The 576,716-nt window shown below is 37.2% G+C and overlaps 2 protein-coding genes, 1 long non-coding RNA gene and 1 other non-coding gene across 11 annotated transcripts; 1 reads left to right on the top strand and 3 right to left on the bottom strand.

The window, feature by feature from the left end:
• Positions 1 to 6,266: 6,266 nt before the first annotated feature.
• On the bottom strand, positions 6,267 to 273,626 carry ITFG1 (integrin alpha FG-GAP repeat containing 1). Of its 2 annotated transcripts, XM_059045665.2 has the most exons (18): positions 273,090 to 273,626; positions 271,311 to 271,383; positions 265,813 to 265,958; positions 264,606 to 264,663; positions 263,314 to 263,388; positions 246,334 to 246,428; positions 200,365 to 200,426; positions 192,710 to 192,791; positions 148,283 to 148,377; positions 145,876 to 146,048; positions 88,506 to 88,656; positions 86,853 to 86,961; positions 67,949 to 67,992; positions 41,443 to 41,521; positions 14,328 to 14,452; positions 13,684 to 13,766; positions 9,310 to 9,427; positions 6,267 to 6,488 (listed from the first exon to the last, which is right to left on the bottom strand). In XM_059045665.2, exons 1-18 carry the CDS (start codon positions 273,292 to 273,294, stop codon positions 6,429 to 6,431), a joined length of 1,833 nt encoding a protein of 610 aa, XP_058901648.1. In that variant the 5' UTR covers positions 273,295 to 273,626; the 3' UTR covers positions 6,267 to 6,428. The 2 variants fall into 2 exon arrangements, with proteins under 2 accessions (XP_058901648.1, XP_066874304.1); XM_067018203.1 differs by lacking the exon at positions 271,311 to 271,383 and having other exon boundaries at positions 273,090 to 273,482.
• LOC131745671 (U6 spliceosomal RNA) lies at positions 61,588 to 61,691 on the bottom strand. Its single transcript, XR_009332404.1, has one exon. It is a non-coding gene; the product is annotated as a U6 spliceosomal RNA (small nuclear RNA).
• Positions 273,527 to 472,001, top strand: PHKB (phosphorylase kinase regulatory subunit beta). Of its 7 annotated transcripts, none has more exons than XM_059045657.2 (32): positions 273,538 to 273,670; positions 275,901 to 276,012; positions 316,914 to 317,003; positions 318,908 to 319,046; positions 324,457 to 324,556; positions 329,488 to 329,595; positions 332,354 to 332,434; positions 341,257 to 341,372; positions 358,835 to 358,898; positions 370,380 to 370,475; positions 372,593 to 372,790; positions 375,242 to 375,299; positions 376,061 to 376,138; positions 385,229 to 385,387; positions 391,794 to 391,888; positions 421,202 to 421,257; positions 421,747 to 421,840; positions 426,354 to 426,437; positions 426,940 to 427,044; positions 428,200 to 428,282; positions 428,489 to 428,579; positions 436,862 to 436,923; positions 437,008 to 437,170; positions 438,282 to 438,363; positions 439,892 to 439,949; positions 441,305 to 441,395; positions 445,234 to 445,436; positions 457,628 to 457,762; positions 463,993 to 464,122; positions 468,174 to 468,281; positions 470,315 to 470,455; positions 471,106 to 472,001. In XM_059045657.2, the coding sequence occupies exons 2-32, from the start codon at positions 275,958 to 275,960 to the stop codon at positions 471,241 to 471,243; spliced, it is 3,261 nt and encodes a 1,086-aa protein (XP_058901640.1). In that variant the 5' UTR covers positions 273,538 to 273,670; positions 275,901 to 275,957; the 3' UTR covers positions 471,244 to 472,001. The 7 variants fall into 7 exon arrangements, with proteins under 7 accessions (XP_058901638.1, XP_058901639.1, XP_066874301.1 ...); XM_067018199.1 differs by lacking the exon at positions 441,305 to 441,395 and adding an exon at positions 442,325 to 442,415; XM_059045655.2 differs by lacking the exon at positions 275,901 to 276,012 and having other exon boundaries at positions 273,527 to 273,670.
• A 52,223-nt stretch (positions 472,002 to 524,224) lies between these two features.
• LOC136792966 (uncharacterized) lies at positions 524,225 to 530,946 on the bottom strand. The gene is made up of 3 exons (XR_010837618.1): positions 530,812 to 530,946; positions 529,376 to 529,502; positions 524,225 to 524,333 (listed from the first exon to the last, which is right to left on the bottom strand). It is a non-coding gene; the product is annotated as an uncharacterized lncRNA (long non-coding RNA).
• Between the last annotated feature and the right edge of the window lie 45,770 nt (positions 530,947 to 576,716).

The raw sequence follows: 576,716 nt of genomic DNA on the forward strand, positions 1-576,716 counted from the left end.
CTTTTTTTTTTTCTAGTTTATTAAGGTGGAAACCTAGATTACTGATTTTAGATCTTTTTTCTTTAATATATGATTTAATGCTATACATTTCCCTTTAAGCACTGCTGTCTCCTACAAATTTTATGTTGTATTTTATTTTTATTTGGTTAAAAAATTTTTAAGTTCCCTCTGAGACTTCCTCATTGACTCCATGGTTATTTTAAAGTGAATAAATTTCCAAATATTTTGGTATTTTCCAGGTGTGTTTCTAGTTTAGTTCAATCTTCGTCTGAAGACTTATGTTGTATTTTTATTTTTATTTGGTTAAAAGTATTTTAAAATTTCCTTTGGGACTTCCTCGTTAGTCCCATGGTTATTTTAAAGTGGATTAATTTCTAAATATTTGGGTATTTTCTTTAGTTTAGTTCAGTTTTAGTCTGAGGATCTTTGTATAATTTCTATTCTTTTAAATTTGGTGAGGTTTGTTTTATAGCCCAGATGAATGTCTCTTTTAGTGAATGTTCCATGTGCACTTAAGACAACTCTGTTTTGCTGTTGTCGGTTGAAGTGTTTTATAAGTACCCATTAGGTTAAGTTGATTGGTAGTGCTTTTCAGGTCATCTCTAAGTTTTCTGATTTTCTACTTTTTCTATCAATCACTGTAGAAGAGTGTTGACATTTCCAACCTAAATCATGGTGTGTCTCTTTCTCCTTACAGGTCTGTTTTGCTTTATGTATTTAGTTTATACACATTTAGGATTTTTATGTCAAGAGGAGTGGAATGAACTTAGTTGAGTCTGCTCTCTTTAGCTGAGGCAGTTCCCAAAGGGGCCTGACAGCCAACTATTGAAGGCACTCCCAGAAATTAGGATAATAAAACCTTTATTTTTGAAGGAGGATCTGGACATTATAGCATCTACCAGAGAAGTAATCAGGTTTTCTGTTTGAATCTGTTTTAGTGATGTCTTCATAGGAATTGGTCTATTTTGTTAAAACTTTCAAATTCCTTGGTGTAAAATTGTTCTTAACATCTTCCTATTTTTGTTTTAATATATATTTTATCTGTAGTTATACCTCCTTTTTCACTTCTGATACTGGTTATTTGTGCCTGTTTTGTTTTCCTTGATAGAGGCTCTTGGGGCAGCCTATAGCCAATAACTGATGAAGTGGGGGTGTAAAGGCCCAGCCTTCTTACCCTAATTTAGGACAGGTTAGGAGATAGAAGAGGTCATCCTATCTTAAAACTCACTGTAGGGTTGTAAGAGGCATTCTATTAAGAATGCATCACAACTTTATTTCTGCCTCTGCCCAGTCTTGCTTCCTTCCTTTCTTCTGTACAGGTGTTGATCAAGAGCACCCCCCTAATCTATTATCTATTTTATTAGTCTTTTAAAAATAACTGGCTAGGTGATGTAAAGCTAGGCTGCAAGTCATCACAAGGGCTGGTTAACTTTAGTTCACTTTTATACTGAGGAGTTGGCCTTAAGTATCCTAGCTTAATCCTCAGTAAGGTCTCTTGGACACAGTTCAAATTTTTGAGTTTCTTAAGTAGTTAGTTCTAGCTATTTGTAAAGATTAATATTTCCTGACTTTTATCCTTTCTTAGAGATTTTCTAAAGAACAAAAGGAAAATTATTTTTTAAAATTAAAAAAAATTTATTGGGCTTCCCTGGTGGCGCAGTGGTTGAGAGTCCGCCTGCCGATGCAGGGGACGCGGGTTCGTGCCCCGGTCCGGGAAGATCCCACATGCCGCGGAGCGGCTGGGCCCGTGAGCCGTGGCCGCTGAGCCTGCGCGTCCGGAGCCTGTGCTCCGCGACGGGAGAGGCCACAGCAGTGAGAGGCCCGCGTACCAAAAAAAAAAAAAAAAAAAAAAAAAAAATTATTTATTTATTGATGGCTGCGTTGGGTCTGTTGCTATGCGCAGGCTTTCTCTAGTTGCAGCAAGTGGGGGCTACTCTTTGTTGTGGTGCGTGGGCTTCTCATTGTGGTGGCTTCTCTCGCTGCACAGCACGGGCACTAGGTGCATGGGCTTCAGTAGTTGTGGCACACAGGCTCAGTAGTTGTGGCTCGTGGGCTCTAGAGCGCAGGCTCAGTAATTGTGGAGCATGAGCTTAGTTGCTCCATGGCATATGTGATCTTCCCGGACCAAGGCTCGACCCAGTGTTCCCTGCATGGGCAGGTGGATTCTTTTTTTAAAAAATTTTTAAAAAATCAATTTACTTACTTATTTATGGCTGCTTTGGGTCTTCATTTCTGCATTAGGGCTTTCTCTAATTGCGGTGAATGGGGCTACGCTTCATTGCGGTGCGCAGGCTTTTTGCTGCGGTGGAGCACAGGCTCTAGGCGTGTGGGCCTCAGTAGTTGCAAACGTGGGCTTAGTTGCTGCGTGGCATGTGGTATCCTCCCGGACCAGGGCTCGAACCCGAGTCCCCTGTACTAGCAGGCAGATTCTTAACCACTGCACCACCAGGGAAGCCTGGCAGGTGGATTCTTTTTTTTTTTTTTTTTTTTCTTTGTGGTACGCGGACCTCTCCCTGTTGTGGCCGCTCCCGTTGCGGAGCACAGGCTCCGGACGTGCAGGCCCAGCAGCCATGGCTCACAGGTCCAGCCGCTCCGCGGCATGTGGGATCTTCTGGGACTGGGGCACAAACCCGTGTCCCCTGCATCGGCAGGCGGACTCCCAACCACTGTGCCACCAGGGAAGCCTCCAGCAGGTGGATTCTTAACCACTGCACCACCAAGGAAGTCGAGGAAAATTATTTTTTAAAACATGGAATAAAGCTCTTTTTTTTTGCAATTACCACATGAATTCACTGGACCTTTGTATAGATCTAAGATATCTTAATTTACCTTGGTGATCTTATTTTTAGTAATAACTAAAATTTATTTTAGTTTTTATAAGATTACTTAATCTTAGTGATCTTATTTTTCCTGTATCTCAAAACATTTTGCTATGGGATTTCTCTGCTTGAAAAGGCTGTATCTATGATGCCGACTGTTTTTACCTTTGATAGTTTAGTAACCACCGCCTTTAGTAGAGAAGCACTTCACAAATTTATAGTGACAGTTAATCTGAGGGTGAATCTCTAGGTATAGCTACTTGTAATAGGTCCCTACCTTTCCTTATCAAGAGTGGGAAGGGTATAAAAAGTATGTTTATAAGTTGTTACCTTTGAACCTGAGGCCTTCTAGAAGAAACTATTTTGAGAATTAAGTTTCTGAAAATATATAGTTTTTTGGCTGGTAGATGGAGAAATATAAAGGGCTAGTCTAGGTAAATGGTGTGTTAACAACAATGTATTTATTGTGTTTACAAGTATAGGTATGTCTCGGAGATACTGTGGGTTTGGTTCCAGACCACCACAATAAAGCAAATATCTAAAAAGTGAGTCTCACAAACTTTTTTGGTTCCCCACTGTATATAAAAGTTATGTTTACACTATACTGTAGTCTATACAATACAGCATTATGTCTTTTTAAAGACAATGTACATACATTAAAAAACACAAAACAAAAAATCAATTACAACAGTAACATCAAAAATCACTGATCACAGGTCACTATAACAAATATAATAATAATTTAAAAATTTGAAATATTAGCAAAATGTGACACAGAGACATGAAGTGAGCAAATGCTGTTGGAAAAATGGCACCAATAGACTTACTAGATGCAGGGTTGCCACAAACATTCAATTTGTAAAAAACGCAGTATTTATGAAATGCAGTAAAGCGAAGCACAATAAAACGAGGTTTGCCTGTATGTAATTGTTATCTTCAAAATGGTTACTAAGTCTTAATTACGCTTCCTTGTTACCAAAAGGAGGAGGATTATAGAAGTAAAGATCAGTGGAAGAGAGTCACAATGGTAAGTTGTTTGTCACTGCAATGGGAAAGGGGAGGGAAGAAAAGAACCAGCATTTATCAAGTACTTTCTATGCACATATTGCTACTTAAGACTCAAAATAGAGCTTCCCTGGTGGCGTAGTGGTTGAGAGTCCACCTGCCGATGCAAGGAACACAGGTTTGTGCCCCGGTCCGGGAAGATCCCACATGCCGCGGAGCGGCGGGGCCCGTTAGCCATGGCCCTTGAGCCTGTGCGTCCGGAGCCTGTGCTCCACAACAGGAGAGGCCACAACAGTGAGAGGCCCGCGTACCGCAAAAAAAAAAAAAAAAAAAAAAAAAGACTCAAAATAGTTTTTTAGGGTATCACTCAGTATCCTTGTTTTACAGATGAAGAAACCAGAGCTCAAACAGGCAAAGTGACTGACTAAAAAGTCACAAAATGAGAGAGTTAAGGCCCTGAATCCTGATTAGTTTGACCTCGAAGTCTTGTGCTCTTTCCACTACAGTATTCAAAATTAATATAAGGATCTTTGTACAGCTGGCCCTCGAACAACGCGGGTGCTGACCTTCTGTGCAGTCGAAAATCTGAGTATAACTTTCCTGTTGGACCTCTGTATCCGAGATTCTGCATCTGTGGTGGATTCAACCAACCGTGTACTACTATAGTACATATTTATTGAAAAAACCAATTTACAAGTGGACTTGTGCAGTTCAAACCCATTTTGTTCAAGGGTCAACTGTATTTGATTCTCAATGTTGTGACACATTTTTCACCTGCTGCCCCTTAATGAATGACATTGACGTTGCATTGAAGGTTAGTATCAAGATACAGAAACACAGTATAAAGTCACTGATTGTATTGGGTTAGCCAAAAGCTTCGTTCAGATTTTTCTGTAACATCTTAAGGGAGAACCGGAACGAACTTTTTGGCTAACCCAATATTTTTGGTTCTCATTACATTTTATTTGCCTATAACACTATTCCTTGTAGACTCTGACTACAAGCGAGTTTTACAACTCATGCTGTATCAGGTGATAGATACTAAACCTACCTGTTTTTAGGGACAGCGTAGAATAGTGCCTGGCACAGCACTGTAGGTTGATAAATGAATTTAACTGGATACCATAGTCAGGAGATGCCTATCTTGCCCTGATAGGCAAGTCACTTCTGTCCAAATATATGATTTAGACTTCATAACCTCTAAGGCTTATCATGGTCCAAAGTAATTGTTTACACACTCACCAAAATTCTTTGTTTCAATACAGAATATTTATTAAGAAGACATATTAACATGCTTAAATACACAAAGTAAACCACTTATACACATGCCATTCTCAGTGAACTGTAAGGAAAAAAAACATGAAGAACAAAATTAGTTGCTTTCAGATAAGTTTTTGTGTTTTATAGCTATCATATGTCCATTTGCATATTAGGAAGTTATTAGCACTGATATATAAACTTTTTCCCAATCTTACATGTAACTTTTTGGCAAGGGGAAGTTCACAAAAATTTGCATTGAAGTCTGAATGTAAATTATAGACTCACAAGCTTTTGAGAATAGAAATGTGATTGAAGACTTGCATTCCCAGATGCTATATACAGCAGTTTCCTTTCAAGAAATCAAATGCTTTTCATTACCACATGATAAGAATCAGTGTTCAAATGAAAATTATTAGGGCACATTAATTCTTGAAGGGTATTATGATATAATTTTCAGTTAATATAAACAAGTAATAAATCTTTATATAGGGTGTCAACACCAGGAATTTAGGTTTTCCAAAGACTATGCTTTCTACATGCCTGAAAATAAAATCCTATCAAGTCTAAATATATTTTGATAATTAGTTGTAGAAGTCTGTAAAAAAATTATTTAATAATAATAATGACAACTACCACTTATTGAAAATTTACTCTATGCTAGGCACCAAGCTGGGTACTTTGTGTACATCATCCCATTTAATGCATACAACACCTCAAGTGAGTAGTGTATTAGCTCTGTTTATAAACAAGAAAACTAAGGCTTAAGCAATTAGCCAAGTTCAAACAGCTTGTAAGTCATGTAACCAGGAGTTTAAGGCAAGTCTGACTGCGATTCCAAAGCCAGAGTACCCAATCACTGTATTGTATACCATCAGTGAAAGACCCCCTGACATGCTATAATGAGGGTGAATGGTTAATAACTTTATCTCTGATACATTCACAGAAGTATAATTTGCATCATTAGAATAAGAAACAAGATGGATTCAAGTGGAAAACAAAAAACCCTGCTCATTTAAATATTTTTATTTACACGTGTCTTTTTTCATCATCATTATTCTAATAAGATTATAAATAAGTAAACACCTTAGTACATGCAACACATTCCATGAAGGAACAAAAATGTACAGCACAATTGAAAAAAGAACCCAAATTATTGTATACAAAATGCTTTAAAAAAAGACCTTGTAACACATTCAGACCATATTTATTTGAATACTTTCCAATAATTACCAAGGGATGTATCATTTATAAATAATAAAATCGCCTGTTTTCTTCTATAAGCCAAGTTTAGTATTTCAGTTAATCAAGTGAATAGCCGTTCCATTATGCACTACTAAAGGCAAGTCACATAGCATCAAAATGAAACCGATGGGCTTCTTGTCGTTTTTCTCTATCATCTGCTTTCTGAAAAAGAATTTTAGACTAGTTTATAAATGATAGGAAAATGTCAAGAAAAGATTAATTTAAAAAGTGGTTAATTAAAAAAATAAAAGCCCTGAGCAATTAGTCGGTAAAAGGTGTGATTTTATTATGTAATAATCTTATGAAATATTTTTATAGTTTACAGTAGCTATCTTATAATTAATGATCCTCTAAATTGAATTTAAAAAACCAACAAAAAATGTTCCTTAAAAGTTTAGTTTGTTATTTATTATCTATTTGAAAGTGGGAGTAAACATTAGATTTTCTAAGAATGGAATCAACTGTTACATTTTCCCATTCTTAACACTGCTGAATCTAATTATATTAAAGTACATTGATTATTTTTGGGTTAACCTATTGATTTTGCATATATTTATTGATCCTCTGTTCCCAGCAAAGTATTGTGCTTGGAATTATTATTTTTTGGCTGTGCTGTGCAGCATGTGGGATCTTAGTTCCCCAACCAGGGATCGAACCCGTGCCCCCTGTAGTGGAAGCGTGGATTCTTAACCACTGGACCACCAGGGAAGTCCCACGTGCTTGGAATTTTGAGGGATTAGAAAACCCCTCAGTTTTGTATCTTGTTCTCAAGGAACTTAATAAAGCCTAAAAAGAAAAAAGCAAAACATACTAAACTATTTCAGTATAAAAAGTGAAAAATGTTACCAATATCCTGAGATTACTTCTGGGTTGGCATGATGAAAGGCAAAGCTTTGAAAAGATAGTATTTATGGAAATGAAGAGGAGGGACATTCACTACAAGATGGGGGAAGAACAGGAACAATCCTGAGAAGTCTGGCAGGAGCACGAGATATGTGAAAGTAACTGATAAGAGAAAGACTGTATGGTAGAGTCACATGGAAGTACTATGTAGGCTAAGGGAGTTACACATTTTAGGCAGGGGGTGGTCACCAGAGGTTTTTGAGCAGAGGAGTGACATGATTAAGACTAAACTTAATGATGAGTAATCCGGCAGCAAAGTGCTAAATGGAGTGAAGGGGAGAGAATGGAATTTGGGAGGACAGGGAGTATTTAACAAGGAGCTGAACTAAACTAAAAGCACTGGTGGGCTTCCCTGGTGGCGCAGTGGTTGAGAGTCCGCCTGCCGATGCAGGGGACACGGGTTCGTGCCCCGGTCCGGGAAGATCCCACATGCCGCGGAGCGGCTGGGCCCGTGAGCCATGGCCGCTGAGCCTGTGCTCCGCAAAGGGAGAGGCCACAACAGTGAGAGGCCCGTGTACCACAAAATAAAATAAAATAAAATAAAAGCACTGGTGTAAGGAATTCAGAAGTGGAGTCAGCTGCAGAGATTGTAGGGAGGCACAATGAGGAGGGCAACTGATTAAATTCCGTAGTGAGTAAGAAAGAAGAGAGACAGCTTTAGGAAATTGGTTTTAAGTTGCTTGCAAGTGATCTAGGTAGAGGTGTCACAGTGAGCTGGAAGTGGGGAAGAGACCTTTAGAGAGAGAGGACGGCTGGGCATCTCTGAGGTAATAGCTCAAGCCATGATTTTAGATAAAACTGGCAGGGAAAGTATATAAAGAGGGCCTAGGGCAGACACTGTGGCAGAAAGAGCAGCCAGCATAGGTGAAAGAGAAGTGGTCCAAGAGGTAGGAGACAAACCAGAGTATCCCAGATGGAGGCAGTATACAGATATGTATTTCAATCCGTATTTGTATTTAAAACTTCAGTTTTTAGCCACTGCATCATTATTACTGTACGTCTACAACGTCTATACTGTAATTAGATCTCCTGTGAAATCAATAAAATTAATTTCATTTCCTTCATAGGTCTAGAGCTGTGTAATATTGTTCTGCCATTTCTAGACAAAAGTAAATAGGGTCACCTTTGATCTTACCTCTTAAGTTGCAATTTTAAAATCAACTGAATATGTAACTTTATGTTATGTTTTGTATGAACGGAGTGTTTTTTGAGAGACAAACCTATGAACATTTATTAGAACAATTAACATGTTCTCTTTTTCATAAGTTAAAACAGGTAACGTAAAACAGATGGTAATTTTAGTTAACAAAAATGATTATCATGAGCATCACAATCTAAAGAGAATAGGTGCAAAAAGGAAAACACTTTTGTGATACATAGAGCCCCTTTTGGAGAACGTTATTGGAACCCACTAGTTATGTACTAAATATATATTCATATACAAGTAGAAATTAGCTTTTTAAATTTATATCTAAACTATGAATAAATTTACATGATAGCCTTTTTCTCTCCTCATAAACATTATATAAAAACTACATTTTTGGAGTTCTGGTTTTTAATTATTATTTAGGGTGTTATACTAAAGAACAGAAATCAGTTTAGTTTAGTGCAAAGAATACTTGATAGATGGAAAAGATGTTTATCACTTTGCTACTTCCCACCTAAACTCTCTCTGCTCTAATTTTTTATAAAGCGATAGCTGTTATTTCCAGAAGAAAATGTCCATGGCCCTATCAGTAAATAATGGACACAGGCTCATTTAAGAAATGATTATTATTTTCCAGGCCATTATGAAATTATTTCTAATTAAGCTTTTCGATATGCCGGTTGATTTGGGGGTGTTCACTTTATTACTTTTGTACAGTATCAAAGTTTAAAATACATAGTCTGATTTGTAGGAATTGCTAAGAGACTTCAGTAACTCAGGGGGATGAAAGAAATTATCATTAATAAGATGACATTATGGACAGAACTTGAAAAATCAGAAAATCTTAGTCATGTGAAAAAGTTTAAAATATAGTGTTTTTAAAGAGTAACTTATTACTATTATAAAGTTAATGTTCCATTTAAATGAACAAACCTTTTCCTGCCAATGTAAAATGCCAATTATTGCCAAGATGAAAACACAGACTCCGATGAGAGCTATAGCAGTAAGTAGAACAATGTTACTTGGTGTAAGATACAGTTTGGCACTCCAGCTGCAGATAAAAAGAGAAGAATTAAAATTACACATTTTAACTTAAAAATAACAATACTATTGAGACCAAAAAGCAAAAGAGCTTATTAATTAATGAATCAGTACATTCATTCATTAATTCATTCACCTATCTATCCATTCATTATAAATAAAACAAAAGCAATTAAAATTAAGATAGGGTTAAGAATATTGACGATCCAGCAGAGTTTAGATTTTTACTCCAAGAACTGAAATAGAATAGAATTTTTGATGAGATGCTTTGCTATTTTTCTTTGCTCCTATGAGAATTATTCTTAGGTAAACTTATCAAGGGTACATTGGGCAATCTTAGACATTGTTTTTATGTCTTGTTTGACTTACTGAATTAGAAACCTTGAACTTAAAGGCTACATAGTCACATGATTTTTGATAAGATTTCTATATCTTATTTTTTGACCCCATTCACATATGTACTATGACTAAGTAAAAGAACCTTATGTCCAAGTAGGTGTAGATAGATGCTTGTACAAAATGTCATGTTGGAGGATTTACATTATTACAATGACACAGAGACTTCTTACAAAATCACTTTTAGTTCCTCAGTGGCAATATACAAACTTTAGCATAAATAGAACTAGCTTTCTTCTAAAACAGTCCATATAATACAGCACTTGCAAACCCTGAAAAGCCTAAAACTGAGGTCTATATTACCAACACTGTAGGTGGTTATATATAAAGAACTTTTTGTTCTCTCTGAAAATAGATAATGGATATATTTTCATTTTAAAAGTTTAATAAAGGTAAGATTATTCTGATAAATGGCAAGTACCAACTGACTTATTTTGGGATAATTAAAATTTACTGATCCATAAGTTAGCCTCTAGTCAATAAATCTCAAAATACACCTCAAACTAAAATCAATTTGGTTTTTATTATGTACATACATTTGAAAAGAACATTTTTTTTCAGAAAGAGCAAGAGAAATGTGAAAAATGTTGAGCTTATGGAAGAAAGGCTATAACAGAATTTCCCAGAAATTCAAGAGTAAGAAAACCTTAAGAAACAAATACTGTTAATTAGTTGAGGTTAGCTATTCTCAGCACCTTACTTCATACTTAAGAAAAGGTCCTTTCATGAGATTTTTTGGGTAGTTCCAATTTATCTTTCTGTCTATCTATCTATCTATCTAAAGTCTTTATTGAATTTGTTATAATATTGCTTCTGTTTTATGTTTTGGTTTTTTGGCCCAAAGGCATGTGGGATCTTAGCTCCCCAACCAGGGATCAAACCTGCACCCCTTGCATTGGAAGACAAAGGCTTAACCACTGGGCCGCCAGGGAAGTCCCGGTAGTTCTGATTTAAAAATAGATTTAAAAAACCCGTGAATAAAGGAATTTTGGTAAGAAAAACATTGAACAAAAGGCCAACACTCAGTTTCTTACTCAGAAGGAGTCATTCTCAGTTTCTTACATATCCTTCCAGAGGTATTCTACACATATATAAACATATACACATAGATATCTTCTTTATAAATCACAAATCATTGCTTATTATTTGTAAGTGCATTTTCCTTTTATTATCTTTTGCTTTACCACTCTATTTTAAAAGATTATCATGATATTGCATGATATAGAAGTACTATAATTCATATAGTTTCTTGTGCATTCATTTTGTTATAAACTTCAAAATTTTAGTAGACTCATTAAAAAAGTCTGAACTCAGACCATAACTGTTTTTATTGATATCTTATTTCAAGCATAATGCTGTAATAAAGTTGTTTTCTTAAGTAGTTTCGTTCTAAAGCCCATAAATCCACCATAAAATACCTCCAGGGGTGTGCTGGTAAACTGGCTCTCTGGGGGGGAAAAAAAAACCTGAGTGGCACTTGCCAATTTTCATGGTGTAAACAGTCCGATCACAGCTGATTTTAACGTGACCTCCTTGAACAGAAGTGGAAAGAGATGCACACAATCAGCTCATGAGGTGGTGTGAGCTGGTTCTAGCAAACCATCTAAAAATTTAGTAAAGGACAATACAACCTGCACTTGTTATTTGTTGTCTTTTTGATGATGGCCATTCTGACAGGTGTGAGGTGATATCTCATTGTGGTTTTGATTTGCATTTCCCTGATGATTAGTGATGTTGAGCATCTTTTCATGTGCCTTTTGGCTACCTGTATATCTTCTTTGGAAAAAATGTCTGTTCAGATCCTCTGCCCATTTTTTAATAGATACAGTATGGGGATTCCTCAGAAAATTAAAAATAGAACTACCATATGATCCGGCAATTCTACTCCTGAGTATTTGCCCAAAGAAAATGAAAACAACAATTAGAAAAGATACATGCACCCCTATGTTCATTGTGGCATTATTTACAATAGTCAAGGTAATGGAAGCAACCTAAGTGCCCAGCAATAGATGAAGGGATAAAGAAGATGTGAGTGCTCTCCCTCTCTCCCCCCCGACTCTATACACACACACACACACACACACACACACACATTTATACATATACACATACACACAATGGAATATTACTTGGCTGTAAAAAAGAATGAAATTGCCATTTGCCATTTGCAAATGGCAAAAAGAATGAAATTGCCATTTGCCATTTGCAACAACATGGATGGACCTAGAGGGTATCATGCTAAGTGAAAAAAGTCAGACAGAGAAAGACGAATACTGTATGATTTCACTTATATTGTGGAATCTGGAAAACAAATGAACAAACATAACAAAACAGAAACAGAGTTATAGATACAGAAAATAAATAGGTGGTTTCCAGAGGGGAGAGGGATGAGGGGAGGAGAGAAATGGGTGAGGGTGATTGAGAGGTACAAACTTCCAGCCGCAAAGTAAATGAGTCACGGGTATGAAATGTACAGTGTGGGGAATATAGTTAATAATTATGTAATATCTTTGGCAACAGATTGTAACCAGACTTAACCGTGGTGATCATTTTGAAGTGTTTAGAAACATCAAATCACTATGTTGTGTAACAGGAACTAACATAGTATTATAGGTCAGTTATATTTCCAAAAAAAGTCATAGAAAAAGAGACCAGATTTATGGTTACCAGAGGTGGGAGGTGGGAGGGGGAATTGGATGAAAACAGTCAAAAGGTACAAACTTCGAGTTATAAGATAAGAAAGTACTAGGGATATAATGCACAACACGATAAATAGAATTAACACTGCCATATGTTATATATGAAATTTGTTAAGAGAGTAAATCCTAAGAGTTCTCATCACAAGGAAAAACGTATTTTTTTCTGTTTCTTTAATTTTGTATCTATGTGAGAAAATGGATGTTCACTAAACTTACTGTGATGATCATTTTTTGATGTATGTAAGTTAAATCATTATGCTGTATACCTTAAACTTACACAGTGCTGTATGTCAATTATATTGCAATAAAACTGGAAGATGAAAAAAGAACAGTACAGGCTGTATTTTGAGAAGAAATGTAATAAGCCACTAGCTACATTTTAATAGGTTATTTTTTCATATTGACATCAGAGTAGCCTTAAGAACAAGTTATATTTTTCCCAATGAAATTTAAATGTTAATGAATACCTTCACCACCTACTTTTTGAAATAATGGAATCAACCTAATAATTTAAAGAAAAACAAACAGAGATAAAGATTTAGAATTAAATGCTATATTATAGAAGGAACATGTTTTGCTAATAAGGATAAAAATACCTACCGTTCACTGAAAACTTACTATATGCTGGGTACTGTGTTAAGCATATTTCATCCTCATTCTTGTAAGGTAGGTATTTTATCTCCCAATTTCTACAGTGCAGAAATTGACCCTCAGAGAGAACAAAGGACTAGCATCCAATCTCAGTCAGCTAGCAGTGGATCTGAGTTTTTAGCCTGGGTCTGCTAAACTTCAAAATTTGTGCCTAACAACTGTGGGATATATACCACTTCTCAAAGCATTTGCTAAAAAAGATCACTGCTTATAAAGTTCAGCAGCCTGAAATTTTATAATTTATGGCCAGTAAACTGAAGACCAGCTTATTTAAGCAGAATATGTATAAATCCCTAGTTAGTTAACCTGCTGTTTTTCTAATAAGGTTTAGTTTGTTCTTCGTGAAAAATGTCAGGGACCTTTTGTTTAGGTATGTTTAGGCATTTAAAGTTTGCTGTAAGCAAATTAAGTCATGACACTCATGGGAACACAGCAGGAATAGAGAAAGTTTTTAAAAGATGTAACTATGATTCAGAGTTGACAGTATTTTTACCAAATTCAGTTCAAGCAAAGACATTACCTTCGAGGAACATTGTGAGGATATGGAATGACAATTAGCTGAGAATTTGGAATGATTGCGGTCCATTCTTGTTTCCGTATAGACTGGAAAAAGAATTTAAGAACATTTAACATTCAGTACACTTTAAAAACACAATAATTATTCTAAAATAAATAAGAAAAAGCTTAAGTATTCTTTGATTAACTGAAATCCTAGGTATGGATTAAGCTGAATTTACATATATTAGGCCCCCAATAGGGCTCCTATTGGCAAAAATTTATCCATCTTTTCAGGGAAGGATTATATTTCTGTCTCATGGATTCATTAATTTATTGAACACACTTATGTAGCAGGCACTGTTCAAAGTGCTATGAACAAATGCTGCTTTGGAGCTAAAATTCAAGTTGAGGTAGAGTCTGACAATAACCAAAATAAAAATATTTGGTATGTTAGATGGTGAAAATGATAAGGAGAAAAAGCAGGGAAGAGGAGAGGCAGGAAGTCTTAAGGTTTATATCTTCAAATTATAATGTGCTCTATGTAAGATAAGCTTTGGTCACTACCAATGAATTTAAAAAATTCTTTAAAGGGAATAAAAATATTTTAATTCAAATATTTGAACAGTAAATATTAAAAAATAGATTAATTATCCATTTTTTACTCACCTTCTCTCCAGATGGACGGGGAATACCAACATAAAGATGATCAAGAAAATTTGCACTTCGACCTAAACCAAGTACATTGTATGGCAGTTGGAGAGCTAAATGTGCCGACTGGCTAAGTTGTCCAGCTAAATTTATTTAAAAAAAGAAAAAAGAACAATCATCTTTGGAGACATTGCTCTCATCAAACATTAAAATGATAAATGTTACAAGTTTAGGTGCTAGAACTTATCTTTAAGGATAAAAATGTGAAATGAAATGCCCAGTTCATTATATTAATGATTCATTTTTTAAACAGTAAGAGATAATTCACATCTCATAAACATCACCTATTTAAAGTATTCAGTTAAGTGGTTTTGAGTATATTCAAAAAGATGTTGAGCTTGTAAGCACAATCAAATTTTAAAACATTTTCATCTCCCAGAAAAGAAACTCCATACCCATTAGCAGTTATTTCTATTTCTAAGCCCTGCACTCCCAGATATAGGTAACCATTAATCTACTTTCTTTATAGATTTGCCTATTCTGGAGATTCATATAAATGCAATCAAGCAATATGTGCTCTTTTTATGAATAATGCTGCTGTGAACATTCACATACAAGTTTCTGTGTCAACTTATGTTTTCCGAAATGGCTGTATCATTCTACATTCCCAACATTAATAGTTGAGGGTTCCAGTTTTTCCAAATTCTAACACTTTGTCTATCTTTTTGATCATAGCCATTCTAGTGGTTATGAACTGTTATGTCAATGTGGCTTTAATTTACATTTACCTAATAACTAATGATGTTGAGCTTTCTTTTCATGTGCTTATTGGTCATTTTTGTAGCTTCGTTTTTAGGTCTTAAGGTTGGTAGCGAGTGATCTCTTCTTTCATTCTGGATTTTAGTAATTTGAGTCTTCTCTTTTTCTTGATCAGTCTAGCTAAAGGTTTGTAAATTTTGTTAATCTTTAAGAAACCCAACTTTTGGTTCAACTGGTTTTTCTCTATGATTTTCTACTCCCTACTCATTTCCTCTATGTCCTGTCTTCTGCTTGCTTTGGGTTTAGTTTGCTGTTCTTTTTCTAGCTTCTTGAGGTAGAAAGTTAGGTTATTGATTTCAGATTGTTCTTATTCCTTAATATAGGCATTTACAACAATAAATTTTCCTCTAAGAACTGTTTTTCCCTCTAAGAACTCCATATATTTTGGTAGGTTGTGTTTCTGTTTTCATTCACCTAAAGTATTTTCTAGTTTCTCTTGTGATTTATTTCTTCTTTGACCCATTCGGTTTTTAGGACTGTGTTGTTTCATTTCCAGATATTTTTGAATTTCCAAATTGTTACTGATTTCTAATTATCATCCTGTTGCAGATGGGGAACATACTTGGGATGATTTCAATATTTTTAATTTATTGAGGCTTGTTTTATGACCTAGCATATGGTCTGTCCTGGAGAATGTTCCACGTGTGCTTGAGTAGAATGCATATTCTGCTGTTGTTTGGTGGAGTGTTCTATACAAGTCTGTTAGGTTTAGTTGGTTTATAGTGTAATTTTCTTTATTCATTTTTTGCCAAGTTGTTTAATACATTAGTGAAAGTATTAAAATTGGGGTAATAAAGCCTCCAATTATTTATTGCTGAATTATCGATTTGTCTCTTTATGTATCTTGGGGGCTCTGTTGTTAGATGTGTATGTCTTTGTAGTTGTTACAACTTCCATATGGATCGACCTTATTTATTTATTTATTTATTATTTTTTTGTGGTACATCGGCCTCTCACTGTTGTGGCCTCTCCCGTTGCGGAGCACAGGCTCCAGACGCACAGACTCAGTGGCCATGGCTCATGGGCCCAGCCGCTCCATGGCATGTGGGATCTTCCTGGACCAGGGCACGAACCCATGTCCCCTGCATCGGCAGGCGGACTCCCAACCACTGCGCCACCAGGGAAGCCCTGACCTTTTTATTATCATTATAAAATGTCCTTCTTTGTCTCTAGTAATAATTTTTGTCTTAAAGCCCTAGTTTTATCTGATACTAGAATGGTCACTCCAGCTCTCCTTTGGTTACTCTTTGCATGGTGTAATTTACACCCCCCTTTTTTTACTTTCAACTTATTTGTATCTTTGAATCTAAAGTGTTTCTCTTGCAGATAGCACCTAGTTGAGTCATATTATATTAGCCATTCTGCCAATCTCTGCCTTTTGATAGGAGTGTTTATTCCATTTACTTTCAATGTAATTACTGATAAGGTAGGACTTTTGCCTGCCATTTGTTATTGGTTTTCTATATGTCTTTTTAATTCTTCTATTCCTCCATTGCTGCTTTAATTCCATAGTTTCTTTTATTATATATTTTCTGAGCTATTTTCTTAGTGGTTGCCTGGGGATTGCAATTAGCATATTAACTTAACGAAATAACAATACCTAGTACATACAACAACTTTGCTCCAAAATCCTCCCTCCCTTGTAATACTGTTATTATACAAATTATATTTTTATATATTATCAGCCCATTAACACAAATTTATAATTATTACTTTATGTAGTTCTGTAAATCACCTAGGAAATAAGAAGTACTATTTGACAGAAATACACAAACCATATTTTATACTTATCTATAGTTTTACAGATGGTTTTCACTTTTTTGTGTGGATTCAAGTTATTATCTAGTTGTCCTCTCAGTTCAGCCTTAAGGGCTCCCTTTAGTATTCTTGAAGTGTGTTCTTTTAGTGATGAATTCTGTTTTTGTTTATCTAGGAATATCTAAAATTCTTCATTTTTGAAGGATGGCATCACCACATATACAATTCTTGATTGACAGTTTTTTTTTTTTCCTTTCAGCACTTTGAATGTATCGTCCCTTTCTGGCCTCTGTGGTTTCTGATGAGAAGTCAGCTGTTACTCTTGTTGAGGTTCTCTTATATGTGACAAGTTGCATCCCGCCTGCTGTTGTGAAGAGTCTCTCTTCATCTTTCTTTTTTTGACAGTTTATGTGTCTCAGTGTGTACTATTTGAGTTAATTTGAGTTTGTTGAGTTTCTATGTGCAGATTAGTGTTTTTCATCATATTTGGATGGTTTCAGCCATTATTTCTTCAGATATACATTCTCCCCCTTTCTTTATCTCTTTTTCTTCTAAGACTCGCTTTATGCACATGATGGTATGATTGATGGTGGATCCACAGGTTCTGAGGTTGTTCATTTTTCTTTCTGTATACTCTCCATTGACCTATATTCAAGTTTGCTGATTCTCTTGCCTGCTCAAATCTATTGTTGAGCACACTACAGAATACTTCATTTCAGTTACTGTACTTTCAACTTCAGAATTTCTATTTGATTTTTTAAATGACCTTTACTTCTTTATTTATATCTTCTATTAGTGGGACATAGTTGTAATACTTACCTTTACTTTTTTTTTTTTTTTTTTTGCAGTATGTGGGCCTCTCACTGTTGTGGCCTCTCCCATTGCGGAGCACAGGCTCTGGATGCGCAGGCTCACCGGCCATGGCTCACGGGCCCAGCAGCTCTGCGGCATGTGGGATCTTCCCGGACCGGGGCACGAACCCGTGTCCCCTGCATCGGCAGGCGGACTCTCAACCACTGCGCCACCAGGGAAGCCCACGTTTACTTTTTTAATCCTAGTTTCCTCTAGGTCTTTGAACATCTTTTTAATAGCCAATTTATAGATTCTGTTAACTAAGTCCAACACCACATTTTCTGTTGTTTGCTTTTTTTAAAAAAAATGTGTATGTGGCATACTTTCCTGTTTCTTTGCATGTTTTATAGTGTTTTTTGGTTGTTGTTGGAAAGTGGACTTCTTAGATAATATAACAGCTATGGTATCTCCCTCTAAGGGTTTGTTGGTTCTTCTTTTTGTTATTGTTGTTGCTCATTTGTTCAGTGACTTCCCTAGATGAATTCTATAGATTCTATATTCCTTACAGTGCCTGCCACAAAGTTCTTTTATTTTCTTATTTTTTTAAAAAAATTTTATTATTTATTTATTTATTTATTTATTTAAAAAAATTTTTTTTTGTGATATGTGGACCTCTCACTGTTGTGGCCTCTCCCGTTGCGAAGCACAGGCTCCGGACGCGCAGGCTCAGCAGCCATGGCTCACGGGCCCACCCGCTCCGCGGCATGTGGGATCTTCCCGGTCTGGGGCACGAACCCGTGTCCCCTGCATCGGCAGGCGGACTCTCAACCACTGCGCCACCAGGGAAGCCCCTATTTTCTTATTTTTAAAGTTCTTGTTTTAAGTCTGGTTTCCCAGGAGGCATACATGACTCAGTATAACTCAGTGGTCAGCTAATGATTGGCCATTAGATTTCCTTAAATATCTTGTCTGTATATCTTCCAACCTTTGTCAGTGGGATTTGTGTGTGAAGATATGCCTTCAAACGTCAGGCACTTTACAAGATAGCCTTACCTTTCATTTCTTGCTTGAGCAGAGCCTCAAGGTAGCACACTCAAGCTAAGTATTTGAATGAGGTATTTTCCTTTCTAGGCATGTTCTTAACGATCTAAGATGTCCAAGAATGTGTTCTAGCCTTTCAAAGTGCCTGTGGTTGTCTGGTGCCTCAGAGCTTCCTTTTATGTTTTGGCCAGGCTCTTGTTCACTACACCTGGGATTTTTCCAGCAGACTGTTGTTTTGGGTAATGTCTTGGAGGAACAGGGCTTTTTTTTTTTTTTTTTCCTGCTGGGTTGAACTCTGAGTCAAATCAAATAGCCCCAACATCCTGAGAAGGGATTTTCCAAGGAGTTGCTAGTTTAGACGCATATTGACAGTGCTATAGGGATGGGAATTTTAATGAGCTCCAAAGTTCCACCCCGTCCACTGACTGTGAGGCTACTAGCTGTTCATGGCTGCTGCACCATTCAGTGGAGAGGGGAGGTGGGATGTAAACAGCTCCAAGTTAAAATGCCACAGACCCTGTTGTCTTAAGTATCAGGAGTTCCTCTTGGATAGACAATGCGCAGAACATTCTGTGGCTTTGGTTAATATCCAGAGTTCAGAAATGGTTAATGTTAGTTGTTAGACCAGTACTTTTTGTTTGTTTGTCTGTTTGTTTTATGGGGAGGGAGGGGACAACAGGTTCATGAAGTCCTCACACTGGCATTCCAAAAATCAATCTCTCCCTATTATGGTTCACTTCAAAAGACTGTATTTATTTGCTAGGTATTTGCTACATGATTAAACAGAATATTTAAATATTAACAGGGTTAGGGACTTCCCTGGAGGTCCAGTGGCTGGGACTCTGCACTCCTACTGCGGGGGGCCCAGGTTCAATCCCTGGTCAGGGAACTAGATCTCACATGCTTGTTGCTACTAAGAGTTCATGTGCCACAACTAAAGATACCGCATGCCGCAACTAAAAGGTCCTGCCCATGGTGACAAGGATCCCATGTGCTGCAACTGAGATCTGGCAGAGCCAAATTAAAAAAAAAAAATGACACGGTTAGTTAATATCTAAACATTTTAATATTCAGTGGGACTCTGCTAAACATCTACTAATGTTACCCAGATACATGAAATCATTGGAAACTATATATATATGATTTTTTATACAATTCTTACATTAGTAAGAGAAAGGTATAATGAAAAGGAACAGTGAATTTAGGGATAGGCGTTCTTAATAAAGTTAAACTATGTTTGTAAAACTGTAAAGCTGCATGGGCTACAGAATTAGTTTGTCTCATAGACTTATGCTGATTGAATGATAATGCTTAAAAGAGTGCCTAAGGTACAGTAAATGTTGTTAAACTAAATGTTAAATATGGCAGAAGCAAGAAGAACTACAATCCTGCAGCCTGTGGAACAAAAACCGCATTCACAGAAAGACAGACAAGACGAAAAGGCAGAGGGCTATGTACTAGATGAAGGAACAAGATAAAACCCCAGAAAAACAACTAAATGAAGTGGAGATAGGCAACCTTCCAGAAAAAGAATTCAGAAAAATGATAGTGAAGATGATCCAGGACCCCGGAAAAACAATGGAGGCAAAGATCGAGAAGATGCAAGAAATGTTTAACAAAGACCTAGAAGAATTAAAGAACAAACAAACACAGATGAACAATACAATAAATGAAATGAAAACTATACTAGAAGGAATCAATAGCAGAATAAGTGAGGCAGAAGAATGGATAAGTGACCTGGAAGACAGAATGGTGGAATTCACTGCTGCAGAACAGAACAAAGAATGAAAAGAAATGAAGAGAGCCTAAAAGACCTCTGGGACAACATTAAACGCAACAACATTTGCATTATAGGGGTCCCAGAAGGAGAAGAGAGAGAGAAAGGACCTGAGAAAATATTTGAGGAGATTATAGTCGAAAACTTCCCTAACATGGGAAAGGAAATAGCCACCCAAGTCTAGGAAGCACAGCAAGTTCCATGCAGGATAAACCCAAGGAGAAACACGCTGAGACACATAGTAATCAAATTGGCAAAAATTAAAGACAAAGAAAAAGAAAGCAACAAGGGAAAAATGACAAATAACATACAAGGGAACTCCCATAAGGTTAACAGCTGATTTCTCAGCAGAAACTCTACAAGCCAGAAGGGAGTGGCATGATATACTTAAAGTGATGAAAGGGAAGAACCTACAACCAAGATTATTCTACCCAGCAAGGATCTCATTCAGATTTGATGGAGAAATCAAAAGCTTTACAGACAAGCAAAAGCTAAGAGAATTCAGCACCACCAAACCAGCTCTACAACAAATGCTAAAGGAACTTCTCTAAGTGGAAAACACAAGAGAAGAAAAGGACCTACAAAAACAAAAACAATTAAGAAAATGGTAATAGGAACATACATATCGATAATTACCTTAAACGTGAATGGATTAAATGCTCCAACCAAAAGACACAGGTTTGCTGAATGGATACAAAAACAAGATCCATATATATGCTGTCTACAACAGACCCACTTCAGACCTAGGGACACATACAGACTGAAAGTGAGGGGACAGAAAAAGATATTCCATGCAAATGGAAATCAAAAGAAAGTTGGAGTAGCAATACTCATATTGGTAATATAGACTTTAAAATAAAGAATGTTACAAGAGATAAGGAAGGACACTACATAATGATCAAGGGATCAATCCAAGAAGAATATATAACAATTATAAATATATATGCACCTAACACAGGAGCACCTCAATACATAAGGCAACTGCTAACAGCTATAAAAGAGGAAATCGACAGTAACACAATAATAGTGGGGGACTTTTAACACCTCACTTACACCAATGGACAGATCATCCAAAATGAAAATAAATAAGGAAACAGAAGCTTTAAATGACACAATAGATCAGATAGATTTAACTGATATTTATAGGACATTCCATCCAAAAGCAGCAGATTACACTTTCTTCTCAAGTGCGCACAGAACATTCTCCAGGATAGTTTACATCTTGGGTCACTAATCAAGCCTCAGTAAATGTAAGAAAACTGAAATCATATCAAGCATCTTTTCTGACCACAACGCTATCAGATTAGAAATGAATTACAGGGAAAAAAATGTTAAGAAACACAAACACATGGGGGCTAAACAATACATTACTAAATAACCAACAGATCACTGAAGAAATCAAAGAGGAAATAAAAATATACCTAGAGGCAAATGACAATGAAAACACGATGATCCAAAACCTATGGGATGCAGCAAAAGCAGTTTTAAGAGGGAAGTTTTATAGCTATACACGCTTACCTCAAGAAACAAGAAAATTCTCAAACAATCTAACCTTACACCTAAAGGAACTAGAGAGAGAAGAATAAACAAAACCCAAAGTTAGCAGAAGAAAAGAAATCATAAAGATCAGAGCAGAAATAAATGAAATAGAAACAAAGAAAACAATAGCAAAGATCAATAAAACTAAAAGCTGGTTCTTTGAGAAGATAAACAATATTGATAAACCATTAGCCAGACTCATCAAGAAAAAGAGGGAGAGGACTTAAATCAATAAAATTAGAAATGCAAAAGGAGAAGTTACAACAGACACGGCAGAAATACAAAGCATCCTAAGAGACTATTACAAGCAACTCTATGCCAATAAAATGGATAACCTGGAAGAAATGGACAAATTCTTAGAAAGGTATAACCTTCCAAGACTGAGCCAGGAAGAAACAGAATATATGAACAGAACAATCACAAGTAATGAAATTGAAACTGTGATTAAAAATCTTCCTACAAACAAAAGTCTAGGACCAGATGGCTTCACAGATGAATTCTATCAAACATTTAGAGAAGAGATAACATCCACCCTTCTCAAACTCTTCCAAAAAATTGCAGAGGAAGGAACACTCCCAAACTCATTCTACAAGACCACCATCACCCTGATACCAAAATCAGACAAATATACTACAAAAATAGAAAATTAGAGAACAATATCACTGATGAATATAGATGCAAAAATCCTCTATAAAATACTAGCAAACAGAATCCCAAAACACATTAAAGGGATCATACACCATGCAAATCAATCAATGTGATACACCATATTAAAAAACTGAAGAATAAAAACCATATGATCATATCAATAGATGCAAAAAAAGCTTTGGACAAAATTCAACACCCATTTATGATAAAAAGTCGCCAGAAAGTGGGCATAGAGGAAACCTACCTCAACATAATAAAGGCCATACACGACAAACCCACAGCAAACATCATTCTCAATGGTGAAAAACTGAAAGCATTTCCTCTAAGATCAGGAACAAGACAAGGATGTCCACTCTCACCACTATTATTCCACATAGTTTTGGAAGTCCTAGACATGGCAATCAGAGAGGAAAAAGAAATAAAAAGAATACAAATTGGAAAAGAAGAAGTAAAACTGTCACTGTTTGCAGATGACATGATACTATATATAGAGAATCCTAAAGATGCCAGCAGAAAAGTACTAGAGCTAATCAATGAATCTGGTAAAGTTGCAGGATACAAAATTAATGCACAGGAATCTCTTGCATTCCTATACACTAATGATGAAAAATCTGAAAGAGAAATTAAGGAAATACTCCCATTTACCACTGCAACAAAAAGAATAAAATACCTAGGAATAAACCTACCTAGGGAGACAAAAGGCCTGTATGCAGAAAACTATAAGTCACTGATGAAAGAAATTAAAGATGATACCAACAGATGGAGAGATATACCATGTTCTTGGATTGGAAGAATCAATATTGTGAAAATGACTATACTACCCAAAGCAATGTATATATTAAATGCAATCCCTATCCAATTTCCAATGGCATTTTTAACAGAACTAGAACAAAAAATCTTAAAATTTGTATGGAGACACGAAAGACCCCGAATAGCCAAAGCAGTCTTGAGGGAAAAAAACAGAGCTGGAGGAATCAGATTCCTTGACTTCAGACTATATACTACAAAGCTACAGTAATCAAGACAGTATCGTAATGGCACAGAAACAGAAATATAGATCAATGGAACAGGATAGAAAGCCCAGAGATAAACCCACACACCTATGGTCAACTAATCTATGACAAAGGAGGCAAGGATATACAATGGAGAAAAGACAGTCTCTTCAATAAGTGGTGCTGGGAAAACTGGACAGCTTCATGTAAAAGAATGAAATTAGAACACTCCCTAACACCATGCACAAAAATAAACTCAAAATGGATTAGAGACCTAGATGTAAGACCGGGCACTATAAAACTCTTAGAGGAAAACATAGGAAGAATACTCTGGCATAAATTACAGCAAGATATTTTTTGATCTACCTCTTAGAGTAATGGAAATAAAAACAAAAATAAACAAATGGAACCTAATGAAAGTTAAAAGCTTTTGCACAGCAAAGGAAACCATAAAGATGAAAAGACAACCCTCAGAATGTGAGAAAATATTTGCAAATGAATCATTGTACAAAGGATTAATCTCCAAAATATATCAAGAGGTCATGTAGCTGAATATTAAAAAAACAAACAACCCAATCCAAAAATGGGGAGAAGACCTAAATAGACTTTTCTCCGAAGATGACATACAGATGGCCAAGAAGCACATGAAAAGCTGCTCAACATCACTAATTATTAGAGTAATGCAAATCAAAAGTACAATAACGTATCACCTCACACCAGTCAGAATGGGCATCATCAGAAAATCTACAGACAACAAATGCTGGAGAGGGTGTGGAGAAAAGGGAACCCTCTTTCACGGTTGGTGGGAATGTAAATTGATACAGCCACTATGCAGAACAGTATGGAGATTCCTTAAATAACTAAAAATAGAATTACCATATGACCCAGCAATCCCACTACTGGGCATATACCCAGAGAAAACCATAATTCAGAAAGACACACGCACCCCAGTGTTCATTGCAGCACTATTTACAATAGCCAGGTCATGGAAGCAACCTAAATGCCCATCGACAGACGAATGGATAAAGAAGATGTGGTACATATATATGATGGAATATTACTCAGCCATAAAAAGGAATGAAATTGGGTCATTTGTAGAGATGTGGATACATCTAGAGACTGTCATACAGAGTGAAGTAAGTCAGAAAGAGAAAAAGTATTGTATATTAACGCATATATGTGGAGCCTAGGAAATGGTACAGATGAACCAGTTTGCAGAGCAGAAATTGAGACACAGGAGTAGAGGACAAACGTATGGACACCAAGCGGGGGGAAAGTGGAGGGGGGTGTGTGTGTGTGTGTGTGTGTGTGTGTGTGATGAATTGGGAGATTGGGATTGACATGTATTCACTGATGTGTATAAAATGGATGACTAATGAGAAAAAAGAAAAAAATTAACAACAAAAAAACCTGAGAGCTCCTGATTTTTCTTCCAATACCTGCTCCATTTCAGTTATGGCAACTCCATCTTTCTACTTGCTCTGGCCAGTAACCCTATAGTTACAGTATTTTTTTTTCTCATATCCTTTACCCAGTCTGCCAAGAAATCAAATATATATCCACAATCCCAAAATATCCAGAATCCCAACATTTCTACCTGCATGACTATTACCTTGGTCAAAGCCACCATCATTTCTAGCCAGAATTATTTTACTAGCTTTCTAATTAGTTTCCCTGCTTTAGCTCTTGCTCTTCCTATATAGTCTACTGGTTCACTCAGTTTACACTCCATGCCCTCATTTAACTCAGATTTCATCTTCTACTCCTTAACCCCCTTCTTTCATTCTACTCCAAGACATTGGTCTCTCTACTGTTCCTTGCTAATTCCAGGAATGCTTATACTGTAAGGCTTCTGCTCTGGCTTTCTCCTCTACCTGGAGTATTCTTCAAAAGTTAACCATATGTATGACTCCCTTATATCCTTTAAATCTTTATTCAAATGACATTTTCTCAGAGAGGGCCACTCTGACCACCCTATATAAAACTGATAACTCCTTCTGTATCCTTCTTACCCTGCTTTATTCCCCACCCCCACAGTAGATATCACCTCCTAACCATGACATAGTATTAAACAACTCATTTATTATGTTTATTACCTCTTTTCACCTACTAGAGTGTAATCTCTATGAGGGCTGAGAAATTGGTCTGTTTTATTCACCTCTATATTATAAGAGCCTAGAACAGGCCTGTTGTATATTAGGCACTCAGTACATATCTGTTCAATGAATGAATTAATAAATGAAAGAACTTCTATCCTCCAAATGTGTGAGATCTGAGACTTTTAACATATTCCAATTTAAAAATACTATGTCAATTTATACCACATAGATAACAGTACGGAAAGATAGTCTACCCAAAGGTAAAGTATCAGTTATATATAAGAATTCTGAACAATTTATAATACATACATAAAAGGCATTTGTGACATCAATTATCTTCACTTTATTATGAGGAAATCAAGAGGTCAAACAATTTGACCAAAACCACATAGATACTAAATGGTAGAGCTGGGATTTTCATTTTGGCAGCTTAACTCCAAATGCCACATCCTTCATCATTACCTGTGATCCTTTTTTCAGTTGAAAAGGAAGTGTGATATTTGTCTTATTGCTCTATAAAGAGGACTTCTAATGACAGAATACCATCCCCTCCTCTCCCCACCAATGTCAGTTGTTCATTTCTTTTACTGTTTGGATCTCTGTATTTGTGGGGTCCTAGGATATGATCTGGTAATCTGTAACATTTTCTACATAGTCATTCCAGTTAACATGGCATTTGTTGATTTTGTAAATCCAGACTGTAGGGCATTTGAGCCCAATGAGCATACCTTAGGCTTTGTGATGTTCCCATTCTATACCTAAAGCCCGAGGTATTTAAGCAATTCTTCTGTGAGATAAGCCTGGCTTATCTTGCTGATCTTCTATTACAGACACCAACTTTAATACGATTATGTTCACAGGGGATACAATTATGAACATGACAATCCTCTGGCTATGGACTAGCCCTTAACTGACACTAGAATAAGCTCAGGTTCTCTGGCTCATTCCAGATAGTTTAAAAAGTTATAATCGACAGAGTGAAAAATTTAGGACTACTCTCACTGCTTGTAGGGGGATGTTAAAGAAACATCGTCATGTATTTGTCCCCTGTGGTGTGTTTCTTAAATTATATTTTCCTGTAAAAAAACGGTTAGAATATCAGGTAGGGGAAAATGTTTCTCTATGAGGAGAATTTATAATTGTGAGAATGGCAAGCTGGATAATAACAAATGGTAGACTAAAGTCAAGAAAAATTAAGCTAAGACTTTGAAAGAAAAATGTTTTCATATTTTATGTTATTGCGTTATCAAGAGTGATTAGGATTCTATTAAAATCAATGGATAAAAAAGGTATTGACAAATGATAAAATTAAAAGTTTAAAAATACTTTCATTTGCTGCTATTCTAATTTAATTGCCAACAGAGTAAGTTTCTGATATAGCTAATAAAATCTTCTTAGCTACAACAATTATCATAGTTCTTTGTTCTTGAATGCCAACCTGGGGTAATAATGTGTTATCTAATGTGATAAGGCTCATTGTAAATGTTTATCAAATCAGATATCCTAGCCAGAAAAAGTCTAGCAGTGAAATTGGTGTTTATGATCTACTCTGAAAATATAATCCTTTTCCTGATATTTTAAAAGTTTTAAACAACTTACAAGTGAACTTTATAGAAAAGAATCTGTAAGATGCTACATATATGTATTCTAACTCTGCAGAAGTTATTTAAAAAAATCTAAGGTGACCTCTGTGGCTTCTTACTAAAATATTGAGTTGATCTGAGAGTCCACTGTCCCAAATATTCTGGATAATATAGAATATCATAGCTGTTACAGTAGGATGATTTCTGGTAATATATACCAGGGACCACTTTTTAAACAATAAATTATCAACTAAGAATAGTAGTCAAAGAAAACAAGTGATAAAATGTATTAAAACAGTGACAATTTTCAACATTTAAATTCATTGCTGAAGTGTTTAGCCCCTTTTAGGGAGAGACAGCTAATTCCTATATTTAGAACATGGTAATTGCAAAAAGGCTCCTTACTGTCAACAAGCTAAACTTACCTGCACTTCTCAACATCATATTGTAATGTCACACCAGAATTCAGAAGTGGGGAAAAAAAAGAGGACAAAATAGATTTGGAAGGTGAGGAGAAGCCAAAAGAAATTTTGACTGAGTATAATAAAAATATTGGAATTTAATTTTAAAATTTGGTTATAGACACTTGATATTTAAAACATTTACTAAATCATAGCTTCTTCTTATTTTTGTCTTAAAATTCACTGATTTAAATTAAATGGATGGCAAACCACATAGAAAAAAGAAATGAAGCAGTTGTTCTCTGCTTGATGGTAAAATCTTCTACTAGCTTATATGACTAAGGCACATCATTTTTTTTGGACTTTGAGAAAAGCTAGTTTCCAGTGTAAGTGGATTCTCACTAATCACTTACTAAGTCTGTGATTAATTAGTTTGTTTATTCTATAGATATTAAGCACCATACTATATATCAGGCACTCTGTTGACTGGAGAAGCACCTTAATCTGTGATCAAATTATAAATCTAAGACATGTTAATTTAACGTCGCTATATAAATATCCCTTGGTTTTTAACAGTCCTACTTAGTAATCAGTTTAAGAACAAGAAATAGGCTGTCTTCATAGAAAGGCATAATCCGTGTACAGAAAGTAGTTAATACCTTTAAAAATATGTGGTGTTACCATGTCCTATAGAATGTGGATCCAGAAGAAAGAGCCTGTATTACAGTAAGTGAACACTATATAGAGAGTTCATGAAGAAGCTACATGCCTAAATGCTAAATTCCTGTATTTCAGAAGTTAGGACTGTAGCAATTTATGGAAATTTTCTTAAAACAATGGTTGGCTTCTTTTCCTGGTAGTCAATGGGTGGCTTATAATAGAGAGTAAAGGAATCCAATGACCTCTGGCTTATAATAGAGAGTAAAGGAATCCAATGACCTCTGACTTAATCCTTTGGAGTATTCTGACTTATTTCTGAACTCAGCTTCTAGATAAATGACAAGGATAAAGTGATGAAATATGTGGAAGAACCTCTTACTAGACTGAAAATAGTTCCATCAGAAGAGGTGCTTAGGTGCTTCCAATCTAGTGACTTAATCATTTCTATGCCCCATTCCTAGGGCCCAGCATAGTGGCTGACACATATCAGGCACTTGGTAAATGTCTGCTCTACTAACCTGAAGGTTTGGTAGTAAACAACAAAGTAAAGTTTGTACAGTTGTTTAACTTTAGCTTTCTTTGAGGTCTAATAATATGCCATATCAATGACTGCTGTTGAAGACCTCCATTTTGGCTTTGAATTAAAATAACTTTGATATCAGCTTAAAGGCTGGAACTTGAACAAATGTGTTCTTTACAGGAGACCTGTGATGTGATATTATGGAAAGCACACAGAATTTGAATGCCAAAGACAGTATTCCACACTGCTTTGTTTGATCTTTAGAAAGTCCCTTGCCCTCCCTAAGCCTTAATGTTTATTCATTCACCTTAACATTTGCTGAATGCACACTGTATGCCTTTTACACAGAGACGAAAAAGACGAATCTTGACCTGGGGATGCTTAAACATACAACAACAGAAAAATACAACCTGAATGTTTCCTCATCTATAAAATCAGAATTACAATCCCACCTACTGAATGGGTTTTATGAGACAATTACAAAAGTACTTAACTTTTTTTTTTTTTTTTTTTTTTTTTTTTTTTTTTTTTTGTGGTACGCGGGCCTCTCACTGCTGTGGCCTCTCCCATTGCGGAGCGCAGGCTCCGGACGCGCAGGCTCAGCGGCCACGGCTCACGGGCCCAGCCGCTCCGCGGCACGTGGGATCTTCCCGGACCGGGGCACGAACCCGCGCCCCCTGCATCGGCAGGCGGACTCCCAACCACTGCGCCACCAGGGAAGCCCCTTAACTTTTAATGTATATAAAATTGCTTTTAAAACTGCAAAACTATAAATGTTATTTGTTATTTTTATTATATAATTATTCCTCATATTTTCTTTTTTTCTTAGGTTGAATTTCAACTTGATATCAGTTCCTGAAAATCAGTGTAACATCATTTTTTCATAGAAGTTTTTCTGATTTCTCTTTTGGAATAAATCAGAACCCTGGTTCAAGCTTTACCTGTCAACCTACTTCCCAGCTATAAATTTAGAATGTGAGTAGTTTTTTTCCTTTTGTTAAATTGATATATAATTCACATGCCACAAAGTCCACCAATTTAAAGTGTACAATTCAGTGGTTTTTAGTATAGTCACAAGGTTGTACAACTGTTACCACTAATTCCAGAACATTTTTATTACCGCAAAAAGGAACCCTGGACCCATTAGCAGTCCAGTCACTTCCCATTTCTTCTCTGGCCCAGTTCCTGGTAACCCTCACCTGCAAGTTCCTTTCTATTTCTATGGATTTGCTTATTCTAGACATTTCATATAAATGGAATCATGTAATATGCAGCCTTTTGTATCTGGTTTCTTTCACTTAGAATAATGTTTTACAAGGTTCATCCATGTTATAGCATGTTTCATGTTTTTAATGGGATAATATTCTATTGTATTGATATGCCACAGTTGGTTTATCCATTTATTAGTTGATGGACATTTGGTTTGTTTATTACACTTTTTGGCTGTTATGAATATGAATATTATGCTATGAACATCGATGTACAAGTTTTTGGTGACATATATTTTAGATTCTCTTGGGAATATATGTAGGAGTGGAATTAATGGTTCATATGGTAACTCTATGCTTAACTTTTTGTGAAACTGAGTAGTTTGATTTAATAATTGCTTTTCTAGAGCTTAATGCACATAGCACCTAATGAAGGAATGATAAAAGTCATTGCCAATGCATGAAAAAATAATGCAAAGGGAAACAATAAATAAGTCTACAACTCTCATAAAGCCAAATTGCATTGGGTGCTATTGCCTGTGGAGGTCTAATTTAATGGTCAGTGCTCGTGTACAGAATTGTATTAAGGAGGTAAACTTTTCTGAGGTTATGTGCAATTATGTTCCAGCTGTCATTCTCTGGATTAAAAAGATAAACTCTGGTTTCCAAAGTGGACAGTGTGGTATAAATTAGCTAAATGGGAAAGCTTGGCTTGTGCTTTAGTGTACTTTATTTTTCAAGTTGGAGATCTATACCTCTTTGAGAGGCAAACCCATAGGCCACAGCATTTTGCTATAAGCTGTGTTTTTGGGTGGTGACAAAAACCACAAGTGAGTAAAACTGTTTACTTCTCAAATAGGGATAAAAGACACATAGCTACTTTATAAATCGAAGGTGAGAGGCAGTGTTTTTAGTTACAAATTGCAAGATAGGTTATTTTTAGTGAAACATTAAAAATAAATGTTTATTAGACTAGGTATCTGTCACATGTTAGTCAACTTGGAGACACCTAGATGCAATTCTTGGCTATCAACAGACACAAAACACAAATATACCTTGAATTTTTCCTTTATTTACTAAAGTCACTTATTTCACATGTACCTTTTTCCTAGAGGATGTGATTAAAGTTGTGAAATGTCAGTAAGCACATTCTCTTCAACTCTTAAGCTTTCAACTTCTCCTCCACACTTCTTTCCCTTTACTGTCTACTTAAGTTTGCACTTCTCAAACATACCTTTTAATACTGTTGACAGGTCCATCTCTGTAAATTCTTTCATATTTGGCTCTTAAGCAAACAGAATACATTCCTTCTAGTGATTATTTATTGTTGTATAACAAACCAACTCAAAGCTTAGTGGCTTACAACCATACCATTTTCTTTCTCATGATTCTGTGGGTTGGCTGGGCTGACTCACATGGCTGCATTCAGCTCGCAGGTCAGCTGGGAGGCCTGAGTAGGCATCTCTCCTTACAATCGTTCATTCTTTTTTTGTGTGTGTGTGGTACACAGGCCTCTCACTATTGTGGCCTCTCCTGTTGCGTAGCACAGGCTCCGGACGCACAGGCTCAGCGGCCATGGCTCATGGGCCCAGCTGCTCTGCGGCATGTGGGATCTTCCCGGACCGGGGCACAAACCCGTGTCCCCTGCATCAGCAGGCGGATTCTCAACCACTGCGTCACCAGGGAAGCCAATCGTTCATTCTTAAGGTGACTAGACTGGGCAGATCTCAGGGCAGCATCCCAAGAGGGTAAGTCTCAAAGTCTAAGAGCTTATCAAGGCTATACTTGTGTCATGTTTGTTGATGTCCCCTTGGTTAAGCAGAGTGAATGTGGAAGGAGACTATATTATGAGTCATTGGGCCCACTAGTGTAGCAGTTTGCACTTCAATATTCATTAAGATAAACTATATTTTTTATTCCTTTTTCTCTTTGCTCTTTAGTTTGGGAAGTTTCTATTGACATCTTCGAGCTCACGGATTTTTTCCTCAGCCATGTTCAAGCTGCTGCTGAGCCAATCAAAGGCATTCTTCATTTCTGTTGCAGTGTTTTTGTTTTCTAGCATTTCCTTTTTTTTCCATTTGAGCCCTTAGGATATTAATCATAGTTATTGTAAATTCTTAGTCTTATAATTCCAAAATCTCTGTCATAACTGAGTCTGGTTCTGACGCCTGCTTTATCTATTCAAAATGTGGGGTTTTTTTGTTTTGTTTTTCTGCCTTTTAGCATGCCTTGTATTTTTTTGTTGAAAGCTGGACATGATGTATCAAGCAAAAAGAACTGAGGTAAACAGGTCTTTAGTGTGAGGTTTTATGTTTATCTGGCTGTGAATCAGATTGCATTTACTGGTTGCTGTAGCTGTAGGTGTCAGAGGCTAAAATTTCCTCTAGTGTCCTTGTTTTTGTCTCTTCTGTTATCTTTGGGTTTCCTTTTTAAATAGGGTTTGAACCTTGCTCCCCTGTTGTTGTATAGGAGCTTGACTGATGTGGTGGTAAGATGTAGGGGGCGGGTAAGTGTTCTCTAGTCCTGTGACTATGACCCTGGGCTGTGACTTTCATAAGTGCTTCTCAGGTCCTTTCCCCTCTCACCTATGAAGGTGAGACAGGAAGACTAGAGGGGGGCTAGAGCTGGATATTTCATTACCACCAAGTCAGTTAGGCTCTGGTAAAAAGCAAAGTTGGTTACGTTTTCCTAAAATAATTTCCCTTGAGGGCAGCTTTGTTAACAACTGTAGCTCTGGGAGTATTTGAAAATGTTTATTTACAAACCCTTTCTCCTGACAGAAGCACAAGAGGATTTTTCTTAGATCTTGACCCTGAGAACCTGTGTGGCTCACAGAGGTAAAAATCGTGAAAGTTTGGGTCCCCAAAGGTAGGAGTTTTTAATCTCTTAAACTAGTCTCAAACTGAGTCCCCAGAATTACTCTTTAAGTGTTCCTGCCAGTGGCTGGCCCTAGCTGTGGCTTCTGCTCTGGTAAGCTGCCATTTTATGCATTTGTCTGTCTTTCCAGTTTTGGGGGCAGGGTTTGCCCAATGTCTTCAATTCTCTAATGGATCTAAGAAGAGTTGTTGATTTTCATTTTGGTCATCATTTGGCTGGGGCAGGGGTGGGAATGGAAGGGAGGATGGGAGTATGATTTCCAAGCTCTTTACATGTTGGACCGGAAACCTGAAGTCCCCAGTACTGTACTTGTTAAACAGAGATTTTTCATTCATTTGTTTTTTCTTTCTTTTAAAATATATTTCAAGAAATGGGCAACCAGGCCTATTTTACACTGTTTATTGATTTAAAAAAATATAAAATCTTGAAATAAATTAAGTAGCATACATATTTTAAATTGCTACTTTTTATAAATGTACAAAATTAAGTAAAAATGTATTATAATGGTTAGTAAACTACTCACTGAATTAAATTTTAAAATAAGAACTATTTTGTGTAAAGATTAATCTATACTAAATTCCAGGCCATTTGCCAAGCTATACAAAAACACTAAAGCAATTAAATAAAACCAATGGGGATATCTGTCTAGGATACTAGAGTTTTTCCTCAATGCACTTATGAAAATAAAAAGAAAATATTCAAAGATATTATAGCTTTTGTGTGTTGTTTTTAAAAAACAGAACAAGATTTTCTTTATTGACTGTCAAATTATTTCCTTTTTGTGTTGCTCCTAATAAAGTTACATTTTTCATGTTTTGACTTTGCTAATGCTAAATCTATATTACTTCTTGTTCATTTCTGATCCATATTATACACCAATCCTTCAAAGGAAGACTTCCTTCACAAAAATGTCACCTGTCAGTCAGTCCACAATGGCCTCTTCTTTGAGTTCCTATTGCACTTATGGTTGTCATTAATTTGATACTTATTCCTTTGTAATTACTATTTAAGAAGACACTTTAAAATACCTATCTAGCTCCTGAGATATAAAGTTCTTGATATTTGAAATACAAAGTACAAAGTAACAACATCTTAATATTTTTGTACATTCATAGCACCTGGCAAAGTGTCATGTTCAGTTATCCAGGCAAATAAGGAGAAGGATATCAAATTTTTATGAAGACTTATAGGTAATGATATGGAATCCTAGTCTTAAGACTCCACACTCTAGACACCTAAGTCTTATAGAAGGGGCCTGTGAATAGTGAAGTCAGTCATCTTCCAGAAAGTTACTAGTCTTCTAAAAATCTTTCATTAGTGGCTTATCATCTTATTTTTTCTTGTTTTTACTCTCCAAATAAACTACAGACTTTTTGAGGATGATGAATATATTTTATACTTAAAAAAAAATCTTTTTTGGCTGCTATGAGTATTTTTTTTTTTTTCCATTTTTTTGGCTGCATTGGGTCTCAGTTGCAGCACCTGCGACTTTGTTGAGGCATGCGGGATCTTTCATTGAGGCGCACAGGCCTCTCTCTAGTTGTGGCGTGCAGGTTTTTTCTCTTCTCTTGTTTTGTTGTGCAGGCTCCAGGGCACGTGGGCTCTGTAGTTTGCAGCATGTGGGCTTAGCTGCCCCACAGCATGTGGCAACTCAGTTCCACAACCAGGGATCGAACCCGCATTCCCTGCATTGGAAGGCAGATTCTTTACCACTGGACCACCAGTGAAGACCCTATTTTATACTTCTTAAAGTACCTAGGATCATATCTCATACTGGTATGTTCAATAAATAGTTTTTGAATAATAATAATAATAAAAATCTTCACAGAGCAAACCACTACACTGTGGAATTTACTGTCTATATGCACAGCCCCCACTCTCAGACAACATACATATTACAAATGACTCTCATGCTCCTGAAGTTTTCACTTGTCAAATACAATCACCCTCTTGTAATTTTTATTCTCTTACTCTTGTGTCTTTTTGACTTGCTCATATTTATCAATTTGTCCTTATAAGTTTCTTTTTGATTTATTCTTACTATTCCTTACCCTTATTTAATCTCATGTCTTCTTTAGTTCTCTATAAATTAGGGGTAAGTGTTGCACAGTCACTCATCTTTGAAGATAAAGCATGTTTAAGTTTTATAACCCACTACTGTTTCACTGAAGGAGGTTATCATGCAAAGCTGGTGGTAAGGAATTCCTGATTGTCATTTCCAGGAAAGGACCAATTTAGATAAATAACAGCATAATCCTGGTTCCCCCTCCCATCTCTTATGACATTGCTGTCATTCATGTCACTTATTCATATACTATCATCATCCAGTACACTGTTACTATTATTACTTTAAACAATCTAAAAGTTATTTTTAAGATCAACTAAGAAATAAAAGGTCTTATCTTCATTTATTTATTCCTTTCTTATATAGGTATGTGTTTCTGATCTATCATACTCCTTATCCCTAAAGAACTTCTTTTAACTTTTTTGGGGGAGCAGATATGCTGGCGATGCTTCCCTCAGTTTTTGTTGATCTGATTAAAGTCTATTTCTCCTTTGTGTTTAAAAGGTAATTCTGCTGTATACAGAATTCGAGGTTGGTAACTTTTTCTTTCAACACTTCAAATATTTCACTCTCTCTTTTTAAAAAAATTAATTAATTATATGTTTGCCTGTGTTGGGTCTTCATTGCTGAGTGTGGGCCTTATCTAGTTGCGGTAAGCAGGCGCTACTCTTTGTTGCAGTGTGCGGGCTTCTCATTGCAGTGGCTTCTCCTGTTGAAGAGCACAGGCTCTAGGCGCACAGGCTTCAGCGGCTGTAGCACGTGGGCTCAGTAGTTGTGGTGCACGGGCTCTAGAGTGCAGGCCCAGTAGTTGTGGTGCACGGACTTAGTTGCTCCACAGCATGTGGGATCTTCCTGGACCAGGGCTTGAACCTGTGTCCCCTGCATTGGCAGGCGGATTCTTTTTTTTTTTTTTTTTTTTTTTTTTTGCGGTACGCGGGCCTCTCGCTGCTGTGGCCTCTCCCGTTGCAGAGCACAGGCTCCAGACGTGCAGGCTCCGCGGCATGTGGGATCCTCCCGGACCGGGGCACGAACCCGTGTCCCCTGCATCGGCAGGCACTCTCAACCACTGTGCCACCAGGGAAGCCCGGCACTACAGTTTCTTATTTTCTTTCTTTTGGTCTTCCAGAATATGACTGTGACCCACTTGCATCTGTGTAGATGGGATTTCTAATTGCTGAATAGCTGAAGAATTTGTAAACTTCCTTACAGTTTCTCAGACTCTCTGTATTTCTTGTAATTAATTAATTAATTCAATTTACAATTAAATGAAGAGGATGTATCAGTACTGCTTAGAGCTAGTCCATATTTTCCCTCCTTCCCTTTCTCTCTTTCATTTCAGTGAAAAAAAAAAAATCATTATTCGCCATGCCCTCATCTTTATCTCTGTGGACTTGATTATTCCTGTGAGGTGTTTACTTCGTGTGAGGTAAGGAAAGGGAATGATTCGTCTTGCAAGAATTCATTCTTTCAGATAAGAAGAATGTCATGGATAATCCAGCAGGGCATAACAACTCTTTCCATTATCTTGTTATGAATTATGATTTTTGACACAAAAGTATGCCTGATTAAGTATTGCTCATGCTAAAATTTTGGGGTATGAGAATTTAAAATGTGATGAGTAATTAAAATAAAATAACTCAAGACTAAAAAATTCTTTTACGGATAATTATGTGTGGATAAATGGAACATGACTATACTTTGAAGATAATTTCAGAAAATATGCAGGTGAGAAATGAACATAAAGAATAAAATGTGTTTTGACACTGGAAGATGTAATTGACAATTACTAATTAAAATGGAGAAACCTGAAAGGTTAAAATTATAGAAAGACAATGTGCTTATATGTTACAACAAATCATTTTTTCTCAATAATCTAATGTTTACCATCAATATGAATTTTGTTATACCTAATCCAAGTGCTTTTTTGCCCTTTCATATCAGTCTACCATACATTTTAACTGCTCTTATATTTGAAGCATATGATGAAGAGTGCATAGTAGGTAAAGGTTACTTATGCTTTTCTCAGATATGTTAACAAATAGTAACATTAGAGGACTAAAGGAAAATGATTTTATAACAGCAGGGCCAAATAAGCAATTTAAGAGGTAGAAAACAATTCTTGGTCTAAGAGTGTTATTATTTAGAAATGACCAACAACTCCCTAATCCATGCAATTTGGCCTACATGCTCCTATCTACTAAGTTCTTATTAAATATTATTTAGGAAATTTGGGTACTTATTGCAGGTCTCTGGCTGATTTACAAGAGTAGTAAATGGTTTAGAAAATTAATGACTCCTCTGTAATATAATTGTCTAGTAACATTTGGCTATTCACGCTTTGCTAGGAAGTGGAGTAAGACCACAGAGTATTTGGTAACAATAAGATCTGTCTACAAGCAGAACGGATAATTAGGCCAGGCCTTTGTTGAATAACACTAAGGCATGTTATTGTCTCCGGCAGTGGCTTTCAAACTTTTTTGGTCACAGCCCACAGTAAAAACTATATTTTATGTCACCACCCAGTAAGAACACAGATACACAAACCCTAAAATAAAGCTTTCATGAAACAATACTAAATGTAGGATACACTTGATATTTTCTACCTTTTATTCTTTTAAATAAAAAGCCCTTAACAGAACCCATTAAATGCATTTCATGATCCACTAATGAGTAGTGACCTAGCTGCTCTATAAGAAAACCAGGGTTGCAACTTCTCAAATATTCATATGTGGTCGTTCTCTTCCTAGAGTGGAAAGTTCTCTACTAGTGGGGCTGTATGGGTTGGAAGGTATAGTTTAACCAAGTAATTTTTCTTTAGACTTCAACATGCTTAATTAACATTTAAACTAGAAATTTTCATCCTTTAAAATTTGGGGCAGGTTTTCATAATAATACTTCCTAAGTCAATTAAATTAAGTGCCACTTCCCTGTTTAGAACATATATTTATGCATGAAATATAGCATATGCGTGAAATACTTTAAAAATATTTATGATTACTTATTATTAACATATTTCTCAAATTAAAAGCAATATATGATCAGTGTATAAACTAAAATGCAAAAAATAAAGAACAAAATATCCCACAACCAAGAGGTATTCCTGGTAACATTTCTATATGTCATTTTGTTTCTATATTTTTCCTATACATGGGTTCACTTAAAAACTCCACACCCACACCCACACAATTTGGATTATGCACACAGATGTGCCTCCTTCCCAAGTGTTATACCATAAACATCTGTTCATTTCATCAAAAATTATTCTAAAATATTTTGTAGGCTGGAAATTATTATAAGATATCATAACATTATTTCTCAATTGTTGGACATTTAGATTTTCCCAGTTTGCTACAGTCTTTTATCTTTGTTTATGATTTTTTGCAGTGAAAATGTATGCATTCATTTGATTTATGCATTTATCTTTTCTATAGATATTTTCTCCTTTGAGTTTATGCTTACAAATTCCTTCCTAATCCAGGGAAGAAGTAAATATATAATTGAGTGAGAATAAACCCAATGTTCCATTATTGTTTTGGAGTAGATTAAAAAGCAATCATGCTAAGGAAATATTTTTCCATTCACTTAAGAAAACAGCAATGTGTAGTGAATATTATTGAATGGGTTTTTCGCATCTAATAAGATATCCTACTAGGTACCAATGCCTAGTTTGTAGTAGAGGTTCAATAAATATATATTGTGAACAACAATCACTGATTAAAAATCTTCTATATCTAATTTTTGGTAGGTTTCAATTTGCTGTAAAATTTATCTTTTAAAAATAAAAAGGACTAAAAGTAGTAAATAGTTACAAAAATGTACCAAATAGTAAGTGAATCTCTTGAAATCTTGCTCTCCCAAGATAAATGTTAACAGTTTGATGAGTATTTTTCTAGATTTTTTTCTATGAAGTGAGAATTATTCACTTAAATGCACAAAAATATATCACATAGATCTTTACGGTTATATTGCTATATTGAAAAAAAACCCCAGCAAATTATCCAGTTACTGTATCCACATACAAAACAATTCCAAAAGAAACTAGAACTAAGAAGAATGAAATTTTACCATTTGCAAACAACATGGATGGACTTTGAGCATATTATGCTTAGTGAAGTAAGTCAGACAAAGACAAATACTGTATGTTTTTACATATATGGAACCTAAAAAATAAAACAAACAAATGAATACAACAAAATAGAAAGACTCATAGATAGAGAACAAACCAGCGGTTACCAGAGGAAAGAGTGGTGGGGAAAGGGGCAAGATAGGGGATGGGAATTAAGAGTTAAAAACTACTAGGTATAAAATAAATAAGATACAAGAATAAAATGTTCAGCACAGAAAATGTAACCAATAATTTATAATGACTTTAAATGGAATATAATCTATAAAAATATTGACTCATGTTGTACACCTGAAATTAATATAACACTGTAAGTCAACTATACTTCAATTAAAAAAAATTAGGACTAGCTAGATAACAGACATGGAAAGATTTATACAATATACATTATATATAAAAAAAGAGGGAGACAAATCTTTAAAAAATTGATTTACTGTTATAATAAAGAAATTTTCCCCATATGAAACCATCAGTGCATTCCCGAGGTAATCACCTACTTGATGGTCTTAAGTAAGTAATTCTTTCAAAATACAGATGAATTTAAATTGTTAGTTTTTGCTTTTGGGTATAATGGCTTTGTATACTAGCCATAAAGTTATACTAGCTTTATGAAGTTATACTAGCTTCATAAAATGAAATAAGTAATTTCATCTTTTTTCCCCCTGCATTCCGAAACATCTAATCTAGAACTAAAATTATGTGCCTCTTGAAAGTCTCAAAGAGTTAACTGATAAAAAATAAAACCAGCTGGTCCTAGAATCTTTTATATACAGTTTAATATATCTATGAATTAAAATGTAAATAAGTAATTTGTTCAAATCAACTATATCCAGATTTATTTTAAGTTTCCTTGACTGACAGTGGTACATTAATGTATTTGACTATACAGTTGACCCTTGCATAACACAGGTTTGAACTGCGCAGTTCCACTCATATGCATATTTTTCTCAATAGTAATACTACAGTACTATACAATTCACACTTGGTTGAATTGGAGGATATGGAGGAATGAGGGCCAACTATAAGTTATAGGCAGATTTTTAACTGCACAGAGGGCTGGTGCACCTAACCCCCCATGTTGTTCAAGGGTAAACTGTAACTGAGTCTGTAAATTTCTCCTTGAATTTTTCAGACACTTTTTGTTTCATGGAATGTTTCTGTGCTGATGCAGTAGCATGATGACAGTATTAAATGTGTACAATTAGCTTAAAAGGAAATGCACTCTGGTATATTATGTTATGCCATTATATAAAATGAAAATGGCAAGTTCTTCCCTTTTTTTTTTTTTTTTTTGCGGTACACGGGCCTCTCACTGCTGTGGCCTCTCCCGTTGCAGAGCACAGGCTCCGGACACGCAGGCTCAGCGGCCATGGCTCACGGGCCTAGCCGCTCCGTGGCATGTGGTATCTTCCCGGACTGGGGCACGAACCTGCGTCCCCTGCATCGGCAGGTGGACTCTCAACCACTGCGCCGCCAGAGAAGCCCAGAATTCTTCCCTTTTTTTAGTTCATTTAAAAATGGAGGAGTAACAGTAACTCTGGTTACACGTATTTCTTCATGGTTAGGACTCTAGCACTCTCAAAGAAGCATATCAATATGTTAGGATTCCTTTTCCTCCTTAGAGAATTGAAATGTTCACAGTTGTATTTATGGTGATTTGGATCGTATCTCAGTCAGCTAGCCATCTGTCAAGATCAGACATCCTTTGCCTAGTCTTATTTCCCCTTTTATCTTGATTGATTGCATTTCCCTTTATTCAAATGTAAAACAAGATTTTTCTTTATAATCATATATCAAAACATATGATTACATAATATTATATAAATTTGTATAATATTCATTTCTAGTCCACATATGAAAAAACTAGGATTAATTTAGGAGTAGATTGGATTCCTAATTTTTACTTCTTCTAAGATGAGCTCTGTTAACTAATTTACTATTTCATACTTTGATCAAGATAACTGAAGTAAATGTTCCCAATCTCTGTTACTTCAACTAAAAAATAAGGATAATTATGTGGCTCCATACAATAGGGATATATGAAGAATTTAATGTTAATATATTTGTCATGAGGACCTTTTGTAATCTACTGATGTAAGTATACAGAAAGACAAAGTATAATATAAAAAGTGAAGACTTTATAAAGAATGTGAAAATATGATAATTTTTGTCATCCAGTTTACTTTGTTAATATATTGATTAAAGGTACTATTATGCATATCGAGTCTTACCTGAACCATTTTTCAGATATCCATTTGCATCTACAGTTGTATACATGATATAAGGTCCAGGCTGATTCACTCCAAAGGGCTGCAATAAAAAAGAAATAGTTAAGCCTTGGAAAGTAAGTGCATCATTTGAAGTTTCCAGCAAATCTATTACAAAAAGTAAACACTCCTCCATAAAATTCTTACATAGATGGCAGTTACTTAGAGAACATGTTCATAAATAGATAACCAGTGTTACTATTAAAAAAACCCTGTATTAGTAGAAAATTCTTAACACTTTAAATGATTTGATAGTTGTATTTATATAGTTCATTAATTTTATTAGATATTTCTAAGATCTAATCATGTCTCTTCTTTATTACATAAGGATGAGTGTTTTAGGCAAAATTTTCTTTACTACTTTTGGTCCCACCTGGAATAGTTTTATTATGACATTTCTGTTGAACATAGCATTGCCTTTCCCTTCTGGAACAAACTGGGCATAGTTTAAATTTTCTCAATAAATAAAATTTCTCAAAAATAAATAAAATCCATTCATAATAATCATAATAGAATAAAAAATATTGCTGAGGAGTTCCAAAACATTTTTATCTCCTGCACTAGACTTAGAGAATACATTATTTTCCACTCAAGGAAAACATCACTGGCAGAGCCTAGTTACAATGGTGAAGTTTATCTCCAACTTGTGTATTGTTCCCTATTTCTGGAACATTCCTCACACCTTTGATACAATGATTTATCCTCTTTAGAAATCAAAGTTAATTAAATGGGGTACAAAGAAACCAATGTCTGCAATGGGTATCCTAAGAAGAGATGAGAAAATGATCAAGAAATGCTTTGCACACTTCGCAGAATTAAAAATTCCACTGTGCTTCCCAATAAAGTAGGGAAAATAAAGAAGTTTAGATAGTTTAATTATGTACTACAAATGATTTTCCTTCAAGATGACAGGCAAGAAATTATTAATTTCACTGATGCTACAATAGCCTGATTGATATTTTAAGAATTTTAGAAATCCATTTGCTTCAATGACCATAAGAAAACAGGTTGCTACAAGAATTGGAATTACTCATAAGACATTACTAACTGAGTAAGTTTCATAATAGACTATCACACAAAAAATAAAAACAAACTTGTTAATGAAGTTTTTTATGTAGAAAGAAGAATATTATGCTTTGTACCACATACTACTTCCATGAAAGAATTACCAAAATTCTGTATCTATATTGCTGTTTGTAGATAGGCAAAAGAAAGCATTTTTCTTTAGACATGCATGTTTTTAAAAAAATTAAAGTATAGTTGAAAAAGTGAAGTATATTGTGTTAGTTTCAGGAGTACAGCATAGTAATTCAGTTATTTTTTCCATATATTCCTTTAAAGGTTATTAAAAACAAAATATTGAATAAAATTCCCTGCTTCCTCTCTCCTCTGGTAACCTTAAGTTTGTTTTCTACGTCTATGAATCTGTTTCTGTTTTTTATATAGATTCATTTGTATTATTTTTTAGATTCCACATAGAAATGATATCGTCTTTCTCTTACTTCACTAAGTATAATATTCTCTAGGACCATCCATGTTACCATAAATGGCAATATTTCGCTCTTTCTTATCGCTGAGTAATATTCCATTTTATGTATATACACCACATCTTCTTAAGCCAATTAATTGTCTGTTGATTGGGTTATTTATTGTACATGTTTTGGCTATTGTAAATTGTGCTGCTATGAACATTGGGGTGCATGTATCTTTTTGAATTAAAGTTTTCATTTTTTCCAGATATATACCCAGGAGTGGAATTGCTGCTGGATCATATTGTAGTTCTATTTTTAGTTTTTTAAGGACCCTCCATATTATTTTCCACAGTGTCTGCACCAATTTACATTCCCACCAACAGTGTCCGAGGGTTCCCTTTTCTCCACATCCTCTCCAGCATATACTATTTGTAGACATTTTTTTTTTTTTTTTTTTTGCGGTACGCGGGCCTCTCACTGTTGTGGCCTCTCCCGTTGCGGAGCATAGGCTCTGGACACGCAGGCTCAGCGGCCATGGCTCACAGGCCTAGCTGCTCCGCAGCATGTGGGATCCTCCTGGACCGGGGCACGAACCCGTGTCCCCTGTATCGGCAGGCGGACTCTCAACCACTGTGCCACCAGGGAAGCCCTATTTGTAGACTTTTTGATGACGGTCATTTTGACTGGTGTGAGGTGATACCTCATTGTAGTTTTGATTTGTATTTCTCTAATAATTAGTGATGTTGAGCATCTTTTCATGTGCCTGTTGGCCATCTGCAGGTCTTCTTTGGAGAAATGTCTACTTAGGCCTTCTGCCCCCCCCCTTTTTTTTTAAAGAAGATGTTGGGGGTAGGAGTTTATTAATTTATTTATTTTTGCTGTGTTGGGTCTTCGTTTCTGTGCAAGGGCTTTCTCTAGTTGTGGCAAGCGGGGGCCTTTCTTCATCGTGGTGCATGGGCCTCTCACTATTGTGGCCTCTCTTGTTGCAGAGCACAGGCTCCAAACGCGCAGGCTCAGTAGTTGTGGCTCACGGGCCTTGTTGCTCCGTGGCATGTGGGAATCCTCCCAGACCAGGGCTCAAACCGGTGTCCCCTGCATTAGCAGGCAGATTCTCAACCACTGCACCACCAGGGAAGCCCCTCTGCCCATTTTTTAATTGGGTTTTTTTTTTTTTGCTATTGAGCTGTATGAGCTGTTTGTATATTTTGGAAGTTAAGCCCTGGTTGGTCACATCATTTGCAAATATTTTCTCTCATTATATAGGTTATGTTTTTATTTTGTTGATGGTTTCCTTTGCTGTGCAAAAGATTTTAAGTTTGATTAGTTTCCATTTATTTTTCCTTTTATTTCTTTTGCTTTGAGAGACTGATCTAAGAAAATGTTGCTATGATTTATGTCAAAGAATGTTTTGCCTATGTTCTCTTCTAGGAGTTTTATGGTGTCATGTCTTATATTTAAGTATTTAAGCCATTTTGAGTTTATTTTTGTGTATGGTTCGAGGAGTGTTGTAATTGATTTGTATGCAGCTGTTCAGCTTTCTCAACACCACTTGTTGAAGAGACTGTCTTTTCTGTACTGTATATATATATATTTTTTTTTCATGTTGCTTCTGAAATCCCCAGTTGTTTAATTTTTATATAGAATCTAGGTCTCTTAGATCCATAAAATCTATAGGCAAGAAGGCTATAGGGAATTACCATAAATTAGCTGGGCTAATGGAATAAATAAAAGCTTTCATCTAATTATCTGGACAACATAGTGTTAAGCTAACTGTCTATGGCTCTAACACTTGTTAATTAGCATAATTGCTTGAATTATCTCCCTTAATAAATTTAATTTTTAGTGAAATTGACCCTGTAACACTCCTTTTGGAGGATAAAATAGAGTTGGTGTGGAAGTCTAAACAAATTTTATACTTTTCATTTTTTTATTCAGTTATCCTATTTTCTGAGCAAGTGGAATTTCTAAGTCTTTCTGTGAATTTAGTCTCTTTTGATGTCATGATCAAATATCATCAAAATGCAGTGTCCCAGCTAGAGAAGTGAGGATTGTGTTCAGGCACTGAATATTGGTAAAGAATTCACTGTGCATTTATAGCATTTACCAGGTCTCGAACTGTCTTTAGTATTACCCTGATCTCAGTGAATATGCTGAGAATTTTAGATTCCTAGAAACAATCATAATAATAGCCAAAGTTTATTGAACATCTACAATATGCCAGATACAGTAGTAATAACTTTATATGCATTGGCTCAACAGTCTGTTATATCCATTTTCGAGATGAGAAAAGTGAGGGCTTTGCACAGGGCCTCATGTCTAGTAAGTAGCAGTCAGGAATCAAACGTAGGTAGTCTGGCTGCAGGGTCCACACTCTTAAACATCGTGCTGTACTGACAGGCACTTATAATAAAACTGGAACCAAGCACTTTTTGAAATGAATATATGGCATTTTCACAAAAACATGAAGCTCTATTTATAATTCTTCAGGATGCTGGCAGTTCATCCTATGTAGCATTTAAAAGCCCTTTAAAATAACAACTTCATAATTTGGTCTTATCCCACAAGTTGAACACTATTCTCACTGCCCCCCAAAACACACCTTTCCTGTATTTTTGGGATTCTTTGACCTTCAAAGTAGGATACGCTCTCTTGGTTCCCTTGCATGTGAATAATTACTGCAGGTAATAGTACAACCTGGGTGGCTTTTAAGCTACATATGAATAAATTTTGAATGGGATGCTCTTTCAAAGGGATTTTTCTTATAGAATCCAAGGCAATTGGATTGTAGCCCAAGGCAATCCCTGCAGGGGTTGGTTCGAATTTCCCATGCTTGCTGATCCTGCATATACATCTCACAGAAAACTGTGCGATGCTAAATTTTAGCTCCTTCAGCTTCTGTGACTTAGAGTAAAGTAGTTTTCCATGCTGGTACGTCTTCCTGGGGTAGTGTGTATGTTCAGTAAAGAGTCCTGTTGGAAGAATTTGTGTTGGGCCATCCTTTCCTTGCTTCAGATGGGATGGAGGCCTCCCACAGCACACACACTCCCTGAAGCCAATGGACTGGTGGGAGCTGCAGGAGGCAAAAAAAAAAGCCTACCCAGTTTCTGGGGTGTGGTGGGAGCCTGGATTCAGTTATTAATCAGGAGTTTTTGAGACAGGATGGACCGTAACCCATTGTTGTCCCCAGGGAAGAGTCTTTAAGAACTGCTCACTTTGGACTGTTCTTTAGAGATACTCAACACAGGTCTTAATTGATATGAAACCTCTCTGTGATTCCTCCTCTGTCCGGTTGTCACTCTGAGATGACAGGACCCGAACATTCTCAAATTTATTAGCACAAACCCACAGCACGCTGTAGAATGAGAGAGAGAGAGAGAGAGAGAGAGAGAGAGAGAGAGAGAGAGAGAGAGAGAGAGGTGAAGAAGAGGAAGAAGAAGAGGAGGAAAAGGAAGAGGAAGGGGGGAGGGGGCGGGGAGGAGGAGGAAGGAGAAGAGGAAGAAGAAAGGGGGGGAAGGGAGAGAGAGAGAGGCGTTAATCAGGAGCACACCCATCACACGCGGACAGGATGCAGTTGGAGGCAGCATCAGTGGCTGTCAGTGATTGGTCAGGTTCTTGCAGTCCAGGAATATTTTGGTTTTCTTTCTTCCTCTCTTCACCTGCGTCTGATAAGTTTAGAAGGTGAGGAGGGAGGCAAAGTCTATAGTACTAGCTTTTGGTCCCTCCAGCTTCCATTGTATATTCTTGCCACCTCTGTAGTAGATTAACTGACCATAGGTGGGTGGGTTCATTTCTGGACTCTTTATTCCATTCCATTAATCTGTGTGTGTTTTTGTGCCAATACCAGGCTGTTTTGATTATTTTAGCTTTGTAGTATGGTCTGAAGTCTGGGGGAGTTATACCTCCAGCTTTATTGTCCTTTCTCAGGATTGCTTTGGCAATTCTGGGTCTTTTGTGCTTCCATATAAATTTTAGGATTATTTGTCCTAGTTCTGTGAAAAACGTCATGGGTATTTTGATAGGGATCACATTAAATCTGCAGATTGCTTTGGACAGTATGGCTGTTTTAACAATATTAATTCTTCCAACCCAAGAGCATGGGATATCTTTCCATTTGTTTGAATCATCTTCAGTTTCTTTATCAGTGTTTTATAGTTTTCAGCATATAGGTTTTTCACCACCTTAAGTTTATTCCTAAATATTTTATTTTTTTGATGTAATTTTAAATGGGATTTTTAAAAACTTTCTTTCTGATATTTCATTATTAGTATAAAGAAATGCAACAGATTTCTAGATATTAATCCTGTATCCTGCTAACTTGCTGAATTCATTCATTAGTTCTAATAGTTTTTCTGTGGAGACACTAGGGTTCTTTACATAGAGTATAATGTCCTCTCAAATAGTACAGTTTTACCTCTTCCCTTTTGATGTGGATAGCTTTTATTTCTTTTTCTTGTCTGACTGCTATGGCTTGGACTTCCAATACTATGTTGAATAGAAGTGGTGAGAGTGGGCATCCATGTCTTGTTCCTGAATTTAGTGGGAAGGCTTTTAACTTTTCACCACTATTATGTTGGCTCTGGGTTTGTGATAAATGGCTTTTATTATGTTGAAATACGTTCCCTCCTGCTTTGGTGAGAGTTTTTATCATGAATGGATTTTCACTTTTGTCAGATGCTTTTTCTGCCTCTATTAAGATGATCATATATGTGGTTTCTGTCTTTCCTTTTATTAATGTGGTGGACCACATTGATTGATTTGTATATGTTGAATCATCCTTGTGACCCTGTAATGAATCCAACTTGATAATGGTGTATGATCCTTTTTCTGTATTGTTGGATTTGGTTTGCTAATATTTTGTTGACGATTTTTGCATATATAGTCATTAAAGATATTGGCCTGTAATTTTCTTTTTTGTAATGTCTTTGTCTGGTTTAGGTATCAGGGTGATGGTGACCTCATAGAATGAATTTTGGAGTGTTCCTTTCTCTTCAATTTTTTGGAATAGTTTGAGGAGGATAGGTGTAAGTTCTTTGTATACTTGATAGAATTCCCCAGTGAAGCCGTCTGGTCCTGGACTTTTGTTTGCTGGGAGTTTTTTATTTTTTCTTTTAATTACAGAATCTATTCCACTTCTAGTGATTGGTCTGTTCAAATTATCTGTTTCTTCTTGACTCATTTTGGCAGGCTGTATGTTTCTGGAAACTTATCCATTTTTTGGAAGGTTGTTCAACTTGTTGGCATATAACTGTTCATAGTATTCTTCTGTGATTTTTAATATTTCTGTGCCCCAGTCTGTCTCTGCATAGCTAGACTGAGTCTTTCCCCAGATTTCACGCCAAGCTGTGGTGTGGAGTGAGTGGGGCTGGGGTGTTTGCCCCTTTCAGTTGGAAAGGGCAGCAAGGTGGCAGCCACCAGTGCAAGGCTCTCTCCGCCCTGATAGCTGGCAAGCCAGCACATGTGCACTCCTTGTGAGTAGAGTCTAGGATTCTCCAGCCCTTTTGTACATTTCAGCAGACTTCCCAGCAGGCAAGGGGGTTTGTCTCCTCCGTGCAGGACCCCAAGACTGGAATGCCGAGATTGTGGCTCAACTAGCTTGCTCCTCAGGGAAAGGGCCAGCCTGTGTGGACCTTCTCTTCCTTACAGATCCCTCCCAGGGGTGCAGGTACCAACCCAATGCCTTTTTTTCCCCATCCTACCCGGTTACACGGAGATCTTTCTTGCAGCTTTGGTTTTCTAGGAGTTCTTCTGCTAGTTTCCAGATAGTTTCCTGTGAGAATTGTTCCACAGGTAGATGTAATTTTGATGTGTTTGTGGGGACAGGTGAGCTCCAAGTTCTACTCTGCCGTCTTGATTCCTGCATATATATGCAGTTTTAAAGCAAATCACAGTTAACTTCATAGTTTAACTTCTATTCAACTATCTTCTTCATGCAATTATTCCTTTTTTCCTTTTTAAGTTTTATCATATACATAAAATGTTAAAATATATTTGGTTATGCCTATTTTAAATTTTTATGTAAATGGAATCATACTGTATGTACCCTTCTGTGACTGTTTAAAAAATACATTGATTTGAGACTCATCCATGATTAAGGATGAGTAGCTGTAGTTTACTTTCAGGGCTGTAAAGTATTCCACTGAATGATTATAGCATAAATATTTTTCATTCTTTTGTTGATCAACATTTGTTCCCATTTTTTTTTTTTTTTGCCATGAAAAACACGGCATTCTTATGTATGTCACCTGATGTACAAGTGCAAACATTTATCAGGGGTTATGTACCCAGAGGCAGAACTGTGAAGTCATATGATATATGCATCTTTAACTGTACCAGGTAGTGCCTATTCTTTTTCTTACTGAGGTGGTATTACCAGTTTATACTCCCACCAGCTGTAAGGTGCTTCACATGCTTAGCAACAAACATTGCTAATGTGGTATACACTTCTTAACATAAATTATTTCATCTCTCCTAGGTTTGTTTCTTTGGAATAGGGTATGCTTTTTAATACTTTAAACCTGTCTCATTGCAATGAGGCTTGGAGATAATACTTATGAGGCTATATTTATCACAGTGTTATAACCTCAAATTAATTTTATTACCCATAGTCTAGTCTATGTACTGGAAGACTGGTATCTTGGGCTATAAGTATTGTTTTTTGTGAACCTTCCCAGTTATATTCTTGAATATTTTTTTCTAATTCACATTTGGAAAATTTCATACTCCTATTCATAGTATCTTATTTTACAGATTTATATAGGCTTTTCTCTTTTGTCCTATAGTCAATTTAAAAAGTCAGGTAAGCAAGTGTCTGTTATGAGTCCTAAAGCTGAAATTAACTTCTCACCATGCACAAGTCACTCTGATATTGAAAGACAAGGTCCAGAAATCCAGACTTGATTCCTCTACAAAGTGGTTCTCAAAATGTGGTGCAAAGACCCCTGGAGTCCAAAAATCCCATTGGCAAAAGGGTTGGTAATTAGCAGTGGCACTAAACTATGGTTATTCAGACTTGGGTATGAGCCAACATTCTCTTGAAAATGACAAACTGAATGTCACTTTTGGGACACTAATTGATAGTATTTGTTGCTACCGATAAAATTTGAGCTTATAAATGAAATTGGAGTTTTGGAAGACTTGTATCCACCACCATGAGCCTGACACATTAAAACGTAAAAACTTACTTATGAGATCAGCAGTGATATTAACAAATGTGATTTTTAAATAGTATGCTATGAAACGTGTTAAAATTAGGAAGATATGCATACCTCAGTGAACCAGTATTTTCCAAATGGCCAATGCATGATGTTACAAAACCATGCATACATGAAAGATCATTCAAAGTACAAGACAGACCAATGGATTCTGAAGTAACAGAGTATGGGAGAATCACTTCTAGATCTAGTAAGAACCAAAAAAAAATCTCCATAAAAGAAATAAGAACACTGTCAAAAATTGTTAAAATTTTTTTTGCAAGAATCAAGGAGTATCTAAGAAAAACAACTAAATCGCAATAAAACAGTGTTTATTGTTTTTTAACCTGCCCTATTCCCATAACCCCTCCCCAGCTCTGAAGTAGTCCTGAAGACCAATAGCTTTGATACTAAGGTACCTTTGAAAATGAACAGCTTAGCAGCAAAGGGAGGGGCGGATCTCCCTAATGTTCCATCCTCAGAGAATTATCACTATTTGACCTGTCTGGCAGTTCCCTGAAAAGCTCCATTCTCAATATTTGTCTTTATTTGGCCAGACTGAGAGCTTGCTCAGTGTGAACAGCTCTATCAAACTGGAAGTTTATTAAAAACAATCATTAGCAATTGTTTTTATTGGTGGTGCCTGAGACGGTGATATCAGTTTGGGCGAATGAGCGGTTGACCAAATCTTAAAAGGAAAAATGTCAATGAGATGTTCAAAGGGGACTTTGAAAAGCTCTGACATATTCCTGGTAATCTACAAGTCCACACATATGTGTAACCTGTTTTCAGACAAAAGAACTGAGAAGGCCCTAATCTCTCAATCTTTTATTTAAGAAAAACTGTGTCCACTCATAGCTGACAATTAAAATTTACTGAATAAGGACTTCATGGTTATATACAATAAAGAATAAAGACTTCACAGTAATAATCCAGGAAAGTCACTGGACAAACAGCAGCAATAACAACAAACTTAAGGGGGGTATTTTCAGGGTGAACACATTATTTATAATGTCCAGTTTTCAACAACAAAAAATTATGACACACACAAACAGGAAAGTATGTTTCATAAAAAGGGAAAAAAAAAGCTGTCAACAGAAATTTCCTCCAAGGAAGCATAGATGTTTGACTTACTAGGTAGAGACTTTAAATCAGCTATTATAAATATGTTCAAAGAAAGTAAAGGAAATCATGTAAAGAATTTAAGGAAATTATGAGAACAATATCTCACCAACATGGAGTATCAATAAAGAGATAAGTCATACACACAAAAAATCCCACACTAATTTTAGTGTACAATAACTGAAATAAAAAATTCACTAGAGAGGCTCAACAGTAGATTTAAATTAGCAGAAGAAGGAATCAATAAAATTGAAGATATGTTAATTCAGATTATCCAGTGTGAGGAACAGAAAATAAAATAAGAAACATAAAGAAAATGAACAGAGCCTCAGAGACCTGTGGGGCACCATCAAGAATATCAACAATAATAGGAGTCCCAGAGGAAAGGAGGGGAGGAGAGGCAGAAAGAATATGTGATGTGAAAATGTCTGAAACTGCCCAAATTTAATTAAATACATGAAACTGCACATCTAAAAGCTCAATGAACACCAAGTAGGATAAACTTGAAGAGATCCACACCAAGGTACATCATAGTCAAACTGTTGAAAGCCAAAGAGAATTTTAAATGCAACAAGAGATAAGCAACTTGTTATGTACAAGGGATCCTGAATAAGATTAAAGCTGATTTCTCATCAGAAACCCAGGAGTCCAGAAGACAGTAAGATGAAAATTTAAAGTGTTGAAAGGAAAAGATAGTCAACCAAGAAGTCTAAAATGTAGCAAAATTATCCTTGAAGAATGAAGGGAAAATTAACACATTGTGAGATAAAAAATGAGAAAATTTGTCATCAACACACCTAACTAACAGGAAATACTAAGGGAGTTCTTCTGGCTGAACTGAAAGTACACTAGACAGGAACTCAAATCCACAGAAATAAATAAAAAGTATCAGTAAAGGTAACTGTAGGTAAATTTACTAGATGCTATAAATATATTTTTGTTTGTAGCTCTTTTCTCTTATTTAATTTAAAACAGTACTGCATAAAGTAATAATGAAAAAGCCATGTTGTTGGGCTCACAATGCATGAAGATGTAATATGTATGAAAATACAAGCACAAAGGAGGGGGGAGTAAACTGAGGCATATTGGAGCAAAGTCTGTTTATGCTATTGAAATTAAGTTGGTATTAATATGAAGTAGATTTTGTTTTCTAAGTTACAATGGAAACTGTAATTCTGAGAGGAAACACACAAAAAATAACTTCAAATATAGAGTACAAAAAACAAGGGAATTAAAATCAAATTCTAGAAAATATGTAACACAAAAGAGGGCAGTAATGGTGGAACAGAGGAAGAAAAAAGACATAAGACATACAAGGAACAAAATAGCAAAATGGCAGAGATAAATCTACCTTATTAGTAATTAAATGTAAATGGATTAAACACTTCTATCAAAAGGCAGAGATTAGCAGAATAGATAGAAGAACATGATCCATGATCCAAGTATATGCTGTCTGTAAAAGACACACTTTAAATTAAAAAACAACAAATAGGTTGAAAGTAAGAGCATGGAAAAGATATACCATGGAAATAGTAACCAAATGAGAGCTGGAGTAGCCATACTAATAATAGACACAAACAGACTTTAAGATAAAAATGTTAGTAGAGATAAAAAAGGACATTTTCATCAATCCATCAAGAAGACATAACAATTATAAACATGAGTACATCTAATAACAGAGGCCCCAAATACATAAGGAATTGATGGGTGAAACAGGCAATTCAACAATAATGGTTGTTGGATACTATTATAATTATTAATAATATAGCAGTGTCATTAATGGATAGACCAATTAAGCATAAGATCAAGAAGGAAAAAGAAGACTTGAACAGCACTAGAAATCAACTAGATCTAGTAGACATGTATAGACACTGTACCCAACTTTAGTAGAACACATCTTTCTCAAGCACACATGAAACATTCTCTAAGCAGAACCATATATAAGACCATAAAACAAGTCCCAATAAATGTAAAAGTACTGAAATTGTACAAAGTATGTTTTCTGATCACAATGGAATTAAATTAGAAACCAACAACAGAAAGAAATTTGAGAAATTCACAAATGTGTGGAAATTAAACAACAGGCTTCTAAATAACCAATGGGTAATGTGACAGAGTTGGAAATGTTCACTGATATAGTTTCAAATTCCACATTACAACTAACCTTTAAGTAACTGCCACTGTTGAGTTTTGGTATACTATCAGTTATCTGAACAGGATATGAAACAGTCTCTTTTTCTACTATACAGCTGTGTAAGACTAAATATTTTTTTAAAAAATATTTTAACCAAAACAATAATAAACAATGCAAAAAGAGATATGAGAATCTTTTTTTTTTGTTTGTTTGTTTTTTTTTGTTTTTGTTTTTGTGGTACGCGGGCCTCTCACTGTTGTGGCCTCTCCCGTTGCGGAGCAGAGGCTCTGGACGCGCAGGCTCAGCGGCCATGGCTCACGGGCCCAGCCGCTCCGCGGCATGTGGGATCTTCCTGGACCGGGGCACGAAGCCGTGTCCCCTGCATTGGCAGGCGGACTCTCAACCACTGCGCCACCAGGGAAGCCCCGAGATATGAGAATCTTATTGTTATTGTTGTTTTTTTAATGACAGGTACTAAGGAGATTTGAAAAAAATACAAAGGAATGTTACTCTTCACTAATTTTGTATTTTGGAAAATAGTTATTTTTCCATAAAAATAACTATTTATTTTAGGTCAACATGTAATGGGTCTATTGTTTTAAAATGATTTAATAAAAACATTTAAAGTTGTTTCAGTTTTAATTTCAAATAGAGTAATACTGATAAACAAAACTCACTTAAGAAAAACTATTTGGAGTCTTCAGAACAAGAAGTTTGAGAACTTCTACTCTGTATCATGTACATAATGAGTAATTCAATCCCCACTCTGCCTTTCGCAATGGAAATGATGACTGATACATGTGCCTATGTGTTTTGGTTTCTTAACCCTTACGTCATAGCATTAAACATGTTTCAGGATTTTCTTTTCCCCTTAAATAGTACCATTTACCTCCATATGAATGTTTAGTACAAAATGTAGTAAATAGGGTTATACCTTCAGCAAGTGCAAAAACTTGGATAACTTTTACTTTGTGTCTCTTCTAATACAGTAGAGATGCTAGGAGTATTGCTGTATCTTTTAATACCTTTTACATACCTAGGTTATATTAGTGCTGGTCCAAAGAATTTCAATTTTTATAAATTTATTATTTGGGAAGTGATTGTATCATTAAGTAATTTCCAATTTAAAAGATTAGGGATTTCTGAAACAATTAATTTCTCTAGTTTAAGTATTTATACACATACCTTGAATTCCTTTATGAAAACCTGAAAAGCTAATATGCCAGGAATGCAAACTATGGGAGTATCAATCAGCAATAATGACAACACATCTGTGAAAATCTCCCGTAACTTCTTTCTTACTTCTCTGAAATACTTTTCTTAATTCTTATAGGTCGAATGTTTGTGCCTCCCCGAAATTAATGTTGAAGCTCCAATCCCTAATGTGATGATATTTGGAAGGTAGCTAGGGTTAGAGTCATGAGGGCAGGGTCCTCATGATGGCACTAGTGTCCTGATAAGAAGAGACACCAGAGAACTTGCTCTCTCTCTCTGTCTCCCCCTGTGCACAAAGCTAGGAAAGGCCATGTGAGCACACAGTGAGAAGAAGCATGCCAGGAAGAGGGCCTTCAACAGAACCTGATCATACTAGCACCCTGATCTCGTGATCTTGGACTTCCAGCTTCCAGAACTGTGAGAAAATAAATTTCGATTGTATTTTGTAAAGGCAGCTTGAGGTGATTAAAACAAAAATTTAAAGGCCTGCGAGTTATTCCAAGTATTTCATGTCATGAGAATATTTTAGGTATTAGCTTTCCAAATTTTGAAACTAAGAATGCAGTTTTTAGAGTCAGAGAATCTGGTTTCAAATTTTTCCTCTTCCACTTATTTTCTGTATAACCTTGGGCAAATTATTTAACTTTCAGTTCCCTCAACTTAAATTAGGGGTAATCTATCTCATCGGATTGAAGTAAAGATTGAGTAAATATGTGTAAAATAATTAGAACAATGCCTGGCACACAGTAATTGCTCATTATGTATGCACTATTATCTTTTTACTTTGGCCAAATAAATTAATGTCTTTTTTGGTAGTGATATCTCATTTTCAATTATGTTGAACTACCGAGTGAATAAAATTATTTTGATCAAAACCAGAAACATTTATCAAGTTAACATTCATTTTCTTTAGTGTACTGTAGGATTCTAAAACTACAGGAATAATTTATTTGCAAGAATGTATGTTTGGATGAAATTCCACTTCTGCGTATATATAATTGCTGTGTAAGAAGACAAGGTTGTTAGCTTACAGTAAACTTTTCTAAAAGTCCAGTGCTGTGGTTTTCAGACTTTAGCATATATCAGAATCTCCTGGAGGGATTATTAAATTATAGATTCACTGGCTGCACCCCAAGGTGTTCCTATTTGGTAGGTCTTGGTGAGGCCTAGGAATATGCATTTCTTACAAGTTCCTAGGAGATGCGCTGATGCTGGTGGTTTGGGAACTCCTCTTTAACAGCCATTGATCTATTGGAACTACACTTTAAGAGCCATTGATCTATTGGGACTACACTTTGTATACATTATAAAAATTGGCAGTTTATGAGAGTATTAAGTGTAACCTACACCTTTGTATACTGATTGGATTTTGACTGAATACAAGACAATAAAACCATTAAAAACACTTCTCATTCTTTTCAGCTGCTTTTAGTGGTGTAGAAAGTTGTTTCTCTAGTAGCAGTGCTCTTTTCTCAACCAGTACAAAGGCAAAGAAATTAAATGAGGGCTCACAGACTTGAAATTTCACAGAATTGAAAGCCAGTTAGAGATTTGTTAAAGATTTGTATTGGGATCATTAAGAAGCTTTCCAAATTGTGTGATATAATCTGCAATGTTTACATTTTAATTTATTTACCTGTAAAAAGGTATGATCTTAAAGTACTTATTGTGTAGCTGTTTACTCATGACCCATACTATTATGACATCAGCATACTCATTTTTCATGCATAACTATAAAATAAAACAGCACGGCCTTTTCCTCTTAAAGGCAAACTTTAGGCTATCAGCTAGGTATAGTGAAGTACAGAATCTTGCTGGAATGTGTGTGGGAGCAGAATTGCCTTGACAAGCAAAGAGGCACATGGAATACAGCAGAAAATATAGATATTTTAGCATTACATAACCTTTCTTAAAATGTAGAAGCAAATTTTAATTTGCACGTGACAAATTCAGAGAGAGAGAATAACCATGGAGAGGAATAGTCTTACCTTCAACAATAAATAGAGTATTTCAAATAAAAGATTCCTGTATTTTATGCAGTGTCACAAAAGATAGTTTAAAAATGATTTGGAGGGAACATCTCAGAAAAGGAAAATATCTGATTAAATGGATAATTAGGATGCTGGCTTAAAAAAGTTTAGGTGTACTGGTCAGAACACACAGCAAATCAGAGAAAGATGAGTAACTTACTTTCTATTGTAGTTGTTATTCTAGCCCAGGAGTTCGCAAACTTTTTCTTTAAAAAGCCAGACAGTAAATATTGTAGGCTTTGTGAGCCATAAGGTCTTGTGTTGCAACTACTTAACTCTGATGTTGTAGCATGAAAGCAGCCATAGACAGTATATAAATAAGTGAGTGTGGTTATGTTCCACTAACATTTTATTCACAAAAACAGGCAGCAAGCTGGATTTGGTCCACTGTGGAATTTCTCACCCTGTTCCATCCAACAGAAGTAATAACACAGAAATTACAAACTTCTAAGAAGTAGTTTACCTGGTATAGACTTATCACTCTAACAGGAGGTTACATGCCAATCCTATGTTTTAAGGTTTATAAATGTTTTCCATATACACGGGGTAAGGAAAAGGTACTTAATATACACGGTCATACTTCTAATGATATACAAAATAAGCAATCACTTTAAACTTCCTGTATTGAGTGAATAATTATGGAGTTCTTCAAAATTCCTTGAGACAGTTTCTTCCATTATACAGTGAGACATATAAGTTCCTGAGTTGAACAGATAAAGGTCTGTAAATGGTGGGAGCAGGCTATGAGTCAGGGTGTCTAAGAATGGACCTGGTGCTGCTTTTGCACATCCTTAGTTTCATGTGAATTTTCCAGACACACTTTTGAGGATGCAACCTATGGCAAGTGGTATGATAATCTTTGTTGTCTAAGTGCAAAGAGTTCTTGCTTAATGAAAAGAATGCATACCAGGGTTTCTATAAAATAACTTTTCTCAAATTTTTTTTTTAAAAAGCAGAAACATATTTTCATGGAAAATATTTAGTAAATTGACTTAATAAATTTTGGTAAGAAAGGATTAATAATAAGCTATTCCTATGGAATGCTGAGCACTGTACCCCATCATCTAGCAAGTTCACTATCTTTGTGAAAATCTTAGTACAAATCTCCCACAGATTATCCTACCTTTCCTTTAAAATGTCACGTCTGATATTTGAAAGAATTCAGGAAGTTAAATTAAAAAACATTACTGATCTCTCAACTTTTCCATCCTATAAGTAAAAAAGAACTGTTTGGTTCCTTTTTTCTTATTCTAGGATGTGCCATACTGATGTAATGTAGTTTAGGTGTTGTATTACATAGATTTTAAAAAACTAACTGTCCTCTATATGCAGGTTGACTTATATAAAATTAGGATTGACACGTATTTTAAATATCCTATCTTCACAGCCTAAGGCAGAGCCTAGCACACAAACAATGTGTAATAAATATACAATAGTCAACCTGAAATTAAGTTCCTAAATTTTTCAGAAACAATATTCTACAACCTGGATACAGTAGTAACTTCCATATATTGGGAAAAGGGAAGATAAGAAAGGGGAAGCGGGGAGTGGGGCTAGGGCTTGCAGGGAGCCTTTATTTTCTTTTACTGCTGGCTACAATTTAAAAATAAAGGTAAAATGTTCTTAAAAAAATTAGGGTTGGAATTCCTCTATTTTATTCAGAAAGCATCTTTTTCAGTAGCATGGAGAAATCTTGGTGGTTTCTATGTCTGTCTCAAGTACCTGATTATCTAAGGATTTGTTTTAAGGACTTGGGCTCCTACAATGAACACCAAATATATTCTACATCACTGGCTCTGGAAGGTAAAACAAAACTGGAAGAACTTATAAGACATATTATGTTAATATGTCTTACATTATATTATACATATTATATATAAAATCAGTGTCAGGTTTAATTAAGCAAATTAAATTTATGATTCTAAAATATTAGAAAAATAGCTGACTTATAGTGTGGACTTCATTTTTCTCAAAGGTAATCATGTTTTTCATAAACACCCACTGATATTTTTCCTTATCTTCATTAGTGTCAGTTGCATTGCTCAATTTAGTTCAATGTTGAAATTTTTATATTGTTTCTTATTCATTTCTTCAAGACGTTAAATTCAATATTATTTTCTTTAATTTTGGTTATTTTCCTGTTAAAACTGAAAGATAATTTTCCTCTGTAAAGGTCTGTAAAAAGACATATCTCTGGGAACATAAATAAGGGATGTTTTCCCTTTATATCAGGGCTTTGCAGAGTGCATTTCTCTTATGAATAAGTTGTAATTTATTTTGCAAGTGTTCACACTTAACAGTGAATATGTGATTTTGGTGAGAGATAGTATGGTAAATTTACCAATGAAGGACCATTAAAAAAAACCCCCAATTTTAGGGAAAGCTCGTTTATTAATACATCAAATATTTATTATATTATGTGTAAGGTACTATGTTAGGGAGTAAGGACAGAATAATAATAAACAAGCACAGCCTCTCCTCTTCAAGGACTCAATACAGATAACTCACCAACTACATAACAGAAGTGGTAAGTAGTAGGACTAACTAAGCACAGAATGCTAAGAAACAATAGAACATGTGTCTAGTCCTATGTCAAAGGGGAGCCAGGGAATGATTCTCACAGGAAATATCATCTAAGAGCTCACCTGAAGATCATAGTGAAGACTCTGGAGAAGATGAGAAGAAGAGGCTTCAGGGTAGAGGATCAATATGCAAGTGAGAGAGCACACAGAACAAGTAGTGCAGTGTGGCTGACAGAGAGCTGGGAGAGGGTGTGAGGAGGAACAGCGAGGGATAAGGCTGAAGAGATAAACAGAGGCTCTAACTCAATAAATTAAATTAGAACCATTTCTCAAGGGCAAAGGGCAGCCACTGAAGGTTTGTATTTAAATTTTTTTTTTTTTTTTTCCTGGTATGCGGGCCTCTCACTGCTGTGGCCTCTCCCATTGCGGAGCGCAGGCTCCGGATGAGCAGGCTCAGTGGCCATGGCTCACGGGCCCAGCCGCTCCGGGGCATGTGGGATCTTCCCAGACCGGGGCACGAACCCATGTCCCCTGCATCGGCAGGCGGATTCTCAACCACTGCACCACCAGGGAAGCCCGAAGGTTTGTATTTTAGAAAGATCACTCTGGTTGCTTTTTGAAGGATGGCTCAGATGACTCCAATCAGGCCAAAAATGATGATAGCTCAACTAAAGTAACAGCATAGAGAGAAGGGACAGTTAAAGGGAGAGAATAATAATCTAGTAGATTTGATGGGTGAGGGAAAGGAAAAGGTAACTGAGATAGGGAACATGAGAAGAGGGGTGGGTTTCTGTGGGGACACACTAGATTTCAGTTTTAGAGGTCCCTGTAAGACACTCAGATATAAAGGTCTGAAGCTCAGGAGAGACAGCTGGTAAATAGATTTGGGAGTAATCAGTATTACAAATAGAAAAAAAAAAAAAAAAAGCCAAGAGAGAGACTGAAATACTTCAAGAGTACACATTGAGTGAGAAGAGAACTTAGGATGGAACCCTGAGACACAGCAACATTTAAAGGATGGCCAGAGGAAAAGTCCATAAAGGAACCTGGGAGAATGGCCAGAGAAGTAAAAGGGGATCAAGGAAAGGAGAGCATAAAGGAAGCCAAGGAAAGGAAGTGCTCCTAAAATTGGTCAGCAGAATCAAGGGCAGTTTTCAGTGGTGTGATGCCAAAGGCTTGATTACAACAGCGGGTTAAGGATATGGAAGTAAACTGGAGAGTTCCTACTGTACACAACTCAAGAATATTGGCTGGAAGAGCAAACAGGGATTAGGCAGTGGCCAGAGGGGATGTGGGGTTTTGGAAGGTACTTGTATATGCATTTATATATGAGAGAGATTTGTGCATTCTTAAATGTTGAAGAGAAGGCACCGACAGGGAAGTGGAGTTGAATACACAGGCCAGATAGAATAAGCAATGGAATGAGGTCCCTGAGAGGTATGTAGGACCCACAGCATAATTGGTGCATTAATTTTTAGTCAAGGGAAAAAGGAAAAGAGATGGGTGTGGATGAACGGATTACATTTTAGTGCTATAGAAGGCAACTGACAAACTGTTAAGTACAAGGTTCTGTGCTAGGTTCTATAATACAAGCAAAACTGACAAGCAAAACTGATACTATCTCTGCCCTCATGGAGGTATTTAAAAGGAATGTGCACAGACTCATTTTGTATATAGAGTATTAAAGGACTACTTCTAAACTCTTCTGCTGTTCAAACGGAAAAGTACTCATCTGCTTGCTTCTAAACTCATAATTTATAAAGTGGGAAAAGGCACCAGGCTTTGGTAAAAAGAATTAACAAGTGACAGGGAAAGAAGCTGTAATCTCCACTAACACAGAGGAAGGCCAAAATATGACTTATGCTGAGGATAAAAAATTCAAAAAATTAGCTGAGTATTTAAAGAAAAAATTAGGAAATAGGAATATATTCTCCTGATTCACAGATGTTTACGGTAGCTTTCACTGAAAATATTGATATCCTCCATATTCAGATTTCATAAATTCTGTGATATGTATTAAAAAGATTTAATACATATTAGATAAGAAAATAAGACAAGAAAAAAATCAAGAAGTCAGTAGACCTCTAGTTCTATTCTGAAGGCAGAAAGAACACCAACATTTCTCAAATATTTGGAACTCACTATCCTTACTAATAAAGGGATGTTATAGAGGCAGGGAAGAAACATCAACGTTGACAAATAACAGCAGATACACTTTCTGAATATTTATTGTGTATTAGGCCTCCACTGTGATTTACCTACATCAATTCCTCTAATCTTAATAAAAAACTTAGGTGGGAGTGTGGTAAGCAGAAAAATCATGCCCTAAAGAGGTTCACATACTAATTCCCAGAACCTGCTAAATGTATTTCCTTATGTTGCAAATGAACTTTGCAGATGTGATTAAGGATCTTTTTTTCTCTCAAAAATATGGAACACTTCATGAATTTACATGTCATCCTTGCACAGGGGCCATGCTAATCTTCTCTGTATCCTTCCAATTTTAGTATATGTGCTGAAGCAAGCATCCATGATTATGGATCTTGAGATGGGGAGATTATCTTGGATTATCAGGGTTTGTGGGCTCAATGTAATCACAAGAGTCCTTACAAGTGAAAGAGGAAGGCGAGATAGGTTAGGGTCAGTGATTGGAAGATGCTGCACTGTTGGGTTTGGAGATGGAGGAAGGGGCCATGAGCCAAGGAATGTAGGTAGCTTTAAGACGTGAAAGGCAAGGGAATGGATTCTCCCCAAAGCCTCCAGAAGGAATGGAGCCCTGCTGACACTTCGATTTTAGCTCATGAAGCAAATTCAGTGTTCTGACCTCAAATGTATAAGAATAAATCTGTGTTGTTTTAAGCCACTAATTTTATGGTACCTTGTTAGCAGCAATAGGAAACTAATATAAGCGGGTACTATGACTTTCCCCATTATATTGATGTGGAGAAAGAGACTTAATAAGGGTTAAATAATTTCCCCAAAGTTATTGCAGATAGTCGAAGAAATTCCCATTTTACATTCTTATTTTCTCTTTGAGGTAGGAGGCAAGGTGAATTTCTAAGAACTGGAAGTTGGGATTGGCTGTAAGGGAAAACTGGGAAGAACATAAAATAGTTCTTATGAATAATAAGCATTTCCAGCCTCATATGTAAAGTCCTTACCTCACAGTGAGGTATTTACAGAATATAAGATATGATGAATTTGCCTTAAAATAATCTAAGAGGGGCCATAAGGGGGATAAGTAGTAGGTGGGGGCATAGGTGAAATAAGACTGGGTATATGAGGATAGTGTTAAAAGCTGGATGGTAGTATGGGCACAAGGAGTTTTATTATACTAGTGTACATTTTTATATGTATTTTAAAATTTTCCAAAAAAAAGTTAAAAAAAGAATTCATGGTAAAGAGCAATAAATGTCACAGAGGAAAATATCTTGAAAAAGTCATGTAGTAAGAAAACAAAAACAACTTTTAAAATAAAGTTACACTGACAGAGAACCTATCAGTGGTTCCTGAGGAAGAGTGGGATAGGTAAGGAGGGTCAATGAAGGTGGGAAAGAGGGATAGCCAAGGGGCACAAAAAAACTTTTGGATATGATATATTCATTATTTTGACATTAATTATCTATCTATCTATCATCTATATATCTTCATTAAGATGGTATAGTGTTTATATACATATATATACTATATATGTCATAACATCAAATCGAATATATTAAATATGTGCAGTTTATTGCATGTCAATTATACTGCAATAAAGCTGTAAGAAATTAACAAACAAAATAAAGCAATACTGATAAAAATGCAAGGAGAGCTTCTTTCTGGCCCGACACGTAGAGTTTGGAAGTCATCACTGCTGTACTCACAACAAAAAAAGCTGAAGAAACTGAAAATCAACTCTGCTTTGATCCATCAGAGAACTAAGGTCACAGAGCAAACTGCTACCTTGAAAACTGGAGAGGTGGATACAGAGAATCACAGCTTACTGGGAGCAGAAGCCCAGAACCAGAAGACTGAAACTAGAGCCAGTACTGGCAGGAACACTTAAACTGTGATTGTGACATTACTGGAAAATCAGTGTGAACTAGTTTGAGAGTTCAAACTCTAGGGAAGAAAGCGAGGCAGTCTTAGGGGAGCCACACTTTTGCAAGTTTTACCTCCAGGAGTTCCATCAAATTCTCGAGAGGAAGATTGGGGGAAATAACCCTCATGCTTCTGGCACAGAGAGGAAAGTAACCAGTTAAAAATATGCCCAGAGCTCTCTGTTCTCCTTCACAACAGCTTGCCCTTAAGGAAAACTATTTTACTAGAGCTTAAGTAACTTGGGATTTACCAAAAACTAATCAACCTGGGGGAAAGGAAATACCTAACTTCAGCCCCCTCTATCCTCCCTGTTTAACATACAGAGGAGGGCAAGCTGAGAAGCACTTGTTCAAGTCACAGCCCAGAGACACAGGCTCACTAAAAAACTGAGACACAGGATGATAGGATGCTTCTCCTACCATAGTCTTATACCTCACCACCATATCAACTGGGTTCCTGTCTAATAATGAGATTACAGTTAAAAGAACTGCAAACCTCAGACCCATTTAAGAGGAAGTCTGTAGGGAGACACAAAGACAACAGAAGAGACAAAAGAAAGACACTAGAGGAAAATTTTGCCTGTTGACAGCATAGCTACTGCAAACAGTAACACAGTCTAACTCCTAGCAGATAAACATAAATCCTCATTAGTGAAGGCTTATCTACCACAGTTCCTTTCACCCAATACATCATGTCTGGCTCTCAAGAAAAAAATTTTAAGCCATGCTAAAATGCAAAAAACAAAGTTTGAATAGACAAAGCAAGCAACAGAACCAGACTCAGATATGGCAGGGATGTTGGAATTATCAGACCAGAAATTTAATATTTAATATGATAAAGGCTCTAATGGAAAAAAGTAAAGAACATGCAAGAAAAGATTGTTAATGTAGGCAGAGAGATGGAAACTCTAAGAAAGAATCAAAAAGAAATGGTAGAAATAAAAAATACTGCAATAAAAATGAAGAATGCCTCTGATGAGCTCATCAGTAGACTGGACAGAGAAGATGAAAGGATCAGTAAACTTGAAGATGTATCAATAGAAACCTCCAAAACTGAACTGCAAAGAGAAAGACTAATGAAAATTTGGAAAAGAATATCCATGAACAATTACACAAAGGTTACATACACAAAGGTGTAACATGTGTGTTGTGGAACTACCAAAAGGAAAAGAAGAAGGGACTTTACTGGTGGTGTGGTGGTTAAGAATCCACCAGCCAATGCAGGGGACACGGGTTCAAGCCCCGGTGCAGGAAGATCCCACATGCTGCAGAGCAACTAAGCCTGTGAGCCACAACTACTGAGCCTGTGCTCTACAGCCCGTGAGCCACAACTACTGAAGCCCGCATGCCTAGAGCCCGTGCTCCACAGAGAAGCCAACATAATGAGAAGCCTGCGCACTGCAATGAAGAGTAGCCCCCAATTGCTGCAACTAGAGAAAGCCCACGTGCAGCAACGAAGACCCAATGCAGCCAAAAATAAATAGATAAATTTATTTTAAAAAAAAAGGAAAAGGAGAGAAAAGAACAGAATAAATATTTGAAGAAATAATATAAGAATTTTCCAAAATTAGTGACAGACATCAAACTACAGATCCAGGAAGCTCAGAGAACACCAAACAGTAAAAATACCGAAAAACCTATACCTGTACATCTCATACTCAATCAGCAGAAAATCAAAGACACAGAGAAAATCCTGAAAGTAACCTGGGAAAATAAATGGGAGAAAAGGGTGTCTAGGAATCCATATAAGATTATGATGCAATTAGGAATGCTCATTTGAGGTTGATGACTTTGAATCACTGGTGGTGACAATATTCAGGGCTGTATATTTTTCTTCAGAAATGCCCAGTAGCTTAGATCTAGGAGTGAACAAGAGAGATAGCTGGAGTAACAACCCAGGGTTGTAATTTTGCCAGGCAGGTAGAGTAAAAGGAGAGTGCTTTATGGGAGTTAAAGGTAGTGGTAAAAGTGATGGTTGATATACGGTAGCTAAATAAGGAGGTAAAGAAAACAGGTTGATACAGGTCAAGAAACTAATAGACTTAAAGTTGAATAGGTATAATTATAATAACAAGGGTGAGAGGGCTGGAAAAATAGTTTTTGATCAGAGAGTTGATGGATGGTACTGAGATTTCAAAAGTAAAACATTTCTGGTAGATAAGGTCCACCGTATGGCCAAGGGAGTGAGTAGCCATAGTTGAATGAAAATGAAAGACTCTGGGGTTTTCAGCATGGAAATAAAGGAATTTGGGTGAGATTAGTTGCTGATTTGAATATTATTTCCTCTCTCCATATATCAGATAGGTTGCCTGTAGGAGGTGGGAATATATAGGCAACAGAGGAGCATTTATTCAATTCATAATTTAACTCAAGTGATAAAGAATATCGTATGGTACGCACATTTTTCCTTAGTCTCACACTGGGTCATACCTTACATAACAGACTATGATCAAGTGGATTTGATGTCAAAACAATATGAAGAAGGCTCACTTAATCATGAAATAATTTTACAAGTGGGAATACATTTGATATATGGAAAACTGGGGGAGTATAGTATGCATTTTTTTTTTTTTTAGGTTCTCATAAAATTGTGATCTATGACATCAGTGGGGAAGGAAAATGATAGATGTGAAGGGCAGTTCGACAGGATCTGAACTTCAAAGAAAGTAATAAATGGATGAATGGGAGGCAGATGTATCAGCTGCAGAAAAGCCCAAAGGTGCTGGACTGTTAGGGTAGTCACTGTAAGAATGTGCATGATGCACTTTACTTACATGACTTTCTAAATGACTCTGTTCTCCATATGATAGAAGTGACTTTTAGTTTAAGATAAGGAGAAGGGGAGCATTAGTGACCTTAGAAGTAAAACCTGCCTTAAGCAAACAGCCTTTCCTATCAAATTTTCTGCTAGAACTTGTGGGTAAAATGAGTGGGTTCAATTTCAACTTTTTAAAAGTTCTTTGCTTGACGAGGTAATGAAAGAGCCACATGATGGGAATATGGTCAATCAGAGAAAAGAGGAACAAAGGGTCTGAATATTTCACAAACTGGGTAGACAATACCTGAATAACCAAGTTAATCTTTGGCCTCCAATTAATCAGACTTGCACTTGATTAAAAAAATAGGCTTTATTTTTATAGCAGTTTTAGATTCACAGCAAAATTAAGCGGAAAGTACAAAGAGTTCTGACATACCCTCTGCATCTCTCCTTCTCAGACCCTCCCCTACTGTATCTACATTTTTATAATGATATGAAAGCAGATAGGTTTGACCAGGCACTCATATAGTTCACAGTGGATATGGTGACACAGTCCAGACCTTCCCTTCAGGACTGAGGCAGTATTCCCTGAGCTGCTCCAAGTGTTGGTTGCTGATAGCTCACAGCTAAGCTCTTACCTAAAAATTGTTCTCAGCCAAAGGGAGCTGGCTTGTACAAATTACAACCCCTTCCCGGGGACTGCCTGCATGCAGTGTCTAATGCAGAATACAAAGGCATGGCCCTTTTGCTTCAATCTGGGCCATTTTTGAAAAACCAGCCTTGCTTCACACCTCATAGACCTGCTTTCCTCACTACTCCAGAAGTCTTGCTCTCACGAAGAGTCTAGATTAAATCTTTGTGTGCAAATCTCTGGGTCAGGGTCTGCATCCACATGTCTTAAATATGAGAAGTTTCCCAACCATACATAAAACATTGATAATGAAGCAGTGCTTTAAAGATATAGTAAAAATATGACAATATAATCAGAACAGCTAGTTCTGTGTTCTAGTTCCACTACTTAATGGCTCTATGACTTTGGATAATTTATTTCTCTGAGCCTCAAGTTTCCTCATCTTTAAATGGGGGATAATTCCTTATGTAACAAGGGTTACCATGAGGGCTCAAATATGGATATACCAACACAAACACAAACACAAACACACACACACACATGCTCATGCTTTTAAATATAATGTAATATTCTTATTACAATTTACATGAACTAGCAATTTCAAAACCTAAGCCTAATTATTTTCACATTCTGTTATTTCGTGGAAACATTCCATTGGACAGCTAGTCAATATTAAGATTAAACCGAAAAAATTCATTAATTGTCTACTATATGCTTGACCCTGTGCTATGAACGAGGTATACAAAGATGGCATGGTTCTTGACCTCAAAGGATTACAGCCTGGGGAGAGGCATTAAATATAAAAAGATAAAGTGTGATCAAGTATTACATATGCCAAGGGACTTCCCTGGTGGTCCAATGGTTAAGAATCCACCTTCCAATGCAGGGGATGTGGGTTCGACCCCTGGTTGGGGAACTAAGATACCACATGCTGCGGGGCAACTACACCTGCACGCTCTAGAAAGATCCCGCGTGCCACAACTAAGACCTGATGCAGCAAAATAATAAATAAATAAATAAATTAAGAAAGTATTATATATGCCAGAATGGCAGCAGTATGCCCAGAAATAGTGGGAGGTGTGTTCATTTTTCCAAGAGTATCAGAAAAGACTTCATTAAGGAAGTGAACCTTGAGGTGAGACAGTTTTTAGGAAAGGTACTTTATTCCCAGTAAACTTTACTTGAGCACTGAGAACTTAATCAGTTCTAAAAGTAACATCAATTTGATTTAACCTATAACAACTATTTTGTGTGTATCTATCATGCAGAGAACTTTCACAGAAATATTTACAACTGAAAGTTAAGGTTACTTACTGTTATCTTACGAGGACATTCATTAGGACAGAGACCACTAAGAACTGTGGAAAAATTAAAAAAAGCCTATTATTAGTTATAATATTAATATGCCCTATTGATTCATGGTCAAGCAAAAACCAATTCAATTTCTTTAGATCTGAGTAAATTAAATTTCTTTTGTTCACTTTGTGCCAATATTTCAAAAGCCTTTATTAAGCAGTCAAGCTGCTGCCATTTTGTGAAATATATAGGTGATATAATTAATTATGGTTATAATATCATATCTACTGTTGGTCCTATTTTCCAATTGGTTAGCTACATTCCAAGGATGACTTAGAATCTGACAGAGAATTACCAAATGCAAACCAATTAAAATTTATACTGAACATTTATACTGAACAAAACAGAACATTTAACACTTCATATCAAACTAGACTACTTCAATTTATCTAGTCAAATTTTCTGGGTAAAAGAGTTTGGGCTCCCTTGATAACTTTTATGGAGAACACAACTATAAAATAATTGATGAGTCTATAACAAATATACAAAAATAATTTAATGACATTTATTCTATAATTACCAAAAAAGAAAAGGTTAGGATATCTGAACATTCTTTCTATAACTAACATGAGTTTTGAAACATAACTACACTACTACCACCTCATGTGAAGTAATTCCTTTGTAAGAAGGCAGACTTTATGTGCTATTAAATATGCTATATGTTATAAATTTAAGAAAGACAGCTGATAATACTGCTCACTAAGCATGAACTGTACCAATAATAATTGTGATTATTGGTTAGTTCAAATATATCCATAGGAAAATGGTTCCTTATGTTCACTTATATTTTACAAATGTGAAATGATAATCATTCTAATACAAATATTATATTTAGGCAGGGTACATAAGCTGCAAAGGCATCAAGAAATGAACATGACATATTTCATCACAAAAGAAGATACTTATTTATTTACTATAGTACGTTTACATTAGATTCGACCTGAGGAAACAGTGAAATAAATGTTTCATACTTGCAAATCAGTTTTCAATGTTTAAGTTCCTTACCCCAGCATAGTGCCTAGTTATCACTCTTTTATTCTCAAACACTCCATGACCTTACTTCTCCCTCTCCTTTGTTCCTCTTCCCACAACTCTGGGCAGACACTGGTATTTCTTTTTCACTTGTCCCCAAATGATTTTCCTAAACCTTCATTAAAACATTATCTTGCTAAACAGTATATTATTTATTCAAAAGTCTGTCTTTGTACCAGTATGTAAGCTCTGTATAGTTTTTTATCATATTTTCAGGGCCTAGACAAATGTATTTGCTCAATAAATACTTGTTAAAGGAGGGAAAAGATGGATTATTCAATAAATGGTACTGGATAATTGGCTACTTGGAGGAAAATAAAGTTAGACTTTGATTCATAACATGAAAATTACATTTGGCAAAGATACTACTAATATAAAGAACTCTTACACTACAATGATAAAAAGACAACCCAATTAAAAAACGGGCAAAGGACCTGAATAGGCATTTCTACAAAGAAGATGCAGACATATAAAAAGCTCATGAAAAGATGCTCAGCATCATTAGTTATCATGGAAATGCTAACCAATGAAATGTACACAATTCACAATATCCAAGAGGTGGAAGCAACCCAAATCAATGTCCATTGGCAGATGAATGAATAAACAAAATGTGGTACATACTCACAATGGAATATTATTCAACTTTAAAAAGGGAAGAAATCCTGTCACATGTTACACCATGGATGAACTTTGAGGACATTATGCTAAGCAAGCCAGTAATAAAAAGACAAATACTCTATGATATCACCTACATGAGGTATCTAAACTTGTCAAATTCAGAGAAACAAAGTAGAATGGTGGTTACCAGGGGTTGACGGGAAGGGAAAAAGGGCAGTTGTTAAATGGGTACAGAGTTTCAGATCTGCAAGATGAAAAAGTTCTGGAGATCTATTTCACAACAATGTGAATATACTTAACACTACTGAACTGTACACTTAAAAATTGTTAAGATAGTAAATTTTATGTTACATGGTTTTTTTTACCACACACACAAAAATGGTTAAGATTGTAAAAAAACAAAACAAACCCACAATGAGACATCATTTCACACCCATTAGGATGGGTATAATCAAAAAGTCAGATAAAAACAAATTTGGGTGAAAATGTGGAGAAACTGGACCCTCATACATTTCGGGTGGGAATGTAAAATGGTCCAGCTGCTTTGGAAAACAGTCTGGCAATTCCTTAAAAAGATAAACAAAGGGTTCCTATTTAACCCAGCAATTCCATTCTTAGGTATATATCAAGAGGAATTAAAATATATGTCCACACAGAAACTTGTACATGAGTGTTCACAACAGTATTATTCATGACCGCCAAAAAGTAGAAACCATCCAAATGTCCATCAATAGATGGATAAACAAGATGTGGCAGGTATATTCATATAGTGGGATATTTGACAATTAAAAGGAATAAAGTACTGATGCTACAACATAGATGCATCTTGAAAGCATTATGCTAAGTGGAAGAAGTCAGTCACAAAAGATCACGTATTATATGATCCCATTTATATGAAATATTCAGGACAGACAAATCTATCCTGGATAGATAGACAAATCTATCTGGATACAGAAAGTAGTGGTTGCCTGGGGATGGGGATTGAGGGTGGTAGCTAAAGGGTACAGGGTTTCAGGATCACTGGTAGCTCTATTTTTACTTTTGTCATACTGAGTGAATTAAGTCAGAGAAAGAAATATCAGATGATATCGCTTACATAAGGAATCTAAAAAGAAATGATACAAATGAACTTATTTACAAAACAGAAACAGACTCACAGATTAAAGAATAACTTATGGTTATGGGGGGCGGTGGTGAGGGTGAGGGGAAGGGATAGTTAGGGAGTGTGGGATTGACAGGTACACGCTGCTATATTTAAAATGGATAGCCAACAAGTACCTACTGTGTAACACAGGGAACTCTGCTTAATATTATGTAACAACCTAAATGGGAAAAGAATTTGAAAAAGAATAGATACATGTATAACTGAGTCACTTTGCTGTACATCTGAAACTATCACAACATTGTTAATCAACTATACTCCAATATAAAATAAAAAGTTAAAAAAATAAAAATGGGTACAGGGTTTCTTCTGTGGTGATGAAAACATTCTACAACTGATTGTGATCATGTTGGTACGATTCTGTAAATATACTAAAAGCCATTAAACTGTATACTTGAAACAGGCAAATGGTATGGTATGTAAATTATATCTCAATAAAGCTGTTATAAAATTTAAAAAAATACCATAAAATTAAAAAAAAACTAATGACAAGGGGCTGTGAACTTAAAAAAAATACATTACAAAGAGATATTATTGCCAATATACTAAGAGCTTCCAGATATGAGTTAGAAGATGATAATCCAATAAAAACAAAGGATATCAAGAAGAAATATCTAGAAGAGAAAGTACAAATAATCAAAAAACTAGGAAGAAAGACACTCAACCTCACTAGGCAGGAAAAAAATCAATTTAATACCTAACAGAAAGGCAAAAAATGAAAGACCAATAAAAATGTCTGTAGGAAAAACAGAATCAAAGATAAATGACAAACTATGAAGAATATTTATAACATATATCACAAAGGATTAATTTCCCTAATATATACTATGGTACATTTCTAAATCAATAAGTAAATGAAAAAAGACAAGGACCATTCATAGAAATAAAAATACACATGGCTCTTGAACATATGGAAAGATGCTGAACTTTACTCAGTATAAGAAAAATGCAAAATAAGACAATACTTTCACTTTACAACTGGCAAAACTTAAAAAGTTTAATAATCCATTGTGTTGGTGAAGGTGTTAGGAAATGTGCATTCTCCTATACTGTAAGTGGAAGTGTAAACTGTTGATTTCTATGAAGGGACATCTGTTAAAAAGTTCAAAACCAGGCAGAATTAATCTAAGGTGTTGGAAATTAAATTAGTGGTTACCTCTAGGTGAACTGGGTTAGTAATGAAAAGGGTGGGCATGAGGAAGCTTCTGGTTGTTGGTATCATGTTTTTCTTGATCTGGGTGTACTTCCATGTGTGCATTTACTTTGTCAAAATTTACACACCTGTGTACTTATGTACACTTTTCTGTAAGTATATTTCAATAGAGCGTATTTTAAAAGTGTACAGGGCTTCCCTGGTGGCGCAGTGGTTGAGAGTCTGCCTGCCAATGCAGGGGACACGGGTTCGTGCCCCAGTCTGGGAAGATCCCACATGCCGCGGAGCGGCTAGGCCCGTAAGCCATGGCCGCTGAGCCTGCGCGTCCAGAGCCTGTGCTCCGCAACGGAAGAGGCCACAACAGTGAGAGGCCCGCATACTGCAAAAAATAAAATAAAATAAAATAAAAAGTGTACATAAATTATTTTTTAGTAATTCCATTTTTAGGAATTTATTCTATAGGATATTCACTGTGGTGTTAATTATAATAACAAGAGACTGAAAATAAGCTGGTATCTGTCAATAAGAAACTCATTAAATTATGTTGTATCCATACATGATACTATTCAGTAGTTAAAATGAGGTAGCTCTAGATTATAGTGTTATGGTATAATCTCCAAGATATATTGTTAAGTGGAGAAAACAAAGTCTAGAACTACCATTTATGTAAAATAAAAGCATATAAACATATGTGCTTGTATGTGCTTAAGATATCTTAGACACAAAGAAGAGGTTGCTTTTGGGGAAAAGAACTGGACTACTGGGAAACATGGGTAAAAAAGGGACTTACTTTTTACTATTAGACTCTTCTGTGTTTTTTCACCATTTGCATATATTACTTATTTTAAAAACAAATTTGTTAGAGAAATAAAAATTTAGAGCTCTCAGACGAATATGTGGTAAACTGGACAGTGTTATGCTGGTGGGATATAAATGTCTATGACTGTTGGGAAAGGTAATTTGGCATTATCTATTAACACTAAAAACACAGCCCCTCAACTCATCAATTTCATGTCTATGAAATATTGGAAACTATCTATGTGTCCACTGAGAGATAAACAAATTATGGAACATCTACAGTACTATGGAATGACATGGAGCTATTAAACAATGAGAGAGACCTGTTAAGTGCTGACATGAAAGAGTGTTTATACTCTCTTGCTAAGGTAAAAAAATAAGACAAAGGCAAATATGTTCAGTAAGAGTCTATTTACAAATGTATGTGTTAGATGAATTTCACAGACATACTACTGAACAAAAGAAGTCAGACACAAAGAGTACATACCATCTGATTACATTTATATGACAGTTAGAAAAGGAAAAACTAATCTATGGTGACAGAGATCAGAACAGTGGTTATACTTTTGCAGGGGAATATGAAGGACCCTTCTGGGGTACTGGAAATATTTTATCTTGATTGGAGTGTGTCTACAAGGGAGTATACCTATGTAAAATCTCACCAAGCTATACACTTTAACCTTATTTCCTCTGTACACCCATTGCTACAATTTCCTTTCTACTGTCTTATCAGCTCATACCTGGATGACTGGTGTATTCCAGTGGCTACCCTCAGCCTGACCTCTCAGGTCAGAACATATATTTCTTTTGATGAACATCATTTTTTGCTTCTGAACATTGCTGCAAAATCCATCTTCTTAAACTACACATTTGATCATGGACTCTCTTTGATGAAGAGAGTAAACAGTAAGTGTGATGGTAAATTTTATGTGTCAACTTGAGTGGGTCATGGGGTGCCCAGATATTTGGTTAAATATTATTCTAGGTGTTTCTGTGAGGGTGTTTTTGGATAAGATTAACATTCAATCAGTAAACTGAGTAAAACAGATTGCTCTTCATAATGTGTGTGGGCCTCATCTAAGCAGTAGAAGGCCTGAAGAGAACAAAAGCCAGACCTCCTCTTGAGTAAGAATTCTCCTGTCTGATCAGGCCTTCAAACTAGATCAGCTTTTCCTGCCTGATGAACTGGATATCAGTTCTTCCTGATTCTACAACTGCCTGCTGGCCTTTTGACTCAAACTTGGACATTGGCTCTGCAGATTTTGGACTTGCCAGCCTCTGTAACTGCATGAATTAATTCCTTGTAATAAATCTCTCTCTCTCTCTTTCTTTTTCTCTATATTCTATTGGTGCTGCTTCTCTGGAGAATCCTGACTAATTCAGTAAGTATCTGCAGTTATTGGGTCACTGACAAAATCTTTTCTTTGCCGTAGATGCCCATTTATCAATGGATACTATCAATATTCTCTTATTAATCTTCAAAACAGTACCAGAAGATGAGTTAGTTTCTACTTCTTACTATCTGCTCATTCTTTATTACTATGATCATGGCCTCCCCCTCCTGGAATGTTATACCACTATTCATTTTGGTTTGTCCAAATCTTAACCATCTTTTAAGTATCTAGGTTCTCACCTATCTTCACAGAAGCCTTCTTTGATCTTAATAATCTTATAGTACATAAAATTCCATTCAACATTCTAGTATACAGTTCTTTTCACTGTCCTTTAGCTGTTTTACATGCATACATCTTCTGCTTCCAAGTATACAGATTCCTATTGATAGCAACGCTTGCTACATAAATGGATAGATCCTCACTGAGAAAAACTAAGTAGTAGTCAAAAGTGAAGACAATAATATGCAATGTGGGAGAATATACTGGATGTAGTGACTATAAGTGCTAATAAACAGATCTACAGTATTTCCCAAACTCCCTTCACACACACATTTTTGTAGCAATTCTAGTGAGATGTAATTCACACACCATAGCATTCACCCATTTAAAGTGTCCTAGTCAATGCTTTTTAGTAAATTCCCAGAATTGTGCAACCATCAACACAATCAATTTTCATCACCACAATAAAAAAACCCTGTGCCCTTTAGCTATCATGCCGAATTCCCAAACCCGGCCCAAAGCAACCACTAATCTACCAATCACTTACTATACATATTTGTGAATATTCTGAGTATATATTATAGAAAAAAACTTTAAAATGTAAAGGAATAAAAAGAAGAAAAAAATATCACTTTAACCCAACCATCCAGATACTGTTACCAACTAGTTGTTTGGTATTACACTGTCATGGATTAAATGTTTGCAAGTCCCCCGCCCTCCGCCCCCCTCCCCCACCCCCGCCAAAGTTCATATGTTGAAGTTCTAATCCCCATTGTGACTGTATTTGGAGATGGGGGCCTCTAAGGAAGAAATTAAGGTTAAATGAGGTCATAAGGGTGGAGTCCTGACCTGGCAGTATTAGTATCCTTAGAAGAAGAGGCATGAGGAGGCTTGCTCTCTTGCTCTCTCCCTGACAGGCACAAAGAAGAGATCATGTGAGCACAAAGCAAGATGGTGGGGGCCTACAAGCCACGAGAAGAGGCCTCAGAATGAAACCTGCCTCGTTGGCACCGTGATCTTGGAATTCCCAGCCTCCAGAATTGTGAGAAATAAATTTATGTCATTTAAGCTGTCCAGCCTGTGGTACTTTGTCAGGGTAGTCTGAGTAGACTAACATATAAATACTTAAAAAAAAATTGTTTTTACATAAATGAAATCATGCTAAATACAATTTTGTAATCTTCTTTTTGGTTATGTAACCCAAACTTTCCCCATGTCATTAAATGTACTTCTACTACATAATTGTATGGTATTCCATTGTATGTGTGGATGGATATATACATATATGTACCATTCTCCTCATTAGGATATTTAGGTTCTCCCTCACCCTATAATCCAAACTTATTTCCTCTTAAAAACATCACTAGGAAGATCACCTTTATAGACATGGTGCATTATACATAAATCTTTGGCACATCTCTGATAATTTCCTTGGGATAAATTCACAGAATATAATTATTTCTGGGTTTAATCTTAAAGCTGTTGGCATGTATAGTGAAACTATCCTCCAGAAAGGTTATCAAGTACCCTTTTAGAAAACACTGATGTTTTGATAAGTGCCAAACTCTGAACATGAATTTGTATTCATATATGCTCTTCCTTAATCCTCACAGCAAGGCTGCGAGGTAAGTCTAATTACCCTCCTCCCCACCACCCTTTTTATTCAGAAGCAGAAACTGAAGCTTGGGGGACTTCCCTGGTGGAGCAGTGGATGAGACTCCATGCTCCCAATGCAGGGGGCCCAGATTTGATCCCTGGTCAGGGAACTAGATCCCACATGCATGTCACAACTAAGGAGCTGGTGAGCTGCAACTAAGGAGCCCACCTGCCACAGCTAAGGAACCGCTAAGCCACAACTAAGGAGTCCGTGAGCCACAACTAAGGAGCCCGCCTACGACAACTAAGACCTGGTGCAACCAACCAACCAACCAGATAAATAAATAAATTTTTTTTTTTAAAAAAAGAAAGAAACTGAGGCTTGGGCCAGTACATTACTGAAGGTCACAAAGGGAATGGCACTCTTTTGAAAGACCATGTGGTCACTAGACAGTAACTCATTTAAAAAACACATTATACTACATTTGTAGAAGATGGGAAATCAGTGAACCACTGGATTATTTTATTTTCTTACAAGATTGAATGTCTGTATTTTATTTAGCACAGTTTAGAGTATTTACTCCAAATTACATAATAGTCTCTTTCATTCTGTATACAGCAAGCTAAAAATTGGGTTCCTGCATCTATTTTGTTTTTTACCAGACTTCCTCTATTAAATTTCAAGTTTCACATTACAGTGTATAATATGATCAAAATGATAAGATTTAAATGTATCGTACATATGTACATATAATACATATATGTCATATGTATTATACAGGTATATATACCTTGTTTTATTGCATTTTGCATAATTATCCTTCTCAGATACTGCTTTTTTTATTTTACAAATTGAAGATCTGTGGCAAAGAGCACAGCTTTTAAAAAATACTTTTTCAGACTTTTCAAATGTTTTACAATAGGCTGTATTATTTTTGTAATGAGAAAACAAAATACCAAATCAAAAATTTACAAATAAAAAAGGAATAATGCCTTAAAATTCTCTTGCATAATCAAAAAAGAAATATGCTTTTACAAATGTCACCCTGAAATTACTATTTTAAGACTCCATAATATCAAGCTTATGAACAAGTAAAAAGTACCAGTAGTCTATTAAATCAGTGCAAGAATGTAATTTCCCCAGTGACATTGGAATAAAAATTCCAACCTTTGTGTTTTAGTTAGGAAAAAAAACCCCTAAGTGCTCCAAGGCAGAATTTAGTATTACAGCAAAAGCTTACTTCCTAGAAGTGGAACAGTTTATTTTTTGCTTAAAAGAATATGGCTATAGGGCTTCCCTGGTGGCGCAGTGGTTGAGAATCCGCCTGCCAATGCAGGGGATGCGGGTTCGTGCCCCGGTCCGGGAGGATCCCACGTGCCGCAGAGCGGCTGGGCCCGTGAGCCATGGCCACTGGGCTTGTGCTTCCAGAGCCTGCGCTCCGCAACGGGAGAGGCCACAACAGTGAGAGGCCCGCGTACCGGAAAAAAAAAAAAAAAAGAATATGGCTATAAATGCAGTAAAACATTTTTCTTAAGCTACTATAACAAAAACTGGGAAGGTCTAAAACACATAAACAGCCCGTTAGGGGAAAGGGAAATTTAACAGGACAGATACTGGTATACATTTTCAGCCTCCTACTATTTGTGTTTTCCTCCATTTTGAGCTTCTTGAGGGTAAGAACTATCTTCCATTGTTTGGTTTTTAAGCATCTCTCTGTTTCTCATTTCAAGGGTCAATAAATGTTTTCCTACTAACTAGGTGATCTCAACTGATCCACAGACTAATTTTGAGAGGTTTAAAGATTTTAACCATTTCATAAACTTTTGCAATTAGTATCTGTAACCATATTATAAAGGTTTATATAGACTTATAGCATTTTATAATGTCTTTTTAAATAAACTGCTCTAAAAAGTAATTTCTAATTCCCCTAGACTTTAAAAACCAAAGTTGTTTAAAAAAGATTAACAAAATTAAAGACAGCCTATTCACAGAGTTAAACGAAAAGCTGCAATTAAAATATTTAATAAGCTATGTGAACTATTGGTTATTAGACTAATTAGTTTAAAACATGACTAATGGGATGTGAAATTCATAAGTTTTCTTTAAAATGACAATGCTTAGGATCTTAACATTTCATGTGAAAAAAACACTGTACATTATAGCCCATGTATTCTTTTTTAATATAAGTATTTGCTTTATTAATATGCTCTAAATAACATTTTTAAAACTGATACATTGTCATTGGTTTTTTTTTTAATTCCCCTTTGCAGTACATGAATGTATTATAGTCTTATTTTAAGTTTCCAGAGCTGAGAGGAATCTTATAATCAACTGGTACGGATCATTCATTTTAGTGATAAGGATTTCTGGGCCAGAGAGGTAAATGTAATATTAGTGACCATGCTATCCAAATTCTAATCTGGCTCTATTTTAGTGTATCACACTGCACTCCTGTCTTATGTGTCCTGTAGTGAATTTCACACATATGTGCATGCATATATACAAACACAACTTGCGTACATAATACAAATCCATGAAACCACACTAAAAAATAAATCAGTGGTTTAAAAATTTATGCTATAATAATATATTAATTTTTAAAATATTAGTTTTAATTTTTAATCTTATCTGATGCTTATCATGTCCAGGTAAAAATCCACAAGAAAGGATGGATGGGATAAATTTGTTATTTTTAATGAGCAATTTTTATTTTATATTTTTTAAACTTTTTATTTTGGAGTATAGCTGATTAACAATGTTGTGATAGTTTCAGGTGCACAGCAAAATGACTCAGGCATACATATACATGTATCCATTCTCCCCCCAACTCCCCTCCAGGCTGCCACATAACATCGAGGAGAGTTCCCTGTGCTATACTGTAGGTCCTTGTCAATTATCCTTTTAAAATATAGCAGTGTGTGCATGTCAAACCCAAACTCCCTAACTATCCCTTCCCTCCACCCTTCCCCCCTCCGTAACCAAAAGTTCATTCTCTAAGCCTGTCAGTCTGTTTCTGTTTTGTACATACGTTCATTTGTAGCATTTGTTTTTAGATTCCGCATATAAGTGATGTCGATATTTCCCTTTCTCTCTCTGACTTACTTCACTCAGTATGACAGTCTCTAGGTCTATCCATGTTGCTGCAAATGGCATTATTTCATTTTTTCATGGCTGGGTAATGAGAGGCCCGCAAAAAAAAAGAAAGAAAAATGTCTATTTATGTCTTCTGCCCATGTTTTGATTGGGCTGTTTGTTTTGATGATATTAAGCCACATGAGCTGTGTGCAAATTTTGAAGACTAATCCCTTGTAGGTCACATCATTTGCAAATATTTTCTCCCAATCTGTGGGTTCCTTTTCATTTTGTTTATGGTTTCCTTTGCTGTGCAGCTTTTGAGCTTAATTAGGTCCCAGTTATTTATTTTTATTTCCATTACTCTGGGAGATGGACTGAAAAAGAAATTGCTGCGATTTATGTCAGAGAGTGTTCTGCCTATGTTTTCCTCTGGGAGTTTTACATTTAGGTCTTTAATCCATTTTGAGTTTATTTTTGTGTATGGTGTTAAAGAATGATCTAATTTCAGTTTTTCACATGTAGCTGTCCAGTTTTCCCAGCACCATCTGTTGAAGAGACTGCTTTTTCACCATTGTATAGTCTTGCCTCCTTTGTCATAGATTAATTGACCATAGGTGCGTGGGTTTATTTCTGGGCTTTCTATCCTGTTCCATTGATCTATAGTTCTATTTTTGTGCCAGTACCATACTGTTCTGATGACTATAGCTCTGTAGTACAGTCTGAAGCCAAGGAGCCTGATTCCTCCAGCTCCATTTCTCTTTCTCAAGATTGCTTTGGCTATTTGGGGTCTTTTGTGTCTCCATACATATTTTAAGATTACTGTTCTAGTTCTGTGAAAAATGCCATTTGTAATTTGATAGGAATTGCACTGAATCTGTAGATTGCCTTGGGTAGTACAGTCATTTTCACAATATTGATTCTTCCAATCCAAGAACATGGTATATCTTTCCATCTGTTTGTGTCTTCTTCGATTTCTTGCATCAGCATCTTATAGTTTTCGGAGTACAGCTCTTTTGTCCCCTTATGTAGGTTTATTCCTAGGTATTTTATTCTTTTTGATGCAATGGTAAATGGGATTGTTTCTTGAATTTCTCTTTCTGATCTTTCATTGTTAGTGTATAGAAATGCAACAGATTTCTGTTTATTAATTTTGTAGCCTGCAACTTTACCAAATCATTGATTAGCTCTAGTAATTTTCTGGTAGTGTCTTTAGGTTTTTCTATGTATATAATCATACCATCTGCAAACAGTGACAGTTTAACTTCTTCTTTTCCAACTGGATTCCTTTTATTTCTTTTTGTTCTCTGATTGCTGTGGTTAAGACTTCCAAAACTATGTTGAAAAAAAGTGGTGAGAGTGGGCATCCCTGTCTTGTTCCTGATCTTAGAGGAAATGCTTTCAGCTTTTCACCATTAAGTATGATGCTAGCTGTAGGTTTGTTGTATATGGCCTTTATTATGTTGAGGTAGGTTCCCACTTTCTGGAGACGTTTTAATCATAAATAGGTGTTAAATTTTGTCAAAAGCTTTTCTGCACCTATTGAGATGATCATATGATCTTTATTCTTCCATTTGTTGATGTGGTGTATCACAATGATTGATTTGCAGATACTGAAAAATCCTTGGGATAAATCCCACTTGATCATGGGGTATGATCCTTTTAATGTATTGTTGGATTCGAATTGCTAGTATTTTGCTGAGGATTTTTACGTCTATGTTCATCAGTGATATTGGCCTGTAATCTTCTTTTTTAGTGGTTGTCTGGTTGCGGTATCAGGGTGATGGTGGCCTCATAGAATGAGTTTGGGAGTCTTCCTTCCTCTGCAATTGTTTTAGCCTATGTATTCTTAAATATATTTAAAGTATAAAACCTTGGCTTCTAGCTTTGTGATTCAGTTTACATTCGCTACTTTACACAAATGCCAAAACCAAAAAACTGCAATAATTGTGCATAAATACTGTAACACCAAACCAATGTGCAGGTTGGGACAAGGATGAGTAGAATAAAGTCAAAGCTATAAAGGTCAATACTGTATAATGGTTTTAGTAGCATTTAAAATGAAAAATCCTTGCCTGGATTATGGGTGACTGTTCACAGTCTCTGAAAATGTCTTTAGTTTTTGTTTAAGACACATGAATCCTAAGCAAATATCATAATCAAATATCACGTGTGAAATAAAGACCCCCATCCCACCCATTCTTGTCATTTAGACATTATTTTAGACTCTATATGGAAAATTTCTTTTGTCTGTTATTGACTACCTACCTTTCATTCATTATTTTTTAAATAAAGAAATGCTATGCTTAATAAAAGTTATTTTAAGACATACCAGTCCTCAGAAAATATACAGCCTATGTACAACTTTCTGAAAATCTCTTGAGGAAGCATTCCATCAAAAGAAATAGGAATTTGAGTGAAGAAAGGTAAAGATGTGGTATATATGTAAATGGTGACAATAAAGCCAGTAAAACTTGTTAAGTTTAAATAATCATTGATAATACAGTTGTAACTGTTACCAAATCAGTCATCAAATCAGAAATAAACTTCCACATTATTTCAACAAAATCTGGAAGGCGGCAGGGCAATAAAAGCTTTTGAAAGGTCTCATCTTATTTGGGTAGTGAAAGGTGAAGATACTGTTACAATTTTAAAAATCCAAGGAAATAACAGGTTTACATATGTTTCTTAGAAATTTGTGTTAAATACTAGTAGAATCAGAATGCAGAACCTCTAATGTAGCTGACAGGAATAAGAGAAAAAAATTAAGAGCTAGGAGCTAGCTCTGATTCAGGGGAGCTAGGGAACCCCTCCAATTCCGCAACACACAGAGTCCCCTGTGTGAAGAGCATTCTGTAGATCTGTGGTGTTGTGGGAATCAGTGAGGGAACAGGCAGAAGGATAGTATTACCTTTTCCTAGCCACATACAGAAGCTTAAGTACCCAAATTTCCTTAACTGAGACAGTGACATTTAACATAGGCTGGTTTGAGCATTAGAGTAACAGTTACTTTAGAGCAAAATCAACTCTGGACATTGTAGATGGCTTTGAAAGGGTAATTATATACTAGTAACTGTCTGCTTAAGGAAAACAAGTAACAATCAAAGGAAAGAGTGGAAGAGCATATCAAGACAACTAGAAGGTTATTTTTCACAAATGATAGCTCTAAATTATCTCATTTCCCATGACCTTTCTATAAAGCATGTTATTAATGTTTATGTTAATATCCGTAAGTGCAAAGTTATCTTGCTTTCTAAAACTAAAACTTCCTACACCAAATTGGCTATCTCTGGGTCTGAGCTTGGTGATGTTTGGAGAAAACTTTCCTTGGGATACTGTTAAGGTGACGGTAGTGCTACCCAGTGATATCCATCCTTGACTTAGGTTAGGAAGTTACAGGCCACAGACTCTAAAAAATTTTCTTTTCCCCTTGCGGTACGCAGGCCACTCACGGCTGTGGCCTCTCCCGTTGCGGAGCACAGGCTTCGGACGTGCAGGCCCAGCGGCCACGGCTCACGGGCCCAGCCACTCCACGGCATGTGGGATCCTCCCGGACTGGGGCACAAACCCGTGTCCCCTGCATCGGCAGGTGGACTCTCAACCACTGCGCCAACAGGGAAGCCCGGTTTTTTACATTTTCACGTGTAATTTTGCAAACATAAACAAAATAAGAAAGAATAGTATCAGTAATCCCACTCATACTTCACGCAACTTCAACTGTCAACAACATATGGCCAAAGTCATTTCACCTATACTCCATTTCCCACTTGCCTGGATTAAAGAAAAACCTCAGACCTTTCATTTCATTTTCAAGTAGTTTGTTGTATCATTTACTTAATTCTTTAAAGAAGCTTACTTTCTCTTGAGCAGCTCTGAAATAGCCAAAAAATACCCCCTTCAAAATCATAAAGAACAGGAGACAGTCATATGGATAAGAAGTACAGAAATGGTTAGACTCATAATACCAGTATTCTGTGGCTGCAGTAGTAATGAAGATGGGGAGTTACTCTTAGTTCATTCAAATAAGAGTGAATTTGCTGGTTAGAAAAGAAAATTACATTTTCTGTCATTTTCACTTCTCAAAATAAATCTCTCAACACTCATTCATTATTCTGTCGCTTTTCTGTGTTCAGCTATTTATGACTGCTTCAAAACTGTAATAAATATTTATATGAAATACTGTGTCATTTCATTCACAAATGAACAGATATGGCTGTCTTGATGTCAACTATAATAACAGTGACATAAAAACAGTTGCCTTTCAACACCAATTCATGATAAAACTCTCAGCAAACTAGAAATAGGGGGAACTTCCTTAATACTATATGGAGCATTTCCAAAAAGCTAATATCATTTTTAATGGTGAAAGATGGAATGCTTTCTCCCTAAAATCAGAAAGAAGGCAAAGATGTCCACTCTCACCAACCTTATTCAACATATCAATAGCAATGGAAATTCTACCTAGAATAAGGAAAAGAAAAAAAAAGGGCACAGATTGAAAAGGAAGAAGTAAAACTGTCCCTCTTTGCAAATGACATGATTTTGTACATAGAAAATCCCAAGGAATCTAAAAAAACGCTGCTGGGGCTTCCCTGGTGGCGCAGTGGTTGAGAGTCCGCCTGCCGATGCAGGGGACACGGGTTCGTGCCCCGGTCCGGGAAGATCCCAAATGCCGCGGAGCGACTGGGCCCGTGAGCCATGGCCGTTGAGCCTGCGCGTCCGGAGCCTGTGCTCCGCAACGGGAGAGGCCACAGCAGTGAGAGGCCCGCGTACCACAAAAAAAAAAAAAAAAAAAAAAAAAAAAACGCTGCTGGAACTAATAAGTGAGTTGAGCAAGGTTGCAGTATACAAGATCAACAAACAAAAATCAATTGCATTTCAATACACTAAAAACAAACATGTGGAAACTAACCTTAAAAACACAATAACATTTATAATCACATCAAAGAAAATAAAATACTTAGGCATACACTTAACAAAACATGTACAGGATCTCTATGATGAACATAAGTGTTAGGTGGAGGAGACGATAGATGGCTTGCATGGTTGGGAACAGGTAACAGTGAACAAATAGGTAACTATACTGAGGAAAATGGGAGTTAGAGAAGATGTCTACAAACAGAAAAGATTAGAAGGAACCCTTGAAATGTTGTGTTGGATTAGAAATGGAAGTAATGGTATGAATTCACTGTTATATAATATATATAAAATAGTTTTAGGTATGTATATTTATGTATACAAATATATGTGTTGTATACACATACATTTGTGTACACAAATATATGTGCTGTATACACATACATTTGTGTATACAAATATGTGTTGTATACACATACATTTGTGTACACAAATATATGTGCTGTATATACATACATTTGTGTATACAAATATGTGTAGTATACAACACATATACAAATATGTGTTGTAAACTACACATGCATTTGTGTATACAACACATACAAATATGCGTTGTATACACATATATAAATATACGTATATATGTGTTGTGTGTCATAAATTACCAGTATTTCTTAGTTCTGTCCATTGAGAAAAAGTAGAAGAAATAACGGCCCAGTAGCAATGAGCACACTGAGCACCCAGAACTGGGTTTTAAAATACCATCCTCTACTCAAAGGAACCAGGGCTCCTTGAAGAAAGGGATCAGATTCTACAGTTAGGGCAAGGGAGGTAAAAGATGCACCTGGAATATCTTGTTTTGCTAGAGCACATGTCAAAAAGATAAAGGAGCCAGCCTGAAGGAGCACCTACTGCCCTCACCGGCAACAATTTTAACATTAAAAGAAATGATATTATTTATTGAATAAAATACAAATACACAGATGTATACTGATAAATGAGATAAGTGAAAGATCTTCCTTAGAATGCCAACTAAAATATGCAGGGGTGTTGAAAATAGAATCACTCTTTGACACCTATCAAATAGATGGTTGATTCAGGCAGGAGCTGTCAATGGACTCTAAGGCTGGTAGGTAGAAATCTGATATGGAAAAGTATATTAAAGTAATATCAGAATACCCCTCCACAAAATACTAATCAATTACAAAGGGGGAAATAGTGAATTTAAGGTGGGGAAACCTAGTAGTCATCAAGATGACCAGATGATCAAGATTATCACCAGGGTGGTAGGAAAGGTCAACATCATGTGCTTACTGATTTGATGTACTGAGAGGGAACAGCATCAGTTCCACTAAATTCCATATAGTGGAGTTTCTGCAAAGAATGTGTATCCTGAGCTGGGTAAAGAAGAAACATGATTATCCTACAGAATGTAAAGCCTGTATTCTTTAAAACTGATAAGGACATGAAAAGGAACTGTTCCAGATTGGAGAAGATGTGACAGTAGGTATTCCTCGATAGACCTCTGGGTCAAGAAAGAAGCCATTGTTGGGACAGTTGGCAAAATTTGAACAGGGTGTTACTGTTGTACTGAAGCTGATCATCTTCTTTGGAGAGCTGTACATACGTTACATAGGAGCATGTTTTACTCTTTGGAAAATGTGTGCTGACAGAGAGAATACAAAATTAAATGTTATAAATCACAGCAAGATCCTTTTTGACCCACCTCCTAGAGAAATGGAAATAGAAACAAAAATAAACAAATAGGACCTAATGAAACTTAAAAGCTTTTGTACAGCAAAGTAAACCATAAACAAGATGCAAAGACAACCCTCAGAATGGGAGAAAATATTTCCAAATGAAGCACTGACAAAGGATTAATCTCCAAAATTTACAAGCAGCTCATGCAGCTCAATATCAAAAAAACAAACAACCCAATCCAAAAATGGGCAGAAGACCTAAATAGACAATTCTCCAGAGAAGATATACAGATTGCCAACAAACACATGAAAGAATGCTCAACATCATTAATCATTTACAGAAATGCAAATCAAAACTACAATGAGATATCACCTCACACCAGTCAGAATGGCCATCATCAAAAAATCTACAAACGATAAATGCTGGAGAAAAGGGAACCCTCTTGCACTGTTGGTGGGAATGTAAATTGATACAGCTACTATGGAGAACAGTATGGAGGTTCCTTAAAAAACTAAAAATAGAACTACCATATGACCCAGCAATCCCACAACTGGGCATATAACCTGAGAAAATCATAATTCAAAAAGAGTCATGTACCACAATGTTCACTTGCATCTCTATTTACAACAGCCAGGACATGGAAGCAACCTAAGTGTCCATCGACAGTTAAATGGATAAAGAAGATGTGGCACATATATGCAATGGAATATTACTCAGCCATAAAATGAAACAAAATTGAGTTATTTGTAGTGAGGTAGATGGACCTAGAGTCTGTCATACAGAGTGAAGTAAGTCAGAAAGAGAAAAACAAATACCGTATGCTAACACATATATATGGAATCTAAAAAAAAAAAAAGGTCATGAAGAACCTAGGGGCAGGACGGGAATAAAGACGCAGACCTACAAGAGAACGGACTAGAGGACATGGGGAGGGGGAAGGGTAAGCTGTGACAAAGTGAGAGAGTGGCATGGACATATATACACTACCAAATGTGAAACCCGATAGCTAGTGGGAAGCAGCCACATAGCACAGGGAGATCAACTCGGTACTCTGTGACCACCGAGAGGGGTGGGATAGGGAGGGTGGAAGGGAGGGAGATGCAAGAGGTAAGAGATATGGGGACATATGTATATGTATAGCTGATTCACTTTGTTATAAAGCAGAAACTAACACCATTGTAAAGCAATTATACTCCAAAAAGGATGTTAAAAAATTAAATGTTAATAGTAATAATAAAACATACAAAACAAATACTCACCAATGACTTTAACAAAATAAGCATCTGCTTCAAAGTTATTTTTCAGTGTATGGATGGCAAAATCATTCTTTGTATATCCTTTACTTAGTACCACAATGTCCAAGATTCCCTAGAAAAAACATAAAAATGGTAAGAACAAACAACTAGACTGAATGAAAAAAATGATGAAAATGCATATTTACCATGTAAATATAAACCTTATTTATTCAACTTGATGTTTAAAATAAAAATATTAAAAATATAAAAACTTGAATATTAAAATATAAATAAAATGAAAAACACCTATAATTTTAATCTCTGAAAATGACTGTTAGCATTTTGTACTTCCTTCCAGTTATATTTGCATGAATTTTTAAAGGTCTGTGATATGGAGTACCGAAGTGTTTCCACAATCATCAGAGAAAGAAGGTACCTTTTCATCTGCCCTGCCCCCATTATTTTTTTTTCATAAAAAAGTGGGAAGCTTTTGCTAATTTTATTGGAGGTAAAAAAGGTGTGTTCATTTAAATTTCCATTCTGCTGACTCTTAATGAGGTTGATCATTTATCATATCTTTTCATATGTTAGCTACTTGTGTTTTTTCTGTAAATTGCCTTAATCATGTTCTGTTTTTCCAGGGGGAGTTTTTGGTGATTTGTATCAGTTTGAATAAAGCCTTTCTATGTTAAGAATATTAATTATTTAATTCCTTCATAGCTAATTTATTTCCCAGATTTAAACACAATTTTAAATTTCATTTATGATATTTTTATGTACAGAAATTAATTAATTTGTAGTTAATTCTCTTTATTTTCCCTCTTGTGATATTTTTACCAATTACTTTTATGCTTTGAAATTGCTTATGAAAAGTGAATGAACACAAGATTTGGTAGCAGAGAGACAGAGGAAAATAAGGACTTGGATAATTCATATAATTGAGAATTAGCCTCTTATAAAAAAAAACCAACCAACCAACCGGTCTTAGGGTTTGACATAATGTCTTGAGGGAGATTTAACGTTTTAAAATAATCAAATTGTTTTACAAGGATATACTGTGACATATTAACTCTGGAATTTAACACATTTTTATCAGAATTTATTATTTTTCTGAGTGATAAACTGGCTTTCTTTTAAAGAACAAAACAGCTTGGGAGATTCTATTTTCCTTCAACAATGCCCAGAAGCACTTGATAAACTGGCTCTTGACATTAGAAAGAAGAAAACCAGGGCCCTGAGCACCTTTCCCAGGCCACCTGGCAACAGAAGACAGTCACAAGAATCTGTGGCAATAGATGCCAACTCTAGTCCACTAGGTTAAGAGAGAGTACACACTGAACCCATTCTTCTGTGATCTTGTGCAAGTTTAAGGGTCTGTTATCTGTTGGCTGTTCTTTTCTCTACTCGTGCACATGCATAATTGCTGTGAGCATGATTCTCTACTGGTTTAATCTAAACAAGCATAAAGAGATAAAAGCTTGTTCATATTTCACTGTACTGATCAGTCAGTGGTGTCAATAAATGTGTTCCCTCTGTCATTTAACATTAAAAGGAGCATTCTTTAATTAACTCATTTGCTTTCATTATCTCATCTACATTTTCTGGTCAAATAGGGTGAAAGTGAGATAAGGTGGACGGCAATTAGATTCCAAACACACAGAAGAGCTCTGAACTCACATCTTCGTAAATATCAAAGAAGGTGGCAACCACTGCATCTCTGATTTGGTTTAGGTCCATCAGCTCCCAGTAGACTTTAAACATACGACGTGCCCCCTCACAGCTTGCATTATTACAAGGGACATTCTCCAGTAAAAAGGCCTGCTGATTGCTGTGAGACAAACGCAATGGCATTTAGTTAATATAACATATCAATGCTGAGTAGCATCAGCTATGCTGTATTTACTAGAATCAAAGAGATGGTAAATGGTATACACTGAAGTAATATGAAAAAAAATCCCTACATCTTACTAATTATTGTCCTGACTCACAAAAAACTTAAATTGTTGGCTATCGTTTTTCAGCCTTAGGCAAAAATAGGAAAAAAAAAGTGTTGTACTTTGCATAGCTATGAAGTCCTTCCTTTTGAATCCTACTCTATAGGCAAAGTGGTGATGAGTTTAGATTTTGGAACCTAGATTACCTGGATTCAAATTCTGGCTCTGTCATTTAGCAGTTATGTGACCTTAAACAAGTTATTTAACCTCCTGAAGACTCAGATCCTTATTTGTAAACTGAGTAACATGAGTACTTAAAGAATTGTTGTAAAAAAGAAATGAAATACTGAGTGCAAAGTACTTAGAACAATTCCTGTCATCCACTTAGATCTTAGTAAAAGTGTTTGTATTATCATCACTCTTACTTATGTAGTGCAACACCATGCCATATAAAAATATTTTCTTTAAATACAGAAGTAACTTTTGTAAATGGTGTGATTTGATGTAATGGCTCCTATTTATAGGCATTTTCTAATATTTACATTCCTTCAGGTCCCTCTATGTTACATAGAAAATAATAAGCTAAAAAGCTTAAATTTTATTACTGCTCAATTTTTCTCTAATAATTATTTTAAATAAAACTATAAAGACAGATTTCTTTTTTTCCATATGAAAATATTACTTTCAATATTACCTTGGGTCTGGGCAATTTGGAAAAGAAAAAAAAGTTCTATTATAAGAAAGGTAAATTTTTCAGTGTTCAATAGAGTAAGGAAATATATGCAAAATATTCAATTTCCTTGATGTACTTGATATATGATTGGCTTCACATTATTTTTCTAGATAAAAAATTCCAAAACAAATAGCTTAAACTCCCAGATTATAACATTTACATGAAAAACTTTGAGGTGGCTTTGATCAAGGCCTAACATATAATAGTGTTATTCCACTAGAAGGAATAATGATTTCTTTTTTGTCTCCTGCCTAATAACTGATTTTAAAATTCTAATTTGTAATACTTTTTCCAGGTAATTTACCCATCCTACCTTTGTAGTTAAACAATTTTACTAGATATTTCACAGAAATGAAGAACACTCTATTTTGTTATTAGATTATACTAAAACATGAGAACCAGTGATAAAGGAGGCTTTTTTTTTTTTTTTTTTTTGGCTATGCCATGCAGCTTGTGAGATCTTAGTTCCCTGGCGAGGGATCAAACCTGGGCCCACGGTGGTGAAAGCACTGAGTCTTAACCACTGGACCGCCAGGGAATTCCCAAGGCAGCCCTCTATAATCTTTTATAACCAATGCATCACACTGGCAATGTTTTGAGTGATCATTTGCCACTGGTTTCCCTTTTCATAACAGGGATGAAAGGATTTCATTATTGTATTATAACTCTGGGCACAATTTCATACACACAACATAAGCTACAACAAAAACTCTAACTGAAGTTGCATAATTTGTCATTTTAATTTTTGATATGAGTTTGTAAAGACAATAAATGCCAAGCACCATGGTTCTTGTCTGAATGCTCACTAAACAGGTTGGTCTTATACTCTGGAACATGGGGTCTATAAAATTTCAGTTCTTTTAAACTCCACTGAGCCCTACAGGTAGAGCCCAACATCTTAACTATGAAAAAAAAATTCCATTTAAGCCCAGGAAGAAAGAATTCTGATTCATTTGGTTTGGAAATCCTTGGGGAGAAACAGTCTTGCTTCTTTTTTTTTTTACAGTATGCGGGCCTCTCACTGTCGTGGCCTCTCCCGTCGCGGAGCACAGGCTCCGGACGCGCAGGCCCGGCGGCCATGGCTCACGGGCCCAGCCGCTCCGCGGCATGTGGGATCTTCCCGGACCGGGGCACGAACCCGCGTCCCCTGCATCGGCAGGCGGACTCTCAACTACTGCGCCACCAGGGAAGCCCCCAGTCTTGCTTCTTTTGAGTCAACTGCTCTATGTATTTTTGGCAATTACAACCAATATAACTTTTAAAAAACTTTTTTTTTTTCCAAAACTATTGCAAAAGTTATTATAAAATTCAAGTAATAGAGACATTTAAAAAGTTGAACTCCTCCTTTCCAGGGAAAATCACTTTTAACAACTTGGTGTGCATCTTTCCAAACCTTCTTCTGAGAACATACAAATATTTAAGTACATATATCCTTCAAAACAAACAAACAAACAAACCCAATTGGGTCCTACTATACATATTATTCTGAAACTTTTTTCTTTCCACTCAATACCATAGCATACACATGGGGAAAAGGGATACAACCCGAATGAGGACTTCTGAAATCTATTTTGAAAATTCCCACCAGAGAAGTTGTACCAATTTATATCCCCCAGCAGCAGCCCATCAAACCGCCTGTTTCCCTACATGCTCATTCCTTTCAATGCTTACTCCATTATACAGCTATGCCATCATTTGTTTTAACACCCTGCTACTGATAATCAGGCTGTCTTCAATTGTTCCCCATTACACACACACACACACACACACACACAATTTTTCCTTGAGAATTTGCATACGGATTTCCAAATGAAGTCATCTGGTCAAAGGATATGCATATTTTAAATGTGAATAGGTAAAGCTAAATGGCCTTCTAAAAAAAAAGTACCAATTTATACCTCTAGTAGTGTACAAGTATATCCTTCTTCATATCTTGCCAATATTAGTAACACTGCTTATTTTTGCCAATTGGGTAGCTTAAAAATTATCTCATTCTCCTGATTATATGAGAGAAGCTGAGTATTACTTTTATGTTTACTATCTATTCATATTTCTTCTAAGAATTGGCACTTAAATTTTTAAATTTATTGGTTTTTAGATCTCTGATTGTTAAGGACATTAGCTCCTACCTGTTGTTCTCATATTCTTATTTGCAAAATGAGTGTAAAAACAGTACAGAAATAGATACACAGATGTAGAGAACAAACTTATGGATACCAAGCGGGGGAAAGGGGGTGGGTGGGATGAACTGGGAGATTGGGATTGACATATATACACTACTATGTATAAAATAGGTAACTAATGAGAATCTACTGTATAGCCCAGGGAACTCTACTCAATGCTCTGTGGTGACCTAAATGGGAAGGAAATCATAAAAAGAGGGGATATATGTATATGTATAACTGATTCACTTTTGCTGTACAGCAGAAACTAATACAACATTCTAAAGCAACTATACTCCAATAAAAATTTTCAAAAAACCCAATGGTACATTACCTCAAATGGCTGTTGTAAGGATTAAATGAGAAAATACATGGTAAATGGTTTAATATAGTGCCCAGTACATAGCACAACACACTTTCAATATCTGCTGTTATTATTATATGTGCTGTTATTATTACTCTGATGTTATAAACATTTCACCCCAGCCTTTTATTGTTTTTAAAATTTATGGTTTCTTTCACTAAAAGGTTCATAATACTTATATGTTCATTTATGTCAATATTTTTCCCATGCTCTATAAGAAATGTTAAGGGAAGTCCATCAGGCAGATGGAAATAACACCAGATGGGTATCTGCACTTACACAAAGGAATGAAGAGCAGTGAAAATGTGAAATACGTAGGCAAACAGAAAAGATTTTCTTGTTATTTAAATCTCTTTAAAGATAATTGATAATTAAACAACACAGTATGGTGTTAATGACATAAGCAGATGTAAAATGTAAGGTTTCCTCAAAAAACTAAAACTTGAACTATCATATATAATACAGCAATCCCACCTTTGGGTACATACTGAAAAGAAGTGAAAATCAAGATCTCAAAGAGGTATCTGAACTCTCATGTTTGTTGCAGCAATATTCACAATAGTCAAGATATGGAAACAATCTAAGTGTCCATCAATGGATGAATGAATAAAGAAAATGTGGTATATACATACACTGGAATATTCAGCCTTAAAAAAAAGAAGAAAATCCTACCATTTGTGTCAACATGGATGCCTAGAGGACATTATGCTAAGTGAAGTAAATCAGAAACAGAAAGACAATTACTATATGATATCGCTTGTATGTGGAATATAAAAACACTGAACTTACAGAAACAGAGAGTGGAATGGTGGTTGCCAGCAGCTGAGGGGTGGGGGAAATGGAGAGATGTCGGTCAAAGTACATGAACTTTCAGTTATAAGATGATTAAGTTAAGGGGATCAAATGTACAGCATGATGACTATAGTTAACAATACTGTACTATATACTTAAAAGCTGCTATGAGAATAGGGTTTTAATGTTTTTAACTATAAGAACAAGAAAATGGCAATTATGTGAGATAAAGGACATTAACTACCTTAATGTAGTAAACATTTTGCAATATAAACATATATCAAATAATACTGTATACCTTAAACTTACACAATGTCACTATATGTCAATTATATCTCAGAAAGCTGGAAAAAAAAGGAAAAAAATCAATAAAAGATATCTGGAAAAACTCCAAATATTTAGAAATTAAACATCACTACGAGCAAAATAATCTACAAGCAAAAGAAGAAATCAGGCAGCCCCTCAGCGCACGAGGAGCATGTGCCTTTGGGAATTGTCCGTGCGCTATCTCTGTTCACCTGGCTGCCTGGGCTTGGGGCTCGCCCTGGTCTCTGCCTAAAGTGCCCGGTGGGAGTCGCAGGCTTTGATCACCTGCTGCTTGTGTCTGTGCCCCAGTAGCCGCAACCACCCCAGGGGCTGTTCTGGAAGAGATCTGAGAGCTGGGTGGCCTGAGTTGTGAGAGCCCCGCACCTCTCGCATCGTGGTGAAGAAGAACAGTATTCCCAATGGAATAAAATGTCAGATCCAGATCTCCAGACAGTGCTGTGAAGGACTATTTTCTCAAAAGGTGCGGTTACTTTCTGTCATGTCAGCCTCAGAAGATGAATCTGCCTTAGATATCTCTAGAGTCCTTTAACTCGAACAAGCATTAATAAGACATGGGATACTAATGTTCTCCAAACTATTTTGCAAGTATTGAGCTAGCCTCAATTCTCACCTCAAAACATGAAACATTTTGGCACCTGAGCAGTTCTGGAGGAGGAATCTGTGAGCAGTTCCAGGCACTGTGTTAGGCATTAGCTAGCATTACAGGATATGCCTAAAATACATGAGAGGCTCTGGGAGAAGGTCAAGACTTCTTAATGATCAGCATCCTCAACGTGATGTACAGATAGAGGATTATGACTATGTCAACAATGGACCTGCCCAGAGGAACTCTGGCACTGATAACTACAGAGGCAGAAATAAGAGATACTGGAGACATGATTAAAATGGCTCAAAGAGGGGGGACCTTCAAGATTGTGGAGGAGTAAGACGTGGAGATCACCTTCCTTCCCCAAAATACATCAAAAATACATCTGCGTGTGGATCAACTCTTACAGAACACCTACTGAACGCTGGCAGAAGACCTCAGACTGCCCAAAAGGCAAGAAACCCCCCAGGTACTTGGGTAGGGCAAAAGAAAAAAGAAAAAACAAGACAAAAGAATAGAGACAGGACCTGCACCTCTGGGAGGGAGCTGTGAAGGAAGAAAAATTTCCGCACACTAGGAAGCCCCATCACTGGTGGAGACGGGGGGTGGGGGGTGGGCAGGGAGGAGAGCGCAGCAACAGGGGTGCGGAGGGCAAAGTGGAGAGATTCCTGCACAGAGGATCAGTGCCGACCAGCACTCACCAGCCTGAGAGGCTTGTCTGCTCACCCATCGGGGAGGGTGGGGGCTGGGAGCTGAGGCTCGGGTTTTGGAGGTCAAACCCCAGGGAGAGGACTGGGGTTGGCTGCGAGAAGACAGCCTGAAGGGGGCTAGTGCACCACAGCTAGCTGGGAGGGAGTCTGGGAAAAAGCCTGGACCTGACAAAGACGCAAGGGACCATTGTTTCGGGGTGTGTGAGGAGAGGGGATTCCTTCCCTGTGTGCTCACAGAAGGCAGGGCACCGCTTAAGTGAGTTCCAGAGATGGGCACAAGCTGTGGCTATCAGCTCAGACCCCAGAGATGGGAATGAAATGCTAACACTGCTGCTGCTGCCAAGTATCCTGTGTGCAAGCACAGGTCACTATCCACCCCCCACCCCACCCCAGGAGCCGGTGCAGCCCGCCATTGCCAGGGTCCTGTGATCCAGGGACAACTTCCGAGGGAGAACACACAGTGCACCTCAGGCTGTTACAACATCATGGTGGTCTCTGCCGCCATGGGCTCGCCCTGCATTCCAATTATGACTACCGTACCCCTCCCTCTCCCTGGAATGAGTGAGAAAGAGGGACCTAATCAGTCGCTGCTTTAACTCCCTCCTGTCTGGGTAGGGAACAGATGCCTGAGGGCAACCTACATGCAGAGGTGGGGCCCAAACCAAAGCTGAATCCCAGGAGCTGTGTGAACAAAGAAGGGAAAGGGAAATCTCTCCATGCAGCCTCAGGAGCAGTGGATTACATCCCCACAGTCAACTTGATGTACCCTGCATCGGCGGAATACCTGAATAGACAACAAATCATCCTAAAATTGAGGCGGTGGACTTTGGGAGCAACTGTACACTTGGGGTTTGCTGTCTGAGGCTGATTGTTTCTGATTTTTATGTTTATCTTAGTTTACTTTTTAGCGCTTGTTATCATTGGTGTATTTGTTTATTGGTTTGGTTGCTCTCTATTGTAGTATTTTTATTATAATAATTAAAAATTTTTAAAAATTTCTTTCTTTCTTTTCTTCTCCCCTTTCTTCTGAGCCATGTGGCTGAAAGGGCCTTGGTGCTCTGGCCTGGTGTCAAGCCTGAGCCTCTGAGGTGGGAGAGCCGAGTTCAGGACACTGGACCAATAGAGACCTCCCGGCCCCATGTAATATCAGCAAGAGTTCTCCCAGAGATCTCCATCTCAACGCTAAGACCCAGCTCCACCCAACGGCCAGCAAGTTCCAGGGCTGGATGCCCCATGCCAAACAACTAGCAAGACAGGAACACAACCCCACCCATTAGCAGAGAAGCTACCTAAAATCATACTAAGTTCACAGATATCCCCAAACACACCACTAGATGTGGCCCTGCCCATTAGAAAGACAAGATCCAGCCCCACCCACCAGAACACAGGCACCAGTCCCCTCCACCAGGAAACCTACACAAGCCACTGAACCAACCTCACCTACTAGGGGCAGACATCAAAAACAAGAGGAACTACAAACCTGCAGCCTGTGAAAATGAGACCCCAAACACAGTAAGTTAAACAAAATGAGAAGATAGAGGAATATGCAGCAGATGAAGAACTAAGGTAAGAATCCACCAGACCAAACAAATGAAGAGGAAATACGCAGTTTACCTGAAAAAGAATTCAGAGTAATGACAGTAAAGATGATCCAAAATCTTGGAAATAGAATGGAGAAAATAAAACAAACGTTTAACAAAGACTAAGAAGAACTAAAGAGCAAACAAATAGTGATGAACAACACAATAAATGAGATTAAAAACTCTAGAAGGAATCAATAGCAGAATAACTGAGACAGAAGAATGGATAAGTGACCTGGAAGATAAAACAGTGAAAATAACTACAAATAACTACCACAGAGCAGAATAAAGAAAAAAGAATGAAAAGAATTGAGGACAGTCTCAGAGACCTCGGTGACAACATTAAACACACCAACATTCTAATTATAGAGGGCCCAGAAGAAGAAAAGAAGAAGAAAGGTTCTGAGAAAATATTTGAAGAGATTATAGTTGAAAACTTCCCTAACATGGGAAAGGAAAAAGTCAAGTCCAGGAAGCGCAGAGAGTCCCATACAGGATAAATTGAAGGAGAAACACGCCAAGACATATATTAATCAAACTATCAAATATTAAATACAAAGAAAAAATATTAAAAGCAGCAAGGGAAAAGCAACACATAACATACAAGGGAATCCCCTTAGGTTAACAGCTGACCTTTCAGCAGAAACTCTGCAAGGCAGAAGGGAGTGGCAGGAAACATTTAAAGTGATGAAAGGGAAAAACCTACAACCAAGATTACTCTACCCAGGAAGGACCTCATTCAGATTCAATGGAGAAATTAAAACCTTTACAGACAAGCAAAAGTTAAGAGAATTCAGCACCACCAAACCAGCTTTAAAACAAATGCCAAAGGAACTGCTCTACGCAGGAAGCACAAGAGAAGGAAAAGACCTAAAATAACAAAACCAAAACAATTAAGAAAATGGTAATAGGAACATACATATCAATAACTACCTTAAATATAAATGGATTACATGCTTCAACCAAAACACACAGACTGGCTGAATGGATGCAAAAACAAGACCCATACTTATGCCATCTACAAAAGACCCACTACAGACATAGCAACACATACAGACTGAAAGTAAGGGGATGGAAAAACATATTCCATGCAAATGGAAATCAAAAGAAAGCTGGAGTAGCAATACTCATATCAGATAAAATAGACTTTAAAATAAAGAATGTTACAAGAGACAAAGAAGGACACTACATAATGATCAAGGGATCAATCCAAGAAGAAGATATAACAATTGTAAATATTTCTGCACCCAACACAGGAGCACCTCAATACATAAGGCAAATGCTAACAGCCATAAAAGGGGAAATTGACAGCAACACAATCATAGTAGGGGACTTTAACACCCCACTTTCACCAGTGGACAGATCATCCAAAATGAAAATAAATAAGGAAACACAAGCTTTAAAGGATACATTAAACAAGATGGACTTAATTGATATTTATAGGACATTCCATCCAAAACCAACAGAATACACTTTGTTCTCAAGTGTTCATGGAACATTCACCAGGATAGATCATATCTTGGGTCACAAATTAAGCCTTCATAAATTTAAGAAAATTGAAATTGTATCAAGTATCTTTTTTGACCACAATGCTATGAGACCAGATATCAATTACAGGAAAAAATGTGTAAAAAATACAAACACATGGAGCTAAACAATACACTACTAAATAACCAAGAGATCACTGAAAGAATCAAAGAGGAAATCAAAAAATACCTAGAAACGAATGACGATGAAAACACGATGACCCAAAACCTATGGGATGCAGCAAAAGAAGTTCTAAGACAGAAGTTTATAGTAATACAATCCTACCTCAAGAAACAAGAAAAATCTCAAATAAACAACCTAACCTTACACCTAAAGCAATTAGAGAAAGAAGAACAAAAAAATCCCCAAAGTTAGCAAAAGGAAAGAAATCATAAAGATCAGATTAGAAATAAAGGAAAAAGAAATGAAGAAAAACAATAGCAAAGATCAATAAAACTAAAAGCTCATTCTTTGAAAAGATAAATAAAATTGATAAAACATTAGCCAGACTCATTAAGAAAAAATGGGAGAAGACAAATCAACAGAATTAGAAATGAAAAAGAAGTAACAACTGACACTATAGAAATACAAAGGATCATGAGAAATTACTACTAGCAAGTATATGCCAATAAAATGGATAACCTGGAAGAAATGGACAAATTTTTAGAAAAGCACAACCTTCTGAGACTGAACCAGGAAGAAAAATATAAACAGACCAATCACAAGCACTGACATTGAAAATGTGATTAAAAACGTATCAACAAACAAAAGCCCAGGACCAGATGGCTTCACAGGCGAATTTTAGAGAAGAGCTAACACCTATCCTTCTCAAACTTTTCCAAAATATAGCACAGGGAGGAACACTCCCAAACTCATTCTATGAGGCCACCATCACCCTGATACCAAAATCAGACAAAGATGTCCCAAAGAAAGAAAACTACAGGCCAATATCACTGATGAACATAGATGCAAAAATCCTCAAGATAATACTAGGAAACAGAATCCCACAGCACATTAAAAGGATCATAAACCATGATCAAGTGGGGTTTATCCCAGGAATGCAAGGATTCTTCAACATACGCAAATCAATCAATGTGATACACCATATTAACAAACTGAAGGATAAAAACCATATGATAATCTCAGTAGATGCAGAAAAAGTTTTTGACAATATTCAACAATTTATCATAAAACCTCTCCAGAAAGTAGGCATCCAGTGAACCTATCTCAACATAATAAAGGCCATATATGACAAACCCAGAGCCAACATCGGTCTTAATGGTGAAAAACTGAAAGCACTTCCTCTAAGATCAGGAACAAGACAAGGTTGCCCACTCTCACCACTATTATTGAACATAGTTTTGGAAGTCTTAGCCATAGCAATCAGAGAAGAAAAACAAGCAAAAGGAATCCAAATCAGAAAAGAAGAAGTAAAACTGTCAATGTTTGCAGATGACATGATACTATACATAGAGAATCCTAAAGAAGTTACCAGAAAGCTACTAGAGCTAATCAATGAATTTGGTAAAGCATCAGGATACAAAATTAATGCACAGAAATCTCCTGCATTCCTATAGAGTAGCAACAAAAAAATCTGAAAGAGAAATTAAGGAAACACTGCCATTTACCATTGCAACAAAAAGAATAAAATACCTAGGAATAAACCTACCTAAGGAGATGGAAGACCTGTATGCAGAAATCTTTAAGACACTGCTGAAAGAAATTAGAGACGATACAAACAGATGGAGAGATATACCATGTTCTTGGATTGGAAAAATCAACATTGTGAAAATGACTATATTACCCAAAGCAATCTACAGATTGAATGCAATCCTTATCAAATTACCAATGGCATTTTCTACAGAACTAGAGCAAAAAATTTCACAATTTGTATGGAAACACAAAATACCCTGAATAGCTAAAGTAACCTTGAGAAAGAAAAATGGAGCTGGGGGAATCAGGCTCCCTGACTTCAGACTATACTACAAAGGTACAGTAATCAAGACAGTATGGTACTTCAGAAAAACAGTAATACAGAGCAATGGAACAGGATAGAAAGCCCAGAGATAAACCCACACACATATGGTCACCTTATCTTTGATAAAGGAGGCAAGAATATACAATGGAGAAAAGACAGCCTCTTCAGTAAGTGGTGCTGGGAAAACTTGACAGCTACATGGAAAAGAATGAAATTAGAACACTCCCTAACACCATACACAAAAATAAACTCAAAATGGATTAAAGACCTACATGTAAGGCCAGACAGAGGAAAACAGGTAGAACACTCTATGACATACATCACAACAAGATCCTTTTTGACCCACCTCGTAGAGAAATGGAAATAAAAACAAAAATAAACAAATGGGACCTAATGAAACTTGAAAGCTTTTGCACAGCAAAGGAAACCATAAACAAGATGAAAAGACAACCCTCAGAATGGGAGAAAATATTTGCCAACAAACCAACTGACAAAGGATTAGTCTCCAAAATATACAAGGAGCTCATGTAGCTCAATATCAAAAAAAGAAACAACCCAATTCAAAAATAGGCAGGAGACCTAAACAGACATTTCTCCAAAGAAGATATAGTTTGCCAACAAATACATGAAAGGATGCTCAATATCATCACTAATCATTAGAGAAATGCAAATCAAAACTAGAATGAGGTATCACCTCACACTGGTCAGAATGACCATCATCAAAAAAAATCCACAAACAATAAATGCTGGAGAGGGTGTGGAGAAAAGGGAACCCTCTTGCACTGTTGGTGGGAATGTAAATTGATACAGCCACTATGGAGAACAGTATGGAGGTTCCTTAAAAAACTAAAAACAGAACTACCATATGACCCAGCAATCCCACTACTGGGCATATACCCTGAGAAAACCATAATCCAAAAAGAGACATGTACCACAATGTTCAGTGCAGCACAGGGAAATGACAAAGTACTTTGAACTGAATGAAAATAAAGACACAGAATATCAAGATTTGCAGTATGTCACTAAAGCAGTATTTAGATGGAAATTTATACCACTAAACACTTTATTAGAAAAGAAGAAAGATCTTAAATCATTGATCTCACTTTCTTCCTTAAGAAACTGAAGTATAAGAGCACATAAAATTTAAAATAAGCAGAAGAAAGGAAATAATAAGATAGAGGAAAGCAAAGAAGTAGAAAACAGAAAAACAATAGAGAAAAATCAACGAAACCAAAAGCCAGTTGTTCGGGAAGAACAATTTAAAAACTGATAAACTTCCAACGAGAATGGCCATTTAAAAAAACTAAAAAGAGAGAAGGTACAAAGTACAAATAACAGAAATGAGACAGGTAACAGCACAACAGATTTTACTGTTATTAAAAGGATAAAGTAATGTTATGAAAATTTTTGTGCCAATACAAATGACAAGTTAGATGAAATGAACAAAATCCTTGGAAGTCACAAATGACCAACGCTCATTCAAAAGATAAAGAAAGAAATTCAAATTGCAGTTTTAAGCCTTCTGAAAAACCCCAGGTCCAGATGGCTTCACTGATGAATTCTACCAAATTTTTAGCGAAGATATAATACCCATTCTACACAAACTCTTTAGAAAATTGTTGAGAGAGACATGCTTCCCAACTCATCTAAGAAGCCACATTACACATCAAATTAGACAAAGATATTATAAGAAAACTACAGACCAATATTCTTCACGAACACAGATGTGAAAATTTTAAACAACATTCTAGAAAATCAATCCAACAGTAGAGTCAGATCTTGCTTTGCATGGTACAGTGTTCACTCAAACTCATACATATCTTGCTACATGATAACCAGAGAACCATGCAAAGATACGACATGATTCTGATATGGACATGTTTCAGTGAACTAAATGCCTTGCAAATTGAAGACTACAGATAGAAATAAAAAGATAAAAAAATCATGATCAACTTGGGTTTATTGCAGGAATGCAAAGTTGTTTTAATATTTTAAAATAAATCAGTTTAATTCACTAGCTTAATTAAAAAAGGAAAACCATATGATTATCTCAATAAAGGTAGAAAAATATTTGACAAAATCCAATAACCAATATCCATTCCTGATCCAAAATTGTAGCAACCTAGGAATAGAAGGAACTTTCTCAACATGATACAGGGTTTCTACAGAAAACGTACACTGAACATCATACTAGTAGCGAAAGACTGAATGTTGTCTTCCTAAGATCACTGTTCCTCCAGAACAATGATGTCTGCTCTCACCATATCCACTCAACATTGAATTACAGGTTGTAGCCATTGTAAATGGCAAGAAAAACAAAGAAAAGGCAACAAGATTGGAAATGAAGAAGAAAAACAGTCTTTGTTCATAAATTATCTGACCAACTATTTAGGAAATCCTATAATATCTACTTAAAAAAACCTACTAGAACTAATAAATACATAGAGCTAGATGGCAGAATACAAGATCAATATACAAAAGTCAGTTGTATTTCTGTATGCTAGCAAACAACAATCAGCAATTTCAATAAAAATGTACAAGTGACAAAAGCAATACAAAATGCAATACTGACAAAAGATGAACAAGACCTGTACAGTGAAAACTATAACACACTCCTGAGAAAATTTAAGACCTAAATAAAAGGACACACACACATCCATACACACAGTGGTCATGGGCAGAAGACTCAATATTGGGCAGAAAATTCGATATTTTAATATGTCAATTATCTCCATATTGACTTACAGATTCAATGTAATATCAATCAAAATATCAGGAGACTTTTTTTTTTTCAGAAATTGATGAACTGATCTTAAAATTCACAGAAAACGTCAAGGACTTAGAATGGCCAAAATGATGTTGGTAAAGAAGAATAAAGTTTAAGGACTTACACTACCTGAATTCACTATTCATTGTACACCAACAGTAATTAAAGCATGTGGTACTGCTGCAAAGATGGACAGCAGATCATTGGAACAGAATAGAGAGTGAAGAAATATACTCACCAACACACATATGGTTAATTGATTTTCAGCAAAGATCAAAGGCAATTACGTGGAAGATGTCTTTTCAACAAATGGTGCTGGAACAATTTACCAAAAAATGAACTTGGATCCATATATTGAACCATATAGAATAATTAACTCAAAATGGATCACAGACCTACAAGTAAAATGTAGAACTATAAAAATTCGAGAGGAAAGCATAGGAGGCAATCTTTGTGACTGAATTAGGTAAAAATTTCTTAGATGTGACACTAAAAATCATAATCCATTAAAGAAAAAAATCAATAAATTGGACTTTTTCAAAATTAAGCACTTCTGCCCTTTGAAAGACAGTGTTCACAGAATGAAAAGACAAGCCAGAGATGAGAGGAAATATTTGTAATAAGAGGATTTGTATATAAAGAACTTTCAAAATGCAATCATAAAAAACAAATATCCCAAATAATATGTGGGCAACAGACTTCGACAGGTGTATGTATATGTCAAAACTTGTCAATGTACACACTTTAAATATGTGAAGTTAATGTCAATTAAGGCTCAATAAAGCTGTTAAAAATATATGGCACTCCTTCATGAGAAAACACTAGAAACACAAGCAATAAAAGAAAATATAAGCTTGACATTGTCAAGACAAAAACATCTGTGGTTCAACGGACACCATCAAGAAAGTGAAAAGACAACCCACAGAATGGGAGAAAATTTTGTAAATCATGTATCTGACAAGAGCCTTATATCCAGGATATATAAAGAGTTATTATAACTCAACAATAAAGAGACAAATAACTCAATTTTAGGGCAAAGGGGGCTTCCCTGGTGGTCCAGTGGTTAAGAATCTGTCTTGCAATGCAGGGGACGCAGGTTCGATCCCTGGTTGGGGAACTAAGATCCCACATGCCATGGGGCTTAACTAAGCCCACGTGCCGCAACTACAGAGTCCACGTGCTACAACTAGAGAGAAGCCCATGCACCTCAATGAAGTGAAAAGCCCATGTGCTGCAACTAAGACTATTTATTTATAAATAAATAAATATTAAAAATAAAACGGGCAAAGGATCAAAATGGACAACTATCCAAGCAAGATACACAAATGGCCATTAAGCACAGAAAAAGCAGCTCAACATCATTAGTCATCAGGAAACTGCAAACCACAATAAGATAACACTTTACACCTATTAGAATGGCAACAATAAAAAAGACAGGTAATAACAAATACTAGTGAGTTTATGCAAAAATTGGAACTCTCATACATAGCTGATGGTAATATAAAATAGTGTAGCTGCTTTCGCAAATAATCTGGTAGTTCCTCAAATGGCTCAACAAAGAGTTCCGTTTCTAAGTATATTCCACTTCTAGGTATATTTCAAGAGAAACGAAAACACGTCCACAGAAAAATCTGTATATGAATGTTCATAGGTCTGTTATTCATAATAGCCAAAAAAGTATAAACAACCCAAATATACACCAACTGAACTAAATGAAACACGGTGTATCCACACAATAGAATATTATTCAACAACAAAAAGAAATGAAGTACTGATACACGCTACCACATGGATGAACCCTGAAAACATTATGCTAAGTCAGACAAGTCAGTCATAGATTACCATGTATTGTATGATTGCATTTATATGTGAAATGTTAGGAATAGGCAAAACTGATAGAAAAGGAGTCGTTTCTTAGGGATGGTGAGATTGGAGAGTGATGGCTTAAGGCAGGTGTGCTTATTTTTAGGGTAAAGAAAATGTTGCAAAATTGACTGTGGTAATGGATGCACAACTCTGTGAATATACTATAAGCCACTGAATTGTATATAGCAAGTGGGTGAATTGTATGGCAAGTGAAGTATACTTCAGTAAAGCTGTTAATAAAAAATAGGGAATCCCCTGGTGGTCCAGTGATTAGGACTTCATGCTTCCACTGCAGGGAGCACGGGTTCGATCCCTGGTCAGGGAACTAAGATCCCACATGCTGTGTGACAAGGCCAAAAAAAAAAAGTACAATTCTATGGTTTTGACACTCGTCTTCTCCATTTCACACAATGTGTGCAGAAAATTTTAACCTACAGAAAATACCTGTGGGAAATGATTAAGTGACATAACATGTAAAATGCATATATCAGATGCCACTTCTCTGAACAGGCCAATATTTACACATCTAGTGTGCAGCCTTTTGAGGCTGGTTTTAATTTTTCTTCAAGGCTATAAAATCGGTGTTATTTCTTGATAAGCTACCACGTGACAAAGTTGGGGGTATTTTAAATGGTTATTGTTAATACGCTATGTGCATCTGTCTTATTTCTCATTAAAAAGGAAGGTAGCTGACAGATCATTTAAGTTTGATTTTCTCCCTGGCTGCTCTTAGAGCTTGTGGGTTCAGTTTAGTCATTTCTATCCAGTGAGTTCTGCTCTTCTAGATTGTCCTTAACTCTCTTCCTCTTAATTCCCCAATTTCATTATTAGCCTAGGCTCACATGGAAGGAAAAGAGCTTCACTTTGGGGATATGTCTTTCTGTGTAAACCTTAAGAAAGGCAGTTTTACACACAGAAGAAAAACAAATTAAGAAGAAACACAAATAAGCCCATTAGGAATTCTCTAAAAAAAAGAAATAATGAAACAATTGTTTTTGGGTTGTTGCTCTGAAATCCATGCTGCCCACCTATTGGTAAATGAAGAATTCTCAGCTAAGTTTATATATATAACTTCCACTTTGAAATTACTAAAATTATTTAAGTGTTCCTGTAATACAGACTACTGACAATTAGAAATGTTCAAAAGAGATGATAAACGATGTCCAGAATAAAGTTCACTTGAGCTCTGGGAAAAAGCAATACCTTTATTCCCCAGATAGCAGCTAGGCTATGAGAGACAGTGGGCAGAAAGTAAATGTTTCTTGAATGAAGAGAGGAAGCAAGCAAGCATCTTTTGTAGAGCAACGCCAATTGAAAGGCAAAAACTTAATAGGATGAAAGACTGAATGCTAAGCTCCTGTCAAATAAGTGGTGAGAAAAGATTTTCCAATGTTTTAATTTATCTTTATTTGAAGGCATTCCTTGTATTAGTTTATTTGGCAGCCACTGCAACACTTTTTCTAGGTATTATAATATTTGTTTTAAATTATGTAAAATGAAATATAATTGTCATTTTATTTGTTAGTTGGGTAATGGTATAAACAGAATATTGAGACTTTCAGAGTGAGAAATTCACGGACACACTGCAACTTATGAAGTATACACACAGAGGAAACAAAGATTGGTTAGGAAATTATACTAGTTCTTGTTTAGTTGTGAATACTGTAGAATGCAGGGACGAGTTGGATGAGGGGAAAGGGAGAGATGAAACGAAAGAGAAAGGGAAATGAAAGATGACTTCCACATTTCTGGTTTGAATGATTAGGTGAATGATAGTACACCACCTGAGATAAACAGAAAACTAAACAGATAAACAGAACGGTTTTAGGGGAGAGAAGATAGTTTCAGGTTTGCGGTGCCTTTGGTAGAGCATTCAGGGGAAGATCTATCAGGCACTTATACACACAAGTGTGAGGCCCAGATACAGGGATTTAAAAGTCCTAAGCTTCTAAATTGTAATTAAAATAGCCAAAGTAGATGAGGAACACGCAGAGAACCAAGGGCTGAGAATGGAACCCTCAGAAATACCAGTATTTAAGAGGTCAAGGTGAGAAGAGTTTTCTCAAGAGATGGTATAGGAACAGTGAGAATACAGAGAGAACCAGAAAAGTTTAGGAGTAAGTTATCAACAGCCCAATGTAGACAAAAATCTGGTGACATAAAGGCTGTGAAGTATCCACTGGATTTGTCAATTAGAAGCCACTGGGATTGAATGAGAGGTTTAGTAGAGTGGAATGGCCTGAAGCCAGACTGTGGAAGGGTGAGTTTGAGGTAATAAAGTAGAGAAAGCTGTCTAGAGTCACAAAAACATTTTTAAGTTGGGGAGACCTGCACATATTTAAATAAAGATTGGGAGGAAAAGAGGGTGGAATGAGACGATTCTGAAGGCAAAGGGGGGATAACTGATGCAGTAAGATCCAGAGGATATAGAAAGAATTGATTGGGAGGGGTTACCAAATAAAAAAAAATCAGTGAGGAGACTGTTAAAATTATAATTCAGGCTAAGCAGAAAGTGTCTTGCCACTAGGGAGGTGGCAGTGATGATGGAAAAGAAAAGAAGTCTGAAAATCACATTATGAAAGAGGATCGTATCTGCTTTGTGGAGGAGTCAAAGGTGATTTAACTTTTCTAGGCTAAAATGATTGGGGCCATGATGATAACTTTGTAGTAAACAGGGAAATTATGAGGAAGAGTTGGATTTGAAGAGACGGGGAGGTGTGACTGGTTTTAGACAAGGCAAGTTTTAGACAAAGCAAGAGACAGAGAGGTGTGATTGGTTTTAGACAAGGCAAGTTTGGTTTTAGACAAGGCAAGTTTGAGGATTGTTTGTTTTTAGACAAGGCAAGATTGTTTGGTTTTAGAAAAGGCAAGTCTTGAGGTTTTAGACAAGGCAGGTTTTAGACAAGGCAAGTGGTCGGACAGTCACATGGCAGAGAAGACAAGGTTTGAGATAAAGATCTGGGGGTTTTTCATCTAGAAGTTAAGACAACTTGTGTTGTAAATCTGAGTGAAATAACTGAGGAAAGAAAGACAGGAAAAAAAGTCAACAGCTGAAGATTCTGCCTTGTGGAATGTCCCCAGGGTGCAGATAGAAGATTTTTAAAAAAACCCAGGACTTCCCTGGTGGTCCAATGGTTAAGGCTCTGCGCTTCCAGTGCATGGGGTGAGAATTTGATCCCTGGTTGGGGAACTAAGATCCCACATGCCTCGTGGTGCAGAAACAAAACCACCCAAAACAACAAACCAAACCAGAAGAATGAAAAGTATGTATCTTACAGTGATGGAGAGAAACTTGTATCATTCAACATTAGAAATGAATAATTTTTTTGACCATGTAAACTTTAGCTAAATATGACACCCTTTCATGTGATTGTTTTGAGTTATGCAATAGACAGTCCAAGCATCCAATAACTGAAGACTGATTAAATCAACCAAATGGAATATTTTATAATTGTTAAAATGGCATTATAAAAGTAATATTACTGACATATAAAACTGTTCATATGTTAAATGAAAAAGGCAGGTCACAACACAGTATTAATAGTATGATCTTATTTCACAATACAAACAAAACATCACACACATGTACACACTCTTGAGCACAAAGAGATAGAGTAGGGTATGGAAGGACATACACCCAAGACTAATGGTGGTTATCTCTTGGTGTGCAGGGTTTTAAGTACGTTTTATTTTATTTCTTTTGATATGTATGTAGTTTTTTTTTTTTTTTTTTTTGCAGTATGCGGGCCTCTCACTGTTGTGGCCTCTCCCGATGTGGAGCACAGTCTCCAGACACACAGGCTCAGCGGCCATGGCTCACAGGCCCAGCTGCTCCACGGCATGTGGGATCTTCCCGGACCGGGGCACGAACCCGTGTTCCCTACATCGGCAGGCGGACTCTCAACCACTGCGCCACCAGGGAAGCCCTGTATGTAGTTTTTTGTAGCAGGAAGAAAACACTGTTTTCTTGTAATCACCAGTCATTCTCACATCACCTATTTTAATTCACTGCATAGCCTTAGCACACTTTATATTTTTCTTATTTATGATTTGCTTGTTTATTGTTTACTTTTCCTAAATTTATCTCTCTTATTCACTCTTGTATCCTCGGCACCCAGAATTTGCTTCAGTAGAACAGGCACGCAGCAAATACTTTTTAAAGTAAAAGATAACAGGTAATGCTTTTTTAATAAGAAAAATAAACACTAGAAGCTTAATTTATTGTTAAAGCACTGCCATCTTTCTCCTCAGCTCTTCTATTTTTGAAGTGATCAAATATGTTAGAAGCAAAGGAAAATGGAGATGTAGTCTACTTGTACCCCTAAGGATGCCCAAATACCTCTCTGGGCTGCCCTGTGAGATACCTCACAAGGCCCAGGGCAGCCTGGGATTGCTGCACAAGAAAAAATGAATGTAACAAGTTAATATGACCAATTTTTATAAAAGAATAATCTCACAACACACACAAATCTTGTGTCCTCCAAGCAAGCTCGCTGTGATGCTCTATACTTATTTCAGTGTCATTGCTGAGGACATTTTTGTGATTCCTCTTTGAGGATGCCTTTGGAAGATGTTGAGTCTCCTAACGTTCCCAGTGATGGTAAGTCTTCAGTGTGAGCAGTAAATGTGAACTTAAGTGTTATGGTTAAGGTCAGTAAACAGGTTGGTTAGCACAATATTTTTACAAAATCAAAGTATATATAAAGCAGTGAGACTTACGTGAGTCCGATTCTTTAACTGACTTATTTTTATTGAGACAACTAATTTACCAAAAAATTCACCATTTTAAAGTGCACAATTTAGCAGTCTTTGGTATATTTACAAGGTTGTACAACCTACCAACCCTATTAAATTTCAGATTATTTTAATCACCCACATGCAGAATCCCATCCCTATTAGCAATCACTCCCCATACAGGCAATTCTTACAGAAGAACTTCTAAAGGTTTTAAACATTATTAAACAAATGTTTATTCTACCAAGGTGACTCCTCTGGACAACTGATTCATCTGTGTCTTAGATAAATATCAGTCAGATTCATTTAGGGTTGGGGATACCAATGAAATTCAACCAAGGAAAACAAACTATTCTGTCATCAGCCATATTTCGTGTTTACACCATATTCTAAAATCAACTTCTATGAAATATTCATTGGTTCATGAAAGGTAAGAAATCCTCTGTACTTGAATACCAGTGAGACAAAAGAACTAACCACATTTAACTTCAATTTTATCTTTTGGGGAAAAGCTTGACAACATGCTGATTTAAGATAATTACATACCTTAGAAAAAGGGCATTATCCCATCAATGAAAATGCATTAAAATAAGATTAAACCAGGAATGTATACATAATTACCTATTAAATCCTTTATTAAGCAGAGGACAAAAAATTTAGATAATTAACTAAAACTCTGAAAGAAAAAGCAGACGTAACACAATTAGTGCTTCTATAAAGCTAAAACCCTCTCTCTTCTCAGGTCTTTCTTGGCCTTGAGTGACCTCAAGTGACCCGATTTAAGATTTAAGCTCATCATTCAAACTTACTTTTTACCATTACTCGAAGGAGAGACAAAATTCTGTTTTGGGGGTAACTATGGCTTTAAAACTTCTAAGTAATGGCATACTACGATAATGAAAATTTATAGAAAATATCACTAATACTGTGATTCTCATGTTTGTGCTAACAAATAGTAAGTTGTTGAAGATGTAGAGACCGTAACTCAGTGGGAAAGACCATGAGTTCAACTTTAGTTCTGCGGGAAAAAAACCTGAGTAAGTCTGTTTAAACATCCTAGCTATAATGGCTATAATGCAAAAGGAGTTTGAATTCAGGCAATCCATGATTCTCTTTCACTCTTTAGAACTCTATTTCACATTGTACATTATACGAAAAATGATCATTACGTATCACTCTCATTTTGGTATTCTACTTGGTTTCTGATGTTTACTTATGTGGAAAGGAAGGAAGGAGTTTCTAAGACCTATGACAATAGCTTTTTAAAAGCTTGGCTAACATGGATTTTATATATCATATTTGTTTCCCTTGACTGGATTCATGTTCATAAATATTTTGCTAAATTTCCCACATGTATCTGAGCATATATCAATCTGTTATTCTACTCTTTTTAGTTGACATTGGTTGTCCACCTCCTGATAGGACAATATATGAACAATATATTTTCTTGGAATGTGAGAATCCTAGGCCTCTCCCTTGCTATTATATTTCTTTAATTGCTATTTTTTGTATTACAAAGGGCAACATTTTTGAAATGCTAAATATGGGCCTGACAAAAATGCTAGCAAGTGAATACACAATAATAGGTATTTATAAAATATGGTACATTTTATATGAGGGAGTTGAGTCTTACACAAGCACAGGTGCTCAAGTCAGTAAATCATGTAGATGCTGGAGTTGACCCATATACACTTAACGTCCTAAATTCGACTATAGGTATAATGCTTGGCACACTGTGAGAGAATGCTACTCTCTCTGTTGTTCAATAACAACAATAAAAGTATAGTAAAAAGCCTAGAGAACTGTATTTTCATGTGCGTTCTTCTGTATTTCATTGCATAGTATATATTATACATACAGGGAGAATGGCACAGATCCATTATATCTCTATCTATAGCTCTTTTAACTTATGGGTGATTTAAGGGATTTTCTGAGTAATTCTGAGTAAAACCTAAATTGTGATTCTGCCATATCCCAAAAAGCAAATTGTGATCATCTCTGGGTAAAGTGATTATGGATGATTTTAATTCATTTTTTATTTGTATTTTCTAAATTTCTATATTGTGTGTTTATTAGAAAAATATACATTCTGTTAAACCACAGAATGCCATACATATTATAAAATAAACTTTGCTTCTGAATAAAAAAAGCAAATTGTGATCATCTCTGGGTAAAGTGATTATGGATGATTTTAATTCATTTTTTATTTGTATTTTCTAAACTTCTATATTGTGTGTTTATTAGAAAAACATACATTCTGTTAAACCACAGAATGCCATACATATTATAAAATAAACTTTGCTTCTGAATAAAAACATAATGTTTGGGCTTCCCTGGTGGTGCAGTGGTTGAGAGTCTGCCTGCTGACGCGGGAGACACGGGTTCGTGCCCCAATCAGGAGGATCCCACATGCCACAGAGCGGCTGGGCCTGTGAGCCATGGCCGCTTAGCCCGCGCGTCCGGAGCCTGTTCTCTGCAATGGGAGAGGCCACAGCAGTGAGAGGCCCGCGTACCGCAGAGAAAAAAAAAACCAAAAAACCCTCCAAAAAAAACACACACACAAAAACATATTGTTTGGTCATGAGCAAGTCAATGATGACAAATAACACCATTACTACTCAACACTGTAATGAAAATCTTGGCCAACACAATAAGACCAGAAAAAGGAAGAAGCGGTATAACAACTGTATAATAAGAGCCCTGATTATGCTTATTTTCAAATGAAATGAAAAAATATATGGGAAACCCAAGATAATATACAAACTATTAGAATAAGAGAATAAAACAAGATTGGTGAATACAAGATCCATGTACCAAAATCAACAGTTTCCTCACATACCAATAATGATCATTAGAAAGTCAACAGAACTAAAACCGTCACTTACTGCAGATGACATGATATTATACGTAGAAAATCCTAAAGATGCTACCAGAAAACTACTAGAGCTCCTCAATGGATTTGGTAAAGTTGCAAGATACAAAATTAATACACAGAAATCTGTTGTATTTCTATACACTAACAATGAAAGATCAGAAGGAGAAATTAAGGAAACAATCCTATTAAGGAGACAAAAAACCTGTACTCCAAAAACTATAAAACGCTGATGAAAGAAATTGAAGATGACACAAACAGGATGGGAAGATATACCATGTTCTTGGATTGTTAGAATCAATATGGTCAAAATGACTACACTACCCAAAGTAATCTACAGATTAATGCAATACCACCTATCAAATTACCAATGCCATCATTTTCAGATCTAGAACAAAATATCTTAAAATTTGCATGGAAACGCAAAAGACCACAAATAGCCAAAGCAATCTTGAGAAAGAAAAATCAGGCTCCCTGACTTCAGACTATACTATAAAGCTACAGTAACCAAAACAGTATGGTACTGGCACAAAGACAGACTTATAGATCAATGGAATAGGATAGAAAGCCCAGAAATAAACCCACACACCTATGGTCAATTAATCTACAACAAAGGAGGCAAGAATATACAATGGAGAAAAGACAATCTCTTCAAATAAATGGTGTTGGGTAAACTGGACAGCTACATGTAAAATGATGAAATTAGAACATTCTCTAACACCATACACAAAAATAAACCCAAAATGGATTAAAGACTTTAATGTAAGACCAGATACTCTAAAACTCTTAGAGGAAAACATAGAACACTCTTTGACAGAAACTGTAGCAATATCTTTTTCAATCCACCTCTTAGAGTAATGAAAATAAAAATGAAAATAAACAAACAGGAACTAATTAAGCTTAAATGCTTTGCACAGCAAAGGAAACCAAAGACAAAATGAAAAGACAACCCACAGAATGGGAGAAAATATTTGCAAATGAAGTGACTGACTAGGGATTAATCTCCAAAATATACAAATAGCTCATGCAGCTCAATATAAAAACAAAAACAGCAAAAACAACAAAAAACAAAAAAGCAAAAAAACCAAAACCCATTCAAAAAATGGGCAGAAGATCTAACTAGACATTTCTCCAAAGAGGATGTACACATGGCCAAAAAACACATGAAAAGATGCTCAATATGGCTAAGTATTAGAGAAATGCAAATCGAAACTACAATGAGGTATCACCTCACACCATTCAGAATGGCCATCATCAAATAATCTACAAACAATAAATGCTGGAGAGGGTGTGGAGAAAAGGGAATCCTCTTGCACTGTTGGTGGGAATGTAAATTGATACAGCCACTATGGAAAACAGTATGGAAGGTCCTTAAAAAGCTAAAAATAGAACTATCATACGATCCAGCAATCTCACTACTGGGCATATACCCTGAGAAAACCATAGTTCAAAAACAGTCACGTACCACAACGTTCATTGCAGCACTATTTACAATAGCCAAGACATGGAAGCAACCTAAGTGTCCATCAACAGGTGAGTGGATAAAGAAGATGTGGCTCATATATACAATGAAATATTACTCAGCCATAAAAATGAATGAAATAATGTCATTTGCAGGAACAGGCATGGATCTAGAGATTATCATATTGATACCACATGAAGTAAGTCAGAGAAAGGCACATTATCATATGATATCACTTATATGTAGGATCTAAAAAATGATAAAAATGAACTTATTTACAAAACAGAAACAGACTCACAGACTTAGAAAGCAAACTTACTGTTACCAAAGTGGGAAGGTGGTGGGGGAGGGATAAATTATGAGGTTGGGATTAACATATACACACTACTATATATAAAATAGGTAATCAACAAGGACCTACTGTATAGCACAAGGAAATATTCTGTAATAACCTGTATGGGTGGGAAAAGAATCTGAAAAAGAATGGATATCTGTATATGTATAGTTAAATCACGTTGTGGTACAACTGAAACTAACACAACATAGTAAATCAATTATACTCTTATATAAAATAAAAATTTTTTAAAAAAGGGGCTTTGGGAAATAAAAAAGAAAATCAATACAAAAAAAATCTCATTCAGTGACTTCACTGGTGGTCCAGTGGTTAAGCCTCCACACTTCCACTGCAGGGGGCATGGATTTGATCCCTGGTCAGGGAACTAAGATCCCGTATGCCATGTGGCATGGCCAAAAAATTAAAAAAAAGAAAAGAAAAAAAAAAGTCATTCGTAGTAACAATGTAATCTCTAAGGTTCCAAGGGTTAATCTATGAAAGATGTATAGAAATTTTATGAAGATAATGAGAAAACATTACTAAAGAATATCTGAAGAAAATATGAATAAATGTTATGAACTAGAAGAGGCAACATCACAAATATGCCAGCTCCTCACAAATTAATCTTTAAATACAATGAAATCAAATCCATTAGAGGCCCAGTAAAGGTTTATTTTGGTCAAATAAGAAAAGTTAATTCTAAAAGTTATGTGGATAAAAAATGGACCTGTATGTGAAGGAAAAAATTTTAAACTTTTATGATAAACTACAAGAAAATATCTTTATGACCACAGTATATATTAGTGTTACCAAAATAAGATCAAGAAAGCTTAGACTGCATATAAAATATGTATTGATTCTATGTATACATTTCTAATATTAAAATGATAGAATTATTATTATTCTCTGTAATCTTGTTACACGAGAGGAATCTACTGAGTGACAGTGGTTATCATTAATATTGTGGTAGCTTACACCAAATGATATATAACATTGTATTCATTCATTCTATAAAAACATATTATGTATTCAATTGAGCTACATAGGTTATAATGGACAGAAAATTATGTTAAATCCAGTTTGCTAATTTTATTAGAAACATAATCCACGCACTTTTATTTCCCAATTATAAAATTTAACTATTATAAAAATATATTCACGATGAGCCTAATACCTGGAAATTTAAAGAGAATATTAGATATGGCCAGTTTAATTTGCAATTTTAAATGGTAATGACAAATAAAATTGGATTTACAACCACAAACTTGAATTTTCAGGCTGTAAAGAATGTGATGACTTAGTCCAAACCTGTGCTATTTAATATGGTAGCCATTAAGCTCCATGTGGCTACTGAGCAACTGAAATGTACCTAGATCAAATTCAAATGTTCGTAATATAAAATACACAGTGAATTTTGAGGAGTTAGTACACATACGTAAAGTACACACTATAATAACAAAACTGTGTTTTGAAGACTATATTACCTACATTTCTTATGCTGTAAGGAGATGGCTGTGTGTGATATACAAGTGTATTTATTCTAGCTCTTAGATTTGGGAGGGAGATTATGTTTCTAGTTGAAGCTAAGAATTGCTACAATCACTTAAGAGTATCTAAGACAAACAGATCACCTTTAAGTGTACCACAAACTTACATAAAATAAATAAGGTAGAAGGAATATGTTTTAACTTAATAATAAGTATTGAATTTATTCAAATATCTTCTCCTTGTTTCCTGATACTCTTATTGTCTAGAAAGGAGCTAAAGTTTACATCTGTTCATTTGTGGGTGCTGAGTACTGTTTTTAGTCTTTGTTTAAAGCAAACAAACCTACTTAAGAGATATCACAAAGTGTTAGTGCATAATACATGTTTCCATGTAAATAAGAGACACAAAGACAAGAAGGCAGAACACAAGATTCTCAGAGGTCTCAGCAGTATCTGAATTGTGTGAAGCAAATGTGACAAAAAGTTCAGATTTCTCTGAGTGGTGGAGATTTGCAAGGTGAATGGAAGAAGTCATTTACAAATGTTTCTTTCCAGGTCTAGGCTTAGTATAGTTCAGGAACAGATGAGGAACTTAGTGCTGCCTTGCTCCATATTTCAGATGGCAGAGTATTAGGCACAGGTGCGCAGAGGCTAGGTGAAATGGGAGAGGGACTGAGAGAAGAGAAGGCATAAGAGACAAACAGACTTGTTCTTTCTATTTCTGCCTGGAAAGCAATTTGGCTGTTTTTCTATTACGGACCTGTCACACTCAGGCTTAGATTAAAAAAATATTTCTGTATAGAAAACACTTGTGAAACTCATTTCAGAATCTTTGATGCTGCTATTGCAGGGGAAATCCAGTAGTGACAACGGGGAGGAAGGGAGACACATAACATATGTGAGGGGAAAATAACCCAGCAATTAGAGTAGAAACATTGATTATTATCAGCTAATGGGAATTAACATCACACTAAATATTACTGAGAGCACAGCTCTGTACAATCCATGATAAGAGAGTAGCTTAAGAAATGGTGAATACTTATGAAAGTTCTGAAATGAAACATACTTTGTTTATTCCAAGTTTAACCCTCATAAAAACTTAGGAACCAAGCTACATTCTCAATCTTGTTTTCTTATTGTTGAGTTTAGAGTTCTTTATATATTATGAACACAAGTTGTTTTTGAGTATGAGATTTGTAAATATTTTCTCCTAGTATGTGGTTTTTAAAATCTCCTTAACAATGTCTGTTGCATAAGCAAAATATTAGAATTGTGATAAAGAATAATCACCATTCTTTTCTTTTATTAATTGTTTTTGATGTCATATCTAAGAGCTCTTCAATTAACAAAGATCTTCTGTTTTCTTCTGAAAGCTTTATACTTTTACATTTTACACTTAAGTCTGTGGTCCATTTTGAGTTAAATTTTTGTATAAGGTGTGACGTTTAGGTCGAGGTTTTTCTTTTTGCTTATGGATGTCCAATTATTCCAACACCATTTGTTGAAAAGACTATCATTTCACCACTCAAACGCTATGGCCTTTCGTGTCAAGAATCAGTTAGCTGTAGTTATGTAACTCTCTAATCTGTTCCACTGATCTGTGTGTCTATTGCTTTGCCAATACAACACTGTCTTGATGATTGTAGCTATACAGTAAAATTTTCAACTTAGGTAGTGTGATTCCTATAATTTTATTCTTTTTTAAACTGGTATAGCTTTCCTAGATCTTTTGACTTTCCACATAAATTATAGAATCAGTTTGTCTATATCTACAAAAAAATCCTACTGGATTTTGATAGGAATGACATTAAATCTATATGGGGAGAAACAATATCTTTCCTGCGTTAAGTTTTCCAATTCAAGAATATGTATGTCTCTTCAGTTTTCTCTGATTTCTTTCATCGACATTTGGAGTTACTGGCATATAGACATTTTACAAATTTTATTTGTACTTAACTATTTCATTTTTCTATTTTTAATTTTATTGTGCTGTTAATTTGTTTCCAACTGTTCATTGCTAGTATATAAAATAAGATTGATTTTCGTGTATTGGTCTTTCACCCTGCAACCTTCCACTTATTAGTTTTGAGTTTTTTTCTAAATTGTTCGAAATTTCTACACACTCCTGTCACCTGCAACAGGGGAAGTTTGATTTCTCTATTTCCAATTTCTATGTCTTTTATTTCCTTCTCTTGCCTTACTGCACTGGGTACTATGTTTAATGCCAGCAGTAAGAGTACTCATATTTGCCTTGTTTTTAACCTTAAGGAGAAATAATAAGTCTGCCTTTTACAATTAAATATAAAGTTATTAGCTTTAGATTTTTTTTTGTAGTTCTTTACTAAGCTGACGAAGTTCCCTTTATTTCCATATTTCTGAGAGTTTTTTTAAAAAAATAATGAATGGGTGTTGAATTTTGGCAAATAACTTTTCTATGTTGATATGATTTTTTTCCCTCATTTAGAGTATTAAATGGAAGAATAGAAGAATTTTTTTTAAATATTAAACTAACCTTGCATTCATAGAATAAACTCTACTAGGTCATGACGTTATTATTCTTTTGCTATAGTGCTGGGATCCTGTCATATAATAGGAAATATATATTTGGTCTTTGAACCCAGTTCTTGGCACAGAGCTTCCTCAAACCCTTGGAATTTTCTGCATGACAGGAATGTCTTTTGGTATTCAAACAAATCCCTTTCAGCCATATGTGAATTAATGCTAGTAAGATGACTCCTGGTGGTCCCCTCAACAGCTTCAGGATGGGGGCTGGTTGCCAGAAAGGACAAACGTTGGAACCTCTGGGGAAGGAAGAGGGACAGGAGCCCATTCACCAATGTCCAATAACTTAATCAAACATGCCTAAACAATGAAACCTCCATTAAAGCCCTTAACAACTGAATTCAGAGAGCTTCCAAGTTGGTGAACACATCTGGGTGCCTTCAAGGTGGTGTACCTCAACTCCGTGGGGACAGATGATCCTATGCTTAGGACCCTTTGGGACTTTATGTACCTCGTTATCTGGCTATTCATTTGTATCTTTTATAATAAAATCTAATAGTAAGAGTAACATTTTCATGATTTCTATGAGTGGTTTCTACCAAATTTTCAAACCTGAAAGGGGGGGATGTTGTGGGAACTCAAATTTGTAGCCAAGTCAGACAGAAGTCCAGGCAGCCTGAACATCTGGGACTTGCAACTGACATGTGAAGTGAGGGCACTCTTGTGGGACTGAACCCTTAAATCTGTAGCATCTAACACTAACTACTTGGAACAGTAGTGTCAGAAAGGATTGAATTGTTGGATACCCATTTGGTATCAGAGAATCAGAGAGATTCAACTGGCTAATACTTTGGCAATTTTGTCTTTTTGTTCATGAAGAATATCAGTCTGGAGTTTTCTTTTTTTATTTTTGTCCTCTCTTTGTGTGGTTTGGTATCACAAAAATGTAAGCCTCCTAAAATGAATTTATTGAGAAGTGTTCCTTCACCTTCTGTTTTCTGGATGAGATTGTGTAGAGCTAGAGTTATTTATTCATTTTAAAATTAATTAATTAATTAACTATTGTCTCTGTTGGGTCTTCATTGCTGCACATGGGCTTTTCTCTAGTTACAGTGAGCGGGGGCTACTCTTCGTTGTGGTGCATGGGCTTTTCATTGCAGTGCCTTCTCTTGTTGCGGAGAATGGACTCTATGTGCACAGGTTTCAGTAGTTGTGGCTCGTGGGCTCAGTAGTTGTGGCTTGCAGGCTCTAGAGCACAGGCTCAGGAGTTGTGGCGCATGGGCTTAGCTGCTCCACAGCATGTGGAATCTTCCTGGACCAGGGCTCAAACCTGTGTCCCCTGCATTGGCAGGTGGATTCTTAACCTTTGTGCTATCAGGGAAGTCCTAGAGTTATTTATTCTTAAAAAAGTTTGGCAGACTCTGCCAGTGAAATTATCTGGATCTGGAGATTTCTTTTTCAGCAGTCTTCTAACAAAAATTTTGATATTTTTAATAGTTACAACATGGTCATACAATCTGTTTCACATTGGGCAAGTTTTGGTAGTTTGTAGTTTTCAAGGAGTTGATCCATTATGTATACATTGTTGATTTATGCATGTAGAGTTCTTCACAGCAGTTTCTTATTATCCTTTAAGTCTGTGAGGTCTGTAGTGATATCCCTTTTTCATTTGTTATTGGTACTTTCTATCTTCTTTTTTGGTCTGTTTTGCTAGAGGTTTAACAATTACCAATCTTTACAAAGAGCAGTTTTTTTTTTTTTTTTTTTTTGCGGTACACGGGCCTCTCACTGTTGTGGCCTCTCCCGTTGCGGAGCACAGGCTCTGGACGCGCAGGCTCAGCGGCCATGGCTCACGGGCCCAGCCGCTCCGTGGCATGTGGGATCTTCCCAGACCGGGGCACGAACCCGTGTCCCCTGCATCGGCAGGCAGACTCTTAACCACTGCGCCACCAGGGAAACCCCAAAGAGCAGTTTTTGACTTGACTTTGTCTACTGCGTTTCTGTTTTTCATTGATTGAATTCTTCTTTCATCTGTATTATTTACTTCCTTCTGACTGTTTCAAGTTTATTTTGCTTTCTTTCTCTAGTTTCCTGGGCTGGAAGTTTAGATTATTGATTTGATAATGATATTCTTTTCTAATGTAAACATTTAGTTCTATAAATTTTCTCTTAGGAATTGCTTTATCTGTATCCCAAAGATTTTGATATGTTGTATCTTCATTTTCAATTGTTCAATATGCATTAAAAATTTCCTGAGAGTTCCTTTTTGACTCACTTATTATTTAGAAGTGTGGTTATTTTCCAAGTGTTTAGAGATTTTCTTGTTATCATTTACTGACTTTTAGTTTAATTCCATTATGGTCATATGCTGTACAAGTAAATATGGTAAGGTTTGTTTTATTTTGGTAAATGTCCCATGTGTTTGCTTGAAAAGAATATGTATTCTAAAGGGAGTCACCAAGGTGGCAGAGTAGGAAAACCACCTCCTCCCATGGGCACACCAAAATTACAACTATTTACAGAGCAACTATCAATGAGAATGACCTGAAGACTAGCAAAAACAGGTTTTCCACAACTAAATATATAAAGAAGCAAACACAACAAGACTGGTAGGCGGGTGGAGAAGTGGTATAGTCAAGAGCTACAGACAATGGAGGTGACCCACAAATCGGAGGATAATCAAAATTGCAGAGGTTCTCCTCAAGGAGGGAGGGGTCCAAGTTCCATAGTGGGCTCCCCAGACTGAGGATTCTGCACTGGGAAGACAAGCCTCTAGAAAATGTGGCACTGAAGGTCAGCAGAGCTTGCATACTGGAGAGCTGGAGAGCTCTAGAAAAGAGACATTTCACTCTTGGGTGCATCTAAAATCCCATATGCTCCAAGATCCAGTGCAGAGGCAGTAATTTGAAAAAAGCTTGGGTCAGACACACTTGCTGACCCTAGAGAGCCTCCCAGAGAAGCAGGAGGCAACTGGGACTAGTCCTGGAGATACGGATGCTGGTGGCAGCCATTTTTGGAAGCTTGTACTACCATGATAACACTGGTGCTGACAAGCATCATCTTAGAGTACTCCCTCTAATGTATTAGTGCTGGTGGCTTACATGCATACCAGCTGGTGAGCACCAGTCTCAAGAATGCCCAGGTCAAGCAGCCAGCCATGTGGGGACATAGCCCCACTCACTAGCAGTTTGGTACTAGCTGTAGGTCTCTCTGAGTCCCAACAAATCCCTCAGCCAGCCATCCCAGAAACAGGCCCCGCCAAACAGCAGGCCAGTAGCAGCCATGGGATGACCCAGACACTGAAGACAGGCACCAGGGACTTAGCCACACCCACCATCAGGTGACTCCAGTCCCAGAACAGCTGCCATGGCACCTGGTCCTGCTCACCAGCAGGCTGGTCCCAGATCTGGGAACACCAGGCACTTCAGCCAGCCATCCCAGAACCCAGCCCCACCCACCAGTGGGCTGGCACCAACCATGGGAACGCAGGCCCTGAAGCCAGCCAGCCACCCAGGGACCTGGCCCCACAAACCAGCAGATTGGCACTAGCCCCATGACTCCCCAGGCTGTAAAGCCAGCCATTCTGGAACCTGGACCCGCACACCAATGGATGGCAGCCTAACATGAGGTGCGGTCTGACAGCTAACTGAGCTAGGGGCCAGCTCTGCCTACCAGTATGCCCATAATAGTCAGCCCAGCCACAACAGAAGGGCCCATGCAGCCCACAAATGGAGCATCCCTAGAGCATATACCTCTGGTGACCAGAGGGATGTGTGCTGCTGGGGCTCTTACATAAGGCCACTTCTAGGACAACATCAAGCATATTAAAATTTACATTATAGGGACTGCAGAAAAAGAGAGAAAGGGCTGGAGAACTTATTTGAAGAAATAGTAGCTGAAAACTTCTCTAGCCTGGGAAAAAAACAGACATCAGGTCTAGGAAGCACAGAGAGTCCCATACAAGATTAACCCAAAGAGATCCACACCAAGGCACACTGTAATTAAAATGGCAAAAATTAAAGAGAGAATATTAAAAGCAACAAGGGAAAAATGACTAATTACATATAACCGGACTCCCAAAGAGTATCAACTGACTTTTCAGCAGAAACTTTGAAGGCCAGAGGGAATGGCATGATACATTGAAAGTGATAAAAGGAAAAAAACCTAAAACCAAGAATACTCCATAACGCAAGGCTATCATTGACTTGAAGGTAAGATAAAGAGTTTTACAGACAAGCAAAAGCTAAAAGAGTTCAGCACTACTAAACTGACTTCACAAGAAATGTTAAAGGGATTTCACTAAGTGGAAATAAACAACCACAACTAGAAGTATGAAAAATTACGAAAGGAAAAATCTCATTGGGAAAGGCAAATGTACAGTAAAGGTAGTAAGCCAAACATATATAAAGATAGCAGGAAGGTTAAAAGACAAAAGGAATAAAATCACTTATATATACAATAAGTCGTTAAGGGATACACATATAAAAGATGCAAAATATGATGTTAAAAACAGTAAACATGGTAGGGGGCAGTAAAAATGTAGGGCTGTTAAAATGTGTTTGACCTTAAGAGATCAGCAATATAAAATAATCACGATTTAGAGACTGCTATATATAAACCTCATGGTAACCACAAACTAAAAATCTACAATAGATAAATACACACAAAAAGAAAGGAATCCAAACATAACATTAAAGATAGTCATCAAATCTCAAGGGAAGGGAATAAAAGATAGGAACAAAATGAACTACAACACTCCTTCCGCCCCCACCGAAAACAATGAACAGAATGCCAATAAATACACAGCTATCAATAATTACTTGAAACGTAAATGGACTAAGTGCTGCAATCAAAAGACAGAGTGGTTGAATGGGTTAAAAAAAAACAAAAACAAGACCTGCATATATGCTGCCTGTAAGAGACTGACTTTAGATCTAAAGACACAGACGGAAGTTGAGGGGATGGAAAAAGGTATTCTATGGAAATGGAAATGAAAAGAAAGCTGGGTACCAGAACTCGTATCAGACAAAAAAGACTTTTTAAAACAAACACTGTATCAAGAGATAAAGAGGGACATTACATAACGATCTTGGGATCAATCCAACAAGAAGATATAACAATTATAAATATATATGCACCTAACATAGGAGCGCCTAAATACATAAAGCAAATACTAACAAACATAAAGGAAGAAACTGAAAGAAACAATAACAGTAGAGCACATTAACACCCCACTTACATCTGATGACAAAGTGAAATTATAATGAAATAATCATAGTACAGGCTTACAAAAATGGAGTCATGTGAACATGAAGGATCTGGTCTCAGACATATCACTGCACCACTGAGAACTTAAAATTTTCTCTGAACTGTATCAAAACCAAGGACACCAGCGTTTCCCTGGTGTCAGAGGTTAGGAATCTGCCTGCCAGTGCAGGGGACATGGGTTCGTGCCTCGGTCCAGGAAAATCCCACATGCCGCGGAGCCGCTAGACCCGCGAGCCACAACTACTGAGCCTGTGCGTCTGGAGCCTGTGCTCCGCAACGGGAGAGGCCCATGTACCGCAAAAAAAACAAAAAAACAAAAAAACAATGATCCAAAATCTATGGGATGCAGCAAAAGCAGTTCTAAGAGGGAAGTTTATAGCGATACAAACCTACCTCAGGAAATAAGAGAATTTTCAAATAATAAACTTAACTTTACACCTAAAGGAACTAGAAAAGGAAGAACAAACAAAATCCAAAGTTAGTAGAGAGAGAAATAATAAAGATCAGAGCAGAAATAAATGAAGTATAGATAGCCAGATAAACTTGAGCCAGACTCAATGTGAAAAAAAGAGAGGGAACACACACAAAAAAATCAGAAATGAAAAGGGAGAAGTTACAACTGACACCACAGAAATACAAAGGATCATAAGAGATTGTTATGAACATTATACAAAAAATGGACAATATGGAAGAAAGGTATAAATTCCTAGAAACATACAATCACAAGACTGAATTGGAAGAAATCAAAAATATGAACAGACCAATTACTAGTAATTAAATCAAACAAGTAATTTTAAAAACTCCCAACAAACAAAAGCCCAGGATCAGAAGGCTTCATAGGTGAATTTTACCAAACAATTAAGAAGAGTTAACACCTACTCTTCTCATATTATTCCAAAAAATTGAAGAGGAAGGAACACTTCTGCACTCATCCTATGAGGTCAGCATTACACTGATACCAAAACCAGACAACTAAAATTACAGACCAGTATCACTGATGAATATAGATGCAAAAAACCTGAACAAAATATTAGCAAACCAAATTTAACAATAACTAAAAACATCATACATCATGATTAAGTGGGATTTATCTCAGGGATGTAAGGATGGTTCAACATCCACAAATCAATCAATGTGATATTCCTCATCAACAAATTGAAGAATAAAATTCAAATGATCATCTCAATAGATGCAGAAAAAGCTTCTGACAAATTTCAGAATCCATTTATGATAAAAAATCTCAACAAAGTGGGTATAGAAGGAACATATCTCAAAACAATAAAGGCTACAAATGAGAAGTGCACAGCTAAGAGCATACTCAGCTGTGAAAAGCTAAAAGCACTTCCTCTAAGATCAGGACCAAGGATGCCAACTCTTGCCCTTTTTATTCAACACAGGATTGGATTGGAAGTCCTAGCCACAGCAATCAGAAAAGGAAAAGAAACAGAAGGCACCTAAATTGGAAAGGATGAGGTAAAACAGTCTCTATTTGTAGACGAAATGATACTACATATAGAAAATCCTAAAGATGGCACAAAACTATTAGAATTAATGAATTCAGTAGAGGTGCAGGACATAAAATACACAAAAATACATTGTTTCTATACATTAACAACAGACTATCAGAAAGACAAATTAAGAAAGCAATCCCATTTATAATGACATCAAAAAAGAATAAAATACCTAGGAATAAATCTAACCAAGGTGGTAAAAGACCTGTATTAAGAAAACTATTAGACTCTGTTGAAAGAAACTGAAGATGGCACAAATAAATAGAAAGATATACAGTGCTCATGTACTGGAAGAATTAATATTATTAAAAGGACCATACTCCCAAAGGCAACCTACAGAATGAATGCAATCCTTATCAAAATACCAATGGCATTTTTCACAAAACTAGAACAAAGAATTCTAAAATCTGTCTGGAAACACAAATAACCCTGAATAGCCCAAGCAATCTTGAGAAGGAAGGATGATAAAAATATCATACTCTGACTTCAAACTATACTACAAAGCTACAGTAATCAAAACAGTATTATACTAGTACAAAAACAGATACACAGATCAATGGAACAGAATAGAAAAGCCCAGAAATGAACCCATATATGAGGTCAATAATATAAGCAAGAACATACAATAATGAAAAGATAGCCTCTTTAGTAAGTGGTGCTGGGAAAACTGGACATCTACATGGAAGAGAATCAAACTGGACTTTCTAAAAACATATACAAAAATAAACTCAAAATGGATTAAAGACTTTAACTATAAGACCTGAAACCATAAAACTCCTAGAAGAAAATATAGGCAGTATGTTTTTTGACACTGGTCTTAGCAGTAATTTTTTGGATCTGTCTACTCAGGCAAGGAAACAAACGTCAAAGTAAACAAATGGGACTGCATCAATCTAAAAAGCAGTTGCATAGCAAAGGAAGCTATCAACAAATGCAAAGGCAGCATACTGGATGAGAGAAGATACCTGCAAATGATATATCCGATAAGGGGTTAATATCAAAAAAAAAAAAAAAAACTCAACATCAAAAGAATAACCTGATTAAAAAATGGTCAAAGGATCTCAATAGACATTTACCCACAGAAGACATACAGATGGTAGCAGAAACATGAAAAGATGCGCAAATCATCAGGAAAATGCAAATCTAACCTAAAATGAGACATCACTTCACACCTGTGACAATAGCTTTTATTATCAAAAAGACAATAAATAACAAGTGTTGGTAATGATGTGAAGAAAAGGGAAACCACATGCACTGATGGTGGGAATGTAAACTGGTATAGCCACTATGGAAAACAATACGGAGGTTCCCCCCAAAATTAAAAATAGAACTATCATACGGTCCAGTAATTTCATTTTTGGGTATTTTTTGGAAGAAAACAAAAACACTGATTTGAAAAGATAAATGCAACCCTATGCTCATTTCAGCATTATTTACAATAGCCAAGATATGGCAGCAACCTATGTAGCCACAAATAAAGGAATAAAGAAGATATGACATTTATACAGTACAATATTAATCAGACATAGAGGAATGAAATCTTGCTATGTGTCACAACATGAATGGACCTAGAGGGCTTTATGCTAAGTGAAATAAATCAGAGAAAGACAAATATTGTATATCCAGTTACATTTGGAATCTCAAAAACAAAACAAATGAACAAACATAACAAAACAGAAAAGACTCTCAGATGCACAGGACAAACAGGTGGTTGCCATAGGGGAAGGGTGTGGGGGTATGAATGAAATAGGTAAGGGTAATTAAGAGGGTCCTGTGAGAAAATAAAAGTGTTACGGGGATGAAATGCACACAATAGGTAATATAGTCAATAATATTGTAATAACTTTGTACGGTGACAGATGGTATCTTGACTTTTCATGGTAATCATTTTGTAATGTATAGAAATACTGAACCACTATGTCGGGTACTCAGAACAGTGTTGTAGGTCAATTAAACTTATAATGAAAAAGTATTTTTCTGTTGTCCAGTGAGTGCTCTGTAAATGTGAATTAGATCTTCTGGTTAATAGTGTTGCTTAGTTTTTCTCTATCTGGCTGTTTTTCTTTATAGTAGTTCTACTGATTACTGAGAGAGGGGTATGATGTCCCCAGCTATGTTTGTGGATTTACCTATTTCTTTTCTTAGTTCTATCAGTTTTTCCTTCACATATTTGCTGCTCTGTTGTTTGATGCATACACATTTAGGATTACTATTTTTCTTGGTGAATTAACCCTTGTATAACAGGTAACATCATGCTTTATCCTGGTAATTTTCTTTGCTCTGAAGTCTACTTTACTGTGTTAAAATAGCTACTCCACTTTTCATTTGATTATTGTTGGCATGGTAAGTTTTCCCACACTTTTAACTTACTTATATCATTATATTTGGAGGATTTTCTGGTAGACAATACAACACAGGGTCATAATTTTTAAATCTATTTTGACATTCTCTGTTTAGTGTGTTTCATACGTTTACATTTAATATAAGTATTTTTATTAATCAATCAATTTATTTTTGGCTGCACTGGGTCTTTGTTGCTGTGCGTGGGCTTTCTCTAGTTGTGGAGAGAGGGGGCTACTCTTTGTTGTGGTGCATGGGCTTCTCATTAGGGTGGCTTCTCTCATTGCAGAGCACAGGCTCTAGGCGTGTGGACTTCAGTAGCTGTGGCACATAGGCTCAGTAGTTATGGATTGTGGACTTTAGAGCGCAAGGTCAGTAGCTGTGGGCTTTAGAGCGCAAGGTCAGTAGTTGTGGCACATAGGCTCAGTAGTTATGGATCACGGGCTTTAGAGTGCAGGGTCAGTAGTTGTGGCACACAGGCTTAGTTGCTCTGCGGCATGTGGGATCTTCCCGGACCAGTGCTCAATCCCATGTCCCCTGCATTGGCAGGCGGATTCTTATCCACCACGCCACCAGGTAAGTCCCTATATCTAATATAAGTATTGATAAGGTTTATGCTGGCTATGGTATAAATTCCTCTGTTGTCTTCACTGTTTTCATTCTTATCCCCTTTTCCAATGCACTGTATGGTTTTTTATAAAAATTTTTTTTAAGGTGGGTTGCTCTAGGGAGTACATTTATGTATAACATACATCACTGTTTTACCGCTTCAACTGGAATGTAGAAAACTTACCAAATAGCTCTGTTTACCCTTTACGATGTAATTATCTAGAACATTACCTCTTCATATGTTGAGAGCCATATCAGAAAATGTTAATTTGCTTTCAACCATCAAACATAGTTTAAATAATTCCAGAGGAAAAGAATAATCTATTGTATTTACCCAAATATTGTTCTTTCTTCATTTTTGATATTCCAAATTTTCTTCTGGTGTCATTTTCTGTCTGAAGAATTTCTTTTAATGATGATTTTACAGCAGGTGTGCTTTGAATTTTCAGACTTTCTTCCTTTGAGAATGTATCTATGTCACCTTGATCCCTAATGGATACTTTTTGCTAGGCACAGAATTCTGGGTTTACTATTCTTTTCTTCAGCCCTTCAAAAATGTTGTGCCAATTACTCCTAGTCTCTATGGTTCCTGATAAGAAACATGTAGTCAGTTGAAATACTATTCCTTTAAAGGCAATGCTTCCTTTTTCTTTGATCATTTTTATTTTTTCTTCATCTTTAGTTTTCATAAATTTGATTATGATGGGTGGATTTCTTTGGGTGTAATCTGTTTGAAGTTTGCTCACTTTCTTCAATCTGTAGGTTTGTATCTTTCACTAAATTTGGGTTGTTTTCAGCCATTATTTCTTCAAGTATTTTTCAGTCCTGCATTCTTTTCTGTTGCTTTCTGGATCTTCAGTAACATGAATGCTAGATATTTTATTATTGTCCCACAGAATTATAAGGCTCTGTTCATCTTGTCTTCAATCCATATTTTCTGTTATCAGGCTAGATGTCTATTAATAATTATTAACATCTATTAATATTTATGTTGTAATCTCCATTCTGCTATTGAGGCATTCAGTGAGTTTTAAACTTCTTATTGTAATTTTTAATTCTAAAATTTCCATTTTGGTCTACTTTATCACTTCTCTTTCTTTGTTTTCCTATTTATTTCAATATTGTTTCTAATTGCTCGGCTGAAGCATTTTTATGGTAATTGGTTAAACTTTTTAGATAATTCCAGTATCTGTGTTATCTTGGTGTTGGCATCTGTCAATTGTTTTATTCTTGAGATTTTCCTTATTCAATGGTATAATAACGAGCAACTGTGGATTGTACCTTTGACATATTATGTTGCTAGACTCTAGTTTCTTTTTAAATCTTTTCTTAGGAGTCAATCAGAATCCATGTCTCAATTCACTTTTGTGGAATTCAATTTGAATGTCAATTTAGATTTTGAAGCTACTGTGTTGTTCTACTGGTCTGTGTTGCTTGTTTGCTACCAGAGGCCATTTTGAACCTAGGCAGTATTCCACACTGTAGTTCAATTATCAGAAGATTCTCTGTGTTGACCCTTGTCATTTTCATGCATGGCTACCTACAGGCATACCCAGGACTTCAAACACAGATTTAAAGAATCTCTCCAGCTCTCTCCTCTCCTTAATCCTTTCTGCACTCTATTGTTAGTAGGTAATAAGGCACTGGCTCTTTGATGACATCTGCTTACAGTAGGGTGGGGATGGTCAACAACCCTTCATTCATAGTCTCAAAAGCACTTAAGAGGGAAAGGTTGGTACATCACTTTATTAATGGAGGGTGGGAATGGTCAACAGGGCTTTGCCTCAGTCTGTTTACCAGATGAGGAGCAGCAGAGGATTGCCTGTTAATGCACAGTTGATATATGTGTTCCACTCCCCAGTCTCCATGGCACCCAGTAAGGAGGGTGGTGGCTTCCGTCGTGGTGTTCATTTGGAGTACAGCAGGTGCTTGGGACTGAATCATGTCCCCCCCTCCTGCTAAATCCATATGTTGAAGCCCTAATCCCCAATATAACTGAATTTGGAGATTGAGCCTTTAGGGTAATTAAGGTAAAATGAGGTCTTGTGATGGTGCCCTAATCCTACAGAGGAAAGTTCATGTGAGAGCACAACAGGAAGGTGGTTTTCTATAAGTAATGAAGACAGGTCTCACCAGAAACCAACCCAGATGGCACCTTGAATGTTGTGCTTCTAGCCTCCTAACCTAACACATTTAGTTAAGAGGATTTCTACTGTACAAGTCCTCCACCTTCCCAGTCCTCTGGCTTGAGAGTCTTAGGGCTTTTTGTTCTGCCTTTGCTCAATGGCATTTCTGAGCTGTAGGCTACTCTAGTGTCAGGCCAGGATATTTAAGAAACAAAAAAGTGAACAAACAGCCAAAATCCCCAACTAACTATAAAAATATTACAAAAACAAAAACTAGAGAACTCATCACTGGATTATCCCTCCAGTCCTGAGGTCCCTAGCCAGTTTATGTCCTTTTGTCCACCTTTCAGAATCTTATAATAATTGTTTTATGTATTTTATGTATTTTTAGGTATAATTAGTAGGAGGTATAAGGTGCATTTTGAATATTCTAACTTGTCTGAAATTGGAAACCCCCATTTACTTTTGAATCCACTCCCACTGGACTTTAATCCTTTAAAAACAATCTTGTCCAAATTACCAAGAGCTTTGCATTGCTAAATCTAACAGTGAATTCTCAAGCTTTATTTTATCCAGACTCTAAGCAACATTTAATGTGGATGATCACTTCCTACTCCTTGACACTCTTTCTTTTGGCAACCACACTGTGATGGTTTTCCTCACTGGCCACACCTCCTCAGTCTCCTTTGCTTGCTACTTTTTGTTCCTGATTTATAAATGTGGGAGGGCCCTTATGCTCAGTCATCAGTCTGCTTCTCTATCTATACAAATTCCCTAAATTATCTCATTCAGCATTAAGGTTTTAAACACTATATATAAGCTGACTCTTCCTCAATTTTTTTTCACTTCAACTTTATTTTATCTCTCCTGAACTACATATTTACATATTCAACTACCTATGCAAGAACTCCTCTCAGATGAGTAATGAGCATCCCCACCCAAACACAGTCAAAACAGATTCTACACATTCTTTTCTCCAGTGCCCAAACTGCTTTTTCCACTGCTGTTCCCCATCTCAGGAAATGGTACTCCCACTCACTCAGCCAGTCAGGGAAAGAACCATGGAGTCATCCTTGACTACTCTCATTCTCTAGACTCTGCATCCAATTCATAAGGAAAGCCTGTTGGTTCTACCTTTAAATATATAGCAAAACTTACCACTCTCCCACAACTTCAGTGTTACCCCCTTAATCCACCATTATCTCTTGCCTAGAATTCTGCAGCAGCTTCCTAATTGGTTTCCCTTATTCAAATCTTCCCCAACTTCACCTCAAACGCATTCTCCAAAGAGTAGCAAGAATAATTAAGAATGATTCTTTTAAAATTCAAATTCTGCCTCTGTTCAAACCCTCTACTGTTTTCCCATGATACTTCAAGTAAAATCCAAAGCCTTTACTATGGTCCACAAAGCTGTAAATGATCTGGCCCCTGGATAATCCTCTGGACTCATTTCCTACTAGCATTTTCTGGATCACTCACTCCAGCCACAGTCACTTCCTTGGAACACTTGAACATGATCTTTCAGGACCTTTTCCCTCTACTCAGAATGTTCTTTAACAGATATTCCCATGGCTTCCTGATCATTGAATTCAGTGAGCAGCTAAATATCATGGCCATAGAAAAGTCTCACCTGATTTCTATATCCAAAATTGTCTACCACCGCTCAGCTGTCCTCTACTCCCATCCTGTTAAACAACTGCTTACTTAATTTTGTTTTCCTGGCACTTATTTCTTATATTTTATAATATATTTACATGTAATTGTCTGTGGTCTATTTTTTTCCCACTACAACACCAGCTCTAGACTGATGTTATTTCCAAATAACATGCTGAGCCAGGAATATGTTATACCCTCAATAAAATTTGTTCAACGAGTAAATTAATGACCAATTTTTAAGAGGCAGTCACTAGTTCTCATGTGGCTACCTCCTTCTCATCATTTTAGATTAATCTCAAATGTTATTACTTTGGCAATGCTTTATTTGACAAACACGTTAAAGTAGACATCTTGGTCTCAGCCCTAAACACTGAATATAAAGGTCAATGAGAAGCAAGGGCTTTATCTCTTCTTGCTCCTGTTGTATCTCTAGCATCTGAAAAAAATGCCCAGCACTATTTAGTTCCTGAGTCAATGAATACATGAACAAGTATAATTTGCTTAAGAGAAAAAAAAAATACCTTGACAAACTGAAATAACACAAAGATTAGGATAGAAGAAAAAGAAAACATAATCAGTTTAGTTGATTAAAGGAATATTTTAGGTATTTTCAAGGTTATTATGGTAAGAAAAGATATTTTTTTCTCTTGGATAACATTATATTGCCTCCATTTTCACAGATGAAGAAAACACGTTTAACATTCCATATTTTTTTTAATTGTGGAAAATATACCTAATTTATCATTTTAACAATTTAAAAGTATACAGCTCAGTGGCATTATGTATATTCACATTGTTGTACAATCATCACCACTATCTAGCTCCAGAACATTTTTCATCTTCAGAAACTAAAACTCTGTACTCATTAAACACTATCTCCTCATTCCCCTCTTCCCCCAGCTCCTGCTAATCACCATTCTAATTTTTGTCCTTATGAATTTGACTACTCTAGGTACTTCATATAAGTGGAATCATATAATATTTTTCCTTTTGTGACTGGCTTATTTCACTTAGCATAGTGTCCTCAAGGTTCATTCATATGGTAATGTATCAAAATTTCCTTCCTTTTTAAGGCTGAATAATATTCCATTGTATGTATAAATCACATTTTAAACTCCTTTTGTCTGTTGATGAGCACATGGGTTGCTTCCTTCTTGGCTACTGTGCATAAAGCTGCTATGAACATGGTGAACAAATATCTGTAGGAGTCCCTGCTTTCAATTATTTTGGTTATATATCCAGAAGTCAAATTACTGAATCATATGGTAACTCTATTTTTAATTTTCTGAGGAACCACCATACTGTTTTCTTCAACAGTTGCACCATTTTACATTCCCACCAGAAACACACAAGAGTTTCAATTTCTCTGCATCCTCACCAAAATTTGTTAATTTCTTGTATTAAAAAAATAGATAGGGCTTCCCTGGTGGCGCAGTGGTTGAGAATCCGCCTGCCGATGCAGGGGATACGGGTTCGTGCCCCGGTCCGGGAGGATCCCACATGCCGCGGAGCGGCTAGGTCTGTGAGCCATGGCCGCTGAGCCTGCGCGTCTGGAGCCTGTGCTCCGCAACGGGAGAGGCCACAACAGTGAGAGGCCCGCCTACCGCAAAAAAAAAAAAAAAAAAAAAAAAAAGATATTCTAACTGGTAAGAAGAGACATCTTATTATGGTTTTGATTTGCATTCCCTTAATGCACCTTTTCAGGTGCATATTGGCCATTTGTATATCTTCTTTGGAGGAATGTATATTCAAGTCCTATTTTTTGTTTGTTGTTTTTGGAAGGGTGAGGGTGGTGGCTATTGCTGACTTGTAGGAATTTTTTTTTTTTAACATCTTTATTGGAGTATAATTGCTTTACAATGGTGTGTTAGTTTCTGCTTTACAACAAAGTGAATCAGTTATACATATACATATGTTCCCATATCTCTTCCCTCTTGTGTCTCCCTCCCCCTACCCTCCCTATTCCACCCCTCTAGGTGGTCACAAACCACCTAGCTGATCATCCCGTGCCAGGAATTCTTTTTTTTTTTTTTTGTAGTACACGGGCCTCTCACTGTTGTGGCCTCTCCTGTCGCGGAGCACAGGCTCCAGACGTGCAGGCTCAGCGGCCATGGTTCACAGGCCCAGCTGCTCTGTGGCATGTGGGATCCTCCCGGACCAGGGCACGAATCTGTGTCCCCTGCATCAGCAGGCAGAATCTCAACCACTGCGCCACCAGGGAAGCCCTGTAGGAATTCTTTATATATTGTGGATATTAACCCCTTAACAGATACATGACTTGTAAATAAATATTTACTCCTGTTCTGTGGGCTGCCTTCTCACTCTGTTGACAGCATCCTTTAAAGAATAAAAATTTTTCATTTTGATGTAGTTTCATTTTTGCTTTTGTTGCCTGTGCTTTTGGTGTCATAACCAAGAAATCATTGCCAAATCCCATGTTGTGAAAATTTCCCATGTTTTCTTCTAAGTGTTTTTTTTTTTTTTTGGCGGTACACGAGCCTCTCACTGTTGTGGCCTCTCCTGTTGCGGAGCACAGGCTCCGGACGCGCAGGCTCAGCGGCCATGGCTTACTGGCCCAGCTGTTCCTCTGCATGTGGGATCTTCCCGCACCGGGGCACGAACCCGTGTCCCCTGCATTGGCAGGTGGATTCTCAACCACTGCGCCACCAGGGAAGCCCTTTCTAAGTGTTTTATAGTTTTAGATCTTATGTTTCGGTCTTTGATACATTTTGAGTTAATTTTTGTGTATAGTGTGAGGCAAAGGGCCAATTTCATTTTTTTGTATGCAGATATTCAGTTTTCCCAACACCATTTATTGAAAAAAGGGTCCTTTCCCTATTGAATAGTCTTGGCACCTCTGCCAAAAATCATTTGACCATACATGCCAGGGTTTATTTTTAAGCTTTCTATTCTATTATATTGTCTGTCTTTATACCAGTACCACACTGTTTTGATTACTATAGTTTTTAGTAAATTTTGAAATCAGGAAGTCTGAGACCTCCAACACTGTTTTTTCAAGATTGTTTTAGCTATTCCACTAGGTTATAAAAACATAGCATTTACAGCTCATCTATCATCTCTGATATGTCTTTTGTGTTCAGTTCATTCTATGGCAACCTCAGTTGCTCATCTGTATAATTGTGTAACAGCTTACTGGGATAGTAGTGAGGATTAAATATGAAACATCATATTTAAAACTCTGAGCAAAACACCAGGATACATCAGTAGTGCTCAGTAAATATCAGCAATTATAATGTACCAATACATAACCTGTGACAGACAGAATAATGCCCACATCCTAATCCACAGGACTTATGAATATCTTAGCTTATAAGCAAAGGGAACTTTTCAAAAGTGATCAACTTAAGGATCTTGAGGTATGGAGATTATCCTGTGTTTTATGTGATTATCTGGGTGGGCCCAATGTAATTCACAAGGGTCCTTATTAGAGGGAGGAAAGAGGTCACAGTTAGTGTCAGAAGGTGATGTGAGGACAGAAGGGGAAAAAAGGTGATGGGCGCAGAGCCAGCAGATCTGCTGATGTGGGCCTCAGCAGAACAAGGATAGCTTCTAGAAGCTGAAAGAGTTAAAGAATAAATTCTCTACTGGAGCCTCCAGAAGGAACCAACCCTGCCAATAGCTTGGTTTTTAGCTTCATAAGACTCATACAGAAAGTCTGACCTCTAGAACTGTTGCAAAATAAATGTACATTGTTCAGCCACTAAATCTGTGATAATTTGTTACAGTAGCAATCGGAAACTAATACATATTTTGGTGCAGGAAGTGGTGTAGTGCTGTAACAAATATCTAAGTATATGGAAGTGACTTTGAAATTAGGTAACCAGTGGAGGCTGGAACAAATTTGAGGAGCATGATAGAAAATGCCTGAACTGCTTTGAACAGACTGCTGTTTGTAGAAATATGGATGTTAAAGACTGAAGGCTCAGAAGAATGATCAAAAAAATCTATACTTTCACAGAATATACCTAAATCATTATAAACAGATTGTTGGTGGAAAACTGCATGTTAAAAGCTCTAGTGGTAAGGGCTCAAAAAAGGAGGAACTTATTATTGGAAATTGGTGGAAAGAGGATCCTTGTTATAAAGTGGCAGAAAGCTTATCTGACTTCTGTCCAACAATTATATTGAAAACAGAATTGTAAGTGATGAATGTAGACCTTCAACTGAAGAGATTCTGAAGAAAACTTTTGAAGGTAAAAACTTGGTTTCACTGTTTATAAAAAGTGTGACAGGTAGGAAATAAACCGAGGGAAGAACTGGTAATCAAAAAGAAACCAGAACTTGATGATTTGGGAAATTATCAGCCTATGCAGGCTGAAAAAAGATACAAAAATTAAGAGATTCAGTCAGGAAAACATGTTCAGGAGAAAATGTCAAGGACATGCATGTCTTGAAAAGGATCAAAAAATCAAAGTACTCCATCACAAATCTCCCTGAAGAGATTAGGTCTGTGAATCATGTATCCCTTTAGCCATCTCAGAAGCCAAAAATGGAGATGGGTTTATTCAAGAAAGATTTGTAGAGAAGCCTCTTGTCTGATGGAGACAATTCCTCAGACACATGCAGGAGACTCACCAAGATTTTGAGAATGCTATATTAACATAAATACTGCCAATTTGGATGGAAAGGAACAGAGAGAGGATGAAATGAAAGAAGACTATTAGACTCTCAAAATTCTAGAGGCAGGAAAGAGGCTGATGAATTACTCAGTTGCAAACATGTACTATCCTTTAGGAAAAAAGGATGAGCCACAGGCTGTTGGATGGAGCTGAGGGCCACAGATGATTAGACTCAGGCCTTGAAACCAAAAGTGGTATGTCGGGTTGGATTCTGTAATTGCTTGAGACCAGTAACTCCTTTTTTCCTTTTGTTTTCTCCCTTTTTAAATGGCAATACCTATAATTATTATCCCATGCTTGTCCCACCATTGTATTCTGGAAGTTAATAGCTTTTTTTTCTAGCTTCACAGATCCATAAACGGAGAGTAATTTTGCCCTAATATCAATTATTCTGATAGCCTTACATGTGCCTAATTTAGATAATTTACACGATGAGATTATGGGGCTTTTGAGCTGATGAGACTTAAATGAGGACTTGAGCTGATGCACTAAGGGATTGAGACTTTCAGGGATGTTGAGATGGACTGAGTGTATTTTGCATGCAGTATGAGGCTGAATCTTTAGGAACTCAGAGGGTCTCAGATCATGGTAAGCTTAGTAATCACCCCACAAAGACCACAATATTCCTTATAAAAGGGAAGTAGAAGAATGGTAGCAAGGGAGAAGATGTAACAATGGAAGCAAAGATCAGAAAAAAGATTGTGATGGTTAATTTTATCTGTCAATTTCACTGGGCCATGGGGTGCCAAAACATTTGGTTAAACATTATTCTGGGCGTGTCTTTGAGGGTGTTTCTGGGTGAGACTAACATTCAAATTGGTAGAATTCCTAAAGCAGATTACCTTCCCTAATGTGGGTGGGTCTCATCCCATCAATTAAAGACATGAATAGAACGAAAAGGCTGAGTAAGAGGGAACTCTGTCACTGAGTAGGGACATGTTCTTTTTTGGCTTTGGGACTCAGACTGAAACACTGACTTTTCTTGGGTTTTGAGCCTGCTAGAATTTGGACTGGAACTTATACTATCGACTTTCCTGGTTCAGACATGGACGGGAACTACACACTGGCTCGCCTGGGTCTTCAGCCTGCTAACTGCAGATTACAGGACTTCTTAGCCTCCATAATCATGTGAGCAAATTCCTTAAAAAAAATCCCAATCCCTCCTCCTCCCCTCTCTAAATTTCTATCTGTCTATCTCCTATTGGTTCTGTTTCTCTGGAGAACCCTGAATGATGCTACACTGTTGGCTTTGACAATGGAGGAAGGGGCCATGAGCCAAGGAAAGTTGGCAGCCTTGAGAAGTCGGAAAAGGCAAGGGAAGAGATTTTTAGCTACAGCCTCCAGAAAGAACCAGCACTACTAGTACTTTGATTTTAGCCCAGTGAAACTGATTTCAGAGTTGTGACCTCCAGAACTGTGCCAGAATAAATGTGTTTTTATGAGATACTATGTCTGTGGTAATACACTAATACACAGTCCACTGTCATTCTTGATACTCTTTTACAATATTGTGCTAGTCACCACTTGAAGCTTGAATAAATAAAATGTGGTATATCCATACTTGGAAGATTATTTAGTAAAACAAGGTATTTATACATGCTACCTCACAGGTAAGCCTTGAAAACACTAAGTGAAAGAAATCAGTCATTAAGGACCAAAAATTATATAATTCCATTTATCTATAAAAAGACAGATCTTGCTACCACAGACCTATTATATTTTTTGTTTTGTTTTGTTTCTTTTAATTCATGCGTAACAACACTGAAAATGGTGACTCACTGTAGCATTTAATCTCTCAGTTTTAGGGAGAAAAGGCTGCAAACTGAGAATCAGGAAAGACTTGGGATATTTTAAGTTACTTCCTAAAATCAACAGAAGAAAACTTTTTGCTGGTACCTTTTAATCTTCCTTTGGAAGCTGTTGTGGTACAAAATTAACAGGAATAAAATAGCCATCAGTCCTTCCTCTGACAATCTGTGTGGTCTATTAGTGGTAGCAGATCACTTAGCTGTCATAGGTCTTTTGGAACTAAAGTTGACATTCATGTTGTTGACAGTGTAGTTTAAATGTTTCTTAATAAGGTAAGCTTTGGAGGGAAGGAGAAGGAATAGCATTTCATTTAATCACACAAGAAACTTGCAGGGTAGGTATATTCATCCTTATTTTACAGATTTATAGATATACAGACAGGCTAAATACCTTGCTGACGGAAACAGAGCTACTAAAGTGGCAGCACTGGCATTTGAACTGAAGACTAAAGTCCATGTTCTCTCTCTCGCTTTTTTTTTCCTATCCTAAGCTGCACTTAGAAATAAATTTTTCTTTTAACCTCATGTGATATACAATGTAGTGGAAGAAATATGTGTTTCACAATGCACCCTAACTCAAATACCTTTTGGGATAAATGCTGTCAAAAGTTGGAAAAAAAAAAAAAAAAAAGGCCGTCAGCATTGTTGTGGATTGAGATGCTCCCTTTGTTCTACCCTTCAACTTAAAACCAGTAAAACATCCACAATTCAACAAAGGTGCCTCTGTCCAACACACCAGGACTCCAGAGAATTCCGCACATCTGTACATCTAAAGGTGGGTGGACTAGGACACAGAGGAGGCGAGAAAGGGGGACAGTGAAGGGAGGAGCTACAACCCTAGTGCCCTGGATCCCTGGCTGCAGCAGCTGAGCCCACAGCCCCAGAAAACTCAGTAGCAGCAGGGAAGGTAGCACATATGACTCTGGCCTGGCCTCCTGGCTACTGTGGTGCCAGCACCCAGAGTTAACTGGGCAGCAGTGGCAAAAGGTCTAGGATCCCGTCCTTCCAGCTGCAGAAGTGCCCATGACTCTGGTCCCCCACCCCCTGCCGGCAGGGCTGGCGCCCATGAACCAGAAAACAATGGACACAGAAGGGATGCCCATGACCCTGGCTCCCTCCTACCCTTTCCCTCTCCCTGTGGTGATGGAGCTCGTGACTCAGGAGATCCCAGACAAGATAGAGGCACAAAAGCACCCACCACATATGGAATATATAAAAAACAAACAAAAGACCCAAATAATGGTCAAACCAAACCAAACAAAAATGTAGCTACAAAGAACAGGGTATTGGTTACCAAAGGGGAAGGAGTGAGGAGGGAGGAAGGTGACATGGGTAAAGGGGATCAAGTGTATGGTGACAAATGGAAACTAAATTTTTGGTAGTGAGTACACTGTAGTATACACAGAAAAAGAAATTTAATGTTGTGCACAAGAACCTTGTACAATGTTATAAACCAATGGTACCTCAATATGAAAAATTGAAAAAAAAAACTCACTTGTGTTTTATTTCTCTTTTCATTAACATACCTGATTGCAAATACATACATAACATAGAGGTCTGAATCTAAGTTTTACCCTATTCATGGAGAGGCATTTTCAATTCTGTCAGCCTGGGAAATTGATTCCATATTCCCAGTTTCTACCACCAGTAGTTTAATTTATACAGCTGGTAAGAATTACAAAAACTGAAGTTCAAAATCTCCATGTTACTGCTCTTCTGAAGGAACTCTGTTACTGCTACTGAGAGGTGATAAAACTTTGTGGCTATTATTCTAGGAAGGAAGGATTAAAATGAAATAAAATGGATTAAGTATATATTCCAGAATGCTTTTTCCTGTTCCAGCACCTCCTCACCAATTATAAAAGTTAACTGTACATGCTGATGATTCAAAAGTTAAAAAGCTAACTTTGCTTTATATTAGTATAATTTTATATAAAGTCAAAGTTAGCAAGGTACTCATCAATTATATAGACAATGCTTATTGGAATTTATCTTGGTAGCCATAGTGTATAAAGTAATGAAATTTATCAACATAGTTTGTCTGGAAAGACTAGCATACACTCATATAAACTTAGAATCCTGTTCTCTGCAAATTAGCAGGTAGGCTGGAGGAAAATAAAGAAATTTTCAGACCTGCAAGGTCTTAGAAAGAGGCTGCAGAGTCTCCCTGATAGAATTACTTGACTCTATTCAGAAAAATAACACATGAATCAAAGAATGAATGGAAGACAGGAGTGTTCAATGGTGATCAAAGCAACTAGTAAACTTTGTAGCGAAGTGTAAATAACTGCCACAACAAAATGTGAAAATAAATACATAAATAGATAAATTCTAGATGGTTTCAACATGGTGATGATATCACTGAATGAGGAGGGGCTGGGTAGGGGAAAGAGAATTTTAATGTATGCTAAAAATCTTGTCTTAAGGACTGTTTTGTCTCTAGTAGTTCACTAAAAAAATTAAGTTTAAATATATGTACTAAACAGTTAACTGTAACAACTACAACATAAATGAAATTTATGATATACAAACCATCTTAGGAACTACAAAAGGAAGAAAAATTTGAATGATCAAACAGAAGGCAGAAAAATGAGAAAAAATGATGAATACAAACATAAAATGGCAAGAATAAATCAAAGCATGTGTGACCACATAATAATATTACTAATAATTAAAATAATAGTTGACACTACATATAACTTACGCTGTGCCATGCAGTGTTGTGAGTCCTTGTTGCATTGTTGTCTTAGGGTTTGAGTCTATAATTTTATCGTTCATTCTCAAGGTTATTGCATTGCAAATACCTATCAAAATATGTACCTATCAAAATGTGTGGTTTGAAGTCAAGTACATAGAAAAGAGTCTTAAAAACACTTATTAGAAACTAAGAAAATGGGAAAATTCTATTAAGTATTCAATGAAATAAAAACAAAAACAAAAATAAATCTAAAGAAAGCAAAAAAGGGAAGGAGCTAAATACAGAATCAGAAATAAAATATTTGTGAAAAAATCCATCTTATTGAAAATAAAAGTAATTTTTTAAACAAATATAACAACAAAAACGCAGACATTAATGAAATAGTAAAACAGACCAGCCCTAAGGCTGATGAATTAAATACAAAAGGCAAATAACATTACAAACACCTATGGATTCAAAGGAAATGTAAAAATTACAGAAGAATGCAACATCATGCCAATAAACTCAGAGTGCAGGAGTAATTATTAATAGACTGATTAAAATTGATGGCTAATAGAGTAAATAATATTTAATATATATCCTTTAGGAATTAACAGAGACTGCCAGTGTTTTAACTTACCATCTACATAATATTTTCCCTCATAACTAATTAGTGTATCCTTTTTCATTTTAGTACAGGATGAAAAATTTTAATACGGGATTCGTTAGGGCAGAAGAATAGGCAACCATATTATAGAGAAAACATGAGCTTTACAAATTCCAACTACTGAAGCTGAAGTTGGTTTGTGAGTGAAGGTTAGTCAACATAGCAGTATGAGTTCTTCCATGATGAAACAGTATGAGTTCTTCAATGATGAGTCATCCAGGATAAGATTTCAAACATATTTTATCATTTTTTACTCTGCCACATCATACTGGGCTAATTTAGTATTCTCCCTCATTTGGGGTATAGAAGCTACAGAAGCTATACAGAAGCTATAGAAGCTATAGAAGAAAGTACAATCAGAAACAGTTTAAAATGAAAGTAAAGCCTGATTAAGATATTCTATATTATAAAAACTGATTTTAAAAATCACATACTGAAAGCTTCTGGAGGCTTTATAATAATTTGCTTAGGAGAAAGTAATACATTTTATTAAACCCAGAAGTGATGTGAATATGATTCTTGAATTCAGTACCCTTAATAACTTTGAAAAACAAACATCTTACAAAAACCTTACTCTACCCCTATGTATAATTCTATAAAATACCCTAAACAAAAATATTAAAATATTCTTCAGTCTTCAATAAGCTGTGAATGCAGATAACTTCCCTACCCAGAGTTATTACTCATTAACTAAGGATTAGTTAATGATTTAGAGCATAAAACTTAGCGATATAGGTTGTAATGTCAGAAACAGGCTATTCTCCCTAGTAACATTTGAACAGATGGAAATTATGTGACATAGCCTACCAGGATTTATTTTGCAAGATACCACTAAACATTCCCCGGCAGAATAGGCATGAAATGTTTTTTCTTTTATTGTAAATTAGGAAGTCTGTTATATTTTCACATTCATGGAAAAGATGGTGATTAACTTCATTTAAAAAAGATTACGGTGAACCATTTGAAGTATAAAACATAAAATTAGTAAGATATTTGATCTAATTTAAAACATAATAAAAATGAAAAACAACAGTGGCTTGAAATGTACAAGTGGATACAGGCATCTCTACTATCAATCTCCTTGCCCACTAAAGCAGAACATCTGAAACATAATGTAACCTTTCCTTGGTGACTCAGGCTATCAGTGTGAACCTAAATTATTTTATAAGCTGAGGGTGAAGATGAAAATGCAGATTATACTGCATGGGTAATTAGCTAATAGCTGCCAAAGTCCCCAGTAATTCTTTTTTGACAAAGTTCCAGATCCCAACTTGCTTCTGGTCATCTTCCATCGTTTCATGTTGGTAGCCTGAATGTATACCACCAACACATCCAAATTATACCTCTGGTTTCCAAATTACTAACATAAGAGGCCACATGCTTGCATATAATCAAATTTCCTCTGACAGCAAGACTCAGAAAACTTATGGATTTTATTCATTTTTTCTTAGCTTGCTCCTTCTTTCTCTTGTCAGAGAGACTTACTATCTGCCCCAATCATCATTTCTAACCTCTGCTAAAACTGTGTTATTTTTGGTTATATACTACTTCCTTCTAAATTTTTTCTTACAGGGAAAGAAAAAGGATTCAGATTCTGTGAACTTACAGTGCTGACTGAAACTGTGTGATCCTGGACAAGTAGTCTGACTTATCTGAGACTGTTTCCATACTTACAAAGTAAAGATAATACCACCCCATAGAAATTACTGTGAAGCAATATGCATGATAATCACTTTATAAACTAAAGCCCTTTGCTTCCTGGCATTAACTGACAAGGAATATATTGCATTTGGCCATTTATTGATTTACTTGCCATTTAACAGATTTTGGGAGCTCTCATAGCTGATACTCAGAATCTGCTCCTTTGCTGCTAAAACCCTTTGTTTAAAATTTTTTTTTTTTCTTTTAGTACTTTTAGATTTGGATTCTCTATAAATCCCTGCTGGAAGCTGAGGTTTTGCTTACAATTTCATCCACTTTCAATTCATTAATAACAATACAACTTTTCTTAAATATATTAACATTCTGATTAATATGCAATAGTCAGAACAAAGACTAAAAGTCACTCTCATATCTTCAGTTAAATGCTTAAAATAAGGAATAAATATGCACTGTATGTGATTGGCAAAATGATAAGTAAATCATTAACACAACTTCTAGACTACAGTACCAGTGTTAAACAAACATACATTTATTCTGAGCAAATTACAATCTATGTTAGTTTTGAATTAAAAAAAATCATACAATATGGTTTAGAATATTAATTTAAATATGGTTTATCAAATTTTCCTATAGAAACCTAATAGTCACTCTAAATTAGTATTTAATTTTACCTATGACATTAATATTTCTAGGGGAATATTTAGAGGAATGTTTTCTCTAACATATGCATAAAATAAAATTTCTAATATACCACATATTGGGCAAAAATAAAATTAAACTTTTCATTTTTGTGTACTAGCTTTTCTAGTAACTCTGGCTAATTAAGAAACAATAGCGATTAGAAATCCATAAGGACAAGAGTTCAATTAAATGGTTCTTAAATATTCTTTGTTGTAATTTACCCTCCAGTTCCTTTAAAAAAAGTTTTTCAGTTCTATACTAAAGACTTAGGACATAAAATGTCTTTTCAGTTTTATTTTACACATGAAATTAAAAAATTCTAAAAACACAATTATTATTAGCTTAAGAGCACACTATTGGAATAATGTCATTCTAAGTTTGCCTTTCTTCTTTCAAAAAAATGAAAATTCAGACAATTAAGACAACATGACTACACACAGAGGATGACAGTAAACACAGGGCAACTGAGTAGTAATGGGACAGCCAAGGGAAAAAAACATGGCTTTCAGTCAGTGGTGGCACAGATGTAAAATGGCTGACCTCCGACCATGTTATTTTGTTTATAGAGTCACTCGCTGCCTCTATAAATGTCATTAATAGAGATCTTTTTCATGTAACATGATTTTAAAGGTTAACTTTCAACAATTAGACTTTTAGCATAAAATAAAAAACAAACAGAAAGCCAAACAGCAACTCTCCTCTGAAAACAAAAAAACACAAGTTAACAAGCCACAGTTTCAGAATTTCTTTTCATGAAACACATATTGTGGATTTTATTCTTAACTGCGTAGTTAACCTCTACCTTATTTTCAAAACCTGAAGAAAAAAAGGAGACAGAATTCTCCAGGTAGCAACGCTTGAAATTATAAACTGCAACCCTGTACTACTTCTTAGCAATACAGCAGTCTTGAAATCAGTTAAAAATTGTAAAATGCTTTTCAACAAAAGTGAACAGTAGAAAAGGATTATAATGTACACTATATCTTATTTCCCTTCTTCATAATATTTTCAAAGAAAATATTATGCTGAATTCTCCTACACAGACATCTCTCAAGAATAGGGCTATTTCTCATCTAGTGATTTAATGAACACTGAAATGCACTGAAATCTATCCTTCAATTCTCATCTATCCTGAAAGAACAAAAAAGAAACCCTGTGTTTTAAACAGATGCTTTTATAAAAGCATCAAGAGTCTATGACTGTCTTTTACCTTATGTTTCCTATAGAGCCATAGTGTTTGTTCACTGCTGAATTAGCTGTTGATATCATCGTTATTACTGAATGAAAAAGGTAAGTTAAATAGTCGATGGTTTGACGAAGAATATGTTGATAAAGAACTTTTATGACAAAACTAAATTGTATGTTTTTCTAAGAATAAGTAATCACACTTAAATGAATTTAATATGTAATTTATTATTCTTTTGAATAGGGTAAATGTTCAAATTAAAGCAATTTTTACATTCCTTTGTGTTTACGTGCCACTTTAAAAGGAATAAAAATCACATTCAACTCAGAGGTTTCTTTTGGTTACATAAGATCTGCTTCATACACATAAGTTATGAGTGTATATACTACTCTGTATTACGGATCATGATGCTCATATCCCTAGAAAATTTTGTAAATACAACTCAGAGTGATTATAATTTCAAATGAAGGTCCTTAGAAAAGTTTAAGTACAGATATTTTATAATTTCTATAAATATTTAGGGACAGTCACTAATAATGTATGGTTTTCTAAAATTCACATTTCTAGATAACATTGTTTGATGTTAAAATCAACAATAGTCTAATTTTTTTTCCAGGAAAGTTATATTGCATCATGAGCCTGGTAGTAAATGTGGAGCTGAATCATCACTAATTCCAGAGCCAACAAATGAATTAATGCTCAGAAGAAAAATTATGGATAGATACAATGTAGGAGGCAAGAAAGAATAAGGGGCAAGAAATACAACTAACTGTAATATGAAGAATAAAATAAAGCATTAAAATTTGGGAAGAGTCATATTTATGGAATCTGTCAAGATCAGGATAATTGTGAATTTAACTATATTGGTTTAGCTACTGGTACCTCTACCTAAGGAAAAAAAAGTAGCAACAACATTCAAAATCATTCATAATGCAATAAGTATACTCAAAAATTCTGTATTTACAAATATTATCAATAGTCATGTCGAAATTCTCAACACAATTACAAAACAAGCAACAGTAAGGCAACATTCACAAAGTCAGCATGTGCTAAATATGTTGCTAATTGCCTCATTTTTTATTTTTACCTCATGTAACTTCCATTACAACTCCATGACAGAGGTGCAGTTACTACTTTCAGTTTACAGATGAGGAGTTTAGGTAATCTGCTCAAGGTCACACAGGTGCTAAGTGGCTGGACTGAGAGCGAAGCCTAGGCTCAACTCTTAACCTCCATGGTCTTCAGACTCAAAATGTAACTGAGTCATTTACTTATAAAAATTTTGACCTTTTAAAGATCAAGTTTTGTTGAATGAAAAATAAGCCTTTTATTGTTCTATACAACAGAAAAAGAACAGGTATTCTAAGCAGTTGGGAGAAGTTCAGAGCTCATAGTGTTCCTTATTTAAGGAACTGTACCATATTTAGGTGTCATTCAGCTACAAAGTATCACAGTGAAAATATGTCACAAATATTTCTCATGTGACTTAATTTCCATACCTTCCAGATGTATTCTTCAGTATGGCAAGAGCATCTGGATAACCATCCATGTTGTAGTCTCCAATATGAAGGGTAACTGGAATTGGTATTTCAGTTGGTCGTTGTTCATGCACAAATGGCACAAAGCCCCAGAGTGTGCCCTTATTGCTAAAATCCTGTAGGACAGGAACCCACTGTGGATTAAGAAGAGAAAAAAAATCAGATTTTATAGTTATTTTAGAAAAAAGTTCACCATTTGTAAAACAAATGATCCACGAAAAGTCCTCAAGGTAAGCATCACCTTATTTAAGTTCTTTATCATTACAAAATGGTAGGGTACTATAATTTACTTTGATAAACAGGTAACTTACACTCTGGAAAAAAAATCGTCTCCTCTAAAATTTATCACTAGTCATCTTTCCTTGAACTAGCTCATAGAGCCTTAGAAGGTTTTTCACAGAACCACAAAATCTTAGGATTGAACTGATGTTGATAATCATATACTTGAATCGCCATTTTAAAATGTGTTGAGTAGAAATACAACCTCAAATGAATATTTAAAAAATTATAATATCATGTAATACTGATGTCCTTTCGGAGGACTAGCTCAGGAAGAATTAGAACATGACAGTCTCCCTTGTTCTCTTGCTTTGCCTCCTATACATGGTGATGACTTTAGTCATCATTCTCAGGGCCAAGCAGCTCTGAGGCTTACCAAACAATACTAGCCCTGACAAGCTCCGCTTGCTCCAGAGAATGAGCTCTGTCACCAAAACAGCTGGAAGCTACATTTTAAGTAAATTCTTTATCTCTATATTGACTATAATGAGGAGAACACAGAGAACAGGATCATTTCAAAATGAGCTTTTGGAAATCCCTTTTTCTTGGAATGCCCCAACCTTTACTTTTAATAACCTAATGAAAACTAAAAATCTGAAGAGTGGAAATCATCACATTAAAATTATAGATGTGCCCATAATTAGCTAAGAGCAGGGATACTGGCACATAACCTGGAGATGTCCAAACAGAAGCAGGTGCAGCTGGCTTGAAATGACAGGAGGCCAAACATGCCTACAGATGTTTTTTTCCTTATAAGCAGGTGACTCATATATATAGCTCCAAGCCAGACTACATAAAAAGTGGCCTCTTGAAACGGGTTTAGGACATAGGATACCCCAAACATTTTCTATGTTATCCAAAGAAAGCATAGTTTGCCAAGGGAAGAAAAGAAGTGGCTTAACTACAAAGACAAATTTACAGAAAATGAGCTGTTTTAAAAAACTGGTCTGCATCTTTAATAAATTTTCCAATCTTTCTTAAAGCAAGAGTATTATATAGCATCAAAATGTTTTAATGTTTCATGTGACTTTGAAAAAAATTGCTGGTCTTGTTTTGGAAGAGGATGAGAAATTTCACAAAATGCCAAGTTTTCACAAGTTTCTGAAGAGTGATAGTTTATTAATGAGGATAAAGTATTTCTGTTAAGGTAAATGTATTAAGGTCTAAGAAGTAAAAGATTTTTCATTAATGTGATGTTCTTAACAGTCAAAAAAGAACTGTGACATTTATCTGCCCAGAGAGAGCTGTGTAATTTGAAAATATTCTTACAGTAGTCTCTCATTTGAAGACAGGCTAATAATTACTAGGTTTACTTACAGCTATGAACCAACGATGAAGTGTTACTTGACCTAATATTTTCAGTGATTCAAAACTTTAAAAAAGTTCAAGGTAATAAAGGTTATGGGTGTAAGAGTTAAATGCTTTTAGAATGCTGACTGGAGGAAGATTTGTTTTCTTTAGTGTCTTAGTATAAAAAGTGATACTTCCTACACATAAGGGCTATAAGAATCAAAATGTAGTTCCATCATTTATTACCCCCAAACAGAAAATATAACTCATTAATTCTACTACTATATTACTGGTTTCCATTCAGGTGCTGTCAATATGGAAAAAATCTCAATGTCACAACCTATCATTCCCACATTAATCCTCTGCTGTGATTAACAGATTCTAAATTATTTACCTACAAGCTACAGGTATAAAGTCAGAACGAGAGAGTGAAACAGATTTAGATATCACAAATAAAAACAAGATTAGCCTTGATGGCTAATGGGTATGATGTTCTTCTACATAACCCTTTATTATAGCTATCGTGTGTCTTACCATATTCCCAGCATATAAAAGGCTAACAGATCATTTAATTACAGAATCAAGAGTGGGTTTTCTTAACCAGAAATGATTATGCCACTACTTTTTTCTCTCAATAAACCAATAAAAATAGATTTAAATGCATTTCATTAAGTTAAAATAAGGAAGTAAATTTATTTTTGGTTTTTCTCTTTTCTGATTCTTCAGATAATTTTTCTAACCTCTGAAAATTTTTTCCAAGAACTTAACTCTATTTACATTAAGAAACAAGTAGATATACCTGCTTTGTTCTGGATCTTGCTAAGTAAATGATACTTTTCTGGCAGTTTTTATCTTCACAGCCTGGCAATAAGTGATCCATGTTTCCATCTCCATCTGCCAAAAGAAAGAGCCACAAAATAGTGTTCTTGTATGGCAGATTAAATTTCCTATTTGTTTAAACTCTACATCAATCTAGATAAACTGAGGAATCTGATGCATGGCTTTGGAGTGAATGTGATTCAATTAAAAAAATTATTCTGGCCCTTACTGTCTATTACCTGGACAATGTCTTGTTTTAAATTTCTCATTCTTCTGTGGTTAAATATGTATCCAATGATGGAAAAACTCCTCATTTCAGGCTTTGATGTTAAAATCATCAATTAAAAAAATGTAGCTTTTGACCTATTTACATAATTATCACTGCCACAGGAGAAAAATAAGCATGCAATAGTAACCCATTATTATGTGGCTTATTTTAAATGTCTTTACAGATAATTTATCTTTACACATACTTTTAAGTCTCTTTTATACAGCATAAACGTCAATTCAAGAGTTATAAAGCTTTCAGCAACTTAGATTCTAAAAAGCACCAATACATTTTTATCAATAAAGAGGCAAATGAAGGGAATACAGATGTCATTTCCAACTCACTGGTTTTTAAACAGCTGCACAATGTTCTGCAAAGACCTCTAGAGATGAGGTTACTGATGAACTTGGAGTCATTTCTTCTAGTGCTCCTTCCTATCTACTGTCCCCTACCTGATGAAGTTTACAGATTTTGATGTCCTAGAGCTAAATCTCTATGGGGACATTCACACAATGGAGTAGTCATGAAGCTTTTAAATTTAGGGCCTAATTTTGTGCTGCTTTAATCACTGATTTATTTGCAATGGCTTAATGTATGATTTAATGTGTGCCTGAGGTAGTACCTTCACTTGGAAGGATATATAACGTTTAACAATAAAAAAAGTCCTTCCTTGCATAGGTTTAAATATTAAGAGAGATATATAACTATAACAAGCCGATCAAGTCTCCAATAATGTATGCACAAGGAAAAAAAAAAATTCAGGCTGTGTGGGATGAAAATCTAGCCAATGGAAGGTGACCTCAGCATGGAAAAGTAAAAGGCACAGCATAGTGAAAAATGAAATTCTTTCATTTAATTTCATAGTTTAATTACTTATGATCCTCACGGTTAATATTCTTTGTGATGATGAATGCTTAGTTAGAGGAGTATAACATTACATAAAATAGTAGAATTAATAATGGAGAGTATAGAGAATACATGTAATATGACAGTATATACATTTGGACTACTATAAAAAGTTGAGAGAGAGAAACAGGCAACTCTAGGCAGGAATACTTGGAAAGGAGAAGGCTTTCCAAGGGCATAAACATATATCATAGTTAAAAAAAAAAAAAGGAGCTAGCCAAGTAAGAATTAAATGCAAAATGTCATTTATAAACAGACTTTAGTAATATCATAGACTTCATCAGAAGCCAAACCATTTTACTGCAATTAATGTGGGACTAATCACAAGAGCAATTACTAAGTCTCTGCCCTTCATTTTTATCCTAATGGCAAAATATTCAGATTAGATTTTGATTTTCACTTTTCTTCTCTCCTAGTTTATCTTTCTTCCGAGTAGTTAGTTTCCTATTTCCCACAATTATTTTGACCATGACTTGGCTGATATTTAATGCTGCCAAATAACCTTCTGTTAAACATATAACTAACTCACATCACAACATCATAATCATGCCTTTTAGTAGGAATTATCAGTAATATTTTATAGATATGGTCACAGAAATCTAGAACTCTATCAGAGAATGTGCTCCTTGTGCTGACTCTAAGTGCTATTTTTTTGATGTTTAGGGTAAGTGACAGAAAAGCTTTCTGAGAGCCCAACCTCACGCGCAAAGGAAATTTTCTCTCTTAAAGGCAACAAACTTTAAAATTTTACATGTTTCACTTTTCTGCATGTTTTTTAAAAAAACTTTTTATTTGTAAATAAACTTAAAATTGCAATAATAAATATAGGAAAAGAATTCCTGTAAACACTTTAACCAGATTGACCTATTAACATTTTACCCCATTTATTTGATCTGTGAAATCAGTTTTTTTCTGAACCATAATTATATACATTATAGCCCTTCACCCCTAAATACTTGAGTGTGTATTTCCTAGGAATAGAGATATTCTCTTAACCACAGTACAACTATCAATTCACACAGATACTTTTATCTATTGTACTACATCTATATTCTAATTTTGTCCACTGATGTAATAATGTCATTTGTAGCATTTTTGCCCCTCTAACACAGAATCCAGTCTAGGAGTAGGAATTACATTTAGTCGTTATTTTTAGCCTTCTTTAATCTAGAATATTTTCTTTTTTAAAAAAATTTTTTATAGGTTTTTTCTTTTAAATAAATAAATTTATTAATTTATTTATTTTTCTTTATTTTTGGCTGCATTGGGTCTTCATTGATGTGCGTGGGCTTTCTCTAGTTGCAGCGATTGGGGCGATGCTTAGTAGTGGTGCGCGGGCTTCTCATTGCGGTGGCTTCTCTTGTGGAGCACAGGCTCTAGGCACACAGGCTTCAGTAGTTGTGGCACGCAGGCTCAGTAGTTGTGGCTTGTGGGCTCTAGAGAGCAGGATCAGCAGTTGTGGTGCACGGGCTTAGTTGCTCTGTGGCATGTGGGATCTTCCCGGACCAGGGCTTGAACCAGTGGTCCCCTGCACTGGCAGGTGGAATCTTAACCACTGTGCCACCAGGGAAGTCCCTAGAATATTTTCATAGCCTTTGTCTTTTACAATCTGCGTATCTTTTTTTTTAAACCTCAGACTACAGGAATCTTTTACTTTTTCAATAAGTTATTATGCCTAGGGAAGGAAGTAGTTTCAGAAAAAATCAGTTTCACGTAAGTCAGAGGCACAAGGCTAGCAACTAGTAATAAGCAAATTCTCTGAAAAACAATATGACTACGAGGAATGTCATGCTGACAGAGGTACCAGTCTGTGAACTTGGCACACATTCCTTAAAGAAGTCCCAGGAATTATTAACTTCGGAATGCCGTCTCCTCAGGACTTCAGCACATTATATATCTCGAGTTTCTTTAAAGGTTAAAATTCCTTCTCAAAGGCTCAACAGAAATTGTAACAGAAGGAATGGCATTTTGATTAACTCATTTCATAAAATGCAGTATAAAATTTGGCCTTTTGAATGGCAGATCAGTAGAGACTAAAGTACACACTAAACACATGTTGATTTCCATCTGCTGTTAACCTTAGCCAAATTTCAAAAGAATTCTCTTCTAAAACAGATAATTTTAATGAGATAGATTTAATGAGTCAAACTGATTTTCTGAAAAATTTTAATTTTAAAATCAAGAGAACACTAAAATAAAGTTGTCTTCATAAAAATGGATTATAATGAATTCTCGTATTATAATTTTTCTGTTTTTAATTAAGCAGAGGACAAAGAAGAAGATATACATGAGAAAGGGTCACATATATATTATGTTTCCTCTTCAACATTCATAACATTTTCAATCTCATGAGATTAATGACCTGTGGTATTGTTTAAGCAAATTATAGTTCATTGTTCTGGCCCCAGATTACCCATCAACTTTGTAAACCACAATTTCTCTAATGCAGTGATTCGCAAAGTGTGTTTCCCAGTCCCACAGCCTCAGCATCACCTGGGAACTTGTTAGAAATGTCTATTCTTATGCCTCTGTCCAGATCTAATGAATCAGAACCTCTAAGGGTAGGGCACAGCAATGTATATTTTCATAAGCCCTCTGGTTGAAACGCTGGTCTTCCACTGACACCAGGGGGTGCTACACATACCCTATTTCTGTCTTAATCATGCTCCTCCATTAACGACAAACTTCTTTTGCTAATCAAATTCCACTATTCATTTAGGACTCATTATGTATCTTGCTCCAGCCTCTTGAGACTGAATCCAAGTTACCTTGTGCAAATTTTTGTACCTCTTGGGCAGGTCAACTCATTATGGCAGCAAAACAAATACTACTACATAAAATAATTGTTTTTGGTGAACGTCTTGCCACTCCATGAGAGTGTATGGAGATTTTAATGTAATGGTAAGAAGGTAGGACTAAGATCAGTTAGATTTAGATTTTTAACCTGGCTTAACTCCTAATAAGTAATTAGACATGTACTTTTGGGGAAAAAAATACTGAAAAATATTTTAAAAATATTAGGATTTGGGGAACAGGTACTTCTGAATTTTTTAGGACTGCTCAAGAAGTATTCAGGTTTTCAGAAATGTCTTTTTCCTACTCTTGTCCCCAGCTCCCCTCCACAGTGGCAACCACCATAGCAGTTTTTCTTGTGTATACTTCACCACATAGGCTATGCATATACATATACTATATACAATTTTGTACAATTGTAGTGTATACTACATACTTTTTGGTACCTTCAACTTTTGATTTAATATATCTTTAAGAGCATTCCACAGTGATAAATTTATATCTGCCTCATATATAGTATACAGTATTACATTTTATGGGTATATCTCAATATAGCCAATTCTCTATTGATGTACAAACACTGAGTTGTTTCCAATCTTCTGGTAATCAAAACAATCCAACAATGAATAATTTTGCACATACAATATATCTCATATTTGAGAGATTATAGTATAAATTCCTAAAATGGAAATTACTGACTCAATGATCATATGTAATTAAAATTTTTATTTTAATCTCCATAGAGGAGCAGTTTTCAAACTAGTCTCAAGAATCTTTTATACTCTTAAAGCCTGAGGACCCCAATAAGCTTTGTTTATGTGGGTAATATCTATGGGTATTTCTATGGGTATTAACTTGAAATTAAGACTAAGAAATATGTATATATTTAAGTGAAAAGACAAACCATAAATGTATCACATATAAACATAACTAATATTTTCATGAAAAATAACTGTTTTCCAAAACAAAGACATTTTGTGAGAAGAATGGGATTATCTGGCCTAGCAAAGAAAACCTGGATTTTCATACTGCTTTTGTATTCAATCTGTTGTTTTGGTTGACAAATATAAAAATATGTAGTTGGAGGAAGTATTTTAACAGCCTTTTCAGAAAACTCTAATATTCTTCCATGCTACGATCAAAACTCAACAAGTGAAATTTCTTAAAAATTTCTTGCAATGAAGAATCTAAACCTGTTTCAATGAACATTTCTTACTCTGTTAATTAAAATCCAGTAGTCCATCTTGCACTTTGAATGGGTGTTTAACCAATGCATAACTTTGTAAAATCACACATCAAACATTTAGAAGAGTTTCACTGAGTTATGTAGATTTTGCAAATGCTGAAACATTTCATTACACAATATAAAAAATTCAGATTCGTTAATATCACCACCAATCTCATCAAAAAAGTCTTTAGGTACTGAGAAGCTGTCAGCTCATGGTAGTAGATAAAAAGTTTTCCCAAATTCCAATTTTTGCTTGAAAGATCAAATTTTATCATTGGCACCTTCCCATCAGTTGTTTTCTTGAAGTCTCAAGCTCACTTTGTTCACTGTAGAGAAAATGGCTACCAAATCCCCAAGTCTGGAAAACCATAGTTTGTCTGTCAGTTGTTCTTCAAGCAAAAAATGGTGAAAATGGTATTACATTAAAAAAAAAAGGAATTAGTTGTTTGCAACTCAATCACACCAGTGTTTTTCATTAAGACAACCACCATACTCTGTGCAGAAGTGTTTTATGCGTACGTCGTTTCCTGACAGAGTTTTAAAAAGGTGTGTCGTCAAGGGTTGACATCTAATAAAATTAATATTTTTTGCTTCATCAATAAACACTATTAAGAGAAACTATTTTTCTTATTTCCTTTTTCTTTCTTCTTTATTTTAATACTCTGAGTATACGGTGGTGAAGAATACAATGAATGGTAATAAAGTTTGGTGCCACTGTTTTGATTTGTGCCAAATGGCAGCAGCTTTACACACCACTGCTTTCATATCATCAGAGTCAATAGGGTGAAAAAGGCAAATAATAACTCAGTGTTCTTACGAAGGTAATTTTGATCTTGTGGACCCCCTGAGAGAGTTGCAGGAAAAAATCTCCCCACCTCTCGGGATCCATACTTTGGACCACACTTTGAATACCTTTGCCAGAAAGGTTGCACCAATAAGCAAATTATCAAATATTTTGATTCTTGCCACTTTGATTAATGAAAATGGTATTTCATTGTGGTTTTAGTTTTCTTACTAATTATGGTGTTTGTCTTTTTAAAATTGAAGCATAGTGGATTTACAATATTCTATTAATTTCAGGTGTACAACAGCGACTGAGTATTTTGTTTTGTTTTGTTTCTTTCCCGTACGCGGGGCCTCTCGCTGTTGTGGCCTCTCCCGTTGCGGAGCACAGGCTCCGGACACGCAGGCTCAGTGGCCATGGCTCACAGACCCAGCTGCTCCGCGGCATGTGGGATCTTCCTGGACTGGGGCATGAACCCGTGTCCCCTGCATCGGCAGGCGGACTCTCAACCACTGTGCCACCAGGGAAGCCCAGTGACTGAGTATTTTTATAGATTTTACTCCATTTAAAGTTATTGCCAAAAAAAGGCTCTATTTTCCTATGCTGTACAATATATTTTTGTTGATTAATTATTTTACACATAGTAGTTTGTGTCTCTTAATTCCATATCCCTATCACGCCTTGCCTCAAGAACAACAAAGCCCAAAGTCATCAAAAGGAAAATAAAACATCAACGAAATCAAGAGCTGGTTTTTTGAAAGGATAAACAAAATTAATAATCTTTTAGCCAAGCTCATCAAGAAGAAAAGAGAGAGGACCCAAATAAACAAAATAAGAAATGAAAGAGGAGAAATAACAACTGATAACAGAGATACAAGAATCGTAAGAGAACAGTACAAACATCTACATGCCAACAAATTGGACAACATAGAAGAAATGGACAAACTTCTAGAAACATACAACCTTCCAAAACTAAACCAGGAAAAAATAGATAATCTGAACAGATTGATCACTAGTACTGAAATATAATTTGTAATTAAAAAGAACTCCCAGCAAACAAAAGTCCAGGACTGGATGGCTTCATGGGAATTCTACAAAACATATTAGGAAAAGCTAATACCTATCCTTCTCAAACTATTCCAAAAAACTGAAGAGAGGGGAACACTCCCAAGTTCACTACATGAGGCCACCATTACCACAATACCAAAACCAAAGACACTGCAAAAAAATTATAGGCCAGTATAGATGTAAAAATCCTCAACAAAAATAAGCAAATAAAACTCAACAATATATAAAAAGAATCACATACCATGATCAAGTGGGACTCATTCCAGGTATGCAAAGATAGTTCATTTTTGCAAATCAATCAATGTGATACACCACATTAAGGAAAGGAAGGATAAAAATCCCATGATCATCTCAACAGATACATAAAAAAGCATTTGACAGAATTCAATATCCATTCATGATAAAAACTCTTATCAAAGTTGGCATAAAGGGAACATATCTCAACATAATAAAGGTCATTTATGACAAGCACAAAGCTAACACCATACTCAATGTGAGAAGCTGAAAGCTTTCTAAAATCAGGAACAAGACAAGGATGCCCACTCTTGCCAATTCTATTTAACATAGTAATTAAGACCCAGCCACAGAAATCAGATAAGTAAAATAAATAAAAGGCATCCAAATTGGAAGGGAATAAGTAAAAGTGTCACTATTCGCAGAAGACATGATACTATGTATAGAAAACCCTAAAGCCTCCACCAAAGAACTATTAGAACTAAGAAATGAATTCAGTAAAGTTGCAGAATATAGGATTAATATACAGAAATCAGTTGCTTTTCTATACACTAATAATGAACTATCAGAAAGAGAAGTTAAGGAAACAATCCCATGTACAATCATGTCAAAAAGAATAGAACTTAACTTAAGGAATAACTTAACCAAGAAGGTGAAAGACCTATACTCTTAAAACTATAAAACACTGATGAAGGAATCTGAAAATAATGCAAAGAAATGGAAAGATATTTCATGCACTTGGACTGGAAGAATTAATATTAAGATGTCCATACTACCCAAAGCAATCTACAGAGTTAACACAATTCCTATCAAAATACCTATGACATTTTTCACAGAACTAGAACAAATAATCCTAAAATTCATATGGAACCACAAAAGACCCTGAATTACCAAAGCAATCTTGAGAAAAAAGAAGAAAGGTGGAGGCATCATGCTCCCTGACTTCAGACTACACTATAAATCTACAGTAATCAGAATAGCATGATAGTGCACAATAAAAACACAGATCAATGGAATAGAATAGAGAACCCAGAAATAAACCCACCTATCTATGGTCAATTAATCTACGACAAAGGATATAAGACTATATAATGGAAAAAAAAAAGTCTCTCCAGTAAGTGGTAATGGGAAAATTGGACAGCTACATATAAAAGAACAAGATTAGAATATTTCCTCACACCATTTATAAAAACAAACTCAAAATGGATTAAAGACCTAAATGTAAGACCTGAAACCAAAAAACTCCTGGAAGAGAACATAGGCAGAACACACTTTGTTGGTCTTTTTTTTTGTCCTGCTGCTAATTTGTAGGAATCCTTTTAACATTAAGAAAATTATTTTGTCTGTGATTTACTAACACTTTCCTTTACAGCTTCTAGGTATTGCTAAAAACTTAGTAAGGCTTTTCCAATTCACAGTACTTTGAGACATTATTTTTACTTTGAAGTCTTAGATTCACCTGGAATTTATTTTAGCATATGATGTGAGTTATGACTTTTTAACAGATAGATATATCCAGTTGTCTCACACCACTTACTGAATGATCCATCATTTTCAGAAAAGAAACTCAATTTCTCTTATATTATTTATCTTTATCTGTAAAATGATCAATAGGAACATAATTTGGCCACAGAAAGGGGTCATTGTGAGAATGAAATGTGGGGGAAATAACCTGGAGAAAATGACACAGCAGTAAACAATCATAAAGGAGTATATTATCCCTATATACTCCTTCTATCATTTGTGGTATGCTGTGTGTACTTAGGACAGTGGTATACTCTGTGTAGGTAAGTGGGCAAGAGAGTAAAAAAGCGTAACTCCCAGAAGAATAGAGGGCTTTTTCTTCAGAGTGCTCACTTCCAGGACTCACTGTAATGCTTCCAGCAAGAAACACTGAAACATTTGATCATGAAAAATGATAGCAATAATTTAGGATCTGACGAATGTTACTTCACAGATGGGGGAAAAAAACTGTAAGTAGATGGCTAAATATTTTGATCTATAACCTGGAACTCGCTTGAGTTCAATAATAAAAATAAATCAGTGATTTCTGAATTATAGAGCAGAACACATCATGACAGCTCAAATGGGGAATAAGTCAAAATGACTCCTTCCACCATCTGGAAAATTTACTCATGGATGGCTATAGCATACACAAGATATAAATATTACAAGTCACACAACTAATTAATGGCAGAAGGTTCTAAACAGAATTCAAAGCTTTAACTTTTTTTTTTTTTGCGGTACGCGGGCCTCTCACCGCTGTGGCTTCTCCCATCGCAGAGCACAGGCTCCAGACATGCAGGCTCAGCGGCCATGGCTCACAGGCCTAGCCGCTCCACGGCATGTGGGATCTTCCCGGACCGGGGTATGAACCTGTGTCCCCTGCATCGGCAGGCGGACTCTCAACCACTGCACCACCAGGGAAGCCCTTTCTTTAACTTTTAACATGTGGGACCCAATGCTGAAAGATTTCTATACAGAGTTTCTAAAACTGCATTTCTTGCCAAAATGGACCCAGAATATAGGTAGAAGTAACAGCTTTTCCATTACATTTGTCAAGAGACATGTGAGACATATGACAGATAATATATTCATGTATTCTATATTTTTTGTTATTCATTATTAATATAAAACTGGAAATACACATACTAAAAAAACCCATTTCCTGTTCACTTCCACTATAATACAGTTAGTCCCCTACACGAACCTTCAAGTTGTGAACTTTCAAAGATGTGAACATGCATTCTATCAACGTCAGGCGTGAGTGAAATTGCAGCTTGCCGTCTGTCTCCTTTTGCTGAGGATCCTTCAGCTCTACCATCTCCCACCTCTTCTCCCTCCTCCAGTCAGTAACTCCTCTTGCCTGTTCACTCAATGCCAGCCCCTGTATGCCAAATGTTGTACTGTACTACTGTACTTTTCAAGGTACTATACAGTAAGATTTAAAATGTTTATTTTTTGTTTGTTTTTATATATATTATTGGTGTGAAAAGTATTATAAACCTATTACAGTACAGTAGTATATAGCCGATAGTGTTAGTTGGGTACCTAGGCTAACTTTGTTGGACTTACAAACATATTAGACTTATGAATAATGCCTTCTTGGAATGGAACTTGTTCATATGTAGGGGACTTACTGTATATGAAGTATATCACTTAATATTTTTCAGAAGAACACATCCTTAATGTAAGAGACATTATTGGCACAGAAATACACTGAATACGATACAAAAACAATTACATTATAGCAGCCAGATTAGATTCTTTGGGGAAATAAAATTCAGACTTTTTAAATAAATGATGAAAAGTATAAAAAAATAGGGGGCATGCATGGAAATGTTTGATTTCTTTGTTTTTTTAAATGCTCATGAACCAAACTGTGACAATAAGAAACAGACGCTATAAAACACACAGATACACACACAGGAAAAGAAGAACATGTCACACTATCATCTGGAAAGTACAAATTTACTGTCTTCAAAATATTCATTTTTAAATAACAAACTGCAGATTTATGAATACATATATGTTTGCTTATTTTTCTTCAGATTTTAAATAGTATCCAGGTTGACTTTCAAGCTGCACTCATATAAATATATATTAATATCCTTAGGTGATTAAAGACGAGTCTACAGAGTGCCGGGGCCTTAACAGAATTCAGTGGTTAAGAAACACATATTGTGAAGGAATATGAATATGATCAGAAGAGAAATATTGTAATTCTTTAATAAGATGAGCCTGGTTCCTAACAGACCTGGTAATGCTGGAAATTTTCAGGTGGGGTCCAGGATATAGAAAGTTAACTGAATTTGCTTTAACATCGGTTTAGGCTTTGTGAGTAACTGGTCATGAAATAGAACTTTCATGATGACTTCTTTTTCTCTTGCAAGTCTAGTAACTGTTCTTTTTGAAATGATAAAATATTTTTCCTTGTCATTTTAGCACCTAAATATCCATCAGGTTTCAATAATGTCTCCAGGATACCATCTACTGATGCTTTTCTGCTTTGTTGAATATACTAATTCTTTGACTACTATGTTTTAATAATTCTTTTCCTAATTAAGGATATAAAGCAAACTAATGATGTATTTATTCAACGTCTTGTTCTGAGATCCTCCTGCTCTATTATGTGGATAGAGGTAGAAGCCAACTGTTTTAGTGAGTGAAGAGGTAACAGGTGAAGAGGCCCAAATCAGCCCATCAGTGGGTAAATCATGGTAGAAATGTCTCCTAAATATTCTATATGGCAATGCCTTGTTTATTTTACTTTCGGAAGCTGGGAAGAGGGTGAAGAGAAGGTTGGATTAGATTATTCTCAAGATTCTTATGACTAAATCTAAGCTCTATGAATATTATTATATATTAATTATCAAATGTGCTCTAAGATTATAATTCTTTTAATTTTCCTTACCCCAAACTCTTTCCTTCCTTTTTCCCTTTTTTTAAATTGAAGTATAGTTGATCTACAATGTTGTATTAGTTTCTGGTGTACAGCAAAGTGATTCAGATATATGTATAGACATAAATCTGAATGAGGATATAATATATATATATAATACATATATTATATCCTCGTTCAGATTTTTTTCCACTATAGCTTACTACAGGATATTGAATATCCTGTACCTGTGCTACAGTAGGACCTTTCTGTTTACCTTTTTTGTATAAGGTATTTTTATATAAAGTGTGTATCTGTCAATCCCAAGCTCCTAATTTATCCCTCCCTCAACACCCACTCTCTGGTAACCATAAGTTTCTTTTGTATGTCTGTGAGTCTGACAAACACTATACGGTTATTTATATATGGATATAGTATAATTTTTCTATTATGTTTATGTATCATATAGAATGAATAAATATTCCTATTAATAACGCTGTAAAACTTTTGAACATATCTTTAAAAATCAAACCACACATTATTTGACACCATGTTGGTAAAAGAGCAGAAAAAGACAAATTAACTTATTAAGTAAGACAAGGTGCCAGCTAAGTCAAACCTATACTTTGAATTCCAAAAATAAACAAGAAGCTGAACCAAAATTCAATTTTTTTGCTTTATATATATATGTATATGTGTGTGTGTGTGTGTGTGTGTGTGTGTGCGTGTGTGTGGTATGCGGGCCTCTCACTGTTGTGGTCTCTCCCGTTGCGGAGCACAGGCTCCGGATGCGCAGGCTCAGCGGCCATGGCTCACAAGCCTAGCCGCTCTGCGGCATATGGGATCTTCCTGGACCGGGGCATGAACCCGTGTCCCCTGCATCAGCAGGCGGATTCTCAACCACTGCGCCACTAGGGAAGCCCACTTTATATATTTATTAACGTCCACCCCATACACTAGGGAAGGTAGCTGCTAGTCTCTTTCCATCAATATAATCCTGCCTCTGAAATAAGGCCTTAACATAAAAACAGAAATGTATTTAAACATGAAAATCCATACTTAAGCAATAAGTGCAGCAAAATGGCTCAAATTCTAATTTTGATAAGACTAAGGAAGCATAAAATGACAGTACAAATAAAATCACTTTCATTATTTAAGAATGAAATCTTTATACTCAAAAGCTTTATTTAAATGCTAACACTCCAGTATTTTAAATTTGGGCAGATACTAGAATCAAAATGCATATGATGAAATCTGTTCTAAAGAATTCTCAGAATATGTAGATATCAATGAAAAAAAATATTGCCTGCCATATCAGTCAACAAAGGATGTTGCAGTCATCAAGCCATCACATTACAGTCGCCTGGATGGTGAGCCCTGAGGGAACTCAGGAAAGAAACAAGATGCCTGCCATCTAGCAGTCAGCAGCTGCAGCTGCCTCCCATGGCAGAGCCCTGAGGAGACTCAGGATGAGAAAGCACAGGATACTGGCCCCAGACAGCTGAGGTGCATAGCAAAGGAATGATTATTTCAGTGACCCAAGACTCTTGCATCTTCCCATACAGAGAAAAGTTCTAAATTCTCTAACTTGGGATATCTGGTTTTCTTTAATTAACAGTAATCTTTTGAAGTTCTGATTACCTGATCTTTGTTGAAAAAAACTCCTATATATCCTGGCTCCTTCCTTACCTCTCCAGACCAGTCCCTCAGAGCTATCTGAGATTCTGTGTCCCAGGCTTAAGTCCTTAGTTTTGTCTGCCAAATAAAACATAATTCTCAACTCTTATGTTGTGTATTTTTTTCATTTGACATAGACATGTCTGGAGGTAGTAGAAAGGACAACAGATTAGGAATGGGAAAGATTTTGCTTTTAAGACTGTTCAGTTACTAAGGTACTTGGCCAATTCAGTTTTTCCATCCATAAAATGAAAAGGCTAGATTCCACATATGACATTCTAAAATGCTAACATGAGATTGCTTCCATTAAGGCCAGAGTATAGTTTTTAAGAGCATGGGCTTAGGTGTTAGAAGGACCTTGGTTCAAATCTCAGCTATTGATAACAGCGTGACCATGGGCAAGTTACCATTTTTTAGCCTTAGTTTCTTTAACTGTAAAATGCACACATTACCCCAACATTTTCTTATAAACATTAAATGATGATGATTTTAGTAAGAATTAAGTGTTTTTTTAAAAAAGATTTTATTTATCTGTTTATTTTTAATAGATCTTTATTGGAGTATTATTGCTTCACAATACTGTGTTAGTTTCTGTTGTACAACAAACTGAATCAGCCATATGTATACATATGTCCCTATATCCCCTCCCTTTTGAGCCTCCCTCCCACTCTCCCTATCCCACCCCTCTAGGTCTTAGCAAAGCACCGAGCTGATCTCCCTGTGCTATGCTGCTGCTTCCCACTAGCTAACTATTTTACATTCGGTAGTGTATATATGTCACTGTTACTCTCACTTTGCCCCAGCCTCCCCCCACCCCAGCCCCCGTGTCCTCAAGTCCATTCTCTATGTCTACATCTTTATTCCTGCTCTGCCATTAGGTTCATCAGTGCTTTTTTTTTTTTAGATTTCATATATATGCATTAGCATACGGTATTTTTCTCTTTCTGACTTACTTCACTCTGTATGACAGACTCTAGGTCCATCCACTTCACTACAAGTAACTCAATTTTGTTTCTTTTTATGGTGTAGTAATATTCCATTGTATATATATACCACATCTTCTTTATCCATTCATCTGTCGATAGACACTTAGGTTGCTTCCATGTCCTGGCTATTGTAAACAGTGCTGCAATGACCACTGTGGTACATGTCTCTTTTTGAATTATGATTTTCTTAGGGTATATGCCCAGTAGTGGGATTGCTGGGTCATATGGTAGTTCTGTTTTTAGTTTTTTAAGGAACCTCCATACTGTTCTCCATAGTGGTTGTATCAGTTTACACTCCCACCAACAATGCAGGAGGGTTCTCTTTTTACCACACTCTTTCCAGCATTTATTGTTTCTAGATTTTTTGATAATGGCCATTCTGACTGGTAGAATTTGAACATAGAATTTTACTATGTTCAAAACATTGTTATAAGTATTATAGTTGTATTATCTCCTTTAAACTTCATAAAACCCCTATTGTGTTATTATCCTACACTATTTCCCCCATTTAACAGGAGAAGAAACAGGTACCAAGAGGTTAAGTCTTAAAGTCTTCATTGTATTTGTTACAATATTGCTCCTGTTTTATGTTTTTGCTTTTTTGGCTGCAAGGCATGTGGGATCTTAACTCCTTGACCAGGCATCAAACCCACACCCCCTGCATTGGAAGGCAAAGTCTTAACCACTGGACCTCCAGGGAAATCTTAGGTTCTTAAATGTAATCCCCATGGTAACACAAACACACAAAATCTACAAAATATATGCAGAAGAATATGAGAAGGGAAGCAAAATAGTTCACTACAAGTCAACTAACAAAAAAGAAAGAAATGAGGACATTTCTTCATGCACTAAACTCTCCAATCAAAAAGCAGAGATCCGCAGAATGGATTTAAAAAAAAGAGGTCTATTTATATGCTATTTATAAGAGACACAATGTAGATCTAAAGCCACAAACAGGTTGAAAGTGAAAGAACTGAAAAAGATATTCCATGCAAATAGTAACCAAAGTGAGCTAGAGAGGCTATGTTAGTATCAGAGAAAATAAAGTTTAAGTTAAAAAAACTGGCAAGAGACAAAAAAGGACATTATATATTGACAAAAGGGTCAATTCATCAAGAAGATATAACAAATGTAAGCATATATACACCAAAAAGCAGAGCCTCAAAGTATATGAATCAATCATTCACAGAACTGAAAGGAGAAACAGAGTTCTACAATAATAGTTGGAGACTTCAATACCCCACTTTCTGTAATGCAGAACATCTAGACAGAAGATTAAAAAGAAAATAGAGTACTTAAACAACACTAAAAAGCTGACTACATGGACTTGAGGATATGGGAAGGGGGAAGGGTAAGCTGTGACGAAGTGAGAGAGTGGCAGGGACATATATACACTACCAAATGTAAATTAGATAGCTAGTGGGAAGCTGCAGCATAGCACAGGGAGATCACCTCTGTGCTTTGTGACCACCTAGAGGGGTGGGATAGGGAGGGTGGAAGTGAGGGTGACGCAAGAGGGAAGAGATATGGGAACATATGTATATGTATAACTGATTCACTTTGTTGTAAAGGAAAAACTAACACACTATTGTAAAAGTTATACTCCAATAAAGATGTTTAAAAAAATTTTTTTTTTAAATAAAATCAAGGAAAAAAAAAAAAGCTGACTAGACCTAACTGACATGTATAAAACACTGATCAACAACAGCCGAATGTACATTCCCCTCAGGTGCACATGGAACATTCTCCATGGTAGATCAAAAGTTATGCCACAAAACAAGTCTCAATAAATTTTAAAAAACTGAAACCCTACATAGTATATTCTCTGACTGCAATGAAATGAAGCTAGAATTCAATATCAGAATGAAACAGAAATATTCACAAATACATGAAAATTAAATGACATACTTGCAAATAATTAATGGGTCAAAGAAGAACCGAAAGGAAAATTAGAAAACAGTTAATGAGATGAATGAAAATAAAAAGACAACATATTCAAAGTTATGGGATACAGTGAAAGCAGGGTTCAGAGGTAATTATAGCTGTAAATTATTTATTTATTTGTTTGTTTAAATTGAGACTTTTAAAAAAAGTGTAGTTTCAGGTTCACAGCAAAATTGAGGGGAAGATATAGTTATTTCCCATATATCTCTTGCCCTCACACGTTCATAGCCCCCTCCATTATCAACATCTCCCTTTATAGTGGTACATTTGTGACACTTGATGATCCTACACATCATAATTACCCAAAGCCCACAGTTTACATTAGGGTTCAGTCTTGGTGTACATTCTATGAGTTTGGACAAATGTATAATGATGTGTAGCCATCATTATGATATCATACAGTGTATTTTCACTGTCCTAATAATCCTTGGTGCTCTGCCAATTCATCCCTCCATCCCCCAATCCTGGCAATCACTGATCTTTCTTACTGTCTCCTATAGTTTTGCCTTTCCAGAATGCCATATAATTGGAACTGTACAATATGTAGCCTTTTCTGATTGGCTTCTTTCACTAGTAATATGCATTTAATGTTCCTCCATGGCTTTTAATAGCTTGATATAGCTGTAAATTTAATGCCTACATTAAAAAGTAAGGAAGATCTGAAATCAATAAATTAAGTATATACCTTCAGGAATTAGAAAAAAAGTGAACTAAACCTAAAGCAAGAAAAAGAAAGTAGTAATGACTATAGTGTAGATAAAGAAAAGAGAGGATAGAAAAGAGAATCAATAAAACTAAAAGTTGCTATTTTGAAAACATCAAAAGAATTCACAAACCTGTAGCTAGACTGACAAAGGAAAAAGAGCAAAGATGCAAATCACTAACATCACGAATGAAAGTGGGTACATAATTGCTGCCTTTAAAGAAATAAAAAGTATAAGAGAATAGTTTAAAAAACTGTAATGCTAAGAAATCAGGTAACCTAGATGAAATGGACAAATTCTTAGAAACACTCAAATTACCAAACTGACTCAAGAAGTAGAAAATCTCAACAGACCTATAACAAGTAAAAAGATTGAATCACAATTCAAAAATTTCACAACTAATAATTCCAAGCAGATAGCTTCTCTGGATTTAAATTAGTATTTAAATAAGAATTAGCACCAAATTCTCAAACTCTTTCAAAAAACAGAAGATGAGGGAACACCTTATAATTCATTCTATGAGGCCAAAATTATCCTGATACAAAAGTCAGATGAAGACAAAAAGGGAAAATAATTACACACCAATATTTATTACAGTAAGTCCCCTACATACGAATGAGTTCTGTCTGAGAGCACGACTGTAAGTCCAACAAAGTTAGCCTAGGTACCCAACTAACACAATCAGCTAAATAGTACTGTACTGTAATAGGTTTATAGTAATTTTCACACAATAATACATAAAAAACAAAGAAACACAAAAAAACAAAGAAAACATTTTTAATCTTACAGTACAGTACTTTGAAAAGAACAGTAGTACAGTACAACAGCTGGCACACAGAGGCTGGCATCGAGTGAACAGGCAAGAAGAGTTACTGACTGGAGGTGGGAGATAGGAGAGCTGAAGGATCGTCAGCAAAAGGAGATGGAGGGCAAGCTGCAATTTCAGTCACACCTGATACTGATGGCACAGGTTCTGGTTCCATGCTGGATTCAATTCGACCTACCCTCTTGAAAAAACGATCCAGTGATGTCCGAGTAGTAGCTCTTTTTCCTCCTCATAGATGACATGGTAGCACTGGATTGCATTCTAAATGGCTGCACAACTATTGTGTACTGCTCTGCATTCGGGTCCTGTGCCTCAAAGACTAACAGTGCCTCCTCAAATAAAGAAAATCCCCTTGCTGTTTCCTCCCTCGTGAATCTCGTCAGTTCTTCAGTTACTTCTTCTTCCTCTTGTCTCTCTTCGTCCTTTCTCTGAGCCTCCAATTCTATCAGGTCTTCATTAGTAAGCTCTTGTGTTGCACAGCAAGGAGTTCAGGGAAGTTGTCTTCTTGCAGATCTAGCTCCAGCTTCTTGCTGAGGTTCACTAAGTTGCTGAGGACCTATTTGGACTCCTCATCCACCTTCTCAAATGCACAAAAATTGTGAACAAACTGCCAGCAAAGGTTCTTCCAAAGCCCATTCATGGTGATGGCCTTAACCTCATGCCAAGAAAAGTCAGTGTTTTTTATGGCCTTGTAGATGTTACAGTCCTTCCAAAACTGTCGCAAGGTTGTTCCTGATTCATCACTCGCCTTTACTGCCTGAGTAAAAGTGTGACATAAATAATATTTCTTGAAAGTCGCTATTAACTCCCTGGTCCGTAGGCTGGATGAGCGATGTAGTATTCGGCGGCAGATGCACAACTTTGATGTTGGGATGAAAGTAGTCCATGAATGGGGGGTGGCCTGGAGAACTGTTGAGCAGCAAAAGAATGTTGAATGGGACATACTTCTATAAGCAATATTTCTCTACTGCCAGGATGAAGCAGTGGAAAAACCAGTCCTGGAAAATGGCCTGTGTAGGCCAGGCTTTGGGGATACTCTTCCACACAACAGGAAGAGAACCCTTGGCTATGTTTTAAAGGGCTCTTGGGTTCTCTGAATGAGAAACTAAGAGAGGCTTCATCTTCATATCACTGGAAGCACTGCCACCAAACAACAGAGTTAGCCTATTGCTGCTTTATAGCCTGGCATCAACTTTTCCTCCTTACTGATGTAACTTCAATCTGACATCCTCTTCCAGTACAGTGCTATCTCATCGACATTAAAAACCTGCTTGGGGGCTTCCCTGGTGGTGCAGTGGTTGAGAGTCCACCTGCCAATGCAGGGGATACAGGTTCGTGCACCGGTCTGGGAAGATCCCACATGCCGCAGAGCGGCTGGGCCTGTGAGCCATGGCCGCTGAGCCTGCGCATCTGGAGCCTGTGCTCCACAACGGGAGAGGCCACAACAGTGAGAGGCCCGCATACCGCAAAACAAAACAAAACAAACAAACAAAAAACCTGCTTGGGTAAATACATGCTTTCGCTGCTTCACCACTTACTTTTATGTTGTGAAGGTTGTCTCTAGCCTTGAACCGATGAAACCAGCCATGGCTGGCATTAAAAGATGCGCCCTCTGATTCTTCACTGTGTTTCTTCTTCAAGTCTTCATAAAAGCTTTTAGCTTTCTCTTGAATCAGCATTAAGCTGAGCAGGACTCGACGCTGATGCTGATCCTGCATCCATATGCTGAGAAGTTTCTCCATCTCCTCCATCACTTTTCCATGCTTCTTTGATATTACTGTAGACATCATCAGCACAGCAGACATCACATGTTCTATGATCTTGTCCTTGTTCTTTAGAATCATGCCAATGGTTGAACAATACATGTTATGAGAATGAGTGATGTCTAACATCTTTTTGCCTCACTCCACTCTCTTAACTATTTTCACTTTTGTTTCCATCGGTATTGCTTGGTGCTGCTTAGCAGTACCAGCTACATCACCACTGCTTTTATGCTTGCTTCCAGACATCCTGGGCTTGAAATAAAGGTACTGTACTGCTTACTGTACTCTATACAGTACACAAAAGCACAACCACTTGTAGAGGATGCATGCACATGACAATGTATGCCAAAGACATGAACCAACTTACATGACTGGACATGCAAACACACGTTAGCATCTTTGAAAGTTTGCAACTTGAAGGTTCATATGCAGGACTTACTGTATACACAATAAAATACTTTTCAGCTATAAAAAGAAGGAATTTCTGCCATTTCCAACAACATGGTTGGACCTGGACGGCATTATGCTAAGTGAAATAAGTCAGATGGAGAAAGACAAATACCATATGATCTCACATGGGGAATCTAAAAGAAAGCTGAACTCAGAGATACAGAGAACAGTTTGGTGGTTGCAAGAGGTGGGGGGATGTGCGAAATGGGTGAAGGTGCTCAAAAGGTATAAACTTGCAGTTAATAAGTCCTGGGAATGTAATGTGCAGCATGGTGACTATAGTTAACAATATTGTATTGTTTACTTGAAAGTTGCTTAGAGAGTAGATCTTAAAAGCTCTTATCACAGGAGAAAAAACTGTAACTATGTGTGGTGATAAATGTAAACTAATTCATTGCTGTAATCATTTCTCAATGTGCATATATATATATAAAAAATCATTATGTTGTACACCTAAAACTAATACAATGTCATATGTCAATTATATATCAATTAAAACAAAAAACACCATAATATGGTACAGGCATAAGGACAGACACATAGACCAATGGAACAGAATTGACAGTACAGAAATAAACACAATATCCATGGACAACTGACAAGGATGCTAAGTCCATTTGATGGGGGAATAATAGTCTCTTCAATAGATGGTGCTGGGGCAACTGTGTTTCCACATGCTAAGAAATCAACTGGATCTCTAACTCACATCATGTACAAAAATTAACTAAAAATGAATTGACCTACATATAAGGCGCTAATAAAAGGCCTCTCAGGTGGTGGAGTAGAAGAATGTGAGCCCACCCCTTCTTATGAAAAAACCAAAATCACAAAATCACTGTCATAGAACAAAATAAAGAAAAAAGATGTTATACAGAATGAAGTAAGTCAGAAAGGGAAAAACAAATACTGTAATATTAACACATATATGTGGAATCTAGAAAAATGGTACAGATGAACCGGTTTGCAGGGCAGAAATTGAGACACAGATGTAGAGAACAAATGTATGGACACCAAGGGGGGGGAAAGTGGAGGATGAGGAGTTCAGGATGGGATGAATTGGGAGATTGGGATTGAAATATATACACTAATATGTATAAAATAGATAACTAATAAGAACCTACTGTAGAGCACAAAGAACTCCACTTTGCTGTACATTAGAAACTAACACAACACTGTAAAACAACTATACCCCAATTTAAAAAAAAAGAATTAAAAGAAATGAAGGCAGTCTAAGAGACCCCTGGGACATTAAATGCACCAACATTTGCATTATATGGGTCCCAGAAGGAAAAGAGTGAGAAAAAGAACCTGAGAAAATATTTGAAGACAAAATAGCTGAAAACTTCCCTAACATGGGAAAGGAAACAGTCATCCAAGTCCAGGAAGCACAGAGAGTGCCAGGCAGGATAAACCCAAGGAGAAACAAACTGAGACACATAGTAATCAAACTGACAAAAATTAAAGACAGAAAAAATATTAAAAGCAACAAGGGAAAAGTAACAAGTAACTTACAAGGAACTCCCATAAGGTTACTGGATGATTTCTCAGCAGAAACTCTGCAGGCCTGAAGGGAGTGGCATGATATATTTAAAGTGATGAAAGGTAAGAACCTACAACCAAAAACACTCTACCCAGCAAGGCTCTCATTTAGATTTGATGGAGAAGTCAAAAGCTTTGCAGACAAGCAAAAGCTAAGAGAATTCAGCACCACCAGACAAACTTTGCAACAAATGCCAACATTAATTCTCTAAGTGGAAAACAAAAGGTTACTATTACTACTAGAAACAAGAAAATTAGGAATGGAAAAAGAGCACTGGTAAAGGCAAATATAAAGTAAATGTAGGAATCATCTACATACAAATATGATACCAAAACCAGCAACTATGAGGAGAGCACAAATGCAGGATGTTGGAAATGCATTTGAAATTAAAAGACTAGCAATTTAAAACAATCTTGTTTATATATAGACTGCTATGTCAAAATCTCTTGGTAAATGCAAAATGAAAATCTACAATAGATACACACAACAAAGAGAGAAAGGAATCCAAACACAACACTAAATAAAGTTAGTCATCAAATCCCAAGAGAAGAGAACAAAGGAAGAAGGGAAGAAAAAAGACATACAAGAACTAATCCAAAACAATTAAGAAAATTATAACAGGAACATACATATTGATTATTATATTAAATGTAAATGGGTTAAATTCTCCAACCAAAAGACATAGACTGGCCGAATGGATACAAAACAAGACCTGGAGGCATACTGTCTATAAGAGAGCCACATCAGATTTAGGGACAGAGACAGACTGAAATTGAGGGGATGCAAAAAAGGTATTCCATGGTAATGGAAATCAAAAGAAAGATGGAGCAGCAATACTCATATCAGACAAAATGAACATTAAAATAAAGACTGCTACAAGAGACAAAGAAGGACACTACATAATGATCAAGGGATCAATCCTAGAAGAAGATATAACAATTGTAAATATTTATGCACCCAACATAGGAACACCTCAATACATAAGGCAAATACTAACAGATAAAAGGAGAAATTGACAGTAACACAGTAATAGTGAGGTAATATAACACCCCACTTTCATCAATGGACAGATAATCCAGACAGAAAATCAATAAGGAAACATGGGCCTTAAATGACACATTAGAGCAGATGGACTTAATAGATATTTATAGAGCATTCTGTCCAAAAGTAGCAGAATACACATTCTTCTCAAGTGCACATGGAACATTCTCCAGGATTTATCACATGCTGGGCCACAAAGTGAGCCTTGGTAAATTTAAGAAACTGAAATCGTATCAAGCATCTCTTTCGACCCCAAAGCTATGAGATTAGAAGTCAACTACAAGAAAAAAATTGTAAAAAAACAGAAACACGTGGAAGTTAAACAATATGCTACTAAACAACCAATGTATAACTAAAGAAATCAGAGAGGAAATAAAAAAATATCTCGAGACAAATAAAAACGAAAGCACAAAGATACAAAATCTATGCGATGCAGCAAAAGCAGTTCTAAGAGGGAACTTCGTAAGAATATAATCTTACCTCAGGAAACAAGAAAAATCACAAATAAACAACCTAACTTTACACCTAAAGCAACTAGAGAAATAAGAACAAAATCCAAAGCTAGCAAAAAGAAAGAAATCATAAAGATCAGAGCAGAAATAAATGAAATAGAAATGAAGAAAACGATAGAAAAGATCAATGAAACTAAAAGCTGGTTCTTTGAAAAGATAAACAAAATTGATAAAACTGTAGCCAGACTCATCAAGAAAAAAAGGGAGAGGACTCATATCAATAAAATTAGAAATGAATAAGGAGACGTTACAACGGACACCACAGAAATACAAAGGAGCACATGAGACTATATGCCAATAAAATGGACAACCTTGAAGAAATGGACAAATTCTTAGAAAGGTACATTCTCCTAAGACCGAACCAGGAAGAAACATAAAACGTTAACACACCAATCACAAGTACTGAAACTGAAACTGTGATTTAAAAACTCCCAACGAGCAAAAGTCCAGGACCAGATGGCTTCACAGACAAACGCTATCAAACATTTAGAGAAGACTTAACACCTATCCTTCTCAAACTCTTTCAAAAAATTGCAGAGGAAGGAACACTCCCAAACTCATTGTACGAGACCATCATCATCATGATACCAAAACCAGACAAAGACATCACAAAAAAAGAAAATTACAGGCCAATATCACTGATAAACACTGATGCAAAAATCCTAAAAAATTACTAGCAAACAGAATCCAACAATACATGAAAAGGACCATATACCATGATCAAGTGGGATTTACCTCAGGGATGCAAGGATTATTAAATATAGGCAAATCAATCAATGTGATACACCATATTAACAAAGTGAAGAATAAAAATCATAAGATCATCTCAATAGAGGCAGAAAAAGCTTCTGACAAAATTCAACACCCATCTGTGATAAAAACTCTTCAGAAACTGGGCACAGAGGGAACCTACCTCAACATAAAGGCCATATACAACAAACCTACAGCAAACGTCATACTCAACGGTGAAAAGCTGAAAGCATTTCCTCTAAGATCAGGAACAAGACAAGGATGTCCACTGTCACCACTTTTATTCAATATAGTTTTGTAAGGCCTAGCCATGGCAACAGAGAAAAAGAAGAAATAAAAGGAATCCAAATTGGAAAAGAAGAATAATATAAAACTGTCATTGTTCGCAGATGACATGCTACTATACACAGAAAATCCTAAAGATGCTACCAGAAAACTACTAGAGTTCATCAATGAATTTGATAAAGTTGCAGGATATAACATTAATATACATAAATCTGTTGCATTTCTATACACTAACAATGAAAGGTCAGAAAGAGAAATTAAAGAAACAATCTTATTTCCCATCACATAAAGAAAAAAACCCCAAAATCTAGGAATAAACCCACCGAAGGAGACAAAGGACCTATACTCCTGATGAAAGAAACTGAACATGACAAACAGGTGGAGAGATCTACCATGTTCTTGGATTGGAAAAATCAACATTGTTAAAATGACTATACTACCCAAGGCAATTTATATATTCAGTGCAATGTGTATCAAATTACGAATGACATTTTTCATAGAACTAGAATAAAAAAATCTTAAAATATGTGTGGAGGCACAAAAGACCCTGAATAGCCAGAGCAATCTTGGGAAAGAAAAATGGACCTGGAGGAATCAAGCACTTGTGTTCAGACTATACTACAAAGCTACAGTCAACAAAACAGTATGGTACTGGCACAAAAACAGAAATGTACATCAGTGGAACAGGACAGAAACCCCAGAAATAAACCCACACACCTATGGTCAATTAATGTATGACAAAGGAGGCAAAACTATACAGTAGGGGAAAGACAGTCTCTTCAGTAGACGGTTCTGGAAAACTGGACAGCTATATGTGTGAGAATATAATTAGAATATTCTTTAACACCATACACAAAAATAAACTCAAAATGGATTAAAGTCCTAAATCTAAGACCAGATAATATAAAATTCTTAGAGGAAAACATAGGCATAACCCTCTTTCACAGAAGTTGCAGCAATGTATTTTTTGATCTGTCTCATAGGATAATGGAAATAAAAACAAAAATAAACAATTGGGACCTAATTAAACTGAAAAGCTTCAGCACAGCAAAGGAAACCATAAACAAAATGAAAAGACAACCCACAGAATGGGAGAAAATATTTGCAATCAATGCGATCAACAAGGGATTAATCTCCAAAATTTACAAATAGCTCACGTGGCTCAATATCAAAAAGCAAACAACCCTATAAAAAATGGGCAAAAGAGTTAAGCAGACATCAAACAAGACATACAGATGGCCAAGAGGCACATGAAAAGATGCTCAACATCGCTAATTATTAGATATGCAAATCAAAACTACAATGAGATACTACCTCACACCAGTCAGAATGGCCATTAACAAAAAAAATCTACAAACAATAAATGTTGGACAGGGTGTGGAGAAAAGAGAACCCTCCCACACTGTTGGTGGGAATGTAAATTGGTATAGCCACTATGGAGAACAGTATGAACGTTCCTTAAAAAACTAAAATTAGAGCTACCATATGATCCAGTAATCCCATGCCTGGGCATATATCCAGAGAGAAACATGGTTTGAAAGTATACATGCATCCCAAAGTTCACTGCAGTGCTGTTTACAATAGCCAAGACATGGAAGAAACCTAAATGTCCATCGACAGAGGAATGGATAAAAAAGATGTGGTACATATATAATGGAATATTACTCAGCCATTAAAAAGAATGAAATAATGCCATTTGTAGCAACATGGATGGACCTGGAGATTATCATACTGAGTGAAGTAAGACAGAGAAAGACAAATATCATATGATATCATGTATATGCAGAATCTAAAAAAAAAAGATATAAACGAATTTATTTACAAAACAGAAGCAGACTCACAGACGTAGAGAACGAACTAATGGTTACTGGAGGGAAGGGTGGGGAGGAGGGATAGATTGGGAGATTGGGATTAACATGAACACAGTGCTATATTTATAACAGATAACCAACAAGGACCTGCTTTATAGCACAGGGAACTCTGCTCAATATTCTGTAATAACCAAAATGGGAAAAGAATTGGAAAAAGAATAGATACATGTATATGTGTAACTGGATCAATTTGCTGTACACCTGAAACTAAGAAAACATTGTTAATCAACTATATTATAATATAAAATTAAAATTAAAAAGAAATAAAGTTAGGCTAATAATAGCTACTTAGTAGAGGAAAAAAATCTCTGATTTATAGAATCTGTGGTAAAGTAATTAGGATATGTAAGTCTTAAGTTTTTATTACCTTTGTTTCAAATATAATTTATGTGATTATAAGTTATATAACTTAATATTTAATCCTATTAAACTTATTTCTGAAAATTTAGCAATCAGCTCTCAGGAGCTGGGACAGGCTGGCTCTAGAACACCACTGTAGCTACTCCTGAGTTTTAGTTAGAACTGAATAAAGTAATGTATGAGGGAAAGCTTGCATTTGTTAAAAATCTATCCATACAAACCTCAAGGTCATCATTATTTTGAGATGTTTTAAAGCAAGTAAGAAAAGCAAAAGTTATAGTTCCTGCCTTATTTGTGTTGGAATTTACAACGTATCCCCAAAGAGAAAATAACAAGTTAATGAACAATGAGTTAAATTTCCCTACGTGATATAGAGAAAAGGCTTTCTGACAATAAAAATGGAAGATTTTAACCTTTTCTTCACTCATGGTCTAAAAAGTTAATCAATTTGGTGTTTCTTTTTTGTAACTTTACTATTTAAAAATGCTTCTCTCTATAGAGAGAAGGACCAATTATTAAACTTCTAAAAGATTTCTTTAAGTTATGAGACAGTTTTTTTTGTAATATTGGGTAGCATTTAATTTTAATACTCCTTTGTATTTGGTAATAAGAGATATGGTGATAAAGAGTTAACTACACTAACACTTCAAAAAGTGACATCTTTTTCATGGTCACAGAAGGTATCCCATGTTGTTGAACTCTCTATATTTGTTAGTTTGTAGCTCATATATTGTTTACCAAAGTGGAAAAATGAATATAAACGAGATGATTATTTTAAACAAATAAATATAAGAGCTAAAATTATAAAACTCTTAGTAGAAAACATAAGGGAAAATCTTTATGACTTTGGATTTGGTAATAGATTTTTACATATGAAAATAAAAACAAGAGGAAGAAAAGAAAAAACAGGCAAATTGGACTTTATCAAAATTAAAATATCTTATGCATCAAAAGACATTATCAAGAAGTGAAAAGTCAACCTAGAGAATGGGAGAAAATATTTGCAAGTCATATATACTTAAATATACATGTTTAAATATCCATGCCAAGGGTTTAACATCCAGAATACATAATGAACTCCAACAATTCAACAACAGAGAGACGGCCCAATTAAAAAATGAGCAAAGGACTTGAAGAGACATTTCTCCAAAGAAGGTATACAAATGGCCTAAAAGCACATGAAAAAATGCTCAACATCATTAGTCATTAGAGAAATGCAATGCAAATCACAATGAAATACTACTTCACATAATCTAGGAAGGTAGTAATAGTAATAACAATAATGATAAAAAAAGAAAAATGTTGGCGATGATGTGGAGAAATTGGAACCTCTGTTCATTGCTGATAGGAATGTAAAATGGTGCTGCTGCTATGGAAAAGTTTATGGTTCCCCAAAAAGTTGACCCAGCAATTTCAGTTTCAGGTATACACTTAAAAGAATGGAAAGCAGGGACTCAGAACAGATACTTGTATGCCAATCTTCATTTTGGCATTATTCAGGATAGCTAAAAGGTGAAAAAAACTAGAGTTTATCAACAGATAAATGGATAATCAAAAAGGAATTTATTTTGATACCTGCTACAACCTGGATGAACCTTGAAAACATTACGCTAAGAGAAATAACTGAGACACAAAGAGACAAATATTGTATGAATCCACTTAAGGGAAGTATCTAGAATATGCAAATTAATTGAGACAGAAAGCAGATTAGAGGTTATCAAGGGCTGGGGGGAGGGAGGAATGAGGAATAACTGCTTAATAATTACAGAGTTTCTGTTTGGGGTTATCAAAAGTTTTGCAAATAAAGAGTGGAGATGGCACCACAACAGTGTGAATGTAATTTATACAACTGAACTGAACATTTAAAACTGGTTAATGTGGCGAATTGTGTTTATATAGATTTTACCACAATTTAAAAAAATCCTATTAGTGGTTGTGTGGTGCAGGGTTGCCTAGGAGAATACACATGGGCATGAGGGAACTTTGTGGGTTAATGAGAGTATTCTAAAACTGGGACTGTGGTCATGGTTACACAACTATCACAGTCTATTAAAGCTTGCACTCTACTCTTAAAATGGGAGCCTTTCATAATTATTATTTATAATATTATTTATAATATTTCATTATTATTATTATTGTTTATACCTTGATAAAATTGTTAAAAATTTGGAAGTATTTAAGCAGACGCCTTTCAAAGGAATTATTCATTAAACATTTATCAAGCACTTACTATGTGCTAACCAATATTTTAGACACTGAAATATAAATGTGGAACATCATGCTCTCTGTCTCCAAGGAACCCCTAGGTAAGGAGGGAAGTAGAAGTAAAAAAATATATAGTTGCACTGGAGTATGGCAAATGCTAAAATACAGTAGGTGCAGCAGGAGCAAGTCACTCTAATTTGACACTCCATCTGACATAATCATCTAATCATCATATAAACAGTTTATTTATCCATCCGGTAAACACTTTCAGGGAGACTATATGCATCAGGTACTGTGATTAATGTTTTAAAAAATAACTATTAATTAAAACCTGAAGGATGATTATGGATTAGGTGGGTGAAAAGAGCTAGAAGGGGATTCTCTGGAATCCCCTTCTTTTTTGCCCTTCTCTGGAAGGGCAAAGGGAATCTCACATACTAAGGCCTGGAAGTGAAACAAAAAAAGGAGTATGATATATTTAGAGAACTGTACATAGATCAGTGTGTCTGTGAAGTCTTGTTATAGATAAGTAAAAAGAGGCCAGATCTAAAAGGGCCTGTGTACCAAAGCAAAGACTGGACAGCTATTAAAGGATTTTAGTATTGCAGATTCATTTTGTGTAGAAGCAGCACTATGGAGTGAAGAATGGTTTGGAGAGGCATATGAATAGTCAGAAGGTCAGTAATCTCTCAGTAAGCTAGGAGAGAGATGAGTTAAAGAAGCAACCCTGGGAAAGGACAGTTTAAAGAGATATGAAAGAGGTTAAGACTCCATGGGTTTTGGTGGTTTGAGGAGTACACGGCAGTGCAGAGGAAGAATTTTAGGTAGATGTTCTGGGAGCAGCAGAGGGGAAAGAAGAAACTCTAAAGGAGGATTTTGAACTCCTCTCTCTTTTATCTTTTGAAGAATGTATTGAATAAAGAGGATATTAAACTATAAGTAAATGGTCTAAAATATTGTTATTATTATTGCAGCTCACATTGATTCAGCATGTAATGTGAAGGTACTAAAGCACCTACAATACCATTTTATTTTATGTTTACCAGAATCTCGTTATAACCTCATATTATACATGAGGAAATAGATGGATAGAGTGGATGACTTACCCAGAACTGAAATTTGAATCTATGTCTATGTGGATCTAAAGCCTATGACAAATCTTTAATAGCAAAACAGTACTAACTGCTACAGGGATTTGTAATAGATTTAAAATAAAAAATATACTTAACTCTATAAGCCCTCAACTAGTTTTACTGAGCTGGTGATTGATTTCAAAATGTTGTTGTTTTTGAACCATCTATTAAATTCCTTTTCTCTGCTGCCTTAACTTTTCATCATGAAATATTCCACTTTTAAAACTGGCAGCTTATTTTGAAAAGATTATAAGAAATATGAGATGTAGGAGACTTAACTGACATTCTTAACCCATGCCAGATATAAGCAGATCTTTCTACTACTTCAAAGGACAATAGAAATCATCTGTATGAGGCAAAAAAATCTTGATTTAAAAAATATGAACTAGGAGACGACATAAAGAATTTTATACATTAATGAATGTTTAAGAAAAAATGTTTAAATAAATTTAGAGAGATCCTGGTCTCAAATGATGAGTCACAATTTAGAAGTAAGTTAGAGTTTTAAAAACTGACTGAAAAATAGAGATATGTGGCTACAAAATGGTAAACATCTGGAGTAGGGGGAAAAATCAAAATCAAAGAGAAATCAAGGAGCTTATTCCTAGGAAATGACCTCCCACAAGTATTCAGAAACTTTACAACAGAATGACTTCATCCTAATAAAAACTATATATTTTTTTTTTACTTGATAAAGAGCTTTCCTGAAAAGCTGTCTTAATGCAAGAGATATTATTATATAGTGAATTTTGTATCGAAATGACCAATGCTTGGTTTTGATTTTTTCTGGAATCCATAAGCATTATATATTCTAGAATTATTGATATATATAATCAAATTTTTGACATGGATAATGAATTAGAAAATGGTCAGATAGTATAAAAATTCTAAAAACAATTAGGGAAACGCCATCATAAAATGCAGGGAGCAGAAAGAAAAGATTCACCATCAACATATAATTTGGTTTTAAAAAACCAAAACAATGCTTACCAGGAGGTAACTGTTGGAGACCATTAAGAAGGATGCTCACACAGTTTAAGAACTAATGCAGAAGAAGGGGTGTCTCATAGCTTGTGAGACAGAGCCAAGGATCACTTCCTAGCTCTACTACTTCTTAGTTTTGTGCCCTTGGGCAAGTTTCTTAACATCTGAACCCCTGTTGCCAAATCTGTATAATGAGGATAAATAATACTGCTCACCTTAGAGAGGTTTGGGAGGATTAACTGAGATAAATGTAAAACACATTCTGTAAAAGAGTTCCTGCCAAATAGTAAGAACTGTTAAATATTATGAAAAAGAAGTAAACAAATATTTGAAAAATACCAAACTCCTGGACGTCCCTGGTGGTGCAGTGGTTAAGAATCTGCCTGCCAATGCAGAGGACACGGGTTTGATCCCTGGTCTTCGAAGATCCCACATGCTGTGGAGCAACTAAGCTCGTGCACCACAACTACTGAGCTTGTGCTCTAGAGCCCGCAAGTCACAACTACTGAGCCTGTGCACCACAACTACTGAAAGCCTGAGCGCCCTAGAGCCCGTGCGCCGCAACTACTGAGCCTGCATGCTGCAACTTACTGAAGCCCACGCGCCTACAGCCCATGCTCTGCAACAAGAGAAGCCACCGCAATGAGAAGCCCGTGTACCGCAACGAAGAGTAGCTCCTGCTTGCCTCAACTAGAGAAAGCCCGCGCGCAGCAACAAAGACCCAATAGAGCCAAAAAAATGATAATGATAAAATAAAATAAAATAAAGAAAACAAAAAAAAGAAAAATACCAAACTCCTAAATCCTTAAACTCTTAAATCCTTTGTCACTGATTACAAAACTTTGAAACTTTTCTATTGATTAAATTAAGAATACATTAGATATTTGGGGTATAATGGTAGGCAGGGGCAGGTTAAGTACGGATAATGTCCGTTTGTCTCGAGGTGTAACAGAGAATAAAAGGGTACTGACTTGCTAACGTGGAACAGAACAGGAAAATGGAATTGCTTTGTGAGAGCTGCTAAGGGAATGGATTGCTGTGGACAAGGGATATAGCAAAGGGTACTTTCATCCATCCATCCACTACCTATCTATCTGTCCAACCCATCACTCAACTCTTTAGTGGGTGAAGGATAAGCACAGAGAGCTGTATACATACTTATATATCCAGAAGCACACCTCTGCTTTTGCTTATCAATGGATGGGGCATTTAAACTGAATGAAAATGCAGAGTTGCAAAGAAAATGGGGTTGAAATGGAAGCCTGAGTTACTTGAAAATGGTGTAGGACATTTAGAAAAGGGATCTTCATTAATTTATTCTCAGGCTCTGAGAGTATATTATTCTAATACTGCTCTGACTGATAGCAGGGAATTCCGCTCAGGTATAATACAGTAGAGAGGAATAAATTTCACTGTCTTTTAGTCTTTCCCTGGCTGCATGTAACTGGAAGGTCTAAGAATAGGCAAAATCCTGCAATAATCACTTTCCTAGTACTGTGGCAATCAACCAACAAAGAGATAAATGTATGGTGAAGTTCACAGGTCAGTTACATGGATTGCTCCAGTTACCATAGATCCATTCTATTAATTAGGGCAGGCTTAGAGAGACAAGTGTCCCAATTAGCTGCAGGTTGTATTAGCTAAAGTATTAAAAATATCACCTGTTAAATTACAAAACAGCAATGTGATAATGTAAAATATAACATTATCCTGTAAACTCTTTAAGTACTTTAAATTTAATATTCAAAGAAATAATTATACACTCATAATAATTATACACCTTAAACAAATTAAAAGAACAATGTAACATTGAGAATACAGTAAGTCAGAGAGACAGCTGTACTAAAAACGCCCTCTTACCTAGAAAGGCAAGACTCTACCATATACAAACTTATACATAAAGACTTCATGGATTTAGGATCCTAGTTTTTCCTCACATTTGTAATCTTAAACAAAAGGAGTACAGCCTGATATTCTTTAAATGCTGAGTATGTATAAAATCAAGACTCTGAAGTAGCAATTTTATAATTTGTATATAAATTACCATTTCCCATCAAAAAGCATTCAAAATATTTATCAAAATCACATCTGGCATCTGTGACTCACCAAGAAAGAGATGCCTCACAGTCTTTGCTAGAAGTAAAACTCAGGGACTAATCACTTTTGCTATGGCAACCATTGCAGTGTGATCGCCAAAGTGACATGGAATGGAAAGAAAATACTAAGAAACTAGACATATATTAGAAGAATATTCTAAGACTGCCTATTCACTTCCCGTAAATTATGGCAATGTGTGCATATATTTCGGTTTTACCCCAAATTTACAATAGTATGGTCCTTCTTTGGTGGGACAGGGGCAGGTCAGCCTGCCAGGTTAGAAAGAACTATTTATTTATTTATTTATTTATTTATTTATTTGCGGTATGCGGGCCTCTCACTGTTGTGGCCTCTCCCGTTGCGGAGCACAGGCTCTGGATGCGCAGGCCTAGCGGCCATGGCTCACGGGCTTAGTTGCTCCGCGGCATGTGGGATCTTCCCGGACCAGGGCACGAACCCGTGTCTCCTGCATCGGCAGGCGGATTCTCAACCACTGTGCCACCAGGGAAGCCCGAAAGAACTATTTAATTGGTTGCTGTTTCTTTGATCTTTCAGTACAAACTGACACTAGAAAGATCCAAAAGGATATTCAGAATCTGTGCAAATACAATGGTCTGTTTAAATGTTAAATAATATAAATACTATAGATAACATATGTTGTCAGAATTTAGGAATTAGAAAAATGGAAGTATGAAAACTAACAATTAAAATTTATAAGGACCTAGGATGTCTCCTACTGAAATCAGCATCCATCTATTTTAGAGATTAAGAACAATTTTTAGTTCAATCACTTAACTTTAATCAAAATGGGCAAAAGTAATGTTAGATCAGTTCTCATCATGTGAATGACACTAAGAAGTTTGGGTTTAGGATAATGGCTGAAGATATTTAAGACATGCCCTAAATTTGGGCTCAATTCTTAAAAACCAATTGGTTTAATCAATTAAAATATTTTTAAATTAAATTATTCATTCAAAATTATCCATTATTTACAATGTGACTGGCACTGCTTCAAGGCATGAGATATAGCAGTGAAGAAAACACACCAATGGAGTACATGAGTAAAAACACAGTATATCAGATAGTGACAAATGCTATGGAGAAAAGTAAAGAGAGAAAGGGGTCAGGAGTGCTGGTGGGCAGGGGTTACAATTTTAAATAGAGTGGTCAAGGAGGGCCTCTTGGAGAAGGTGACATTTTAGCAAGACTATAAGGTGGTGAGGGAGTGAGCCATGAGAATATCTGGAGTAAGAGCATTCCATGCAGAAGAAAAAGCCCTTAGGGGGACAGTGCCTGGCCTGTTTGAAGAACAGCAAAGAGACCACTGTGGCTGGAATAATTTACATTTGTAGTGTTAGGAAGAAAGGTGGGATACTGAGCAGGTACTCCTTTATTTATCCATTATCCATTTTCTAAAAGGTATTTAAACAAGGATATGCTGCTATCCAACTCTATGTCTCTTCAGAGTTTGTATCTTCCACTGGTATAACATTTTAGTGTCCAATAGACATCTCAAACTTAATATGTCCAAAATATTGTGGGGTTAATTACATATCCTCTTAAGTCTCCTGGAAGCTCCCAATTACATCTAGAAAAAAACCTCCAAATTCCTTACCTTAATTCTCAAGTCCCTGAAGACTTGGCCAAGTGCCATCTTTCTTTTTGTGCTTTGAACATTCATTTAGGTGTTATCTCTGCTTGAAACACTCTTCCAAGATCTTCCTGTGACTTCATTCAACTCAAAGGTAAAGTATGACCTCCAATCAGCTACAGAAAATAGGCTTTCTCACTTCCTCTTACAGTACTTTTATCTGCTCAAAGCTCTTAACACTTTCTAAAAATACCTCACTAATTTACTTGTTGTTTTCCCTTCCTCAAAAGAGTTTAAATTCCATGAGAGCAAGGTTCTTGTATGCTTCATTTATGGCTACATGTCAAGCATCCAGAATAGTCTAAATATTAGGCACTGAAAACAAGTATCTCTTGAACAGGTTAATGAAAATCTTGTACATCTTCCAATACAAAAGAGGAAGAAAACTGAATGGGAGAAAAACTGATCACTGCACAATTTTAAAGAATAGAATAAACTATTTGAACTGATATATCTGTACCATAAAATTCATGGTATTTTATGAATTATATTTCAAAGTATCATATTTCAAATTCCTTGAATCCAGCACTTACATCAAGTCCATATTCCATATATTAAAGTATTTTGTATTTATATTTACTTAATAATTTCTGACTGGTGATGAAGGTGCTATAGTAGTACATTTAAGAGAGACTATCTGAAAAACTTTATCTTATTGGCTAATGTCAACTGAAATTCAGCATCCCTTTTAATGAAAATATAAATAAGGCTACTTAACAAGAGAACAGCCAATTTTCAACTATAGGAAACAAATGAACAAACAAAAGTCCACTATTAAGTCTTTGGAATGAAAAGCAGTCTTAGATGACTCAAAAAAATGAGACCAAGCCCAGAAAGCATAAAACATAGAACTCTCCCCTATACAGCCTCTTTTGTAATATAATCATCTGTCTATTTGAAGGCATTTGATCTTTAAAATACTTACATATAAGAGAATGTGAGTGGGGTACTTTAACACCCCATTTACACCAATGAACAGATCAACCAGACAGAAAATTAATAAGGAAACACAAGCCTTAAATGACAGATTAGACCAGATAGACTTAATTGATAGTTATAGGACATTGCATACAAAAGCAGCAGAACACACTTTCTTCTCAAGTGCACACAGAACATTCTTCAGGATAGATCACATCTTGAGTCACAAATGAAGCCTCAGTAAACTTAAGAAAATTGAAATCATATCAAGCATCTTTTCTGACCACACTACTGGATTAGAAATCAATTACAGGAAAAAAACTAAAAATCACAAACACATGGAGGTTAAACAATATAAATAAATAAATAACCAATGGTTCACTAAAGAAATCAAAGAAGAAATAAAAAACAAACCTAGAGACAAATAACAAAAAACCCCCAATGATCCAAAAGCTATGGGATGCAACAAAAGCAGTTCTAATAGCGAAGTTTAAAGCAATATAATCTTGCCTCAAGAAACAAGAAAAATCTCAAATAAACAACCTAAGCTTACACCTAAAGCAACTAGAGAAAGGAGAACAAAACAAATCCAAAGTTAGTAGCTGGAAAGAAACCATAAAAATCAAAGCAGAAATAAATGAAATAGAAATAAAGAAAACAAGAGCAAAAATCAATGAAACTAAAAGCTGGTTCTTTGAGAAGAGAAACAAAATTGATAAACCTTTAGCCAGACTCATCAAGAAAAAAAGGGAGAGGATTCAAATATATAAAATCAGAAATGAAAAAGGAGAAATCACAATTGACATCACAGAAATACAAAGGATCATAAGAGACTACTACAAGCAACTGTATGCCAATAAAATGGACAACATCCAAGAAATGCACAAATTCTTAAAAGGTATAACCTTCCAAGACTGAACCAGGAAGAAATAGAAAATATAAACAGACCAATCAGAAGTACTGAAATTGAAACTGCAATTAAAAATCTTCTAACAAACAAAAGTCCAGGACTAGATGGATTCACAGACGAATTCTATCAAACATTTAGAGAAGAGTTAACACCTATCCTTCTCAAACTCTTCCAGAAAATTGCAGAGGAAGGAATATTCCCAAGCTCATTCTACAAATTCACCATCACCATGATACCAAAACCAGACAAAGATATAACAAAAAAAGAAAATTACAGACCAATATCACTGATGTACACAGATGCAAATATCCTCAACAATATACTACCAAACAGAATCCAACAACATATTAAAAGGATCATACACCATGATCAAGTGGGATTTTATCCCAGGGATGCAAGGATTCTTCAATATACACAAATCAATCAATGTGATACAACATGTTAACAAATTAAACAATAAGAACCATATGATCATCTCAATAGATGATGAAAAAGCTTTTGACAAAACTCTACACCCATTTATGATAAAACCTCTCCAGAAAGTGGGCACAGAGGGAACCTACCTCAACATAATAAAGGTCATATATGACAAATCAACAGCAAACATCATTCTCAATGGTGAAAAACTGAAAGCATTTCCTCTAAGGTCAGGAAGAAGACAAGGATGTACACTCTAACCACTATTATTCAACATAATTTTGGAAGTCCTAGCCATGGCAATCAGAGAAGAAAAAGAAATATAAGGAATACAAATTGGAAAAGAAGTAAAATTGTCACTGTTGGCAGATGACATGACGCTATGCATAGAGAATCCTAAAGATGTTACCAGAAAACTGCTAGAGCTAATCAATGAATCTGGTAAAGTTGCAGAATATAAAATTAATACACAGAAATATGTTGCATTCCTATAGACTAACAACAAAAGATCAGAGAGAGAAATTAAGGAAACAATCCCATTTACCATCACATTAAAGAGAATAAAGTACCTAGGAATAAACCTACCTAGGAGGCAAAAGACCTGTACTCAGAAAACTATAAGGTACCAATGAAAGAAATAAAAGATGACATAAACAGATGGAGATATATACTATGTTCTTGGATTGGAGGATTGAATATTGTGAAAATGACTGTACTACCCAAAACAATCTACAGATTCAATGCAATCCCTATCAAATTACCAATATCACTTTTCACAGAATTAGAATAAAAATTTTTACAATTTGTATGGAAACATAAAAGACACCAAACAGCCACAGCAATCTTGAGAAAGAAAAATGGAGCTGGAGGAATCAGGCTCTCCAACTTCAGATTATATACTACAAAGCTACAGTCATCAAAACAGTATGGTACTGGAACAAAACCAGACATATACATCAAAAGAACAGGATAGAAACCCCAAAATAAACCCACGCATCTATGGTCACCTAATCTATGACAAAACAGGCAAGAATATACAATGGAGAAAAGACAGTTTCTTCAATAAGTGGTGTTGGGAAATCTGGACACCTACATGTAAAAGAATGAAATTAGAATACTCCCTTACACCATACACAAAAATAAACTCAAAATGGATTAAAGACCTAAATGTAAGGCCAGACACTATGAAACTTTTAAAGGAAAACACAGGCAGAACACTCTGACATAAATCACAGCAAGATCTCTACTGATCCACCTCCTAGAGTAATGAAAATAAAAACAAAAATTAAAAAATGCATCTAATTAAAAAAATTAAAAAAGGATCTAATTAAAAATTAAAACAAAAATTAAAAAGTGGATCTAATTTCTTTTTCCACAGCAAAGGAAACCATAAACAAAACAAAAAAGACAACCCTCAGAATGAGGGAAAATATTTGCAAACAAAGCATCAAAAAGGGATTAATCTCCAAAATATACAAAAAGCTCGTGCAGCTCAATATCAAAGAAATAAACAACCCAATCAAAAAATGTGCCGAAGATCTAAATAGACATTTCTCCAAAGAAGACATACAGATGGCCAAAAAGCACATGAAAAGATGGTCAACATCACTAATTATTAGAGAAATTCAAATCAAAACTACAGTGAAGTATCACCTCACACTGGTCAGAATGGCCATCATTAAAAAAGGGAACCCTCCTACAGTATTGGAGAAAAGGGAACCCTTCTACAGTGCTGGTGGGAATGTAAATTGGTACAGCCACTATGGAGAACAGTATGGAGGTTCCTTAAAAAACTAAAAATAGAGCCGCCATATGACCTTGCAATCCTACTCCTGGTATATATCTGGAGAAAAACATGGTCCAAAAGGATACATGCACCCCAATGTTCATTGCCACACTGTTTACAATAGCTAAGACATGGAAGCAACCTAAATGTCCATCAACAGAGGAATGGATAAAGAAGATGTGGTACATATATAAAATGGAATACTAGTCAGCCATAAAAAGGAAGGAAATAATGCCATTTGTAGCAACATGGATGGACCTAGAGATTGTCACACTGAGTGCAGTAAGTCAGACACAGAAAGACAAATATCGCATGGTATCACTTATATGTGTAATCTAAAAAAATAATACAAATGAACTTATTTACGAAGCGGAAGTAGAGTCACACATGTAGAAAACAAACTTATGGTTAGCAGATAAGGGGGGAAAAGGATAAATTGGGAGATTGGGATTGACATACATACACTATTCTATACAAAATAGATAACTAATAAGAACCTACTGTACAGCACAAGGAACTGTACCCAATACTCTGTAATGGCCTATATGGGAAAAGAATCTAGAAAAAGAGTGGATATAGGTATATGTAAAACTGATTCACTTTTCTGAATCTAACACAACATTGTAAATCAACTATACTCCAATAAAAATTTTAAAAAAAACAATAAAAGAGAATATGAACATTTAATTACCCATTAGCATTTAGGCTAAATATAAGTTTTAAATTTCCATACATGGCTCATGTGATTTTCTTTTATTTCCAGATCAAAATTAACAAGAAACAATTTTAATTCGTCAAATTGTTACTGAATACACCCAACTGTAAAACAAGAGGAAGGAAAACTGCTGTTATTTTGAACTATTTAAGGTGTACCATGGTTAATTTGGAATTAAAATCTGAATTTTTATCAAGCAGCATAAAAACTTCATAAAATAACTTGATTATAGGGTTTTTCTCCCTTTAAACATCATTTATTATCTACTGTACTAGGCCATTGGTATACTCAGTTGAATAAGATTTGGTTTCAATCATAAATGATACTATTTATGGGGTTCAATATTTTCCGATATGTTAGTAACTTTCACGGATGACAAAGTTTTCTATTTTCATTAACTCCTTTATCACTTATAGGACTATTTAGGACTGATTTACAATTCCCAGGTTTCACCAACATGCCAATATTCTTTCTTCCCTTGAAGAATAAAGTGTGATCTCTTTATGATGATCTGATACACAAGATTTAGATTTGGATACATAAATTTATGTATTTTATGAGATTTAAAATATAATTCCATCTATAGAAAATGCTGACATTCTGTTAAGGTTTGTGTTCCCCCTTCAGTTTTGTGGCTTTTTATTGATTTCTATTACATCTGGCATTGCATACAAAATTAATGTTTTCTCTAAGTGTGGTTGTATATAATTTTTTTTGATAGAAAAAATGTATCTTATTTTTCTTGACTTTTATGTCCTATGTAGTTTAACAGATACTACCTTATTTGCTGAAATTCTAGACCTTGATATTCTAAGCCTACCTAGAAAAACACTCAACTTTAACATACAGTTTAAAAGGGTGATATAATAGGGTTAGACACAACATGTTTTCTAAAAGATGACTGCTTAAGTATTAGAGGCATTTATGGGTTGCAGATCTCCCAAGTGTCAGGCCAGGGCCCAGCTAATAACCAACAGCAGCTACTACTTATTAGCTGATTTCTAAGGCTCAGGAAATGCTAAAGAGCTCTGTAAATGACAACTTTTCGGCCACTAGTGCCCTGCTAAACTGTAAATCCAAAGGCCTTTTCGTGGTCATCCTTGTACATCACATTTTAATATCATCAATATTTTCTAACCACATTTTAGCACTCTTTTTTCTCTCTCCTTATCCCTGTCAAACTCTATTCATACTCTCCTTCTTGGAGGGCTCATTCAGTTCTTGATCTCTTAGCTCTTGGAGGACTTTCAAACTTGCTTTCGTTTTATTTCTAAACTTATGTTTCATAAATGTTCCAGCTTGTTGTCTTACTAGCATTATTAAAGTAATGACTCTAAAGTATCTTAATATCCAAACCAGCTTACTCTCCTGATTACCTATCTCTATGAAAAATGGTAGAGAAAAGAATGGTTCTTCTAGCTATTCAGAGGCAAGTTGTTGTTGTTTATTTTAATCCTTCTATTGTCAAACCAACCAGTACATTTACTGATTCTTTCTTTGCAAAGTTTCTCCCAACTGTCCCTCCAATTATTGATGTAGTTAGCTCACGTTCACACCACCTCATGCCCGACCTGTCTCTTGACTGGTTTCCATCCTTAGAAGATCGAGTATTTCAAAACTGTTTAAATCTACCCTCTTTTTTTTTTTTTTTAAATTGGGGTATAATTGCTTTACAATGTTGTGTTAGTTTCTGCTGTACGATGAAGTAAATCAGCTATATGTATACATATATCCCCTCCCTCCCATCCCCCCATCCCATCCCATCTAGGTCACCACAGAGCACCAAGCTGAGCTCCCTGCGCTATACAACAGGTTCTCACTAGCTATCTGTTTTACACACGGCAATGCACATACATCAATCCTAATCTCCCAATTCACCCCACCCGTGTCTACAGGTACGTTCCCTACGTCTGTGTCTCTATTCCTGCCCTGCAAATAGGTTCATCTATACCATTTTTCTAGATTCCACCTACATGTGTTAATATTTTTTTTCTCTTTCTGACTTACTTCACTCTGTATGACAGACTCTGGTCCATCCACATCTCTAAAAATGACCCATTTTCATTCCTTTTTATGGCTGAGTAACATTCCATTGTACATATGTACCACATCTTCTGAAATCTACCTTACTTTTGATATGAAAATCTCAGCCATCTCAGAGTTTCTAATAAACTTCCCCTGACTTCCTATTCCATATCCCAGAAGCATTACCTTCTGCAAATTCCATCAGACCAGAAGATTCTGTTTTACTTTCTGAAGTTAATTTAAAAAGGTACAGTTGGCCCTACATATCCATGGGTTCTGCATCCATTCAACCAACTGTAGAAGCCACAGAAATGGAGGGCTGACTGTACCATGTAATTTTCTACAGTATAAGGGACTTGAATATCCTCGGATTTGGGTATCTGGCAGTAACTGGTGGGAACTGGTGATGGTGGGGTGGTCCTAGAACCAATTCCCCATGGATACCTAGGGACTACTACTGTATCTATAAAGCTGTAGGAGTTAAAGACTGTGTGGAAGTACATGACCTTCTCTGAAGGAGTTGTTCATGCAACTCAGAGAATGGGATAAATTATATATGAACTCAGAGGTACTATGACAAAAAAATCTAAACACTTTAAGTACATACTTTGGTTTCATTCTTGCCATAGTTGACTATTATCCTTCTATATTTTACTTTTTCATTACTAAATTAATTTAACCACATAACAGAAAATTTGGAAAACAGGTAATAAGATAACCTATTTTCTGACTTTAACGCAACCATTATCATCATTTTGATATATTTTGCTCTAGTCTTATTTTTTTAAATGATCATATTGTACAACATACTGTTCTGCTTTTTTCTCCTAACAGAATCTTCATAACTCCCATTTTTATTGGCTGTGTAACATTTCATAGAGATTTATTTAGGTGATTTCTGGGAAAGTATTTCTTTGTCTTATAAAGGGAATAAATAATGTTATCCTAAGTCTGAATAATTATTTCCTTGTTTTATTTGCTAGACGTTCCTGATTTGTTTGATTTCAAACCACCCTACCTCCCTTTCACTATACCAGCACAGCCTTCTTTTAGGTTTTTTTGATATCTTTAAAAAAATATTTTATGTTAGAAACTAAAAACTTCATCATAGGTAAAAAACTTCTGTTCCTAGACAACGTAGGTGAGCTGGGAGCCATTTAAACATTCTTTTTTGGTACAGGATTCTTCCTGTGAGCTATATCATTTATTCATGAATGTGCTTCAAGCATGTGCTTTTTTTTAACCAAACAAATGGCGAATTTCTGATATCACTCTGACTTCCTGGCTGTCAGTCACTTCCCTTGCCTTGGTTCAAAAGGAATGGGAGAGGTGGCGGATGGAGGGCAGGATGCAATTCACAGACGTATTCAAATGTATAGGAAAATGCAATATTTTTATATATTAATATTCATAACCTTATTAAATGCCATCTGTTTGGACTCGTAAACAGTCTTGTTTTTTGATAATACCCAGCTAAAAATATATCAAGTTTTAAAAAGACAGTGTGGGCTATTTATTTAAAATTTACTGATCCATTAAAAACATTTACTGATATATTTACCTAAAATTATTAAAAATAGGGGAGAAATAGTTATGTTTAATTGACTATATCCTATATTCTGCACAATGAAAAAATACAAACATGTAAATTAAATGTCTATGGTTAGCACAATTAAAACAAATCTTTAAGTAAAGCTACTAATAACTTTGTTATAAGCAAAGCACTTCATCATACAAAACACACAATCATAAAACAAATATCTTTAATTTGAAGGATCCTAACCAGGGGTTAAGGGAGGTCTGTGAGCCTCCTGAGAATTATATATTGCATATATACGTCTTTCCCTAGAGAGAGACTTGCAAAGGGATTTGTCATTAATCCAGCTAATCAAGTCCATAAGCAAATTAAAAGAAAAATTCATGTATCCTAACACTTGACTATTTGCATTAAAGACTATAAATCAGGCCCCAGAAATTTGCTCAAAATCAAAGTAATATTCAATGTAATAAAACTAAAATACAGTACCACAGAGATTCATGTTGAAATTTTCATCAAATAACACTATCAAACCTCCTGCTTTAGTTGCCATTGGACACGTCTCTATGACACTGAACAATGAGTTTAGTCAGCAGAGCAAAAAGCAGCAACAACAAGACCAAACAAGTCCAGTGAAAAGACTGAGATTATACAATAATTTCCTGTGCACTTACTCTGTGTCTGACACTGTGCTTTACTCACATTGTGTTATTCACAATAGCCTTGTGAGGTGGTTATAATCATCATCCTCATTTTACAAATGAAGAAACTGAGGCCTCTGGAGGTGGTAATATGTCACCCGCATTTTGAGGAACAGGCTGAGGTGTTTGTTGGTAGAATGAAGGAAAAGCAGGATAGGAGTGAACTTTGGACTCAGGTAGTGGTCATCTAGACCACTTTTCCACCTGACACCAAAATCCTTTTAATAATAACCCTGACAAATGATGAAAGAGCCACATATGCTTTGGAAGTTCTGAACTTGATTTATTGTATAGAATCTTATGGGAAACAGAGATTCATAACAGATGCTACTCTTTGGAATTAAAACGTAAACAAAAATGTTTTTTTTTTTTTTTTTTTTTTTGCGGTATGCGGGCCTCTCACTGTTGTGGCCTCTCCCATTGCGGAGCACAGGCTCCGGACGCGCAGGCCCAGCGGCCATGGCTCACGGGCTTAGTTGCTCCGCGGCATGTGGGATCTTCCCGGACCAGGGCACGAACCTGTGTCTCCTGCATCGGCAGGCGGATTCTCAACCACTGCACCACCAGGGAAGCCACAAAAATGTTTTTTAATATTCAAGTAGTTTGAAGAGATCAGGTTAATTTATTCAATATTTTTGTTCTACAGTGTGGATATACATAAAAATGTCATGATAATTACTATTTGGTATTCTCTAGAAAAGCCTCAGTAGAAATCCTTGTTTTGCATGTTACTCCTGCAAACAGGAGTCCCTTAAATTCAAACTATAATTTAAACACACGTCATAAATTGTTCCTTATTGTATTAAAGAATTGACTACATGCCATGTATAATACTAGGACAGGCATCTTTTAAATCTGTAATAGCTCTGAAGACACTAAAGTTACTTTTAGTTATGGTGAATTAATATGACTAGGTCAGAGAGATGGGGAGACTTTCAAAGACAAAAACAATCTTACCAAAGTCGGCAAATGCTGACTGTCCAACTACCATCATATTTTGAGGTTTTTCAAATACAGTACTGAGAGAGAAATTTCCATCCTGTTAAAGACAGAAAGTTTTGGATTAGACCATCATAATCCATTCATCTGTCAAGTGTGAAACAAAGCATTTTAACTAAAGCAGAGAGATAAATAATTTAAGACTTTTGTTGTACTGCAAAAAATTATCCCAATTTTCTGTTCCAGTTTTCTCATAAAATGAAAGAAACTGCTGTGAGTTGAAGATGTGCATCTGAAGTGCTTTCCTTGCTGTCAATTCAGGTATGGTTTGTTTTACTAAATAATCTTCATAATTTCAGACAGAATGAGTGTCTTCTACTTTCAAAAGTGTGGAAGAATACACTTTGGGGAATACAAAGAAGCCCAAAACATAGTTCCTACCTTCAAAGAGCTTACAGTCCAGTTGGGAGATAAAATATAAGTCAGGAAAACAGAATTTCTGAAGGTAACATATAAGTGGTATAAGTAGGAAAGACACTATGTTTTACAGATTTCAAGGAAGAGATTTTGTTGGGGCTTAATTAGGAACAGATATTCAAATGAGATGAGAATTACATTCATCCTTAAATGGCCCATTCATTACCAACCCAAGTTTATGTATCAATGAGAAAGGGAGCAAAGGAGTACAACAGCTGCCATGTACTAACCAGAGGTGGATAAGCTAAACAAAAAAGGAGAACCCATTAGAGATCACTTGTTTCAGTTACTCTTACCAAAATGGAATGTCTGGCTTACAAAAATAATATGCATTTCTTTAAATTATTGCCTTTCTTTTCTATAATTTTAGATTACTACACAAGAAAAAAACCCCAAAACTCTGCATTTGGGATTACAGCTCTCAGCTTTAGAGCTCTCTTCTTATCACTGATTTCTCTATTCACTATTCAATATACTGACTTCATATAGGATACCTATACTTTATATAAAGGATACTTTATATAGGATACATACTTTATATAGGATACCTATATATTTTAAAATATTAAACAATTTAAAAACATTTTTCTTTGTTCCTCTAAGGATACTGCATATCTGCAAGTTAGTTTCTTAAGAAATCATTTCTAACATTTACAGAGAAAGGCATTGCTACACTGAAAGCATGAAGACTAAATGCTTGAGGAACATGAATAAGTAAAATTTGCCTTGTGACAGGCAGTTTACCAACCATTTTAATACACCATCATCCACATGCAGAAACATGTTTCTCCTACCTACCATTATTAAAGTATCTGATATATTTTTGAACGATTTTTCTATGGAAATCTTATTTACTTGTCTTAAAACTTAGGATTCCCCTCCAGTCTTACTTAGAACCTGAAATTACACTAGAGATGCATCAAAACTGCCAAATTTCTGACTGAAGTGTCAAGTGAATTTGCATTCTAGAAAGATTACAGCATCGGGTACAAAGTGGACATAAATATTATTGAATGAATGGAAAAATCTCTCTTAAAATACATCAGCCTCATCTAACATAAAGCTGAACATCAACCTATTAAATGACTCAAGTGAATGAATTACCCCAGTGAAGTTCTGTTAAACTTATTGAAGTATATTTAGAAATGTTTCCAGATACAGGCATACTTTAGAGATACTGCAGTCCAGAACACCACAATAAAGTGAGTATTGCAAAAAAGCAAGTCACAGGAATATTCTGGTTTCCCAGTGCATATAAAAGTTATTTTTATACTATACTGTAGTCTATCAAGTGTGCAAAAGCATTATGCCTAAAAAAATGTACATACCTTAATTAAAAAATACTTTATTGCTGAAAAAAAGTGCTGTCATCCTAAGCCTTCAGCAAGTTGTAATCTTTTTACAATAGTAATGTCAAAGGTCAATAACCACAGATCACCATAATTAATATAATACTACGGAAAAAGTTTGAAATATTGCCAGAATTACAAAAAGTGACACAGAAAACAAGAAGTAACCAAATACTGCTGGAAAAATGGTGCTGATATACTTGCTTGATACAGGGCCGCCACAAACCTTCAATTAAAAAAAAAAAAGCACTATCTGCGAAGTGTAATAAAGTGCAGCACAATAAAACAGGTATGCCTGTATAACTTCATGATGCTTCTCCACCAAGAAACACTGAATACTCCCCAGGTGACAGCCTCCCATTTCTAAGATGCCACATTCACCATGAACCTCAGTATAAGAAGAACAAAGCCCTCTTCTAACTGTAAGAAAAAGAGAATCATATATTCTTGCTATAGTGAGAGCATGCAGAATACATTATATATATGACATAATTGGGGGAAAAGATAACACTTTACTGAATTTATCTTTCCATCATTATCATTGCTTATTCTTTACTCCATTTGGCAGTACAAACCTATAGGGCTTAATTTCAGTGTCATGTACATATTTAGTATTTGATTTAAATGATTCAATAAACTTAATCATCACTATGTTATTACTCTTATTAGATGACATATTTTAAAGTGATGCATGCCTACACTTATTTTCAAAGATGAAGCTGCTTTGTACCCATTTAATGTAGGAAAGACAAACGTGATCAATACTCTTTTAAACTGAGAGAGCAGAACAGTCTGGTAGAAAGGGAAGTAGACACGTAGTTAGATGACATGGTTCTAGTCTTCCTTTCATTGATAAGTTGTATCACTTTGGAACAGCCACTTACTGCTCTGGGTCTCCGTTCTTCAACTGTTAGAAGGGGATAAATGTACTGTGTACTTGCAGGGTTCTAGAGAGGATCAATGGAATGAAACATTAGGAAGAGTTCTGCAAAATGTAAAGTTATTAGGCACTTTTAAGGTGTTTTTATAATGTCAGTCCTGTGCTTCTAAGCTGCAAGTACTTTTTTCATGGGCTGCTATTTGAGACCACTCCACTCTGTCCCATTCATTACCATGCTGTTCTTACTTGCCTTCATTGTAGTCCTGCAGTCCAAAATTGGGCCAACCCACTGCTACAATTATAACTATGTCTTTTACCTTTTCTTTCACCTACTTGGTTTCTGGAATGACTGTGCAATGACTTAAGGGTCCAAGTTTTAGAGACAGATTTCCTAGTTCAACTCCCAGCACCACTGTATCCTAGCTTTGAGGTATGAACAAGTTAGTTTTAATGTAAGCATCCGTTTACTTATCTCTAAAATGAATTTTTACAAGGTTCTTGTGAGGATTAGTAAGATAATCCATATAAAGTGCTTATTAGCTCAGCATATGCACAAATATGTACATAGTTAACATTATAATTGGTAGTAGGAACGCTAGTAGTAATACTATTATTTCTGCTACCCACCATTGAAGCAGCTAACACACTGCCATTGACAAGGGATTTGCCACTTTCTGCTTGAAGTCCAGCCACAGGTGCTATGTTGTAACAAGAATCTTTACACGGAGGACCACCTATGCGTTGGCCTGCAGGTTTTAATATTTACTATTAAAACTGCCATATTTATAATGTTAAAAAATGATCAGGAAGCAACATAGGATGACTATCATGTGTCTACATCTTTATTCGCATAAAGCAATGGCTCTTGACGGGAGGTGATTCTGTTTGCCAGAGGACACTGGGCAATACATGGAGAAATTTTCATTGTTACAGCTGAGAGGCGGCTTCTAGCATCTAAGTGAGTAGAGACCAGGGTGGATACTGCTAAACAACAAACAATGCACAGGACAGATCTCCACATTAAAGAATCATCTGGCCTATGGCCAAGTAGGCACATGAAAAGATGCTCAACATCACTAATTATTAGAGAAATGCAAATCAAAACTACAATGAGGTACCACCTCACACTGGTCAGAATGGCCACCATTAAAAAGTCTACAAATAACAAATGCTGGAGAAGGTGTGGAGAAAAGGGAACCCTCTTTCACTGTTGGTGGGAATGTAAGTTGGTACAGCCATTATGGAAAACAGTATGGAGGTTCCTCAGAAAACTAAAAATAGAATTACCATATGATCTAGCAATCCCAACCCTGGGCATATACCTAGACAAAACTATAATTCAAAAAGATATATGCACCCCTATATTCATAGCACCACTATTCACAATAGCCAAAACACGGAAACAACCTAAATGTCCATCAATAGATGAATGGATACAGAAGATGTGGTACGTATATACAATGGAATATTACTCAGCCATAAAAAAGAAATAATGCCATTTGCAGCAACATGGATGCAACTAAAGATTCTCATACTAAATGAAGCAGAGTCAAAAAGAGAAAGACAAATACCATGAGATAGCACTTATGTGTGGAATCTAAAACATGGCACAAATGAACCTATCTACAAAACAGAAACAGACTCTCAGACATAGAGATCAGACTTGTGGTTGCCAACCAGGAGTGGGGGAGGGAGAGGGATGGACTGGGGGAGTTTGAGGTTGGTAGATGCAAACTATTACATTTAGAAGACATAAACAATAAGGTCCTACTGTATAGCACAGGGAACTATATCCAATCTCCTGGGATGAACCATAATGGAAAAGAACATTAAAAAAATGTATATATATGTATACTGAGTCACTCTGCTATACAGCTGAGATTGGCACAACATGGTAAATCAACTATACTTCAAAAAAAAACCCCCCAAAACAAACAAAAAAACCAAAGAATCATCTGGCCTAAAATGGCAATAAGTGTCAAGATTGAAAGTTTCTAAGGGTGGTGGGTGTTGTCCATGGGTCTGGCTTTGCCATTCCTCTCTTAACTCTTTCCCTTCATGATACTCATCTATTCTCTTCCTTGAGTTCCAGTCCTACATTTCTAACCATTTCATTGATATGTCTCTTATCTAAAATAATTTTTTTTCCTGCCCCAAATTAGATCTTCCTTTGTCTTTTCTGTTACCCTTGCATTAATGGTCATTCTGTCTTCTCATATCTATCCCCCTTCTTGTCTATTCCCAACATTCTACTCCTTTAATCATCTACCTCTTTCCCAGGATATAGTAAATTCTACCTAAATCATCCCCCCACCTCCAGATTTTCCATGCTAACCTATCTGATATGCAATAGCCAGACTAATGGCAATAATGAAAGCTCTATTTATCTCATGCTCAGTCCTAAAACCTTTAGGACTTAAGCTTCTCAATAAATTTTTAAAAGATCAAATTACTTAGTTTAGGAGTCAACGCCTTTGCTTATCTTGTCTAAACCAATTCTTCTAATCTCACCTTCCAGTATCTTTTCATATTCTGGCCCAAACCAGCCACTTTCTACTCTATGTCCTATGTTTCCCATGAATGTCCTTGCCCTTTTCCTTTTTCTCACTTTCAACCACTAAAATCCTGCTCGCTCATCTGTACCAGCCATTTCAAATACCGCATCTTCCTTGAAGCCTTCCCTGATGATCCTGGGTGGACCAAATGGAAGCAACTGCTCTGTCTTTTAATTCCTTCCAGCATGAGGTTTGTACCTCTCATCATACCAGTCAGAGTTGCCTACACTCATATCTTAGCCCTCCTCCTTGTCGTCTGTCGACTTCTGATCTCCCAGAGCACCTACCATGGAGCTGTGCCCAAACTACCTAATTTGTTGTAGCTCATATTCTTCTATTAGCTAATATGGTTTTATAGGGTTTGAGGGTTTTTTTTTTGACAATTAGTGTGTTACTGTGAACTGTTTGCCCAACTTCTAATTAAAAATGATCCTCCCATTTTACAAAACCTACACTTTATCTGAACAAGTTAATTTTGAGTCTACATTCACCTTAATTTGTACTAATGACTTTTATATTATTGTTAACATGAGTACCTTATTGACCCAGCTGTTTTACCACAAGAAAAACCCTTAGTCTCTACTGTCAAATAGATAATTTATTAATTTTCTTTAAAGAAAACATGAAAGGGAAAAAAGAGCCCAATCAAAATCTAGTCTCTTCATGAAGATTTTTCTTCTATTGAGTTGCTTCACTTTATCAGCCTAGGTTGAGAGGAAATAATATACTCAAAAGTAGTCTGTAATTATATATATATATATATATATATATATATATATATATATATATATATATATATATATAATATTTATTTGTAATGAGGCTTTTCTCCCCCTGATGGATACTAGTTTGTCAATCAAAATGACTGATTTTCTCATTTTCTGATACCTCAAGATTCACTTGAAGTATTGTTTTCAAGGCCACCTGAAAATGAGTATCCCCCACTAGTGGAAATTGTCATTTATGGTAATCATTAAAAATATAACTGTATTTCTATCATCAGAAAAACAAATACAACTACATTAAAAAATATAGTACATTAAACAAAGATATATCTTTCTGGTTCAGATGTTTTTCTTTTTCCTTGCCTCATAAAAAAAAAAGAAAAAAGAGTCAAACTGCTTACTTTGGAAGTAGTTAGTAGTATTTAAAAGCCCGAAGTTTGTCTAAACAAAGCTCTTCCCCGATCCTAGTTTCCTTCCATGAAGAAATCTGAGTCATGACTCTTCTATAAGAGATGGCTGATAATGAGTCTTCTTCCATGAGCCTGCACTTTACATTTTTTCAGATGTTTATTTTTCATGAGTATTTTAACAAAAATCTATAAAATGTTATGAGTTTAATTTGGATTGAATAAAAGACAGTCTGGAGTAAATAGCTGGGAAACCAAGTGATCTCAAACTAAAATTTGGTGTCTATTGTGCACCAGGTATTTTACACACATTGTTGCATTTAATCTTCACAAACAGTCTATGAAGCCGACATGACACTCTTATACCTGTTTTCTATATGAGGAAAGTGAGGTTTAATACTTGACCATTATTTGATGAATGTCACTCAGCTGGCCAATTTGGCTTGTCCTCAAATCCTGTCCTCCATTATGTACCTATAATTCAACTTTAAAAATCTGGGTAGGGGGGCTTCCCTGGTGGCGCAGTGGTTGAGAGTCCGCCTGCCGATGCAGGGGACACGGGTTCGTGCCCCGGTCTGGGAAGATCCCACATGCTGCGGAGCGGCTGGGCCTGTGAGCCATAGCCACTGAGCCTGCGCGTCCGGAGCCTGTGCTCCGCAACGGGAGAGGCCACAACAGTGAGAGGCCCGTGTACCGCAAAAAAAAAAAAAAAAAAAAAAAATCTGGGTAGTCTATTCTTCATTAATTAATATTTCATATAATCTACATCAAGCTAAAAATAAAGTAAAACCATGACATCAGTTTGGGAATATCCTACTTGCAATTAAAAAACTATATTGGAAAAGGTTCCTTAATCCTCGTCAACTTCCAGTAAATTTAGTATCTGTTGTTCTTATTTTTGTATATATGCCTGAAGGCAAGGAGGAAAAATTAGTGTTTTCTTCAACAAACCATCATGCTGACAACTTAAATGACAGTCATCTCTCTCAACAGCTGACAACCTAGCAGGGGCCCTGTTAACATGCGCATTAGGGAAGACTGATTGGTTTAACCGGCGGGTCATGCCTAAAAACCTGAGGAGGAATTGATGCTGAATGAATCATTTCCTTCAGCAATATTCAGCAGTTTGAATGCAGCAATGCAACCAAAAGCTCTTAAAGTTGTTCTATTTATTGTTGAAACCATCCGACCAAGTGATTACTTTCATTTTACTGTCTAAGATTGTGTGCTTTTTTTTACTGAAAGCCATCATTTAAAAATGCTTCAAAAAGATTTCTTACCGAATTTTTCCATATCTCAAACTGTAAGGTACTAGAGGCAGACAATGTCGTGAGGAATAAATCTAGGAGGAAAATAAGAGAATTGTAAGTTCTGTTACTGATGTGTACATTTAAAAACAGGAAGAAATACAATACATAAAAGTAGTTTTAATACAGTTGTACTTAAATGTATTTTAAATTTTATATATATATATATCATATATATATACTTTTTTGTACATCAAATGATGTTTATTGATAGTTTACATGATCCATATCTAAGTGGCATCAATGGTGGGTCATGTGACCCTCTTACAAGATCAAGGCTGAATGCTACTGTTTTTTTTTTTTTGGCTGCACCATGTGGCATGTGGGATCTTAGTTCCCTGACCAGGGATTGAACCTGTGCCCCCTGCAGTGAAAGTGTAGAGTCTTAATTAACCACTGGACCACCAGGGAAGTCCCTAAATTACGTTTTAACAAGATTGATCCATCAAAGAAAAGAAAGCAGATGACCCTGTATTAGTACAATTAAGGAAAATGTATTTAAAGGAAGCATTATTAGTCCTTCAAAAGCATTTTTTATTTTAATTTTTACTTATTTATTTATTTTAGAAGAGAAGATTTAATAATTGATAAAAATGTACAAAAATATTCAAATCAGAAATGCTTTAGAATGTGTACCACGAAGTCAGTACTTCTCAGTGAGGAGGGAAGGTAAAAGACTTCCTCAATGAAAAAAAGCAAGAGAAAGATCGGATCAAAAAAAAAAAAAGACAACTGTTAAAGAAATCGTTTAAGTCAACATTGATTTGTTTTAGACAAGGATATTGCAACCATCACTTAAAGTTTGGTGGCACATTCTTTAGTAGGTCCTTAAGGCAATATATTTAAGCTAATTTACAATTTGATTTGATGCTAACTTTTTAAACATCACCTCAAAATAATGCCCTCACAACAGCCTTTTAAAAATGTATTTAGATGTTTCATAAAAAATAATGGTGGCTTTATTATTGTAGTGCTCAATAGCACCACTATAGCTAAGGGTCTACCAGGTTTCCATTAAGAACACCTATGTCTGAGTTCACCTTAAAAGATCATATCGGCTTCAACCAGTTGGATAGTGCACAAAAAAGCAGTTTTATCATTTGCTGGTGCTTTTTTTGTACTACTAGATATCAAAAAATTTTCATTATTATCTTCAAAATCCAACTTCTATAAAGTAAATCAAATCACCTCATGACTTAGACTTTAGAACAAAGTAGAGACACCTGCAGTTATCAGTAAATTGCCATCTTTAATCCATTCTGCAGTGCCCTACGAAAGGGTCACAGAAAGACAGCTATGACTGTATGAAAATATGATTCTTGATACAGAATCAAAAGTTATTTTCAATTTCCTTTGCTCTTTATAAAGTCCACAATAACAATACTTAAATGCACTTTTTTTTCCTGTGATATAATTAAAACCCAGTGTTATTTCAATTGAACTTAGAATCCCTGGTCTGAATTAGACTTTAAATCATACTGTAAACATATTTGGTATAATTTATTGATCATCATCCAGTTGCTCCAAAAGGGTCCTTCTATGCTTTTCCAATTCCCCTTCACTCAGTTCACTGCCAGAAGTATCCCAATTACCAGAATCCTTTCCAGTCTTTTTCTTAGGTGATTTGTGTTTTGACTCTGATCTTTCACTTTCCTGGTCTTTTTCCTTTTTATCCTTCTCCCGTTCAGCATCTGACTCTGGAGAGTCAGATTTATGTCTTCTCTTCTTGCTTTTCTTCTTATGTTTTTTTGATTTCTTATAACTTCTCTCAGATTCAACACTAGAAGAATGTTCTGAAGCAGAACGAGACTCTGATCGCTGTCTTTTTTTCTTTGAATGGCTGTCGTCATCATCTAAATCTGATCCTGTTTTAATTGTTTTAAGAACAATTATGTGTACTACTTTTTTCTCTTACACATTTTAATTCTAAGGTAGGCTATATTTTTTAAAAAGATATTCTAATCATAATCACATTTTGCTTTCTCACCCTAAAAGCAACACTTAACTATATATCATAGTCAGGTTTCAGCATGATTTTAAATAATAGTATTACAGCATCCACAATCTTTGGCACTCATGTTAAATGAACAATAAATTGTATTTCAAATTTTAATAGAATTGTCTTCATATATTTCAACTAAAAAAACTTTTATTAAAAAGTGCAAGAATTTTATAAAATTTTTGAAAAACAATAGGTTGACAGTCAAATCAAACAACCTATTAATCCAAAAGCCAGGTAATCTGCAAGTCTATTCTAGTAGCAGCATTTACTACGTTTGCATAATGGCAATTTCAATTAATAAACAGAAAAGTTTTAAAATGATGAGTTGACTCATAGGAATATTAAAATGACTTTACTCTTTTGCGCTTTAAAAAGATGAACGTGGTATAAAGACCACAACTATCTTTAAGAAAAGGTTTTTTTAAAATCCCATTAAATGTGTTTAGAAAACTATCACTGATAATGTTAATGTTTTCAGTAAAGGCTTCATATTAATTTAATGAAGCTAATTTATGTAATAATTACAATAAGAAAGATTTTCATAGAATCCTCGGAAAACTAAGTAACCTGTTCATTTTTATTATTAGTTGAACTCAAAACTGACTAAGTGGAACAATTGTCTATGTCAATGTATCAAATATATCTGCATTTATTTTCACCACACTAAGGGTGTTTTGCCTATGGATATAGAAATGTCTTTTACTAAGATAATTTCTCTCATCTGTCAAACATATACTCCCAATGAAGTGTTTATTTCCATACTCCTCTAGGAAAACTCCCAAACAATATCTGCGATTTATGTGATGATATACCTACAACTGATCTTCTCTCCTTCACCCATGTATCCTTCACACTGCCATCAGCATGATTAAAAAACAAAAGTGCAAATTTGATCTCATTTCTTCTCTTCCAGGATATAGGAATAATCTCATCATCTGTCAGGTGAAAGCCTACCTACCTACATTTCCAGGCTCATTTTTTGCCACTGCCATGATGTTTGTTGATTCTATTTTCACAGCTTTACTGGCTATTTATTAAGACTTTGAAAAACAGTCAAGTGACATGAGGGATTGGAAGTACCTTATAAAGCAGATTTTTAAAAAATTTCATTTCATCATTCAACTATATAAAGAGGTTATAGAAAAATAATTCATTATGTGGATAAATAAAAATGAAGACAATTAATTATTAACAATTCAATATGAAGAATCATGCCTCAGACTTTGAATGAAATGAGAATGAAACAACAGCTAGAAAAAAATTTTAGTCAACAAAGCAATAAAGTTCTTACCCTCCCATATGCCACGGGGCAACTGGGCCCATGCGCCGCAACTATTGAGCATGTGAGCCACAACTAGAGAGCCCGCGTGCCACAACTACAGAGCCTGTGTGCTCTGGAGCCAGCGCATCACAACTACAGAGCCTGCTCACTCTGGAGCCTGTGCGTCGCAACCAGAGAGCCCACGTGCTGCAACTGAGCCCCCGCACCACAACTAGAGAGAGAAGCCCACATGCCACAACGAAGAGCCCATGCATCACAACGAAAGATCCCACGTGCTGCAACTAAGACCCGACACAGCCAAAACCAAATAAATAAATATTTTTAAAAGAGTAATTTACACAATAAAATGAAAGGAAATGTACTCAATAAAACTAATGGATGCTGTGACATGCCACTGAGATCCCTCACGGAAATGAAGGACTTATTCCCTCAGCTTCTGGAAATGCTGCTGGCAGACAGCCCTAAGAAACCAGCCCTTTGGAGGACAGTTTTGGCTGAAGAGTACTACCTTGCCAAAGGTTGTGACTTTTTCTGTGCTAGCCTGCATTCAATAACTAGTCAGCTCAGAGGAATAAAGACTAGACCCCCTCACCACAACTCAGGACAACTCTGCAGGGCCATTCCACATTCAGAGGTCCCAAGGTCAGCTGAGGCTTCTACTGACACTGAATCATAGTCCAACTTTTCCCTTCTACTCACACTGACTAGAGCACTCCCTAAAACAAACTTCTTGTACAATAATCTCCACCCCAGAATTTTCTTTGCAGGGAACCCAATCTACAACAGTTAATACCAAAAGTGATCTGAGAAAGCACACTAAGATTTTGGAGTTGGATCACCTACCATGGTACTGGAAATAAAGATTCCTTCACTGGGGGTAAGCAGTGCACAGATAGCCACACTATCTTTTACTGATGCTGTCTTGGGTAGTATTCTGGTGGAAGGGAATGCACCACTGGATGTGATAATTGAGGCTTTTTGAGAAATATGAGATAAACACTAACTATAAAGATAGCATAGTTTGATGGCTATTGCTAAGCTCAACTGAGGAAATAAAGGAAAGACACAAAGGTTGAGCGTGATTAATGAGAAATTAAAAGCTAAGTGTGAAAGCCAGAGGGCCTCTTGGGGAGCAAAGCAAGAGGTTCTCACCTCCAGTAGCAGGAGGGAAAGGAAAGCTGATGACTAAGACCAGGACTCAACGGTAAGAGTAGAAGAGCTTCCAAAAAGGTTAAATTCTCAACCTAAGCAGGTCTAACCTAAGGTTAGAGCCCTAGATGGGAAAAAATGATATCTGACCCATGGGATAGGAGCATTTAGGTGATAACCTGAAAATCATGAATACCAGATTCACTTGAATGGATTTTCAGAGCCTGCAGGAGTGGACTGTTAATGGAGAAAAGTTCCCCCCTAAAAGCTAGAGTTCTCTCTTACTGGAAGATGATGGAGAAGTTTCTAACTCCATTAGACAACATTCTTCCCACTTCCTACAGTCTGTCCCACCTTCTCTGCTGCCACTAGGCCAAAAAGTGCGGTTAAGTTACAAGATAACCTAACCAGGAATGTGTGCACATTTGAGGGAGAAAGGGACTACAGTCTGAATTAAGTGCAAGACCTAGCTAACATGTACTGGCAGGAGCCAGGAGAGTAAGCGTGAGACTATATTCTGAGAGTACTTGATCAAGGTAGGGGTTGAAGGGTGGGGTAGGGAAGATGAGGTGCAAGATGAGGCACAATAAGGAGTTGGGGGTATGGTGATTACATTGGACCTCATCTACTCTACAAGTGGCAGCAATAATTCATTTTATAGGAGTAGATACATATTCTGGATATGCGTTTGCCCCTCTTGTCTTGAAAACTAATTTAAAAATGCTAATAGAAACAATATGATGATAGCTGACATCACTGGTATTCATTTGAAGAAATAATCATTATCAAAAGATTGCATTATAAGTTAGTGAAAAATTCAAGATATAAACCCCAAACTCAATTAAATCCTTGTTCATTAGATTCTTTTAACAAGTAAAATAGTGAAAATAGTCTATGTTCATGCAGTCTCTTCTCCTCAAAACATAGACACATAGTCAAGTAAGTGTGTACAAAAACTTTAAATGGTTTATGCTTCAGTTATCTCCATTCATAGCTTGAAAGGATTAAACTGCTGCATTTTAATCCTTGCCAAGTACAGCACAGCCTTCCTTTCAAATGAAGAACCCTTTGGTTAATGTTGGCATCAAAAGGAAGCCTTAGGAGTTTTAGAAACTAAAATTGGAAGTTGGACTATGTGAACTAAACCATGTTAGGAAAAATCAAAACAAAGGTTAATCATTAATAATGGGCACCTAACATCCTTTTGATATACTATGGTATAAAGGAAGAGATTAAAAATTGTGATTTCTGGCACTGTATCCCCTCAGTGTGACACCTCAACTTTTAAAGAAAAATATTCCAATGGAAATTTTTAAAAAGTAGTATTCGTAATGTCATTTATAGTTCCTGCATGAAGAAATTCTCCTTGGACATTGAGAATCACTGTATTTCCAAAGGAGTTCATGGTTCATTTGGAAAAAACATAGCTAATAAAACATTTTTGGTATTTTCTAGAAGCATCAGACATTTTCACAAAGAATGGTTCAAAGCAGTATGTACTGTTTCTATGCTTGAGCCAGGAAGATTTGCCAAGTTCATGTTTACATCTGTTCTGTAGTACTGTCCAGTCTTTCTTAGTCCCAGTTACACTAGTGAAAGGGCAGCATGAGAGTATAGAATAAAATTATCTTTCATCTTTTTCCACTTGTTCATAAAACAGTACACTGAAGGCTATATGACTGCTGAAATCATTAAGATAAACCAGCTAATGCCAACAACTCTTCCCTTTCGCGGCAGCAGTTTAACTGCATTCTGAAGCTCAGAGGTCATCAGCTCAAACGCTGTAAGGCATGAGGCTCTAACTTAAGGAAGTTAAGAGGTCCTGGTACAACCAAGATGATCAAATAGTAAAAAGGCACAGGGCATACAAACTGACTAAAGATCTCAGGATGGGGGAGACAGTAGGAAGTAGGGGACTGAGAGGAACTGAAAAGAGTCCATCACTGACCAAAGAGGACGGCAACTAGTTAGCTCCAGCCAGTTGTTGTTGCTACAGAAATATAATTTTTAAATATGGAAAATCATATTTGAAAAATATTGAAATATAATTCAAAATATTTTAGGCAGCATGGGAAAAAATTAAAAACATCTCTGCAAAGTCAATTTGAGGTACTAGATTAAAACCTGATAGATTATTGCTTTGGTTACATATTTGTTCACAGAGAACCAACCCTATTTCCTATATTCCCTATACCAAACACTGCCAGATAATATTCTGTACAAATGCACTAATTTAGTAGATGGTATGAGGAACCTATTTGAATGGGTCCCCATTCACAAGATACTATTCTAAGGAAGAAGTCCAAATTTCTAAAATCATTTTAAAATTTCAATTTTAAGTTCATAAACTTCTATCTAGACTTCCTTTCCCTTTCTTTCTCTTTCCTATCCTGAAACATTGGGGCCCAAATTAAGATTCTCTATGCTTAGCAGAGAGCTCTGACTAGACAATTAGACACAATACTCTGGAACACAGGCACACATTATTATAAGACTAAAGGCCCTTAACGCTGGGTAAACAATAAACCTACTCCCGCCCTGCCTTCCCTTATAGGTCAAATCATTATCAGAAGTACTTTTGTTGTAAGAAAAAAAAAAGGTTAGATTGATGGGAGCCTGTTAAGTGTCCTGAAATTGAATGTTTAAGGGGGTTATAATTTTCATTTGAGGAAGATTATTAACAAGTGAGAACTGGATATATTCTAATTACTACATTTTTCTTATAGGGAATTTATTTTCTATAACTTGGATGTTAGATTTTTAAGAGAAATGTAATCAAGGTAATTATGGTAAATTAGTGATCTTCAAAGACTTATTAATATTTTGAATTCTATAGTGTTAAATGAATCTCAGTTGAAGTCATTTATCTCCTCTACTCCTAAAAGATCAGGGTCTTAAGGAATCTGGGGGAGTTTGCAATTACTTATTTGTTTTTTGTTTGTTTGTTTGTTTAGGCTGTGCCGGGTCTTAGTTGCAGCACACAGGATCTTCACCACGGCATGTGGATGGACTTCTTAGCTGTGGCATATGGACTCAGCTGTGGCATGTGAACTCTAAGCTGTGGCATGCACGTGGAATCTAGTTCCCTGACCACGGATTGAACCCGGGCCCCCTGCATTGGGAGTGCAGAGTCTTACCCACTGGACCACCAGGGAAGTCCCCCGAGGCTGCAGTTTTAATTTTTCCAATCTTGTAATGTTTCTATGGGTTAACACACATTAATTTAAAATTACAATATGAGAACACACTTCATCTCCTAAAAGAATCCTCTATGTTCCAGAAGGTAAAGAATTCATTAGAGATTATAATACTTAATGATGGAAAGAACTGGAGTACAGGAACTTGGCATTAATCACCACTAAGATTTTCAGATTTTCCATTAACTCTCATTAAAGTTAATTTTCTTGAATGAAGGTTTTATAATACAAATTTTAGAACTGCATTTGGCCTGATGATTTTTCTTAGGGCAATGAAGTCAGTCTTCATACATTTGGTTTGTACAATAAAGCTACCTACTTCCATTAGTCCCTTTCATTCCTGACCCTTTCTTATCAGGTCCACTCATTTAAAAACAAATGTTAGGTAAAGCTTATCTTATTAATGTAATATACACACTAAGTGTATATTATAAATTTATATAAACGTATAAAGATGTCATACTTGCTAATTGTTTAGAAGCCGCCTTCACAAGCACTACTATCCAAAACCAGTTCTTCAGGCAGGTAAAACATGGCATCTAGGATTTCTGAGTATCTATACTGATGTTAAAGGACCTTTCCACCAAATTTATTTTTTATGCATTTCTGTCTAATGAGTTGTTTGATTTTTAACAGAATTCTTAGTTTTCACTACATGATGGGCTCCTACTCAGGGGCTAGGGTTAGAGAAGAAACCTCAACTTTGTGCACAAAAAGAGTAGCTAGACATTTAAACCAAATTCAACCTAAAAATGATTTATTTAAGTGGCATGATTCAATCACTGTGATAAATGCTCTAAAATTTATGAGTCTTAGCTGTCAGTCTCTGATAACTGCTATGTCAGACTGAACTGCAAACCACAATACATATGGGTCAGCAGAGTTTAGCAGATTATTCCTCTTATAAACCCAAGAGAAGAAGAGTTAAACATACAAAATGAGTTATTTAAAATGATTCAAACTCATAGTTACTCAAAAGCAAATCTGACAGCAGGCAGTTATGTCCCATCCTCTAGAAACTCTTCATTTCTGTACTGTCTTCTACTTTTAACTTGTTTTTCTAAACACCAGAGAGGAACTTTCTGCAAACTAGAATAATAGTGGACTTAATGAGATAATCTATCTATATGATTTCTGTGCATCATTTTTGGAACATACTAGAAGGGAATATTTTTGCTGGATCTAGAGCAGTGTAGTAATAAAATGCTTGATGTGTAATAAATTCCAATAAATTGGAAAAAGTAAAGCAAAGCATTAACCTCCCTGGGCTTCATTTCCCTGCCTTTGAAATGGTGTGATAAGACTAAATGATCTTTAAGATTTCTTTTATATCTATGTACCTACTCATTCAACATCTTTTAAGCATATCCTATGTGCTTGGCACTCAGTAAGATACTGGATAAACACAAATGAGGCATGCTCCTTGCCTTTGAGAACATCTGTCTCCTTGGAGGAGACAGATCTGGAAACAGCACATGGCAATGGCTCAGCTAGAATTATGAACATATAAGATGGGGACCGAGTTAACAGAGGTACTGTTGGGGGGAATTTGGGGAGGGCTTCACTTAGAAGGTAACATTTCTGCTGGTCAGAAACTTAACAGGTAATTAGTTTTAGAAGCAATGATACATCAGTGAAATGCTATGCTAATGCTACCAACACATGTCATTTTACAGTATATAAGGCTCTTTTTATAGGAATAAGTTAAAACCAAACAATCAGATCATTAAGAAACTTCAAGTTAAAGCAACTTGTTAAAATAATGAGACATACTCATGGCCTCTAACTCATTCAAAAACAAATGTTAGGTAAAACTTATTAATGTAATATACTAAGTACAACTGACAATTACAAAAATTGCTCATATACCCATTCCAGCCATACGAAATCTGAAGTTAATGATAATTCTGAGAATTAAATAATTTCCTCAAGATTATGGAATTAAAGTAGTCCCTAAACTTCACACGTGAAATTACAAATATATTTCTCTTAAAGCAGAAATAAGTTCAGTAAGTACAGTATTGATTAAACATGAAAAGTGTATATTAAATGCATTAAAACTTCCTTTCAAATAGCTACATAAAATAATTTAAGAAATTTGATGTTAACTCCAAAAGTATATCTTTAACAATATGGAAAACACACAATTTAATGCAAATAGTATACCTTATAGTTACTAATAAAACTCTAATTTTAAAACTGTCTTCTCTGCCTTTTGTAATGTAGTATAGAATGCTATTTATAGGTCACGTTAAGAGTGCTTGCTTCAATAAGAAGAGATTTAACCTTTCTTTTTTATTGTCAAAGGACTTTATGTAAGAATTGGAACTTCATCATTTAAAACTAAAAACCTAATTAAAACACTGTACCAAAAATAAGAAGGAATGGCTTGTTAAGCCAGATAGGAAAGTTCTATTGCTGCTTTGTAAATTTATCATATTTAATTTATACAATAATCTCTAACAGAGCAGAATAATCCCATGTTATAATAATCCCATATCCACTATAAACCTTCATCCTGAAACAGCCCCCCTCCCCAAAAGTATGAGCAACAAAATTCAATGCCATAGGTTTAAACAAAACCCACCATTTGGCATTATGATGGACTACTTTTAGATTGGCAGAAGCCCACCAAATGCGAAATTTCCATCTCTGGAATGGCATTGTGAGGAGCTAGTACTGCAAACCTGCTCCCTAGCAAAACAAGCACAACTGGGGAAAATTACTTTAAAAACCCAACCTTTGGGCTTCCCTGGTGGCGCAGTGGTTGAGAGTCCGCCTGCCGATGCAGGGGACGCGGGTTCGTGCCCCGGTCCGGGAGGATCCCACATGCCGCGGAGCGGCTGGGCCCGTGAGCCATGGCCGCTGAGCCTGCGCGTCCGGAGCCTGCGCTCCGCAGCGGGAGAGGCCACAGCAGTGAGAGGCCCGCGTACCACAAAAAAAAAAAAAAAAAAAAAAAAAAACCAAAAAACCCAACCTTTTAAAGTCTCTGGAAATTGTTTTAGATGAAGAAACATTCATTCAAGAAAATAAAACTCAGTAAGAATAGTGAGTCTGTGGCATCTGAACCACGACTCACCTCTTCCTTTCCCTCCTAGCTCAGTGTGATAGAAGCTCTGCTTCAGGCAGGTGCAGACAAAACCATAGGGCACCGTTTCTCCCCAGGTACCAATCAAACTATTTCTCTATACCGATCTATTCCTCTAGTGTAACCAAGGGTTATGGTATGTTCCTGAGGTGCGGGCAGGTACCAGCATTTCTCACCTCTCCCAGCAACATGCTGCAGAGGTTAAATTCCAAGCAAGTGTAGCCAAGATGTCAGAGAATCCCTTCTTCAACTCAGCCCCCACTGATGGGGTGGAGGATCTACCTCAGGCACAGAACATTCAAAACAGCAGGGCTCTGATAACCTGCATCCCAGCTCATTTGTAGGCTGTTGGTTCCATGCTGGAGAGACAAACCAAGAAGATCAGAAACTACCACCCTCACCCTGTGCTCTGCTCCTAAAGCATGGGTGTCACTGGGAGAAAAAGTACATCATTGGCTATACTTCCATCTCTGCAGCCATGGCTCAGAGATTCTGGCCAGGAGGAGAGGCAGGCTGTAACACAGAGAACACCAAGGTTCTTGTCTAAGGAAATGACAACAGAAAGAGAGGAAGTTCAAGCCTAAGGGCACACTCAAAACCAATGGCAGGAAAGCAATTAAGAGGAGGCTGCCAGCTTCATGAAACAAATAACCTACATCACTAATTATCAGAGAAATGCAAATCAAAGCTACCATGAGGTATCACCTCACACTGGTCACAATGGCCATCATCAAAAAAGCTACAAACAATAAATGATGGGGAGGGTTTGGAGAAAAGGGAACCCTCTTGCACTGCTGGTGGGAATGTAAATTGATATAACCACTATGGAGAACAGTATGGAGTTTCCTTTAAAAACTAAAAACAGAGCTACCATATGACCCAGGAATCCCACTACTGGGCATATACCCTGAGAAAACCATAATTCAAAAATACACTTATACCCCAATGTTCATTGCAGCACTATTTACAACAGCCAGCACATGGAAGCAACCTAAATGTCCACCAGCAGAGGAATGGATAAAGAATATGTGGTACATATATACAATGGAATATTACTCAGCCATGAAAAGGAATGAAATTGGGTCGTTTATAGAGATGTGGATGGACCCAGTCTGTCATACAGAGTGAAGTAAGTCAGAAAGAGAGAAACAAATGTTGTATATTAACGCATACATATGGAATCTAAAAAAATGGTATAGATGATGTTATTTACAAAGCAGAAATAGAGACATAGAGAACAAACCTATGGATACCAAGGGGGAAAGAGGGGGGTGGGATGAATTGGGAGATGGGGATTGACATATATACACTACTGACACTATGTGTAAAATAGATAACTAATGAAAGCCTGCTGTGTAGCACAGGGAACTCTACTCAATGCTCTGCGGTGACCTAAATGGGAAGGAAATCAAAAAAAGAGGGGATATATGTATAGGTATAGCTGATTCACTTTGCTGTACAGTAGAAACTAACACAACATTGTAAAGCAAGTGTACTCCAATTAAAAAAAAAAAATCTAAACCACAGACCAGATAGTTTACCAGAGAGAACTAGGGGAAGAATAAATATGAAGAACCTTCCTGGGGGTCTGAACAACCTAAAACACTGACCTAAAAAACTAACCTGCAAAGCAGTCCAAATTTAACTATACCAGACTATGAAGCAATTTATGTACCAAGGTGTGCTAAAAATAATAGAGCAATCAACAGGCAATTAGTGGAGCCTAACAGGTAAGTATGATCAGGGAAAGAGACAGAGAACCCTGCTACTACTGTCATCCCAAGGTGACTGTGCACATGTCAAAAGCTGTAGCCTCTAAGGAGCAACATCAATGAAACAGGAGAGGGAAAAGAAACAAAACAATTATTAATAAAGAGAAAAAGAGCTAGAAAAGTGGTGCCATTGCCATTTTAGGACAATGGGAGCTTAAATGCTCTGGAAGAAATAAGGAAGGTCACCTGGTCCCCAGAGTCTCCCCAATCTGTAACAATGGCCAAGGACATGTCCACCTAATGTATCTGCTCTTTTTCTGACCTCATCATTCTTGAGGGTGCCTGAGCCTCTATTCCTCTAGCATAATTAGATAACCAGTAGCTTAAGGATATACAGCATGCACAATACACTATCCAAAGGGCTGTACTGGTGATGAAGTATTCTGGGAGTTCAAGATAGGATCCTTGGTAGATTGGAGAGATTCTATAAGAACAAGTGGCAAAGAGATAACAGGCAAATTTGGCTTTTCTATAGTGCTTATGGGATTGATCTTCTTGAGTTTTTTTTTTTCAGAGTTAGGAGTGACATTAGAGAAAAAATTCTGGGAAGATGTAAGAATAGGAAGCACCAAGACTCTGTCTCCTCATCAAGAAAACAACTGCACTTGCAGAATCTATCTGATGTAGTCATTTTGGAATTCTATAGTCTATTGAAGGCTTGCAACTTCTAGGGGAAGGGCTGCATGATAAACTGCAGTTAATTTTGGCCTATTTCAGCTCCTAGCACAGTATCAGCCACTCATACTGCACCTCCAGCTCCATGGAAGGCAGCTGTGCACGTTTCTGGAGCAGTTATGGTGGACAAAAAGGACCCTGACCTCCAAATATCAGAGATCTGTTCTCTGATCACTGATTGCTGCTTCTGATTACTGAGGTGCAGAGAAAAAGGGAAAGGGTGCAGCCATTGTCGTTACACTGTTGTAACCTACCTCCCTTCCAGCTTAAGTGACTACCAGGGGGATTTAAAGGGCTAGGGACCTTCTCCACTCACCCACCCACCCTCCTTCATTTTTCTCTTTTTCCCTGTTCAGAAGCCAGACATTAAATACTTGACATTAAAAAGCAAATGCATATATGGGAAAAATTAGAAAGTAACTGTGCATGTCCAGGGAAAGATGCAGGCCCAGAAAAGACCTGAGAAGACTTTAAGTTTACCCATCAGGCTGATCCTTGGCACTGAGAGAGCCTACAACAATCAAAAACAATAACAAAAACCAGCAAGACCTGGGGAAGGGGAGGATATGATTTCAAGAGTTACCACATTATATAAGATTCAAATGTCCAATGTTCAATGAGAAATAACAATGCATACAAAGAAAAAGGAAAGAACAGCCCATTCAAAGGAAAAAAAAATCAACACAAACTATCACTGAAAAAGACCTGATGACAGATCTATTACACAAAGACTTTAAAACAATGCTCTTAAAGAGGCTCAAAGAGTTAAAGGAAGATGTGCAGAAAGTCACAAAAACAGTGTATGAATGAAGCGGTGTATTTCAAACAGTACACGAAATAAAGTACATGAAAGTACATGAAACAACAAAGAGACAACCTAAAAAGAAACCACATAGAAATTTCAGAGCTAAAAAGTACAATTACTGAAATGAAAAATTCACTACAGGGATTCAAAGGCAGATCTGAGCAGGCGGAAGAAGAAAAAGCAGTGAACTTGAAGATAGGGCAATGAACATTATTGAATCTGAAGAACAGAGAAAAAAGACTGAAGAAAAGTGAACAGAGCCTAAGGGACCCATGGGACACTGTGGGAGTTTCACAAGGAGCAGAGAGAATATCTGAAAAACAAATGGCAAAAACTTCCCAAATTTGATGAAAGACATGACTATAAACATCCAAGCTCAATAAACTTGAAAAAAGATGCACTCAAAAAGACCTATAACAAGACATTATAATCAAAACTGTCAAAAGACAGAGAGAATCTTGAAAGCGATTCATCACATATGAAGAATCCTCAGTAATATTATAAATAGTTTTCATCAGAAACATTGGAGGCCAGAATGCAGTGGGCCAATATACTCAAAATGCTAAAAGAAAAAAAAAAGAAAAAAAATCAACCAAGAATCTTATATCCAGCAAAACTGTCCTTCAACAGCACGGAAGAATTAAGATATTCCCAGATAAACAAAAGCTGAGGGAGTCTGTGACCACTAGATCTCCTCTGAGAGAAATGCTCAAGGGAATCCTTCAGGGTGGGATGAAGGGGCACTAGACAGTAACTTGAAGCTATATGTTGAAATAAAGATCTCAATACAGGTAAATACATGGGCAATTATAAAAGCTAGTCTTATTGTAACAACGGTTTATATCTCCACTTTTTGTTTTCTACATAATAATACATAAATTGTTTAAAAAATCACTACTCTAAAATACAGCAGTATCATAACTTCAGTTTGTAACAACACATTTTGTTTACAACATAATTTAAGAGGCTAATGCATTTAAAAGAGTTATTAATTTACGTTTTTTCTCACATAATGAATCTTGTGACATCAACAACTTAAAGGAGTGGGGATAGAGTAGTAAAGGAGAAGAGTTTATGAAGTCTATGTTTTGAAGTTAAGCTGGTATAAATTCAAATTAGAGTGTCTTAACTTTAGAATATTAAGTGTCATCCCTACGGTAACCACAAAGAAAATAGATACAGAATATACACAAAAGGAAATGAGAAAGGAATTTAAACATTTCACTACAAAAAAAATCAACTAAACACAAAAGATGACAGTAATTCAGGAAATGACAAAAAAGTTACAGCTCATATAGGAAACAAATAGCAAAATGATAAAAGTCCCTCTTTATCAGTAATTAATTTAATGTAAATGGATTAAATTCTACAATGAAAAGGCAGAAATTGGCTGAAGAGATAAAAACACATGACCCACTATATGCTGTCTACAAGAGACTCACTTTAAATACAAAGCTACAAGACTGAAAGTAAAAGAATGGAAAAAGATATTCCATGCAGATAGGAATAAAAGATGTTCCACATCACTAAATAATAGGGAAATGCAAATCAAAACTATGAGATACCACATTACACTCATTAGGATGGCTACTGTGAAAAAAAACAGAAAATAACAAATATTGGCAAGTATGTGGAGAAACTGGAACCCTTGTGCATTGTTGGTGGGAATAAAACATGGTAAAGCTACTGTGATGGTGGCTCCTCAAAAAATTAAAAATAGAATTATCATATGATCCAGCAATTCCACTTCTGGGTATATATCCAAAAAAATCAAAAGTAGGACCCCTAAGAGATGTTTGTACACCCATTTTCATAGCAGCATTATTCACAATAGGTAAAATGTAGAGCAACCAAGTGTCCATTGAGGTATGAGTGGGTAAGCAAAATGCAGTATATACATACAAGGCAATATTATTCAGCCTTAAAAAGTGAATCTGACATATGCTGCAACATGGATAAACCTTGAGGATATTATAATAAGTGAAATAAGTCAATCACAAAAAAGCTAAATACTTTATGATTCCACTTACATGAGGTATGTAGAGTAGTCAAAATCATAGAGGTGTAAAGTAGAATGGCGGTTGCCAAGGGCTTGGGGGAAGAGGAGATGGGGAAGTTATTGTTTAAGATAGTAGAGTTTCAGTTTTATAAGAGGATAAGAGTTATGGAGAAAGATGGTGGTGATAGTAGGACAACATTATGAATGCATTTAATACATCTGAACTGTACATTTAAAAATGGTTATGTTAAAACAAATGGTTATGTTGTATATTTTGTTATATATAGAAATAAAAAATGAATAAATAAAACTTTAAAAATTCTTATTCAGAAAAAGTGACTTTATGTTTACTGTAAATGTAAAGTTAGTCATTAAATATAAGACCATGGAATTATAACAAACTTCATCAAAAATCTGGCTGTTTTATGTTTTGGGGATTAATAAAGCTAGAGGTAACCATAACACATTAACAGGTCAGTGTCATTTAAAATACATAGCTTTTAATTTAAGTCTCTTAAATTGACTCCAAGGTAAACTGAGCTCTCGCTTATGAAAATGGACTAGGACTCATACTTTGAGATATTAAACATTTTACATACTTCGGTATATAATTAACATTTGTTCCAGGATTAATACTAGAAATGTTTCTGTAAGCAATGGGAAAGGATTTACTGAATAGCACAGCAGGCTTTAAGAACTATTTTATTTTTAGTAGTTCATACTCTAAATGTTTTTGTAAGAGAACCCATTTATTTCTTTCATCAGCATTATATTTTTAATGATCATAAAAATTAACTCTGGCCTAAGAGGACAGAAAAACAAAGTTAGATCTAACAGAGGTAACTTACAGATATATTCTGTGCTGCTTTTAAGGAAAATAAAGGTGTGTTTGTTTGGCATGTATCAGGATTAGAAAGGAGACTTTAATTTCAAAGTGTGACAAAGTGAAGAAAAAGTTCAGGAACTATGAGACAGAATAAAATGAGGGTTTGACTTCAGAATGTTGAGAGTGAGATCAGGGACAGTCTCCTGACTCAGTGATTATAATTTTGTTCTTGGAGAAAGACTGTAGGTGACTGGGTTTACCTAGGATTACTGTCTGAGTGTGACAGCATGAGAGAAGTTAAATGTTATTTCCAAGAGTCAGTGGCCTGGAGGTCTCAACGAGGTCCAAGAAGTGTTGCAGAGGAGGCCCTTGAACAGGCGGCCTAGAAGGATAGGAGGTGTGGTAGGAGAGTGGGATATCTGCTTAGTGATTTGGGGGACAGTTTACTTTCTGGTACCTACAAGGTACAGGGAATGCACTGAGGTGGCTGAGGTGGGGAGGTAATGGTGCTGGGCTAGGTCACCTCTGTGGTCAATGAAATCAACTAAAATGATGGCAGGAGTTAGACAACTGCCTGGGAGGCATTATATCTACAGTAAACTAGGAGACTGGTACATGTCAGCAAGGAAAAATGGAAGATGGTTGCTGCAGCTAGGTGGCAAAAGCCTCAAAGGAGTGGGAGATTGCAGAAACACAGGGCAGAAATAATTTGTAAGAGTGATTTGCCTCCCAGGGGACATTTGGTGATGTGTGAGACATTTTTGGTTACTACTGGTATTTAGAGGGTAGAGGCTGGGGCTACTGCTAAACATCCTACAAAGCACACGACAACTCCCCACAACAAAGAATTATCCAGCTCAAAATAATAACGCCATGACTGAGAAACTCTTAGGTAGAGGAAACAGCATAAGCAAAGGCATTGCAATGAGGAAAACTAGAGCCCATTCAGGTAAAAGCTGACTTTAGTTCAGCTGAAGCATAGGTTACCAGCAGAGGAAGTCAGAAGATAAAGTTGGAAAGGAGGCTAGGGTCACCCTGTATGCAGGCTAAGAAACCAGCAACGAACTTAGAGGATAAAGAGAAGACGATAAAGAGAAGACACTGAAGATCTCAGAGCAAAGAAATGACACATCATTGAGTTGGGAGGCTTTATATATGATTGCAGTCTTATCAATAATTTTGTCTTTTCAGTTTACAAGCACTTTTAAGCAAAAGTTTCATCACTCTTTAATGCTTCATTGATGTCTCATCTCCTTAACAACAGTAAGTCCCTGGGTAAGAGACATCAGGTCCTATAGTTAACAAAGCACACACAGCTGGCTAGCCTGAAATTCAGACTTTTAGCTACAGTGCTTTTAACAGCATTGTCACACACACCCTTCAACTACTAAAAATAGAGAAAACATGAAAAAATTTAATTTCCTCTCTTCATTTCCAGTGTCTAGAGGTGTTGAGGAACAAAGAAATGACAGGAAGCATGAGGCAGGTAAAGAAAAAAAGGCCTGAATCAATAATATAAGAAATATCTAAATACTTCCTGAAAAAACAGAGTGCAAACTGTACAGCTCAATTTTGGAAATACTCATGAAAGCAAAACATAGGTCACTAAACTTCTTCAATCACTTTAACCCCTCCTCTTCTGGAAGGAAATCATTAATAACTCAAGCTTACAAATTTGTAACACTTTTTTTTTTAGCTGTCCTATAAGTTTGTTCATCTCATTTCAGTTAGCAGTTACTTTCTATAATGATAGTAATTTATAAAAGTCTGAATATAACCAAGTCAATCTATTTCGAAGAAGAAAATACTATCTTGATTCAGGTTGCCTTTCCTGTTCCTGTCCCTGAAAATAAATTAGACACCAAACAAGGTCACCAAGGCAATAATGCCCCCAAATAAATAGGACTCTTTCTGACAGGTAAAGAATGTAATCTGCTGGCAGGCATTCTGTTCAGAATAATGACCATAATACCAAAGTGTCACTTATTCCTTCTCCAGTGTATCAAATGGAGCCCTAGTGACATTAAAGAGCTAATACGATGATTTCATTGGTGCTCTTTCTATACTTATGGAAAGCTTATTTACCAGACAATGTTTTAGTGAACTTTAATCAGAGAGAGAAGCTCAATTCTCCAAACCACATGCATGAGAATATTAAAAAAAAAAGAATGTCTATACATGTATAACTGAGTCCCTTTGCTGTACAGCAGAGATTGGCACAGCACTATAAATCAACTCTACTTCAATAAAAAAAGTTTTAAAAAAAATCAAACCACATGCATGGATCAGGCTAGATAAAACCCACAATGGGAAGAACTTTCCACATCAAGAAGAAGAGAGCTTCTCCCCCTGTACTTTTAATCAGCTAAGTGTTTCCCTTGCTTCACAGATCAAATTTTGAGGGCTAGGGCTACTCTGACAGATTGCAGAGAGCATAAGAAATTTTACCAAGGTACTAGTAAACTAATTGGTATCATCTATTAATAGATAATAGATTCAGTGAAAATGAGATAAAGGATAAATGGAGTAATACTATTAAGGGAATTTTAACAGGCGATAAATTTTATTTTCCTTCTTTAAGAAAAAACACTTTGAGACATACCTCAGTAGACATCAGTTTCCAACAGAAAAAGTTCAGAAACCTCATGTTCTTTCCATCTGTTATCAGTTACAATAAAGTCCCCCTCTATTTCATGAAGCATACACTTATAAATACATTTTTAATACACTGTAGTTAGGTTCACAGTTTCTTATAACAAGTACAGATTTTGTTTTACCTCACGACGGTTGTATTTTTATCCAACTGGCAAGTCAGTTAATTTTTCTAATATTTTCAGGGGTTGAAGGCCACATATAATAGTATGCCTTGTGTCTCTTGATATTAAGTAAGCAATGTCAGTGGGTCATGTAGTTCTCTACGTATGTATATGTGCTTTTAGTGTCAAAAAGAATGCAGTGATAGTCAGACAGCTTTTTAGTTCTACCTGTTCATATATTAGAATGGAATAACAGCTAACCTTATTGTATTATACTACAGGCACGGTGCTGGATACTTTGCAGGCGTTCTCTAATTTTACTCCTTACCGTACAAGGTAGGAACTATTAACATTATCATTTTTACAGATGAGTTTGAAGCATAGGCAAAATAATTTGCTCAGCTGGTCAGTGGTAGAGCCAGACTGGAATCTAGATTCACTGGATACAAACCCTACATTCTTAACCACAATGGTGCACTGTCTTCCTTAGCAACTGGCTTTCTTTCATTTTCATTCTTCCTTAGTCATTCAAATAGGTATCACAAGGAACCAGGATTGTGTCAGGAGCAGGGGCTTAAGAGCTGACACGCTTTCAGAAGAAAAAGACAAGTGAACAAGAAATTATAATAGAGTAGTAGCCATTACATTGGGGGTCAGAGAAAGCTTCCCAGAAAAAAGAGAGGTCTCAGTTGAGAGCTAAAGGATATATAAAAGTCAGCTAGGTGAAAGGAGGGTAGGGGGAGTTCAGAGTTATTTATTTTGTGCAGGAAGCGTAAGGAGATGGGGGTTAGTGAGAGCTAAGGCTGGAGCACTGGGCAGAAATCAGACCAAGAAGGTCCTTGTGTGCCATGATAAGGAGCACGGAATTCTTCCTGTGGATAATGAAATGCCACTAAGACATTTCAATAAGCATGTGATAAGATCAAATCTCTACTGTAGATGTTAGAATGCCACCTGAAGACTGGACTTCAAGAGAAGGAAACTGGTGGCTGAGACCAATCAGAAGACTGTCACTGTAATGTAAGCAAGATAAAGTAAGCAAGATAAATCGGTAGCTGAAATAGTGGTTAGTTTGTTAGAAGGTAAAATCATGAAGATCTGGGAACTGACTGGACGTGAGGAGTGAGAAAGAAGGGGAACAAGAATGACTCCTGTAAATGGCTTGACAACTGAGGAGATGCTGCCACCACTGCGATAAAAAGCAAAGCAGGATAAGGACGTTTTGAGGGAAAGATAACATGTTCTCTTTTGGACATGTGGAGTTTGAAATGTCTATGGGTTACAGGAGTGGTAAAATCCGTAAGAGACCTGGGATAGGAGATATGTATTTGCGAGTTGGCAGCAAAACTAATGTAACTGACGTAAGCCACAGAAGCAGACAAACTGATGAAGTGCCCAAGGAGAGTGTTAGTGTTAAAAAAGGAAGAAGGATGAGGACAAAATTCTGAACTTTACCCACATTTCTGGATCAGAGAGAGGAAGAGAAGCCCATGGAAGGTTCTGAGAAGAAAGAAAACCAGCTTTCACCATGGTCAATGAGAGGGAGTATCACAACGACATAAAATTTATGTAAGATGCTGCCTAGAGGTTAAATAAGAACAAAAAGAATAGGAAGTTGTGGTCAGGAGTTCTGGGAGATAAGGACTAGGTATGTCCATGGACTGGTGCCTGAAATGAGGTGTGGGTGATAGACCATGAAGATTATTATTAAATGGAGCAGATTTATTTTTTAAATTTTTTAAAAACATCTTTATTGGAATAAAATCGCTTTACAATGGTGTGTTAGTTTCTGCTTTATAACAGAGTGAATCAGCTATAAATATACATATATCCCCATATCTCCTCCCTCCCACCCCTCTGGGTGGTCACAAAGCACAAAGCTGATCTCCCTGTGCTATGCTACTACTTCCCACTACCTGTTTTACATTCGGTACTGTATATATGTCACTGTTACTCTCACTTTGCCCCAGCCTCCCCGCAGCCTCCCACATCATCAAGTCCATTCTCTGTTTACATCTTTATTCCTGCCCTGCCATTAGGTTCATGAGTAACATTTTTTTTAGATTTCATATATATGCATTAGCATATGGTATTTGTTTTTCTCTTTCTGACTTACTTCACTGTATGACAGACTCTAGGTCTATCCACTTCATTACAAGTAACTCAATTTTGTTTCTTTTTATGGCGGAGTAATATTCCACTGTCTATATATACCACCTCTTCTTTATCTACTCATCTCTCGATGGACACTTAGGTTGCTTCCATGTCCTGGCTATTGTAAACAGTGCACCAATGACCACTGTGGTACACGTCTCTTTTTGAACTATGATTTTCGTAGGGTATATGCCCAGTAGTGGGATTGCTGGGTCATATGGTAGTTCTATTCTTAGTTTTTAAAGGAACCTCCATACTGTTCTCCAAACTGGCTGTATCAATTTATATTCCCACCAACAGTGCAGGAGAGTTCCTTTTTCTCCATACCCTCTTCAGCATTTATTATTTGTAGGCTTTCTGATGATGGCCATTCTGACTGGTGTGAGGTGATACCTCATTGTAGTTTTGATTTGCATTTCTCTAATGATTAATGATGCTGAACATTCTTTCATGTGTTTGTTGGCAATCTATCTTCTTTGGAGAAATGTTTATTTAGGTCTTCTGACCATTTTTGGATTGGGTTGTTTGTTTTTTTGATACTGAGCTGCTTGAGCTGCTTGTAAATTTTGGAGATTAGTCCTTTGTCAGTTGCTTCATTTGCAAATATTTTCTACCATTTTGAGGGATGGCTTTTCGTCTTTTTTATGGTTTCCTTTGCTATGCAAAAGCTTTCAAGTTTAACTAGGTCCCATTTGTTTATTTTTGTTTTTATTTCCATTTCTCTAGGAGGTGGGTCAAAAAGGATCTTACTGTGATTTATCTCAGAGTGTTCTGCCTATGTTTGCCTCTAAGAGTTTGATAGTGTCTAGCCTTACATTTAGGTCTTTAATCCATTCTGAGGTTATTTTTGTGTATGGTGTTAGGAGTTTTCTAATTTCATTCTTTTACATGTAGCTCTCCAGTTTTCCCAGCACGAAGTACTGAAGAGGCTGTCTTTTCTCCATTATATATGCTTGCCTCCTTTATCAAAGACAAGGTGGCCATCTGTGCGTGGGTTTATCTCTGGACTTTCTAACCTGTTCCATTGATCTATATTTGTTTTGTTTTGTTTTTTAAACATCTTTATTGGTGTATAATTGCTTTAAAATGGTGTGTTACTTTCTGCTTTATAACAAAGTGTATCACTTATACATATACATATATCCCCATATCTCATCCCTCTTGCATCCCCCTCCCTGTCCCACCCCCCCATGCCACCCCTCTAGGTGGTCACAAAGCACCGAGCTGATCTCCCAGTGCTATGCGGCTGCTTCCCACTAGCTATCCACCCTACGTTTGGTAGTGTATACATGTCCATGCCACTCTCTCACTTTGTCACAGCTTACCCTTCCCCCTCCTTGTATGCTAAAGTCTATTCTCTAGTAGGTCTGTGTCTTTATTCCTGTCTTGCCACTAGGTTCTTCATGACCTTTTTTTTAGATTCCATATATATGTGTTAGCATACGGCATTTGTTTTTCTCTTTCTGACCTACTTCACTCCGTATGACTGACTGTAGGGCCATGCACCTCACTACAAATAACTCAATTTCGTTTCTTTTTATGGCTGAGTAACATTCCATTGTATATGTGTGCCACATCGTTATCCATTCATCTGTTGATGGACACATAGGTTGCTTCTATGTCCTGGCTATTATAAATAGAGATGCAATGAACATTTTGGTACATGACTCTTTTTGAATTATGGTTTTCTCAAGGTATATGACCAGTGGTGGGATTGCTGGGTCGTATGGTAGTTCTATTTCTAGTGTTTTATGGAACTTCCGTACTGTTCTCCATAGTGGCTGCATCAATTTACATTCCCACCAACAGTGCAAGAGGGTTCCCTTCTCTCCACACTTGTCCAACATTTACTGTTTGTAGACTTTTTGATGATGGCCATTCTGAGCAGTGTGAGATGATATCTCATTGTAGTTTTGATGTGCATTTCTCTAATGATTAATGATGTTGAGGATTCCTTCATGTGTTTGTTGGCAATCTCTGTATCTTCTTTGAAGAAATGTCTATTTAGGTCTTCTGCCCATTTTTAGATTGGGTTGTTTGTTTTTTTTTGATATTGAGATGCACGAGCTGCTTGTAAAGTTTGGAGATTAATCCTTTGTCAGTTGCTTCATTTGCAAATATTTTCTCCCATTCTGAGGGTTGTCTTTTCATCTTGTTTATGGTTTCCTTTGCTGTGCAAAAGCTTTTATGTTTCATTGGGTCCCATTGGTTTATTTTTATTTCCATTTCTCTAGGTGGTGGGTCAAAAGGATCTTGCTGTGACTTATGTGATAGAGTGTTCTGCCTATGTTTTCCTCTAAGAGTTTGATAGTGTCTGGCCTTACAATTAGGTCTTTAATCCATTTTGAGTTTATTTTTGTGTATGGTGTTAGGGAGTGTTCTAATTTCATTCTTTTACACGTAGTTCTCCAGTTTTCCCAGCATCACTTATTGAAGAGACTGTCTTTTCTCCATTGTATATTCATGCCTCCTTTATCAAAGATAAGGTGACCATATGTGGGTGGGTTTATCTCTGGGCTTTCTATCCTGTTTCATTGATCTATATTTCTGCTTTTGTGCCAGTACCATACTGTCTTGATCACTGTAGCTTTGTAGTATAGTCTGAAATCAGGGAGCCTGATTCCCCCAGCTCCATTTTGCTCTCTCAAGATTGGTTTGGGTATTCGGGGTCTTTTGTGTTTCATACAAATTCTGAAAATTTTTGTTCTAGTTCTGTGAAAAATGCCACTGGGAGTTTGATAGGGATTGCACTGAACTTGTATATTGCTTTGGGTAGTACAGTCATTTTCACAATGTTGATTCTTCCAATCCAAGAACATGGTATATCTCTCTGTTTGTATCATCTTTAATTTCTTTCATCAGTGTCTTACAGTTTTCTGCACACAGGTCTTTTGCCTCCTTAGGTAGGTTTATTCCTAGGTATTTTATTCTTTTTGTTGCAATGGTAAATGGCAGTGTTTCCTTAATTTCTCTTTCAGATTTTTCATCATCAGTGTATAGGAATGCAAGAAATTTCTGTGCATTAATTTTGTATCCTGCTACTTCACCAAATTCATTGATTAACTCTAGTAGTATTCTGGTAGAGTCTTTAGGATTCTCTATGTAGAGTACCATGTCATCTGCAAACAGTGACAGCTTTACTTCTTCTTTTCTGATTTGGATTCCTTTTATTTCTTCTTCTTCTCTGATTGATGTGGCTAAAACTTCCAAAACTATGTTGAATAACAGAGGTGAGAGTGGGCAAACTTATCTTGTTCCTGATCTTAATGGAAGTGGTTCCAGTTTTTCACCACTGAGCACGATTTTGGCTGTAGGTTTGTCATATATGGTCTTTGTTATGTTGAGATAAGTGCCCTCTATGCCTACTTTCTGGAGGGTTTTTTATCATAAATCGTTGTTGAATATATTTGAAAGGTTTTTCTGCATCTATTGAGATAATCATACGGTTTCACTACTTAAATTTGTTAATATGGTTTATCACATTGATTAATTTGCATATATTGAAGAATCCTTGCATTCCTGGGATAAACCCCATTTGATCATGGTGTACGATCCTTTTAATGTGCTGTTAGTATCTGTTTGCTAGTATTTAGTTGAGGATTTTTGCATCTATGTTCATCAATGATATTGGCCTGTAGTTTTCTTTCTTTGTGACATCTTTGTCTGGTTTTGGTATCAGGGTGAGGGTGGCCTCGTACAATGAGTTGGGGAGTGTTCCTTCCTCTGCTATATTGTGGAAGAGTTTGGGAAGGATAGGTGTTAGCTCTTCTCTAAATATTTGATAGAATTCATCTGTGAAGCCATCTGGTCCTGGGCTTTTGTTTGTAGGAAGATTTTTAATCACAGTTTCAATTTCAGTCCTTCTGATTGGTCTGTTAATATTTTCTATTTCTTCCTGGTTCAGTCTCAGAAGATTATGCTTTTCTAAGAATTTGTCCATTTCTTCCAGGTTGTCCATTTTGTTGGCATATAGCTGTTTGTGGTAATCTCTTATGATCTTTTGTATTTCTGCAGTGTCAGTTGTTACTTCTTTTTCATTTCCAATTCTACTGATTTGAGTCTTCTCTTTTTTTTCTTGATGAGTTTGGCTAAAGGTTTATCAATTTTGGTTATATTTTCAAAGAACCAGCTTTTAGTTTTATTTACCTTTGCTATTGTTTCCTTCATTTCTTTTTCCTTTATTTCTTTTTTTTTTTTTTTTTTTTTTTTTCCGGTACGCGGGCCTCTCACTGTTGTGGCCTCTCCCATTGTGGAGCACAGGCTCCGGACTCGCAGGCTCAGCGGCCATGGCTCACGGGTCCAGCCGCTCCGCAGCATGTGGGATCTTCCCGGACCGGGGCACGAACCCGTGCCCCCTGCATCAGCAGGCGGATTCTCAACCACTGAGCCACCAGGGAAGCCCTTTTTCCTTTATTTCTGATCTGATCTTTATGATTTCTTTCCTTCTGTTAACTTTGGGGTTTTTTTTGTTCTTCTTTCTCTAATTGCTTTAGGTGTAAGGTTAGGTTGTTTGAGATGCTTCTTGTTTCTTGAGATAGGATTGTATTGGTACAAACTTCCCTCTTAGAATTGCTTTTGCTGCATCCCACAGGTTTTCGTTCATCGTGTTTTCATTGTCATTTGTTTCTAGGTATTTTTGATTTCCTCTTTGATTTCTTCAGTGATCTCTTGGTTATATTAAGTAGTGTATTGTTTAGCCTCCATAATTTTTTTTTTTTTTACAGATTTTTTTCCTGTAATTGATATCTAGTCTCATAGCGTTGTGGTCGGAACAGATACTTGTAATGATTTCAATTTTCTTAAGTTTACCAAGGCTTAATTTGTGACCCAAGATATGATCTGTCCTGGAGAATGTTACATGCACACTTGATAAGAACATGTATTCTGTTGTTTTTGGATGGAATGTCCTAAAAATATCTATTAAGTCAAACTTGCTTAATATATCATTTAAATCTTGTGTTTCCTTATTTATTTTCATTTTGGATGATGTGTCCATTGGTGAAAGTGGGGTGTTAAAGTCCCCTACTATGATTGTATTACTGTCAATTTCCCCTTTTATGGCTATTAGCATTTGCCTTATGTATTGAGGTGCTCCTATGTTGGTTGCCTAAATAGTTACAATTGTTGTATCTTATTCTTGGATTGATCCCTTGATCATTATGTTGTATCCTTGTCTCTTGTAATAGTCTTTATTTTAAAATCTATTTTGTCTGAAGTGAGAATTGGTACTCCAGCTTTCTTTTGATTTCTATTTGCATGGAATATCTTTTTCCATCCTCTCCCTTTCAGTCTGTATGTCTCCGTAGGTCTGAAGTGGGTGTCTTGTAGACAGCATATATACAGGTCTTGTTTTTTTTTTTTTTTTTTTTTTTTTGCGGTATGCGGGCCTCTCACTGCTGTGGCCTCTCCCGTTGCGGAGCACAGGCTCCGGACGCGCAGGCCCAGTGGCCATGGCTCACGGGCTCAGTCGCTCTGCGGCATATGGGATCCTCCCGGACCAGGGCACGAACCCGTGTCCCCTGCACCAGCAGGCGGACTCTCAACCACTGCGCCACCAGGGAAGCCCTACAGGTCTTGTTTTTGTATCCATTCAGCAAGTCTGTGTCTTTTGGTGGGAACATGTAATCCATTTACAATTAAGGTAATTATCGATATGTATGTTCCTATCACCATCTTCTTAATTGTTTTGGGTTTGTTATTGTAGGTCTTTTCCTTCTCTTGGGTTTCCTGCCTAGAGAAGTTCCTTTAGCATTTGTTGTAAAGCTGGTTTGGTGGTGCTGAATTCTCTTAGCTTTTGCTTGTCTGTAAAGGTTTTCATTTCTCCATCGAATCTGAATGAGATCCTTGCTGGGTAGAGTAATCTTGGTTGTAGGTTTTTCCCTTTCATCAGTTTAAATATGTCCTGCAAATCCCTTCTGGCTTACAGAGTTTCTGCTGAAAGACCAGCTGTTAACCTTATGGGGATCCCTTGCTGCTTTTAATATTTTTTCTTTTTATTTACTTTTTGATAGTTTGATTAATATGTCTTGGCATGTTTCACCTTGGATTTATCCTGTATGGGACTCTGTGTGCTTCCTGGAGTTCATTAACTATTTCCTTTCCCATATTAGGGAAGTTTTCAACTATAATCTCTCCAAATATTTTTTCAGTCCCTTTTTCTCTTCTTCTTTTAGGACCCCTATAATTCAAATGTTGGTGCATTTAATGTTGTCCCAGAGGTCTCTCAGAATGTCGTCAATTCTTTCCCTTCTTTTTTCTTTATTCTGCTCTGCAGTAGTTATTTCCACTATTTTATCTTCCCGGTCACTTCTCCGTTCTTCTGCCTCAGTTATTCTGGTATTGATTCCTTCCAGAGAATTTTTAATTTCATGTATTGTGTTGTTCATCATTGTTTTTTGCTCTTTAGTTCTTGTAGGTCCTTGTTAAACGTTTCTTGTATTTTCTCCTTTGTATTTCCAAGAGTTTGGATCATCTTTACTATCCTTACTCTATTCTTTTTCAGGTAGACTGCCTATTTCCTCTTCATTTGTTTGGCCTGGTGGGTTTTTACCTTGCTCCTTATCTGCCGTGTTTCTCCGTCTTCTCACTTTGCTTAACTTACTGTGTTTGGGGTCTCCTTTTCACAGGCTGCAGGTTTGTAGTTCCCGTTGTTTTTGGTGTCTGCCACCAGTGGCTAAGGTTGGTTCAGTGGGTTGTGTAGGCTTCCTGGTGGAGGGGACTGGTGCCTGTGTCCTGGTGGATTAGGCTGGATCTTGTCTTTCTGGTGGGCAGGATTGCGTCCAGTAGTGTGTTTTGGGGTGTCTGTAACCTTATGATGATTTTAGGCAGCCCCTCTGCTATGGGTGGGGTTATGTTCCTGTCTTGGTAGTTGTTTGCCATAGGGTGTCGAGCACTGTAGCTTGCTGGTCATTGAGTGGAGCTGGGTCTTAGCGTTGAGATGGAGATCTCTGGGAGAGCTTTTACTGTTTGATGTTATGTGGAGCCGGGAGATCTGTGGTGGACCAATGTCCTGAACTCAGCTCTGCCACCTCAGAGGCACAGGCCTGACACCCGGCCAGAGCACGAAGACCCTGTAGGCCACACGGCTCTCTCTGGAGTTCTATTTCAACATCAACAATGTGACTCTGGATGGTGTGGGCCACTTTTTTTGCCATTTGGCCAAGGAGAAGTGTGAGGGTGCCCAGCGACTCTTGAAGATGCAGAACCAGTGCTGTGGCCGCACCCTCTTCCAGGATGCACGGAAGCCTTCTCAGGATGAGCGGGGTAAAACCCAGGATGCTGTGGAAGCCACCATCCTTAGGGAGAAGAAGTTGAACCCGGCACTATTGGATCTACGTGCCCTGGGTTCTGCCCACGCAGACTCCCACCTCTGTGACTTCCTGAAGAGCTGCTTCCTGGAGGAGCAGGTGAAACTAATCAAGAAGATGGCGACCACCTGACCAACCTCCATAGGCTGGCTGGTCTGCAGGTTGTGCTGGGCAAGTATCTCTTTGAAAGGCTCACCCTAGTGCATAAACAGGAGTCTCCAAAGTCCAGCGGCCTTTGAGGAGTCCCTGTGGCATCAGAGCTTCTGCCTGAAGCCCCTCTCTGTAGCCACTAGGCAGGGTTTTTTTGAGATTTGTTTTGTTCACATAGGCACATGATAACTGCTCAATAAATGTTTGCTGACTGAATGACCAATGTGGCAGAATCATTTTGGTAGTGGAATCTGAAACTAACTGAATCGTTTTATCAAACCAAGGGTTTGAAACTCTTTATGGGTCATGAAATGAATTTCGCGAACAATTTAAAATAAAGTATAACACACACAGTATGGGTAAATGTTGAAATATAAAAGTGTTTATACATGTATAGGTATGTATCTATAAACATACATGGTATAACTGTGTTTACAGGTTATGAAATAAAGTATTTTCTTATTATAGGTCTTGGTGACAAACATTCTAAAGCCACTGTATCAAGCTATTTTTATAAATGAGGAGACAAAGTCTCAAAGGACAAGAAACTTGCACAAAACCTAGGCTGTGAGGAGATGAACCCAAAGATCGACCTGGTTGGATGCCACAGTCACCACACCCTACAGGAGCTTGGCTCAGGCCACCTGGAGCCAGTGTATGTGGTTGTTAAGAAATTGTTCACTTACCGTTCTGTGATAAATATCTGGAATATATTTCCACTTGCTACCAAATGCCCAATTGACTTGAACTATTTTGTTTGATCTCAACAGTTTTTATAGACTGAGTTTATAGGTAAGTGATTTAAATGACCTAAATTGATCATGTATATAAGATGATGATTTTTATTTCTAGAATATAAAACATGAGCATAAATATCTTTGCATAAACCCAAAGAATAGATGTACAATGTATTAGAATCTCATGTACTGAAATATAGTTTTGTTTTTAACAAATGAGAAAAAAACGTACTTCATGCAACAAATTCTACTTAATTTGAATCAAAGGAAGAAATTCCATGTTGTTATTCTACCCAATAATCAACATATTGCACTAATATGAGAAAAAAGTAACTTAAAAATATTTAATGTTTTTTAAAAGATCACAAAGAGACCCTATAACTGCAATGACCCACATACTACTGTTTTTGTGGAAATACAACTAATATAATAACCACTCATTACACTTGATACTTCAATTTTTTTAAAAAAGATCATATTTGCAATATTTATAGTATTTTCCCCTCCTTTTCTTCATAATGAATGAAAAAAAAAGTTCATCTATTTTGTAAAAACATACCAAGCCAATAACACTGAGCTTACTGGAGTACCTTCTATTTTTTACTTTAAGAAGCCGGTGCTGAAAAGTTAAACATCATGTGGAAACAACCAGATAAATCCATAATGTGGAACCTTATATAATACAAGTGTCCTGGACTCTTCAAAAAATCAATATCATTTAAAAAAAAAAAGTAAGAGTATAGCTAGATTAGGAGATTATAGAGAAATAATAACCAAATGCATATGTGAGTTTTAATTGAGTCCTTAATAGGGGAGAAACGCAGTTACATAAGGTATTTTTGGAATAACTGTGAAAGTGTGACTACTGATTGGTTATTAAATGATTTTATGGGATAACTACTAACTTTCTTAGCTGTAATAATGGTATTGTGGTTGGGTAGGAGAACATCCTTGTTCTTTGGAGATGCATGTTAAAGTATTTACAGGTGAAGTGTCAAGATGTCCACAACTCACTTTTAAATAGTTTAGGGAAACCCTCTCTCTTTACGTATGTATGTATGTATGCATGTATGCATGTATATATATGAAAATATAGCAAAATGTTAAAAATTGTTCAAGGTGAATAGTATTGAATAATTTTTTTTTTTTTTTTTTTTTTTTTTTTTTTTTTGCGGTATGCGGGCCTCTCACTGTTGTGGCCTCTCCCATTGCGGAGCACAGGCTCCGGACGCGCAGGCCTAGCGGCCATGGCTCACGGGCTTAGTTGCTCCACGGCATGTGGGATCTTCCCGGACCAGGGCACGAACCCGTGTCTCCTGCATCTGCAGGCGGACTCTCAACCACTGCGCCACCAGGGAAGCCCTTGAATAATTTTTAAAATATTTTCTGAATGCTTGGAAGTTTTCAGAGTAAATGGGAAATGAAAAAACAAAAAAAAGTGCTGGATGCAGAACGCTTTCACTTAATATCTCTGATTTCTATAGATGTTGAACATGTACGTTTATTGACCTTTCCTATTTGTACTTTTGTGATATACCTGTCCATATTTTTTGCCTATTTTTGTAGTAGGTGGTCTTTTTTCTTGATTTATAATTATTTTGGAACTCAATTCATGCTTGGTTACATATGTTGCAAATATCTTCTCCCAACTTGTGGCTGTCTTCCCAATTTATTTTAATGATATCTTCTGATGAGTAGAGGTTTTACATTTTAATACAGTCCTTAAATCATTAAAAAAAAACCCTAAGATAAAATCACATGCTTAAAAAAACAATCTGGTAAACACAAACCAAAGCAATAATAACATTAATATCTAGGGTTTCAGGTAATGTGGGACTTTTGTTTTCTGCATCATATATGTCTGTAATGTTCAAACATTTAAAGTGAGCTGTATTCATTCTTAACTGGGGATACTTTGAGAGAATTTATGGATAGCTCTTAGGGTATTCATGAACATAAAATTTTATTTCTATGGGCATTTTTTCTTGAGAGAGGTTCTATAACTTTCCCCAGATTCTCAGAAGGGTTTAGGACCACAACAATATTAAGAGTACAGCTCTACAGTTATGTAAAATGTATAATAAACTGAAAGTTTAGAGGCGGAAAGTCTTTTGGATTTCATGGTGTGATTTCTGGGGAAATTATTTAACCTCTCTATGTTGGTTTCACAATATATATAATGGGGTTAATAACAGGACTTGTTCCATAATGTTGTCATGATGAGTAAATAAGTGAATACATATAGACTGCTTAGAAGAGGGCCAGGCTCATTCTAAGTACTCAATAAATGGTAGTGATTATTTTTATTATTAATCTTGACTCTCAGGTAAAAACTAAAAATATTATGGCAGATTTGATACCGTGATAAGACTTTGTGGGTGGAGGGGTTAGGAAGGGGTGGGCATCTCTGGATTAAGACCAGGTACTAATAATAGGTACTAATAGTTAAGATAAGCAAGTGTAAATTGCTACAAAAGACTAATATCTGAAAAGTTTCTCTCAGAAGCGTTTAGGTATAAACGTGTGAAAGTATCAGAGAAATAATAGGATGCTTACAAAAAGACATTTCCTAATACTTTGTCTCCCTGGTGCCCTATCCTTATCAGATAACATCAAAAACAACTGCAGTTTTTAGTAAACATGTCTCTTCATCTCTGCTGATAAAGGTCAGCTATTACTCAGAAGAGAATCTGAATCAGTTCCAACTGAATGCATTTAGAAAGGATTTATAAGATAACCTTATGTTATCTTAAGGGTTGGAATGGTTTAATTTGTATTTTTAGAAAAATGGACAGAACTCTTGAGAAATGCCTCCATTATTTTCTACATCTGCTTAGATGAAATTCCCACTGCCAAAGTTCTTAAGTTTTGTATATAGTTCTGAGAAATCCCTTGTGGTGTTTTAAAAGAAATCCCATTTAATCATGTGTTTGAACTTCTGGAAACAAATACCATTTTTATCGAGTGCTTCCTTGGTTAGCTATTAAATCTTTAGCCGAAAGAGGCCTACCAATTAGGGACAGTTTGAGCACCTAAAAATATGCTAGCTGTCTTCAGATTCTGTTCTGCTGCCAAAACTGTTACTATTCAACAGATATCCATCAAGTCCCTATTCAGTGCCAGGTCCTGTTCTAGGCACTGAAGAAACAACAGTGAACAGAACAGCAAAAAAATTCCTGCCCTCATGGAATTTATGATATAGTATGAGAAGACATAATAAAAATAAGTTTATATTATTTCAACAGGTGAAAGGGCTTTGGAGAAAAACGAAAGCAGAGAAAGAGCACAGGGAAGTGCGTGAAAATTGCAATTTCAGATACAGCAGGCCTCACTGACAAATAAGATGACATGTGAGTGAAAATGTGAAGGAAGTAAAGTTTATTTGGAGAAATAACTTGAAAGAGGTAGTTGGGGAAGCTGGTAAAGTAGTCTTGTTCAGGCTTCAGAGGCAGCACTAATGACTCTACAGCTGGCTGCATGCCAAAGTGCTGAGCTACACCCAGGCCAGCAGGGGTGGTGCCAGCACACATCGTAATGCATTAGATAAGATAGATAGTAAGTCATGGGATTTCTTGCACCTTGAGGGTCTGGCCAACCTCCAGGGATCAAGAACAATCCAAGACTTATGAGTTAAGACCAAGGCATTTATGACAACAACCAGAACTGCAAACTTGCATGTAGGCTGACTGTTATCAGCCTGCGGCCTGTTGCTAAAAGCTGGGCTCCATCGAGTGGCAAACTAAATTCTTGCCCGTGGGGTGGACGCACCACCTGGCACCTTCCCAACTGGGACTCCAGAGACTGCTGTTCAAGGGACTTCCCAGCACTGCTTGGATCTGGATGTAGGTGCTTCCCCAATTCGGTGATGTATAAACCTGTCTTTTCTTTCTTAGTTATACTATTCTTTTTTTAATTAGTATACTGTAATCTTTGTTAATTCAATAAAGTCTCTCTAAATTCTTCTTTAACTGAGTGTAGAATGGTTATTTTGCCAGCAAATCCTATGAACCTTGAAACCGAAAGTAAAGCTTTAGGCAAAACAGAGGTGATATGGATATCTGAAGGAATAATATTCCAGGAAGAGAAAATAGCTACTCAGCCCAGGCCCTGAGATTGGACCTTGCTTTGCAGTGTTTAAGAAATAGCAAGGCGGCTTCCCTGGTGGCTCACTGGTTGAGAGTCTGCCTGCCGATGCAGAGGACACGGGTTCGTGCCCCGGTCCGGGAGGATCCTGCATGCCGTAGAGTGGCTGGGCCTGTGCTCAGCGTCCGGAGCCTGTGCTCCGCAACAGGAGAGGCCACAGCAGTGAGATGCCCACGTACTGCAAAAAAATAAAAGAAAAGAAAAGAAACTGCGAGGAGTTTAGCGTGTTCAGTTGTTCAGTGCAAGGCATCAAGTGGGAAAATAAAATAGAAAGTCAGAGAGGTGACGGTGGGCCAAAGTATGTGTGGCCTACTAGACCATTTAGTGCACTTTGGCTAGTTCTCTAAATGTAATAAAGAAATCACTGGAAAACCTTAAGAAGAGTGACATGACCTGATTTTCATTTTTAAAGGATCATAGCAGCTCACATGTTGAAAACAGGCTGGAAGCAGGTGTACAGCAACTGGACTAATGCATGTGAGAAATGACCTTTTCCGGGACCAGGATGGTTTAGAGTGGAGGTGGTGAAAGTGGTCAGGTTGTGGATATATTTTGAAAGTAGAATGAACAGTATTTCATAACAGACTCGATACTGTGTGTGCTAGAAAGAGGTGGCGAGGATGATTCCAATATTTTTGACATTAAGAACTGGAAGGACAGGACTGCCACTGAGTGAGATGGGAAGATTATGGGTTGAGGAGGTCACAGTTTGGGAAATAAGGTCTGAAATGTCTTATCAGACATAGACATGGATGTACTTATAGCTGGTAAATAGTTGGAGCTATAGTGTGGAGCTCGGAGGGACGTCCAGCCTGGAGATTATATAAATTTGGGAGTCATTAGAATACAGATGATGCTTAAAGCCAACAAGATCAGCAGGGGTGTGCAAGGAAAAAAATATGAAGAATCTTCTGTAGCTCCATCAAATGTACTATGAACAAATGATACTCTTGAGTATTAAAGTGCATCTGGGTCTGAAATTCTGCTGAATTTTAAAACATTTAAGACACAAATTAGTATGCTCAAAAGTCAAGTTTAAATTTCTGAATACAGCATGAATAGAGTGATGTCTTGCTATAATGACATCCTTGAGATTCATACCATTGTAGCTCTTGAGTCTGGAGATCTTGTTTTTCATCTTTGATCCCTTGGTTTCTAGTATAATATCTTGCAGAGTAGAGGCTCAGTAAATAATTATTGAAATTGATGAATTAGTGAAAAAGGATTTGTGATATTAAAGAAATTTCCAGGTCACACTGAAATGCAAATCAAAATTACGAGATGTCACCTCACACCTGTTAGAATGGGTAGCATCAAAAAGGGACTACCCTGGTGGCGCAGTGGTTAAGAATCTGCCTGCCAATGCAGGGGACACGGGTTCGATACCCGGTGCGGAAAGATCCCACATGCCGTGGAGCAACTAAGCCCATGTGCCACAACTACTGAGCCTGCGCTCCAGAGCCCTTGAGCCACAACTACTGAAGCCCACGTGCCACAACTACTGAAGGCTGCGTGCCTAGAGCCCATGCTCTGCAACAAAAGAAGCCACCACAATAAGAAGTCCGCGCACTGCAACGAAGAGTAGCCCCTGCTCTCTGCAACTAGAGAAAGCCCTCACACAGCTACGAAGACCCAACACAGCCAGAAATAAATTTAAAATAAAATAAATTTATATATTAAAAAAAAAGACAGATAACAAATGCTATTGGGGATGTGGAGAAAAGCAAACCCTTGGGCACTCCTGGTAAGATTATAAATTGGTATAGCCACCATGGAAAACAATACGGAGGTTCCTCAAAAATTAAAAATACAACTACCATATGATTCAGCAATTCTTATTCTGAGAACCCATCTGAAGGAACTGAACACCTCACCAACAGATCAGCCTCTAAGTTCCTACATTTGGTTGTGTGTCAGATGCTAAGACTATGATAATTATTTGGCAGGAACAAGAAAGAGGGGTGGGGGAATGCTTAGAGAAATTGTTATAATCTATCTGAGTTGTCACAGCCAAGATCTTATCTTTGCTTGATAAATGTATGTATGTATGAAGGATATTACACTACTCTTTCTCATTACTTTGTACAGTGACCCCAGTTAGCTAGAAGCATCCATTTACTTCGGGCAGCAGTTCCAATCTTTTTGGTGTCAGGATTTCTTTAAACTCTTAAAAATTACTGAGGACCCCAAAGAGGTTTTGTCTATGTGAACTATATGTATTGATATAATATTGATATAATTTACTATAAAACTTAAAACTGAAACATTTTTAAAACATAAGAATACATAAGCACACATACAAGACGTCAAAACGATGAGGTCATTATATATTTTAAAATTTCTGGAAAACTCTATTGTACACTTGTGAGAGAATGAGAGCAAGAATGACAGTGAAAAGAGTGAAAAGGCAAATAACGTCTTATGGTTTTTATGAAAATTATTTTGACCTCATGGACCCTTCAAAGGGGTCTTTGGGGATCCTCAGGGATACCCAGACCACACTTAGAGAACTGTTGGCCTAAGAAAAGATTAGGGTTATTACAGCAGGACTGCAAAAAAGAGATAATATTCAGCTTTTGATTTCCAAAAATGGCAGTTTTTGAGTCTCTATCCAGAAAAAAGTATTTAAAGTCAGACTTTGTTAAGAATGAAAACAGATATCTAAATCCCCATAATTATGTTTACATATTAAAAGAAAAACCTAAGGATCTGAACAAATTTTACTTTAAGTCACAGGTAGAAAGAACTCAAGTCTGGATGTTAGCTACCTAGGGAAGCAATGAGAAGGCTTGGGGTAAAGAGGAGGAGTCGGAGATTGCAGGAAGACAGAGTAGAGTCAAGGCCAGTTTCCCTGACTACCCTCAATGTGAGGGTTCAACCTCAAGGGGGATAATGATGAACTTGAAAGGAAAGCAGAGTACAAAGGAAGACCAGGACCCTGCTACTGGAATTCAGGGAGGAGCCTATCTTTTGAGATGACAGCTATGTACAGGGGTTATCCTCACAGAACAAAAACAGAGCATGGAGGGTGTAACCTAGTATTCTCAAACTTCCCTTCATTTTCATGTGTGGCAAAGGGACTTAAGACCCCCTGTGGTGAATATCAATAGTAGCCAAGCCGAGGGCCAATGGATCTTCCAAGGGCTACTACTATGGTAGAAGGCAAATGAATTCCATGGTAGAGGATGAACAGTGGTGGACAATCCAAGTCAGAGGGCTGAATGGAAGAGGTGGAGCTTCAGAGGAATCCATTAAAACAGGATCAGATTCAAGGCAGGATGAAGTCAGCCAGGGAAGACTATGAGGCTCTGATTGAGCAAGGAGAAAAGATCAGGAGGTCTCCAGCTGCCAAATACCATCAGGGCACTTAATACACAAGGGCCATCAATATGGTTGTGTAAGAACCTCAGAGCAGATACAAAGAAAGACCTCTTCTTCCAATTCCCTGAGGACATATAAGCCTATTCTTAGGCTCATCCAGTTGCCATTTTTGCTAGAAGAAGAGAAATGGGTTAATATCCAGAAAAACTGAAAATTTAACCAATAAATTAAAACCCTCAAGAGATCAAGATACATAATTTTAATTGAGAAGTTTAACTTCCATTCTCCAATACCTGCCCAAGGCATAGAGACTTGATTTTAGAAAACAAAGAGGTTATGTTTCCTGTGTATACCTATGTTATAATTTGTTAAAATTTTAATGCCACTATTTATGATATTCCTTTTAAAGTGAGTCTTCTTTTATTTAAATATAATAAATCTCTTATTTAAATGATCAATGATTCAGACAGTTCTTTTTATTTATGGCAAACCTACAAGAAGGTTTTGATGACCCACATGCTCTATAAGGCAGGACACAGGTAAACAATAAGTTCAGGAATTAATTCCTCAATAGCAAGGTAGGAATTATAAGGAGGACTGTGCTGCTGAATTAGGAACCCTCAGAGGCTATCAATACAGAGAGACGTGTATCTAAAGATATAACAAAAATATCAACAAGAAAATCCAACTGGATCAAAGATTTAAGTGAAAAAACATAAAAGTACAAAAAATACCTTAATGGCATTTTCCATGCTAAATGAAATGTCAGACAGAGAAAGACAAATACCCATATGATCATTTATATGTACAATCTAAAACAAACAAACCAAAACAAAACAACCCCAGCTCATCTAGGGTATAATCAAACAGACCAGAAAAGCAGGACAGGCCCAGTCCACAGGACATCTAGAAGACAGAAGTTTAGAAATCATCTGGTAAGTAATGGGGACCAGGGAAGGTTTTTGATGGGGTAGTGGCCTGGCCCTTAGTGCTTGAAGGTGATCACTCAGAATGTGCAGGATGAATGGGCTGAAGAAGCAAGAGATAAGGACAAAGTCCCAGTTAGGAGGGCTTTTAAACAGTAGGGTCCATCCTGTCTACATTACTTCTATGTGGAAACCATGTAGCACTGTAGTCATCTAGGAGGTCTGATCTAAGGGGCAGTGGAGAACTACCCATCACAAAATATTTTCCCACTGACCCTGATAAAGTGCTGATAATTTTTATATTACTCAATGCTTATAGGATTCAAGGCCACTTTTGAAATGCATGTCCTGTTTGGCCAGGGAAAATCTGTAGCAGTGAACCTTTACCTTGTATTCACCAGTTTATCACTTGGGCTAGGCAGATACCCTGCAAAACTTTTGTTGGGATAAATGGTAAGGGAAAAGTTTACTGCAAGGGATGAAATTAACTTTGTGGAAAATTCAGGGCCATTGGGGGTCAGTTTGAGAGCATCAGCTGGCTGAAGGAAAGAGAGTAATGTCACCAGAGCCCCAAGAGGGTGAGAGAGACCAAGAACAGTACAGATGAAGGGACCTCAAGATAGGTTTCACCTATTTCACAGCTGTACTTAAAGCCAGCATTTCCACTAGTATTCCCTTTCAATCCTCACTCTTGGATATTGACTTTAGGATGGGAGAGTAAAACAGAAATGAAAATGTTTTGGTGTTACTTCTTTGAAGAATACATCCTGAAATCACATATCTATATTCACATCCCCCATCTAGTCACAGCTTTTTTGAATAAATTAGTGAAGTTCAACAGTACTTCAATAAGTAACAGTATGCTTTAAAGAATTTATACTTATTTACTTTTGGATTTTCCAATTGTTGTAATGGGATGAATTGTATTCATGTCATTTTTAAATAAAACGTAAAATCTACTGAGATAACTCTTTGGATATATTTTCCAACATCTGACAATAATCACTTCCTCTTTCATAAAAAAAAATTCCTTAAAGGCAGAGTTGCTGTTGATTAAGGAAATCTAATATTACTAAACTGAAAGAAACTAAGTTTCTAAAACCTCATATTTAAAATAAAACTTTCTTCAAAAAGGAATTGTAAAAATAAAAAGTCTGTGTGTGAGTGTGTGTGTATGTGTGTGAATATAAATGGAATGATGTCCATCAACAGATGAATGGATAAAGAAGATGTGGCACATATATATAATGGAATATTACTCAACCATGAAAGGAAACGAAATTGAGTTATCTGTAGTGAGGTAGATGAACCTGGAGTCTGTCATAAAGAGTGAAATAAGTCAGAAAGAGAAAAAAAAATACCATATGCTAACACATATATATGGAATCTTAAAAAAAAAACAAAACGGTTATGAAGAACCTAGGGGCAGGACAGGAATAAAGACACAGACATAGAAAATGGATGAGGACATGGGGAGGGGGAAGGGTAAGCTGGGATGAAGTGAGAGAGTGGCATGGACACATATACACTACCAAATGTAAAACAGATAGCTAGTGGGAAGCAGCCACATAGCACAGGGAGATCAGCTCGGTGCTTTGTGACCTAGAGGGGTGGGATAGGGAGGGTGGGAGGGAGACACAAGAGCAAGGAGATATGGGGATATATGTATACATATAGCTGATTCACTTTGTTATAAAGCAGAAACTAACACCATTGTAAAGCAACTAAACTCCAATGAAGAAGTTAAAAATAAATAAATAAAATAAACAGAATGAAATAACAGAAAATGAGCCTATAACTATAGAATACCCTTATCTTGAAAAACGAGGTTTTAAGACAACTTGCAGGACAACGTACTAAAAATTTTATATTTGGGTTTTCACATGATTTAGCATACCGGTATGCCACACTAAAAGTAACTGCTCTTAACTCTTCTCTTTCCAATCTGAATCCACACTCAGGAACCTAAACTCTCAGAACCATAAAAAACTCACTGGACAAAAGGCTCAATTTGTGGCCTAGTTGGTTTTAATCAGTAAAATCCAAAGTAAATTTCAACACTATAATTTTCTTAACTTTTCAAATTGTATCTTAATAATGAAAATGCTTTAGTAATAAAACTCAATCATCCAGAATTAATAAAAAGTTTGAATTATAAAATATTATTTGCTACCTGTTTTCCAAAAAAGTTCAGGAGTTAAAGCATAAAATACATTTTTTAAATATTTTATTTTATTTTAATTTAATTAATTAATTTTTAACATCTTTATTGGAGTATAATTGCTTTACAATGGTGTGTTAGTTTCTGCTTTATAACAAAGTGAATCAGTTATACATATACATATGTTCCCATATCTCTTCCCTCTTGTGTCTCCCTCCCTCCACCCTCCCTATCCCACCCCTCTAGGTGGTCACAAAGCACCAAGCTGAACTCCATGTGCTATGTGGCTGCTTCCCACAAGCTATCTATTTTACATTTGGTAGTGTATATATGTCCATGCCACTCTCTCGCATTGTCACAGCTTACCCTTCCCCCTTCCCATATCCTCAAGTCCATTCTCTAGTAGGTCTGTGTTTTTATTCCTGTCTTGTCCCTAAGTTCTTCATGACCTTTTTTTCCCCTTAGATTCCATATATATGTGTTAGCATATGGTATTTGTTTTTCTCTTTCTGACTTACTTCACTCTGTATGACAGACTCTAGGCCCATCTACCTCACTACAAATAACTCAATTTTGTTTCATTTTATGGCTGAGTAATATTCCATTGCATATATGTGCCACATCTTCTTTATCCATTCATATGTTGATGGATACTTAGGTTGCTTCCATGTCCTGGCTATTGTAAATAAAGTTGCAATGAACATTTTGGTACAAGACAATATTTGAATTACGGTTTTCTCAGGGTGTATGCCCAGTAGTGGGATTACTGGGTCGTATGGTAGTTCTATTTTTAGTTTTTAAAGGAACCTCCATACTGTTCTCCATAGCCACAGCAATCTTGAGAATGCAAAATGGAGCTGGAGGAATCAGGCTCCCTGACTTCAGACTATACTACAAAGCTACAGTAATCTAGACAGTATGGTACTGGCACAAAAACAGAAATATAGATCAATGGATCAGGATAGAAATCCTAGAGATAAACAAACGCACATATGGTCACCTTCTTTGATAAAGGAGGCAAGAATATACAGTGGAGAAAAGACAGCCTCTTCAATAAGTGGTTCTGGGAAAACTGGACTGCTACATGTAAAAGTATAAAATTAGAACACTCCCTAACACCATACACAAATATAAACTCAAAACGGATTAAAGACCTAAATGTAAGGCCAGACACTATCAAACTGTTAGAGGAAAACATAGGCCAAACACTCTATGACATAAATCACAGCAAGATCTTTTTTGACCCACCTCTTAGAGAAATGGAAATCAAAACAAAAATAAACAAATGGGACTTAATGAAACTTAAAAGTGTTTGCACAGCAAAGGAAACCATAAACAAGACCAAAAGACAACGCTCAGAATGGGAGAAAATATTTGCAAATGAAGCAACTGACAAAGGATTAATCTCCAACATTTACAAGCAGCTCATGCAGCTCAATATCAAAAAAACAAACAACCCAATCCAAAAATGGGCAGAAGACCTATATAGACATTTCTCCAAAGAAGATATACAGATTGCCAACAAACACATGAAAGAATGCTCAACATCATTAATCATTAGAGAAATCCAATTCAAAACAACAATGAGATATCATCTCACACTGGTCAGAATGGCCATCATCAAAAAATCTACAAACAATAAATGCTGGAGAGGCTTTGGATAAAAGGGAACCCTCTTGCACTATTGTTGGGAATATAAATTCATAAAATACTTTTAAAGGAAGGAAGTTTTATTACTTTTAACAACCACCAGGCATGCTGTACTCATTTTCAAGTAGTATACCATATAAAAATGTAATTGCAAAAGCTGATTAGAAGTGTTTGAAAACTGGTTTTTAAAAAAAAAAGGGAGGAATAAGAAAAAGAAATAAAAGGCATCCAAGTTAGAAAGAAAAAAGTAAAGTTACCTCTGTTCATAGATGATATGATCTTATATGTAGAAAACCCTAAATATTCTACCAAAAAAAAAAAAAAAAAAAAAAACCTGTTCAGACTAATAAATGAATTCAGAATAGTAGCAGGATACAAATTAACATGCAAAGATCAGCTGCATTTCTAAACACTTACAATGAAAAATCCACAAAGCAAATTACAAAACATTTCATTTACAATAGAATAAAAATGAATAAAATACTTAGGAATTAACTTAACCAAGGAGGTGAAAGGCTTATATAATTAAAAACTATAAAACATTGTTGAAAGAAATCATTAAGAAGACAAATAAAGGAAAATACATTGCATGTTCATGGCCTGAAAGACAATATTATTAAGATGTCAATACTACCCAAAGTGACCTATAGATTCAGAACAATCTTTACCAAAATCCCAATGGTACTTTTTATAGATACAGAAAAACCTGTCCTAAAATTCGTATAGAATCTCAAGGGACCTCCTAAAATAGTCAAAACAATGTTGAAAAAGAACAAAATTAGAGGACTCACACTTCTCAATTACTAAACATATTCCAAAGCTATAGTAATCAAACCAGCACAGTACTACAGGAAACTCTCCTCAATGTTATGTGGCAGCCTGGATGGAAGGGGAGTCTGGGGGAGAATGGATACATGTATATGTATGGCTGAGTCGCTTTGCTGTGCACCTGCAACTATCAGAACATAATTGGCTATTCTCCAATATAAAATAAAAAGTTAAAAAAAAAAATAACCCCAAATCCTAGTGAGGTACTATCATAAAAACAGACATATAGGTCAGTGAAATAACAGAGAACCCAGAAATAAACCCTTGAGTATGCGGTCAAATGAATTTTGACAAGGGTGGTAAGACCGTTCAGTGGGGAAATGACAAGTCCTTTTAATAAAGGGTGCTATGGGACTTCCCTGGTGGTCCAGTGGTAAAGAATCTGCCTTCCAATGCAGAGATACGTGTTCAATCCCTGGTCAAGGAACTAAGATTCCACATGCCGCAGGGCAACTAAGGCTGCACGCCACAACTACCGAGCTCAAGTGCCTCAACAAGGGAGCCCGAGTGCCACAAACTACAGAGCCCACATGCTCTGCAGCCTCTGCACCACAACTACAGAGAGAAAATCCGCATGCCACAACTAGAGAGAAGCCTGCGCACCGCAACAAAGACCCACCCAACACAGCCAAAAAAATAAATTAAATAAATAAATATTTTTTAAAAAATGGTGCTAGGAAAACTGGATATACATGCAAGTAATGAAGTTAGACCCTTATCTAACATCATATATATAAATCAACTCAAAATGGATCAAAGCTCTAAATGTAAGGGATAAAAGTATAAAACTCTCAAGAGAAAATAGGGCAAAAGCTTCATAACAGTGCACCTGGTAATGATCTTTTGGATAGGACACCAAAGGAACAAGGCAACAAAGAAACAAAAGAAAAACTGGACTTCATGAAATTAAAAATTATTTTACATACAAAGACACTATCAACAGAGTAAAAAGGTATCCCATAGGATGAGAGAAAATATTTGTAAATCATGTATCTGATGAGGGAGCAATATTCTGAACAGAGACTAATTAAAACTCAACAACACCAAAGAAACAACCCAATTGAAAAACGGGCACAGGACTTAAGTACACACTTCTCCAAAAAAGATATGCAAATAGCTAATAAGGACATGAAAAGGTGCTCGACATCACTAATCACTAGGAAAAATGCAAATCAGAACTACAATGAGGGAATTCCCTGGCAGTCCAGTGGTTAGGACTCAGTGCTTTCACTGCTGGGGCTGGGTTCAATCCCTCAATCCCTGTTTGGGAACTAAGATCCCACAAGCCACATGGAGCGGCAAAAAAAACAGAACAAACCCACACGACAATGAGATACCACATTATACCTATTAGAATGACTACTATGAAAAAAAAGGAAAATAACAAATATTGGCAAGTATGTAGAGAAACTGGAACCCTTGTACACTGTTGGTGGGAATGTAAAATGATAAAGTTTCTGTGATGGCCATTCCTCAAAAAATTAAACACAGAATTATCATATGATCCAGCAATTTCACTTCTGGATATATACCCAAAAGAACTGAAAGCAGGATCTCTAAGAGATGTTTGTACATCAACGCTCACAGCAGCATTATTCACAATAGCTAAAATGTGGAAGCTGAGCAAAATGTGGTTATATACAATTCAGCTTTAAAAAGGAAGAAAATTCTGAAATATGCTACAACATGGATGAATTTTCAGGATATTATGCTAAGTGAAATAAGCCAGTTAAAAATAACACACACTGTATGATTTTACTTATTCTAAGTACTTTTAGTGGTCAAAGAGCAAAGTAGAACACTGGTTGCCACAAGCTGGGGGAAAGGGATGAATGAGGAGTTACTGTTTAATGGGTGTAGAGTTTCAGTTTTACAAGACGAAAAGAGCTGGATGGTCAATACTATGGACGTATTTAATACTACTGAACCACATACTTAAAAATGGTCACAATGGAAATTTTACATTACGTGTATTTTACCACATTAAAAAAAATTGGAAAAAAATGAGAAGGAAGAAAATTTAAGCATTTAACCTGCTTGTCTCAACTGTACTTTGGGTGACTAAAAAGATAATAATAGATGTTCCTTTTTTTTGTTTGTTTTAAATAGAAAATTCCAGCTGATAATATATGCTGAGGAGTGATAGATTTAGGGTGCTATGATTTTGTAAATCCTTTTGAAATAGTGGACTTGACAATGATCATCAATAGCTGCTTAAATCTAATCACTGGCTTAGAGGAAATACAGTGGACAGAGTCACATATTAACATCATAGGGACACTATCAGCAAAATCCACACTTAGAGAAATTCTGTAAGACAGGTGTTTTTTCTTCGTATGTATGTACTTCATTTAGCTCCTAATTTGACAGAAACATTTAGGAGAGAATTGGGGCATTTTGAATAGTGAATAAGTATTTGATGTTACGAGAATATTGTTAAACTTTTTAATGTTTGAAAATGATCTTGAGGTTGTTAAAAATAAAAAAGTCTGTATCATTTAGAGATACAGATTGAAATATTTATAAATGAAATGATACAATACTTGGGAATTCCTATAAAATTATTGGGGTGGGAGGGCTCATGAGTGGTTATACAGATGAAAGAAGATTGGCCATATACTGATTATTGTTGAAGCTGGGCGATGATTAAATGTGTGTATATCATACTATTCTGCCTACTTTTCTATATTTAAAATTTTCCATAATAAAATTTTTTTTAAGTCTTTGAATTCTTTAATACATAAGCTAAATATTTTTCTTATAATTAAATTTACAGCGTTTATTAGTCAATAATCCAAATTTTGATGTGGTTAACAAACAGCAAAAACAATAACTAAAGACTTACTGCATCCAGTACTTTTTACATTTTTCCGATATCACTAACTTCCTTATAATCTTTTAACATTTTGGTCTTAATGTTCAAATCAATAGCAAATTACTACTAGGAAAACAGTAAAGATCTCATCATTCTTTGGCAGCCTAAAAGGAATACTTTACATTTATGTGCAACTCACCTGCTGTAAAATCTTCAGTTAGATCAATGAATGCATGAGAATGTGGAATTCGCATTTTACTTTTAATGGTCAATGCAGGATGCCATGATAAATTCCTAAAAGAAAAATTTTTTTCTTAAGGCAAACATCAAATGAGCACTGTTTTAAAACAAAAATATCTGCATGCAAGATATTTTAAAAACTCATTTATTCTTAGCTATGTCACATACTCTAAAATTCACTCTTTCAGAGTGTACAATTTAGTGGTTTTTGTATATTCACAGTGTGCAGCCATCACCACTATCTAATTTCACAACATTTTCATCACCTCAAAATGAAACTCTGTATTCATTAGTAACTTCTCATTCTCCCCTCCATCAAGCCTCTGGCAAACACTAATTTGCTTTCTGGCTCTGTGGATTTCCCTATTTTGGACGTTTCATATATATGGAATCATGTAACATGTGGCCTTTTGTGCCTGGTTTCTTTCACTTGGAAGAATATTTTCAGGTTCTTCCATGTTGTAGCATGTGTCACTATTTCAGTCTTTTTTATCCCTAAATAATATTTAATTACATGGCTATATTTTTTGTTAATCTGTTCAACTGCTGATGGACATTTGACTTGTTTCCACTTTTGGCTATTACAATTAAATGCTGTTATGAATATTTATGTACAAGTTTTTATGTGGACATATACATATGTTTTTGATTCTTCTGGGTATATACCTAGGAGCAGAATTGCTGGGTCACATGGTAACTCTATACTTGACTTTCTGAAGAACTGTCAAACTGTTTTCCAAAGTTGCTTCATCATCAGACATTCTCACTAGCAATGTATGGGTATTTCAATACCTTAATTCCATTATGAACACTTATTATTGTCCCTTTGTTTTATTACAGCTACTTCCTGAAGGGTTCTTGTGGTTTTGATTTATATTTTCCTGATGACTAATGATGTTGAGCATGTTTTCACGTGCTTGTTGGCCACCTGTATATCTTTGGAGAAATATCTACTCAAATTCTTTGCCTATTTTAAAATTGGGTTATTTATTGCTTTGAGTAGTTAAGAGTTCTTTATAAAGACTAGATCCTAGATCTTTAACTGATGCATGATTTGCCAATATTTTCTCCCATTCTGTACAGTCTTTTCAATTTCTGAATAGTGTCCTGTGCTATGTAGAACCTTTTAATTTGATAAATCCAGTTCTAATTTTTTTTGAGTTGCTTTTTTCTTTTGGTGTCAGATCTAAGAATCCTTTTCTAAATCCAAGGTTATGAAAATTTACCCCTATGCTTTCTTCTAAGAGTTTTGTAGTTTTAGCTCTTATATTTATATCTTTAATTCTTTAAGTATAAGAAAAATAACTTAATATTATCATGGGTGATATTTTCCTGAGACTGTGAAGAATGATTATCTTTTATTAATATTAATTCCAAAGTTTTCAGCCATGAAAAAGAATGAATTTAGACCCCTACCTCATACCATATACCAAAAGTTAACTCAGATGTCTCAAACTGCTAAAAGAAATAGAACTCTTGTATATTGCTGATGGGAATATAAAATGGTGCATTAGCTATGGAAAACAGTTTGGTAATTCTTCCAAAAGCTGAACAATGAATTGCCATATGACCCTGCATTTCTTTTTCTTTTCTTTTCTTTTTTTTTTTTTTTTTGCGGTCCACGGGCCTCTCACTGTTGTGGCCTCTCCCGTTGTGGAGCATAGGCTCCGGATGCGCAGGCTCAGCAGCCATGGCTCAGGGGCCCAGCCACTCCACGGCACGTGAGATCTTCCCAGACCGGGGCACGAACCCGTGTCCCTTGCATCGGCAGGCAGACTCTCAACCACCATGCCACCAGGGAAGCCCAACCCTGCATTTCTATACCTAGGTATACCAGTAAGAATTGAAAAACACACTGTTTGCAGATGACATGATACTATACATAGAGAATCCTAAAGACTCTACCAGAAAACTACTAGAGCTAATCAATGAATCTGGTAAAGTAGCAGGATACAAAATTAATGCACAGAAGTCTCTTGCATTGATATACACTAATGATGAAAAACCTGAAAGAGAAATTAAGGAAACACTCCCATTTACCATTACAATGAAAAGAATAAAATACCTAGGAATAAACTTACCTAAGGAGACAAAAGACCTGTATGCAGAAAACTATGACACTGATGAAAGAAATTAAAGATGATACAAACAGATGGAGAGACATACCATGTTCTTGGATTGGAAGAATCAACATTGTGAAAATGACTAGACTACCGAAAGCAATCTACAGATTCAATGCAATCCCTATCAAACTATCAATGGCATTTTTCACAGAACAAGAACAAAAAATTTCACAGGAGATAAACCCACACACATATGGTCACCTTATCTTTGATAAAGGAGGCAAGAATATACAATGGAGAAAAGACAGCCTCTTCAATAAGTGGTGCTGGGAAAACAGGACAGCTACATGTAAAAGAATGAAATTAGAACACTCTCTAACACCATATAGAAAAATAAACTCAAAATAGATTAGAGAACTAAATGTAAGACCAGACACTATAAAACTCTTGGAGGAAAACATAGGAAGCACACTCTTTGACATAACTCATAGAAAGATCTTTTTTGACCCACCTCTTATAGAGTAATGGAAATAAAAACAAAAACAAATGGGACCTAATGAAACTTACAAGCTTTTGTACAGCAAAGGAAACCATAAACAAGACAAAAAGCCAACCCTCAGAATGGGAGAAAATATTTGCAAATGAAGCAACTGCCAAAGGATTAATCTCCAAAATATACAAGCAGCTTATGCATCTCAATATCAAAAAGACAAACAACCCAATCCAAAAATGGGCAGAAGATTTAAATAGACATTTCTCCAAAGAAGATATACAGATTACCAACAAACACATGAAAGGATGATCAACATCACTAATCATTAGAGAAATGGAAATCAAAACTACAATGCAGTATCACCTCACACCAGTCAGAATAGCCATCATCAAAAAATCTACAAACAATAAATGCTGGAGAGGGTGTGGAGAAAAGGAAACCCTCTTGCACTGTTGGTGGGAATGTAAATTGATACAGCCACTATGGAGAACATTACGGAGGCTCCTTAAAAAAATTAAAAATAGAACTACCATATGACCCAGCAATCCCACTACTGGGCATATACCCTGAGAAAAACATAATTCAAAAAGAGACAGGTACCACAATGTTCACTGCTGCACTATTTACAATAGCCAGGACATGGAAGCAACCTAAGTGTCCTCTGACAGATGAATGGATAAAGAAGATGTGGCACATATATGCAATGGAATATTACTCAGCCATAAAAAGAAAAAAAATTGAGTTGTTTGTAGTGAGGTGGATGTACCCAGAGTCTGTCATACAAAGTGAAGTATGTCAGAAAGAGAAAATCAAATACCATATGGCAATGCATATATATGAAATTTAAAAAAATGGTTCTAATGAATCCAGGGTCAGGACAGGAATAAAGACACAGATGTAGAGAATGGACTTGAGGACATGGGGAGGGGGAAGGGTAAGCTGGGACAAAGTAGCACTGACATACATATACACCACCAAATGTAAAATAGATAGCTAGTGGGAAGCAGCTGCATTGTACAGAGAGATCAGCTGGGTGCTTTGTGACCACCTAGAGGCGTGGGATAGGGAGGGTGGGAGGGAGATGCAAAAGGGAGGGGATATGGGGATATATGTATATGTATATCTGATGCATTCTATTATACAGCAGAAACTAATACAACATTGTAAAGCAATTATACTCCAATAAAGATGTCAAAAAAAAAAAAAGAATTGAAAACAGGTATTCAAACAAATACTGGTACATGAATGTTCTTAGCAGCACTATTCACAATAACCCAAATATCTACCAATGGATGAATGAATAAACAAAATATCATATACCCATACAATGAAAATATTATTCAGTCATAAAAATAACTGGAGTACTGATACATGATACAATATGGATGAATCTTTTAAACATTATGCTACGTGAAAGAAGCCAGACTCAAAAAGTCACATCTTGTATGATTTCATGTATATGAAATACCCATAATAGGAAAATCCTAGAGACAGAAAGAAGATTAGTGGTTACCAAGTGCAAGGGTAGAGGGGAAAGGGAGAGTGACTGCTTAATGGGTACAGGGTTTCCTTTCGGAGTGATGAAAAGTCATTGGAACTAGGTGATGGTTGCACAATGTTGTAAAAGTTCTAAATCTCACTAAAGTGTATACAATGATGGTTTATTTTAATAATGTTATGCAAATTTTATCTCATTAATAAAATCAATAGTACTAAGCTTTCACATATCCTTCATTAAGTTACTCCTAATGTTAACATCTAATATAACCATAGTGCATTTGTCAAAATCAAGAAGGTCATACAGGTAAACTATTAGGAACTACAGAAAGAAGAGCAAGTTTAAATAAAATCATTTCCCCACAATCCCTCACCAGTGAAGAACACTCCAGTGTCAAAGGCATTCCTATTTATCAAGGCCCTACTTAAATCAGTCCTCCAAAAGGCCTTTACTCCTCTCTCACCGTTTCACTATTATACTTTTCTCTAATGGCACTTTAGTTGCATTATAGTTACTTGAGGAACTATTTCTTTGAGAGTGTATCCTAGGTACCCTGACTCATAGATATTTGTATCTACAATGCCTAACCAGGACCTGGCTCCCAAATACTGGCTGAACTGAATCGTAGTCTCAAGTAGCATCTCCTATTCTTCTCTACTTCTAGTTAGAATTCACTATTTTTTTCACAGTACTATGTTGCAGTCCAATATGGAAGCACAGATATGTCATCTCCCAAAAGCAATTAAAGGCTAATTAAGTCGAAGTTAATTGTCAACATAGTATCCAATTGAGTAGACAGCAAACAAGGTTCATCTGTGAATTCAGTTTTGAAGTGTTTGGAAAGTGGAAAGAAACAATTGACTAATTTGTTATTGGTAGGTGGATTCTGGAAAAAAGAATAAGCATTCAATAGGAGAAAATTTTCTCTATGCAAAGGGTTCTACAAACAGTAACTTCTTCCCAATAACCTCCTTCTACATTCTTTTTAGCACATACTGGGCCTCATCTATAACCTAAACAAGGCACTAAAAACCAAACTAAGCAGTATTCCTACAACTTGATTGTATTACTTTAACGAAAACCCCATAATATAAGGTTATGATAATAAGCATATATTAATATACACTGAAGTTATATTTAGCATTTGTTGTATGGTAATTCAATTACAAGCATTCATGTCATGTTTTTCTTTCACACTACAGAAAGTTAGAAATGCTTAAAATAATTTCAATTAAGTCCAATTTAATAATCATTGGTTCACTTCTCTTTAAGATATGCCATTTATTCATCAGTTCTTTAAATTCTAAGCATTAAAGTATTTTTAATTACATACAAAATAATCAGACTCAGGCTAGAGATTCTATGACAAGTTTGACATAAAGTCATTTCAGAAGAGTTTCTCATGTTCCCAACAAATTTGTAATTATATGCTGAAAATGAATTTAAAAAACACAAACTTTTACACAGTTGAGCTCCATGAGGTTAAACATGTGGCTGTCTTTAATGACTATGCTAGTAGTTATTGATCTAATTTCCCATAGATTTTTTTTTTACAGGTTTGCTTTGAAACAAGTTATAGCTAGAATTTTGGAAAACCTCAACCAACTTGTGACATTTTGTCTTAGGAACTATTTAACAAAACGTACATTTCAAATGAAGAATCTAGAACAGCGAAAAAGCAAAAGTCATAAAGTGGCAGACTATGGGCCAAATTCAGCATAAAATGTGTTTTTATTTGACCTACACATTGCTTTAAAAAGTTTGAATTCAGAGGTAAAACAAATTAAAAATCAGATTTCAAATAAAAATCAGGATTTCCAACTTCTCTTGAAATATCAGAAGGTATGTCAAACAACTGGCTCTTTTCACACAGAGCTAGAGCCTGCAGGCAGGTCAAGTCCCAAGTTTCCCAAACAGTTCACTCACTTTGTTTTCCTTCTGGGCCCCATCAGACACTTGAGTTTGCAACTCCTAACAAAATATTAATTGTAATATTGCTATCTTGAACATTTCAAATCAATATTCAAGTTCTTCACAGTATTTTAAGTTTTACACTTGTTGCCTATACTCTGATATTTTACATTAACATCACATAAAAGGCAGTTAGCAGATTCTTATAGTTTTTTTACATACAGTGTCTATTTACCATTCTGCTGACTACCAAAGGTGGGGGGAGAAAGAGCTTTTACTTCTTTCATGGTGCATTTTAAGATGACTGAAAACTGAAGTTGCCTAAGATAATTAAATTTTTAAAAATTTAAAAATTTAAATAGGTGAAAATAAAATTCATTTCTCCTTTTGCCTTTAATGTTGCTCTTTATACACAACATAGTTTTTCAGTAAGCAGACACCATATTTTTCAAGCAACTATACCCATATAAACTATAATTTCCTTAACTCCATTTGAATGCCAAGGTCACAGATGTAAACTGCTCTGACGACAAAGGAAGAAACAGCAGAGCTGAAAAAGTAGGCAGTTCTGAGTCATGTTGAATCTATCTGTTGACATTTCTTGACCTCTGTAGAAAATTCCCATTACTAGTTTGTTCCCAACAGGAAACATAATTATGTCAAGGTGTTCTAATTTATAGGCATCATCACCTTTAATCTCAAAGAATCGCATTTATCAAAGGATGAATTTACATGTAATTAATGTCAACTGTAGCTTTTAGTTGCCTATTATGGTAACTGCTCTTAGAAATGACTGATAATCCACTCACTTTTCAATGATCAGCCTACACTGAGTTGTCATTATTTAAGATACCCAGGTAAGGGACTTCCCTGGTGGTGCAGTGGTTAAGAATCCGCCTGCCAATGCTGGGGACATGGGTTCAATCCCTGGTCCGGGAAGATCCCACATGCCATGGACCAACTAAGCCCGCGCGCCACACCACTGAGCCTGCGCTCTAGAGCCCGTGAGCCACAACTACTGAGCCCGTGTGCCACAACTACTGAAGCCCAGGTACCTAGAGCCTTTGCTTCGTGACAAGAGAAGCCACCACATTGAGAAGCCCGCGCACTGCAATGAAGAGTAGCCCCCACTCAACACAACTAGAGAAAGCCCACGCATGGCAATGAAGACCCAACACAGCCAAAAAAAAAAATACTTAATTTAAAAACCAACAATAACAACATTCATGTAATACAACTGAACTATTAAAAAAAAAAAAAAAGATACCCAGGTAAAAGCAGTTACTAGGAGATGGGTCTAGCGTGAAGATGGATCTAGCATGCTTCTCTAAGCTGCCTAGTCTAGTGGTCTTGAAAACTTTTGCTCCAATAGACTCTTAAAGAATTTACAAAAACTATATCCCTTAATACCTTGAAGTTCATTTCTAAGAAAGTAATATAAATATTTTCAACATTTAAAATAGCTACAAAAGCACGTAATCTTTAAACTTATTAGAATTACTGATGGGGCTTCCCTGGTGGTGCAGTGGTTGAGAGTCTGCCTGCCAATGCAGGGGACACGGGTTCGTGCCCTGGTCTGGCAAAATCCCACATGCCACGGAGCGGCTAGGCCCGTGAGCCCTGGCCGCTGAACCTGTGCGTCTGGAGCCTGTGCTCTGCAACAGGAGAGGCCACAACAGTGAGAGGCCCGCGTACCGCCAAAAAAAAAAATAATAAAAATTACTGATATTTTAAAATAAAATGATTACTCTAATTAATGGAACAGAATATGGAGCCCAAAAATAAACCCACACACTTAGATAGTCAATTAATCTATAACAGTGGAGGCAAGAATATACAATGGAGAAAAGACAGTCTCTTCAATAAGTGGTGCTGGGAAAACTGGACAGCTACATGTAAAACAATGAAATCAGAACATACTCTAACACCATATACAAAAATAAACTGTAAATGGATTACAGACCTAAATGTAAGACTAGATACTATAAAATTCCTAGAGGAAAACATAGGCAGAACACTCTTTGACATAAATCACAGCAATATTCTTTTGGATCCATCTCCTAAAGCAAAGGAAATAAAAGCAAAAAGTAAACAAATGAGACGTAATTAAAACTTAAGAGCTTTTGCACAGCACAGGAAACCACTGAAAAAATGAAAAGACTACCTACTGAATTGAAGAAAATATTTGCAAATGATATGACTGATAAGGGATTAATATCCAACATAAACAGCTCATATAAATAACTCAACATCAAAAAAACAACCAACCCAATTAAAAAATGGGCAGAAGAACTGAACAGACATTTTTCCAAAGAGAAAATGCAGATGGCCAACAGGCACATGGAAAGATGCTCAACCTGGCTAATTATCAGGGAAATGTAAATCAAAACCATAATGAGATATGACCTCATACCTGTCAGAATGGCTATCATCAAAAAGAACACAAATAACAAATGTTGGTGAGGATGTAGAGAAAAGGGAACCCTCGTACGCTGTTAGTAGGAATGTAAATTGGTACAGCCACTGTGGAAAACAGTATGGAGATTTCTCAAATAAAAACAGCTACCATATGATCCAGCAATAGCACTCCTAGGTATATATATCTAAAACAAAAACACTAATTCAAAAAGATATGTTCATAGCAGCATTATTTATGAAAGCCAAGATATGCAAGCAACCTAAGTATCTAACAACAGATGAATAAAGAAGATATGATATATAAATATGTGTGTTAATATATACACACATATACATACACACAATGGAATGCTACTCGGCCATAAAAAAGAATGAAATTTTGCCATCTGCAGCAACATGGATGGACTTGAAGGGCATTATGCTAGGTGAAATAAGTCAGACAGAGAAAGATGAAAACTATTGATATCACTTGTATGTGGAATCTAAAAAAACAACAAACTAGTGAATACAACATAAAGGAAGCAGGCTCAAAGATATAATACAGAACAAACTAGTGGTTACCAGTGGGAGAGGGAAGGAGGAGGGGCAATATAGGGGCAGGGGAGTAAGAGGTACAAACTATTAAGTATAAAACAAGGATATATTGTACAACACAGGGAATAGAGCCAATATTTTATAATAACTATAAATGTCATATAAACCTTACAAGCTGTAAATCACTATATTGTACACCTGTCACCTTTATAATATTTTATAGCAACTATACTTCAATAAAAAAATAAAAATGATTACTCTTAAAAATATATTCAGTAGAATATAGATACCATACTGATTATTATCCACCATCACCCACATACATCCACAAACCACATAAAAAAGCTCTTCTCCTCTTTATCCTTGGACTTGTACTTCTATTCTATTTCTGTTATAGAACTTTATCATGATGTATATGATGTAAAATGTTTTTATATCTGGTCTTTTTAGTGATCATGCTATCATATGTCTCCAAAGAAATGTACATCTTCAAACTGGTATTTAAATTGGCTTTATGCATCCAGCTGTTTTAAAAAAAAAAATCTCTTTGAGGTTGAGTTACTTTAATTATTACTGTACAGTTGATGAAAAAGCTTTGATAGCTTATTAAATCAAGGGTAAAATTTCACTGGAAATGCTTTTGAAGGAATGAATGGAGCTTTAAAATATATCAGTTTACTTATCATTAGAATAGCATGACACTGCTAGAATGAAAGAGGATTCAGCATAAAGTCTACTCCTTTTCTTCATCTTTATAGATACAGATGCTAAGAAATCCTGTTCATATATGTGCATTAAAATCTCCATGGAAATTTAATATTAATATTAATTTTTTAGGTATGATAAATACACTGTCATTATGTATTTTAAAAACATCCTTATTTTTTAGAGATATATACTTAAATGTTTATGGATTAAAAATGTCTGGGGAGGGAGTTAGAGAAATGAAGGAAAAGTTGTGAATGAAATAAGACTGGCCAAGAGTTGCTAACTGTAGCTGAATGACAGGTGTATTATATGCAAATTCATTGTCCTATTTGCTCTACCTTTGCATATGTTTAAATTTTTCCATAATGAAAGTAAAAAAAAAGAATTTAGAGCTGCTGATTTAGCTCATTCAATTTATGCAAAATGCCTGGTATATAATCCAATTAGCAAAGCCAGTCCTCACTGTCAAACCAATCTCCAAATGAAAGTTATTTTCTGTCAGAAAGAGTTTGACCTCATCTTTTCAATTCAAATAAATGTGTTAACATGTGTTTCAAGGAATATTACAAAAACTGAGAAAAGTACAGATTATATATTGTAGAAAAGATTACTAAAAGCAGTCAAAATTAAGGTAATTTTGATAAAACTGATTTATCTATTTTCATAAAATAAGTTATAAAAACAAGATAGTAAAGCAACTTGCTGTTTATCTTTAGTGAACTTAAAGCACTGCAATGTAAAGTACAGCTAAAATAATTTATAATACAATAAGTATGATAAAAGACATATTAGTCCATTAAATGTATGTGAATACTGACTCTGGTTATCTGGCTTTTGGAGTAAATGAAAACAGATTATAAAAATGAGAAATCACACAATTTCTTTCTATTTCTTTAGACATACCAAATTTTTCCCTATGACTTTAATAAATGAGAAAGGTATATACTATAAAAAATTATTTGGCTCAGGTGCCAGCATGTAAATTTATTTTCTATCAATAGGAGAAGGAAAATAGTAAACATTTCATAAGATATTTGACTTTAAATGGAATTTTCTTGATATGATTTGATAAAGTAGATATTAGCTACATTATAGAAAAATGCATACCAAATATGAAAGAAATTATGTAAAAGTTTTATCCATAGGTTTGGTAGTCCTTGAGAACGTTCTGGTCACATCTGAAACAATCACTGGCATGATCCCAAACTACATAGGCATGAAAAGTACCCTCCTTCCATTTAATTATGTGTCTTAGGGATAGAGTACTAAGAAGAGCTTAAAGGTCTGCTTTGCTGAATTTGGTGTTTCTTACGGATGCTCTCTGCTGTGCTCTCCCAGGACGCTCTCTCAATAATTACAGATGCTTTGACAGTAGTCAGGGAATGCAGGAGGCAGTCATTAAAAAAAAATCTGTCATTACTCCAACCCCACTCTAGCACATCTGAATTCAGAACATCTCAATGTGGATCAAAATGCTTTTTGCTACCAAGCTTCATCTGAAGAGAAATAGGAAGAAGAAATAGAAGAGGAAGAACTGGAAATTCTATTAGTTTAGTATACCTGTGTTACGTGCCATACGGGTTTTTACTCCCCAGGAAATGTATAATTAGTGAGATTTAGGAAGGGTAAAGAATATGGCATTCTTATATGAAGGAGTAGAAAGTTATAGTGAAAACAGGTACGTTTTCAGGCTCATCAATTTTAGGTAGGAGTACCTACGAAACCTGAGGATCTAGTTGGTTAAATGATCTGTGTTTGCATATTCCTTTGCAAGTCTTTACTTATGGTAAATAAACACAACCTACCATGCTGTGTATCCAAAGATGGCCACATTATTTCCCATCCCACATGCTCTTTTACATTTCAGTTAAGCCATGCTCACATCAACAGGTAGAGTACATAATCCTCAAATTCCCTAGAATATTAGCTAATTCTTTGATTAGAATGCCACAGAAGTGATGCTGTTTAACTGCCAAGACAGGACTGAGCCTAAAAGATATCTCCAGCTTCTGTCTATACTCTTGTATTGCTTCTTCTTGGAAAACAACCACTATGCTATGAGGAAGTCTAAGTTAACCATGTTGGAGCACCACCAAAGGCCCTCTGTGACTATAACAATGGTAATGGCTATACAGAGTTGAAGGCTGGAGCAAAGCCTTTACAATTTGGAAGACCAAGATTCAAATCCCAGATCTACCATTTATTTACACTGCAAGCTTACAGTGGTCACTTAACCTTTGAATTAGCCGGCTCCTTGACAGCGCCTCTTGAGCTACATAGCTACCTGTTGTGGGAAAAATATGAGACAACTGATGGAAACTGCCGACCCCAGTTACTAAGTAGATATTTTAAAAAGCAAATAGGCTTAAGATTCTCTTTCTTCTCAACCTTCCCCATCCAACCCTGAGCGTCACAGAGGACAATAAGCTGTGCAACCCTGAGGTATGCCTCTTCAAGAGGGGCATGGGGAAGAGTACAACACATGAGAGAAAAGTGGGAAAAGAAGCATGGCTGAAGAACAGAGTTACATTGGTAAATACCTGATGGGTTATTCACTCACTCTTGGGCCTCTATTAGAATTCAAAGGTATGGGTCAGACCAGATAAATCTTAAGGACCTCTTAGAAATAGCACCTTATGTTCGTAAGAGAAAATGTGGCGATTTCTTTCAGCCATATCCTTACTTTGTCCAAATGTTCCTACCTCCACAGGGTGTGCAACAGTGATATTACACCTAAGAGACGGCCCTAGCAGCACTGGCTCCTAGGGCACACAGACAGAAGAGTAGGCAGTCTGAGGAGAAGCATAGGCCCCCATCTCTACTCAGGACTACTATGGAACTCAGGAACTCACACAGCTCAGAGCCTAGGCCTCCAGACTGTTAAAAATCAAGTATTTGTAGGGCATTTTCAACAGCACATACATTTTTAAAACATACAATAGGACTCTAATGAAAGAGAACTTAACCTGTATTTTCAGGAATTATAAATTATTTTGATTCATTTTATCCTAAATTGAAATGATAATATATACCAAGCTTACTCAAAGTCTGCTCTATACACATAGCTTCTCTAACTGTGCTTGTTTTTCTTTTTCTAATTTTTATTGTGGTAAAATATATATAACATAGAAGTTACCATCTTTACCATTTTTAAGTGTACAGTTCATTGGTATTCTATGCTTGTTTTAAAATGGACTTTTTTCAATACATGCAAATCGTAATAAAACAAAATGGTTTCCTCTCAAAGAAGGAAACAAAATTTTGATACATGCTAATAGAAATATGTTGAATTCAAAACACTTTTAAATATCATCAGTATTAATGATGAACAATTACTGTTGAATTCACTTGCACAGAAACTCAAAAGAAGCTCTCTTTCTAAATGATTACTACAAAGAAAACATATTTAAAAAATTGTAAGATTTAACTAAAAGCAAAGTGAGTAAATTTTGAGAATAACCTCTTAAATTCACGTAGAAACAATCAAAAGTTCACTTACATACAACACTGCCAACCAGAACATAAAACAAAGCAGTATGATAAATCACCAGGGAATCAAGGGTTATTTGAGTCCCCGAAAGCTTCTGGTGGGACTCCAGGAAATAAAATTATGGATCCTTGAGTAACAAGCCACTTGAAATAATCACAGCATATACAATTCTAAGTTATCCGCTAAAACTTACACTATTTCTGTGGCTTAATTTTGAAAAGAAAAAGATTTAGTCGAGAAACGAGAGAATCAATGAATTTATCTCCAATAGCAAAGTTTCTTTAGGAAAAGAGAAAAGTTATAAAATTGATGCTCTGTTTCCATGGAAATACCAATAAAAAACTTATTTCTTAAGTCCTAATAGATTCCTTTAAACAACGTTCAAAATAAAAATGGTGTATAAGGTGAGAAAGGGAGGGGGTTGCTAGGGGAATTCTAAGAAAATATGAATCATCTCAAAGTTACCTTTTTCTGTTAAGACTATGAGTACTAATGCTGATTATAAAGTTAAAAGCTGTCCTGATCGGGGCTTCCCTGGTGGCGCAGTGGTTGAGAGCCTGCCTGCCGATGCAGGGGACACGGGTTCGTGCCCCGGTCCGGGAAGATCCCACATGCCGTGGAGCGGCTGGGCTTGTGAGCCAGGGCCGCTGAGCCAGCGCGTCTGGAGCCTGCGCTCCGCAACGGGAGGACCACAACAGTGAGAAGCCCGCGGTAAAAAAAAGCTGTCCTGATGATTATTTGGTTTTCTTTTGTGTTATAAATCTCTTAATTTTTGTATTTTTTCTAAACAATAGATTTAAACAAATATCAGTATTTCCTTAAGGTAAATATTTGCAATATTTTCTGTAATGCACCAGCAAACAAACAAATCAGCAGTAAAAATGAAGGGTGATTTAATAAATCAGTCATTGGTTATAATGTAAGAAGATTACATGGAAAAACAGGGATTTATTCCTTCTGAATTGAGATTAAATACCTATATTTAAATAGAAGATAGTTTTTTTCTGTCAATGGAGGAAAAATATCCACTCACATAAATAAGTTAAAAATGGCTGCTTTCAGCGCCATTAATATTCCATTCAAAATATTCATGCAAGTGCTTGTGAAGTAAATGGAGTATGGCAAAAGTGCTTGTTTGTCACATACCTGGATTAATATTCCCAGGTATACAACTTGGGCCTGACCCAGTAATGTGCTTGAACTCAGTATATAGGTCACAGAAAATATGAACAGACCAACATTACATTTGGCTTTGATTAAAATTACAGCTACAAGTGTTTTCACGTCAATACTAAAAACAATATCCTGAATGCTTATGCAACATCAGTTTCAAATACCCTTTTACAGAAAATGCTCATTAATAATAACCTCATCACTGCAAAAGCTGCTCTAACACTTAATAGCTAGGTGTTATTTCTAAGTAATGTGGCACATTATTACATTATTTCAAGTCATTATAAAGTGAGGTGGAGGCACAAACTGAATCCTCACCTTTGTACATTTAACACACTTCAATTATCTCTGGCACCACAGCAGAGTAATTAGCACCCTTCCTGTCCCTATCAGATAACCCCCACAGTACCAATTAAAAGGGATTCTTCTACCTATCACTGTTTCCAGCTTAGGCTGACCATCTGCACCTTTACTCCAGCCGAACTGATCATGCTAGTTTTACCTGTGGGCAATCTCCTGTTTCCATGCCTATACTGGGCCACTTACAGCCATGGGCTTTCCAGCACAATCCCATGGGAGCATTAGCATTCTATTTAAAGATCATTGCAAAATTTCCCATAAAATTAAGGTGCTAGCCTAATTTAATTAAATTTAAGATAATCTTGGGTCTGGTATAAATAAGCATAATATTTAAGTTGCAAAAGTCGGTTAGATTCCTTAATAGATCAGACTGGGCTGCCAATCAGAAGTCATGTAAATGGTCCAAAATGTCAATACTAATGGCTTTGTCACTTATACACCTAATCATATGTCTGTAACATAAAATTGATATGGCGAAATACATTTTTCTTATTTTAGTAACATATTAATGCCTGCCCCCATAGAGACATATTCAGCGTTCTGTTGTCTGAATAATGATAATGCTAGCAATAGTCATCCTAACAATGCTCTTGACAAAAATTCTTTTCTGTCAATTTTTATAACTTCATTTTAAAAGTTATCAGGACAAAGGTTAACAGGCAAATCTTAGATACAAACTTGTTACCTATAATATGGTTAGCCACTATTGTTTAATCTGTAACTGAAGTTTAAATGAGAACTATCATAATAGTAGAGAATTACTCTAGTATACTGTAGTATGCCAGAGAATAATGTATAAAAAATAAAAGTGAATATATCTTTAGGCAGAGTAAGTTTTTAAAGAAGCATCAGAGGAAAAAAAATCTAACATAGAATTCAGAACAAATAAATAAGCTATGACATTATCACACAATATCTAGTAGTCTTTACTTTTTCAATTATCTTCAATAGCTGTTTCCGAAGTTTAAATTTCCAAAGGTCAAACACACCATATTAAAAATATTCCAAGTATTTCTTTCACTAAAATGGAGATTACCATGAAATAAACCAGGCCAGAAGTGACCATCACATTCTCAATCACATGTCTACCCAAGACAAACAAGCAGGGCTTGCTATGGTAGGAGTCACCTGTGCCTTCCCCTAGCCCACCCACACTCAGTTTCTCCCAGACATGGCCGCAAAGGCAAAGCAAGATCTCCATCCAGCTGGTCTCTAAAGCAGGGTTCTCTTCCAGGTATTTTTCAAAGTTTGAGGAAAACAGGTTTCTCATTAAAGATTCACAGCAAGTCTTTCAAAGGTCACTATGACAAGCATAAAAACACTCATATTCTTTATGGAAAACTTTTAAGAAAAAGTGATAGGAAATGTAACAGTTTCACCTCAGAATAGCTCACATTTTGATAATTTACTTGTCTCTGTGCCTGTGCATCACATTTCAGAAACTAATCATAAAAATACATTACTTCTCCAAAACACAGAGGGAAAATTCATTAGATTTATAGTACCTGGGAAGACAGATTGATAAAGGTGGTTCTCTGTACTTGCTGGAAAGTCAAAAAGATAAATAAATGTGTTCTGTACTCTTAAAATGTTTGCCTTATCAAATACAGAAAAAATTAACCCAGTTGAAGGAATCTCATGAAAAGTATCTTGCTATCATGAATTCCTGTGTTAGGAAGACAGTTCTATTTAAATCTAGAGGAATTATAATGGAGATCTTTGAATTGCAAGATTCCAGGCAGTTTTCCCTAAGAATGGCATTCTTGGATAATAAGAGAATCCTAGCATACAAACTGGTCAAGGATAGAGTATACGTGGAAAAGTCTCCAGAGCTTAGAGAAGGAATGTTTATATTTTCAGGCAATTATTAATTGCTCATTGAACAAAGAAGGAACAAGGCTTATCAATGAACATCTGGGAGCTAACATGACTAAGGTAGAGAATTCAATCAAGACGGCAGCTATCCATACTATTTAAATTAAATCTTTCCATTTCTAAAAACATCCAATGAACCAATATGTAAATGGGGACTTGCAAAGTTTGTATCTCTAATTTCCAGAGGGATAAAAGGATTAAACTGGCTCTACACAGAAACCAGTTGCAGATCAAATCCATAGTGTTTGAGAAAGCTTATATGTTGACTAAATGTCTTTTTAAAAATCTTAAACAAGGATTTCCAATGAGCTGGAGTTTTTCCCCCAATGGTTAAAGCAATCAGTTCACATAGATACACAGTCCCTCCAGCAGCAACATGTACAACTAATTACATGGATATAATGATATTTACTCACCCTCCTAATAGTATCTGTGGCTGGCTGGATTCATTTGTGATACCAAATATATCAGGAATTAAATCGGCATTGAAGCTAAAAAGAAAACATTAAAAACATTAAGCAGCTATTTTATTAAATTCTCACTTCTAATTTAGTTTAAAAAAAAAAAAAAACTTTGGGGAGGTGTGGTAGACATACAACAGTCAGTATCTGTTGCAATCAATGGAATGTCAGAAGTGACATGTTTCACTCTGAGGCCAAAGTGTTTAATTTTCGTTACTGGACCCTCCAGTCATCTTGGCAACGAGAAGAACATGACGTTACAGCTCCACAGACGATGAGGCCTGTAAGACACTATGAGAGCTGGCAAAAGAGCCTATCACTGACCCACACTGGACGTGCAGTGTGAGCAAGAAATAAACTTTTGTTGTGAGATTTTGGTGTGGTCTGTAACCTCTACATAGCCTAGCCTGTCTCTGAGTGATAAGGAGACCGTTATTTCAGAATCATGACCCTCCTTATTTAGTCAGATGTGGGTTAGGAGAAATAACCCACAAAAGTAGTACCTAGTTGGTATAAAAATTTATACTAGCCACTGAATATTGTAAAAACAAAGAAAAACATCCAATTATAAAAGAAATCAAGCTGAGCACCTTTAAAAAGATTAATCCGTGAATTAAAGTTCAGACTTCTAATGGTTACTGACCTATTGATGTATGACTATGATTTTAATAACTGTACAAAAGGCAGCACTGGAAACAAGAATGGGGCTATACATTGTTTACTCCCCGAAATCATATCTACATCATTACCAGAATCCTAACAGAAATTTGGATTAACTTTATCCTGGCACATGAGTCTACTTTGAGGAGATAAATGATAATACTAAGGAAGAGTTGTGAAAAGGACAAAGTTTCTCCTTAATATAGAAATCTTTCTAAGTCTCTAGAGGAAATCCTCTACGTTTCGTATCTGTCAATCAAGCACTAACAGTTTTATCCAAAAACAGTTATCTTAGTTCTTTGAGTAATGACATGGCTAGGATCAACAAAGATCCATCATGGACACATTCAAAGCTTTTAAAACAAAACCAAAAAGACAAATCTCTCCCTCTTTGCAAAATAATGAATTTCACCTTTCTCTTTCTTCCATCATGGCAAATAAATATATAATTAAGAGGACAGGCCCCTATCAGCTTTAAAGGGAGAATGAATTTAGAGTCAATACAACTTAGCAAAGTAGTTGCCTATGTGAAAGATTTTATGTTTTTAAGTTTAAAATCATTCAAAGGGAAGCAAGCACATACTTACTCCATTATTAATGGTTCATCCTGAAAAGTCCTATTGAGTATGGTCATATTGCAAGGATCTGTTAAAAAAAAAAAAAGAAAATATATAAACGAAAAGGCATTTTATAACACATTATTTTTGATATTTGCACTTAGGGAAAAATACTCTTTCATTCTTTTCAAAATTCATCTCTAATTAATTCCAGCTATTAGCATTAATGAGACACTATATATCTAACTTAAATGGACATCAAGTTTGTAAAGATAAACTATTGGGAGAGTTTATTCTACAGTGAAGTTACATTATAATAACTTCCTTTTGAGTCTTCATTCTGAAAATCTCTTAGATGAGTCTTCTTTATATACAATTTAGCAGTAGAGCAGTTGACAATTAAGGTTTTGATATAAAGAACCCAATACATGCAAAACTACTAGACTCTAAAACGTCCATGCCCTCCTCTCCTCCTCATTTCTTCAGTCTGGCTCCATGAACAAAGTTGTCCATTTAGGTATAATTAATTGGCTTTTCAGATAAGACTTGAAGATTTGTGGGTAAATATAGTAGACTGACTCTCAACCTTTACTCTAAACTTTCTGTGCTTTCCTGTACTGGGGAGACTAGAAACCAAAAATAGCATTTCTCAGATATCCTTGCATTTAAGATTCTAAATAAAATGTAAGCCTTGCTAATTAGATATGGTGAGTTTTGCAAGGCAGGAATGAGGTGAAGGCTGTGTTTCTGCCATTTCTGTCTTAATGTCTGACCAAATTGTAAGTACTAAGAGGGAAGGTGCATGGCATCCATTTTGCTGGTAAGCAAGTGTCATTTTGGCACCTGCTGTGCAACTTGCCACTTTCTGATGGTAAAAAGGCAGTAGCTTCTTTGAAGGCTTTGAGGATTGTTCCTGAAAGTTCAACCTCGTGTGTGTTCTTTAGCCATCACAATAACTCTGTAAAGCATAAAAACCCTTTAATAAATTCTCTCTTCCTTAAGCTAACAGAGTAGATTTTGTTCCCTGGAGTTGACTGCAGACCAGTTCTAGGTTGAAAAAGAAGAACCAGAAAACAGACTTTTAAAGAAGTTTTTAGAGACAATTACTGACACTCAAGAACTACATTTTTGAACTGATTTCTGAACATTATTTTTGGTACATTGACCTAAGAATACCAGGCATATTTCTCCTTTAATATCCAGTGATAAATATTAAAAACTCTTAAAACAAATTCACCTAAGGTTTGATTCTGTCCCCAGAAGATAATAGCTCCTAATTCACCATTGGCATGATTTTTGGGAAGATATGTCAGAAGAACATCCATTTGTGAATCTCCATCATAATCCCCCGGGACTACACTTGTTATCAATGTACTGTGATTCCTGAAACAAACATGTTAATAAACAAACATTCCAGTAGAGCTATAATAGAAAACTACACGTCTATATTTATACCATACAAAAATATTTTCAATGCAAAATTTAAAAATTCACAGAACTGATTAATTACATTCTCTTCTTTAATAGCTTATCATCCTTCATGTATGTAGGCCTCTTTGGTTTATGAAATAATTCAGTATGAACGCAGAGGGTTTTAAGAAACAAGAAAAAGCTGAAATATTTATTAAGAGGAAGCACAGTTTTATGTTCAAGCATTGGCTTAATCCTTTCACCTAGTTCTTTTGTCAAAGATACCAGGACATATGGATGGTGTTTATATGAATGGAGGCTCAAAGGACTTCCCTGGCGGTCTAGTGGTTAAGACTCTGGGCTTCCAATCAATGAGGGGGTGGGGATTAGGTCCCTGGTCGGGGAACTGTAGCACGGTGCAGCCAAAAAAAAAAAAAAAAAAAAAAAAGAAAAAAAACAACATAAATGGAGGCTCAGTATCAATTGCTAAAGCACTGAGGGTATCACCCTCATTTTATAAAAGATATTATCTATAGATTACTTAACTTTAGATTTTAATGCAGATTTGAAATTTACAGTGAAAACTAGTCATTTTATTTCAAGATTCACAATGACAAATAAGTTCTTTTTGACCAAACCTGGCAATACACTATCAAAACATACATACCTAATTCTACATTTTTAATAATAAAATATTCTAAAATGGTTTATATTAACCTTGTAAACTTAACAAAACATTCTGGAGTCTTGTCATAATGTTGTCTGAGTGACCCAATCAAAAAATAGGCCTTGGGCTTCCCTGGTGGTGCAGTGGTCGAGAGTCCACTTGCCAATGCAGGGGACATGGGTTCGTGCCCCGGTCCGGGAAGATCCCACATGCCGCAGAGCGGCTAGGCCCGTGAGCCATGGCCGCTGAGCCTGTGCACCCAGAGCCTGCGCTCCGCAACAGGAGGGGCCACAACAGTGAGAGGCCCCCGTACCACAAAAAAAAAAAAAAAGCCTTAAATTCAATTTACATTTAATTCTACTTAAGAACAAACAGCAAGACAGTAAGTTTACAAACGGCCTATGGATAATTATTTTCTAAATGGCATCAAGAATATAAAAATATATATAATAGGTTTTACTTAAAGTGAAAATGAGGAAAATACTGACAAGGGTAAGAATAAGTAAGAAAAACACATAATAATAGCTTTATTTTAATTCAGCTACTTATTATGTCTCAGATATTACATCAAGTACTTAATAGCTATTATCTGATAATCTCCATCACCTGAAATAGGTATCATAATTCTCACTGAACAGACCAGGACACTGAGGTTGAAGTAGCTTTCATTGTTAAACAGCTAGTTAAATGGAATAGCTGGAATTCAAATTCAGTTGTGTTGGCCTCTAAAATTGATCCTCATTATGATAAAATATTTTTTGTAATGCCAGTTTCCTCAAAGAATTCCACCAATGCTTTAACCTTTCCATGAAAAATAGCTGGTCTTTAAAAATGATGATATAGCAACTGCACATGTAGCAAGCTGCATCTAAGTGTATACCTCTGTATGTGTACCTGTGTATGTATGCATGTGCAGTCATACATATGCTGCACATACCTGTTAGTAATACTTGTCCAAATAAATTAATGATTTGGGGTCAAAAAGTACTTGAAATAGACAGTAATATATTACAAAGAACTAGATGGGAACTTAACCTGATCAGGTTTTATTCCTAAAATTGCCCTTCTTTATGGTTGTAAAAATAGGAATTAGAACTTTACAAAATAACAGACTGACATACGAATTTATCTCTTCTTCTTTCAAAGAACCTACTAAAATGATATGGAATTTTTTTTTTTTTTTTAAAGCATAACCCTCAAAGACAAAGAGATCATGAAAGGATCTGCATTAGCAGGGCAAGGAAATTACAGTTGACCCTTGAAGAACACGTGGGGTTAGGGGCACTGACCACTTGCAGTTGAAAATCCATAGCTTGTATAACTTTATACTTGGTCCTCCACATCCTTGGTTCTACATTCACAGATTCAACCAACTGGGACAGTGTAGTACTGCAGTATGAATTTAGTGAAAAAAAATCTGTATGTAAGTGGACCTATGCAGTTCAGATCCATGTTGTTCAGTGGTCAACTGTAAAAGCTGAAGTGCTTGGAGAAAAGGTTCAAGAAGCTTTTTGCGCTGGAGAACCTATGAAAGGCTCAGAATTTGGAGTCATCTGAGATAGCAGAAGACAGAAGTAAGGTGTCAGGCTGAAAACACCTTTTCTGTGATGGTCCCTTCTCCCTCTTGCTCAGCATGCCAATAACCAAGTAGTTTACTTCTGGGAAGTTTCAGGCATTAGAGATGTAAGTTACAGGAGAGGGTAAGATATTGGCCTTATGCTAACAACAGGGAGTTAATGGAAAGTCTACAAAGGACAGTTTGGCCCTTGCCCCCAACTCTGTCAAATTCCTAGGATGCCAGTCAGCCAGGAACATATCCACAGGGTAGGAGACAGGAGGTAAGTCCCATTACACAGAGTTTCCAATTAGCTCTTTAGTACCTTATTCTTAATATAGTATAATAAAGAGTTACCTGCCTTTTAAAGAAAACTATGAGTATTAAAGAGAGCCAAAACAAATACCAATAAGGAATCTGAAAAAAACAGAGATAACAGAGGAAACAAAAGAAAACTTCAAAACCACACTTGAAGACATAAGAAAATACATCCATTTAAAAAAAAAAAAAAAGAACAGCATGCTAAGAGAAAAGAACAATAAGATAACAAAGAAAACTTCTTGGAGATAAAAAGAAAATATGACAGCTAACATAAAAATATTCAATAGAAAGCCGAAGATAAAATTAAGAAAACTTCCCGTGGGGAAAAAGACACAAAATGACAAAAACAGAAATGAAATAAAGAAATAAAGGATGCAGTTAGGCAGTCCAATAACCAACTAGTAGCAATTCCTGAAAGAGAAAACAAAAAAATAATCAGAGAAATAATATAAGAACATTTCAAAAAGGCCCCAAGTACAGAACTCTCCAGCTTGAAGGGAGGCTAGAGTAATGAACGAAAAATAGTCTACACCAAGACATATTATGAAATTTCAGATAAAAGGGATAAAGAAGAGACCCTAATAGCTTCAAAAATTAAAAATAAGTCATATTTGAAGGATTAGGAAAAAGAATAGCAATGGATTTAAAACCAGCAGCTGATGAAGCTAGAAGACTACAGGCCAATCAAAGAGTGAGTAGAAAAAGGTTTTGGAAATGGAGGGACATACCCATGCATCCTTTCTCAGGAATTTCTTGAAGGATACACTCCAGTGAAGTAAATGAAGAAGCAAAGAACAAAATGGCACAGGATCCAAGAAATAGGGATCAAACAAAGAATGACAAAGGGAAAGTCTCCAAACAGTAACTCTGCAGAAGGCCTACAGAATGAATTCAGATTGTGGAGGAGTGCAAAGGACTCAATGGGGAAAGAAAAAAGCACAACAGGTATGATGGAACATCTGCAAAGAAATTAAGGATATGTACACAGAAAACTGTGCAATTTATTTTTTAAAAAACAATCATTTACTCTTGCAGGGAAAAACCATAGTAAAATGAAATACTGTATACTGCTTGGCTCTGAAGTACACATAATCTACATGGCCAGAATTTATACAATGATTACTGACCAAGCTAAAATATGATATAACTTTATGGAGATGGGGCCAATTTAAAGATGCTAAATCTCTGTCTATGCTAACAAAAAAATCCAAGAGATGGATTTCTTAACTCAAGAAATTACAGTATAAAAACTTATTTTAGAATATGGAAATAAACATCAGAAGAAACAGCTCAAAGTTTTAAAAGTGGTTGCATTTGAGAGAGGAACAGGGGAGAGGGGGAAGAAAACAGTGAAGGACAGTTAGTTTTTGAAAACTATATTCAATAAATACAAGAGTTTCTAAATTTGGGATTTTTAAAAAACTCAGTGGAACCCAAGTCTTTAATAGCCCACAAATTCCTTAACTTTTAATCTTCCATGAAAAACCACTTCTAGGCAGTTCATTTCTTGGATGTAATATTTATCAACTTCTGTTCCCTCCCCACTCCAAGCATGCTGACAACGAGTATCAAGGAACATTTCTCAAGAGGGATAATCTCCTGTTTATCCATCTATAACTTTCCCCTCAATGCCTGAATGTTCTAACTCAAGGCCAATTTTTTTTTAACATATGTCTGGGTTTAAGTTAAATACTGTAGAATCTGAGCACTCATTACCCCATATGGGGACTTCTTAAATTTTGTGAACAGTTTCCAAAGTAATCTCTGATCTTTCTACATACCAATTCATCCTGCACATGGTAATGAGTAAATCAAATCAACTTAAAATACCATTTTCACCACCTCTCCTTTAAACAAGAACCTGTAATGATTCCCCACTTTTCTTGGGATTGAGGTCAATTCTTTCTGATATTTATGAAGGTTCCTAGTCTGCCCTGATCTCATCTTCCTAGTCCATAACTTTCCAAAGCATAGCCTCCACTTCTGTCAGGCAAATCTTTCCACCTCCTCTTCACAACCTGCTATTTTTACTACCATCTCTTGTTAATGCTGTGTCCTGAAACTTGAAAGCCCTCACCTAAATTTTACTTATCTTAAGGTCAAGCACAAGTCCCATAACTTTCTAGAAGCTGCCACTTTAGCCTGCACTGACTCATCTCTTCCTCCAGACAGTGATCAATCCTCGTTTCTTATAGTTTCAAAACTGTGTTGGCTCACTATCAATGAGGGTCACTGTGTTTCACGCAATGCCAGTCATATAAAAAAAAAGAACTATTATTTGAACATTTAAAAAATTCAGTTTGATTTGAATTTCCTCAAAATCAATCTATGAGTCACCTAGCAGTCAATAAATGAAAAATTAGAACAGAGTTCATTGACCCCAGTGCAAACTCCCTCAGACGACCAAGCACAAAGTTGACCTGATGAGCCTGTGACTGAGCTGCTTCCACAGGCACACTCAGGATGAGGGACAATCCACTCAGGATGAGGGACAATCCCCAAGACATTCAAGAAGGCATATCAGATTGCAAGGGACTGAAAGGTGTTTATGCTGGTTCCACTCAAAATTATTTACTTACTTTTTTAAAGCAAATCATTTTTAAACTTTGGTATGCTCACTAATTTTCCTAACAAATTAGTTGCTTCATACCTCGTAACTAGTGGTTTTGTATCACACCACCACTTCAGAGTAAAACTGATTTCAAAGACAATCCAACTGGTTATTGCGTATCTATTATTACACTAACGACTGTTTTACAGAAACAAATACATTTGTACTTACTTCAAGGATACCTTTACTTTGGGTTTAAAATAGGGTGCATTCTGGTCTGCCAAAAAGACGATTAAATCATTTCCTAAAAGAAGCAAGTATACATTAGAAAAATGCTTCCCAGTGAGACATACAATTAGTGGTTACAAGAAGCTTTCTGGGCACTGTTTTCAACAAGAAAACTTTTACTTTTCTCCAGTTTGTCTGCCCTCTCAAGGTTGGTCCTATTAGACCAATGAAATGGAGATTCCTAACAATATATCATAAATTCAATATTCAAAGAAGCAGGGAAACTAGAAGGATGAACAAGGAAAAATGTAGTTAGTTGGTCAAGGCAAATTGAAGCCAATGGCCAATGGCTTCTGCCAGGAGTCAGACTGACTGACTTAGAGGAAGCTAAAGAATATGCCTTATAACTATACTATGTGTTAAGTCTTGTCTTCCCCAAACCTAACAACTCAGTCTTTTTTAAGGCTGCTTAGTCCATTGCACAGATGCATCACACCAAGGACACAGAAACTCCTACTGTAGATATCTGACTAGTAAATAGGACATGATGTTATATTTAAGCAGAAAAAGCTGAATCCTCTAAGACTATCCTCTTGTGGCTCCTACAGAACCATCCCCCAGGTTGATGCATTTTTGGAGCTCAATGAGCATTCATTGGAACAGATTTTTGAAACTGTTTAGTCAAACACAGGGCATCGTTAAAGGGGAGAATCTCTGTCTCCAGTTTGGGTGGAGTGGCTATAGGTTAGGCAGTATGCACCCTTCTTGCAGTACATGCAGTCATACAAAGATAGGAGAAATACCCAAGGTCCACAAGAGGCTCTGGAGTCCTAACAAGGACTCCAAGAGATCTGGGCCAAGATCCTGTCAGTCAAACTCTATAAGTGCTTCACTTCCTTCTTTCACAGCCTTGACTTCAAACAGTACCTTTGTGGGTACTAGAGAATACTAAGACCCTCTAATGCTCATTGTCAGCATCAAGATTTACCAAAAAAAGTTTGTTTAGTGTTGGTTAATGCAAAGAACTCCCAAGAACCTCAAGCTGGAAAAGAAAACAGAAATTTGTAAGACTAGGGTGGTGGCCAAAGCAAGGAAGTCTTTTGCACACAAAAGACTAGGGCAGCCCAGACGGGAGAAAACCCTGCAGTTTGAAAATCCTTTTCCAAGGTGACACTGGGTTTATTAGTAGTGCCTGCGAAGTACTTGTGAGAACTGTGGAGTGTTTAGGCCTTTGGGAAGGAACAGTAGTTTCTAAGAAAACTGGGACCCTGACAAAGAGAGGGGAGGGTGAACAAGGTAAATGAAGAGGGAGGGAGAAGTCCTCTACGAGAGGAAATTGTTAAGTCGCACCTTTTCCAGTTCATCAAAGGGGAAGGGAGACTAGAGGAAATACCGCAGACAGGAATGAAGGGACCTCGGGAGGGAAAGTAAAGGCAAGCTACAAAGACTACTGGGAATCAGGAAGGACTTTGGAAGGTGATTCCATGAGAAGGGCGGGGTGCGAAAGTGACGGCCGCGGTCGTCTCAGGAAAAAACCCCCCAAAACCGGGGTGTTTCCAGTGCTTGCGGGAGTGGATCAAACTGTGGAGTGGTCAGGCCAGGACCTGGGTTTGGAAAAGATAGAGAAAACAGGCAAGCTACAAGGATGCTGGAAATAAAGGGGGAGAGACAGGGCTGGGAGAGAAGGGCCGGGAAATGCAGGAGGACCGGGCATCCGGGCAAGGGGTGTGGGGAACACCAGGAGGGGCACGCGAAGAGAGGGAGGGCCGGGCAAGCACTGACTTTCCCGCAGCACGAAGAGGTCCGTCTGCTTGTCAGAGTTGAGGTCTCCGAAGGCCGCCAGGGTGCCCCAGGCCTCGGCCCCAAAAAGCTCGGCCGTGACGTTGTGCAGCGCCCGCGCCGGGACCGGCCCGACTCCCAGCAGCGCAAGGCCAAGCAGCGGCGCCAGCAACACCCAGGAGCCCAGCAGCCGGCCTGCCGCCGCCATGGCAGCTCCTCGGCCCCCGCCCGCCGGCCCACTGCTGCGCTTGACGGCAGCCGGAAAGCACCGTGCCGCCGGTCGAGAGAGAAAGAGCGTAGCCCAGACGCCCGTACGACCGCGGCCAGTCCCCGTCTCACTCTCCCGTAGGGCTGCCCCTCTGACGCTCGGGAGGCCGCGAAGCTAGGTTGAAGCTCGCCCTCGCGCTCACTTCCGGCCGGTGCGCCTCCCGACAGTGTCGCGCGGGGGGGCGGGGCCGGCCGGGAGGAGCTGACAGGCGGCCCCGGGGGCGGTGGCCAAGACGGCGGCCCGAGCGCGATGGCGGGGCTCATGGCCGAACTGAGCTGGAAGGTTTTGGAGCGAAGAGCCCGGATCAAGCGCTCAGGTTTGGTTGGCTGGGGCGCCACCCCTTCCCCCCGCACCGTAGAGGGTACTCCACCTCAAGAACCTTGGGCAGGAGGCATATGGGGGTGCTGAAATGAACCTGTGCCCGCGTGTTTCCTCTTAGAAAGCAGACAGTGGTCCCTGACTTCCTCTTGATGTCTTTCCCCGTTAGGTGATGGTTCCACCTTTGCTCCGTTTTGCTTCCCCAACTATATTTCGTGTGTGTTCCCTCTCGAAAAGTAGGTGGTGGTGCCGACTTCTCCTGGAGTCTTCTTAGAAATAAGGCGGTGGCCACATTCCCTGGAGTGCCCTGCCCGTCTGTATTCCTCCCCGAAAATCAGATAGCTTCATTTTTACATATGACTAGGATCTGGTCCTACAAAACTGGTGCTGTTTGTTGCCTTATTTCGTATCTCCTTTTCACATTACAAGTTCTGAGATCTAGCCAGTTATCCTATGTGGCAGAAATTGAGGGAGACCGGGCCTCAGGCCACGAAGGGGGTCACGGTGAGCATAGTTAGGACTCAGAAGTAAGTGGGCCCCTTCCCTGGGCAAGTGGCCCCAGGACGCCTAGTTTCCAGTTGTGGCTCCCAAACCCGAGGCCACCTAGGTCAGAACACGCTGCGCAGGCAGTTAAAACAGTTACAGTGTCCTGAGCTGACTTAATTCAAATTGCAGAGTCACGCTTTGAAGTTAGCACTTGTGGCTGTTAACTCATCTGACAGCCAGGATTGAAACTTCTCTTATTCCTGGCTGGCTGGATGTAATCTCGAGCTAGAAAGTGTTCCTATAAACAGGAAAGATAGTGGAATGACAAGTCTTCATCTAAGAATCTTCCCTTCTGAAGGCTTGTTGTTACTATATAAATAAGTGTTGGGAGATGATAATGTCAAAGTCGATAATCTGATAACATTGAAAGACATAGCCCTAGGAAAACTAATTATGCGTTTGCATTGGTATTAAGGGTTTTGTTTTTTTTTCCCTCAGCTAATACTACCCCATTATATTTTGGCTTTTCCCATTCATGAAGTTCTTAGTTGTGCAGACAACAGACTTCTTAGCTGTCTTTTTTTTTTTTTTTTTTTAAGAAAGTATCTAATTTCATAAATCGTACAGGAGAAATCCACCCAATCTTTGTTGCTTATTCCATTCTATTTTTAAACCTTAAAAATAGTTGTGCACTTATTTACTTAGGGTTATAGCAAAACTACCATAAGTATGAGAGACTTTTTCAAAAACTAGTCCTTAGTACATTTTAGTGTTAGTACAGTTACTTAGAATAGTAACGTATATTTCTGTTTCACACTTTCTCTCAAACTTTTTGTGTCATACTGAAGTATTGACTTAACCACTAACAGTGAGTCTATCTGGGATATAAAAAGGGTTATTGAGTTGATAATTTCCGGTCAAAGAGAGTAACTTGAGTTTTCTTACAGGAAACCGAGCTCTACCCTCAACATGTATTTTTACAGCATTTGTCTTTTCCTCTAATAAACGTATAGGGTTTATTTTCTTCTCCAGTCATAATTTCCTCTGAACTGCGTGTCATAACAGTAAGCTTTGAAAGCCTACCTTCTCTTTCTTTACTGAGGAAAAAAAAATCAAGTTTTATTTAACTATTTTTGAATGCAGTCACTTAAATCCAGTTTGATGTACAAGGTAGTTGAGTGTATTGTATAAATTATGGATGTTCCTATATGTTTACATCATAGCAATAAAAGAGATACCATTTGAAGTCATCCCTCCAAATTAGTTGAGATTTCAGATTCTTCTGATAGCTGTGACGTGTAGACTATAAACTTTCTTCAGTGAATCATTGACTTCCTGTGTCATTAAAAGCAATCACCCTGATTCTGTTTGTTACTTTTAGAGGAGTATATAAAGTGAGTTTTGTTTGGAACTTGGACTAACCTGACTATGATATAGATGCCACTGCAAAGTTCTGAGCATTGTTACAGAGTAGCATAATCACTTCACTGCTCAATAGAGCTACTCGATGCTACTCTTATGTAATGTTTAATAAGTGGCCATTATATATTTGCTGCCTCATCCATATAAGCAAATGTAATTTATCAAAGCAAAGAAAATCAAATTTTCAAGTCATAAAAGAGAAAATAAAATTATAATGAACCTCAATTATTTGCCTTTGTTGCACACCGCATCATGTTAATAACTGCTCACACTGCTTTCAATTAATCTAATGCTTATTGCTTCTAACCTTCATTAAACAGTTTTGAAATTGCTATAGTTTAGCCTGCGATGCTTATGATTAGAGTCAACAATTTGAAATGGCCAGCTCACCTGATGCAGTCGTCTCTTCTCCACCAGTTCTCTTAAGGTCTGGTAAGTGTGTAGACCCCAAAAGGGTCACTTGGTAATTTTAAATATCTTTGTTTCTGAAGGTTGATGTCACCATATGATATTATTTTGGTTTTATTTCCTCTTTGGTGGGCCCAAGCCTGAACACTATTTCTGTTATTGTTGGGCTCAAGTTTGCACTGTATGGTGAATGTGGTCTGTGGTGTAAGAAGCATGAGAAGTTCAGAGTGGAGCCCCTGTCTTGACAATAGCTCTGTTTGACCAGGGGCAATTCCTCAGTATCTGGGAGCCTTAATTATCACCTGGGTAGATAAAAAGCTTCTTCAATAATTTTTGTCTTTTTGCATAGCAAAGTAACTTTTATAAAGTAGAAAAATTTGGTCAGCGTCCCAATTATTTTCTCTTCATCAACTCCCTGTGAAGTAGGTATTTTTATATGCATTTTCATAGACAGGAAAGGGAAACCCACAGAGTTGAAGCAAGTTGCCCCAGGTCCTGAGACTATTATGTTTCAAGGCCATATGCTTTGCCTTCCATCCTATGGCTTCCTGGTGTAAGGGCTGAAGGAGGTGTTGGTACAGTGGCTCTTAGACTGTCAGGTTGGTGAGACCCTTTGCAAGCTGGATGAAAGCTGTGGAATTGCTCTCCAGATGAGTGCCCTGGGTCTTGAAAACAATTTGGAAGAGGTCCATGCATCCAGGAAAGACCATATATGGATTCCCATTAGGAACACAGGCCTTTGAATGTATCCAGAAGAGAAGGGCTTTGTTAAGTGGCCATAGAGCTGAAATGAAGACTGAAGTCTTTACGGCTTTTTTCTGTGGGTTGTGACCCACCTTGGGCCATTTAAAACCTGTTTTGTGTGTGAACACTGGGAAAAGCCTGTTGGCAAGAGGCTGCTTTTTCTTTAGTGTGCCTCAAGCAGAATATTCAAGCCTCAGGACTCATTAACAGATAAATGTGAGATGACCCAATCAAAACAGTGACAGTGACAGTGAAAAATTCTTTCTTTTTGGTTTCACCATGGCCTTTCAGAGGTGGTTCCCCCACCTTTATTTCCATTTGTATTTCAAACCCTGTTTTGGCAAGATGGAGGGGAAAAATCTTGAAGAAAAGAAATAGGAAATAGCTTACAGAAGAGTCACAAACAGGAGAAAACAATGTCTTTAGTTGTCATCTGCCAAATGACAAAATAGTATATTATATGTAACATTGCCAATTGATTTTTGATTTAATCTTTGAACTAAGAGAACAAGTGGACATATGTCTTTGAACTGTGCTTTCTTATAAGCATCAGGCTCTCGTTTTCATCTTGGCTTTCTTAATAAGGGCTTGATGGGTTTTCAGCACTGATAAAGTCCTTCAGCAGTTACTGGGAAATAGAATGCTAAAGGTATGCTTTTATGCATCAATAGTCCCCAAAATTTCAAAACCTAAGAACTGTGCTTAACATTACATAGAGTGTTTAAAACCATATACAAGAAGTTTTTCCAGTACCATATTATTAAATCAAAATAGAATGCACCAAGAAACTAAATAGAAAAATACCAAACTTAATCTTTATAAGCCATTTAAAAGATGGATTTCTTATAAATTACTTTCAGTATAGACACTTGGGGTTCATCTAACCAAAACTTAGTGATAACTATAAAGAAATAAAATTTTTATCTGTTAAATAGAGTGGTTTGCATTTATAGATTATTTACTAATTTAGAAATACTTAAATATGTTAGAAATGATTTGTTTTGTGCTATTGTAGTTCCTTGGACGTTATCATTGTGGGAGAGTGTATAATGGTGTGATTTCATTTAACAATCATTTAAAAAAATGTCCTGGGTTTATAGCTGAGCTTTTCCTTGGTACCTTTGGCTAGAAACTATTTAATGTTACCAAAAGTAAAAGCCAGGATCTTGATTTTGGAAAATTAGTTTCTAATATACCCAGATTGTTTTATGCATTTTAACCCTCTTTATTCCTCCTGGTTTTGTTTCTGCTACGTTTTTCTTTATTTCTACTCTTTATTGAATTTAGTGTGTCCTGAATTTCTGTGCATGCGTGCTTGAGCTGTGCTCTGAATGCTAATGTGTGAATATGTGCTGTGGTTGAATATACTTTCTTTTCTTTTGACTGCTTAAATCCAAAACAGATCTGGATGTCCAGATTTTTCTTTAAAGAGCCTTGTGGTAAAGCATACAGGACAATGAATTTATAGGCAAATTCCACAACCAAAATGAATTAACTAATTATTAGGGAAGGAGGAGCATCCAGTAACTTAGATGGATTCCATTTCTCATTTGACAACTACAGTTATATTTTAGATTAGCAGAGTTGATCAGCTAGAGCAATTACATTGGCATTACAAGTTCAGTTATTTGTAGTCATTGTTATGGCATTTTGTGATGAGGTAAGAAATGTCATGGCATTTTTACTTTTATTCTTAGATGATAAGATAATTTAAAAAATTATTCCTTAAAATGAATCATTGGCTTATCTCTATCTTGGCTCTGTAAGTTCATCAGTATCACAGTGAGTTTATCAGCATGTGACTTGGGTTTTTTTCTTTATTTATTTCTTTTTAGGTTTTCTGATTAATTTGATTTGAATTATTTGATTTGCTGGGCATATCAATACCTGGTAAAGTTTTATTGTATATTCTGGGCAAAACTCAACTTTTTATTTTGTGTGTCTGACAGTCTTTTCTTTTTAGGCACTTATATAGCAGCCTTGTTTCAGCCTAATTTAATAGTCAACCAATTAATAAACTTCTTTTGGCTTAAAGAGACCATAGGCCTGAGGGTCCTGGACTATTATGTGTTGTGGCCCCTTTTAAGAGCCTAAGGAAAGCATACACATATTGTGTTCAGCTATACCCAAATCTCATCCTTGCTCTGTTGTTTAATACTTGTTTGATCTTGAGCAAGTAACTTTACATCTTTGAGACTTGGATTCCTTCTCTGTAAAAGTAGGAGTAATAAAACCTACCTGAAGATATAATTCTGAGGATTAAACAAGATGTTATATGCAAAACACTTGATATTTAGTGGCTGCCCAATAAATTTTATACTTTATCTTTCCTAAAAAATGTTTGTCTTTTACAATATTGCTGGTATGTATTTAAGAGTAGGATTTTACAAAAGCAGACATAGTTGCTTATCTCTTTACCTCATTTCGGTATCTACCCTCATGGTAGCCATTTGATTAAGAAAACTAGTCATGAGGGGACTTGAGAAGATGGCGAAAGAGTAAGACGCAGAGATCACCTTCCTCCCCAAAGATACATCAGAAATACATCTACACGTGGAACAGCTCCTATAGAACACCAACTGAACACTGGCAGAAGACCTCAGATGTCCCAAAAGGCAAGAAACTCCCCACGTACCTGGGTAGGGCAAAAGAAAAATGAAAAAAACAGAAACAAAAGAATAGGGATGGGACCTGCACCAGTGGGAAGGAGCCGTGAAGGAGGAAAGGTTTCCACACACTAGAAGCCCCTTCGTGGACGGAGACTGTGAGTGGCGGAGGGGGGAAGCTTCGGAGCCTTGGAGGAGAGTGCAGCAACAGGGGTGTGGAGGGCAAAGCAGAGAGATTCCCGCACAGGGGATCGGTGCTGACCAGCACTCACCAGCCCAAAAGGCTTGACTGCTCACCCACCAGGACGTGCGGTGGCTGGAAACTGAGGCTCGGGCTTCGGTCGGATGCAGAGAGAGGACTGGGGTGGTGGCTGAACACAGCCTGAAGGGGTTAGTGTGCCACTGCTAGCCGGGAGGGAGTCTGGGAAAAGTCTGGAGCTGCCGAAGAGACAAGAGACTTTTTCTTCCCTCTTTGTTTCCTGGTGCGCAAGGAGAGGAGATTAAGAGCACTGCATAAAGGAGCTCCAGAGACGGGCGCGAACTGCGGCTATCAGCGCAGACCCCAGAGATGGGCATGAGATGTTAAGGCTGCTGCTGCACCCACCAAGAAACTTGTGTGCAAGCACAGGTCACTATCCATACCGCCCCTCCCGGGAGCCTGTGCAGCCCGCCACTGCCACGGTCCTGTGACCCGGGGACAATGTCCCCGGGAGAACACATGATGTACCTCAGGCTGCTGTAACTTCATGTTGGCCTCTGCTGCCGCAGGCTCACCCCACATCTGTACCCCACCCTCACCGGCCTGAGTGAGCCAGAGCCGCCAAATCAGCTGCTTCTTTAACCCTTTCCTATCTGAGCGAAAAACAAATGCCCTCAGGCGACCTACACATAGGTGGGGCCAAATCCAAAGCTGAACCCCGGGAGCTGTGCGAACAAAAAAGAGAAAGGGAAATTTCTACCAGCAGCCTCAGAAGCAGCGGATTAAAGCTCCACAGTAACCTAGATGTACCCTGCATCTGTGGAATACCTGAATAGACAACGAATCATCCCAAATTGAGGAGGGGGACTTTGGGAGCAAGATATATTATTTTTTCCCCTTTTCCTCGTTTTCTGAGTGTGTGTGTATATGCTCCTGTGTGAGATTTTGTCTGTATAGCTTTGCTTTCACCATTTATCCTAAGGTTCTGTCCATCCAGTTTTTTATTTTTTTACTTAAAAAATTGTTTTTCTTAATAATTATTTTTATTTTAATAACTTTATTTTATCCTACTTTATTTTATTTTATCCTCTTTCTTTCTTTCTTTCTTTCCTTCTATTTTTCTCTCCCTTTTATTCTGAACTGTGTGGAGGACAGGCTCTTGGTGCTTCAGCCAGACGTCAGGGCTGTGCCACTGAGGGAGGAGAGCCAACTTCAGGACACTGGTCCCCAAGAAACTGCCCAGCTCCACGTAATATCAAATGGCAAAAATCTCCCAGAGATCTCTATCTCAACACCCAAGACCCAAATCCACTCAACAACAAGCAAGCTACAGTGCTGGATACCCTATGCCAAACAACTAGCAAGACAGGAACACAGCCCCATCCATTAGCAGAGAGGCTGCCTAAAATCATAATAAGGCCACAGACACCCCAAAAACACACCACCAGATGTGGACCTGCCCACCAGAAAGACAAGATCCAGCCTCATCCACCAGAGCACAGGCACTAGTCCCCTCCACCAGGAAACCTACACAACCCAGTAAACCAACCTTAGCCACTGGGGACAGACAACAAAAACAACAGGAACTATGAACCAGCATCCTGCGAAAAGGAGACCCCAAACACAGTAAGATAAGCAAAATGAAAAGACAGAAAAACACACAGCAGATAAAGAAGCAAGGTAAAAACCCACCAGAGCAAACAAATGAACAGGAAACAGGTAGTCTACCTGAAAAAGAATTCAGAATTATGACAGTAAAGATGATTCAAAATCTTGGAAATAGAATAGACAAAATGCAAGAAACATTTAACAAGGACCTAGAAGAACTAAAGAGGAAACAAGCAATGATGAACAACACAAGGAATGAAATGAAAAATACTCAAGAAGAGATCAATAGCAGAATAACTGAGGCACAAGAACAGATAAGTGACCTGGAAGATAAAATAGTAGAAATAACTACTGCAGAGCAGAAAAAAGAAAAAAGAATGGAAAGAACTGAGGACAGTCTCAGAGACTTCTGGGACAACGTTAAACACACCAACATTCAAATTATAGGGGTCCCAGAAGAAGAAGAGAAAAAGAAAGGGACTGAGAAAATATTTGAAGAGATTATAGTTGAAAACTTTCCTAATATGGGAAAGGAAATAGTTAATGGAGTCCAGGAAGTGCAGAGAGTCCCATACAGGATAAATCCAAGGAGAAACATGCCAAGACACATACCAATCAAACAATCAAAAATTAAATACAAAGAAAACATATTAAAAGCAGCAAGGAAAAACAACAAATAACACCCAAGGTAATCCCCATAAGGTTAACAGCTGATCTTTCAGCAGAAACTCTGCAAGCCAGAAGGGAGTGGCAGGACATACTTAAAGTGATGAAGGAGAAAAACCTACAACAAAGACTACTCTACCCAGGAAGGATCTCATTCAGGTTTGATGGAGAAATTAAAACCTTTACAGACAAACAAAAGTTCAGAGAGCTCAGCACCACCAAACCAGCTTTACAACAAATGCTAAAGGAACTTCTTTGGGCAAGAAACACAAGAGAAGGCAAAGACCTACAATAACAAGCCCAAAACAATTAAGAAAATGGGAATAGGAACATACATATCGATAATTACCTTAAATGTAAGTGGATTAAATGCTCCCACCAATGCCGCGGAGCGGCTGGGCCCGTGAGCCATGGCCGCTGGGCCTGCGCATCCGGAGCCTGTGCCCCGCAACGGGAGAGGCCACAACAGTGAGAGGCCCACATACCACAAAAAAAAAAAAAAAAAAAAAAAAAAATATGCTCCCACCAAAAGACACAGACTGGCTGAATGGATACAAAAACCAGACCCACTTCAGACCTAGGGACACATACAGACTGAAAGTGAGGGGATGGAGAAAGATATTCCATGAAAATGGAAATCAGAGGAAAGCTGGAGTAGCAATTCTCATATCAGACAAAACAGACTTTGAAATAAAGACTATTACAAGAGATAAAGAAGGACACTACACAATGATCAAGGGATCAATCCAAGAAGAAGATACAACAATTGTAAATATTTATGCACCCAACATAGGAGCACCTCAATATATAAGGCAAATACTAACAGCCATAAAAAGGGAAATCGACAGTAACACAATCATAGTAGGGGACTTTAATACCCCACTTTTATCAATGGACAGATATCCAAAATGAAAATAAGGAAGCACAAGCTTTAAATGATACATTAAACAAGATGGACCTCATTGATATTTATAGGACATTCCATCCAAAAACAACAGAATATGCATTTTTCTCAAGTGCTCATGGAATATTCTACAGGATAGATTATATCTTGGGTCACAAATGTATCCTTGGTAAATTTAATAAAATTGATATATCAATTATCTTTTTTGACCACAATGCTATGAGACTAGATATCAATTACAAAAAAAGGTCTATAAAAAATACAAACACATAGAGGCTAAACAATACACTACTTAAAAACGAAGTGATCACTGAAGAAATCAAAGAGGAAATCAAAACATACCTAGAAACAAATGACAATGGAGACACGACGACCGAACACCTATGGGATGCAGCAAAAGCGGTTCTAAGTGGGAAGTTTATAGCAATACAATCCTACCTTAAGAAACAGGAAACATCTGAAATAAACAACCTAACCTTGCACCTAAAGCAATTACAGAAAGAAGAACAATAAATCCCCAAAGTTAGCAGAAGGAAATAAATCATAAAGATCAGTTCAGAAATAAATGGAAAAGAAATGAAGGAAACGATCGCAAAGGTCAAAAAAACTAAAAGCTGCTTCTTTGAGAAGATAAACAAAATTGATAAACCATTAGCCAGACTCATCAAGAAAAAAAGGAAGAAGGCTCAATAGAATTAGAAATGAAAAAGGAGAAGTAACAACTGGCACTGCAGAAATACAAAGGATCATGAGAGATTACTACAAGCAACTCTATGCCAATAAAATGGACAACCTGGAAAAAATGGACAAATTTATAGAAATGCACAACCTTCTGAAGACTGAAGCAGGAAGAAATAGAAAATATGAACAGACCAATCACAAGCACTGAAATTGAAACTGTGATTAAAAATCTTCCAACAAACAAAAGCCCAGGACCAGATGGCTTCACAGGTGAATTCTATCCAACATTTAGAGAAGAGCTAACACCTATCCTTTTCAAACTCTTTTCAAACTCTTCCAAAATATAGCAGAGGGAGGAATACTCCCAAACTCATTCTACAAGGCCATCATCACCCTGATACCAAAACCAGGCAAAGATGCCACAACAAAAGAAAACTACAGGCCAATATCACTGATGAACATAGATGCAAAAATCCTCAACAAAATACTAGCAAACAGATTCCAAAAGCACATTAAAAGGATCATACACCATGATCAAGTGGGGTTTATTCCAGGAATGCAGGGATCCTTCAGTATATGCAAATCAATCAACATGATACACCATATTAACAAATTAAAGGACAAAAACCATATGATCATCTCAATAGATGCAGAGAAAGCTTTCAACAAAATTCAACACCCATTTATTTTAGAAACCCTGCAGAAAGTAGCCATAGAGGGAATTTTCCTCAATATAATAAAGGCCATATATGACAAACCCACAGCCAATATCGTCCTCAATGGTGAAAAACTGAAACCATTTCCACTAAGAGGAACGAGACAAGGTTGCCCACTCTCAGCACTATTATTCAACATATTTTTGGAATTTTTAGCCACAGCAGTCAGAGAGGAAAAAGAAATAAAAGAAATCCAAATCGGATAAGAAGAAGTAAAGCTGTCACTGTTTGCAGATGACATGATACTATACATAGAGAATCCTAAATGTGCTACCAGAAAACTACTAGAGCTAATCAATGAATTTGGTAAAGTAGCAGGATACAAAATTAATGCACGGAAATCTCTTGCATTCCTATACACTAATGATGAAAAATCTGAAAGTGAAAATAAGAAAACACTCCCATCTACCACTGCAACAAAAAGAATAAAATGTCTAGGAATAAATCTACCTAAGGAGACAAAAGACCTGTATACCTAAAATTAGAAGACACTGATGAAAGAAATTAAAGGTGATACAAATAGGTGGAGAGATATACCATGTTTGGATTGGAAGAATCAACATTGTGAAAATGACTGTACTACCCAAAGCAATCTACAGATTCAATGCAATCCCTATCAAACTACCACTGGCAGTTTTCACAGAACTAGAACAAAAACTTTCACAGTTTGTATGGAAACACAAAAGACCCCAAATAGCCAAAGCAATCTTGAGAACGAAAAATGGAGCTGGAGGAATCAGGCTCCCTGAGTTCAGACTATACCACAAAACTACAGTAATCAAGACAGTATGGTACTGGCACAAAAACAGAAATATAGATCAATGGAACAGGATAGAAAGCCCAGAGATAAACCCACGCACATATGGTCACCTTATCTTTGATAAAATAGGCAAGAATATACAGTGGAGAAAAGACAGCCTCTTCAATAAGTGGTGCTGGGAAAACTGGACAGGTATATGTAAAAGTATGAAATTAGAGCCCTCCCTAACACCATGCACAAAAATAAACTCAAAATGGATTAAAGACCTAAATGTAAGGCCAGACACTATCAAACTCTTAGGCAAAACATAGGCCGAACACTCTATGACATAAATCACAGCAAGATCCTTTTTGACCCACCTCTTAGAGAAATGGAAATAAAACCAAAAATAAACAAATGGGATTTAATGAAACTTAAAAGATTTTGCACAGCAAAGGAAACCATAAACAAAGCCAAAAGACAACCCTCAGAATGGGAGAAAATATTTGCAAATGAAGCAGCTGACAAAGGATTAATCTCCAAAATTTACAGGCAGCTCATGCAGCTCAATAACAAAAAAACAAGCAACCCAATCCAAAAATGGGCAGAAGACCTAGACATTTCTCCAAAGAAGATATACAGATTGCCAACAAACACATGAAAGAATGCTCAACATCATTAATCATTAGAGAAATGCAAATCAAAACTACAATGCGATATCATCTCACACCGGTCAGAATGGCCATCATCTAAAAATCTAGAAACAATAAATGCTGGAGAAGGTGTGGAGAAAATGGAACACTGTTGCATTGTTGGTGGGAAAGTAAATTGATACAGTCACTATGGAGAACAGTATGGAGGTTCCTTAAAAAACTACAAATCGGGCTTCTCTGGTGGCGCAGTGGTTGAGAATCCGCCTGCCAATGCAGGAGACACGGGTTCATGCCCTGGTCCGGGAAGATCCCACATGCCGCGGAGCAACTAAGCCCGTGAGCCATGGCCGCTAGGCCTGCGTGTCCGGAGCCTGTGCTCCGCAACGGGAGAGGCCACAACAGTGAGAGGCCCGCATACCGCAAAAAAAAAAAAAAAAAAAAACTACAAATAGAACTACCATACAACTCAGAAATCCTTCTAGTGGGCATATACCCTGAGAAAACCATAATTCAGAGAGAGTCATGTACCAAAATGTTCATTGCCACTCTATTTACAATAGCCAGGACATGGAAGCAACCTAAATGTCCATCAACAGTTGAATGGATAAAGAAGATGTGGCACATATATGCAATGGAATGTTACTCAGCCATAAAAAGAAACGAAATTGAGTTATTTGTAGTGAGGTGGATGGACCTAGAGTCTGTCATAGAGTGAAGTAAGTCAGAAAGAGAAAAACAAATACCATATGCTAACACATATATATGGAATCTAAGAAAAAAAAGAAAGGTCATGAAGAACCTAGGGGTAAGACTGGAATAAAGACACAGACCTAATAGAGCGTGGACTTGAGGATATTGGGAGGGTGAAGGGTAAGCTGTGACAAAGTTAGAGAGTGGCATGGACATATATACACTACCAAACGTAAAATAAATAGCTAGTGGGAAGCAGCCGCATAGCACAGGTAGATCATCTAGGTGGTTTGTGACCACTTAGAGGGGTGGGATAGGGAGGGTGGGAGGGAGGGAGACGCAAGAGGGAAGAGATACGGGAACATATGTATATGTATAACTGATTCATTTTGTTATAAAGCGGAAACTAACACCATTTTCAAGTAATTATACTCTAATAAAGATGTTAAAAAAAAAACAACTACTCATGCTAAAATATAATTGGATGGATTCAGATTTACCAGAATCTACCTCTCATTTTAATCTAAGTCGATTTTGTTTTTGTCAGTTATCATTACAAGTCTAAAGAAACGTTTTTTGACATTTTCCATGGAAACTCCTGTTAGACAACAAGGAGAGCAGTCATCATTTTGCATATATTTAGAAGAGATTTTTGGCTTATATTGGGTTTGCTATGGGTTCCCTTCATGTAGGCTGGAATTTTCAGGAGCAGTGTGTAACTTGTATCCTGCTGGGAGCTCTGAAGTCTTCTTACTGTGTCCTGCCCTTAAATCTTATAGAATTGAAGAAGTAGAAGCCATATGATATGGCTTAACTCCCTTGGCATGAATCTTATTGACCTTAAAGCTTACTCTCTTTCTGTCATTCTCCTCAGCAAAGATGATGCTTCAGATTTTATAAGTGAAATGATTTCATGAAGAGTACAATGGCTTGTCTCACTGCTTTAGATTACATAATACCACATTGTGCATTATAAAAGCTATTTTCTTCTTACTGTTTTGTTTATCTTCAGTCTTCTGTGAAGCCAGAGAAAGGATAAGAGGAACTCCCCCGTATTCCTGATTCTGATCTAGTTGCCTGCTGAAAATTTCCATATGGGTATATACACTGAGTGTCTGAAATGTAACCTGGCCCAAACAGAACTCTTATTTTCTAATCCTATTCCTACCCAAAATATATACCTCCGTAAATCTTTTCCATCTGAGTAAACTAAAGCATATTCTCCCAGTTGCTCAAGCTAACAATAGGGAGGTCATTCCTCATTCCTTTACTCTTTTTATTCAGTCCATTTGTAAATTTTTTCTATTCCAGTTTCAAAAACATATACAGAATTCTGCCTATTTTTCTCTAGCTGTGCTCCTAGCTCCATAGTCTAAGCCTCTTTCATCTCTGATCTAAACTACTGAAATAACCTGGTTTCCTGTCTTCATATTCTTGCCTCAGTGCAATCTGTTCTCTACCCAGTAGTGAGAAGAATCTTTTAAATATATAAGTGAGATCACATCACCTTCCTGAAATCCTTCATTACCTTTAGCAATAAATCCACAGTCCTTCTCTTGGGTGACCCTAATCACCTGGCTCTTGCCTGCTTCTCTAATCTCATGGAATACTCCTCTCTCCCCCACTGCTCTTAAGCTATGCATGCTTTGATTCCTTAAGACACAATTTGTTTTTACTTAGGCTCTCTTTTATAGCTATTTCCTCTTCCTGGAATAATCTCTTATCTTCCTGGTTGGGCAGCTTCTTCCTTGTGTTCATCTTTTCGGTTCACATCTTAAACCTAACCTTCTTAGAAAGCCCTGTTTACCTACTCAATCTAAGTGGCTCCCAGACATATCACTCTTAATTTTGATACTCTAGTATACCTCTCACTATTTGAGATTTTTCTCTTAGCTTCTCTGTATCATATGAGAGAAGAGACTTCATCTGTTTTGTTCACTCCTGTATCAATAGAGCCCAGAAGAGTGCTTGGAGGATAATAAATGCTCAGTAAATCATGTTGCTTAGCAAATCATATTACTTATCACATCTTAGTCCCTCCTGCCCTTTTTGAGAGATAATGTATTGTGGTTAGTATATCGACTCATAAAACTAGGCTCACGTCTCAGTATGAAACTTATAAACTGTGTGAACTGCTTTTTCATCTACTTTCCGTAATTATACAGTAGAGATAATAGTATATCCCTCATAAGTTCTTTTGTGAAGATGAAATAATGTTCATGAAGTATCTAGTGGTTGTAATGATACTAATAATAACAACAATGATTATAATGTTGATGATGACAACAGTGACAATATCAGTAGCTAATTTTTGTTTAGTACTTAATATGTGACAAATAGTGTTCTAAGTGCTTTACATTTAAATCTCACAACAATCCTGTGCTGTAGGACTGCTAACTATCTCTGTTGAAAAGTAAAAACACAGAGAAGCAAAATAACTTACATAAAGTCACACAGCTAGGATACAAACTCAGCCAGAGCTCCCAACCATTGTTGCCTTCCCCTTCTTCAACATGCATAGTGCCTAGTATTCCATAAATGAATGCCAGTGATTATTGTTTGCATCTTGGCGATATTCACTGCTCTTCTGTCACTCAAGTCAAATTAGCTACTGTTTACTGGACCTCTCTGATGTTGTGGGAAGTGTGTAATACAGTTGGCCCTCTGTATCTGAGGGTTCTACAGTTTGAGGATGTGGAGGGCGGACTGTAGCATGCCATTTTTTTTTTTTAACATCTTTACTGGAGTATAATTGCTTTACAATGTTGTGTTAGTTTCTGCTGTATAACAAAGTGAATCAGCTATACGTATACATATATCCCCATATCCCCTCCCTATTGTGTCTCCCTGCCACCCTCCCTATCCCACCCCTGTAGGTGGTCACAAAGCACCGAGCTGATCTCCCTGTGCTATGCAGGTGCTTCCCACTAGCTATCTATTTTACATTTGATAGTATATATATGTCAGTGCCACTCTCTGACTTCATCCCAGCTTACCCTTCCCCTTCCCTTTGTTCTCAAGTCCATTCTCTACGTCTGCATCTTTATTCCTGTCCTGCCTCTAGGTTCTTCAGAACCATTTTTTTTTCAGATTTCATATGTACGTGTTAGCATATGGTATTTGTTTTTCTCTTTCTGACTTACTTCACTCTGTATGACAGACTCTAGGTCCATCCACCTCACTACAAATAACTCAGTTTCATTTCTTTTTATGGCTGAGTAATATTCCATTGTATGCACATGCCACATCTTCTTTATCCATTCATCTGTCAGTGGGCACTTAGGTTGGTTCCATATCCTGGCTACTGTAAATAGTGCTGTGATGAACATTGTGGTACATGACTCTTTTTGAATTATGTTTTTCTCAGGGTATATGCCCAGTAGTGGGATTGCTGGGTCATATGGTAGTTCTATTTTTAATTTTTTAAGGAACCTCCATACTGTTCGCCATAGTGGCTCTATCAATTTCACCATGCCATTTTATATAAGGGACTTGAGCACCCGCAGATTTTGTTGTCCTTGGCAGCCGTGGTGTGGTCCTGGAACCAATCCCCCGTGGATTCCAAAGGGTGACTGTATATGATACTGGTCTTAGAGAGCTCATAGCCTGATGGAACTTTTTGCAAAGATAAAGATGACTTCAGTGCTTTTGCATACATGCAGTCTCTAACTCTCTCCTGGCCTCTTCTACTTGTTTCCTACTTAACTTTGCTACCTATAGCCATCACCTCCCATTGTGCCACCTCTCTAGCTAGTTTATTCTACAAATTCTTATCTGGATGATTTTTCTAAGATAAAGAACTGATCCTATTATTCCTCTGCTTAGCACCACTTGTGAGCTCTCTATTTCCTGCAGGATTAACATGGCACTTCAGAGAAGACATCTGTGGAGATGACATTTGCACTGATGGAGGATATAGGAGTCAAATGAGAAGTTGGGCTGAGGAGTGTACTAGGATAGGATCTTGGGGTTAGATAGAGCTGGGTATTTGAGAACAGTATCCTCAAAGGGCAAAGCATTGTGAATGACAATAATAGGAAAGAGGATGGCTGGGAGGGGCAGGGTGCTGGGAGGCTTGAAGATACTTGGATTTTATTGTAATTGGAAGGGAAAACTATATAAAATTTGAAATAATAGGGTGATAAGACCTGAGTAATACTTTATGAGAATCCTCTGGCTATTATGCAAATAAATTGGAAATTGGTGAGAAGGCAGGGAGCAGCCTAATGGCCGAAGCCATGTGCTATATGTCTCTATCTCTATGTGTAACAACTAGTATAATGCACAGTGCTGGGCGTATGCGGCATTCAATCCATCTTTGATAATGAAGGGCTGTGAAAGCACAAATATTGACTCTGTCATCAGTCTAGATTCAGAAACTGTCACCACCTTGATTATCTACCATTTGTATGATATCTTTGACTCAACAGAGTAACTTTTGGAATGTGGCCAAATTTAACACAGGAAAATTTTCTGTGTGCATATGTAGCAAATTCTTATAAATCTATATCTTATTTTTATATCATTATGATAATCTCTGTCTGTATTTTAAAGCAGAGATTAATCATTCTATTTCTGAGGAATAATGTGCAAAACTGCAGAAGGAGCTGCCATATCTTTTCTTGGTTCAGGCTGAAAGAGACATAGACATTTGATTTACCTATTAAAAGATACTGGGTTTGTGGGAGATATAAAGGTTTTTTGTTGTGTTTTGTTTTTATTGGTAAACATGCAGTTAGGACATGTCTTTTTTTTTTTTTTTCTGAGTCTTGAAAATAGACCCAAAAGAGATTTGAAAATAATCCCTGACCAGAAAACACATAAAAGAAAGTTGTAACTGCACATGTTATATACTTGTTCTTGAAAATTTGATAAATGCTTTGTTATTGTGCATTGTAGTTTTCTATGATGTGTTTTTAATAAATTCATACTTTTTTTCTCATTTTTGTCACAATAAGCCTTGGCTGCCTTGATTAGAAGTGGTTTTAAAAAGGTGAAAACATTGTTGCTGATTTTTATTTTAATATTTGTTCCTTTTTTCCCTATAGATTTTATTAGTTTCTTTTACCAGCAATGATATGACTTTATCTTAGTTCCTTAAAAACAACTATTCTTTATTTTGAATTTCTTGGTTTCATAACTTTCAGTTCATATTTCACAAAGTTCTTGAGGAGGTTGCTTTTTATAGGTGAACAGATATGGTACATTAAGTGACTTCTAGAACCAGTGAGAATCTTTTTAAGTGTATAATTGAAATTGGCCATTTTTATGGGTTCTGATATGTGTCTCATGTGTTCTTTGTTGTCTTTCAAAATATACATCATTAGTTTTTAATTTGTTATATAAAAAATTTTAAAGCTTATTGTTTTAATTGTTATACTCTATTATCAATAACTTCACAACATTTCCATGCCTTCCTTTTTAGTCATTTAAGATTCAAGTCTTATAGGACTTTAATTTTTACAAATATACAGGGCCTGGTCATGGGATGAACCGTCATGTTATTATTTGTATGATAGGTGGAGTCTTGTGGCTAAAGCTGTGAATGTAGCCTGGCAAGGACAAGCATAGGGTTTAGGATTGGGCAGTTGAGCTTTGGACAGTCCTTTATATATGTGTTTGATCATAAATACCTGATGGTTGATTTTAGTTATAAATCATTAGTATGCCAAAAAGATGGCCTTGGCTTGCTGCAGCTTCAGTCGGTGGACTCTTTTTTGCATGGAATTTTCAGCCTGTAGGGGAGCTTATTCTTTATTATTATTATTTAAATTAAAAAAATATAATTTATATCTAAACTTTTAACAGCTTGTGATTTAGGATGATTTCAGTTTCATCTTTTTTTTCCCCAGTATTCTGAGTATGTTTCTGTCATGAATTTTCATCTGTGTAACCAAATGGCAGTTGTGCAAATCTAACACTTTAAAAGTTAAGGGCAGTGGACTAAACCTCTAAACTTACTATGATGTTTGATTTTAAATGTTTTGATAGAAGCATTTACTGATCTATTTCAAGGATGGAAATTTTGGCTCAGGTCTCAAGTAGCCTCCGTGCAGGTATATGTCTGTGTGTGTGTTCATATGTATGTAATTTGACCATAGACAATATTATCCTAATGTAGGTGGCCTCTTTCCTTAAGCAAAAACAATATATTAAATAAGTTTTGAACAACAGAGCAGCCTGTGGCTGAGTGATTCCAAAGTGGGCAACACTGTTAGGTTTTAACCAGTTTGGAGCTGTGGATTTGTTAGGTGACTTCACCTGGAAATTTGTAGTAAGAAACCTGGAGCTCTAGAGTACATGCACTCTGCATCGTTAATCATCATGCTTTGCTCATGATGTACTGTAGTATATAGAGCCATGCCCCGTTGGGTGCCATTTCAAACTTTCATACTTCTAAATACATTTTAAAAATATATCTTATTTAAAAATAATTTTTTAAAAGTCTTATTTTTTAAACATAGTGTCATTTGGTATTATGCTAGGCTTTGGTAGAGAGCATTAATCATTTCTATTGATATTCTTTCTGCTTTGATGGGATTTTTTTTTCCATTCAAATTGAGCCTGTTTTAAATATGGCTCATATAAGCTAGTTGATTTTAGACCTTTACCTTTTGTTTGTGTTAAACATTTTTTAAATGGTCTCCTGATAATAATGAATTGTCCATGTTAAATATCTTTAATAAAGAGGTATTTAAAATACTTGCTTGTTTTCTTAATTTACATATTTCTGACAGTAATTATCTTTGTCAGATCTTTTTATGAGTTTTTATCTGTTGTCTCTGTCAGTTCTGAGATCCTTGTGTTTGGATATGTTATCTTGTTTTAATGGAAATATGCAATGAAGCACAATTAATTTGTTATACTCACCTAATCCCAATTCTCAATAGGCTTGTAGCTTTGATAATAATCATTTGCTCAATGACTGCAAGGATAAAAAAAAAATCCTAGCAGGATGTAAAGTTAATTATTATTATTTAAAGGAATAAAAAACTATCTGAGGATTACAAATTATCACTAGACTCTCCTTCTGTATTACTCTACATGATGCTGATATTTGTACCTAAGACCTGTACCAAATTTAAGCCTTTCCTCAGTCTAATTTTTCTACCTTTTAAATATTTCTTGAATATTCCCTCTCCTCTGTATCCCTGCTGTCACTATCTTAATTCAAGGCTCTAGGATGAATATTTTAACCAAAAGTGGACTCTTGTGCCTAGGGCTCACCACTTTACTGTAATCTTTCACACTGCCAACAGTTATCTTTTTAGAGTTTGGATCATATGATGCCCTTACATAAACCTCCCCAATGGCTCTCCATTATCCAAAGGATAAAATGCAAACCTGGAGTCTGCTGTTCAGCATCTTTTGTTGTTAGTCTTCTGGTTACCTTTCCACCTTCCCTTCCTACTTACATTCTCTGCTACAGTGCTTTATTTTCCATTTGTTTTTGAATAATAACATATTTTCATACTAAATATATTTCCCACACTGTCAAATCCACAAAGGTTCAAAATTCAAATTCAAAAAAGAGGTATAATAAATGAAGCAAAATAGTGACCCTAGTGTGTATAAGTTTATGACTTGATGAGGGCATTCTTGATAATTTTTTAGCTGTGGGCAGCATCTCCAGGGCCATACTTCATGGCTCTGACTTCCTTTGCCCGTTGCTTAAAAAGCTTGAGCAGTCTCTCTGTACCGATTTTCACTTCCCTTGCAGGGAAAATGGAGGAAATCACATAGATTATTCATCTACATTTTTATAAAAATGTAAGTCATCAGTAGTGTATTTATTTTTTTTACACATAGAGAAGATCAACGATATGTAATAGGTCTTGTCTATCACACTTCAGACTTCACATAAGATACCAAGAAATTTGAACTTGGCATTTAAATTTCAGGAATATCATATTGAAGGAGAGTGAAATGATATACTTTTAAATGAAGTGGGAAGATACTAACTTTTTAAATCTTGCCAATTAGAGTAAGTTCAACATTTTTCAGAATAAGAAATTATATAAAATCTTTTTTTTTTTTATAAAACTACTAAACACAGGGCTAAATAACACACTAGAGAAAAATCTATGTTTTCATGTTAGACCTCATCAGGTCACAGCGTAGCACTTAAAAAAGAGAGCTCTTTTTAGTTCTTTCTCATTGCAGTTGCCTTGAACTAACAGAAATAAAAGGAAATGAAGTCTAGGTTAAGAACAGGTGCACCAAGTATATAGTGGCTGAAATAGTTCACTTATACAGCTAACATGGAGAAAGTGCAGTGATCAATACTAGAATTGCTTGGAAAACAACTTAGTATTTTGGGGAAAATTGTTATTAAAGTGGTATTTCTTATTTAAATGTTCCTTTGGAAGCAGGTTATATATTGCTGGGAATCTATTATTTTCATAAGAAATGGAAATTTCAAGAGAACAGCTGAAATAACTATATACTCAACTTCTTTGCTTGTTGTATGTTAAACAAACAAAAAAACAAAGCATACTTCAGTGTTTAAGTTTTAGCTCTTCCACTTGATAGCAGTGTGACTTTGGATAAGTCATAACCTCATTTTTTTTTAATCTGTAAAATGAAAATAATAACAATACCTGCATAATAGGGTTCTGAGAAATAAATGAAAGCATGCTTATTTGCACATGGTAATGTTAGCTGTTTTTATAATGATGCTGGTAATGAGATTATTATATTATTTTTTACCTTTTTTGATCTCTTTGGTTAAAAGTGAATTTTTGTGTTTATATTCAGTCTGGCGTGATGCATATTGACACCTCCCACTAAGTGTAATGTTTTGGGTATATTGGTAAATTATGTTAGAGTTAAGCAGCGTCGTCCTCTAAGACAGCACTCCCCAACCTTTTGGGTGCCAGGGGACTGTTTTCATGGAAGACAATTTTTCCCGAGGGCGGGTGGTGTGGTTCAGGCGGTAATGCTAGCCTGGGGAGTGATGGGGAACGGGAGATTTGCTCACTTACCGGACACTCACCTCCTGCTATGTGGCCTGGTTCCCTGGTTAACAGGCCTCAGACTGGTACCGGTCTGTGGCCCGGGGGTTGGGGTCCCCTGCTCTAGGACATAAAGGCCAAAATAATGAATGTAAATTTTTTTAAAAAGACCCCCGAAGAGGGAGTCAAGAGATTTTATTTCTGATATTAGTTCTATTTTTAACTAGTTCTGCCTTCTTGAGCAAATTGTGAAATTTCTTCCATAAAACAAAGGGCTTAGACCAGATGCTTGTTCATGTTCTACTTCAAAATGTTATGGCTCTTAACCATTGACTGTCAGGGCAGTCAGGGGAGAATATTTATAGGGTTTTAGAACTTAGGTTGGGTGATTTTTAAGGCAGATCTTACAAGAGGGGGGAACTGGTTGGGATTGGGCAAGTTGATGACATGATAGCTTTGGATTGGTTGTATAGCAGTTCGGGGTCTTGAAGCAAGCTTTTATGAACAAGATGTTAGTTTTGATATTAAGCTATTTTGGTTAGTTCACAGCCTTATTGTCTAGGGGTTGTGGAGTTGGATTTTCCTAAGATAACAAAGCTGCTATTTGATTTTGATCCCTTCTTCTTCTCTTTTTTCCCCTCCCCTCTCTTGTTTTTTACAAGATGGAATAACTTCCTCTGTAGAGCCTTGGATCTCCTTAAAATGCAGATTATGATACAGCAGGTCTGGGATGTGGCCTGTGAGTCTGCAGTTCTAGCAAGATCCCAGACAAAGGCCCTGCTGCTAGTGGATCGCCTACACTTTGGAGATCAAAAGTCTATCCATACCACCATACTTGCTGAGCAGCAGTCCTGTGTAACATCCTCATGTCTTAGATCTTGGGCTCTGAATTAAGTATTCTCATGTTCCCAATATTGAACTTAGTCTTCAGATAAATATGTCATTATTGGCGTTGCTGATTCCTGTTAGTCATGACCCCACATTCCTATGTGTTACCATGACTGTTTCTGCAGCTTCCTTTAACTAGTGTGGCTTTCTGCTTTTACCAGTTTTCAGGTCTACTCCAGGCTCTGACTTCTGACCTGGATTGACCTGGACTAAATCCTTTTACTCAGCTGACCTAGGGCATTTGGGTTGCTAGTTCAGGACTCTTGTTTGAGCCCATTGCTATACATTAATAACAAAAGTTAAATTTCCAACAAATGTTATTGGAAATTACTGGGTATTATTCACATTTCCTTCTAATGTCTTTATCGTACATTATTTCTTTAATTGTATTTAGTGATCCTTTCTATGTCCGGAAGATCTTGTAGTCTCCATCTCAGTAGGCAGCTCTGCTTCAGGATGTAATGAGTGACTCCATTTTCAAGGAGTTCCCTAGCCAATTAAATGGAAATGAGAGGCATATTTGGTCAGCACTAGAAGTTAAGGTTATTTTTTCCCCTTGTCCAGTTTATTTTCCACAAGTATTTCTTTGAGAAACTGAAGTGCTGATTGCTTGAGGATCTTTGTTGGAGGCCCGTGATGGTGGTGGTGGTGGTGATGTGAAGAGGATCTGGCCTCTTTTATGTCTCATGTAGCTTATCAGTTCAGGCAGAATGATGCCAGTAGACACTGCCTTTAGAAAAGTTTTTTTTTTTTTTCTAGGCATCCTTGTAAGATAGGATTCAACAGTCTTATACAGTGAACATAAAAATGAGGGTAGGTGCTTCAAGTAATAGATATAATTGTTTGAAAAGGAGAGGAAACAGTAAAATGTCTTCAAATTAACTACAAAAAACTAGCAAGTCCCAGGCTGATTTCTATTATGGTTTCATGTTACAGTATAGTTGAATTTGCAATAGTATAAGCTGAAAACCTAATACTTGTTTTTGTATATTCTTTTCTTAAAAATTTATCTATTTTTGGCTGTGTTGGGTCCTCGTTGCTGTACGTGGGCTTTCTCTAGTCGCGGTGAGTGGGGGCTGCTCTTTGTTGCGGTGCACGGGCTTCTCATTGCCATGGCTTTTCTTGTTGCAGAGCACCAGATCTAGGCATGAGGGCTTCAGTAGTTGTGGCTCACGGGCTCTAGAGCGCAAGCTCAGTAGTTGTGGCACACAGGCTAAGTTGCTCCACAGCATGTGGGATTCTTCCTGAACCAGAGCTTGAACCCATGTCCCCTGCACTGGCAGGCAGATTCTTAACCACTGCACTACCAGGGAAGTCCCTAAATACCTTAAACTGAATACGTTACCTAAATATCCATTATGATGACTCCAGTTTTCATTTCGCTTTTTTTACTACTATAAAATTCTTACAACTAAATTATAATGCAAATGAAAGTACAGCAAAATTTTGATAGTATTAGTGTTCACCCAGAGTTACATTCTTTCAGTTTTGTATTACATAAAAAATTAATGGCCCATAAAAAATATGGCACAGAGGGGGACATTCAAGATGGCAGAGGACTAAGACGTGGAGATCACCTTCCTCCTCACAAATACATCAAAAATACATCTACATGTGAAACAACTCCTACAGAACACCTACTGAATGCTGGCAGAAGACCTCAGACTTCCCAAAAGGCAAGAAACTCCCCACATACCTGGGTAGGGCAAAAGAAAAAAGGAGAAACAGAGACAAAAGAATAGGGACAGGACCTGCCCCTCTGGGAGGGAGCTGTGAAGGAGGAAAAGTTTCCACACACTAGGAAGCCCCGTCACTGGTGGAGAGGGCGGCGTGGACCGGGGGAAGCTTTGGAGCCATGGAGGAGAGCGCAGCAACAGGGGTGCAGAGGGCAAAACAGAGAGATTCCCACACAGAGGACCACTGCCGACCAGCACTTACCAGCCTGAGCAGCTTGTCTGCTCACCCGCTGAGGCAGATGGGGGCTGGGAGCTGAGGCTTGGGCTTCGGAGTTCAGATCCCAGGGAGAGGACTGGGGTTGGCTGCATGAACATAGCCTGAAAGGGGTTAGTGCACCACAGCTAGCTGGGAGGGAGTCCAGGAAAAAGTCTGGACCTGCCTAAGAGGCAAGAGACGATTGTTTTGGGATGTGCGAGGAGAGAGGGTTCAGAGCATCGCCTACACTAGCTCCAGAGATGGGTGTGAGCCGTGGCTATCAGTGTGGACACCAGAGATAGGCATGAAACATTAAGGCAGCTGCTGCAGCCACCAATAAGCCTGTGGGCAAGCACAGGCTTTCCTCTCCTTTTCAAACAATTGTCACTTTACACACCTCCCCTCCCAGGAGGCTGTGCAGCCTGCCACTGCCAGGGTCCTGTGATCCAGGGAAGACTTCCCCAGGAGAACACATGGCACGCCTCAGGCTGTTGCAATGTCATGTTGCCCTCTGCTGCTGCAGGCTCACCCAACATTCTGTACCCCTCCTTCTGCCCGGCCTGAGTGAGTCAGAGCCCCCAATCAGCTGCTACTTTAACCCTATCCTGTCTGGGTGGGGAACAGATGCCCTCAGGCAACCTACACAGAGGCGGGGCCAAATCCAAAGCTGAACCTCAGGATCTGTGGGAGCAAAGAAGAGAAAGGGAAATTTCTCCCAGCAGCCTTGGGAGCAGTGGATTAAATCTCCACAATCAACTTGATGTACCCTGCATCTCTAGAATACCTGAATAGACAACAAATGATCCCAAAATTGAGGCAGTGGATTTTGGGAGCAACTGAAGGCTTGGGGTTTGCTTTCTGCATCTAATTTGTTTCTGGTTTTATGTTTATCTTAGTTTAGTATTTAGAGCTTATTATCATTCGTACATTTGTTTAATGGTTTGGTTGCTCTCTTCTTTTTTTAAAATATATATATATAATAGTTTTCTTTTTTCCTTTTTCTCTTTCTGTGAGTGTGTATGTGTATGCTTCTTTGTGTGATTTTGTCTGTATAGCATTCCTTTTACCATTTTTCCTAGGGTTCTGTCTGTCTGTTTTTTCATTTTGTTTTTTTTTAATAATAGTTTTTAGCACTTTTATCATTGGTGGATTTGTTCTTTGGTTTGGTTGCTCTGTTCTTTTCTTTTTAAATTTTTTTAATTTTTAATAAATTTTTAAAATTTTAATAACTTTTATTTTTCTTCTTTTTTTTTTTTTCTGCCTTCTGAGCTGTGTGGCTGACAGGGTCTTGGTACTCTGGCTGGGTGTCAGGCCTGAGCTTCTGAGGTGGGAGAGATGAGTTGAGGACATTGGTCCACCAGAGACCTCCCAGGCCCACATAATATCAAATAGCCAAAGCTCTCCCAGAGAGCTCCATCTCAATGCTAAGACCCAGTTCCACTCAATGAGCAGCAAGCTGCAGTGATAGACACCCTATGCCAAGCAACTACCAAGACAGGAACACAACCCCACCCATTAGTAGAAAAAACGCCTAAAGTCATAATAAGTTCCCAGAAACCCCAAAACACACCACCAGACGCGGTCCTACCCACCAGAAAGAAAAGATCCAGCCTCATCCACCAGAACACAGGCACCAGTGCCCTCCATCAGGAAGCCCACACAACCCACTGAACCAACCTTAGCCACTGGGGGCAGACACGAAAAACAACGGGAACTCCGAACCTGCAGCCTGTGAAAAGGAGACGCCAAACACAGTAAGTCAAGCAAAATGAGAAGGCAGAGAAATATACAGCAGATGAAGGAGCAAGGTAAAAACCCACCAGACCAAACGACTGAAGAGAAAATAGGCAGTGTAACTGAAAAAGAATTCAGAGTAATGACAGTAAAGATGATACAAACCTTGGAAATAGAATAGAGAAAATACAAGAAACATTTGACAAGGACCTAGAAGAACTAAATAGCAAACAAATGATGACCAACACAATAAATGAAATTAAACATTCTCTAGAAGGAATCCATAACAGAATAACTGAGACAGAAGAATGGATAAGTGACCTGGAAGATAAAATAGTGGAAATAACTACCACAGAGCAGAATAAAGAAAAAAGAATGAAAAGAATTGAGGACAGTCTCAGAGACTTCTGGGACAACATTAAACACACCAACATTCAAATTATAGGGGTCCCAGAAGAAGAAGAGAGAAAGAAAGGCACTGAAAAAATATTTGAAGAGATTATAGTTGAAAACTTCCTTAATATGCGAGAGCAAATAGTCAAGTCCTGAAAGCTCAGAGTCCCATACAGGATAAATTGAAGTAGAAACACACCAAGACACATATTAATCAAATTATTAGAAATTATATAAAAGGAAAAAATATTACAAGTAACGAGGGAAAAAGAACAAATAACATGCAAGGGAATCCCCATAAGGTTAACAGCTGATCTTTCAGCAGAAACTCTGCAAGCCAGAAAGGAGTGGCAGGACATATTTAGAGAGATGAAAGGGAAAAACCTACAACCAAGATTACCCTACCCAACAAGGATCTCATTCAGATTCGATGGAGAAATTAAAACCTTTTCAGACAAGCAAAACTAAGAGAATTCAGTACCACCAAACCAGCCTTACAACAAATGCTAAAGGAACTTCTCTAGGCAGGAAACTAAAGAAAAAGAAAAGACCTTCAATAACCCAAAACAGTTAAGAAAATGGTAATAGGAACGTACATATCAATAACTACCTTAAAAGTAAATGGATTACATGCTCCAACCAAAATACGTAGACTGGCTGAATGGATACAAAAACAAGACCTGTATATATGCTGTCTACAAGAGACCCACTTCAGACCTAGGGACACATAAAGACTGAAAGTAAGAAGGTGGAAAAAGATATTCCATGCAAATGGAAATCAAAAGAAAGCTGGAGTAGCAATTCTCATTTTAGAAAAAATAGACTTTAAAGACTATTACGAGAGACAAAGAAGGAGACTATATAAAGATCAAGGGATCAATCCAAGAAGGATATATAAAAATTGTAAATATTTATGCACCCAACATAGGAGCACCACAATACATAGGGAAACTGCTAATAGCCCTAAAAGTGGAAATCGACAGTAACACAGTCATAATAGGGGACTTTAACACCCCACTTTCACCAATGGACAGATCATCCAAAATGAAAATAAATAAGGAAACACAAGCTTTAAATGATATATTAAGCAAGATGGACTTAATAGATATTTATAGGACATTCCATCCAAAAACAACAGAATACACTTTCTTCTCAAGTGCTCATGGAACATTCTCCAGGATAGATCATCATATCTTGGGTCATTAATCAAGCCTTGGTAAATTAAAAAAAAATTGAAATCGTATCAGGTATGTTTTCCAACCACAATGCTATGAGACTACATATCTATTACAGGAAGAAATTTGTAAAGAATACAAACACGTGGAGGCTAAACAATACGCTACTAAATAACCCAGAGATCACTGAAGAAATCCAAGGGGAAATCAAAAAGTACATAGAAGCAAATGACAGTGAAAACACTATGACCCAAAACATATGGGATGCAGCAAAAGCAGTTCTAAGAGGGAAGTTTATAGACATAAAATCCTACCTCAAGAAACAAGAAACATCTCAAATAAACAACCTAACCTTACACCTAAAGCAATTAGAGAAAGAAGAACAAAAAAACCCCAAAGTTAGCAGAAAGATATCGTAAACATCAGATCAGAAATAAATGAAAAAGAAATGAAGGAAACAATGGCAAAGATCAGTAAAACTAAAAGCTGGTTCTCTGAGACAATAAACAAAATTGATAAACCATTAGCCAGACTCATCAAGAAAAAATGGAAAAGACTCAAATCAGAATTAGAAATGAAGAAGGAGAAGTAACAATTGACACTGCCAAAATGCAAAGGATCATGAGAGATTACTACAAGCAACTATATGCCAGTAAAATGGACAACCTGGAAAAAATGGACAGATTCTTAGAAAAGCATACCATTCCTAGACTGAACCAGGAAGAAATAGAAAATATAAACACACCAATCACAAGCACTGAAAGTGACACTGTGATTAAAAATCTTCCAACAAACAAAAGCCCAGGACCAGATGGCTTCACAGGCAAATTCTATCGAACATTTAGAGTAGAGCTAACACCTATCCTTCTCAAACTCTTCCAAAATATAGCGAAGGAGCACTGCCAAACTCATTCTACGAGGCCACCATCACCCTGATACCCCAAAACCGACAAAGATGTCACACAAAAAAACTACAGGCCAGTATCACTGATAAACATAGATGCAGAAATCCTTAACAAAATACTAGCAAACAGAATCCAACAGCACATTAAAAGGATCATACACCATGATAAAGTGGGGTTTATCCCAGGAACACAGGGATTCTTCAATATACGCAAGTCAGTCAATCTGATAAACCATTAACAAATTGAAGGAGAAAAACCATATAATTTCAATAGATTCAGAAAAAGCTTTTGACAAAATTCAATACCCACTTATGATAAAAACCCTCCAGAAAGTAGGCATAGAGGGAAGTTACGTCAACATAATAAAGGCCATATATGAAAAACCACAGCCAACATCATTCTCAATGGTGAAAAACTGAAACCGTCTCCACTAAGATCAGGAGCAAGACAGGGTTGCCTTCCTTCACCACTATTATTCAACATAGTTTTGGAAGTTTTAGCCACAGCCATCAGAGAAGAAAAAGAAAAGGAATCCAAATCGGAAAAGAAGAAGTAAAGCAGTCACTGTTTGCAGATGACATGATACTATACATAGAGAATCCTAAAGATGCTACCAGACAACTAGTAGAGCTAATCAATGAATTTGGTAACTCAGCAGGATGCAAAATTCATGCCCAGAAATCTCCTGCATTCCTATACCCTAATGATAAAAAAATCTGAAAGAGAAATTAAGGAAACACTCCCATTTACCACTGCAACTAAAAGAATATAATATCTAGGAATAAATCTACCTAAGGAGACAAAAGACCTGTATGCAGAAAACTGTAAGACACTGATGAAAGAAATTAAAGTTGATACAGACAGATGGAGAGATATACCATGTTCTTGGATTGGAAGAATCAACATTGTGAAAATGACTCTACTACCCAAATCAATCTACAAATTCAATGCAATCCCTATCAAACTACCAATGCCATATTTCACTGAACTAGAACAAAAAATTTCACAATTTGTATGGAAACACAAAAGACCCTGAATAGCCAAAGGAATCTTGAGAACAAAAAATGGATCTGGAAGAATCAGGCTCCCTGACTTCAGACTATACTACAAAGCTACAGTAATCAAGACAGTGTGGTACTGGCACAAAAACAGAAATATAGATCAATGGAACAGGATAGAAAGCCCAGAGATAAGCCTATGCACATATGGTCACTGTATCTTTGATAAAGGAGGCAAGAATATACAGTGGAGAAAAGACAGCCTCTTCAGTAAGTGGTGTTGGGAAAACTAGACGGCTACATGTAAAATAATGAAATTAGAACACTCCCTAACACCATACACAAAAATAAACTCAAAATGGATTGATGACCTAAATGTAATGCCAGAAACTATAAAACTCTTAGAGGAAAACATAAGCAGAACACTCTATGACACAAATTACAGCAAGATCCTTTTTGACCCACCTCCTAGAGAAATGGAAATAAAACCAAAAATAAACAAATGGGACCTGATGAAACTTAAAAGCTTTTGCACAGCAAAGGAAATCATAAACAAGACAAAAAGCCAACCCGCAGAATGGGAGAAAATATTTGCAAATGAAGCAACTGACAAAGGATTAATCTCCAAACTATACAAGCAGCGCATGCTGCTCACTATCAAAAATAGAAACAACCTAATCCAAATATGGGCAGAAGACCTAAATAGACATTTCTCCAATGAAGATACACAGATTGCCAACAAACACATGAAAGGATGCTCAACATCACTAATCAGAGAAATGGAAACCAAAAGTACAATGAGGGAGCTTCCCTGGTGGCACGGTGGTTGGGAGTCCGCCTGCCGATGCAGGGGGCGCGGGTTCATGCCCCGGTCTGGGAGGATCCCACATACCCGCGGAGCGGCGGGGCCCGTGAGCCGTGGCCACTGGGCCTGCGCGTCTGGATCCTGTACTCCGCAACGGGGGAGGCCACAGCAATGAGGGGCCCACGTACTGGAAAAAAAAAAACTACACTGAGGTATCACCTCACACCGGTCAGAATGGCCATCATCAAAAAATCTACAAACAATAAATGCTGGAGACGGTGTGGAGAAAAGGGTTCCCTCTTGCACTGTTGGTGGGAATGTAAGTTGATATAGCAACTATGGAGAACAGTATGGAGATTCCTTAAATAACTGAAAATAGAACTACCATACTACCCAGCAATCCTGCTACTGGGCATATACCCTGAGAAAAACATAATTCAAAAAGGGACAGGTACCACAATGTTCACTGCTGCACTATTTACAATAACCAGGACATGGAAGCAACCTAACTGTCCTTTGACAGATGAACGTATAAAGAAGATGTGGCACATATATATAATGGAATTTTACTCAGCCATAAAAAGAAACAAAATTCAGTTAGTGAGGTGGATGCACCTAGAATCTGTCATACAGAGTGAAGTAAGTCAGAAAGAGAAAAACAAATTGGCATATGCTAACACGTATATATGGAATTTAAAATTAGGTTCTGAAGAACTTAGGGACAGGACAGGAATAAAGACGGAGATGTAGAGAATGCACTTGAGTACAACGTGAGGGGGAAGGGTAAGCTGGGATGAAGTCAGAAAGTGGCATGGATATATATACACTACCAAATGTAAAATAGCTAGTGGGAAGCAGGCCCACAGCACAGGGAGATCAGCTCAGTGCGTTGTGTCCACCTAGAGGGGTGGGATAGGGAGGGTGGGAGGAGATGCAAGAGAGAGGAGGAGTTATAGGGATATATGTATATGTATAGCTGATTCACTTTGTTATACAGCAGAAATTAACACACTATTGTAAAGCAATTATACTCCAATAAAGATTTTTTAAAAAGAAAATATGGCAGAGTTAAGCTACAATTAGAGTAGACAGGAAACAATTTAAGCCATACTAGGTGGTTTGAATAGTGTTCTGCTTGTATACATTTAGTACTGAAAGAATGCCTATTATAGTATTCCAATTCTATAGTTAAATGTATGTATTAGAATGTAGGTTAATTTGTGTTTTAATATCTTCATTATAACATGGGTATGGCAACCTAATATGCAACCTATGCTTCTTAATGACAGATTTGATTCTGCTCCTAAGGGTCTTGAGTTTGCTTTGTCTCCCCACAGAGATTGCATGTTTTGGGGGGATGTTTGACAGTTGGCCATAATTAGACTTGGAGGTTGTTAGTGACATTAAGATTAGTTCTGAATAATCACGCTTCAGAAATAATTACTCATTTTGGTTATAAAGTTGTATGGAAGCCCTGTTAGCATCACTCCTATGTAGTTCAGGGTCATATTTTAGTTGAGCTTTTCTCCTTCTTCCACCCTAAGTAATGCTTGTTTATCTGGCATGTTTAGAGAAAGTGGTAATCTTGGTTTCCTATGGCTTCTGCACATAGATACTAAACTATGTGTATCAACCCAAGGGTACTTTAATATCACATTAACAGCTCAAATTCCATTCAGTTATGTTTTTGCTGTTTCTTAATTACTGATTTTTTATTTATTTTTATTTTTTTTTGTGGTACGCGGGTGTCTCACTGTTGTGGCCTCTCCCATTGCGGAGCACAGGCTCCGGATGCGCAGGTTCAGTGGCCATGGTTCACTGGCCCAGCCGTTCCATGGCATGTGGGATCTTCCCGGACTGGGGCACAAACCCGTGTCCCCTGCATCGGCAGGCAGATTCTCAACCACTTCGCCACCAGGGAAGCCCACTGATTTTTTAAATTACAGATTTAAAATCACTATGTGGGGGCTTCCCTGGTGGCACAGTGGTTGAGAGTCCGCCTGCCGATGCAGGGGACACGGGTTCGTGCCCCGGTCCGGGAAGATCCCACATGCCGCGGAGCTGCTGGGCCCATGAGCCATGGCCGCTGAGCCTGCGCGTCCGGGGCCTGTGCTCCGCAACGGGAGAGGCCACAACAGTGAGAGGCCCGCGTACCACAAAAAAAAATAAAAATAAAATAAAAATAAAAAAAAAAATAAAATCACTATGTGGGGCTTATCCATCCTTGCATTGATCAGGAGGATTCTGATTAACAATCAAAATTCCTTGATTTCTAATTTTGTGACCAGTCCTAGGCTAAGTGCAAGAGGAGATTCAAAAATTTAAGGGTGGAGAAGAGAAGACAATCAGTAGTTAATATACAGTGTGCCAGTGCTATACTTAAAATATTTCATTTAAGTCTCACTACAGTCCTGTGAGGTTAAATTTTCCCCAACTTTACAGATTAGAAGTCCTAGCTAAGAGAGAGCCCAAATCCACAATGTTGTGAAGGACATAGCTGTGATTGCAGCCAAGGTCTATCTGTTTTCACAGCCCATGTTCTTTCCACAACCTCCTAGGTATTATGACAGTGCCTATCCAGGAGCTTCCTTACACTCCTGGGGGATGAGGAGAAGGGACGATGGAGAGCAGGGAGACCTCTTTTTTTTTTACTTGATTGAACCTTGGGATTGACCTTATTCACTAGGGTAAAAGATGGATTCTAAAAAAATGTGGGGCTTCCCTGGTGGCTCAGTGGTTGAGAGTCCGCCTGCCGAGGCAGGGGACACGGGTTTGTGCCCCGGTCCGGGAAGATCCCACATGCCGCAGAGCGGCTGGGCCTGTGAGCCATGGCCACCCAGCCTGTGCATCTGGAGCCTGTGCTCTGCAATGGGAGAGGCCACAACAGTGAGAGGCCCGCGTACCACAAAAAAAAAAAAAAAAAAAAAAAAATGTGATTGGATTCCATACAGGAAAGTTTTGTCAGTTATGATTTTATTGTATGTAGGTCTTCACAGAAGGCAGTTTACTGACGCAGACTCTCAGGACAGCTTTGGAGCAAATTGCCAAAGTCTGATGGTATAGTGTAGGAAATGGCAAAAACGTCTCTGCCCTCTTTTACTTAGCCAGTGATGTAACCTTCAGTGCATTTTGATGAGAAGAAAATTAGCTAGCATTCATTGTCTACAAACTCTATACTGTCAAAAGTACTTTTGCTTTTTTTCTGGTTGAGAATATTTTTATTCTTAGTGTTAGCTTACTTTTCTAATTCATAGTTTATTGTGATTTTTTTTGATTAACATTCAAAACTTCCTCTGTTCAAGCTTACCCTGTAAAGTGTTATCAGGGCAATTTATAACTAGTAGTATTAACATTCATATTAAATGCATTACTGAACTCTGCCAAGACAAGAAATACAGACCAGGATTTATCAAAGTGCAAATGATAAAGGAAAATGGTTTGTTTCCATCTTTCTAAATGCTGAATAGCTTAAAAGTATTATTTCTGTAGGACTTGTGTTTAATAACATATGACACAGCAAAATGCCTCATGTCACATGCTTTTAATCACTATAATAACAAGACATAATAAAATTGAGTATTTCTTGTAAAGATTGGGAATGGTGTATAGTGAAGTTCTTTTTCCCCTCCATGTAATTCAATTAATATTTAACTAAGATGCTATCATTTAAGTCTTAGAAGTTTGGAATTGAAAATTTTTTTACTTGTAATACAAGTATGAAATAATGACTCTGGGTTTCTCTTCAAAAATCTTATATGTTCAGATTAGTATTATCCTTTATAAAGTAACTCACTTGTAAGCTATATACATTTATTCTAGTGAGCAAATCATTTTTAAATCATATCCTTTTATGATTTCATTCAGATCCTCCTTTATGAGCAATAGAAGAAGAGAACAGAACAGATTAAAATAGAAGAATAGAACAAGTTAAATTACTACATGGTCACAGCTTAGGGTATTGATCAGTGAGTCTTACCTAACTTCATCTGATGAATCACCTTATTCAGCTGATTCCGAGTAATTGTTGGGAAATTTTAGATATCAGAGGATATTAATTCCATTTGTGGAATAAATATTTATTGAGTGCTCACTGTTTTCCGGGCACTTTTGGTACTGGGGTTATAACAGTGAGTATAACAACTACTGTTGAGAAATTTAAATAACTGTCATTTCTGAATGCATTTTTTTTCATAAAGGGTGTTCCAGAAACTTTTTAGAAACATTAGAATTGTTAGAATACAGCTCTGACCTCACAGAAATCATATGCATTCATGGTATATTATGGCAAGGGACTCTACTAGACTATAAATAAGAAAGGGAAATGAAATAGCTAATTGAGCGATTGGTATTTATAAGGTCAACTCATGAAACATCAACCAGATTTAATATCCTTAAATAGATTTTATTGGCCGTGCTCCTTCCTTAAAGGTCACTGGAAGAACTTAATACCTTTTTATTAAAAATAAAATGGGAACAGTTGAATGGCCTTTTCACATCTTATTTGGATTAGTTGAAGAGGCAAATTTTACTTCATTTTTAAAAAGTTGTGCTATTTTATATTTGCCACTTCATATTTTACATTTAAAATATGTTTCTTACCCAACTTGCCATGGAGAAACATAGACTTAAGGAGTTGAGGGTTCAGATGAACTGTGATAATAAATTGGAGTTAAGTAAGGAAAAGTATATATATATATGTATATATACATGTACATATAATTTTGGAGCAGTCTGTTGTTTAAAGCAGAAAATGAAAACAGGGATTTAGGGCTCTTAACTCTTCTTAGCCAAGCATTTTTATGAGGTTTCATGGTATAGGACAAAGGGCACACATATAGTTTGTCTTTAGAGAACCCCATGTTCAAATTTAGACTGCCATTTAATAACTTCTTTGTGCTTCAATTTAATGCCAACCTCCTTCCTTTGTCAGGAAGATGAAATGGGACAGTGTATGTAAAGTATCTGGTACAATGCATGCAAAATTTCCCTTTCTCATTTTAAGAAATTATACAGTAAAGAAAATCATGGTTTAAGTTTTGTTTCTTTGTTTTGGAAGGAGATGTTGGTGATCTTGAAGATGCTCAAAGTGCTGAGTCATGTATAGTGTACTTGAACCTTTTAACTATAAAAGTTAATGGGTATCCATTCTAAAGTTAGTAAGGTAAGTTTTCAACTTGTCTAATCATGAAAGTCTGAAGAGGTGGGACTAGATGATTAAATCAAGTTGGATGGGAGCAGCAGGAGATAGCATAGCCTGTGAGAATATTATAAACTGGTCATCAGAAGTTTCCTGAAAACAAACTTTTCAGGAAAACTATTTTTGTCAGCTTCTCTCCTTTTTTCCCCTCTCTTACCAAACTTTCACTGCCATTTACTATGTACTAGATATGGTCCCTGTTGTAGATCGGCTCCCAGTGCAGTATAGCACATTAATCAACTAGTGAAAATAAAATATATTGTCATAAGCAAGAACTGTACTTAAGGTATTTACAGAGTGCTGTAAGAATGCAGAATATGGAACAATTAACTCTGCCTGTGGAATTGAAGAAGGCCTCCCCCTAATCATGTGGGTCATGCAGTTCAATTCAATAAACATTTGGATTGTGAACCTCCTAGTACAAGCATTAGGGATACAAAGGTGAGAATGTATTAGAATAATTTGTCCCTTCTATAGTAGTATCCTTCTAGTTTTTATCAGTGGAGGAATAAAAGGGAATTTTAAGATGAAGAATTTATCATCCCAAGTTAATGATTTAATTTAAATTTCAAAGTTGCTTGAAAATACATTGTATCATGTATAGATGATAAACATATAATTATTATACTCTGGGAAGCCTTGATATCTTAACAACTCAGAAATTAATGTTTTAATAATTAACTGATAAACCACAGATGTGGTTTGCATATATTTTCTATGTTCATATACAAGGCTATCTCTTTGCTTTTCCATGCCTTCCTGGTCTGTACCCTTCCCGCCCTCCTCACCTTCTCTATATGCATGTAAGTATAAGGACTATCCAAACCTCATGAAACTGTGGGGCTTTTTGACCCTGTACAATGCAAGGGCTTCAGATTCTTCTTAGTTCCTGATTATTTTGTTGGAGAATATGTTAGCTCAGGGATTTTGGTTATTCAACTGCTTTTTTGTACCTACTTTCTTATTAGTTTATTAGCCTCTGCACTTCACAGTCTTCAAAAACTTAGGCTTAAGAGACTAAGGCTTTCAGAGACTTTCCTGACTGAAAAATCACAGTTCTTAATGTCCTATGTCTATAAAATTAGCTGTTAACCATTAGCTCAGGCAGAAGATTCTAAAGTTGCAGTCTTTAGAACTGATGAATCTCACCCTGCTCCATTCCCAAAGTTAGAGAATCATGAATAAAACGCAGACAGAAGATATTAATTGATTCTTTCCTTGGGCTAAAATTCTACTTTCACATTTTTTGTGTATTTCTCTGCTAGAACCCAAGACCTATAGAAAAATGAAAGGGTACAGCATACTTTATATTTTAACTTTGTGTCAATATGCATCATTGAGTGCGACGTACAGTACTTAAAAAAATCAATATATGTTGCTCCAAGCAATTGTGATTTTTAGAGACATTAATGTAGCTGCACATGAAGCTGATTATTGTTTAAGCTGTTGTAAATATCATATGTCCATCATGGGTTTGAAATCTTGCATATAAGTAGATCAAATGCTACATTATTAGATACTAGAGTTTTTATATAGCTTTTGAAAATTAAGTTGTATTATTTCAAGAGGAAATTGTCTATTTGTATCCCGTAGTTTGAGATGGTCTCTTTATAATTTAGGACAAATGGATCTTTCTATTGAATATTTTGTAACCTAAAAAAAAAAATTTTACCAATTTGATCTTTTTAAAATGAATGGAACTTACTACTTACTTTAAAAGCGGTTTAGAAAACAAATTCCCAATGGATAAAATAGCTAAGTGGGAAACTTTATTTTTTTAACATTATAAAAAACTTAGAAGAAAATTGCAGTAACTATATGTATAACCTTGGGGTTATCAAAAACCTTTTTATTTATTTATTATTATTTTTAAATAAATTTATTTATTTATTTATGGTTGTCTTGGGTCTTTTTTGCTGTGCATGGACTTTCTCTAGTTGCAGTGAGTAGGGGCCACTCTTCATTGTGGTGCGTGGGCTTCTCATTGCGGTGGCCTCTCGCTGCGGAGCATGGGCTCTAGGCTCATGGGCTTCAGTGGTTGTGGCATGCAGGGTCTAGAGCGCAGGCTCAGTAGTTGTGGCACACAGGCTTAGTTGCTCTGCAGCATGTGGGATCTTTCCATACCAAGTCCCTATCAAAAACCTTTTTAAACAGAAAGGAAGACTAGAACCAAACGAGGAAAGAGATAGATTGACCATTACTTCTTTTTTTTTTAAATTTTGACATTGGTATACTAATGAAAGCTCAGGGGAAAATATTTGAAATGGAAATGTTAAATAGCACACAAAACATACAAAGCGCTCTTAGAAATTGATGACAGAAACACTGATAAAGCAGTAGCAAATGGCAATAGGATGTAGGCAGTTCACAGAAGAGCAAATCCAAATGGCCAGTTTGTAAAGATTCTCAAACTCACTAATAGTCTGGGAAATGAAAGTTAAGTAAAAGAGGGCTACTGCTTTACTCCTATCAGATTGGGAAAGCTTTTAAAAGAATGGAGCCTTTATATTACTGGTAGAAATGTGAATTATTTTAGCCTTTTTAAAAAATGTAATTTGCCATTTGTTGTAAAAAGTGCATTTATCATTTAATTCAATACTACTTCTTTACATGACATTACTGAATGCAGAGTTGGGAAGATATGTATTGTAACGTGCTATTACATACTATTTCCAATGTACAGATATATAGGTATAAATAAACTCAAAAGTATATATAATAGTAGAATGTAGTAAAATAATTAGGAATTGATGAGGCTTGATTATTTATTACCATTGTTTTTAATAATTAGTTGTAATTTAATTTGCAGTTATGGCTGTGTTTCACAACCAGTCCCAAAATTCCTGACAATTTAACAGTTGACTCTCTCCAGCCAGTTCTAACTGGTTCTAGCACACTCCTGGTTATATCTATGTATATCTGTGTTTTTCAGTATTGTTTGTGATGGTAAAAATAGGAAGCAAATTATATACCCACTGATGGGGGGCTAGTGGATTAAGTTGTAGTATAGCAAAAGAAAGAGCCATCACTTTTAGTGATTTCCCGTGTGTTGTTAAATGAGAGGAGCTAAATGCAAGCACAGGTCTGTGTCATGATCCCATTTTTATATAATGAGCAAGGGACGACTTTTCTCTCATTTTTGCCTATATGTTTGATTATATAAACATGGAAAAATGTGTGGTTATGAGTGCAGAAGAGGGCAAGAGGATGAGGTAAGGAAAAAAAGGACTTATGTCCATGAGAAGAACAGTATGTATGTTATGATCCTATATGTGGTAAATTTTATGTGTTTATGTGATATATACACACTAAAAAATATATACACATTAAAAAATATATACACAGTAAAAAATGCCTGAAAAGAATGCACTAAAATGTTAATGTACCAAATGTACCAAAACGTACCAAAATGTTAATGATACGATTTTTAGGGTGATAGAATGTAATCTTTTTTTTTAATCTGAAAAGAAATTATTTTAATTGAGGGAGAGAATAAGAATCCTATGGTCCTTTCTAAGGATTTAAATTTATAATAAAATTATCCTGTGAAAGGGCATACTTGGGTCAGTGTGTCAATAAAATTTACCCTTTAGTGATATAATTTCTTCACCTAAACCTTCATGTGTATCACTTCAAAAAAAATCTTAGTATATAGTATCTTGTTTCATGAGACATGTGTATAAGTTTTAGAACTGTATTAGAACTTCCCTGATGATGCAGTGGTTAAGAATCTGCTCGCCAATGTCGGGGACATGGGTTCAAGCTCTGGTCTGGGAAAGTCCCACATGCTGCAGAACAATGAAGCCCCTGTGCCACAGCTACTGAGCCTGTGCTCTATGGAGCACGTGAGCCACAACTACTGAGCCCGTTTGCCACAACTACTGAAGCCCACGTGCCTAGAGCCTGTGCTCTGCAACAAAAGAAGCCACCACGATGAAAAGTGCGCACTGCAACAAAGAGTAGTCCCTGCTCGCCACAACTAGAGAAAGCCCATGTGCATCAACAAAGACCAAATGCAGCCAAAAATAAAATAAATTGAAAATAAATTTTAAAAAATAACTATATTAAGTATGTGTGCATATATGTATATATATTTATGACAACATTTTCCTGGAGTTCAGTTGTTACCTTCATATTTAGATGGCAATTCATTATTTGAAATTGCTCGTAAGTTTAGAGATTGCAATGCAGGAGTTCCCTGTTTTCTGTACCCCACAGGGGGATTAAATTTTTCTGTCCTTTGTCTTTTAAGGAACTCACCACTCTACCCTGTTATTCATATATATATATATATATATATATATATATATGAATATATATATATATATTATATATATATATATATAATATAATCTTATTCAAAACCTTACCTTTCTTCCTAATCTGTAGTCCTTGGTAGCCTGCTAGATGTATGGTCCAGAGTCGTATGCATTCACTGTATATATTAACTGAATGAATAAAATGATATTTATCTTAGTCTACCACCATACATGGAAAAATGATAAAGCTACTTTAGGGATCATGAAAGTCTTGATTAATAATATTTTTGTATGTATTAAAGAGCTTTGAATCATATAAAGTAAGATGCCCAAATAATACACTTATGATGTTGTTTTGGTTTACTGATCAGTTTTCCGCATTGAATTTCCTCTTGGGTCATCTACTTCATGCTTTTAACAGTTGCTGTTTAACTATCAGTGCTGTTTTGTGATTTCTTAAGAGCCTCTCCATAACACTCAGAAACCTTCTGGGTTTATAGTGCAAAATTCAGAAAGCTTATACCTTTGTTAAGTTTATCTCTTTCTGTTGGTTTTTTTTTTTTTTTTTTTTGCGATATGCGGGCCTCTCACTGCTGTGGCCTCTCCCGTTGCGGAGCACCGGCTCCGGACGCGCAGGCTCAGTGGCCATGGGTTACAGGCCCAGCCGCTCCGCGGCATGTGGGATCTTCCCGGACCGGGACACAAGCCCGTGTCCGCTGCATTGGCAGGCGGACTCTCAACCGCTGCGCCACCAGGGAAGCCCAAGTTTATCTCTTTCTATAATACTGTTTATGTCTTACAGAGCAGCTCATTCTTTAGTCTCTTTGTTAGTAAATAGCCCTTTCTTCCTTCATGATAAAGCTGTAATATTTCTCTTCAGGTAACAACTTCTGCTTCATCTTCTTTGTCACTGTTATCTTTTTGACGTAATGTGTTCTGAAATGAAGATTAGACTATTTTTCTAATACAAAATGAATTGTCAGGTAAAAAATCAGGTTGACATGTTTAAACTCATTTTACAAACTTGATAACTGCTAAGTTTCATTTTACTTTGTGGTGTTTAGATATAGGCAAAATTCAAATGAGAAAAACATGGAAAGAAGAAATATATATTTTAAAAATTCATTTCATTTTGAACTCTAAACATTATTAGAGTTTTCTGTTATTTTGCATCTTTGTCTTTGGGAACTTGTACTCCATTGTTGATTTCTTTCTCCTCCACATTTGTATTGGTATTGATGCTTTTCAGATGTTTAATTCTTGTTTAAAATGTTTCCATTATTGCTTTTCCTTTCTAAGTAATTTAATTTTATGCAGTTATTTCAGAAGCAATATAGTGGTGATCACTGAAGTGTTGACATTTATCTAGCCAAGCTGTTCTTAATTTACCATGGGCTTTCTTTGAAGATATAGGAAGGTATAAGAAAACATAGATTCTCAGTGAATTAGCTGATTTTACTTTTATACTTTTCTGCTTTGCTTTGAACATCTTCTCTTTTAGCTCTTGCTGAATGGGTATTTATTTTCTTGAAGTCTGATTTCCCGTTTCTTTATTTATTGTTGCTTCTAAGAAACTCCATGGGTGATTTTATTGAAAAACATTAGATGACAGAATCATTTTAGTCTTTTGGAGGAGGTAAGGGGCACCTTAAATGTAATAGTACTTTTAAAGGAAGTATTTTTTTCACTCTAAAAACCCTGATACAATGTCATTAAAATAATCTTTCAGAATAAATTCACCTGTTATTATAATGCAAGTAGATTTCAGTTTTGCATATTCTATTTCAATCTTTATCCATATGCACATGTATTATTTATCTAATTGTAATGAAAATATATATGCAACATTTGGTGATTTTATTTTTCTCATATAAAGCAAAATCTTAGCTCTACGAATAGTACTCTAAATAAAAACAAATCATTCCACCACAAAATAAATAAAAACAAATCAAAATAAAATCTAAGTAGAGACATCATTCCACAATCATTCCACCCCAGCAAACATGTCCCCTTTAGTCTTTGTATATCCATATGCACAATTTAAAACGTGATGATTTGTACCTGATTTTATTTTATTAATTATGGCTGAATTTCACCAAGAGTGTGTAGACCCCCCAGAGCTTATCACCTAACATGCAAGCATTCCTTCCCAGCTGCCAGGCTGCCCATATACTGCCAATATACTTAAACCTGCCCAGAGCTAATTGAATACAGAGAGGCAGAGAGCATGTGTTGACCCTTGCCTCCTTTGTGGTCCAGGTGCTTTCCTCTCTGTGTTGGTAGTCCTCTCCGTACTTCACTATGGGAGCCATTCTCGTTGGTGTCATTGTGAAGACTTTTTTAGAAAAATCTCTTCACTCAGAGCAAGTCATTTCATATTCCCTGTTTTCATCCATAAGTCATCTCTTTCTAACAGAAGATAATGGGACTATTGCCTGAATGTGTAGATCTTTACCTTACTTCCCCTAAACATAAAGAGATTTCAAATAACTTGGCTTTAAACTAGCATACTGGACATAGCAATTTTACGAACATAAATGCTTTAATTTTCTTTAAAAACTGATTCTTAATGCCTGCCAACACGACCCCCTGCCCTGGTAAGTTATAGGTTCACTCTTGTGCTATGTTGTTAGACTATATGACATGGATTACCTGAGTCCCAGGGTGGATTAATTGTGACTTTGAGATGTTTATAATTTGAGTGCTTTTAACAAGAATGAGAGTCAGTACTTACTCTGATGGCTGAAGGGTCAGATGTCTTCCTTTCAGTCAGCAGCTGAGAAAGTGCACTAGTCAAGTGAACAATTTTCTGTATCCATTTTGTGGCAGATTATCATGATTAACATGAATTTTGTAGCTTTTGAGCAGTGTATTCTGCTAACACCTTGCTGCAGTTTCCGTGGCTGAGAAGTAGAAATGGTTTCTGCTTATAGTCTAGATAATAAGGCAAATATTATCTACCTAGGAGAAAGTGGAGGCTTCAGGCTTTCAGTATGAAAACTATCTGAATATTCATGAAGTGGATGACCTTGAAACATGTACAGTATCTTTTTCCTTGAGGTTTTGGGGGTATGATTGTTTGACAGAAAACTGCCTGATAATGCATGAGGATAAGGAATAAGGTTTGGATTTCAGGGCATATAGATATATTGATGTTTCTCAGAAGGAACTGAAATTATTGAGCTACTGGACTACCACAGGAGTATTAGTGATATCTGAGATGTTAGAACCAGTATACACGAGTTAGTTAGCTTGATTGCTGGGGGTGAGGAGGGGGATAGCTCATAACATTTAGAAATACTACAAGTGCTTTCTTCTTCTTCCTTTTCCCACCCAAAATTTGACAAGTAGTGAAATGTGATAGTTCACTATAAAAATGAAAATTAGATTGCTAAGTAGAGCATTTCATTTGTTTAGAAGTTTCTTTGTTTATCTGGATGAAAATGATTGAATTTGATGGGTTTTCATTTTTCTTTCAGGCTCAGTTTATGAACCTCTTAAAAGTATTAATCTTCCGAGACCTGATAGTGAAACTCTGTGGGATAAATTGGATCACTATTACAAAATTGGTAAGCAAAACCTGAGGAAAACATGTCCTTAGGTAGCTATGCCTTAGTTATCTTATATACATTATATGGATGATGTTCTCTCATTTGGATGTTGGGGTAGTTTCAGTGCTTAGACAGTTACATATTCCAACTGCATATGATAATGGGGACTATAAAAGGAATCTGACAAGTCATATCTGTCCCTTGAATCCTTTTGAAACTGTCACCAGTGTCCTCTGTGTCCTTTAAGTCTTCCTAAATAGTACCAGATTTGAGAACTAGAGGCTGTCTCTTGAATAATTCTTACACAAAGATTTTGTAGAAGTATTCCTTGCTTATTTACCTATACGTGGTTCCTACGTAGTCCTGAACCTTTTATATCCATTTCTAATTCATTGAGATTCAAAAGGTAATCTCAGGTTACTGTTACTGATATCAGGTCCCTGTTTTTTTGGTTGCTATTTTGTTTTTGTCAGGATCAACCTGACAAATTTTGTTACTTAATGTGAGCAAGCAATTTTGAGATATGTATGTATTTAGGGGGCTCCTCTTTGTTCATCAGACCATAAGTTGGAAATGTCTATTAATTTTTTTTCTCAGTTTGCTTCTTGTGCCATTTATGTGGCCTAGTATGTCAAATATAAAATTTGATTTATTTATCTCACTAAGGAGAAGGATTTTTTTGTGTCAACATCATGTAAAACCTTATTTCAACTTATTTTGGTCAAGATTCTGGTATATATTCTTATGTTGCCCACTTATTATCTTTGTAGCTATAACTAGCTAAAGAGATTAAACTGCCTTTTAAAAGAAATGTCAGTTTTTTACTTTGGACTATGAGGACCAGTTTTTTACTCTGTGAAAAATAATAAATACCCTGGTATTCTGAAGGAAATGATAATGTCAATTTAGTCTGAAAAAAGAAAAAGAAATTTAAGTCTTTAATCTCTGTGATGGACCAGAGTACTTTAGACCTTTGAAAAACTGTCCTAAAGTAGTTGACATATGCCAATCTAGATTAGAGTAACTTAATTTATTTTGGGGAAAAACATTACTCATCCATTTATAGTTAGACAGGAATAAAATAGCTTTTAGAAAATGTAATTTTAGTGTGTTTATATTTCTATTTTAGGACTCTTTTATAAAAGGTAGTAGAGTTTGCTCTCCGTATCTGCAGATGCAGAACCTGCAGATAAGGAGGGCCTACTGTATTAGCCATTTTAGATAAGGGACTTGAGTGTCTACGGATTTTCGCCTGCATGGTGGGTCCTGGAACCATCCCTGTGCATACTGAGGGACAACTGGAAAACACTGATTTCAGACTTCTTTGACTTAAGTTGAATGTTCACAAAATAATTATTTGCTTGCTGTTTTCATGTCATATAAGGATGGGATTCAGTTTTAAAAGGTTAAACATATCACTAATATAATATGTAAAATGAATACATTGCTCTTCGGGTACGAATTAGTCATCAGTGAAAAACAGGATTCTGGCTTTTTAGGGTTGAGTTAGCTTTGGATTTAGCAAATGTATACAACTCTTTGTTGTATATTTGCTTTATTTTTCCCTATTGAACTTATTTTTGAAAATATACTTAGTTTTTTGGTTAATCTTTTTTTTTCTGTATCTGATGTTACCTTATAACACTTACTGACATAAAGAAGGATGTGCTAAAGGCTTTTAAAATGCCAGTTAGCTGAGTTCTTTCCTCAAAAGTGGAAAGACCCCTTCATGCAGGGTGGATCCCTACTTAGGCTGCAGTTACTAACCCGGAGTTGTTGCTACATCTTCAAAAGTTTTATACTACAGCTAAGTTTAGAAATAACAAAATTGTAGGATGAGGAAACCAAAGAAGTTTAAGACCTTCAGCTCAAGGGAAATGGTTGGCTTTACAATTCATTCTTTTTCTTGTTTTCAATTATAGTCAAGTCAACATTGCTGCTGTATCAAAGTCCAACCACAGGTCTCTTTCCCACAAAAACATGTGGTGATGATCAGAAGGCCAAGATCCATGACAGTCTATACTGTGCTGCTGGGGCCTGGGCTTTGGCTCTTGCATACAGGTAAGCTGGTGTGTCTTTTACTAGTTACTCCAAGTCTAGGTAATAGGGTTTTGTAGCCCCAAGACAAATTGGGCAGCTATCTTTTGGCTCTGCTGCTGAGTCACTGTGTGACCTGCAACTGCTCACATCTCCTTTTAGGACTCTAAACCTTTCAGTTTTCCTAAGGATTTACATGAGACAAGTTCTAACATTTTATGACTTTGTGACCAAAATTTCTCATCTCTAGGTTTGTAAATCATCATTAGTCTTTGACAGAATGAATTGCCCATTTTCATTGAGTTGATTGGTTTCAATCACAGAGGAAATTGATGGTGATTGAATTTTACAGATGATAAAACTAGGGCCTAGAGTAGTTAACAGATTTGTTCAAAATTGCACAACTAGTTAATGACAGAGCCAGGGCCAGGACTCTTCTCCTTCCCTCTCCCAGTTTAGTGTTTTTCTCACTATACTTCTTTGGGGTATCACTTAATAAATCTGGTTGTAAGTCAAATAATTATTTCATAAAGTAAAAGAAAAATAAATCTTTTCACAATACAAAATTCTCCTTACTTCATTTATTTCACTATATATGGAAAGCATCTGTTGTGGGTCCTGACACATAGTCAATAGTGATACATTTTAACTGTTACAAAAATGAGGTTTTTGAATATTAATTTTCTGAAGGTGATACATGCATGTACTTCTGATTTGAAAATTGTATCTTTCACATGAACATGATTCCTCTGTCTTAAATCATTGATACGTTGCACTTGTTAAAAAAAATCAAATAGATGATATAAAGGCAGTCACCTTCAGCACTTGTTTGCTAATGTCACTACCAGTGTTTTTTACCATATTCTTTGTAAGCACAATGTAGCTTCATTAAATGTCTAGCAACTAGTAGTCTTAGGACCAATAGCACCTTAACCAAGTAGTCAAGCCAGTAATGGGACAGACTAACATTAGGTGCCTCCTGATGTGGCACATTACCCATATTGACTTCTTACCAAAATATGTAAATGGCTCTATCTGTAAATAAACAATCAGACAAATCCAGATTGTGACTACTTGTAAGACAACTTGCCTGAGCTCTTAAAAAATGTAGTAATCATAGAAGATTAGAAAATAGGTGTGAAGATGGCTAGGCTATGAGAACTACATGCAATGTGTGAACCTTGATTGAATCACGCATTAAAAAACAGTGTAAAATATATTTGGGGGAAAATTGGATTATATTTGATATACACTGTATATTAGACATTATAGTATCAATTCATTGGGTATGATAATAATATTATTATTATGTAGGAGAATGTCCTTGTTTTTAGGAGATACTTCTGAAATATGTGTAGGTAATGATACTTCAAATACTGCAGAAAATAGAGAATGCAAGCTAATTTTAGCAACTGGTGAATCCAGGTGAAGAGTAATTGTAGCATTCTTTCAGCTTTTCTATAGATTTGAAATTTTTGTAAATAAAATGTTGGGGAAAAATTGCTTAAAAAAAAACAAGAGTACAGGCCTTTTCCCAGGAGGCTTCAAACATCTGATAGAGAATTTAAAATCTTTTCTTTGCTGGGGACACTATGTACTAACTCCCTGGATAATTTATCTTCTTACGTAGTTAAGTAGCAGATTTTTTGTTTTACTAGCAAGTAAAATGTGTTCTATTTGGAGAAATGCAAGAGTACTTACCACAAAATTACTATGAAGCCCTTTTTACTTTCACACTATTATGTTGTGATAGTTTGTTTAGAGAATCCCCATGTTGTAAAATTAGTAGAATTTTGGGGCTTCCCTGGTGGCGCAGTGGTTGAGAGTCCACCTGCCGATTCAGGGGACACGGGTTCGTGCCCTGGTTCGGGAAGATCCAACATGCCGCGGAGCGGCTAGGCCCGTGAGCCATGGCCGCTGAGCCTGCGCATCCGGAGCCTGTGCTCCGCAATGGGAGAGACCACAACAGTCGCGCACCGCAAAAAAAAAAAAAAAAAGAAAGAAAAGAAAAAACATTAGTAGAATTCTGTTTCCATCTCTACTTGTAAATGCTAATGAAATCATATAGATTATATTAGGAAGAATTCCTTAAAAATTAAGCTGTCAGTATTTTCTCTTCAGGAATTTATATCAATCTCTTATTGGTAATGAATACATAATATAAAGTTACTAATTTTTTAAAATGGGAGTAATTTGATTTTTCTAATTGTATTAGTTTTCAATCAGTCTTGTCAACAATCTCTTGAAACCTCACTTCTGTTTGAATTTGTGTGTGTGTGCATGTGTACTGAGGACTTAAAAGGATTATTTTATGCACATTTATATTTCATATACATTAGGAGTATAATTTGATGTTATTTAATTAAATAATTGGTTAAAGTCAAGAGACAATGAAGTAACTTATTTGCAAAAATACACTTTGAAATAGTTTTCCTTAAATGTAATATTACAGTTTCACTTTGTAATTTTGTTTTATTTTAGAGGAGGGAAGAAATACTAAAATGTTTGACTTTTTAAAATGTCATTTACATATCAAGTTATAGTTCTGAATATGCCATTGTTTAAAATTATATTACACGGGCTTCCCTGGTGGCGCAGTAGTTGAGAGTCTGCCTGCAGGGGACACGGGTTTGTGCCCCAGCCTGGGAAGATCCCACATGCCGTGGAGCGGCTGGGCCCATGAGCCATGGCCGCTGAGCCTGTGCATCCGGAGCCTGTGCTCCGCAACGGGAGAGGCCACAACAGTGAGAGGCCTGCATACCGAAAAAAAAAAAAAAAAAATTACATTATATCTATATTACACTATGTATAATTATATTACATTATAATTATATGTGAATATAATTATAATTAATATAAATACTATTTTATATTTTATATAATTACAACTATTATAATTATTTTATTTTATAAATAATTATATTGATTTACATGGTTTAGTTTAAAACTGTTCCTGAACCTAGTCAATTATACAAAATCTGTTAAAAGAAAGTTGAACCTATACTTTATGCCACACTAAAAAGTATCATGTAGGGTTTTCACATTTTTTGTTCTTTCTAATATAACTTCTAGAAAAAAACATGACTTTAAATTAGGGTTTAAATATGGAATTTAGTTTTCTTTACTTTTTATATTTGAGGAGAGTAAGTAATTTTTTTAAGAAGAGTATTGACATGAAAAAGTACTTTCAGACTGTTTAAATATGCATATATTAGAAATACAAAAACTCAAGGCAGACAAGATACCTTGCAGTACTGTCTAAGGGAGAGAAAGGATGCCTTCATGCAAGAAGTTAGCTAGTTCCCTCCCTTGTCAGATTTATTGCTATTTTAGGAACTGAATATAACAGGTGGCCCTAGCTTAGTGCTAGTAAACAGTCAAGTCATATGACCAAACAGTATATTCTTATTTTTTTTTTCCTTGAAGTTCGGCTGTGTGGAAATAATGCACTAATGATAGGATTCAAGTGTTTAGTTTCTTCACTAGTTACATATTTATAAGTATGGAATTCTGGTTCAGATATAAACTCAAGACTTCATATTGTAGAAATATCTGATCAACATCTCCACATAGCTTGTGATCAAATACATTGACTAAAGTTAAATTTAAGGTTATTTATCTGTTTTTTAAAATTAAAAGTATTATTGAGATCATATTAAAACTTTGAATGTGCATCCACAGAGCTGGCTAAAGAGAGTAGAATATTGCCAGTTCGTCGTAGAAAATAGAGGAATTATTTTGGATCACTAGGTTCATTTTAACTCTTAGGAAAGGGAATAGATATATACTAATTGCCTAAATGTTTTTACTCAAATGTAACTCTTCTTTTATTTTCTAAGTCAGAAGAGAAATATTCTTCTGGTTACCACTGTTATTTGCAGAACAAAGGAGAAACATGAAAGCTTCATTGAAATAGGATTCCTTATTGTGGCTGAATTATTCTGGAATATTTTAGTCGTGGTTTAATGTATGTGGAAATTAGAGGCAGATAATTATTTTAAAGGCAATTTTAGAAAAACTTGACTTTTTTTTTCCTGAATTATTTCTTTGTTTTAAGGTGAGGTGGGAATTATATACAGAACATTTCTTTGAGTTCATTATACTCCAGATGTGCTGTTTCCTTCATTTATCGTCGTTCACTGTTATCCGTGCCATAATTTGCTTCTATTAACACTTGGCTCTGACATCAGGGGGAAAATAGATCACAGAGCAGAATCATACTAGTTTTACTTTATTGCCTGCATATGAAAGGAGGAATGATGTTCTAATGACAAATAACTTACTCTTTACTGACAATCACTGTACTATGTTGAAATGATCATCCTTCTTTCCATTACTGGTATGTGAGATCTGTAATTGAAAGAGGTGGTAATTATAGCATACTTTTAAATAAGGAGACAGGTGATGTTTTTTATCAAGTGAGGATGATGGCCAGATATTTTAGTTAAGATTTAGTAAAACAATGAATAAACTACTTCTATTTTTTTCATTGGTGGATAACTCTCATTCATCTTTTGTTTGTTTGTTTTTGCGGTACGTGGGCCTATCACTGTTGTGGCCTCTCGCGTTGTGGAGCACAGGCTCCTGATGCACAGGCTCAGCGGCCATGGCTCACGGGCCCAGCTGCTCCGCGGCATGTGGGATCTTCCCGGACCGGGGCTCGAACCGGCGTCCCCCACATCGGCATCTGGACTCTCAACCACTGTGCCACCAGGGAAGCCCCTCATTCATCTTTTTTGAAGGCCACTGATCAATAATAAAGGAACTTAAAGACAGAAGGACATCTCAACCTAGTTTAATAGTTAGGTGTTAGCTGTTTTTTTTCTTTTTAAAAGCAAGAGATGTAAACTATGGTCAATTGATTTTAAACTAATACCTGAGAATATAAAACTTTATGCCCAAATGCATCATGTATCATACTGGATGCATGTTTTTGCTGAAGGCATTCCTGACTGAAGTGCCCAGCCTGGCCTTTTTAAACACACGGCAGAACAAAGAAGTCATGTGCCTACCTTAATCTACAGTTCCTTGAATCCAAGTGGCCATTGCATAACCTAAAGGTATTGATATTTAAAATTGCCTCTACTCTGTAACAGTGAATTAAAAAAATCTTTTGGTGGATTTTTCCAATATAGAAATATCCTTTAAATTTTCAGCTAAGTCAGTGTTGAAAATATTATATACTATTTTTAAAGCAATTGGCTTACTTCCTTAAAAGAAGGAGAAATTTGTGCAAGTTTCATTATGGGATTTTTTTTTTTTCCCAGCATTTCTACATCTGGTGGTAAATTGTAGTTTCACTGTTATAGAATTAGTAGATGTTGCCAGAACATAGGATTAGCTGGCTAGATAGTTAAATACTTAATTATCAAAAGCTCTGCTTCCTTTTCAAATGCATTTTCAATTTGTCTCATGAGTTATCTCTCTCACCCAGGCGCATTGATGATGACAAGGGAAGGACCCATGAGCTGGAGCACTCGGCTATAAAATGTATGAGAGGAATTCTCTACTGCTATATGCGTCAGGCCGATAAGGTAAAAACACTGTAGTGTGGACTGAAATTCTCACATCATTCTGAGGCATTAATTTAACCAATATAGCAATAGCATCTTCTGAAGAAGAATGTACTTTCAAAAGGTAAAGCCACGTCCTATGGCAGTCTAGATAGGTTAAAACAGCTCTGCCTTCCCAGCCCAGGGTTTTGAAATACTGAAATTGAAAAAATACGTTAAGCGAGATTGATTGAGAACTGTTATCTGGGCTTTGAATTTGTTCGTATTTTGCATCTGGTGTTTGTTTGATACTCAGTTTCTCAGGAACCTCACGATATCCATAATTCTAACCAATATTGTATTACTTAAGAAAATCCTTATCAAAATTCCTTTTGGACATGTGAATACTGCTTAAGTGAACTTTAGTTTAAGACTATAATAACTTCATTCATTTACATGTAAAGACGTCAGGAATTATAGGCTTAGAAAACAGCAAACTTTACAGGGTTATTTTGGAAATTAAAGAAATAATATGTGTAAGAAAACTTTTTAAACTGTAAAACTCTATACAAATATAATGTGATATTACCCCTACCTACCTACACCTCTGTGTTTCCAGGTCCTAATATAGTAAGCATCCATATATTGAATATTTACATCAGTGTGTCATGGTTTTCCAACACCACTCCCAGGTTTGATGATTCATTAGCAAAGATGCACTTCAGTAATTAATGCAGGCAATTTTGATCACTTAATGTTTTGTATATCTCTATCATATGAATACTATATTGTTTTTGTGATAGCACATTTTTTTAAGACCTGTATCTGAAGTCAAAATGAAAAAAAAAAAAAAAATCAGTTTTATTCTGTCACCAGAAAATGGCAACCAAACAATGTTAGTTTGCAGAGAAAGTAAATTTATTCACAGCTGATAGTAGAGATATATGAAAAACCTGTAATCTGTCTACTGAGATTTGACTTTGCAAATCATTATTATAAAGGTTTTTCAATGCTTGAAATAAAGTATTATGTCATATTGACATATTTGAATTAAACTTGTATGTCGTATAGATTGAAGTAAGTGTGATTTAAGTTATTTTTTCTTATGTGAGAAGTTTACTGTTTATTTCACATTTAACATTTCATGAACGCTTTATATCTATGAATTCAACTTTTCTCTCAAGGAAACATTGTAAGAGCCATGAATTTCGTGTGTTTGCTAACCAGGCCGACGGACTTAAATTATAATTGTTTATCAAAAGGAAGAAAATGATGTAATATAAATTTTTTTCTTTGTGACTTGTTTAACCAATTGTTAATGTCCTTTTCTAAATATTATTCAACTTTCCTAACCAGTATTCACAATTATGTTTTCTTTTGAATACACTTGAATGTGACTTAAGCTGTATTGAATTCCTTAAATTACAAAGGATTATCATTTTTTGCCTTATGTAGGTATGATGGTAGACCATTAAACTAAGTGTGAGTTGTAAGAAGCTGTAGGTCACATTAGGATTAGGTATTTCTGCATACTACAAAATGTAGGGTTTTACAAATTTTAAAACATTTTCATTGTTATAATCTTTCTTGAGTCCCATAACCTTTAGAGTAGGCATTGAGGATATTACTGTAATTCACATACGACTCAGTTGGAATGAACCATGCACCCAGCTCAGTGTGTCCCACCATACCTTCACCTCTTATTGGTGCTCACCATTTCCTTAATGACTCCATAGCAGTAGAGACTGTTACCATATTTTTATTTTTTTAATTGCATTTTATTTTTTTTTTTGAATTTTATTTTATTTTTTGCAGCAGGTTCTTACTAGTTGTCTATTTTATACACATTAGTGTATATATGTCAATCCCAATATCCCAATTCATCCCACCACCCCACCCCCAAGTACCATATTTTTAAATACGAAATTATATCTTTTAGCCTTCACACTTAAAACTAAAGTAAAACATATTTGTAGTGTTCATGTGCTCTTTGACCTTAAGGCTCATCTTCTGAAGTAAAATCATGACTTCGAAAGTCTAAGGCTCTCCACTTTTGTTGCTTCTCATTGTAAAGCATGCTTCCTGGCATATTTTCTAATAATACTACCTAAAGGAGATATTTTAATTTATTATGAATTTGAGTAAATAGAGTTTTCCTTGATTTGAAGAATGTAGAGCAATCTGATTTCTATTATTGGCTTGCTGCTTGTATTAATTTCTACTTATTAACATTAGGTCATTTTTTACCTTTAAATGTTCATATACCTATTTTTATTAACACTTCTTAAGGAGAAGCATTCACATTTTAAAATCGATTCAGTCTGCAGTTAGTAGTTCAGCAGGCAGGGGTTTGCTTTACAATAGGCTATGAATGTTGCTGTCTCTACCTCCTTCAAAAATTTATTTGTTTAAAATGCTACCAAGTAGTTTCTAATTCATGAGAAATCATTAAACTTTTATAAAGTTTATTTTTCCAGGATTCCCTTATGAGATGATTTTTCCCACCTAAGTGCATATTTTAAGTCTATAAATTAAGAATGGATGACAGCATACTCAGTACCTTTTCTGGAATGATAAACTGCTTATTCACAATGATTAAAGTTTTCAGGAAAAGTCTAAATAAAATACAAGAAGAAAAATCATTATTCTAGATTTTTTTTAATCTAGAAAGTTTTAATTATTCTTTATTTTTACTTGCCAAATATCATACAATAGTAATTGATGTCCTCTTGATTTTGACTGCTTTCAAGAGTACTTTCTGTCTATATTTTACATACAGTATGCCCCATTAATTGTCAAAGCTTATAGAGTTTGGGTCTTTTATTTTTTCTGAAATTTTAAATTATTCGTCTTTAACAGCTTTAAGACTCAAAGCATAATTATATAATTCCCCACTTGAGCATCTTTAATCATTTAGTAGTTGCTTTTCCCCTGACACAGTGATCGAATGGATATAAATTCTCATGCTGGATACTTGTTTGTCTTGAAGACAAATGACAAACACTGCCTTGTCAATTGCAGCAATCACTTTATTAAACTAAGAAAACCTTATCCATCTAGATCCTTTTCAAGTGTACAAAATGTATTTTGTTTTAATTTAATCACATTTTTGTCTATGAGCCCAGAATAATGTTCAACACTTTGAGATAATAGTCATGGTACTGTGAAAGTAGTGACCACATTGATTTCTATTTGTGTAGTCTAAGACAGGAGTCCCCAGCCCCTGGCCCGTGGATGGGTACCAGTCTGCGGCCTGTTAGGAACTGGGCAGTACGGTAGGAGGTGAGCAGTGGGCAAGTGATTGAAGCTTCATCTGCCGCTCCCCATCAGTCTCATTACCACCTGAACTATCAACCCCCCACCCCCCCACCAGTGGGTCAGTGGAAAAATTGTCTTCCATGAAACCGGTCCCTGGTTGGGGACCGCTGGTCTAAGACTATTGCCAGCAGTTTCAGATACTGAGAAGGGGTAGCCTTCTCACCTTCTCTGAGTTAACACTGGATAGCTTGGTCACTACATAGAGGGTGTACATCCCTACCTTTACCTTCACTCTCTCATTTCTGATTATCTTTTGATAGGTCCTAACTTTCATTTTGTTGATTTCAACCATAGGGAGAGCTTATTTGTTTGTGCAGAGCTCTTGGGGGTGCAAAGGTGTGTTAGCCCTCTAGCACAGTACTGTCAAATAAATTTTCTGTGATGATCTAAGTGTTCTCTGTTACTGTGTTGAACAGTTACAGAAGTCACTCTAGTCACATGTGGCTGTTGAACACTTGATATGAGGTCAGTGTAACTGAAGGACTGAATTTCTAAATTTTATATAATTGTAATTTAATTTAATTAGTCACATGTAGCTAGTGGCTACCATATTGGATAGTGTGACTTCTTGAAGCGTGTAAGATAGTGGGACATACAGACAACTAATAAAAATAAAAGACTGGAGAAACAATTGAGGGATAAGCACCCTGATGTAGGTAGGAGTCCAGAGGAAGGAATTTTAGTTGGGGTTCAGAGGGGACTTTATAAAAGAAGGTTTTGTGGGTTTTTTTGAGATAAGACTTTAAGGATGGAGAAGAAATTTGAAGGTAGAGAAGAGAATATGGTTCTGTGTTGTTCCTTAGCCAAGTGAAACAAGACAAGATCATGAATACCCAGATACCATCAAAGAGAGAAGAAAGTCATTGCCTTACATAGAACTATGTGTCATTCTATTCATTCTCTGTTCCTATTCATCTCATACTTCCAGGAACTAGTACTTGGCATACTTGGCATATAACTGGTTAGTAAATGTTTGCCGAATTGAATTAATATCTGTTTGTCCTTGGAGTTTGTCTTTTTGTCATTTAGTAATTACTTAGTATTGTAAAATGGTTAAATTTTTTGTTTAGTTAATAAGTAAAGGTATGGCCTATATTCGCTTGGAATTGGTGCCTTAGTAATGAGAGTATGTGTGGCAAAAGAAATGAAAACATGTTGACAAGAGCATGGGTTACAGTTTGTGATCCTTGGAGAAAAAAAAAGCATTTGAAGTTTTGAACACTTACTGAATTAGAATGTCGCCTGAAGCATTCTTTCACTGAGTGTCATGTAAGCATTTCCAAATAGCAGTACAGTGGGATACAATCCCTGAAATCCTGTCCCACAGAGTAAACCATTATTTGACACTAAAATAAGATGCAAAACATTACAAAAGCCAATGCTACTACATTAATAAGCTCCCTATTACACTTGAGTTGCTATGTTTGTGAAATATCAATTAAGTATTTAACAATTGTGTTAACTGTTAAATTGCTAGTTATGAGTAGGGTTTTGTTTCTTTAGAAAAAGTAATAACATTTCTGCTTTTTTCTATCCTCTGTCTATAAGCTGTTGCTTTCCCCATTAAAAAATGTCTTGAAAAATAATTTATAATCTCTGATCTTGGATGAGAATGTGAATTAGTAGCATTATTCAAATTTTATACTTGATTCTAGGTCCAGCAGTTTAAGCAGGATCCACGCCCGACAACATGTCTTCACTCTGTTTTCAATGTACATACAGGAGATGAGATTCTCTCCTATGAGGAATATGGTCATCTTCAGGTAAAAAGAGTAGATTACAAATTTTCTTCTCCATTTATACTCTACATCATAGAAGATTTGAGGCTATTTACAATTTTTAAAAAATAGATTTCATAGATTGTTCAAAACAGTAGTAGAAAATCAGCCATGAAATGAAGAAATCCCATCAGGACTGAATTAGGTATTGTGATTAAACATTAAATTTGACTGAGTTCTTGGTCCAAAAGCAAAAAGGGCAGGTGGATAGATTGTAATATTATTACCATCTAGAAGAAGGAATCCTACATCTCTTTCAGTGACAAAAGCTTGTTCTTATTACCAAATTTAGAGGAATTTCAATATTTAGGAACTAGGGAATAAAAGACAATTAGCAGTAATATAACAGCAAATCAGAAGGTTTTGTTACATGACAATTCATTTTTGATGTATCAACCTTCAATAAAGCTAAAAACATACCACTAGAATGTAATTCCAAAGGCATTTATGGAGTCTATAAATTTTATCTTACATACTATATTAAATTTTGTATATAAATGTTATATGCTAAGAATACACCATAAGACTTTGTTTTGTTTTCACTTTTTCTCTCACATCTGTGTACTCTTTTTAGCAGGACACCCTATTGCCTTGTTTCTAGGATACAAATATTATATATGCTGTTTATCTTTAATGGATCTTCTTCCTGTTCATCATTTGGTTCTGCAGTCTTTAGGATAGAATACTTATTATTCATATATTCCTTACTAAAATAAGAGTATCTCCTTTGTATAGTTCCTCTCTCTCTAGAGATCTGAAATGTCTTATTTTAGTATGACTCCTCCACAGAAAGTTGTGTCCCCATTTCTAGGCAGCAGAAACTCTTACACTTATTTGTAACCTGTTCCTTGGAGATTTAGTGTTACATGAATATGTAGCTGCTCAACCTTCTCCTTGTAATTATCACCTAATTAGGTTTTCTGTACCTTTTGCTTTGACAAATATGTTTACTGTTGACATAGGGTTTTCAGAAGATAGTGGCTCATTTATTTTTGTAGCTCAGAATTTAAGCTCAGTGCCTGGCACACGGTAGCTTTCAAATAAATGCTGGTCAACCTGTTATTTGGTAGTTCCTGTACAATTTATCACTTACTGTTATTTTCTCACAGAAGCCTCCTGAAAGTCAGAGCAGTGATCTCTTTGAGGTGTTGTTGTAAGTGGCTGTCAATAGTAATGACATTTCTTTGAGGTCATTTCTGACAGGCAAGTGGCAGTGCTCTAAGAAAATATTTGGGTGACCTTGGCAATGGGATGAAACTCTTCCCTACTGTGTTCTAAGAAAAGTCCCTCAAGAGTTGATGTTGATCTAAAATACCTAAAAACTGGAATACTCTGTCTCTTTATGTGGCCCACTTGGACCTTGAGAAGACCCCCGACACACACTGGACTTTGAGTGCTGGGAAATCAGGAGATGTTCACGATAGTTCTGGTTCCTGAGAGAGCTACCCCCACTGGTAGGCCCTGGCAGCACAGAGCTGCTTTGTCCAAGGCATCTAGGGCACAAATAATTTTCTGCCCCAGCTTTCTGTCAATTATTCAGAAGGGACTGGAGGAGAGTCAAGGAAGGCACGAGGTACCAAGGCTGTTATTGGGTAATAATCTTTTGGGTTAGAGTTATATGGGGAGAAAATTACCTCTTGCCTTCTCTTTGTTTTTAACTCAAGTTAGCAGTTTCCTGGCTAAATGAAAAATTTTCACTGCTTCCCATTTATTTATTTGTTTGTTTATTACATAACAGCTTTATTGAGATATAATTCACATAATATACAGTTCACGTATGTAAAGTATATAACTCAGAGGTTTTTAACATATTCACAAAGTTGTGCAGCCAACATCACAGTCAGTTTCAGAACATCTTCATCACCCCATAAAGAAATCCTGTACCTATTAGCAGTCACTCCCCATCTCTGTCAAAGACCCCAACCCTAGGCAATTACCAGTCTACTTTCTGTCTCTGTGAATAAGCCTATTTTGTACATTTCATATAAATGGAATCATACAACATATGGTCTTATGTGACTGGTTTCTTTCATTTAGCATAATGTTTTCATGGTTTGTCAATGTTGTAGTATTTATCTTTCACTGCTTGTTTTCTCTAGAAAATTTACACATCCTATTCAGAATTCTATGCGAATCTTTATTTTTGGTTAAAGTGGACATTATTGTCTTTGTTTTGTTTAGATCATATAATGTTTATCTTTAATAAACTAATAAACTAAGAGAAAAAAACTCATTTGTTCATAAATAGATTTTAAATTATTGATTACTGTGTTCCCGCAGTTGCTTACATAAGTTCTGTATTCTCTGAATACAAGATGCACTGCCTATTGTTTATGGTGTACTGGCATAGTCCTGATGTGTTAATTGCCAAACAGTTTTTTCATTTACATACATTTGAGTTGGATTGACATTACATAGCTGCCTGTGGGGCAAAACTGTTTCAAAGTAGAAGTACTTAGATCTAGAGTTTAAAAATAAATCTTAGAAAGCAAATGTTGTAAAAATAGTCCCTAATCAGCTGTTAATAACCATCACAATGAATTTGAGGATTTTAGAGTTTTACATACAAAGCTGAGATTTTATTATGAACTAAATCCACAGCTCCTTTATTTTTCATAGAAAAGGAAATAGTTTTTATATGCCACTACTAGAGCAAAAGACTTGTAATTTTAGCTTTTACATTTAATTTCATAACATAGTATTTTTGTTGTTTCCTTTAACCTATTATAATGTTTGTTTTCAGATAAATGCAGTGTCACTCTATCTCCTTTACCTTGTGGAAATGATTTCCTCAGGACTCCAGATTATCTACAACACTGATGAGGTATGATTTCCCCAAATTCTCCAGTACTAAATTTCATCTCTGAGAATATCTTTCTTCTTTTACTTTTTCAAACTTATTTTTAGTTGTATAAAATGGATTACTAAATTCATATAGCCAGATACTGGATTTTGTATACTCAGGCAAAAAGTCTATATATTTTCAATGCAAAGCACTTTAAAAATGAACAAAATATGTAACAGGTTATAAAACTTTACTCCTCTGAAGGCTATATTTCAGGTGATCTGAAATAAAAAGTTGTAACTTTCAGAAATTTTAGTAACAATGAAAATAAAATAGCATTTGCAGATTTTCTCAGAATTATTATGTCTTTTTCATATCATTGCTTTTTGTAACCCATCCTTTTAAAAGTAAAAAAATACGTTTATTATATTTTGTTATTTTTATTTGTCCAACCTCAGTAGAGTTCTTGATGCTTTCCAAAAGATAAGTACCATTTTTTTATTCTTACTAGGAAATTTGAAAATAATTTATATGACAAGGTTGAGAAACATTTCTTTCATAGGCAATAATGCTTGAACAAACACACAGACAGACCCATGTGCTAACAGATTTTGAAATGTGGCCACAGTTGGAGCATAAAGCTTTCATTATTGAGATGGTATATACAATGAGAATTCCATCATAGAGCAGGTATATTATATACTTATTATTTTTCTCCTGTGATGCATGCAGGGAGAACAATTGTATCATATACTAAACACCAAAGTCATCACTGAACTGCACTGAGGGTGCTGTGAAATTGGTACATGTAGTCCTGCCCTTTAGTAGTTCATAATCTTATACATTCATCCAGTTGTGCCTTTTTAATACACATAAGTAAAACCTATTTAGAAGTGTAGCTAAATAATAAAGAAACAATAATGATAAGAAGAAATTAGGACTTTCCTTCTGGCTCAGTGGTTAAGAATCAGCCTGCCAATGCAGGGGACCTGGGTTCAATCCCTGGTTCGGGAAGATCCCACATGCCGCGGAGCAACTGAGCCCGTGCGCCACAACTACTGAAGCACGCGCACCTAGAGCCTGTGCTCTGCAACAAGAGAAGCCACTGCAATGAGAAGCCCACGCACCGCAACAAAAAGTAGCCCCTTCTCGCCGCAAGTAGAGAGAGCCCGTGCGCAGCAATGAAGACCCAACGCAGCCAAAAATAAATAAATAAATTTATTTTTTAAAAAAGAAGACGAAACCTTTGGGACCAAATAAGTTTTAGATATCAAATTGTTTTGTGTGTTTTGAAAAGGTGATAAGACACCTTATTTATGTTATAACCCCAGCAGGGTTTAGGGCAAAACCGCATACATAGCCCCTTAATATTTTTATATTGACATATGCATATTCACATAAAGTGCAATAAATAAGGCAGATAATCTGATGTCAGTTATGGGTTTTGCTGACAAATGAGCTAAGAAAAAACGAGTTTCAGAATTTGTGGGATTTTCACATTGTAAGTAAGAGATGGTAGACCTGAATACTAATTAGAGGTGGAGGGGAAAAACACATTAAACAAAGAAAAATTAACTGTGGTCTAGTGCAGTTTGAGTTAGGAGAAAGAAGTCAGAGTTTTCACCAAGTAGGGGAGATTTGAACTGGGACTAAAGGAGGGTTCATAGAAAAGTGTTTCAGTTGAAATGAGCAAGACCAAGCCCAATTGGAATCTACGCTTCCTGTCAGACTGTGGAGTACATACAGGCACACAGGCTTAGGGTGGGAAGATGATGGAGGGTTTGAATGTTAGACATGAGAATTGGGATACTGTGTCAAGATTCACAGAACCTTTCTGACAATAAAAATTGTGTGAAAAATAGCAGACCTTGGTGTCAGAATGATATTGGGGATAAAGAAAACACAGTAGCCACAGATGTGTTTCTAGACCTAGAGCATAGAAAACCAGTGGTATTACGGTGAAAAACAGAATTGAGAAGTACTTACAAATGGTGGAAGAATTTAGAACATGGTGTTTAATGGAAAATCCAAATGGATATATTTCATAATTGGGTATAAAACAAAGGTATGGGTTATAAGTATTCAAGGGCTAGAATACCAGAATCAGAGAATTGTAAATATGCGTTGCAAACGTAGAATGTTAATTAATTTTTGTTAGTCAGATTGTTTTCTTTCGTTGAGTTTTAAGTGTTCTTTGTATATTTTGGATAAAAGTGCTTTATCAGGTGTGTCTTTTGTAAACATTTTCTCCCAATCTGTGGCTTGTTTTCTCAATCTCTTGACATTATTTTTCACAGAGCACAAGTTTTTAATTGTATTGAAGTCCAGATTATCAGTTATTTCTTTCATAAATTGTTTCCTTGACATTTTATCTAAAAAGGCATGACTATACCCAAGGTCATCTAGATTTTCTCCTGTGTTGTCTTCTAGGAGTTATAGTTTTGCTTTTACATTTAGGTCAATGATCCATTTTGAGTTAATTTTTGTAAAGGATATAAGTTCTGTCTCTATATTCATTGTTTTGTTTTAATGAGGATGTCCATTTGTTCCAGCACCATTTGTTGAAGAGACTGTCTTTTCTGCATTGTTTTACCTTTGCTCCTTTGTTAAAGATCAGTTGACTATACTTATGGGGTTCTATTTCTGGGCTCTCTTTTCTGTTCCTTTGATCTCTTTGTTTATTTTTTTGCCAGTGCCACACTGTGTTGAATAGATAGCGTTATAGTAAATCTTGAAATTGGGTAATGTGATATCTCCAACTTAGTTCTTCAAAATTGGGTTGACTATTCTGGGTCTTTTGCCTCTCTGTAAAAACTTTAGAATCAGTTTGTCAATATCCATAAAATAACTTGCTGGTACTTTGGTTGGGATTGTATTGAATATATAGATCAATTTGGGAAGAATTGATAGCTTGACAACATTGAGTCTTCCTATTCACGAACATGAAATCTCTCTCCATTTATTTAGTCCTTCTTTGATGACATTAATTAGTTTTGTAGTTTTCCTCATATAGATCTTATATATATTTCCTTAGATTTATACCTGTTTCATTTTTGAGGATGTTAATTTTAGATTCCACTTGCTCATTGTTGATATATAGGAATGTAATTGACTTTTGTGTGTGTGTGTGTGTGGTACGCGGGCCTCTCACTGTTGTGGCCCCTCCCACCGCGGAGCACAGGCTTCAGACACACAGGCTCAACAGCCATGGCTCACGGGCTTAGCCGCTCCGTGGCATGCAGGATCCTCCCAGATCGGGGCACGAACCCGCGTCCCCTGCATCGGCAGGCGGACTCCCAACCACTGCACCACCAGGGAAGCCCATAATTGACTTTTATATATTAAACTTGCATCCTGCAACTTGTTATATTTGGTTATTAGTTCCAGGGCTTTTTGTTGATTGTTTTGGACTTTCTGCATAGATGATCACGTCATCTGCCACCAAAGACAGTTTCATGTTTTCCTTCCCAATCTGAATACCTTTTATTTCCTTTCCTTGCCCCATTAAATTAGCAAGGACTTCCAGTATGGTCTTGAAAAGGAGTGGCAAGAAGGAACATGCTTGCCTTGTACCTGATCTTAGAGAGGAAGCATTGAGTTTCTCACCATTAAATATGATTTTAGTTGTATATATTTTGTAGATAGTCCATTTCAAGTTGAGAAAGTTCCCCTCTATTCCTAGTTTACCAAGAGTTTTTGATCATGAATCAGTATTGGATTTTGTCAAATAATTTTCTTCATCTGTTGAAATGATCATGTGATTTTTCTTTTTAGTCTTTTGTTGTGATATATTACAGTAATAGATTTTCTAATGTTGAATCAGCTTGGCATGCCTGAGATAAATTCTACTTGGTGTGGTATAATTCGTTTTTATACATTTTTGGATTCAATTTTCAAATATATATATTTTTTATAAATTTATTTATTTTTGGCTGTGTTGGATCTTCGTTGCTGCATGCGGGCTTTCTCTAGTTGTGGTGAGCAGGGGCTACTCTTCGTTGCAGTGCCCGGGCGTCTCCTTGCGGTGGCTTCTCTTGTTGTGGAGCCTGGGCTCAGTAGTTAGGGCACATGGGCTCAGTAGTTGTGGCTTGCAGGCTCTAGAGTGCAGGCTCAGTAGTTGTGGCACACAGACTTAGTTGCTCTGCGGCATGTGGGATCTTCCCGGACCAGGGCTTGAACCCGTGTCCCCTGCATTGGCAGGTGAATTCTCAACCATGGCGCCACCAGGGAAGCACAATTTGCAAATATTTTGTTGAGGATTTTTGCATCTATGTTCATGAGAGATATTGGTCTGTAGTTTTCTTATAATGTCTTTGTCTGGTTTGGGTGTTAAGGTATTGCTGGCCTCACAGAATGGGTTAGGAAGTATTTCCTCTGCTTTTATCCTTTGAAGGAGATTGTAGAGAATTGATAAAATTTCTTCCTTAGATGTTTGGTATAATTCACCAGTGAACCCATCTAGAACTGATGCTTTCTGTTTTGGAAGGTCATAATTATTGATTCAATTTCTTTAATAGACACAGGTCTATTCAGATTATCTGTTTCTTTTTTTTTTGTTGGTTTTGTTGTATTGTGGCTCTCAAGGAATTGGTCTGTTTCATCTGGGTTATCAAATTTATGGACATAGAGTTACTCTTGTATTCCTTTACTCTTAATTGCCATGGGAAATGTAGTGATGTCCCCTCTTTTGTTTATGTTAATAGTAATTTGTGTCCTCTCTTTTTTCCTTAGTTAGCATAGCTAGAAGCTTATTTATTTTATTTTCAAAGAACCAGCTTTCGGTTTCATTGATTTTTGTCTCTTAATTTCCTGTTTTCAATTTCATTGGTTTCTGTTCTAATTCTTATTATTTCTTTACTTATTCTTACTTTGGATTTAACTTGCTCTTTTTCTAGTTTTCTAAAGTAGAAACTTAGAATATTGATTTTGGATCTCTTCTTTTTTAATATATGCATTCAATGCTATAAATTTCCCTCTTACACTGCTTTCACTGCATCCCTAAAATTTTGAAAAGTTGTTTCATTTCATTTTTTTTTTGACCCATACAGCATTAGTATTATGTTGTTTAATCTTCATGTTTGGGGATTTCCCAGGTGTCTTTCTGTTATTGATTTCTAGTTTAATCGTTTGTGGACTGAGAGCAGACATGTATGATTTATATCTTTTTACATTTGTTAAGGTGTGGTTTTCACCCAGAATGTGGTCTGTATTTGTGAGTGTTCCATGTAAGCTTGAGAAGAACATATATTATGCTGTTCTGCAGTGAAATAGTCTGTGAATATCCTTTATATCCAGTTGATTGATGATGTCGTTGAGTTCAACTTTATCCTTACTGATTTTCTGCCTGCTGGATCTGTTTCTTACAGAGAGGTGTTGAAGTCTTAAACTGATAGAGAATTCATCTGTTTCTCTTTCCAATTCTGTTGCTTTTTTCCCTCACAATTTGATGTTGTTAGGCATATACATGTTAAAGATTGTTATGTCTTCTTAGAGAATCAACTCCTTTATTATTATATAATGCCCTTCTTTATCCCTAATAACTTTCCTTCCTTTGAAGTCTGCTCTGAAGTCTTCCTCTGAAGTCTGAAATTAAATAGCTATTTCAGCTTTCTTGTCTGTGATTAGTGTTAACGTAGTATATTTTTCTCCATTTATTTACTTGAAATCTATATGTGTCTTTATAGTGAAAGTGGGTTTGTTATAGACAACATATAGTTAGGTCATGGTTTTTGATCCACTCTAACAATCTCTTTTAATAGGTGCATTTGGAATGTTGACATTCAAAGTGATTATTCATATAGTTGGATTACTATCTGCTGTATTGGTTACTGTTTTCTATTTGTTACCCTTATAGTTTGTCTTCCACTCTTTTTTTCCCTTTGCTCTAATTGAGTTTTTTATATGATTCTGTTTTCTCTCCTTTTTTAGCATATCATTTACATTTCATTTTTTTCCTTTTTTTACTTGTTGCCCTGGAGTTTGCAATATACATTTACAACAAATAAGTACACTTTCAAATAACACTATACTACTTCACACATAGTGTGAGTACTTTATAATAACAAAATAATCCTAATTCCTTCATCTTATCCCTTGTATCTTTGCTGTCATTTATTTTATTTATATATAAGCATACATAAACATATACACATATAAGATATAGTCATAAACATACATACTCAGTTGTCAATACATTGTTGCTATTATTTTGCTATGATTAGGCAGTATTTATTTATTTATTGGGTGAAGTAGAAAAGAATAGCTTTATTGCTTTGCCAGGCAAAGGGGGCCACAGCGGCCTAATGCCCTCAAAACTGTGTGTACCTACCTGGAGGAGGTAGTGAGGAGTTTTATAGGAACGGTTCAAAGAGGGCGTGATCAGCTCATGGACCTAGGCAGTCTTTTAGTTAGCCTTCTATAATCTACGGTTAGGTTCCAGTCTGTTAGTTAGCCTGTGCCTCTGGACTGTGAACTTCATAAATGTATTCAGTTTTTTTCTCTCCCCTTAGGTAGGACAGGATGGCTCTGGTAGGCTCAATTGAAGATTTCAGTTCCCGGTGTGGGAGGTTAGAGCTGGCTGGAATTGGGTATTTCCCTTCCCGAGTCAGTTAGGCTCTGAAAATAGCCCAGCAGGTCTGGCTTTGATTAACTAGTTTCCCCTAAGGGGAGACCTTCTTAAGAAAAACAGAATGTTTCAATGTATTTCAAAATGGTTACTTTTTCCCTCTCCTTGCTGGAAGTCACAAGGGATTTTCCTAGGATTATTTTCTGTGGGAACCTGACTGAGCTCTTGGAGGTAGATCTCACAATACTGTCGGGACCCCATTATGACTGGGTCACCCTGGAGTTTTTAACTTTCAAGAGTTTTTAAGTGAGCCTCTAGCAATTGTCAGTTACAGTTCAGGTTTTACTACCCCAGCACTGATTCCCCAGGTGGTTTCTGCTGATGAGTCTATGCTCTAGGGAACCATAACTGCCTGTTTTGCCTGTGGGTCTCTCAGTCTTGGGACAGCAGTTTGCTCTTGTGTCCTCCCCTCTCTCATGGATCCAAGAAGAGTTAAAAAGCTTTTTATTTGTTAGGATGAAGTGGAATGGCAATTTCTAAACTCCTTTTTTGAAGAACTGGAATGTAAGTGGTATTTTAGTTTTGCTTACGGGGCTTATTAGCCAAAAATGCTTTCTTTGCCAACTATTACACCATTCATGCAGCCTGAGCAGACTGCCTCACTTGGCCCCCAGCCCTGGTCCTAAAGTCCTCCTAAGAGGGGGAAGAAGCAAATATATGGACTGTATACTTAAGAAGTTTGTCATAAGAGGAAGAAGGATTTAGCTGGTTTCAAATCTTTTAACTTGGAGACCTGACAAGTATTATTTCCTGTAAGTTTTATAGAATCTAAATAACTCTAAAGACCATGGAAAAGCTGAAGACATCAGGTTTTATGAAATTAAAACCTGGGCAGGTTTTCCTTAGAGAAATAGGTAAGGTAACAAGAAATTGGGAAAGCTGGGAAGACCCCCCCCAATATTTGAAGTAAAAAAAAGTTTACTGGAGGTGTGTACTGCTCCACTCAGGTGGAGAAGTGACAGGATAGGTTTGTGTTTTATGAAAACCTAGAATGCTCTGTTATATTTCTGTGAGGCCCCAACACCCTAATTGCTTTTTCCTTCACTGAAATGCGTGAGCTGTTCTTGGCTCTGAGGGCAGATATCTCTATGTTGGGATTGAGAATGAAAAGGTCAGGGATTCAACTGCCTCAGCCATCCATCATTTGTGAGAGAATGTATGTAGAGTGCTTCCTGGTCAACTCTTAATCAATGTATTTGTTAATAACTCTGGGCTTAGAGACTTTCTAGAGACCCTAGAGAACAAGGAAGAATCATTTTAAGAGGCAGTGTTTTCCTCTGCTCTGATTTCTCAACCAATTCTTTCCTACTGCTTTCTCTTTTTCTATAATTTCTCAAAGTTTCTAGTCTACTGGTGGAACTTTACCTTGGTTTTTAGTGTTATTATGTGTCATTATTAAGAATATATACATAAAATTAATTAGGTGTTGGTTGGGGAATATGTATTGCCACTTTAGAGGGATAGCGAGACAAAGGGTAGACAAGATGCACATATTCAATATGCAATATTGAACCAAACATAATGACTAAATTAAAAACCCTGTAATTAGGACCAGTAACCCTCATAAGATATTGTTTTTATTAAAATGAATAAACTTTTATTAAGTAAGAATTGACCATAATCTTTGCTTTTCTTTACATGAAAGCTGTGATTCCTGGCCTATTGGTTGGGCCCATCTCCAACTGTAAGCTTTGAGTGTATAAAAGTGGGTACCTATAGCTATAGAAAAGGCAGGAGGAAGATCAGATTCCATGAGTAATAAACTCAAGACTCTAGGTTGATCTACCATGAGACTGACTCATTTTAGAACTGAAAAATACCTTTTTATCTCCAAAGTGTTAGACTTCTTTAACATTTGACATTTTAGATTCCAAATATTATCTAGTATAAAACAGTGCTTTATATTTTTCTTCTTAAGATGCACAGCCCTCATGAACAGTAATGTTGATAGATACATCATTGAAGAATTATAGTTGGAACATTGACAGCATTTAAATTTTATTTCTGTATTGTTTATATTAGGTTTTCACTTTAGGCTTTATATTAGAAAAACCAGATATAAGAGTGTATTCATAGTAATGAAATAATCACAAAAATTTCAGCATGTTAAAAAAGTGTTGGTAGGCAAATACATTTTGAATTTCAATTCCAAATTTTCAAATATCTGATTGTTCTTATCAATATCTAAAGGTCCTGTTATTTTACGTGTCCTTATGTTCTGTCTCTTTTCTTTTAGGTCTCTTTTATTCAGAACCTTGTATTTTGTGTGGAAAGAGTTTACCGTGTGCCTGACTTTGGTGTCTGGGAAAGAGGAAGCAAATATAATAATGGCAGCACAGAGCTGCATTCGAGGTAATTTGCTGATTTCTGAGTGTTTGTTTGTTTGTTTTAATTTAAATGTGTGGAACATGAACAAAAATCAAAGAACTAGATTGGAACTCTGGTTTCTATGTAATTTTCATCTCCTTTTTTCTATATATGATTCAGATGAAATTCACTTAAAATTAAAGGAAAAGAGTCTGCTCTCAGTGCCCATCAACAGATACAGGAAAAGAGCAGGGTGTCTTTCCCAGCTTCCCAAGGTGTCAGTACATGCATATCAGTATCCAGTCCAAGGCTTGGCCTTTCTGCTCAACCGAGTCATTTTCTTTTTCCTCTTTGAAATGACACTGTCTGAAAGATCAAGTACATTAAAATTACCAAACATCAATTGTATATGTATTGCATGTAAAATTCCCTTTCGTGTTATAGAGCTGATTTTTATTGTAACAAGAGATACTCATACCCTTTATATTTTGTTTAACTAAAAAATGTAACTCAATTAGTTCTATCCATTTCGCAGTAAAAGATTTAAGAACCTAAAGGTTATCAGCTATAGGTCAGTTTAGTCTCTTTTTTGAGGCTTGAAGAAACAGTTTAGGAAACACTGGTTAAGAGCAATCTGCAGCTCTCTACTTTTTTGGATAGAAGGACTAATTATACACAAAAAATTAAGCTGATATAAGCTATTTAGTAAACTAAAAACTGGCTCCAGATCACTAGCTGTATAAGGTCTCTGTGCCTCAGTTTCCTAATTTATAAAATGGAGATAGTAATGTACTCTACTTTATAAAATTGTTGTAATGATGAGTTAGTATATATAAAGCATTTGAACACCTGGCATAAGTAAACACTGAAATGTAAGTATACTCACATATTTAAGAATATTTTAATAACAAAGATTGAAACAAAAAGGATTTTTCATTTAACTCTGGAAAGCTAACATACAAACTTTTCTATAAGTTTTATGATTCATACGAGGCATTTTTACAATACAGAGTAGAATAATAGCAATATGTAAGGAAGACAGTAAAGGAGAGAAATAGTTTGTGGTAAAGTGCAATTCAGACATTAAACAAATTCTGGCAAACACTAAAAATAGGAAGATATTATATTTCAGCTATAAGTTCTCAACATTCCAGATTATCAGTCAAATTCAAGATAGAAAGTTTGTATGATTGGAAAAGGTAATTTTTTTAAATTTACCTTTTCAGTATTTATGATTTATCAGGCCCCTTTTTCTGCTTTTTAATAAATATTTAATATATGCCAGTGTGGTCCCACTGACATTATTTTCAGTATAAAATATTTGGAGTAGGGTTTTTCCTATTTATAAAAATTATAGTAAACTCAGAAAGAACCTTGGGTAAGTTACTATTAACCCTAGAAAGTGAGGGTATTGAGAGGTCCCTAGTGAAAAAGCAAGCTCCAACATGTTTTCCTATAACTGAGGTGCCATCTTTAAATTGAATCATTAAGGATTTTATTTAAAGGCTTAGAAGATCATTAAGTGATTTTCTTTGCTACCTTTTCCATGCAAAATTAATCTTAATTGTAGCAGGCCAGTTTTATTCAAATGGATGGGAAATGAAGTTTGCCATTTAGCTTTGGATGATAGGTTTTATACATTTAGCATTCATCTTCTCATTTTCCATGGTAGAACACTTAAAAGGACTTCAAACCTTTTTTTTCCCCAAACGCTTCTTAGCTTAGATATCCACAAGCCTATTTTCGATATGTCACCTCTGCTGCCAAAATGGTCTGTTTTGAAACTACAGGAGACCTGAGCCCTGTGGCACTCATGGACACAGTGATGGCAGCAGTGGTGGGAGACCAATATCTAACATTTAAAAAAAAATTTTTTTAACATCTTTATTGGAGTATAATTGCTTTACATTGTTGTGTTAGTTGCTGCTGTATAACAAAGTGAATCAGCTGTACATATACATATATCCCCATATCCCCTCCTTCTTGCGTCTCCCTCCCACCCTCCCTATCCCACCCCTGTAGGTGGTCACAAAGCACCTAGCTGATATCCCTGTGCCGTGCAGCTGCTTCCCATTATCTATTTTAAATTTGGTAGTGTATATATGTCAGTGCCACTCTCTGACTTCGTCCCAGCTTACCCTTCCCCCTCCCCGTGTCCTCAAGTCCATTCTCTACGTCTGCATCTTTATTCTTGTCCTGCTCCTAGGTTCATCAGAACCATTTTTTTTTTTTAGATCCCATGGTTGAACAAACTTTCCTTTGAATATGATTTGCTGCTTAAATTTTAGGTTTCTAACTAAAAAAAGATTGCTTAATTTAAAAAAACTTCTTGATTAACAATTCTCATTTTCTTTGTTCAGTAACTTTTCCCTCTAGTCTTTTTTTTTTTTAGATTCCATATATATGTGCTAGCATACGGTATTTGTTTTTCTCTTTCTGACTTACTTCACTCTGTATGACAGACTCTAGGACCATCCACCTCACTACAAATAACTCAATTTTGTTTCTTTTTATGGCTGAGTAATATTCCATTGTACATACGTGTCGCATCTTCTTTATCCATTCATCTGTCGATGGACACTTCACTTAGGTTGCTTCCATGTCCTGGCTATTGTAAATAGAGCTGCAATGAACAATGTGGTACATGACTCTGTTTGAATTATGGTTTTCTCAGGGTGTATGCCCAGTGGTGGGATTGCTGGGTCGTATGGTAGTTCAATTTGTAGTTTTTTAAGGAACTTCCATACTGTTCTCCATAGTGGCTGTATCAATTTACATTCCCACCAACAGTGCAAGAGGGTTCCCTTTTCTCCACACCCTCTCCAGCATTTATTGTTTGTACATTTTTTGATGATGGTCATTCTGACTGATGTGAGGTGATACCTCATTGTAGTTTTCATTTGCATTTTTCTAATGATTAGTGATGTTGAGCATCCTTTCCTGTGTTTGTTGGCAGTCTGTTTTGTGCTTATGCCCAGGGAGTAAAATGTAAAGCAACTACCAGTAAGGGATTAAGTCACACCTCTTAGTCTGTTGCTGTAAGACATCTCAGAACTATCTGTGCCTAGTTGGATCTGATCCAAGGATTGCTTAATGCAATTTCCTTGTTATATCCTTAAGCTGTTCTTATAATTTTAGAAAGCCTGAAATAAAGCATAGTAATTCTTGCTGTAAGTACTCATACTGCCCTTTGCCCTCTAACTTTCTTTGCCATTCTCCATCTCTGCCATGCAATCCTCCTTAGCAGGAATCAGAGAGAACACAATCTGACTATTGCCTTGATGCTCACTAAGGACTTGTGCCCTCTGGCTTGGTAATAAATGTCCCTTTTTCTTTTGCCACTGTGTGCACATCCCTTCTAAACTGCATGTTGATCAAAGAAGATTGCTGCCCCCGGGCCCCCAAAATGCATACACATAGTATTCCTTTGTTTTTTAGTAAATTTATTTATTTATTTTTGGCTGTTTCGGGTCTTCGTTGCTGCGCATGGGCTTTTTCTAGTTGCGGCAAGCGGGGGCTACTCTTTGTTGTGGTGCGCGGGCTTCTCACTACAGTGGCTTCTCTTGTTGTGGAGCACGGACTCTAGGTGCGTGGGCTTTAGCGTGCAGGCTCCGTAGTTGTGGCGCACGTGCTTAGTTGCTTCACGACATGTGGGATCCTCCCGGACCAGGTATCAAACCCATGTCCCCTGTGTTGGCAGGTGGATTTTTAACTACTGTGCCACCAGGGAAGTCCCTACGCATAGTATTCTGAGGATGGAGGCTCTCTCTTCAGCATCCGTGTTCAGTGGTCCTCTAATAATTGCAATCTGTAGCACTCTACATTTATAGAATAATTTTTATTTAGGCCAATCAGGAAACATTACTACCTTTTATACAGGAGGAAACTAAAGTTTAGAAGGTTTTATAATTTCCTTCCCTCCATTCCTTAAATGATACAAATCAAAAGGGAGTAGAGCTAGAACTGAATTTCCAGGTGGTTGGCCTCCAAATCCAATGTTATTGTTACTGTATCATGTAATTTAAAGTCTGAAAAAGGTTTCCTAAAGTTTGAAAGAACAGCAGGGTGTATAATCTTGGTGACATTTTGCTAAGTTTCAGGGATATCTTTGCTTAGCAATCAGTAAAGCTTGATTCAGCATAATGCTTTTGTCAGTCCCTTCCTGATTCTACCCTTTTCAGCCCCAGGTTCGCTGGTATCTCTTTTAGTCCAAATTCTTGAATTATTTAGCATTTCTTAGACAAACTTCAGAATTTTTTTCTAAAAAGTGATCTCATTACATTTAACCAACACCATTCTTGCAGCAGCCTCACTCTTTTCAGGGATTTGGTAAAAGAGTCCATTGCTCTAAGTTCAGTATAACTGTAAATGTTTCCTAAGTAACCATTCGCTGCTCTACCGATTTTTCTGTTGACTTAACTTTCCTCAAGCAACAAGCTCCTTTTAGTTTCTCCTAGGGTGTCTGGAACTATTTCAAATAATTCTCCTTTTTTCTTCTGTTTATTCTCTAAGTCTTTTAATAAATTCCCTTACATTTAAAAATCTTATATTATTGGATTTAATTGCATTTTCCTTCATATATTCTTTTGGTACCTATTTATTATAACACTAATTCTTAATCCCCAGTTACATATCCAGGTAGTCCTCTTAGCTGCTCCAAGTTTAATTCAAGTTTTGTTTCGTTTTGTTTTTTTGTTTTGCGGTACGCGGGCCTCTCACGATTGTGGCTTCTCCCGTTGCGGAGCACAGGCTCCGGACTCGCAGGCTCAGCGGCCATGGCTCACGGGCCCAGCCTCTCCGCGGCATGTGGGATCTTCCCGGACCGAGGCACGAACCCATGTCCCCTGTGTCATCAGGTGGACTCTCAACCACTACACCACCGGGGAAGCCCAAGTTTTAAATTTGAATATTTTCCCTTCCTCATTTATGTAAGGATATTTCTATGCCTTGGGGCTATCTTTAAACCCTTTAAACCAAAACTCTGTTTTGGAGAAGAGATGAGTCTTCTATAAAATGTGAATTGAATACCAAACCTAACTTTGAATTTTTTGGCTATTGGGAAACAAAAAGGAAAGCTGTAATAACTTAGTAGTAATTTAGTAATATATGCCCAAATGGAAAGATTATTGGTTTTTTTGTGTGTGGTTGTTTTTTTTTTTTTTTTTTTTGCTGTTTTACGGTTTTATGTTGTGTTCTCTAGCCTTTTCCTATAAAGAAAGCTATCACTAAAATATCAGATAAGTAATCACATAGCTCTACTTTACTCAGTTTAAGATGCTTTTAGTGGCCATTTTATTTCATACAGTGCTTGTTATTTAAAGTAACTACTTAGTCTCCTTAAGTCTTTTTTTTTTTGCGGTACACGGACCTCCCACTGTTGTGGCCTCTCCCGTTGCGGAGCACAGGCTCAGCAGCCGTGGCTCACAGGCCTAGCCACTCCGCAGCATGTGGGATCTTCCCGGACCGGGGCACGAACTCATGTCCCCTGCATCGGCAGGCAGACTCTCAACCGCTGCGCCACCAGGGAAGCCCTCCTTAAGTCATTTTTGATGTTCCAGTCATTGAACCATGATACAAGCAGCTATCCATCCATTCTGCTTCATTTTATGTATTTTTTCTGTACTGAGCAATTCATGAACACCCATTAAAACGATAGTACTGTAAAGTCCTTTTTCTTTCAGAAAGTATGATTGGATAGCTTAGGGAGTTAAAGCATAATGTTAATGAATAGGAGATTGTAAATTTAGTTTCCATGCTTGCCAGTTAATTTTTTGGATTCCATGGTGGGTTTTAAATCACCTAGTCCAAACCCATCATCTTTTCTAGGAAAGCTTTCATTTATTCAATAAATAACTTTATTACAAACTATCTCCCAGGTAAACATCACTTTATTTTAGTTCCCGTAAGTAAGTGTTGAGGTAACGCCTTGCAAGAATCAAATTGGTGAATGTTCTGTTGGTAACAGTCACCTTATATTAATATGTGCATTAGCTAATCATGGAATAATTTTCTGATAATGTCTTGTGCCAGTAAAATACTTTTAATTCTTACAACATACATATTATATTTGCCAATAAATGTAAGATCACAATAGGAGTGTGTTTCTGTTTCTAAATAGCTTGCTGTTGCCAGAGTTTTAAATAACCAGTAAATAATAAATTAACATATTTGTGAATTTCAGTTAAGTCCAATTATTCAACCAATTGCATTGGGAAAGAAAATTAAAATGTTAAGAATTTGGGCTTCCCTGGTGGCGCAGTAGTTGAGAGTCCGCCTGCCGATGCAGGGGACGCGGGTTCGTGCCCCGGTCTGGGAAGATCCCACATGCCGCAGAGCGGCTGGGCCCGTGAGCCACGGCCACTGGGCCTGCGCATCCGGAGCCTGTGCTCCACAATGGGAGAGGCCACAACAGTGAGAGGCCCGCGTACGACAAAAAAAAAAAAAAAAAAAAAATGTTAAGAATTTGACCTTTTCTCTAGTCTAGGTACAGTGTTTCTTTCTTTTGTAATGCTTTATTTAGAAAACAGTTTCCAAATTCATCCCTTAGCTGTCTTTTTGCATCATTTTTAAACATAGAACCTTGGACTGGCTATATTTTGTATCTCCTCCAGTACAGAATTTTTTATGTATTTACCTTTTGAATAAATTATTTTATCTCACTTCTCAAAATACTGTGAATAGTCTTAATAACACATATACCTCACCCTGTAAGTGGAAGTTTTCTGGTATTACTTGATTAAATGCCTGTAAGCATTGGTGCACTGGGGGCTAATGGAGACTCCTAGGGCATTGGGGACACATCCTTAAGCAAAAAAACCAGTCGGCAATGAATGTTTTTGCATGCGTTGTCAGAGCATATGACTCCTATGGGCTCTTCTAACTCTTAGGTTCTGAGAATTTAGAATTCTTATGCAGGTACTGTTTGGTTTCCATTTGAAGTATGCAAGGATAGGTATGATTGTGCTGGGTGCATGTGCAGTTAGGAAACTGCCTTAGGTTCTTAACTGGTTACCTATTATTTCAAATAAACAACCCCAAACTTAGAAGCATAAAACAACAATCTTTTATTATTGTTAACTCTCACAGTTCAGAGGGTTGACTAGGCTAAGCTAGGGTGCTTAGGGTCTCATGTGTTTGCCATCAGTTGTGGCTGGGGCTAGAGGCAACTTTGAAGGCTTCCCCACTCAGGTATCAGAGTGTTGACTGGGACTTTGGCAGGAGCTGTCTGCCAGAAGACCTATATGAAGTTTTTCCATATAGTTTCCTCATAGCATGGTGGCTAGGTTCCAAGGTTCAGTGTCTCAAAACCCACTGGCCAGGTGAGAGCTGTATTTCTTTTTATGACCTAGCCTCGGAAATCATGCAGCATAACTTTCACTACATCCTGTTTGTTAGAGTCAGTAAGACCAGGCCATATTCTAGTGAGGGGAATTAGGCTCCACCTTGTGCTGGGAGAAGTGTCAAAGATTTTGAAGACATGTTTTGTTTCTTTTTTAAACATCTTTATTGGAGTATAATTGCTTTACAATGTCGTGTTAGTTTCTGCTGTATAACAAAGTGAATCAGCTATACCTATACATATATATCCCCATATCCCCTCCCTCCCACCCTCCCTATCCCACCCCTCTAGATGGTCACAAAGCACCGAGCTGATCTCCCTGTGCTATGTGGCTGCTTCCCACTAGCCATCCCTTTTACATTTGGTAGTGTATATATATCAATGCTAATCTCTCACTTCGTCCCATCTTACCTTTCCCCCTCCCTGTGTCCTCAATGCAGACGTGTGTTAAACCACCACATATTCTTCATTTGGACTTTATTCCTCCTTGTCATTTCTCTAAAGTGACTTTGGCTATGAAAAGAGACTGTGTCCCTTGCCTTATGTATACTAGCAGTACCACATGAATTGTTATGGAATTTGTTTAACCTGTGGAAGCATCAGGTACTTCCTCAGGCAGTGAAAAGCTAGACAGCAGATTTGAGGCAGTAGGGCAGTATCTTAATCCCAGATTATTGGCTCAGTTGTTCTTGAGAACCAGGGTAAAATGATCTGCAGAGATTCTAGTAGGGAAGAGAGTTTTCACCAAAGAGAAAGTAAGGAGGCATTTGAAAGCCACTTACACTTCATCTCTCAGGGCTTAGTTTCCTCATTTTAAAAGTAGAGGGGATAAACAAAAGAAATGCAAGACTTGTACATCAAAAACTATAAAATATTGTTGAAAAAAATTAAGGAAGACATAAAAGAATGGAAAGATATCCTGTGTTCAATGTACTCTATATCAAAAATCTGTCTTTTTGGTAGAAATTGACAAACTGATCCTAAAATTTATATGGAAATGCAAGGGACATAGAATAGCCAAAACAACCTCGAAGAACAAAGTTGGAGGAGTCACACTTTGCAACTTCAAAATTTACTGCAATAATGAGCTTACTGTAGTTACAGTAATCTGCTACAATACTTTAAAAATGTGGTACTGGTATAACAACAGATATAGAGATCAATGCAGTAGAATTAATGATCTCGAAATAAACCCATCTATGATCAGTTGATTTTGACAAAGGTACAAAGATAATTGATAGAGTAGTCTTTTCAACAAATGGTGCTGGAACAACTGGATAGCCATATGTAAAGGAATGAATTTGGATCCCTACTTCATATCATGTACAAAAATTAACTGGAAATGGATCAATGACCGGTAGTAAGAACTAAAAGTATAAGACTCTTAGAAGAAAACGTAGTTGTAGATTATTGTGACCTTGGGTTAGACAAGGTCACACCTTAGCTATGACACCTAAAGCACAAGTAACCAAAAAAAAAAAAATTATTATTATTATTTTTTTTGCCGTACGCGGGCCTCTCACTGTTGTGGCCTCTCCCTTTGTGGAGCACAGGCTGCGGACACGCAGGCTCAGCGGCCGTGGCTCACGGGCCCAGCCGCTCCGCAGCATGTGGGATCTTCCCAGACTAGGGCACAAACCCATGTCCCCTGCATCGGCAGGCAGACTCTCAACCACTGCGCCACCATTGAAGCCCTAAATACTTTTTTTTTTTTCATATGTTTTTGTGTGAACAAAAGTTTTCATTTATCTGGGATAAATGCCCAGTAGTTCATTTGGTGGGTAGTCGCATGTTTAGATTTTTTAAAAACTGCAAGCCTGTTTTTTAGAGTTCCTATATTGCTTTACATTCCTACCAGCAATGTATGAGTAATGTAATTTCTCTGCATCTTTGCCAGCATTTGGTGTTATCACTATTTTTTGTTTTAATTACTCTGATTGGTTTGTAGTGATATCTTATTGTGGTTTTAATTTACCTTTCCTAATGGATAATGATGTTGGATCTTTTCATGTGCTTATATACCATCTGCATATCCTCTTCAGCAAAATGTCTCATGTCTTTTGCTCATTTTCTAATTGGATTGTTTTTTATTGTTGATTTTTGAGAATTTTTATGTAATTCTTGATACTAGTCCTTGGTCAGTTCTTTGTTTTGCAAATATATCCTCCCAGTCTGTAGCTTGTTTTTTTGTTAGTGCAAAACTTTTATGAAATACATTTTATCAATTTTTCCCTTCATGGATTGGGCTTTTGGTGTAAAGTCTGACAACTCTTTGCCTAACCCTTGATTCTGATTATTTTCTCTGATGGTTTGTTTTGCAAAAGTTATATAGTGTTATGTCTTATACTTAAGTTCATGATCTATTTTGAGTTAACTTTGTATAAGGTGTGATGAGACTTAGGTTGAAGTTCTTTTTTTTTTTTCATATGAATGTCCAGTTGCTTCAGCATTATTTGCATTTGTTGAAAAGGCCATCTTTCCTCCATTGAAATGCCTTTGTGCCGTGTTAAAAATAAAGTGGACATATTTGTATTGGTCTGTTTCTGGGTTCTATGTATCTATTCCTCTGTTCATACCACTGATATGATCATGTCAGTTTTCTTCTTTAGCCTACTAATATGGTGGATTATATTGATTGATTTTTGATTATCAAACTAGCCTTGCATCCCTAAAATAAACCTCACTTGGTCAGTTATGGTGATAATTCATTTCACATATTGCTAAATTCTGTTTGCTAATTTTTTGAAAAAGGATTTTAATATCTGTATTCATGAGAAATACTGGTCTTTAGTTTTCTTTTTGTGTATTGTCTTTGGTTTGTTTTGGTATCAGGTTAATGCTAGCTTCATAAAATGAACTCTGAAGTGTTTTTTCCCTCTATTTTCTGTAAGAGATTGTGTAGAATTGGTGTCAATTTTTCTTTAAATGTTTGGTAGTTTCTTCAATGAAATCATCTAGGTATGGACATTTCTTTTTTGACCATTTGAAAATTATGGATTCAATTTCCTTAATAGTTGCAGGGCTATTCAAATTATTTCATATCGGGTGAGTAGTGATAGTTTGTGCTTTTCCAGGAATTTATTTATTCCTTCTAAGCTATGTGCATCAAATTGTTCAGAGTATTTTCTCATTATCCTTTTTTTTTTTTTTTTTTTGCGGTACGTGGGCCTCTCACTGTTGTGGCCTCTCCCGTTGTGGAGCACAGGCTCCAGATGCGCAGGCTCAGTGGCCATGGCTCACGGGCCCAGCCTCTCTGTGGCATGTGGGATCTTCCCGGACAGGGGCACAAACCCGTGTCCCCTGCATCAGCAGGCGGATTCTCAACCACTGCGCCACCAGGGAAGCCCCCTCATTATCCTTTTGATGTCTGCAGTGTCTGTAGTGATATCTCCTGTTTTATGCCTAATATTGGTCACATGTGTTTTGTCTTATTTCTTTGTTAGTCTTTCTAGAGGTTTGTCAATTTTCTTTTGCTCTTTAAAGAATCAGGTGTTTGTTTCATTCATTTTTTTCTGTTTTCTGTGTTGAATGTCATTGATTTCTGCTGTTATCTATGTTATTTCCTTCTGTTTGCTTCAGGTTTATTTTACTCTTTTTCTAGCTTCATTACATTGGGCTTAGATAATTGATTTGAGGCTTTTCTCTTTGCTAATATATACATTTAGTGCTGTTAATTTCCCTCTCAGCACTTTAGTTATACTACATAAATTTTGATGTTATATTTTCATCTTCATTCAGTTCAGTCTATTTTTAAATTTCCCTTGAAACTTCATCTTTGCTTCATGTGGATTATGTAGACAGGTGTGTATTGTTTTCTTTACAAGTGTTGGGAGATGTTCCTGTTGTTGTCCTATTATTGGTTCTAGTTTGATGCCATTGTGGTTAGAGAACACAGTATGATTTCAGTTCTTTTATAGTCTTTTGTAGTTCTTTTATGGCCAAGGTATGATCTCTTGGTATATGTTGGTGGGCACTGGAAAAAATATATATAATCTTGTTATATAGAATTGTATTAGTTGATTTGTGCTGCTATAACAAAGTACCACAGACTGGGTAGTTTAAACAACAGGAATTTATTTATTATAGTTCTGGAGGCTAGAGTATCCAAGATCAAGTTGCCAGCCATTTCTGTTCTGTGGTGAGGAATTTCTTCTGATTTGCAGATGGTCACCTTCTTGCCATGTCCTCTCATGGCAGAGAGGGAGAGAGAAAGCAAGCTTTCTGGCATCTCTTCTTAAAGGGATACTAATCTCAGGACTTCCCTGGTGGTCCAGTGTTTAAGACTCCATGCTTTCAACTGCAAGGGGTGAGGGTTTGATCCCTGGTCAGGGAACTAAGATCCCACATGCTGTGTGGCATGGACATACTAATCCCATCATTCATTGGGGCCCCACCTTCATGACCTAATCTAAGCCAAATTACCTCCCAAAGGCCCATCTCCAAATACCTGGGCTTGGGACTTCAGTTATGTGCTTTCTTTTGCTTTTTTGCATGATATTTCTTTTTAAAATCCTTTTACTTTCAAGCTGCCTATATTGTTGTATTTGAAATGAGTTTCTTGTAGACAGTATATAGTTGGGTTATGTTTTTAAATCAACTCTGCCGATCTTTCTTTTAATTGCCATATTTAGACCTTTCACATTTAATGTAATTATTGATATGTTTTGGCTTAAACTTGCCATTTTATTTTTGTTTTGTGTTTATTCTCTCTGTTTTTCATTTCTCTGTTTTCTTTTTCCTACCTTCCTGTGGGTTCTTAAACATTTTTTAGAATTCCGTTTTGATTTCTCTATAGTGGTTTTGAATGTATCTTTTTTATAGCTTTATAGTGGTTGCTCTATAATATTATGTATACATATGTACTCAGTGTATTGATGTCATCATTTTACCAGTTAGAGGGATTATAGAAACCTTACCTTCGTTTGTGTCATGTTACCCTCCCCCATTTATTATAATTATCTTAAATATTTCCTCCATATACATTTAGAACCACAGTGTTATAACATTTGCTGTAACTGTCAAACATAATTTATAAAACTCAAGAGGAGAAGAAAAGCCTATTGTATTTATCAGTATTTTTGTTTACCATATTTTTTCTGTCTATCTAGCATTTCCTTTCTGTTTTGAGAACATACTTTAGTCATACTTTTAGGGTAGATCTGCTTGTGACAGATCTCTTATTTTTCCTTCATCTGAGAATGCCTTGCTTAAATAAATAAATAGACAGAATATATTTATTGGTATAAGGTTCTAAGCTGACAATTCTTTTCTTTCAATGCTTAAAAAACTCTTGGGTCACATCCTTTTAGCTTTCGTGGTTTCCTATAAGCAAGTCACTGTTATTTAATTTCTTTTCTCCTGTAGGTAAATTGTTTTCTCTGGCTACTTTCAAGATTTTTCATTTTCTTTAGTTTTCAGAAGTTATGATGTGTTCTAGAATGGATATTTTTAATTTATTCTTTTTGAGTTTCACTCAGCTTTTTGTCTCTTGCTAATAGGGAAAATTTCTACCATTGTTTCAGGTGCTTTTTTTTTTTTTTAACTCTGTCCTTTCTCTCTTCTCCTTCAGGAAGTCCAATGACATGAATGTTAAATCTTTGTTAAAGTCCCACAGGTCCCTGAGGTTCTCTCTGTTTGTTTTTTTAAAGTCTATTTTCTCTCTTTTGTTCAGATTTGATCATTTCTATTGTTTTATCTTCCAGTTTAGCTATTCTTTCTTCTGTCTCCTTCATCTTGTTCACTGGGCTTTTGATTATTGTATTTTTCAGTTTAAAAACTTTGCTGACTTTCTGTTTCTTAGCTGAGACTTTCTCTTTTCATTTGTTTCAGTCATATTCACAGTTGCTCACTGAAGCCTTTTTGTCATGGCTGCTTTAAAATCTTAGATAATTCTCACATCTCTTGTCTCAGTGTTACTATATATTGATTGCCCTTTTTTATTCAGTTTGAGATAGTCCTGTTTCTAGATAGGATGAGTAGTTTTTAAAATTATTATTATTGAGACATGGACTTTTGGGGTATTATAAGACCCTGGGGACTTAAATTTTTTATTTTAGCTGTATTTTTTGCCACCACTCTGGCAGGGGAAGGGGGTAGGCACATCACACCATTACTGCCAGGTGAGAATGTAAGGCCGGGGTTTTTCTTGTGGTTGACACCCAAGATGGAGACTCTTCATTACTGCTGGGTCTGGGTTGTTATGTCTAGCTCCCCAGTAGGCTTCCATTAATACCTCCCTGTCTGGGAAAGATGGAAATACCTCATTACTAATTTCCAGTTGACCTCCACTTACATGACAGGGAAAGGGTGTGGCCACTTTACAGCTGGGCATCAGTGAAAGTTTTAATTTTCCACTGGACGTCCTCTGGTGCCATCCCAAGAGGAAGGGGAGATCACCTAATTACGGATGGGTGGGAATGAAAGTTTAGGCACCCTATGTGATCTCCACTGACACTGAGGTGTGAGAGGGGAGACTTTTGTCATCCATCAGGAATGAAAATCTTGACTTCCTCCTTGGATTTTTCGGACACCACCACAACTGAGGCAGTTGGATGTTGGATGCAGTTCCTCATTATAGACTCAGGAGCGTAAAAGTCTAAATTTCCCACTCAACATTTACAGGGGTGGGTGGGGGTAGGGTCACGGTTTTTTTGAGTGGTTATTGTCTAAAAGTTTTCTATTTCGCTAGGCTGCCCTTTTCCTGGTCCATTGGCTTTTGTTGGGGATTTTTTGTATGCACCTACCTGCATTTCCTAGTTGTTGGTTTCTTCATCTCTAAGTCTGGTATATATGAGGCAAAAAGGATACTCAGGAGACTCATAGTGCTGTTCCTAGAATCCTGAGGTTCCTAGGCAGTCTGCCTTCTTTCCATTTTTCTGAGCCTTTTTATCTTTGTTTATGCAATGTCCAGGGTTTTTCATGATACTTAGAAGAATAAGGAAAATTATGTCAACTCCACCTTCCCATTCATGTATTTCATTTAATTTTTTTCAGTCTTTTGTTCCTTTTTATTGACAAGTAGTATCCCATTGTACAGATAAATCACAGTTTCGTTTATCCATTTTCTATTGATAGGAATTTGGGTTGTTGACAGTTTGGGGCTATTAAAAATAAAACTGTCATGAATATTTGGATCCAGATCTTTTTGTTAACATATATTTTTATATCTCTTGGAAAATACCTAAGAGTAGAATTCCTGAGTTATATAATAAGTGTTTTAACTTTTTAAGAAACTGCCAAACTGTTTTTTGAAAGGAATTTACTATTTTTCATTCCTACCAATAATGTATGGTAGGAATTTCAATTGCTCCACATCTTTGTCTACACTTGGTATTGTTAGTATTTTTATTTTTAATCATTCTTATGAGTATGTGGTAATTTTAATTTGTATTTTCCTGTTGACTAATTTTATTGAGCGTCTTTGCATGTGGCATTTATGTATCTTCATATATCTTCATTTTGAAGTGTCTGTTCAAATCTTTTTCTCACTTTGAAAATGGGTTGTTTGTATTCTTACTGAGTTTTAAGAGTTCTTTGTGTATTCTGGATACAAGTCTTTTGTGAGATATGTGTTTTACAAATATTCTTCTAGGGCATAGCTTGCCTTTTCATTTTATTAATGGTATATTTTGAATATCAGAGATAATAATTCTGATGAAGTCTAATTTATCAGAATTTTTTATGGTTAGTGTTTTATGTGTCTAAGAAATTCTTGCCACTTCAAAATTGTGAAGATTTTTTTCCTAGGTTTTGTTCTAAAAGATTTATAGTTTTAGCTTTTACATTTAAGTCTATGATCTATTTCAAATTAGCTTTAGTGTACAGTGTGAGGCAAAGATTGAGGTTCATGTTTTTTTCCATATGGATATTTCATTATTCCAACACCATTAAAGACTATTCTTTCCTCATTGAATTACCTGGCTCTTTGATCATATACTTATGGGTTTATTTCTAGACTATTTTATTGATTTATATGTCTGCCCTGACCCATACTATACTGCACTGATAATTGTTGCTTTATGGTAAGTCATGAAATCAAGTAGTCCTTCAGCTTTTTTTTTTTTAAGGAATAAATAGCTTTATTTAAAACCAAGAAGAACTATTCTATGCTATCACAGATTCTCCTCATCTTTTCAGAAATTTCTTCTTTTACCTTCATAGTCATGGAGCTCTTCTGGCCCCGAAGTAGTCCTTCCACTTTGCTCTCCTTTAAAAAACCTTTTTTACTATCCCAGGACTTTACATTTTCACATACATTGTAGAATTAGCTAGTCAATTTCTGCAAAAATGCCTGTTGATATTTTGATTGGGATTGCATTGAATTTATAGATCATTTTGGAGAGAACTGACATCTTAATTATTTTCAGTTTTCCAATCTGTGAACATGGGATAGCTCTTTATTTATTTAGATCTTCTTTAATTTTTTTCAGAAATGTTTTTCAGTGTTCAGGTCTTGCATATATTTTGTTAACGTTTATGCTAAAATATTTCATGTTATTTCATTTGATAGTAAGTGGTATTTATTTTTAACTTTAAATTTCCAGATGTCCATGGCTAGTTTGTAGAAATAAAATTGATTTTGATAGTGATCTTGTCTCCTGGCACCTTGCCAGATGTCCTTAATAGCTCCAGTAGCACATTTTTGTAGATTCTTTAGGATTTTCTATATCTGTGATCATATTGGCTATGAGTAAAATCTTATAGTATGAGTCACTCACCTTCGTGCTTTTACTTTTGTAATAAAAACAAAAAAATCTGTCCTTCTCTTAGCTCATCTTTGAGGTCCGGTATTTCACTTTATTCCTGTAAACTGCATTGCTTTATCAATTCCAAGGTGTTTTAAAACTTAAAATAGGCATCTGAGAGTTAATGTGTCGAAAGTTTCTCAGGTATGCCAATTAGGACATTAAATTATAATTTTTTGTTTTCCTCTCTTTATCTTCCACCTGATCACTATCTCCATACATTAATTATCCTTTTTTAAAATTGAAGTATAGTTGATGTAAGACATTATATAAGTTGCAGGTGTACAACATAGTGATTCACAATTTTTAAAGGTTTTGTTTCATTTAAAGTTATAAAATAATGGGTATATTCCTTCCCATTCATGTAATTTAAAATGTTTCCCACCTATTTACTATCCTATAGTAAAATTAATGCTTACTTGCCTCAACATTTCATGTAAAACAACCCATAGAAAATATAGATCATGATGACATGAATAGCTTAGAACAGTGGTTCTCAAATTTAAGTCCATTCAAGCATGTGGAAGGCTTTTTAACACCGCAGTCCCAGAGAGCAGTGAGAACTGGCAAGTTTCCAGGTAATACTGCTGCTCTGGGAACCACACTTTGATAATCACTGCTTTAGAGAAATGATGACAGGTCTTTAATTTTAAATGATTAATGGAATATGCAGTTTCTTTGAGAAAAAAATTGCAATAAGTAAAATAAACTAGATATTAGATCTAAAATATTTAAAGATTGATATTTATAAGATGACAATGTCATATATTTTTAATGAAACTTGGGTCTTTCCATTTTCCAGCACTATTGTTTGAGGCATTTGAGAGGCCAAAGGGGTACATATTTTATTTCAAAGAGAAGAATATAGCAAAAAATGAGAGGTATGATGATCATTTGCTCTGTGAGCATAAAATAATGCCTATTTTACTGGACCCTAAGCAAAGAGTATTTGAATGGGTATATTAAACTATACTCTGTGGTAAGTGTATGGCATGCAAAATCTTTTCTAGTGCTCAGAATTGACGTCAGAAAAGCTCTGTTAGTTGATCTGAACTAATGATGCGCAACCTGGTGTTGCTGTGCACATGTCATCATAGTACACCTTCCTCTAAACTTAATCTTTTTTTTTTCCTTGAGTTAGTGAATATAAATGATTGTGGAGTTAAGACTACTCCCATCAATAGTATGACCATTTGTCTAGATCAAAGTGAACTTAGAAATATTTTTCCCTGAAGGTCACTAACTATAAGAAAGGAAAACTAAAATTGGAAATGTCAGACTAAAGTTTCTTAGACATCATTCTTCTTAGGGAAGATGTTATAAGTGTTAATAAAGAAACTTGCCTATGAATATTCACCAGATAATGGTTCTTATTTTGTAGCCAGATGCATCAGAGTAATAAAGTATTTTCTTTTCTCTTGTAGCTCTGTTGGTTTAGCAAAAGCAGCTGTAGAAGCAATTAATGGATTCAACCTCTTTGGCAACCAGGTAAAAAAACAGCAATAGCATCAACAGACTTTGATTATTTTTTTGAATTGCATGTTTAATTAATTTGGCCATTTATTAACCAAGTCATTTGTTATGATCAGAGAATGTCTGTAATTTATGTAGCAGCCCATGGTTGAACAACCTTTCCTTTGAATGATTTGCTGCTTAAATTTTAGGTTTCTAACTAAAAAAAAATTGCTTAATTAAAAAGACCTCTTGATTAAGAATTCTCATTTTCTTTCTTCAGTAACTTTTCCCTCTAGTCTTTTCTTTTTTTTTTTAGATTCCATATATATGTGCTAACGTACGGTATTTGTTTTTCTCTGACTTATGTCACTCTGGTGTCACGTGATACCTCATTGTAGTGTTGATTTACATTTCTCTAATGACTACTGATGCTGAGCATTCTTTCATGTGTTTGTTGGCAATTTGTATATCTTCTTTGGAGAAATGTCTATTTAGGTCTTCTGCCCATTTTGGGATTGAGTTGTTTGTTTTTTTGATATTAAGCTGCATGAGCTGCTTGTAAATTTTGTAGTTTAATCCTTTGTCAGTTTCTTCATTTGCAAATATTTTATCCCATTCTGAGGGTTGTCTTTTCATCTTGTTTATGGTTTCCTTTGCTGTGCAAAAGCTTTTAAGTTTCTTTAGGTCCCATTTGTTTACTTTTTTTTTATGTGCGTTTCTCTAGGAGGTGGGTCAAAAAGGATTTTGCTGTGATTTATATCATAGAGTGTTCTGCCTATGTTTTCCTCTAAGTTTTATAGTGCCTGGCCTTACATTTAGGTCTTTAATCCATTTTGAGCTTATTTTTGTGTATGATGTTACGGAGTGTTCTAATTGCATTCTTTTACATGTAGCTGTCCAGTTTTCCCAGCACCACTTATTGAAGAGGCTGCCTTTTCTCCCTTATATATTCTTGCCTCCTTTATCAAAGATAAGGTGACCTTATGTGCGTGGGTTTATCTCTGGGCTTTGTGTCCTGTTCCATTGATCTATATTTCTGTTTTTGTGCCAATACCATGCTGTCTTGATTACTGTAGCTTTGTAGTATAGTCTGAAGTCAGGGATCCTCATTCCTCCAGCTCCATTCTTCTTTCTCAAGATTGCTTTGGCTATTTGGGGTCTTTTGTATTTCCATACAAATTGTGAAATTTTTTGTTCTAGTTCTGTGAAAAATGCCATTGGTAGTTTGATAGGGATTGCATTGAATCTGTAGATTGCTTTGGGTAGGACAGTCATTTTCACAATGTTGATTCTTCCAATGTGAGAACATAGTATATCTCTCCATCTTTTTTTTAATCATCTTTAATTTCTTTAATCAGTGTGTTATAATTTTCTGCATACAGGTCTTTTGTCTCCTTAGGTAGGTTTATTCCTAGATATTTTATTCTTTTTGTTGCAGTGGTAAAAGGGAGTGTTTTCTTAATTTCACTCTTGGATTTTTCATCATTAGTGTTTAAGAATGCAAGAGATTTCTGTGCATTAATTTTGTATCCTGCTACTTTACCAAATTCATTGATTATCTCTAGTAGTTTTCTGGTAGCATCTTTAGGATTCTGTATGTATAGTATCATGTCATCTGCAAACAATGACAGCTTTACTTCTTCTTTTCCAATTTGGATTCCTTTTATTTCTTTTTCTTCTCTGATTGCTGTGGCTAAAACTTCCAAAACTATGTTGAATAATAATGGTGAGAGTGGGCAGCCTTGTCTTGTTCCTGATCTTAGTGGAGATGATTTCAGTTTTTCACCATTGAGAGCGATGTTGGCTGTGGGTTTGTCATATAGCTTTATTAGGTCAAGGTAAGTTCTCTCTATGCCTACTTTCTGGAGGGTTTTTCTCGTAAATGGGTGTTGAATTTTGTCAAAAGCTTTTTCTGCATCTATTGAGATAATCATATGGTTTTTATCCTTCAGTTTGTTAATATCGTGTATCACATTGATTGATTTGCATATATTGAAGAATACTTGCATTTCTGGGATAAACCCCACTTGATCATGATGTGTAATCCTTTTAATGTGCTGTTGGATTCTGTTTGCTAGTATTTTGTTGAGGATTTTCACATCTGTGTTCATCAGTGATATTGACCTGTAGTTTTCTTTCTTTGTGACATCTTTGTCTGGTTTTGGTATCAGGGTGATGGTGGCCTTGTCGAATTAGTTTGGGAGTGTTCCTCCCTCTGCTATATTTTGGAAGAGTTTGAGTAGAATTCCCTCTAGTCTTTTGTTCAGCTTTCATATTTTAAAATACTCCTGGCATTATATACTATATATTTTCCATGTCAGTTCCCTCGTTGGTTTCAATTTAATGTATATAGATGTATATGTCATGCAGAGGGGAACTTGCTTAACATGTGAAGCCAAAGAATTGGAAATTGTGATCCTAGCTTAACCCTCAACTGGTTGTAATCATATGTCTAAATCTCATTTTCTTTGGGGTAAAAGGGAAACCCTTAGGGTTGCCTTAAATTTTTAAAAGATCTTTGACCAATTTCTGCCCATAATCAGGTGACCATGGATTGAGTTGTCAGTGGAAGGCATAATATGCAGCAATACAGGTTACCTTTCTGGATCAAGAAGTAGACTAATTTTCTTAGCAATTTTTGTAAAGATTCCAAAGATGAGAGGGCAAAGGAAGTGTTCAAGTAATACTATAATTAAACTTAAGCTATTAAAATGCTAACTAAGTCAGTGAAGATACATTTTAGGAACTTATGCAGACATGTAAAATGTGACATGGATTTTGTTATGGCAGTTATAATATTGATACTATGTACCTCAAGTCTTGCATTTAAGAAAGTTTCAAGTTGGAGCATGGTGACACAACTGCCTCTCTTCCCCTCCCTACATGCGTAAACTCTCTTCTCACTTCAGCTGCCTCTGGAGGAAGGATTCTGGTTAAATCCAGGAAATGAAGGATGAAGAATGACCACAGACATGAAAGGATTGGGAAGAGGGGAGTAGCACCACATTCTGGGTGCCCAGGAGGAGACTCTAAATCACCCACTTCCCACACTCTTTTTCTCTCAAGACCTCTGGCTGGAGAAATTGAGGAATCAGAGCTCATGGGGGTTTGGGGGTATATAAGCTTGTTGAAAATCATGAGATTTAATATTATGCTTCTCCTGGAGATTCTTGGTGTCTCTGGCTCTGATCCCTTGGCTTGTATCAACATTTCTCTCTCTCTGAAGAGTTAACATACAATGGAAATCCTACATGTATCCTTCAGTACTTTTCATTTCCTTTTCCCTCCTGCCTCACTCTCAATATATTCATTTAAATATGTGTGTATGTATGAATATGTGTATGTATGAGTATATAAATATTTACAGAATATATGTATATATATATTAGATAAGGAAGGAATAAAGGAGTGTGTGAGTAGGAGTGTAATCTGCCATAAAAGAATGCCATTGTATTCAGGGTCAGGAGGTAGAATCACTGTGTACTCTGTACTCCTACCAGTGAATTTGTGACTTTGGCTAGGTATTTATTTACCTAAGTCTCAGCTTCCTCATTTAAACAAATAGAGATATTGACAGTAGGACCTAACTCAGAAGGTAGTCATGCAAATAAAATACTTAGCATAGTGCTTGGCAAAGATTAAACCCTCACTCAATAAGTGATACCTCATGTTATTACTAGTGAAGTGCTGGTAATACTAAAGAAGGGTAATAAAGCCATTGGACTCCAAAACTTCTCGGGGGAATATCAAGGAGACTGAGAAGAGTCACAGACTAAACTAGTAGTGTTACAACAGCAGTGTGGAAAGATGCAGGTCTTGTTCTTCTGCCTTCCATGGTAACCAAGTAGTGAGCTGAATGGAATTGCATGTCTAGGTCAGCTATTATAAAGTAGTAGTCAGCTCTTTTTTTTTTTTTTTTGCAATCATGCCATCTCCTTTGATGTACCTGAGTCTTAGTGTATGCTGTTTACATATCTAGTATGCATCCTCTCTACCTACATATATACCCACAAACATATATGGTACCTTTCTTAACTATCTATATTTCAGGGCTCTGCCTTCAGCCTACTTTTCCCAGGAAGCTTCTGTAGATTTGTTAGCCATAATTCTAAAAGTACTGAATTGCTTTACTATGCATTCTGATTCTGAGTTGTAAATATACTGCTGGTATTGTTCCCCAGCCATAAATTCTCGATCTTGGCTGCTCGTTAGATTTGAGGAATTTAAAAGCAGTACTGATGCCTGGGCTCTACCCCTAGAGATTCTGACTTAATTGTCTAGAGGGAGGCTGTGGTGTTGAGATTTTTCTAAACTGCCTGGGAATTCTAATGTGCAGCCAAGGATGAGAACAACTGCTCTCAGCAGAGTTAACATTTGACCTTGTTCAGTTCATGTCTGTTTCCAGAAGAGCTGTGCACCAAATGTTTGCTGACTTGACTATTTATTGATTATTTCAGGTAGAAATATAAGAAAAATAAGAAATAAGGTCTTATTCCTTTAGCCACACAGATGTCACATTTGGCAAGTAGGGCCTCTCCATCTTCAAATTTTTTTTGATAATATCAGAGTATCCTAGTTTTACAAATTCCCTTTTATCTTTGTTTCTGATGTGGAGAATTACAGAAACCTGACTTTGAAAATGTTAAAATTCCCACCTCTACAGCAGTTAACTTAAAAATGTACTTGCTAAACAATAGCACATTTAAAAGTGCATGAGATGTTTTTAGTGTTTAATCATTTTATAATATCACTACATGTACTTAAAAGATCTGTGGTCTAATTAAAAGTCAGTGGCCGGGGACTTCCTTGGTGGTCAGTGGTTAAGAATCCACCTCCCAATGCAGGGGACGTGGGTTCGAGCCCTGGTCTGGGAAAATCCCACATGCTACGGAGCACCTAAGCCCAAACTCCACAACTACTGAGCCTGTGCTGTAGAGCTCGCGAGCCACAACTACTGAAGCCAGCACACTAGAGCCTGTGCTCTACAACAAGAGAAGCCACCACAATGAGAAGCCCGTGCACCGCAACGAAGAGTAGTCCCCGCTTACCGCAACTAGAGAAAGCTTGAGTGCAGCATCAAATACCCAACTGCAGCCAAAAAAAAAAGAAAAACAAAGTCAGTGGCCGGAGAAAGAACTGAGATAAAGAAAGATGATTTTTTTTTTTTCAAGTGAAGACCTAAAGAAACATCCTCAAGACTTGAGGGATTTCAGGTCTAATGAGTATTCTCAATTATTTCTGAAGACTATTGATACAGTGTTTTGGAAGACCTGATCATGTATCTTTAACTTAATTAATTTAGAGCTTTGAAAAAAAGTGCATCCTGGGTTGGTGGCAACTCAGAGAGTCATAGATCTTTAGGGCTGGAAGGGCCCTTCTCTCAAAATGAATAGAGTTGAGGTGGATTTTCATAGGTTACATAACAGAGAGGCAGAGCGAGGAATTAAACCAAAGGCACTTGGTAATGAATCTGGAATATAAGATATTAGTACAGGAAATCTTGGATCTTAAATGCTTTCTACCTTTAGTGGTAAAAGCTGTGTATTATCTTTGAAAACTCTTAACCCATTTTCTTCTTTTTAAAATTAAATTTAGTTTAATTTTTTATTGAGATGTCGTTGACATATAACATTATATTAGTTTCACTAATATAATGCCCACTCTTGCCACTTTTATTCAACATAGTATTAGCTAGTCTTAGCCAGATAGGAAGTCTTAGCCAGATAAATTAGGTAAGAAAAAGAAACAAAAGGCATCCAAAATTAGAAAGGAAGAAGTAAAACTGTCATGATTTGCATATGGCAAATATACATATTATATATAGAAAACACTAAAGACTCCATCAGAAAACTGTTAAAGAACTAATAAGCAAATTCAGTAAAGTTGCAGGATACAAATCAATACACAAAAATCTGTTGCATTTCTATACACTAATAGTGAACTGTCAAAGAGAAATTAAGAATACAATTCCATTTACAATTGCATCAAAAAGAACAAGATACCTAGGAATAAATTTAATCAAAGAGGTGAAAGACTTGCACACTAAAAACTAAAAGAAATTGATGAGAGAAATTGAAGACACAAATAAATGGAAAAATGTTTCATGCTCATGAGTTGGAAGAATTAACATTGTTGAAATGTCCATAATACTGAAAAAAATATACAGATTCATTGCTGCATTATTTATAATAGCCACAATATGGAAACAACCTAAGTATCCATTAATGGAGGAATGGATAAAGAAATTGTGGTATATGCATACATACAATGGAATATTATTCAGTCATAAAAAGGAGTGAAATCTTACCATTTGTGACAACATAGATGGACCTTAAGGGCATTATGCTAGGTGCTAAGTAAAATATGCTAAGTGAAATAAGACAGACAGAGAAAGACAAATACTGTATGATCTCTCTTATACGTGGAATCTTTAAAAAAAATCAAAACCTCAGATACAGGGAACAGATTGGTGGTTGCCTGAGGTAGGATGTGGGAGGTAGGAGAAATGGGTGAATTTATTTGTTTTGTTTTAAAAAAGAAACATTGTATATAATTCTCTTCAGTGAATATCACAAGTTAAAAATTTGTCTTAGTTTGAGTGATCCATGCATATTAAGGCTAAAATTTATACACGTTTTTGTTATTTTTACTTAAAAGAAACAACATTGTATTAGTTTTAGGTATACAAGGTAATGATTTGATATTTGTATATATTATGAAGTGATCACCACAGTAAGTCTAGTTAACATCTATTACCACACATAGTTACAACTTTTTTTTCTTAAGACCTACTCTCTTAGCAACTTTTCAAACATATGCTATACATTACATCCCTGGGACTTACTGGAAGTTTGTACCTTTTGACCACACCATTTTCTTCTTCATTATTGATCTTTCTGAAAGAGGTTTCCACTTGTTGAACTTTTGCCCTTTATGTGCTTTGGTGTATAAGACAAAAGTTTATTTTTATGGGGAATTGTTGGGTGGAATAAACCTTTAGCTTTGGTTATTGTGTGTTCCTGTACTTCCTTTCTTATTTTTTTAAATTGTTAGACTTGCCTTATTATTAAAGAAAAAGGACTCATCATTTAAATCTTCACTTCAAAACTATTTTCAAAACATATTTTTGTTTGGGAGAAAATATCTAAGAAGAAAATTTGATCAAGTGGCTTAATTTTTAAAATAACTTTATAATAAAGGCTAATTTAGGGCATTTAGAAACATACTCATATAATCCTTAATATGAGAATCACTTCATCATGGTTTCAAATATTTTCTGTGTGTGTGTGTGTATATGTATATATATATATATCTATATCTGTGTGTGTATATTGTAATACTCGACAATATACATAGTGATTTATAAATATATATAGTGATATATAAATATTTGATAATACTTAAATAAATCATAATTTATAGTTAGCACATGTCACAGACATCAGCAACAGTTTTGTGATTCCTGGGTCTGAGTCTCAGCTCTACTCTTCTAAAACCCTGAGAATTAACACTCAGGTTCATCTCTCTCTGTAGTTTGAAACCCCTTTAACAATATGTGAGTAGGATTTCCTCTAGTGAGGGCTACTGGAAGCTGCTGTTGGGTCAGTAAGTAAAAGTTGGCTATTTACAGGCCACTGCCACTACAGCATGGTGTAGAGGGGTAATTCCCACCAGCAAGTATCGTTTCTGCAGAATATGTCTCTAGGCTTGCTCACAGAGCTATAGGACAGCCTAATGCTGGACTAGGTAAGAAAGTGTCCTGATCATGGTGCTGTTTTTTTGTTTCCAGAAGAACAGAAGAGGTCATGTATAGTATTGACACAATAGATATACTGATCAGTTTCATCTTGTTTTATTCTTTGATGCTAGATGAGGGTAGTAAGCCCATTAGCTCAGGTTCAGAGAAAAGTCTAAAGAGGAAAAGAAAGGCCTGGGCAATCCTTCAAATAATTTCACTTTGAATTGAGACTAAAGAGATCGACTTACGGTCATGTTACCTCCCAGGGTTCTTGGCCTCCTTAATCAATAGGAATTGATCAGAGGCCAGACAAGAAATTCAGGCAAGGTTTTATTGGGGGCCCTGCTGCAGCAGAGGGGAGAGAGAACAAGTAACAGGTTCCCTTGCTCACTCGCTTGCTTGCTGGGTGGGAGGGCAAACTGGTTCTTCATATGGGGTGAGGGTAGGGATGCGTCCAGGGGTCAGGCTGGAGAGGTGCCTTAGGTGGTTTGCCCACCCCTTAGGTGGTGTTGTGTGCAGGGGGCATGCACAGTACCTTGCTTTTGCTTCCAGCTCTTCAGAAGTGGCTGTTGGGTTTTTGGTCTCTTTGTATCTTGTCCATAATTTGCCCAGCCCAGCTGCGCATGCACACAGTTAGTTTTAGTCCTTTATAGTTTCTTAGTATTTTGTTGCTCGAGGAGACATTTGTCCAGGTGCAAGCACTGCAGCTAAGGGTCCCAGGTCCCAGGTGCCAGCCTGTCTGAGTCATAGATGTTACCCTTGGCCATAGATACCATCTCAAAAGTGTTTGTTATGGTCATGGAGGCCCAGGTAGATGGTTCAGTGCAGCTCTTCCCCTTCATTGGAACTCAAGTCAGGTTGAATCATCTTGTAATGTGTATACTAGAAAACAATTACAGAAACTCAGTTTGGGAGTAAAGTTTGAACTGTCATTCGTATCTGTGCTCTTTAGATGGAGTCAAGATATATATATATATTTTTTTGTGGTACGCGGGCCTCTCACTGTTGTGACCTCTCCCTTTGCGGAGCGCAGGCTCCGGACGCGCAGGCTCACCGGCCATGGCTCACGGGCCCAGCCGCTCCATGGTATGTGGGATCTTCCCGGACCGGGGCACGAACCCGTGTCCCCTGCATCAGCAGGCGGATTCTCAACCACTGCGCCACCAGGGAAGCCCTGGAGTCAAGATATTATGACAAAGTTATGACAATTTCAGGAAGTGAAAGATGAAAATAAAATATCCAAAGTTAATAAGGTATTCTGGAGTGACATATACACATAAAACATCTTTCCTTATTCCTGCCTTTAATTGGAGAAATCAAGATACTGACAAATGAGCTGAGGCCAGAATCTAAAAGGTGATGACTAGAAAGATTTCTCATATTATGCAGAGTGTTCAAAGCGATGCAGACATGTCTAGCTTCCTTTGAAACTTGCAGGCCTAAAATTAACGTGTCTGATAATTTAAAGTAGGTGATAATGAATTCCATATGTAGGTCTCCTTGATGACGTTTTAAAAAATTTGCTTCTGAATAGGAATAGCTGTCCATGGCCTTGGGTGAATTTTATTCTTCTGTAAGTCCGGGCCATATACCTAAAACATGGTATATTTTTTAAGATGACAGTCAGACAATATAGTTTATTAGCCCTTGATCTTAGGGTTAAAATATGATAGCATTATGAGATTAATTTTTCCTTTTGTGCCTGTTTCTTAGAGGCTGGCAGAGGAGGGGACCTCAACAAATACTTTGGTGAATCTATATAAGCGATTTATTTGTGGCTAGAAAATAGAAGTTGGCTGTTCATATGAATCAAATAATGGCGTGAATTACCAAATTTGCCATTTCACTTCATTGTTTATAAATTATCCTACTTAGATTGTTGTATGTTTTAAAAAATTAAATTCAAGGCAGACTGATTTGACGTGTAATTAACTTTATTAATCTTCAGCCTAAGGGTAAATTATAAGTCCTGTAATTTTGTGTATTCATTGGCTCCCAACATCACATACACATTCATTTCTTTGCTGTCTTGTTCCAACCACTCTACTTGCTCCCCCTGCCCCCAAAATTCAGATCCTGGTTCTGGTCCTCACCTTCTCCATGAAGTACCACAAGGTCCCTATTTTGTTTTCCTCCTGTTAACTTTAGAGGCTTATAATTATTCTTTCATCTAAACTACTCACCTGGTACATAGTCATGTATTGCCACGTGCAGTCTTTTTGTTTTGTTTAATATTTATCTCATTTAGGACTGTATATCACCTGGGTCAGCTCCTTGAGAGGAGAGGTCATGTTCTGTCTTGTTTTACTCAAAGCAGAGGGCACATTATTCTGACATTGGCAGCTACTGCATGAAGGTTTGTTGGGCTCAATTTTGTGAGTACAGATGAGAAGTAGGGACTTTCAAATAATAGAAAGACTGTTTAGAATCGATCTGGTTGAGAGACAGCCTCACTCATTCCTTGTTCACATATTGTCAGAGTTAAAAGAAATTTAAGAAATAATATTATGAATGAGAAGTTCTGTTTTATGAGCTAATATTCATGCATGAACATGGGTTAACAGGAAAAATATACAGAATGAGTATGATGTTTGGATCTAGGGCCTGGTACTTCTAGATTTTGAATTTCAGTCAATGTATTTTATCTTCAGGGCAAATGCATCTTTGATGTTGATGAGAATTGGTATGAGATTTAGAAGGTAATGAAGCAACATAAAATTTGTGATGGTGTTCTTCTTCCTTTCCCCATGTATTTTTCTGAGTATTCTCTTGTAATAGAAGCAGTCATATTCCAATTTCATTCTCTGTGTTTTCAAAATATCTAGCTCCCCAGTAAAAGAACAAAGCCATGTTTATTTAAAAACTATGCTATTGAAAATGGAAAGCACTAATGGCTAAATAGTATTGATAAATTTTTTTAACTTGGATAGCAGACTAATTATCATTTTTTGTTAACACTTTTTTTTTATTCAAGTTTTTGGTTCTTACTTGAAACATAATTTTTAGTGTGGGAAATTGCATAATATAGTGTTCAAGGTGTGGTCTTCTGTGTCAGACTTGATTTTGAACCCTTGCCTCTGTTATACTAAGATTTAGCATCCTTTTCTGTAAAATGTGTATAATAATATCTATATAAGGGGATTAAATGAGATAATCCATGTGAAGCATAAAACACAGTGCCTGACACATAATAAATATTAGCAAGTATTATGTACATTACTATTATTTGAGATTCTCCTGTCTTCATATTTTAATCAAGTAGTTTTTATATCTGTAATTCTAGATGTCTAAATTCATGTAGCTTGATCGTTCTTTATTAGGACTGTACAATTCAGATTTTGTGAATCCAAATTAGTTCTTATTTCCTTGTCAGAAGTATTAGCTAAATGATTTTTTACTTTTATTAAAATAAATATCCTTTATTAGTTATCTTGTAATCTGTACATTTTGATTTTTAAGAAAACTAAGGAAAAATCGGAAAAATGGAAAAATAACATTTATTTTTTATGATTATAAATTAATGTTTATTGTAAGAAATTTGAGAAATACTGAAAGTATTTAAAAAATTAAAATCTTCTGTAATGCCACTCTCAAATGCAACCAATGTTAATATTTTTGTGAAATTTTCTTTGCTTGTCTTTTTAAAAAATTTTATTATTTTTGTAAATTGAGGTAACATTGATTTATAATGTGAAATTTATTTCAGTCAAATTGCCCAATGTTCTACAAGTTCTTTTATGTTAATCTAGGAAATTTTTCTTTCTCTCTCATTCCAGGGCTGTTCTTGGTCAGTTATATTTGTGGATCTTGATGCCCACAATCGCAACCGGCAAACTTTGTGCTCACTGTTACCCAGAGAATCAAGATCTCATGTGAGATATTTTTATAATAAATTAATATGAACTGTTGTTTATGATTGTTATGTAGTTTTGTTTCTTTTTCCAAGAAAATACTCTAAAGTGTTAAAAGTTGGCAGAAGAGATAAGAAGAGAGAATGTTGCCACTTACTCCTCTGGCCTGGGGAGGTCAATGTTTAGGAAGTGAGCAGAGCTGTGGAGAAAGTTGCTTTGTCCTTTGAGTTTTCATAGAGCAGTAGAGAACTAGATATATTTTTTTCTCTTTGGGGAAGTAGCAACAGCATGCCAAAATGAAGTTTTTTTGGTCATGGAATATTATATACAGTAAGTCCCCTACACACGAACCTTCAAGTTGCGAACTTTCAAAGACGCAAATGTGCGTTCCCAGGTCCAATCACATAATTTAGTTCACGTGTCTGGCGTACATTGTCACGTGCGTGCATCCTCTACAAGTGGTCGTGCTTTTGTGTACTTTACTGTACAGTACTGTATACAGTACAGTAGTACAGTATCTTTATTTCAAGCCCAGGATGTCTGGAAGCAAGCTTAAAAGCAACTGTGATGTAGTTGGTACTGCTAAAAAGCGCCAAGCAATAATGATGGAAACAAAAGTGAAAATAATTGAGAGAGTGGAGCGACAAGAGGAAGAAGTAACTGAAGAACCAAAGAGATTCATGACACAGGAAATGGCAAGGGGATTTCCTTTGTTTGAGGAGGCACTGTTAGTTTTTGAGGCACAGGACCCGAATGTAGAATGGTTCACAAAGGTTGCAGCAGCCTTTCAGAATGCAATCCCTTGCTACCGTGTCATCTATGACAAGAAAAAAAGAGCTACTACCCAGATATCACTGGACCGTTTTTTCAAGAGGGTAGATAGAATTTAATCCACCAAAGAGCCAGAACCTGTGAGTGCAATTGCAGCTTGCCCTCCATCTCCTATTGCTGAGGATTCATTAGCTCTACCATCTTCCACCTCCTCTCCCTCCTCCAGTCAGTAATTCTTCTTGCCTGTTCACTCGATACCAGCCCCTGTATGCCAGCTGTTGTACTGTACTACTGTACTTTTCAAGGTACTATACTGTAAGATTTAAAATGTTTTCTTAATTTTTCATGTTTGTTTTTTATGTATTATTTGTATAAAAAGTATTATCAGCCTATTACAATACAGTACTATATAGCGGATTGTGTTAGTTAGGTACCTAGGCTAACTTAGTTGTACTTACAAACAAATTGGACTTACAAACGTGCTCACAGAACAGAATTCGTTCATATGAGGTGACTTACTGTATTAGAACTGTAGAAGAATATTTTTCATAATTTAAATTTCTTTTGAATAAAACTGCTTTCCTTATTTCTTTTCTCTCATTTGATTCACCTTTTTCTTTTGTCTGATAATCTCTTAAATGACTGTAATACCTGATTGCAAATTTTTCTAGGGGTTATTTGTGGCTCTATTCTTAGGAAACACCCAAAATGGAACAATTTGATTATTTTATAGAAGTAATACAAGATTATGATAAAAGACAAACAGAATCCACAAATAAGCAAATAATAAAAATATATCCACTCATTATTCCACCATTCAGTTATAATCTTAGGGTGACATCATTTGGGTTTGTATGTTTCCATGTATTTTTATGTATACATATAATATTTTTATTTTACAAAACTGGAGGAATATTGTTTATAATGCTTGATAACCTGTTTCTTTGAATGGACATGTTTCCATATTAGTAAACATTCTATAATATAAATTTTAATAGCTGCTGATTTACTCAGCTAATTGTTGGACCTTTAGGTTGTTTTCTGGTTTTCACTATTATAAACAAATTGTTATGACAGACTAGTTGTAATGACTAATTAGTGGTGTACACAATGACTGAAATAATGTACTAAAGTTTGAGTCTAGTGTTGAACCTTGGAAATACTCCTTATCATTGAATGAAGTTTTATCTCCTCTGTAAGGTTCACTAAACCATGCCATATAAACATCTGTCTGTCCCTTGGAGCACAGCAGTCTCACTGTCAGTTAAATAACCTTAGTGGCTTTTCATCTCTGTGATTCTCTTTGGGCTGTGTTGGTCATATGATTACAGACACTTACTTTCCCTTCTTTATCTTATTGCCCCCAGAACACAGATGCTGCCCTGCTCCCCTGCATCAGTTATCCTGCATTTGCCTTGGATGATGAAGTTCTGTTTAGCCAGACACTTGATAAAGTGGTTAGAAAATTAAAAGGCAAATATGGATTTAAGCGTTTCTTGAGAGATGGGTATAGAACATCACTGGAAGATCCTAATAGACGCTACTACAGACCAGCTGAAATTAAGGTATCAAAAAATATCCCATGTCAGATAGCATAATAGAATGTTCAAAAGTACTGATTCAGGAGGCAGACTTCTTGGGTTTGAATTCTGGCTCTGCCACTTATTAGCTGTCAGACCTTGGGCAAGTTAGTTAAGCTCTCTGTGTTTAATATTCTTCATTGATAAAATAATGTTAGTACCTACTATTAGTGAGGTTTTTTTGAGAATTAAATTAGTTAATATATATAAAAGTGCTTAGAACAGTGATTGGCACATAGTAAGCACTAGGTAAGTGTTAGCTATTGAGGCCTATTTGCTCACATTGGGCCATGTTGAGTCATTGGGTGAGTAATTTTTCTATTGCACTTTCAGTATTTTGCCTGCCTATGATATACCATTTGTCTAATATAATAGAAAATATCTATTTGTGATTGAATTTTCAATCTTTAAGCAAATGCTCTTTTTTGTGTTTCACTTAGACACTTCCCTCGGAAATATACTCCTCTAAATATTTGGTTTTAATGATTTTGTATTTCAAATATACATACATATCCTATATCTAGGTTTATTCTAGCTGTTTCTAAGCTGCCCAGAAAACTGTAACACCCCCCCAAAAAGTAAGCATCCATCCACATTGCTGAAGACTTTGCTTTAATGGGATAGGTTGAAAATTATGTTTAAAAACCCCAAACCCCTCCCTATCTGCCTCCCTTTGCCTCTCTCTTTGTTGTCACACTTCTGAAGAGCATGGTGTGTTCTCGTTGTGGCTCCTTGTTTGCCTCCTACTCACTCCTTTACCTTATAATCTGGCTCCTGTCCCCAGCACTTCCCAGTAGCTGTGTTGGCTTCAGTCAGTTTATGTCACTGGATCATTGTGGATGCCTTTCTAACTTTATTTCACTGAACCTCTCATTGGCATTTGAGTGTCTTAGGTAAGTCCTCTCTCGGGAGGTTCTCCTTCTTTTTCTGTGACTTCATTCTCTTCTTAAGTCTCTGGTTAGTTCTCTCACTATCTTTCTTAGTCTCCTTTGCAGGTTCCTCTTCTTCTGCCTCCCTTTATCCTTTGCTTGTCTCCTGGAATCCATCTTCAGTCCTATTCTCTTTTCATGCTATTCATGCAGTCATAGCTCTAGCAATCACTGTTAATCCCACATCTCTATCCCTAACTCACACTTCCACCCCTGAGTGCCCTACCACGTATCCAGCTGCCTTTTGGACATCCTCACTAGCATGCACTGCAGTCTGCCTATGATAACCTTCCACCCTTCTGCCCAAGCCCCAAACCTGAGATTCATCCTAGGCTCTTCCCTCTCACTCAGCCTTCTTTGTCACTCACCAAGTCCGGCAAATTTAACTACCTTTAAATCTTAAAAACTGTCCCTTCGTCTCTATTAACTGCTTCATTTAGGCAAGTGATCCACAGCCAGGAATGATTTTGCTCCCCAGGGGACATTTGACGATACTTGAAGAAATTTTTTGTTGTTACACCTTGGTGGGTGCTACTGGCATCTGGAAGGTAGAATCCAGGGATGCTACTAACTGTCCCACAGTGTACAGGACAAAACCCACAACAAAGAACTATTTGGCCCAAAATGTCAATAGTGCTGAAGTTGAGAAACATCGATTTAGGATAACATCCTTTCTCTTTGGATTGTTCCCAGCAGCCTTCCAGTTGGTCTCCTTATTTCTTATCCTAAAACCCTCTTCAGTACTGCCAGCTGTTCATCTAGCAAGTAAATTTGATCCTCTTCAGTGGTACCCTGTCACTTTCAGATCAAAGTTTTTGTCTCTCAGCGTGACTTCTCAGGCCCTCACTGATCTGGCTGTCCTGGCCCACCTGTTAGACTTCAGCTTTCACTGCTTCTTCCTTGCTTATTCCAGGAATACTGAATTGCTGTGAGTTTCTTTAACGTACTTCATTCTTTAATACATTTCTAGTTTGTACTGTTGTCTTCTCTGTATGGAGTTCCCTTAGCTTCTCTCTCCAGAGAAATCCATCAAGCATTAGTTGAAGCATCTCCTTTCCTATAAAACCTTTCCTGATGCCCTGGGCAGGCTCAGATGCTTCATGCCTTTGGTGCTTGATATATATACAATGTAGAGACATTTTGTAACATACTGCAATTGTTTATTTACATGCCTGTCTCCCCACTACAGCAGGTTCTCTATTTTTTGTCTTCATAGCCCTCTATCTAGCTGATGCCAGGGATTACTAAATACTTAGGAAATATTTATTGAATGAATGACTGCTCTCTGATGGATTAAATGAATTAGCTTTTGAATAATAAGAATGTGAGAAAAATATTTTTAAAGAAAAATGAAACTACTTATAAAATCAGTCCAGTTTTGTTATTACAATAAATAAATTTTTATGTATGTATATTCTAATGATGTAAGTGTTCTAATTAATATAATTAATATACATATTCTAAATTATTGTTGGTGAAATTGTTAATATTTTATTTTCTGTTTTAGCTATTTGATGGCATTGAATGTGAATTTCCCATATTTTTCCTTTACATGATGATTGATGGTGAGTGAACTTTTCTCCTGAAATTTAAACTGTAGGATATAACTAGTTTAAAGAAGAAAAGAAATAAAATATGCCTCCTTTCAGCTAGCAAAATAGACTGCACTTATTGATGTTAACTACTCTGCATTTTTATTTATTTATTTTTTTTGCGGTACGCGGGCCTCTCACTGTTGTGGCCTCTCCCGTTGCGGAGCACAGGCTCCGGACGCGCAGGCTCGGCGGCCATGGCTCACGGGCACAGCCGCTCCACGGCACGTGGGATCTTCCCAGACCGGGGCACGAACCCATGTCCCCTGCATCAGCAGGCAGACTCTCAACCACTGCGCCACCAGGGAAGCCCTACTCTGCATTTTTATATGCTACTTTTCTGCTTTCTGAGTTAATGTTACATCATTTAAAGGATTTTAAAAATACTTTGAAGTATTTTTAAAATGATACAAATATATTTTCATATTTACAAAGAAGAATTTTTATGAATACTGTAATTTGTGACATTGTGAATGTCTATAATATTTATACTTAAGCATAGAGAAATTTCAATTAAAATTCAGTTTTCAATTCTGTATGCTAACATTTCTCAAATCAGTTTCCCGGAAAACTATCATATGCATTTATTTGCATAACCTTTTTCCATTTTATGTTTATTATTTACATAGAAAAATACCAAAATAATTACAGTTGGGTAAATTTTTTTCTAAGGTAAAATTTCTGTGGTGCTTATTGAGCTCAAATGCTATTGGATTTTATATTTTACATTTTAGGTGTTTTTAGAGGCAATCCCAAGCAAGTAAAAGAATATCAGGATCTTCTGACTCCAGTACTTCATCACACAACAGAAGGTGTAGTTGGAATGCTTTTCCTTTTTTTTTTTTTTTTTTTACATCTTTATTGGAATGTAATTGCTTTACAATGTTGTGTTAGTTTCTGCTATATAACAAACTGAATCAGCTATACGTATACATATATCCCCTCCCTCTTGCGTCTCCCTCCCACCCTCACTATCCCACCCTTCTAGGTGGTCACAAAGCACAGAGCTGATCTCCCTGTGCTATGCAGCAGCTTCCCACTAGGTATCTATTTTACATTTGGTAGTGTATATATGTAAATGTGAGTCTCTCACTTTGTCCCATCTTACCCTTTACCCTCCCCATGTCCTCAAGTCCATTCTCTACATCTGCATCTTTATTCCTGTCCTGCCCCTAGGTTCATCAGAACCTTTTTTTTTTTTTACACTCCATATATATGTGTTAGCATACCGTATTTGTTTTTCTTTTTCTCACTTACTTCACTCTGTATGACAGACTCTAGGTCCTTCCACCTCACTACAAATAACTCAATTTCATTTCTTTTTATGGCTGAGTAATATTCCATTGTACATATGTTCCACATCTTCTTTATCCATTCACCTGTCGATAGACACTTAGGTTGCTTCCATGTCCTGGCTATTGTAAACAGTGCTTCAGTGAAAATTGTGGTACATGATTCTTTTTGAACTATAGTTTTCTCAGGGTATATGCCCAGTAGTGGGATTGCTGGGTCATAGGGTAGTTCTATTTTTAGTTTTTTTAAGGAACCTCCATACTGTTTTCCGTAGTGGCTGTATCAATTTATATTCCATCAACAGTGCATGAAGATTCCCTTTTCTCCATACCCTCTCCAGCATTTATTCTTTGTAGATTTTTTGAAGATGGCCATTCTGACTGGTATGAGGTATTACCTCGTAGTTTTGATTTGCATTTCTCTAATGACTACTGATCCTAGGCATTCTTTCATGTGTTTGTTGGTAATCTGTATATCTGCTTTGGAGCAATGTCTATTTAAGTCTTCTGCCCATTTTTGATTTGGGTTGTTTGCTTTTTTGATAATAAGCTGCATGAGCTCCTTGTATATTTTGGAGATTACTCCTTTGTCAGTTGCTTAGTTTGCAAATATTTTCTCCCATTCTGAGGGTTCTCTTTTTGTCTTGTTTATGGTTTCCTTTGCTGTGCCAAAGATTTTAAGTTTCATTAGGTCCCATTTGTTTATTTTTGTTTATATTTCCATTTTTCTAGGAGGTGGATCAAAAAGGATCTTGCTGTGATTTATGTCAGAGAGTGTTCAGCTTATTTTTTCCTCTAAGTGTCTGGCCTTACATTTATGTCTTTGATCCATTTTGAGCTTATTTTTGTGTATGGTGTTAGAGAGTGTTCTAATTTCATTCTTTTACATGTAGCTGTCCAGTTTTCCCAGCACCACTCATTGAAGAGGCTGTCTTTTCTCCATTGTATATTCTTGCCTCCTTATCAGTGATAAGGTGACCATATGTGTGTGGGTTTATCTCTGGGCTTTCTTTTCTGTTCCATTGATCTATATTTCCATTTTTGTGCCAGTACCATACTACCTTGATTACTGTAGCTTAGTAGTATAGTCTGAAGTTAGGGACCCTGATTCATCCAGCTCCGTTTTTCTTTCTGAAGATTGCTATGGCTATTGCGGGTCTTTTGTGTTTCCATACAAATTGTGAAATTTTTTGTTCTAGTTCTGTGAAAAGTGCCATTGGTAGTTTGATAGGGATTGCATTGAATCTGTAGATTGCTTTGGGTAGTAGAGTCATTTTCACAATGCTGATTCTTCCAATCCAAGAACATGGTATATCTCTCCATCTATTTGTATCATCTTTAATTTCTGTAATCAGTGTCTTCTAGTTTTCTGCTTACAGGTGTTTTATCCCCTTAGGTAGGTTTATTCCTAGGTATTTTATTCTTTTAGTTGCAGTGGTAAATGGGAATGTTTCCTTAATTTCTCTTTCAGATTTTTCATCACTAGTGTATAGGAATGCAAGAGATTTCTATGCATTAATTTTGTATCCTGCTACTTTACCAAATTCATTGATTAGCTCTAGTAGTTTTCTAGTAGCATCCTTACGATTCTCTGTGTATAGTATTGTGTCATCTGCAAACAGTGACAGCCTTACTTCTTTTCTGATTTGGTTTCCTTTTATTTCTTTCTCTTCTCTGATTGCTGTGGTTAAAACTTCCAAAACTATTCTGAATAATAGTGGTGAGAGTGGGCAACCTTGTCTTGTTCCTGATCTTAGAGGAAATGATTTCAGTTTTTCATCACTGAGAATGATGCAGGTGATAAACATAGGATAAATATAAACATAATAATAAACATAATATGTTTATCATGATAAACATAATATATATGTTTGTCATATATGGCCTTTATTATGTTGAGGTAGGTTCCCTCTGTGCCCGCTTTCTGGAGGGTTTTTCTCGTAAATGGGTGTTGAATTTTGTCGAAAGTTTTTTCTGCATCTATTTCTGCATCTATTGAGATAATCATATGGTTTTTCTCCTTCAATTTGTTAATATGGTGTATCACATTTATTGATTTGCGTATATTGAAGAATCCTTGCATTCCTGGGATAAACCCCACTTGATCATGGTGTATGATCTTTTAATGTGCTGTTGGATTCTGTTTGCTAGTATTTTGTTGAGGATTTTTGCGTCTATGTTCATCAGTGATATTGGCCTGTAGTTTTCTTTTTTTGTGACATCTTTGTCTGGTTTTGGTATCAGGGTGATGGTGGCCTTGTAGAATGAGTTTCAGAGTGTCCTCCCTCTGCTATATTTTGGAAGAGTTTGAGAAGGAAAGGTGTTAGCTCTTTTCTAAATATTTGATAGAATTTGCCTGTGAAGCCATCTGGTCCTGGGCTTTTGTTTGTTGGAAGATTTTTAATCACAGTCTCACTTTCAGTGCTTGTGATCGGTCTGTTTTTATTTTCTATTTCTTCCTGGTTCAGTCTTGGAAGGTTGTGCTTTTCTAAGAATTTGTCCATTTCTTCCAAGTTGTCCATTTTATTGGCATATAGTTGGTTGCAGTAATCTCTCATGATCCTTTGTTTTTCTGCAGTGTCTGTTGTTACTTCTTTCTAATTCTGTTGATTTGAATCTTCTCCCTTTTTTTCTTGATGAGTCTAGCTAATGGTTTATCAATTTTGTTTATCTTCTGAAAGAACCAGCTTTTAGTTTTATTGATCTTTGCTATCGTTCCTTCATTTGTTTTTCATTTATTTCTGATCTGATCTTTATGATTTTTTTCTTTCTGCTAACTTTGATGTTTTTTTGTTCTTCTTTCTCTAATTGCTTTGGTGTAAGGTTAGGTTGTTTATTTGAGATGTTTCTTGTTTCTTGAGGTAGGATTGTATTTCTATAAACTTCCGTCTTAGAACTGCTTTTGCTGCATTCCATGTGTTTTGGGTCATAGTGTTTTCATTGTCATTTGTTTATAGGTATTTTTTAATTTCCTCTTTGATTTCTTCAGTGATCTCTTGGTTATTTAGTAGCGTATTGTTTAACCTCCATGTGTTTGTATTTTTTACAAATTTTTTCCTTTAATCGCTACCTAGTCTCCTAGCGTTGTGGTTGGAAAAGATTCCTGATATGATTTCAATTTTTAAAAATTTACCAAGACTTTATTTGTGACCCAAGATATGATCTGTCCTGGAGAATGTTCCATGAGCACTTGAGAAGAAAGTGTATTCTTTTGTTTTTGGATGGAATGTCCTATAAATATCTATTAAGTCCATCTTGCTTAATGTATCATTTAAAGCTTGTGTTTCATTATTTATTTGCATTTTGGTTGATCTGTCCATTGGTGAAAGTGGGGTGTTAAAGTCCCCTACAATGATTGTGTTACTGTCTATTTCCCCTTTTATGGCTGTTAGCAGTTGCTTTATGTATTGAGGTGCTCCTATGTTGGGTGCGTAAATATTTAAAATTGTTATATCTTCTTCTTGGATTGATCCCTTCATCATTATGTAGTGTCCTTCTTTGTCTCTTGTAGTAATCTTTATTTTAAAGTCTATTTTGTCTGCTATGAGAATTGCTACTCCAGCTTTCTTTTGATTTCCATTTGCATGGAATATCTTTTTCTGTCCCCTTACTTTCAGTCTGTATGTGTCCCTAGGTCTGAAGTGGGTCTCTTATAGACAGCATATATACGGGTCTTGTTTTTTGTATCCATTCAGCCAGTCTATGTCTTTTGGTTGGAGCATTTAATCCATTTACATTTAAGGTAATTATCAATATGTATGTTTCTATTCCCATTTTCTTAATTGTTTTGGGTTTGTTACTGTAGGTCTTTTCCTTCTCTTGTGTTTCCTGCCTAGAGAAGTTCCTTTAGCCTTTGTTGTAAAGCTGGTTAGGTGGTGGTGAATTCTCTTAGCTTTTCCTTGTCTGTAAAGGTTTTCATTTCTCCATCAAATCTGAATGAGATCCTTGTTGGGTAGAGTAATCTTGGTTGTAGGTTTTTCCCTTTCATCACTTTAAGTATGTCCTGCCACTCCTTTCTGGCTTGCAGAGTTTCTGCCGAAAGATCAGCTGTTAACCTTATGTGGATTCCCTTGTGTGTTATTTGTTGCTTTTCCCTTGCTGCTTTTAATATGTTTTCTTTGTATTTAATTTTTGATAGTTTGATTAATATGTGTCTTGGCATGTTTCTCCTTGGATTTATCCTGTTTGTGACTCTGCGCTTCCTGGACTTGATTGACTATTTCCTTTCCCATGTTAGGGAAGTTTTCAGCTACAATCTCTTCAAATATTTTCTCAGTCCCTTTCTTTTTCTCTTCTTCTTCTGGGACCCCTATAATTTGAATGTTGGTGCATTTAATATTGTCCCAGAGGTCTCTCAGACTGTCCTCAATTCATTTCGTTGCTTTTTCTTTATTCTGCTCTGCAGTAGTTATTTCCACTAATTTATCTTCCCATTTCTCTTATCCGTTCTTCTGCCTCAGTTTTTCTGCTATGGATTCCTTCTAGAGAATTTTAAATTTCATTTATTGTGTTGTTCATCATTGTTTGTTTGGTTTTTAGTTCTTGTAGGTCCTTGTTAAACGTTTGTTGTATTTTCTCCATTCTATTTCCAAGATTTTGGATCATCTTTACTATCATTACTCTGAATTCTTTTTCAGTTAGATTGCCTATTTCCTCTTCATTTGTTTGGTGTGGTGGGTTTTTGCTTTGCTCCTTCATCTGCTACATATTTCTCTGTCTTCTCATTTTGTTTAACTTACTGTGTTTGTGTCTCCTTTTTGTAGGCTGCAGGTTTTTAGTTCCCTTTGTTTTTGGTGTCTGCCCCCAGTGGGTAAGGTTGTTTCAGGGGCTTGTGTTGGCTACCTGGTGGAGGGGACTGGTGCCTGTGTTCTGGTGGGTGGGGCTGGGTCTTGTGTTTCTGGTGGGCAGGGCCATATTCGGTGGTGTGTTTTGGGGTGTTTGTGAACTTAGTATGATTTTAGGCAGCCTCTCTGCTAATGGGTGTGGTTGTGTTCCTGCCTTGCTAGTTTCACATGGGGTGTCCAGCACTGGAGCTTGCTGGCTGTTACTGGAGCTGGGTCTTAGTATTTGAGATGGAGATCTCTGGGAGAGCTCTCACTGATTGATATTATGTGGGATCAGACGGTCTCTGGTGGTCCAGTGTCCTGGACTCAGATCTCCCACCTCAGAGGCTCAGGCCTGATACCAGGCCAGAGCACCAATATCCTGTCAGCCGCATGACTCAGAAGAAGACGAGAAAAAAAGAAAATTAAAATTAATTAATTAATTAATTTTAAAATTTTAAAAAATATTAAAATAAAAAAAATTTTTTTTAAAAAGGAAGAGAGGGACAAAACCAATAAACAAATCCACCCATGATATGAAGCGCTAAAAACTATACTGAGGTAAACATAAAAATCAGAAACAAGTCAGTTGCAGACAGCAAACCCTAATTGTATAGTTGCTCCCAAAGTGCACCACCTGAATTTTGGGATGATTCATTGTCTATTCAGGTATTCCACAGATGCAGGGTTCATCAAGTTGACTGTGGGCATTGAATCCCCTGCTCCTGAGGCTGCAGGGAGAAATTTCCCTTTTCTTCTTTGTTCGCACAGCTCCTGGGGTTCAGCTTTGGTTTTGGTCCCACCTCTACATGTAGATTGCCTCAGGGCATCTTTTCCTCTCCCAGAGGGGAGTGGGTTAAAGTAGCAGCTGATTAGGGGGCTCTGGCTCACTTAGGCTGAGGAGAGGGAGGGGTACAGAATGCAGGGCGAGCCTGCGGCAGCAGAGGCCAACAGGACCTTGCAACAGCCTGGGGTGAGCCGTGTGTTCTCCCAGGGAAGTTGACCCTGGATCATGGGACCCTGGCAGTGACAGGTTGTACAGGCTCCCGATGCGGGGAGGTGTATATAGTGACCTGTGCTTGCACACAGGCTTCTTGGTGGCTGCAGTAGCAGTGTTAGCGTTTCTTACCCATGTCTGATGTCTGCGCTGATAGTCACAGCTCGCACCATCTCTGAAGCTTGTTTAGGTGGTGCTCTGAATTCCCTCTCCTCATGCACCCCTAGGTAGTTCCACACTTTTTCCCAGACTCCTTCTAGTCTAGCTGTGGTGCACTAGCCCCCTCAGGCTGTATTCACGCAGCCAACCCCAGTCCTTTCCCTGGGATCTGACCTCTGAAGCCCGAACCTCAGCTCCCAACTCCCACCCTCCCCGGGGGTGGTGAGCAGACAAGCCTCTCAGGTTGGTGAGTGCTGGTCAGCACTGATCCTCTGTGCGGGAATCTCTCCACTTTGCCCTCTGCACCCGTGTTGCTGCACTCTCCTCCGTGGCTCCAAAGCTTCTACACCCCCACCACCTTTGTCTCTGCCAGTACAGGGGCTTCCTAGTGTGTGGAAACTTCCTCCTTCACAGCTCCCTCCCTGAGATGCAGGTTCCATCCCTATTCTTTTGTCTGTGTTTTTTCTTTTTTCTTTTGCCCTAACCAGGTACATGGGGAGTTTCTTGTCTTTGGGGAAGTCTGAGGTCTTCTGCCAGTGTTCAGTAGGTGTTCTGTAGGAGTTGTTCCACATGTAGATGTATTTTTGATATATTTGTGGGGAGGAAGGTGATCTCCATGTCTTAGTCCTGCACCATCTTGAAGCACCCCCAGGAATGCTTTTTCAAGAAATTCTTTCTACCAGTATTCTCTAATGTTCCTTTGAAATGTATAAATAATTCTTTTCTAAACAGAACAATTTATACTGAAATGAAAAAATGAACAGGGCTGCAAACGAATTAGAAAGAATAATCTCTTAATTTGTTATTATAAACTTGTTTTTATGAAAGGACTTCGTTAGGCAAGGTGATAGAGAGGGAGATGAATTTTAAGTGGTCATGGCTATAGTTAATACACAGTAGTTTGCCAGGTGGGCAGAGGTTCTTCATCTATTACCTATTGTAATACTCCTTCACTGGATGTAATATGACAATAATATAAAATGACTAATTTTTATCCATGTCACCAGAAATGCTTTGTTCAGGTGAGTGCTGCCCCCTTCAGAGGGCCACTTAGGGAGGCTCTGCCCTAGCCTAAGGGTACTACCATTGCCAAGAATATTTTGACCTCCTCTTTGGAGATGTTTTCAGGGCTTTTTGCGCATTAATTTGAATGTCTGCCATGGTTCTAAAATGTCATCCTTTGAGGATGGATTTAATATTTTAGAAATGGTCAAAAGGTCCAGACTTATAAATAATACATTGGTTTCAGTTAAACACCAGCAAGGGCCATAAAGGAACGTAACTGAGTTTTTTCGTATGACTAGAAAACTAATTCTTGAAAGAATTCCAGAGGAGAATTCCAGATATCTTTGGTGTTTGGAAGTGTTAGTAAAATAATAAACTATTCTCATGAGTGAACAGCTTTGACGACCTATTTATCTGAAAGTTAAAAATTATGGTGTGTTGATTAAAAAAACAAACAAAAAAAGGGTGGTCTTACAGACATGATGCACAAGCTGGCAATCACAGCAGTGGGCCCGGGCCCTATTCCTGTCTCACACGAAGTTTATGATATTCTTTAGGGTTTTCCACAGTATCTTAGAGTAAACACTTTATAGTATATGCTCACCCTTTAAAATCCGTGTAATGTTAAAGTAGCAAAATTTTTACGGATAAACATTGAATTTCAAATAAATATTAATGTTTTAAAAAGTTTTTTGTCTTTATGCTCCAAATAACCGCTTGTCCAGTGTGAGAAATAATGTAATGAATGTTGTAATGAATATATTTAAAATCCCTTGAATCAGATCTTTTAGTATTCAGTGGTAGATCATTGATGCATTGAGGTGGTAGTCTGTGTATTACACTTTAGGCTTCATTATATTGAAAGAGTGATGTTCAGACTATTCTCTGTGTATCGTAGACCTTTTCACTGGTTTTAGACACAAATATTCCTATTGATTGATGCGTGAAGAAAGAAGAAAATTTTAGGGAAATCTGTGTAGTATTATTAGAAAAATTAAGTTTAATGTGGGATGATATTACAAAAAGTCTTCTGTACCACTGTATTAGAATGTTGGTTTTTCTCCCTTTACATCATCCACAAACTTTCTAGTCTTAAAATAATTTTTAGTTTCTACCAAGAAATATTTTTAAATGAGTTGGTCACAGGGGGAAGATGGATTTTTTTTCTCTTCAATGATATTGAATAGTAGATAATGGGCTTAATGTTTAAAGTGGGGATTTCTTAGCTCTAAGCAATCGCTCAGGGTTATAATTCTTCATTTAAGATTACACAGTATCTCATTTGTAAAGCTTCCACAGACTAATCCTATTAAAAATAGCTTCCTCTATGGCTCTACATATTTGCATACTGTCTCTTTATTGATTCATTTAAAGGTGTTAAATGTTGTTAAAAGAGATTATGTACACATTGTTGGCTAACATATAACATATTCTGTCAAATTAGTTTTAAAGTAAAGAAGCTTTTCCCACATTTTTCACTGGGAATTTCTGAAAAGAGTCTAATTTTCCTATCGTATTGGACAACTTTCTCTCTTTCTGCTTTGTAATCATTGTAGTTTTTGAAGGGAAAATTTGAGGAGGATACTGATTTGTTATATTTTAAATATTTATTTTTAAACTCCATAGGTTATCCTGTCATACCAAAGTACTACTCTGTGCCAGCTGATTTTGTAGAATATGAAAAAAGAAACCCTGGTAGTCAGAAGCGATTTCCTAGCAACTGTGGCCGTGATGGAAAACTGTTTCTATGGGGACAAGCCCTTTATGTCATCGCAAAACTCCTGGGTAAGTGAAGAAGATTGGGAACAGTTTTTTTCTTATTATCGAGTCTTTAGAAATAAGTATGTCTTTGTTGACATTGACATTCTTTTTGGATGTGGGTGGTGTTTCATGCTGTTAAGAGGTCTTGGGGGAGTTTCTTAGCATGGAAAAGTACATTAATATGTCTGTTGCACTGAATGATGATGGATGTTTCTGGGAAGAAAGTCAAATAGGTGTGAGTACCACTATGGTCATTTTGGGCTGCATTCAGCTTAGTAGATAGTGTGCTAGCAGAAGGCTATGGAAACTGAGTCTCTTTTATAAATGGAATACAATTGTGATTTAGTATAACAGTCGTGCTTGGTCATACCTGTAGTAAACCACTTGCCAAAAGGAATCAGGTGTCTCAAAGTTCTCTTCTTTCCAATAAATACATGTTGGCAGTTTACTCAGTGAGGTGGAGGCATAATGGAGCCATTATTCATAATTCTTTGAAGAATTGTTTTTCAGCTCCTAAAACTTCAGCTGAAGTATCTTTGGATACATTGAAATGAAGGTTAATTTAATGCACACAAAAGAGCATTATGTACCTTGCTGTACCATTCCTTGCTAAAATTTTTAATATTTTTAGCATTTCCATCAAAAAGGTTATCATAATAGTCAGAATTCTTTTATGGCAAACAGATTGTGAAACAAGCTGACTGAAAATACTGTACCTGCACTAAAAGAACTGCTTACTGTGTGAAATACTGTTATTGTCTTTGTTGTTCTTAGTATTACTGCATTAAAGCTAAATTTGTTTGTGCTGTAGGAATAATCATCTTTGGATCTTTTTTACATTCCATTAGGGAAGAATATTTCAAAGTCCAGATTTCCAGTTCAAGCTTTACACAAATGATATATAAGAGCAGACAGAAGCTATTCAAAGAAGAGAAAATTAAGTTAATGCTGTCTTCAGTTTGTTCATTTCCTGACTATGTTTTCTGCATCTCCATATATACTTAATGCTAATTTAAGAACCTGTAGAAAATTTTCTTCTTTAAAGGGACAGCTCTTTGGTTAGGAGTTGATATTATTTAAGCAGGTTTTGCTTTAAGATTTTCCAAAAGAAAAAAATAACATACATAAGGTAGTTTTCTTAGAATCAAGCCAAGTCGGTAAGGTCATCTCTGGTTAGAATTTTATTTCCATCTTATTAGCATGAATACAAAGAAGCCTTGTTGATAACCAGCTAAATAAAACATATTTTGGCGGAGGAGTGGTTACCCTATCTAAGGACAAGAATTTTAACATCAGAATCGTAAGTTTCTCTATACTACACTTGGAAACAAATGAGCATGATGAAATTTTTCTGTGAGTCTGAGACTGAAAACTGGTACCTGGGATATGGGATTTGAGATCTAAACCTTCATCCTGCTTTTTGCTGTATATCCAGCTTGGGGTTGATACAGCTAGAAAGATTGCTATTTGAATAAAGCCTCTGGATAAAATCAAGGCTAATGAATTGAGAATGCAGAATTGACCATATTCTACACAAGCAGATTGAGCTTTAAAAGAAAAAGATTGAAAACAATATCAGTCAGTAACAAAACATCGGACCTTCCTTACTCCAAAATAAATGTATTGAATGTAGACAAATTTTGAGTGTAGATAGCATTTTCTTATGTTAAGACCAGAGTGAACAGAAATAATCCAGGTCATGCCTTCATCTCTGTTTCATGACCATTTTGAATAAGAAAGAGCCATCAAAGAAACAGTTTCTCTTTTACCTGCTGCGCTTCTAAAAAGGCAGTAGAGGACACGAGTAGGTGTTTTGCAGACTACGAAACCACATACTACCTCCTGCTAGAAAAAGAGATGCTGCATATTAATTAGCACTCTGACCTAGCTGTGTGTCATCTGGTTAACAACTCACTGGTTAAAATGAATAAGGTCTCAGAAGATTGAATCATTTAGTTGCTCTTGACTATTGTATAACTGTCCCCTCATCCCAAGAACCATCAAACTTCTATGGATGTTATTAAGATTCCACACACCACGTTTACTAACAAAGTCTTATTTATTCATTAAAGGAGCTTCAGTTGGATATCTGCTTAAAAACATTTTGTGGGCAGTTAATTGGAATTACATGAGCATAATAGAACAGTAGATCTTTAAAAATATTCTGTAATGTATGGCTTTCACTAATTCAGTCCAGTTTGTAGTTGGTAAAATTTAATAATATTTTGCTCTATGTATGCCTTAGTTAATAATTATACAACAAAACTATGTGACTTTTATGTTAGAGCAAAAAGACTCAATATGCTGTTTCCTGGCCCAAGGCCTGAACTACCCATTGTGTTCTTAGAAAATAGTTAATTATTACAGTAATTTTTGTTTTTAGAAAATTTAGACTTTTAGAAAATCAGTGTTTGCTATAAAATAGGTAAATAAATCATAAGGAACTACCATGTGAAAAGGGCTTCCATGCTTATAGTACAACAGCAGTTGAAGACGTTGCCCTCATTCTGGTCAGTGCCCCATAAAAAATGCTCCATCTCAGAAATCTCTTTTAGAATTTAGTGTTAGGAAACACTGTCTTCCCTCACTGAACTAGTTTTCTTCCTTGAAACTGCAAATACATTATTTTTATTGTAGAACAACTTTATTGAGGTAAAATTACATACATTTCACCTACTTAAAGTTTACAGTTCAGTATTTTATAGCATATTCACAGAGTTGTGCAACTATAACCACAATCAATTTTAGAATATTGTCATCAATCCCCCCCCAAAAAAAACCCTATACTCGGGCTTCCCTGGTGGCGCAGTGGTTGAGAGTCTGCCTGCTGATGCAGGGGTCACGGGTTCGTGCCCCGGTCCGGGAGGATCCCGCGTGCCGCGGAGTGGCTGGGCCCGTGAGCCGTGGCCGCTGGGGCTGCGCATCCGGAGCCTGTGCTCCGCAACGGGAGAGGCCACGACAGTGAGAGGCCCGCGTACCACAAAAAAAAAAACAAAACAAAACAAAAAAAAAACCCTATACTCTTTAGCAGTCACTCCCCACGTATCCCTAATCACTTCATCCTTCCCCCTAGCACTAGACAATCATTACCTATTCTGGACATTTTATATACCTCAAATCATATAATGTATGGCCTTTATGACTCACTTTTTTCACTTAGCCTGTCTTCAAGTTTCATCAATGTATTAGCACTTTGTTCCCTTTTTTTTTTTTTTTTTTTTTTGTCTGCACCGCGCAGCATGCGGGGTCTTAGTTCCCCTACCAGGATCGAACCTGTGCCCCCTTGCAGTGGAAGCGTGGAGTCCTAACCACTGGGCAGCCGGGGAATTCCTGCACTTCATTCCTTTTTATGGCAAAATAACATTCCATTGTATGGATATACCCACCTTTGATTTATCGATTCATCAGGTGATGGGCATTTGGGTTGTTTCCACTTTTTGGCTATTATGAATGATGCTGCTCTAAACTTTCATGAACAAGTTATCGTTTGACATATGTTTTCATTTCCCTTGGGTATATACCTAGGGGTGGAATTTCTGAGTCATATGGTAACTCTGTGTTTAACATTTGGAGCGCTTCTAGACTATTTTCCAAAGTAGCTGTGCCATTTTACTTTCCAACCAGGAGCGTATGAGGGTTCTAATTTCTCTACATTCTCGCCAACCCTTATTCTTGTCTGTTTTTTGATATTAGCTATCCTTATGGGTATGAGGTGTTATCTCACTGTGGTTTTGATAAGCATTCCCCAAATGACTAATGTTGTTGAGCATCTTTTCATGTGCTTATTGGTATATCTTCTTTGGAGAAATGTCTATTCAGATACTGTGGCCATGTTTAAATTGGGTTATTTGTCTTTTTATTGTTAAGTTGCAAGAGTTCTTTATATATCCACGATACAGGCCCCCTACAAGATACGTGATTTGCAAATATTCTCTCCCATTCTGTGGGCTGTCATTTTGCTTTCTTGATGGTGACCTTTAAAACACAAAAGCTTATTGCTTTGGCAAAGTCCAATTTATCTCATTTTTTTCTTTTGTTACTTATGTTTTGATGTAATTTTGTCTAACACAAAGTGACAAAGATTTACTCTTAATTTTCTTCTAACAGTTTTATATTTTTAACTATTACATTTAACTTTTTAAATCTATTTTGCATTTATTTTTTGTAGGTGGTGTGAAGAAGAGGTCCAGCTTCATTCTTTTACCTTTGTATATTCACTTATCCCAGTACTTTGTGTGGGGGATATTCTTTTCCCTGTTGAATTGTTTTGGCACCCTTGTCAAAAATCAGTTGACCATAATGTAACGGTTTCTTTCTGGACTGATCAGTGGATCAGTCTGTTCCACTGATCTCTGTCTTTATGCCAGCACCATGTTGTCTTAATTACTATAGCTTCTTCCTTTCAATCTGGATGCCTTTTATTACTTTTTCTTGCCACATTTCTCTGACTAGAACCTCCAGTACAATGTTGAATAGAAGTGGCAAGAGTAGACATCATTGTCTTGACTCCTGATCTTTGGAGCAAAGCATTCCACCTTTTACCATTGAGTGTGACATTAGCCATGGGTTTTTCATAGGTGCCCTTTTTCAGGATGAGGAAGTTCCTGTCTATCCCTAATTTGTTGACTGCCTTTTATCATGAAAGGATGTTGAATTTTGTCTAGTGTTTTCTGTGTCTACTGAGATGGTCACATAGCTTTTATGTCCTTTGTTCAATTGATATGGTGTATTACAGTAACTGATTTGGGGAGGTTAAGCCATTCTTGCATTTGTGGGGTAAGTCCCATTTGGTCATGGTATGTAATCATTTTCATATGTTACTGGATTTGGTTTGCTAGTATTTTTGTTGAGTAGTTTTGTGTCTATGTTCAGAAAAGATTTTGATTTGTGATTTTCTTCCCTTGCAGTGTCTTTGATTTTGGTATTAAGGTAATAGTGGCCTCTTAGAATGAGTTAAAAAGTGTCCCTCTATTATTTTTTGGAAAATTTTGTGAAAGATTGGTTTTAATTCTTCTTTAACTGTTTGGTAGAATTCATCAATGAAGTCCCATGGTCCTGAACATTTTTTGTGTGGATAGTTTCAGTCACTACTTGTTACACATCTGTTCATATTTTCTATTCCTCTTTGAGTCAGTTTTGGTAATGTATGTATTTCTAGGAATTTGCCCATATCATCTAGGTTATCTAAATTGTTGGCATACATTTTTTCAGAGTATTCTCTTGTAATCCTTAAGGTTGGTAGTAATGTTCCTAGTTTCATTCCTGATTTAGTAATTTGAGTCTTCTTTCTTTATTTCTTGGTCAGGCTAGCTAAAGGTTTGTCAACTTTTGAATTTTTCAAGAATGTACTTGGTTTCATTGATATTCTGTATTGTTTTTCTATACTCTATTTCATTAATTTCCACTCTTAATTTCCTTCCTCTTGCTTGCTTTTGATTTAGTTAGCTGTTTTTCATCTCCTGTCTTAATGTAGAATATAGATTATAGACTTGAGAATTTTCTGTTTTATTTATTTATTTATTTATTTATTTATTTATTTATTTATGGCTTCGTTGGGTCTTCGTTGCTGCGCGCAGGTTTTCTCTAGTTGCGGCAAGCAGGGGCTACTCTTCATTGCAGTGAGCAGGCTTCTCACTGCAGTGGTTTCTCTTGTTGCGGAGTATGGGCTCTAGGCGCGAGGGCTTCAGTAGTTGTGGCACACGAGCTCAGTAGTTGTGGTTCCTGGGCTCTAGAGCACAGGTTCAATAGTTGTGGCGCATGGGCTTAGTAGCTCAGTGTCATGTAGGATCCTCCCGGACCGGGGATCGAACCCATGTCCCCTGCATTGGCAGGCAGATTCTTAACCACTGCTCCACCAGGGAAGTCCCCAAATTTTTCTGTTTTAATATAAACAATTACAGTTGTCAATTTCCCTCTGAGCATTGCTTTACCTAAATCCCCTAAGTTTTGGTATGTTGTGTCTTCTTTTTCAATCATCTCATCAGAAAGTACATTAGAAAGTATTTTCTAATTTCCCTTTTCATTTCTTTTCTGACCCATTGGTTATTTAGGAGTGTGTTGTTTAATTTTAGTATGTTTGTGAATTTCTGAAACTTCTTTCTGTTAATTGATTTCTATTGTGGTTGAAATCAATTTCAATTGATTCTATTTGAATAGAATTCTATTCTATTTGAATAGAATTCTATTTCTAAATTCTGGTATTTCATTCTATTTTGGTTGAAGTATACACTTTGTATGATTTAAATCCTTTTAAATATACTGACGCTTATTTTATGCCCTAGCATATGAAAGATATTACATGCACATTGAGAAGGATGTATATTCTGCTCTTGTTGGATGGAGTGTTCTATAAACATCTGTTAGGTCTAGTTGGTTTACAGTGTTGTATAGATACATTTTTGATCATGTCATTTCCTTTTTTTTTTTTCAGCTGATGAATTAGTTAGTCCTAAAGACATTGATCCTGTTCAGCGTTATGTCCCACTACAGAATCAACGTAATGTGAGCATGAGGTTTTCCAATCAGGTAAAGAGATATATAAAGATATTTTATTTCATAACTTAGTCTCATCCAGACATTTAACACTTAATTGAAGAAGAAATTTTATTCTGAATGGTTTTTTATTGTTCCTTCTGAGGGCAAAGCTTTTCTGTCTTCTGGTTAGTTAAGATTTACCTGTGGTAAAGGGCTATTTGTTAATGAGGAAGTATGAGTCAGATGTGTCCCACGAGATGTCTCACAGGTAAACATTTTCACCTTCACAGTGGTTGAGTTTAAGGTGTCAAATGTCTTTGAGAAGACGCAGTATGTATGGGTGGCATGGGGACAGGTGAGATGGCTCTATTACTGAAGGGAGTGGGGTTCCATGAAAGGCCCCTCGCTTGATGTCTATCCAGTGCTATGTCTCTGTGACAGGACTGAGTTGTTCTTAGTACTTAGTAACATGTCGGGTGAATAGTTAAAAATTTGTTTTTTACATTTAGTAGCTATGGATTCAGACTGTTTTGTGTCAACAGAATAAGTGTTTGCAGGATCAGCAAGATTGTTGTTGACTTGAGCAAACCCTCATGTATTAAATGATACCAGTAATGAGTACTGTGAAACCGTAGTGTGGATTGTTGAAATTGCCTGAGGAGAAAGGGAATGAACCTGAGTGTGTGCCTGGGATTCCAAGCACACACTTATGCTTACGAAATTGAAATGCTCCTTTTACTTTAAAAATATATGTATAGCACATACACACACATACACACACATAAATGCTTGTTTTAACGAGAGAAAGGGAGAGCCAACCAGCCTCAGGATGATTAGTATCAATAGATTCTCTCACACTGTTTCTCTGCTTCTTTTGCTGGTCCTCAAACAAAACATCTAGTTACTCTGAGTGGTTCATAGATGAGAAGCTTTCGGGAGATTTGTAAATAAATGTTAAGATTTTCTCAAGAACATAAGATGACTATATTAATATGTGATAGAAATTTTACACTGGCCTATTAGTTCCCATATAAGGCAGGGATTTGGCCTTTATCTTTATTTACGACTCATCTCAGTGGAATGTATTTACCAGTCAATAAAGTGGAATATATTTAACTTCATGTTACCTAGTGCTGTGACTCTGAGCCATTTTAAGACTAGTGTGTGTCACTTACATAGCATGTGTGATGCACTTCTAGGGTGATGAAATCTCAAAGCCTTTTCTTAGAATATAAAGTGACCTATTGGTCACAAGTTTGAGGTGTGGGGGCAGGAACCAGAGAACATCAAAGCACACAGCTAACAAAATCAACCATTTAAACACTTACTTCATGCTTGACCCATATAAGGAGAGCTGTAGGTTATATGTAATTTTTGACATACAGTGTTCTTGCAACTCTTTCTCTCCCACTCAAGAAGGCAGAGTACAAGTGAGTGAGAGAGAATTTTATAGAGAATTTACTCTAGGTATCTTTTTATATTGAAATCATTTTCTAATGTTGCTACTAAATTATGTGATGTACCTCCCAGGTAGAGTCATATCCTATCTAATAGCCTTGCTCTAGGGTCAGGACAGGGGCTTCTCTCCTGCAGCCATGTTGGGATTACATCCATGCATTGTATATAGTTTCTGAGAAGGAAATGATAGGAAATATTGGCAGCAGAAAATTGCCGGGAGGTGTTATTGCCCCACCCTACTGGCAGCTTGGTTGTGGTGGTATATAAAATGGTGAGGTGCCTCTTCCACTTTCTCAGCCATTTAAGCAGTAGCCAAGACCTGGCATGCCTGTATCCATTGTTGGGGCTAGATGGCTTGGCCTGGTGAAATATGGCAGTCAGACAGGGCCCTCTGCCTGAAATGCTGGTGTCAGTGCCCTCTCAATCATGATTGACCAGGTCAGATCTTGAAATTAACTGATCTGTGGGGATTGACCCTGTCAAATATCAGAAAAAGAAAGTAGAATAGTAAAGTTCAGACATTTCCTGGAAACAAGACAAATCCCTGACTTCAAAGGAAGTTGTATCTGAGGTCTCCAGGACTCACAGGACTCAGAAGCTGTTATACTCAACACTTACAGTTTATTACAAAAAAAGGAGAGAGGATAAAATTAGTGAAGGCACATGGGTAAAGTCCTGAGGAAACCAGGCACAAGCTTCCAAATATTCTCTCCCAGTGGAGTCATGTGAGACAGTTACCCAGGAATGATGTGTGACTACATATGCAAAGTGCTGCCAGCTAGGGAAGCTTGCTCAGGCTTGAGCATCCAGGGTTTTTATTGGGGGTCAGTTGTGTAAGCATGTAGCACCTGCATGATTGACTGCAGTTATTGAAGCTCTAACCCCCCCAGAGAAAAAGCAGATGTTCACCGTAAATCACATTGTTAGCATAAACCATCTAGACAAACTGGAACAGTATGGCCCAGCGCCTCAGGCATGCAAAAACACTCTTATCTGACAGAACATTCCAAGAAACTGGAAAACCCCTCCTGAAAGCATGCCTTTCTTGGGAATTTTCAAGATTTAAACAACCCAGGCCTGCTGGGCCAGCTTATTCCTTCACAGAAGGGTTATGGCAGAAGGAAGTCTTCCAGAATCTAGAGAGCTGTGAGTGTGCCAGAACTGTAGAAAGGTCCACTCCTTCAAGTGTGCATGGGGCTACTGGCACATTGCAAATCCAAAACATTGAGGACTGAATTGGCAGCTGTTGATTTTCTTAACATTACCCTTAGCAAATTTATTTTTGGAAAAGGGAAGTACTTTTGTATCCGGGGTTAAGGCTGAGGTTGGAAAAGGGTATCAGCTGGGATGACCCTCCTCACTACTCTCTCACTAGTCAGAAGTTGCTGTTTTCTCTTGATGTTACCTGGAGAATAAAATTCCCTTTTATAAATAAAGTTTAGAGGAGTAGAAAGACATGCATTGTTAGCAGTAGCAGATATACTTTATAGTATTGTGAGATTTTGACCAAAAGAAAACAAGAAAACTTTTGCAGACCTTAGAATGTATGATCCTAGAGACCAGAGACCATGTTTTATTCACTTTTGTAGCTTCAGTATCTGTCATAGTACTGTAACACCTGTTATATAGGAGGTTCTCAGGGTTTAACTTGAATGTTTGAGTGTGCTTGATGATACAGGTGGGAGGAAGGTATGTCATGGAAAATCATGGACTTATGCAAATATCTCTAAATCTATTTCTCTAATTTTGACCTCTTTCCTAATATTTAAACTTGAATTTCCAACTACCTGGTGATCGTCTCTCCACAAATCTAGTCTTTAAAACCCAACATTTCTGGATGTATACGTAACTCCGTCTCATTGAGTTGTATACGTTATATATGTACAGCTTTTTATATGCAAGTTATATCTCAATAAAGTGGCTTAAAATTTTTTTTAAATGAAACCCAACTTTTCTAATGCCAAATTTATCTTCTCTCTTCAAAGTAGCTCTTTTCTCCATAGTCCCTACCTTGGATAAGGACCATCTTCAATACTCCTTTCTCATGCCAGTAGCTCTTACATTCAGGTGGTTATCATATTGGCTCTGCCTTCAGAGTAGCATCTACATTTGTCTCTTCATATTTATCCCCACTGCCATGTACCACTCAGACTTCATTACTACTCAATGGCATGGTTTTAATAATCTCTGTCTGTCTTCAGTCTCTCCTCCTGTTTATTCTCTGTGCTTGAGAACACATGGTCTTATAAAGTATGGATTCATTTGTGTTGTTTCCTGAAAACCTTCCATGACACTCTACTGCCTACAGGGTAGAGTCTAAATTCCATATCCTCATACAGCCACCTCATTTCTGTGTTTTTCACTTTATCTTACAATTTCTCCAAATTTCTCCCAACCATCCCTGTACTACGATCTCAGCCAATTTGCTGATCTAATATTACAGCTCACCCTCACCCACTCTCAGGCCTCCACTCTTAGTACAACCTTCATCCTGAAACCCTGGCCTCTTTTTCAGACAGGATCCTTTAAGAGCGTATACAGTTCCTCTTCCTTTAACTGCATATAAAAGTTACATAGATGCATTTTGTAAAAGTGAAATAATATAGAGGAGATACAATGCAATTACATTGTTACATTTGGTAGTATTAACTAGTCTGTAATTTCCCCATTTCCAGAAAAGCCGTTCTTTTTTTTTTTTTAAACCAGATCTGTCTTCTAAATTTTTGAATAATATAAATGTAACCCTTAAAGAAAGTCATGAGGTAAAAGTCTATTGTGCTTAAAACTCCTTTAAATATTAAAAACAATATTAATATCAAGAAGTGGGAGACAGATCTAATAAATTATTATAAATCTATGCAGGGATTAAAAAGAATGTGGTAAATTGACATAAAATGGCACAAGAAGTGGATTGTAATAAATGCTCAGTAAACATAAAGTAAAGGGTAGATCACAGAATGGTAGGTTAAGAATAATCATATTTTATAAAATAAGCTATTTATGAGTACATGTTTTATCATACAAAACTGGCTAGTTCTGGGAAAGGGAGGAGGTGATCATAAAGACTGACTTTTTGAACTTTTTTCCATATAATATACACTTGTATCTTTTGTGCGTGCTGTTGGTTTGTCGTATACTGGTTTGCATTACTACTTTTTTAATAGACCATTTAAAATTATTGCAAAATATTCAAATATAAAATGCCAAGCAGTACAGTAAAAAAAAAAAAAAGTCTATTGTGCTTATCCCAACTTCTACCATTTCATCGTTCTTTCCTTTCTGAATGTCCCTGCCTTCTTCTGTTGTCATTTTCTTTCCGTTCGCATAGCTTTCTTTTTTTTTTTTTTTTTTTTTTTTTTTTTGCGGTATGCGGGCCTCTCACTGTTGTGGCCTCTCCCGTTGCGGAGCACAGGCTCCGGACGTGCGGGCCTAGCGGCCATGGCTCACGGGCTTAGTTGCTCCGCGGCATGTGGGATCTTCCCGGACCAGGGCACGAACCCGTGTCTCCTGCATCGGCAGGCGGATTCTCAACCACTGCGCCACCAGGGAAGCCCCACATAGCTTTCTTTAGGCATTATTTATGAGTAGGTCTTCTAGCAACAAATTTCTTAGTTTTCCTTTGTTTAATAATGTCTATTTCCTTTTCATTCCAAAGGCTACTTTCATTAGATGCAGGATTCCTGATTGACAGTTGTTTTCTTTCAGCACTAAGAATGATTGTGTACTTCTTCTGGCCTCCATAGTTTCAGACGAGAAATCCCTTGCCAATTCAAATTTGTGTTCTTCTACAGATAATATGCCATTTCTCTTGGCCTAAGTCTCCTTATGCCACTAGGTGGACCGCCAGGAGATAACAAACTCAGCTGATGTAGGTGTATCGGCCCACTTGCTGGTTTCCCAGTGGTTGGGTAGTCTTGGCACTGCTGAGAAGCTGCTGCTGTAGGCTGCTCAGAATTCCATGCTGGTGCACTGGTTGTGGAGTGGGCGTTGGGATGGCCCTTGGAGCTTTATTGCTGCTATCCTAGGTGAATTGGACTGTGCACTAAAGCCTGATTTGTGGAGCAGGGGTCAAGACAGTTCACTGGAGCTTCTTTGCTGATGCTACAGTCGTGTTGGCCCATCAAGTGCCCTGGTTGTAAAGCAGAGGTTGGGTGGGCCCACTAGGGATTTGAAGGTGCTGCTGAAGGCAGATTGGCCAACTAGTACCTCAAGTAGAGGAACTAGGGTTGGATCTCCCCACTTGGTCGCTGTTGTGGTTCTTGTTTCCCAGTCCTTTGACCAGAGAGAACAGACTTTTATTGCTTTTGTGTTTATTTGTTTGTCTACACTTGATGGTTGTTTCAGGCTGCAGGCCTCTACAGTGCTCAGCCCAGTGTGTATGGGATCTTAAGAATCTCACCACTTTGCCATTCTTCAAGTCCTGGGGTTGGTTCTTAGCCAGCCAAGTCTACTGCCTTCTTTCCAGCTCTCAGAGCCCTTGACTCATTATTCACTGAATTATTTCCAGGGTAAATAATTGTATTTAGAGCAGGAGGGAAAACTGAGTCCAGGCTATCTTGTTCCTTCTTGCTCCTTTTTTTAATGGATAATTTATCTTCATAAGTCTTTCTATGAATAAAAATTAAGAGTTAAGATCTCTTCTGTTCCTTGAATAGTCTTTAAAAATAATATTTGCTATCACTTATTGAACATTTATTTTTTAATAAAAGCTTTATTGAAATATAATTTACATCCAATACAATTCACTAATTTAAAGTGTACAGTTCAATGGTTTTTAGTATATTCATCACAATAAATTTTAGAATATTTTCATGACCCCAGTCACTCTCCACTTTCTTCAACCTTTCTCTCTCTCCCTACCCCAGCCCTAGGCAACTACTAATCTACTTTCTGTCTATATGGATTTTCCTATTCTGAGTATGTCATATAATGTGTGGTATTTTGTGACTAGATTTTTTCACTCCACATAATGTTTTCAAAGTTCATCAGTGTTGTAGTATGTATCAGTATTTCAGTCCTTTTATGACTAGATAACATTTCATTGTGTGTGTATACCACTTTATTTATCCATCCATCTGGTGATCGACATTTGGGTTGTTTCCACTTTTTGGCTATTGTGACTAATGCTGCCATGAAGTTTTGTGTACAAGTTTTTGTGTGACATGTTTTCATTTTTCTTGGATATAATGGAATTGCTGAGTCATATGCTAATTTTATGTTTAACATTTTGAAGGACTGCAGGCTGTTTTTCAAAGTGATTGCACCATTTTGCACTCCTACCAGCAATGTATGAGGGTTCCAATTTCTCTACATTCTTGTCAACACTTGTTATTATCTGTCTTTTTGATTATAGCCTTTTAGTGTATAAGAAGTTATATATCATTGTGGTTTTGACTTGCATTGCCCTAGTTACTCTAGTTACTAAAGTCATTGAGCATCTATTCATGTATTTTTTGGGGATGTGTATATGTATCTCTTTGGGCACATGTCTTTTAAGATATTGTGGCCATTTTAAAATTGGGTTCTTTGTCTTTTTTATTATTGTGTTGTAATAGTTCTTTATGTGTTCTACATATGAGTTCCTTCTATTATTTTGAAATATTTCCTCCCATTTGGTGAACTATTATTCCAATTTCTTGATGGTGTCATTTGAAGCACAGACAATTTGCATTTTGATGAAGTCTGATTTATCTTTTTTTTTTTTTGCTGTGCTTTTGGTGTCATATCTCAGAAACCATTGTCTAATCCAGGGTCACAAAGATTTCTGCCTGTGTTTTCTTCTAATAATTTTATAGGTTTAGCTCTTACATTTAGGCCTCTGATGCATTTAAGTTAATTTTTGTACATGGTATGTGGTAGGCATTCAGCTCCATTCTTTGTATGCAGATATCCAGTTGTCAGAGCACCATTTGTTGAATTTCCTGAGTGATCTTTTTCTTTTTTATTATTGTGATAAAACATGCATTACATGATATTTGTCATTTTAACCATTCATAAGTGCACAATTCAGTGGCATTAAATACATTTGCAATGTTGCATAACCATCACTGCTATCTATACCCAAAACGTTTTCATCTTCCTCAACAAAAACTCTGTACCCATTAAACAATGACTCCCTCTACTCCCCTCCCTCCAGCTCCTGGTAACCTCTATTCTACTTCTGTCTTTATGAATTTGTCTATTCAGGGCACCTCATATAAGTGGAATCATGCAATATTTGCCTTTCTATGTCTGGCTTATTTCAGTAAGCATAATACCCAAGGTAATTTTTGTGTTTTATTAATGTGGTATTTCTCTTTCTTCCTGTTGGTTATTTTTCACATACCTGGTGAACCTCATTTGTTCAATTGTGTATTAGGTGATAGATGGTCTGATTATTCTCAGTGTATTAAGTTTTCCCCTCCCCCTGTCCCCCAGTGCCAACAGGGAGTGAGGAAGACGTGATTGGGAGTTTTGTCTCTTGAGGATCCAGTGGGGAACAGACAAGACCCTCATTACCCTTGCCAAATGCCAGAATGTGAAGGGCTTTACTTTGAGGAAGCTATTGCCAACACTAAAAGCATTAACTCACGCCAAGCAGTTTGCTCAGTATGTTAAGAGAAAAACCCCATTTTATTGTTTTATTGCTGACTGTGGCTCCTCGTGTGGGGCCTCAGGCCAGCCACTGTGGCCTTTATCAGTTCTGTGTCACATCCCACTTCTCCTGTCCAGTGCTTCTGCAAACGAAGTACCCTTCTGGGGCCCCTCTATTTGGTGGATCAACTCCCATACCTGTGGCAGCATTATGGTGATGCTCTAAGTGGTATAGTTTGGTTATATAGGCTTCCTCTGCTCTGCTTTCTTCATTAATGCACTTCTGTTTGCCATCTTTTACACTAGAAATGTGCTGAAATATCTGATTTGATGCCCCTTTTTTCTTTTTCTCTTTATTGTTATGGCTTTAGTCTTTTTTATTTTTAGCATCTATATGGTCATTTCTGTGGGGTCTGGAGAGGAATGAGAATTGAGTGTGTGTGCTAACACCACTCTCTAGAACTAGAAGCCCAGGCCTCACTTAACCATGCTTGAGTCTTCTCTCATTGTTTCTGTTAAATATCTTGTTCTCCAGCCACACTCTGTGCTTCTTCAGATCTTGGTTGATGAACCTAACACTGGGATTTGAGCAGAGTAGATGTTTACTGAACAGTTGTGATAGCTCCAAGTAGATGCAAACCAAGTAAATTAAATGCCAGAATTATTAAAATTGGTAAAGAAACATGTGAAGGAGAATAATTTATACCAAACTGTTATTTAATCTGTTCTTTAGTCTTGTAGATAGGGTAACAATGCCTGTTCCGCTTACCCCTACTTTCCTATGTCACGTTTGATTTGGAAAAGATAAATTATACAAAAGATCATATTATCGAATCGTCCTATAAATTACTCCCTGAAAACAAGTCTTATGGGTTTAGAAGGCTGCTTTCCTATAACCCTTTGCATACACCATGTTATAACACTTGTCATGCTATTGTAATTGTTGTTTTACATGCCTGCCTCTCTGGCAGGGGTACTCAGAGTAGGGAATGTGTCTTATTCTTTTTTGCCTTCTGTCAGTCTAGTTTGGTATTTAACAGGGCTAGAGAAAGGAAGTGAGAAAAATAGAAAACCGCCATTGATTGTGCTTCTGATGATTATAGGCATTGTACGAACTGTTTTATATGTATTATGTCTGATTTTAACACTTTTCTGAAATAAATACTATTATACCCACTTTACAGATAGATAATGCAAATCTCAGAGATTTTTCCAAGGTCACACAGTTGTCAAGTGGCAGAACCAATATGAAGGTGTTAACTGAAGAAGAAAAGGAGGAAGGGATGTCAAGCATGAAAGCAATGATTTTCATAATAGTATGAAGGAGTTAAAAGAGGAAATATTTTGCTTCCTGGACAGCCTGGCTCAATATCACATCACAGAAAAATAGTTTCACCTGTGCCTTAGGAGACTGAGAGGCTTGTGGAAATGATCTGAAAAATTAAGTGGAAAGACGTTACATCAGTACAAAATGTATGCTGGGATACATTATATATAACATTTATAATGTTAAAAGGGTCTAATTGTTACTTTCTTCTTCCCTGTTAGCACTGGGATGAGACCAAGTCCACAAGTCTAACAGTTAGTAATTTTATTAGGGAGTTCCTTCTTCCTTATCCAAAGGAAGATACTTTCCAGAGGCTAGCAAGATTCTTTATTTGAGTGTTTACTCCCCTTCTTCTTTCACCCTAATTTGTTCCTGTTAGGGGGTCCATCATTTTCTGTTGCCTAGGTAATTCTGGTGCTGACTACCTGTTGGTTATCTGTGGATGAGACTTAGACTGTTCACACTACAGAGCCTCTGCCATGTTAATTTGAGATAGGTCACTTGGAGACTGTTTGTTTTGAGCCTTTGCTACTCATTCATATTTGGAAGAAACTGTAAGCAGCTTACTATGTCCGTTTCATGGATTCATTGTGTTCTGCATTATGGTTTTCCACTGGGTATAAGTTGACCCTAAAAAGGACATACTTTTGTAGCAACTGGGGGCTTTTTGGAGTTCTGTAACAAATGGACTTTATTTTGAAATGTATGTTATACTAATCAACATACAGAAGATTCCTGGTTTAATAGGAAAACAAACTTAATATCTTTTTAAATGTTTGCAGGATTCTTTCTGAAACTAACATATTTAACAGGCAATAGAATAAGACTAGCCAGGAACTGGATTTCTTTTCTTCATTTTTAAAGCAATTTGCAAAAAATTGAACTTGTTTCTTCAAATAGATATTGAATGCAACAGAAGTTTTACATAAATAAGCCATTCTAATATCAACGGAAAAGTCACAGGAAAAAACACTCTGATATGAAAATGCTATTTTAGCGTTCAAGAATATAAATAGTAGAGATTTCATATAGACATTCTGCCTAACAAAACAATTAAGAGCACAGCCTCTGGAGACACATTACATGGGTTTGAATCCAAGTTTGGGCAAGTTGATTAAACTCTCTGTGCCTTAGTTTCCTCACATGTGAAATCAGAATAATACCTCAAAGATTTGTTAAAGATTAAAATGAGTTAATATAAGTAAAGAGCTTAGAGCAGCCCCTAGTTTATAGTTAAGCACTCAATAAATGTTAGCTATTATTATTTGCATTTTGATAGTTTCAGTGCAGACATGGTAGTTAATTGAGGTACCCAGCAGTTAATGAAAAGAAAAGTTACAAAGTCGTGTTGTTATTGTACATGGCTCATGATGGGAATTGAAACTGTGAGGGCAGACAATTTTGGAAAGCTCAGCTTAAGGCTTAGTTCTTTGTAAGGGTACAGGTAATGCAGATGGTGGAGTAAAGGGATGTTCAAGGAAGGGCAGGACAGAAGAATCCAGCAAGAAGGTAAAACAGTGTCATTGGATTGAAAGTGTGAAAAATGTTAACTGTGAGACAGCAGTTCAAGAAAGCTGACTACCGAGTTGGCAGCGGAGAACAGCACAGCATTGGCAGAAACTCAAGTGCTGGTGTTTTGACCTTACATTGTTCACCCCTCGTGTAATCTGGGGAAGATCTCCTAACATTTATGGACCGTAGTTTTCTAATCTATAAAATTATTTGGCTGGGTTTGATTCACGAATCTCCTTCTAGCACTTTTGTTGCTGGCTTCCATGATCTGGGTTACAGGTAACCTTTGAGTAATTTTAGTACGTAGTGTGCCCAAAAGCCAGATTGTAGGGAGTTAAAGAGTGATTAAATGGTGGGAGACCATCTGTTCAGCAAGTGAGTTTGCTGCAGTCCAAGAGAGGTTATAAACCTCTCCTAATTTAGTGGACTTGGTATATAGCACTCCTAGAATATGGATATATACCTGCTTCCCTTTTTTATATTCTTGTTTCAGAACTGTTCACAGTTTTTAAAGGTTTATTAGCCTTAGGTGATTTAGGGAAATTTTGTATGAAGCTCAGTTTTATTTGTTCATTCTAATACTCTGAAATAGTGTAAGCAGTCTGAGACATAATTTCTACTTAAAGGATTAAAAAAAACTCTACTTCATTAGCTTGACAAAGAAAGAAAGTGCTTGTGTGGGACCAAAAAGCCAAATTTATCTACAAGCATGGGAATGAATTTGAGTGCTGAACAGAAGTTCTTATGATTATCATAATGAAACAAAATAAAATAGTCAAGGCCTCAGAAATGCTTCTGAAAGTCTAGCCTGCCTATGCCATAGTACCCAAAGGTTCTCTTCAGGAATACTGTCTGCAGTCTTTAAGGGAAATGAAAGTCTCCTATCAACTAGTGTTTATACCAGAGCCAATGAAAATTAAATACTTGGTCAAAAACATCCAGAACTTAGAAAAGTTAAATTTGAAGTAAAAAAAAAAAAAAGAAAAAGAAAAAGAAAGAAAAAATGAGCTTAAACAAATGTAATAGCATCTTTTTTTAAAAAAAATTTTGGCTGCATTGGGTCTTCGTTTCTGCACGAGGGCAGTGAGCTGGGGCTACTCTTCATTGCAGTGCATGGACTTCTCATTGCAGTGGCTTCTCTTGGTGCAGATCACGGGCTCTAAATGCATGGGCTTCAGTAGCTGTGGCTCGCAGGCTTAGTTGCTCCGCGGCATGTGAGATCTTCCCTGCCCAGGGATCGAATCCTTGTCCCCTGCATTGGCATGCGGATTCTTAAACACTGCGCCACCAGAGACATGTCATGCTAATTAACCCACTGAACTTGTTAAAATTAAAAGTTCCAATAATAGGCGTGAGATATAATGAAATATTTCATCTACAAGATGAAGACTTCTTATATTCATGGCTGAAATGTAAAAGAGGAAAAATAGACCCAAGCAAGAAAACAAGGTTTATTGTCCAAAATAAAGATGTACAAGGAATATTATGATCTAGTATTGCTTTAATGAATCTACTGCAAGTCTCAATTTGTGCCCCTGTTCTGATTCAACACACTGAGCCCACTTACATTCCTGGCACTTTACTCTGAGAGCAGAATCCTGTTTATTCATAAATATAAATAAATTTATGAATTTACCTGGGACATCCCTATTTCCCTTTTTTTTCTTATTTTTGAATCTACAAAAAGTTTTTAAAGGTTTGTTGATCTTTGAAGAGAAACCTATCCTTTATTTCTATTCTAACCCTCTCTTATTTAATGATCCATATTATGAGGCGCTGTCAACCAGAGGACTGGGCTTTGGGAGCCCTACTCTCTGACAGTGAGGAGCAGTGTTCTCTCACAAGGTGCTTAGAGAGTTCCAGGTGTGTTTGCCAGTGTACGAATAAAATATGAGTATTTTTGGTCAGCTACTTGAAGCAATATTTTACATTTATGGCATAATCATCATGATAGAGCAGATCATATGTGTTGAAGCACGCTTGAGAAAATTCAGTTTCACATTTATCATTTTCAGTGATACCCAAGCTTTGAATCTGAGAAGTAGACTAGCACATTTAATATGCCAATTAAAATGGATTGATCTACTTTGACAGTCTTTGGAGAAAAGGTCAATATGAAAGGAATGCTTTTTAGTCATAAAGGCTTATTTTCCAAGCTGCAAGGTTCTAAATTTAGGATGAAAGTCAGTACATATTTACTAAATCATGTACATATTTATACAGATCTGAGCTAAAAACATATACACTTGTTGGTCTCTCATTTTTCAAATTAATGAAGAAAAGGGGGTTTCATACTTTGTTTTCTGAAAATACAGTTGCATAAAATTTTGTACAAATTATTTTCCTGAAGATTAAAGAATATGAGATATATATGTAATTTTTATTTTTAAGAAGGTGATATAGTATAGTGGCTTTGCATCATACAGGCCTAGCTTATATAACACCCATTTCTTCTACTTACTAACTCAGTGACCTTGGACAGTTTAATTAATCTCTCTATGCCTCACTTTCTTCATCTATTAAATAGAGATAATACTTCATAACTCATGGTTGTATGTAATTAAGTGGTAATATTGTATGTAAAGCTCTTAACAAAATGTCTGACATTATAAGACCTAAATAAATATTATTGCTATTTTTATTTTATTCCAAATAACTTATTTTATAAAGAATATTACTTTCTTATTAATGAGAATGAGAAAAATCCTAAACAGTCTGGAGAAAAACATTATATTTTCAACATTTTGGCTATTACTATACATAGGCTTTCTTATTATGCATAGTCTTACTGGATATTCAGTTTTGCACTCGCTAACAGTTATTTATACTGTCATAGTTATTTTTCATATTATTTCTATAAAATGTTGTTTTAAATGTCTATATGATGTTTCTTTATTTGGCTATGTCCAGTTTCCTGTATCATATAATGTAATATATAGCTATATCGAGTTTCCTGTACCATATAATGTAATACCCTTTAATGTAATAATTTCTATTCTAGAAGTTTATCCTAATAAGAGCCAATTAAGATTTAATGTATACTGCATTATAGTGTTTTTAAGACTGCTGTTGTGGCTAAATGGCTTTCCGTTAAAAGGTCTCTACTTACTTATCTGTTCCTAAATGAAATATTTTATATTCCATAGTGTTCATTAGCCAAAGAAAATAAGGGGAGAGATAAGATAAAACAATTTTTCACACTTACATAAAAATGAAACTCAATTTCTAGAAACTTTCCTTCCCTAAGACACCCTTGATCTAAATGTATTGTTATAGACCTTAGCCTAGATTTGGGAATGTTTTATTTTTTAATCAAATGTGTCTATATAAACCATAAAACTACCCATAGCTCTGTAGAGAGGAGTTGATTCCTTCTTGTTTCACCGATAAAGTTCAAAATTATTTGCCATGCCATTATGTTTATTACCTGTACCTCACATACATGGTGGAATATTAAAAGTATATTAAGAGACTATTAAGATTATCAAGAGCATCTTGTTTAATTCCCTCATTTTATAGAGCAGGAAACAGATTCAAAGAGAAGTGACATGTCCGAGGTCACACAGTTACATATCCAATGCTGGAACCCAGGTGTCCTGAAGTGTGGCTTGGTGAGCCATATACACCATGGTGAAAATGGACATTTACTGCATGGTATTAAAGAAAATACTATTCAGTGACACTTATTAAAAATGATAAGGCAGACTATTCAGGACCATCACAATAGGTATACGGACCACTGCAGTCGGATTTTACAGTGGGGAAGAGAGATTGGACTCAACTCCAAATATAGCATGGGCAAGAGGGAATTTATAGCCAAGGAGCAGGGTGATGGTCAGTGGATGAAAAATTACTAAGAGGAAATTTCACAGGTCAGGGGGATTCTGGCTAAACCAGCCAACAGGATTCTTTGCTTAAGACTGGCCAGGGTGATCAGATATCACTTGGGGGATGGTAGAGGATGAGGAATCTGAACAGATACAAAGGCTGAACAAATAGATATTGATGGTGAGGGTTCTGGTTAAACTGACTAAGCAGGATTCTTGCTAAAACTGAATTTTACAAGGAAGCGCACAGATGAGCCTACAAGGAGGTTCAGGAGCCTGACGAAAGTTTGCTTAAGTGAAGAATCATTGCCAGTGGGGCTTATAGTACTAATGTCATTTTCCTGTGTCCTCATTGTCCCTTAATTATGACTAAGGTAGATAGTCTTAAGCAGCATATCTTTCATTATTGCAGCTTCCACACAGCAACTAGCATAGTGCTTCTATAGCTAGGCCAACAAATAATCAATTTATCAACCAGTCACTTACCAGTAGGAATGTGAAACCACTATTTAGTTTCTGTCATTCCTTTGTTTTCTCCTACGTTGGAATGTTTTTCATTTATTTATTTATTTTTTTTAGTACTTGAGAGTTTGACCTTAATAATCATTATATATTAAAATACTTGTATAAACTTTTATAATGTCTATTGATTAAACATTATAGTTGGACTGTTTTGCAGAAGATAAGTTAAGATTTGAATTTTGAAGAATTGGAAAGAATGTAAAGGAAGGATTAGCCTCATTAAGTAAGGAGCCATTTGAATATATTTTGAGATTATATTCAATTTAGAAAAACTAAATTTTGAGTATTTGACCTGTTAAATTTCTCTTATCTCTTTGTATGTCTTTAAGACTGTCCCTATACACATGCAAGCCATTGTTTTAATTTGGACAAGTGGGTTTTTTTTTAATTTGGAAGATATCAATAGTTGCACTTTAAAAATTAGCCCTGTATTGATAGTTTTGATTTGGCATAGATGCAACTTAACTGTCTGTTGCATTTTCTCAGATTACATTATCCTGTTGTATCCCATACTTCTTAAGAATGTTAAATTAGAAATGTCAGAATATAATGCCTAAGAAATATATTTTTTGAAAATCCCTTTCAGTGGCTTAGAAGGCCATATTCGTATAATGCATACAATTTTATATAATTTCATAAATTTTATGAATGTTCATGAGAAAATCTTCATATTTTATTCTTAATTATTTTTGTGAGCACCTTATTATTTCCTCAGTCTTATTTAAAATGTCTTCCGTTGTGGGAGTGTGTGGTTTGGAGAGCAAAAGGGACACTGTGGCATGGTCAGATAACTGAACACCAATTATGACTCTTCTATCATTAATCAGAGACTGAAGAAACTAATAAAGTTAGCCCAAGAATATGAGTTAAAGGTGGCAGTGAAGAATAAATAATCATACGTAGCAGAGCATGAGCCTTTCCTTGCACTGGGTCAAAATTGTTGAAAGTGGGAGATAGAGTTTTAAGTTCTCAGAAGTGTCTGTAAAAATAAAGGTTAAAACTAGGCTAATGGAGGTTAGGGGATTAAGAGGTACAAACTACTATGTATAAAATAAATAAGCTATAAGGATATATTGTACAGCACAGGGAATATAGCCAATATTTTATAATAACTTTAAATGCAGTATAATCTATTAAAATTTTGAATCACTGTGTTATAAACCTGAAACTAATATAATATTGTAAATCAGCTATACTTGAATAAGAAAAAACTAGACTAATGTATTCTAGTGCATGCTGAGATACCGCTAATAGTGAATGGATCTTTTCTTTTGAATCCCAGGCATTAACTCACCCAACTTTTTTCCTTCTGCCTTTATCCTGTTCTGTTTTGATATCCATTCTTTTTTCTATATGTCAACCTCTTTCCCTCTACATACTTCTCCTCAATCTATAGAGATGTTTAATTGTCCCTGACCTTAAAAAAAAAGAAAAAAATTCCTCAAGTGTGCCCCTCTGTCACGTTCCCTTCTTTCCTTCCCTTTCAAACATCTTAGAAAAATACTTGCACCATCTCCATTTCTTCAGCTTCCAGCCACTCTTTACCCTATGCAATCTGACTGCTTATACCACTGACCTACTAAAACACCTGCAAAAGGTTACTCCTGACCTCCTAATTGATAAATCCATTGATCTTTTTTCAGATTTTAGTCTGTTTGTCCTCAAAGATATTCAGCACTATTGAATACTCCCTTCTCCTTTAAACTGTGTAAAAGCATAGAAGTAATCTTTGATTCCTCCATACCTATGTCACTACTTCTCCCCTTCCCAATCCAGTCATGTCAATTCTGTTTCCTAAATATTCCTGAGATCTTTTCACTTGCTCCTTCTTCATTCCAACCACTATCATCTCTCAACTGCAGCGCTCAGTGAATCTCCTTGTGTCCTCTCTGCTTTCTGCAAACCGTGTCTATATAGCAGCCATTACAAGTTAATATATATAAAATGCTTGGGCAGAACCTGGCCTATAGTAGGTACAATATATGTATTTATTACTATTGTTCTAAAAAATGTAAATTACATTGAGTCTTTCCTTGTTTGAAACCCTTTTAAATAGCTTGTTGAATTGTGATCTCATCAATATGGAAGACATTTAGGTTTACTCTGCTAAGAGCGATGGTAAGCGTGTATCCTCCGCAGTCAGGTCCCCAGTGAGAACCTACACTAGAAACAGTTTGTCCTCAACCAGTGAACATGGCTGTATATAGTTAAAAGCTCTTTGGATTCTAGAGCTTGCTGGGTTCCTCTGTAACTGTTCGGTCTCTAAGCCAGCAGCTATAAATCTTACCACAGGTTCTCCCTTGTACTGTTTAATTAGCCCAGTCTTTTTGTTCTTGAGAAGAGCATCTAGTGCTGAAAGAGAAAGTAGAACAGGTTTTTATACTTTTCCCCCTTCAAAGCCTCTCTTCTTAGGTGGCTTTCACACTGCACATGTGGCCTGTCCATTCATTTCCACTCATACATGTAGTCGTGCACTTGGCAATTCTCTAGTGTACTGAAAAGTTTACTGTCTAGCTGGTAAGATGAGGCAGTCTGATTTGGTAGAGAGAACACTAGACCAGGTTAGTCCAGAGACCTGGATTCTATTTCTGGGTCTGCCACTAACTTGCTCAGGACCTGGACCATTTCCCTTGCCTGTACCTCAGTCTCCTCATCCATCAAGTGGGTTACTGACTTTTATCAAGCAAACACATTTTTCAAACAAAATCTTAGGCAGAATTTCAGCATAAAAAATAGTTTACACGTTGTGCTGCTCTGGCTGAAGTGGAGTCCTCTCATGGACTCCCTCACACCTTTTTTTATTACCTACTCCCAGATGACAAAGATGGCCCCTTCTACATCTGGCATTTCAACTCAGACACCAGAGAAATGATCTAGTCAGTGCAGGCATCCAAAGGAGAAAAACCAAAAACAAGTTGTCTTGCTATAACTTGCTTCCTTTTCCCCCATGATTCTAAATAGCTGGTTTCCATTTGTCTACCACTGGAGACCTTTCATTGGTGGTAACCCAACACCTGAGGTCCTTTGAAATGACAGGGAAACCCTGAGAGGGAAATGGCTACATTTTTGGAACCTATACTCCCCTTCTTCTGCCTCTACCTCCCCTATCTCACCCTCATTTTACCAGTCTTTCTCTATGTTGACTACTCTGTTGTGTTTTTATAAGTTTATCATCATTTGTTCTTCCTGCTGGTTATGATTAAATCTGTGTGAACACCATGAGTCAGGGTTTCTCCACCTGGGCCCATATAGTCATTTTAGCATCGTTTCCAGGAAATAAACAAGACCTTTAGCACAGTCGTTTCTTTAAGATAAATATATAGAAACATCCAGTTACATCATGTGCTTAGACAGGAGTAAAAACAGTTTAACAAATCAATTTGTTGTGACAAAAGGATGATTAGTATTCTCTTCCAAGATAATTGCAGTCATTGAAAGGACTGCTCTCAAAAACCATTGCCCGAGTTATTCATTCAGGCATTTGAAACTGTGTGTCTGAGGTCTGGGAATACTTTTAAAAATTCATTTGTTTTCCTCTTAAATAGAAAGCTTGTATAATCACTAATGCAATGTATAAATACAGGGATCCTAAAGGGCCATTTTCTCCCTGGCCCTCTCTACTCTTAAGCCAAGTTTAGCTTTTTAACCATGCTGTTGTTGGTATTTCCACTTACCTTTCCTCTGCATCCCTATTCATTTTCTCCAAGTAGCTGCTTTGGCTGGGTTGGAAATGTCAGAATTAGATGCCAGTGTGTTCCAGTCAGGATGTGCCTGTGTTCAAACTGCTGTAGCCTGTTACTTGGCTCTCGCAGGAAAAATACTGTGGATATGGTGTCTCCAGTTGGAATTGAGATGTATAAAGCATCTGCCTGGTTTCTTCAGCTAATGAGGTTTTGCTGAAAAAAGAGTGTAATGAAAAAATGCTGGATGTTGGCAGGACCTGCTGATGAAGGCTGATGAGCATAAATGATTTCTATAAGGCCTCAGAAGCAGAGGCAGAGGATGTTTCAATGCACTGCCCTTGAGGCAAGACCAGCCTTGGGTGGGGTGTGACCCGTATTTGTTGGCTTCTTTTTTTCTTTCCTTCTCTCCCTCCTCCTGTGTCCTTCTTTCAGTAAATGACCTACTCAAGCCAGCCACAGTAGATTATTTTATGCAGCATAGGGCATATTAAAAATAAAGCTACTTAGACCAGAGCTTAATACAGTGTTGCAAAAATAAGAATTATGAGTTTTACATACTGTATTCATTATTTAATAGAAGAGGTAATTTTTAAATTTAATTGCCAAGAATTTAAGAAATATATTCTATCAAAAAGGAGATAAGAAGGGCTTCCCTGGGGCGCAGTGGTTGAGAGTCCACCTGCTGATGTAGGGGATATGTGTTCGTGCCCCAGTCCGGGAAGATCCCACATGCTGCGGAGCGGCTGGGCCCGTGAGCCAAGGCCGCTGAGCCTGCGTGTCCGGAGCTGGTGCTCCGCAATGGGAGAGGCCACAACAGTGAGAGGCCCGCATACCACACACACACACACAAAAAAAAAAGGAGATAAGAAAATAGGTGTTTTGTAGACACCACTTGGAGTTGAGTTTTCTTCAGACCTGATGTCAATGAAGAGAGACTGTTGGTAGAACACAAAGGCTTTTGCTCACCACTTGGCTCCCTGTGACTGTAACACATTCCTACAACTGTGTGTTGGTTAATTTTATGTGTCAACCTGGCTGGGACATGGAGTGCCCAAATATGTGGTCAAACATTATTCTGGATGAGGGTTAAGATGTTTCTGGATGAGATTAACATTCAGATCAGTAGAGTGAGCAGGTCAGATTGCCCTCCCTAATGTGGGTGGGCCTCATCCCAGGAGGCCTGAGAGAACAAAGAGGCTGACCCTGCCCGAGTAATAGATGATTGTCCCTGCCTGATGGCCTTCAAACCGGGATATTGGCTTTTCTCCTACCTTTGGACTAGAACTGGGTCTTGAGCCTCCTGGCCTTTGGACTAGAACTACACCATCAGCTCTCCTGGGTCTCCAGCTTGCCTACTCACCCTGCAGATTGTGGGACTTGCCAGACTTCGTAATTGCCTGAGTCAGTTCTTTATAGTAAATCTCTTTCTTCTCTTTATACATTCATAAACACACGTGTGCGCATGCGTACGTGGACAAACACATGGACGCACACACACGCACCCTGTTGGCTCTGTTTCTCTGGAGAACCTGAACTAATACAAACCACAGCAGCAAGCAGCACATAATTCATGCAATATATACCATGACAGGCACCATATTGACTTTAGACTTAGACATATCTGCAGTCAGGTTTAAGTTCTACCACCGACCTTTGACAAATTATTTCACCACTCTTCACTTCAGTTTCCTGATCTTTAAAAGTAGGAGTTTTTGTGACAGTACATATGGCAGACTCTTTTTTTTTTTTTTTTTTTTTTTTTTTTTTTTTGTGGTATGCGGGCCTCTCACTGCTGTGGCCTCTCCCGTTGCGGAGCACAGGCTCCGGACGCGCAGGCCTAGCGGCCATGGCTCACGGGCTTAGTTGCTCCGCGGCATGTGGGATCTTCCCGGACCAGGGCACGAACCCGTGACCCCTGCATCGGCAGGCGGATTCTCAACCACTGCGCCACCAGGGAAGCCCTGGCAGACTCTTGAGATATATTAATTCCTTGACATTCTAGACTGGATGACAAAACCAATGTAATCAATAAAATAATACTATAAATCTTATTACTAGGCTGTCATGTTATCTCCATGAATAAGTTATAAATGAACATAATCTATACATCTTTCTGTGTGCATTCTCCTAGAAAAGACTCACATGCTTCCCACTGTCCCCTCCCAAAATCCCATCTTACTGATCTTTTCTAGTAACAGTCTTCTAGTGCCCCCACATAAGCCAGAGGTAGTAATGCCTTTGAGTGTTTTCGGTTGAGTGGTTGTTCTACTCTTATAAGCAGAATTAAAACGTGATGTTTAATGGTTCAACGATTTAACTATAACCATGTTCAGAGATTTCAGTTGCAAAAGGTTGACTAGCCTTAAATGATAAAAGATGTGAAAAGATGACATTAATAAGTATGGTACATATACAAAATAAGGGTATACTAAGCAGTTAAAACAAAATATGAGGGCATGTTCTGTGTACTAATATATGATATATGATTAAGTGGGAAAAAGTGCTGATAGTATGCTACCGTTTGTCTAAAATATGAGAAAGTAAGATTATAGATTCTTGATTGCTTTTATAGGCAAAAGGAAACTCTGGACAGGGGCATAAGTAATCATAGTAATTGCCTGGTTGGTAGGTGGTGGGGTGAATGCATGGGCCACAGGTAGGAGAGAAACTTCACTGAAAACTTTTTCATAATTAAAAATTTTTTGAACCATATGAATTAATTGTCTATTAAAATTAAATTGAAAAAAGAACAAGGGGAAGGAAAACCATTAGGGTACATTCACATTTTAATTTCTCTGTATACCCTTTGAAAGTTGTATTATACTGTTTTATTTATAGTTCCCAGCTGAAAATCTCCTAGCCTTGTTACTTTGACCTGATTTGGGTAATTTGAAAACTAAAATCTAGACAGATGTACATGCAGTGTTTTAATTACCATAGTTTAAAATTTTGAGCAAGATGGGTTGCAATATTAATACAGGTAGAGCCCAGCTCACCAGCAAGTTATGCTATAAAAGTTCCTCTTCCACTATTCACTTAAAAATGATTAAGATAGTAAATTTTGTGTTATGTGGTTTTTTATCTCAATTTTAAAAACTGTTAAAAAACCCAATCTGACTTTGTTCATTTATAGAAATCAAAGTTTTAAATCAGAATATTTTCAACTACAGGTTGTTGGTCCTGAATCATGTAGTTAAAATGACTTGTACAATCCTTAATAGCTTATAAAAATATGTATACATTTAGTTATGATTCTTTCCCCTTGTTAAAAATATCTTGTTTATATTTGCAAATATTTGTCCTTTATGCTCAAGAGAAGATTTGTATATTGCTAATAAAAATGTAACAATACTTAAAAAAAATATTTTTCTTCCAGACCACTGAATGAGTGCCAACTGCCTTCTTTTGGTATAATGTGCTGTGTACATGCTAAGTGAGAAAAGAGCATGAGGCATCTGTCAAGGGTGCACTCTGTAATTATACAGACCACTCATAAGCATGAAAAAAGCCCTGGCAGAGAGGTGGCAAGTGACTCATGCAGACAGCACCTGCTCTTGCTGATAGAGATAGAGACGTCTTGGCATCCTGATGTTTGGGGGACTTTATGGAGGAGACTAGGTTGAAAGAGTGGGCCAGGAACTGGATAAGCAGAAAACAGAAGGAAAAGTCCAAGTGTAGGACAGAGGACAGAAACTTGAGATGGACATGATGAACTGCTTTTTATTTTTTTAGTGGAGTGTTCTAAGACAAACAGGGAACTGCAGGTAGAAGTGAAGTTGTAAAGGTCCTCAGGAAGTTGGGGCTTTATTTGGGAAACACTGCTTTTGGAATATAAAAGTGATGTCCTAAACATGACAGAAATATGCCTGTTACTCACCTGCCCACCCTTCCTTCATTCATTCAACAAATATTTTTTCACCACCTCCTTTGTGAAAATCACTGATAGAAGAAAATTTCCCTAACCATAAAGTACAGAAGATGGGCAAAGGCAAGTGTAAAGCAGAAAGTCCAGAAAGCCTGTAACAGTGATCCAGGATTGTAGTCATGTTACTGGATTGATAAAAGGGCTAATGTTTTTTAAACACTTGAGTATTTGCCAAATATTTTATCATTATTGTAAATGGAGTATAACCGTTAAAAATTGTGAAACACTGTATTGTACACCTGAAATTTATATAATATTATACATCAACTATACTTCCATTTTAAAAAAGCATGTATATTACATTGAAATAAAAGAGTATATGCCAGACACTGTTAAATGCTTATATATGTTATGTATTATCCTCATAGCCCTATAAAGTAGACACTTTTATTATCCCAATTTACCAATGAAGAAACTGAGGCATAGAGAGGTCAATTAATATAGTCACACAACAAAGAATAGTATAAATATCATTTGTTTAACAGATCAAAGTTTGTAAGTATTTTTATAGGCCCTCTTTTGTTTGATCTACCTATGTGTTAGGCCTCCTAAATAACATTATTCTCATTTTATAGATAAGCACAGAAGAACATAGAGAAACTTGCCTAGGCAGTCATTCATCAGACAGTAAGCATGTACTATGTGCCAGGCATTCTTCTAGGCAATAGACAAGATAGATCAAGGTGCTTGTCCTCAGGGAATTGTTTTCTGGTGGGGATGAATAACAGTGAATATATAAGTAAATAATACCAAATAATTTCTGGAGATGACAAGTACTGTGAAGTAGACAAAAGAAGGTAAAGTAATAGAGGGGGGCTGGCCATGGTAGAAAATGAAGGCCTGTCTAAGGAAGTGATGATGGTTGAGACCTGTATAACAAGAGGGCCTCATGCAACAATCTGAAGGGAAAACATTCCAAGCAAGAGTGCAGTAAGTACAGAGGCCCTGAGATAGGAGCACAGTTGTCATTTTCAGTGGAGAGAACCCAGTGTGGCTAAAACATGGTGAAGGAGAGGAGGGAGAATGAGAAAGAAGAGGTAGGCTGGAGCTTGATTATGTAGGGACTTGTAGGCTGTGGTAAACAGTTTGGTTCTTATTCTGTGGGCAATAGGAAGACAGTGGAGAGTTTTAAACAGGGTGTCTGTGTGTATGCGTGTTGGGGGGTGGTGTGACATGGTCTGATTTACACTTTTTAAAAAAACCATCCTTGTTGCTGTTTGCAGGATAGACTGTGTGAATGGTGGGGTAAGACTGAGGTAGGTAGAACAGTTAGTTGACCGAGTGAAAGATCATGGTGACTTTGAGTAGGGTGGTAGTAGCAGTGGAGTTGGAGAAAAGTGGTGTGTTTGAGATGTGTTTTGGAGGTAGAGACAGTAGGACTTATTGGTGAGTTAGCAGTGCATTAGAGAGGCAGACAGTACACTGTAATGTTTAAGAGATAGATGAGATTGCCCAGATTTGGATCCCTGCTTTGCCACTTACTAGCTATATGATGTTTAGATAAGTTTTTTAACCACTCTGCACCTCAGTTTTCTCCTTAGTAAATGAGGATAGTTGTAGTAACCTACCTAATAGGGGTGTTCTGATCAGTAAATAATATGGCTACACAGTGTTCAATAAGTGTTGTCTTTTTTGTTTGTTTTAGCTGTTACTGGTTATGAGGTTTGAAGGAGAAAGAGGAATCAAGGATAACTTACACATTTGGGGCCAGATCAAATGAGTGCACAGTATGGCATCTTAAAGAGATAAGAAATAGTGGTGTTGGGAAAGCTGGACAGCCTCATGTAAATCAATGAAATTAGAACACTTCCTCACACCAAATACAAAAAATAAACTCAAAATGTTTTAAAGACCTAAATATAAAACATTACACCATAAAACTCCTGGAAGAGAACATAGGCAAAACATTCTCTGACATAAATCATAGCAATATTTTCTTAAATCAGTCTCACAAAACAAAAGAAATAAAAACAAAAATAAACAAATGGGACCTAATCAAACTTGAAAGTTTTTGCACAACAAAGGAAAGCACCAACAAAACAAAAAGGCAACCTATGGAATGCGAGAAAATATTTGCAAACAATGCAAACGACAAGGGGTTAATTTCCAAAATATACAAACAGCTGATACAACTTAATAACAAAAAAATACAAACAGCCCAACCAAAAAATGGGCAAAAGACTGAATAGACATTTCTCCAAAGAAGATATACAGGTGGCCAACAGGCACATGAAAAGATGCTCAACTTTGCTAATTATTAGAGAATGACCATCATCAAAAAGTCTACAAATAATAAATGCTGGAGAGGGTGTGGAGAAAAGGGAACCCTCCTACACTCTTGGTGGGAATGTAAACTGATACAGCCACTATGGAGAACACTATGGAAGTTCCTTAAAACACTAAAAATAGTTACCATATGATCCAGCCAATCCCACTCCCGGGTATATATTTTGGAAAAGACAAGAATTCTAATTCGAGAAGATGCATGTGCCCCAGTGTTCACTGCAGCACTATTTACAGTAGCCAAGACATGGATGCAACCTAAATGTCCATCGACAGATGAATGGATAAAGAAGATGTCGTACATATATACGATGGAATATTACTCAGCCATAAAAAAAGATTGAAATACTGCAATTTGCAGCAACATCAATAGATCTAGAGAATATCATACTAAGTGACGTACATCAGACAGAGAAAGAGAAATATTATATAATATCACATATATGTGGAATCTAAAAAATAATACAAATGACTCTATATACAAAACAGAAGTAGACTCACAGACAGAAAACAAACTTACGGTTACCAAATGGGGAAGAGGGAGTAGAGCGATAAATTAGGAGTATGGGATTAACAGATACAAACTACTATACATAAAATAGATAAGCAAAAAGATTTACTGTATAGAACAGGGAACTATATTCAATATCTTGTAAAGACCTATAATGGAAAATAATCTGAAAAAAATATATATATGTATAACTGAATCACTTTGTGGTACACCTGAAACTAACACAATATTGTAAATCAACTATACTTCAATTAAAAAATAAAATTTTAAAAAGAGAGCTAAGACATACTTTAAGGGTGAGTGAATTTAAGAATGGAAATCAGTAGTTCAGTTTTGTCCATGATAAGTTTAAGGCTCCTAGTAGATAACCAGGATCATGGGAGAGGAAGTGACAAGAATGGAACTTGTTTTGTGGGTATTTCACTTCTAAAACTTGCCCTCTTTCCACTCTTTGAGAGGCAGAGTGAGTGAGTGATTATGAGCACAGACTCTGCAGTCAGACTGCCTGGATCTGAATTCTAGCTCTATACATCCATATAATGTAATGTATTTACTAGCTTTATGACCTTGGATTAGTTACTTAAACTTTCTGTGCCTCATTTTTGTTACCTGGAAAATGGGGATGGTTTGTTAAAGCACTTAGATCAGTGCCTCCTCACACACAGAATGTACGATGTTCTGTAAAGTGATTGTTGCTGTTGTTGTTACTTTTCAGTCCTGAATGTGGCTATAGAAATGAAATGAGAAGAAGATTCAAGCAAGGTATTTTATGAAGGAAAGATTAACAGGATTTTGGTGACAAATTGGATATTGAGGGTAAAAGAGAGGAGTCAAAGATGGTTCAGAGGTTCTGAGCTAGAGTGAGTCTATTTGGGGTAGAGGTAAGGTTGATAAGGACTTGAGTTTTAGACCTATTAACTTTGAAAATAGCCAAAAGAAAATGTCCAGAAAGCAGTTAAAAATGTGGGAACTAGATAGAACTCAAGAGAAAGTTCAAGACTAGAAATATAGATATGGAATCATCTGCTTAGAAGTGATAATGAAAGACACCAGAGTGAATGAGTTTGGTGAGAGAGAAAGAGAAAGAAATGGGATGAATAGAACAAGGACTTAAAGGGTAAGGACTTCCATCTCACAGGCAAAGCAGGATAGATGGCAGAGTACAGAGTTAACAGAGATGAGGAAAGTAAGGAAATAGTGGTGGTCTATGTTGGAGAAATAAAGGGAGGGAAAACTGGGAAGGTGGTAAGTCATCTGAGGATTTCTTTGAAAAGATGTTTGGAATTATTTGGAGAAGAACTAGTCATAAAAAATGGGATAGTGGATGGTCCTAATGTCAGAATGGTGGAAGCCAGTGGGGTCTAGGGCAACATAGATGTTACAGCAAATCTCAACAAGGAAGAGAAAGCAGCTGCCCAAGGTAGGTATGAAAACTGTAAGTACAGCTGCAGGAAATATTAGTGCCCTTTATTGTTACTATGTTTCAAATACTGTACTTGGCACTTTGTTCTCCCTGTATCCTCAGGATTCTCTGAAATATTGGAAACCACCTAAATGTTATCAAAATAAACATGGCTTGAATAAATTATAGCACATCCATATAATGTAATGTCTTTCAGCCATTTTTTTTAAAACTAGGTAGATCTATACTGGCAAAGGAAGATATCAGTGGGATACTTTTCTGTGATAATAAACACATTTGAAAACTTATCTATTGCAATAGACTAAACTCAAGGATGGGCACTGGGTTGTATTTATCTCGTAATATCAGGTCTAGCGTGGATTCTTGTGTGTCTTAACTATTGGTCAAATGAATAAGTGCATACATGCTTATAAAATGGAGAGCACTAGTACCACACTGAGCTTGAGTGTGTGTGTGTGTGTGTGTGTGTGCACGCGCGCGCGTGTGTACTTTGTGAACCTAAAAGCAGAAAATATTATAGTATTATTAAGGAAAATACCATTCAGAAATAGTAGGTATTAATTATTATTAGGCAGTTTTCAGAGAGACTTCATTGGTTTAGAGAGTAATTTTGGTGATTTGAAGAAAACTATGAAAATAGAGAAAAGATAGTTCCAACTTTGTCAGTGAAAGGAAGAAAATTGTTGGGGTGGGACAGGCCATGCACAGTTCTTTCTGTGGGTGGAAATGGGGTGAAGTGTCCCACTTGGGCTGGGGTTAAAGGCCTGAGCTCATTATGGTAGATGGTTTGTGAACTGGAACTTTCCGAAATGCTGACTTGTCAAATGAAAGAGTTCTTCAACCATCGAATAGTCTCCTAATCAGATGCTCACTATGATTCAACATGTGTAGTGGGCATTTTAGATCTGAGTGCTCTGTCATACAAATAGAAACAACATTGTCTTAAACAGGCCTGTGATTCAAAAAGAAGAAACCAATTTACCAATTAGGATCTGTAAGCTGCCTTATTTATTGTTAGTGGAATAACATCTGCATTCTAATATATGTATTTACTTGCTTTTTCTTTAAAAACTCTAATTGCCCTGAAGATTATAGATAATGGCCCACTCTAAGGTTACTTCTTTTGATGAATGGGAGATTTCATCCAAGAAAAATAAAGCTTAATGTTTTCATTTGTTAGAAATCTTGACAAGACTCTGAATAATTACTTTTTCTTATCCTTTTGAGTAACATCAACTTTTAAAGTCTTTATCAAATAAAAATAGGATTTATAGCATTTTTAATGTCTATTTATTTCTGTGAGGTTGTTCCATCATATTTTTCCTTATATATTCATTTAAATCACATTGAAGACTGCCTGAAATGGCATTTTCACGATGATTCTGGGAACCATCCTTTGTATGTTATTTACTGGTGATATATGTATTCTGGTGTTTCTTGCCTTCTATCATACATAAATTCTACTGGCATATTGAATACCATAGAGAGGAACTGACTGATAGTAAATCAAATGTTTTACAGCATACTATTGGGAATGTTGGATTCATTACTATGAAGAAATTATATTTGATCACAATTTTCAGAGCTTCCTAATACTGTAGTTTATTGGTGCTTCTTAATGTTCTGTGTTAGTTATATACAAGCTCAAAACTGGATTCACTTTAGCAATGCACAATATATGCTATAGTGAATCTTATCCACACACACAGAAAGTAACAAATATCCAACACTATGTTTGATTAGAACTAGTAAGCCCAACAGCTTGTATTTAACTAACATGGTGGTAATTATATAGTCAACTGGGTAGTTCATTCTCTACCGTAGAAGGTATATATTACAATAAAGCTATTTTGATGTATTATCAGGTGCCAAAGGAAAATTGGCTAACAAGAAAGGGAATAGCTTTATGTGGTGAAGATGTCAAAAAAACAGTTTTAACTCACAGTCATTTTTTTAGAGAATATGTAAGTTAAGTTTTTATTTTTAGTTTCCACTCTTCCCTTCATAGTTAAATGATGGAAAATGACTCTCGGTCCCCAGACTACTCTTATGCATCATTCAAAATAGCCCTGACAGGCTAGCCCCTCTGGTAGTGGTGAGATTTATGGCTTTCCATTCCTTGGTGTTCCATTACTCTGTCTACACCATCAAATTGATTAGTAGGCAGTGGAGAGCAAGGAAAGAGAGGCAACTGCTTAGAGCCAGCAGTTCATCTTAATGAACTGCTTAGAGATGGTTAATATTGTCCTTGATTCTCATTATAGTTGATGATGAACAGATCTTTTAAAATGTTTCCCCCCTCCCTTATTCTGTATTACAGGGCCCACTGGAAAATGATTTGGTTGTTTATGTAGCGCTCATAGCAGAAAGCCAACGGTATGAAATCCAGTTGGGTGGCATGCTCTTTTGAGGGGGAGGGAAGGGGATTGATTGCTTTAGGCTTATAATATTGAGTGTGGTGGTAGAAATTAACTTCATAGACCCCTTCACAGGGTTTCAAGAATGTCACTAATGTCACTTTAGGTGCCAGAATAACATTCTTTTCATGTTTAAAAATAATTTTGTTTTAAAGTCTGTGACCAGTGCCAGTGTTGCCTGGTGTGTAGTTTTGAGAAATTGATGCAAACAAATTATGGGGATCCCCCAAGTTAGCGCTTACCTCTCTGCCAGCCCCCAAAGCTCACAGCTGATGCTTTGTGAAGAACCCAAGAGGGCTCTGGATTCCAGTGCAGATGACATATTGCTGACATTAACAAATGAATAATGTGCTCCAAACTAGCATAGTCTTTCCCCTTTTCTCTTCCTCCTTCACCATTGTCCATACAAATGCATTACTGAAAATGTCTTTTTTTCCCTGTTTTTTAGCCTTCAAGTTTTCCTCAACACATATGGTATTCAGACTCAAACTCCTCAACAGGTAGAACCCATTCAGATCTGGGCCCAGCAGGAGCTTGTGAAAGTAAGTGATTCTGCTTCTTTACTGTCTCCTTTGTGTAGGTACTAGAGCATGATGATTACACTTAGTTTATAGTCAAGAAGCATATTTAAAAATCCAATTCTAAGATAGGGTCATTGATCCAAAGTCTTTCTGATTAAGCTGAGAGACCCACTTTATCAGACACTGTTACTGAAACACAACTGCATTGTGTGTGTGCATTATATTCATAGGTCTTGTTGATTTCTGCTCCTTGCTAAAGTCTAGTACTAACCTGGACTGACCACTTAAATAACAAATCAGCCTTAGTTTTAGTAGTGGTGTATAAAATTAACCTTTACATTTGATTTATTTTCCCTTTTATTAACTATTAAAGAAATCTTCTCACCTAAATATTATTGGTAATAACTACTTCCCTTTTTCTCTTGCCTTACTATTTGGAGTCTGAAGTAATTCCTATCCTCTTTGGTTTGCTGGGTCTCAAAATAATTATAAAGTGACATCTGAATTTATCTTTGATGCAGTTACATACCTATTGGATTGGATTAAAAGATGACTTTTGAGGCCTTTTGTATGCACTGCCCTGCAGCATATGCCTGAGTTTAGGAATATAACTGCTCATTAGGGATGGGAAATTGTTGATCTCCACTAATTATTTTTAAACCACTGTTTTTATTTGGTAATCATTAAAAACAGTACAGGAACAAAGTCCGCAGTATTTGGTGGAAATGTTTAGAATAGTCTCTCTCAAGTGATCAAGATTATGTCAATTAAGTTGATAAAAATGTTTTTGATTAAAACCTTGATGTTACAACAAAGAATAAAAGCTCAGAGAAGTGAGGTGCACATTGCAGGGAAAATGCAACGCGCCAGAGTTGTTGCTAATCAGACTGGACTTCATGCATTGGCAACAAAACCAGAACCCGGGTGTTAGGTCACCCAGAGCACCAGCTCTTCAAAAGTCCCTAACGAAGTAGAGCTCTTTTCTCCCCCTCGATTAAAGAGACATGGCTAAAAATGCAAGGAACCCTGGAGTAGGTAACACTTTAATATCACACTAAGAAGTAAACGATGGAAAGCTAGGTTTCATTGTAGAAGAGGCTAAATGAGGCCAAGAGGGAAGTAAGGATCCACAAGGCAAGGAGAGGAGGCTATATGGAGAGGCAGAAAACCTAAGTTGTAACACTGTGCACTTATTCAGGTGCAGGCTGTATTTGCTGATACACTTTTATGGCCTCTCACTGAAAGCTCCAGAGAATGGTAACAAAGGTTATTATACTTTGATAAACATGCTCTCAAAACAAATTAACCTGAATCTGTTTCTTCTGCTTGAGGCCTAATGTATATTAGCACCTCTTTCTGGTAGCATCTGTACTCGACCAAACAACATGCAATCAAGATTTAAAAGACCAACATGGCTTCAAATAACTTGAATGTGGCATTTTATTCATTCATTCATCAGTAACACCTGCTTTGTGCAGAGTACTGTGTGGGGCACACAGATAAAATGACTCTGTCCCTATTCTCAGTCGGTGACCTCTGGGTCTGTTGGGATGACAGAAAAAATAGTTAATGACAATCCACTTTGATCCGTGCTCTGACAGATGTTAGTACAAGGTGCTGAGGAGTCACAGAGGTGGTAGGAAGCATTCTGTTACAAAGTGAAGACTTATAACAGGTCCTGACTTATTTTATACTTTGTTGTTTTAAAGATGGCATTAACGCGTGATTTACAATTTGGGTGTGTGTTGTGGCTAAAAAGACAGATTTGTGACCAGGAGCCCAGCTTCTCTGTGCATGTGTCAGGATGGAAAAGTCTCTGTGGCTACAGCCTCTGTGTTTCAAGCTAGCTGCATTTTGGGATTCACCTTCGAAGATATACTGCCGACTACGTTGCTTCTTATAGTTTACCTTTTAAAAATGAAAATGTTCCCTCAAATCTTAGTTAATACACATATTCTTATGCCAATGGCTGCTTATTCTCTTCTGAGAAGTTGCACCCTCCTTCAGCCCACTGAAGAGGGTGTGAGGGCAGACAGCTGAGGAGCAAGGCTTTCACTGTGTGTGGTTAATGTTTCGCAATGTGGTAACTGGTTTGATTTGCCTCATGGGAGATCTGAATACAGTGCAGATCTAGAATGAAGTATTTCTGTACTTCCAGGTGGTTTGGTCCCTGCTATGTGTTTCAGTGCATTAAATGGTGTGAATGTGTACAATGTAGGGATGGTATTATCTGTACCCTAGAATTCAGGGAGCATTCTGCATCTGATTACTTACTTGTCATAGACCTTCTCTACCATGGTTCAGAAAGTTAAGGAAAATGCTTTTACTGTAATAGAGTAGTATTTAAAGATTTCCTTTAAATCTGCCTAGATCAGTACATTTTAACTTGTGCATGGTTGATTAATATAATCATTTGCCTAAAAGAAGAAATCTAAAGTAGTTTAGATATAAATATTAATTTAAGGGAAAGTGGTCTCCATCTAGTGCTGTGCACTGTAGTTTCAGTGGAGCTATACAATGCTATATAATGCTTATGGAGTACTTTTTCTAGCCAGGGGACTTTGTCTAAAACCACTGCTGTTCCAGAATTAATATGCACAGCACATGTGGCTCAGGAGGACATTCACTTGCTCCCTCATTCATACATCAAGTATTTCCTGAGCACCAGCTGTATGCCAGGCACAGTGCCAACTCAGGGGGTGCTATTTTCTAGGAACATTCAATGCAGAAGGAGAAGGAGACAGAGCTAGCTCTGACATACATGTGTACACCATGGCAGAATGAACAGAGCTCTGGTGATGACATTAATTTTGTATATGTTGAGGTTGATATTTGAAATCAGTTCAAATGATAATCAGTAGATTGGGTAGAAACAGTTGGTTTGATTTTCCATTAGGTTAGATTTCTACCTCTCATCAGATACAAAAATAAATTCCAGACAGATTAAAGATTTAAATATTTTTTAATGATTTAGATATAAAATCACTAAAAAAAATAGAAGAACAGTTTACAACTGTTGTGAGGGGAAGTCCATTCTTAGAGTAACACTAGTGCCAAAAAGTGATTAAGAAAGTGATTGACAGATTTAACTAAATATAGTTGAAGGTATCATAAACAACCTGGCACATCAAAGGTGCTTATGAAATTTCCTAGCAGAAAAATGTTTAGATTGAAATACCAAATGCTGAAGTGATGTTTGAACTACTATGCAGTCATTCTCACGTTTCATAACAACATTGAAGATGAGCAAATTGAGTAAAACATTTGATAAAACGGTAATATTCTTAACATACCAAGATCTTTTACAAATGAAAAAGGATGACAAATGCCCAGTAGACGGGAAAAAAGGAAAAAGTGCATAGAACATACAAATAGCTATTAAATATATGGGAAAATGGTCCACCACAAAATATTTGAATACAGTTGTTTAAAACTAAAATGAAATGTCATTGTGACTCAAGAGAATGACAGAAATGGCCTATGCACAGTTAATGTCAATGTAATTGGTCCATTATTTCTGGAGGATGACCTACCTGGCAGTATGTTTGAAAGAGAATGTGTATTCTCTTTGAGCCATCAAGTCTAAGAAATTATCCTGCAGAAGTAATAGTATACTGTCCAAAGTTGGTTACAGAATTAGTTTTGAAATAACAAAAAATTGGGAGCTACCTTCATCAGGAGATCCATGTTAAATAGGGTAAGGAGACTTCTTGATTGGGTTAAGTGCTCGGCTCTGGCACTGATTAACCCCTAGTTCATTCCAAGTTTATCTGTTTTTACTTTGTAGAAAAACAATATTAAGTTTTTAAAAATGGAACACCAGATTATATAGTATATGAACCCATTTATGTAAATATATATACATATATGTGTGTATGTGATATGGGTGTTTATCTATGCACTGTTAAAAATCTGTAACCCTATCTTATGCTTCTGGTGTTTCTTAGGGTTCACACAATAAATTACACTCCTTTTAACACATACCAAAGTGAAATAGTTGTTGCCTAAGGGGTTACAAAAGTAACAGGACCATTCACTTGTAGCATATGGATTAAATTTTTCATAAAATTCATATAATAGGAAAAATCAGTAAAGGCATTTCCATGTTGGTGGGAAATACTTGAAGGTGGGAATCTGGTAGAAGTTATGTGGCCCTGTTTTTTAAAACTTTAAAGAGCCAAAATTTTTATCACAGAGGAAGCATTTGTTTCTCTGTGTGCTTGTATGAATCAGATAGAGCCATGCAAGTTATAAATTCATGACATGAGAGTGTAAGAACAATGTCAAATTTTAGAATGTTGCTAAATGGATCTGCAAAAGTTTTGCTCTCAGATCTCCCAGTGCCCCAAAATCTAAGTTGATGTCATTAGCTGGCTTGTTTTCCTACAAGTCCATTGAATAAAGTTTCCCTGGCCTCTTTTTATCTGGAGAAATCAGAAATTAGCAGGGCATTAGTCGAAGGGGGGAAAGGGGGGCAAAAAAGGAAAAGCATGAATTTTTGTCTGGCTCTGATTTACACATTTGTGTCTTACAGGCTTATTTCCATCTGGGGATCAATGAAAAATTAGGACTCTGCGGAAGGCCAGATAGGCCCATTGGCTGCCTCGGTACATCAAAGGTACTCATGAAATTTCCTTGTAGAGCAGTGTTCAGATTGTAATACTACAGATGGGAATGATGTTTGACCTGCTATACTTCCATTCTCACATTTCATCATATACTAGGGCTAATTATCTGAATTATTATTTTCTACAAGCAAATATCAATAATTAGTTTTGTGTGATACCATGAACTCTTCTAAAAATAGATAAGCATCTCACTGCTCTATTGTCTCTGAGCCTTGTAAGATACCTGATTATAGTAGTATTTACTCAAATGTAGGCTTTTTCCCTTATAGTAGAGGTGGACTACTTTATTAGCATACTGAGTCAATCAAGAAGCTGTACCTTCTTAATATTATGTAGATTTTATAAGATTATTTTGTTTGCTTATTCAGAATTAAACATCAGTTTTAATTTTTATTAGGACTTGTAGTACTGGACCTTTGCCTTTGGTCTGTTTTATTTATTTATTGTTTTATTTATTTATTTTTCATTAAAAAAAAAATTTATCCCTTACAGATTTATCGCATTCTAGGAAAGACTGTGGTTTGTTACCCTATCATCTTTGACCTAAGTGATTTCTACATGTCTCAAGATGTTTTACTGCTGATAGATGACATAAAGGTAGCTTCAGAACACCTTTTAATTGAAATGGGATGACTTTGTTTCTAGTGATTTCTATCGTATGTTGTTAAATTAAGTGCTCCTGGGTCTATGATACTGGGTTAATACAGTATCAAATATGAAAGTAAAACAACATCTGCATAGCTTTGGGGAGTTAAATTACTTGCAGCATTAGAATAATAGATGTATTCTGTTTTATATAAAGTTGTATGACTTTACTTGTCTACCTTCTACAAATGGAACAAAAGGATATATACTGTAGTTGTAAAAGCAGAGGGGGAACTGTTTTGGAAACATGTTCATACAACAGTAAGTTTATTCCTTTTTGGAAACAAGTTGAGTTACCAAAATGATTTTATTTATGAAGAATTTCAAGTAAAACCTCACCTAACTCATTATACCCACTCAGTTAAAATCTCCTCCACTCCCTTTTCCATTTGCAGAGTAGAAAAGCTTAGGGTCATGGCCCAGAGCATGAAGTCTGGAGCCAGATTTCATTTGTTAAAATCTTGACTCTACTGTTTACCAGCTCTGTGATCTTGGGCAAGTTAGTTACCTTCTCTGTGTACCTGTTTTCTCATCTGTATAACTGAATAGGACTGTCCTGAGGATTAGGAGTTCATATATGCAAAGCCCTCAGAATAGTGCCTGGCACGTAGTGAAGTGTTATGTATGTCTTTGATGGGATGATGATGATAATGATAATAGAAATTGAGTCAAAGAAAGAACTCTTCATATTTCCAATGGTCTGTATAGATTCACCCCAATCTCTTCTACCTGCTATAATATAAATCTACAGTAACGTGGAGTGAGAATTAATCTTCTGGATTATAACCCTGGGTTGATTTTCCTTCCCTGGGACCATTCTTGAACTGTATTTATTAGGCCTCAAAAAAAAGTGTGGGGGGGTGCAGCCTTAAAACATGTGTGATCTGACTATTTTTAAGAACGAAGTTTAAAATCAAAATGGTTTCTAGCTTAACTTGTATGTATTAGAACATTTCTACCCCTAAGTAGTCTATCTTATCCAAGGTTTGATTGTGAATTATCTTGATATGGAAAAGTTTTGTTAGCTCTTTGCCACTAATGGTTAAGCATCCTGATTAGCTCAGATACTGTGCCATTACATCCTGCCTCATTCTTATGTTTTAATAGAATGCACTACAGTTTATTAAGCAATACTGGAAAATGCATGGACATCCAGTTTTCCTTGTTCTCATCCGGGAAGACAATATAAGGTAGGTGGATGAAAGAGTTGAGGTGCATGCATCTCATCACCATTAACACTGTGAACCCTTTGAAAGCAGGGCCTCCTTGTATTTTTATATCCATCTCAGCGTGTGACAGAGTGTTTTGCGTATGTAAAGGGTACTTAGTACTAGATTATTAATTTCTCATTCTGTTGTTAATATGCACATTTTGTTTTTCTGTTTATATTTTTCAGAGGTAGCCGATTCAATCCCATATTAGATATGCTGGCAGCTTTTAAGAAAGGAGTGGTTGGAGGAGTCAAAGTTCATGTTGATCGTCTACAGGTAGTCTTCTGAATTTCAGTGTTTCTGTTTCCAGCACAATTAATCCACAGATACTATGGATTCTTAATTATATTCTGTGGAAGGGTTTTGTCTGAAGGTTTTATTCTCTGTCTACCTTCCCATTCCTATTTTCATCACCCCATTTATCTGATCCCTCCAATCTGATGCTTGAGCAATTGCAGTGGTTTCCCACCAGAATTTCAGACTTTAAGAGATCATCTCTGACCTCAGTTTTGCATTTGAGGAAGCTGGGGGCCAGAGTGGTGAAGTGACCTGTTGTATAATCTCAGGTTGTTTGACTCCCTGGTCCAGTGCTCCGTTCCCTACCACACAGTGACATGCAACCTGTAGATAATCCTTGTTCCATTCAGAATTTTACAGCATTATTTTCATAGCTCCTAAATAACAGGAGCCCTTTGTGGTTCCCTATAACCATAGCAGCCTCTCTGCACACAGTTATCTCCTACTAAACATTCTTTCTGCTTCAGCCAATACAGATTACTTACTGTGTTCTCAACTTTGTGAGGTTCTGCCCCTTTCTACTCACTCCATTTCCTCTGCCTGGAGTAGCTTCCCTTCTTTCAACATCACTGGGCTTTGAAGTCTTACCAAACTTTAAAGACCAGTTCTGCAGAATCACTCAGACCAGAAATGATACTTTTCTTTTTTAATATCCTTTTATGACCTTTAACATAAACTATTCAAATTGTAGTCCATTATCAACTTATTTCCTTTAAAAAGTTGTGATCATTCCATAGTCTTTTATGTAGTAGATACTCAATATTGAGTAGGAAAGAGGAAAATTTATAAAGAGGGACCTGTGTAGGTAATGTGGTAAATGCCATGTTTACATAATCATTCACTGGTATTGGCTTGGCCAAAAAGTTCATTCGGGTTTTTCCATAAGATGTTACAGAAATGAACTTTTTGACCAACCTAATATTTTGCATACTTGATGGATTTTTACCTAAGTTTTTATCTTTTCCACTCCTTATTTTTTATTGTTTTGTCTTTTTGTAATGCTTCGTGAGGCAATTTCTTTGTTATTTATCATGTAGCTCCTCTGTTGAGTTTTATGTTTTGGCTATCATGTTTTTACTTTTCCCTTTCATAGTATCTTGTCCTTTTTTGCCTGGGTATTATATTTTGTCTTATCCTTCTGAGAACATTAACTAGAGAGCTTTGGAAATTTTTCCTTTCTACATTATCTCTTTCAGGTTTTTTTTCTCTGTTTTGGGGGGCTCAGTCTTTCATGTTGGAGACATTTGTCAGATGTCTGGTAATCTTTAGCTATCCCTTCATTTTTAACAGTGAAAGAATTAAAAGTTCATTGGAAGCTGTGTGTTTGGGAACAAGGATCGTTGTCATGATGAATTTACTTGTAAGGTAGTCTGGTGGCAAAGGCCCTTTTTGCTGGGGAAACCCCAGATGCCAATATCTGGAGATTTTTTTCTCCTCTGCTCTTCACTTTCCCCAGAAAATAAACATTTAGCCTTCTGCTTGAAGGACATACATTTTGCTTCCATGTCCTGAGAGCAGGGTTGGGGAGGGGAGCCAAGGATTTTGCACTGTGCTGTATATTATCAGAAACATCTCTCATTGGGACAGCTGTTTCACAAGTTGTCTCTCTCTACCAATGCAGATTCAGAAGACAATAAAATAGTACATTATCAAATTGTCCAGGATACTTACAACAGCACAGATTATTTTCACGTAGACAGCACAAGTGGCTTAATTCTGACAGCACAGATGCTGGACCACGAGTTCATGCAACACTGCACTTTGAAAGTCAGAGCAACGGATAATGGCTTCCCATCACTAAGCAGCAAAGTCTTTGTTTATATCTACATCTTGGACATAAATGAGAGCTCTCCAATTTTTAATCAACTCATTTATGAGTCTTTCACTTAATCCATTGTTTAATCTTTTTATCTTCTGCTCTCTGCTGTGCCCTATATGTACCCTTGAATACAGAGTCTTAACCAGAGAATAAGCCTCTTTCCATCTTGTAAAACTGAAACTCTATACCCATTAAACAACCCCTCATACCCCCTTACCAGCCTTTGTCTTCTCTTTAATATAGTAAATAAAAACAGCACCTATGTAACTTCTCTGGGATTTTATTTCAGGCCCTTCCAAATGTCCTTAGCCTATGGTCCACAATCTCTCTCATCACTGGGCCTCAGCATCACTTCCTAGCTGCATCACCCAGGACATGTCTTCATGCAGTTCATTCCCAGCCCTGCTTTCTACTCCCCAAGTATACTGAGTACTTTCAAAATCTTTAATGAAGTTGATTTTTTTTTTCCTGCTCATGCTGTTACTGTATTCTAGAATTGCCTTTTTCTTTTTTTCCTTCTAAGTCATACTTTAATTTTATAACTTAGGTCAATGTTACCTCTTTAGCGAAGTCTCCAAGACTGGAATTAATTTCTCCTTCCAGTGTGTTTCTGTGGCATTTTCCTTGAGCTTTGCTGTAACTCTTGTTTTAGGTATGGCTAGTTTCTTCTGTCTGTTTCTCTGTGTAGATTGAAAACTCTGTCAGACTAGGCTTTACTCATCTCTGCATTCCCAGAGTACTCTGCTCACTACTGTTCTCTCTGTAAGAAGTATGTAAATATTGGTTCATTGATTCAAGAAATATTTACCGAGTGCCGTCTCTAGGCAGCAGACATACAATGGTCAAAAAAATATACAAGGTCCCTGATCTCATGAGACTTTTTCTAGTAGGGGAGCAGAACCAAATATAAAGCCAGATGGGGGGGCAGAATAATGGGGTGGAGTACAGTCTTGGGTGGTATGTTCAGTTGGAAAAGGCCTGGTGGGATATAATTGAATATCACTGAGCAGGATACCCTTTTGAATATTATACTGCATTTGACACATATATATCAATATTAATTTATTTAAATATCATCAGAACCGAGGTATTAATGCCTAGCAAATTAATTACAATACTTTTTATAAAACTAATTCAGCCAAGATTTTATAATACCTATACATGGAGTATAACCTTTAAAAATTGTGACTCACTGTACTGTATACGTGTAACTTATATAATATTGTACATCAACTATACTTCAATTAAAAAAAAAAACTAATTCAGGACCCTGTGCAACCAATTGAATTTTTTAAATTGAAAGCTCTAAAGCTTATTAATGGAATGGAATCTAGAACTTGTCTGTTAGTTCAGATTAAACATTTACTTTATGAGCTGAATTAAGGTGGGTAGGCTAATAAAAATAGAAAATATTAAATCAAAATTATTTTTCTTACGTTTTCAGTATTGGCTATCAGCTTTGAGAGTTAAAAATTCTTGACTCTTTTTTTCATAACCCACATTACAATCCATTACCAAATCCAATTTTCTCTACTCGCAGATTACATCCAGAATCTAACCACTTCCCTTCACCTCTAGCACTAACATCATGGTCCAAGCTGCATCATCTGTCACTTAGATTTTTATAGTAGTCTCCTAAATTCCTATTGGCCATAACACAATTATTAACTTCTTCCTACTCTACCTGGTCATAGGGCAGTTAGATTATGTCACATATCATAAGCCTCTAATGACCTCCGCTCTCACACTAAGTGAAAACCAGAGTCTGGACCTTCTTCTCTGACCTCATCTCCTACCATTCTCCCCTATCTACTCTACTCAACCACACTGTCCTCCTTACTACTCCTAAAACATACCCAGCATGCTCCTGCCTCAGGACCTTTACACTTTCTGTTCACTCATTCCTCAGATCCATATTGTTGACTTCAGTCTCTACTTACATGTCACCCTATTAGAGAAGTATTTTCTAATCACCTATAAAATGGCAAACCTGCCTCTTCCTACTTCTCTGCCCCAGCATTCCCCATCCCCTGCCTTTCTTATTTCAACTTTGCACTTATCATCTGACATAGCATACTTAGGTGTATTTTTTTGTTCTTTTTAAACATCTTTATTAGAGTATAATTGCTTTACAATGGTGTGTTAGTTTCTGCTTTATAACAAAGTGAATCAGTTATACATATACATATGTCCCCATACCTCTTCCCTCTTGCTTCTCCCTCCCTCCTACCCTCCCTATCCCACCCATCAAGGTGGTCACAAAGCACCAAGCTGATCTACCTGTGCTATGCAGCTGCTTCCCACTAGCTATCTATTTTACCTTTAGTAGTGTATATATGTCCATGCCACTCTCTCACTTTGTCCGAGCTTACCCTTCCCCCTCCCTCTATCCTCAAGTCCGTTCTCTAGTAAGTCTCTGTCTTTATTCCAGTCTTGCCTGTAGGTTCTTCTCGACCTTTTTTTTTTTTTTTTTTTTAGATTCCGTATATATGTGTTAGCATACGGTATTTGTTTTCCTCTTTCTGACTTACTGCACTCTGTATGACAGTCTCTAGGTCTATCCATCTCACTACAAATAACTCAATTTCGTTTCTTTTTATGACTGAGTAATATTCCATTGTATATATGTGCCACATCTTCTTTATCCATTCATCTGTCGATGGACACAGGTTGCTTCCATGTCCTGGCTATTGTAAATAGAGCTGCAATTACCATTGTGGTACATGACTCTTTTTGAATTTTGGTTTTCTCAGGGTATATGCCTAGTAGTGGGATTGCTGGGTCATACAGTACTTCTGTTTTTAGTTTTTTAAGGAACCTCCATACTGTTCTCCATAGTGGCTGTATCAATTTACTTTCCCACCAGCAGTGCAAGAGGGTTCCCTTTTCTCCATACCCTCTCCAGCATTTATTGTTTGTAAATTTTTTGATGATGGCCATTCTGACCGGTGTGAGATGATATTTCATTGTAGTTTTGATTTGCATTTCTTTAATGATTAATGATGTTGAGCATTCTTTCATGTATTTGTTAGCAAACTGTATATCTTCTTTGGAGAAATGTCTATTTAGGTCTTCTTCCCATTTTTTGATTGGGTTGTTTGTTTTTTGATATTGAGCTGCATGAGCTGCTTGTAAATGTTGGAGATTAATCCTTTGTCAGTTGCTTCATTTGCAAATATTTTCTCCCATTCTGAGGGTTGTCTTTTGGTCTTGTTTATGGTATCCTTTGCTGTGCAAAAGCTTTTAAGTTTCATTAGGTCCCATTTGTTTATTTTTGTTTTTATTTCCTTTTCTCTAGGAGGTAGGTCAAAAAGGATCTTCCCATCATTTATGTCATAAAGTGTTCTGCCTATGTTTTCCTTTAAGAGTTTGATAGTTTCTGGCCTTACATTTAGGTCTTTAATCCATTTTGAGCTTATTTTTGTGTATGGTGTTAGGGAGTGTTCTAATCTCATACTTTTACATGTAGCAGTACAGTTTTCCCAGCATCACTTATTGAAGAGGCTGTCTTTTCTCCACTGTATATTCTTGCCTCCTTTATCAAAGATAAGGTGACCATATGTGTGTGGGTTTATCTCTGGGCTTTCTATCCTGTTCCATTGATCTATATTTCTGTTTTTGTGCCAGTACCATACTGTCTTGATTACTGTAGCTTTGTAGTATAGCCTAAAGTCAGGGAACCTGATTCCTCCAGCTCCGTTTTTCTTTCTCAATATTGCTTTGGCTATTTGGGGTCTTTTGTGTTTCCATACAAATTGTGAAATTTTTTGTTCTAGTTCTGTGAAAAATGCCAGTGGTAGTTTGATAGGGATTGCATTGACTCTGTAGATTGCTTTGGGTAGTAGAGTCATTTTCACAGTGTTGATTCTTCCAATCCAAGAACATGGTATATCTCTCCATCTGTTTGTATCATCTTTAATTTCTTTCATCAGTGTCTTATAATTTTCTACATACAGGTCTTTTGTCTCCTTAAGTAGGTTTATCCCTAGGTATTGTATTCTTTTTGTTGCAGTGGTAAATGGGAGTGTTTTCTTAATTTCACTAATGATTTTTCATCATTAGTGTATAGGAATGCAAGAGATTTCTGTGCATTAGTTTTGTATCCTGATACTTTACCAAATTTATTGATTCGCTCTAGTAGTTTTCTGGTAGCATCTTTAGGATTCTCTATGTATAGTATCATGTCATCTGCAAACAGTGACAGTTTTACTTCTTCTTTTCCAATTTGTATTCCTTTTATTTCTTTTTCTTCTCTGATTGCTGTGGCTAAAACTTCCAAAACTATATTGAATAATAGTGGTGAGAGTGGGCAACCTTGTCTTGTTCCTGATCTTAGAGGAAATGGTTTCATTTTTTCACCATTGAGGATGATATTGGCTGTGGGTTTGCCATATATGGCCTTTATTATGTTGAGGAAAGTTCCCTCTATGCTTACTTTCTGGAGGTTTTTTTTTGTTTGTTTTTTTTTTGTTTTGTTTTGCGTTTCCTGGGCCTCTCACTGCTGTGGCCCCTCCCACCGTGGAGCACAGGCTCCGGATGCGCAGGCCCAGCGGCCATGGCTCACGGGCCCAGCCACTCCGCGGCACGTGGGATCCTCGCAGACCGGGGCACGAACCCGTGTCCCGTGCATCAGCAGGCGGACTCACAACCACTGCGCCACCAGGGAAGCCCTCTGGAGGGTTTTTATCATAAATGGGTGTTGAATTTTGTCAAAAGCTTTCTCTGTATTAATTGAGATGATCATATGGTTTTTCTCCTTCAGTTTGTTAATTTGGTGTATCACATTGATTGATTTGCATACATTGAAGAATCCTTGCATTCCTGGAATAAACCCCACTTGATCATGGTGTATGATCCTTTTAATGTGCTGTGGGATTCTGTTTGCTAGTAGTTTGTTGAGGATTTTTGCATCTATGTTCATCAGTCTTATTGGCCTGTAGTTTTCTTTCTTTGTGACGTCTTTGTCTAGTTTTGGTATCAGGGTGATGGTGGCCTCATAGAATGAGTTTGGGAGTGTTCCTCCCTCTGCTATATTTTGGAAGGGTTTGAGAAGGATAGGTGTTAGCTCTTCTCTAAATGTTTGATAGAATTTGCCTATGAAGCCATCTGGTCCTGGGCTTTTGTTTGTTGGAAGATTTTGAATCACAGTTTCAATTTCAGTGCTTGTGATTGGTCTGTTCATATTTTCTACATATTTAGGTTTTTCTTTGTTTATTGTCTACTTAATTTTGTTCATGCTATATCCTCAATACCTAGCATAGTGCTTGGCATATATCGGTGTCCAGTAAATATTCGTCTAACAGATTAGTTAATTAGAAAGCAGTATGTGTTGGTGTAAGCCAGCATCCTAGGAAATATCACTCTATAGACTTCCATTGTGCTTGGCACTGCTCTCTGCCCAGGAACAGACTGGTCCCAGACCCTGACTGTGGCTGGGCCACATAAAAATGTGCAGATCAGTTGCATGTTTGGCCTTTCTCACTCAAACTCTGCAAGGAGGCTGTAGTACTATTTCTGGTAACATGTCCATCCTGCCATTTGTAGTGGCAATTTATTGATGAGCTACTTTATGAGTTTTCACTAGAAGAGAAGGCAGCACAACACTGGGTGGTTAGCCAACAAGAGCAACATTCCCTATATCGTGTTGCTTCACATTTGAAATGAACAGTGAGAAAATAGAGAAAGTAATATATTTAAGACTGAAAAATTACCTTATTTTTCAAATAATAATTTATGGCTTATTTTCTGGGCAGTACATTTCTCACTTTTATTTGACAGTTCATCAGATAATTAGAAGTGACACATAGTGCTAAAAATCATTGTGGGTTATCATTCATTTATACATTCACCATGAACCACTGACAGACAACAACTGTGTTCAAGTTTGGCCTCATTTAGTTTGCTCAAGCTATAATCAGGAACTAATGGAATAAAAAATGACCAAATATTGGTTTCCAGAATGTAGATAATCAACACCTTCATGATCCTGAAAAATGGAGAGTTGGCAGTGTCTCATCATTGGATAGCCCTGAAATATATTACTGTAGCAAAATCCAAAGCATAATTATCTTTTCTGAAGACAACATTGGTATTTCATGTTTTTTTATTTTTTAACATTTTAATAAATACTGAATTTTAATTGAGCTTAAAAATAAATAAGAGGATAAAAAGAAAAAACAATTCATCTCATGTTGATTCTGCTATTCATTATGACTCATGAACTTGTAGCTTGATGTGTATGTTCTATTTCAGGGGGTTTTGTTGTATGTGAAAATCTGTCTGATTGTAGAATGCTCATTAAGAAGTTACTTAAAAATCATGTATGTTTTTTAAGTAAACTTTTTAAAAAGTATTATTTATTTACAGAAAAGTATGTATATAGATCATAAAGTTGCAGCTTGATGAATTTAAGAGCTGTGACTCTTTTCTCAATCACTTTCAGACACTAATATCTGGAGCTGTGGTAGAACAACTTGACTTCTTACGAATCAGTGACACAGAAGAGTAAGTTCTTTTAGGTTATTATTGTGTTTCTTGAGATTACATTAGGAATGCAGGGAATCTGAAACTTTTTCTTTTAAATTCTAGGCTTCCAGAATTTAAGAGTTTTGAGGAACTAGAAGTTCCCAAACATTCAAAAGTCAAACGACAAAGCAGCACCTCCAATGCTCCTGAACAAGAACAGCTGCCAGATGTCACCATTACTGAATGGAAAAACAAACCCACCCATGAAATTCTTCAAAAACTGAATGTGAGGAAGGTTCAATTCCCACATGGCCCTGAGTGAGGTTGGCAGAGCAGGAACTCCCAGGGGCAAACCATATTTCTTCTTGTCCTCCCAGAGAAGGTTACAGTTAACCTGGAGGTAGATGCCTGTCTGTACCTGAGGCAGTAATGAGAGGTAGTTCTCATGGTCTGATATTAGTGTGGATGTCTTAAAGATGCTTAAAGAGTGTGTTGTCTTGAGTAACCCATTAAAGAAGTATAGTTGCCTTTAGGATCTCCAGATTTCTCTTTCAGTGCCCTTTGTCGCCTTTTCCCAACCCGGGTCTTCTCTCCTGTCTCAGTTTTTAGGTCTAATGCTTGCTTTGAGTCTCTCCAGTTATTGAGGAAAGCAATCCTATAACTACATCCATATGAATATTATGTTAGCAACCTAGTATTATACCTTCCTTGAGATTATTTTCATTTTAAAGGAGGAGGGGTGGGGGTATAAGGTATAGTACCTATCAAAGGAAATGAAATTCTAATGGTAGAGCTATAAACACAGTGACATTTTATTAGACCATACAAATCTGAGCATGTAGCCTAAATATATAACCTGTCAGATACCAGTTCTTGTGATTGATTGATATTATCTATAGATCGATATAAGCATGATTATGATATAATAGGCATAAAGCATAATGCATATGATAAGTGGTCTACATACATCCCCTCCTTTCATCCTTCTCTCCACAGTGGGTTGACAGCAACGTGGTCTCCCATTTATGAACAAGTAAAGTCAAAAAGGGAGTGGTTAAATGAGTTGGCCAAATCTCTCAGAGTGTCAGAATCAGTATTAATGCTTGTAGACAACATATTTTCTATTCATTACTTATCTTGTTTCCTGGAAAATTTGATTATTAAATCCTACTACCCCAGGAAGCTAGCTTGCCTACCCACTGTTTCCAAGATAGCTAAAATAAATAGTTGTCTAATGTCATCTTACGTTTGGTAGTATATCAGTGACATTTTATCTTTTCTCAATTGCATAGCAGAATATTTCCTCTTTGTATCATGTGGTTTCATGATTAGTTACCCCCTGTGGTAATTTTTGTACCCACTTCATCACAGTTACTCATGGTGATTTATATTTTCAGGACTGTAGTTGTCTGGCTAGCCAAGCCATCCTGCTGGGTATACTGCTCAAAAGAGAAGGGCCCAACTTCATCACAAAGGAAGGTAAGAGTACATGTCTAAGATAACAGTTTTAAATAAAAAGACCTCTCTATTTTTGAACTTATATCAAATATGCATAATGAATATCCACTAAAATGTTACAAGTTATTTTCTCCTCTATTAAACCTTTTTTTAAAAAAACTTTTAAAAGGAAAATTCATACCCCCTTCTCTGATTGTCTGAATGGTGTTGGAGCCTGGATTCTGCCTGTGACTGTTGACCTCTGATAACTCCATAGTTGTTTATTAACAGTTTCTGTTTCCAGTTTTATTTTCTGTATGTTTTCAAGAACAGTATTCAATCATTATTCAATCATTATAACTATAGAAATTAGCTCCTTCATGGTCTGCAGCAGCCATTTGAAATGGAACATGGCATTTAATAGATTTGTACTCTCAAGACTGTTTACAAAAATAAATCATGCTAATTGTGTTCATGTCCACTCTGCATTAAGGATGAAACCCAGTTATCCCTGAAATCTACACTCGTATGTTGAGTCACTACTCTAAGGAATCTTTGAATTCTACATCATGGTCTACTTCTGGCATTTTATAATACAGAGTAATGTAGGATACATTCCTAGTTATATTGAGGACATTTATCAAAATTTATACTTTAAAACAATAGGCTAATTAAAAAGCAGACATTTCATTAGGAACCTAGAATTCAGAATGGTTATTTTAGTAGTGCTTTAAAATGAAACAAAATTTATGTAAAATAGTTTATAATGAAAATGTTGAGAGAATTATTTTTTAAACCATTTTTATAAACTTGGGAATAATATTCATCTGTTACTTAGATATTTAAAAGACTTTAAATGTTTTAAATCTGCAAAACCTTATATATTGAAAATCATAAGCATCTACAGAATCTGAATAAAATTTTATCCAATTTGTTATAAAGCTATAAAAATAAGTTCAGGGTAAAATGATAAAGATCTTGTTCTTTACCCTTGTTTACCCTTTTTTGTGCTTTGTCCTGTCACATGGTTAACTTACTGACAAACCAGTCATGAGGCCAGACCGCATGTATATTGCTCCCAAAGAATGAAACCCAGTGGTATTTTTTTGAGCACTGGTATATGATCATGCACATAACAGAATCACCATAAAGTTTTTCTGAACAAATAAATGAAGATTATGTATAGTCAGTCTGTAGTATTTGTTCAATTTGCTATATTCTGTTTTTTATTTTCTATAGTAAGTTAAAATAACTTATTTTTATTTATTAAAAACATAGATTGTATATTAATAAAACAATGAATTTCAAGAAATAAAGTACTTATCCAAATCATATACTCAAACTAAGTAGTAACAAGGGCTGGAGACATTCACACTATGTATTTGGGTTACACATTTAAATATGTCAGGTAGTTCAGAACATTAATGGATTATGTATTAACTCTATGTATTAATGTATTAACTCTAATGAAACAAAATGAAAATTCAAGAGTTTTTTTTTTAAGGAGAATAAATGTTATGCATTTAATTAAAAGCATTTTTCAACAAACACTCTATTATCTGATGTCTAGGTACTGTTTCTGATCACATTGAGAGAGTCTATAGAAGAGCTGGCAGCAAAAAATGTTGGTTCGTATTAGCATCCTTGTCATTATGTTTTATTTTTGTGTTGTCATATTCAGTATCCTAAAGATAATGGACCAGTCTTAAAGGTGGTTATTCATCCTAATTTTTACTTTTTTTTTTTTTTTTTTTTTTTGCGGTACGCGGGCCTCTCACTGCTGTGGCCTCTCCCGTTGCGGAGCACAGGCTCCGCTCCGGACGCGCAGGCTCAGCGGCCACGGCTCACGGGCCCAGCCGCTCCGCGGCATGTGGGATCTTCCCGGACCGGGGCACGAACCGGTCCCCTGCATCGGCAGGCGGGCTCTCAACCACTGCGCCACCAGGGAAACCCCTAGTTTTTACTTTTAAACGCACTGTGACTCAACCTACTTTCTAAGGATCTGCCTACATTGCATTTTATCGTGGCTCTCCCAAGTTATTAAAAACATGTTTGGGAGTAAAGACACCCATAGGAACAGAACCTAGAGGATGCACTGGAATGATGTTCCAATGACTCTTTCCTACCCTGCACCTCCTCTGTCCCAGCAAGATGCTTTAGGTTCTAATTTGTATTTGGGAAACTTGTTCTGTTGTAGAAGGTCATAAAGAGACCAGTGTTTCATTTAATCACAAGCAAAAAATAATATACTTAGGAAATAGTTCTCTCATGACTTAAGTTGAATGAATCCCAGTGATTGTAGTTGCTTCATAAGAAGTAACTGATACGTTCTGCAGAGGTAGTCTCTTCCCAGAGACTGAAGAAAAATTAGGTAAGTTGAGATAAGATTGTTTACTTTCACAATGGGGTAGGTATGTCTAAATGCATACCATATGCATTTTTGAAGCAATTCTAACAGTTTTACTAGCAAAATCTAACATTTTGAAATAAAGAGTATATAAATGTATATATTTTTAATAACCCATTATTATCTAATTTGAAAAAAAAGTTTCAAGCAATGTCATAAGAAACTCCCTTAACCTCAATGAAGCCTCAGTTTTCTAATCTCTAAAATAAGAGGTTTAGACAAAACAGTTTCTTAGCAGTATTTCAACTCTATGATTTATAATAAATATACCATTCCGACCCAGAAGAAATTATGTAATAATTCTGTGGTTAAGTCTCAGATTTTCACTGTAAATTCTCAGCACAGTAAGGCATGCAAACCAATAGATGTTGCTTTTTAGTCAGTAAATTTCAAATGTGGTCTATAATCTTATCTTTGGTTAAGCAAATCTGTATTTGCTTTAATGTTTAATACTTGTATTTTAGATAAATCATTAGCAAACATTTAGAGTCCTGACTGTTATGTTTAAAAGAACAAACTCCTGGAAGTTTTATTTACTGTATTTTCCCTTTTATGGCTTTCTACTGACATACCCAGGTTGGCGGTACGCTACGGGGCTGCATTTGCCCAGAAATTTTCTTCCTCTATAGCCCCACACATTACTACTTTTCTGGTACATGGGAAACAGGTAACATGCACAGAATGTGGAAACTCAAGCTGCTTGAAATGTGTGGGCTTATTTGCATTCTGAGGGTTAAATATGTCTTTTGGTCTTACAATGTGTGGGTGAAAGCTTCTCTAAAAGTAGGAAGTGTTTGTTTCACTAACTTTATCAGATATGACTTAATTTTCTACTAGTTCATCTATGTTGAGATTAAGCAATGTAAGTGTTTTTTATAGGTCAGCTCCCATAGATATCCTAAAATACAAGAAAACAGTTTTAAACCTACATTTTTATTTTATTTTCTCCATCTAAAAGTCCCATGAATTTTTTACTTTTGAGGGGACAGAAATGTCTTATGTATTGCAGGTGCTGTGCTTAAAAATCTGTTCTCCTTACAGTCTAAGACGTTTTCAGAAATGTAAAAATAGCAGTGTGAATTCCTTCCTCCAACATTCTGGCAAGAAAAAAAATGCTGGTATTTCATTGTATCACTTCCTAAAATTGAGTACTAAGTGAGTCCCCTGATCCAGGGATTTGATTATCTAGGCACTGAAAGAAACATGATTTAAAGCGGTTATAAGAATAGAGGGCATGTACCAGTGTCAGTCTTAATAATGAATTTTTTAATGTAAAATCAGAATAATCAATTCTTCTTCCTATGCCACTCCCTGCCAAAGGGATAGTTAGGCTCCCTTTTCTTTCTTTTTAAATTGTTAATGGCACAAATAATGCTGGTGGCAGAGGTAAGGATGAGGTTATCCCTTCCTAATTCTGGTTGGTCCTACAATCTGGGAGACTTCAGCTGTTAGGTCCAGGGTCTTGGGGTCAGTGTTTCCTCCATATTATTACATGAGGACCTAATTGTGCATATTTTAAGTCTCCCCATTCAGGGGCCCCACTCATTCAGCATTTAGATTTGTCAACCTCTGGCCTGCTCTCTTCTTTGCCCCCAGGTCGGTGGTACGCCATACAGCAAGTCTTTTAAGTAAACTAGTGGACAGCCTGGCCCCATCCATTACTAATGTTTTAGTGCAGGGCAAACAGGTAAGTATCTGATTTTCAGAATCTTCATCACAGTCACAAAGGTTTCTGGGCAGGACCCTGGCTTTTAAATCTGGCAAGCCTCAGTGTCATAGGTCTCTCACAAGCACCGCTCAGGCATTTCTACAAAAGGCTCCTTCCCCAAGCAAAATCTAGTCTTAAAGATGAACAGATACTAAGTATTTGTGCTGCACCTCAGAGCTTTAATTTTCAACTTCTGTGTTAACTTGATACTGAAGATACTGACAAAGAAAATGGTATGATACCTACTAAAGCACTCCAGACAGGCTTAGGATAGCTAGAACAAAGACAGGGAGCAGTGAAGGGCACATTTTCCCTTCTACTCCACTTAAGATTCTTCTCCCCCTTAGAAATGCATTGACTCCCCAGATCCTTACCCCTCCGGGCCACCTCTCCTTCCAGCTCCTCCCCTCCCACCAAGGCCAGCTCTTGTCAGCTCCTCCTCACAGAGCCATCTCCAGTTAGCAGTCCCTTTCTCTGGGTTCTCACAATAGGCCTGTGACACTCCTCACAACCTGCCCTGGATCCCGGTTCATGTGAATGTGTGTCTCTCACCCCAGGGTAGGCCGTGAACCCCTGGAGGTCATGGTCCATGTCTTGTCCAGCACCTGTCCCAGTGTGCCCAACATGGCCTTGGAGAGGCACTTGGTGAATGTGGGTTAAATTGAGCCTGTGCATGTGGTTATGTGGAGTGGAATATGGCTGCTCATTTTTTGTTTTATTTTTTATAAGCTCTAATTACCTGGCTGAATAATCATTTGATTGGAATGAAAACCTGTTTGCTTTCTATCTCTTCTTTGGGAGTATGTGTGCTTTGTCATGTCTTCCTGATAGTTAACCTAGGGATATAATAATAGAAAAAACTTTAACCTTCTTTGATGGAGTCAACCTATTGTTCATATCTCAAGGCTCTTAACTCATTAAAACTGAAATTACTTCATCTTGACATCTAGCTTTTGAAAAGTTGAAAGAATATTTTATTCTGTAATATTTAGTAACAATGAAAAAATTATTGTACTAATAAAAACACTCCTGAGGAAAATTTAAATCACTTTTCACATACATTATTTTCTATTTTCTCCAAATTATTAAGAGGTAGAATTTTCATCCTCATTCGTCAGCTAAGTAGACCAAGACACAGGTAGTAACTTATGGGGTGCCTTTCCTCACTGCAATCCTCAAATCCAGCCACAGAGTCCTATATTGTTGCCTTGGACTGAGCCACCCCTTAAAGAAAGTAAACAGGCTTTGGGAATCTATTTTTCCTTGGATTTTAGGCCCCTGTAGTATATCTGAAAATATAGTTAATTCTACGATGCATGAGAAGGTTTTGGCGATCTCTGAGGTCACTGGCACCTGACAGCTGGAGAGGAGGGGGTAGGTTAGGGTTGGTCACATCCATTCTATACACTATCTAGAGGGGGATCACAGCCTGCGATTCTGAGATTCTGTTCACAGAGCAGAATCCTGGAGGCCTTGGAACCTGTCCTGAGGCTGTGGCTGGACCATTGCCCACCAGACCAGCTCATCTCCCAGGGAAATAGTCACTTACAGAGCTGGGTACCTGGGAGGCTGACAGCTCTGCTTCAGGTGTATGAAGTCCATTCATTGACTGCATCTTACACTTTTCCAAAAAAGAAATGAGAATGGAGCATTCCAAGTTTGCAATTGCTTATTTATGAAATTCCACCCTGAGAACTGAAGGAATATTGTTTCTACAGAGCACTTTCAGATCACCTCAAGCTCCCTGGAATGAAATGGTGCTTTAGTCATCATTGCTTCCAGAGGCAATGATGTGCCTTCTGTTTGCTTTCTTCTTTACAAGCTGACATTTTAATAAAAGTAATCACACTCGGACTAACTGGTTGGTACCACTTGCGTTACAATAAACTAGCAGTTCTCAGTTTTCACTCCATCACAAAGTTGGGGCAGAAGACCCCTGTTCTGCTTTCTCCCCTCATCTCAGAAAACACAGGGCCCTTTGATGTCCTCTTCTTTTTCCTGCATCTTATAATTGTGCACCGTACAAGGAAGAGAGAGGGAGAAGGGGTAATGAGGAGGAAGGAGGGGCTGCAGACTTTTCTGGGAGGCAGAATGCTAAGGCGAGAGGAGAAAGGGGGAGCAGAGTGTTGATGTCTCTTGCCCAGGCTCAACAACACTCTTGGCTTTGAATTTTCATTGCCATTTCCCTCTGTGCTTTCTCATTTCGCAGGCTTGTGGGCAGTCTTGTTTATTCCCCTCCACAGGCCAGAGATACATCAACAAGTATTTCAGCACTCACTGGGTGCCTAGAACTATGCCAGGAAAAGTGGGGCTATACTACAACTCTGTGTCCTTACACCTGCCTTTGAAAAGATTACAGTGTTGTTAAAGAGCAAACACTTCCACGTGAGAAACTGTAAAAAGGTGAAGGATATACTCTCAAACATAGACTGTGCACTAAAGTAAAACTAGTCAGTGTATTCTAGTTTCTCTGGGAGTTTCTAGTACTAAAGTCATTCAGAATAATTTTATCTCAGTAGTTATTTATATTCCTTCCCTGCTTTTATCCACTCACCTCCACTGTCCTAACCAGGACCCTCACCTGCCCTTGTATTTCAGACCAGACTGAACCGTCATGAACTCCAGTGGGAGTCATGCTTTGAAAGCCATTTTAATAAATAGCAGGAACAGTTATTCTACCTAATTCCCTAGCTTGCATAGAGTAATTTCATCCTGCCAGTCATCCTGAGCCTTGAATTTTTTTCTTTTATCTGTTAGTAGCTAGGAAATTTTTATAATAAAATTCTGCCACCTATAGGTAACTCTGGGTGCCTTTGGACATGAAGAAGAGGTTATCTCTAATCCTTTGTCTCCAAGAGTGATTAAGAACATCATCTATTACAAGTGTAATACCCATGATGAGAGGGAGGCGGTCATTCAGCAAGAACTGGTCATTCATATTGGCTGGATCATCTCCAATAACCCGGAGTTATTCCGTGGCATGCTGAAAATACGAATTGGGTGAGTAAAGTACTTTGCATTTGCATAAAGAGAATTGTTCAAGTGGTCCTCGGCCTCTCTGAGCGAAGTGCTGCCCCAGATCTGGTGGGTATTTAGGAAAGTGCATCTTGCCCTAAGTCATAAGAGACAACATCTGGTGGTATGAAGCAATAAATACTAGTGACCTGAAAAAAACTCTCCTGTTAAACATATTTAACTCCCAACATGAGATGTAGGGGAATAACTCTGTTCTCTGGTAAAATCAAACTCCAGGGGTTTAAACAGGTGTATCATGTTAAAAAGCAAACAAACAAAAACCCCATTATGCACAATACTTGTAAAAAATCCTATAAATAAGTGGATAAGACTTAAGAGTAGGTTTTTTTTTTTTAGTAAAAGTAGTGTCAGGAGGACACACTCTAATAAAAATTTGGTCCTTTTAAGAATATTCTTCTGTATCCATTTTCTACCAAAATCTAAATTTTAGTCATTAAAATCGTAAGTGTTCTGTTTGGAGAAATTGAAAGTAAGGCTCTGGTGATCTTGAATCTTCTTAGTCAAGCGCTGTGTGAGGCAGTGCAGTAAGCACGTGACCAGGCTCTGGCATCCAGGGGAACTGAGTGCAAGTCCAGACCGCCACTTATCATCTCAGTGGCCTGAGGCCAGTGGCTGAACCTCCCTCCTGCTTTCATACCAGCCTCATTGTTTTGTGTGAGATGAAACCAAATAATATGTTTAAAAGGCCTGCCACAACCGAGTAAAGTACAAATGCTTCTTTTCATTTTTTTAAACATATTTTTGATTGTATTGAATACAGGTATCATGTGAATATGTTCTAATTGTAAAAAAGTCAACAAAAAACAATACTTGAGCATATAGAGTAACCTAATATGTGGCCAATTTGGGGGATGTTCAAGTGTTTGAAAAGACTATGTAGCCTGTCAGGCGCAAATACATGTGAGTGTGTGTGTGTGAATAAGTGTTTAGCTTGCTAGTTGTATAATTAGATCATCAGTATCTTTACTATTTCTGTCCTACTTGACTTTCAATTGCTGATAAATTGTAAAATGTTCTCCTGATTATGAATTTGTCAATTTCTCCTTGCATTTTTATCCATTTTGCTTTATATATTTTAAAGCTTTGTTTTTGTCCATGTTGCCATATTTTAACAATGTATCTTTCCTTGTGTCATTTATTTTGTAATTGAGTTATTTTTTAAAAATTATATTTCATTTCAAACATCTACAGAAGCATAGAAAATAGTTTAATAAAGCCCATACTATTACTCAGCTTCAACAATATCATCATATGGCCAATCTTATTTCACTCATACCCCCCCCCACTACCTACCTCACCCACACTCCCGTCTAGATTTAAAGCAAATCCATCATATCATTTAATCTGTAAATACTTAAGTGTGTATCTCTAAGACATAAGGACTTTGTAAAAGCATAACCTGATCCCATTGCAATGCATGAAATATAACAAATGAATGCTTTGTGTCTAATATGACTGCCATGCCTGCTTTTTTTGTTTTTATTAGCTTGGTATACTGTCTTCCATTCCTTTACCTTCAGTGTTCTTTTTTCATTTTATATAGATATGTCTTTTATATTTAACATTCATGCCGTATTTACTTTTAATCCAGTCTGATTATCTTTTAATAGAAATATATGTGATATTTGTGCCATCTCATTTATATTTTGACTTATTTCTACCATTATATTTTGTTTTCTAGTTACCATGCTTTCTTGTTTTCTTTTTTTTTTTCCTTTCTTCTGTTGCTGGATTGATTTCATTTTCCCTTTATTTCTTAGTTTTAATTTTGCATGTGAGTATGAAACATTTTATGTAAAATGATTACCCATTTTTTCCTTCAAAAATTACATTAAAAACTAGTTGCTTATTGGAAGTATCTGCATGCCTCTCGTTTCAACAATTCTCATTCTAGGAATTTAGATATACTTTAACAGCAGTCTTCATTTCATGCTTGTTTTGAAATAGTGAGCCATACAATAAGATGCTGTGCAGCCATTACAAGTAACAAGATAAAGTCAATATACTGGCATTTATAAATGTCCAAGATAAATTAAGTGAAAAAAAAGTTGCAAATATATTGTTCTATATTTTATAAAAGAACAATAATACTGTATATATATATATATATATTTGATATATATATATAATGTATACATGGAAAAATATACATAAAATCGGTGTCAATTATTTTCTCTGGGAGATTTCTACTTTGTAAGTTATGTTTTTCAGTTTTATTTAAATTTTTTTAGTTGAGGTTATTAGTTTTTAAACTGTTTACCTGATTTTAGTTAGAGTATATTTCAGGTGTGCTTCCCATTCTTTATCTCCTTTTTCTTTTGATTGAGAAATTAACTCACTCTGCATAGAACTTGACCTTCATTTTTATCCCTTAAAATAGTTCCTTTCAAATATTAGGATGTATTCGAAATCAATTATAAGAACTTTGAATCATATCCTGATTTTTCGGTCTCTGTTAGCTCTAAAATTTTCAGCTCTAATTCTTGACTATATATGAGGATGCAGAAACGGGTCTTTCATGTGAGTTGTCTCTAAATGAAAAGAGATGTGATTCTTCATATCCTTACAGGTATTAAAAGTACTCTGTTGTCACAGATTCAGGCATTTCTCTGAGGCTGACTAAGAAGTAAAGGTTATAACTCTTCCAAAGCACATTATTTGTAGTAAATGTTCTATTCAGGGGACTCTAAGTGATAGTCATCCTTACCGTGATTTAAGCAAAGGCTTAAAGTAAAAGTTAACTGTTCCCCAGGATTTTACAGTGCTGTGTTTTTCAGCCTCTAAGTAGTTTTTCCTTTACTGCTTATTCAGCATTTTAGGCTAATTTATGTTCTCTCAAAAATCCAATGTAATTTTTTTCCTTGAATCCATCTGACCTGAAGCTTCTTTCTCTGCATGGGAATGAAGTAGTTTATTCTAAAAATAGTTTTCTTGCTGCTTTTGTATCTGCTATTCTATATGTTCAGTGCCTTCCATGAGAAAGAAAATACTCTTTTTTTCTCAAACTGTCACCCGAAATAAAAATGTCAGGACAGAGCATCTGACTTAGTATCTAATGATAGAAAAAAAGCCTCCTAATGAAGAAATTTCCCAGGAAACTTTATTCACTGTCCTGAAACTCATCCTGGAATCAATCGAGGCATTATATTCCCACTGTGGGTATTAACAGTGTCCCTACCCAACTTATTATGTGTATTTCCCCCATGTACTGGACTCACAGGGTCAGCTCTAAACACTGGGACATTGTCAGTTGGGAAGGAGTCTAATTTTTTTTAATTTATTTATATTTTTAAATTTATTTTTGGCTGTGTTGGGTCTTTGTTGCTGTGCGCGGGCTGTCTCTACTTGTGGCTAGTGGGGGCAACTCTTCGTTGCAGTGCACGGGCTCTAGGTGCACGGGCTTCCGTAGCTTGGCTTGCGGGCTCTAGAGTGCAGGTTCAGTATTTGTGGCACGTGGGCTTAGTTGCTCTGCGGCATGTGGGATCTTCCCAGACCAGGGATCAAACCCGTGTCCCCTGCATTGGCAGGCGGATTCTTAACCACTGTGCCGCTAGGGAAGTCTTGGAGGTTTTTTTTGTTTTTTTGTTTTTCTTTTTAATAAGAAGTAGAGCTTCCCTGATGGCACTGTGGTTGAGAATCCGCCTGCCGATGCAGGGGACACGGGTTCGTGCCCCGGTCCGGGAAGATCCCACATGCCACGGAGCGGCTGGGCCTGTGAGCCATGGCCGTTGAGCCTGTGCGTCTGGAGCCTGTGGTCCGCAACAGGAGAGGCCACAACAGTGAGAGGCCGCGTACCACACACACACACAAAAAAAGTAATTTATTTAAGAAATTTACTCCTGCCAAGGATAGAAACCAGATTTTCTCTTCCTGCTTGTATTGTGGTCTAGCCCACAAGAGATGTTCAATAAAATTTGACAGATTGTTTAATATATAGGTTATAAGTAGATTCGGGTAGTTTGCCTTGAGCTAGTGATGGGGAATTTAGGAAAAACAAAAGCGTGGCTCTCTACTCAGAGAAAGAAAGCACTCTTTATTTTGATAAATGCACTTGGTTTGTACAAGTCATGTCCTTCAGGAAATGACAAAGTTAAACAAGGCCTTGTTTATATGAAAATCTAGTCATACATATAGAGAATAGAAGGATGTAGCACTTTCTCCATTTATTAATGGAATGGTGCATTTAATCATATCAGAGTATGGTACAAATTACCTTATAATGGTACTTCTCTAAGCAGCGTTCCCAGTAAGGATCTAAGGGAATACATATGTGAGTAACATGTTGTTATTGCACTCAAAAGTTTTCTCTGGTGAATGGTTTCATCCACCTTTCCTCCTCCATCACCATAACCACATGTTATTTATTACACACTTATTATATGCTAGATAATATGCTAAAAATACTTCATATATATTTGATTTAATCCATACAACTTTGAGGTAGTCACTAGGACCCCCATTTTAAAGTAAACAACCTGAGATTCAGAGAGCTTAGATAACTTAAATCAGTAAATGAAAGAACCGGGGTTTATACCCAGGACTGCCTGACTCCAAAGTTCTTGTTCTTCAATCTTAAATACTTTGTGCATGTTTTCACTTATATATAGTGTTACTCTCTTTTAAGGGAAACAGGCCTTACTGTTTGTTTCTAAAACCTTATGACCTTTATGGTCCCTTCTGCATGATTTCAACCTATGACCCATTTTACATTCAAGTATTCATGTAGCAGCTATGATGTGCATTGCCTCCTGATGGTTTTTGTCTTTAGTTTCTCAATCCTCCAATCTAGGATCAGTACTATTTAGCATTGTACAGTACAAGACACACAAAGGAGGCTGAACAGTTACAAATTAACAAACATAAAAAATAAGATTTTTCCTCCTTTATTCATCATGAGACCAAGAAAACAGGGATGATTTGGAACTGATTCTAGGTTTGCCCCTTGTACAGGGCAAGAGATATATTAAGATACTATGAAAATTCAGTGAAGTTAAGTAACTTGCACTTGGTCACAAGACTAAGAACCATGATTTGAACCTAGGGTGAATGACTCCAGAGTTCATGCTTCCCCATCCCTCTTCCAGCTCTCATGTATATAAAATAGGGAGGCTGTCTCTGCTTTGGCTTCTTCATTGGTTTGTGACGGTTCTGGGTAAGGAATGTGAAGGTCTTTTGCAAAGGATAAAACTTAAACAGTATTGCTGTGACATTTGGTAATTTGAGGTCCTCTGTCTTGTGGCGTTTGAAGAGCAAGTACCTCTGGGGATTTCTTTTTGCAGACCACAAATCCCAAGGAGGAGGATCCCATGCCCCACCCACCCCCTCCAACAAACACACACATACTCACCCTTGTCTTCCAGTCCTAGGTTCGCAAAGACCCTCTGCTCCCACAAGAGATGTTCACCCTAGAGGTATCCCTTTCCACCATAGTTGATTCTCCTTCAAGGCCCAGTGGAATGATCCCAAGCATTTCATAAAGAAACCTTAACTCAAAATCCCTTTTGGATTCTCTGCTGCCATCTGACATTGTCTTACCCCGCCATCATCTGGTGGGACCTCATGAAGCACATGGCAGACACTCAAAACTTCTCCTGTGGGGACTTCCCTGGTGGCGCAGTGGTTAAGAACCCACCTGCCAATGCAGGGGATACGGGTTTGAGCCCTGGTCCGGGAGGACCCCACATGCCGCCGAGCAGCTGAGCCTGTGTGCCACAACTACTGAGCCTGCGCGTCTAGAGCCCGTGCTCCACAAGAGAAGCCACCGCAATGAGAAGCCTGCACACCACAACGAAGAGTAGCGCCCACTCACTGCTACTAGAAAAAGCCCACATGCAGCAACAAAGACCCAACACAGCCAAATAAATAAATTAATTAAATAAAAATTTAAAAAAAAATTCTCCTGTGCCTGCCCACGGTACTCCTCCACCATATTAACAGAAAGGTTTTGGAACCCTGTCTCTACTCAAGGGATATCTAACAACCTCAGAGAATTGCAGTTATCCTGTCTGTGGGGCTTGTGATAGTGCCCTTCTGAAAAGAAAAAAGATATTTTTGTATCTTTTTAATATATTTTTATTGCACTTTATTCTAAATAAATTTTTACTCAGACCTCAGCTCCTTAAATGAACAGCTTCCTTGCATTTACTGCTAGCAGCAAAAACATACTCTATTTATATGTTTCTTTACAAAATTTACCTTGAATTAGTCCCTGGAAGGTTTTGCTTAAAACCTTGCTTAAAATTGACGAACAAATTATTCATTTATAGAGTCCTTGAGTGTCAACTTTCTTATAAATTGTTGAATTTCTTGCTCTTCTAAGTCACCCATTTGTGTTTGTAGCATGATTTTAAAAGAAAGAAGGGAAGGGATTTATAGAAAACCTTCTTTTTTAAAATTTCCTTATAGGTTAATTAAAGCATTTCAGACTCATTCATATCTGACTTTTTACTGTTGTTTCTATCTTTTAAATGTTGATTATGATTAAAGAGGTTGATAGTTTAGCCAGCTTTTAACACCATATTCCTCCTGAAATGCTAACATTCATTAGGCTGAATGGACATAAAAAAATAGGAACATTTGTCTTAGTCATAGTACATCTTACACATAATTCTCCTGCACTATGTATGCTTGTATCTCTCTGTTTTAACCTGTCTCTCTGAAGTTTTTGGATTTTAAAATTTTATTTATTTACATCACCCACTGCCTCAATTGCTTTAAACCAATACCACCATGTTTCTTTTCTCTTTTTCCCAAGGTTTATCCTGCCAATGCAATTTCTTCAGCATTACTGCTATCAGGCACTCCAGTGAACAAAATTAACCTGCTCACAGGAATGGTGTTCTAGTGTGATAATGATTTGATTTGCTGTCTCATTATTGATTTGTGCTCCAGCTTTCATGTTGAAACAGATCAAGTTCCTGACAGGCCCATTACTGTAAAGACCTCCAATCAACTGCTTTCTGCTCTAGGTCTGTCATTCAGGAGACAACCCCTGAGGATATATGTTATCAAGTCTTTTTCATCCCTGCTTTTCATACTGCCAGGACATGCTCTGTAAGCCATTATGATCCATGCATGTCTTGTCTTCTGATGCCCACAGCTGCATCTGTGGATCACACGTCCAGTGCTTAAGACCAGACTATAACATTGCTTGTGCCGTAAAGGAAAAAGGAGATAATTGCAGCTCTGAGTTCATTAGCATGGTTTGATACTCATTCATAGTACTTTGCTTTTGACATTTGATACGAGGTAAAGAAGTGAGATGATGGAGTTCTACCTCTATTCTGTTATGATTAGATCAGAGGTAGAGTGGGTGAGTGATTGTTCTCCAGTTACCAAACAGGAAGCTCACTTTGCCTCATCAAATTGTCACCCTCTTTGTATTAATAGGAATCAAGCAGAACAGTCCCTTCTTGCAACTTTTCATCTCCTGTCATATAGCTTAGTAAAATGTTTGCACAGACAGTTATTTGTTCATTTGTTTAATAGTAAACTTGGCAAATACTTCTTAGTATCTTGAAATAACCTCAAAATGATTATTTTAAAAATTGTTTCTTGCTATGGATCAGTGCTATTCTTTATAACATTTTTTCAGAAAATGTCAGCTGTTCTGATTTACCAGTGATGTCAGATTTCCATGTACCTTATTTTATATTTCACTCCATAATTGGGGTAGGTTGGAAAGGAAAATGCCAATACATACACAACATGCTAACCAACCTCACATTAAAAGAGTTTTTAGAAGGATAAACTTATTCCCAGGACTGTATAGGAATACTAGGCCGCCTCTTCACATTTTTCCAGCAGTGTGGAGGAATTCATTGTCAAGTCAGACCATGCTACATTTGAAGGTTGATCTGGTCAGTAGTGTGCATCTGCCTCTCTCTCATTTGCTTATTATCAAATAGAGCATGTCCCTGGTTCTTTAGACAGACTGAATTTATAAGGATCTGGTCCAAGAATAACCTTCATTCTTTTGACCTTCCACAGTTGCTTGCTTGCTTGCTTTCCCCATGTTGCATTAAGTGCTTTTACATTGGAATTGTCAAATCAAGTTTGGTGACTTTGTCAGCAGGAGTGAGGGTAAGAAGCCAGATTTTCCCATGCAAAGGAATTAATGCTCTTTTGTATTAGTAGTTCTAAAAATGGATTAAAATGTCTTTGATTTTCTAAACTGTGTGACTCACTTGGTTATTTACTTTCTCTAAGTGTCTGACTGTTCTTATATAAGGCTATTTGGCTGTTTCTGTTTTAGTCTTTTGAAGAATTCCAAGCTAAACAGATTAACTTGGCCAATATTTTGGAATGAACAGTGTATTTTTAACAATCTGGCAAATAAGTTAGATTCATTTGTGCTCAAATGAACCTTCTGGGACTTCCTTGGTGGCGCTGTGGTTAAGAATCCGCCTGCCAGTGCAGGGGACACAGGTTCAATCCCTGGTCCGGGAAGATCCCACATGCCGCGAAGCAGCTAAGCCCATGTGCCACAACTGCTGAGCCTGCGCTCTAGCCCGCCAGCCACAACTACTGAGCCCACATGCCACAACTACTGAAGCCTGTGTGCCTAGAGCCCATGCTCTGCAGCAAAGAGTAACCCCTGCTCGCCTCAACTAGAGAAAGCCCACACGCAGCAACGAAGAGCCAACACAGCCGTAAATAAATAAATAATTTTTTTTTTTTTTTAAGTCATCTTCTTTCTTTGGTGGCTGCTGAGTACAATGTTTTCTATAATTTGCTCACAGAACTGCCGAGATTTTGTAAATAGAAGCCTGAGGGGAAATTTTTAGATCTCCAACTATCTTTGTTTATGGTTCTGAAGGTTTTAAAAGGTAAATGTGATAGATAATGTTTACTTTTAATAACTCAAGTTTTGGGAGGACTTTAAAAAGTAAGTGTTTTAAAAAATTTAGTTACTTATTTTAGAAGAGGATACCTCCTGAAGTGAAATCAATGCGGCACTTCTTCCAACCTGAGTTTGAGAAGTCAAATAAAAGGAGTTTGCTAACATAATTTGAACATAACAATTGAACATAACAATTGAACTCCATAATTTCAAAAGCATTTTAACAGTTTTAACATAACATTGTCTTATTTATTCCTCAAAATAATTTCATAAAATGAGCTGAACAAGTAATAGTAATACAGTATTCCCATTTGAAAAATAACTTGGAAATGGGGTTCAGTTGGTAAGTGACAGAATTGGTATTCAGGTCTGTCTTCATTGTTTTTTCTTTTCATTATGAAAATATTTAAATGTGTAATAACAGAATAGTTTGGAAAATTCCTATATACCCATTATTTAAATGGGTATAAGCAATTGTTAGTAATTTATATTTACTATATTTGCTTTATTTTTTTTTGGCTGTAAATTATAAAGGAAATTTACAACCAAATGACATTTTGACATTTACCCCTCAATATTTTATTAAGTATATATCTAAAGTAAGAAAAAAGACATTTCTTAATAACCACAGTACCATTATCACACCCAACAAAATTAGCAATAATTCCTTAATATTACCTGGTACACTGTTTTTATTCATATTTCTCTAGTTGTCCCCAAAATGACTTTGTTTTAAAAATACTAGGGTCCCAAAGAAGGCCCACACATGGCATTAGTTGCTACATCTCTTAAGTCACTTTTAATCTAGAATAGTACCCCTTACCCCATTTTTCTTTTCATGACATTAAGTTGTTTGGACACCAAAAGGCTGGTCTTTAGATTTTCAATTTGATGTTCCTTCTATTATACTAAGCTGCCTCAAATGTAAATTTTAAATGTTAAATAAAGAAATAAAAAATAGAAAACAACTTTGTCCAACCTGTAAAATTAAAAACAGAATTTTTATATTTTAAAGAGAGTCCATAGAGCAGTTTATTGTAACTGAAATGTTGCTATAACAACTAATTAGGTTTGACGTAAATACAGTACCATGTGTAAAATAGATATCTAGTGGGAACCTGCTGTATAGCACAGGGAGCTCAGCTCGGTGCTCTGTGATGATCTAGATGGGGGGGATGGGGTGGAGGAGGGAGGCCCGAGAGGGAGGAGGTATAGGTATACATATAGCTGATTCACGTATCATTGTACAGGAGAAATGAACACAACATTGTAAAGCAATTATACTCCAATAAAATAAAATTTTAAAAGAACTAATTTCATAAGCAACTTTAACATCAAAACATCCGAAGTAACTAGTAACTATATCCTTGTGACTTTTATGCTTGTATAACATTTTTATTAAATGTAGTTCATAATAATGAAGATGAACAAGTAAATAAATTCTAGTCTTTGGCAATAATATAGGTTTAGTCCAGTTTTGCTTTTCAGCTGATTAGAGAAGTGCAAATTGTACATCTTAACTCCGTTACATATTCTGTTGTTGCACATACCAGAAAACTCACGAACATGTATTTTGTTGTTTTTAGATACCTTGTCATCTTTAGTGTTCTTACCAAAGAGCAAGTATTAAATATTTGTCATGTACTATCAGTGGTAATAGTAATGTTATATATTTTTTAAATCATTATGTTCTATCCTTGTGTATCTCTCATGCCTTTATAATCTATCTCAGTGTCATGCAACATAGTCTGCATTTGACTGGCAGACTAGTTAAATTCCTAACTTCCAGAAATGGCAACAGCAAAGAATAGTGAAGAGGATAGGAAAAAGAGCTGAGAGTTGCCTTATCAGAGGGATTGGAGCAGTCACAGGAGACACACTGCCTTGTGGCTTATGGCCTGCCCAGTGGGCAGGGTGATATGCTTGGTTGATATTACTTCCTGCTCAACTGGAAATGATTACCATTTTTCTTACCATTTTTTCCATTGAGAGACAGTAAAGTCATTCCATGAGGATGCATCACTGTTGTTTTGCAAACCAACCTTGGCAGAAAGAAGGACTTGAATCTTTTGATTATTTCCACCTAACTTTTTCATCTCTGTACCTGCAATAACCTGTAGGCAGTCTTTCAAAGAAGTATATTAGAGAAAGATATTGAAATATTTGGGCACAGTAACTTGCCACTTTAAATCTTTGTTGCTGTAACTAGGCGTTTCTACCTGTGGGCTGACTACACAGTACCCCCTTTGGGAAACAAAGCCTGGTGAATGAAGACACGTTCTTTGCAGTTCTCTGTCTCTGTTTGTTATTCAGTGTTCACCAAAGGATTTAAGGATAAAGCACAGGAATTTGCTGTGTAAAACTAATTCCGTAGCTTTTCCTAATGGTCTGTAGAGTTCTGGTTCCCTAAGGCATAGTATTATTTCCTGAGTTTTCTTTGGTTTACATAACTAGTTTATCCGAGTTCTTTCCTCAGAATACAATAAATGAAATGAGATGAAACTGTAAAAATACTTACTAAAAGCTTCTCAAGTTAAATAATAAAATTATTTACACATAAAATAATGAAACATTTTAGGCATTTCTAGGAATATAACTACCAGGCACACAAATAGTGCTCAATAAATGCTTTCCTAAATAATCATGTTAAAGCTCTTTCTGATAAAAATGTGTTTTATGAACAGCATTTAAATATCTATTATAGATTTTTTAAATAATAGGTACATGAACAGTATTTAAACATCTATTAAAGAATAGATTCTTCTGAAATCTACTGATTAAAGTATGTTCTCTGATATACTAGTATAATTAAGTTATAACTAACTGTGTGCCTGTATTTCAAAGGCAGGTATTTCTCCTCTGTCCCTTCCAATTAATGACTACAAAATAAATGAAGTAGGTAAAGAATACTTGTCCTTCCTGGGAAAGGAATGTTTATATAATAGCATATCTCAGCCCATTTCTTAAAATGATTTCTTTTTATCCTATTTGTTTTTTTCATATATCTAGTATTAAGAAAATAGTAGTGTGGCAGCCACTACTCATCAGTCTCATTTGGTAAGAACCTAAGTACCTGTCTATTTTCATATTTTACTACGTAACCACATATGCACGAGCAGCGCTCATTTTTAAGAGTCTGATCATGTCACATAATCTTGATGGAAGTAATTATATCAGCAGTTCAGGAAATTCAAGTGGCCTTTTCTTCATTCCTCTTTGGATGGGTCAGTGCTGTTAAGGGCATTGCCAAAAGAAGCACAAGGTGATTTTATTTCAAGAGTTATTGATTCATGCTTTCCCTGTTTTGTTTCAGGTGGATCATCCATGCTATGGAGTATGAACTACAGATCCGTGGCGGAAACAAGCCAGCCAGAGACTTATATCAGTTGTCACCTAGTGAAGTGAAACAGCTTCTGTTGGATATTCTGCAGCCTCAACGGAATGGAAGGTAATGAGGGTCCATTGTTACCTACAGGACACTCTGGATTTACAAAAACTATATATATGAAATTAGTAAGGTATTAATAAGAAATAAAATGCAGCAGAGTATCAAAGACCAGTAGATGGGCAGTATACCTAGAGATACTAATTAAAATTGTCTTCAGTTGTGATTTTTGTGTTGATTTGAATTTTATACTTCTTTCAGGTACAGATTATAAATGTTTCTTAATTTTTATTATTCTATGCAGAATGTAACACTTCGTTCCACTTTGGTCAATTCCTCCCAACATTTTGGCATAAAAGTTTGGATTTGGTAATGTTACTTAAATATCTTGCCTGTAACTCTTGTCTCTCTAAGTAGACTGTAAACTTATTCAGGTAAAACTTGTCTTAGACTTAACTTGTGCTAACCTTAGAATAAAAACAAAACAAATACTTTGGATTGCATTGAATTGAAGAGTTATTTTTATTACAGAAAGTGCTTTAATAAAATTATTTAAGCAAGCATTTATTGAGCACTATCTGTGTGCCTGGTACTTTCCAAGGTATAGTTATATGCCTAGAAATACCTAGAAAAGAAGTCTTCTGCAAAAGTATATTTGAACAAATGGAAGAGCATCCTTGTTCTTAGACAGGAAAACTCAGCATTTTAAAGATGTCTGTTACAAATTTAATGAAATTCCAATAAAATTCCAACAAGCTGTTTTATGGAGTTAGACCAGTTAATACTAAACTTCCTGTGGAAAAACAAACATGCAAGAATAACCAGGAAAACATAAAACAAAGACTTGTCCTAAGAGAGACAGTAAAAATATTTAAAAGCCTTTATAATTAAAATAACATGGTGCTGGTACATGAACAGAAAAATGGAACAGTTGAACAGAATAAAAAGTCCAGAAATAGACCCCCCAAGAACATATGGAAATTTCATGTATGATAATGTCATGTATGACATCTCAAAATCATTGGGTCAAGGATGTACTTTTAAAATACATAGTGATGGGACAACTGGATAGCCATTTGGAAAAGATAAAATAAAATTCATACTTTATACTGTACTCGAGAATAAACTCCAAACAGATTAGTGATCTAAACGTTAAAAAAAAAAATGAAACCATACTAGTGCTAAAAGAAGACATGGGTTGGGACTTCCCTGGTGGCACAGTGGTTAAGAATCCATCTCCCAATGCAGGAGACACAGGTTCAAGCCCTGGTCCAGGAAGATCCCTCATGCCACGGAGCAACTAAGCCCGTGTGCCACAGCTACTGAGACTGCATTCTAGAGCCTGCAAGCCACAACTACTGAGCATGTGTGCCGCAACTACTGAAGCCCACATGCCTAGAGCCTGTGCTCCGCAACAAGAGAAGCCACTGCAATGAGAAACCCACACACCACAACAAAGAGTAGCCCCAGCTCACCGCAACTAGAGAAAGCCCGTGCATAGCAACAGAGACCCAACGCAGCCAAAAAAAATAAAATAGAATAAATATTAAAAAATAAATTAAAAAAGAAGACATGGGTAAATTCCTTTGTAACCTTGGTATGGGAAGGACTTTCTAACTATGATTCAAACCCAGGGGCAATAAAAGATTATTAAGACTATATAAAAATTAAAAGCAACATTTTTCATGGTGAAAAAATAGATAATGCCAAAAGACAACTGAGAAGCTGGAACAAAACATTTGTTACGAAGAGCTAATATCCAAGAATCTTAAAAATTAAGGGACAGGGGCTTCCCTGGTGGCGCAGTGGTTGAGAGTCCGCCTGCCGATGCGGGGGACGCGGGTTCGTGCCCTGGTCCGGGAGGATCCCACATGCCGCGGCGCGGCTGAGCCCGTGGGCCATGGCCGCTGGGCCTGTGCGTCCGGAGCCTGTGCTCCGCGGCGGGAGAGGCCGCAGCGGTGAGAGGCCCGCATACCGCAAAAAAAAAAAAAAAAAAAAAAAAAAAAAAAAAAAAAAAAAAAAAAAAAAAAATTAAGGGACAAAGAACCTAAGAGAAAAATGGGGGAAAATATGATTAATCAGTTCATTTAAAAAATTAAAAAATGGACCTTAAATATTTGGAAAGATGTTCAAACTAACTCATAATTAGAGAAATGTAAATTAAAACACATTGAGATACCATTTCTTATCTATCAGACTAGCAAAGTTAAACAGTATGGCAAACATTTGCTGAGGCTGTGGAGAAACAGACACTCCCATATATAGCTGTTGACTACAACTCTTCTATATGGGAATTGGACAACATCTAAAAAAAAGTCTACATTTGCACTTACCCTTTGACTCAGCAGTCTTACTTTTAGAGACTCACCCTGGAGGTTGCCTCCAACAGCATGAATAGATATTATATATATGCACAAGGTTATTCATTGCATCATTGTTTATAATTGCAAATTTTGGAATGCCCATGACCTTAGTCCCTGTGCATGAGGGATTATTTGAATAAACTGTGGTATGTCCACACAGTGGAGTACTATGAAGTTGTGAAAAAAGAATGAGTGTGGTCTCTATGAACTGATATGGAATAATTTCTAGGCTATATCGTTACATAAAAACAGCAAAGTAAAAGGCAAAAGATTTATATACTCTGAAGAGAAACCAGAGGACTTCCCTGGTGGTGCAGTGGTTGAGAATCTGCCTTCCAGTGTGGGGAAACGTGGGTTCGATCCTTGGAAAGGGAACTGGATCCTGCATGCATGCTGTGGCTGGGAGTTTGCATGCCACAACTAAGGAGCCCATGAACTGTAACTAGGGAGCCTGCCAGCTGCAACTAAGGAGCACATGTGCCACAACTAAGGAGCATATGTGCTGCAGCTAAGGAGCTGCTGAACTGCAACTAAGGAGCCCGTGAGCTGCAACTAAAGAACCCGCCTGCCACAACTAAGACCAGGAGCAACCAAAATAAATAAGTAAAATAAATAAAATAAAAATTTTAAAAAAAAACAGCAAAGTACAAAAGAGTGTGTATCATACACTACTCTTCACGTAAGAAAGAAGGGGATATCTGCTCATTTTTACAGAAGAAATACAGGAAGGATAAATCAGAAACTAATGAAATTGGTTACCTTCAGGGAGTGGGGAGGAACAGGGTGGGAAGAATGAAAAAAATAGGTACAGTGCAGTAGGGTTGAGGGTTGAGCAATACTTCCATCTGAATATACCTTCCATTTGAGTATACCATTTGAATAGCTCTGACTCTTAAACTATGTTAATGTTTTATATTCCCCAAATGTAAATGATTAATTAAAATTAATCCACATGTGGAAGGTACCCCAAATAGAATACAAATAGTAACAACTGACCCCAACCATATTACAAATGAATAATATTACCACACTGAAGGGGAAGGGGACGACAAGAATTAACCAAAGTACCTTTGGAAAACATTGACTAGACGCTGTAAAGCTAAACAAAAAAGAACTGCACACAAATCCTGTACTCTGTATAATAAATTTTTTCTCACAGAGGTAGGAATTAGCAATTCTGGAATTCATATATATATATATTTATATATATATATATGCACACATACTTACACACATAGTGTTATATATATGGTGTGTATACATACACACACTGATATTAAATATATAAGTAAATGTGGCTAATTTGAGCCAGATTTTTTTCACTGTTGGAAAATGTAGTTACAAATAAGGAAAGAAGAGTGGCTAGAATATACTCTGTGGTTTTGGGCTGGAATTGGGAGTATCAGTATGAATTGATGATTTTTACACAGATGTATAGGTACAGAAATAGATACAGAAATAAATGTGGATGTGTGTATGTGAGCATACATCCATATCTTTCCTAATTGTCCACTGAGAGAACCTAGAAGCAATGAAACCCCAATAGCAATGAGCAAACCTAGTGCCCAGATATTGATTTCCAAATACCACTTTCTAATAAAGGAACCAGAGTTCCTTGGAGAAATGGTTGATTCCAGGGCTGGGGCAAGAAAAATACAAGACAAACCTGGAGCATCTTGTGGTACCAGAAAGTAAGAAAATGCTCCAAAAAATTATAGAGGTGTGTGAGAAGGATGCTGGAGGCAAGGTGAAGAAGGCTCAATGGCCAAAGCTGGAACAATTTGAGCAAGAAAATAAATAATGATACTATTGGATTACATCCGGTAGAATAAATATCCATGAGTCCATGCTGATACAAATAGATAAATGGGAGAGAAGGGACTTGTATTACAATGGCATTCCAATTAATAAGTATAGATGGAATGATGGAAATAAAAAAATCACCATTAGGCAAATACAAGAGTAATAACTACTGCAGGCAAGAACCACTAAATTTAGTGGGTAGAAGTATCATGAGAAATGGAAAATTTGCATAATTTCAAAGTATTTCCATTCAAGATACTTTTTAATTGTAAAAAGAAAAATTATAACTTTACAGTGCAGAAACCCAGCAGACTCCACCTTAACCAAATGTTCAAGGTTAACATCACCAGTAATAAGATACATCAACATCACATACCCCCTGATATGATGTGCTGAGAAGGGTACAACCATTTCTGGGTATTCTTGTGAAAAATGCATAACCTAAGTCTAATCATGAGAAAACGTCAGACGAACCTAAATTAAGGTACATTCTACAAAATAACTGACATTTCTAAAATGTCAAAGTCGTGAAAGATGAAGATTGAGGAACTGTCACAAAGTAGAGGAGCCTAAGGAGACCTGGAAACTAAATGCAGTGTGGGGTCCTGGATGGAATCCAGGACCAAAACAAGATATTTGTGGTGAAATTGGCAAAATTTGAATAAGATCCATAGATTAGTAGTTTATTTCCTGGTTTCAAATAGTTGTGCTACTGGTTATGTAAGATGACAGAAGTAGAGGAAGCTGAGTAAAGAGGAACTTCATTAATTTTTTTTTTTACTTTTCTGTAAGTCTAATTTTTTCAAATTAAAAAGCCAAAAAAGTAAAATTAAGAGAATTCTTCTAAAATAATTCCTCCTCTGTGAGTATTCACACATTTCTACCTTTTATGTTGTTCTAAGCAAACATCTCCTTTTTATAGAATTAACCATGACTTCATAGAGCTCGGAAAACTTCTCTTTTGTTGTTGCCAAACAAAGGAAATAGGGGGGAAAAATCAAATGCAGAATATAGGATATTCAGTTTGCACACCCATTATCCAAAATAAAACGTCATGAAGGAACTCCTTTGGCTTTTTCTCTTTAGCATAGCACTGAACCCAGCCACACAAGTGTGGGTCTACCAAAAGAAGCTGTATGTCCAAAAGAGTGCCTCCTCATTTATGTAGTGATGTAATTTCATTGGTCCTCTTTCACCAGAACAAAAATGTCTTTTTCTGTTTACTGTATCATGCATAGCTATTTTCACATCTAGAAATACTGTTGGTCATTGCATTCCCACCTTGTAATTGATGACACATTTTACTCTGCAGCCGGTTTTAATACCAAGTATAAAAAGTTTATATTTGTTACTATCTTCAGCTTTTGTAAGAATATACTACTATGTCATTGGTGTGTTCTTTTCAGATTATGCAAATTCTGCATCTTTAGCAGTTTGTGATTGAAGTAACTGTTATATCTTTAAGATTTAATACTTAATCCATTAAAATAGTAGATCTAGAATTTTGACTCTTACATGTCGATTATTATGACATGTAAAATTTGGTAACTGATTCTTCAGCATTGGTACTTTGGCCATATTTAAATGAAGGTTTAAAACTAAATATAAGGTTTAAATTGACACATAAGGTTTAAAATAAGGTAATTTCATTAGATACATCATGCTTTTTTGAACATTCACCCACTTACCAGGTGTTTATTAAGCACCTTTTTTGGAGAAGTATATAGGAATGATCAAGCTATATATATCAATACAATGCCCATGCCTTCAAGGAGCTTACATTTTATTGTATGTAATTTTGAAATGACTGCTGCTGTGTTTTTACATTGAGCTGCTTTACATGTTAGAAAGTCATTTAATCACATAGTGAGTTGTAAGTAACTTACTAGAGAATAACATTTTGCTTGTTAAATTTCTTTAAATCTTGGGGGTTTTCTCCTTTCCTGCAAGCTCTGTTTTCACTTTGAAATATTTAGTAAACTCTGTAACACATGGTAGATAAGCATCATTGATGGAATTTGGCTTTTATTGCTCACTCTATTGGAACAATTAATCCATATAAAAGCCCTGCTTTCTGCCAGAACAAGCTTGTTTTTCAACACTGAGGCATTTTCTTTTGGTCTACAGATGTTGGCTGAACAGGCGTCAGATCGATGGGTCTTTGAATAGAACTCCCTCTGAGTTCTATGACCGAGTGTGGCAGATCCTGGAGCGCACACCCAATGGAATCATTGTAGCCGGAAGGCATTTGCCCCAGGTACAGCTCTACTATGTTTGTGTCAGTAAAGGGACTTCTAAAGGGACCTCAAGGAGCAGAGAGTTCTTTCCTTCTCTGCTTTGAAAATAACTTTCCTACTTATTCTGTTTTCTAAGAGTATTTAAAGTAGGGGTATCCAGATACCTGAAGGGAGAAAATAAGTCTGGTCAATTGGATTGGAAATATTTTTTCCCAATCTGAGTTCCTTTTATTTTTCAATTTTAGTGTTCCTCTATAAAAAAGCCTTGTTTTACAATGGATATTTTGCTTGAAAGTTGTATTCAATAAAAAAAATTTGTTTTATCATATTTCAGATGTTTCAAGGAAGTTCTCAGTTTAAATACACCATATGGTCAAAGCTTTTGCCAATCAAGCTATCCTTCCTTTGTTTGCTTATTAGTGAATTTAGGGTTTCTTATATTGACATTACTGAGTGGTGGTATTCCTTCCCCACCAACTGCAATGGGCCAGTGCGGGGGGACCTCACAAACAGGAAAACATACATTCAAAAGACAGAACCAAATCAGTCTTAAGAAACAAGGTGACTTAGTAATGCTGTGGATAAGGAAATTAGTAAAGAACTGCACTGAATGTGAAAAGTACAGTAACTTTTTAGGTCATTAGACAATCATTTAATTGAGATGTAACTTACTGTTGGTCCAAATGAATTAGTGTTCCCTCCTTTAGATGGTTTCCCAAGTTATGTAAACTGGCCTGCCTCTTTGATTTAATTATTTTATTTAATCCTGACACCTAAATCATTGTGCTTATGCACAAACAGGAATAATTAAGCCTTCAAGAAATGGAATACTGTATCTGTTTATAGTGTTGAAACATCAAGCAAATTATTCTTGATGAAGGTCTTTATACAAAGTATTCTTTTTTTATTGAAGTATACTTGACTTACAATATGTTTCAGGTGTGCAACATAGTGATTCAGTATTTTTATAAATTATACTCTATTTAAAGTTATTATAAAATATCGGCTGTATTCCCTGTGCTGTATAGCAGGGGTCCCCAACCCCTGGGCCACAGACCAGTACTGGTCCATGGCCTGTTATGAAGTGGGCTGCACAGCAGGAGGTGAGTGGCGGGTGAGTGAGCAAGTCAAGCTTCATCTGTATTTACAGCCGCTCCCCATCACTTGCATTACCTCCTGAGCTGCACCTCTTGTCAGATCAGCGGCAGCATTAGATTCTCATAGAACCGTGAACCCTGCTGTGAACTGCGCATACAAGGGATCTAGGTTGCGTGCCCCTTATGAGAACCTAATGCCTGATGATCTGAGGTGGAGCTGAGGCGGTGATGCTAGCGCTGGGGAGCGGCTCTAAATACAGATTATCATTAGCAGAGAGGTTCGACTGCACAGAGACCATAAAAAATCAGTTGCTTGCAGACTCATATCAAAACCCTACAGGGAATGACAAGTGAAAACAAGCTCAGGGCTCCCAATGATTCTGCATTATGGTGAGTTGTATAATTATTTCATTATATATTACAATGTAATAATACTAGAAATAAAGTGCACAATAAATGTAATGTGCTTACATAATCCCAAAACCATCCCCCCACACCCCGACCCTGCTCCGTAGAAAAATTGTCTTCCATGAAACCGGTCCCTAGTGCCAAAAAGTTCGGGGACCACTGCTATATAGTATATACTTGTAGCTTATTTATTTTATACATAGTTTGTACCTCATAGTACCTTACCCCTATCTTGCACCTCTTCTCTTCCCTAACCCCACTGGCAACTACTAGTTTGATCTCTACATCTGTGAAAATAAAATATTCTTAAACACACACACCCATACTCATTTTGTTTATATGTACCTAGGGTATTTCTGAAAGGACCCACAAGAAATTGGTAGCATTCTAGTCTTTGCCTTTGGGAAAAGGAACTGTGGTCTGGGGGGACAGAGCAGCTTTTCACTGAAAACCCTTTTAACCTTTCAGAATTTGAACTTTGTGAATCTATTATTTATTTTCAAAAATGAGTAAGAACTTTTTAAAAGGATTCTTTATGCTATTAACAAACTGTTGAGTGGTTCTTGTTGGCTGGCAGTATAGGTGCTCCAGCCCTTTCCCAGATGCTCTGTGACTATTGTATGGAGCAGCTCTGTCTCCTGTGAGTGGGGAACTGGCCTCTACTGTTCGTGTCCTGCTTCTTCTGCTAGGCCTGTGTCCGTGTACAGTGGACTCTGGCACTTTGTTAGCTTCTTTCCCAACCCCCACTAATACCTACCAGATATTCTTTTAATTGTCTAATTGCCTGGGCCACTTACATTTAGTACTTTCTCCTTGCTAACAACAACTACATGTTAAGTATTTTTATGTGCCAGGCACTTTTCTAAGTGCTCCTTTAATCCTCACAGCAGTCTTTTGAGGTAGGTACTTTATTGTTACTGTTTGACAGATGAGGAAACTAAAGCACAGCTAAGTGGTTTTTCCAAGGTCACACATCTAGGAAGTAGCTGATCCAGAGTATAACCCCCCTCCCCAGCAATTTGACTTCTGAGCCTTTTCTCTTAACTTCTCTGCTACAGTTGCCACTTCTTTCAGAGATGGGAAAATAAGGCAGCCTTGATGTCTCTTCTCTAGGTTTAACTATCCTGTTGCATACTAGCTAGGTTGACTTTTCAAATGAGATATATTAAAAGGAAATTGATGTGAACCCATGAAAAGTTCTTCCTTTTCTTCTGTAACCCCATTAATCTCATTGCTAGACATCTAAACAGTTATAATTACAGGCATATCTCAAATATTGCAGGTTTGGTTCCAGACAATTGCAATAAAGCAAATTACATAAAATTATCTGGTTTTCCAGTGCATATAAAAATTATGTTTACACTGTACTGTAGTCTACTAAGTGTGTAATAGCATTATGTCTAAAAAAAAGTACATACCTTAATTTAAAAGTACTTTATTGCTAAAAATTGGTAACCGTCATATAACAACACAGGGTTACCACAAACCTTCAATTTGTAAAAAAAAAAAAAAAAAAAATCTGCAAAGTGCAGTAAAGTGAAGCACAATAAAACAAGGTATGCCCATACCCTGTTGAACAACCAGCTTCATTTTCCCCAAATTAGGTACTACCTGTAAACATTAACATTATGTTGGATTGTATTGAATACAGAATACAATAGATGGACCATACTGAATATAAGACTGAGGCATTATTATACCAAACAGAATAACACTGCTGTCATTTGATTGAAAGGAGACATTTCTGCTGGGTCCCATTTTGAGTAGTACATAGGTAGACATTGTTAGGAGGCTGTGATTAAGTTCACTGTAAATCATCACTGAGGTAAAAGCAAATAAGTATGACTCTTCATCTCTGCATCTCTGGTAATAATTCTGGGGACTCCATCTGCTTTCCACCATATAAGCCTAACATTTAGAGCCTTTCTGTCCATCCTTTGAAGATTATCTACCATGCCCAGATTTGGTTCAGATTTGAGTTTATTTTCTGCTTTCATTTGGTTTGTGGAATGTGAATGGAAGATTTTGCAATACTCTTGTCTTAAATGAAATATAAAGAGTAGAGTAGAGAACATTTTTTTTGTTTTGCTTTTTTCTGCACATAATGTTGTTTCACTTATTTGTATGCATTTTTATGCTGCCAGCTCAGAAAGGACCTGCCACAGAAATGATGTTAATTTAATAGCAGGTGACTTACATGCTGAAGTCTGACAGCAAGCATAACTTCTTGTGTTAATTCTGAAAGCAATATGTACTCTTATTTGTTGTCTCAATTTTTGGCTGTTCCGTTTGTGTATTGAAGTGGTTTTCTAATATAGTCCTTTTTCCCTAAAAACATTAATATAATAAAGATAACTACTAAAAACAGGAGGTTTAATTTATCACAATAGTCAGCTGGTTGGCTTCAGTAATTTGACATATATAAAATCCAGTCATATAGCTGAAAATGCTCTCTAAGGTTTTGTAGAAGCTGAAAAAGATTATTGACTATAAAATGAAATTTTCCTATTAAGTGGGAACCAGGATATAACAATGCAGTATATTAATATTGAGTTATTTCTTTCAGCAACCAACCCTGTCAGATATGACCATGTATGAGATGAATTTCTCTCTCCTTGTTGAAGACATGTTGGGAAATATTGACCAGCCAAAATACAGACAGATAATTGTGGAGGTTTGTATTTTAAAATGTAGATTGCTGAAGAAGTGCTTTCTATCTGTTCCCTGAAAACTAGTATAAGGAAAGTTTGCCCAAGGGACCAGGAATTCCACTCCTCACCTAACCCAAATTTCCAGTTGAGTCCTGGAGAAGTTGGCCATCCTTCACCCAAGTCGAAGCACTTGAACAATTCAAACATCTTAAATCCATCAGGGTGGAAAGGCTAACTGCCCAACTTTCTCAGCTATACACTCACCCCCACAGTAAGTGCATCAACAATACTATGAAAGAGAGGAAGGGACCTTTTTCTATTTGTCTTTTTTGTGTGTATGTTTACAGAAATAACTCATGACTACTGTAGAAAATTTCAATAGTTCAGAAAATTATAGAAAAGAAAGCCAAAAATGTCTCTATATCCACTAACAATAGATTGCCACTATTATTTTGAGGGACATCTTTCTAGACGTCTCTCTGTGAACAGAGAAGGTGTGTAATTTTGTGTATCATCATTGCTCCATATAAAGTTAAATGCTAATGTATACACACACATGCATACGCATGTGTACACATGCTTTTTTGCCATTTTAAAACATTATATCAAATACATAGAGAGAAAATAAATAAATAAATAAGTAAAGAAAAAGGAAAAAAGAAAAAGAATACATAGAGAATCCCTCAATGAATGGATATAATTTATAGCTCATCCTCACTTTGTCTGTTTCTCTGGGAATGTCTCCATCAGACTTTGTGTTTCTTGAGAGTGGGTAATATGTCTTATTGATACAGAAGCTCTCAGTGAGTGCTGGACTGAATGTGGCACCTCCTAAAATCCAGCATGTCTGGAGCTACAGTCAGTTAAGTGAGATTCAGCCTTATCTCTGATGTGCCAGGATTTGGGAAAGAATATCAGCCAGTCAGTGTCATAGTATGTGGGAGTGAGGCAGAGACTGGGGTCAAGAAAACATGGGGGTTTTAGAAGGGTGAATGCCTTCCTTGTGCTGTTAACCTTTTGGTATCTTGCGCCCATAGTTGTCTCTAAAATAAAGTCATTCTCTTTTTAGAAGAAATCTACATTTAGAACTTGAGCAAAACTTCAAATTCTTTTGACTAAAGCCCTGCCCCAAGGTCTCCCACATTGTGACCCCTGGCTTTTTCTGTTTCCTTTGGTTCTTTCTGGTTCTGTTTGGGAAGCATTTCAATAAAATACATTCAGAAAGATTCCCAAGTTGGGAATTATGAGGCCTTTTTCCTGTTCCATGTCCAACTTAGGAGCCGTAATCATCATGAGAAAGTCTTTACCAAGCATTGTATACTCAGATACAATCTTTGCATATTACAGTTTGTCATATAAAATGAACATTACTACTTAGATAAGTGTATAGGGTAGCCAAACAATAGGATGATTCCTTAAACTAAGATAGCTTATACAAACCAAATAATGCTCATGTCATAAAGAGTCAGAGTTAAGTATATTGTTTAAAACATAACTGTCCCCTGAAAAATACTGTGATGTCACAGAATTATACTCATTTTGGGGTGCTAGACTCCCAAGTCATTTGATCCTGAGCCTAGATCCAGAATCTCCACTGAACTCATCTGCCTTCTCTGGCTTTGTTGCCTACCACCTCTTCTGAGGCAGCCTGTGCTCCACTGGACACTGTTTTGGTGTCTTGCCACCAAGGATTAAGGCCTGAAGACCAGAAAGAGTTCAGATGCTTTGGGTGAATAGGGCACTATGTACTGTTGACAGGATTAGAAAAGTCATTTTTCTAAGTTATTAGTTATATTTAAGTGACTAAAAACCATTTCCATACAGCTACAGGGATACATACAATGAAAGAAAAGTGAGGTTTCCAAACAGAACTCATGCTACTAATTTGCACGATTAGGAAGATTCCATCCATGGATGATCCTAAAGCCTATCATTGTACAGAACACACTGGAATATGAGGACCACACATCAGTCTGAATAAAGAATGAAAACATATCCAGACTTTGTCGCTTTTATGGTTCACATAATTGGCTTTCAATGTGTCTGTCTCTCCTAGTTACTAATGGTTGTATCCATTGTGCTGGAAAGAAACCCTGAGCTAGAATTTCAAGACAAAGTAGATCTAGACAAACTGGTGAAAGAAGCATTTTATGAATTTCAAAAAGATGAGAGTCGACTAAAAGAAGTTGAAAAACAAGTAAGTAGACAAAATAGCTTTTTGTAGAATTGGTTTTTTATCTCAATTCTTCAAAATATCCCTAATCTCTTATCATTTAACTTACGAAACAGATTTACAGAGTACTAGATAGAGTACTTGAGAGGCAGAGGGAAGTCTGATTTATTTAAGGAATTAATGTTACTTTTTAGTTAATTACTAGTCAATTCAGCTATGAAGTTCTAACTAAAAAGAAATCTAAGGAGAGATAAACTTTCCTTTTTATAGTTAGCAGTTAAAATGTGTTTTACCAGAAAAGAGCCATAGATTCCAGAAGGCTATAAAATTAAATTCTGGGGAGCATGGAAATGAGTAACAGGCTACATTGGTGCTGTGTACTACCTAATATAGTCCCTTCCAGGCTCTCTGTTTAATATTTTATGCTTGTCAGTAAAAAGGTTCCCTAAGTAAATAAAAATTATCAGCAAAGAGGAGAATACTAAAAATGTCTGTCTTTGTTTTATACACTGAGAAGACACCTCAGGAAAATAAAAGACAAACACAAGAAGCTCATCTTTTCCATAAGGAAATATTTCTGTGAATTTATTTTTCCCTCTAGGCTGACACTGACTTTACCTGTCAACTCTTTACAAACAAAAAAAATCAAACGACTTGCTTATTTTCCTTTGTAGGATGACATGACTTCTTTTTACAATACTCCCCCCCTGGGAAAAAGAGGAACATGCAGCTATTTGACAAAGGTCGTGATGAATTTGCTGCTGGAAGGAGAAGTCAAGCCAAGCAATGATGACCCATGTCTGGTTAGCTAGTGAGGAAGGTGTTAGAGATTCTGTTGAGGCAGGTTTTCCAGAAGTGTGTTAAGTTTGTGTTGAAGCTTAATCAAGACAGCCATTAATGTGTGGGCTGGTCGTGCTGGTGAGTGGTTGCCACACCCTTGGCAGAGTTATTGGACCTCTTGCATGCCATAAGCAATCTGATGGTAAGAACTGCTTATAATCAAGTGAAAATAAGTTCTCATGATTATGCCCACTACAGTAATAATCTTTACTGAACAATAGTAATCGTTTATGAATTGAAAGTTCACCACTGCATGTTTTATGATTACACAGCTCATCAAAATGAGTCTTTGCACTTTGGACTAAATTCCCACCTTACTGCCAATTAAATGAATTTTCCAACTAATTATGTGTACTAGGAATGAAAATATATGGGAAGAAGGGTAAATTTTTTAAGTGGCATTATAATGCTAGAAAAAGATACCAGTATGCATCATAAAAGCAAAATCAGCCAGCTGATTTTGATTCTCAAACTGCATTATTGATAATATTTTAGTATACAGAGCTATTGTACAATTTTTGCCTCATAAACATGATTGTGGTTTTGTATTTGTGCTTACTGTAGTGGTTGAACTAAAGTAATAAATCTATGCCTGATCAAATATATTCTTTGTGCTCTTACTAAAAACAAAATTTAAGTAAGATTATTCAGAAGTGTGGACTGTTAACCTAGTTTGTACTCATAAAAAACAAAATTAAAAGTCATTAAATTTTATTTCTGAATTAATGAATATATCTGGACACTTTTTTTTTTTTTTTTTTTTTTTTTTTTTTGGTACGCGGGCCTCTCACTGTTGTGTCCTCTCCCATTGCGGAGCACAGGCTCCAGATGCGCAGGCCCAGCGGCCATGGCTCACGGGCCCAGCCGCTCCATGGCATGTGGGATCTTCCCGGACCGGGGCACGAACCCGCGTCCCCTGCATCGGCAGGCGGACTCTCAACCACTGCACCACCAGGGAAGCCCTGGACACATTCTTTGTTCCCATTGCTCACAGTATCAAGTTTATTACTCCTGAATATTTTCATTTAATTGATCAGGAGATGAAATGGAAGAGAATCTATGGTACCTACAATTACACATATTTTATTACCAAATTTACTTAAGCAAATGTTAATAAAAATAATAAAGTAGATAAAACATTTAAATTTTATGAATTTATTTCCTTACTTAATATTACAGTGAAGCCCATTAATTTGAGCCCTGGCCCCAAAGAGAGTCATTTTTCTGACTAGTCTTATTATTGAGTTTCACCTGAGAAGTCAAACTTGTGACAAAAAATGCAGCCCATTTGTAAAATCTTGAAAGGATCTAAGAAAGAAAGGACAAAGTAGCTTCAGTGACAAGTCAAACTGATATCAAATGGATGCCGGAGCACATGAAAAAATCTGAAGAGTCAGGCACATTCCTCATAACTTTGAGGTACACTGCCTAGATCCTGCATAAGAAATCATATGTGTGCAGGTTGGCAAAATTGAGAAAAATGAGGTAAAAATCTGACCAAATAGAACTTTTTTTTTTTTTTTCGGAAGTCAAGGAGAAAAATAACATCTATTCAGAACCTGTTATGTATTAAGTGTTTCACATAAATTATAATATCAAATTTGCATACTGATCATATGAAATTGTTATCCCGATTTTACAGGTAAGAATACTATGGTCCAGATTATGTAATAAATTCCTCCACTTGTAATATGAAAAGAATTCAGACTTCTGTATGTCATTACAGAATCCATGTACTTCTCACTAGTCTACCCTAGACTGATTTTTCTTCCCTCTAATGTGATTGTAGTCTCAGATTGCCACATTTCCTGGTAAAACCCACTGGGGAGAAGCCAGTAACAGTTGATTCAGGCTATGGGGAATGATTTAGTTTAGGAGGAGTTCTCCTTGCTTCTTCAGGAATTCTGGCCTAAGGCTATCTTATCTGACTGCACTATCTTTGATTCTAAGCCAACCACTGGCTTCTGTCCAGAACCATGATCTTACTGGATTACAAACCACTTTTGCAAGCCTCCAGATAAATGCTGTAAGCGCTCATTGCCCACTGAGAATTCCTCACTAGTCAGTCAATTTGAGTTTTCCCTTTGACTCAGAGCATGAATCTGGCTCTGAAGAAAATTCCAGTAGTAACATAAATAATAGGAAATAAAAGTGATATCACTGAAATAATTTTTTTGTCTCTAATGATCAGTAATTTGAAAGAGCTAGAACAATTTATATTTGGCAATGTGGATGCATTTGAGTACTAAAGTCAGTCAAACTGTACAGTCTTTTCTCAGTGCCCACAGGAAATTGATTCCGGGACTCCCCATGGATATCAAAATCCATGGATGCTCAAGTTCCTTATATAAAATGGCATAGTATTTATATGACCTACATACATCCCCCTGTACACGTTAAATCATCTCTAGATTACTTACAATTCCTAATACAATGTAAACGTTGTGTAAATTGTTGCCAATGCACTGCAAATTCAAGTTTTGCTTTTTGGAACTCTCTGAAATTTATTTTTCTGAATATTTTTGATCCATGATTGGTTGAAATTGTGGATGCAGAACCCATGAATACAGAGAGCCAATTACACGTACACACACATGCAACAAATATATCTGTCACATTGTATTATTTGTGAACTCTATGTTTGCTATATAAAAATGCATCTTTTTGAATGACAGAAAAATCTTGTTCTGTTATTAAATATTTGATTCTTTTTCCTTAACATAAAAAAAATGCAGCTAATGGTGCTTTATTATTCACCTTGAAGAAGTACTGAAGATTAATTAGATTTGAGTGAAATAATCTGAACTCCTTAAAAAAACAGCAATAATAAATAATATTTCAGTGGGGAAAATTAATATGCACATAACATGCATATATTAAATGTATTTACATAGATTCAATTCCTATTATATGTGTATGTATGTTGAATTTATATTTATACATATATTTAATTTTTTCTTCAAAAACACACACATACATATATAGATTTGCCTTTCTTTGTTTGCTTATCTACAATAGTGAAAATACGTCAAGGAACTCCTTTGTGAATTTTGCAGCTCTTTGAGGAAATATCCATTTAAAATATCTGGAATGTGTGTTAAGAAAAAGAAATGACTTTACATTTTCTTGGGAAGAAAAAACAATTTCACTATGCACAAAATGGCTTAGAGTAATATAGATAGTTTTTTCACTGTATTCTTTTCTTTTCTCCCCACCCCCCATTTGCAAATTCAGAAAACAGGTAAAATATGAGCATGGACATTACTTAAAATATGGCTTATATTTCAATGTAAGTTTTCTTGTAATATTATGGTTAAAGAGGAAAGTAACTTGAATTGAAATTGATAATTTGGTTACTTCCATACTGCTTTTAGGTTTGTGCATCCAGAAAAGAAACAAATGCTGCTTCTCTTTTTTTTCCTTCTTTTTTTGTTTTTTATTGTTGTTGTTGTTCAATAATGCATCGTATTTGTTTATTTTTTTCTTTTTACCTTTTGACCCCTTTCACCCATTTCTCTCACCCCCAGGCCCTTACCTCTGGCAACCATCAATCTGTTCTCTGTATTTATGATCTTGCTTATTTTTTTAGATTCCACATGTAAGAGAGGTCATACGGTATTTGTCTTTTTCTTTCTCTGTCCGACTTTTTTCACATAACATAATGCCCTCGAGTTCCATCCATGTTGTTGCACATGGCAAGATTTCATTCTTTTATGGCTAATATATAGTGGAATATTTCTTTATCCATTATCCATCAATGGACACTTAAGTTGTTTGCATATCTTGGCTACTGTAAATGCTGCAATGAATATGAGGGTGCAGATATTTTTTCAAGTTAGTATTTTCATTTTCTTTGGGTAAATACCTAGAAGTGGAATTGCTGAATTGTATGATGGTTCTATTTTTAATTTTTTGAGAAACTTCCATACTGTTTTCCACAGTGGCTGTACCAATTTACATTCCCACCAACAATGCATTAGGGTCCCTTTTTCTCTACACCCTCACCAATACTTGTTATTTCTTTTTTTATATAATGGTCATTCTGACCAGTGTGAGATAATTTCTCATAGTGGTTTTGATTTGCATTTTCCTGATGATTAGTGATGTTGAGCATCTTTTCATGTACCTGTTGGTCATCTATATGTCTTCCTTGGGAAAATATCTATTCAGATCTTCTGCCCATTTTTTAATTGAATTTTTTTGGTATGAGTTTTTTATATATTTTGGGTATTAGTCCCTTATCAGATATATGATTTGAAAATATTTTCTCCCATTCAGTAAGTTGTCTTTTCATTTTGCTGATGGTCAAGAACATCTTAAGGAGAGTGATATGGCAAAGAAGATAATACTTGACTTGATATATTAAGAGAGTTTATGAAAAGATAGTGAAGCAGCTAGTTTATAAAACAAGCATGAAAAACTCTTAAACATGAGACCCCTGGAGAGAATTGAGGACTGACGGTTCATAGCTAGGGCAACTGGAAATAAAGAAAAAAAAAAACCTTGAAATATTTAATATTTGCTGAAATATGGAGGGAAAGGAACTATGTTGTATTTTTAAGAATTAAAAAGTCCGACTAGCTGAGCAGAGTTGCCAGGAATCAGCCACTGTCTTAGCTGAAATCAAACATCATTTGCAAATGCATATATGAGTTTTAGCTTCCTGCTTAAATGTTACATATGCAGAATTCTGAAGTTTTCCACTACTGAAGGCATTCAGAATCTGTGACATATGTATTGAGTTTGTGTTTTGATGAAATTCAAAATTTGTTGTTCTGAAAGATATTTTGGGATCAATAAATCTTGATATCCCCTCTACAGAAGCCAATGTCTGTTTTCTAATTAGGAAAGAAAAAAATAATAAGAGTTAGAACACAGAACTCATGAATTTTAGAAGCCTCATTTGGCCTACAGAGCCAAAATGTTTTAACAGCTGTACTAGAGACTGACTGAAAATATTAGCACATTTATCCAGGCATGACAAGACTTAAATCTAATTTAAAGCTTCCTCTATCACAATGGCAGATTCACTGTGTAAGTTTATTGTACAAGCAATGTCTATAGGAAACTCCTCACTGAATGTCCAATTCAGCTACATTTCCAGAACATAATTTTAAGAAGCATGATGTTTTCCAGATTTCCTTCAATTTTATTTAAGTCTGAAAAAGTCATATTTCAGTTTTAAAAAAATCAGAGTGTGGGATCATCTTGATGTCATCTCCAATACGTGATAAGCTTACAGTGCCTTACGGATACCAAATGACATTTATAGAATACCTGAATAAATTTAACTTTTCACCAGAACTCTAAAGGTAAAGGTTCAGATAAAAGTATTTCATGAGCATGCATATTGAACAGATGGTATATAAAAGTAGAAGAATCTACACAATGTGAAAACATAGTTATAACAGCACAGAGAGACCACAGTTAAATCAAGGAGAGTCTGGAAGTATGGTAGTATGCAGCCGGATTCATAAAACTACTCTATCTCGGAAACTAAAAACGTGAATGGAAAATGAGGGAGAAAGAATCGGCAAAACAACATCAGCAGCATTCAGACCAAGGAAGCAGTACAACCTCATACCGTAAACTCTGAATAGCAGCAGGAAGACAAAAGACCCATAGGAATTTGTATTGGGCTCCTATCCTCTGGCCTCCCAGAAGCTGTACAGGGTGAGGACAAGGTCAGTAGATAAATTATGAAAAACCAATGCATTTGGAGGGAATCAGATGAGAGTTGAATCATTATCTAAGGGAAAAGAAACAGAAAATGTCCTTCCAGGATGGAAGTTCTTCCCCCACCACACATAACACTGTCCCACATTATTCTCCAGCAGGACTATTGCCAGCCCACTTGACAGCTGTGTGAATTAGAAAAAGGCATCCTTTCTGAGCACACTCAGTCCTGTGGGCACAAGGTTTAGTACCTTTGTGAAAAGAAAAAGATCCTTTCTCTGAGTAGATACAGACCCATACTAGCCTAGGACACGTAGCTCAGAGAGTCTAGCATAAACTGGATTTCAGCCCCCTGTTACCCTCTCAACTGGACACCTTTGTGCAGTGTGCAAACCACACGACTGCCACAGTCATGCTCCCCAAGGAAGGGAATGGCTACTAGGAGTGGGCATTTTGATTTTTTTATCTGAGAGATTGGCAAATCAGAGAGATAACCACAGTGAATGCAAATGGAAAAGAAAAGAAACAGGGGTGGACAAGGTTGATCCAACCTAGAATTGGTATCTCTAGGTAGAGAAGGCTATGATTGGCACAGGAAAAAAAAAAAAAAAAAGATATGATAAAGTTTTCCCTAAATAAGGAAGAACTAAAAGATAAAGAGGATACATCGTGTTTCAGAAAAATTTGATACAGAATGAGCAACACTGAAACATCTTGGAGAAGTTCAAACCAAAAAAATCCCATCGGCTAGGGCTGAATTTCTCCACACCAGTTCAATGTCACACAAAAAGTGTGACCTAAGTTTTTTCCCTGCCAGTTATAAAGGCAAATGAAGAATTCTTAAATAGGCAATAACTCAGGAATAGTAACAACCATAAACCTTTCTTGAAAATAATATTTGACTAAATCCAGTCAATCAAGGGGATCAATGTGAAGAGTATAGTAGTGGAGAAAACTTGATACATTAAAAACATAAGAATTAATCCATTAAAATATAAAACTAACAATGCAATTTGTATTTACAAAGGAGAATGTAAAGATGACTTGAAAGAAAAACTTCACAATTTAAAATAATATAACTAATGGACTGGGACTAAAATCCTAGAGCTTGCTGACAAACCTCAGTGGGCGCTGAGAAGGAAGTATGAGTGAGTTAATTCCCTTGTCTTTCCCAGCAAGATGTCAATATTCACTTCATTTTTTTTAAAGTTAATAAATCAAGAAATAAGGTTTTTAAAAGTTTACCATTTGAAATACAAAAGTAATTTTAAATTACCAGAAGGTGGGGGGTGTTCAGAAAATGGACCATATAGCACAAGATAGAAAACAAAAGATTAATGATAGATCCACTATAACTGCAACTATCTTCTTTACTATCAGACAGCACTGAATTAAAATGTTTTAAACAGCATTAAATCCATAACTAGAATACAAGTGGCCTAATACAGTGTACAAAACAAAACACAGCATCCTGGTAGAAATTGCCAGCTGTCCCTCAAAATCTATTCTTCACTTGCATAGTAACAATTATAGCTTGGCATATGGCTGCTCAGATTTGCCATACAGTCTATTCTGTCTCACAGTTGAGTGTGGCCTTGTGACTTCATGGGAATGTTCTCTAATGGGATGTGAGCAAAACTAATGAGTGCCACTTATAGGCCTGGCCCATAAACCTCCCTGCTTGCCCCTCCGTGCTCCTTCCGCATTGCTGTGGGCTAGGATGACAATGACTACAGTGAATGTGGCAGCCAAACTGCTTCAGTCTCTTTCTAACTGTGCAGCAATGTCTGCCCGTCCCCACCTCCCCAACACACTCTGCTTACTACAACAGCCATTGCTGACTACTGAGCCAGTGTTCTGTCCAGAGATAGAAACTATCCCAGTTATTTGGACAGAAAGAATGTAACACAAAAAATTGTTTAACCAGTGTAAGTATCAAGATACATAAAGCAAGTGTCTGAAAATGCAAGGAGAAACAAAAACATAGAGAAACTAAATCTACAGACAAATAATGATAGCATGGGAATAGTATAATCACTAATACATAAATATTTAATTCCATATCCAAACAACTGAGATTACACCTTCTAGTTCCCCTAAAACATCTTGAAGTTGACCGAATTGGGGTTGCCAAAGAAAGCCTCCAAGCATTTCAAAATTAGAAATAACAATGACTGCATTCTTTTATGTAAAGCAAAAGGGAAAAAAACCAACCAACCAAACAAACAAAAACCCTAGTTTCATAACCGAAATAGAAAAGAAAAAAGCCAGGCTCTTGGAAATTTTGAAATTCCTTTCTAAACTGAAACCAAAATTGAAATTTCAGAATATCTATACTAGAATCAAATTACTACATATAAAAAGGCTACAACCACATTCGGACAAAAAGTCATATTTTTAAACGTAGTACTAAACAAGATAGAATGGAAATAAATGAATTAAATACTCATTGCTAGAAATTTTAAAATAAAGCATAAGGAAAGCACAAGAAAGAAAATGATAAAGTGAAACAAATTAATTCAAAAACAAAAACAATAAATCCAAAAGGTGGTTTTTTGAAGAAAACATTACATAGCTATATGACTTGTTAGCTTAATAGAGTAATAAAGGAGTCTAATAATAGCTTACATTTACTGAGCACTTAACATCCTAGGCACTGGGCTTAGTGCTTTATGTATATTAGCTCTACCTTATGAGGTAGGAACTATTGGCATCCTCCTTTTACATTATGAGGAAACTGAGGAACAGAGTTTAAGCGTCTTATCCAAGGCCCCACAAATAGTGTATGAACAGTCAGATTCTAGTTCACAATATTAGCACTCAGAACGATGAAATCATTATTTCACATATGCAGAGGAAGTTTAAATGGAAAATTTAAATTTTTGATACATATTAACATTGTTACATGACTGGTTTAAAGATACTTCATGAAGAAACAAGCTCATCTATTTTTGAAGATTTGAGAAATCTGGGGTACAGTTAGGGACTCTCCTGCTGTCCCATAGCCCATATGCCCACTTTGCAACAGCACCAGTTCCTCTGTGATGCACCTTAGGAACAGCACAGTGGGAACCCAAGGGAGCAGTTTCCCTAAATGAGGGAGCTGGAACCCCTGCTGCTCCAAGAGAAACATTTACTTGGGAACCTGGCTAATCCTCCTCCTTGCTTCAAAAAGATTACCTGAGGCATATCCATCTGATAGAAAAAGCAGGTCCCGGTTCCATCTTGTAGAACGCACTGAAGGGTACCAAATAAGCACGAAAGTTCACAGCGTGAGTGCATCTTACTCTTCTTTTGAGCCCACGGTAGAATGAGAATGAAGAAACTCGGTAACATCAGTCACTCACCAAGTGCCATCTTCCTACGTTTGGTAGAGAAATACAATGCGAGGTGGATAATTAACTCTCCCATCTTGTCGTCTCAGTATAGTGAGACAGGGGCAGGTTTAAGTGGCAATTTTGGTTCAAATACCAGCTGAACCACCAGTAGAGATGATCGGTTCAGAAGGGGTTTGGATCATTTAGAGAAGTGTTTGTTTCCTGAGCCTGAAAGTGGGTGCTATAAGCAGAAATCCTTCATGCAACATGCATTTCAAGCTCTTCAGATTCAATTTTTTTTTTTTTTTTTTTTTTTTTTTCGGTATGCGGGCCTCTCACTGCTGTGGCCTCTCCCGTCGCAGAGCACAGGCTCCGGACGTGCAGGCTCAGCGGCCATGGCTCACGGGCTTAGTCGCTCCGCGGCATGTGGGATCTTCCCGGACCAGGGCACGAACCCGAGTCTCCTGCATCGGCAGGCGGATTCTCAACCACTGCGCCACCAGGGAAGCCCTCAATTGTTTTTTGATGGAGATATTGCAAATTATGAAAGTACAGCTTATGACCTAGAAGTTTGGCAGTGCAATCAAGTTTTTCTTCTGGTCAACTTCATGCACGACTCTGGGCTGAAAAGGAGCAGGATGAATTCAAGCAGAAATGAAATCGTTTGAATCCAATTTTTTCTGCCACTTCCTTATCCTGAAAAAAGTAGGGGAATGATTCTCCAGCCCTTGAAATCTTTAATCAGCCCTCAGTTAAGGATTCCATTTCATTTTAAGGTATTTTTCTGGGTTTGCTTTTTTGTTGTTGTTGTTTCTCATTGATCTATGTTAAAGGACAAAGGGCATTCACTTTTTTAGTATTCATAATTCCTTGACTCATAAGTCTATTTTACCCCAATTTAGAAGCTGATGCTTGCCAACTTCATTTTGGTGGTCAGTATTAATAAACATTCACCTTGCACACAGTCATTTCCTGGTCTCCTGCCTAGAACTGTGGGAAAGGACAAAAACTAGGTGTCTGAGAACTTAGTCTCAGGCCCCTGATCTCCCATTTTTCTGGATGTTGTGGACCACTTGATGAATCACTGATGCTCTCTGAACCTCAGTTTCTTTATTCTTAAAGTGATTTACTTGGGCTACATTTTTGCAAAGGTCCTTTCAACTCTGCCATTTTATCAATCCATCTTCCATTTATGTAACTGTGTGCATCAACCCCTTTGCTTTAAACTTTCACTACCTGTGTTGCTAAGTGCTGTCTTTCAAAGAGTGCCTCCATTCTCTTGCCTTAACCTGTATCCTCATAACATATATATGTGTGTATATACATATACACACTGTATCTCTTATTTGTCCACTAGAAATTTACATTCATCTCTCCTACCATCTTTTATTAAAACCTTTCTTATCCAAATTTTATAGAACTTGTTTTTCCTCCCCAGTATAGACACTTCCCATTTCTGGTTTCAAGTTCTCTTCACTATGGCATCCCCGTTATCACCAAACCTGTGGTCATATTTAAAGCCCTCATCCTCAATGTCAAGTCCCATTGTCTTCTTACTTCTGTCTTCAGAATCTGACGTCTTCCTATTTCCACTGCCAGGATGCTGATGGCCTTGTTTCTCTGTAACTGCCCACTTGACATCTGGCTTGAACCAGGAGAAAGTTCCTCAGCAGGGAGTGGGACTTCTTGCCTGCCTGTCTCACTGTCTGTAATCACAAAATCATAAAATGGGACAAAGAGAAAACATGGTTTAAAGACTCGGATCTCAGCCAGGAAAAAGGATGCCTGCTGCCCCAGAAGATGACTGAAAAGCCAGGGAGCCATGTACCCAGACTTCCTTTGGGATCCTGCCCAGACCCTCCCTATAGATTTACCTGGGACACCTCCCCATGATGTCCATCAGGAGTTTTGGCTCCACTTCTGCTAAGCTTTTAGAATGATTTATCACATTTAACCCTAACACTAGTAGGGTTAGGGTTAAATGAGGAAGACACTGTTATTACTCCCATTTCACAGATGAGGAAACTGAGTAACTGAGAGGTTAAACAGTCTGGGCAAACTCAGTGGCACAGCCAGGATCAGATCAGAGATTGACATGGTTTCAGATCTGGCCTCTTACATCACCGCTAATTCACTCAACTTCTGAAAAAGCTGATTTGGGTTAATTTTATTTTTTAACTATCTATCTATCTATCTATCTATCTATCTACCATCTATCTTTCTTTAATGACAATAATGGCTAAGAAAAAGCAAGTCTGAAATAGTGTCCTTAGGGGAGGGAGAATCCTCCTTGTTGTAAACACAAAAGAATGGAAACTTTCTTCCATTTCTGCTGCATTGCATCCTCCCTCCCTCACCCTTAATGGAGTCCCCCACCCAACTAAGGATAGCTCTCCTTAGAACCCATCACACTTGGTGGGTTGTCTTTTGAGCAGGTACTTCCCTAGGCCAAAATTCCCACGGATATGGTATATTTGATTGACATGGACAGTAGAGCTTATAAACATCTCTTCCCACCCAAAACTTAACAATTTTTAAGATCCATCCAAAACAAACCCTGGATTTGGTTTAAACTATAGCATGTATATGCCAGAGCAGGTGATGAGACAGAAGCTTGTCTACCTGTGCCCCTACCTCAGTCCTGGTGAGGCCCCACCTGGAGCTGAAATTCTTTATGGACACTGCAGCAGGGTCAGGGGAGGTGGGCAGAAGAGACTGTAGCCAGGCACTGAAAGGATCCCAGAGCAAGCCTCTCCCAGTCTCTAGCCCACCTCCTGAGGTTATAGGAGAGCCTGGCTAGAGTGGTAGTTTTTGAAACAGGGTGGGTTGTCCTCATGGGTAATGTTTTTTTAAACCCAGAGGTCCAGTGTCTAACTCAGGAAGTGTACATCTTCCATGAGGGAGGGCACCTTTTATTTTCAAATTACAGCCCATGGCACACCTCCCCCCAGCTCTGGGCCCCCATTGAAAAGAATAGTGACCTAGATGGGGTTGTAAGGTATGTGTCTTTGTCTTGCTGCCTTAGGAGAGAAAGGATGCTATCCTGGGGAGTCAAGAATCCCTGAAGAAAATCCCGAACAAACTGCAGGATGGCTTCCACATTTACAATGCTCTGAATCAATGTTTTTCCCCTCCCTATTATACGCCAAATGTCCTTTTGGGTTCTTTTGTTCTTCCTGGGTTTCCCCACTGGCGGCAGATGAAAGAGTCACTTTCTGTTCCTAGAACTATCCACTGGAGTATAATTGCTTTACAATGGTGTGTTAGTTTCTGCTTTATAACAAAGTGAATCAGCTAGACATATACATATATCCCCATATCCCCTCCCTCTTACATCTCCCTCCCACCCTCCCTATCCCACCCCTCTAGGTGGTCACAAAACACTGAGCTGTTCTCTCTGTGCTATGTTGCTGTTTCCCACTGGCTAGCTGTTTTACATTTTTTAGGGCACTGCCAAATACTTTGACTGTATATCCTCCACCCATCCAATTTCATGACTTGAGTCTAATTATCTGTTCCCTTCTGGCCATTGCAAAACTGAATGTCTGTAAACACCTGTTCATCTTTTAGGTAACCTTCCGTGGCTCCTTATGATCTGCCTTTTTGAGTTAGTCCAGGCTAATCATGGTCTTCAAAACAGACACCCCTTGCCTGAAATGTATTTCCCTGGCTTCTCTCTGGTTCAGTTCCTCCATCCTCCTGTCCCCTGCCCCTCCTACTAGTCTTGGTTTTGGACAGCCCAAGGATGCCAAGTAATTCTGTACAATTATAGAACACAGACCATCTACTGATGAGGCCAATGCTTTCTTTAGATGAAGTATAAACCCTCTGAGGCCCAGCACTCAATAAAGCCTAAATAAATTGGGTGTCTCCACCCACTACTCATTACAGTGCTAAACGTATAGCAGAAGTTGAATAAATGCTTCTTGATCGACAGAAAAGAGAGTGGATAATAAATACTTAATATGACTGGGGATTTCCCTAAGGGGAGGGGTAATTGACTGTCTGAAAATAGGAAAGGGACTAAGGGCTGTTTTGGTACTTCTGTGTATGACTGTGCAGTGAGAGAGTTAGAGGAATTCAGTAAACCTATACATGTTTATCTCATCTAGAAAATGAAAGGTAAAAAATGTAAGCTTGATGTTTATGAGAACGACTGATGAATGACTATAGTCATTTGAAAGCAAAAAGCTGAGAATTCCAACGTTGCTTTGTAAAAACAGCTTTAGAGTCACATTCTGAAGCTGGAAGATTTCACACAAATTAATAATACAAGTGATTTTTCAACTTCTATTGAACAGGGAAGTAAATAACTAGAACTAGCAGAGTCAGCAATTAGTTAAGTGGTTTTCTCAAATGTATCCAAGGCAGTGCCATTAATTTTCTCTGTGTTGGAGGTAGAGGTAGGGGCAGGGGGTGATCCCAACACAATTCCGTCTACGTTTAACCCAGGGCCCCATATCCTTGACAGGAATTTAGTTGGAGAGTGTTTGATTAAAATACATTATGCCAGTGAAATTTTCCTTTGATTCTTTAACTTAGAGACCACGGCAACAGTACATACTATTAACTAAAGGAAACATGTGCTCATCTGTAGGTCTCTAATGGCTCCCTCTCCCCAACAGACTATGAGGGAAACCCGTAGTCACCCTCCACATCACAGAGGGTCATTATGAAGAGAAACGGGTGATCAATGACAAAGGGCACTGACAAGGATAACACTTTAGTATCTAATTACTGAAGGTTGCTTGGTATAAAACAATCAGTCTGCATAGTAGTTATGTGATTACACAATGTATAAAATGAAGTTTTAACTGTATTCAGGCATTGGATTATTGTACAGAGAGGAGCCTGATTTTTATTACGTCTGCGCTGGTGTTAGAACAGTGACCACAGAGCCTTTGGCCCAAAGCTCCCATACAGGCTAGAGCAGGGGGTCCACACCGCCCTGCATGTGGGCTGGTACCAGTCCACGGCCTGTTAGGAGCCAGGGCCGCACAGCAGCAGGGGAGCGGCGGGCGAGCCAGGGAAGCTTCCTCTGCGCTCACCATCTCCGGCATTAATGCCTGAACCGTCCCCTCCCCACACACACCCCGTCCGTGGAAAAATTGTCTTCCACGAAGCCGGTCCCTGATGCCAAAAAGGTTGGGGACTGCTGGGCTAGAGGGCTCCATGAATCTTCACCAAATCCTTCCAACGTTTAATGATTCAGGACATCAGTCCCCTGTTCAAGGACACTTCCCAGCCATCATGCCATTTTACCCTCACAGCCTGCTCTGGGACGGTTCTTCTGCCCCTAGCGCAGTGACCCAGCTCAGTCCTTATCTCCACTACCACTCTGGGGCTGCCCCAAAGGCCATTCCAGCTGAATTCTGACTAAAGAGGGGCAGTGCCCCGCCCCCCCCAGCTCAGGCCAGAGGCTCCGTGAATTCTCCAGGCCAGAGGGGCAGGGAGTCGGGCAGCGGCTGCTCTCTTCTGTTGCTGCTGTTCTTTTAGTGTCTGCCTTATTGCCTTTGGGAAAATGATGTCTTGCAGCGACCCAAGCACCACCTCTCTGGAGTGCTGTTGTATTTCTGACCTTCCTTTTGCTGCTTGTTATGCCCCAGTTGTCCTGTCCATGGGACTTGGCCATTTATGATCATCCTGAGAAGGTGAAGGATGGACAGTCTGAACTCTGAGAGCACAGGAGGAATGGACAAAGGGTGTTTTGATGCGTGAGGTATAAACTGAGGTCTCAGCTGTGAAAGGAAAAGCCTTTAAGGCAGGAAGTAGAGGTAGGGTCTCCTGTTTCCAAAACACGTGTTTAATGAGTGAGTGTGTGTGTATGTGTGTGTGTGTGTGTGTGTGTGTGTGTGTGTGTGTGTGCGTGTGTTTGGCATGGGGGCAAGAAGCACTCTCATCCTACACCCAGTGCATAGTCAATGCCCAGCCAGGCTTTTGGAGAACGTCATCCCTGCTTCCAGTGTAGTGTGGGTTCATTCCTGGATGTAGATGAAACCAAGGTTTGCTTTGGGCTCCTCGGGGCAGAAGCAGGTTGCCTTGCCAGGGAAGGCCAACCCCTGCAGCTGTGCTGGGATCTCACCTTCTCCTGTCTTCTCAAGCACCTTACCCATCACTCAATCTCCCTCTTCTCTACTTTTCACTGAATCCTTCCTATTAGCATTACCTTTTGCTCACATCACTCCCATCTTCAAATAAACCTTCCTTCCTCACCCCACATGACCCTTTATCCACACTATTCTTCTCCTTCCGTTTGAGCCAAAGTTCTCAAAACAGTCTGCACATATTCTTTTTTCTTCACCTCCCTGTCACTGAAATTACTAAGGTCACCAATAATTTTCCTGTCACCAAGTCCAAAGGACACTTTTTAAATCTCTCATCACTGTTTAAACAAAGAGGCTCTTCCACCCCAAAGTACTATCTTCCCTTGGTTTCCAGATCACCACACTCTCCTGGTTTACCTCCTCCTCCCTGAAAGCTCTTTTACCAGCTCATCCTCTTTTACCTACCATTAAAATGTTGGCATCCCCCCTCCTACACTGTTAGTGGGAATGTTAATTGGTGCAGCCACTATGGAAAACAGTGTGGAGCTTCCTTAAAAAAACTAAAAATAGAGTTACCATATGATCCAGCAATCCCCCTCCTGGGCATATATCTGGACAAAACTATAATGCGAAAAGATACATGCACTCCTATGTTCATAGCAGCGCTATTTACAATAGCCAAGACATGGAAGCAATGTAAACGTCTATCGACAGATGAATGGATAAAGAAGATGTGGTATATATGCACAATGGAATACTAGTCAGCCATAAAAAAGAATGAAATATTGCCATTTGCAGCAATAGGGATGGACCTAGAGATTATTATACTGAGTAAAGTCAGTCAGACAGAGAAAGACAAATATATGATATCAATTATATGTGGAATCTTAAAAAATGATACAAACGAACTTACTTACAAAACAGAAGCAAACTCACAGACATGGAAAACAAACTTATGGTTACTAAAGGAAAAAGAGGGGGAGGGGTAAATTAGGAGTTTGGGATTAGCAGGTACAAACTACTATATTTAAAATAGATAAACAACAAGGTCCTACTGCATAGCACAGGGAACAATATTCGATACCTTGTAATAAACCATAATGGAAAAGAATATATATGAAAAATATATATGCATATATATGTATAACTGGATCACTTTGCTGTACACCAGAAACTAACACAAAATTGTAAATCAACTATACTTCAGTTAAAAAAATATTGGTGTTCCCCTTGGCTTTACCTAAGGCCCCCTTCTCTACTCTGTGGTCTCTCCTGCTTTCAAGACATCAATGATCAACAGCCAGTGTTTGTAACTTCAGCCCAGATCTCACCTCTGACATCATATTCATATTCAACTACCTATTTGACAGCTCAGTCTATGGACACTTCACTGTCAATATATCCAATATTGACCCTGTAATGATCTCTCTCCCAATTCCTAAAATCTTGACTTTCTTCCAGTTCTCCGTCCATGACCCATATTCCCAGTTGTGCAGGCATACTTGGGATCCATCACTCCCACAGTCAATTAATATCAAGGTACTTCAGTTCAGGTCCTGAAAAATTTTGCATCAGCTCACTGCTCTCACATCTACGGCCAACACCTCAATTTGGGCCACCATCGTCTTGTGGCTGGACTTCTGTGCTAGTCTCCTGACTGCCTTCCTGCTTTCACTCTTGCTTCCCTCCCATCCATTCTCCAGCCATCAGCAGGAGATATACTTTGAAATGAAAATCTGACCATAGCGGGGTGAGGTAGGGGGTAAGGGGAGAGCAGGGAGACTTAAAATTCTTTAAAATTAGAGAACCAATTGTTCTAAGATAAAATTCAAAACTCCTGTCTCAGTTCCTCAGATTCACCACAAAATCTTTGCTCTTGTTTTCTCCACCCCCTCCTCACTTCGCTCCTTTTGCCTGGCTGTCTCCTGCTCTTCCATCAGTTCCCAATTCAAATGCCACTTTGCCGGGAGCCACTGTGGAGGTCAGAAACCAGAGAGCTACTCCTGTTACTCACTTAGTTCTCCCAAAGAAGTCTGTAGGAGCAATGACCACAATTGCACCTCATAGCTAAGTGATTAACGCCTTTAAAACTTACACTACCTTTTAAAGTAATGAAAAGGCTCTAAAATAGATTGTGGTGATGGTTGAATAACCCCATGAATATATAAAAAGCCATTGAATTGTATACCCGAAATGGGCGAATTGTATGGTATGTGAATTATATCGCTATAAAGCTGTCTTTTAAAAAAAAAAAAAAAAAAAAAAAGACAAACTTACACTAGAACAAAAACTCTTGGGGAGGCAGGAAACTTTTTTATCTCATCACTGAGTACGTAGCACCCAACAGGGTGCCTTGCACATGACATGTGCTTAAATAGTGATTGAATGGTGGCAAAGAGGGTGAGTAAATGGCGGGGCTGCCCTTCTGAGTAAGTCTGGACTTGTAAAGGTTTTTTTCTTATATTTGGGAAAGAAAGGTTGGCCACCATGATTAGTTGAATGCTTTTTATATAACCGCCCTTAGGCCTCTGTCACACGGCAGCGGGAAGCAGTGACCCTGAATTTGGAGGTTCGCAGTCCATCAGACCCTGAGTTTTCTAGTTTCCCCTCTGGAAGTCCTCCTCCTGCAGCCCCAGTCTGGCTCTATACCTGCAGAAACAGCCAAGCAATATCTAGGTCCTCACACTGGGGTCTGTGTTCAGTTCTGCCTCCCAGCGTGATTCCTAGGGAAATACAGCTGAGTTATTACTGTCTTTATCAGTGTTATTGTACATCTCCTGAATAGTTCCAAATACAGCTGAGTTATTACTGTCTTTATCAGTGTTATTGTACATCTCCTGAATAGTTCCCTTGTTGTTTGCTATGACCCCACAGAGGTACCACACACAGCTATGTCACCACTGAGGAAATTCTGTAACCAATAGAAATTGGTTAGTCAGGGAAGGAGCCGTAGGAGAGAATTCACACTGACCACACACCCTTCTTTCTACAAACCATTAACCTTTTTAAATTTTAGAATTACTCTGAAGGGAAGCAAGCACAATCGACGAGTTTGGCCCCATATAGCTCATCTCTCTCTACTTTTTTTTCTGGATCAATGACTCAAGATGAAACACGCTCACAATTTGCATCCTAACTGGACAAACCGCCTTCTTTGTGTCACCTGGGTGTGCATGTGGCAGCCTAGAACACATCTAAATAGAAGTGTAAGAAGAACAGGGTAAGTAAGTGGACTTCAGAAGGAGAGTCCAATTCCAATTTCTCCTTTCCATCACAGGCTACTCTTTCCCAAGCAGCAGCGTGACTCTGACTTTGAAATTACTGCCTGTGCTCAGACTGCTTGAGACGTTATTTTAAAGACTTTCCAACTGATGCCTCTGTGGCTTGCCGTAAGATATTAACAGGGCTGACTGCAAGATGCATCTCTGGGTAAAAATACTTAGGAATGAACGTAAGTGGCTCTGGGGAGTGAAAACTAGAACCTCTGGGTTTTGTGATAAAATGACTTCCTACAAATTACTTCTGTCTTCTGTCAGGTGCTAGCTGGGAGCAGAGGGGAGCTGCAGTGATGGAGTGCAGAATTCTCTGTGAAGATTGCCAGATTGACATATTTCTACATGTACTCTCCTGATTGCTGAGCTTTAAAAGAATTATTTCTGGATTTTTAAAAAATTATTGTGAGTCTCCTAAGAGATTTATTCATTCACTCATTTAAAAATAGCAATTGAGAGCTTCCCTGGTGGAGCAGTGGTTGAGAATCCGCCTGCCGATTCAGGGGACACGGGTTCGTGCCCTGGTCCGGGGAAGATCCCACATGCCGTGGAGCGGCTGGGCCCGTGAGCCATGGCCGCTGGGCCTGCACGTCCGGAGCCTGTGCTCCACAACAGGAGAGGCCACAACAGTGAGAGGCCCGCGTACTGCAAAAAAAAAAAAAAAAAAAAGCAATTGAGCACTGTTATAAACGCTAGGGATCTAATGGTCAACAAGGCAAGTGAGATCTCTGTTCTCCAGGACCTTATACTCCAGTGTGGAGAGACAGAATAAACAAGTAAAGAAATACAGTAATGTCAGAGCTAGATAACAAAAACAAAAACAGGGGCTTCCCTGGTGGCGCAGTGGTTGAGTGAGAATCCGCCTGCCGATGTAGGAGACACGGGTTTGTGCCCTGGTCCGGGAAGATCCCACATGCAGCGGAGCAACTAAGCCCGTGAGCCATGGCCGCTAGGCCTGCGCGTCCGGAGCCTGTGCTCCGCAACGGGAGAGGCCACAACAGTGAGAGGCCCGCATACTGCAAAAAAAACAAAAAAAAACCAAAAAAAACAAAACAGGATAGTGATTAGAGAGTTCTGGAGGGAGCAAGGGGTATTTTATATAGGGAATGTCAGAAAGGCTTCTTGGAGCAGGTAACACGTGAACTGAAGGATGGGAAGGAACCAGCCACGCTGAGGCAGGAACAAAGTAGTTGTGTTCACAGGGCAGAAAGAAGTCCAGAGGTGCTGGACTGGAGTGAACAAAGCGGGACGGGAAGATGTGGGTTTGGAGGGTGGGGCTGGAGCTAAATCACGTGGGAGCGCTGCAGGCCTTGGCTGGAGTTTGGCTTTCAGTCTAAGTGCCATGGGAAGACGTTGGAGGGTTTTAGGCAGGGCGCTGACATGAATGCTTGGAACAGGAAGAATTTGGGGCACTCTGCAGGGTTGGAAACAAAGAAAGACAGGCCCCGGTAAGGCCAAGGCCACTGAGGGTTTGTGCAGCATCTGAGCTGAGTGCCAGAGTCCCTGGCTCTCACTCAACCACTTCCCTCGGCCCTGGCTAGCCGCCTGACCTTTAATTTGAGACCAGCTTTAAGAAAAGGCAACTAAAATTCATATGTGCCTTTAGCTTCATAGTTAGCCAGTGCCCTCCATTCCTTTCTTTTTTTTTTTTTTTTTTCAGTATGCGGGCCTCTCACTGTTGTGGCCTCTCCCGTTGCGGAGCACAGGCTCCGGACGCGCAGGCCCAGCGGCCACGGCTCACGGGCTTAGTTGCTCTGCGGCATGTGGGATCTTCCCGGACCAGGGCACGAACCCGTGTCTCCTGCATCGGCAGGCGGATTCTCAACCACTGCGCCACCAGGGAAGCCCCCTCCATTCCTTTCAATGAACTCAAGTGCTGTTTCTTTTTAATGAAGAGGCTCTGGCCTTAATTAAGATGACTTGGCTACATTTGCAGAGTTCGCTTTCAACCTTCAAAACTGCTATCACCAAAATGCTAGGTGCCTAAAGCCAGTCAGCCACCTCCAAAAGCTTCCCTCCTCCACATCTCCCTGTCAGCACGGGCAGGTGCCCACGGGCTTCCAGGGGACCTCTTGTTGAAGTGATGGCCAAGGCTCTTCTGTGACATTTGTCATGGTTCTTAGAGACAGAGAATTGCCAATTATCCACATCATCTTCTTTTGGAGTCCAGTCTAAACATCATTTCCTCAAAGTGAGCTAAATTATAAATTTTTTCTGCTGATTGCAGATAAAAGATCAGAGCATTTCTAAATATACTGCTCTTTTCCAAGAGAGAAATGAACATCCTGACACTTAAAAAACAGCATCAACAACTATCATGATGTTTTTCCTGTGATATAAGGGAGCAAATCTTTATGTTCTTCACAAATAAAGGTTCTTGTCTGGGTCATAGGGGAGTGCGGGAGGAGAAAATGACTTCGTGTGGAATTCTGGTTCTACTTCATTCTCTGCCTACTTGTGATTTCAACTCCCACTAGTGTTTTCTGGTGAGCTAATGCTGAATTAAAGCATTCTTTCCTTTAGCAATGTCTCTTGACAGCTAGAATTTAGGTAACAATAATGGGGGTGCAGTGGGAGGAAGAAATGGATCTTTAACCAGCTTTTTTATTTGTGATAGGTGGAGAAAGTAGGGCACGGGGTTAGCTCTGAGTGAAGCCCAGGGATAGAGCTGGGTAACAGGACTGACAATTTCAAAATCGATTCTTGCACATTAAAAATGTTAATCATCCAAGTGCTTTCATAATAGTCCCCCAGAAACAAGACATGGTGCTGCCTGTTTTTTAGGGACCCAGCAAGGGAGATTTGGGTGGCTCACCTCCACCACTGGATTAGAAGCTGAGCACGAGGGGAAGGATGGACTCAAATAATGGAACAGCAAAATACACTTCTCTCTCCATTTCCCAGAGTCTTCGGTTAATGTGGTTGGAAGAAGTACTCTCTGGTGATGGGCCTCTCCCAGCTAAGGAAAGCAGGAGACACTTTTCCAGGGCTTGAGAGCCTCCAGCGCCTCCGTTCCCAGAAAGATTTCCTTACCAGCTGTCCACGGGGGTGAAGCCAGCTTCAGTAGTCCTTTAGCACAAAGCCATTATTTCTAGGAGATTCTTCATGCTACATGCATGCTCTAGGCTAATGGGTCCATATCATATAACCACATTTATGTGCATTAATCATACAGGCCATCTACAGCTAGAGCCCTAAGGTAATTCCATTCATTTTCTCTTTCCACTTTCATCACCTCTTCATGACCTCTCATCTTGATGCTCCAAGTACCTCTTCCTACCAGCTTTTCAAACATGAGTTGGGACCAGCTCCCCTGTAAGCATTGTGTCCAATCCACTTCCTCTTCTTCCCAGAAGCCCTTTTTTGACTCCCCAGACTTCTTAAACTGTGTCTTGGGAAAGGTGCCAAATCTGTACTCTGCAACTGACTAGCCCTCTGCTAATGCGAGAGTCCAGCAGCCCCTTTGGTCCAGAAGCACAGCAAAGGAGCTGTCAAGATCTTACCTCATGCCCATCCCTGTGCTACACAATGTGTGCAGACACCAGAGAATGTTTATTTCCTCTTCCCACGTTACAGTCTTTAGTTTGTTGAGATGTCAGCTTCATGAGCACAGCTGAGTTTCTCTATGCATGTAGCCTTTTCCTGCTGAACTATGAAGAGACGGAGGAAGATGCACAGACACATTACACTGATTCCTTCTCTGCCACTGTTGGAAGCCCCTCTCTGTAAAATAGGGAGAGCAATACTTAGCTCAGTGGCTTGCTGTGATGCAATGTACATGAAAGTGACACTCCATGGGATCTGTTCCCAGCATTGCAGCATCATTTCCCTCCACACACTTTCTTACATCTCTATGAGCTCAGCATGCCTAGAAGGGTGCCTTGCATATTGGAAGTTCTTATTCCTCTACTTGAGGCTACCCCAGCTGGTATCCTCTGAGAACTTGCCCTGCCACCTTAACAGTCATCCAGCTGTATCTGCTGCCCCAGGTCCACCTTGTTCTGCAAACCTGACTGGCTTTGTCCCTGAGTTGTTTTATTGTTTTGTTTGTTGTTCTGTGTCTGTAGACTCTTAGACATGGGAAGGATTTTGATTCTTGTGAGCTGTCACAACTGTAAAACAAATCAATCCTGATTTTCATGCCTTCAATAAAGGAGATCCCCATTAATTTGCTCACACTTCAGTGTTGCAATTCCTAAATTGTTGCTCTACAGCTTCATAGATTCTATGGATAAAGAAGATGTGGCACATATATACAATGGAATATTACTCAGCCATTAAAAGAAACGGAATTGAGTTATTTGTAGTGAGGTGGATGGACCTAGAGACTGCCATACAGAATGAAGTAAGTCAGAAAGAGAAAAACAAATACCGTATGCTAGCACATATATATGGAATTTTTTTTTTTTTTTTTTTTTTTTTTTTTTTTTTTTTTCCGTATGCGGGCCTCTCACTGTTGTGGCCTCTCCCGTTGCGGAGCACAGACTCCGGACGCACAGGCTCAGCGGCCATGGCTCACGGGCTTAGTTGCTCCACGGCATGTGGGATCTTCCCGGACCAGGGCACGAACCCGTGTCTCCTGCATCGGCAGGCGGATTCTCAACCACTGCGCCACCAGGGAAGCCCTATATGGAATTTTTTAAAAAAGGTTCTGAAGAACCTAGGGGCAGGACAGGAATAAAGACACAGACATAGAGAATGGACTTGAGGACATGGGGAGGGGGAAGGGTAAGCTGGGACGAAGTGAGAGAGTGGCACGGACATATATACACTACCAAATGTAAAATAGATAGCTAGTGGGAAGCAGCTGCATAGCACAGGGAGATCAGCTCAGTGCTCTGTGACCACCTAGAGGGGTGGGATAGGGAGGGTGGGAGGGAGACGTAAGAGGGAGGGGTTATGGGGATATAGGTATATGTATAGCTGATTCACTTTGTTATACAGCAGAAACTAACACACCATTGTAAAACAGTTATACCCCAATAAAGATGTTAATAAATAAATAAAGCTTTGTAGATTCTAGTCTTAGATCTACCTCTGAACAGGGTGTGTGACCTTACAGAAATCAGCCAGCCTTCCTGAGCCATGGCTGGCTCACTTAGAAGATGCTGGAAGAAGGGTTTGAGGTGGTCCCCAATCTCCATTTCCCAAGCCTGGGTTTATTTATTTAGTTAGTTATTTTTTTAAGAAGATGTTGGGGGTAGGAGTTTATTAATTAATTTATTTATTTATGGTTGTGTTGGGTCTTCGTTTCTATGCGAGGGCTTTCTCTAGTTATGGCGAGCGAGGGCCACTCTTCATCGCGGTGCGCAGGCCTCTCACTATCGCGGCCTCTCTTATTGCAGAGCACAGGCTCCAGACTCGCAGGCTCAGTTGCTGTGGCCCACGGGCCTAGTTGCTCCGCAGCATGTGGGATCTTCGCAGACCAGGGCTCGAACTCATGTCCCCTGCACTGGCAGGCAGATTCTCAACCACTGCGCCACCAGGGTTTATTTACTCTCTTGTTTGTGCCTCACTGGAGAGGAACAGCACACTGACAGCATCATTTCTGTAAAAGCCCTAAATGAATCCACCTCATAACATTTCAGAAGCAAAACAAGCAGCAGCAACCCCAGCTGGCAGGTGAAAATGAATCTCTGAGCTCCATAGTTGGTTAACAGCCAGAGATAACATCAGGGGAGCTGTCTGGGGAGAGGGGCTACAGCAAGCACATGCCAGCGTTGGACAGTTTTCTCTGCTTTTCGTGCTCTTGCTTTCACACATACACCTTCTAATGTCTCTCATCTATGTCAACATAGAATGTGAAAAAAAACTGCTGAAAGAGAACCCCCTCCGCCTCCCCCAGTATGCTTCTGGGAGGGACTAGAAGTAAGGTCCCTTTGATCCTGGTCCAGCTGTGCCTCTGTCTCTGTAAAGTCTTTCATCTCCATGCTGTGGGTGAATTGCGCTCCTTTTACGTTCTGGCAATGATCTCATGCATAAATCTTTTTTCTTATTTCTGGCTGCTCTTCTCCTAACTCTTCTCAAAGTTGTCCTTGCTCCTCTGGTCTGGGAAACCTTGAACTGATAGAGATGTCACCATACTAACATGGTTCTGATTTCTTTTACTCGCGTCGCTATGGGATTTGTCTTTCCCTGAGGTCCCTCCATAAAACAAAACAAAACATAAAATGCATCTCTCCCTGTTTTCCTGTCCTGCTTGTTTCTGCTCTGTTAACACAGAACGGTCTGCCCTGTAAGCGGCCACAGGCAGCCAGCCTGCCATCCACCACTGAGTTTCTCAGGGAGTGGGGAAGTGATGCCGCAGCAATCTAATTTCATCACTGCTCCCCGGTCAGATGTGGCAGATGGCTGGCCCTGGGAGCCAGCGGATGGAAATCGGGTCTCTTGCAGCACAGCCTGTGTTGAAGGTTCATCTTGTTGAAGGGAGTGGTGCAAAGAATGGAGTCTTAATCAAGTGAAAGCCATAGGTGATGAGGCTTCCATTTCCTCTCAACTCCACACTCTTCTACCTCCGGCTCCAGCATTTCCACAAGCACAGTCCTTCCTCTGATTTAAAAAAAAAAAAAAAAAAAAAAAAATGTAGAGGGCTTCCCTGGTGGCGCAGTGGTTGAGAGTCCGCCTGCCGATGCAGAGGACACGGGTTCGTTCCCCAGTCCGGGAAGATCCCAGATGCCGCGAAGCGGCTGGGCCCGTGAGCCATGGCCACTGAGCTTGCACGTCTGGAGCCTGTGCTCCGCAACGGGAGAGGCCACAACAGTGACAGGCTCGCGTACCGCAAAAAAAAAAAAAAAAAAAAAAAAAAGTAGACCAGATTTCCTACTCCATCCCTCCTGCCCAGCTGAGTTTGGGTGGTAATTCCTATTTAATTACTGCTTTATCACCATATGGCAAATGATTTCCAGTTATTTCTTACTGCCTTCTGCTGGAAGTTGCTTTATTTTTTATTTTATTTTATTTTTTTTTTGCGGTATGCGGGCCTCTCACTGTTGTGGCCTCTCCCGTTGCGGAGCACAGGCTCCGGACGCACAGGCTCAGCGGCCATGGCTCACGGGCTTAGCCGCTCCGCGGCATGTGGGATCTTCCCGGACCAGGGCACGAACCCGTGTCTCCTGCATCGGCAGGCGGATTCTCAACCACTGCGCCACCAGGGAAGCCCTGGAAGTTGCTTTAGTTAAAGCTCTCAGTCTACTCCAGTAGTCTCCTTTCTACTGAAAGGAGAGTAAACCAAGGAAAATAGCATAATAAATAATGATAGCCAGCACTGACTGAATTGAATACTCTCTGTCAGATACTGTGCTAGGCATGTTGCATGAATTATGACTTCATCTAGTCCTCACTGCCACTTTATAAGGTAGAAGGGAGTATTGCTATCTCAAGTCTCGGGGTGGGGGGGTGGATGAAAAGCTTTATCAAGGTCATAAGGTGGTAAAATTACAATTCATATGCAAGTTGGTCTACTTCCAGAGTCCATGCTCCCAACCATGTCTCCCTGTCCTCTGGGAAGAACTCTAAGCTGGACTTGTTCTGTCAAATTGTCTGGCAGCATTTTTTCCTGTGTCACCTCTCTTGCCTATCCATAAGCAAAGGACAGACCCATCTGAACTTCAAGATCCCACTAGAGTGGTTGAGAGTAAATGTAACACGGGCACCCAGTGCTTTGTGTTGTGTCAGCCAGAGGGCAGGGATTCAGAAAGTGCTAGTTACATTTCTCAAGAGGAGTCTTTTCACGGACACTTGGTTTTTATTTGTAAAGAGACATTTGGGTGTAGTCTTTCTGCAAAAGATCTATTTTGCAGGTCACTTTATTAAATGTAAAGAATGGTCTTGCTAGTTAATGAAGCAGTCAGTGAAGTGAGTTGCTTCCTCCTGAAGATTTATGTGTTAGTAGCCAAGGTGAAGGCACCCAGCTTGGTCAGCTTAGAGGGAAGGAAAGAATGATAGGTCCGAGGAGACTTCACAATGAGTCACGTTTACCTTCTTCCACGGATCCGCGTCCCTGCCTGTGGAAGACCAGGTAGGAGATGAAGAACCTTGCACATCTAGAAGCAAATTGAAGCTTTTGTGGTTAAAGCCTATTGAAATCCTGGGGCTTCCTTCTTCAATTTGATTGTTCCTCCTTGTTTTCTAGGGGCTTGTTTCAAGAGAGGCTTAGAAATCACGCAGTGTAACTGGATGATTGGTGCACTTAATCAAGGCAGCTAGATACAACGTGCTGCACATTTCAGGTTGACTATAGTGAGGTGAGGCATTGTCTGCTGGTTAAAGCTCCAAGGACAGGCTCGTTTTAGAGACCCACAAGGTAAAATTGCCATCTGTAGGCTGGTCTGTGCTGTTAAGACCATGGGGTGTCATTTGTATGTAAAAACTAGTGAGTCCTCTGAATGATCACTCCTTAATATAGCTCCATGAGGGTTGTGTCTTCATGAATAATGATGACTGGTTCCCTGGCAGTGCAGGAAATGCTCATTGCATGGAATTAAATGATCTCTTGATAAATTTTAAATCAGCCTGGTTTCCTTCCAGCTCTCACAGCTATTCTCTTTAATCATGCAGTTTGTGCCTAGTTGAATATTTAACTAATTTTACTACTAGTCAGAGCACAATTCAGGATGTAAGAAGAAAAATATCCTAAAAATCCGACATATTCCTAGCTCAGATGTAAATTACTTTTAGATTACTTGGCATTTTGGAAAATGTGATACAATTGTATTGAAAATCAAATGTGAAAAAATAAAGTTTCCCTTAATTTTTAAAAATAAAAGCTCAGAAAACTTGAGAGTATAGCGTATGAGAAATGTACATGGCTAGAGTGGAAGCCAGTGCTGTTTTATCCTGGTGATAGTTATGCATCCAGATGGCATCCCATAGAAAGCTTTCTAAGAATTGCTATTCACAGGAACTTACCGAAAAATACTTTCCTTGAATGTTCCTGATTCACATGTCTGGGCTGCTCTTGGCTCATTGCTAACACTTGGGACCATTTCTTTCTCTGGAGGTCACCTGTCCTTGGTGGTGTCCAGCTCAAGATGATGTGAAGAAATGACAACAGTGACCTACTACATAGCTCTCTCTCCTGAGACTCTCAGGAGATGGGGATGATGTGATGAGACAAGTATAACATTGTCACTTTGTGTGTGTGTGTGTGTGTGTGTGTGTGTGTGTGTGAGAACAAAGAGACAGATATCCAGAGCATACTTCTAAAGAAGTATTTAATAAACAGGATGCTTCACACAAATGGCCAACAAATACATAAAAAGATGCACAGCAACACTAATCATCAGGGAAACGCAAATCAAAACCACAATAAGCTGTCACCTCACGCTTGTCAGGATGCTTATTATCAAAAAGACAAGAGATAACAAGTGTTGGTGAGGATGTGGAGAAAGGAACCCTTGTGCACTCCTGGTGGGCAAGGATGGGGAAGCCATCTCCCATGTGGTTGGCCTTGTCCCCTTCCTTAGTCTTTTCTAGTTTAGCTTAGCTATTTTCTAGCTATTTCTTTAGAACTTTAATGTCTAGTTGAAATTCTCTAGGGTGGGTATGTCATTTAGCTCTTGCTGTGTAACCGATCACTCCAAAACAAATCAAGCTTTTGTGTAACTCATGATTCTGTGGGCTGGTTAGGTGAAGTTTTTGGTCTTGACTAGGCTTGCTCATGCTTCCTTGTTCAGCTGTGGGTCAGGTAGGTGACTCTGTTGCTCTTGGCTGGGCTTTCTCAAATGTTGCGAGTCAGCTGGCTGTCAGCTGGGTTAGGAAGGCCTTGGGTCTTCTCCAAGTTCAGCTAATCCAGCTTGCTCACATCGCAGAAGCAGGGGCCCAAATTCAGAACTGAACAACATTCCTCTGCCCATTCTACTGGCCAAAGGAATTTACCAGGCCAGCCCAGAGTCAAAGGGTGGCAATAGACTCTCCCTCTTAAGGGGAGAAACCAGATCACATTGCAAAGAGCAAGGACACAGGGAGGGTAAAAAATTATGGGCTCTTTTTTTTGTTTGCAGTTTATCACAATGGGAGAACTTTATACACAGACACAGATACAAACAAAAAAAGCTTGCTTTAGCTGCTGCAGTGTAAGAGCAGTGATCAGAGTGCGTGATTAGGTCTCAGAATTTAAAAGAACACATGTTTCCTGTACTCTAATTCTAGGTGTCCATTTCCTCAGGGTTCAACCTTGGTTATTTTGCTATTGTTGCTCATTTGACTACATTTTCGAAGGACTGGAATTTTCAGATGGCTGAGATCATTTAAGATGCAGGTCTTGGCTTAATCCTGTGTATTTGGAAACTTTGTAGTGTGTAACTGAATACTTTTTGCTATAATAGTTTTTTTTTTTCCCTAAGATGTTCATACTCAACGTTTCTTGGCAGCATTTAAGAAAGTCTCGTCTTCTAATTTCGGACTATCAAATTAAACATTGTTTTTGAAACACTGTTCTGGACCAAAAAAGAAAAAGTCTTTTGTCTTCTGGCAATATTTGTGGACCTTTGATTTGTAACACCTGTAAAGTCTTAAGACTCCAGACCAGGGGTCGCCAACTCACAGGCCAAGGCAGATAAGGTCTGAGTGTAGTTCTGGGTGTGTTATCTGGGAGGCGATAGGAAGTGGGGGGTCTTGTGGTAGACCAGCAGTTCTTGACATTTGCAGCATGCTAAAATCAACTGGGGAGCTGAAAAAAATGCCCAGGCTGCATTCCAAACTAATTAAAACAGAATCTCTGAGAGTGGGACCCAGATATCTGTACTTTCTAAAGCTGCTCAGGTAATTTCAAAGTGAAGCCCAGTTTATGAACAAGTGAATTAAGCCAGGATTTCTTAGTCTTTAATGTGCAGACAGATGACCTGGAGACCTTGTTAAGATGCAGATTCTGATTCATCAGGCCTGGGGTGGGCCTGGGATTCTGCATTCTGAGTAAGTTCCTAAGGGATGCCAGTGCTGCTGGTTTTCAGACCACTCTGAATAGCAAGGGTCTGCTGTAGAGACCTCAAGCAGCCCAGAGACTGTTTTGTGGGGTTTCTTTTGGTTGGTCTATTGCATATTTAAGGACATATTGAGACAACATTTCAAAACCAAGAGATTTCACCTAAAAATTCATATTTCTTATTTATTGTGAAAAAAATTAAAGATTCTTGACACCTGCTCTGCATTTCCACATAGACGGGTGCCAAAGTGTGACTGCCCCTGATAACAGGGTGCAGCTGGCTCAGCAAGGTGAAACCGCACACCTCAGATGGGATTTGAACCAGTCAAAACCCAAATTGGGACTTGAACCCACAGGCTGGGACTCGAACCCACTGTCTTTTAATTGAGTTTGCACACCTGATCTGAGGACTTAATGAAGCTCAGGTTCTTTATGTCTCAGCACAGAAGTAATGCAGCAAGAGGCAAAGTGATAGGTAAGAAGTGGATTTATTTAGAGAGACACACATTCCGTGGACAGAATATGGTCTGTCTCAAAAGGCGAGAGAGGTCCTGGGAGAAACACACTCCACAGACAGAGTGTGGGCCATCTCAGAAGGCAAGAGACCCCAAAATATGGAGTGGTTAGTTTTTATAGGGGTGAGTAATTTCATAGGCTAAGGAATGGAAAGGTTATTCCAACTATTTGGGGGAAGGGGTGGGGATTTCCAGGAATCGGGCCACCACCCACTTTTGGGCCTCAGAACTGTCATGGTGCTGGTAGGTGTGTCATTTAGCATATGCTAATGTATTACAATAAGCATACAATGTGGCTTAAGGTCTACAGGAATTTGAATCTTCCACCATCTTGGACCTAAACGGGTCCAACCAGTTTTTGTCGTATCCTCAATGGCTATGTCATTCTTTTAAAGGTTGTGCCCTGCCCTCTTCCCTCCTGTTTCAAAGGGAGGATCTGAAATGCCTTTTGCTGCACTTATTCATGAATAGGATAAATGTGTCTTTTGTCCATAAGGACGCAGATCCACACACAGCACACAAGTGTACAAGTACATACTCAGCAAAACCATGAAGGCAAAAGCCAGCAGTTACATGGGAAAATGTAAAAGGAGAGGAGAAGAAGAAGAATTCTTTAAAAAGAGAAGAAGGATTCTTTAACACTTAGATATATTTATTAGTAAGGACCTGATTGGTTGGATCAGAGGCCTACTGGAGCTGTTCAAGGGGAAAAAGCAGATTTCTGAGGGGAATTGATTATAAGGATATCAGGGTAGCTCACAGATCCATGATGCAGCTGAGTTTCAGAAAAGAATGGAACCAAGGACATGGATGCCACCAAGGAGGATCCTCTCTTTGCCTTCATTGTGGCTCCTCTCTGCACATCTTCCGCATTCCAAGGCTTTGCTTCCTCTGTTCTCCAGGTCACCTGGTGGAAGATGGGGCCATTAGCAAAGCATGATTTTACATGCTAGGGATCTTGCTACACAATCCCAATCCATATTCCTGAGGATGGGATTAGGATTGGCTCAGCCTGGAGGCTAGAGGATGACCTGAGAGGCTTCTGCTACACTAAAGAAACGTACTCAACTGAGCATGAAGTTGAAGTCTCCCATGGAGAGACGGAGAATTAATGCTCTGCATCTAGAATGGCCCCAGTCCATCCCAGAGGTGGAGAGGATAGACGGGAAGTGCTATGGACTCCTTCACTCATGAGGCATCATTGCCTGTTAAAGGAGAAGAGGCTGTCCAATTGCAGACTCAGCTGTTTCTCAATAACAATAATAATAATACCTGAAGGTAAAGCAAGGGCAACAGCGGCTAGCTTCATTGATTTTTTTCCCTCTCCAAAACACAATGCAAAGCATCAAAGTTACATAAAGACATCAACTACTGACAGCCCATTACAGGCAAACTTTTGTGTTTTGAATGTGACTGTGTGGGTGGATGGCATTAATAACCCACAGAAATTATTTCTGGAAGCAAAGTCAGGGGAACACAGCCAATGGTACACAAGACAGAGATGCTTCAGCTGAATTTCAAAAGGTGAGGAAATTAGGGGAAATGTGAAAATGGGAAAAGGAAGACAGAAATGTTAACAAGCTAGGTTATTGAGGAATCTGAAAAGTGTTCATAAGAGTGAACATTTACTCCCCTATAATGAGACCTGGGATTAACTGTAAAAACATTTAGCTCTGATTGTTTCAAAGAGAAGAGATAAAATGTTTAATATATGGCATCCTGGAGTGAGCCTTTTTTCCTTATTTTAAATGATAATCCTAATGAAACACCTATAATGTGTAAGATACCAAGTCATACACCTTCCATCAGAGAGTGCAATTGAGGACAATGGCACAGATGTTGTGTATTCAAACGACAAGGTGAGAGCAGATTTGAGGATAAGAAGAAGTGCTTCGGGCTTCCCTGGTGGCGCAGTGGTTGAGAGTCCGCCTGCCAATGCAGGGGACGTGGGTTCGTGCCCCGGTCCGGGAAGATCCCACATGTCGCGGAGTGGCTGGGCCCGTGAGCCATGGTCGCTGAGCCTGCGCTTCCGGAACCTGTGCTCTGCAACAGGAGAGGCCACAACAGTGAGAGGCCCACGTACCACTTAAAAAAAAAAGAAGTGCCTCACGTAAGACTATATGAATACTCCCACTTGGTCCTAGGACTCACCCATCTGACTTTGGTCAAGATGTTTCATATACCTAGGGTCAAATGCTGAGTTTACCTTATAATTAAAAATATAGGAGAGCATAGGAAGATAGCGGAAGAGTAAGACGCGGAGATCACCTTCCTCCCCACAGATACATCAGAAATACATCTACACGTGGAACTGCTCCTATAGAACACCCACTGAACGCTGTCAGAAGACCCAGACCTTCCAAAAGGCAAGAAACTCCCCACGTACCTGGGTAGGGCAAAAGAAAAAAGAAAAAACAGAGGCAAAAGAATAGGCACGGGACCTGCGCCCCTGGAAGGGAGCTGTGAAGGAGGAAAGGTTTCCACACACTAGAAGCCCCTTCGTGGGTGGAGACTGCGGGTGGTGGAGCGGGGGAGCTTCAGAGGTGTGGAGGGGAGCGCAGCAACAGGGGTGCGGAGGGCAAAGCGGAGAGATTCCCGCACAGAGGATCGGTGCCGACCAGCACTCACCAGCCCGAGAGGCTTGACTGCTCACCCGCTGGGGTGGGCGGGGGCTGGGAGCTGAGGCTCGGGCTTCAGTCGGAATCCAGGAGAGGACTGGGGTTGGCGGCGTGAACACAGCCTGAAGGGGGCTAGTGCGCCACGGCTGGCCGGGAGGGAGTCTGGGAGAATCTGGAGCTGCGGAAGAGGCAAGAGACTTTTTCCTTCCCTCTTTGTTTCCTGGGGCAGGAGGAGAGGGATTTAAGCGCACCGCTTAAAGGAGCTCCAGAGACGGGCGCGGAGCTGCCAAAGAGACAAGAGGCTTTTTCTTGCCTCTTTGTTTCCTGGGCGAGAGGAGAGGGGATTAAAAGCGCAGCGTAAAGGAACTCCAGGAACGGGCACGAGGGAGCCGCGGCTGTCAGCACGGACCCCAGAGATGGGCATGAGACGCTAAGGCTGCTGCTGCTGCCACCAAGAAGCCTGTGTGTGAGCACAGGTCACTGTCCCCACCTCCCCTTCCGGGAGCCTGTGCAGCCCGCCACTGCCATGGTCCCAGCATCCAGGGACAACTTCCCCGGGAGAACGCACGGCGGGCCTGAGGCTGGTGCAACGTCCTGCCGGCCTCTGCCACCGCAGGCTCGCCCCGCATCCATAGCCCTCCCTTCCCATGGCCTGAGTTATCCAGAACCCCCCCAAATCAGCTGTTGCTTTAACCCCGTCCTGTCTGAGTGAAGAACAGAGCCCTCCGGCAACCTACACGCAGAGGCGGGGCCAAATCCAAAGCTGAATCCCGGGAGCTGTGCGAACAAAGAGGAGAGGGGGAGGTCTCTCCCAGCAGCCTAAGAAGCAGCAGATTAAAGCTCCACAATCAACATGAAGTGCCCTGCATCTGTGGAATACCTGAATAGACAGTGAATCATCCCAAGTTGAGGAGGTGGACTTTGGGAGCAAGATATATTTTCTTCCCTCTTTTCTCTTTTTATGAGTGTGTATGTGTGTGCTTCTGTGTGAGATTTTGTCTGTATAGCTTTGCTTTCACCATTTGTCCTAGGTGCTGACTGAACCATTTTTTTTTTTAATTTAAAAAATTTTTCTTCTTAATAATTATTTTTATTTTTATAACTTTATTTTATCCTACTTTATTTTTTATTTTTTTTTCTTTGCGATACGCGGGCCTCTCACTGTTGTGGCCTCTCCCGTGGCGGAGCACAGGCTCCGGACGCGCAGGCTCAGCGGCCATGGCTCACGGGCCCAGCCGCTCCGCGGCATGTGGGATCTTCCCGGACCGGGGCACGAACCCGCGTCCCCTGCATCGGCAGGCGGACCCTCAACCACTGCGCCACCAGGGAAGCCCTATCCTACTTTATTTTACCTTCTTTCTTTCTTTCTTTCTTTCCTTTCTACTTTTTCTCCCTTTTATTCTGAGCCGTGTGGATTAAAGGCTCTTGGTGCTCCAGCTAGGTGTCAGGGCTGTGTCTCTGAGGTGGAAGAAACAACTTCAGGACACTGGTCCACAAGAGACCTCCCAGCTCCACATAATATCAAATGGCGAAAATCTCCCAGAGATCTCCATCTCAACACCAAGACCCAGCTTCACTCAACGACCAGCAAGCTACAGTGCTGGACACCCTATGCCCAACAACTAGCAAGACAGGACCACAGCCCAATCCATTAGCAGAGAGGCTGCCTAAAATGATAATAAGGCTACAGACACCCCAAAACACACCACCAGACGTGGACCTGCCCACCAGAAAGACAAAATCCAGCCTCATTCACCAAAACACAGGCACTAGTCCCCTCAACCAGGAAACCTACTCAATCCACTGAACCAACCTTAGCCACTGGGGACAGACACCAAAAACAATGGGAACTACAAACCTGCAGCCTGCAAAAAGGAGACCCCAAACACAGTAAGATAAGCAAAATGAAAAGACAGAAAAACACACAGCAGATGAAGAAGCCAGGTAAAAACCCACCAGACCTAACAAATGAAGAGGAAATAGGCAGTCTACCTGAAAAAGAGTTCAGAATAATGATAGTAAAGATGATCCAAAATCTTGGAAATAGAATAGACAAAATGCAAGAAACATTTAACAAGGACCTAGAAGAACTAAAGAGGAAGCAAGCAATGATGAACAAAACAATAAATGAAATTAAAAATACTCTAGATGGGATCAATAGCAGAATAACTGAGGCAGAAGAACAGAGAAGTGACCTGGAAGATAAAATAGTGGAAATAACTACTGCAGAGCAGAATAAAGAAGAAAAAAGAATGAAAAGAACTGAGGATAGTCTCAGAGACCTCTGGGACAACATTAAACACACCAACATTCTAATTATAGGGGTCCCAGAAGAAGAAGAGAAAAAGAAAGGGACTGAGAAAATATTTGAAGAGATTATAGTTGAAAATTTCCCTAATATGGGAAAGGAAAGAGTTAATCAAGTCCAGGAAGCACAGAGTCCCATACAGGATAAATCCAAGGAGAAACATGCCAAGACACATATTAATCAAACTATCAAAAATTAAATACAAAGAAAACATATTAAAAGCAGCAAGGGAAACACAACCAGTAACACACAAGGGAATCCCCATAAGGTTAACAGCTGATCTTTCAGCAGAAACTCTGCAAGCCAGAAGGGAGTGGCAGGACATATTTTAAGTGATGAAGGAGAAAAACCTACAACCAAGATGACTCTACCCAGCAAGGATCTCATTCAGATTTGATGGAGAAAATAAAACCTTTACAGACAAGCAAAAGCTGAGAGAGTTCAGCACCACCAAAACAGCTTAACAACAAATGCTAAAGGAACTTCTCTAGGCAAGAAACACAAGAGAAGGAAAGAACTACAAGATCAAACTCGAAACAATTAATTAAATGGTAATAGGAACATACATATAGATAATTACCTTAAATGTAAATGGATTAAATGCTCCCACCAAAAGACACAGACTAGCTGAATTGATACAAAAACAAGACCCATATATATGCTGTCTACAAGAGACCCACTTCAGACCTAGGGACACATACAGACTGAAAGTGAAGGGATGGAAAAAGATATTCCATACAAATGGAAATCAGTAGAAAGCTGGAGTAGCAATTCTCATATCAGACAAAATAGACTTTAAAATAAAGACTATTACAAGAGACAAAGAAGGACACTACATAATGATCAAGGGATCGATCCATGAAGAAGATATAACAATTGTAAATATTTATGCACCCAACATAGGAGCACCTCAATACATAAGGCAAATACTAACAGCCATAAAAGGGGAAATCGACAGTAACACAATCATAGTAAGGGACTTTGACACCCCACTTTCACCAATGGACAGATCATCCAAAGTGAAAATAAATAAGGAAACACTAATTTTAAATGATACATTAAACAAGATGGACTTAATTGATATTTATAGGACATTCCATCCAAAAACAACAGAATACACATTTTTCTCAAGTGCTCATGGAACATTCTCCAGGATAGATCATATATTGGGTCACAAATCTAGCCTTGGTAAATTTAAGAAAATTGAAATCGTATCAAGTATATTTTCCGACTACAACACTATGAGACTAGATATCAATTAGAGGAAAATATCTGTAAAAAAATACAAACACATGGAGGCTAAACAATACATGACTTAATAACAAAGTGATCACTGAAGAGATCAAAGAGGAAATCAAAAAATACCTAGAAACAAATGACAGTGGAGCCACGATGACCCAAAACCTATGGGATGCAGCAAAAGCAGTTCTAAGAAGGAAGTTTATAGCAATACAACCCTATCTTAAGAAACAGGAAACATCTCAAATAAACAACGTAACCTTGCACCAAAGCAATTAGAGAAAGAAGAACAAAAAAACCCCAAATTTAGCAGAAGGAAAGAAATCATAAAGATCAGATCAGAAATACATGAAAAAGAAACTAAGGAAAATATAGCAAAGATCAATAAAACTAAAAGCTTGTTGTTTCAGAAGATAAACAAAATTGATAAACCATTAGCCAGACTCATCAAGAAAAAAAAGGAGAAGACTCAAATCAATAGAATTAGAAATGAAAAAGGAGAAGTAACAACGGACACTGCAGAAATACAAAAGATTATGAGAGAGTACTACAAGCAACTCTATGCCAAAAAAATGGACAACCTGGAAGAAATGGACAAATTCTTAGAAATGCACAAGCTGCCGAGACTGAACCAGGAAGAAATAGAAAATATGAACAGACCAATCACAAGTATTGAAATTGAAACTGTGATAAAAAATCTTCCAATAAACAAGAGCCCAGGACCAGATGGCTTCACAGGCAACTTCTATCCAACATTTAGAGAAGAGCTAACACCAATCCTTCTCAAACTCTTCCAAAAGATAGCAGAGGGAGGAACACTCCCAAACTCATTCTATGAGGCCACCATCACCCTGATATCAAAACCCGACAAAGACATCACAAAGAAAGAAAACTACACGCCAATGTCACTGATGAACATAGATGCAAAAATCCTCAACAAAATATTAGCAAACAGAATCCAACAGCACATTACAAGGGTCATACACCATGATCAAGTGGGGTTTAGTCCAGGAATGCAAGGATTCTTCAATATATGCAAATCAATCAACGTGATACATCATATCAACAAACTGAAGGAGAAAAACCATATGATCATCTCAATAGATGCAGAGAAAGCTTTTGACAAAATTCAACACCGATTTATGATAAAAACCCTGCAGAAAGGCATAAAGGGAACTTTCTGGAACATAATAAAGGCCATATATGACAAACCCACAGCCAGTATCGTCCTCAATGGTGAAAAACTGAAACCATTTCCACTAAGATCAGGAACAAGACAAGGTTGCCCACTCTCACCACTCTTATTCAACATAGTTTTGGAAGTTTTAGCCACAGGAATCAGAGAAAAAAAAGAAATAAAAGGAATCCAAATCAGAAGAGAAGAAGTAAAGCTGTCACTGTTTGCAGATGACAAGATACTATACATAGAGAATCCTAAAGATGCTACCAGAAAACTACTAGAGGTAATCAATGAATTTGGTAAAGTAGCAGGATACAAAATTAATGCACAGAAATCTCTGGCATTCTTAAACACTAATGATGAAAAATCCGAGAGTGAAATTAAGAAAACACTCCCATTTACCACTGCAACAAAAAGAATAAAATATCTAGGAATAAACCTACCTAAGGAGACAAAAGACCTGTATGCAGAAAATTATAACACACTGATGAAAGAAATTAAAGATGATACAAATAAATGGAGAGATATATCATGTTCTTGGACTGAAGGAATCAACATTGTGAAAATGACTCTACTACCCAAAGCAATCTACAGATTCAATGCAATCCCTATCAAACTACCACTGGTATTTTTTACAGAACTAGAACAAAAAATTTTGCAATTTGTATGGAAACACAAAAGATCCCGAATAGCCAAAGCAATCTGAGAACGAAAAATGGAGCTGGAGGAATCAGACCCCCTGACTTCAGACTATACTACAAAGCTACAGTAATCAAAACAGTATGGTACTGGCACAAAAACAGAAATATAGATCAATGGAACAGGATAGAAAGCCCAGAAATAAACCCAGACACATATGGTCACCTTATCTTTGATAAAGGAGGCAAGAATATACAGTGGAGAAAAGACAGCCTCTTCAATAAGTGGTGCTGGGAAAACTGGACAGGTACATGTAAAAGTATGAAATTAGAACACTCCCTAACACCATACACAAAAATAAACTCAAAATGGGTTAAAGACCTAAATGTAAGGCCAGACACTGTCAAACTCTTAGAGGAAAACATAGGTAGAACACTCTTTGACACAAATCACAGCAAGATCCTTTTTGACCCACCTCCTAGAGAAATGGAAATTAAAACAAAAATAAACAAATGGGACCTAACGAAACTTAAAAGCTTTTGCACAGCAAAGGATACCATAAACAAGACCAAAAGACAACCCTCAGAATGGGAGAAAATATTTGCAAATGAAGCAACTGACAGAGGATTAATCTCCAACATTTATAAGCAACCCATGCAGCTCAATAACAAACAAACAAACAACCCAATCCAAAAGTGGTCAGAAGACCTAAATAGACATTTCTCCAAAGAAGATATACAGATTGCCAACAAACACATGAAAGAATGCTCAACATCATTAATTATTAGAGAAATGCAAATCAAAACTACAATGAGTTATTATCTCACACCGGTCAGAATGGCCGTCATCAAAAACTCTAGAAAAAATAAATGCTGGAGAGGGTGTGAAGAAAAGGGAACCCTCTTGCATTGCTGGCAGGAATGTAAATTGATACAGCTACTATGGAGAACAGTATGGAGGTTCCTCAAAAAACTACAAGTAGAACTACCATACGACCCCGCAATCCCACTACTGGGCATATACCCTGAGAAAACCATAATTCAAAAAGAGTCATGTACCAAAATGTTCATTGCAGCTCTATTTACAATAGCCAGGACATGGAAGCAACCTACATGTCCATCAACAGATGAATGGATAAAGAAGATGTGGCACATATATACAATGGAATATTACTCAGCCATAAAAAGAAATGAAACTGAGTTATTTGTAATGAGGTGGATAGACCTGGAGTCTGTCATACAGAGTGAAGTAAGTCAGAAGGAGAAAAACAAATACCGTATGCTAACACATACATATGGAATGTAAGAAAAAAAAATATCATGAAGAGATTAGTGGTAGGACAGGAATAAAACACAGATCTACTGGAGCATGGACTTGAGGATATGGGGAGGGGGAAGAGTAAGCTGTGATGAAGTGAGAGAGTAGCATGGACATATATACACTACCAAATGTAAAATAGATAGCTAGTGGGAAGCAGCCGCATAGCACAGGGAAACCAACTCAGTGCTTTGTGACCACCTAGAGGGGTGGGATGGGGAGGGTGGGAGGGAGGGAGACACAAGAGAGAAGAGATATGGGAACATATGTATATGTATAACTGATTCACTTTGTTATAAAGCAGAAACTAACACACCATTGTAAAGCAATTATATTCCAATAAAGATGTTTTATATATATATATATATATATATACACACTAGGGTCTTCCTTGAGATCTGAAAAAATGTAATTGTATTAATAATTACCATGAGGCATTGTGTCCAGACCAGTGGTCCTAGAATGTTGTCTCAAAAAGCTGAGAGAATGCACATCAATATGTAGAGAGGAAATATGGTAGTAACTCACCCACTTTTTCCTGGGGCAAAATCTTCAGTTAAGCTTGTCAGGGGTCCAAAGTTAGTCTATTTATCTTTCTCTGGCTATATTAAATCTATAGGTACTGGCCATTCTCTCTGGAAAACTGAAAGTGGTACCTTCTCCTAAATAATCTCAGGTAACATGGAGACGGACATGAAAACCTCTCCCTGGCTCCTTTTTACCCCTTCCCCTCCCTTTCCCATCTCTACTTGGAATCAGGCCCTTGGAACAACACATTTATTTATCAAAATACATCTGACTGGAACCAGAAAAAGAATTGATTTTTATTGAGGCCTGGCTTCTTTCTACAAAGAAGGCTATTTGGAAAACCAAATCTTGTATGGTGAGGTCTCCGAAATGAGAGCAGAAAAAGAACTACCTACTCTTGTCACCTGGATGGGCTTGGCTCCCTTCTCCTAGCCAGTGGGGTGGGGGTGGGGCAACTCTGCTCTATTTGTCTTAAACACTCCCTCTACAGTAAGCCAAGCTGCCCTTTCAGTTGTGCTGATTGCACTAACAATTGTATCAAATACTTTCTGGCTGCTCCAGGAAGGTAAAGCCCAGCAATCTCCAATTTCAGCCCCCACATGTGTTGACTTCTAAGTCTTTCATGGAAGAGAGGACTGCCTTTCCCAGATAGGAAATAGGTCTTCCTACCCTTCTGCAGAAACCAAGAGATAGAGAGACAGTTTGAATCATTATCTCTCCATTAATAACTTCTTAAATTGTTCATAAACCTCAAGATTCCTGTGACTTCTGAAGTAGTGAATACTTAAAAATGGATCTAAAAATATTTTTTCATATGCAGGAAGTTGGAGTTTATAACCCACATGCTCCAGCTAAAAATATACTAAGGAAATGACTGACCATGAAAAAAGAATAGAGAACTTCAGTTGGGGAAAACCAGAAAATGAGGTGAACAAAAGAATACCTGTAAATGGATATGGATAGACTGACATTATTATATAAGAGAGAACAAAAGCAAACATTCTTTAAACAGAAGTATTGTAGGGGAAATTCTAATAAATACTCAGCAAATTTATGAGCTGGGAGATGGAGATGCAGATAATGCAAAAAGGGGGCAGATGAAGGAGGTGATTATGAAACAGACTGTGAAGAGGGAGTATAGGTGATATGTGAGAGTATATCAAAGGTCCCACTTACTGTGTCATGTAGAAACTACATGTGTCATGGGCCCATAAAAATGGCCCTGTTGAAATTAAAGTGGGATTGAAGGGTAAAAGCACTAAACAGGATAAATAGGGAATATTATGCAATAATAAATCACGTATGTGTGTGCCAAAAATAATAGCAACTAAATATGTGAAGTAAGGGAGAATTAGTAAAAATTTAATTAAAGTGGGCAACTCAATCACCTGTCTCAGAGTTGCACAGATGATTTTTAAAATAAGCTATAACTGGGCAGGAGATAAAGATGGCAGAGTAGGAGGATGTGGAGCTCGCCTCTCTCCACAAAAACATAAAAAATATATCTACATGTGGAACAATTCTCACAGGAAACCGACTGAAAACTGGCAGAAGATCTCTTATATAACCAAAGCTGCAAGAAAGATCCCCACATAACTGGGTAGGAGGAAGGGGAAAAAAGACATCAGAATGGGACTTGTGCCCCTGGGAGGGACCTGTGAAAGAGGAAAGGTCTACATGGGTGGCCCCTTGCCTTGGAGCCCTCCTTGCCTTCTGGGAAGTCCACTCGGACAGATAGAGGGACTGGAGGGGCCTGAACTCTGCTCGTGAGGAGTGTGTGCATGCTGGCTTGCTAGCAATCGGGGCAGACAGAGACCTGCTCTGACAGCTACCACCTCCCGCACTTCCCAGCCTGAAATGCACTCTCAGTGGGGCTGCTAGCACCAGCAGCAGCAAGGCACTGAAACTCGGGCTTCAGCAGATGGACCCTGGGAGAAGACTCAATCTAGCTGCGCAGAGACAGCCTAGAGCATAGTCCAGGACTAAGAATTGTTCACGCATGCAGGGCTGGGTATGGGTCCATCATAGGAACCCAATTGTCAGTGTGCTTATGGTGGTGAGTGGCTCTAGCGGTGGTGGGCTTCCTGAGATGCACATTGTGGAGGTGGGGCTGACATTGGAGCCCATTATCAGTGCTCCCATAATGGGGGTGGGTTTGGGGGTGTGTCCAGCAGCAGAGGACTTTGTTGGTGTGCACATTGGATGACGGGCAGCATCACAGAATCCCGTGTCTCCAGTGGATAGCCCCTGGGTAGGAGTATGCAATGGTTCTTTCCCAGAGGGAGTGCTCCAGTTCTGCCCTTCTTACACTGCAGCCTGTAGCTGGATCTGGGGCCAACAGTTCCTGGCAGAGACCTACCATAGAGGCAGCATATGTTCCAGGCTGCAGCAGAACCACCTCAGTTCCTGCAGCCACAATGCCCTGGCCCCCAGTGACAGCCTAGCACTAGATCTGAGATGAACACAAAGGAGAAAGGCATGCAAACTTGGGCTGCTTCAGTGCAGAACTGCAGATGCCTGCCTGGGTGGCACGTAGGTTTGCTGTAACTACACAGGTCTCATTTACTTCAGCGCTCACCTCCTTGGTGAGAGAGCACACATTAAGGGCAACAGAACCCTATTGAACCCAACCCTCAGGGCTTCTACTCCAACAAATGGGGAGCAGACCCTGCCCCCAACAGGGTTGTGACAGCCACAGAGCAAAGGGGAGGCCACACATGCACCACAACATAGAGTAGCCCCTGCTCGCTGCAACTAGAGAAAGCCCATGCACAGCAACAAAGACCCAACACAGCCAAAAATATAAAAATTTTTTAAAAATTCGTTTAAAACAAACAAACTGATCTAAAAGCAATGAATAGTAGACTAAACAATACAGAACAATGAATAAGTGCTGCAGAGGATAAAATAAAGAAAACCACCCAATCAGAACAGCAGGAAGAAAGACAAATGAAGAAAAAAAAGAAAGCAACATACAAGATCTATGGGATAACATAAAGTATGCCAACCTATGCATAGAGGTTCCAGAAGGAGAAGAAAATGGGATCAAAAATGTATTTGAAGAAACAATGGCTGAAAACCTCCCAAACTTAAAGAAGGATACATATATAGGTATAGGAAGCACACAGGGTCCCAAACAATATGAACCCAAACAGACTCACACCAACACATATCATAACTAAAATGGCAAAAGTTAAAAATAAAGAGAGGGGCTTCTCTGGTGGCGCAGTGGTTGAGAGTCCGCCTGCCGATGCAGGGGACACGGGTTCGTGCCCCAGTCCGAGAAGTTCCCACATGCCACGGAGCGGCTGGGCCCGTGAGCCATGGCCGCTGAGCCTGCTCATCTGGAGCCTGTGCTCCACAACCGTAGAGGCCACAACAGTGAGAGGCCCGCGTACTGCAAAAAATAAATAAATAAATAAATAATAAAATAAAGAGAGGATTCTAAAGGCAGCAAGAGGAAAAAAAAGTAAGTTACAGGGGAACCCCCCCACCCCCATAAGGCTGTCAGCTGATTTCTCTACAGAAACTTTGCAGACAAAAAGGAAAGGCATGATATATTCAAAGTCCTGAAGGGAGAAAACTTGCAACATAGGATATTCTACTCAAAAAGATTATCAGAGACTTTAACACCCTAGTGACATCAATGGACAGATCTTCCAGACAGAAAATCAATAAAGCAACAGAGGTCCTAAATGACACAATAGAACAGTTGAACTTAGTTGATATCTACAGGATACTACATCCAGAAAAACCAGAATACACATTCTTTTCAAGCACACATGGAACATTCTCTAGGACAGACCACATACTAGGACACAAAATAAGCCTCCACAAATGTAAGAGGATAGAAATTATTTGAAACATTCAAAGATTTCAAGCATTTTGACCACAATGGTATATAACTAGACATCAATGACAGAAAGAAAAATGTGGAAAAAAATGATCACATAGAGACTAAACAATATGCTATTAAAAAACCAGTGAGTCAACAATAAAATCAAAAAGGAAATCTGAAAACATCTCATGACAAATGGCAATGAAAACGCAGCCTTACAACATCTATGGGATGCAGCAAAAGAAGTTCTGAGAGGGAAGTTCATAGAAATACAGGTCTTCCTCAAGAAACAAGAAAAATCTCAAATAAACAACCTAACCTACCACCTAAAAGAATTAGAAAAAGAAGAACAAACAAAACCCAAAGTCAGCAAAAGGAAGGAAATACTAAATATCAGAGAGGAAATAAAATGGAGATAAAAAATGATAGTTAGATCAATAAAGCTAAGAGCTGGTATGTTGAAAGGATAAACAAAACTGACAAAATTTTAGCCAGACTCACCAAGAAGAAAAGAGAGAGGATCCAAATAAACAAAATAAGAAATGAAAGAGAAAAAATAACAACAGAGATTGCAGAAATTTAAAAAAAATCATAAGAGAAAACTATGAACAGTTATATGCCAACAAACTGGACAACCTAGAAGAAATGGACAAGTTGCTAGAAGCATAAAGCCTGCCAAAACTGAGTCAAGAAGAAAGAGATAATTTGAACAGACCAATCACTAGAAGTGAAATAGATTCTGTAATTTAAAACAAACAAAAACTTCCTGCAAACAAAAGTAGAGGACTGGATGAATTCAGTAGGGAATTCTACCAAACATACAAAGAAGAACTCCTACCTATCCTTCTCAAACTATTCCAAAAGATTGAAGAGGAAGGAAAACTTCCAAAGTCTTTCTATAAAGCCACCATCAGTCTGATACCAAAACCAAAGACATTACAAAAAAATTACAGGCCAATACCTTTGATGACTATAGATTCAGAATCCTCAACAAAAGAATAGGAAACCAAATCCAACAATACATAAAAAGGATCATACACCATTATCAAGTTGGATTCAGTCTAGGGTTGCAAGGATAGTTCAATGTATGCCAATCAATCAATGTGATGATACACCACATTAACAAAAGAAAAGACAGAAACCATATGATTATCTCAATAGATGCAGAAAAAGCATTTGGTAAAACTCAACATGCATTCATGATTAAAAACTCTCACCAAAGTGGTATAGAGGGAACATATCTGAACATAATAGAAGCCATTTTTGACAAACCCATAATACTCAATGGTGAAAAGCCAAAAGCCTTCCCACTAAATTCTGGAACAAGACAAGGTGTCCCCACTCACCACTTCTGTTCATATAATATAGAAGTCCTAGCCACAACAATCAGACAAGAAAAAGAAATAAAAGGTATCCAGATTGGAAGGGAAGAGGTAAAATTGTCATTATATGCAGATGACATGATACACTATATAGAAAACCCAGAAGTCTCCTCCACAAAAATACTTTTAGAACTAATAAATAAATTCAGCAAGGTAGCAGGATACAAGATAAATATACAGAAATCTGTTGTATTTCTTTACACTAACAATTAAATATCAGAAGGTAAAAAAAATCCCATTTAAAATCACATCAAAAAAATAAATAACTAGGAATAAACCTGAAAATTATAAAACATTGATAAAGTATATTGAAGATCATTCAAAGAAATGAAAAGATATCCCATGCTCTTGGATTGGAAGAATTAATATTGTTAAAATGGCTGTACTACCCAAAAGAGTCTACAGATTTAACACAATGCTTATCAAATCACCCATGACATTTTCCACAGAAATAGAACAAATAATCCTAAAATTTACATAGAAACACTACAGACCCAGAATTGCCAAAGGAACCCGGAGGAAAAGGAACAAAACTGGAGGCATAAACCTCCCAGACTTCAGACAGTACTACAAAGCTACAGGAATCAAAACAGTTTGGTATTGGCACAAAAACAGACATATAGATCACTGGAACAGAATAGAGAGCCCAGAAATAAACCCACCCATTTATGGTCAATTAATTTTTGACAAAGGAGGCATATACAATGGAGAAAAGACAGTCTCTTTAGCAAATGGTGTTGGGAATGCTGGACAGACTCATGTAAATCAATGAAGTTAGCACACTCCCTCAAACGATGCACAAAAATAAACTCAAGGTGATTTTTTTTTTTGTCTAGATGTCCAAATGAAAGATATGACACTATTAAGCTCCTAGAAGAGAAAATAGGCAGAACATTTTCAGACATAAGTTATAGCAATATCTTCTTAGATCAGTCTCCCAAGGAAAAAGAAATAAAAGCAAAAAATAAACAAGTGGAAACTAATCAAACTTAAAAGCTTTTGCACAGCAAAAGAAACCATCAATGAAACAAAAAGACAACCTACAGAATGGGAGAAAATATTTGCAAACTATGTGACTGACAAGGGGTTAATTTCCAAAATTTACAAACAGCTCATACAGCTCAATATAAACTACCCAATCAAAAAATTGGCAGAATACCTAAATAAACATTTCTCCAAAGAAGACATACAGATGATCAACAGGAACATGAAAAGATGCTCAACATTGCTAATTATTAGACATATGCAAATCAAAACCACAATGAGGTATCACTTCACACTGTTCAGAATAGCCATCATCAAAAAGTCTACAAATAATAAATGCTGGAGAGAGTGTGGAGAAAAGGGGACTCTTCTACACTCTCAGTGGGAATGTAAATTGGTGCAGTCACTATGGAAAACAGTACGAATAGTTCTTAAAAAATGACGATTGAGCTACAATATGATCCAGCAATCCCAGTCGTAGGCATATATCTGGAAAAGAGAAATATTCTAATTCAAAAAGATACAAATAGTTTATGGCAACACTATTTACAATATCCAAGACATGGAAACAACACAAATGCTCATTAACAGATGATTGGTTGAAGACATACACTATATATACAAAGTGGACTATTACTCAACCATAAAAAAGAATGAAATATTGCCATTTGCAGCAACATGGATGGACCTAGAGAATACCATACTAAGTGAAGTAAGTCAGACAGAGAAAGACAAATATTATATGATATCACTTATATGTGGAATCTAAAAAACTAATACAAATGAATCTAGATACAGAGCATAAACTGTCTCACAGACATAGAAAACAAACTTATGGTTACCAAAGGGTAAAGGGGTCAAGGGGGGGGGGATTAGGAGTATGAGATTAACAGATTCAAACTACTATACAAAAAATAGATAAGTAACAAGGATTTACTGTATAACACAGGGAACAATATTCAGTATCCTATAATAACCTGTAATGGAAAATAATCTGAAAAAAATATGTAAATGAATCACTTTGTTGTACACCTGAAGCTAATACAGTATTGTAAATCAACTATACTTCAATAAAAAATAAATTAAATATAATTATAGAATAGTTTTAGATAAAAGAAAAATTGGGACAATAGTACAGAGAGTTCCCATATACCCCATATGAAGTTTTTCCTATTATTAACATCTTAGAATATTATGGTACATTTGTCACAATTAATTGACCAATATTGATATTTTATTATTAACTAAATACATACTTTATCCATATTTCCTTAATTTTTACCTAATGTCCTTTTTCTCTTCCAGGATCCCATCCAGGGTACCATATTATATTGCCATCATGTGTCTTAGCTTAGACAGTTGTTTATTATTTTTTGGTAACAGCTTTACTAAGATATAATTCACTTACCATGTAGTTCACCCATTTGAAGTATACAATTCAATATTTTTCACTGTATCTAAAGTGTTGTGCAACCATCAGCACAATTAATTAAAAAAATTTAAATCAGAGAGGAAAAAAGGAAGAAACAAACAAAATAAATAAATTTAAAATGTCATTGATATTTAACTATGTAGTTTACTGGTCTTATTTCTTCATGAAATTCAAGTTACTTGTTTTTTCATTTCAGCCTGAAGGATTTCCTAAAATTCCCCTTTATTTTTTGAAGAATAATTTTGCTGGATATAGAATTCTGGGTGACAGATTTGGTGTTTTCCTTTTAGCACTTTCAATAGTCATACCATTGCCTTTTGGCTTCAGGCAAAAGACGAGAAATCAGCTATTAACCTTACTGAGGATCCCTTGTTCATGTTCATGAAGAGTCACTTCTCTTTTCATTTTAAAATATTCTTTGTCTTTAGCTTTTGACTGATTATTATATCTAGATATGGATCTATTCGAGTTTAACTTACTTGAAGTTCACTGAGCTTTGTGAATGTGTAGATTCATTTCTTTTATCAAATTTTGGAAGTTTCCACCCATTATTTCTTCAAATATTCTTTCTGCCCTTTTCTCTCACTCTAGCTTCCCATTAGGCTTGTGGGACTCCCAGTATGCTTGCTGATGTCACAAAGACCCTTAGAGGTCTTTGAGAATCTGTTCATTTTTCTTCATTCTTTTTTCTTCTTATTCCTCTGACTGAAAAATTTCAATCGATCTGAATTATTTCAATTAATCTGAATTGAATGTTCAAGTACACAGATTCTTCTGCCAGCTTACCTCTTCATTACATCTTACATTGAGCCCATATAGTAAATTATTCATTTCAGTTATATTTTTAACTCCAGCTTTCCTGTTTGATTCCTTTTTATAAATTCTATATTTTTATTTTTTTATGCTATATTTGGTGACACATTGTTTGCCTGATCCCTTTTGTTCTTTAGACATAGTTTCCTTTACCTCTGTGGAATACTTAAATAGCTGATTTAAAATTTTAGTCTAATAAGTTTGATGTTTAGGCTTCCTAAGGGACAATTTTCACTGGATTCCTGTGTATGGATTTTTTTTTGCATGTCCCATATCTTTTTTGTTGTTGAAAACTAGGCATTTCAAATAATATATATGACAACTCTGAAAATCAGATTCTCTACACTACCCAGGTTTTACTATTGCTGTTTTTTGTAGTTTTTCTTGTTTGCTTAGTGACTTTTCTGAAATAGGTCTCTAAAATCTATATATTTGTCATATGTGGACACTGAAGTCTCTTAGTGATCAGCTAATTATTGGACAGAAATTGCCTTAAATGCCTGTAACCAATAAGTCTATTGGTATCTGCCAAGGGGCTCTGTGTGCATGTTTGGGAATATCTTCAACACTCAGTCAGGTGATTTACAGCTATGCCACCATCTTAACTTGATGCTTACACAAAGCCTCAAAACCAGTCAGAGGTGAGAACTTGGGATTTTCCTCAAGTCTCAGATCTTTCCTTAACATGTGTGTATCTTTATGTATGTGCATGACCTTTCAGCCCCTATAGACACGTTATTCCTTAGCTTTTTATTTCAAGCTTTTTGGTTAGTCTATTGTTTGCCCGAACTGTTATTCACTGCCTCAGGCAACCAAGATTTTAAAACATTTGACAAATGCCTTCCAAGGACAACCTTTTAGCACTGGACTAATTTGAGTGAAGTCAAATAAAACCTTTTGAGTGAGGTCTTCTAGGGAACCATCAGATCAGTCATATAATGGCCCCCTTTTGGTGATGAGGCTTTGAGAGAGAGCTCCAGCCTCATTTTGCTCCCTCTTGTACAGTATTAGGAATGCAGGCTGTTTTTCAAGGCCTCCACAGTGCTGAGGAATGGGGAATGTTAGGTTACAATGCCACAAAGCTTGCTGCTCTCGCTGAGATTTAATATGAAATCTCCTGATTTCTTTTCTCATGAGTAGACTATAGTGTTTTCTTTTGGAGAAATACCACAAAGGTAAAATGCCATTCTTGTTACATCATATCAAGGGGACATAGTATGAGAGTGACTTATCATGTAGATGTTAACCTTGATCACCTGGATGAAGTAGTGTTTTAAATGTTTTTCCACCATAAGGTTACTTTCCCCCTCCTCTTTCTGTACTGTACTTTGTGGAAAAAAGTCACTACGCACAGCCCATACTTAAGAAGTGGAAGGTCTGCTCCATGTCCTTGAAAGTAGAATCGCCAAATAACTTATTTGGAATTCTGCACTGGAGATTTGTCTATTCTCTCCCAATTACTTATTTACTTAATCATTTATTTTTATAAAGGTTGAAATAATGAAACAGAAAAAGAGAAAGAGAAACAAATCTAGAAATTTGTTTCTTTGGAAAAAAACAATAAAGCAGAAACATTTGCAAGCCTAATTAAGATGAGAGAGAAAGAAAGAGAGAGAACAAAAATAGACAAAATTTGGAATGAGCAAGGGGCTATAACCATTTAAAAATTACAGAAGAATACTGCATGCAATGATGACATCCAGGTTTAAGGCCTAAAGGAAATAGATTATTCCTAGCAAAATAGATATCACTGGAGTTTACTCAGGAATTGTAAAACTTGAATAAACTAATGATTCTAGAAAAAACTAGAAATTTATTTGAGTTCTATCATTGGTAAGGGCACCATTGTCAAGACGAATTTGACCTTTACAGAATAGATTATTCCAATGTATTTTGATATTTTAGGGCATGGAAAATCCAGACCTCCCACATTACTTTATGAAACCAGGATAATCTTAACATCTAATTTTGATAATTCTCATAAAATATACTATCAACCAATTTTGCTTATGAATATAGAACCATTGCTGAACTCTTTTTGTTAACTTTGGGGGCCATTTTAAAATCAAGACAATAATAACTCTGACTAAGTATGATTTATTCCAAGAATGCAAGGTCAATATGCTAATCTATAATGTAATCCATTATAATAATACAGTAAATGAGATAGCCATATTATAACAATAGATAGAGAAAAGATATTTGATAAAATTCAGTAGCTATTAAAATTGTGAATAAAATAGCAACAAAAGGAAACTACTTGAATCATGACTATAAACCAAGGTTCAATAATAACAGCAGCAAAAATGAACTAAATAGCAAATAAGCTGATTTCATATGATCTGACAATAAATAGGGGATACCTACTATGGCTAGTATTTAGTATTGAGTCTCTAAAACTGCAACAATATAAAGCATGAAACAAAACTGACATAAACAATGGGGGGAAAAAGAACAACAATGCTTTTTCTAAAGGCATCTATAAACAGAAAATCAAAAGGTTGTGTTTTTGTGGGGTTTTTTAGTTGCTTTTTAAGAAGGTATCAGAATTTGGCTGGATATAAATAGTACTATATAACAATGAATTACATTACTCTAGAAATCAGTACTTAGAAATGTTAGTTATAAATGACATTGTTATATGACATTGGTTATAAATGACAAATTAGGCAGTGTTTAGAATAAATTTAAAAGAAAGGCACAGGACCTATTTGAAGATAATTGTAAAATCTCACTGATAAAAGAAAGGTCTCCCCAAGAAACATGTTTCTTGAATAGGAAGACTTATGGTTAGCAGCAGTTCTCCCCAAATGATTATATAAACCTGATGAAATTCCAATTAGTAATACAAATACTTTTAAAAATCTAAATGAATAATCTTAGAATACATATTACAGAATAATGTCTAGGAATAATCTAGAAAATCATAAAGAATAACCATGATGAAGAATTTGCTTTTTAAGATTATGCCACAGTCACTGTATTTAAATCAATGTGATAGTTGCATGGGAATAGACAGATCAGGGATATAGAAAAGAGACTTCAAAATAAGTGTCCCAATGCTTGAGAATTTTACATATGACAAAAATGGGTACTTCTATGGGAAAATATGGGTTATTTAATAAATGCACTAGAACAATTAGCCATCCAGCTCAATTGACTCTGATCTGACAGCGTATCCAAAGATAAGTCCTTCCTGAACTCTCCCAGGGTTCCAGTTATGATGAACTAAGGCCACACTGCACAACCTGCCTGCCCCTGCCCCTCACTGCAGAAAACAATGATAAAACCTGGACACAATACAAAAAGTGATTACCTGAAAGTATGGGATAGTGAAGAGAAGCAGATAGACTCTAGTGGGAGGTGCATGCTCACTTGGTGGAGGGGCACAAGAAGCTTAACAAGTTCCTCTCTGTGAGTCCACATGGCAGTGCCCACAGCAGCTTTAGGGGAAACAGCAAATTGAAGCTGGAATACTTTGAATTCTGGAGAGAGTTGGAGGGGGAGTGTGAACCCACATAATGACTCTCAAACTATGCATGTGCAGAAGACTCAAAGCAGCTCAGCTAAACACAAAAGGTCTGAGCTGAGACTAGAGCTGCTGCTCAAAGACAGAGTTTGAAGTTTAAACCAGGCAAGAAAGTTTTCTGCTAAAAACACTCATAAGAGAAAAAGAACAGAATCCAGAATGTTCACAACTTAGCATTCATAATGTCCAGGATATAATCCCAAATTTTCTAACATATAAAGAACTAAGAAAATGGAATGTATTCTCAAGAGGAGATGAGTCAATCAGGTATGACCCCCCAAGATTAATCAGCTGCTGCAATTAATAGACAAGGTTATTTAAATGACTATTACAACTATCCTCAATGAAGTAAAAGAAAACATATTTTCAATTAATGAAAATATTTCAGCATAGAAAAGGAAATCTCTGCAAAGTAAATAAAAACAGTAAAAGGAAGCAAATAGAAATTCTAGAAATAAAAAATACAGTTTTGGAAATTAAAATTTCACTGGATGGACTTAAAATCCAAATGGATATGAAAGAAGAAGATGTAAGTGAATATGATGATAGAATGATAAATATTATCCAAGCTGAAGAACAGAAAGAGGATTGAAAAAAGAAAAACCATTTCAATTTTTTGCTGTTCTAAAATATCTTTCGTGTCCTTACTTATTGTGCTCTATCTTCCTCTAGCTTAAACATATGGGATGCAGTTATAATGACTATTTTAATATCCTTGCCTCCTAACTCTATCATCTGTGTCATTTCTGGGTCAGTTTGATTGACTTTTTTCCTCATTATGGCTTGCATTTTTTTCTACTTCTCTGCATGCTTCTTATTTTTTGAATGTATTTTAGGCTTTGTGAAATTTTCCGTGTGTATGTTATTGTTTAATGTATACTTGCTTAAATATATTTGAGCTTCATTTTTGGATGCCATTAAGTTGCTTGGAAACAATTTGATCCTTTTGGGTCTTACCTTAAGCTTGGTTACCAGGGAAGAGAGCAATGTTCAGATTAGGGTAAAAATTTCTCCACTACTGAGGCAAACTCTCTTTAGTATTCTACCAGTTCCTATAATTATGAGGATTTTTCACTCCAGAACATGTGAACAGGCACTGTGTTGGCCCTTTGTACTCCTCGAGGACTTTCCCTTCTAATCCTTTTGACAGTTTTCTCACACATGTGTGTTGAAGAGTATTGGGACTCTCATAGATCTCTGGAGTTCTCTTTCTTTTCAGCTCGCTCTCTCCTCTTCAACACTCTGCTCTGCTAATTCTAGCTGCCTTAGCCCCTCTGGATCCCAGCTCCTCTCTTCAACTTAGGGAGACTGCTGTGCTCCACCTGGGTTGCCCTGCCCTGTGCTGCTGCCTGAGAACTCTCTCTAGGCCATAGCTAGAGCAATTGTAGGGCTCACCTCATCTGTTCTTCATCTTTCAGAGACCACTGTCATTTTTTGGTTGATGTTCAATGTCTTGAGAAACTTTCTTATTTTGTCCTATATGTTAGTTGTTTCAGGCAAGAAAGCAAATCTGTCAAGGAACAGATTTTTTAGTTGTTTCAGGCAAGAAAGCAAATTTGTTAAGGAGCAGATTACAGTTACTCTATCTACTCTGGGCCTCCTCAGTATCCACATCCCTCAGTCTGGGCTGTGCATCTGGGATGCTCCAGGGTCTGAGAAGATGAAAACCAGTAGGATTTTTGAAGAAATATAACAAGCAAATTGAAAAATTTATATAGAAAGGCAATGGACATAGAATACTTAAAACAATTTTGAAAAAGAAAAATCAATTTGTAAGACTTACACTACCTGATTTCAAAATTTACTTTAAATCTGTAGCAATCGAAATTGGCATAAGGATAGTCATAGAGACCAGTGGAACAAAATAGAGTTCAGAAGTAGACCCACACTTAAATGGTCAATCAAGTGCCAAGAAAGTTTTCAACAAATGTTGCTAGAATAACTATATATTCATATACAAGAAATGAACTTACACATTTACCTAACACTAGAAAAAGTTAATTAAAAATGGATCATAGACCTAAATGTAAGAACTAAAATAATAAAACTTCTGGAAGAAAACATAGGAGAAAAATCTTTGTGACTTTGATTACATTAAGATTTCTTAAACAGGATACAGTCAGCATAAAATATAAATGCAAACAAATTATAAAATGGACTTCATTCAAATTAAAATCTATGAGATTTTAAGAAACACATTTAAGAAATAAAAATGCAAGTCATAAATTGGGAGAATTTTTTTTCTCAAAACATACATCAGACAAGGACTTGTATTTAGAATATATAAAGAACTCTTAAGAAGTCAAACATCCCAATAAAAACTGGGCAGAAGTTCTTTATAAAACAAGGACCAAATTTGTGAATGGATATTTTACAAATGAAGATATATGAATCCCCAATAAGCATATGAAAATATTTTCAACGTCACTAGTCATCAGAGAAAAACCAATTAAAAACCATAATGACATGCCTATTAGAATGGCTGAACTGAAAATTATTGATAATACCAAGTGTTGGTGAGGATATAGAACAACTGTAAGTCTCACACATTGCTGGCTCAAATGAAAAATTGTATAGTCACTTTGGAAAACAGTCTGGTAGTACATTTAACTGTAACCATACACTTACCATGTGACCCAGAAGTTCCACTCCTAGATATTTACCCAAGAGAAAGAAAAATTTATATCCACAAAACCATGTATACAAATGTATTGCAGGACAATGTATAATAGGCAAAAACCAGTGAGTGGATAAACAAATTGTGGTTTATCTATACTATGGAATTCTATACTGCAATGAGAAGTAACAAAAGATTAATGCACTCAACATCATGGATGAATTTCAAAAACATTATGCTAAGTGAAAGAAGTCAAACAAAAAAGTCTATAGTGGATGATTCCATTTATGAAAAGTTCTAGAAAAATGCAAAGCTATAGTAACAGAGAGCAGATCAGTGGTTACCTGGAGCTGGGGTTGGAGATATAAGGCTGCATAAGAAAAATGTTATGATGATGGAACTGTTCTATTTCTTGATTGTGATTACTCTGTCATATACAATTACCATGATTCATCAAACTGCACACTTAAAATAAGTGTATTTTATTTTATATAAATAATACCTTAACTTTCAAAATCAAAAAAAGAAAAAATGTTAAATAGGTTCCTCATGACTTAAATGCTCAAGTATTCAAAACTAAAAACAACACAAAACACAATACTCCTGCAAAAAACTTCTGCAACTTAGGGGTCAAGGAGAACTTCTCAACTAAAACCAGAAATTTAGACGTTATAAAACAAATTATAATAACCTTTGTATGGCTATTGAAGCAATTAAATGAATGGACAAAATGGAGTGGGAAAAAATCATGTAATACAAATGACAGATAAGGGGTAAGTTGTCCATATTATTCTAAGTACTTCTTCAAACTGACAAGAAAAATATAGTAGTTAAAATATCAGCTAAGGAAAAGTCATAGAGGAGCAAATTTAAATGGTCACAGATACATAAAAAGATGCTAAAATTCACTGGTAGCCAGGAAAATGCAAATTTAAAGAACTATGAGTTTACATCATTAGAAAGAGCTACACACCTAATACTTGCGGGGATTTAAAGAAAATGATGTTTTCCTACTCCTGGTGGAAATGTGCAGTGTTATAGCCTTTGGCAGAAGTAACCTAGCAGTATTTATTAAAAATAAAAACACATATATCATTTAACCTTACCAGGCTTCTCCCAAGAATGCCAATAGAAATAAAAGCAGATCTATTAATGGACATGGGCACTAAAGTGTTATTGCAGCATTGTTTCTAACAGCACAACGCTGGATTAAAGTGTGAGCCGGTCAGGAGGGGAATGGTTGAATACATTCAATGGCATTCATACTCCATTCTGTTGAACAATTGGTGAAATGAGTGAATTAGAGCTATAGTAGGGGACTTTCTCTACCACTTATTGAGTAACAAATGCAAGATACAGAAAAGGGTATATAATAGTCCACTTTCTTGTTTTAAAAAAACGAAGACTAAAATCCCAGTTTACATACATTCCTGTGTATGTGTATTGCATATTTGTTATAGTATTGTAAGCATGAAGGAGAAATATGGAAGGATTCATACCAGATTTTTAAATCCTTCTCCCAATGTGACCCATGTTGTGAGTGTTGATATATGTGTAGGTAGGTATGGAGCCAAGCAACAAACAAACAAATCAAACAACAAATCCTGCATTTGGAAAGCATGTATATAATCAGGTGTGAATTGGATTGAATATGAGTCAGATAAGTTAGGTTACTCTTCAGTAGTAAACAATTTAACTCTCAGTGCATCAATTTGAAAAACATTTGTTTCTTGCTCACAAAAGCTCTGAGGGTCTGGAAGACTCTCTAGAGCAATTTTCTGAACAGATTGGTTCAGACTTCCAGGTCATTTAGATCTTATGGCCTCTTCCTATCAACCTGTATTTTCATGATTGATGCAGTAGGGGAAAGAAGTTAATGGAGAATTGTGCAACAGCATTTAAAGGTATTCTCCTGGATTTTATGCATGTCCTTTCCCTTTTCTTTTTTGTTTTCCATCCAAATCAAGGCACACAGACATACATAAGTTCACTTAATTAGGGAAATCTGTTTTTCCTAAGCTCCTCTGGAAGAGTAGTGGAAATATTGGTGAACAGTAATGTCTTCTATATATAAATTTATTTACATAAAAAACTAAGCTTTAAAATAACTCTGAAATAAACATACTGTATGAACAAGCAATTTACAAAATATAAGAAATGGCCAATAAAAGTGAAACTATGTATACATTAGCAGATTGGCTAAGATTATAAATGTTGATAAGGTCCAGAGATGATGAAAGTTGGAAAAAAGAGAAATTCTCATATAACCCTTGTGTGGGAATAACTCTGTACATCCCAGAAATACAAGCAGGCTGAAGATATCAAAATGGAATTTTGAATTATCTTTTGGCACAGTAATACGACTTACAAACATTCACTCTTGAAAATAATCAGATAGGTGCATATGTAAATAAATATTCACCTCAGCATTATTTATGAAAATAAAAAGGAAAACAGTCTAAAAGTACATCTACTAAGGATGAGTTAATTAAAGTATGATAAATGCATATAATATGAGAACCTTTAAAAGAGATGAGGTCCATTTAATTTGTTTTAACAAAAAGTATTCGAAGAATATGTTTTGGTTATCTGTTGCTATGTTACAAACAATCCCAGAACTTTGGAGTTTAAAATAACCATTTTAATTTAGGAAGTCCTCTCTGGTTACAATACAGAGAATGGATTGAAAGGGGTCATGTCTGGTTGAGGGAGCCCATTTAGGTGGCTGCTGCAGTGAGCTAAATGAGACAAGCAAAGGTGTAGCTAACATCTTGTATTTATAGTTTTGGACTTCAGTTTTTCACTTAATGTTCCATAATTATATTTTCCCATTTCATTAAAAATTTCTTGGTAATCATTAAAAAAAGGAATGATTTCACTCTGCATCTGATTTTGTAGATCAGGAATCAAGAAGGGCTCAGCTGGATGGTTTGTCCTTGACACACACACACCCCCCCCAGATATATCAGCTGGTCAGCTGGGATGGAAGGATCCACTTCCAAGATGACTTCTTCATTTGCCTGTCTGGTACCTTGGTGAACTTTGGTTTCCTCACCTCTCAACATGGAATCTCATCTTCCAGGCCTTCTTGGGCTTCCTGAAGAGCATGATGGTCTCAGGAGAGTCCTACTTCTTACATGGTGGCCAGCTTCCAAGAAGTAGGAAATGGAAGTTGCCAGACCATTTAAGGGCTATGCACAGAACGAGCATAACATTATGACAGCCATATTCTATTGACTGAAGCTGTCCAAAGGCCTTCTCAGATTCCAGGGGGTGGAGAAATAACCTTTTCTCATGAAAGAATGGATTGAAGGGAGCAAGGACACTTGCAGAAGTGCATGCAGGATGGGGATATTGATGTGGTCCTCTTTGGAAAATGCAGTCTGCTACAATATTATATGATTCAATTTTCATAAATATTGATATTTCTTTATATTTAAAAATCTAGAAAAAATATGAAGATAAAACAATGTTTCTGTGGAACATAGAAATTTTGAGTAGACACTGCTTTTTACTTTAGATTCTTCAGTGTTTGATTCTTTTTACAGTAAATGAATTACTTTTATAATCAGCAAATTAAAAAAAATTTGATATTAAAAAGAAATAGGTTGTTTAAAGTTGTTTGCTCAATGAATTTGCAGTGCTCAAAGCATGCATTTAAATGGATGACATTTTTTTCTCTCTATGGAAAATTTCAGGAGGAACCTCTACATTTAAGTTTCCATATTTGCAGATGGAGTAGGAGTGATAGCTTCTTGGCAAAATTGAATTTAAATAATGGATTTAAATAATAGAAGCCATTATTCAGGATGAGCTTAATGCAGTCCCCACCCAGATGATTTAAGCAATGAGATGGAGCACATAAAAGCCTTACAGCTGCCTCATGCAAATTATTATATTAAAAATTTAAAGAAAAAATTAAAAGTGAAGCAGACCAAAAACTTCAAGGAAGAAGGGCTGAGGGGTTAAGTGGCCTTTTCAGCAGTCAGGAAAATGATGTCATCCTTTAGTGGGCGTCTGTCTGGCTCCTCCTCTCTATTTTCAGGATCATCATTCCTGTGGCTGTGAGTTATCAGAATAACAACAAATGTGCATATTCAAAGATTTTTTCATTGCCTTCACCCATCTTTCCAAACATACCCAGAAGTCATAATGCAGGAATTACACTGACACAATCATCCCCATGGAAACAGAGCCTGGTGTCATAAACATGGCATTATGACTTCTCAGCAGGAGGCAGGTGGGATTTTGGCACTGAATCTGTAAGTTTTATTTAAAAACACAAATGTCTAAGAGAATAACACCAAGGCAAAAAAGAAAAAAGAAAGGGCATAGAGTTGCCCCTATAATATACATGACTTGTTTTTTGTTTTTGATGTTTTCCAAGGATTTGTTCGCCTATGGCAGGGCTTGATTTTGCCTATTATTTTTCTTTTTTGTTGTGTTTGGTATGTTCTCAACTTATTCACTGGCTGTTTATCTTGGTAGGGGCTGCATTTTTAGATGGAGAAGTTGAGACTCCAAGAAGGGGTCTGACTTGCTCAAGTTACCTAGCAAGTTAGTAGCCCCACTGAAGCCAGAGCCCTTCTCTTGTCTTCCAATCAACACATTACAGTTTCCCTTTCAGTATCTCAGTTGTACTTTGAGAACATAATTTATGCATCAGTTAGGACATTGCTTTGGCCTGTCTAATGAGATTCCCCTCTCCAAAAAAATAGTGTTTTATATAACATAGAAGTTTTTATCTCTCTTAAAGCAGTCCATGGTGTCAGGGACCCAGGCTGTTTCTATATTATTTTTCTTCTGTGTCTACTGTGTTGCCCTCATCTTCTAGTACAGGATGTCACACACCATATCTGTACTCCAGACAGAGTAAGGGGAGGGCATCCCCCACCTTTTAAGAGTGCGATCTGAAAGCTGCACGTATCACTTCTATTTACATCCCATTGGCTAGAACTTAGTCGTATGGCCATTTCTAGTTTCAAGGAAAGCTGGATAGCCATGTCATCAGCTACAAGTGGTTGAACTATTATTATGGGAGAAGGGAAGAACAGATATTGGTAATGACCAGGGGTCTCTGCCATAACTTGCATCCCCTTCAAGAGAATGCTTCTTTCAGGGGGCTCTCATCTAAAATTTTTCAGCTAATGCAATGGCTGGAGTCAGATAACAGTATCTATTTCCCCAAGGGTATTTAAAATTGTAATTACTATATTAGTTATAGAGATCACTGAATTGACAGAAAGACTGAACATCAGACTGAGATCAAAACAAATTAATTGACCATTAAAGTATGTATCAAGATTGTAACAGAGACTCTCCAATTCAGTGGCTGTAAGAACAAATAAATTTATTTCTTTTTTCAACTTACAGTTCAAGATGTGTGGTCCAATGTTGGTGAAGCCTTGCTCTGTGCAGATATTCAAGGATTCAGGTTCATGATAACGCTTCTGTTTTAAACATATGGCCTCTAAGGTCCCTCTGCTTGCTGCCATTCCAGTCATCAGAAAGGGAAAAGTAAGAGTTCAGGGCTGGGACTTTTTTTCTTAATATGTGAGGCAGGAATTGTTCTGCTCATTCTATTTATGAGAGCTTAGTCACTTGGCACCATGGGGGCTGGGAAATACGGTTCCTAGCTGGGTTGCTTCTTCCCATATTTAAATTCATTACTGTGGAAGATGGTCACATGGATATTAGTGGGCAGCTAGTGGTTTCCTCTGCAGGGTAGCGCAGCTTAAATGACTGAGTGCCAACAATTTCTTTCTTTCATCCAAGTATCTTTCCAGTAAAAGATGACAGGGAGAGAGAAGGAGAGAAAGAGAAAGGGGAGACATTTTTGGTTAGGCTTAGGCCATGTATGCCCCCATTGGTAGCTGTAGAGGAGGAAGGAGGAAGAATCATGGAATGTCTTTATGATTTACATTCCCATAGTGGAGTATTGGTCAGGGGTCTCCATCAAAGTCCTTGGTTCTAGAAATATTCCTTCTTATTCCTGTTGTGTAGTAGACCCCTTATTTCCTCTTGACAATTAGGATCAATCACTCCAACCAACACAATTGTTTTTTGGTAGTTTATCCAGTGACATGAAGAATTCAAACTAATTATGTGGAATTTTCAACTTTTATTTCAATGTAAACATTGTTGCAACCCCCAGGTAGAAGTCTTTTTCTCTTAAATTCTAAAGTCTCTAAAACCTTTAAATTAACAAAGTCCAAATGTATAGAGATGGGAAGAAAATAGTATAAGTCTGCACTCTGACCAGTGGATCATGGTATATTCTGAGTCTGCAGGAATTAGTACTAGCTTACAGCTGGAGTCCAGTAATTTCTGAATGGTCTTAGTATTTTCATTTCCTTAATGATCAGTTACACTGGCCTCTAGTCCCACTGGCCATGGTAAGGAGGGAGATTTCCAGTATACATTTGTGTTATTTCAATATTAATACTCAACGTTTCCTGATTTCCCCTTTATTCCAGAGGCTCTGGATCTATGAATTGATTAAGGCCTAGGAACTTAGTAATGGGCTGTGATTCTTTTCATGGTGACTCAAGTAAGTCTTTTTTGCAAGACTCACAGTATGATCAATCATACAGAGCAAGTACAGCCTTAGAGTTACTCATCTGTTTTGGTCCTAGAGACTCCAATGGTCAACTGAGTTCCATCTAACAGTATTTCACATATTTCTAATCACTACCTGAACTCTGCTTCCTATTACAGAAACAATACTCAGTTTGCAGCAGTTGTTTAAGTGCTGCTAGTTCTCTTTTGTCACTCCTGGATAGCATCATGCTATTTGAAAAAGGAAGATCTCATTTGAAGAGTGGCTTTTCCCATCTAATCTCCTTCCTGCAAAGCATGACTTCTATAATACGTTCTTATGCCAGAAATGCAAACATTTGAAAATAAAAAATGTATAATTTATTAACAAACTAAGTAAGAAAAAACACATTTTGATGAATGTATAAAAAATCATTTAACAGAATCATCTAGTTATGATTTTAAAAAAACCTCTCAGCAAAATTATAATAAAGGAAATTTCTCTACCTGAAAAAGGGCAGCTACCAACCCCCCCATATAATTAATATCATACTTAATAGTGAAAGACTGAATACTTTCTTCCCCAAATAAGGAATTAAACAGGATGTTTTCTCTCATCACTTCTATTCATTTTGTTGAAGGTCTTAGCCAGCACAAGAAGACAAGAAAAAGAAATAAAAAGCATCCAAATTAAAAAAGAAGAGGTAAACTGTTGTTATTGGCAAATGGCATGATCATCTATGCAGGCAATCCTAAGGAATCTACAAAAAAACTATTAGAACAAATAAATGAGTTTAGCAGAGTTGCAGGGTACAAGATCAATATGGCAAAATCAATATATTTCCATATATTTATAATAAACAATCAAAATGAAATTTAAAAAATGATACCATTTATAATATCAAAATATATGTAAAAACTTAAGGACAAAATTGACAAATGATGTGCAAAACTTGTGTACTGAAAACTACAAAATATTGCTGACAAAAATAAATAGAATGATATACCAGGCTCATGCACTGGAAGACTCAATATTATTAAGACATCAATTCTTCCCAAATTGATCTACAGATTCAATGCAATCACAATCAAAACCCACAGGCTTTATTTGTGGAAATAGACAAACTGACTTAATAGATTAGTGGTGATGGTTGTATAACATTATAATGTACTTGATGACACTGAACTGTACACTTAAAAATGGTTAAATGGCAAAATTTGTGTTACATATTTCTTACTAGAAAAAAAATACTTTTGAGTTAAAAAAAGCTTATCTCAAAATGCAAAGTGCCTAAAATAACCAAAATTATTTGAAGAAAAGAACAAAGGGAGAGGATTTTCATTACCTGATTTCCAGACTTATTATAAAGCTTTAGGAATCAAAATGGCATGGTACTGATCTAAAGACAGATACAAAGAAGAGTGGAACAGAACAGAGTCCAGATAGACCCACATATGTATGGCTACTTAATTTCTCATAAAAGGTGCTGGAAGAATTGGATATCCTCATGGGGCAGGGGAGATCTTTGAACTTTACCTCATACCAGATCAGATACATAAAAATGGATCATAACACAAAATGGATTATAGACCAAAATATAAAATCTACAATGAAATTTTGGAAGAAAACCTAAAATGAAATCTTAATAACCTTGGGAAATTTTCTTAACTATGACACAAAAAGCACTAAAATCATATATTGAACTTTATCACACTTAAAACCATTCACTCTTCAAAAGATACCCTTAAGAAAACTCGAAGGTAAGACACAGATTGAATGAAAAAATTTGCAATGAAAAATGTGAAAAAAGGACACTTATCCAGAAAATATAAACAACTCTCACAACTCAATAATTTAAAAAAACACCAATGTTTAAAAATGGGCCAAAGTGGTTCTTCCAATTCTGGGAAGATGGAATAGATGTACTTATCTCTATTCTCCTTTCAAGGTATAACTAATCCCTGAACATTATATATAAAACAAACACAAGAAGCCTCAGAAACATGAAGTGAAAAAGGCAGACTGGCTAGGGACCGCTGGACCTAATGAATAACATGATGATGAGTTCTCTGAGTTTTCCTTTGGCCTCATATATCCCAGGCTTGGAGATGAAGAAGCTGGTGACCTGGAAATAAAAATGGGTGTAGACCAAAAAAGTCCCAACAAAGGTCCCAGACAAGAGCAGCCAAGCAAGATAGAAGGAATTTAGGCAGTAACTGCTCTACTCCAGCCAAAAAACATGGAAAAAATTATGGCTCTTATCCCCACCCATGCCTTCAAAGTCCTAGTGGGGAACCTAGACTTCCACCATCATGAGGCTGTAAAGAGGTATCCCAACACTACCTCCAAAGAGGTGGTGTCAGGGAAGGCCAAGTAGGGATATGGGACTTCATACCTGCTAGCAGGTAATAAGATCCAATTCCTGTGGTACCAGTGGACACCATGTGGGAAACATGGACTTGCATGCCACCCAGCAGTTATGAGGCTCACCTTTTCTTCCCATTGGGAGGTGTCAAAGCAGGAATAGTGGAGAGTCAGGACTTTCAGTATAGTCCAGTGGTAATGAAGCTACCCCTACTACAGTGTCAATGGAGACCACATAAGGAGCTGGAACTCCCACCCTACTCAGCAGTAATGAGGAGTCCTCAATGCACAGGTGTCAGTGGAGGCTGAGAAGGGAACCTAAACTTCTTTTCCCATCTGGTTATAAAAAGACACTGTGCCTACTCCTCCTGCCAGAGCAGTGTCAGAAAAATCCAACTAAAATGTTTCTAAAATAATATCCTGAGTTTCATAATTTTCAGTAAAAAATTACTCATCATACCAAGAAGAACCTGAAAGAGCTCAAACTGAATGAAAATACAGTCAACACAATTCAACACCAAAAAGACAGAAATTTTAGAATTACCTGAGAAACATTTTAAAGCAGCCAGATAAAAATGCTTCAAAGAGCAATTATGAATTCATTATGAATTATTTAATAGAGAAAAATAGAAAGTATCAGCAAAGAAATAGGAAATATAAAAAATAGCTAAATGCAAATTTTAGAACTGGAAAATGTGGAAATCTCAGTGTATGGGATCAATGGTAGAATGGAAGGAACAGAGAGAATAAGTAAAGATAGAACAATAGAAAACACTCAATCTAAACAATAGATTGAAAGAAAATAAAGTGAAAATAATTTCACAGAGGCTCAGAGATCTCTGAGACTATAACAAAAGATTTAACATTTGTGTCACCAGAGTTTCCAAAGGAGGGAGAAAAAGAGCATGGCTGAAAAAGGAACTGAAGAAATAATAACTGAAAACTTCCCAAATTTGGCAAGAGATATAAACCCACATATGAAAGAAGCTGAGCAACCCCCCAAAGAATAAACCCAACAAAATCCATGCCAAGACACACTAGAATTAAACTTCTGAAAATTAAAGACAAAAACTCTTGAATGTCAGAGGAAAAAATGACACCTTACACATAAGGAAAAAATTAGAATGACAGCCGTTTTCTAAAATAATGCAGGTCAGAAAGGAGTGGCACAATATTTTTCAAGTGCTGAAAGAAAAGAAAATTCTACCCAGAATCCTATATCCAGAGAGAATTTTTTTCAGGCTAATAGAGGAGATAAAATTGAATTATATAAAATGCTCAGTTAAAACCATGAAAGGCAGAAAAAGTGGAAGACAAAAAAAGAAATGAAGAGCAAGTGTAACAAATAGGAAAGTTAGACATATAGTAGACATTAATCAAACTATCTCAATAGTCACTTTAAATGTGAATAGTCTAAATATACAAGTAGAAGACAGAGACTACTAGAATGGATAAAAAAACACTACCCAACTATATGTTGTCTACAAAAAAAGTTATTTTAAATATAAAATCAGCTCGGTGCTTTGTGACCACCTAGAGGGGTGGGATAGGGAGCATGGGAGGGAGATGCAAGAGGGAGAGGATATGGGGATATATGTATATGTATAGCTGATTCACTTTGTTATACAGCAGAAACTAACACACCATTGTAAAGCAATTATATTCCAATAAAGATGTTAAAAACTAAATAAATAAATATAAAAGCACAAATAGGTTAAAGATAAAGGAATGGACCATGTATAAAAACCTACAGGTAACATCATATTCAATGTTAAAAGACTGAAAACTTTTCCTTTAGGATCAGGAGTAAGACAATGATGCTTACTCTTGCCACTTATATTCAACATAGTGTTGGAGTCCTGACCAGAGAAATTAGTCAAGAAAAATGAAAAAAAGTCATCCAAGTTGGAAAGCAAGAAGTAAAGTTATCTCTGTTCACAGATGACATGATCTTCTATGTAGAAAACTCTAAAGATGCCATAAAGACCCATTAGAACTAATAAATTACATTCAGCAAAGTTGCAGGATACAAAATCAACATGTAAAAATCAGTTGTGTTTCTGTACACTAATAATGAACAATCATAGAAAGAATTCAGTGAGAGACAAAATGATATGTAAGAAGTAGATTTATTGAGAGAGATACACACTCCATAGACAGAGTGTAGGCCATCTCAGATGGCAAGAGGCTCCAAAATATGGGGTGGTTAGTTTTTATGGGCTGGGCAATTTCATAGAATAATGAGTGGGAAGATTATTCAACTATTTTGGAGAAGGGATGGAGATTTCCTGGAATTGGGACATGACCCAATTTTTGGTCTTTTATGGTTGACCTCGGAACTGTCATGACACCTGTGGGTGTGTCACTTAGCATGTGATAATGTATTACAAAGAGAGTATAATGAGGCTCAAGGTCTACTGGAAGTCAATTCTTCTGCCATCTTGGGCCTAATTGATTCTAACCATTTATGTTGCATCCTGAACAGCTATGTCATTCTTTTAAAGGTTGTGCCCTGCTCCCTTCCCTCCTGTTTCACCAGGACTGGGGATGGGCGATGAGGAATTTTTGTTTAATGGGTATGGAGTTTTGATGCTTAAAGCTTGGCCTCTGTGCACTGGTGCTGAATCGAATCTCAGAGACAGAGTTTTGGGTAAAGTAAAAAAGAATAGCTTTATTGTTTGCCAGGCAAAGGGGGATACAGTGAACTCCTGTCCCTCAAACCTATGTGTCTAAACCTGAGAAGATTTGCTGAGGAGTTTTATAGCAACAGTTCAAGGGTGGGATTGCTGATAAGATTAGTGTGTGTGCAAGGGCCTGCACTTGTCTAATCTGGTCTCAGGTTACCTTCTTGATGAGCTTCTCTGGTTCCTTTAGCCTGGCCTCAGATGGTCTTAAAAAATTATTTTTTGGCTACTCCGTGCAGCTTGCAGGATCTTAGTTCCCTGACCAGGGATCAAACCCGGGCCTTTGGCAGTGAAAGCATGGAGTCTTAACCCCTTTACCGCCAGGGAATTCCCTCAGTTGAACTTCTCTAGTATGAAAAATGCTGAATTCTTCCGTTTTGGGGGTTTTAATTCTATAAAGAACTTAAAGGCATGGTTATGTGTATCCCTTGAGGCAGAACCAGGACCCTGCCCCAAGGCTGCACTATTTTTTCTTGGCTGCTCCTCCCTTGTCTCTGGCATTCCCTCCTTTCCCCGATCAACAACTGTTCGAGTCTGCCCTTTGGAACTCAGGGAAGGTCATGGAGGCTGAAGTCTGTTCCCTACAAGAAATGGGGGGCACAGAAAGGCTTCCATGCCCAGGAACCCCAAAGGGTCCTGCTCAGTTTTGCAAAGTGAAAAAGTTCTGGAGATCTATTGCACAACAATGTGAATATATTTAACACTACTGAACTGTACACTTAAAAATGGTTAAGATGGTAAATTTTACGTTGTGATTTTTACCAGATCAAAAAGAAGGGGAAAAAGTAAAGGAATGGAGAAGACATACCTAACACTCTATTCAAAAAAAAGCTGGAGCAGCTATACCTAATTTCAAAGGAAGCAGACTTCAGAACAAGGAAAACTATTGGGGAGAAAGAGATATATTATATAATGATAGAGGGGAAAATTCTTCATGAAGATATAACAATCCTTAATGTGTATGAGCCTAACAACAAAGCATCAAAATACATGAGCAAAACTGATAGAACTACAAGGAGAAATAAATGCATTCTAGTGGGGGGAGTCAGATAATAAGCAAATTAGGACATATAGTATGCAACTAGTAATATGTGTTTTGGAAGAAAATAGAACATCAAAGGGGAATTTGGAGTGTTGGAGGAGAGTCACAATTTAAATAAGGAAGACAGATGAGACTTTACTACTCAGGTGACGTTTGAGAAAAGAACCTTCTGGTCAAAGGAAACAGCAACTGTGCAGAAGCTTGTAGTAGGAACTTTCCTAGCATATCTGAGGCCTTTGTGGATAAAAGGGAATTAGTTAAGGGAAGGACAGTAGGGCCAGAATATATTGTTATGTGGGCCATTGTGGGAACTTTTGCTTTTATTCTGAAATAAATGAGGATTTTGAATAGAATTGTAACATGATGTGGCTCTAATAAAAAATATATTTGGTCTTTTTCTCTTAAAACACTTGGAATTTCCTGAGTGATAGGAATGTCTTTTGTATGCTAATGAGATGACTCACTCGTGGTAGAGGTGGGGGTGGGGGTGAGATAGGGGTGGCTAGATAGCTTCAGGATGGGGGCTGGTCACACCCACATGACTAGATGGTTAGAAATTCTAGCCTCACCTTCCTATTCCCTCCATCTCTGGGGAGGGGACTGGGGTTGGAGATTGAGTTTATTCACCAATGGTCATTAACTTAATCCATTATGCCCACATAATGAAAACTTTATTAACACTCTGGAACATTTTGCCTAGGGGAGCTTCCAGATTGGTGATCACACTGATGTGCTGAGAAGGTGGAGTGCCTGGGCAGAGCATGGAACCTCTGTGCCACTTCACCTCCCACCCCCCATACCTTGCCCTATCCATCTCTTCCATTTGTATCCTTTGTAATAAAACTGCATTAGTAATTATGCTGAAAACTTGGCCTTTGTGCACCAGTACCAAATCAAATCTCAGAGACAGAGTTTTGGGTGAAGTAGAAAAGAATATCTTTATTGCTTTGCCAGGCAAAGGGGGACAGGGTGGGCTCGTGCCCCTCAAAAACTCAGTGTCTCAACCTGAGAGGATTTGGTGAGGAGTTTTATAGCAATGGTTCAAGGGTGGGGTTGCTGATAAGATTAGGGTGTGTGCAGGACCTATACTCCTTTAATCTGGTCTCAGGTAATATCTTGATGAGCTTCTCTGGTTCCATTAATCTAGCCTCTGGTGGGCTTCTCTGGAATGAAGAATGCTAACATCTTCCATTTGTTGTGGACTTTAGTTCTGTAAAGAGCTCAAAGATATTGTTAAATGTATCCCTTGAGGTGGAACCAGGACACTGCCCCAAGGCTGCACTATTGTTTCTTGGCTGTTCCTCCCTTGTCTCTGCATCCCCTCCCTTCCCTGATTAGCAACTGTTTGAATCTGCCCTATGGAACTCAGGGAAGGTTATGGGGCTGGAGTCTGTTCCCTACAAACAAGAAATGAGGGACACGAAAAGGCTTCCATGCCCAGGAACCCCACAGGGTTCTGCTCAGTTTCAGTAAGTCTAGTGCTTTCCTGAGTTCTGTGAGTCATTCTAGCCAGTTATCAAACATGAGGGGGTGGGTGGGTCATGGGAACCTTTGAGTTTGTATTTTGCCAGGCAGACATGCAGCAAGTCTGGGGACCCCATTTGTAGCTGGTTTCTGAAGTAGGAATAGTCTTGTGGGACTAAAGCCTTATCTTCTTGGGTCTGTGTTAACTCTGGGTAGTTAGTGTCAGAATTGAATAAAATTGTAAGGCATTCAGTTGGTGTCAGAGAATTGGAGAACTAGTTATTATTGGAAAAAAGACACAGCAGAGGATAGCTCTTGGTTGTTGTATGGAGGACCACGTGAAGGGGACCAAAAACAGAAAAAGCAGGGAAACCAATCAGGAGCCTAGTGCAGTAACTCAGGGGAGACAGCAGTAGTTGTGATGAGACATGTTTGTAGTATGGATGGATCTTGAAGGCAAAGCCAACATATTTGCTGATGAATTAGATGTGGGATGGGGGAGAGAGACAGAGAGACAGACAGAGAGAGACATGGAAAGACAGGAGAGGCAGAGAGAAAGAAAGGGAGACAGACAGAGACAGAGAGACATAGAGAGAGAGAGATTCCAAAGAATTAGTTACCTGATTATGGAAGCTGGCAAGTACCAAGATCTTCAGGGTGAGTGGTAAATCTGGAAACCCAGGAGAGATGATGATAATTTAGTTCAGTCTAAATTCAGAGGCTTGAGACCAGGAGAGCAGATGGTGTAATTCTAGTCCAAAGGCCAGCAGACTCAAGACCCAGGAAGAGCCAATGTTTTAGTTCAAGTCCAAAGGCAAGAACCAAACAATGTACCAGTTTGAAGGCAACCAGGTAGAAGGAATTTTCTCTTACTAGAGGAAGAATCAGCCTTTTTGTTCTATTCAGGCCCTCAGCTGACTTGAGGAGGCCACCCACATTAAGGAGGTCAATCTGCTTTACTCGGTCTGCCAATTTAAATGTTAATCTCACCCAAAAGCACCCTCACAGAAACAACCAGAATAATTTTGACCAAATGTCTGGGCACTCCATGGCCCAGTCATGTTGATGCATAAGGTTAACCATCACAACTTTGTTCATTCAGCCCTCTGAGTGACTCTGGTTGTTTCTGAATGGAGGAGAAAAGGGAAAAATAATATGGATATAGAAAGCTGTAGAAGGTCTGTGGAAAAGGAAAAGGAAATTTAATTGGGTAAATGGATTTTGTTGGGAATGGGGTGGGACAAGACTGAATTTGGTTTCTCCCTCCAAAGTCTTCTTGGAATACTGCTTTTGATAACAGCTTGTGAGTTCCTTTGCCTTTAAGTGATCTGTATTTGCCTTAGTAAATAAGTATTGTTTGGCTGATTCTAAAAGTTCTTCGGACCTCCAGCTAACTTTGAGATTCTTCAGAGGAAACTTGAGGCATCTCAGAGAAATACTAAATTAACCAGGATTACTTGTTATGTTAAATTACATGGGAAGCATTGTCAACTGAGTAATTCCTACAAATCTGGTATGTTCTGAAAATGTTACCGAGTCATAATTTGGGTGACTGTAACCAAGTTTCTTTACTGATTATGTTGTAATCAGATGTTTAACTTTGCCCTTTTAAGTCTTTCTGTTATTTATAGACAATTATTGTGGTACTCTTGTGCTTTTGCAAAAGTACTTCATCTTCAGAAATGTTCACGGAGATAGCCTCATCCACCAGAGGGCAGACAGCAGAAGCAAAAAGAACTACAATCATACAGTCTGTGGAACAAAAACCACATTCACAGAAAGATAGACAAGATGAAAAGGCAGAAGGCTATGTACCAGATGAAGGAACAAGATAAAACCCAAGAAAAACAACTAAATGAAGTGGGGATAGGCAACCTTCCAGAAAAGGAATTCAGAATGATAGTGAAGATGATCCAGGACCTCGGAAAAACAATGAAGGCAAAGATCGAGAAGATGGAAGAAATGTTTAACAAAGACTGCTTAGAAGAATTAAAGAACAAACAAACAGAGATGAACAATACAATAACTGAAATGAAAACTACACTAGAAGGAATCAATAGCAGAATAACTGAGGCAGGAGAACGGATAAGTCACCTGGAAGACAGAATGGTGGAATTCACTGCTATGGAACAGAATAAAGAAAAAAGAATGAAAAGAAATGAAGACAGCCTAAGAGACCTCTGGGACAACATTAAATGCAACAACATTCTCATTATAGGGTCCCAGAAAGAGAAGAGAGAGAGAAACGACCTGAGAAAATATTTGAAGAGATTATAGTGGAAAACTTCCCTAACAAGGGAAAGGAAATAGCCACCCAAGTCTAGGAAGTGCAGCGAGTACCATACAGGATAAACCCAAGGAGAAACATGCCAAGACACATAGTAATCAAACTGGCAAAAATTAAAGACAGAAAAATTATTGAAAACAGGAAGGGAAAAACAACAAATAACATACAAGGGAACTCCCATAAGGTTACCAGCTGATTTCTCAGCAGAAACTCTACAAGCCAGAAGGGAGTGGCATGATATACTTAAAGTGATGAAAGGGAAGAACCTACAGCCAAGATTACTCTACCCGGCAAGTATCTCATTCAGATTTGATGAAGAAATCAAAAGCTTTACAGACAAGTAAAAGTTAAGAGAATTCAGTACCACCAAACCAGCTCTACAACAAATGCTAAAGGAACTTCTCTAAGTGGGAAACACAAGACAAGAAAAAGACCTACAAAAACAAACCCAAACAATTAAGAAAATGGTAATAGGAACATACATCTCGATAATTACTTTAACTGTGAATGGATTATATGCTACAACCAAAAGACACAGGCTTACTGAATGGATACAAAAACTAGACCCATATATATGCTGTCTACAACAGACCTACTTCAGACCTAGGGACACATACAGACTGAAACTGAGGTGATGGAAAAAGATACTCCATGCAAATGGAAATGAAAAGAAAGCTGGAGTAGCTATACTCATATCAGATAAGATAGACTTTAAAATAAAGAATGTTACAAGAGACAAGGAAGGACACTACCTAATGATCAAAGGATCAATCCAAGAAGATATAACAATTATAAATATATATGCTCCCAACAAAGGAGCACCTCAATACATAAGGCAACTGCTAACAGCTATAAAAAAGGAAATTGACAGTAATTGTGGGGGACTTTAACACCTCACTCACACCAATGGACAGATCATCCAAAATGAAAATAAATAAGGAAACAGAAGCTTTAAATGACACAACAGACCAGATAGATTTAATTGATATTTATAGGACATTCCATCCAAAACCAGCAGATTACACTTGCTTCTCAAGTGCGCATGGAACATTCTCCAGGATAGATCACTTCTTGGGTCACAAATCAAGCCTCAGTAAATTTAAGAAAATTGAAATCATATCAAGCATCTTTTCTGACCACAAAGCTATGAGATTAGAAATGAATTACAGGGGAAAAAACGTAAAAAACACAAACACATGGAGGCTAAATACTACGTTACTAAATAACCAAGAGATCACTGGAGTAATCAAAGAGGAAATCAAAAAATACCTAGAGACAAGTGACAATGAAAACACAACAATCGAAAACCTATGGGATATAGCAATAGCAATTCTAAGAGGGAAGTTTATAGCAATACAATCCTACCTCAAGAAACAAGAAAAACCTCAAATAAATAATCTAACCTTACACCTAAAGAACTAGAGAAAAAGAACAAACAAAACCCAAAGTTAGCAGAAGGAAAGAAATCATAAAGTTAGAGTGGAAATAACTGAAGTAGAAAGAAAGAAAACAATAGCAAAGATCAATAAAACTAAAAGCTGGTTCTTTGAGAAGATAAAAAAAATTGATAAACCGTTAACCAGATTCAACAAGAAAAAAAGGGAAAGGACTCAAATCAATAAAATTAGAAATGAAAAGGAGAAGTTACAACAGGCAACACAGAAATGAAAAACATCCTAAGAGACAACTACAAGCAACTCTATGCCAATAAAATGGACAACCTGGAAGTAAAGGACAAATTCTTAGAAAGGTATAACCTTCCAAGACTGAACCGGGAAGAAATAGAAAATATGAACAGACCAATCACAAGTAATGAAATTGAAACTGTGATTAAAAATCTTCCAACAAACAAAAGCCCAGGACCAGATGGCTTCACAGGTGAATTCTGTCAAACATTTAGAGAAGAGCTAACACCCATCCTTCTCAAACTCTTCCAAAAAATTGCAGATGAAGGAACACTCCCAAATTCATTCTAAGAGGTCACCATCAACCTGATACCAAAACCAGACAAAGATACTACAAAAAATGAAAATTACAGACCAATATCACTCATGAATATAGATGCAAAAATCCTCAACAAATTACTAGCACACAGAATCCAACAACACATTAAAAGGATCATACAGCAAGATCAAGTGGGATTTATCCAAGGGATGCAAGGATTCTTCAATATATGCAAATCAATCAATGTGATACACCATATTAACAAACTGAAGAATAAAAACCATATGATCATCTCAATATATGCAGAAAAAGCTTTGGACAAAATTCAACACGCATTTATGATAAAAACTCTCCAGAAAGTGGGCATAGAGGGAAACTACCTCAACATAATAAAGGCCATATATGACAAACCCACAGCAAACATCATTCTCAATGGTGAAGAACTGAAAGCATTTCCTCTAAGGTCAGGAAAAGACAAGGATGTCCACTCTCACAGCTATTATTCAACATAGTTTTGGAAGTCCTAGCCTTGGCAATCAGAGAAGAAAAAGGCAAAAAGCAATACAAATTGGAAAAGAAGAAGGAAAACTGTCACTGTTTGCAGATAACATGATACTATACATAGAGAATTCTAAAGATGCCACCAGAAAACTACTAGAGCTCATTAATAAATTTGGTAAAGTTGCAGGATATAAAATTAATGCACAGAAATCTCTTGCATTCCTATACAGTAATGATGAAAAATCTGAAAGAGAAATTAAGGAAACACTCCCATTTACCATTGCAACAAAAAGAATAGAATACCTAGGAATAAACCTACCTAGGGAGACAAAAGACCTGTATGCAGAAAACTATAAGACACTGATGAAAGAAATTAAAGATGATACCAACAGATGGAGCAATATACCATGTTCTTGGATTGGAAGAATCAATATTGTGAAAATGACTCTACTACCCAAAGCAATCTACAGAATCAATGCAACCCCTATCAAATTACCAATGGCATTTTTTACAGAACTAGAACAAAAACTCTTAAAATTTGTATGGAGACACAAAAGACCCCAAATAGCCAAAGCAGTCTTGAGAGAAAAAAACGGAGCTGGAGGAATCAGACTTCCTGACTTCAGACTATACTACAAAGCTACAGTGATCAAGACAATATGGTACTGGCACAAAAACAGAAACATAGATCAATGGAACAAGATAGAAAGCCCAGAGGTAAACCCACTCACCTATGGTCAACTAATCTATGACAAAGGAGGCAAGGATATACAGTGGAGAAAAGACTGTCTTTTTAATAAGTGGTGCTGGGAAAACTGGGCAGCTACATGTAAAAGAATGAAATTAGAACACTCCCTAACACCATACACAAAAATAAACTCAAAATGGATTCAAGACCTAAATGTAAGACCGGACACCTTAAAACTCTTAGAGGAAAACAAAGGAAGAACACTCTATGACATAAATCACAGCAAGATCTTTTTTGACCCACCTCCTAGAGTAATGGAAATAAAAACAAAAATAAACAAATGGGACCTAATGAAAGTTAAAAGCTTTTGCACAGCAAAGGAAACCATAAACAAGACCAAAAGACAACACTCAGAATGGGAGAAAATATTTGCAAATGAATCAATGGACAAAGGATTAATCTCCAAAAATATAACAGCTTATGCAGCTTGATATTAAAAAAACAAACAACCCAATCCAAAAATGGTCAGAAGACCTAAATAGACATTTCTCCAAAGAAGACATACAGATGGCCAAGAAGCACATGAAAAGCTGCTCAACATCACTAATTATTAGAGAAATGCAAATCAAAACTACAATGAGGTATCACCTCACACCAGTTAGAATGGGCATCATCAGAAAATCTCAGACAACAAATGCTGGAGAGGGTGTGAAAAAAAGGGAACACTTTTGCACTGTTGGTGGGAATGTAAACTGATACAGCGACTATGGAGAACAGTATGGAGGTTCCTTAAAAAACTAAAAATAGAATTACCATATGATCCAGCTATCTCACTACTGGGCATATACCCTGAGAAAACCATAATTCAAAAAGACACATTCACCCCAGTTTCACTGCAGCACTATTTACAATTGCCTGTTCATGGAAGCAACCTAAATGTCCATCAGTGGACGAATGGATAAAGAAGATGTGGTACATATATACAATGGAATATTACTCAACCATAAAAAGGAACGAAATTAAACCATTTGTTGAGATGTGGATGTATTTAGAGACTGTTATACAGAGTGAAGTAAGTCAGAAAGAGAAAACCAAATATTGTATATTAACGCATATATGTGGAACCTAGAAAAATGGTACAGATGAACTGGTTTGCAGGGTAGAAATTGAGACACAGATGTACAGAACAAAAGTATGGACACCAAGGGGGGAAAGCCGCAGGGGGTGGTGGTGGTGGTGTGATGAATTGGGAGATTGGGATTGACACATATACACTGATGTGTATAAAATTGATGACTAATAAGAACCTGCTGTATAAAAAAATGTGATCAAATGTATTCTATTGGAAAGAAGCAAAAATAGACAATGTTCACTGTCTAAAAAAAAAAATATTCATGGGAAGGACCTTTTGAGAAGTAAAAGTCTCTGATAAATTTCAGACAATACTGCTGAGCTGGGTGAAAAAAAAAAATTATAAAAACCTAATGGGAGGGGACTTCCCTGGTGGTCCAGTGGTTAAGAATCTACCTTCCAATGCATGGGACGTAGGTTCAATCCCTGGTCAGGGAACTAAGATCCCACATGTCGTAGGGCAACTAAGCCCATGTGCTGCAACTAGAAAGAAACCTGCATGCCAACATGAAGAGCCTGTGCACTGCAACAAAAACTCCCACCTGCCGCAACTAACACACAATGCAGCCAAAAAAAAATAAATACATACATACATACATACACAAACAAACGTTAAAGAAAAAAACCTAATGGGAAAACTAATGGCTTCATAAAGCAGATAACAAAAAGATTAGTTACTGAGTGAACTGGTGAATATGGTTATAATATTTGTGGGGGTTTTGTATGGAATATTACTTGTTTGGATCTGTGTTTTCCAGACATAGGGAAGCCCTTCCCCTTAAGCTACTTATGACTTAGAGAAATTGGATAAATTACACCTCTGTAGGTAAAATTGAAATATTTTTATTTTCTCTCTGCCTGGTTGCTCCAGAAATTGGAGACTCTTGGGTTCTGAGCTACCTTATCAGGTAAGTGGGAAAGACTGTCTCCTGACATGTGCAGGAATTTTGATATTTTGGGGACTTAGAAAAGAGAAATCCACCAAGGCAGAATCTGATGGCAGGCCTTTGGCATGGCTTTCCTGTCCTTGAGAGGCCTTTCAGGAATTTAGTTTGAGATTTCTTCTGAGGAATTACACCAGAGTCAATAAGGAGGAGCCTATGTAGTCAATGGACTAGACTTATTTTGGAAAAAAATTAGCCTTGGTTTGGCTGTGTTTGATTGAGATGAGGGTAATTTTAGGGGAAAAGATTATGTTTCAACAGATATGAAATTCTAGTTCTGCTAGTAGAAGTCTGCATTTATGAAAGTTATTGTGTTAGCCATAATTTGCCCTGATGTTCATGAGGAAAGGAAAATTACCTAGTGAAGTTATCAGAGTGTAATTACTCATGACGTGTCACTGTTTACTTGAGGTCTACTGCTAAAAGCATATGTACAATGCTTGTGTGACAATCGGATATAAATGATAAAATGTATGGCCTATAAAGCATTTCCTCATTAACATACCTCTGAGCTTCTTCATGATACCTGATCAGTTTTCCCCCAACGTGGATTAACTAGGCAAATATAAAGGAGGTCTAGCATCAGGGCACATGATCTATACCTGGGGCAAACAGCTGAACCACCCTGGCATTGGGGGACAGATATTTTGACCATCAGTGTTTTCTATTGAAACACTTGCAATCAAAAGGGGGAAATGATGAGAAAAAAAGAAAAAAAATCTGAGCATATTGAAGTATGCGGAAGTCACTGTGGCTTATATATGGTTTAAGTTAGATTTTAGTAACCAAAGCAGCCTGTTTTGTGACCTTTTGGACATGCATTGTACATCTACTTTGGCCACTGAGGAGGGGAATGCACTTGAAAGTCAAAAAGAAGTAACTATGGTTCAGACATCTAAGGTAAAACTAAGTGACCATTGTGGATGTTATTTCAGACTCATTCTTGTATTGCTGAAAACTTGAATTTTCTGAGCTATGTCAGACTTGGGATGCCACTAGCAATTCCCAAACAGTGTCTGCTGGCAGCTGGTAGCTGCAACCTTATGTTTCCAAAGTCTCCTCTTGTAACTCTTAACATTTTTAGACAATTAAATCACTTTAGACCAGATATTAACAGAAAGAGGAGACATATGTGTAGTCACCAATAGCTCCTGTTATGTATATGTTAATGCTACATCAGAAGTTAAAACCTACTTAGGTAAAATTAGACAGCTGGCTACAACAAGTGTCCCTGAAGTGTCAGGTCCAGACTGAGTTTCAGGCTTATTCTTATAAATTCCTCAGGGAATGAGATCTATTTTGTCTATTAAAGTTCCAGTTGTCACTCCTCCTACTTCTAACTGGATCTGTTGCACCAAAATGGAAGACTAAGGGATTGAGATCTCAATCATACAAGACCAAGATCCATAACTTGGAACTCAAGTATTTCTAATTCAGTATCCATCCCTCCCAAACTGAGGCAGGACTACACCCTATTTCAGCAGGAAGTAGCCAGAACAATCATAGCTCCATTCCCTGAAAGACTTGGGGAAAGATAAAACAGAAGTGGGGTTTAAATCAAGTCCCTCTAAAACCAAGTTCCTCTGCTGAGTTTATGATTAACATCTCTATCCAAAACAGTTATTCCCTTTCTTGTCCAATGCCTGTTTTCCTCAAGATTGAGAAGTATCAAAGAAAAGGGGGGAGTGAGACTGGGCAGGACCCTAGGGAGTTCCTGGGCACGAAAGGCTTTCTGTGTGCCCCATTTCTTGTTTGTAGGGTATAGGTTTCAGCCTCCATGACCTTCCCTGTGTTCCAAAGGGCAGGCTTAAATAGTTGCTAATCAGCAAAGGGAGGGGTTGTAGAGACAAGGGAGGAGCAGTCAAGAAACAATAGTGCAGACTTGGGTCAGGGTCCTGGTTCTGCCTCAAGGGATACACATAACAATATATTTGAGCTCTTCTGCAGAACTAAAGTCCCCAACAAATGGAAGATGTTAACTACTTGATGAAGCATTCTTCATTCCAAAGAGAAGGTCACAGTTTGATAACCTTGAGAACCACAGAAGCTCATCAGGATACCACCTGAGGCCAGATTAAAAGAATGAAGGGGCTGCACACAACCTGATCCTTATCAGCAACCCAGCCCTTGAACCATTGTTATAAAACTCCTCACCAAATCCCCTCGGGTTGGGACACACAGTTTTTGAGGGCATGAGCCCACTGTGTCCCCTTTGCCTGGCAAAGCAATAAAGCTATTCTTTTTACTTCACTCAAAACTCTGTCTCTGAGATTCGATTTGGCACCAGTGCACAGAGGCTGAGTTTTTTGCATCACAACCAAGGAGCTGCTACCCCTGCCACTATCAGGAAACCATCACCAAAATTGTAGCCTCTTCTGCTGTAATCCAAGCCAATAAAATGAACACTTCACTCTTTTAAACTCAATCTTCACACAATTGAATTGGTCTCATGCAAATTCACCTAATCTGTAGAAACCAAGCCACATCTAGAGCCCTAAACTTCAAGGAGTAGATTTGACCTCTCCAAGCTCTGCAGCATAGGAAGGAATGCCAGAATGTGATTGGTGTGGCTTGAGCAAGCCAAAGACAGCTAGAGGGCTGTTGGAAAGGGGGACTGATCCTTCCTTCTACCAAAGCACAACAAATATCCAGTGCAGTTACTTAACAATGTTTAAGTTACAAAAACGATTCACAAACTCATGCTAATCAAAAAAAGTCAAGCATGAATATTTAAGGAAAAAAGTTTTATCTTCACCTTCTACCCTTCCCAAATCTTCCCAACCCCCTCATAGTTAACTGTCACCAGTATTTTAATCCTTCCAAGTCATTTCCTATGCATTTGTGAATGTGTGTTTTTTTACATAGTTTTTTATATGAAAGTTATGCTACCAGATCTTGGCAGCTGGCATAGTGACCTGCAGAGAGGAAGCACGAACACCCTCACCACACTTCCTCCTCCCCTTTCTAATCTCCTGGTGGGGCTCTCCATTGGCAGAGAGGACATGGGAACCTGTTGATGGGGTGCATACACGCCAGTCTCCCCAGACAGAGCATAGGGCTGGGAGGAGACCTGGAGGGGCAAAAGGAGGACATCCAGACTGGAGAGATTGGGAAGAGGAAACGAGAACACTGCTTGTTGGGGCTGTGTGGAAAGTAGTCATAGGTGGGGTGGAGTCCCTGATCACTGCCTCTTGCTTGGTCGGGGTGGCTCATGGAGCAGCTGCATCAATATCTTCACATTACCCCTTCCCACCCCACCACCTCCCAGGGAAGGAGTTACCTGTACCATCAGTGATCTGTGACCAACCCCTTGTAGTCATAAATAAGGTACACTATCCCTGCCCTTGCCTGAGGGCTGGGCTAAGTGGGATATTATCTTCTTAGCGGGCTCCCTCAGCTGTCAGCCACCTGCTCCTCAGGCCACTCCTCTCTCTGTTCCAAGCCAGTCCATTCCCTTGGAGGGGCATGAGAAGGCCATATTTCCCTGTAGAAGAATTTAACGGGCCTGCTATTCTCCCCTCTAATGTAAGGAGTTGGTGAGATGGATAAAATCTACCTTTATTTTCCTGACTAAGACCATAGGAACTAATACTAGATTGGGTCTCTGTTTCAGTTGTATTTTCTGAGCGAAACATAGTTTTTCTCCAGCCTTCAAAATCTAGCTGAAGCCTCATCTCTGATGACAGGCTTTCTTGGGCCACACTGATTCCTACTACATTTCTGGTGACAATGTACACCCAAACTCAGTTTTTTTGTTGGTCTTCTATGTACAAAAGACCAGCTGTGTGCTGTTGTGGAAAGACCTGGGTGTTGGAAGGTCCAGTCATGGCATGGCCCCAGCTGGCTCAGGGACTTTAGGGAGATCCTTTCTCTTGTTGGGGGGTTTGAACATTGCTCATCAATGGACCAGCACTGGCCCATCATGTTCTGTTGTCCTGAAAAGTGTTTTTACTATCATGTTTGAAACTGAGCAGGACCCTGTGAGGCTCCTGGGTGCGGAAACCTTTCTGTTCCCTGTTTCTTGTTTGTAGAGAATCGACTCTAGGTTCCATGACCTTCCCTCAGTTCCAAAGGGAAGATTCAGACAGTTGCTAATCAGGAAAGGGAGGGGATGCAGAGACAAGGGAGGAGCAGCCAAGAAACAATAGTGCAGCCTTGGGACAGTGTCCTGGTTCTGCCTCAAGTGATATACATAACAATATCTTTGAGCTCCTCACAAAACTAAAGTTCACAACAAATGGAAGATGTTAGCATTATTCATTCCATATTAAAGGAACTAGAGAAGCTCTTCGAGAGACCACTTGAGGCCAGTTTAAAGGAACCATAGAAACTCATCAGACCACCTGAGGCCAGATTAAAGGAGTGTCAGCCCTGCACACATCCTGCAACCTCACCCTTGAATCATTGCTATTAAACTCCTCATCAAATCCTCCCAGGTTGGGACATACAGTTTTTTTGTGACAGGAGCCTGCTGTGTCCCCCTTTGCCTGGCAAAGCAATGAAGCTATTCTTTTCTAATTCACTCAAAACTCTGTCTTCAAGATTCAATTCAGCACTGGTGCACAGAGGCCGAGTTCTTGGCATCATGTTCTTCAACGGCTCGCTGCATCCCTCCCCAGCCCTTCCTTACTCTACCTGGCCTGCTTCATGCATTCACACTGTCTTTGTTGACCCTATGGGTATGTGCTCCTAACTCCTTGTTCATTTATTTTTAATACGTTGGGGGCTGTGTTTCCTCTTGAGGATCAACAGAAACTCTCTTCTCTCCCCAAAATGAATCACATATCACACATAGAAGAAAATCTTGTATATGATTTCAGGATACCTAGAATCTCTCTGGATCCATACAGGGATGAGCCTCCTCCCTGAGATGCATGGACTCCTTCATCTAAATGATATTGAAGATGCTTGGCACAATGGAGTTGGGGGATTCTTTGCAGTCTTCTGCTTCTCTGGGGTGGAGAGCACTCTGTCACAGCTATCCACATATAACTGTGCACATGTGGTTGTCATGCACAAGGGTGGGTGCCCATATCCTCAAAACAAAGGGCTGTCACAGCACATGTAGAACATGCATAAGGGTAGTTGGGTTGACTATCTGGGGCAGCATCGCCAAGGTCCTTGTCACTTTTCCCCAGGAAACTGTTAAGGGATTGACTTTGGCCAAATCCTGGATGAACCCTAAACACAGGTATTACTATTGAGCTATTTCCTATCCTCATAAAAAAAAGACATTTCCTAAGACAAAAGACATTCAGTGTTGGAAGGGGAAGAGGGTTCTTCCAAGAGGCCTGGAAGTGGCTTTGCTCAGCATGTGGCTACTTACCCTCTCAAGCTGTTGACAATCTCCATTAAAAATCACTTTTGTGACCAGAGAAGTTCTCTTTGTGGCTCCCTCCCAGGGGCAGAGTGGGGAGCTGACTTTCATCAGAGCCGCCTTCCCAGGGAGGGTGGAGGATGAGGAACCTGGAGGCAGGGAGAGCAGTGAGCCTGGTCGCCAAGAGATCTGAGTTCTAGTCCTGCAAGATCACAGTGTCAGTTGGACTGCTTATTGCATGCAAAACTGCCGCAAGCCTATGCATAGATCCTATTATTCCCGTTTTACGGATATGGACATTGAGGCTCAGAAAAGTAAGGTGACTTGCCCCAGGTCACACAGCTTAGAGACAGAGGGTCAGGCCAACCTGACTCTGTCAAACACATCCTTATCTGCAATGCTAAGAGTTGCTGGGTGTGTGAGTCAGTGAGTGGCTGAGGATCCCCACCCCAGGGTGAGTCATACTTGGTGGTGAAGGGAGGAGGAGGGGAGGGCAAGATATCAGCCAACTCCTACAGCATCTCCTCCCTGAACCCAGCACCACAGAACAGCAACTACCCCTGAGGGAGGAATCACAGGAGTCGCCTAAGAGAACCCAGAAGGTACTCAATTCGGAACGGAAAGCAGACTGTCCCCTTAAAGGTGTGAAAACCCTCGGGTCTGACTCAATAATCAGTTAAGTTAACACCTTAAAGTCCCCAAGGTCCCTTCTCTGGCATCATTTCATTTTCCTCTGAAATAACCCTGGGACATTGTACATTTATTTCATCCACTTTTCTGTTTTACATGATCTTTCACAACAAAAAGGTAAAAGAATTCACATATACAACTCAAGCAGGGCAGCTGGTATTGTTTTTCGCAGATGAGGAAACAGAGGTGCATGAGTTATGTGATTTGACTAAACAGAGCCTCTATGTACAGTTGTGCAGGTTTTTCACTATGTAGGGAACTCAGAAGAGAAGTGAGTAAAGCTGAAATACAGCATGTGCTAGATAACCAAGCTGTCCATGGGCTGCATGTACTGGAGGAAAGGACACCTTTTTGTTTTGCACAAAGGTATCTTTTGGGTTGGGGGTAGCCCAGTGCCCAGGGTGGGGAAGTGCGTCAATGGCATCGCTAGGAAGAGAGGCCAAGTATCCACACTCCTGCAGCTCATCTTTCACACCCTCTGTCCATGCCCTCTTGTCCTACATTCCCCCAGCTGCCCTCAGTCTCTGCCTGCAACCCCCCACACTGCCTTCTACATCCAACAGCCTTGGAGAGAAAAGAAAAAAAAATAATGCAAAGGGAGTTCAAATGGAAGTGAAAACAGAAATGTAATGAGATTTAAAAAAGCCTCAGTGGCTTCCTTAGGCTGGGACAGAAAGTTATGCAAATGGAGGAAGATGGAACTCTCTTCCTGAAGCTCTTTAAAAGGGAAGAGGGCAGCCTGCTCCTGTCTATCGATGCCTCTGGGTTCCTGGCACCCTACCAGATGCAGCGAAGAGGTCTCTCTCTAATTGGTAATTTGATGATTTCTTTTAACACTCCTGTTTCCCTGGAGTAGGTTTATTCACTCCATCTTGGTGCCTTGGAGTTCCTTTGACCTGCCTGCTGCTTCTTGCAGACTAGAGGCTACCTGGCCCTCACTTCCATTTCCTCCAGCTTTCTGTACCCTGGACAGACAACAGTGTCCCTTGGGTGTTGGGATTTCCTGTGGTCCCAGAGGCTCAGGGCACCTGGAAGGAGGGGACAAAGGAGGACAGGGCCCTCCTTTTCCACTGATTCTCCCACCTCAGGCTCATTCCCATCTGCACCTGAGTGTACGTTCTCACTATTGCCCACCCAGAATTCGTCTTCATGCCCAGCAGTACCCAGATTCCTTCTGGGAGTTTCCTCTCTCCCAGCCTTTGCTGCTTTAGGGACAGGTGTGCTCCAGGTCCTGCTTCCCACTGTAGAAACTGAGGACAGAGCCTTCCTCTTGCTCCCCACCCCTAGGTTTGCTGGGGACTGGCCAATGGAACAGGACTTCTTTGGAGTTAGAGCAGAGGACACAGGAACAGAGGGGATGGTTGGTGTCCCACTCAGGCTGTTCAGGTGTGAAAAGGCACCGGGCTTCCTTATGCCCATCTGCTGACGTTTTGGTGCCCTCTTGTTTCTTGCCTTTTCCCATAACCACTGCTCCATGGATTCCACCAGTGCCTTGATATCCTCAACAGATTCCCTTTGTTTTTGTTGCTTGCAGCCAAGAACCCTCTCCTAGTCAGCTCAGGCTGCCATGACAAAACACCACAGACTGGGTGGCTTAAACAACAGACATTTATTTCTCACAGTTCTGGAGGCTAGAATTCTAGTCCAAGGTCAAGGTGCAGATTCCGTTCTTGGTGAGGGCCCTCATCCTGGCTTGCAGACAGCTCTTCTCTTGCTCCCCGACCTCCTCTTTGTGCGCACGTGGAGACAGAGATGGCTTCCTTTTCTCCTCGTCTTCTTCTAAGCATCTAATTCCATCATGAGGGCTCTACCATCATGACTTAATCTAAACCTAGTTACCTACAAAAGACCCCTTTCTAATACCATTGCATTTGGGGATTAAGTCTTCAACATAGGGATTTTGGGGGACACAGACATTCAGTCCATAACAAACCAGGATTGAGCCAACCCCCAAATTCGCAGGTTTAATATGTTACAGAGTCCAGTGATAAACAGTGTTTCTCTGCCATTTTATTCTGTGGAAAAGTGTGCTGCGGACACAGCTTTCAGGCAGTGCAACCACGTCTCCTGTTCCAACGTCTGGATTCTCTCCCGAGGGCTTCCCTCACTACCTCATATTTACCTGGAGGCTGCCTGAAGGCAGCACCTCTTCAGCTCCCACCTTCCAGTTTCTTCAGACAGATTCCCACAGACATTTATTTTCAGGAGGTAACAACAATACTAAGTTTAGGGAATCTTTAAAAGGATTAAAACCCAAGTTTGTTTTGATCTTGTGGGATCAAACCCCTGCCTAGCAGTTTCGTAACTGTGTTGCTTTGCTCAAGTTACTGCGTCGTCCATGCCTCCAGGTTCTCATCTAAAATATGCAGTAATGATATTTATGTCTTGGGAGTTTTGTGAAGAAAAAATGAGGTAACAAACGTGAAGTGCTTAGTATGTTGCTTAACATATAATCGCTTAACAAATATAAGCTATTATCTGAGTGTTGTATTATTAGAGGAGCATTTATGGCTATAGGGTCTTCTCACTGCCCTCTACCCATGATCTTTGATGATTCAGGAAGTACTCTTTCCAGCCCTCTTTTCCCTTCCTCTTCTGAACCGTGGGGGTGAAACACCTAAGTCTTCACCCTTCCTTTGGGAATAGTGTCCCGCCCTGGCACTGACCATGCTCTCTGTGCACCCAGCCCAGCCACACGAGGACACTTCCTGGGTAAGCCCATGTGCCTAGACCTGGTGTCTATCCTCTTTGTCTCTATACTTTCTGTGGACAAAGTCCTCTCCCTTTAGCCCCTGAGAGCTTCAGGCTTTTCTGCAGCTTCTCAGCTTTTTTTCATTCACCTTTACTGAAAGAGCTCCAGCTGTCTGCTCCTCCAGGAAATGTTCTCTAGGAAATGTTCCTCCTCCAGGAAATGTTCTCTGAGTAGTTGACAGCACAGTGATGATTCTCCCCAGAGATTCAGCCTACTCACAAGCCCAACTCTCTCCGTTTGTCTTCATGGGCTAAGGAGGGAACTGTCTCTGAAGGCTGGAACTTCTGGGGCCTGGAGGGACACCAGGACTGGTGAGGAGAGAGGGAAGAGTTTTCCAGGTTCCTTCCCAGTATAGTGTTCTACGGTCTTAATGCAAATTCTTAGAATCCTAGAACTCAGAATTCAAGGAACTTCAAACAATCACCTACCTTCACTGAAAACAGACTCATATTGTTGTTGAGATTATGTGACATCACAAGGTCACATGGCTGGAGCAGAAAGAGGAACTAAACTTGGGTCTTCTTCCTCCTGGTCAGAAGCATTGCTAGTGGAGCCATTCTCTCCCCAAAGTCCATTCTCCTAAAGTAGTGTGGCTTTGATTCTCTCACTCCTCCCCACCCCCCTCTGTCTGTCTCTTGCTCTGTGAAAGCAAGGGCCAGTCTGTCCAAGATGCAGTTGGAAGATTAAGAGACCTGTGGAGAGAACCCTAGAGAAGGTTGGTGGAGGGGGTCGGGATTTCTTGATTCCTCCCTCACAACCCCAGTCCTGCTCACTCGTTGCTGGAATCTGGCTCTGCCTCTGCTTGCAGTGGGGTGTGTTCCCTTCCCTGCATCCTGGTGCTTCTTTTTGAATCGGTTAGCCTCACATCAGCATCACTACTTCCATGATTATAACTGGCCTAAAGATTCTGAGGCTCAGATCCATCCATTTGATTTCTCCCTGAGTCTCCCCACACTCTCAGGAGTTAAATAATTGGTTTTAAGGGTACAAGTTCACAGACTATAGATGTTATTAGAAGAAGCCAAGCATTTCTTCTTCCTCTGAATGCAAGGAGAGTACTTATTCAGAATCCAGGACTGTTTCTGCATTTTCCTCCACTTAGAGTGTTTATAACCTAGGGGCAGGACAGGAATAAAGACTCAGATGTAGAGAATGGACTTGAGGACATGAGGAGGGGAAGGGTAACCTGGGACAAAGTGAGAGAGTAACATTGCCATATACACATTACCAAGTGTAAAATAGATAGCTAGTGGGAAGGAGCTGCATAGCACAGGGAGACCAGTTCAGTGCTTTGTGACCACCTAGAGGGGTGGGTTAGGGAGGGTGGGAGAGTGACGCAAGAGGGAGGGGATATATGGATATATGTATACATATAGCGGATTCACTTTGTTATACAGCAGAAACTAACATACCATTGTAAAGCAATTATACTCCAATAAAGACGTTTAAAAAAAAAAAACAGGTTGAACACTTTTCAGATGTATTGGATTTTCATTCTTTTGTGAACTAAAGCAAGATATTGACTTGATTTGGGATCTCTGTGTGTAAGAGGGTCACAGTTTAAAATGTTAAAAGGCTCTTTAATAAAAGATGAAAGAAAAAAAGCAAGTAGCAGTGAAGAGGTTTTTTTTTTTTTCTTTTCAGTTAGGAACTTGGGATTCTGAACAGTTACATGTGAAATTCAGCTGCAGCATATCTGGATATAAATAATACATTGAAATTTTTATGTAGTTAAGCATTACAGGAGTTGGACAAGCTCTGCAAGGATTTTCATTTAATTCTGTTTTCTAAAAAAAATGTGTTAACTAAAAATAAAAGAATTTCGGTCATGCAAAGTAACTAAGACAGTAAGGAGAATTTGCAGCAGAAAATCATCTTTTTAATTTAGTGCCTGTATCTTAAACCATTCATGGGTTTATTTACAGGAAAAGGTCACCTGGGGTGGGAGAAGGAGGATGCTGCTCTGAATGATGAGGCAAGACATTGGTTTGGGCCTTCAGAAATGTTCCATCTTACTCCTCCCTGGCTCTTCCCAGAACCGGCTCTCTTTTTGCTAAATAATGCTGGAGAAATATTCCTGTAGCCAGAGAGGCCACAGATGTGGGCAAAGACAGAGGTTGAGAGGACAGGAGTAGGGGAGGATGGTCTGGAGACTCTACTCCCTTTGCCCTCACCTTCACCTTGATCCATCATTTGGGGCTTCTTCCTTCTTTTGGGCAGGACAACTCTGAGCAGGCATCCAACAGCCTGTCGGTGACTGTATTAGTTTGCCAATGCTACCATTACTAATACCACAGTCTGGATGTTTAAACAACAGAAATTGATTCTGTTTTGGAGGCTGGAAGTCCAAGATCAAGGTGTTGGCAGGACTGGTCTCTCCTGAGGCCTCTCCTTGGCTTGCAGATACCACCTTCTCCCTGTGTCTTCACCTGGTCTTTTCCCTGTGTACACACATTCCTGAGGTTACTTTCTTTCTTTATAAGACACCAGTACTATTGGATCAGGGCCCCACCCTTGTGACCTCATTTAACCTTAACTCCTCTTTAAAGGCTCAGCCTCCAAATACAGTCACACTGTATTTGGGTTAGGGCTTTGGTGTATGAGTTTGGGGGCACACAGTTCAGTCCATAACATGGCCTTATAGGGGTGAGTGGGGGTGTCCTCAGCAAGTGTCTTGAATCCATTCCTCTTTCCCTCCCCTTCGTGTTGCCTAAGTACATTATACAACTTTTTAGGTCTTGGTTTCCTCCTGAAATAAAGGGTGGAATTACAAAATGATATTTATGAGCTGTCTCAATTCTGGGATTCCAGCTGATCCTCCTGATTCATACTTACTAGACACATATGTTTCTGGGATTTAGACCAACTCCATTTCCAGCTGACCCTGAAGACTTGGGAAACTCTCAACTGATCCAATAACAAAGGTATATTCTAGACCCTATGCTGGGTACCAGGAACATATCCAACCCTTTTCATAAGGAGCCCCCAGGCAGGTAAGGCAAAGGCTGTGATGCATATAAGTACTGGATTAGAGGATGGAAAGGATTTTGAGGGACACAGCTCTGCCCTGGAGAGACGGGGTAGCACTCACTCTGTGCCATCCATCTCCTATGCCCAGTGCCCAGTCAGCTTGACACAGCAGACCAGCTGAACTCTGTGCCCCAGCCACACATCTCCTTTAGTCACATGATTTCACTGTGACATAGGTACTGCTTTTTTTTTTATTGAGGTAAATTTTACATAATATAAAATTTGCCATTTTAAGCCCTTTAAGGTATACAATTCAGCTTTTAGTATGTTCACAGTGTTGTTTAACCATCACCACTATCTAATTCCAAACATTTTTATCACCTCAAAAAGAAACTGTCACCTCCTCTTTCAGTCCCCCTATCCCCAGCTCCTGGTAACCACTAATCTCTGCTTTCTTTCTCTATGAATTTGCCTGTTCTAGACATTTCACATAAGTGGAATCATACAATATGTGTCTTTTTGTGTCTGGCTTTTTTCACTTAACATAATGTTTTTAAGGGTCATCCATGTTGTTGTTTGTATCTGTACTTCAGTCCTTCTCATGCTTAGTAATATTCCATTTTATTGCTATATCAGATTTTGTTTATCAAGTCATCAGTTGATGGACATTTAGGTTGTTTCTAGTTTTTGGATATTATGAATAATGCTGCTATGGACATTGATGTACAAGTTTTTGTTAGAAAGTATGTTTTTAATTCTCTTCAGCGTATGTCTAGGAGTGGAATTTCTGGATCATGTGGTAACTCTACGTTTAACGTTTTGAGGGACCACTACTTTTTTTTTTTTTTTTTGGTGGTGGTACGCGGGCCTCTCACTGCTGTGGCCCCTCCCATTGCAGAGCACAGGCTCCGGACTCGCAGGCTCAGCGGCCATGGCTCACGGGCCCAGCCGCTCCGCGGCATGTGGGATCTTCCCGGACCGGAGCGCGAACCCGTGTCCCCTGCATCGGCAGGTGGACTCTCAACCACTGCGCCACCAGGGAAGCCCGGGACCACTACTTTTATTCTCACTTAACAGGTGAGGAAATTGCAGAGCTGGGACTCCAGCCCAGGACCTCTCACTCTAGAGTCCATGCACTGACCCTCTCCATCACACTACCCTGGAGGTGATGCTTGAGCTGGATTCTAAAGGACTAGTCATTATCTTGGTTGATGGGGGCAGGAAAGGCATTCTGGGCAGATGTATTAAGTCTTAGAAGTATGAGAGAGCTTTTTTGCAGGAAGTGGTAGTTGAGGGTGTCTAGAACATGTATTATTATTTTTTTAACATCTTTATTGGAGTATAATTGCTTTACAATGGTGTGTTAGTTTCTGCTTTACAACAAAGTGAGTCAGTTATACATATACATATGTTCCCATATCTCTTCCCTCTTGCGTCTCCCTCCCTCCCACTCTTACTTCACTTACAGAGTGAAGTAAGTCAGAAGGAGAAAAACAAACACCGTATGCTAACACATATATATGGAATCTAAGAAAAAAAAATGTCATGAAGAGCCTAGGGGTAGGATGGGAATAAAACACAGACCTACTAGAGCATGGACTTGAGGATATGGGGAGGGGGAAGGGTAAACTGTGACGAAGTGAGAGAGTGGCATGGACATATATACATTACCAAACGTAGGGTGGATAGCTAGTGGGAAGCAGCTGCATGGCACAGGGAGATCAGCTAGGTGGTTTGTGACCACCTAGAGGGGTGGGATAGGGAAGGTAGAACATGTATTTTTGTAGGAAGAATTGCCAGGGGAGAGATGCAAGGAGCCAGACCCCCAAGGGCCTTGCATACCATGCTCAGAAGTTGAGTGCAGAAAGATTTTAAGTAGAAGAATAAGTATAGAGATATATGTAAATAAAACAAAAATGAAAACCACAACTGAAATGAAAAGGCAAGAAAAAATATTTGCATACCACATGACATTGGGTTAATAGTTTTGTTACATAAAGAACTCCTAAAGATGATTATGAAAACATTTAAAACCAAACTAGATAAATGGGCAAAAGACATGAACAGATGATTCACAAAATAAGAAATGTAAAGCAGTAAACAAACATATGGAAAAATGTGCAACTTCCAGTATAATCAAAGACATGCAAATTTAAACAACAGTAAGTGAACCATTCTTTGCCTACCAGATTAGCAAATGTTTGTCAAAATGATAATAGCTGATTCTGGCAAGAGTGAGTTATAAGAGGAATTCCTGCATATCTTTGGTATGTTCAAATCCCGAATGCCAAATGCTCCTTTCCCTGTAACTCTGTAATTCCAGTTCTAGTCATCAACTTACTCAGAAGCTACATCTATATGTTGTTTACAACAAAGAAAAAATTGGAAACAAGAAGGTACAGGGTGCAGGTGACCAAAGTTCAGAACATCATTCATGTGTTGACACCAGGAAGATATTCCCAGACCCAACTTCTGGTTAGAGGTCCAGAACTACCTGAAGCCAAACTCATCATTGTTTTCTCCAAATCTGCTTTGCCACATCCATTTTCATTTTCACTGATGGCATCACTGGCTAAATTGTAACCCAAGCTAAAACCATGGGAGTTGCCTTTTTCTCATTTCTTCCTTACCATCATCTTACTGTTTGTGTCTCCCCTCCCCAAATTCATATGTTGAAATCATATTTCCCACAGATGATGGTATTAGGAGGTGGGGTCTTTAGGAGGTGTTTAAGTTGGGTGGGTGGAGCCTTTATGAATGGAATCAGTGCCCTTATAAAAGAGACCTCATAGAGATCCCTAGACCCTTCCACCATGTGAGGACACAGTGAGAAGGTGCTATCTATGAGCCAGAAAGTGGGCTCTTACCAAACACCGAATCTGCCATGATCCTGGACTTCCAACCTCCAGACCGTGAGAAATAAATTTCTGTTGTTTATAAGGTGCCAATTTGTGGTATTTTGTTATATCAGCCTGAACAGACTAGGATAATCCTCCTCTCCTTCATTTAATCTATGTGCCTCAAATTGTGGCAGTTACACCTTAGAAGGTCTCTCAGTCCTTTCTCTCATCTTTGTAATTACCATTGCCTTAAACTACCCTTTATATTCTCACCCCTGAATTGTTTCCAGAGTCTCCTATCGCAGGCCGGTCACCTGGGGGTGGCAAGTGAGAGGGAGGGGGATGTGTCCAGGAGAGAGATACAAGAGAGGCTTCAACAGTGTCTGTGAGTTTTTATTTCTTATTTTTTAAAAGATCTAAAGCAAATATCCTCAAAAGTTTAAGGCTTATTGAATCTGTGTGGTATGAATCAGATATTCATTATATTCTCTATAGTTGGAATATTTAATAATAAAAATCTTTCAAGTCTTCTGCCTAACCTCCTTTCTGGAAGTCCCCCTTCATCCCATCCTTCTTCCACAATTCCACTACAAATTTTAATAAATTAAAATTATTATTTAATATTATATTTATTTTTAAAATATTAAGTAATATTATTTAATATTTGATATTTAATTATAAATGAATCTGATTCTGTCATTGTCAACTTGAAAACTTCCATTAGATTAGTATCCCTTTTCTTACAGAATAAAATCCAAACTTATTAGCTCAACACAAGACCATCTACACCCTATGATCAAGCCATGCTAAACCTAAAAGATTCTAACTAACCTAACTTCACCTAAATGACTCTAGACCCTACTCACACCTCTGCATATGCTCTGCCTCACATGCCCGTCTTCTGTCTCCCCATCTGGCAGAGCTCAACTCACTTTTCAAAGCCAGACTCAAACATCAGTTCTAGAGGAAAGCTTTTTCTGATTTCCTCAAGCAGAGTGTGGACATTCCTTCTTTTATGTTCTCAAAAATTTTTTTCATGACATTTGTCATTGCTCTTACCACACTGTCTTGAAATTTGTTTTCACTGTTTCTTCTAATAGACTGTGAACTCCCCAGGGACAGGGCTGGGGTCCTCTTTGCAATTCTCAGGCTGAGTGCAGTGCCAACAATAAGAGCCCTGTGAGTGCTCTTGTTTAAATGGAATTTGAATGGAGGAATGAGGATGAGAGAAGCAACATGCACTGGATCAAGAAGCATTTTCCTCTTCGAGGGTAACTTAAGAAAGTGGGGACAGAAGAACTGTCATCATTTTGGATAAAACATACAGTCAGTAATCATAGACTACTGTTAGAAGAGAGAATCTAGTCCAAGGAAAGAAAGCAGGAGAGAAATTTCGAGTGTTTGAAGAAAATCTGTGAGGGCGGACTCCCAGCCGGAACTATGCAGGCACGCTGCTGGCCATCCATACCACGGATGGTGTGATGCTGTGGCTTGCAGCCCAGGTCTGCAATTGATTGAGAGCACTGAGGCATCCATTCCCCTAGGTGCTGGGAGTGTAGCAGCCAATGACTCTCAGTTGAGTCACTCTCTGGGAATTGCCTTCAGCCAAAGAAAACCCTCATTCAAGGTCATGCTCCCTCCTGCAGGCATCCCTCAACCAATGACTAGTCAATGAGGAAGTGTAAAGGTCCAGCCTGCTTACCTCCAGACAGGAGAACTCTAAAGAACCATCCCAGCAACAGAGCTCCACATGGGTGGAGGTCTTTTTTGTGTTTGCAACAAATTTCAGCTTCTCCCTTTACCGGTTCCCACTTCTTTCACTCTGAAAGAAAGGTGTTGATCCCTAAGTCACTCTCTAATACATATCCAGCTTGCAAATCTCCATCTCAGAGTCTTTTTGCCAGAGAACAAACGTAAAACAAATGATACTTCAAGGGCTTCCATTTCCATCCCAATGTTTTCACTAGATTGGAAAATACTTCCTTAGAAACAGCTACCAAGATCAACTCCACAGGTTTTTGAAGATCCTTTTGTCATTGTGGAATTTTTTTAGTGGTCCCAAGGCCAAAGAGTCCCTTCTGACCCGTGACCTGAGTGATTTTTTTGGTAATAATTGATAAGGTGTCACTGATTTGAGTCATATTATACTTTGTCATATAGAGGTCTGAAATTAAAATAGATTTAGCAGTGAACTAGGAGGGAGCAAAAACGTTTGAAAATTTGACCCCCCTCTCCATTAGCTGACTTTTTAAGGAAAACTTAAACTTCTAAGGAAAACAACTTTTGAAGGAAAGATGGCTTTGACCTGACCAGTTTTTTTTTTTTTTTTTTCTAGTTACTTGAGCTAGAGGGATGAGAATCTGTTTACCTCAGATTAGGCCCAAAGACGAGGCTGTGATTTAGGAGAGGTGGTCAAATTATGTTTGGGATTTTTAATTCATGGCTTGGGGTGTCAATTGTTTGTTTGATATAGCAAAGGTAAAGTTGTTCAGACATCCAACCAGTGTGATATTTGCCCCTGAATGTTCCCTCTCAACAACATTTTTCTCCTGCTTTAAGGACGTGGATAGCTGTAGTGATGCACTGAAAGGCAGATGGAATCTAAGTGAGAGCTCTTGGAAAGTTAATGTTAGAACATCCTTTTCTCTCTCTCTCTCTCTTTTTAAAAATTTATTGGCTGCATTGGATCTTCACTGCTGCGCGTGGGCTTTCTCTAGTTGTGGTGAGTGGGATCTACTCTTCGTTGTGGTGCACAGGCTTCTCGTGGTGGCTTCTCTTGTTGTGGAGCATGGGCTCCAGGTGTGTGGGCATCAGTAGTTGCGGCACACAGGCCCTAGAGTGTGTGGGCTCAGTAGTTGTGGCTCGTGGGCTCTAGAGTGCAGGCTCAGTAGTTGTGGAGCATGGGCTTAGTTGCTCTGTGGCATGTGGGATCTTCCCGGATCAGGGATCAAACCAGTGTCCCCTGCACTGGCAGGAGAATTCTTAACCACTGTGCCACCAGGCAAGTCCCCTTTTTCTCTTTAGAATTAACCTCAGTTCCTTTTTCTCCAATTCTTCCTGGAACTTGTTCCTCACTTTTGACCCTCACCTCCAATAGGGCCACTTCTCTCCAGCAGCCTCTATAGCTTCTGCCTCTTCATCCACATTCCTGTTCATGTTGAATCAAATTTTCTCCAGGTTCCTTAGTTCATTGTTTCATACAATTGTCTTTTAATATTTGTGAATTTATTTGGCAGGCAGACATTGCAATTATTCTTTTAGCTTAAGAAAATGTCTTTGCCAAAGACTGGTTCCAAAATTTCATTACTTTATGAGAAAAAGTGTGCATGGAAGCATGTGGATATTATTGCTTTCTGATTCATCTTTGAAATCCCAGCACCTAGCATAGCTCTGGGCATACTGTATGATATTGAATGAAATTCTAATGTGCTCCTATAGTATAGTAGTTAACTTGGGAATTCACAGAGATGACTGAGATAAATTTCAGTACATTTCTAAGTGCCTTAGTCAGTTTGGGCTGCCATAACAAAAATACCATAGACTGGGTAGCTTATAAACAACAGAAATTGACTTCTTACAATTATGGTGATTAGAAGTCTGATATCAGGGTGCCAGCATAGTTAAATTCTCATGAGGGCTCTTTTCCAGGTTGCAGGTTGTCCACTTTTTGTTGTCTCCTCACATGGTGGAGATCAGAGAAGGGAAGCAAGCTCACTTGTGTCTCATACAAGGGCACTAATCCTATTCATGAGGGCTCCACTCTCATTACCTCATCTAATCCTAGTTATCTCTCAGAGACCCCACCTGTAATACCATCACATTGAGGGGTGGGATTTCAACATATAAATTTTGGGAAAACACACACATTCAGTCCATAACAGCATATAATGTCCATCCTGTGTGCTTTTGTAACTGACTTTCTAAGAATGGAAATTGCCCAAGGTTAGTAGGTAGGAGAACAGAGAAACCAGATTTTCAATTTAACACTGGTTGATTCCAAGGTTAATCTCTCCTTCTCACCATGCTGAAGGATCTTTTTTCAATCTCTGCCTTTGGCAATTTTTTTTTTTTTTTTTGGTCTCAGGTGCTTGTGTATTCTTGCTTTTCAAAGCAATTCTCCCTGCATTTGGAGCCTCCTAGTCAGACACCCTGTGCTTTCACCCTGCCTGTACTGCAAAGAATGGAGAAGGGGAGTGAGGTCAATAGACTTCAATTAAAATGCTGCCTCCTTCAAGGGTATTTGCACTTTATGTGAGGAATCTGGAAAAACCGACATTTAAGTCACTGAAATATTTTCAGTCAACAGTCTGAATGTCACTCCCTGTCTTAAAAGCCCCCAGTTGGCCTCCCATTGCACTTAGAATATATAATTCAAGTTTTACACCAGGCCTATATGGCTCTACATGATCTGGCCTCTGCCTACCTCCCTGGCTCCATCTCACTCTACTCTCTCCCTGGTTACTAAACTCCTTGGTTCCCTGAACATACCAAGCTCAGAACCACTACACTCACTGTTCCCTTACCTAATGCTTTTCCCTCACATATTTTCCATTTCCTCCTTCTCATTTGTCAGGTCTCCTGAGAGAAGCCTTCCTTTATCCCCTAATCCAAAGTTGTCCCCATGCTATTCCTAGTCCACTCCCTATCTCATATTTCCATTTCTTTATAGTACTTATCATTATCTTATTTATTTCTTTGTCTGTCACTTCCACTAGGATGCAAACTCCCTGTTTTCAGGGACCTATCTTCCTTCTTCATGGTTGGAATCCCACATAACCAGAACACTACCTGGCACACTGTAGGTGCTTATTAAATACCTGCAAAATGAGTCAATGTCTTTAAAGGTAACATTCAGATCTTTCTAGAAGCAGGAGAGGTGGGGGGAATTTGGAGGTCAGATAACATCTCTGAAGGTCGCCTGTCACCTGTCCCCTGTCTCTAGATGTACAGGAGCACTCTTGGCCCTGGTCCCGCACTTCTTGCTGACCTGGAGCTGTGATTGGAGTCTGAGAGCTGATACATGTGTGGCTGTTCCCTGCAAGGTGCTTGGGAGCCCTTCAGTGGGTGGTATTGTACAATATCAGTGGCTGCTTTGTACTCTGGAACTCGTTATGTTGTGTTCACGTGAAGGAATGAACTAAAGTTTGTCGAGGAGCTAAAGAAAGTTTGAGAAAGCAGGAAGGGTAGTTGCTGCTGTTCCTTGTGAGAATTCTGTCCTCCCTATTGTGTAGAGCAAACCATGAAAGCCAGCAAGCCATATGTAATAGGATTTCTTGCCAACCATCACCTATTCTCACCAGCAGTAGAAGGAGCAGATACTTATGAGGAGTGGCATTTCAGTGACTGAATGGATTGACTAGTAACTCCGCCACTTTAATGAATTGACACACGTCTGCACTTAAAAGTTGTTTAAAACTTCTTTCTTTTCATTTGCATTGGTGGGTCAAGTTTTTCCGAGTAATTGGGTAGCTTTTGCTGTCCGTGGTGCTGAAACAATTTTCTTACAGCAGGAGACAAGTGTGGAAATAGTGTTTCCACTGTCTTCCATTTTGACGCTACAGAGGGATTTATGGGTTTCAAAACTCTTTTCACACATATCTTATGTTTTTTTCCTGAAAGTTTTGTAGTCTTTGTAGGGAAGGTGTTTCCCTCTTCCCACATTTTATAGGCTGGGAATACTTGGCTCAAATCTAAAAAGCTCTACTCCTATTGAAATTTCTCTCATATTGATAGATATCTCTTAAAACAAATATTTTCCACATAGGTTAAAAAAAGGTTAATTGTGGAAATTTTGGAAAAACAGGTAAACAAAGAAGAAAAAAATACTTTATGGGCCCACACCCATAGAGAACTATTAACATTTTGATAAATACACCTAAATATAGATTAGATAGATGGAAAGAAGATATATGATCTAATACTGTGTATGCTGTTTTACAACCATATTTTTCCCTTAGAAAATTATTAGGTACTTTTTCTATGTCAATAAATATTTTTTACAACTTTTCAAAATAATATATAATAGTATATAATTGTGGGTTTATACCATATTTTATGACCATTTTTAGTTGGGCATTTAGATAATTTCTATTGCTTTGTGATTATAAGCAGAACTGTAAAAGAATTTTTGAAAATAAATGTTTATGCATATTCTTATCTATTTCTTCAAGAAAATGGCTGGAATTGGAATTGGAATTGCTAGTTCTTTTGATCCATGTTGCTAAATAGTCCTATTTGTACAACCATCAGCAGCTCATTTTCCTCTATGCTAATATACTCTGAGTATTATTACTTAAAAACATATTTTAAAAATATTATGGGTGGAAATGGCATCTTTCTGTTCTAATTTGTCTTTTTTTTTTTTTTTTTTTTTTTTTTTTGTGGTACGCGGGCCTCTCACTGTTGTAGCCTCTCCCGTTGCGGAGCACAGGCTCCGGATGCGCAGGCTCAGAGGCCATGGCTCACGGGCCCAGCCGCTCCGCGGCATGTGGGATCCTCCCGGACCGGGGCACGAACCCGTGTCCCCTGAATCGGCAGGCAGATTCTCAACCACTGTGCCACCAGGGAAGCCCTAATTTGTCTTTTTTATATTACTAGTGAGATTGGATATTTTTTCAAGTATTTTTGGCCATTTGAATCTTTGTTACTTAAATTCCTTCTCATAATCTTTGTCTACTTTCCTGTTTGATGGTTTTGAAAACAAGGTCTTCTGACTCTAAATTCAATGCTCTTTCTTTGAGCTACAGAGGACAGCTTTTTTGGAAATAGGTATGTGTCTGAGACTGGTCCTTAGGTCATATAGTGGTTCTTAGCTTTCAGGCCCTTCCCCCTCAGGCTTCCAGTGTTTCCAATTCTAAGTGTAATGACTCACTAGTGTCTTTGTTACTTTATTACTTACACATTATCTCACTCAATTCTTAAAGTGTCTGGAGAGGCAGATGGGGCAAACCCTGGTGTTTGTATAACAGAGGAAACTGAGACATTCTGAGGTTAAGGCAATTATCCATGATGACAAATTAGTACCTATGTCAAGGTAAATCTTGAACCAGGATCTCTTAGGAGTTTAGTGGGAAAGTGATATGATACACTAATCACAATGATGCTTAATGACTCTCATAATGTATTATCTTTTCCAGAGTTATTTGCATTTAAATAGAGGAATCTGAAATAATCACTACTTAATGTGCCCTGTTAAGCCAGGAGAAGAACTCTTTTGGAGTCTGGGGCCTGCTTACCCCTTAAATCACACTGTGAAGATATCCACCTACTTCATCTATACATGGTCCTGGCACTGCTGTCTCAAAATGGATTGACTTGAAACACCAACTATGACAATCTGAATATATACAATATAATGCCCCAAACAGGCAGAAAATAGAAGCTGTTTCCCTTTCTCCTCCTCTTCCTTCTCTTCCTCTTCTTCTTTCTTCTTCTTTTTTAAAATTTATTTAATTAATTTATTTTTTTGGCTGTGTTGGATCTTTGTTGCTGCGTGTGGGCTTTCTCTAGTTGCGACGAGTGGGAGCTACTCTTTGTTGTGGTGCATGGGCTTCTCATTGCGGTGGCTTCTCTTGCTGCAGAGCATGGTCTCTAGCCGCATGGGCTTCAGTGGTTGTGGCACGTGGGCTCAGCAATTGTGGCTCGCGGGCTCTAGAGTGCAGGCTCAGTAGTTGTGGCACAGGGGCTTAGTTGCTCCGCAGTTTGTGAGATCTTCCCGGACCAGGGCTCGAACCCATGTCCCTTGCATTCGCAGGCAGATTCTTAACCACTGCGCCACCAGGGAAGCCGCCCCCTCTTCCTTCTTCTTCTCCCCAACCCCCACTTATTTTTGTCTTCTATATGCAAAAATGTGTTTTCCCATTTTCTTCACAAAATTACTCAGAGCTTTTTTCCTTTTCTCTGTGGTTAGAAGTTACTAAGTGCCTCTCAGAAATGTTCTCTAAGTGCTCAGAAAAACAATAACCAGTTAGCTAGAAACTAAATGAGCAGCAGGGATGGTTCCTCTCTGCTGACCTGATGAATTCAGTTTGTCACAGCTTCCTCTGACCACTGACTGCATATGGTAGACCCACCCTGGATCCTTAGTGGACACAGTGCCTCATCAGAGCAAGTAGGAGTGTCTCTGAACACCACATCTCCAGTGCTCTTACTGTGTGGTGACATTTCATATTGTACAAAATCACAAAGATAAACCAAGACCCCTCTGGGGTATATTCTCCATTACCCAGGATGCTGACCTTCTATGGTCATGTCTGCCTTAGTTTTCTCCCTGGTGGATTTCACCTTAATGACTTTAAACATATTATGCTAGGGGGCTTTGCAATATTTTTTTTGCAAAATTTTTGGGCTATATTTGGTGGTGTTCTTTTAATAACGATTGAGGAGAACTGCTTATTTCAGTGACTACCTAGTGCCTTGTCTATATTCTCTCTGCTTTTCTCTGTATCTCTTTTGAAGAACTTTCTAAAGGTCTTTGTTGATACTTTAATTTTTGTGGAATTAACATACCAATGCTCGGAATCCTGAGGCTCAAAGTAACTGGTATAGTATAACATTATGAATTTTTTTGTGTGTGAAGACTTAAGTACTGACACACAGTCAACTCTAAATTGGCTAATGATTACAGGAATGAGGAGATCATGGATAGATCCATATTTTGATTAATATAGTTAAGATTTTTATCCCATTGTGGATTAACCAAGGTCAAGATAAGGAAAGACTGGGAATGGTCTCATATCTCTAGGGGGAAAATAATCAGGTAAGAGATGATCACTGCTAATTGACACCTCCCACCAGAGTTTGTGTGTGTTCAGCATCCAAGAACTCACACCCTCTACATGAGTTAAGATCAGTCCTAACTCATTCTGGACCTATTCATGGTCCTCAGATTTCTTCTCCATCAAATGGTGATAATCTTCCCTGCCTTATAAACGTAATAGGGTAGAAGTCAAGTTTAAAATGGAAGGTTTTGGGCTTCCCTGGTGGCGCAGTGGTTGAGAATCCGCCTGCCGATGCAGGGGACACGGGTTCGTGCCCCGGTCCGGGAAGATCCCACATACCGCGGAGCAGCTGGGCCCGTGAGCCATGGCTGCTGAGTCTGTGCATCCGGAGCCTGTGCTCCGCAACGGGAGAGGCCACAACAGTGAGAGGCCCGCGTACCACACACAAAAAAAAATTTAAAAAATAAATAAATAAATAAAATGGAAGGTCTTTGAGAAGACAGTGCTATACAAATGCAAAGGGTTTCGATTTCCTGTTGCTTATTGGAGTAAATGGGCTAACATAGGGATCCAGAGTGCATGCTGGCAGGCCCGCCAGAGCTGCATACCTAAAAGACATCAGGTTGTGTAGCTGTGAGGCAGCATACTGAAGTGCCTATATCTTTGAAGAAAACATTTCAGAAGCTAGAACGACAGATGCCTGAAAATCGATTTTTGAAACACAGCCTTTTTCAGGTATGAAAAGAGTCCAAATAATTTGTTTCAGAGAAAGACGTGCTAGCCACAAGAGTCAGCTCTCAGAGTGTCTCGGGCGGTTTCACACCCATAGGCATGGGTGGCAAAGCTGTCCAGATGAGCAGGAAGGGCCCCAGCCTCATGACAGGCAGCTGTTTCTGCTCGAGCCAGAACTATACTTTCCTCTCATTTTGTCAGAAACAACGTGTTATTTTGGTAACTCTTTATTTTCCACACTGCAGCTTCCCATGTAATTATTGAATGCAATTAGGTATTCCATGCTGCATAATTACTCAGCTATCTGTGCCTCTGAAAGATATGAGAATAAATATCATGGAAGTCCATGGTGAAAATCCTCCATCCAAAGAAAGCCTGGGATTTCTACCTACCTGATAATGTGTCTGAATCAGATGAAGTAAAATTTAAACATTTTGGGTTTTTCCTCCATCTGCTGTACATGTACGTGAATGAAATTTAACATTAGCACAGCAGAGCAGACTGGCTTGGCTAATGTTTCTCTGTCACCTAAACCTATGGCTTCCTATTCTGGTTTGTGCAGGCATCCAAATAAACTCTCTATGGCATGGAAAAACAGGGGTAATGGATCAGGGTCCAAAGATAAGCCATAAATTCAGTCTAACTAACTAGTGCACAGGTAGCTAGAAGGTCCACATCAAGGTCATCCCTTTGCACAAAGGAAAAGAGAATAGCAAGGCACATTAAAATAGAGAAAGGGCTTTGGTTTTGACACACATCTATGTTAACCGGGATTCTTTTGATTGCAAGTGACAGAAACCCAATTCCTGCCAGCTTAAGCAAAGAAGGGGATTTAGTAACAAGATACTGGGGCATCTCAGAGAATAAAAATGAGCTGCAGGAATATTTGAAGCTCAGAAACTGGAACTGGGTACTTGATTCTAAGACCTTGTCTCCCTCTATCCATCTCTTATCTTTGTTTTTCTCTTTGTCTTGGCTTCATTCTTTTCTATGTCAGAAAAATTTTCTCCATTTAGAGGTGATCATGACTACTAGAAACTCTGGGGTCACATCTCTGAAGCTTCTGTCAAAGGGAAAGGGAATCTTCCATGTTAGTTCTGTTAATAATAAAAAAAAAAAATCAAAACATCTGATTGACCTAGATTGGGTCAAGTATCTTCCCCTGGACAAATTTCTGGCTTGAGGGATAAGTTACAGTGCTAAGATTGGCGTAGCCTGGGTCATATACCCAACCCTGTGTGGGGAGCAAAGTTTTGTTTGTTTGTTTGTCTGCGGTACACAGGCCTCTCACTGTTGTGGCCTCTCCCGTTGCGGAGCACAGGCTGCGGACGCGCAGGCTAAGTGGCCATGGCTCACGGGCCCAGCCGCTCCGCGGCACGTGGGATCTTCCCGGGCTGGGGTACAAACCCGTATCCCCTGCATCGGCAGGCGGACTCTCAACCACTGCGCCACCAGGAAAGCCCAGGAGCAAAGTTTTGTAACCAGAGGTGGGAGCTGGGACAGGAGAAAGCAGAAAGCTGGTCAGATGACAACAATAGCACCAAAGCACCCACATATGACTTTGTACAAACTTGGAGATGGTCCTCAGGGCCCAAGAGAATAACCCAACATATATTGATGTGAGATCATTTTGTGTAGAATCTTAGAATTCAGTTTTCTGTTCTTGGAACCTGTGTTTTCTTTTGTGACCAGGACCCTAGTGAGGCCACATAAAAATTTGTAAGAATTTTAAGCAGAATTATTTATTTTCAGGAGAAATCCAATATCAAAACCCTAGATATTGGGGCAGTGAGTGGTGATGGTGAGGACAAGCAAAGCCTCAGGGAGCCAGTTGTAAGAGTTGCCTTGTTGGGTTCAAGTTAAGTAAGGCAGCCATGGAAAAAAAGTATGTTGCTTATTTTCTCCCACTCAGAAGTCTCAGTGATGGGGAGGTTTATGTCTTACCCTTTTCTTGCCTCACTTAAAGATTATTTCTGAAGGGAATTTTATTTCTTTCTCTAGGTAGATAGGTACACAAGTAGATAGAGAAAAATAAATGCCCAATGGTGCTCTACTTTCTAAAACCAGTCACAAATCAAGTATAGGACTTTGGGTGTTTCTTTTGGCTTATAAATTTCACATTGCCTAATTTGAATATTCCCAGTGTCTTAGCTTGATTTCCCCAGAAAGCAAAGCCTGGGGCAAAGCTCATGTGCTATCTCTTTATTAGGGAATAAAATCCCAGGGCACAGGAGTGAGGGACAAGGGAAGTGAGGCAGAGTGGGGGAAAGCCAATGTAAGTGTGCCTTGATCAGCTGGCCACCACTTGGTGAATGTAACTCTTTGCTCTATCTCATTGAACAATCTTCTGCAATGCCAAATAAAAACAGGCTTCTTAGAACAGTCCATCTGGTTCAACAAGGGAGAAGAACTTCCCACAAGATTCCATCTCCCATCTGTCAGACACTTGACCTACAGGGCTTGAATGCCCTCTTACTTTGAGATTATGCAGCAAGGACGTTCATGCCTCAGTGTCAAATGGGGAAATCCTAGGACAATAAGATGGAGGTGGGTGGTATGGGCCGGAGGCAGGGCACTGTCCGGTTGTATTCATGTGAGGTTGCCGCTGAGTCAATCTGAGCTGGTCACTGCAGTGCTGGCGCAGGCTGGAACAAGTGGCCCTAAGTCAGGTGAGGCTGAGAGCACTGAAGTGACATACAAGAAACCCCTATTTCCCTCAGAATCAGAATGTCAAATCTCGGAGACACATTACAGGTACTTTCAGATAAGCAGATTAACACCCAGAGAGTTTAAGGGACTTGCTTAAAAAACCTCATAGCCAGTTATTTCAGTTACTGACAGAGCTTGGAACACGTCTATTTCCAACTCGGTCTATTCATTCATTTACCATGGCTTCCCAAACATCAGACCCCCATATGTGGCAAAATTTCCCAAATACCTTATGCAGTGAGAAGCACGTAGACACCTCTTAAATATTCATGAGCTGTTTAATGGTTCAGTCTTGCTGGGTTGCAATATGTCTATCAGGATCTATTTATTCTCATTACTTCAATGCTGTTCTGGAGCGATGCATTATAAACAATTTATGATGTGTTGACAGGACAGATGAATGCTAGGATAATAGGCTGAAGAGGAGAATATCTCACCATGGTAAACGGAACACAGAGGCGTGACTCTGAGTAAGGTTGATGGGAATGATATTGATGGTTTGCGTGCTTACCCATTTATGTGCCAGCCTGCAGCCCTGCTAGTTTTGTGCTACAGCAGTTTTATGTCTACCTGCCTCTGTTAGCATTGTGTGTCTTCATGATAGAACCTGTAGGATCTCTGCTTCTCAAAAGGAGGGTAGCATGGCTGGGGAGGTGCAGTGGTCAGCAGCCTGTGGGCATGAATATACTTGAATTCCTAATGTCTTAGTAATTTTAGATGGAGATCTTAACCTTATTTAGCCAACCCCAAAGTCATCTGGCTCAAGTTTTGGTTGAAGATTAAGTTTCCAAAAGTCAAGGCTAATAGCTCAGCCAAAATAGTCTTATCATTTAGGGCTGCCTTTTTGAAAATTGTGTCTGAGAACAGAACCAGAGCATTCTCTCAAATGCTGAATATTTACCCTTCTCTGCCATTCACAACGATAGTCTATGCTGACTACTCACCCAGAGTGAGGACAGGACTCTGCCTTTCTCCCACTCTTACATACCTCTCCTATTAAAAGCCCCAAATAAGTAAACAAAAATCATGTTGAACTTTCTTTCTTCCCAGGATACATATTATGGGAAAAAAATATTTGTTAAGTACTCATTAGGTATTACCCATGTTTTACAAAGGGGAAAGAAAGAGGTAAAAAGGGGTTAAGAAATTTGTTCAAGGAGACAGAGATGGCACACGTTAGAATCGGAAATCTGAGTCCTACTCGTTAGCTCCCACCATCTGTCCTGCGAGTATTGTCGTCTTTACATGGGCTTGAGGAATGTGTTTACTTCTCGATGCCTTGAATTTCTCATCTATAAAATGTGTGTTTAGATAAATTGCCTACATACTTTAAAGGTAGGTTCTGAGGAGAAAATAAATGGATAAATCTGAAAGAGCATTGAAAACAGTGAAAACGTGTGGGGAAAACAAGGGAAGGACTTTTTCTCCCTTTGCCTTTTTTGGTTGTTTGTTTCACTCAATTCTTGAGTGTCATTTGGATGGTTTCTACCAGTTATCCCTCATATCCACCACGTAGGTGAACTATGGTGCTCTGAAAAGCACATTTATGCATATTCCCCCCAATCTGATCGTCAGAATTTTGAGAGCTGGGGTGATGAGAGGCAGGGATGATGCCCTTTAATTTCTGAGCAAACTGAGTCTACCATGGACTCATCTGCTCACGACTGGCAAATGACCCTCCCAACACTGCACAGGAAGCTCAGTGCAGACGTCAGCACTTGGCTATGGGCTCTGTGCTTTTTCTCCACTCCCCGCAGTCTAAGCCAAGTTTTGATACAAGAAAATCTTGAAATCAGGGCTGGTGGTGTGTGCTGGGCAGGCTCCTGGGCTTGAGGTGAGGGAGAGAGGATTCTGGATATTTCCTCGCTGGATTCCTGTTCTTCCTTCACATCTATGCTGCTTACATGCCTTTCTGAAGCACCCTGTGCATCTTCTCAGCCTTGACCTCTGTTGCCCTCTTTCGCCCAGTACCAAGTCCAGAGTGACACAAAGAGGGAGGAAGAAATGACAGCAATCCCAGGTTGCCTCTGGTTGCAACTATTTTTAGCTGTTGATATTTATGTTGTGTAAATCATTGAATGCCTTTAAGAGGCACAAAGGGAGACTTAAAACAATAAGGCTCACCTGTTAATGTATGCCCCTCATGAGTTGATGACTGCTGAAGCTGAGTGATGGATTTATGGGGGTTCACTAGATCAGGGGCTGGTACATTTTTTTAAAGGGCCAGAGAGTAAATAATTTAGGCTTTCAGGCCTTATGGTCTCTGTTGCAATCACCCAACTCTGCCCTTATAGTGTGAAGGCAGCTGTAGACAATATGTAAATGAATGAACGTGGCTGCGTTCCAATAAAACTTGGCAAGAACAGGTGGCAGGCCAAATCTGGCCCATGGAACAAAATTTGCTGACCTATGCTTTGTTCTGTCTAGTTTAGTAGATGCTTTACATTTTCCATAGTAAAACGTTAAAATATTAGTGCCTGAAATTATATGTGATACTGTCTTAAGGAGTGAGACCTAGTGACAACATTCTTACTCTCTATTGCTGTGCATAGCGCAAATGGTCACTTAACAGTAATCACATTTTGATAAAAAGCAGCCTTTTCCAAATAAATGAAGTAGAATATTCAGCAATTATCTTGAAGATATTGGAGAAAACAAGGTAGTTTTTCTGCAAACTTTGGGTAAAAATAAAAATCTAATTCTGCCTGAATTATTTAGACTGGCGAGGCTTAGCTGGGGAGTTGGGTGTCAGATCTGGCAGAACTCTTTTTAACTTTCCAAAGTCAATAATCTACAAACTCTAGCCGCATATCTCATGCCTTGGGTTGGGCAGATGCGATTTAGGAAGCCACAGTTCTGATCTCAGGCAGCGATTGTTTCTGATGCTCACCAAAGCCAATTCTCACTCCACCGCTGCTATTACTTCTATTTCCATGGAAATGGACACCAGCTCAGCTAA

The sequence above is a fragment of the Kogia breviceps genome, chromosome 18 (genome assembly GCF_026419965.1).
Source record: "Kogia breviceps isolate mKogBre1 chromosome 18, mKogBre1 haplotype 1, whole genome shotgun sequence".
NCBI lineage: Eukaryota > Metazoa > Chordata > Mammalia > Artiodactyla > Physeteridae > Kogia > Kogia breviceps.

Excerpts from the sequence above, each read along its gene's own strand:
- ITFG1 (XM_059045665.2), bottom strand. The coding sequence starts at position 273,294 with ATGGCGGCGGCAGGCCGGCTGCTGGGCTCCTGGGTGTTGCTGGCGCCG. Across the intron at positions 67,993-86,852 it reads TTATTTTGTTAAAGTCATTG|TTCTTAGTGGTCTCTGTCCT; the intron begins GTGAGTATTTGT and ends ATTTTTCCACAG. Across the intron at positions 13,767-14,327 it reads CCCGTCCATCTGGAGAGAAG|TCTATACGGAAACAAGAATG; the intron begins GTGAGTAAAAAA and ends TTCTTTTTCCAG.
- PHKB (XM_059045655.2), top strand. The coding sequence starts at position 273,604 with ATGGCGGGGCTCATGGCCGAACTGAGCTGGAAGGTTTTGGAGCGAAGA. Across the intron at positions 421,258-421,746 it reads CTCATAGCAGAAAGCCAACG|CCTTCAAGTTTTCCTCAACA; the intron begins GTATGAAATCCA and ends CCTGTTTTTTAG. Across the intron at positions 428,580-436,861 it reads TTCATGTTGATCGTCTACAG|ACACTAATATCTGGAGCTGT; the intron begins GTAGTCTTCTGA and ends AATCACTTTCAG.